Below are 573,409 nucleotides of genomic sequence, written 5' to 3'. Positions count from 1 at the left end.
CACCTAAATAAGCGTGGACATATATTGTATCTGTCTGTGAGCTGCTCACCATGGTCTGCCCCCGTAGTCAGTGGAGGCTACAGTACACATCCTTGGGGCTGTAATTTCTTTTTGAAGGCTCTGAAGGCAAGCATTGGAGATGAGATTATGAAACTGGAAGAGGTTTGTTTCCAAGCACTGGGAGACCTCACTGAGTTGAAGAAATGCAGGGTATTCACTGCTGCAAAGGGGAGGGGGTTGACTCAGTGTCTATAGCCATACTGGCTAAAAGGCTGCACCACAAAATGGCATTTGCTCAGAAAAAGATGAAAATCATTGCCTGCTTCTGAGGTGACCACTGCAGGTGACAGGAAGAAAATTTGTCCAACACTTACTTACAGCTGGTGATTGGTGTGGGGCATTAACGGTTTTTCCACTTCTTCCAAAATATTAGGCACTTTGAATAAATAGCTTCAGTCGGGGTGAAATGCCAGGTTGAATGAGCCACTGATCTGACCTGCCGTTGTTTCCTCTGTGTCCAGAAACGTTGGGCTGCAAGATAAAAAAAAGGATAAAAAATTGTGGGATAAAAATCAAAATGTTTCAGCTTGCTGCAACAGCCTCAGGCTAAATAATGTTTCCAAAAGTGTGGCTTTCAATATCAAGCCTACTCCTGAGGAACTGGCAAATGCTCAACGAGCACAACACGCAGACAACTGGCAGCTTGAGTCATTTTCGCATGTGATTGTTGAATGTGACAGATTGAGAATAGCAAGGAGTATGAGTTCATGCTATGAGAGTGAAGTAACCCAGCATCCGCTCGCTGCCTCAAGCCTACAGATAGATGTGGAGTGCTGCAGAAGAGAAATGCCATCGAGGTTTTGAAAAAAAATGGGTTTAGCACACGTTATTTTCTTCCTTTGCTCATTTTTATTTCACCGTAGATTGTTTCTTTCTTCTCTTTATGGCAGATGGAAAGTATGAGAAGAGCCCTTGAAACATATTTGTGAAGCCTGGATTGCCATTAACTTATTCCCCTTTTTGCTTTTTCTCTGAATACCTTTTTCCTTTCTACTTTACACTGATGCTGGATTGGCCTTTTTATTCCTCGGTAGTTACTGCTCCAGCACATTGGCTGAACAGAAGCAGTTTCAGATAAAACTGGGGTAAACATGCTTATAGAAATGATCACTTCCAAACCAACCTAGTGGAGGTTTGCTTTCAGAGCAAACTGCAACAGGCTTGGGAAGGCCAGGGAAGTTACTGATGAAATCTCTGCTGCAATCAAACCTTTTGTTGCAGTTGATCAAAATAATATGTCTGATTAATTTATTAATTAATTTTAGCCATACTTTATTTTCATACATGTGCTTGGAAAAGGTAACATCCTTCCCAATTTCTTGTTTGTAAATGTTCAACATGTGATCTCTGCCAGCACAGCTGAGCGCATTGGCTGTTGGAGACAAATCTGTAACATGTTCTGCACTGACTTGGTGTTTGAAGCTTGCTGCTCAGCTATGTAACATTGTATGTGAGGAATTGGTTAATTTAACCTTTGTACAAGTGTGCTTGATTAATTAGTTGTAGAGGTTTTTTGAGGCTGTTGGACAAGAGGCGCCCTGGACCAGTGACACCAGTGACACATTGCAAAAGCAGCAGATGTAAAGACTGAGATGTGTAACTTTTATGCCCAGGACCCTTGCAAACACAAAAGCCTCTGCACAGGCTGAGAAGGATATGTGTCCAGAAGTTTTTTCTATTCTTTTTCTCCTGTAAGATCTTATGTGTAACTATGGGTTCAGGACACATGTGGTTCTGGTTACAACAATTGGAACAAAATCTTTTTTTTCTCCTTTAATTCCCTATTTGTCAAGACTTTGGGAGGATAACAATTCCTGGGAGTCCTTTGGCTGCAGTGAATGGTAACTACCTAGACCTAATCCACTCGTCTCCATTTTATTTTACAAATACTTATGGGTAATACCTTAACACAAGAAGAGCCCAGACCTTTGCTGCCTAATATGCCAGGCTCGCTCTGCTCACCACAGCAACAGAAAAAGATTAAATGCATTCTTTGTATTCATGAGCTCTGGGCTGTTACTCTTGCCAGCTTTAGGTGATTTATTCCTTCAGATCTGCGTTGCTAGCTCGGAGTCGATGACCTGGTAGGGAGGTGTGGAAGTGAAGTGACCTGTATGGCAATTTATTTATTTAAACCCATATTTATTCAGTGAATCTTCCGCCGTCGTTTGCCGTAATGGCTGTCTGTACGAGCAGCAGCCTGCCAATGATGTGCCGGTGGGGGATGACGGGAGGGCGCCTGGGCCGTGGGTGTGTGGAGCTGCCCGTGCTCTTTTGTCCGTCTTGGTACCTCCACATGCATCCATGGGTCTGACATTCCCATGGAACTGCCCCAACCTTCCCTTTAACCTCATCTCCTAATTCTGTCCTCGATGCTGCTTTTTATTGAACATAGTCACATATTCAACAAGATCTCAACCGGTTCTCTTCGGCGTGGCTGCTGCCTGCCCTCCGAGGCCGCCCCGGCACAGGCCGCAGCAGCTCCCGGTGTGAGGGGCAGGAGCGGGACACCAGGCCGCGGCTGCCCCAGCTGCCCGGTGCCAGGCTGCGCTGAGGAGGCCGCTCTTGCAAATAACGGACGGCAGGGGGTAGCACATGTTCATTTCATTACTTTCTAATTTTTTTAAAGAATTAGGCTTTGCAAAGCTTCATCTTATTTTATAAAAAGGGGCAGGGGGCGGGAAGATCGCTTCCAGAGGGGATGAGCACCTGGCTTGCTTCCAAGTTTTTCTGTTTTTCCACAAAAGCTAAAGCCCCTCCCTTCTACTCTGCCATTTCTAGAGACACTTTTCCTCTGTGAGCTCCTTCGCCATACTACCAAAAGAGCTTGTCTTGACTCTGTAATACCGTGCAGGATGATTTTGCTGCGGAAGCATGCAGGTAGTGCTGAGCAAGCAGAGCACCAGGACTGGGAAAAGCAGCGAGCTCAGGCTGTGTGTACCTGCACGGGAACGCCAAATTAAACTGGTTGCATCAGCTAGCAGTGCTGCTGAAAGCAAACAGTCTCTTCCAGCCCAAAATGCTCCCAAGAGGTGTGCCAATAGCCAGGGCAGCACTTCAAACAGACAGGGTCTGGCCACTTGGTTGAGGCTGCCCTCCAGCTGGCAGATAAAACGTAGAGAGCCCTCCTCCCTACGAGCTGTACTTCAACAGGAGCAATGTAAATTATTTTGGACAAATATTCCTGTAAGTTTTCTGATAAGATGGTGTTTTGTATTGGCCTAGTGAGAGCATCTGCATGGGACCGGACAAAGATGCAGACACAGTTTTGAAGCATTCGGCCCAGTTAATTTGTATGTCAATAATACATTCATCCCGTGATTTATTTAGTACAGACACTTTGTTTACTGCTCACTTTGGAAATATTTCAGCTCCAATAAAGGTGCAAACTTGAGTTTTTTGTTTAATAACTGGACTTTCATAATTAACTTACGTGTTACAACAGTCTGCTGTGGCCTTAAAAGCAGAGCTTCAATGAAATGTTCTTAAATGAAATCACGGTGCTCTAACCTCAGGTTTCTCATCTGACTGGGTTTATAATTGCTTTCAGACTGCCCTTAAAAGCACCCACATCTGGACAACAACATATGCAGTTTGGCCGCTGGGATAACAACTGAGTTCTTTCCTCACCAGACCTAGGCCAGAGCACAGCTGATGGGTACCAAGAGGCTTAACCCACATACATGGCATGTATTTTCAGGTGTGGCTGGTCATGTAAAAAATATTATACATCTAATCTATGATATTTGTATATATCTATTTATAGTTGTGAGAGCAGAAATGTCAGCATTTTATGCTATAGGAAATGGATGCTGTCACAAGAATATGTGATCTAACTTGGCTCTGCTTATTTTGAACTGTTTAGGTTTTTTTCGGGATTGAACTATAAGCCTACTGTAATTAAATTGTGTTTGAGGTTTTATGTCTTGATTCTGACAAGCCAGAACTTTTCTTCTGCAGCAGCAGGCTGGGATCCCGTTCCCAACTTAAATGCAGAAAGAGTAAACCAACTTACACATAGAAAAAGTAACAATTCTCCACGGAACTGGCCAGACTTCCAAATCTTCCAGAGGTTTGTTCTGTGCAGTTTAAACTAGTTCTTGATACACTGAAGTCACTGTGTCATCTGTTTTTCAGTGCAGACCTGTCTCAGGTAGGTGCTTATTACAATATGTGGCAATATTATCTTTTCTTTCATTAAACTTTTACCAGTAAAACCTCATTAATTCTCATCTGGGTAATCTAGAAGATGAATTATCACTACAGGTCTCCTGTTTTCCAGTTTAGTAGTTGAGCCAAACCCCAACTTTTCCAAAAGAGTGGATAATAATTTTGTGTCCCAGTCAGCTGGTAAATCACATGGTAGATGTTAATAGCAGGAATGGTTCCTCAATGAGGCTGCATGTTTCTAAGTTATTTTTTGTAAATTTTACAGAAAAAAAATGGCTAGCTAGTAAACCATCCTATGAAAGACACATTTTAAGTGGAGGAGAAGGGTGGTTGCTTTTGATGACTTATTTGTTCTTAAGTAAGTGAATGTAGAAGTAGCAACTGATATGAAGTTATCAGTCAAATTTAGCCAGATTCTGACGTGTAATTGCAACATGCTGCTTTGGAAGGGTGGTGCTTCCAGAAATATCAGTGCTTGTAAGTAAAATTCCCTTCAGGACAGGATGATAGGAAAGCTCTGGGAACAAGTCCTAACGTAAACTGAGTGTCCTGCCAGTAACCTTCACTGCAGTGACATGGGAGGAACCACCCGTTGTAGGAGTGCATATGGCTCATGCTATTAGAGATATCCCCAACAGGCTGATCAGCTCTTTCTTATTTAATTTCAGTACAACAGGGAACATGCTATTAATTGTAGAAGGGACATGGATGTGCAGGATGGTGCCCAGCTCTGTAAACAGGACCTAAAACCTGAATCTCCCCTCCATCTTCTCATCCTTGTGGCTGATGGCATTGGGGGCTCGACCAGGGTCTACTAAACAAATTCCTTCCCTTGTAAGGTATCTTTTATGGCTCGCAGGAGAAGAACCCAAGTCGTGAATAAACACTAGCATGAAGGTGGGGCTGGGACAATCTTTCTGGTTTTGCTTAGTGGTGTAAATGATTTTAACTTTGTTTCTAAGCTGTGTCTTTTAAAAAAAAAATAGAATTGCTCAGAGACAAGCACAGAGCCTCATTCAGGAGCAGAGGCACTTCAGTCTGAAAGTCCAGCTGAGCTCATATGTGTTTTTCTCTGATTTGGGAAGCTCTGCCATTCGGCCCCCCTTGGTGGTGGTTCTCATGGTGCAATACTTAACCATGTCCCTTGGCTGCCATTTGACATTGTTTTCTAGCGAAAGTGAGAAAGTGTGCATGCCTAGCAACTAAAGGGATGCTTCACTTAATTTTGGCAAAGAACGAGGTGCTCATATCATTACTGATGGGTGAGCAGGTTAAAGGCTGTCTCCTTCGCTAACTTAGCAAAGCTGTACACCAGCTCCGGCAGCTCCGGCTTTTTGCTGGGAATGTCACGGGTTCAGTCCTCTGGCTGTCAGCCAAGGCAGCCGATATCTCACATACAGTGTCCTGCTATTAGATATAGATGGGGGCTAAGGAGAACATTAGTAATCAGAGCAACTCCACCCTATATGGTGGAGATACAGTACCCTGCTGGGAGATTCCTTTGGAAAATTCCAGTAAACCTGATAAGAATCCATCAACTGACCTTTGGTGCTGAGAAACGTTTAACTTAAGGAAATGGTAAATCTGATGTGTTCCCAAGTGGATCTGAACGAGGGCAAGCTGAAAAGGTATTTAGACCTTTTACTATAGATTTGTGGGGTTAGTATGGTCCAGCCAGAACAAAATGGTTTTCCTTTCTATGAGAGGATTCTGTTGCCAGTTACCCTACAGAGGCCAAATCCTGTAAGTCTTGTTTTGCTAAAAAAAAGCTGCTCAGCCAGAGCTTTGCCCAAAAAGATTCAGTCCAAGCCCGTGTTTTTCTCATATTAAATAGCTTTCATTTAAGTGTTTGTGGTGCTTAAGTGATGCTTGTGGAGGTCAGAATGGGTCAGAGGATTTTATTCTGTGCATTTTTCTAGCATGCATCCCTGGAGGCTTGTACAACCCTAAGGAACACACTGGCCCTGCTGCAAACTCTATCTCACCAGCACAGAACTGAATGAAGAAAATCATAATACAGTGCAGCAGGTGAAGTAACCTTCTGGCTCAACACCATGAAAGAGTTGGAAGTGAAGGAGGAGCAGCCCAGGCTGCAGACCGAAGGGAGAGAGGAGGCAATTAGCATGCAGGAATGCAGAGGGGAGATCTGCTCCAGACCCCAGCAGTAATAAAGCCAAGCTGCAAAAATACCCTTTTTGATGGGAGATTTCAGGAATTCTGTCAGTTATCACTAAAAACCGGTCTGCAGCCTCAATCCTGCTTTCTCCAAGTGAGAGGATGCATAAGTTCAGATCGAAGGCTCTGGTTCATACTTACTTTGTAGCTGCTCATCATGGCCCTACAAAGCATTTCAGTGCTTATGCAATGAATGTGAATAATTTAATTGATCTCATTGAAACTGCTGGTGTATTTAAAATTAGGTGTTGGAGTGCTTTGTGTAGGTTATAAAGGCCTCTAGGAAAGAAAAAAGCAATATAATTGAAACATTCAAGTGCTTCTAAAAAAGAAACTCCTCCTTCGTGCTGGACTGGCTGAATTCAAATGAGACTTATCAGACCACCTCTTCAGGTCAGATTAAAAAAGCAGATAATGCAGGGTAAAAGATCATATTTTTAAAAGAAATTACTTCTTTAAGCATCAGTTCCAGTAACTTTGTTAATGACGCAGTATTACTTGATGCATCATAGGGTGTGTTGGGTGTATTACACTATATTATATGGTGTAAAACTGTTCTCATTTGGCAGGAGAAATGTTTGACAGTATTTTGAAGGGCCTCTGGCTTGTCCATAAAAGACCTTTGTTTTTCAACTGCTGTACTGCTATGCACAGGAAAAGTGACATTTCATATATATTCCATATAACGAAGTTGTTAAAAAAAAAAAAAGCCATGTCTGGTTTTAGCTTTAACTGATTACCAGTATAGGCAGTTGTAAAAGACTCACTTTTGTTTGTTTGGTTTTTTCTGAAAGACTAATGATTAAAAGGATTGCTTTGTATTTTTAACTGCACTAAAAGATAAAAAAGGTAGTATAAGATATGACCTAATCCTCAGATTTTTCATAAAAGTTCTGCCTGCTCCATAATGTCTGATCTATGCTGTTGCTCACAGAGGTGACTGAATTGATGCAGATGTTTTCCTTCCTACATCAGTAGTAACAGCTGAACACACAAATCCCAGCCTTTCCCAGTCAGAACTGATCGGTTGCCTCATATGTTGCTTAGTAGTATATAGAAAGTTGACTTGAAAATGTTACAGGGAACTAAGCAATTGTCATTTTTGCCTGCTTTGTAACCCAAACCACAGAATTCATCAGGAGGTTTCTGCATCAGCCCAGATGCTCTAGTCCGGCTACCAGCTGTGGGGTAAAGATATCTGTGCTTCAGTAGGCATGACTGCACCCAGGAAATAGCAGGGTTGGGTGCTCCCAGGAGTGGTAGTGGTCTAGTTTGAGCAAAGATCCGCACTGAATGCCAGCTCAAAGTCATCACTGGTTTTGCCTTTGCTCATTTAAACCTGTTTTTTCCTTCTAATTGATAGCTGCCCTTAGAGCATCATTTCAATTGATTGAAACAGTGATAGCTCTGTTACAGGTGGTCATTGTGCACTTAACAATATTAGAAAGGGCACTATAATGTGCTGTCTGTCTTTGGCACCACTCCTTGAGATAGCTACAGTAACTCCAAGGGACTACTCACTTCCAAGCATCTACGAGAAAGTATCCTGGGCACTCATCTCTGGAAGACAGCGGAGAAGCGGAATCAGAGAACAAGCAATTTAAAAAGAAATGGGATAAAACTATTTGCACTGTTTGCCTTTTAGAAATCAGGTTGCCTGTGACTTTTGCGAAGCGGCACAGGATAGATGCCTGGTGTGATATTCCATGCAATGTCCTGAAGATATTGGAGTCTCATTTCCAATAACCGGCAGCAGCAGGAAGAAGGCTGGTGTGCCCTGCGGTTTGGCTCTGCTCGCAGTGAGGCACTGCAGAGCTTCCCCACAGAGGACATTACGCTTCTTAAAAAGTTCAACTCGACTGTGCCAACCACGAAGCGGAGCATTACACAGAGCACTTGATTTTCTACAGTTGTTCACTTGTAAGAAATGGAAAGGAAAAGCAACTCTGTTATCACAGCTGCCTTTGTAGGGAAACTGGATGGCTTTTATGACTGTATTACAAGCATTTTATTACTTAATAGTATTTCCTAAATTCTTCTTTTGTTTCCATCTCATTTGAAAGTAAGATGATTTGGGGGTAAATACCTGCTTTTCAACTGACAGTCTTTCCTTGGGCTCTTAATAAATCTTTGGAGGTGTTTTGATTCATGCACATGCCTACCCAGCTGCCAGGGCTTTTGTAAACCAGCACCTCCCTCTCCTGTCGCTGTCCTCTTGTGCCTCCTCCTGCCCTGCACCATGCCTGCTCCAAAAGTGATACAGCCCTTTCCTGTCGACGTGGCAGCTCCTTCCCCTGCCTCTCTCATGACTTTAGTATCTTGATCCCCTGACGTGACTTCACTCAGAAGACCAGGACTCCCTACCCTCAGATACTATTTTGATTTTTATTTTTGCTGCAATGTCACTTAACTGACTAGCTAGTGGTTGTCTAGCAAAAAGCCAAAGAAGGAGAATTAGTATTAAATTGGGAAAAAAATCCCCCACAAATGATGGAAGTTTTAAAAACATTATTATATTGTGTGCTATCCACCCTCCTGGCTCTCATCGTTTATAAATTTACAGCTCTCCAGAAGAACACACTCCTTAGCACAGCAGGATCCTGATTTGATCCTGATTGTGACTGCTGGGCCTGAATACGCTGTTTATAAGCAAACCCGACACGTGCATGCAGCGGCAAGTGTAAGGGAGCCTAAGAGGAGTAACCGTATTATCTGGCAGCCGTCACCTCCCTGCCCCACATCGTGCGAGACCCTGACTTACCCATGAAGGGAGGGCAGGGACGCGCAGGCACCATACCTGCTCGTGTACAAAACTTTGAGAGCTGAGAAGGCCAAATTTTGCTGGGTTAAAGCCGGGACTAAGCCAAGCAAAGCTCTGCAGGACCCAGCGGTGCCACTAGAGGCTGCCAGGCAGCCCCTGTCACCTGCAAACCCATTTCTGTACCAGGCAAAGCCTCACCCAGGTCCCTGCGGACACGAGTGGGTGAAGGGCCCTCGGTGGCCCTGGAGATGTCCCAGGGCAGCCAGCTCCTGCACCACCAGCAGCCCGGGTGGAGCAGTGCGGGGCTCGGCAAGGCTGAGCTGCCCCTTCACACTGCCCCTGAGGGCCTGTCTTCTTTCTGCTGCTTCTTGGGAATCTTGGAAAGCAAAGCCAAGGCATGAAAATCATCCACACGTTTGTCTTAAAGGAAAATTACTTGATGCTCTCCTGCAGTCTCTGCCAGAATGTTACAAGAAAAAAGGCTCAGCTATGTTATAAATAGCTTGAAACCTTGCGTGCGAAGGTAGTTCGGGGGTAATTAGGGTATTTCTCTACTTTATGAATCCTGTTGGGATTGACCTTAATGCTCCCTCATGCACAGATCCCTCATTTGACTGCAGTCATCTTTTTATGGCAGGTTTCTTGGCACAGCTGCAGACAGGGGCTAAAATCCACGTGCTCCTTTTTACCTGTGGTGGTAACCTGCAGTTAAGGCACAGACGGATGGGTTTCAACCCTTTTTAGCTTAGTGATTCCCTGAAAATTTTCCTAGTGGAAATACAAATTATACAAATTTTGCATATGTAGATTGCAAAAGAGAATAGAGACATTTACAACTATGTCTTCCAGACCACTTAATAGTCTATAGAACATTAAAAATTTGTGAGCCACTGATTGAACTCCACTAGAAAATATTACTTCGCGTGTTGGAAGTCCTCTAAAAACTTTCCTGCTCTCTCTCACAGAAGAATAGACAAGTTATCTCATAGACTTATGCAATTCTTCCTCTGCATTGCCACTGAGGGCCCGAAGGACTCAGCTGGCAATGCCCCCGGCCAAGTCTGCCAGAGGAGAGCTAATGGCGTGCAGACCCCACTGTGTATCACTGCGGTTCCCCCAGCGGAAATTGCAGCGAGATAAGTCAGCTTCGTTTCATATCAGCTGGAATTCCTGCAATGCGTGGTTTTATTCTGATAATATTAACCAGTCATTTTAGATTTTAATGGTTGCTTTCCCACTGGTGTGAAGGTGTAGGAGAGTGGCGTTCCCTCTCACTCATCAACACGTACAAGAAGGCAGCACAGCACAAGAAGGTCAATGCTTGCTAAGATCCTGCAGAAGAATAACCTGAAAGAGATTTGAAGTTATTTATTAAAATACTTTTAGAATAAATAGTCATACATGCTTGTAGTCTTCTTCCATTAAACAAGTCACTTGTCTATAGGATGATCCCTTTTGTGTCCCATAGTACTACAGAAGTCAGCAGTGCCAGCACTTATGGAAGATGTGCTAAATGGTGGATGCACAGAAAGCTAAACATCGCTTCCTCCAGAGCCCTCAGCGACAGCCTCCATTCTCTATCAGGCTGGCTGGATTTAAACAAGTGATAAAGTGCGGGATTTTTCTCTAGCCTCTGACCAACCTTCCATTTTTTATGTTTGTATTATTTGTATCTGCAGGTGGCATCTGATCCATAGGAGAAGTTAATTGAAAGCCTACTTCAATCATAAAACGTGGGAAATAGCTGGACGGTGAAATATCAGGCTGGGATTATGAGACTAAAGCTATGTTTTATAAAGGAAAACCTTGTGCCTGGCAATAGTCCTTGTAATGTTGCAAGAGCCGGAGGCGTTGAATTAATCCCAATACGTCTGAGTTCTAAATATCCAAATAGATCAGGGCACCCAGCAGCGATACATCCCCCACTGAAGCTCGCAAAGCCACTTCAAAGCAGTATGTCGGTGTTCCCTGAGATGTTGTTGTGTGTGCAGCCACCTCAGTTAACATAATCTTATACCTCAGTGACATACTAAGTGATGCTTGGGGTTTTTTTTTTATAAATAAAGATGGGACATCCACTTATTTAGATATGCAAGTAGGAGGACATAACTCATGCTGAGGTAATGGCGATTGGGGTACAAAAGGAAAGCAGAACAATGAGGTATCTGCAGAGGAGCTTGCAATCTCTAGCCAATTTTCCATGTATTTTGAAGAAGCTACATTCCCAAAAGGACAAAGGCAGTAGTTTGTGATCTGAGGGTTTATCATCACTTGCTGATGGTGTCAGTTTTCCCTCTTTCACCTCTCGTGCTCCTATGAGTAGAAGTCTAGCGGAGAAGGCAGAGCACACCTGTCAGCAGGGCTTCCAGGCTTGTTGGTGTTGGATGCACACACAGGTGTCAGAGGAACTAATATTCCTGCCGGCAGGGCAGAGGGAAAATGCAGAGAGGGGTTGCTGGTAGGTAGATGGAAAAGGAAAGGGAAACCACAGGACGGCACCGCATGAGCAGGTCTGCGCTGGGGTTGCTCATTGACTGCACTCTGGGGCTAAAACCCCAGGGCCTCTGGTATTTAACATGACATTATTGCTAAAATAATCAGTCGGTGACAGACTTGAAAGATTTAATGTAGGATAGAGCCTAGAGACTGGCTCGTATAACAGCATGTATTTTGTTCCATTAGCAGCTTTCTGCTTGGAGAGCAATCATAATGGTCTTCTTCCTTAAAACACATTAACTGACTCCCAGACAGCCTGTCCAAGAAGAGTCACGGTCTGTTAGGTCACTCTGAGGTATTCACCATGAGCAGTCAATATCTGAAATTTCAGGCAAAGAAATGCTTTCTGCCAGGGTGAGCTTCTGCAGCCAGGGTCCCCATGCAAATCCTTTCATTACTCAGAGAAAGGCTGTGGCAGCACCAGAGGTCTGAAGGCAAGCTGCCCTGCTGATGTTCTCAGTGCAGGACACGGCCAAATTGAGCTTAAGGTTATCATAGGCATTTATTTTAAATTGACAGAATAGGGTGTGGTATTTTTGGCCATGGGTGGAATGTGGATTTTGGGGTGTTTTCCTGATTTATGATTGGAAATACTTAAAAAGCAATTTCTGTTTTGCAGAAGAATAGCTATGTCATCTTCCTGTGAGTAACACAGGGTGTTCACATCTCCATGGCAATTGGATGTGATAAAATAAACAGATGTTCTGAGGTTCTTCTACGAGAAAAGTCCCGTAAAGACTTGAGGGTTAGTGCTCCTAATGCACATATATCCCTTTGCCTTCACATTTCTCAAAAATAACAAGGTCCACCATGGGGCACGCTACAGCACATGGGAGAAGCAAATACAGATCTGAAGAGAATTATGGCTGGAAAAATTTTCATTAACTTTGTTTTAAAAATATTGGAGAAGATTTTAGGAATAAGGCACTTGACTCAACATGCCTACCCTTTATTTCCATCTGCCCTAATCCTGTCTTCAGCTTTCGTTTCGTATCCTAATTCCTTTCCTCTTTCAGAAATGAACAGAGGTATCTCTTAAATTCCTCTGTCTCAATCCCTTACTGTCCGCAGGCTGCAGTACAGCAGCCCCTCGAGGAAGAATACTTATGCTAAATGCCCCTTCTGCCCAACGCAAGCATGTTACATGGCTTTTTCCCAGGGCGTTTTCATGGACACGCATGCACACACATATACGTACCCGCAGGCCCCCCAATTTCAGGAAGCCATAAGACACCACAGCAGTCAAATGAATTTGAGCCTTTATTTGAACAAATGTCAGAATTTGTTGACCTTGTCAGAGCAGCTGCAGAGCCCTTCTGCCCGAGCCATCTCCCGTGGGGCTCAGAGCGGCTCAGGGGACTTTTGGGTCTGGGAAGGTGCTGCGGAGATTTAGGTTGCCTAGAGGCGATGAAGAGGAGGGCAGGGTTGCTGTCTAAGCCTATTTATTCTTGTTGATATTTCACTGGTGCCTAAAAGCTCGATATGAGAGTGTACCTGCTTAGTGCTCCGTACTGCGTACGGCCTCGCAGACACACTGCTTTCCCAAAAGGCTTCATGCTCTTAAACAGATGAAGCAAAGAGTGGAAGGGGAGCGCGGGGCAGGGGGAGTGCTTCCCCACCCCGCCTGCCAGGTCTCTGGCTGCGCTAGAGCAGCGCCAAAGCTTCCCAACTCCCAGCCCAGCATCTCATCCACAGCTTTTCTTATCTTTTTTTTTTTTTTCATTCTTAAATGCATTTGATGGACTGCAGTTGCTGGAACACCCCAGACCTTGTGAGAGGCTCTCTGATGTGCAGTTGAGGATTAAGTGTAAATAGAATATTTTCTGGAGAGCTAGCCCAGCTCCAGCGATAAGCCTGGGGGGAAGAACGGTTCAGACTCTGTTCTGCACATCCCAGCCAAAGTGACTGCTGACACATGGGGTGTCCACTAGTTGTGGGAGTTGTCAGATTTGCTCTCACTTCATATAAATTGTAGAGGAGAGAATTTTATCCTCGAAGAACAACAGAAAGAGGTATTGCAAGTACATTCACCACACTTTCCATCTTTTCAGTACCCTTTAATTTCAGATGCACTGTTCCAAGTTGGTTTTGCTGAAATAATTATAAGGTGTTGGAGTTTATCATCTTCCTGGATTACAGCCATACCTGGAAAAAAGCAATGAATAAAAGCCCCATTAGCAGTTAGCCCTGGGCTGGTTCCCACTGAGCCGAGCGCTCTGATCCAGAGCTCAGCTGTTTGCAGTTGGCAGTCCATTTATTTAAAAGCTGTTAAAATACCCAAATATTTTTTCCCTAGGAATTAGATGAAATTGAATGTAATTAATTTCTGCATTTCTAGCAAGCAGTTAAATTATTTTTGTTCCACATTAGCTAATAAAGCTCTCAAGATGGAAAGCTGCTTTCCTGCCACAGTGAAGCAATAATAATATTTTGCTCTTAAAACATCAGCGTTCATCTGAGGGTCACAAAACATTTTGCAAAGGTGGACAAATGTAAGGTTGGTATGTATACATGCAGAGAGAGAGATAGGTATACATATGGGCCATCTGTCACCGGCATTTCTGTCACAATCTGTTGTTTCTCACTGCAGTCACAGCTGGTTCCAGCTGGGGTGAAAGCTGACCCTCACCAAGGAAATGTGTTAACTTCCAGACCTCTGAATTCTTTTGAGGTGGTTTAAAAAGTTTGAAAACAACCATTCAGTCTCTTTTCCCCTCTACCTCTATAAAAGAAATTTTGGGGAATTTTTTGATTATGCTTTTTGCTAAAAAAACCCAAGCGAGCAAACAGCCCCCCTCGGCTCCACTTGGCTGGAAGATTCCTTAGGGTGACTTGGGGGGAGCTGATTTTCTTGAACAGTTTCAATTTCATTTCTAAGCTGAAAGAAAATAAATTTTGAAACCTCCCTTTTTTTATTAAACCTAATGCTGTTTTCTAGCCAACCCTAAGTCTAAAAAAACCAAACAAAAACTAACATGATCCAATCTTGGGTGCCAAGGAAAATCCTTTCTGACCAGTGTGCTCTGGGCAGGCGCAGCAGCACGGGGAAAGGTCAGGGCAGGATTTCTGGAGAGACTTTTTCCTCTCCAGGAAAACTGGATGGGAGGCCCACCAGCCCCGGATCTCTTCCCTTTATCTAACCAATAATTCAGGCTCTCAGTCCCCAGCCAAGTGCCTGTCCCTTTGGCGAGCCCTTCGGCCCCTGTCCTCTGTGTCAGGGGACTGGTTCTTTCTTGGTTGTCTGAGCAGTTAACAGCCAAGCCTCTTCACACGGGCTTGGGAGATTTATCTTCTCCTGCATTTACCCTCGCACTCCTTGCTGCTCCCTCCTCTCCCCCCGCACTGGCCGAGCCTGGCTTGGACTTTTTTTTCAAACTTCTGAGATGCTCCTTCTGCTCCAGTGCATGAGAAATGTGACCACACACATTGAGAAACAGCCTGCCTTGACTCCTTCCCATGGCGGCAGATTTGCCGGGGAAAGAGGCACTGAATAGACTCTTTCAGTCTGAAGCCAGAACGCATTGGTGAACGTGCCCAAAGCCAGGCTGGCTTCAGGGGTCTCTCCCCGCTTGCTGCCCCAGCAATCCTGACGGTGAGTTTTACCCATCTTTATACTTCTTACCCACAAAGCCTGCTGCTTACCTCCCCTTTAGAAATGCTGCATAAGCTCTTGTAGTATTTAATCATCAGGGCACACCTGTCTCATTTGCTGTATGACGTTTCAAAGGGAAAGTCGCATGATTCTGCCTGAGGTGAAATGACAAAGTGTAGCACTCTAATAGAAAATTGTTTCCAGTTGCTTTCCAGCAAGTGAAATGAATCCAACCCAAACCAGCCCGTATTACCTGTATTCACCCACCCGTGAGCAGATGAAGTGGCATAACAGAGCATTCAACACCGAGCACTTTCTAGAGTGAGAAGATAAGGGGATATATCGTATTTAATTACAAAAGTGGCAGGGTCAGTTCAGAGATTTAGACTTATGAGCAGCTGTGAGCGTGGAAATAAAACAGACCTCTTTCAAAATATACTTTAAGATCCTTTGCCAAACATCTATTCTTATTCACCTTTCAACGAACACTAGCCTTTTTAATTAAAAAGGAAGCAAATTCCATTATTATGAGCTTCTGTCAGTAGGAGAAGAAACATCTGTCCTGTGTTAACTAAACTTTCAGAAGGATTTTATTTCCCAAAAATGCCTCCTTTTTATAGGCTTTAGCTTTATTAATACTATAAATGCAACAAATTATACCAATTCAAATATCTACCACCTTTTATTCAAAATGAGCAGTACACCTGGCTTTTAATAACCATGGATGTAAGCCACAGAAGAGAAATCTTTATGAAATGCAGTGAAATTTTTATGAAATGCAGTGCAGTCACTGGAAGTCTTGCCATTAACTTTGCTGGAGTCAGCTTTTCCCTTCTGTTCGCTTTCAACTCTCATTTCTTTCTCCAAACATGGGGACAATATCTGTCCCCTGCTGCCACCTGGACCTAAACCAGGCTGGCTGGGCCATCCCTTCCTTTCCATCCACAGGTTTATCAGCTTCCCCAAACCTGCACCACCACCATCCACTTGCCTCCCTGTTGCTTTGTTGGAGGCAAGTGCAACCCAAAGCAGTCTCCAAGCCACCTGCCTGGGATGCAGCCAGATTAAATGCAGGCAGATCTCAGGTCTGAGGCTACATCTGCACCCTGCAGAGATCAGCATCGCCATTTCGGTGTCTAAGCAACATAAATTAGGCTGCCTGGAGCTTGGCAGTAACACAGCCACTGATTTACTGAGGTGGGCAGGAGGACCTCAAGCTGTACCAGAGCATCAGCTGGTGCAGGATGCGTTCCCCCATCCCTTGGCAGAATCGTGGCCCCCACCTCTCCCTCCCTTGGTCCCTCCCTCCCATCCTTCTCCCCTGAAGCCAAGTGGTTCCAGTACAAGAGCTGACTCACCCTGAGCTGCCTGGACTATCTATAGTGGATGCTGCATGGTATAAGCTTGACAGATATTAACTGTCATTCTTGGACTTACTCACAGCTTCCAGCAATGCTGGTTTTATCAAACTGCAGTAGCTAAAAAGAGCTCTTTTCCCTCTTCAGGAACACAGCAGTCACCACCTTCCAGGGCATGTCCTAAAATGGAGAAAAAGACATGCATCATCACTAAAAAACAGAAGTTATAAATATTGAGCGGGTTAGAAAACAAGTGGTTCACCAGTAAAGATGCTCATCATCTAGAGTCTAGGAGAGGCTTCAGACTTTCTGGATAGCAGCACATGTTGCTAATATGCACAAAATGCCTGGCTTGGGTATTTTGGGCATTTTATTTAGCTTGGTTTGTTTTCCAGTTTCCCCTTCAGGCCTTGGAACTGGCCTGTTTTTCACACCTGAGGCTCACAAAAGGTCTGTAGATCAGTGCTAGACACGAGGGAAGGGGGCAGGAGATGGCTGGCAGGGAAAGCGATGCCTCCAGAGTCAAAAGTCAAAAGTCAAATTATTTATGTACCCAAGATGTCACTGGCTGGAGCAGTGATTGGAACAACAGACCAGAGCACTGAGAGCTGTTTCATGTTGAGGGAACGGGACTCCTCCAACAAGTGTTGCACTCATGGGTTGAATTTCTAAAGTAAATGGAGCCACTGCTCTGCCTCTTGCCCCAGGGCCCTGACCCAGAGCCCGCTGCAACTAACAGGAGTCTTTCCATCAACTTAAACACACTTGGGATGGAATCTGAGGTACAGAAACACTAGGTCTTGTGCACGAAAAAATAATTAGAAAAAATTCTGTTGGCTGCAGTTGTTAGCATCTTGCATGTTTGTGGATTTGTCTGGCCAAATACATGGTTAGAAGAAAGAATTAGGACTACACACATATCCCCCTAGAGAATTAACTTCCCTTATTCCCATCTGACCAAACCACCAACCCCAACAAACATCCTGACACCAGACTCTTTTCTAAGATGTTTGCTAATCTGCAATGGAAATGAGACTAAAAGGGCCAGATTCCATTGCTAAATTGGTGAGGGTGGACTGTGCATAAATCAGGGGCAAAAATCTGTTTGAAGAACTCTAGATAAATCCATCTTGCCCACAAAAATCTTTTAGCTGGAGATACACTCAGCCCATTGGGGCTTAGGAGGCAAGGATCCTCACTCCAGTTTGGCCATGGGCCCACTGGGTGATCTGGGCAAGACACCTTTGTTCTGTGTGGCTCATTGGAGGCACTTGAATTACTCTGCAATTAGATGTTCCTGGCAGTTCAGATGCTTCACAGCTATTGGGTTTTTAGAGAAATCTTGCGTAACAGGGACTCTTGAGGCACAGTCAAGTCAGAAGTAAATCCTGATGTTGGAGTGTTTCCAAGCCTTTCCTACAAACCTGATACTTCCGCTGACAGATCTTTCGCTCGTGCCCAGTTTTACGCCCACTTAACCTGCTTTTATACATCTATTGGGAGAAATGGTTTCTTGCTGAAAAAAAAAAAAAAAGGTTCATATATGATGAAGTAATGATGGTGCTGGTGAAGCAGCCCTTAGTCAGAGACCTGCGTTGCGGGAGTTCATTACTCATAGTGAGTACAGCCTTACTTTTGTTGGTACACTTCCTTGCTTAGGATCAAGCTGAACATATACGCAGCCAGTGTATCTTCACTGCGATTAACAGAGGTTCACCTGTTTGTGCCAGACATGGGTTTGCCCCAGTATTTATCTATCTGGTAAAGATCCAGTTGCCTTCTTTTTACTTGGCCTTTCGCAAATGACAGTCAGGACAAATATTAATGTGAAATGTGTATACTAAACCTTTGATTGCCTTGAGCCAATGAGAAGCTGTGACTAATTTTAATCCTTTAAATGTTCAAATGAAAATCCAGAAATCTGAATTAATATATTTTGCTGGCATCACTAAAGGATTGTGAAACAGGAAATTAAGAGCACAATAACTTAAACAAAAGCTTATGAAGAAATAATGGCAGTGGAATGGGTAATGAGTCAGAGTGAAGGTTGGGCTGTTCAGAGAAGCCTGTAAGAGCTGGATACCAGTTCGGTGGGATTTGGGGACCTATTGCCCCTTAAGTTTCTGGAAAATCCCAGCCTAAAGCAGTTACTAACATTTTATTGCAAGTTCTTCATAGTAAAAATTCTTAATAAAATTAGCTTTCTTCTGACCTTGTGTTGAGTCCCAGCTAGAGTCTTTGCCTGTGGGTACTCCTGGAGTCTATTGTCTGCAGCAGAGGCTCTGACTTGTGTTGCACAGGAGGAGTGGAGACAGTCTCCCTCATCATGCCAGAGAGATGCTATGGTTTAATCGCTTCTTGTTACTGATACTGGGCAGCAGCCTTACAAAATGCAAGATGTGAAATCTATCCGGGGTTTTTGATGCTGTAAATTTTGGTTATGCATTATCAATTGATCTCGAGTGTCATTCATCATATTAAAAAGTGACATAAGTATTATTTATACATGACAGTTACCCTACTAAATTACTTAAAAGATTTAATAGGTGATAGATGTTTCCATGAGGAACAGGTGTCATGAGTCAGTACAGTCATACGAGCAATAAATAACAAGTCATAAAAGACTCACTCTGTAACAACAGATTAATCATCATTAGCCCTCTCTGGAATATTTATAATTGGAATCAGATCATTAATTTTCTGCCTACAACCAGCAACAGGTTAACCAGCCACTTTTATCACTGAGCTACACCTCTGGAGGCCTGATCCTGAGCCTGTTTGCAGTCCCATGGGGCTAGAAATTACGTTGCTCCAAACTCTGTGAACTGGCGCTCCTGGCGCAATGTGCTGGGCTCCTTCATGGCTACCACAGGCAGGGGACATCATCCGGCTAATGCACTCCTAAAAATACCCAAAATATTTACTAGCCTGTGCACTAGTCAGGTCCAGGGGGAATGAGTTTGGGAGTTCGTAATGTCTCTCTTTCTCATGCTGCCAGACTCCACCGTCTGTAGTAGTCTGGGACTGTGTCTGAGCCTGCGGAGCTGAGGAATTGTGTGTGTGTGTGTGTGTGTGTGTGTGTGTGTGTGTGTGTGTGTGTGTGTGTGTGAGCCGCTGCCGGAAATTCGGCATCTGGAATCGATTGTGCCACAGTCATCCTGAGCTGAGCTGGAAGCCAAAAGAGCTTCAGACTGCATGGGTGCATTTTTTTCCTCCATGCTTGTGGGATTTTTAAAGCGCAGAGCAAACTCAAAAAAAATCCAAATCCCAACATCTCTAATCATCACAAGTTGATTTCACATTCTTTGGTTTTAAGGGTCAAATTGTGACCCTTGTTCAGGAGCTGAGGAAATCTCCCTCCTCCTGCCCTTTCAAACAGCAGCACCCACCATTCCCAGGCAAGCTGCACCCACAAAAAGCTGGCCTGGGAGAGTGCAGGCCCTACCTCCACACTGACAGGGAAGGATGTGCAGCTGCATTTCACCTCTTCGCACCACTCACGTAGTGGTGAAAGGACCACAAAGGAGGCTGAAAACAGCCCCTCCAGAATCCCACGCCTGTTTCCGTGATAGGCATCATCCCTGTGCTGTCTGCCCCCCTTGGGTGAATACACAGCAGGAAGAACGATCGCGAGCAGAGGGAGGAAGAAGGTAGAAAGGGTGGGTGGTGGGCTGCCATTGTGCAGACCCTCATGAAGCTGCCATGGGACTGCTCTAGGTTACCCTGGGGACCATGCCAGCCCTCCACTGCCTCCAGAGTGCCAGCAGCACATGAGGACTTTTACCCCTTTGGCATTGCTGAGCTCAGTTTTGCTCTATTTTAGAGAGAAGTTTCTCTCTGAGGTTTTTAGAGGCTGCAACATGATGCCTCTGTGCTGCAGGAGGCAGGAGCCAGAGGGTAGATTCAGCGGCTGTGCACAGAGGCCAGTGCACACAACAGGGCACTGGAAGAGGAGCTGGAGCATCACGCCACTATGGCTCAGTCTGTGACACCTGTAGGGGTAAAGAACAGCTGCCATCATTGTGGCAAATGCTGCAAGGGCTTACAGCGGCAGAAATTTGGGAATAAATAATTCACCCTGTGGCACAGCCCCCTCCTGGGTAATACCACAATATATGGTGCAGTCAGTTGTGTTTTTTTGCCTGTTAGAGGCTATTCCAGAACCGCGCTCATCAGATGGTGAGAAAAGCCCTGGATTCCCAGCCTGAACTGGTCTGTGGTCAGTTAACCTCCTCTGTTCCCGTGCCAAAATTGCTCTTAAATAGCTCTTCTGTCTCACAGGCATTATCTTTCCAAGTATTTACAGAAAGCAATCAGTGTCCATTCTCACTCTTAGACTGAAGATGTCCTTTCTCAAAATCTGTCTTTGAGGAACTCCCCATGTGACACGGGCAGTCTGTAGTTCTTTCTGCTGCTGCTGATTTGGTATTTCCCTTTTCAATGCAAAATTGGTGTTTTCTCTGTAGCTGGGGAAATTACTTAATCAACAGTTCCTTATTAATACCCATTTCCTCCAATTTATTTCATTTTCCTGGTGATACCTAACCAAAGGCTTTACTGAAGTCTTGGTAGCTGAGATCTACCATATTCCTGTTGTTTAAAAAATCACATCTCAAGGAAAGATGCTGTTAGTGTAACTGGTGTTACCTTTGATAACTTGCAATATGGATTTATCCTGGTTTTCTACATCTGAATATGGAATGAGACTTCAGGCACACTCAGGTGCTATAATGGTTACTCCATGTATGAAATGCAGTGATTAAAGTTAAAGGAGAGATTTGAAGGAGATAGCTATGGTCATCTTCCAGAAGATAGAAAAAACATCAGGAAATTAGGTTTGGAGCAAAATGAAAATGCTTCAGGTTGTTAAACTTAAGAAAATCCTCCATTCTGTTGGATTTAGGACAAGCAAAAAAAATAAATCTGTGTTTTTCCTTTTAAGTTTCCTTTTGATGCATGACACTTGGAAGACTTTGGGTCTTGGCAGGGTAAATGAAACTGTCGATCTAGTGAATGAGACCCTCCCTGAAAATCCATTATTTCTGCCTTTCTCATACTTTCTGGTCACCTTTCCTTCCCCTCTCTCATGAGATGCCAAGCTGGGGGGTTTGGTGCCTGCTGGTGGAGAGCAAGGAGGAATTCTGCAATGAAGACCATGAATGCTATTATTTCAAAACACTAGAATAAGCAGCAGGAGGCTCTGCCCATGTGTGATGAGCCTTTGGGGGTGGAAGGGACTTGATCTGCCCATCCCTGATCAGAGCTGCCTTGTGCCAAAGAGATGAGAGAGATTCAGATCCAAGCCCTCAGGAACCACCTGGGTTCAATGCGGGACTTCAAGAGCTCAGCACAGTTTTGCCAACCTGGATATCTAAGCTCATAGCAGGGTCAAACAGTGTAAGTTAGATGGGAAAGTTTTCTGTCACCCTTGCATGCTGCTTTTGATGCCAGTCACTTTGGACACCCTCTAAAGCAAGTCACCTGCAGCGCAGCATGCTGGCCCCACGGAGGGCGACTAGCACAGGAAACCCCAGCGGCTCTTTCTCTGTTGATACAAATTGAGGTTTGCTCAAGCGTCCTCTTGTACACTGCTCTTAGGTACAACCCCCTGTGACTAACGAGTAGCAGGGACTGCCCAGGTCTCAGAGATGAACATCACTCTTTTTCAGAGATGTAGGGGAAGGCAGTTCTGAAGTGAGGTCTGAATCTGGCTGGTTGTCCTGTGGCTTTGCCCTATGAGTATATCCAAACCCCTGTTTTACGGGTAGAACCATGCTGCAGTTTACTAGGATAGATTAGCTAAGACTGAACATTGTAACTGTCATAAGAAACCGAACAGCAGCCTGTTACATTTTTTTACTTTATTGCCTTAGAAAAGCACAAGTTGTAGGAGTAAAATGCCCCCGCCCAACTGATTTAGTGACTCAAATATTCCTGAGCTATCAACCCCCCCAATTCTGCCACAGAATTTGTGCCAAGCTCCAGCCAGCAAGTGATCAGTTAGGGATGTTTAAACTGAGAAAACAAATAAACCCTGGTGCATTCTGAGGGGTGCAGATTTTCACTGTGTATGAGTCTTGACAATATACATTATGTCTACATTCAGCAACAAATCTGTTATCTCCTGGCCTCAAAAACATGCCACAGATGCAAGTTACAGAAAAAAGCTGCTACAAAAAGGGGATGTGTAAGTACTTACCATCAAAAAAATCCACAAACCTAAACAAATGTGAACTACTATAATGTCTCACTGGTTACCACAAGAGAGAGAGCAAATCTGGTTTAGAAGGCAAATGATGCAAAGCACTGATCTCCAAATCAGGAACATCCCAGCAAGACCTCCCACAGCAACAAAAGAATTAAGAACAGGGAAAAAAGGACAGAGCAGGCAGCATTACTGGGGCTGCCTGATCAGATCTAGGATCCCAAAGTGTTATGATGGACACATTTACTAATTAAACCCCTTCCACTCTGACCCTGTCACTAGTGGCACTGCAGTGTAGTACTTCCAGCATCACTACTGTGAGCTTACTGCAGGCTGATTGCACCATACAAAGTAAGGTCTCCCAGATATGGTCTTCACTGCACTACCCCGCTTACTAAAATCCAGCTTTCTAATCCAGCATATAGTTATGGCTTAGGAGAAGGAGCTAGATCTGGAATTAAAAAGCCCATGGCTTTTAATCTGGCCACTGGGAACACTGCCTGCTGCAGATTCGAGCCTGCCATGTGAATATGTGACAAGAAATGAAGTGGACCCTTGAGCACACAGAAATTGGCCATCTCTCAATTACAGCATCAGTCTTTGAGAGGCTTGAGTGGACGTGGGCAGCTTTTGAAGCCCATGAAGTCACGTCAGTGGAAAACAAATGCCAGTGAATGAGCTCTTTGACACTGTACCTGGTAAATGATAGCTCTTGAAAGTGGGATAAGAACTGGACTATACAGAAATTCATTATGAAGCATTATACAACAGACGATGTATTCTGAGTCTTGGGTCTTAAAATCTCAAAAGGTAGCCAGCTATTTGTACTCTTGGCTTTTATATTTTCTTTAATTACTTCAACCCTTGCCTCTCAATAGACATTTCTGCTACAAGCTACTACAGGGACTGCCTAGCTTCATTCCTGGTGTGACAGCAGAGTCTCAGACTGTCTATGTTTGGATATTGGAGTCTCAGGGTTGGAACTATTCACTAGTTATGATTTTGGCCACTGCAGTGGCATACCGGGCTCTAAGATCTTGACTTCTTCCACTTTAGAAATCAGAGGGCGTCTGCTTCCCAGCCATCTAATGGTTATGTGCTGAGGAGCTTTCTGCCCAAGTCTTTGCTGGCACATGAAGTTTACAAATACGTGAAAAAGAAAATGCCATATAGCATTTTCTCCTGCCTAAGTATCTATCTACCACATTATTACTCTGTAATTGCTGAGCTCTTTGCAATACAAAAAGAAGAGCTTATGAAAATTCAGAGGAAAAGCTCCCCAATTCCCCAAAGAACCAAAAATGGGAACAACATATTCTGAAAGTTCATCCTCAGCAGCCAAACTCTGATCCAACACAGATGTAGTGCAATGTTGTAGATGGAGAAGATTATACTTTTATATATTGTTTCTCTTGCTTTATCATTCTCTACATTTTTATGGGCTAGCCACATCTTGCTTCATGTATGAATGTAAATACATATGTAAATGAATACTATTGTGCAAAGTCTTTTTCTGATATCAATAATGGGACGTTTTCATCCCAGGGTTAGATGTACAGCATACTAAACTGCATGCTTTTGACTTTTGAGTATTACACTATTTCCTGATAATGAAAGTATGCAACCCCAGTTTATTGCTTTCCATTTAACAAAGGAAATCAATGTTTATTTTGTATGTCTGAAAAGTACAAACTCGATTAAAGGAACGACCGATGAAATACTGAGTCAGGAGCTTGTACACAGACTTAATCACACATGTGGGAGAAACCTCCCCTGGAAGATTGATTATGCTGCCCATCGAGAATGATGCCAAAATCTATTAACGCAACAGGAACAAGAACTGGCCAAATCTCCAAGTGCTCAGCCAGCCTCTCCAGGCTAAGGGTTGGCAAGAAACTTCCAGCATCTGCTGCAGGATCCTGTCTTCTGCTGTGTATAGAGAATTGCTCCTTCCACAATAGCCCACATCTACGAAGACCCCCTGCTGCGAAGGGCAGCCAGCTGGATCTGGGTACCTGGCGGCGCATAGCTTGGATCCCTCAAAGAATTAATCTGTTCTTTTGGTATTCATTTTACTGTGCTTGAGCAATATACAAGAGCGGGCAAAGGTCGCAACTGAAAATGGCCAGTCTTGCCTTGTAACGCTGAAAGGTGGTGGCAATTCAGAGCATTGGTTATCTATTTCCCGTTCACAAATACGGCAAGTTTCAAAAATCCCTAATGTCGGTTATTTAAAATATCACTGACAAATTTTAACAGGCCTCACCGTAGCAGTTCTATGTCTGATTTTTAACACATGAAAAATAGAAGTCTTTTTACTGGGACAGACTGCATATTCAACATCATCCTTGGTAAAGCTGAACTCGATGACACAATTTTTTAGTTGTGTCATTTTCAGTGCGATTTAGACACAGCCACTTTCAGATGAAAAAGACATTAGGCAGGACAAAAAAACTGCACTGGGCATTATAACCCATGAGGGTGGCCTGTTCCGCTCTCCTGCTACTGATGACTTGCGCAATTCGATGGTCAAACCTATTGAAACTACACAACGTACTCTGTTTTTCAATTTCATAGACTGTGATGTAACTCCAAAACAAGCAATGATTAATGAAATATCAGTCGTCCCACCCAATGCAAGAAATGTCACACTGCTCCAAGCTTTGCTATTAGACTGAAAATGTGCCTCTAGAAGAGTTTCTGCAGTGCTGTTTCTGTCAGAGACGTGGCAGCTGGTCTTCTCTGCCCCAGAAAATTTGATGTAACATGGTAGGGATGCTCTAGGTACATCTGGAGAATGATTCAAGTGGTTACAATTTGGTATATGGTTCCTTGCTCAATATCCTAAGTCATTATGTCTGCTAGTTTTTGTGTTTTCTTTAAAAACCAACAGAATTGAGTTATGTCATGCAAAGCCACAGCTGAAAAGGAAGTATCAAAAGAGAAAATATATGAATTTGGGAATGTCTCGTTTTGTGGAAAGGTGACTCTGTCATGTCTCATGCATTGAAGACTACCTCATGACTGACTGCTGTGGGAGGGGTGTGTGAACCCTGGACCAGGAATTCCCCTGGAAACCTCAAAAGTTCAGATAGGCTTGTTCACCGCTCAGCTTCATCATCTCTCATCCTCATTAAAGTAAAAATATCATATAAAACAGGATACTTCTCAGTAAAGCTTCCTCTAAATTAACTCATACTGAAGGAGTGAGAGATGAAAAAGAAAAGGAGAAAGCTGAAGAAAGGCACAAGCAAATGCACAAGCAAAGTTGATTGTGAAACACGTCTGCTTCCAGGGTCACGCAAATCAACAGCGGATGTTCTAGATAACCTCTTGTGGCTGTAACTTGACATGTCAAAGAGCAGTTCTGCCCTACAGCCCTTCACTTTTTCTCCCCTTAAGAGGGTAACAGGAGATCTTTCTGTCATCCAGTGAAATTTCTCTGCTACCATGATGCTAACACTAGTAATTCGATATATATCAGCCTCTGAAACTGATATATATGAGGGGCTGTGGAGGTAGAAATCCCTCCAAGCTTTGATACTATTTGGGGGATTTACTAGGATACTTCCATGGGGCAAAAGACAGTGCTGAAATGCTCACAGCAACCCACAGCCCCTGGGGCCTGCAGCGAGCGATCTCCTTTGGATGGCCACTGTTGTGCCAAGCACGGGTGGAAATTGCGGTGAACAGGGCTGACATGCAAAAGAATGATCTTTCTGTTGGTGTCATGGCTTTTTTGCAGATAATAGAACTACAAGAATGGTTTGCTGAGGAGGCAGTTGGGCTCTAATCCCTCACGGCAGAGCAAATGTGACATGGATGAACCTGGCAAAAAATCTCTGTGGAAGCACAGTCATTCGGCAAGTTGCTGGGATTAATTTTTTTTGCCACCAAAAAGTGGCAATTATTTCTTCACCCATGGGATCTCTGTCTTCTCTCCCTCCAGGCAACAGAGTGAACGTTTACGTTCTGGTATTCCTCCAGAGTGCGTTATAATGGCATAACAGAAACAAGAGAGATATCTTGGATTTGATTAACCCTCATGTACTGAAGGCATGAAAAAATAAAGCCCAAGGAAAGCTGACACTGAAGACAAATTTCTTCAACGTCTTCATCTTTCTAGAAGCAGCTTATTGTTTTTGCTCAGAGGCGGTGAGCTGGCAAGCAGAGGCGTTCCTTGGTAGGATCACCACCGAAGTAACCAAATTGAATAAATATGCCTGAACTGAAGGCAATAACCTGGGGCACACCAAAGATCCACACTGAGTCTTGACGTCCATTGTCAGTGAATTCTTACTGTATCACACTGCTGCACTATACACAGAGGGTAAGGCTCCACTCACCCTCCATCATCACATCTTTAACACAACTACACATATATGAGTCTAAAAGCACTTTTGTCCCCCAATAGATTTAATCAATTCTTTCCTTAACAGAGGTTGATTTTCCTCGTTGTTCTCCTGCCTGCATAATGAAAAATACTGTAGCAAGGAAGAAAATGCGGCAGCAGCTCCTCCTTATAATGAAAACCACATTGTGGCAGAGCCCTGAGGACTGGCTGGGGGAGGTGGAGGCAAGGGGGCTCCCTGGCTCTGTTCACAAGTATGATTCAATAAGTCATTTCCAGGGTAAACATATAAATCTGTCTGTCTTGAACAGAATCCAAACAATCAGAAGTATCCCCCTTGCTTTATTCAAAACGTCTCTGCTGCTACTGAGGAAATAAAAGGAGTGGATAAAAACAAACACCCTTTGGTGGAAGTCAAAAAAGAAAACATTCAGTGTAAATGTTCAGATGGCCACTGAGTAACTTTGCTCAGAGGCTAAAGTTCTGGCTGCTGCTGCTGTTCCTGATAAGTATCCTACCTCACTAGTGGCGTCATGTGTGCACTGATGTTGTTGCTCAGAGTGTTAGGATTAGATGTTAGAATGGATGCCCCAGGGAAAAGAAAAAAGAGATGGGAAAGAAAAAAAAAAAAATCAACAATTCTTCCCCTGCAGCAAATATGGTTTAGCTAATGTGCAAGTCTGGATTTGTACAGAAAGCAGAACCTACTATTGCATCCTGTTTTCATCAGTGTGCCCTGCTGGGAAAGTTTAACACTGGCTCAGCCAAATGGTGAAGATCAAGAAGAAAATTCTTTTTATGAGCGTCAAAACTGCTGTGTAATCTGCAGTGTCAGATTAGAAAAACAATTCTGACAGATTTTGCATTGCAAATGAAGGCTATTGAGCTGTCATAATGCAAGCTCTCCCACCCCCAAAATCTAGCTCTGTGTATAATGCCATCGAAGAAGTCATTATCTGCTACAATTAGTGTCTGGTAGGATGGCTCACCCTGCACTAAACCTGGTGTCTGTATGAGAAGCTTTTCAGACCTAGTGCTATTGTCTGCTATCTTGTTTAAAAAGTTGATTATCATTGTTAAAGACATTTTTCTGCAAAGGCAGTGATGATCTTAGAGAGCCGGTGTTACAACTGAACACCAGATGTTACAGAGGTGTTTTCCACTGGATAGTGATTCAAACTGAGTATCTAAAAATGGTGATACTGGAAATCACCTCTCTAGCTATGTTCTAGGATCCATTTCTGCTGCAGAATCCTAAAACTTCCCATCATTCCCTACTGAGACGATACAAACAATTATAAGTCTTCTACTATTGGTCTTCATTGGGAACACCAAGAACAAACCACAATGTTCAGCTTTAGCTCTTTCCCAAATTGTGCTATTCCAGGCTTTTCCTTGCAGGCCCTTCCATTAAATACAAGCCTGAATCTATGCTGCTAGCCTAGCCCAGCTCCACTTATAGTTTGTCTGTTTAGACAGGTTTATAACCTGGTAAAAGGGGGACTCGGAAGATGAGCCAGGTTACCCAAAGTATGGTTGTAGACAGCACAAAGCCAATCAAGTCACAGCCGCTAGAAGTCAGGAAGATGCCACCAGACAGTTCATCCTCTCTGTGTAGTCAGCTGGATTCTGCCCTGAGGATCTATAGGCAATTCAGCAACACAACTACAAGTAATTTTCCAGCAAACGCACATAGGAGACTGCAAATTTCTGTGGTTCTTTTACAGGTCTTTAGTAGCTGCATACTTATCTTTCCATACTTATCTTTCCATACTTATCTTTAAATCTGCCAACTTTAATGTAAATTGGTTAGCTAGAAGATGGTTTGGACTTTCTGTAGGTCAATTTCCCTACCTCTTGCTTAGCTGACTCCACTCTTTAGCTTGTATTTATTGTAAAAGACTATGAGATGTAATTCCCAATGGTGCAAGACTTGACGCTGCAACTTCAATGGGTCATTTTCGTCTTGAATATAACATCTTCCTGCATTAGCTCAGTTGTACGTGTCACTAAGACGCACATGATCCCATCACTTGACTGTGTTTCTACGCACAAGGGGAAAGGCAGACAGCAGAGTGAGTAGTTAGGAAGGAATTACATTTTTTCTGTCAGTCCTTTCACTAGAGAGAACGTTTAGAGATGTTATTGGCATAGTCATATGAAGTGTTTTCCAGACTAGATTTCATCAAAAGACTTCAAAAAGAGTTAGGGACATAAATTTAATATTTAGATGACTTTGTGAGGAACAGATTAATTCAGCCTTGCTTTAGAGCTGAAGTAACTCCTAGGGAGAGTAGAATAAAGCCCAACACATTTTGTATAAACGGATCCTTATTATCTGAACTCATGTGGCTTATGCAGAGTGTGTCAGGGAAATAGTCACTGGCAGGGACCAGAAAGTTGAATATGTTCTAGATGGAGAAGGGATAACACAGAGCACCCACACAAGGGAGAGCTTTATCATCTGAACATCTTTTATATCAGGTCATTCATGGTTAGCTTTGGTGTTTCAGTGGGGTTTATTTCCCAGTTCCCCAAGGACATCCTTTCTTCCTTAACTGCTGTCTTATCATAGAATCATAGAATCATGGAATGCTTTGGGATGGAAGGGACCTTTAAAGGTCATCTAGTCCATCCCCCCTGCAATGGGCAGGGACATCTGCAACCAGATCAGGTTGCTCAGAGCCCCATCCAGCCTGGATGTTTCCAAGGATGTTTCCAAGGATGGGGCATCTACCACCTCTCTGGGCAACCCCTTCCAGTGTTTCACTACCCTCATTGTAAAAAATTTCTTCCTTATATCCAGTCTGAATCTACCCTCTTTTAGTTTAAAACCATTCCCCCTTGTTCTATCGCTACTGGCCCTGCTAAAAAGTCTGTCCCCATCTTTCTTATAAGCCCCCTTTAAGTACTGAAAGGCTGCAATAAGGTCTCCCCGCAGCCTTCTCTTCTCCAAGCTGAACAACCCCAGCTCTTTCAGCCTTTCCTCATAAGAGAGGTGTTCCAGCCCTCCGATCGTTTTTGTGGCCCTCATCTGGACCCTCTCCATGTCTTCCCATGCCTAAGTTGCAAGCATGGCTACCGAGGGCTGAAAGTGCTGCTGAACTGCTTTTAGAGGCTCAGGACTTAAATTCCCAAGTTGCCTAGGCACAAGGCATTATGATACCAAGCAAAGTGGTACCCAGGTATTTTTAATGATCTGGATTTAAGTAACTTGACTTACCTACATTTATATAAAAAAATCAGTGGTGGAGCATGAGATTGAAATAGGATCTGCTAAAGCCCATTTAACCCCTGATCCATCCTCCCCTGGTCTAACCGGTGCTTTAGAGCTAAAGGAAAATGCCACAAGCTTAGTTCTAGGGTTCACCTTGGAGACACCTCTAAGTGGAAAGCAGACTTGATAGGTATTTCATGTCCCTTAAGGGGTACATTCTGCTTTCATAGCACTTTCTGAAGGGCAGGACATCAGCTACTGCCTGTTCTGAACAGTTTGCAGACTGGGAGCTTCAGCATCTTGGCTAGTAGGATTGTGCTTCAAAGGGAAGTCGGGGGGGCTATATTGCAAAATTAGGCTCCTAGTCTACATCCATGAATACTTATTGTCTGTTATTGCAAATTGCTGTTATATTTCCTACAAGAGTGACGGCTGAAACACTGCATCCAGCTGCTAACAGCTGGGGTGCTGGGGAATATAATGCATGTGCTAAGTCATTTCCTTGGAAGCTTTTTAGATATCTAAATACAGTCTGAAGAAGGAAATAATTTTCACTGAAGATACCTTCCTTTTGTTAGCTTCCTCTCCCAACGGTGTTCTTCTGATGTCTCACTTTGTGGAAGGAAGCAGAAAGGCTTGTTGCAAACAGTTAGGATACTGCTTTACCACAAAAGATCTGGCAAAATGTTCTGTGGGTTTTGTTTCATTTTGAGCAGTACAGGATCAAAAGACCAGCTTCTTTCTTTTCCTGAATCAAAATAAGGAAAGCAGAGGAACCTAACTATTTCCATACACATGAGGCTAGAGCTGAATGAACACAACAAAATCTTATCAAACAGAAAAGATTAATTCACTCAGTTGCTATTAGCACAAGTAAGACCGTTAATCAGCTGAGTACTGGAATGGCTGAACATTGATTTCTGGAAAAGTTTATGATTCCTCAAGGAGTTACAAACAATATTTCATCAGAAAATTCACACAGGGAAAAAGCATATTCTAATTCACTGTTGCTGTATTCTAACACTTTGAAATTTATTCAAAAAGCATAGCAGAGAATCCCTTTGCCCCAAATATTGTACCGCAAATAGTGGAAACGAACATTTTCAGAAACTCAAAGGTTGAACTTTGCCTTATAGTATTATTACTCTAACAATTATGTCCATACAAAACACCATCAACTGGCAAGCAATATATCAACAGAAAAGGGAAAATATAACTAATCTTGCTGGATAGTTTTTGTATCTTACTGTCCTACCGGCACCATTAAAGCTTGGTTAGCTTAGGATGGCTAATTTGTTTTTGAAAGAATCTCCATCTGTGTAACATGTTTTGTTAAATCTAAGCCAAATTTGGTAGAATGGAATTGTATTTTTGCATGCCAGAAAAGGATGTATTTCCTGTTAATTTTGCAGACATGCCTTTTAATTTTCTGCCCAGCGACTTGAGCTCAGATCTGTTAAAAGACAGTCATTAATGAAACCCCCTCTAAGTTGTCACTAAAGTGAGAAACAAAAGCTATTTATTAGAGGTGATCCTTTAATAAAAGAGGAACAAGAGCTGGACGTAGCTGACTCAGGGCATACTTCTTAGTTCTTTCTTTTGCCAAGAGGTTACCAAAGAAGGGAAAGTTTTTATTGCATGTTGGTACTGTTTCACTAGCAATGCATATCACAGGACAGTAAAAACAGGTAAAGAGGAGAAGGGTGCTGGAATTGCTCTTTTATTTTTGTTGGCTGCAATAAAAGCATTCAATGTCCTCTTGGATATGTTTTCTCAAGTGCTGAGTAACACACGAATTGCAAGGTAAGAGGAGTTAGAGTCTTTAGAAGCTAAATTTGTAAAGCGCAGGTCCTACCTGTCTAGATCATCTGGGATACCTCTTGTATGGAAAAGCGAAATATTTAATCACCTTTTGTTTTCAAGTGTGAGCAGAGAGGTGAGAGATGGGCTGGTGGTTGGCACAGAGATGCTGCAAGGACTCCATGCTCAGCATCATGCACTGCCTTTGGCTTTCTCTGGGGCCTTTGGCAAGTCCCTTACCCCATGAGCAGGAACAAGAATATTTATTTATCACTTATCTCCTCTGCAGATGCTTTGCCCTGTTAAAGCCAAATACAAATGTTGAATTGTAGGTGCTGTGAATAATCCATCCTACATACATCTCTGCTCATTAAAAGCCACGTGCACAAATCTGAGATCACAGCCTATAAGAGACATCCCTTGCCCCAGCCTACAAAGTGTACATACTGCCTGCAGCATTATACTCCTGTGCTTTGAAACTTCTAGCCATAAAGACTTGCTTACTTAGGAATTTTCCTAGCAGCTGATTGCCTGGCTAAGGAAAATGCACAGATGTGAATGTAAACAGAGACAGAGGTACTGGATACAAATTGTCAGTGGGCAGGGACTCCCTGAGGCCAACAGTCAGGCTTTAGTAAAGTAAGTGATGACCTGGGCAGGAGCTGATAAGAAGCAATAAAATCCAAGAAACAGCCAGCCTGAACAAGAAAGGAAGAAATAGGCTCCAGCTTCATTCTCACCTATTTTAACTCAAGGGATGATCACAGGATAACCCTGGGGGCCAGGTCCTGCTAGCTGCAAGGCAAAACCAGGTGGTTGGTGCAGCAGCGTACAACATAAGCCACTGCTTGGCCTGAGCATTTCTGTGGGAGCTGCTCAATTTTGAGCCAGTTTACAGAAGAGTGGTTTTCAGAAGAGCTCCTTAAGACATCCGTATGGAAAATGGAACTAAGGTTCCCAAAGCAGCCATGTGTTTGGGTTTTTTTTCCTTGAAAAGCTTATAATCTCCATCTGTGAATTAACTCAGCTGCTCTCAGCTGGTGTAGATCAGGTAAATTACTCTGTTGTGTGGCTGAACTTCTCTTACTAGTTGGTAACGTTGACTATATTTAAGGGCTGTATCCTTTACCCCCCTCCCCCCAACTGTATCTGACTGGTTATGCCTGTGAAGGAGAAGTGATTTTTGTATGTGTAGATCTGTTAATTTAAAGGATAAGGAGGAAGCTTAAGTTGGTTCAGTATTAGCAGCCAAATGGGGGACCTACCAGGCTCAAGGCAATGGATAAGCCGTGGTTTACACCATTAACAGAGTAGGGAGAGGAAGACTAGGATTGGGTTTTGGATCTTGCTAGTCTGTAAAATAACTGAAATAGTATTTATTCCTGTTCATGGAAATTTATAGGAGCTCTGTCCCTAGGAGGAGATGTGCTCTATTCTGAGTTGTGTTTTTTCCCAGCCTATCTGGAAAAAATATATTCGGGTAGGCTGTAGCAATTGAAGCACAAGCTATTTATGCGTTGCTGGGTATTTCTTACTTGAGATATTTGACAGGCTGTATGTTAAATATGTGGTTTTAGTTTCTAAATGTCTGTCTCAAAGCCTCTCTTTCCCCTGTGCCTTATTAAAAGAAAGGCTGGAAGAAAGGAAGGGACGGAACTTGAAAGTTAAAAACATCCTAGGGGTTTGCCCAGAGAACGGAGGAGGATGTTGGAAGCCTTCCATAGTATCACCTCTCCTTGGCCTCTTATTAGTGCAATGAAGTATCTATCCTAATTCTATTGATCAATTAGTTTGTATTTCTTTAAAAATTGTAAATGCATCTAGGACTTTTTAAGGAAGAAGTTGGACTTAGGGATAGAGCTCTCAAAGATACCAGAATTAGACTTAGCACAAACTTTATTTGCCTCGGGACGAAGCTCTCTCATTGTGTATCTGACTGTCCGCAGTTGATGAGGATATCTTTACTGGGCTGAAGTTATGAAGCAATCACTTCAACTGTATGTGTCTGAAGAAAGTTTACCTAGAAACCACCTCTGAAAGGCAAAAGAAAAAAGCCCTGCCCCATTCAACAAGAGTGTCAGGCTGCCTAGTGTGATTTCTGGTGGGAAGCCGTGTATTGCTGACAGCAGACTGGTGGAGGCTGGAGGCAGGCTCAGGCTGGTGCCTTTGCTGTCGAGCCTCAGTGATGATGTCCTTGCCTTGAAACAACACCCAGTGTGCGACCAGAAGCCCTGTGCTGCTGGAGCTAATGTCTGCAGGTAAGGCACAAAAAGGTGGTCCTGATCCTCTTGAAGTCACTGAAGATCCTATACTATTTTTCAAAAGAGGAAAGGGTTTTAGCGCTAGTGCTTTAATCAGGTTCTTTGCATCAAACGGGTGTGATGGTGGGTGGTGGTTGCTGTTGTTGCAGAGGATGCTCCATAGTGTCAGCAGCACGTTCAGGTAGCAAACCAAGCTATTGCCCATACACTGCACACAGTCATTAGCAGACTCGTAGGCGGATGTCACTGAGAGCCTCAGAGCCAGACAAATGAATTTGTTCAGGTGTTTGCAATGTTAATGCAATGATTTGGTTTGACAAACAGCGTAAGCTCAACAGATCCTCTTCTTGTTTACGTACATACTGTCTCCTTGAGAGCCTGCTGGACTGCCCAGGTACAACAACTCTGAGCTATTTAATATCATTCATGTGCAACATCCCAACTCCTGCCTCCCAGGTCAGGTGGTAAAAGCCCTGGTAGTGAGCTTTGCTGTCCACTGGCTCTTTCTTATAAGATTATGCAAAAGCAATGAAGATGGGCCACCTGTGTAACCTGTCTGCCCAGTGTGATCAGGGTAATCTTGCTGGCTTTTGCAAAAAAGGTAAATGTAGCGATAAAGCCTCGCATTGAACCTAGTGGGTTTCTGTAATGTACTTCAATAAGCCTGCAAATTTGGGGGTGTAGAAACACAAGTAACTCTATAATATTTTGTTGCCCTTCATACAGCTCTGCTCAGTTGTTGACAACATGACTTGGGAGAAAGCAGATGGTTTTGCAGTCCAGAAGTCTGGAATTCATTAGTGGAAATTTTCAGACGCAGGGTTTTTTTTTTTTATTCCTTGGCTTAGCTACAAGAAGTCAAAGCAAACAGAGCTGAAAATTCATAGTGAGGGGTGTGAAAGAGTTTCTTTGCTCTCTTTCACCAAAGAAGTGACTGGACAGAAAAATCAAACACTTGCAATTTTCCTTTTCCTGGTTTGCTTTATCTCTGAGAGCAAACTTTTACTGAGAAGAGGAGCTCTTAAGAGCTTCTCTGGAATTCAGGTTTATTTGGAGAACACCAACATGATACTTGCTACTAAAGACTGCAGTTGTGCTAGCCTCGAAAAGGAAAGGGGAGGTAACAGGAGAAGTGATGTTAATTTATTCACTGAAGAGTTCAAACTATGTAGTTTTCCCTACAAGGATCTCTTTCTCCTACCAAAAAACACACAGGAACCCTGCCCAGAAATAAAACTGCACAGCGAATGTTAAACTGTGACACCCCAACTCAAGACAGGAGCAAAGCTCTGATAATGAGGTGCCTTGTCTTAGAAAGGTGGAGTTTTGTGCTTGCACTTTTTATTGGAGGAGTTTGTTTTCTAGGCACTTAGAGAGAGCAGACTGCAGCATTTCAATAATACAATTGCCTGGAAAAAGCTGGAAGTGGAATTATTGCGGGGGCAGTGAAAAATTCTTTGCGTGAGTAAAAGTACAGAAGTGCTGCAGCCCTCCTGAGCTGGGCACCAGCCCTGCTGTCGGCCTCCCGCCCTGGCACACAGCTCTCAGCCAGGTCTGCTTTGAGCTCTTCCTTCTCAGAGTCTCATATCTGTTTCTTCCACTTTGTAGGTTTTTCATCCATTCCCACCCTCTAGATTTGTTGCTCCCGGCCTCCCCTATTTGGGTGGGCAATGGCATTGTCCCAGCTCCTGGCAACTCATTTCTAGAGCGTTTTCCTTGAGGTCCTGTGCCCCAAGCCTGCCTCAGGAGCCACCCTTCCCTGCCATGTTACTTCCCAAGTACTTTCTATCTTGTTACACTCCTCTGATGCTAAGCTGCGGGAGAGGCTGGGTCCTGGTCCATGGCCAACAGCTTTCTGACAAGCACAAGCGACACAGTAACAAATAATGCGGCTTTGGAGAGCTGCCTTTCCAATAAGTGAGGGGAGGTGGAGAGAGAAAATGCGCATGTGAAACCTCTACTGCTAAATTTTTTCAGCACATGCTGTGGATCTGCTACAAAGCATATTTCAACATGAGCTTCTGGAAGCTGTATTGCTTGTGAATGCTGAGGTGGTTTATGCACACCTACAGTCTGGGAAATCCTTTAAGCCTTACGTCAATACAGGCTAACAAAACTACTTTGCCTGGGACTTTAAAAGTGTTAGGTAAACTTCTTCAGGACTGGGAGACTCGGTTGTCTAAAAAAAAACAACAAAAAAATCCCTGTTTCTGCTTCGCATTCTTAGTCCTCTTAGATTTCCAAGCTGAGTGAGGTGTTATCCTCCTATGCAGGGATGGGGGGAGCAGATTCAATGTGTACAGCCGCCTTGAAGCAGAAGTCATGTCATGAGAAAGCTTTGCCCATATCTGGACAGGACAAGGACTCTTGCCAGTTGGAGCTAAGGACTAGCTAACCCCTTGGCAGCCCTCATCTCTAATCTATGACGTAGAGAAGGTGCTGCAGCTTGTTACTTCACTTAACATCTGTGTTCGTCCCTCCAAGGCAGCCAGTAAACAACGTGACTCAGAGAAAACAAAATTGCCATTTTTTTCCTGTAAACTGGAATGTGTAATTATGGCAGACAATAATCCTCAATTTCTTGGAAAAGGCAAAGACTCTTAGCTGGGATTTCCTTGGCATGACCCAGTTCAAAAAGCAAATGACACCTCACAGAAATCACTGCAAAGCTAAAGTAGCAAACTTCTGGGCCTTAGTGCCAAGGGTGCTGGTGCTTTCTCAGTGAACTGACAGTCTTCCCCGAGAGTGCTGCCTTCGGTTCCCAGCACAGAAAATCCTGTTCCGACTCCAGTGGCAGATGTGAGACCGGCTGTGAAGCTGTTTCTTCTGCCTTCTTTTAGTGCTGCTTGTTGTAAATGAACTCAGAAGATACGTGATATAAAATAGAATGGCTCCTTATTTAAAAATTTCTCATGAATTTACGATGTTTTTAGCATATGCAAGTTAAAACTGCATTTGTTTAGGTTGCTTAGAAGTAATTTCAATTTTTCATGCCAGGTGGATTTATAAATGTGCATACTTCTGTTAAATGTTGGCCATTTCATGCCAATTCAACACCTATCTGTGCTTGAGTTAATTTGATGTAATCAAACTGTATTATGACAAAATATCTGAGGCCAAGCTCTGAACCTGAATTGACTGTATTGCATTTAGATGCTCTCTTGGGCTACGGCAATGCCACGTGTGTAGCTATACAAGCACCAGTTTAAACATTGCTATGGCTAGAAGACTTTAGCACTACTTCTGTCAAAAACACGGGCAGGACTTTCATAGCTTGTAAAGCCAGGAGAGACTTGTGATCATCCCGTCCGCCTGCTGCAGGATGCGGTGCTAACTGCCTTGACGTAGAGCTGATGTCCTGCAGCACCATCATTTATGGGGGGTGGAGGAGAGCCTGGTGCACACAGCTGTACAAATAAGGGATTTAGCTTTTGTGGTTTCAAGTTTGCCAGCCAATTTTGGTCAACGGAATTGAGAACTGCCTACATTTGCTGTCAAAATGTACAGCTTAAATAAAAAGTTTTGGATCTGATTTGAAATTAAGTATTATGATTGGAGGAGAATATTTTTTAAGAGTAAAACCACTTCATTTTAAGATGTAACTAAAATACAGAAAACAGAAACATCTACTCCTCTTTGGTTTTCTGGCAACTCTCTCCTCGCCCCACCCCCCCAAATTATTCCCTAAATTTTGTCCACGTTATAGTGACTTAATATTTTTTTTTCCTCTTTAAATTGCAGAAGCAGTACAAAGCATTTAAGAAATGTGTGTTCAGTTTCAGCACACAAGTCAAAGTAGTACAGTTAAAAGTGGAAATACTCCTTTTACAATCAAAGAAGGTGCCCAGGAAAAAAATCTTTAGGGGGAAAAAATGTCGTCTTGTCTCCCCCTTGCCTAGACACAATGGAGTAAGTTGAGGACAATGTTTTGCTTCAAAACTGAATTTCCTGGTTTCAGTCAACTTACAGCTTACCTCATCTGGTGTGTTCACACCAAAATAATCATAGCCCAACACCACCACCACAGGCAACTTCGGTTGCCAAAGGCAACTTTACAGTGCAACAGCACAAACATCCCCATGGGGGTGTCATCCTTCCATGCATCTCATGCGATACCCTAATCATGAGGTTCTAAATCCAGTTAGTAGTTGGAGCTATTAGGAGTAGCTAGAGTCCATCTCAGTGAACCCAAAAAGAAATTTTAAATTTTACTGCAACACAAAAATCCTATGCTGCATAGGAGGGGGAACTATATCTAAAAAAAAAAAAAAAAAAAAAATTAATGGAAATTAAGGAATTTTCACTGGCAGTAACAGTGCAATTCATAGCTTGATCATAGCAGTTGCCTACCTGTGTAGTTTGCAGAAGTTGCCAGGGGACAGACTGACGGCTGGACATGAGCCTGACTGAGGGGCGGTAGCGGCAGAGGTGGGCTGGTGTGGGCCGTGCGCTCCAGGTGGTGCAGTGGGGGAGCTGCCATATCGCTGCACAACTTTTCCTCCATTCCATCCTAACTTAAGGTTAACATCCTACACACTTGCCACAGGTTGTACAGCACTCTATTTCCGTTAATTTATCAACATGTAACTTACACTCAGCAGTCTATCACCCTGTCCTATAGCAACACTATGTATGTAGTGAACAAACTGATGCCCTGCATTATTTCTTCTTAGGTGCTTCCTAATCCCTCGTACAGAGGAACTGCCCAAGAACTGAGCTGGTTTTGAGTATGGATGTTTACCTTGAAATCCCTTGTGTGCAATGTCTTTATTTCTGCCAATGCAAATGTGCCCAAACCTGATTTCGAAAACTGGTAGATTATGGTAGATCTAATAACCCTAAAACTCTAGAAACAGAGATATAGAGGGGTCGTTAATTGGCAGTGTAAGAAAATTAATGCTTCTATTTAAGCATAGTTTATGCCACTTTTCTTTGAATAAGCTGCCAAAAGAACAAGATCATAAGCTCTTACAAAAACAACTTAAAGATACTGTAGCTGTGATTTGTGTCAAGCATTCAAAAAGGAAAAATACAGAAACTGTAAGCAAGAGCAGATATCAGTTCAATGGCCATGACTCCAAGACTGAAAATAACCCACTGTGAGATGAGTTTCCTTCAGTCGTTAATCAGTTGCTAGACAATAGCATCGCATATCTAACTGTTAAGGTAGCTACTAAATCTGGGGAATCTCTGGTCACCTGGGCATTCAGTGGTGTTCGGGCATGAGGTACTTTACTTTCAGCCTCCTTTTAGATAAACAGTAACACAGCAGCTGCAATGTTAAATACACCAGTCCTAGAATTACTGCCGTATCTTGAATCTGCCCCCCCCCCCATTTATTTTAACCACAGATCAGAGAAAAGGGGGAAGAAGGGTAGTGTTTAAGTTTCCAGTATGTAATCTTTTGATGCCTGTCTTGATTGTAGAAGGAAGTGATAGGGACAGCAGATTTGAATGTGTGAGGTAAAGCCACATGCATCTAGTTATACAGGCTGCTTTTGGAAATTTGGATTTGTTTTCTTTTAGTCTAGAACCACTGATAACTGGAGCTGTACGGAAGCAACTCGTACTCCCAGCACCTTGCTCCCCTCCAGCTCCTTCCAGTTGCTGCTGTAGCAGCTTCTTGCTGGGCAGCAGTGGCAGAAGCAATGTTGGGGGGTGACACAGTGGAGAAAACTGGACTGTTGTTTAGCATCCCTTCCCTTGCTTTGTGGAGAGTGCAGGTATGTGTTCTGGAAAACAGCAGGTTTTGATTTGCAAAATCAGAAGCTTTTTGCCAGAGAACCGTCTGAAGGGCAAACCAGAGGGCAGCCAGTGGCAAAACTATTTTCTAACTTCAAAGGTGTTCCTTTCAAAGGCCAGTTTAAATCCTTTAAGTATTAAAGCTGTGAAAACAAATCAAGAGAAGAATGGAATGAAATTGTTCTTACCAAAATAGCAAGCCAGGTTCATATGCTTAGAAATAAAATCAACCAGAGCAGTGTAGAAGTCGCCCTTCACCCTGCTCCGTGGTGTTGCATGAGCCAGTGCAGCTTGGGAAGTGCCGAATTATTGCGCTTGGAGGGTGGCTGCTGCCCGGAGGGCTCTACAGGAACTGGGGAAGGAGTGTAAGGCTTTCCTTTAGTGGAGAAGTAAAAGGTGATGCTGTGGCCGGTCCTGGGGTGTGATTTAGCTGTATGAGCCACACAGAGTAGCTGTGGTACCTTTTGATTTTACAGTCAGCTCCTTGTTCAAACACTTGCAGTGAAGCCATAATTTGGTGTATACTGGAAAGAATTAAGGATTTCTTTTAATGCTTTCTTTATCTTTGGAATTTAAGCTTTTTGACTTCTTACATGGACATGCTTTCCCCAGCTACTGTAAGTAGCTAGCTTTGCTTCCTCCAACTCCGCGTAATCTGTGAGAATCCCGTATTTATGAAAAATACTGAGTGGATGGCCCTGATCCACAGAAACGGGGCACGGGAGGGCAGGTATACAGCTATCAGTGTGGCTCCATCAGCATTTCTCACTCTTGACCTGAAGGACCACACAACAGGCTGAGAAAATTAATCCAGCACCAAAAGCTGGCTCGCTTGAAAAATCTACAGACTTTTCCAAACAATTCTTTTTCTCCCTGACACTTCCCATTAACTTATTTGCAGCTCCTGTTATGAGGAATTGACATCAAAAACTCAGGAAACCACTTAATGCTCTTTAAAACATAATGGTTTAGATGAATTATTACTAAATGTGCCTTTGTGTTTTTAAAGTATTTCAAATCTAGTTAATTAGTCAGGTTGGTTTTACATTACACATGCTCATCATGACAATTCTGCTGAAAAGCCGTGATGGTTACTTAATTCTCAATCATAGGTATGACATTGATTCACATTTACGCATAACTCCTCCTAACACATAATTTTTAGCAGTTCGCAGACAGCTGTCTGACAGCAATAAAGGATGATTAACTCTCCCCTGTTCTCAACCAAAAAGCTGTTAATTACTATTATGTACTCTTAAATTGAAAATACAAACTACTTAGTCCTAGACAGATCCTAGGTGAACAGCTAGTTGACACCTCTGCTGATAGAACCATCAATATAACAAACATGTTTTCCTCTCCTTTGAACTTCTCACCAGAGAAAAGGTGTTGCTGTCTTCACTTCAAAGGCAGTTGCTTATTATCGTCAAAACTCACGGTGGAGCTGAGATGGATGCAGAGGGTGGCCGGCCTTTCCTACGTAACTGTGTCCTGTCCTGAAGCACAGAGGCACTATCCACGCACAGCGCAACCTCCTTCAAACGCCAGCAAGGTCAGCTCCTTACATGTTTTTTCTATTGGTGAAATTCAGCTTCACTGGAGTGACTCCTGGTTAATAGCAGTCACCGTTACCAGAAGAAATCAGAGAGAAATCCAGATCAAGCTGGCAGCCAAAATATTCTTGAGAGCCTTGGTAGGGAGTAACTCTGTCCCATTTTGTTAAAATTAAAGTGATGGGGATTAGAGTGCTCAGCTTTTCTCAATGTTTTAAATATTTTTATTGGGAGTAATACATAAAAATTGCAGAAGTGCAGGGGTCTAGTTGAAGAGGAGGAGGATGTAATGTATGATGGCTGCTCTTGGTCTCTCACCTTTCACATTTTGAAGCAAGAAAAACTCTTCAAGAGAATCCTTCCTAGTGTTCCTTTTCTCCAGTTTGTTATTTCTTTCTTTTTTACATATATAAAAAAATAAAATAATGAATTGTCACTGTTCATATAAGAACTTGTGCTCTGTATTCTAGTATGAACCTAGCAACAGGCTATTAGTTCTCAGAGGATGTAGTAGCCACTCAACCAGCAGTCCAAAGAGGGTAATTTAAAAGCAGTTTTATAACCCAGCTCTAATCATGGAAGTGTTGGAGTCGGAAGGGGCTTCCATTTGGTCACCCATCATCCTTCGCACCCTACACAGATCGCTCACTTTAACAATGCCTCACAGGACAGGGTCTACTCCAGCAGCGTCACCAGCGAAAGGGCCAGAACCCAGCTTTGCAGCCTGTTCTGTTGCCTAACTGCTCCTCCTAATTTTCTCCTAATATTTATCACATTTCTTCCTTTTTGCAGTTCACATCCACTACTACTTTTTCTGCCCATTTACTAATAACAGTGTTTTGGTCCTTTTATTCCCTGGGACAACTGAACTTACTGAAACTCCTCAGTAGGAAATTCAGTCCCCTTTGGTGTCTAGAATGGAAAAGAACACGGTATTTCGATATGTATCTGAATCTCTTGAGTATGCAAATGCAGTTTGAAATATCTGTCCTTAAAATGCTGCTGGCTGCTTTTCAGGGCAGATCATAAGCGCTGTAAGAACTAGTACCTGCGTTAGGCTCAGAGAGAGCTAAGCATAAATTCCTCTTCTTTCCACCCACATCCTGAATGATTTTCAGTGCTCCTTGCCTTTGCCTAGTGGTGCCCCAGGCAACTTCCTTGTTACCTGACGCTAGAACAGTGGCACAGTATGCTCCATACTGTACCCTACTATTTCCTACTCCTATTTTTGATTACTTGTGTGAAAACAGAAAAAAAGAAGTAGCTGGGCAAAATTTCCTGATCCCTAGAGGATTGCTCAGATATGTGTTCAGACTGTCACGGGAAGTTGCATCAGTTGATCTCCTTGTTGCTTCTCAGGTGCCTGTCTCTTCCAGCATGAAAACGGCAACCTTCAATTTACAGAGTCTTTGGCAAAAGTGCTATCTGTTTGTTTTTTTTTTTTAATGGTCTCCTGAGAAGACCACTTTTCCAGAGGACAGCAGAATTGCTATATTATTCTTGTGGAGTAATGGTAGGTGATACATTTCGGCTTTTAGACTTTAACAAGTTTTAAGGTGAGATGGGATCAGTTTGATCATCTCATCTGAGTGCTGCAAAATCTCGCCCTTCGAGCCAAACAAACCCGCCAGTAAATACAATTAGTGTATTCTCTAACATACTTCCAAAAAGTCATGAAAAAGCCAAATGTCATGAGACAGATGAGTCTGGGAAGTGTTGACTGATAAGTTATCAAAGTGACATGTTAACTGCTAATTAATGCAGTTCATACTTGCAGCTGAGTCTCATTTTTGTTTAGTTTTCTCCCTGGGAATATCACATGGAAACATGAAACGTCTTGCGTGAGTGAAATTTTGGGCTCTGACTCGTGATCTTAGGTGATTAGTATTGCAGTGATGTTAAAAAAAAAAAAAGCTTCTTTCTTACTGTCTGCACCACTGATTATTTAAAATGCATGTTGCACAGGGAGAAAAAAAAAAAGTATCTTTATTGTATATAATTTAATATAAATAGCAATGCTGCTTAACAAGCATAGCTGAGATAAGTAACCTCCCCCTTTGCTTGGGCTGGACTGGGCGAAACAAGACCAGATTGCTTCTGAGGAGGAGCACAGTAACCTAAACAGACAAGACAAACTGGAATGGAGCGTCAAAATGTCTGATGTCACACGGCAGGTCGGTGACAGAGCTGGGACTACAACGGTGACAAATCACGGGCCTGTTTGGTCTTATTCTGGGGGATGGGGGGAAGGAAAACAAAACTGCTTTACAGAGCATGGTGTGCATAGCTGTTTCACACAGGCAGTAAAAAAATATGCTTAATTTATTCCTTCTTATAAACTAATTTAAAGCAGAATTTCTAACACTGTTTTCTTTCATTTTATGACTTGAAAATATTTTAAATCTAGGTTTTTGTCCTAAAATTGAGACAGTTTCCCTTTCTTAAAGTGGCACAAAAATTTACAAAAAATCAAAAAGTTTTTTTGTGGTTGAAATGTTGATCTTCCAATCTTTATTCTTCATGCAACCTCTCCATCAAAAGTGACAAAGTTTGAAGGAACCACTACTTCACAAAAAAAATGAACTGCAAAAAGAAATGCAAGAGAAAAGGAGCCCTTAAGTTCTAGCTTAAACAAGATGCTGCACGCTTCAGTTTCAGTAACTCTATGTATGAGAGAACTAGGATCATCTCTGTGAAATATTTTGGTACTTTTTAATAAGGAAGAACAAACTATAAGCAGGCTGAATCACCATGAAACTTTATGTATTTTTTTAAAAAACGTTTGTTCCAATAGCAGCTTGAGCTACTTCTGTGAATGCAGCCAAGCACGCTGCAAGGCACTCGCTTTAAATCACTGTTTCCTTTGCTTGGAGGAGGCCCCCTGAGATAAGAGATCACAAGTTTCTTTAGAAGATAAAGCTCGGTCCTGCTGCACGGGTCACGTCTGCAGGACTGAACTTGCGCGGGCTGAGGTGCGCCCTGCAGACGATGCCGGCTGGGCCAGGGCCTGTGGCCTTCCTCACCCCCATGGCGTCTGCCCCCAGAAGAGAGCCCAGCCCGGGAAAGGAGAGGCTGGAGGAGCTCCTGGAGCCGATCTGCAGTTCCTTTCTTGCCAAGTAAATGGAGAAGACCACACAGACTGACCATTCAGTCTGCTACGGCAGGGAAAGGCTCTCCCTCAGGCGGAGCCCAATGGCCCTCGCCTTTGGCCCTTGCTCAGCTGAGCACGAACGCAGGTGACCTCGCTCCTGCCCGTGCAGATGAAGCTGGCTGCTGAGTGTCTGCTTCTAAACGCTTGTGGCCGAAAAGGCTGGAAAACGGGGGACACCTTCCCCGCCGAGCTCGGAGAGGGGCTGCCCTGCCCCTCCGCCTCGGGCCCGGCCATGTCGCCCTGACAGGACGGACCGCTTCGCCTCCCGCCCGGTCTCCTCCGTGGGCGGAGCCCAGGAGACCCCGCCACTCGCCACAGCCCTCAGCGGCCCCTGGCAGAGCCGAGCCGAGCCGGGCCGGGCAAGCGTGCGCGGCCGCAGGGCTGGGCCGGGGGCAGGGCGCGAACCGCCGCGGCCCCCCGCCCCCGGGCCGCCTCCGCGCCGGGGCTCAGCCCCCGCCGCGCACCCGCTCGGGGCCCCGGGCGGAGCGGCCCCAGCGCCCGCTCCCCGGCCAATGAGCAGGGAGGCAGGGGCCGACCCGGCCGCACTATAAGAGCCGGCGGCGGCCGTGCCCGAGCGAGGCTGTGTGGCGGGAGTCGCGTTTCCTGGCAGCGGGAAGGGCCGTGCGGCGCGACCATGTGCGGTGAGTGACGGGGCTGCCGCCGCCGCCCCTCGCCGGCCGTCAGGGGCCGGGGACAGCTCGGGCCCGCCGCAGCCCTTCGCCCTCTGGGCGGGACGGAGCTGGGGGCCGGGGGTCGCTGGTAGGAGCGACGTGCCCGCGGACGAAGCGGGCTGTGCCGGGGTCCGGCCGCCTCTTCTGCTGGGGTGCGGGACAAGCGCTGCTTTGTCCCTGAACTGCGGGGCGTGGGGCAGTGACAGCGGGTCCTGGGGCTGCGGCAGCCCGCCGTCCGTTCGGGGCTGGCTCCGCTGCATCCATTTTGTGGGGTGGGGAGGGGGAGTGACGGGCTCCCGCGGGGATGGCAGGTAAAGGTATAGCTCCTCCGTCCTCACCCTACTTCCGTGGAAAGGAGATGGCCTCTCCGTTCCCCACAGCCTCGCCTCTCTGTCTCCTCCGTGTCCGGCGGCTTGTCTCTAGGTCTTGTGATGCGAACACGTCCCGTTTCCACCGCCTGGCAGCTCTGGGGGTATCTTGGCTGCGTTGTTAACCTCTGCCCCTGGTCCAGATGCCTCTGTGCATCACTGCTTTGGCTGATGCACAGGCTGCTTCGTGCGCTTGGCTCTGTCTGTCCTAGCCCCGGACTGGGGATTAGCTGTGACTCACTTCCCAGCTGCGGCGAGAGGAAGAGTGTGTGGTTTTCAAACAAAGGCTGTGAAGGAGCTTAATTCTTAGCTGATGCGAGTTTATTCACCTTCCTTTATCTAATAAAGATGAGTGGTGAAGATAATACCTACATCATCTGTACAATTGCTTAGATATGCTTTGGACCAGATTAAAATCAAAGTGCGGGTTCAGAAGCTGCTAATGCAATGCGCTTTAGTGAAACTTCACCTATTCCTTCACTGAAACCTCCTCTCAAGTCTGGAAGGATACTTTTGTTGAAAGCAGAAAAATTTACGCTTGTACTTCTTAGCCATCGTGAACAAAACCTCTTTTTGTGAGATGCAGACTGAAAGAGAGTGGTTACAGCTCCCAAAAATGTATTTTCTGAGCTAGATATCTTTTCCCTGCCTCTACATCCTCTTTAAATGTAACCTCAGAAAGACTAAGGAGTCTAGCGAGTGTCTTTCACTTGAATGGAAACACGAGGTGATATTGTTTGAGCTCTTAGGTGACTCTCAGGTCCTTATCATGAAACAAACTTGGTGTCTTCTAAACAAAACCCTTTCAGGTGAGAGACTTGGCTCAGTGCCTAAGCAAAACAAAGGTATTGGTGGCAAGCACTAAGCCATGAGACATATAATGGTAATATCAAAAACTTAGCCTATCTGGGCTGTATATTGATTGGGAAATTAGGGTGTTAACAGTGTTAAATGAGTTTGGTAAAACATCTAGCTTGGGGTAGGGTAACTGACTCAGTATGAAATGGCAAAGAGAGCAGCAGTTCATGAAGTGCAGTGAGAGCGGTACTGGTTTTCTTCCCATCAACATTTGGAGACCTTTTACGTGACATTTGTTATCATGAAAGATGTCCCATATGTTCTTGCTATGCTGATCTGCTGTAGGAAGTGCAGGAGTTCTTGAGGTTGCAGCTGACAATTTCTAAATTACTTTTTTTGTTTGTTTGTTTTTACTTTTGCTTATCTTTCCAGGTTTGAGTGTTAAAAATATATCCTGTTGTGTTTTCTTTGACTTCAGGTAGCACATTAAGATTTAAACCCATTGTTTTCTTCATAAACATCCTCTTTAGGAAACAAAGTTGAGATGTTATCACACTCATATGTAAGAAGACAGTATAGCAAAAGTATGCAGGGTTTAAACAACAGGTAAGGTGCTCTTAAACTGATGATCTACCTATTTTAAATCAAAATTAGTTTCATCAGGATATGAAGTTAAGACTGGGACTTTCTCAGAGCTAAGGTTCTGGCATCAACAATGTGCTTGCCCCAGTAGAGGCATCCTTTTAGTTTTAAAAAAAATCATTAATTTTGTTCAGACTTCAAGTGTAGGCTGCCCCCTTCTTGATTTTGGTGAAGTCTTGCAATTGCAAGAGTTCTTGTGGGTTTTTCCCACAAAAAAATACTCAAAGAACTTTTCCTCTTCTTGACGCTCTGCTTGCAGTCCTGAAAGGGAAAGGGGAAACTCTAAAGTCTTGATATGCATGTAAAGGGAGAGCCTTGCTTTCAGTGTCTGCACCTGATTAAAGCTGTTTTAGTAACGTTTTAACAACCTTCTTTTTCTGTTTTGAGTATGTGATTCTAAAGGTAAGCCATACATGACTGACCTAGTTCATGCTTCTATGCAAACTCTGTAATTATGGAAAGTTAAAACTAGATCTAGCATTCAGGTCAGGAGAGCAATGCCCTAGTAAAATACTCTTAAATGCTTTCATTGGATTCTATGTTTATATGTATGACTTAGGAAAGTATTTCATTGCTTATGTTGTGCTGACAAACATTACCTTACTTGATACATATCGCTTCAGTATTGCATTGGCTTAGAGAGTACTTGAGTCTTCACTGGGGAGGAGAGATGCAAGCTCTGGAAATTGCATCTAATAGCTTGGGGAGGCCATTATAAAGTAACTTGTGAGCATCACAAACCTCTTATCATGAATATGATTCAGCTAAGATTTGGTCATATTGGTTTGCTTCCAGAAGGAATTAAGCTACACGAAGTCTTTATCAAAAGTTGTTTCTACATGAGTTGAGCAATGTGCTTTAAATCTAGCCAAAGTGATGACTGAGTAGGGAAGAAAATATGCAAGTGGGTAAATCATGAAACAGAAAAGTACTAGAGAAGCGGTGCTGAGAGTAAGATTTATTTCCTTTAACCAAAAGAGTTTATAATATATTCCTTGAGAAGTCAGGCTGCATCTATTGGTTTCATTATAAATGGCCTCTGGTGACTTCTGCGTCTTCTAATTCACATGTGTGGAAGCACAGCTACAGTTCCCTGGAAACAAGGATCTTTTTAACAATTGCAGCACAGTGGTAGCATTGTAAGGACGGTCCCGAAGGAAGGTTTTTCCTGGAGCTTGGTGTAGCCAAAGATGCCACATGGAACATATAAGGCTGATGCATCTTAAAGACATTGTGAAATCTGGCCTAGAAAGTAGAACTGAATCTGAAATGAGGTGTGTAGCAATGTTTTGGAATGATGTTGAGAAATTTGTATTGAAGAAATTGAAGAATGCTGCTCTTGAGGTTCGTGGTTAGTGCCAGAGAATGGTAAATATCTGTCTGGAAAAATGATCAACAAGCTCTCAGTCTAAGGTGCCTGTATATAACTGGAGGCATTGTTTTTCAAAGCATCCATAAAAAACAGTATTTAGCTGTTCAAATTCCCAAATACCTCTTTAAAAGCAACTGTTGTCTTAATATCTCTGTTAATGTTGGACATTCTAGAAATAATTAGGCTGGGCTCCTCAGAAATCCCACTTCTGTAGCAAAAAAGCATTTTCCACCCTTTAATCCTTCTAAGATAAATTCAGAGACCAATGTAATAGTCTCTTAGTCTCACTGTCGAATCAACAGTATTAATGGCTTAAAACCAGTGGAGTAACCGAATTCACAACAATATTTATGAGGGAGATTTATTGGTGTATCATTATAACAGCTTCACTACAGCCATTTACAGTTCAAAAGCCTTAATTGAAGGGGAAGAGGGTGTTAAATTTCAAACAAAGGCTTTCTCTATTTAAAACACTTGCTTGTCTGAACTGCTTATCTGTTGAGCTCTGAAAGTGTGGTTTTTGCTAGTTGTAGTCTCCAGTCCTGACTTGTTGCTTGGAGAAACTGTTGAAACAGTGAAGTTAGACGTTTCTGTTTTATTGGGGTACAGATTTGCAAGAGTTAATAAAAGAGCCTAATCTATCCTTATAAATGCAGAAGTCCCAGGAAGAGCAGTAGGCAGAGAAAAGGAATGGTTGTGTTTTCCTTTGGAGGTGACCTTACACCTTTTCTAAAGATAGAACATCCCCCAAACTCATTTTGATGAAAAAATGCTTGTGTACTTTTACCTTCCAAAAAAAAAAATTTGTGTGGAGGGGGAGAACCAACCCAAAAAATTAAAAAAGCCACTTCTTGGTTGATGACTGATCTATTCAAGAGAAGAGGGATCAGACTTGCAGACTCTTCCAGGCCCTGTTTGCTGAGTAGGCAAGGAGTGAGTTCACGTCTTTCTTAGGAAGCCTCTGTCAGAATTGACCTGAGTAACACGGGGCAAGCAAATGGATCTTATGTCTCTGTCAAGCTGGGTTTGGCAGGCAGCATTGTGTTGAGGCACCACAAAGGGTGAATGCTTGTTTTTTGGGTGACCCTGTTTTTATATCTTCTGTTTCTTTCCTTTGTTGTCCTATCCTTTTGACTTTTGCCCTTTCTTTATGTTTTCTGCTCTATTCTGTTCCTGCTGAAGTGACTGTTGTGTGCAGGATTAAGCTGGAGCCTTTCAGAAATAGATGTTGTGCCTAGTACCTACCCGTGGGTATTTAAGGCCATGACTTTGATTACAAAAGTCTCCTTGTGTTAGTACTGATGAATATATTCCTTCTTTGAATGTCTAGTTTTAGATCTGGATATGAAATAGATCACAATGTTACCATTTTCAGCTGCGGTTTTCATGAAAAGTAGAAATTTTTTTAAGCTCTCTCAACTGTTTAACTCTTAGTGGGTAACAGGAAGAACTGTGCTAAATGCGAGGTGGGGTACCCCTACGACCTCCCTGTTATGCTAGTTTTAAAGGGTTTTATATTGACTCTGAAGGGATACGAACTCTAAAAAAATCTTTGGTTTTCTTTCTTCCCTTCCCCTTTTCTCTTTAAACAGGAATTTTTGCTTATCTAAACTACAGAGTGCCTCGGACTCGGAAGGAAATATTTGAAACCCTGATAAAAGGATTACAGAGACTGGAATACAGAGGGTATGACTCTGCAGGTATGTAAAGTAACTCCACAAATTAATTTTGGCAACCAGTAGCAACCTATGTGACTTTTTGGGTCTTTTCAATGTCCGTGTATTGGGTTTCTCTTTTTTTTTCTTTCTTTTTTTTTTTTTTTTTTTTTGTCATGGAGATTGAAAGATAAGGACGAATTACCTCGATTACAGGATTTTCTTCTTCAACTTTTCTCCAGAATTTAAATTGGGTGTTTAGCTCTGTAATCAGATGGTGGTTGAGGTTTAGTAGACGTAAGCAAAGCAATCAGTATGTGAGGAAGACGACCTTCGTACAGGGTCATGTAGTTGGTGCCTCAGCCTTTTTTGTGCATGTGAGTCCCAGTGAAAGGATGAAGAAGATTAAACTTGTCTTTAAATTTAAGTTGGCTAATTTCATTGGGCAAAATATATCAGTCTGTCCTCAAGGAAAATTTGAGATGGCTCATGTCTATTTTCATCTGTGCAGTGGATATAGACTTCATCTAGTTTGATTTGAACATATACAGGTCTGGTGACAGACTTCAAGTATATCCCATTGCAGGATAATTTTAAAATAATTGTTTTGCTAGTGTGTGCTTGTCTGTATTTTCTCAGCCTTTTTTTCATCCAGTGGTTTAACAGTTAAATAATATAAATAAAACAAATAATGGTTTAAATAACACTTGTGACTGTGTCTTGTACTGTAGGAGTGGCAATTGATGGAAATAATAATGAAGATAAAGAAAGGTTCATCAAACTAGTTAAGAAAAGAGGAAAAGTAAAGGCCCTGGAAGAAGAGTTGTACAGTAGGTGTCTTAAAAATTACCCCTTTACTTTGGCCTCCCAGTCAGATAATGTCTGCATCTCAGCAGAAAGTCAGACCATGAAATTAGTTATGATTTGGTACCAGAAATAACTGCATTGTGTAATCCAATGGCAGTTAAATTGTTTGTGCCCCTCAGATCTGCACTTGAAAAGCAATTTGATCTTTAGGTCTAGTGTTGTGAAATTATCAGTTTACTCTCCCCTCTTTTAGTTGCTTCTTTGTTCAAGACCTGGGCTCCCTTGGTGCTTTACTGGGATGATTTCTGTGCTTGGTAGCTGAAACGTCGGAATGTGGACTCCGACAGAATTTACGAGCATTTAAGCATCTGTCTGTCACCACAATCTGCTTTATGCAGTGCTTCCATCTGTGAAGAACTGAAGTTGTGTTTTAATGTTTACATTATATTTTGTAGTAATGTGGTCTGTTAGCCTAGCTGTTAGTATTGGCTGAAAATGCTCAAGTCTCGGCAAACAAAGTTTTAATCACAGTACCTGAAGTGTAATGTCAAGAAAGCAAATGGTTTAAAAGAAAGCCAGAAGGTAACTTTTAGATTTTTTGCCTGTAGGAATTCTCTTAGTGTTTTACTAGTTGTGTGTGTGTGAGAGAGAGACTCAACTTTAAATATTCAGTAAACTGAATTTCTTGTGTGTAGAACAAGATGACCTGGATTCAAAAGCAGATTTTGAAACACATTTTGGAATTGCTCATACCCGCTGGGCGACCCATGGAGTACCAAGTGCAATAAACAGTCACCCTCAGAGATCAGATAAAAGGAATGGTATGTAGTCTCTGCGGCACTCTGGCACTGTATGAATCTGAAATGGTTGAACCCATAGAGTACATATGTACTCTCTTCTTACTTAGCGTTATGGTATCTATTTTGTATACTAGGGCTAAGCTGTTGCTATTCTATCGAGGTTAGACACTTTTACAATAAAATAGCCTCTTCTGAGGCTAAAGAAATGCTGCAAAAGATTAATGACATCTGTTTTCTGAAAATTGGTGCAAGTTAGTCAAAGGACAACATTCTTGTTTTAAAAGGTAAGACTCAGAAAATGTAAGTGCATCAATATTGTCTGGACTGGAAAAGGGAGATTTCATACAATTTTTCACTTGAGATGGCTTGGTGCTGTTCTATGGGGTGTAGTTTAAAACTGTCTTGATTTGGAGCAACCGTCATATGCCTTCAGCATTTGTAAGCTTCTGCTTTCTGTTGGCCATGTTATGATAAACTGTATGTCTGAAAGCTGTAGCAGGTAGTTTCTAGTGTACTTCTAAGCCTTTTTTTCCCCTCTAATTTTGTGGTCTGAGTTAAATATCTTAATTTTCCATTACTGATGTATATATATTTTTTCCTTTTAGAATTTGTTGTTATCCATAATGGAATCATCACAAATTATAAGGACCTGAGAAAATTTCTGGTGAGTCAGTGGCAACTTGATTCTAAAACTAGAAAGTAAATGCCCCATCAACTACTGTCACATCTTTCATGACTTAGTTGGAATCTGAATTCAAGTTTCTTGATATTGTCTATAAAATAGTAACGTGAAGGAGTCTGTCTAATAAAGGTATGTGGGAGCTGGTGAAGTGCAATATGTTCTTGTAATCCTAAATGCAAAGTACTTTGAGTAGAGTAGCAATTTGCGCTCAAATTGTGTGAGCAGGTGTGTGGAGTGGCTCTCTCCTGTCTCTTGTTGCTTGACAGATGCTAAGCAAGTCTTACTACATGTCTTATTACAGTATTTCTGAAAGAGTAAGCTATAACAGGATAAGTCTTTATATTTTGTCTGTAGTGATATATATCCACTAGTCCAGTGCAGTGCTCCAAGCAGTCTGTCCTACTGTGCAGCTTCTGGTGGGAGACAGTGGAAAGGCCCTTCAGTGTTTACTTGCCTGAGGATTAAAACACTTTTTACTTTTCTATATGATATTTCAGGAGAGCAAAGGCTATGAATTTGAATCTGAAACAGATACAGAAACGATCCCCAAATTGATCAAATACATGTATGACAACAGAGAGAGCGAAGACACCAGTTTTTCAGCTTTGGTGGAAAGAGTTATTCAACAGTTGGTAAGTGGGCAGTTCCTTTTTTCCTGTACTACTGTATAAGCTATTTGTGGGGTTCCTTAGTATTCCGCATTCATGCATTTAGATCCTCTGCAGGAGTCTGTAGAAGGTGCTGCAAATAACCCTTTTTGGCCTCTAAACAATGCTTAATAGACCAAGAAATTAGATTAAAATTTTGGAAGCTTCCATGGCTTTTCAATGGTAAATTTTTAAATTGTGTTAGCAATGGGTTTTTTGTTTGTGCTTTTTTTTTTAAAGCAAGAGGTTATCAGTTTTTTAATGAAGCAGCTTGGCTGTAGGAGCCTCTGGAGATTGAAATATCTCATAAAGGGCAGTGTGTTCTTAAAGGCTATTCTGATCATGTTAAAACACTGTGGCGATTCAAATTTGTCTGGTAGTATGCCTTGGCTCCCATATTTGGAAGTAGATCTAACAAGCTGTACTGATTGATGGTGTAGCTGGTTCCCAAACGTTGAAGTGGGAATCTACTGTTTAGTATGTGAATGCTTAAAAACTTCGATAGATGCATTGCAAACTTGGAGAAAGCTTGCTTTGTTTCCTCCCCAAGTCTCTGGGCAGATGTTTTCCCTCCCCTTCCTGCAGATTCTTACACTTTTTTCACCTCCCCTTTCTCCTCTCTAAAGCAGCTCAGGAGGATTCCCCTAGAGCAGGGCTGGAATACACACGAAGTAAAGGCCTGTATGGGACAAGAGGGAATAGTGGTGCAGCCACCTAGTTGAGGGGAAGGGTGACTTCACCTGACTGCAGAAGAAGAGCAGAGTAGTCTCAGACTGGAGTCCCTGTGAGAGGACTGAATGTTTCCATCTCTCCTCTGTTTGGGGGTGGGGGTGGGGTGGGGGTGTGTGTGTGTTTGCTCCTGTTTTTGGAATACTCCTCAAGTTGCAAGCTGTGTTAATACTATAGTGGTTGATTGTGTGTTCCTGTTTTTGTTCTTCTGTTGTGGATTTTGTTTTTTTCTTTTTAGTGAAGGTATTTTTTGGAGATACTTCAGTGAGAATTTGCTGCTTAAACTAGAATTAGTAACTCTAAAAAATTTTAGCTGAAAATGCATGATAAAATGCAGCTACATGCACATTCTTATTCAGAGTATTACTAAAAGTAAATGTCTAGCAGTCTTCATGTTGATTATGAGTAACATCTCAGAGATTTTCTTAACCCTTGCATTGGAAGGTATTGTTTTTATTTATAAAGAGAGGCTAAGTGCTCACTTCCTGATCTTTCAGCTGTTGCACTGTTACTTGCATGTTAGCTTGTTCTGCTCCGTGACCAATTCCTTTAAAGGTCCACTCTGCCCTCCAGGAAGAGATTCCTGATAGTAGTAAAGAGCTTTCCTTTACAGCCTCCGCAGGAAGAGAGGCCCCAGTTCAATGAGATGCAACTAATTGAGATAAGTCTTTGAGGATTTTTTTTTTTCTTTTCTGTTTGCATGGTTTCCAGGAAGGTGCTTTTGCATTGGTTTTCAAGAGCATCCATTACCCAGGTGAAGCTGTTGCTACCAGGTTAGTAAAAGTCCATTTTACACATAATTCATGCTTTTTTAGCTTAAAAAAAATGCTAACGTTTCTTTAAAAAAAAACACCACCAAACAAACCAACCCCTAGAATACTGATGTTTAAAGTGCTTAATTAACCAAAACTCAGAAGTTATATAGCTGCACTAGTGGAATCCTTATGAAGGGCAGGAAAGCTCTGCTGAGCATCTTCAACTGACTGTTGAATATAACTTAATTTGAACTGTTCTGACTGCAGGTCACAGAATTACCAGAGGCTTGTGTTGATTCTCTATAGTCTTTAACTTGATTTTGTTTAATAAATTAGATGTGACTACTCACTTTTTGAGGATGCAAAGACTGTAGTGAAAAGTAATCAGATGGTGTTTTCTTGCTTCATGCAAATATGCTTTTGGTAGGAGACCGGCCAAATGACACTCAGAAGAATGTACCACTGACAAACTCATTCCCATAGTCTGTCCTTTTATCTGTTACAGCGTGTCGATTAAAGAAGCTCAGCTTATCTTCCGTTTCTAAAGTTGTATTAAAAGTTTGATAACATTTCTCCTATATCAAAAAGGGGAGGGAAAGGGTATGGTTCAGTTTTACTTCACATTGAATAAAGACCGAGAGAAGTATGTTCAGGTTGTCTAAAAAACCATCATTCTAATAGGTTATACAAATAGTGTTCTATAGCTCTCATAGCATTTATGAGTTTTTTTCTATATAAGTTCTACTTTTGTTTATGACTTGGAAAACAACTTTCAGGAAATGTCAAGATATTAAAGTAGCAAGTGAAGTAGCAGTGGGAATAAAGACTGTTTCATCCTACAACCAAAAAGCCCATTGGTCCTGTGGTCTAAAGTAGGACTATATTAAAATTGTGAAAAAGCCAGCTGTACCATCACTCTAACTGGAGAACATCTTCTGAAATGAACTATTCTATAAGTGGTTCAGGTTTGGGTTTTTAGGAGTAAGGTGATTAAGAGAAGCTAAACTTGTAATCTGAGGTGTTGGGGGAGTGAATTACTCTTTTATTCCTGTGAGATTTTTTTTTTTTTTAATAAGCTCTTCAATATGGCTTATAAAATTAAATATAATAATTTTAACAATGATCTTAATATTCTGCAGTTTCAGCGGTGCAGTTGACATTTCTGAGTTTAAAAGGGTAAAGGGTGGAACCGTATTTCAATAGTAAAGAGCACTGGAGTTTATTGCTGGCTCACTTCAGAGGCAGAGAAAGCTTTGTTTAAAAACAGTATTCAAATTGGTGCCTGTGGTAAGCTATTTTGTGAAGGAAAACAACTAGTTCATATACATTTTCCTCTACCTGAGTGTAGTTCATGGGGAAACAATCACCAACGCATATGGTGCTTATTCATATAATATTTGGCGAACCTTACAGAAACAAACCAAGTTTATGTAACTCCTGCCATGTAATAGCTTCAGGATCAGGGTTGAGGCGGATCTTTCTATTTAGGAAGGTAGGATATTGTCTTTCAACTTCACAGATGTCCTTTGACTTCTTTTTATGCACCTTTCTGTTTATAAACTTGCATGTTTTCCCTTTGTAGGAGAGGGAGTCCTTTGCTCATTGGGGTTAGGAGCAAGTACAAGCTCTCCACTGAACAGATTCCTGTTTTATATAGAACGTGTAAGTTGATAAATCCAATTACATTATTTTTAAGAGCTAAAATTATTGTTACTTTACGATTAGAAATTAGGTTAATTGGTCTTTGTACTATAAAACTACCAGCTGATGTCCCCAATAGCTTCTTAGCTGAAGATATTCTATTTTTATACTACTGAATGCATAGTTCATGTAAAAGTCCCATCCCCCCAAAATACTTACATAACTGTGATACCTTGAACCTGTGTAGTCTGTAATCTCTAACTTGAATACATCTATTTTTGCATTTAAAGTGTCTCATTTCTTTAATAGGCAACATTGAAAATGTGAAGAACATATGCAATTCACGAATGAAAAGGCTGGACAGCTCTACCTGCCTTCATGCAGTTGGGGATAAGGCAGTAGAATTTTTCTTTGCTTCAGATGCAAGGTAGTGAAAGTACTTAAATGCTTCTCAAAATACTTCTTTTGTCTACAAATGAGGTAGCTCTAGAAATCTTACGTTATCTTGCTGCTGTACAATTGTCTTCTGATAGGACAGCTTCTAATCCAGGTAACTTCGTAAAGGCCACAGGCTAAGGTACTTGAAAAATGTGGAGGCTTGACATCAGCATTTGAACTGTAAATATCTGCCAATTACTAACCTCTATGTAAAATAAATCCAGTGTAGGCAGGTAAGTTGGGTACAAATAGACATTATCAGCCCAGTATTTGGGCAGACTGTAGGTGAGTCTGGGTTTTGGCATTTTAATCTAGCTATCAGAGGAGGAAATAGTGGTGTCATTTCAAACTTAGCAGGAACCTGGACATCAGGTACATATTTGCCTCTCTTGGAAACAAGATCCTGACCTTAGGAGTCCATCAGAGACCCTGGGAGGCAAGATCAGATCAGCAGGAACTTGCCGATGCAAGATGCCATGGGTCCCAAACCTTCTGCTCCAGGCTTCTGTGAGAGTGCAGGAGGAGCAGCAGATGGAGCCATTTCCTTTAAGATGGCTCTATCTGTAGCTATGTCCAACAGGAAAATAGAAGGGGGGCTGGAAGTGCTGTGTGGCATATTTAATTGCTTTGAGGAGCGCTGCTACCAACTCTTACTGACACGTCAGGTTTGTCTTGCTTCTGTTTTTTTCTGTAGTGCTATCATTGAGCACACCAACAGAGTAATTTTCTTAGAAGATGATGACATTGCAGCAGTAACTGATGGGAAGCTTTCAATTCACCGTCTCGAGCGTTCAGCTAGTGATGATCCTTCCCGGGCCATCCAAACCTTGCAGATGGAATTGCAGCAAATCATGAAGGGTGGGTTGAAACGTCTGTGAATGAGTATCATCAAAGACAGATAGTTACTGACTGTTTGTGTAGCAGAAAACTGCTAATTTGTTGTGAAAATGACCTGATATTTAGGCTGTTTGTACTGGGAGCTGACAATTCCAAGCTTTAAGACCAAGGGAAGATGAGGTGGTATGGGACCCCACCCATTTTTAGCCTTGGAAAAGTCCTAGATACTTCTATTCACCTCAATATTTGGTGAAAATATAACTAATATTAACACGTTGTTGTAGTTGTTGGCAAACTTTGACTGTAAACTAAGAACTGAAGTGGAATAGAGAAGTTTCTTTTTAAAGGAATTCAGTTACCATGTCACTGTTGGGAAATGAAACCAACCTAATACAGAGAACTACCAATCCCTTCTTTCTTCTCACTTATTCCTAAGCTTTTGTTTAAGCAAACAGTCAACTTAATTTAGGTTGCTACCACAGGTCATCTTAAAAGTTCTCTTTGTAACCGTAATAGACTTCAAATAACAAACCATGTACCTAAGCATTACTGTGTAATGTTTTTCTAAACAGGTAACTTCAGTGCATTCATGCAAAAGGAAATTTTTGAACAACCGGAATCAGTTGTCAATACGATGAGAGGCAGGGTGAATTTTGAGAGCAGCACAGGTAACTCAGAACAGGTGTTCAAGCTGCACTGTGTGCAAATTTTGAACGTATCAATGGTGTATTTTATTTCCTAGTTGATACATGCTTTTTTGTTTGTTTGCTTACAGTTCTGCTGGGGGGGCTGAAGGATCATCTGAAAGAAATCAGAAGATGCCGAAGACTGATCATTATTGGCTGTGGGACCAGTTACCACGCCGCAGTAGCCGTATGTTCAGACTTAGCTGAAATGCATATGTAACTCCTAGTTGCTAGGTTTTTAGACAACAGCTCTTCATGTGCTTTTTCTTCTGTATCTCAAACTTTGCCTTTCATTGAGGGGTCTCGCCCTTTCATTTAGTTTTCCTTTGTGCCACATTCTTTATTAATGCACCAGTGCTGTTACTTACCATGCTAGAAATTAACTTTTTTCACCTTGGTTTTTAAAGCTCTGGTGAGCTGTGATTATCAATTTTTGTAATAAGAATCTGTTTAGATTATCTCTGACTCTTAAGATGTCAAGACTTTTATGGGTGGCAGTATTAACAAATATTGTGTGCTGCTTGAATACAGACTCGACAAGTATTGGAAGAATTAACTGAATTACCAGTGATGGTGGAACTTGCTAGTGACTTCCTGGATAGAAACACGCCTGTATTCAGAGATGATGTGTGCTTTTTTATAAGTCAGTCAGGTGAGCTGCATTTACTGTTTGTCTTCAGTTGAGTGAAAACTGTAGAAAAGTTTAAAAAAAGCCAATGACTTACTACTTTCTGCATGTTGCACAGGAGGATGATGGCTAATGGGCCAGATTTGTCTTGAATGAAAGTTTCTTTCAGACTTGATTCAAATATACGGACAATGAGTGAATGCTGAAAGATTGTTTTCAGTTGCATTTTGCATTGTGTGCGTGTGGATGCAGTTATTTAGAACACACTTGTGTAGAATTTTATGCTTTTCAGGAATCATTACTATCCCCTGTCAACCTGAAGTCAAGATGTAAATGTTTTCCAGGTGAAACTGCAGATACACTTATGGCCTTGAGGTATTGTAAGGAACGTCGTGCTCTAACAGTTGGCATAACAAACACAGTTGGAAGCTCAATATCCAGGGAGACTGACTGTGGTGTACATATCAATGCAGGACCTGAGATAGGTGTGGCAAGCACAAAGGTAATTGCTGTTCAGTGTTTGACTTTCATACTTGTCCTGGTTTCAGCTGGGATAGAGTTAATTTTCTTCTTAGTAGCTGGTATAGTGTTGTGTTTTGGATTTAGTATGAGAATAATGTTGATAACACACTGATGTTTTAGTTGTTGCTAAGTAGTGCTTACACCAGTCAAGGACTTTTCAGCTTCCCATGCTCTGCCTGGCGCACAAGAAGCTGGGAGGGGGCACAGCCAGGGGGGCTGACCCAGACTGGCCACAGGGCTATTCCACACCGTATGACGTCATGCTCAGTATATAACTGGGGCGAGTTGGCCGGGGGGGAAGGGATTGCTGCTCGGGAACAGGCTGGGCATCAGTCAGGGGGTGGTGAGCAATTGTGTCGTGTATCACTTGCTTGGTACATTATTATTGTATTATATTATTACTACTACTACTATCATTCTATTTCATTTTACTTCAATTATTAAACTGTTCTTATCTCAACCCAGGAGCTGTCTGACTTTCACCCTTCCAATTCTCTCCCCCACCCCACTGGGGGGGGAGTGAGTGAGCGGCTGTGTGGTTCATAGTTGCTGGCTGGGGTTAAACCACAACAATACTTCACACCTGTGGAATCCAATTAAAATTTTAATTGTAGCACTTCAGACTGAGATCATACAAACTCTCTGCAGACTTAGCTCTAAATGTTTTGTTTTGTCTGCAGGCTTACACCAGCCAATTCGTGTCTCTTGTAATGTTTGGCCTAATGATGTCTGAAGACAGAATTTCCTTGCAGAAAAGGAGACAGGAAATCATTAGTGGACTGAAATCATTGCCAGGTATATTGACGTTTTGGGTTTGAGGAGGGCTAGAGGATGTTGTTTAATGGGCAATATAAAATACTACTTGGGATGTTTCTTTCTTATTTAAGTTTCGGTCTCCCCCTCCTCCTGAAAGGTAGACAATATAAGAAAAATGGACTATTAGTTTCTGCACTAATTGCCAATTTTACAAGTGCCCTTCCAAGGAACTTGGCAGGAAGATCAGAATTTTCATGGGTTAGGTTTTCTAATTACAATAAGGTGGTTTTGTATGAGAAATATTATTACAACTTGAGAAATATATCACAACTTCCTTTGAAATACAAATGGGATATATGAGCACTGCTTAAACCAATGGGTGCTTTATATTTGTTACTGTAAATAAGGCTGGAGAAAATATCGTTAAACTGCAGTAAAGATGAAAAGTTAATAGTTGAATTAAATTAAGTGTATTTGTTCCAATAGATCATTAGAACATCCTACTACAAGCAAACTATTTTTTCCAATTAAAAAGTTTTTTATATGTGATTTTTGTGTTCCCCAATAGAGATGATTAAAGAAGTCTTGTCCTTGGATGAGAAGATACATGATTTGGCTCTTGAACTGTACAGACAAAGATCACTGCTGGTTATGGGTCGTGGATATAATTATGCCACTTGTCTGGAAGGAGCTCTGGTAGGAACCTCTCAATATTGCTGGATGTTATTTAAAATGAGCTTTTGTGGCTTCTGCAACAATATTTCTAATATTTCATTACAACTTAATTCTGCTGCAATAAAACTGCTATCTCTAACTGAGAGCATTTAGTCCTGTTGGATTGAACACACACATAAGGTGAACCTGGGTAAGATACCAGTTTCTTGTTTCTTTCACATAATAAATGCAGTGTTTAATGAGTCTATTTAAAAACCAACCAACCAATTTAAAATGCTGACCCATTTGAAAATAACATCAGAAAAACACAGTGTGCTGATGTTCAGATGAGATGCTCATGCAGGAAATGCATAAATTGTTATGAACATTTTGGTGGAATGGATGCATACCCATCTCTCAGAAGTTTGAAATGTTAAAGGTAGACTGCGTTAGTCAAGGTTGTGCTGGGTGTTTGGTGCTTAAAGTTCCTGTTGATTTACTCCTTTTCTTTATCTGCAAATGCATGTGCATGGGCAAGCTCTGCTTCTACCAGCAGCCTGCTGGAAATCCCAGCAGACAAGCTTGTCTGTTTTCACTATTAACTGATCGTTGAAAATACCAACTTGATACCGTATGTCTGTATTTAAGTGGCAGATGTACAGCCTTGGTGTTTTGCTTCTTGTGACTTTTATTTCTCATCTGATTTTCTAGTAACTTGATGGCATTTGCTTTTTTTTAGAAAATAAAAGAAATCACCTATATGCATTCTGAAGGTATCCTGGCTGGTGAGCTGAAACATGGGCCATTAGCCTTAATAGATAAACAAATGCCTGTTATCATGGTGATAATGAAGGATCCTTGTTTCACCAAGTGCCAGAATGCCTTGCAACAGGTCACTGCTCGACAGGTAAGCTGTTTAACTAATACAGTGTCATAGGGAAAGAGATTGTGCACGTTGTATTGCTGCTGACTGCCTCAGAAAAAGGATGAATTGGTGATTTTTTTTTTTTTTCCCCCCACTAATTATTAAGTTAGAAATAAGATGCTATATCTGCATTGTAGGCTGTCATTACAGGTTAACACCAGTAGTGAAAACTGATTGCATGTGGGTGGGTTGTTTGGGGTTTTTGTTTGTTTTGAAGCAAATGGAATAATGTTAAAACTCTACAGGGTGAAAACAGTCAAGTCTCACAAAACAGTGAATGACAAAAGTCATTATGCAAGACTGGCATTGTCTTTGTTAGCTACCTGAGTGTCTTCAAACATACTACAGGCATGCTGTGAACCAATATTTCAAAGCAGTTCTAAGCCAGCTCTTCACTTAACACTGCAAAATTTTATTTTTAGGGTCGTCCAATCATTCTGTGTTCTAAAGAAGACACAGAAAGCTCAAAATTTGCCTACAAAACCATTGAGCTGCCTCATACAGTTGACTGCCTTCAAGGAGTCTTGAGTGTTATTCCTCTCCAGTTGCTTTCATTCCACCTGGCTGTTCTCAGAGGATACGATGTAAGCGCTTTCTATATTTAGCACTCCAGTTAGTGCAGTTTTGAACTTCCTCCTACCAGTGTAAAGTGAGAGACGCGGTTATATGACATATCAAACAAAGAACTATTATCATAGTTAATGGAGCTTATAGTGACTGTGGTAGTAGAGATGGCATTTCAGTGCCAATTCTTCAGCTTTATATTTTTAATGGGTATCCTTCTAAAAAAATTATAAGGATTGTTTGCTTAGTTTGATTAGTTAAGAGTGCAGGTAGGACTTTTTCAGAGAACTAAGTCTTAAAATGTGATATTGCTCTTTAACCTAAAATAGTTCAGTGCTTTGTACAGCTTAGTTTGTTGTCGCTGGCTAGGTGTGTCAGTTTGACAATGATGACTGCTTTGGAAAGGTACCCTGCGCAAAACAAATGTATTTGTTAGGAGGGTTTTGGAGGCAAGGGTGAATTCAACAGTGAGTCATTATCTGCAGATCTATAGTCTCTTGCGTGTGTTAATGTGTCTAGAATAAAGCAGAACTCATTAGGAAGTCTAAAAAAAGCACACTAAATGAACTGTCAAATGCAGAATGTCAGTATTATTCTGTCATATACTGAAAGTCTGTCTCTTCATTCTAGGTGGACTTTCCAAGAAATTTGGCCAAGTCTGTTACTGTAGAATAACAGCCAAGAACAGCTGATGTTTTTGTCACCAGACCTCTGAGTTATACTTGTAGAAATGTGTAATTCTGAATTGATAACGTACACGTTTTTCTAAAGAGAATGACAGTGCTAATTGGAAAGTGTCAGAAGGATTTATCTTGCAGCTTTAAAAGCTTTTGATGTGCCTTGTACCCAAGTGCTTTTGCTCACAGCAAATATTCCTCAAAGTCCTGAAATTGCCAAAGAAGATAAAAATTGTTTACACATGGTATACTGAATGAACTTTTCTACTGTGCAATATATATATACAGCTCTCTTCAGAGTAACTGTGAACGTTTTTTTTAGCCTACACTACTTAACCAATTTTAAAGATATAGTATTTATAACTACAATTGTATAGCTTTTTTTAAGTTATTTTTTTAGTATGTTGCTTATCTGTAGCATTGGTAATGCTCAGAATGTAAATACTGAGCATGTTAAGACTTGTGTACAGTTGTTAGGGGTTTTTTCCTACTTCAGCCTCAAACTGGAAATTTGTTGTCCCTCTTCCTCCCCAGCTTCCCCTCCCCCCTTTGCATCTGTGTTTCGTATTTAACCAGTCATTTGCAAAGCTCTTCTGTGGCTGTGAATTCTCAGCTGTGTTTTAAATTTTTGCTTCTTTCAACTAATTATTTGAAAAGCCAGATTTTGTTTTGTATGCCACCCCAGCTTACTTGCATAACGTGCAGTGCAACAAAATAAGGGAACTGGATGTCTTTCAAGTGATATTTCTGTTTGAAGAGTGTACAATGAAATTACAATGCAATTAAAAGATTATATAATTCTTCTTGGGTTTTTGGGTTTTTTGTTTGTTTGTTTTTGTTGTTGTGTGGTGGTTGGTTTTTGGTTTTTTTTGTTTTTTTGTTTTTTTTTTTTTAACTTGATGACTCCTCATCTCAGGTCTGAACACAGGTACAACACTGCAGTACTCTTATACAAGTAGGAGAGACAGTGTTCTCCCCTGGTCTTGCCTAAATCCTGATACCGGAGTTCTTTCCCCTGTTTCTTGGGTTAGTTCTTCCTGTGTTTGCACAGATCTCCCAGATACCAAGAATATGTAACTTGATATCCAACGTGTTTTGGTAAGTGATGCAAAGGCCCCTTTTACTGTCTGTCTAGAATTAGTATCCTCTTCATATTAAAAAGTGGAGCTATTAAAGGAAGCTGACATCATCTAATCTACATGATACATTAAATTGATTTATTAAAAAAATTACAGGTGTGTTTTTCTAAAATTGTTTATGACAATAGAAATCACAGAAAAGGCTGTTGCTAGTCCTAGGAGAGGTGGAAAAATATATTGAGTATATTTTTAGTCAGCACCTGTCTTAAAAAACAAGCAGGCTTAATGTCAAGGCAGATGGTATGGTAATGTATAGAAGGTTTATGATTTTTGAGTGGGGTCAAAAATAGCTAGGCTACCCAGGGAGGGAATAAATCCCTTCCCTTCTGAACCAACCCCCCGGAAAAGCTGTGTGAAGCCCATGCCCCAGTGCTGACCTAAGGGGTCAGGGCTTGCGGCTGCCTGACCCTGCACTGTGGGACTGGGCACTCTGTTGTCATCCCAAAACACAGATCTGAGGTGGTCGTGGCATGTTGTGGTGCTGTGACAGGCTGCCAGTGTGTGATGTAATTTTGCTCTGGTGCTTTGGGGGCTTTCTATACATGCGAGGTGTTTACAGAGCACTTGTCCCTGCTTGCTGGAGCAGGGCGGCTGTGACGAAGCGACAGCACTACCCGGCACTGGGGATTAGTGCCACAGCAACTCATGACGAGGCACTGCTGTGAGGTGACATCATGAATATGGTGACAGGTTGACGTGCGATGATGACATCACGCCAGGGGGCGGGGGCTGCGCCCGGATTGGCCTGAACTTCCTTGTCTCCACTGCAGTCCTTCGCCACCCTCCCTTATATAGCGGCTAGCAGGTCCCGCCTCCGGAGCTCGATTGGTTGGACTTCCCCGGCAGAGGGCTACGATTGGGCTGAGCGGCTGTCTGTCAGCGGGCACGGGCCCGGCGCGGCCTGTGTGTAGCCCCGGGAGGCCATTGTGGCTGGGGCAGCTCTGCGCGCCGGAGGACGAGGAGGCGGCCGCGGCCCGCGAGCGCCGCGCCCCGTCCCGCCCCGCCGAAGCCCGACCGAGGGAGGAGACGGTGAGGGAGGCCGCCGTGAGGGGGACCCTGCGGGCGGCGGGGCCGGGGCTGGAGCAGGCCGAGCTCCCGGCCGCGGGGCCGGCCCTGTGGTGACCGGAGTCCCCGGCTTCTCCCGCGGGCCCCGCCCGCCGAGGCGCGGGCAGAGCTGGGGTTCCCCGCGTGCCGCTGCCCCGGGCCCGGCCGAGCGGGAGGGAGGTGGGGGGGGGCGACGCGGCAAGGCCGGGGCCCCTTTCCTCCTCCGCTCCGCTCCTGCGGGGCTGCCCTGGCCGAGCCCCCCGCCCTTCCCCGTGCCGCAGTGCCGCCACCGGCCCCGGCCCGCTCCGCTCCCGGCGGGAGCAGCCTCTCCTCTGCCTTCTCCCCTTTGCTTCGTGTCCGGCCCGGGGCGGGATCGCCCCCTGCCCCACGCCCGCCGGCGAGCGGCCCGGGGCCGGAGTGCCGCCCCGCCGGTGCCGCGCTGTGCGGCGGGCCCGCGCTCGGCGTCCCCTGGAAGCCCCTCCGTCCTGAGAGGGACGAAGGGAGGGCGGCCGAGCCGAGGGGCGGCCCCGTGCGCGCGCCCTGCTCGGTGCAATAGGAGCGAACCTGAGCTTTCTCTTAAGCCGGAGCAACTCCTCAGCAGAAGTTTTAGAAGAGATGTTAGAAGTCCTCTTGCTCAGTTATATGGCTGCTACGTAGTTTTACAACAGCGTAATTGGTTACAGCAGATGCACATTTAAACTTTTTCCCCTCTCCACCAACTTGCCCTAGCAGGGGTGCTGAGATACATCCAATGTTTCTCTGCAGTGTATGTTTAACAGCTGAATGATACTATAACAGGTAGTTGGTAAAATCTTTGGTCAGTAGTAGTTTGGGTTGCTTAAAGAGAAAGGTCGACTTTTCAAAGAGCTAAACAGATAGAGAGTACCTCTGAACTCTGCTGTAACCGACTGACGTTACTCACCTACTGCTTTGCTACACTTACCTTTTGTGACACCCTTCAGGGGTTGTGAGTAGAGGGGCATAAGGTAACTCACTGTGATTTTGTAGCTGGACTCATACCTGTTGATATATATTACTGTAAACATTAAAAAAACCTCAACACTGTTGGATAATAGTCCTTAGAAGGGCACACCTGAATTGGAAGTGCATTTGCAAGGATGAATAAGAGAATGGGGGAAGATTTTTTTGCGCAGAATTTCCATATCTTTTCTAAATACATATATATATATATATGTTCGTTGTCTATTCATTCTGTCAGTAGTAGAATTTCAGCTTTAGCTTAAAAATCAAGCTAAGTTTTTTGATGTTCTTATGCTTTGTTGTCAGTAATAACATTTCTGCAACCAAAACAACCTTGGGAATGTGTTCCCAACTGATACAACCTGTTTGTTTCAGAAGCTTTGGACTTGAAGATATCTAGAGGACAGATCTGGTTAATAATAAGTTGCCATTTTAATGAATGTCTTTTAGGGAAGTGACTGTTTAATACAGGATGTATGCTATAGTGCACTTGCTTTCAACTTCTAAAAATTTCTTAGTGGAATTCCATGTAACAACTCATAAGCCTACTGATGGTAGGTTTGGTGTGTCGGTTATTTTTCTAGTTATCTTTCATGAACTACAGGTTGAGAACCATGCCTGTAAGTCTCCTGCATGTGATAAGCTCAGTCAGCTTTGTGATTCTTAAATTTCCTCAATTGTACAAGCAAGTTATGTTAAAAAAAAAAAACCAAAACAGACTAAACACACCACTCAATTTATGTGCATCTTGTGCATGCTCTAAAATAGAAAAACATATTGAAACACTGTGATTCAGTAGCATGCTATTACCAATAGGTAGAAGTATGTTTGCTGCCCATCCTGTGACTTTTACATTTGCTGCTGGTCCTGTTTGGTGCAGCTGCAGCTAGGAAGCCATAAATGAAAACTTATATTTCAGAAATGGCAATAATGCCTACTTCCAAAAAGTTCCTGTATAGGAGAAGCATGGAGTAGGTTAGCTGGAGTGATGAATCAAGTTATTTCAGGTAGGAGAGTAACAGCGCGGGATTGAGAAACTTATTTGCCAGATATACTTTTCCCTTGAGCAATGGGAAATCTGTTTTTATTTGAGAGATCTTGCCCCCAAAATAGATTGCCTGTCTGAAGTCGTGTGAACAGCTACAATCCCTAGGTACCTAATTTTACATGTGTATGTCTGAAACAATGTATGTCCTGATGCATCCAAGCAGCTTGCAGCCCAAGTGAAAATTAGGGCTCAGCTTATGGAGAGGCTGGGTACTTAGCACAGTGAACTGCAAGGGATGTCAGAATACATAGAACTTGTGTGTTGTGATGCCTGATTCCCTCTTTGGGCCTTGTCTAAAGAGTTTATCCTCATCTCTAAATGATTTTTAAAAGATGGCTTTGTGCAGACAAGGTTCCTTAAAAGGAGGGTTTCTCTGCTTCAGGATAACTTCCTTTTCCCCTACTTCTTTATCTCTGTTATAGAAGTGTTTCATTAACCCATGAAGAGGTGCAGCGTAGTAGTTCTTGTGTAACTAACAGGTCTTTAACTTGATACCGAACTTGTGCAAAATCTATACTTTTTTGGTTTTGTTCTGTAAGTCCTTTTCAGAGATAGGATCTTGACCTTCCAGCCGTACCTTTTTTCCAGTGTATGAAGATTCACAGAAAATACTGCTGCTGTTAATCAAAAAATTTGGTACCTCAGAGTCCGTAGCTTTGGAGTAATAAAAAGGGTCGGAAAGAAGAGTTGAGCTTTTCCTGGGATGTCGTAGGAAAGGCTGAGAGCGCCTTTTAAGCCAGTGTTTTGGTCTCGCGTTAGTGTGAGCTGATTGTGGAACTGCATCTGACCGCCCCTGAAAATATTGTATGGGAGATGCAATTCTCTTCCTCACCCCTACTGCTGCTGTGGCAGAGGCAGAAAGTTGGTAGCTCACATTTTCCCTTTGCTGATCCTTTCTCCTCTGCATTTTTTCTTCAGCTTCTAAGAGGAAATATCAAATATACTTACTGTCTAAACTGCTGCCAGAGATGACCAAGTTGAATATCTGCTTCTTAAAATGCTGCTTAGGTTTTGAGAAACTTGAAGGTAAAAGGAACTCTAGACATTTCTTGAGAATCCCTTAAGACTAACCATTACCAGTTCAGTTTAAACCCAGTCTTTATTAGGATTTGTAGGTCTTCCGCCTCTTTTACTTGCAGATTTCTTGGAGTTCATCTGCTAGCTTAAGCCACGGAAAAGATGCTGCTCCCTCCTATGTGCACCTAGGAAGAGAGAGGTCCAAATTCTAATTTTTGAAGCAATGAAAATTATTTGTGTGGCTGAATGCCCTTGTAGGATGGGCTTCTGGGTTGCTCTTGAGGCTTTTTTGTTTTGCATTGGCTCACTAATATTCTGTAGGCCAGCGAAGAGAGAGAGAGACACCAGCTGCTCTTTCTTCAGCTAAAACAGACGTGGTACCGGCCGGCGGTTAGGGCAGCTGCTCCGGGGAAAGGTGATCTGCTTAATTTCCTGTTTCAAGGAACACTTGATTGTGCAATTTAGTCTGGGCTATAATGACACTACCTGTCATAGTGAATGGGAAATTAAAAATGGGGGAATTTGATAGAGACCTCTTCAATAATTAGTGAGGTAATGTTCTTGTAAGGTTTGGAAGAGGGAGGGAGGCCCAGGAAAACTGGAGGTCTGTATTCTCCTTACTGTAGCACTTTAGCTCTAAAGAGCTTCAGTCCATTACCTTGCTCTTCAATGTAATTACCTACCTCTAATTCATTCTTGACAGATAGATATAACTTATTCTCTATTATAGCATGAAAGTCTCTTTCAAACTATAGCACAAAACTCGTAGTTCTTGTAGGACTATAAGTACATTACCTGATAGCGTAGGATGTTATGGTGTGTTTAAAATGGGGGGGGAGAGTGGGTTGCGATAGGTATGGATCAGGGAAGGGTTGCCTGGCAGAGGTGAGGAGGCAGAGCCCTGCTTGAAATTTCCTACTGAACTAGATTGAAAGGGACTGTTGGAGAAACTGCAGCAGCCATGGGGATTTGGGGGACAGTTGTTTTTTTTCAAACCTGTTTTGCAGTTGTAATCAAGTCTTGTGTTAAACCCCTGTTTCTTTCGATGTCTGTGGACTCTGTGGGTTTCTGCTGTTATCTGCATTATCAGTGTTTGAAAGACATTATTTATGATTTTTTTTCTGTAATACAGAAATTAATACAGTCCTAGCATGTAGTAGTAATTCTAAGTTAGGGAGTATCCTTCAAGGAGTAGAGAGTTGTTGGATTTGGGTGGTTTTGTTTGGTTTTACAGTTGTTTACTTAGCTGCTTTTTGTTTTAGGGATTGGAATAGAAACATGCATTTATTGTGAAGGCTATAATTATTTGCTGTCTGTCTGCAAGTATTTTTTGTTACAGTGGTAATACACAAAGTTGAAAGAATGCTTATTTAATGATATGATACTGAAAAATTCCTATGTATTAAAATATATATCATATATTTTCCAACTTGTCTGCCTGGAATTAGTGACAGATTGAACATTTGTTTTCTTTCTTTTTCTTTAAGATCTTGAAAACTTTACCAGGTCCTTGAGAGAGAAAACTACATGACACTACACCATGAGTGACAGTAAATGCGATGGTCAATTTTACAGTGTTCAAGTTGCAGATTCAACATTCACTGTACTAAAACGTTACCAGCAATTGAAGCCCATAGGATCAGGGGCACAGGGCATTGTTTGGTGAGTAATAAATACTTCATTTAAATATAAAAAGCTATAAAGATAAAACAAAATTTGAATGTATTCCTGATAGAGGTGTCAGAATGTCAAACACTGATGATAATTTTTATCTCTTGCTACAGGGTTATGGACTAAATAAATTCTAAAACACCTGCTTTCTGTAGTTCATGTACAAAACTCTTTTTGTTTTATTTTTAGGGGAAAATTAATATTTGGATAACTGCATAAATTAAAATGGTCAACAGATTTCCTTCTCATTAACCACTTTATTTCTGTTTCTAGTTCTCACATTCCCCATGTAGTTATAATTTTGCAGTATTAGGTATGACAATGCGATGGTGAGAGATTCTGGGTTTTACTCGTTTCTTCATCATGGCCCCCTTTTTTCCCCCCCTTTTATTCCCGATCACTCCTGTCCATTTCTAGGAGCCATCAATGCAGTGCCTTGCCATTAACTGGCAGGATGAGGCAAATCAGTGTCATTGTCACTCCATGGATTAACCAGAAAGGGATGCTGTGTGAGGGGTTGGGCTGGCCGGCTCTTCCTTGGTGTGCTACCTCAGCTATGTGTCCAGCCTCCACTGGTCCAGGACCTGAGAGTCGTTAGTCTGATCCTGAACCTTAGTCTCTTGTATGGCACCACACCTCTGGGCCAGCTAAAGGTAAACACTTTCAAATGTTTTTTAGAGTGCAGCAATCCATTCTACACAATTTAGTGCCAGCCCCTATTTTGTCGGGCAAAACTTACTTGGTAACAGCAGAAATTTTTATTGATGTGATTTTATGGTTCCATACACAGGGGAGCAAACAGATATGCTTAGGAACTCTCTAATATTAGACTTAATCACAACACATGGTGGGCTGTTCGTGCTTTAAATCCAGTCTGCGGTTTCTATTCATTTATAAATTCTGCAGAATAAGTGTGATGACTCATGTATTGTGAGCAACTCCTTATATAGCACCTGCTCATGCCTTTTTGGCTTTTTCATAACCATAGTAAGTTATATATGTAGGAAAAGAGTGCATTTTTGTGAGAACATGCCATTATTTTTAAATTATTTAGATACCCCTATTGCCCTGCTAATAGGTGAAAATGGGAAACACCATATTTCATTCTTCTTTAGTGGGTTGAGTGATGAGGGGATAGGTATACTAGATCTTGGTTATTAGTGTTTGGGTAAGATTTAGTATAGTGTTAACATTTTCCAGGTATAAATATTCTTGAAGTTATACTTGTTCTAGATGGCATGCAGGAATTTAGGGTGGTTGTAAGTGTTCTTCCTTTCATTAGAAGTGCATTTCTAAACTGTATGACTTAAACTAGGTGTCTGCTTCAAAATGAAGTTAGAGTAGTGTTAAGGTCAACGTTTTGGGAAGAAGAAGGAATGATCTGATTTATTGTTTTGAGAATACTTGATTTATGGAACAACAGAGCGAAACATTGCATAAATTGTCATCTTCATGTGAAACATCTGAAAACTATGTCCAAGTTCAAGAAGGTGCAAAATCTTAATTTCTCCTACAATTCCTTACAATACACAAGGGAAAGATACAAAATACTAAGTTATAAACTGTAGAAAACTCGGTGTAAGATGAGAGCTATTCTGTCATGCTTGGCTGGAAAAATTGTCAAGTCAGTAGTGTGACACACAGATGTGATGCTTTTTTTTATCATCCAGTGTTTAACATAAAAATTAGGAGAAGTATTTCTGGAGCTTTGTGTGTAGATTTTATTTTTTGGTGAGGAAGTTTTAATACCACATGTGTCACTTCAGCTAGGAGAGGTCTGAATTTTGCTATTTTTTTTTTTCCCAAAATATTAATGGGAAACTCCATTGGTATTGCTTCTGCTTAGTTTTTTCTTTGAGACTAACATTTAGGAAAAGAAGTAGTTCTAAAAATAAATACTTAGGGAAAGCGATAAATGAAAGCTCAAGGAAGATAAAAAAGGAACTCTTTCTCCTTTCTTGTCCTTCATTTCCTAAATTTTCTAGTGAATCTGATTTTTCTGTCCCAGCAAATTTCTTTTGTCTTGCAATGAAGCAAAACCATGATCTTATAAATAGCACAGCTTTGACTGTGTTGATAACTTTACTTACAATTGCAGTTGAAGAAACAGTCAGGATAAGTTTGTTACTATTTACAAACTCCTGTTTAGACAGCAGGGAGAGAGTTAGTGAAGTGGAGCTGGCAGAGCAAGAGTCCGTAGTAGCATATTGCAGTTCAAAGCAAAGGTCATTTGCCTACAGAAATGAAGTGTGATTTCCTACTATAATTTAGGTCATAATGTTTCGTTAATAATTTCATCATGTATGTGGCATTACTACTCTTAATATTAAATGTTTGCTCAAGATGCAAAACTATCACAAGTGCAGTGAAGACCCTACTACAATTCACTGTTACACCTACTGCAGTCACTGTTGTACAGTGGGATAGACATTGAGATTCTTCCATGATATCAAGTGCTGAAATAATTTATAGACATTCTGTTAGTAGCCAAAGTGATAACTGGGTAGACTCTGGCAAATCCACTTTTTAAAAATCTGTGCCTGAAACAGTTGCCATGATGAAAAAGTATCTTTTGAATTCAAATGAGCAGGGATGGGGAAAGAAATTTAACACCAGTTACATCCATGATTTTTTTTTTGTTCATTTATGTAAAATTATGTGATATTTGGAAGTGTGATCTTAGTGGTAAGAGAGGTTATATTCTGTCTTTTTTTTTCTTGGTAAATTAAATAAATGCATGCTCACACAATTTTTTACCATTTTTTTTTCTTCTACTGGTCTGTTTTTAATTTTTCCCCTTGGACTATGTAGGTAGCAGACAGCTTCCTTTTTTTTTTTTTTTGGAGATGGAATGTCAGTCACTCCCATGTAGATGAGCAAACTAAGAGGTTCAGGTGGAGTTCGTCATATGTGCTCAGACTGAGCCTTGACATACACCTGATTCGTCAGATGCCAAAGGGACACTTCCCCTAAAATTGCTTCTTTGTCCATTGCTGACCTGTGGTTGACTTGAACAGCTAATTCATGCAGATCCTGTTGGTTATTGATTTTATACTAACTCCCAGGTGTAGTTAAAGTCATTAACATATGCAAAACTCTTTAATTTACATATAATGTCTTCTAGGTGAACTGAATACTGAAACATCAGTGCTTTCATATTTGGGAGGAAAATAATTTCTCCAGTTGTCTGGCCAGTTGCCTTACTCCCATTTTGTGTTTTGTTTTGCACAGACATAAAGACTTTAAATCTGAGAGTGATCATATCATTGAATAATGGCTTATGTATTTCACAGAACTAAGTTGAAATAAATGCTAGCAAGCCTTTAGTGCAAACGGCACATTGATTCAAATTTGGGACGTGCCTCCAAGAAAACACAACATCTCATGGGTGAGCTCTGCTTTGTGGTGGTATTGCTTTTTCCAGTAGGGAAAGCATTGACTTGATGCTGGTAAAGTTCATATAATTTGAGTATTGTTATCACAGAGGAGCTGTACTTTTTTAAGAGTACTACGATATGATGGTCCTTTTAAGCCTGGTATCCTACATATCTTGATGAGATAGGGAAGGAGCTCACAAAGCGCTTAATTGTGCTTGGAAAATGTATGTGAATGAGAATTCTTTCTTACCCTATGAAAGTAACATTAAATGGAAATAGAGTAATGTGGGGAAATCCTTATTTAAAACTGGAGCTATTAAAAGATTGGAACTCTTGAGCAGTTTGTGGTATGAATTCACATATATTTTGCCAAATTGTCTGTGAGTTAATAATGAAGAATATTTCCACTTTAGTCTTGTTCTGGATATACAGATAATTTAGCTTTAGATTCTTACAGCTATTAAAGGAAGCTTACAGCTGTACCTCAAACTGCAGAGGGAAGGAACAAGCACAGCTGAAAAACAAGATAAAATTAACGGTCATGTTCACTTCTAAACTTGTCTTGCTCCCTGCAATCTTGAGTTTTCCATATTACTCAATTCTGTTTTTTTTTTTTTTTTTTCTCCAAAACCAGATGATGAATGTCATTTTCTGCTAGACACTAGAATTGTTTATAATTGTAAACTGTCCACGTACAGGAGAGTATTGATGCCTGCAGAACAGATCACGGAGACATGGTTGTGACTCTCCTTTAGGAAAGAGAAATTTCTATTGCAAATATTAAATGATTGTCAGTCAGAAACAGTGTCCCAAAAAAATACTCCAAATATACAGATTAGGCAACTGAAATGCTTCTTGATTTCAAATAAGCTTAAAATATTTTTAGGTCTTGCAGTTTTGAATATGAGTCTTGAGTCAGCAGATTCAGTCTTAAGGGCAGGAAGACTTCTGATGAGTGTCAGTGGCTTCTGTTTAACCTATTTGTATTTATTACAGGATGTGTAGATTTTAAAGGATGTTTGTTTTCTAAATGAAAATTAGTTGAAGTTAGTATAAACAGTTTAGTGGATATGCTTTGTTTCAGATCTTGATTTTTTTCTTCACTCGCATCTCCCTTTTGCCCCCTCCTTTCCCTTAAACAGACTTCAACTTAAGTTGTTTGTCTTTGAAAACTTCTAGTGCTGCATTTGATACAGTCCTTGGAATAAATGTTGCTGTAAAGAAGCTGAGTCGTCCTTTTCAGAATCAAACCCACGCAAAAAGAGCTTACAGAGAGCTTGTTCTTTTAAAATGTGTCAATCACAAAAATGTAAGTTTGGCTTTATATTTCTCTCCCTCATTACTATAAGTTGCCTAAAAAAAATCAGGATTTGCTCTCTTACTTGCTGTTAGTAACCAAAGTAATGGAAAGAATTGTGAGAGAAAGACTGGAAAGATTCGCTATAGGTAATGTAGTTCTCCACAACATATGATTAAGTTATTGGGTGAGCTGTTTGGAGGATGAAATGCCAAGAGGAGGAGATTTTTGCTGTGGTGTTGGTATAGGTTTAGCATCAGTATTGACTTTATAGACCTCACCTTGCTGTACTGCATTTGCCCTTTTAAGTCGTACTGGAGCAAAGCCTGTTTGGCATTGGCTTTGTTTGTGGGTTTGGCTCTTGTAACTGCACTGTAGTTAAATCTTCTGAGCTTAGGCAAGATTTTTATTAAATACAGTGTTTAACTGGTGGGGTTTGCAGGGGTGCAGCACTATCTAACAATTTATTGGTAAACAGAAGTGAAATACTATGGACAATACATATATACTTTAAAATCTTTCAACCTTCTAAAATAACAAGCCTTAATGTCAATACCTCAATGTTCAAGTACAAGAATATAAGGTTTATGTGACTGTTATGTTCTGATACTAACATGAACTAGAAACATTGCTGATCATTGAAGTTGTGCACTCAGGTCTCAAACTTCTGGAGTCAATTAGCCTTGTAGGATTGAGATTTAAGTAAGCTTTTGGTGAGGTCCAGAAGTAGCAGAATAAAAGCAAGGTGGTTATTAAGGACGGCAGTACAGTAATTTTAGCAGTTCTTCCAGAAATAGTACATCATAATCTAAATTTAATGGGATGGCGTGGGGCACTTCTGTGTACGTGTTGTTGGACAACCTTCGATAAAATTCCTTGCACAACATGTGATTTAAAATGAGAGATTATTATTTAGAGGGGAAAAAAACAGGATATATTTCAGGCACTGGGGAGGGAGATAGTGTCATATAACTTAAAAAAGAAAAAAGTGGGTTTGTCATGTCTTAGTTCCTTTGGCATACATGCTGCAGTTCTGAACTATTTCTGAATTGGCAGTTTTTCAGCACATGTGAATCAAGTGAAGCCAAGTAACATTCAAGTTGTATATAGTAGCAGTGTGCATTTGATTTGGAATAGTAACTTCTGCAATAGTGGATTTTTATGTGAATTAAAGTGGAAGTTTCTTCTAATGTTTATTTTTATTTTATAGATAATTAGTTTATTAAATGTATTTACACCACAGAAGTCACTAGAAGAATTTCAGGATGTGTAAGTACTAGAGTTTTGTTTTAATTTTCTTGACAAATACTGGCCTAAGCCCTGGAGCTGTATTTCCAGTATCCTACAGACTTCACACTTTGAAAACAGAGGGTAGCTAAAGGCTGAATTTAGCCTTTAATTGGTCTTTATTTCTAGATTTCTTTAAGAAAGACCAAGAAAGGTCTTTCACTACATGCATAAGATGGCAGCAGGAACTAAAAAAAATGGTTATTTACCTTTTATTCATGTCTGCCATACTTTGCTGATTGCATATGCATCTGGTTTGTGTGCATTGTCTTTTAGCTAAACGGGTCATCTCAGGATAATAACTTGGTTGGGATAACCTGGCATCATTTTTTTTGCCATAGCAGTCACATCAGCACAACAGTATTTTTGGCGTCAATTAAGAACTGAATGTATTTTGTTTTTATGCAAGCTATGTCAATGGGTCTAGAAAGGATTCATGGTGATTTAATTGGGGGGGTATTCATAGGTTCCAGTGAATATGCTGTTGTGGTTTGTGAACGGGGTTCTTTGGTAAACAGGGGAGTGTGTGTGTCTGAAGGGGGTAAGCAGATGATATTTTAACTTGAAAATGAATCATTCCTTCTTAGTTCTTACTGTGCTTTTCTTAATTTTCTTTATTTTTTAATATTAAAATACAATGAAAAGCATCATTTTCGATATATTGTAATATCTTCAATTTCTGCATCAACTTCAGTCAGTCTTAGTTTTTCGTGCTGCATATATTCAGAATTATTCTTCTGTATTACTGTTTATAACACTAGTGGAATTCTAATCTCTTGTGATGGACTATTGAACACTTAATTTTTAATAGACTATTTGAATAGATAATAATTTAATTTTTACACTGGTCATGCATGATTTTTTTTTAATCATAAGCTTTTTGACACTTACGTTAGCAAAGTAGTTGGCTTTTATTAAACATCTCTCATGCTAAGCTTAAACCTGATATGAAAAGTAAGACTTGAGTTTTCTTAATGCTTTCTTTCTTGTGGTTTAGATATTTGGTTATGGAGCTGATGGATGCAAATTTGTGCCAGGTTATTCATATGGAATTGGATCATGAAAGAATGTCTTATCTTCTTTACCAAATGCTATGTGGAATCAAACATCTCCACTCAGCTGGTATCATCCACAGAGTAGGTAGTATTAGATCATTAACAATACTTTTTATGAACACAAATGTTCTTACAAAACAGGGGGGAAGGCAGGGGGTTGTTACTTCTTAAGTTTATATTTCTTTCGTTCATAAGAATATTGTTAAACCTTAAGATTGTTTCTAGTTCAAAGATAAAGACTGCATTGTAAATAGATCTTAAATCAGTTTAGCTCTGTGGATTTAACTAATGCTGAACTGATTAAAAGATAAAACATGAGTACCTGTGGACCTTTCAAATTACTAAAGAATGAGTCTTTAACATGTAATATTTACCTCTTAAATATCTCTATCCTTGGAAATATTCAAAAGCTGTCTGGACATGGTCATGGGCAACTGGCTGTAGGCGGCCTTGCTTGAGCAGGGGGGTTGAACCAGATGACCTCCAGAGGTCCTGTCCAACCTCAAACATTCTGTGATTCTGAAAAGTAAAGTTTGAAAGAAAACTTTATCCAATTCTAGTTTAATGCACTTATTTTCTTTATGTTCAATCCATAAACATAATTGAAAAGCTGTATAAATTACAACAAATCTACTTCCTTACTTTGCTGAAAAAAATCTACCATGAAACTACTGTGCTATTAGCCAGGAAGTTACGTATAGTTAAGCTAAGTCTGTACCCAGATAGTCTTAGTACTGGGCTTTCCTAGAATTATGGAGTGAGGTGCATAAGAGGCTGAAGCAGGGGAGGGCTGGAACTCCCACTGAACTCCACCTGACGTGTTCACTGTGATTTGGAGCTAAAGGGGAGACACAATATTTGTGGAGAAATTTAAGCTTAGAGGAGGGAACAGGAGCAATCGGACAGAACTGATACCGGCTGAACCATGAAACGGGCAGCGAGAAGAACCGCACTGTGAATAGCTGAATGGAGGTGTGAAGTTTGTTTGAATGGAGAGGCTAAAGTGGTGAGCATTAGGTTGGGTTAGTTTGGGCCCAAAACAAAATGACCTTTCTGGAGTGAAAACTCTTGATTAGATGAGAGATTTGGTTTTGAAAAGAAACGAAGCTAGGAAGGGAACAGAGCTGGGACAGTTCAGAAGGAATGGAATAGGAATTACATCTAGAAATTACTCAGAGAGTCTGTGACTAAATAGAGCTTGAAATAATGTACACAACTCCCACCTCTGTTATGAGTTGATGAATAGTGAAATCTGTTATCCTTCACGTGGCCCAGCATTATAATAAGATGAGATAACAACAAATTTCACTAACAACTACTGCAAATAATTGTTCTGTTGTTCAAGAGAAAAGTCTGAGTAGAGGATTAGAAACTCCAACCTAGCTGATAGTAAATGCAGTAGCATTCTGCAGAAGATTTCTTGCCTTCTGAAAACATGCAAACCCACGTGAACTATTTGCATGTCCCCATCTCCTTTAAGAAAAGGAAGTTCTGTACCTGAGAACATGGTTCATGTGGTTGAAACTAAGTCAAACACTTGAGCAGAATTAAATGTACTAGTACATCTGTAATTCGGCTACTTCTGATTCTTTATGAATAAAACCCAATTATTCTAGTTTTCCCTAACTGTGTATTCCTTTGGGTGCAATAATGACTGTTCCTACGAGGCATATCTCCTAAAGTGTTTTATTTTTCTTCTCACTCAGTGGGTAACTTTGTGTTTCCACTACATCCTAATTCTAACTGTGAAATTTGCTAGTCACTCTAATGCATGTGCCTTGTCTGTCATTAGCACACACACTTGGTAATGCTTTGTGTGTTGGGATACTCCTTTTTCCTACAGATACCTGACTAATTTATGATGTTGTCTTTAGGATCTGTGCCCTAATAATGACAGTATTTGGAACAGTCTCCTTTACCATGCAACTATTCATAACCAAAATAGGTCCACTTAATGTGTTAAAGGAAGCAGATATGTGTACACATTGTGCATATGTACAGACCCTTATGTAACTGACTATATTGTCAGTGCACAGCTGGGTAAATTAAGACTCTGCAGATGACTTTGAGTCTGGTTTTCCCAGAATTTTTTGAGTACTTAGCTGTGCAGCATTTAACTTGTCTCTAGTCTGTGTATAAATAAGCAGATGTGTCAGAGCAGGAATATGCAGTTGTTAATGTGAAGTGAACTGGTAGCATATATTGACGGGGGGGTGTGTGTGTGCGTGTATTATGCTGTATGTTCATCCTTCCTTAACTGAACTTATTTCTTGTTAGGATTTGAAACCCAGCAACATAGTAGTAAAATCAGATTGTACGCTCAAAATCCTTGATTTTGGACTGGCAAGAACAGCATGTACTAACTTTATGATGACTCCATATGTAGTAACACGGTATTACAGAGCACCAGAGGTTATCCTTGGAATGGGATATAAAGAGAATGGTAAGTTGCTAGAATGACGCTTTAAATCTTTTGTCTAAAGCATATCTGTCTCAGAACATAACAGCTTTAAAAGGTTGGGGGGAGGTGTGGTTTCCTCCTGCCATGTCTGTTGTTAAAGTATGTTAATCATGGTATTGGGAATAATAAAAATTACACTGTAATAATTTTGGAGAATATAATAGTTTTCTGCTCTGTGTGCCTACCTCCATTTAACATATACTGCTCCCTCTTGCCTGTTACTGTTATTTTTTCATGTGTTGTCATGTTGTCTTGTTGCCATTTTTTTTATCCTACAAAAAACCCTGTTGAGACACTTATGCTGGATGATGATAAAAAAATTAACAACCATCAATCTATGAATAATAAACCCTTCTATCAATCGAATTTTATTCTGAAGCATCTTCTTTCAACAGTCTGTCCCCTTTTGCATCTCTGATTACTTTATTAAAATCTGTTTCAGATCCCTATGATAAATCATGTCTTATACTCTCCTAAATCTGCATAGCGCTCAAAGAGGCTGGGTGTTATATGATTAAAAACAACACAGCTATAATATATTGAATGCTCAGTCAAAAAATTGCTGCCTAGGAAATTGTTCTTGACTTACATTATTGGGGGTTTTACCTGCTGATTTTTACTAGCTGTGGAATAATATGCTGTCTCCTCTGGACTTCTATGCTAGTACATCTTTTTGCTTTATCACAGGGGCTTGGGGATACCATGCCTTTTGTATACATGTAACTGGCTGTGTAATACAAGGGACTCACAGGACTTTGCTGGGCCACTGATCATGCAAAAAACTTTCATTAATGCACAAGGCAGCTTGTTATAGAGCAAGTGCTGATGTGGATCAGAACTTTAGTAGAGGATGTTCTGGATGGGACAAAAAATAAATTATCTGCAGGACTGTAGGAATACAGTGTGAGCTTAAAAATAAATAACTGTGGTATTTAAAAAAACCTCTTTAATCTTTTGTCCTTGTTGCACCTAACATATGATAGTGGATATCTGGTCTGTTGGGTGCATTATGGCAGAAATGGTCCTCCATAAAGTCCTGTTCCCAGGAAGAGATTGTATCCTTCTTCATGGTCGTTTCAGCAATGTAAACACTGATTATATTTTACAAAATGCTAAGAACAAAATTTAGCAACAGTCAGTTGGTGTTGATATGATTGAAAATTCATGTTAGCAGTTTGGTTTTCCACATCGTTGTGTTTTGTTGTAGATGCTAGATGTTTTTGTTTGTTTTCCTCACCTTTGTTCATAATACTTCATAATTTGATCATTTCATTTTTACTTTCAGTTGATATCTGGTCAGTTGGGTGCATCATGGGAGAATTGGTGAAAGGTTGTGTGATATTCCAAGGCACTGATCGTATCCTTCCCTAGTCATCTTTGAATCCCATTCCACTTCCAGCAGAAACAATTATTTTTATCTGTATAAGTATAAAAGCATAAGCAATATTTTCAATAATATATATTTTAATAGATCTACTGTACTATTTGAAATTAGTGTCATTAACCAAATTGTTGAGCTTTCCATTTTGTTTTCTTAGTAGACTATATTTAATGTAATTTGTACTGGTTGAATCCATAGAATTTATATTAAGAGCTTCAGCTTTTGTAGCTTAAAAAAGGATACTGTTAGGTTTAAAAAATAAATATCAGTAAGTGTATTTTCTTACTCTTGTTCTTTGTAGATAAGTGTTACAAACAGAAGCCTCCAAAGTTACTTTTTACTATGCATGGATTTTGCTTACTATTTGTTTGAACAATAGACTTTTTTTTTTTTTTTATTATACAATTTTTTGAGTTTCAATCAGATTTTTTTCTTGCTTATTAGCACTTGCTGGACAGCAGTGTCCTAACTGCAAGCACACTGCATGAGAAGTGTTTTTTATTACTTTTATTTATTATAAAAAGATAACCTTTTCTTTTTGGAGTTTTTTTCATTCTATGAAAAATTTATTTTGGGCTCACTTTTTCTATAAGATTGTTATTCCTCCATTCCTCCCTCCAATACTTTTGACCCAGATGTGTCTTCAAGAAATTCTGCTTTCTTGTACAATAGTAATTGTGGGAAATTTTACTGTATTAAAAGCAAACAAAACCCTCATATATATGTTTTCATGCCTTAGAGACTGGAAATCTCAATAATACATCACTGGATCACTAACAAGTTTTTACACTGTATTAAGTGAACAGTAGTGATCATAGAATCATAGAGTCATTAAGGTTGGAAAGGACCTCAGTAAAGTAAATGTTCTTTGAAGATTTTGATGTATTTCAAAATACTTCCCTAGAAACAAAATTTAAAGCATTCGACTCATTTTCAAGTTCCAATTATAAAAATTGGAGCTAAACCAATTTCATCCTTTATAAATAATATCTTAAGAAGTAGTAGTGTTGTAGGACTAGACATGCAACATTGATTAGTAAATAAATAGAATCCAGACGATGTAGTTAAACCACAATTGCCAGTTACAGCTGTAGGTCATAAGAAGCTATAGCTACTTGTGGTCAAAGATTTTGAAGAAAGTATAACATTTTTGCTTGTCGCCAAGGAAAAGTTGAGTCCACCACTAAAAATATCAAGTATATGTTCACAGAATCTTTTCATAGATGCCTACATATCTTATAGAGGAGGACTTTCAATTTTAATGCTAAATTTCATGACACTAATCTTCAGCAGTTGATCATGCATTATTTAGTAGTACAAATGATTAGTTGTTAAATAAATCCTTTTGTTTTCCACCTTTCTTCCTTTATATACTTATTGTTTTACCTTTTGAAGCCTTCAGACCAACCTAACACAATTCTTCATGTATGTTATGTGTCTTTCACCTGCATGTTAGCATGGGCTATTTTGATTTATTCATGAATAAATGAAGGAAATTTTGTCCATACTTGTTGAATATGCAAGTTATCACTTGTGGTTCTCTGGAGGTCACTGAAGCTCCACCAGTCTATGTTTCAAGGAGTCACCTGCCCCAGTATCTTATCAAAGTGCACAGCTATGCTTACAGGGTTTTTTTTCCTCTTGCAAGACTTGCAGTTCTCTTTAATGTGAAATACTGATAACTCTTTGTGGTGTTGACACTTTTCCTGACTGATAACTGCTTCAGTCAGATGGTTGTTGTCTTTTACCTTCAGCTGCAGGATTGTTTTGAGAGTGTGGTTTGTGGGGGATGCTGGTGTTTATGGCTATGAAGCTTTCAATTTTTTTGTGGGTTTTTTTTTTTTTTTGGACTTAAATTTTAAAATGTCTTAGTATTTGGCAATTTAGAGCAGGGAACCAAGTTCAGCATGTTGCCTAACGATGTGCCCTTGACTATCTTCAGGAAAACCTACTCTTAGACTCAGTAGTTTGTATTTTCCCATATGGTCGACGGGGATTGCCAGGATACTTGCAGCAGTGCTCTGGGTGGAATGAGATGCTCCGCGTTGCCAGGGTGATGGATGCACTGAGCCTGCTCCTGACTGGTGCTATGGAGGACAAAGAGGGCTCTTACAGTTACTGGTCTGAGTTACTGGCAGTTGCTGTTGCACTGGAAATGACAAATGTAGAAAAAACAGGCAACGTAGATACCCAAGATGAAATAATGGAAAGCCTAGCAGCACCAGAGTGTTTTTAATGCTCTTTCTGCCCAGGTGGCAAAGGAAACTAATTGTCTGACTGATACAAAAAGCATGAGGGGGTATTCATGCTTTGCTTGGAAAAATCATGCTTCATTGTGATTACAGTAAGGACTCTGTTTTCAACTTTTCTTCCAGAGTCCCAAAAAGTAGGCAGATATGCTTGGCACGGGCTAAACTTCTGGTTACTTTTGACCTTGAGGTCACTAGAACAGGAAGGGTAGTTTTGCCTGCAGGTTGCAAGGTTATTCACATGGCATGCTCTGTGTGCTTTACATTGAAATCAAGGTTTTCTCCCACTTGGGTTTCTGATAACAGGCTTAGCTTATTTCAAGTCCAACCCTATACTGGGGATTTCCCCCACCCCACCCCACCACCCCCCAGTATCTGTAAAGCACTTTGAAGCAATCCTACTGAGACATTGGTTTTTTCCATTTTTTACCACTAAAGTGGGATAGGTCATTAAGTTTTTCTGCCCTGCACCTGGTGCTCTGAGACCGCAATAGACTGGACTGTAACTTAATTAGCTGACTAGCCAGACTGCTGTTACTCAAAGACAAAGCATCTTCTTGAATGTAGATTGGTGGACATCTCTCAGAAATGAGTTTTCCAGCTAGGAACAAAATTTCCTGATGTGCGTTAAAATTTTTGTTGTGCTTTGTTTTAGCATGAGAGTTAACAATATTGACTTCTTAATTTTGATTTTAATATAGTTTTTCCATTGGAATGTATTCAATAAGCAAATATAATTTTCAGTCTTTGTATCAGAAGTCTAAAGTCTTAGCATGAAGCAATGACTACGCATATATTTCTAGTTGTATTCTTGGCACATTAACTGAAATAAAAGCACCTCGGTGTTTTTTAAATAAATCTTAATTCATAGTGCAGCAAATTTGTTGTTTTGTTACAAAATCTGTCTATAAGAATAGATAGGTTGAAGTGCTAGATTATGAATTTAGCTATGAATGTTTGCAAGGTCCATGGTTAGACTCTGCTGGAATTGCACATTCTTTTTATCAGAGAAACTGTGAAGTGTAAATCCGAGCAAACTTAAATATCAGGAATGCTAATGCAGTGTCTTCTCAGTGTGATAAATGAGCTCTGTTATCCCGACTAGGGTGGTTCAGAGCAGACTCTGGTATCTCTGTAACAAGTGTCACCATGTCTAGGGGAAATGCCTTCACTTTAAAGAGGGAGAAGGGACAGTCCAGAAGAAACATGAGGCACTATTTCAACTTGTGGCTTGTAAATGCAATTCGTATAAAATATCTAAATTCTGAATTTAAGAACAGAGTAGTCTTTGAGTATTACCACAGTTGATACAGTTATACAAAAGAACCTGCTAAAAACCTACAGGAATCTGGATTCACTGTTCAGAACTCCTTTGAACCTTTTCTGAAGTTGAAAATTAAAAAATAAAAAATAAAAAATAAAAAATAAAAAAACAAAACAGAAAACAACAACAAAGCCCCCAACCATCCAACCAAACCCCCCAAAAACCCCACAACCCAAAGCCTAATTTCCTTAGGAGATAGGCACAAAATTCTTTACTTTGAATGGGATGTATTTGTGCTTTAGGTTTTTTCATGTATTTTTCCCTACCTTCAAGAATCTTCAGTGTTGACGGTGTTAACGTTGTACTTCAGAAGATTCAACAGCAGCCTTTCTCTTCTGTCCTTACAGTTATTTTGCTGTAGATACAATTGCCAAATAAAGCTTCTTTTGGACTCCAAAAAAGTACTATTTTCAATACTAGCCAATAGATAATAATTAGTAAAAGATATTTAAGCATAATGCATTGTGCAGCACTTCTAGCCTGTCCTTAAGATTACAAAATGTGAATCATATTTTTATGTCAATCTAGCTTTTTGCATGGCAGCTCAGGGTACTGTTGATGCTAGAATGAAGTTCATATTTGTGTCCTTTGTTCAAGTTTTCATTAACTTTTCAGATTTTTGTAAGTGATATTTTTGATAGTGCAGAGTTCAAATTCTTCAGCTGATTTTCCTAAAGGTATGGTGCAGATATTGATCAATGGAATAAAGTTATTGAACAATTAGGAACACCGTCAGCAGACTTCATGAAGAAACTACAGCCTACAGTGAGAAACTATGTAGAAAATAGGCCAAAATATCCTGGTATTAAATTTGAAGAACTCTTCCCAGACTGGATATTTCCATCAGAATCTGATCGTGACAAGTTAAAAAGTAAGGCGAGTTTTCTTCTCTCTCTTTTTTAAGATGTTAATTTAAAATGTCTGCAATACACTTAATTAAAAAACCTAGTATAAAATGTTTATTGCAATAGATGCCAACATTAGAAGCTGCATACCTTGTTTCTTTCGTTTAAGACATGTCCTGAAATCTTAATAGTAGTCATTAAATACAGAACTATTTCCCTGTTCCCAGTATTCTGTTTAATTCTCTTAATTCTAATCCATTGAATAATGTCTGTCTCCTAAACATTCTCTGAAAGTAATACTTGTTATGGACGTTATTTGTAATTCTTTTTCTAGTTGGTGTATGTATATAAATCATTTTGACTATACTTTGTCTTTAGATAATTACTGATAATATGAAAAAAACCCACCTTATTATATTCTCTAGATGGTCAAATAATTTTTTTTAAATACAATGACTTGTTGTAGCCTATTTTATTATTACAATGGTCATTCAGACAAAAAAGAAATGTCAGTGAAGTGGCACTGTAACAATGTGTAGCCAGTTACTGTGCAGTAACGCCTTTAAAAGAAAAACTAATTTGATATCAGATCACTACTGTACCAAGATGTTTTTTAAAAGCCTATTTAAAATGTTTAGTGTGTTTTATGTTCAGTACTTAGTGCCAAATAAACTGTGACCTGTGTAACAGTAGAACTGCTTGAAATGGAGGTTGGTTGGTGTCAGCTGCAGGGTTTATTTTGGATAATAGCAAAAGAACATTTACAATAGAGGGGTGTGACCTCATTCTTAAAAAAAAATATGTAGCTGTATAGTAAAGCTTGGATTTGTAGGCCTGTTTTCACAGTGATATCTGTTAGTGTATGTCCTGTGTTCCCAGTATTCATCTTCTGTGCCAGACGTTAAACTCTACAGCTCTTTTACGTGTATGTTCTTTTCATTTTTACTTTCTAGCCAGCCAAGCTAGAGATTTATTATCAAAAATGCTTGTAGTAGATCCCGACAAGAGAATTTCTGTAGATGAAGCCTTACGTCATCCTTATATTACTGTCTGGTATGATCCAGCTGAAGCAGAAGCTGTAAGTTTGCATTTAAAATAAATTTTAAGATATCAGTTTAATAACTTTAAAGAACACCTTTATTTTTAGTCAAGAGCATACTTTGAACTCATTCTTTGGCTAGCAAAAGTCACACATAAAGCCTTTAGTTCAGCAATACGGGCAGAATCACCTGAAGTGATTCTGGAGTGGAATCACCTGAAGCTGCTGGAGTGGAGTCAATATAATTTTGAAAGTGGTTGTTGATAGTTCCCTTTGCTTTACAGAAAGAGTTGCCTTTGTGGTGGTAATCTAGAGCTTTTATAAAGGGGGACTTCTCTAAGGCCCCATAAAGCCTTACAATAAGTGTAATTTTTGTTGATGCTTTTAAACAGCATTTCATTGGGAGGTAGGACTTAAAAGCAAATTCTGGAGTTTTAAAATTAGTGTGATTGAGGTATAGGGAATAGACTGCCAAAGATGAAGGTTAAAAAATGCTAAAAATGTTGTCATTTTTAGGGTTTTTTTACTTATGTTTGGTTGTGTTAACCTGATGTAGTAGATAAACTATAGACTTTCTTTTCTTTGTAGCCTCCACCTCAAATCTATGATGCACAATTGGAAGAAAGAGAACATGCAATTGAAGAATGGAAAGGTAAAAAGCGAGCATAACATGACATTTATTGTAATAACTTGTATTACTAATGCGTGACTCAGTACATGTGTGCTGGATTGTGTGACTGACTGGAACCTGCTATTCCAATTACGTAGTACTGCTTGTGGCAATATGAAAAGAAATCAATAATGGAAAAATGTTCTGTTCGGAGTGAAAATATATATATATGTATATGTGCATATATGGACATATGTATACGTGTAACGCTCTGAAGTCTGTTCAACAAAATGCCGCAGTTTTCATTTTTTCCTTCCATTCCTCCAAGTATTTTGTTATTCTTAAGTGTTTGTAATCTCAATGGGTTTTTTCTTCAGAAAATTCTCTGAAAGAGAAACACGTGCCTCTTCTCAGTGTGTGTTATTTAAGCTATATCTCTTGACAATCTCTTTTCTCTCATCATTGCTTATTTATTGACCGAATAGGTTAAACTGTTGACTTAAACAAAAGAATAAACAGCATTGTGGTATTGAAATCAATTACACCGTATGGTTCTAGTCAAAAACATAAGTGGTGAGGCAGTTCCGATTTTATACGTCTACCATCAGAGGACCAAGGGTGATAGACATCTTTGCTTAGTACTTTGGAAGTCACTTGTTTTTGTAAAATAGCTTTATACATTTCAGGTATTCTGGTTTATATGTATTTTCTTTAGGGCATATCTGCACAGGTACACTTCAAATTATTTTGGATTAATGCAAGGTGGAAAATCAAAATGGATCAGTTAAATCTAATTGAATCCATTTGTAAATGTTGTTACTCAGAATTAAAGAGGTCTTAATCTATTTAAATATTGTTACTCTTAGTCACAGTAAGACTATGGGTACATACACAAGCTACTGTGAGTTAACTGAAAGTGTAACTTAAAGTGTACCTGATGCTCTGCAGCAGTAATAATCCTTTGCTCTGGAAGGGGCTGAGGTAAGCCATCTTGCGTGAACCATACTACAGACATAACAAACAGAATAACGGATGCTCCTTTAAAGTCACAGCTCTGATTTTTTTGTTGTTGTGGTTCAGGTGCCTGTATCGTAAATCGTCCTTGATGAGTAAATGAGGGCTTTCATGCAATATTTTAATTATTTGTTTAACCCACCTCCGAATTTCCAGACTTTCCTCAATGTATCCATGGAGATTGTTCTTTAAGAATAAAGACATTTGTGTATGCTTTTGTTATCAAAGTAAAATTTCTATGGGAGTTATCCATATGTTATTTTTAAATCCGAATCTGATCTTTTTTTTTTTTACAAGTAATATTAGTGCATTGTAGGTATACATAAAGTTTTGGGTGTGATGATTGTTATTTTTAAATGGACAGCTATTCTACTTATAAAATATGTTGATTTTGGTACAGGCTTGGTGTCTTCCTGTGATGCAGGAAGAAAATCTGTAGAATTCTTCAATCATTGTCATAGGCCTTTAAAAAAAAGGGGCAGGGGGGAATAGATACCTATACATTTGTACTTCCAGATTGACCCTTAACCATTTCATTGTACCTTTACACATATGTAAATTGTATACAAATCCTCCGTCATCTTACAATGTTTTTTCTGTCTCTTCTCTCATTCCTCCCACCATTCTCTTGTAAGAATTAATATACAAAGAAGTAATGGATTGGGAAGAAAGGAGCAAGAATGGTGTGGTAAAAGATCAGCCCTCAGGTTAGTCATTGTTTCAGTAGTTCTCCTGTAACTATGATACATAGTGCTGATTTGTTGCACTAGCGAATGAAGAAATCCTGCTTAATAATCCAGGTAGGCAAAAGTTTTGTTGTTCAGGACTCTTCATTCTGATCAGCCTTTGGAGATCCATGTACAGTGGTTTTTCATTGTTATGAAATAAGTTGTAGGAAAACTTCAGAAGTCTTGTGTGTCCAACCCTCAGAGCTGCCTTCTCCCCAAAGGGCTCAGTCATCAAATGAAGTAATCAATACCATGTTACATGAGCTGTTGCGTAGATATCTTTTATGCTGAATGCTTATTCTGTGGCTCTGCATGAATGAGTCCCTTTCATGCAGGATTAAACATCGTTAGGGCTCCTTGTTTTCCAATAGTTAATAGCACAAAGTATTTATGCCCATGACTGAATCCTTGATGTTTGCTGCTGTTCTCTTGGTTCAGTAATTGGAATATTGTACTGTCTTTTATTAACTACATCTATTGGATTTCCTGATACTCAGGCCACTATTCACATTATACGTTGTGGGGTTTTTTTTCCTTCCTCCCCAGAGAGGGAGAAAAATACAAATCTCTTCTCTTAATGAAAAATAAAAATCTGTTCACCTTGGGTTCACCTCTTCACTCAGAGTGCTACGGAACTTAGTACTTGCTTTTCTACTGTTTATTAATTTCTTTATTTTCTAAGGATTTCTGTGGGGAAAGTGATGCTCAGAGCCTAGAAGTATTGTTATTTGTACCTGCAGTATTGTCTTGCCTCAGATTTTATTATGTTTGGTTTACTTAGCACAGATGCAGCAGTGAATAGCAACACCAGTCCTTCCCAGTCATCATCTATCAATGACATTTCATCCATGTCAACAGAGCAAACATTGGCCTCAGATACAGACAGCAGCCTCGATGCCTTGACAGGACCCCTTGAAGGATGTCGATGATCAGCCAGGATTGCAGACTTGACTTTGGAAAAGAACTCTTGCTTCCATTGGGCCTGAATTGCTTGTAAGTTAATGGAACCAAGTAGAAAAACTCCATGTTCTGCATGTTCTGCTGAAGTAATGCCTGTTTTCTTTACTCAGTTGTTATGAAATTGCCTGCTTAATGTTGTAGAATGAAAGCAAATCAATGTCTAAAGAACAAAAAAATTTAAATTTAGACACTATTAAAAGCTTTTCTTTGTTTCAGCCTATTTCAGGTGAGCAGTTATAATAGACTTTTAGCCAATAACTCCTCTTAAGTGGGTTCATGAATCTTCAGTCCCAAGTAGCAGGCTTCTGTGACACAATGTTTGTTTACATTTTAGTACAGTATTGCTTATTAGTAGGTTTTTTGAATGTATAGTCTCTGTGAAGTTTCTTTTAACTTGTGACTCTGGCAGTTTGCTTTATTTAACGACTGGAGTGTTGTATGTAAGTGTGAACTCACACATTGAACGCTCTCAGTACTATGTTTAAAGGGCAGTTATTCTTCCACATAGCACTTTTTTTTATTGAGCCCTTTCTATCCTCACTTTCCAACGATTCTGTCTATCTTCTTGTAGAAGAGATGAACGTGAAGTTTAAAGAATATAGCCGTTACTTTGTATTTCACCTATGGGTCTAACTTTTTCAGTTTTTTAAATGTGGATGGAAGATACAGTGGCTTAATTAAATCTTAAGGAAGGATGAGTGACTTATTTGTGAAGCAGCACCTGTTTAGAAGAGGAGAGAGTGCTAAAATGTTCTGCATCTTTTAGCTTGTGATACTGGTCCTTTAACAAAAACAAACAGAAAAGGAAATTGTATCTGTGATGCTCTTCATTCGCTGCGAACTCTGATAAAAGGACAGATGAATTGGAGACACTTGCAGCCTCAAAAAGAGCTGCGTAAATGTTTTCCATTTTTTTAATGGGTCCATTCTATCTAGCGAGTAATTAAAGAAATAAAAATACAGTAGTTTTGAGTCGCTTATAAAGTAAGTATTTAGTTATCAAAGCTTAGCTCTATTCCTGCATTAGGAAAACATCTCTATTTGTACTGGGGGAGGAAAATGTATTTAATCCATATTTCTGAATTACAGTGTCAGAGGAGAGGAGGAGATTATTTGCTGTTTCAATACAGGTTTGTCAATACAGTTTTCAGAATCAGATAATACAAACGTTGCGTGTTACATTGCACAATGTGTTGAATTAGAAAATGCGTTTGCAGTAGAGTAGGGCTTAAATTGCTTTATACTACACACTTGTGAATTTGTGCACGTTCACTTTGGAGTGCACACGTATGAAATTTTGCTAAAGGATCTTGTGTGTGCATGCGTGTGAGATTAAACTATATAACTAAAGAGTAATACAGATGTACAAGATGAGGTAAAACACCACTTTCTTAAAGGCACTATATTTAGCTGTTGATCCAGATACTCTTGACTTGAATATATAAATAGAACTTATAAAATATACTGGCCCAGCCAGTCACTGCATTACTGACATATTTCTCTTGTGAAAGTAAGTTGTCCATTGGTTTTGACCTTACTATTTGAAAAGCAGCAATTTCTCTTTATGCAAACATTGCTTTTACATTAAAATTGTACCCCTTTTTAACAGCTTAATTTGCTGTAGCAAAAATATTAAGGTTTTACTGTCCCAGAAGGTTAAAAAAAAAAAATTAAAAATTAACAAAGTACTTTATGATGTTAACTTCAGAATTGTCACCTGGAATCTTGGATTTTTAAAATTCTGTTTAATTGAATTGCGGGATATTAGGGCTTGTTTTTTTTCTTGTTGTTTGGTTTTAAACCTACAGATACTTTAGTGTATGTTTGGATACTGATGGTGTATGTGAAATATTTTTAGTGCTTTTTGTCACTGGAAAAAACATTTAAAAATACCTATTGACCATATAGCAGAACAGTATAGGTTGCTGTTCTGCATTTTTTTTATCTTTGTTATTTGTGTAAGTTAAGATTACTGAAGACACCTACTCCAAATGAACATTAGTGATTCACTATGGAAGTAATCTACTGGATTTCATTTTTCAAGATTTTTATCTTTTTTCAACTGAAGTTGCACTGTGCTATGCTCATTTTAACAGTTACTGCTTTAGAGACTTAACAGAACAAAGATTTTTTTTTTTTTTCCCCCATGTGTTTCGGATGTTTGTAGAGTTGAATTTTTCCTATTGGACTTGAGCTGCTCAGAACAAAGGGGGGTTGGACCAGATGACCTCCAGGTCTCTTCCAACCTAAATTATTCTGTGATTCAAATTGTCTTTTAATGTTATTTAACACAACTGCCCTATTTCCGTGATTTGAACTGGTATCTGACCTTCTCCTAGTACATACTGTTAGTTTGAATATGTGCTTGTGGAACAAAAAAACTCCTGAGATTAACTGAGCTTATTTTTAAATCTTGTTGTAGGAAAAGCTGTCTCATACCTTATTTTTTTAATGTCTTCTTGCTATGGCATACATTGAAGCTTCACAATTTTACAGAAATGTTGCTGCCTTCGGAGCATGCATGAAATGTCTGTGAATATTGTAGATTTTGATTCCAGTATAATTTAAAACCAAATTGCTAATAACCTGAATGAACATCGATCTCAAGAAGGCACATATGCAGATTATGTTCAGAAAAACGCATGCAGAATAGATACACGCTAAAGTTCCCATGCTATTTCAGTGTGCGCATATAGACTATAAATGCACTGCATGCAGATTATACATATAGTTTTATTCCTGACCGCAGATTAAGTTCAGTGCCACGTTTGTGAAATGGTCATCAATGCTGTGAGAACCTCATCATTGATGGAAAACAAAATGCACATGTAACTTGACAGGGGTTTAAAAGTTTAGAGAGTTTGGTGTGCAATATAATCACGTTTATTCCTAATACTAAAATCATGTATGTAAAGTGATGCAATTGACCATTTTTTTGCACTTTGGCATTTATAGATATTTATATGTATTTAAAGATTAAGAATATGTGAGTGTGTGTATACATATATATATTTTAAGAAACCTGCTCAGTTTAGTAAACATGAATGTTTTCTTTGAGAGACTTTGTATAGTGTTAACACTACTGCAGTATACATAAACAATTTATGAAATATGACTAAAACTAAGTGGTGATCAACATAGATACAATCCGTAATCTTAACTGCTCACCTGAAAAAAGAGAAGAATCTATGGCTATCAATCAGATTATTTACCAGAAACATTATGTTAAATATATGAACACTGAGTAGCTGAATGGCATTGCAGAAATGGAGTACGTTTTGAACAGTTCATTTCATCTGTGCTCATATCATTTTTCCTCAAAAAAAAAAAAAACAACTTGGAAGGAGAAGCTTGGCCTCTTGAAATCTGGACAAGCAGCTTGTAAGTGTGCTTTGAGGAAATACTGTGGTATGACAAGTCTAGTTTTTTATTGAAAAAGATGAGAAATGAATGTCAAAATTAAGGCTTTGTCTGCATGGATCATACAAAATAAACTAGTCTACTGACTGGAAACTAGTGTTTGCAAACAGCCTTTGAAGTTTTGTAATGTTTCCGGTAAGGGTTTGCATTTCTTTGTCAAAATAATGAAAATGAAACTCAACATTAACTAGAAATTAACTAGTTGGTTGGTACGTTTCAAAAACTCTTAGGAACCAGAGGGCTCTTGGGGTTTTCTTTGTCTTTTTTAAGTCCTAACAGAGCATAAGTGTTGATTCAAAGTTAATTTAAAAAAAAAAAGTGATTCCATATGTTTAATTTTTCTTTCCTAAAGGAAGGTCCTTAAATGCTAAATTGGTTTCCTTTTAAGATCTGATTGTATTTGGCTTAAAATTATAATTCTATGAATGAAGTAGGATTTAGACATTCAAAATTTAGCTGACGTACAGAGTCTCCAAGAACTGAGTGAATGACCCTTTTTTTTTTGGCAGAAGTACAGTCCTCTAGTTTGATGCGCGCTGGAAGTTCAGATGTTAAAGTGCAGACAGATCTTTACTGAACACAATGCCGTTTTGGAGTATGGGTTCAGTCTTGCAGCAATACAGTTTGTGTGGAGTGTTTCATTCGAATTGTGACACCTGAAATGGAAGTACTTTAAGCGTGGTGGGGGGTAAATGCTGAACAGCCTTTGTCTGTATATTCTACGTATGTCATGGCTTCTATCAGGGCTTGATGCTAAACTTAGTGATGCCATATACTGGGAACCAAATTCTTTGCTGGGATGTGTATTGTGTAATTCCTGCTCAAAACTGGTTTTGATCCAGGGACACCTGCACCCAGATGCAGAATTTGGACTTGAGTTCCTATAGATGAATCTAGTAACTTCTTTGCTTTTCCAGAGTGTCTTTGATTATTTTTTTTAACATGTTGAAATATGACAGAAAAAATGTATTCTGGCTCATTATTTTACATATATTTTAGATTGTCTATTACATGAGTGATAGTGATGTTCTAAAAGCTTATTACACAACTTATCAAATCAGTTTTATTTTTTGCCTGCTCTGCATGCTAAAAATGTCTGGAGCTAAACTAATGTTTTAGGTAAACCATCTTTTCTCATATTAGTGTTGGAGGAAAGTGGAGAGATAACCATCATTTCTGTTTGTGTTCTGTAAGATGACTATTTTTGTAGCTAAAATTTTAGTTGTCAGATTTCAATCCCACAGTGTTGCTTCGTGGATATAAATTTACCTGGGTCCGCTATTTCAAACAGTATATGTATAACAAGTCCAGTATAAAATTAAACTAATAAAATGCACTCTTTTGCAATTTGTTATTGAAAATATGGCAAATTATTTTGGTCCAAGAATTCAAAACAAGATAGAGAAGATACATTTAACTCTCTAAGTTTTTATTCCTTGATGCTGCTGCTTATTTTTTGAAAAGGTGCTTGCGGTTTTGCACAAACCAAATCAACTTTATTAATTGCTGGGTTTGAAGCACTTTAGGATTCTTCTAAATACAACCAGTATATGGTGTAAAAAGGAATGACATAAAAAAAATGTTTAATGTGTTTAAATTTTGGTTGCAATCTTTGCTATTCTGATTGATTTGATCAGCATGTTCCTTTAAATATAAACCTGTTTTCAGAGATTTTAAATTAGAAGTTTTTTTATGGGATGAAATTTAACACATAGTAAGAGATCATTTGAGAAACATCTTGTACTCAAATGCTTGTAAGATGACTTGAATAGCAATGTGACTACCTAGCCATCTATTAGATAAAGATACAACGAAGATACAACAGTGTTTGTTCCTAAAGCAAGATCAGCTAGCTGTGAGCACTAGGATTCTTTTTCTTAAACAAAAAACTTTTATTAACTTTTGGCTACGCATCATGAGGTAGTTGCATATGTTACGGTAAGGCCAGAACATACGCTCGTTGGTCCTCCACTGTCATAGATGCTCGATGAATACCACAGAAGACCCTGCCCCTGCTCTAAAATGCTAGTCCGAAACCCTGATGCTTTCTAGGGTGTACTTAAGCAAGTACATGTGTATTTGTTTCCCAGGCTGGGTCTGTAGTTCAGCACCCTATGGTTTCTTAGGATAACAAAAGCAGTAGAGAAAGTAATCGGGTAAGAACAACATTTTATGTTCACTACCTGAAACAGTAGTCGCATTTGTTACTGATAACAAAGCTAATTTAATACCCGTGAGCATATGCTATTGTATTGTCTTCTAATGGGGAAAAACTTTTTTGAAAAACCAAGTGTGTCACTAGCTTTTCTATGAATTCAGATGCTTAAATTGGTGCTAATTTTTTAAAAGAAAATGTAACAGATGGTTAGCAGTGTATTTGTCTGGTTTTGATACCTATTTTTTCTTAAATGGTGGCAAGCCAAACTTTATAAAATGACTAATGTGCATTTTCAGCTTCTTCAGATTCCCAGATTTTCCTGAAGTAAAATGTTTGAACTTCGTGGTAGTTACTCCTTCTTTGGAGCTATTGCTTTCCGATGTGTTATACACTAGTAAAATGAACACAATTAGAAAAGATAGCAATACATAACTATCCCTTTCTTTAAATTACATGACATGTTGGGTTCCCCAGGTGGTTTTAGCAGTTTAGTGTAATCAAGATACCTAATTAAGAGCAAATCACAGATAACCTGTATGCAGTTAACTCAGTACAGTGAAGCCTTACCTGGTCATTAAGATAGTTTGTAAAGATTATACAAATTTTCATCTATTTTAAAGAGGGAATAACAAATAGAAATAATAAACTGTTTTTGTACAAATTCAAATGTTAATTCCAGAGAATATATTCTATAGCATGCTCCAGAACACATGCTATTAAAGAGTATAATAGGCTCCTTGAGTGATTTGTTATGAAATCCAGTTTTATCTAATGACTCAAAATAAACCCCCTCCAAAAATCAGTTCTTTGAGAATTTATTTTGAAATGACTTCAAGTTTTAACTCCCTTCAGAATGCTTTGTGCGTCTTGTTTTGGCCCTCTTTCCCACCTTCTGTTTACCAAATGTCACAAAAAGTAGCATCAAGCCCTATCACTTGTTATAGTGTTCTGATTTTATGGCCTTAATATTAGTTATAGTATGGTATATAATTTCAGAAGAAAGATGTGCTTTGAAGTCTAATTATATAGATACATGTGGCCTCTTCTGCCTATGAAATTAGGCTTTGATTGTCATATCTCATTCTTGATGCTTGTGCAATAGGAACATGTTCCTTTCAATGCAGTGGCTATTTTGTCTGATGCTGGAATTTTTTTCAGGATGACTAGAAAGTTGGGTTGGGTTGTGTTTTGTTTTTAATGGACAGCAGTTATGCTTCCTTGGTTTTGGATTGATTTTCTTTAAGAAAACTAGAATTTCATAAGGAAAACTGTCAATAACTAGTTCTGAAGTGCTAGTTAAAGCCTCATTCTGAAGCTTTCTGTTTTTTTTTCTCTAAAAACCTTATCATAAAACAGTACTAAAGCCACTGTAAAATTGCAAATAAATATGTATACTTAAATGTTTTGAGCAGTCTGTCTTATTTACTGTAGCAATGTTTTCTTTTTCTTGATTCTTCCTGTGTTGAAGTGGAATGTTTTATGTAACCAAAACGATGAATGCTCTTAGTTATCTTAAAACATAAAGTTTCAGTTGGCACTTGAGCTTCCAGTTAACCAAAAGTAAGTATTGGTATGAAAAATGAATGAAGAACAGCTTTAAGAGATTGGTTGGAGCTGCTTTCTCCTGATCAACTGGAACATTTGGGCACATTAACAGCACTTGGTTTTACTGCCAAGTGTATTTTGAAATTTGTTCTGTTGGGTTTTTTTTTAATTGCAGAAGCTGCTTTTTATAAATTGCAGAAGCTTGCCTGGTAATACTGACAGATCTGTATTCCCATCCATGTACTTAAACAGCATCATAATCAGATTGTCAGAATTCCATGCAAGCTTCAGATAAGCTCCTGGCTATATACATGTACGTGTATATATATGTACATAAATAAAGGGACTTTGGAAGAATTTTCTCCTCACCTTGTGCTAAAACAATGTTGTGTTTCATTTGGTTCTCACTGAACAAGACAGAGGTACAGCTATCTTGAAAAAATAGTTCTGTTGTACTTATTTTGAGGAAGAAGTAAGTATTCTTGCAAAGACAGTGATGAGGTTTCCAGGTGCTTTGCAGAGCTGTCTGCTCTAACTCCAGGGAGGGTGAAGTAAAACTTAACTGCTACTTTGATCTAATTGCTTTTCATGGAGGTTTTCTAATATTAAAGGAAGGTTTAACATAGCTGCCTTTCTAGATACATGGGTAGGGCTCTCAGCCAGACCTTGGTGTTGCAAAAGCTTTATCTATGACAGTCTGAAATAATTTTTACAGCAACATTGCTATTTCTTGCGTGGAGGACTTGAACTTTTCTCTCTTCTCTACAGGGCATTGCAACAGAGTATCTGGGTAAAGCAGGGATGGCCAGTAGATCCCAAAGCTCCCCTGTGTTTGGTAATAGGGTATTTTTCAGGTTGCTTCTTCAGCTACAGAGGAAGACCTAATTCATTAAATAGAGAACAAAAAAAAAAAAGTAGGACCGTGACATGCGTGCAGGGAAGTGCTTTACATAGCGTTACCCAAGTACATTCCTTGCCTTATGCCATGCCTTTTCTTTATATTTCCTGCAAGTTCTTGAAGTTCTAGAAAAGTAAGGAGGGAGGGAACTGAGTAAACAAGATCCAAATAATTTTTGAGGAAAGTGGGACTTCAGAAGTGTGGGGTGGTTTTTTTTCATAATAATGAGGTCTCAGAAGATGGGGGGGGGGGGGGGGGAAGTGGAAAAAAGAAACAAGAAGAGTGTAAGCGCATGGAATTCAAATTAAAAAAACTGCTCAGTTCATGGTTACCTGGTGTGAAGGTAAGGCGGCAGAGGAAGAAGTTAGGGTTCAAGGATGCACTTGTGGAGACTAGGCAATGCATGGAAGGGGTTGGCCACTTCATGAATAAAGGGCCTGCAGCATTGCCCTGGGCATGGAATAGGGCAGGGCTGCTTCACTACATGAACCTTGTGGGATAAGACTCTTGGTTTTTTGATTCATTCGTATTGATCTTAAAGCAAGCTGCTCGCTCCTCTCTGTGGAAGAAGAAAAACATCTGTGCAGTTTCTGCTTACGCATCATATGCTGTTTTAGTGAGACACTGAGTTATCAAGTAGATGGTCACTCTTACCTTTAATCTTGCTGAAGAGCAAATAATGAAACACATGTTTTTCTCATATAAAGTGTAATTTTAAATTCACTACAGGTTTAAGTATACAGTTGCCATTGTCCATGTTAAAGTTCTGCATAGGGTTGAAAGAACAGCGGTTATTTTCTTGATACTTAACTGTATATGTGGTGTTAATGCTGGTATCAAAGTAGTTAACACATTGCTTGTGTGGAGAGAGGTAGCTCTGAAGAGATGTGAATGAGGGAGTCTACCAGTGATGGTCTTAAGACTAATGTGTTCTTATGGGAGCCCTGTAGGGAGGCTAATTATAATCCAGAGGAGCAAATGGCTTTATAAGAGACTTCCCCCTCCTCCTCTGTGAATGAATATCCCTTCAGTGAGAGGATGGGAACTGCCCAGCAGCACTGGATCCCAGGCACAGGGCCACGTGAGAGTGCTGGTGGGAATCATAGGGAGCTGCAAGTGTGTTGGCTCGTCATTTCTCTGTATTTGTCTCTGAAACAGCTGACTTTGGGATGCAGATACGCGCTCAGCACTCTTTTACAGTCCCTGTAATACCTATGGGAACTCTGGGGTGGCTGATAAAATGCACTCCAGGAAGCACGACATCTCTTGATTAAAACCACTCAGCCACTTAGGCATTTAGTGCATCAGTACAAGACTCAAGGCTAGCCAAAAAATTACCAGAGTGCTTCCCCAGCATGCTGCGTAGGCTGGTGTCCTGGTTTTGGCTGAGAGAGTTGATTTTCTTCCCAGTAGCTGGTATAGTGCTGTGGTTTGGATTTAGGATGAGAATAATGTTGAGAACGCACTGTTGTTTTAGTTGTTGCTGAGCAGTGCTTACACTAAGTCAAGGACTTTTCAGCTTCTCATACTGCCCTGCCAGCGAGGAGGCTGGGGGTGCACAAGAAGCTGGGAGGCGACACAGCCAGGACAGCTGACCCCAGCTGGCCGAAGGGATGTTCATGCCATATGACGTCATGCTGAACAAAAAACGGGGGAGTTGGCTTGGGGGGGGAGGGGCAGCCGCTGCTTGGTAACTGTCTAGGATCAGTCAGCGGGTGGTGAGCAATTGCATTGTGCATCACTTGTTTTGTATATTCTTTTATCACCATTATTGTTTTCCTTTCCTTTTCTGTCCTATTAAATTGTCTTTCTCTCAACCCACAGTTTTACCTTTTTTCCGATTCTGTCCCCCATCCCAGTGCAGGGGAGCGAGCGAGCGGCTGGGTGGTGGTTAGCTGCCTGCCGGGTTAAACTACGACAGTGGGCTTGGGAGTTAGTAGCGCAGTGTCTGAAAGATTTTTCCAGTGGTAAGAGAAGGCGTCCCTGGCATTGGCAGGGTGGTGCAGAGCTCCTGGGGCTCAGGGGCTCACCATATCATTGACAGCCTAGTTTTTGCTGTTGGGTTTCTTATTTCAGCTCTGAAATGGGCGCATGTGCTGAAATCAGAATGTGGCCTTTCTCCTGCAGTTTAGCTCAATTTCAAACTGAACACTCTCATGTTTATTTCCATCTGTTAATTTCCCCGAAGGTTTCAAAAAAGTCTTCCATTTCTTTTTGGAGCATTTCATTTCTTCTCTCTGCATCTTCCTTTGCTCTCTCTGCATTTTGCATTTTCGTCTCCACAAGACGGTACCGCTTATGCTGCTGTCCCAGTTTTGAATGCAGATCCTTAATCTCCGACTGCAGCTCCCTGTTCCGCTGCTCCAGGCTGCTGGGGAGGCTGGCATTGTAAATTACAGCATTTTTTTCCCCCTTCCTCAATAAAACCGTATGCTTTTTTTTTAAAGCTAACCTTTTTTAACATACAAGTAGTAACTATAAATACAAGTATCGGCATCCCCAATACTTTTCCAATTTATGGTGTTATATATTAAAATAAAAGCTGCAATTTTTAGTTATCCTAATTTACAATAAATATAAATAACCATATGGCCAAAGGAGTCAGTTTTGGGGTTGGGGGTTTTTTGTGGTGGAATACTACACTAGTCTAACAAATGGCAATGCAACGTATTTTAGGAAACACTGAGGATTCTGCTTATATAGCAGTTCCCTTGAACTGCAAGGGAAAACATACGCAGAATACAGCAAAATGATTAAAAAAAAAAAAAAAAGGCCAAAACCCTAGGAATGGCTCCTTTTACTAAGAAGAAATTGATGAATACTTCTTCAAGAAATTAAAGATTAAATGGATTTTTTTTCTTTACATCATGTTCAAGGCAAAGTGTAATTCAACATTACCCACTTGCCATCTGTTGCAGTGATGCATGTTGAGGTAGTTTATGATTTAATCAAATAGTCCATTTGCACAACATACCTGTAACTTCCAACTGATGAACAATATTGTATTTAAAATGTTCATTCCTTTTAACTACACAATTGAAAAGCAGCACTATTTGGAAAGTAGACCCTGGAAATGTTTCTGCTTTTTTTTTTTTTTCCTTGATAACAAGCTATGGCTTGTTATCCATTCAATTTTTAATCTTAGAAATTGGGAAAATACTTATGAACACTTTCCTCTGAGTTGTTAAAATTCATGACTTGCAATTGGTGAAGAATAATGACTTACTGCTAACGCTGCCGAGAAGCCTACACATTTCTCCCTAGAGAAAAGCTTAATACTGGATTAAGGCAAAAGAGGAAAATACACACCAGACCAGAGGCTTTTCAAGAGCTCTGCGCAGCCCTGCAAAAAGCATTACAGATGCTCTGGAGCTTCTCAAGCACCTCGCATGAAAATGAATTCAAATAACTGAATAATTGCTAACCTAATCCTGTGATGCTGGATCCTGGGTGACATTCCCAGAGGTGTGTGGAGGCATTGACTGCAGCAGCACCCATAGACCCTACTCACAGATAAGCACCCCGCAATAGCTGCCTACAGTAGGAAGAGGTGCCTTCCCTGAAGCCTCATAGTTTTTAAAATCCTTTACCTTGCCATTTGAGATTCGTACTCAGCCTTCTGTCTGGACATCAGCATCTTCAGATTTGCCAGGTGGTTCTGTGGGGAGGTTGGGCTTGCTGGCAAGTCACTGGAGGAAGCAAAGCTGTCGCTGTTTTCCACTGGGACGTGTCCCATGTTTTCCTGATCCCGCAAGACATGACTTACAGCTGTGTCGGCTTCTTGGGAGTCTTCTGGGTGGGCAAGTCTTGTCAAATATCTTGAAGGAGGATTTTCCTCAAACATGGTTTAGCAGCGGGAGCCTGCTGAGTGTGCCTGGCCAGCACCACCCGCGCCCCCCGGGCGTTGTCAATGGCTCAATGCCTTTCCTGTTTTAGAGAGGACCTTGTTTTCGGGTCTGTCTTGCTCTGCCTTGTCACAGGCTGAGAGAGTTTTCTTCCTCCCCACAGCTGTTTGAAGCTTTTTCCAATACTTGGAAACAGTCCATTTTGCTGGAGCCTGGATCTTGTTTCAGCTTTGCTTTTTGTACGTAGCGGGTTGAAGTCTTGAGCTGCTATGCCCATCTGCTGCCCACTCGCCTTTATCATCACAGCTGGTTTATTCTCATCTCCAGGAACTACTACTGTGTTCCTACCCTCGGTCTGTTCAGTGGTGTTTGTCTGACATCTGTAGGTGGCCCATTTGATAGCTGTCCACCCTGGGCCAGTTTCATTCCCGGACTGGGGAGGTGGATTCTGCAGCAGCAGCCCGGTCCTGGGGCTGCACAGGGGGAGCAGGCTGCCTGCTTTGCAGGCTGCAAGGACAGGGCTGCTTATGTTCCCCTTTGCACGCGTTAGAAAAGAGATGCATTATATCTGTTTGGGCTGCACTCTATCTGGTTGGTCAGGCGTCAGAAAAATGCACGAAGGTAAAATGGCTCGCTGTGCCGCCGCCTCATCTCTGGTGCAGCCGCTGTGTCTGCTTCAGAGAGAGCAAATCGCAGTCTTGGAGGCGAGGGAGGCTGGTTCCTCCGGTCATGATGGTTCAAGGACAAGAAGCCGGAGGTTAAGGAAAAATAGGCCACTCGTCAGTTATATTTTAGTTCCTGTTGGAAAAACTATTTGATATGAGTAAATATGGAGTGTTTATTTTAGCTGCCTGTTCTCACAAGAGAATCAAGCACAGTACAGAAATAACTTGATTATAAAAAAGGAAGAGCAAAATATGCATGCAGTTTAAATGCATATCTCAAAAATAATAGAGATGGTTTAAAATAATCTGGAAAGTTGTTTCCTTTACCCGCCCCCACCTGCTCAGTCTCGTGGTATAAGAAGTGAAAATGAGCTGGTTTAAGTGCCCTTTGACTTCTGTAACTGTGTTACTTGTCTCCTGTGTGGAAACCACTCCTGGCTCTCACTGTGCACCTGACGAGGCCGTGATGTAGTCCTTGGCGAAGTCGGGGCTGGGAGGTTATTGAGACACTTTGCCACTTTAACCTTCGCTCCCTTTAGTAGGAAGAGTCCTTAGAAATGAGCAGACAGGTAGGTGAATGTTTTAGGAATCTAAAGAAGGCCTGGGGTGAGGATTATATTAAAAAAAAGTAAATGAGGCCTTAGCCTTCTGAGGGTGAGAGGCTGTACTGGAGGAAGGTGGGGAGAAATCCGCTAATTTGATTTTGCAGAAGTAAAATAATAAACCGATTTAAACACCACCATCAACACCCCTCTCTCCCTTCCCAACACTGCAGTTGCTGCTAACCTAAACTTTTCCTCCAGAAAAAGATACTCCCGGACTATTAATGCCAGTGCTTTACATGAGTTCTGTGTCTATTAATAATCTAACAGATGGCTGTAGTTTCTGATGAATCAGATTCGGTTTCATTGATTAATCTGTTTTCTCCCCACCCCTAAGGAGGGAGGCAGCAGCTGTGCCGACCAGCAGCTGCTATTGCACAACTGGGAGCGTCTCCGGCCCCGAGTCCCACAGGCACCTCCGCTTGCCTGTCCAGAAGCCGTCCCGGCATTGCTGCCCATCGGGAGGCTGGTAGGGAGCAAGTCTGTCACCTCTGCTAAGTCAGGGTGGCGAAGTGGGACAGCTGAGGCGTCCCCATTTGAGAGCGGACGGACTGGGAGGAGTCCAACCTTCATGGTCCCCCTTGCAGTTGCAGTGCTATAACAACTTGATGTGGGCAAAATTAAGGGGGTCAGTGGGATATAGGAAATTTGGAGAGGTGTGCTTAAGGCATATCACCTCTGGGCATGGTCGCCAAGCCAGCATATTACTGGAACTGGTTCAAGTGTCTCATGTGGGAGACCCTTTGGAGGCAGCAGGTTTTCAGCACGTGTGGCAGGGACCAGGGAATGAGCAGCCCTTAGTCCCGTGCCTCTAACACCAGAGCTGTGTGCTGACACTGAGACAGAGACTAGTTCCTTCTCTTGACACTTGATCACTCAAGGGAAGTGTAAAACCACCACTCAGTTGTGGAGCCAACTGTGCGCTAAGGTGACTGGGAAAATCACGTGAAGGTGTAGTGTAGTGCTCCTCTGCTTTGCCTTCCTTACGCAGCTTAGTACTGACTTGGGCACTTGTGTTATCTCATACTCCTCTGGGAGAGCTCTCTCTATTTTCGGATTTTGCTAATTACTCACCTTGACGTTATCTTGGAGCTGATGTGCAAAGAAAAGGTAACGATAGATGAAAGGAGTCCCCTTCCCAGCTGCTCCTCACACATGCTCACTTGCAGTGCTGGTGTGGCTTCATAGCAATGTGACGCACATCAGCATGGATGCTGTAACCAACGGGGCTGAGAAGGATGCGGCTCCTCCGCTTTCTCCTGGAGGTCAGCGCCAGCAGTGGGGCTTTAGAGCGGGAACCACTGACAGCTCCTCCGTGCCAAGTCATTAATGCATGAGCTGGGCTAGCAGTGTCAGAGGGGAAAGAGGAAGATGAGCGAATAAAATATTGCATTGAAGGCTGCTGCACAGGGGCCAGCTTCAAGGGTGGGATGAAGGTGAGGGAGCAATGCAGAGGGTCCTGCCACAGAAAATGGTTTCTTCAAGCAGGAGACTCTTCTGTGTGGCCTGCAGTTGGGTCACAGACCCAGGGTGCAGATGGGTTTGTGCATCTCAGATAGCTTTCTGTGGTGTGTGCCAGTGCTGACAACAACTGATTTCTCAGAAATCACATGCCTGTGATTCCTAGACAGTCCCATAACACCTCTTTTGTAGGGTGGCTGCCAAGCTCCAGGTTAGGAACTTGGAGTGCATCAGAGCAACATCAACAGGGTATGGCAGCTGGAATCTCTGGGCTTCCTCTCCTGATTATACCCTTGGTCAGGCACAGCACCATGCACTGTTGATTTTTTCCCCCCACGCCCCTCTGGATTTACATTTATTCATATGCCATGTTCTCCTTTCACCTTCCCCATGGCTTCCAAGGGAAGATTGCTTGTATTAGTTTCCTGACAATTTAAAGGTCAGCGATGAAGAGAGCTGTGTATTTTTTTGGCCCGAGGCAGAAGAGCAGCTCTGTTCCAGACTCTCAGCTTGCAGGGAGCTGGGATGTTTTGAAAAATTGTTTCTTATTTTGGACTGACTTGGGATGGAGCTTGTGATTCTCTGCGATGACCTCTCCCTGGAGTGCAGAGATGCTGCCACGTGTGGTTAAAATTTAACATGCTTGAAATAGTTCCCCCAGGCGAGCTGTGGGATTCAGCCTCCCTCAGTCCTGGTCCTGTGCCAGCTGCCTGTTCCCCTGCATCGCCTCTGAGCTCTAGAAAAGAGACCAGAGTTCCCTTGCTTCGCCTTTTGTAGGGTATCATTTGCACTGCAGACAGATGAGATGCGACTGTTGCAAAAAGGATATCAAATTGCCCGGGGATGTGCATGGTTGAAGTTACTGCCTAGATAAAAGCTCATAATTTCCTTTACACAAAAGCTGATGATAACTGGACTCTGTTTTTGTAAGCCAGGTTTATCAGCACTTTCTCCTCTTCAACCTGGTGGCAGAGACAAGCTCAGTTGCCAGCAAGGGAGAAACCAGTCACCTGCACACACCTTGCGGGGCATCTCCTTATGCCAGCCTCAACTGTGTCAGTGTGTTAAAATAGCTCTGTGGAGTGTGTGCAGGCAGCCAAGTGCTTCTCAAAATGCAGTAGGAGGTGTGCACCAGAAGGGCTGGGCAAGGTGACACCTAAAAACCGGCACTGTGCTCCTGAGTCAGCCCGCTCTTGATGGGCCCCTTGTGCAGCTGGGCTGGAGAGCGCGTCCTGAGCTGGGGCAACACCGCCGGGAGGCTGCTGCCCTCTTCAGCAGGATGCTCTGTGTCTGATGCCAGGATGGATGGGGCTGAAGTTTAATAATTTCAGATATTCTTTGGGAAAATATTGTCATTTTCTTTAGTAACAATGACACACTTGCCCTGAAGTGTCTCTGTTAAACTTGATATATTTTACAGTTACTTTGGAGCTAGGTTAGATCCATAGGTTTGCATGAGTTGTTTGCTTGCACACATTTATTCAGACTGAACTTCCACACCTTCTTCGTGTTGTAATGAAACAGTTCTCATGGACTGACTTTTTACAGAATGGTTTGTCTTGAGCTATGTTTGGAAACTAGAACCCAATAAAAATGCATGAATTGATTTTTTTGTATTAAATGAAACTCAACTTGTTTTGCATCTAAAATCTACTTTAATACTCTCTTGGTTTGCCATTAATAAATTGAAAGTTCTGTTCTTGCTGTTTTTTTCAGCCTGGACTTCCATGATGTTAGCATGGTGAATCCCATAGTCTCATCTCCTGTTTTCCTTTTGCAGCTGAATTAAAAATAAAATCAGTTTCCTGTGCTTTTTTTTTCAAATCCCGTTAGGTCTTTTTAACCCTGAATGATCTATTTACTGTGCTAAATATAGTGAATAAATGGAAACAAAGAAACTGTTCTCACTGCACCTGCAGAAAGAGGCCCAGGACAAATCACTCTTGGCTGGGACAGGCCCTGGTTCCAGGTGCTACCGACTTCAGGAGTCTGAGTGCTTTTAAACTTTTGGCAGCAGTCCTGTTTGTTTGATACCAATCTTTTCACAAAGAGAAATAGAAACAAAATAATAAAAAGCAAACATTCATAACTTGATTTTGAAAGCTAATTAATTTTTTTGTTTGCCTTTTTATGATGCTTGTTCTTATACAAAGGTGTTGCCGCATCCCAGTACAGGAGGAGGAGGCACATAGGGCTACATGCCATAACAACCTGAGCTTTTCCAGCTTTGGGGCTTTTCAGGAATATTGTATATTGCCCTGTCTGCATAACCTAATGTTTTTGTGCATAAATACAGAGGTCTGCAGCTAGATAGCATCACAGAAAACGAGGGCGCTCGCTTTTGGGCAGCTGGAAGCTGCTTGCAAAATAGAGCTGGAGTCTCCTTCCCATGACCCCAGCAAAGAGCTGGGAGCATTTTTTAGGTTTTTTTGCTCATTGCCGGGCTGCAGCTGCCTGCAATTGCCCTCCTCCCACCAGAGCCAGGTTATGCCCCTGCAAACAGCCGCTGCCTGGCCCTAAGGCTCCGGGGCTGGGGCTGGGGCTGGGGCTGGGGCTGGGGCTGGCTGGGGGCTTTGGAGCCCTCCCCGACGGGAGACGCTGTCAAATGTAAGGGGCTGTTGTTGCCAGAGTGCAGGAATGAGTGGGAAGGGGAAAATGACCTTTTTTCTTTTCTCTCCAGAAGAAAAGACTGCTTTCAGCTGCTTGCTTACCCACTAGATGTCATGGTTGGGTCTGGATTGGTGCTGCTGTGGCCGGCGCTGCCTGAGCCCAAACGCCTGGTGAGGAAAAATCGCACAATTTTGTCAGGCTCGGGGGCAGTTTGTGACCAACATCTTATAAAAGCAAGCCAGAAATTAATTTTCATCACTTAAACAAGGGCAAAAAGGCTGGCGAGGGGGAATATTTAAAAAACAGAGGCTCCTGGCAGAAGTGGGCACTGTATACTTTGCTATACCCAAGGAAACGTGCATTTAGGATGACTTTATTTTAGGTGGGAGGCTGTGCAGCCTGAGCGGCCACCCCATTCCCCCGCGGTGTGATACAGGCCCCGTGCTGCGGGGAAAAGCTCCCGGGGAAAGAGCTTGTGAGCCCGGAGCTGCTCCCTGCTCCTCTTTCGATACCATGCCGGTTTTGCATTAAAACCTGCTTTGTGCATCGTGCTGGGTGAAAGGGGGTAGAGGGGCTGGCGATGGTAAGGGCTGGGGCGAAGGCAGAGCAAGCATGGGGAGGGGAGAACTGGGGCCACAGCACGGGCAGCGTCTGCTCCACTCTTCAACAAAAGCATCCTCACTATCTGTTTGCAAATAACTTTAATCTAGGCTGATTTTCTCCCTTCCCAGCTGTATTTTGTGTCTTAAACATAGTTACCTGTTTGCTTTAAGTGTAGGGTTTCCATCGGGCGTGAAATGGTGTTTCATTTGAAACACGTGTTCAAATTAACTCTCTCATCCTTCGGTATTTTCTGTACAATAACTCCTGCTGGGTTATAATGGGGAAAAACTGCTTGGAAGGAACACTCCCAAACTGCCTTTGTTTTTAATTAGAGGCAGTTTTGGTGCAATTCCCTACTTCAGTTTTATTTTAGCTCTGCAGATCTGCAAGGAAGGATTTCAAGTATTCAGTTTCTTCAGCGGTAAAGGCGAGCCGGCTTTCTTGTGCTTTCAAAATGACACTCGACTGCTCACAGGGAACGGCCTGTTTAGTTCAGCATTTGTATTTCTGGTTAACATTAATGGGAGCTGCTGATTTTCAGGCTGTCATTCAGTTTTAAGGATTTTTTTTCCTTTCAGGGTCTTCCCAAAGCGTGTTTCCATGTGGGACTTTTGTCTTTGCATAAGGGCAAGGCTTTGACTTTAAAATAGCAAAAAAAAATTGGAGAGCTCCTGCAATCCCTCTGGAAACGATCATTTTAACAAATGCCTGCTGCTCTGCTTAAAGCGAGCTGTCGTGTTTAGCTGCATTTTGGATGGTGTCTATAAACACAGCAGCTGTCTGCATGCAAACGGGACTTTCCAGTAGTGCATAATATGAAAAGAATCTTATTACTCGTTTAAAAAAAAAAAGCAAGAAAGGCTCAAAGAGATTGGATGATGCCAGCTTCCTATCAGCTCCAACCATAGTCTAGACATCTCGGAGAGTCATCAGATTAATGTGATGTACGTTTGGCATTTACAGCTCTATGTTTCTTAAAGAGAGCTGGGAGAAGTGAACTTTGCTCCATGGACGACCCTGGTACAACCCTGAAGGGCTCCTTCTTTCCTCTGTCCTACTTCTTACTTATTTCTTTCCCTTCTCTCGTATCTGGGTTTGGGTGTCATGGGTCACCTCTTCAATGAATCACAACTTACAGCATGCCACAATGACCTTCGTTTAATGTCATTAACCTTGCTGACACCTTTGCTCAGAAACCCCACAGCTTTTTGCAGACTCTCCCGGGGCAGGGATATGGTCACTTCATTTGGCTGAGCATCCAGCCCTGTTGCAGGGCGGCCAGCGCCTGTGGCTGTGAGATGGGCTGAGGCTGTTGGAGCTTGGATGGGCTGTACCGGGGGGTCGGACGGCTTCACCGTTCTCTTCCCTGGGCCTTTCCTCAGGGTGGTGGAGATGGGACAGAGCCGAGGTCTGACCCCACTCCGAACATTTCCCCCAGCCACAAAATGCTCTCCCGTCTGCTCTGTTAGCCGCTGCACCAGGGCACCCCGAGAAGGGGCAGCTCGTTCTGCTGGGGACCGTTTCTGAGTCGAGTGTAGCCATCACCTCTTGAGCCAGGCTGCTCTTCAGGGCAAGAATGAACCGTCTCCCAGCTGCAGGAGTCAATTTGTAAAACACTACAAAATTTTCCAAAAAGCCCCGATCCCTTGTTATCTAGCGGGTTACATTACTTGCTTGAGTGCAAAGCCGGGGATCGAAGTGGTTTCATGCCACCCCTTGTGGCTGGCCAAGCCACGGGCGATGCCACAGGGGAGACTTGGCTCTGCCTGCCTGCACCGAGGAGGCTCCCAGAAAAGAAATACCAAAACACCAGAGGAAAGACTGCTCTCATGACACCTTCTGGCCCATCCAGAATGAGAAAATGTCAGGAATTGCCCAAGAAAAATCTGTCGTCTTTGACTTTCCAGCTGAACTGTCCAGAGCTGTCTGGGATGGAGGAGCACCAGTGCTCGCGGGTGCCCAGCCTCCCCACCAGTGCCGAGACTGGTAATTTCCTACAGGGCTCCTTTTTTTGTAGCCACATTCAAACAAAATTTATTTGGTGCTTCTGGCTTTTTTCTTCTTCTGGTTTGTGTTGACATGATTGCGTTGGGGAGCGTGTTGGGCTGGTACACGGCTTCGTTGTTTGCACGTTACAGGGGGAAAAAGCAGCAAGAAAATGGCAAGGCTTGTGGAAAAGTAGCACTTCTTTGCTAGCATTCTTGGAGAATACAGCACAAAATTCACCGGCCCCAAGCAAAGATACTGAAGAAAGAGGGAAGAAAGGAGATACATAACTTAACAAGTTATTTTATCTAGGCAAAGCAAGCTGATAGCAGTAAACTCAGTGGAAGGAATAAATCCATGTTCTTATTCAAACTGATTAGAAAAATGCATATTAAAAATGAAGCAAGTGACACCTTTAGGGGGTTTAAAATTATGGCCATAAAAAGCCCCAACAGCTTACTGATTTGAAGGTACCTGATTGAAAGGTGTTCCTGTCTAATAGCTGCCCTGTGAAAAGGATTTTGCTTTTCCCTGCACCCACTGCGGGGGACTGTGTGCTTCATCGCGGCGAGTTTAAATTGCCCTTGCAGGGATGCCTAGCATGGGGCTGTGGGGGACGCTCTCCTCTGCTCCCTGCATCCCCCCATCGATGGGGGCTCCTCATGGCCGGAGGGGAGCATGAGGGACAGACCCCCGGGGTGCCTGGTTCAGCCCACACTCGGGCAGAATTTTGGGGAGAATAAGGTGAAATGGCGCGTGAGCCCTGTCCCACTTGGATGCTCCAGGGGAGGAGGGGGCTGAGGCAAGGCCAGCACCGCAGGGTTGCCCTGGCCAAGCACCCGGGAATTGAGAGGGAAAGCGGCCACATTTGGCCCTCTGATTAAATCACTTTTGCCTAAATGTCACTTGAAGAGAGCGGTCGTAATGTTGAGTCATTACCAGCCATTTGCATGTACAATAACAACAGGGAAAAAGATAAAAAATCAATACAGGAATCAATAGAGAGCTCCCTGCTCTAGGTCTCTTGCCCAGAGTTTATCATTAGTAGACGCTCAGGAGGCGGAGTACTGTTAATTAGAGGAAACATTCGCAATCCAGGGGGAATGACTGGCAGCTGGAAAATCCTCGGATTTTTTTTAACTGTGTTTTTGGAGGTGCGTTTGTTTTCCCTTTCTCTTCTGGACTCCTCTGTGTCCTGAGTGAAGCGTCTCCTTCCCACCTGTATTTTGAAGGAAGAGAGGGGTTCCTCACCCAGGATTTTGGGAAAGGCTGTATTTCCAAAACATGTGAGCAAAAGCCAGGGACAGCCCTGCTTGAGTTTAACCCCTCTCTTAAATCTTCGGGCAGTAAACCTCTGATCCCTCCTCTCTCGTACCCGTCCCCCCCAGCAGTGCTCACAGCCTGAAACAGCACATAAATTAGAAACATATTTTGTTGTTTTTACAAACAGCAGCTGCCGGGTTTCCAGGAGAGGGGGCTCTCGGCAGGCAGAGCATCCTCTGGATGCTGCTGGAAGCCTCAGCCCTGGCCTGAGCAGGACCAGGATGGGGCAGGTGGGCTGAACACCACCCTTCACTGTTATCCAAATGGAGTGATTTGCATGGAACCTCCACGAAAAAGCCTTGCTGCCCTCAGCTGCCCCCCAGGGCCATGGCATCCCACCATCCCCAGCTCATGGCACCCTCGAAGGGGACTGTTTGTGCTGTGGCCTTTGGCTGCTCGTTCCCGACCACTGGGAAATGGTCCTGTGCCAAAATTCAGTTTCGGAGCTCCCAGCCCGCCCACTCGCAAACATCAGTTATATATCGGGGGAAAAAAAAAATACACAAATAACTGCAAAAAATAACACTTTTGCTTATTTTTGTGACAGTTCCGTGAGCCAAAAGGAAGACAAAATGCAGTGAAATGGTTTTAGGCATAGCTGCGTGCCGGGGCTGGGCAGGGGCTGTGCTGTGGGGCTCCCTGCTGCATCATGCCCACGGGAGGGCTATGCACGGCACCACGTCGGAGAGCATGCAGTGCAGCTCAGGCATGGGGTCAGGGCCTGAAGCAACATCTGTTTTAGCATTTTGGGGGAGTTATAATAAATTTCAAAAGTGGGAGAGTGTGCACGATCCTGCCTGGACTAGCTGGTCTGTGAACCTGGCTCTTGGCAGTGCGTTTGCTTTATTGTCTGTGGTTGTGTATTTACTTTAATTAATAAACATACGCTGAAACCACATTTGACATACTGTTTCTCCTCTGCATCATGGTTTAGCTGATCCCAGGCAGCCACTATTAGGTGGCTTTGTATTTTGGGGTTTTTTTTCTTACTCGCTATTACTACTGTGAAATCATTTACAGGCCCCAGGGAGGATGAGGAAAGAAAATCTCTTTAAAAACAGCAATTATTCTTAGTAAAATAGTCTAAATAATTCATTGCTTATTGGCTGCAGTGTGCTATTAAATGCCTTTTAGCTACTACTCGTATAAACTCTTAAAGCCCTGGTTCAAAGCCAAGCTCAGGTTAACGATACAGTGATTTCTGTGGGAAGCTCAGTGCCACTGTAAAGCAGCTCCTGCAAACAGCCCCTCGGAGCCTGGCACGGTCCTGGGGGACGAGGGGGCTGTGGGGTGCCCACGCTGGGACCTGGTGATGCTCCCAGCACCCATCCAGCAGCCCTCCTGCAGGCACCGCACCGCGGCTCGCAAGCAGGGTGTGCGTAGGAGCGTGCAGGAGGGCTGAGGCTCTCCCCTGTGCCTTGGGGCAGGTAGATGGTGTTCAGGCCCATCACGGGACTTAGCCCTGAGGCTTCAGGCGGTAGCTTTACCCCTGCTTGTATTGGCACCACTTTTCTATTTGTGGGGTTAGATCTTAAATGCGTCACGGTTCGTTGGGCTGAGGGGTTTTAAATGTGTACTGTTGCTTCTCCAGGTGATGGAGAGGCGTGCGTGGGCATGTGCCAGCGTCGCTGTACTTGGTTTTAACCATTTGCTCAGGATTTCTGCACTTAGAAAATCTTCTTGTCCTTGCCCACACTCTGGACAAGCTGGGCCAAAAATATATCATATTGGTGTAACGCTCTCCCAACAGCAACCCTTGGGATTTAAGAATGTTGACAACTGCCTTTAACACATGGAAGAAAGGGCAATAAATGAGAATAGAGCAGTGGCTCTATTAACTTGCTTCTCCAGCAGCCTATTTTCTATGCATGCACGCTGGAGATAAATGAGAGCGCTCAGCAGGCTGGGCTCGGCGCACTGCCAACCATTCCCCATCTTTGTAGCATGCAGGTGTTTTAAATTTGTTTAATCCCAATTGTTTCCTTTTGCCTCCTGTGTTTCAGCCCCTAAATCTGATCCAGATAAGTCTTTGCTTGCGTGCACCAGCTCCTTTGACCACTGGGACTGCTGGCAAAAGGCTGGGTGAGAGGGCTGAACTGGGCACAGCGTTAGACCTGAGGCATCTGCCTCTGGTTCATCTCTTTCAGCATCACTTTCTGGTGTAGCTATAATGAAAAGGCTGAAAGATCCTGAAGCACAAAAATTTAAATTTAATTGTTTTCTATAAAGCTTTATTTAGTCGCTTCTGCCTGTTAGCAGGTATTAGCATCTCTTTGCAGAGAAGATCCTAAACATCTGGGTGAAAAGTAAGGGCTATGACATGGCTCACCAACCATGTGTACACCAGATTTCAAGGCCGTTTTCATCAGCGATTGAAGCAGAGCTCGTGCAGTCTGTAGGACAGTGCGTGTTTCCAGGGGAAATGGCTGGCAGAACCCATTAAAGGTTTTTCAGTTTCATTCACATTTAAAAGATGAACATGGCAGAGAGTTTTGGCAGTCACCAGGCTGTTTATTTCGTTATTATTTCAAGTGTAAAATAGATCAAATCATTACTTAAACCAGAGAACTGTTTGCAGAGGTGATTCAGTTTAGTTTCCAAGCAAGAGTATTTTGTTACTAGACCTGAAAAATACCCATCTCAGCTGCTGGCCCTGGTCCAGAAGCAGCTCACCCCATGGCGCTGGGTCTCTTCCTTCAGGCTCAGTTAAAGACAGGGGATTTGCAGGATCAGGCTCAGCGTGCTGTTCAGAAACCAGCGGACATGACATAAGGTCTTTTTCCCCCGAAGGTCTCCAAGTATTTCGCAAAGGGTGACCTTCGCTATATCTCTTGGAGGTACGTAAATAGTAATATACTCATTTTACAGATGACTAAACAGCATAGAGTGTTTAAATGACTTGGCCAAGGTCAGAGCAGACAGCAGTGGGGCTGGGAGGAGAGTCCCATCCTGCTAAATCCCATCACCACTTCTAATAGTGCCGAGCAGCCCCTGCCTTCAGCAGAGCTTGGTGGCATGGTGTTGAATTTAAATGGATCTCAATTTCATATACAGCAAACGCCAGGATATAAACTGGGTTTTTGGAGCAAATCTGTTATCTGGGCATTTTTTAAGGACTGTTTCATTTAAAACTGCACTCAGTAGAAATCGGGCTCTTAGAAATCAGAAAATAAGCTGCCTCCTGAATGACAGCTACGAGGGAACAGGCGAGTTAGGGGATTAATTTGTTTGATTAAATCTTTAAAGAGTTTACTCTGAGAGTGCAGACAGCCCTGCAGATGATAGCACGGGTGCAGTGGTGGGCAGAGGAGTTATTTAGGTAGAGCCCATGCGCTGTCTTTAATTTTTCTCAGTCCATAATTACTAATAAATGAAATAAAAGCAAAACCACAATTGAAGCTGCAGAATTAATTACCATGCTATTTTTTCTCCTCTAGGATAATAAAATAGTGCAAATGACTGATGGCAACCGAAGTGTCTGCTGCAGCAACCAGCACACTGACATCGGAGCTCCAGGCACAAATCTGGCAGTGTAAATCACCGCGCTGGGAGTGATCAGCTCTGCAGCTTGTGCTCCAAAGAAAAAGTACGTGTTATCTGGAAGGAACTCCAGCATTTGGGCAACATAAATTGTGCCTGGATCAGGCTCTTATCAGGCTATTTAATGATGCACGGTTCATATTTCTATAACACTGTTGAAATAAGGACCCAAGGCAGCCACCTATCAAACGTGTTGGCCAGAAGTTAAAGTCTGACCCTAAGCTGAAAGCACCAGTGTTGACTGTGGCCATGGTATTTACAAGTACTTTCTAAAGCTGCTGTGGATATTTCAGGATTTCTGTGGTAATACGTTATTGCTGGGGGGAAGGGGCATGGCAGAGCCAAAGCCTGGTTCCACGTTGCCAGTTTAAGAGGAAGCCACTTATGCAAATCTGAACCCACGTTCAGCGGGCACCAAATGTCTTGCTGTGTACAAACCATTGAACATTGCCAGGTTTTATGCTGAAAACATCCCAGCCATTGACCCAGACACTGCTGGGCCTGTAAAATTTTCCCTGCTCTGTGTGGCTGCTGGAGGAGATTCTCTAAAATAGCCATTTTTTTCAATCTTTGGGCAAATCTGCACCAGAGTTGATGATCTGTAGCCAGCCTGACCTGAGCATGACTGGGTTGGCTAAGGGTGAAGGTGGCACATCTCTCAAATTGGGGCATTGACTGCACTCGTGGCCACAACATTATGGCCCAATTCATCATGCTGGGCAATTTCTTCAATTTCTGTGGCTCACCAGTGGAGCAAAGCATCTCTCAGTGCCTTGAGCTTGGTCTTCTCCATCATCAGTGGAGGTCAGCCCATTTGCTCGCTGGTGGCAGGAATATGTGGGTCTGTCCTGCCCCAGCCCCAGGAGATGACAAATTGCCACCAACCACCCCTGCGGGGATGCCAGGAACCTCGTCCCCCCCAAACGGGCTCCTTTAGTGTCAGGACTTCAAAACATGACAGCAACAGCAAAGCCCAAATGGGAAGGAACCAAATTAGCTCCAGACAAACAGGCCACATTTGGCAACCCAGGATTTAGATTCATAGCCCCTGGCCACCCCCCTGGCTCCAGGGGATGAGGTGGGTGTGGGGATGCATGAAACTTTCCTGGTGCAGTAGGATTTGTGCCTTGCATATGGCTTGGGGCTGGAGGGGAGACGGTGAAGAGCCTCTGGTCAGTGCTGCAGCCCAGGAGGGCTTTTGGTAAAATCATTTGTACCTTCCCAAACATTAAAGCAATTGCTGAAAGCACCTGTTCAAGATAGAAACAGGTTGGAGATACTGAAGTTTTTGATCACATTAATGAGCTCTGTTTTCAGTAGAGCTAAGAGATACTGAAACATCTCCGTTTCTCTCCGCGTTTCTGCTGAGCCTCCAGTGAAGCCCCTCTCGTAGGCAGCTGCTCACGCAGCTTCTAAGTGGCTTCCCTGTTGCTGGCCATTTGTTGCTGCCATCTGATGATATGAGTACATTTATTTAAATCAATAGTAATTAATGATGTTTTTCTTAATTTTTTCTATGATATGCAATGCAGCGGGAGCACGGCAACACAGGTTTTTACTTTATTTAATGACTCTGAATACAACAGTTCCCTGCCAGCCCGCGGGCTGCAATGCACTGGCTGTCACAGGGGAGCAGCTGAAGGAGTTGTTTATTAACTGAGTTTCCTCCCCAGAAATATGAGGCTGGCTTTTCGTAAAGCAAATATTAATGATGGGATAAGGTGCTGCTTATCAGGGATAACTCTCCTGGACCAACCTTTCCTGAGACATGCTGCGGAAAGCCACGCTGCTGGGGCCAGATCCTCCCTGCACCCCTGGCCCAGGCAGTGCCCTCAGCTGCATTAATCACTTCAGGGCCAATAATCCCCCAAAGCCTTCATCCAATTTGCTATTAGCTGCCTAGAAGGAGGGACGAGCTCGTTACTGAGTTTGTCCCTCCACGTAATGGCCCTGGGGTGGGTGGGTCTAAATGAGGGGCAGCCCCTGAAATCAGGGGTACCCAGTGTGGGTGAGGTTGGAGGCTGAGTCTATGCTGTGTGATTATACAAAAGATTTTTGTCTTGATTACAAGTTTTGAAGGGCATCTGTGGCTTGTGAAGCTGCAGAGTTGTACCTTTAAGCTGACAAAAGGAGATACCAGGTGAGGAGTGTTTCTTAAAAAACAAGTTCTTTAATGCAAGGAACTGCAGGAGAGCTCGGTGCGTTTAAATGCCTCACCAAGCACTTGGAAATCTGGTGCCAGGCTTGTAAATGGCTGGTATGTGGGGTGAGCATCTGCCTTGTGTGAATGATGATGCAGGTTGCAGGGTGGGAGGCGGGGGTAGAACATCTCCTCAGTTCAGTAGCCATGTGGGGAAGCCTTCAGAGCAGGGCTGTGTGGACCTGCCTGTGTGTGACCTCGGGATATGTCCCTTAGCACAGCTGTAAGGAGCAGTGTCCTTGGCTGCTCCTTGTCCCTGCTCCAGTGTCCCCATGCAGCAACAGCCATCCCTGATGGGTGCCTCATCCTCCTGTGCCTGCAAGGAGAGCTGTTGGATAGGTTAACTGCGGATGGTTTGATGGGACTGGCCCTAGGGATGGGGAAAGTGCTGGCTGCTGGTGCCACCGTGAGCATCTCCTGCAAGCTGGGAACCCTCCCTAAAACTGAATGTCTTTCAAACACCACGGAGCTGAGGGGTTGGTTTTTTTGAAAGCATTTGGCATGGGAAAAGGTGAAAATGGCCAAATGACACTGTGGCTGTCAGAGGCTTTCAAAAGCCTTGGAAGGACTTTGCAGGTGGTGGCTCAGAGCCTCCCCCTCTGGCCTGAGGCTCATCAGTCCCTGCAGCTTTGTTCCCTTGTGTCTGGTTTATGTGATGGGAGCCCCAGCCCCACAGAGGTGGTGCAGGCCAACCTGCTGGGCTGGACTCACTTGGCTTGAGGATGCTGGCTTGGCGGAGGTGGTGGTTCCCAGTGATGCAGAAGCATCACTGTGCTGTGGGCAGGGTGGTGAATAAATGTGAACACTCTTGCTTTTTATTTGCAATTAATGCTGGTTTTGCTCCTTGAACTCTTGTTTTTCTCAATGCACGCAGAACTGTTCTGAATCATTAACCTGACAGCCAGTGAATAGTAGCCTTTATTTTGTTGTCTTCAAAACAATAAAAGTCCTTTTGTGGAAAATTAAGGGAAGACCAGGTTATAAAAATCCTAAAGGCATACTGTGGCGGGGCACTGAAAAGCCCAGGTCCCTCTCGATCACATCACCCTGATGTTATCCACAGAGGTACCAGGGAAAAATGAGACCTCAAATCATTGAAGCTATAGTTCAAGGGCAACTGAATAATACACATCCATAATGCATTGAGCAAGTGATGGTGTGAACCACAGAGGAACAGGGCTGTGAGTGAAAGGGGAACATGGCTATGGCAGCGGTGGGTGCCCCGACAGAAGGGCAGAGGAGCCCTTTGTGCGGGGCAGCATCTTCTCCTCCTCCAGCAAATGCATCCAGTGGCAGGGAGGGCTCTGCTTGCCTGCACTGCTGCCAAAAACATTCAAGTGCAGGTGTGGCTGGGTGAGCTGCACTGAAATGATCTTTGCCTTTGTCAGGCTGAGTTTGCACCTAAACTTTGATCTATAAAGGTGCTGTGTGTTTGTGATAAACTAAAACTGTTACAACATGTACCCTGCTGGCATCCTGCCATTACGGCTGCTGGTTTTATCCCTGTGCAGCTCCCTGGGGCCAGATCTACTCCTGGCTTTGTTGTATCTGGGCTAACTGAAGACAACAGAGCTTTGCTGGCTTCTGCCAAGGAAAGGGTCTGACCTACTGGTTTCAGGTTGCTCTGGGGTAGGATGTAGCTGGGTTGGTGCTTATGAGCAAGTATGCAAAGAAAGTGGGAGCAATTACCTGGGGGTATCACATGGCTTGGTTGACAAATGATGCGTTCACTGTAAAATGGCAGATTTTCTACACCAGCACTGTCCCATAGCTTTTCCTATATCTGATGATGCACAAGTCTTCTAGTTTGGTCAGTGGTGGAGAACAGCAGCTGGACACCCAATGTGTATAAATTTATACAGCTTTGCAAATTGAAAACAAGTGTGTTTCCCACCATCTTTGTCAAAATGCTGGTGCTGGGGAAAATCCAGAAGAGCTCTTCTGAAGCTGGGACAGAGGCTCCAAATTCATGTGGTGGTACTGAGAACAGGATGATCCTGCTGAATTTTTGTGGCAAGTCTTTGCAGAGCAAAGAGTTCCTGTAAAGCAAATGGCCCTAAGCTGTAATTTAATTGCATTTCTGTTTTTCTTTTTTATTATTATTATTCCAGAAGCAGTTTGGATTCCTGTGATATTCTGCTGTTATATGCATATGTAGGAAACAGTCTGGCAAGGGCCAGCTTATGGTCTAGAAAGAAACATCCTGAGGGGCAGAATGCCTCAGGGATGAGGTTTAAACTCTTTGTCCCTGCACAAGTCCTCCCAGCTGAAGGAAGGGTTGAGGCAGCGGAGCAGCAGGTAACATCCCTGCTCCCACTGAGAGCATCACAGCCATCCCCCAGTTTTGGCTTTAGGCTGTAGGGACAATGTGTGGGATTTCTGGCTGGCACGACCCAAAAGTGCGCCAAGATGCAGCACAGGAGTGGAAAACAGCCCTTTCCATACCCACGGCCTTCTAAACCCCCTGGACACCACAGAGCGGCCTGCTCTCCCTGGTGGCTGTGCTACCAGCACCACCCTGAGATGCCCCCAGGAGGGGTCTGGGGAAGGGCTGGGAGCAATGCCCCTCCTGCCCAGGCTGGCGAGGGGGCCTGAAGCCAGTCAGCTGCCCTGGATGGCTGCAGGCCGCTCCATGTGTTTAGGATACCATCTCTGCTGTCATCCTGCCCACTGCAACAGCCCCCTGCCTTGCAAGGAAACCCATCCTAATGACCGAGAAATTCCTCATCTAATTAACTCTTGCATCTCACTCATAATAGACCTTAAACAGCCTAAGTGTTATTGATCCCTGGCAAAGAACAGTTACAGAAGCATCCCCATTAATGAAAACAAACTTCAGAAATTCAGATACTCTTCTTCCTGAGGACAGAGTGCGGGGTGGTTGCAAGCTGAAGCTGAGGAAAAATGAGGCATGTTCAGCTCTGCAGGGGTTCAGTGTGTGCAGGGGCCTCCAGAGATTTCTGCACTTCTGGTTTTCTGTTTGGATGGATAGAGGAGGGTGTTCGCATTGCCAGGGATGAAACAGGGAAAGTGAGGCACAAGGCATCAGCATTGCTACCCTAAATGGCCATGGGCCCATCTGGTGTGTTTAAGGTGTTGCAGATGATGAAAAGGGCTTTTCTGAGGCTCATATCTGTGCAGCATAAGGGGAGGTGATGGAAAAGATGACACGCATTTTCATTTCATGCTGTCGAAGCCTTAAGCAACAGAAGTGGATGTAATGCTGGGCTGGTTTCAGGGCTTCAAGCTATGCTGGCAGCCTGTGGGCCAGGGTTAGGGCAGCCTGCACTGCTGGGGCTCTCCCAGTCCTGGTGCCTGGCTGGGCAATCTGGGGCTCGGGCTTCCCAACACTCCTGCTACCCCTGCCTGCTCCAGGCTCTCTGGTTTACCTCTTCTGCCTACCTTCTGCTGTTCAGCTTGGAACTTTCTGAAAGAGAAGTCCAAGTGTCCATGAAATTTGAAAGCAGCAGCTTGCAATAAAAAACTTTCTCCTGTTATAAAAATCTACGGGAAAGCTCTTGATTCATATGTAGCACCTTTACATTGTATTTTAAAGGAATTTAGAAAAGATGGTTGGCATCACTGCCTCTATTTTGCAGCTAGAAAAACTGAGGCACAGAGAGGAAAGATTTCTCCAAGCCTGCTTGGCAGCAGAAGCAGGGAGAGCCATTGCATCCCCTAAAAGTCAGAGCAGAGCATACCTAGTACAGCACCTCCTTGTTTTTATTAAAATATAAATGTCTCCAATCTGAGGACCTCATTCCACAGGCTGCCTTTTTTTTGGGGGGGAAGCCATTTAAAAAAAAAATACCAAAACTATAAGATTTTAGTTGTGTTAAAAAGACAGAACCACTTGAGGAGCAAAAGGAACTTAGAATATTTTGTCCTTGTTTGCTGTTTTAAGTGTAAGTCCCCTCTGCTTTTCTTGTTATTGCAGCATAAGTATTTAGGAAAGAATTAATCTTGCTTGTCAGTAATAACATGCAAATTAAACACCTGCTCTAGGAATCTGTAGTGCTTTGTTCCATTAGATGGTATTGACATGTCAGATATTTGGACTTTAATTCAGAAAAATGGTGCCATTTTCATTTATCTCTCCTAATGAAGAATGAAGGTGTGCACTGATACAGGGCTGCCCACAGCAATGCAGCTGAAAGTGAAAAACAATACTTAATGTAGCCACTAAATTACATGTGACATCTCATTTAAAGATAAACAGCCTGAAGGCATATGTCCAAGTGGCATTGATGAAGTTTTTAAATATTCCTTTGAATTCTCATTTAACCAGCAATTTGGTAGTGAAGGTGCTGTGCTGGCTGGGAGAGGTGAAATGTTGCTTCTCTGAATGTGAACCCAAAGCAGAAGTAGGAGAAAGCTACGAGTCCTGAGGGATACAGGGTACGGATTGACCCAGATATTCCCCTCCAGTCCCATGGGAAAACAGGAGCTGCACCCAGTAGATGGTGGCCATGAGATGGGTGGATGGGGCTCTTGTGCTGCGAGATATCAAAGTTCACTTGTCCCTGTTTGCAGAGCTGGGCTCTTAAGAGTGACGCTGGTCCCAAATGGTGGGCATGGCGTGGGCATGTGCTTCAGTCTCGCAGGGCTGTATGCACACTGTGAATGGTGTCCCATGGTCCTGTGAGCTGCAGTTGGACACTGCTGAGCCCCCACTGTGTCATACCTGACCCCACCTGCCTGACCCCAGCTTCCCACTGTTTTCTACTTTCTGGAGAAGCTCACATCCACATGGAGAAATGCTCGTCATGATCCTCTCTTGCTCTCTTTTCCAGCTAAGTAGTCCCAGTTCATTCAGTCTTTTCCCACTGATTTTTCCAGGCTGTTTTTGTTTTCCTCTGGACCTGTTGTGGTTGGCTTTGCTGTGTGATGCCCAGCTAGACACAGTAATTAAGCTGAAGCGCTTCCAGCGCAAAACAGAGAAGGAAGATCCCTTTTTTTAGGGTTATGTTCCTGTTTGTGCAATAGAAAGCACTGATTTTCAGTACAGCTTCATCCTGTGATTTTGCTTGTGTGGACAATCTGGGCCATCAAGAAGCAACAAATTCCTCGTTTGTGTGTGCAGCTGGGGCTTTTTGGTACCTTGCACAGCCTGTTCCTAGAGGCAGGCCCTGGGGCAAAGCATCTTGTGACAGAAATAAAGACTTCCAGAGGGAAGGCACAAAGTGCCATATTCTCCTATCAATACTTGCCCATCTCTTGAAGTCACTGCTTGAACTGGATGTCTCTAGGGTGTTTTTCCATTGCTGTTCTTGGATGATAGCCTTTGATTTACTTTCAACTAATTTCTTTTGAAGAGTGGTCCAGAGATGAGCTCTGTGATTTATTTTTGTCCAGCTCTCCTAAATTTGGACCAGAGATTTTTTTTGTTTGCTTGCTTGTTTTTCCCCTAGAATGTAGCTGGCAGCAGCAGGAACAAGCTCAAGCAGAGGGTGCTTTTGTGGCCTGAGACTGAACACACAAATGGCCAGGATGCAGAGTTTCAAAAATGTTTAGCAGCATGAAAAAGCCATGCCACAGAGGCAAACGGAAGGCATTATTAGACCATTCCCCTCCAAATCTTTGATTAGTCACATTTAATGGGATTTCTTCTCATGTTCTTGAGCTGCACAGCTATGCTAGCGTTTGACCAATCTTCTTTGTGGCCACCTATTACTAGCTCCAGCCAACCCCCAAACATTCACTGAATGTTTCTTTGCCTCTCCTTGATAAATGTCAGGCTCAATCTATAATGTGGCCCTCAGAATTTCCTGGTATGGGGTCACTTGGCATTCAGCGCTTGGGAAGATCACATCCTTCTACTTGTTCAGTCTTGATTTTGATCAAGAGAAGAGTTGATGTCATTTCAGCATTCCTAAAGCTCCCCCTCCCTTTTGGCTTTTTTAGAGTATAAAGTAATTTGACACAACAGGCTGTGCTTTTTTGATTCTTATTTTTGCATCTTGCAATGTGACAATATGCATAATAAACAAAGGCTGGGATTGCTTGTGGAGAATCTACACTTATTTTGAATAGATCCCTTTCCTGTTCCTCCAAAGATGTCTAAAATTTGCCTTATTAAAAATAATAAAAATCAATGCATTGCCGCTCACATAAAATATTAAAAGCAGTTTGAGTTTTATTATTTAATAAATAGTTTGCACTCCCAAGGCTCTTTCCAGCAGAGAATATGAGTATTTCACAATCCTTTCCGGTGTCTGGCCATGCAACTTGCCTCTAGCAAAGAGAGTTCTTAATTCACACAGTACCTCTAGACGATGTGCAATTGTCAACCCAAACCCCAGCGCTTTCTAATCGTGGTTGGCACAAGCTTCCCCCTGCTGCCTCTCAAGCCGCAGGGAAGTCAGACATTTTCATACCTGCTAAATCTCTCTATATTTTTGTGATGGAGACAGCAGCCTGTTAAAAGCTGGACCTACTCCACCAGCTAAGCAGGAATTGGGTATTTCTAAGACCAGCCTCAGCTATCTACACCACTGAAGTATCAGGGTATGTTATGGCCTTTAATTTACTTACCTCTCCCCAGACCATGAGAAATAGGGCTTTTCCATATTGCCTCTTGTCTAGCTGGGAATCAAGGCCCGGAGAGGGGAGGGGGCTGCCCGCAGAGAGCCCAAGGCAGAGCCAGGGAGGTTTGCTAGCGTTGGGGCCTGATCCCTGCTCTGGTTCCTTGTTCACATTTCCCTCAGCTGTGCAGCCCTGTGACAAATGGTGTTTAGTAAATTATGTCAAGCTGAGGATTTCTTGATATGATTCTTTTGGTTTGAAGGAGGGGCTGGGGGCGGGGGGAGGGCGGAAGCCTCTTGATTAAAATGAAGAACTAGCAAGAAAGATATCCCGGATCTCTTCTTCAGCAGCAAATACTTGTGAAAGCAATAGAGCTGCACAGGGGAGTCAGCTGGGCCAAGTTTTCTCCCCCCCCATGTTTCTGCAACTGCATATAAGGTGTTGCTGTGGTTCACAGATGGTGACTTGCAATACTTGGGTGGCCTCACCTCCTTTCCCCCAGCACAGTGCAGGTTATTTGGAAATGTTGAGGAGTAGCTGCCCACAGAGCGTGCAAGGGCAGCTCCTGCCAGCCCCAGCCTGCAGATGGACCTCTGTGTGGCCCCACCGCTCATATCCACACCCCTCAAGAAAACTTAGATTTCATAATAAGGTGCTTAAAAGTCACTATTGCACAGTCACAATTTATGGGGCCCTTTGTGTATATTTTCTGATTTGCATAACTCCCCTGGATGGCAAGTCGGAGCTCTCTTGGCCCACAAATTGTGGCATCCTTTAGTTGGGTCTTTATGGGCGATAGCTGCTGGGAAAGGTGGGGGTAAGTTGTGATCTCATCTCATCGTGCTCGGGGAATGGGGTGTTTGAGAGACTCTGCTATAATGAAATGTGAACGAAAATGGCAGCAGAGAATAGATTCTTAATTTAAATAATGAGCGCCCCTTGTTGCCTGACAGATGGTCATTTTCTGAGAAATGCAAAGTCTCTTTGGAGGGGTCAGATTGCTTGTATTTACATGGAATAATGAGGGAGAGGCACTGGTCCCAAAACATGCTGTGTTTTTCACATTTTTCTAGGGGTATTCCCAGCTGCCTCTGAAAAGAGCAGATCTGATCCTTTGCAAACCTTGTGTGAATCTGACCATGCGTTATTGCACGAAGAAATCAAACAGTAATGGGAGTGTCTCTGATATTCAGGCAGCTATTATAATGCCCTTTAAGCATCTTTAGTTGCTAGAAAGAAAGCTTGATACTGATTCCAGAAAACATCTTGGGCCTGAATGCGCCTTCACTTGTGCAGGGCTGGCTGCAATCCAATATCCAGATATCTGCACGCCAGTGGCGTCTCCAGGATTTAACATGTGGGAAGGCAGATGGATGGCAAAGAATTTGCTAAGGGGTAGGGCACCTTCCGAAGCACTTCCCCACTTGCTGCATCTACTCTTAATGTAAGAACTAAAGATCAGGCACCCAGTACTCTATTTTAACCATTATTTATTCCACCAGTGCTGATGATGGACAGCAGGAGTTATTTTTGGGGTATACCAAGAACTCCTTGCTGTTTCATGATATTTTGCTGGGATGGTGGCAGCTATGTTGGGTATCATGTCTGCTCTGACACAAGGTGCCTCAGTTGTCCACTTACATCTCTGAAGCATGCTGGTGCTTGCTGTCTTCATCATACAAAGTATAAAGCAAAGTGGCCTGTCCCAAGCCAATGGCCAGGAGACAAAGATCTGGTTGCTTATGGCTCATGCTCCCACGATGCTGAAGATCTGTGCTGCTTCTTGGCCAAGATCTCTTAGGTACAGCTATGCAGTGTTTTGTCTATGTGAAAGCATTCAAAAAAAGTACAGCTTGAATGAACTGTTGATGGAGTTGTTCAACCATCCTTGGACCCCCATGGAGGAACTCTTAGTGACAATAGGTGGCCTTAGCATGGTTTCTCTTACTGTACATAAATCACCATTTAGGCTAATGTTTTAGCAGAAGTAAGGCCCTTACAGTCCCATTAAGCTTCTCCTGAGATGGGGAGGAAAACAAACCCTACTCTTGAACCAAAGAACTCTCTTAATGACCCAGACTGTACTCGTGTGCTGTTTTTCTGCCTTTTCCTGTATGTAGGTACTCACATTTCTGCCCCATTTCTCCCAATGACAAGGAAGCATGAAGACTTTCTGTTGGAGAACATGCAGTGATGACCAAGTCCCAGACGAGGGAGAATTCAGCTTGCAGGTACCAAAACAACCTTCTTCTGAGCTCCTTTCAGGGTGTAGGGATAGGTTTTGCTATCACATTTTTAAAAAGGCTAAAAAAGCCTCCCAGCCTCACAATTCTGAAAGCCTAGAAAGGGGCAAACAAGTCTGAAAACACCAAAGGCAGCAACTTTCTTTCTTTGTTGCTTGGCAGCTGAGAGATGCTCCCATAAAATTCAGCAGTTTCATACATCCTCGCCATGTGGTCTTTAATCTCTGGGTAGCAATGTGTTTGGAAGAAGCCAAGACAATCAACACCCATTTTTCACAGTGAATCAACTACTAGTGTCAAATTCTGGTCTGCATCTTGTGCCAGAACAAGGCTTGTTGTCACCTAAATGGGGAGAGTGCCATGTCAGACTGCAAAATCATTTGTTTCCTGGACATGGCTCTACATTATATATTCCCTGTCAAGTCTGGGAGATTAAACCCAAATTTTTTTGGTTACTGTGACAGGGTTTTTCTCCCCTTTTGGTTAATTCCTCTCCAAAGGTGGTTGCCTGCTGTTTTCCATATAGCCTGTGCTCAGACTGACAGAGAAACAGGAGATTTGGATGACATAGTGACCCTGTCAAGGTTTTTGTTCATCCACTTCTCTTGGCCAATGCTACTTGCTGAGCACTCTGGGAGGGAGTTCCCAGGGACCTCAAATTACTGGACAGTTTACGAAATGTTGACCTGATCTTCTACGTGGTTTCCTGGCAGCATATGGACACATTAACTTTGCTCTGGTATGCATAAACTGTTACAGCTTAACCAATTTTTGAAAGAAAATATTTTATTTTAGCTGGTTGAGCTGCAGTGAACCAAACCAGTTGATGTTTACCAGTGACATCCACATGGACTGGATGTATTTACAGGGCTGGGAAGAGGAGAGAGACTGGAGTGGCAAAGCAGTTGACAGCATGTAGCATTGACAGGCAGCAAAACCTATAACCAAAAACAAAGCAAAAGTTTTTTTTTAAAGGTTAGCATTCTAAATTTAGCTCCAAAGCTGCAAAAAGGAGTGTGGGATGTTTTTTAGTAGGTGACCCAACTGTTCTGCGATGTCAAAGGCAGTGCAAAATGTGTGCAGAACCAAAAAGCTTCATGCTCTTCTGCACCCCATCATCCATGCAGGCGGTATTTGGGCTCAGGGACAACACGTGTATGTACGTCTGGTGGTGGCATTCAGGAATGACAGAGGAGCTGCTGACAACCAGGAATGATCCGCGGGTGTGCGATGGGATGGTCCCAAAGAACTTACCCAGCTTTGTTGCACTGTGCATGATTGCAGATAATGAAATGCCATGTACTTTCATTACCCTTCCAAATATAAAGGAAACCTTCATTTATCTATGCCTGGAGAATCAGAGAGAAAATCAGCATCAAAGAGAACCTCCTACTGAAAGCATTTGATGTTATAAAGGATAAAGAGTATCTGGCAGGGGCCTTAAAGGGGAAAAATCTGACAGGCGTTCAACTGCTACTAGCAGTCCAGCCTTGTAGCCTGCAGTTTAAATGCTCTAAAAGTACAATGATAATGCACTGGGGTATTCAGAGCATAAATTGATGTTTTGTCTTCAGCTTTTTTTTGGTTGCACTAAGAATCTGCCCTGCAGCTCCCAGATTAATTAAATGCTGACAGTCTACTAGAATAGGAGCGGAGGATTTCTCCTGCCCTTTATATGTGTTGCACAGACTGGAGTACATAGTGCCCCTAGGAAATGAGATTGTTCCATTAGGCAAAATCAATAAGGCAGAAATCTCTGTGAAATTCTTCTATTAAATTACAAATAGACTAAAACCCTATACCTGGTGACAGTGATCGTTGCTTTTGTGTCCTGGACAGACGCTTGTGGGAGCACTTTGGTCAAATAGACATGTGCACTTCTTCTGCAAACTTTGGCTTCACTTCACTACTGTTTCCTACAGTGGCTGATTTTTCATTCCTTGGGCTATAAGAACAAAACTTTATTTTGCCTCTGCCTATTCCATGATATCAGCTGCTTTCTGGAGTATTTAGAGTAACTCTGGTAAACCCATTCACACAAGCATTTGCCACAGAAGGTCATTTTCCTGCCAATAAACTTGGGCTCTCTCCCCAAGCAGGATGTCTGAAGTTTCTGACTTTCCTTGGCTGCAGCATAAGCTTTTTCTCATCACGCAAGTTTTATCTCTGATCCAAGCTTGGAGTCTTCTGTCACGGTGGGGCAGGGATGGGTGAACAGCTCAAACGTCTCTGCAGCAAGGGATACCAGTGCCCAAGCACTGCCTGAGATGAAACATCAAATGTGTCATGCATTTACTGTCCCCGAGCAGCCCAAAGTCACACATGGCCTGCGATCAACCTTTTTGTCTTTAATCTTTTAATATCAGAATATTCACTTTTGCATGCAGATCTTGGGCTGCTTCTCAGCTGGGGCAAAAATCAATAGGTTCAACTTATGTCACAGAGAATCATGTCTGTAAAGGCAAAAGTTTGGGCACCGACAGCTTTTGATGGGCTCTCGGGGACCTGCTGCGCCTTTCACCTTCTCTTCATGTCCTGTGTCTAGCAGATGTATCATGCTGATGAGCTGTAAAAGCAGCAGATGCCACAAAGGTTTATTTTCTTATGAGGTGCAACATGGGAAAAATTTGCAAAGAAATCATGATCCTTATTAATGTCATTTTCACAGAAGATTACAGTCTCCTGCTGTCTTTGTATCACGCTGAAAGACCAAATCCTGCAAAAGTTTCTTTGATATAAAAAACTCAAAATTCATATAAGTAATCTGGTGGATGGGGTGGGGAACAGCAGAGTTAAGGTGCAGCAAGCAGGGCACATATTTGGCATTAGAAATGTGGCCAGGGGCTTGATTGGTTTGAGGAGGCGGACAAGACAGTCTCCATCTCAAGAAACTCTTAAGAACAGCCTGGATTATGTTTGTTAGACATACTTTTCCTGCCTGACAGCATGAGGAAAGGGTTGGGTCACTTCTCCTGGTCCTTCCCAGGGTTTTTTGTCACCAGTGCTGAAGGTCCTGTGTCATGTCAGGGTGCTCTGTACCAAACTACTTGTTTCTTAGAGGTTTCCAGAACTAAAATCCTCCTTATAGCTCCTGGAAAAATGGCTTTTGGGGAACATATTTTGTTATAAGGGTCAGAGATTAACACCCTTCCCAGCATCTATAGCAACCTGCCATAAGAATCTCTGCTTGGAAATCTTCTAATCTTCCTTGGATGTTTTTTGAACATTTTCCAGGAATGTTCTGCTCTTTCCCATTCACAACTACTAAATATACACTCTGTTTGGACTGCAGACCCCAGTCTATTTTTACATTTATTTCCAGCATATTTTCATTATTCTACCCTTGCTAGAACAATTTGGTCTCTTCTTAAACCCAAGACCTTGCTGCCCCCTTTCCTGCCGTTGCCCAATTTTGGCATCGCTTACAAAGATTTTATTATTCTGGGGTACTTCTGTGTGGACAAGGACTATGTTATCTTCTGGCTGGCTGGAGACAGGCTTAAAACTGGAAAAAAGTGGTCAGGAAAGAAAGGAAATCGGTTGCCCCTATACAAAGGAGTAATAAAGCACGTCTGCTGTCTCTATCCTGTTTGTAAACGGTTAACTGAGTTTTGGGGCAGAAAATACTGTAGTAGAGCAGTGAATTCCTGCTTGTGGAGCATTTCTTATTCCTCTGGGTTGAAATGGCCAATGGTTTCCACGTGTAAGGCAGAAAACAAGTGACTGCTTGCTTCCTCATCCTCCTGTGCGCTAATATTTAGCGGGGCTTTATTTATTTGATTAGATGCAAGGAATATGCACTCATTGTTTACATTGCATGAAAGGGAATGGCAAGAAATAGATTTTTATAATTGCTACTCTTGTCTTTGGTTGCTACTCTGGCCTCTGGAGCGTTTCTTTCTGGATCTAATGAAGATTTAAAGGAGGAAAAAAAGTGTTGAGGAAATATTCTCAGGCGTGCGGGCAGTGAAGGACCTATTCCATTTGTGAGCTGTGACTTGATTAAGCTTATACATCTCCACTTGACCTTCATATGGAAATTTGCCCTTTAAATAATGTTTCGAAGTCTCTAGGGTCAAATCCCAGCTTCTGTGATGCAAAACATTACTAATGAAATTACCGTATCCTCAGCTGACAACATCTTGCTGGGCAGCAAGGCTGCGCTCGGAGCAGTGATGGATTGTCCCAGCCCTGCTCAGGACCTACCTCCAGCCTTTGGGAAGGGGATTTAAATCCAGAAACAAGCAGGCTTTAAGTGTGGTTTGAAGCACTGCAAAGCCCAGTTCCCACGGGGACAGCCACAGTCCTGCCCCGTCACTCCCGCTAAACAGCACCCACCACAGCAGCTGGCCTGGCTCTACTTATTTATTTTTCCTCTAGCCATGGGCTGTGCCCTTTGATAGCGACAGAGATAAGCTCAGCTCTCCGAATAACACTGCTGCTTTAGAAATGGGGGAAAAGAAACCCGAGCCCTGAGTCTACTATAGAAACAAAATCCTTAATCCACTGGGGTTGGATGGTGCTGCAGAAGGCAGGTGAAAGGGTTAAAGATGAAGCTGGTGCTTCTTCCTTCATGGCATTACCTGTATGATTGCTTTTCATATCTTGTTTATTGTGGTTAGCAGAGCAGCTATAATATAGAGTGCTAGATGCAATAAATCTTGTCATTGTGAACAGCATACTTTTCATCAGAGCTCAAGGAACTGCAAGGTAAGCATTCAAAGGCAATCTATAGATTTAATTATATAGAAAGTCTAACCTGTGTAGATCTTAAAGGAAATCATAACCGTGAAGATTACATTATGTGCAGTTTTATTTGTATTACATATATTATCGTATTTTAGTTGTTATGAGGACACAGACAATGGCACTGCCAGCACAGTGTCTTCTGTGATTTTGTATTGGCACTGAACAGCCAAAGATGCTGGTAATTTAAGGGCTGAGTTTTTTTCCCTTTCTGACAGCTATGTCTATAAATTTACACTCCTGCATTTTAAAATCTTGTCTGATGCTAATTGTAGCCCAAGAAATCCCATTGGGTAAAGGAAACCATCTCCAATTTTATTTATTTACTGAAAGACAGGCCTGCAACCACAAAGCAAAACTCTGTGCGTCAAAGTGACAGGTCCAAATTGCTCTAATCTCCTCACCGCCACACTTGCCAGCTTGGTCCCCGGCACTGGGCTGGCTGTGACGTGTCCCCCGCTGGAGGGACACACCAGATGTCCCCTGCCCTGGGCAGGAGTGGGGAGGTCACTTACCCTGTCAGTGAAAACCACCCACGCAAGTCCTGGGCATTTGGGATTATAAGAGTTTTAACAACTTTCATTTTTTCCTGACTTGTAAAATCCCCAGCTTGGAGTGTGCTGATGTGCAGGCTTTGGCAGATCTGCTGGCCCATGGTATGGGGTCCTGGCAGGGACGGGATAGGTGGCTTTAGGGCTTTTTTGCTTTCTTTTTCTTTTTTCTTCTTTTTTTTTTTTCTTCCCTTAAACTTCATGCCAGCTATTTACAACAGCTATTTGCTCTCCCAAAGCCCCATGTGTTGGCTTGTGGCCCTCGTCCCTTAGTGGACTGTGAGCACCAATGTGAGGTAGGGCTTTCTCCCCCAACACAAAGCCCATGGAGACTGCAGGCATGTGAGGGGCAATGTAGGAGGCTTTCACTGAGGCTGGCATCCTTGGGAGATGCAAATTCAGTGAAGCTGAGGCTCTAAGCAGACTTCTGGGGGTTGAGTTGCTTTCCTTTGGGCAGCAAGGTCTGGTTCACTGATGGTTTCCCAAGCTGAGGTCTGAGCAGGGTTGCTGGCCCCAGGCTCAGTTCCCCAGAAGGGACAGGAATAGGACCGTTAGAAATGGAGACATGGGTTTGTCATTGTCAATTAGCAATGAGACGAAGCTGGGTTAAGACACTCAGCTCTCTATCTGCGGCTGCTGGGCAAACACCATGACATGGTCCGTGGTTGGGAGAACCTGTTTTGGTCTTCCCAGCTCAGGAGAAGGGCTGGGGTGCTCCTTGGTGGTAGGTGAATTTTCCAGATGTGTCACTGAAGTCTTTCACTTGAACGCGAGTGATTGATGTTGTTGGGCACACTCCTACGCACCATGAGTCAGGAGGAGGTTGCCCAACATGCCCTCAGGGGAGCGTGTTGTTCAAACAGGTTCATCCAGGAAGGAGCACCAAAAAGTCCCAGCAGGGAAGGGGCAGAGCAGGAGATGGATCTGCTCCAAATTCTCCACACCTTTCTCATCAGCAGCACCGAGAAGGGCCGAGAGGTATTTGCACCCATCTCACTGACTCACCGGTCACCCGAGTCTTCTGTTGTGAAAATGGGGTTCACAGCCCTGCAGACAAAACAATGCACAAGTGCTGTCAGCTCATTTAATTATGTTGGGCTGTAAACTGTGATTCAGGAGCTACTTCACAAGGGCACGCACCGTCAGTGGCACGAGGAGCCTTGGGGACGGTGCCAGGCAGGAGTGGAGGGGTCACCATGCCACCAAAACTCATGGGTTTTGGTTCTGGTCCTGGCTTTCCCCCACAGCACTGGCCAAAGTCCCCTGGCTCTGGAAACTGCTGTGTTTGTCCGGTGCTTCTGTTTGCCACCCTTCATCGGAGACAGGGATTTTCTACTTCATGCTGAGGCTAGAAAGCCAGAAGCAATTGGTAACTGTAAGGTGCTCTGCTTAAATGGTAAGAGCACTGTAAATACTAGATCAAAACTAAAAAGTGCATTTTCTTCCATCTCACTAGCATAAAGTAAACCACAGCTGACTGGAGAACATAGTCTAAAATCACTAACAGCTAAGCTTCCACAGCAAAACAAAATACGTGTGTTTAATTAGCATAAAAGCATTTGTTTCCATCCATAAGCCACAGATGCTGAGATTTCACTCCTGCCTCAGTGGCAGCAGCCTTGCTTTCCTTTGAGACCCCCTCACCAAATCCCCTGAGGACTGGAGACAGCAGTAGCTTGGATCTTGCACAATTAAGATGCTGTACAGGGTGAATCAAAAATAAAAGAAATTTCTGACAACTGTGCCAGTGATAAAACTTTGAATAATTATTTCAAGTTCTGTGTGCTGAAGTGATAGGATGATCGCACATGGCTCAGTCCCCAAGCGGCAGGAGCAAGCAGGGAGGTTGCTGCCTGGACCACAGTGTGAGCAAGGAACAGCTTGGTGGGAATTTCTGCAGCCCAGCTGTCTACTTCCCTCACTGTGCTTTAAGTTTAGGGATTTTTTTTTTTTTAAATGTATTAATATACATTTGAGTAGCAGCACAGTCCCAGAAAGGAGCTCTTTTTTGTTCATATACATGGTAGGAGCCAAGAGGTATTATTTGTTTGTATGGACTGGGGAAATCCTGACGCATGTTGTTTTTAATGAGGTTCTTAAAAGCTGGGTTTTGTGCTGACGGCAAACCTGTGATACAAGCTGGTGCCAGCAGCTGTGCACACAACGACTTGTGTGCTTTTTTAATTCAACGCAGGCATGTAAGCATGAAGAAAAGCCCTTTTTCCCAAAACTCTCCCAGGACCACTCCGTGTCCACCTCGTAAACCTCCGCGACTCCCTTTGTAGCTCTCCTGCTCTGGTGAGAAAAGCAAAGCATCTGCGGTGACCTTCTACCTGTCCTAGTCTTGGGCTGAGAAGGAAAATCTCTCCTTTGCAGCTCTGATACAGATCTCAGTAGTTTCTCCTGCACAGGATTGACAGCACAGATAAGTTGGGCATTGAGCTATACCCTGATGTTTGCACAAACCTATACTCTTCACAAGCCTCCAGAAAAAATCTCAGTCTTGATTTATCCAGACCACATGCAGGGTGATGCTGAGCTCCCTTAATCCCACTGTTATTTCTTTCCACAGGCTTCTCTGGGTGCTGAGATTATCCATCCTGGTTCAGGATTAGGCCCCTGGGGACTGGCACCATCCCCGCTCCCTCTCTGAGCAGGTGTTGGGTTGGTGAGAAATGGGCACAATCATGGCACGTGTCTAGATTTCAGCACGCAGAGATGGTTTGTAAATGGAGCATTTTGTTAATGCAGACAGAAATGGATAGATATTAATTGCTCTCCGGCAGTTTGTCATTTCTCATGTAGGTTATTGATGAAATAACAGTATCTTGAGGGAAAACAGCAGAAGAGAAAGAGAGGTCAGGAACAATCTGAAGTCAGAGGAAAACATATCAGCTGGAGGCAGAGATAAGCTTCATTTTAAGCTGAATTTTCTCCAGTAGATTTGCCAATATCCAAATGTTTCAGGAATTCTGTTTGGCCTCACCAAGCTGCTCATATAAAAATTTCTTCTGAAAGTCAAAACACATTATTTTAACACCTCCAAAATGAGCCATTTTGATTTTTCTTCAAATCTCTCATTTTTACATTCCTTTCATTTTGACACCCACAAATTTGGGGGGAAAAACCAAACCCAAACCTCATTCAGCCCCAAGTGGAGAGCAGAGCAAAATACTTTTAGCCTAAACAGAGAGGAGCGTTGTGTTTGATTCCTGAAAGTTTTGCAGCTTCTCTTGTCTGTCTTTTTCTTTCAGCACACTTGCTTTCTTTTGGGGGACTGCAAGTGAACTATAATAATAATAATAATAATAATAATAATAATAATAATAATAATAATAATAATAATAATAATGCAAATATTTTCCCTGCTGGGGCAAACTCCTCCATTGCAGAGGCAATAGCGAGTTCATTGATGTTGGACCCAATGGACCCTTGAGCATGGACAGAGATTAGATGAAAAATGATGGTACTTTGGTCTGTGCTGAATCCAACCAAACGTCATTATGATCATCTGGGGCCAGCTTCTGGGGAGGGCAGTCTTAATTACCCAGGTAGATGTTCATTTATTAACTCCTGTAATTTAGCAGAGAGAATAACAACTAAAGAGGCAACGCTCCTTTTATAGCTGTGGCACTCTGCATGCTATTTGCAGTTCAGCGAGGAGCGATGACCAGGTACACGTATTCAATGAAATGTATTAAATTTCCCATAAACAGCAGAAGAAACCAAATAATTCATGTTGGATTCTTTTGCTCTTTACAGATAGAGAGTTACAGCTTCTTTAAAGATGCAGATATACAATAGCCTTTGGTCTGGGGAAAGTCTAGGGGAGAATAGAGTGCACTTGAATTGCTTTTGCTGTGAATTTATAGAAAGCTTTGACCTTAAAGGGAATAGTATAGCTTTGCTCTGTCTGTTTGCACTTTGCACTGCTCCGTGATGTTGCCTAGCTCTCAGCACGCTATTTCATTTATACATGCATTTCTAATAATCCTCCCTCTGTGCTTCAGTCTCTTCTCCATTTTTCTCTTTTTTTTCCCCCCAGTCCTCGCATTCCTGGCAGTTGCAGTAGGTCGGGCTGTCCAAGAGCTGATAGACAAAACAACCCCATGTTCTTGCCATCTTTAAACACAGGAAAGACAGAGATTTTTCTTGGAGAAAAGGCTTTGCCGCTCTGCTCTAAGTAGCATTTGGGCTTCACAACCCAAAAATGAGATTCTACCCTTCCCCCCGAGAGCAAGGCTGGGAAAAGCTTTCTCTAAATAGACACAAGAGCAGTCATTGAAACACATCGCTCTTTTTTTCCTTTCACTGCTTCCCTTCCCCTCACCTCTGATGTAAACAGTAATTTGGCTGACACCTGGTGCCAGCCCCGACATCACATGTGTGATTAACACTCCTCGCACCCACTAGATCTGTTAGCCCTGTTTTCTGCCTGCAGCTCCAGGAGTGACAGCAGCATCGCTGTGCCCCGGGTATGCCTGCGCGCCTGGGCAGGGGGGAGCTCGGACTCTCCAAAACCCAGACTATGAGGGATGAATGAGTTGCATGGGGCTGGTTTCACAGGGTCCCTTGGAGATACTGGCTTCCCTGAAGCTACCACAGCTAGCATGTGCTCGCTAGCATCTGTTGTATGCTCTCGTTGAAACATTCAGCCTAAAGCTTGCTGTATCCTATTTACAAAGCAAATTTGGTGCTGCCAGATTTGGACTGAGCAAGTCCACAGGCATGGGATGGTTCCCTGACCTCCCATCACAGACCTCAAGTGAGGCAGGCACAGGCAATCAGGCAGAAGCGGGTGAGATTTGATGCACCATTGTTGCTTAACGAAGTGTAATTAAGTGATGTCCATCACAGCACGGCTGCTGCTCCCTGGCTGGAGCCTCGTCAGCCAGACGAAGCCGCGGCTGCTAGAGGGAGGGCAGCCTGTGGGCGAAGGGCTGCTCGGGCATGGGCGAGACATTTTCCCACTACGTCCCCACCTCCCTCCTGCCATGGTGTGGGGGCAAGAGGTTTTCCACATAGTCTGTTCCTATAGGAAGAAGAAACAACTGATTTCAGTGTCTGGACTCAAGATTAATGCACCTAAGCAGAGATGCTCTTAATAGCCAGTGTTTGGTGCACTGTGCTTCACCCTGTGGCTGCCCAGCTCAGGTGTTAACGTCACCTGTGGGTGATGTTTGTCCCCCTTGCTGTTGTCCTTCCCTGCTGGGGGCAACCGCCTGCCTGTGTTGTGCTCCCATCTCCTGCCTGCAAACAGGCTTCATGCCGCTGTGGGCACCCGTGAGAGCTGCTAGCGTGCACAGAGGCCTTTGGATAAGCAATGCTAAGTACAAAAAAATTACTTATTATGGTCAGGATTTCGTACAGGTGCTAAGACATGGGAGTTTTGTAGGTGGTAAGGAAATGTTGGAAAACCTCTGGGGAAAAAATGGGGTTTATTATGTTCTAGTGTGGGGAAACTATTTTTCAGGCTGTTCTTGGGAAGAGTCGCTTGGTGCATGATGCATGGGGCCATGAAAGCAAGCCAGACTTAGCTGGGCTTCTGGCTTGGGGTGGTGGCAGGGGGCTTCTCAAGGAGGGACAGGGAAACACTGAAGTGCCCACACAAGTGATGTCTCCTCTCCCTGGGCTGTCCCAAGCCAACCCCTGGGTCAGTTTTCATGCTCCAAAGCAGCTGGTATTAAGGATCTGCCCTAAAGTTTCTGCAAACCTTTCAGGAAAGCAATTTGGACTGATTGCTCCCAACACTTGGAGTGGGACCACGAGTCCCATGGATGTCGCTGTTGTGGGCGAGAGGCACGGCACAGCCCCCGAGCAGCTTCGTCTGCCACTGGCATGTTTGTGACTTCAAAGGCAGGAACTGAGAGGTTTCTCAGAGCCTCGGCTTTGTTATTCATCTTCTCCGATGCTCATAAATTATCAACAAACAACCTCAGCTATCAAGTCGGTGAGGAGGACTGGGTAATTATGTTTGTGGTTCAAAATGAGGGTTGTCAATTTTAATTAGGGAAAGCTGAGGGCACAGGGAATTTTTAATGTTACTACCTGAACTCTCGAGTGCTGCACAGAAAATAATTGTAGATGAAAAATTAATCAGGGCTTGGTAGGGAGTGCAAGGGGTACTCCTTTTCCTTCTGTTTTTATTATTTTGCTCTCTTTGAAGCAAATTTGGGTCTAGCTATACAAACAACAGGTTTGTTTTTAATAATAATACGAAAAAGGTATAGGCATGTAACAATGGGTCTGGGTGATTTCAGGGAGAATCAGATTTTTAAAGCCCAGGAATCATTAATATTTAAAGAGATTTCTTAGGTATGAATTTCAGAAGCAAGTCCACTACCTGACTGGTGCTTCTCTCTGGGGCTCTGGTGTTGGCAAAGCAATCCTGAGCTGTTGCCTGTGCTGACAGCCATGCCCATGCCTGCAGGTTTTCCCTTGCCCTGGTGCTCTGCCCTGGTGCAGGCAGGGCAGGCAGGATCTGGGCTTTGGGTCCTTCTTAGGCAGGGCTCAGCAGCATGCACAGTGCCTGCTGGGACAGCACGAAGCAACATTGCCCTGGGGATGGAGCAGAAAAGGCAAAGTGAATTGAATTGCAACACTACCCTGGTTTGTAATGGGAGTGAGGTGCTTTGTGCTCCTATAGCTACATCCCACAATGGGAGGGTGACACCAGAGCTTGTCCCCAGGGACAATGGAGGGGGCTGGGGGTTCTGGGCTGTCGCTGCATGGCAAAGGCCTTCTCTCCTGTACAGACCTAAACACTGGGGAGCATTGGTCCCATCATACCTGTTCCTCCTAAAATCAAGGGAGTTTCATCCTTTAATGTCACTGGCAGCCAGAGGGGCTGTCTGTGTGACTGCAGCATCTGAAGAGCAGGCAAATGTCAGCCCATCATGGGGAGTGCGGGTTAAGTTTTAATCAGCAGGCCAGTATTCTCTCCTAATTTATTTTCCTTCATTTAGACAGGATTTGCTGGATTGCATGTGATCTTGTGGATATTTATGATGAGAATTTTTTTTTTTTTTGCTGCTTCTGTGATTAACCAATTTGGTACGTCCCAAGGACATGCACAGGGAAGGTTAAACTGAAAAGGCCCCATCCTTCCCTGGCATTATCCTTTGAGCATTAGCAGAATTGTCAGGCGTGATTTTGGCCTCTGCACATTCGCTAGCCAGGGTTTTTCTTCAGTCAGACAACACTGCCTCACTTCAAGTCTGCTTTGTACCAGCAGAGAAGGATTCAAAATGTTCTCAAGACATCAGAAAGACATTTTAATGGGCTTAGGTCAGGCCCAAAGTGAATCAACTGCAGCAAATGAGCTCTCATTCACTAATGTAGTTTTATAATAGTCAAGCTGCAGACAAGTAGTTGGCAATGGTAGTTGTTAAGTCATAAAGAAAATGAAAAAAATGCAATTATTTTTTAATACTACATACTTCCATTATGGTAAGAATATGCTAAATCTCTGATTGGAAATACTCTGGGTTGCTTGGTCGATGCTGTTAGGGATGATGAGATCGTTTATAGCAGATTACGTGTTACTGGCTGTAAGCCCTGCTTACAGTCTGGTGATGCAAAACCAAAACCAGCCTCGATCAGCTGGCAAATGAAAGTCTCTTGGTTGCCTCTTAGTTCCATGGCATGTTAAGTAGTCCTCAGTCAACCAGTAAATGAAAGGGCTGACTGATCTCAGTTATACTAGAAAAAAGTGAGCATAATTTTACTGGTATTGGCAGATTTGGGATCTGACCCCTTTTGCAGAGGGCCATGGATTCAGGTGAACCCAAAAAAACCCCTAAACCTCTATGCCACGGGGTGAACAGGTGTCAGGTCTTCCCCTTCGTGCAGGTGCAAAGTGGAGGCAAGTGCTGAGGGCTAAATGCGCCTCTTCCCTGCCTCCGCCTCCAGCCCTGCATTCGCCCATGAAAATCCCTGCTTTAATCCCAGTAAAGGCAAAGGGTTTGTCCCTGTCACACCCCCTGCAAAATCTCATTGTGAGAGTTTCCAGGTGCCTGCCAGCTTGGATGGGTGAAGTCAGAAATCAAGAGAGGAAACAGGAGGAGGTTGTGTTCCCAAGCTCCCTGGCACCTGGGTGCTGCTGGGGCACTTGCAGTTGCAGAGGTCCCTGGGATGCTCACTCTGTGATCCTAAAAAGCTGGAAAGTACCTGTGGTCTGGGAGCATAACTTGGAATTTTTCACCAGGCAGGGTGACCCAAACCTCACTGATGTATCAGGCCCTGGAGACAGCTGCCTCACTGCATTTTATTAATTTTGGCTTCTCTTGCTGCAGTTACTGACTTGCAACCAGGCTTGAGGAATGGGGATATTCATGTCAAGGAAAGCTGCAGCCAGGCTGAATAGCTGCTGTGCAGCTTGTTCCCATACCGCTATATCGAGTGCCAGCTCTTTAACTGTTTGACACTCCAGCATTTGCAGGAAAAACATGCACGTGTGAAGTACGCTTCTGGGAGCCTCCATGTTTGCAGTTGTTTCTGCAAATTGCAGCTGATTGCACTTCAAGTTTTGCTGTGATTTGGGGACGGGAGATCAAAGTCTGGCAACGAAACCATTTGGCCCCAAGGTTTTGAGACAGAAGAATCTTGGAGACATGATTAACACGTGGTTACTTGTCTCCTATTTGTTATCCTAGCTCAATACAACCAAGCCAGTTCTTTGTATCGGAAGATCTGGCCTATTTATGGGTTTATTCTGTTGTGAACAGACAAGCTGTGGGATGCTGTCCTGTAAATTGTTTGGTGCTTCCAATTATTACTCTCCAGGAACCTTCTTTGTTCAGCCCACTTCCCAGGCGAGTGCCTGGCATCATCTGGAGGGCAAAAACTACTGTTGTTCATCTGCACTGCAGCTGAGAGCTTGTAAACTGGCTGCAAATGGGACAGAGGGTGGTAATTAAAATGTGCTCTCATGATATAGAAAGAGGTTGCAGACAAGTATTTATCAGCTCCTAGGTCTTCAACAGGCTTGTAAAACACCAGAACATATTTAAAACAACAGCTTAATTAAATGGTGCTACAATTTTAACCTTGCCTAGGAAAATTGTTGGCTTATTTCCTCTAAATCATGTGTTCAGAAAGGGAAGGAGAAGAACACGCATAGACAAAAATTTGGGTTGCTGTCCAAAAATACCCAAGAATGCAGTCAGGGAATAAAGCATTTGACTGGGCTTTAGGAGAACAACCTTTGTTCTGCTGCTGGCTGTTTCCCCAAGCACCCCCTGCTCTCTGCATCCCCTTCACTTTGTCTGTGAAGAGAGAAAAGGAAATGAAGGCTGGTTTGCAAAGTGCAGAGCTGCAGGAGGCAGCTGATGTTGCCCTCCTGTCCCACGGATCCTTGCTTGCCTGGGCAGCAGTGCCTGCTCCTAGAGGCTATGGGATGAGTTTGTCTAAAACAAGCGTTATAGGGGTATAAATGGCAAATGAACGAGGCTGCGCCTGCAGTAAGACAGAGAGCAGGGGGACACAGTAGGTCCCAGTCACCAGCCTGGGCTGGTGCCATCCCGTCCCCTCCCTGCAGCTGTGCCAGGCACAACCCAAACCACGTTAAATCACAGGGCAATCCCCTGCTTTCCTCAGGCCTCGAGACCAAGGTGACAGAGGGGATAAGGAGGCTTCATCAGCTGGATTTCAAAACTGCTAATGAGCCACAAATTGAGCCTGGCTTATTTCTGTATGCCCAGAAATGCTTGTGTTTCTCTGAGGGCTGTTCAATGGGCTGCTCCACAGAGCATCACCTACGAGCAGGGAGCTCTATTAAACCAAGCAAAGGGTCTGACCTCAGCTCCTGCAGTCCGATGCCGTTTATTTTTGGAGTTTATCACACAAGTGTGGCAGGGGTCTTCCTGCTCTGGAGCAGCCTGTACATTCAAGGAGACTGTGCCGGTCACAAGTGATGTCTGGCTGAGAGCACCCCGTCAGGGACCAGCTAACCACGCTCCAGTGCAGTCCTTTGAGGGCTTTTGGTCCTTGTTATGAAGCTGTTCCCAAAGATAAGTGTAAAGAACCGCAAGTGCCTTCCTCCCTGTCTGTTTGCATTTGTGGGATCTGACCTACTTCTTGTTATTTGTAACACACAAGCCTCCCTTGTTTTCTGGCTTGCAGCGAGGTACTGCAGGAGTGCTCGCTGCCTGGAAGCCTTCATTGGCTCCAAGAGAGTCCTGGCATCTTGCACTGCAATGAGCTTCACCTTAGAAAAGCTGCTCCCTGGGCAAGGAAGGCAGTTTTTGGGGTGGCTGATGTCAGCTCCATGTGTGGTGACCAGGATATGTCCCCAGCCTCGATGCTCCGACCTCCTCCTCTTTGCACCGCAGCTCAGAGCCATTCCTCCTGCAGTTGGGGCTGCCAGGGCATGGGGGCTGCTGCCTTGCTGCTCCCAAAGCCCAAATGTGCAAACCCTCAGCAAGAAATTCTGCAAAATTGTGCTTTGTGTGGCCACAGCCTCCACCTGTCTCTGAAAGGACGAGGATGGTTAAACCACCATAGGGCAGGGGACCTCTCTCAGGCCCTGAGCAGCATCACTTGACGTGGCAGTATTGCAGTTAAAGAAAACAAGGGGTGAAATGGAAGTGCAGAAGCTGCTCTGCCACTGCTCCTCCTGTGGGCTGTACCCCAGGCTGACCATGCCTTGGCACAGGGCAAGAGCACGCCGCTCAGTTTGCAGCACCAACGTCTCATGGCTGCGCATGTGCATGTCCCAGGCTCAAAGGGTTCTAGTAAATGGGGTTACATCGGGCTGGTGACCAGTCACTAGTGGGTTTCCACAGGGATCCATCTTGGGGCCAGTGCTCTTCAATATCTTCATAAATAACTTGGATGCAGGACTTGAAGGTTTGTTATCAAAGTTTGCCAATGACATAAAATTGGGAGGAGCCGTTGACACTCTCGAGGACAGAGAGGCCCTGCAGAGAGATCTGGACAAATTAGAGAGCTGGGCAATCACCAACCATATGAAGTTTAACAAGGGCAAGTGCCGGATTTTGCACCTGGGACATGGCAACCCTGGATGTACATACAGGCTGAGGAATGAGAGGCTGGAGAGCAGCCCCGCAGAGAGGGATCTGGATGCTCTGATCAACGGCAAGTTGATCAAGGAGGGCCAACTGTGTCCTGGGGTGCATCAAGCACTGTATGCTAGCTGGTCGAGGGAGGTGATTGTCCCACTCCGCACTGGTGCAGCCTCATCTGGAGTACTGTGTGCAGTTTTGGGCGCCACAGTACAAAAAGGATACAAAGCTACTAGAGAGTGTCCAGAGGAGAGCCACAAAGATGGTGAAGGGTTTAGAGCGGAAGCCATATGAGGAGCAGCTGAAGTCCCTTGGTCTGTTCAGCCTGGAGAAGAGGAAGCTGAGGGGAGACCTCATCGCAGTCTACAGCTTCCTCACAAGGGAAGGAGGAGGGGCAGGTGCTGATCTCTTCTCCCTGGCGACCAATGATAGGACCCAAGGGAATGGCAGGAAGATATGCCAGGGGCCGTTTAGGTTGGAGATATGCCAGGGGCAGTTTAGGTTGGACATTAGGAAAAGGTTCTTCACCCAAAGGGTAGTGGAGCATTGCAACAAGCTCCCCCGGGAGGCAGTCATGGTGCCAATACTGAAAAAATTTAAGCAGCATTTGGACAACGCCCTCAGACATACGGTGTGATTTTTGGGATTGTCCTATGCAGGGACAGGAGTTGGACTCGATGATCCTTGTGGGTCCCTTCCAACTCAGGACATTCTATGATTCTATGTGCTAATGGCCACAGCAGTCTCCATGGGGAGATTAGCCTTTTTTTTTTGAGGGCATACAGGAATGAAGCCATTTCTACACTACAAATTGCAAGAGGCACAGCTGGGCTGCTAGGAGGAGCCCCAGTACAAATGGCAGAGACCTTTCGCCTTCCCTGCTACCCATCTCCTGGCAATCCCAGGCTGCCATCCCCCCGGGGTGGAAACAGCCATTATCAGCCAGGGAGAAGGCACACAGGAGGCACTGAGGATTTTGGAAGGACTGAGCTTGAACAGCGAGGAAACATTAATTTCTCCTCGTAAATATTTCCCCTCGTAAATATTTCTTCAAAAGACACTGCAGCTATCTGGGATGTTCCTACACAACAGCAAATCATAAATGATGGCTTTCTTCAAGCAGTGTGGACTGGAAGCTCAGTTAAATACATCAAATTAACTGTCAAAATAATCTTCCAGGACTTGATGAGCCCAAAGATTAAACGGCATGTTATTTCTTCCCTGTGCTTTTTTATCTTAGCAAAAGGGATTTACAGTAGATTCCAAAATCCATATTTTAAATGAATTGCAAATAGTTTCTTGTAGACTTGGCCCATGTGAAAAGGATTATTACCCAAAACAACCCCTCTGTCAGGGGGAATGTAGGTTAAAGAGAAATAAGAATGTAAATAAATGTGAAGGCTTTACAGTGAATTCTGCAGGGGGGATGTTTATTTTCTCTTTTGATTCTCCAAGCCTGACTTCCTATGCAATTAAAGGGTCTAGCTCTTCATTGCAAAACATATGATCATTTCTTTTTTGTGTCATCAGTAAATATTTGGGCTGAAACTGTTTAAACATAAGCTTTCAATAATCTCTGTTTTGCTTTTTCCTGCTCTCTGGCTGAGTCTTAGTTTGAATTTCCATAGGCTAAAAATACATCATTTTGTTTGAAGAGCTTAGATGATCTTGTTCATTTTGCTGTTTATCTATTACCGGGAAAGTCTAATCCTTCTTTGATTGATGTTCAGCATCACGTAGTTAAACAGCAATACAGGATATGCAGCAGGGAGTTGTTATTCTTAACCACGTTCTTCAGGTACCTGAGCCCACTGCTGACATAGCGCATCCGCCATATATTAAATTGTACTGCCCTAACAAAACCTACTGCCACAAGTCAGGAGCACAAATGTTAACAGACAGATTCAAAAAGGTGATAAAAGACAGAAATGGCAGAGGATATTAGGAGGCATAGGGCAAAGAAAGAGATTGGTGGCAGTCAGTCCTGATTTTCAGGATAACAGCATGACTCTGAGGCACCATTCTCCACGTTGTTCACGTTTGAACACTGACAGGCAAGGACTGTGCATGCCCAACGCCTGGCTTCAGCCTTAGCTGTGATATTTATCCATCTATTTATCTGGGGCTCTGCATTTCACCTTCCCTTCTAGGATGTTTTATGGGGAACAGCTGGTGATTTCTTTAATTTATTTAAAGGCCTGTAGGGTAAAGCAGCAGGGAGAGGAAAAGAAAGCCAAAGCTTCCGAAGGATTTTCCCATTTACTGGGCTTCTGGATGTTCATGTCAAAGTTAAAAAGTAACATTAATTACAGGCATCTAGAAAGAGTCATAATCATCTGTCATTCATGGTGACAGAATGACATCTCCTGTTTGGATGGTTCAGAATTACCATTTGCAATCTCAAGAGCTCAAGCTGCAATGATAACTATTTCTGACAACCTCCGGAGATGAGTTTGACATTTTGGATGTGTGTGTGTGCAGGGGAGGTCAAATGCAGTGCAGGTATGCATTAGGGTCTTTCATAGACAAAGAGCAAACAGGTATTTTCATTCTGAGCAAATTTTAGTTTGAATAAAGGGGGAAATAAGCACAAAAGAAGAAAGCACTGAAGGTGGGGTACCCTGTGTGTCCTCCATACAGTTTGTATTGCAGATTCACCACTACGTCCAGAGTCCCATTAAGCTAGATGCTGTACATCCTTAATGACATTGAACTCCTCCAAATAGCCAGCAGATGAAGTGTGGTAAGTCATTAAACTGTGCATCTTATTCTTGCTTAATCCCCCTTTTTACCTGGGAGCAGATGTGAAAATGAAGCCTGACATTTTACATGGAGCTGGGCCACGGGCTGCCCACTGGCTCAGTAACCCAGCCAGAAGGGACCTCCTTGGAGCCTGAACTTCATCCTTTGCTCCTGGAAATCTCCTTGTGGATTTTCTTCCTTCCAGGATGAGTCCCAGTGAGAAATGCTTGTTTGGAAAATAGACAAAAACTAGTATCCGTTGAGAGTTGGGTCTGTTTATTCCCTATGTCTATGATGTTATGTTGCGACTGTCATCAAAATCTTGCTCGAGAGTGCTTAAACTGAGTAAATTGGACTGGAGGGCAGCAGGGACAGGAATACCGGACCCAAATAATGGGTTCAGCATGCTGAGACTCACCAGTTCAGGACTGGTAAACACCCATGTGCAAACTAACAGATGGCCAGTATTGTATCTCTGTGCAAAGCAGGGCATCATAATGTCAGATCTTTTTGGCTGGGTGCTTTTTTTTTCTCCCTTGTCAGACATCAGTCTCTTGGAGAGCTGGCATCTCTTATATCCTCCTTGGCTCTGGCTTCTCTGTGTGTCTGTAAGAAGTAGACCTGCTGGCTCTTGCTTAGCTCGGAGCTATTTGGGAACTGGGAGACCCTGCTTGCATTGCTGCCTGCCCCACAAAACATTTCTGCGTGCCCTCATCACCTTTGTGCTGCTGTAGCTAATCCCTGCATTATGCTGCCTGCAGTTTGCAAGTCTGGAGTTGGTCACGTAGCTTGAGTGTATGGGGAATGCAGCATCTTCATCACTCTCGATTAATAATGTGTCATGAGAGGTGAGAGCCATTTGCCTGTGAAATTCAATAATGACGTGTTATATTAATAATAACAGAAATGAAGAATAAAGAAGAAACCTCCCCAGAAAATCCCCATCCAACCCCAAATCCACGCTAAATAACGTAAGGAGTATCTCCTGTGACCATCTCACTACAGGTTAGATCAATAGCAACATCTGAATGAAGCCAGGAGAGTGGCTCTGGGCCCAGAGCTCTGCAGCACTGGCAATATTCACAGCCCTTATCGTGGTTTATTACACAAATGTTTTCCCTGCACGTTGCAAGGTTCCCTGGTTGGCTAATATACAGCCATTGTCAAAATAAATATTTTGTTAATTTTTTCTTGCTAGAGGAGAGATCAAGTAGTAACTCTTCACTGCCACTGGGAAAGAATATGCAAAGATGGTTCTTCAAAAGGTCAGGCTTACATTAGACACTGTCAACACAGATAGAAAAGGAAATCTGCGTTCATTCTGCCCTTTGGGTGGATGCTAGACATCGCAAAGCTTGGTGTGCAAAAGTATTTTTTTGTACTTATGGAACAATGTATGCAATCTGGACTCTTTGAAGAAGTCAGTAAGAATCTCTGCTGGGTCTTGACATGGGATTTCTAAATAACATGATGAATTTCTTTGTTTGCTGTGTTTATTTTTCTCCCTCAACTGAACCAGTCTCATAGTGTTTATTGTGTAGTTCATTATTTATACCACAGCATTCAGCTGCCCTCATCGGATCAGCTCCCTCTGTGCAAACATGCAGTGGGAAAGTCCCTTCTCTAAAGAGCTTTAGCCATCGGTGCTAATTAGAAGACAAAGGTGCCTGCTGCTCTCCCGTACTTTGTTCTCACTCACAATAACAGGCAGTTTGTTTTTCAGGATGTCCCGGGAGACGATGGGATTGTACCTCCCACGGGTCTTTTGCCAAGAGCCAGTGCCTCAAGGGTGTGAGTTCAGAGCTGTCGGTGCAGGATTTGCCCATTCTGTGAACAGATTAAGATTTGCACCATACTCCCTTCCTGTAAGATATTGAAGTCTTAGCATGTCACTGTTTTTTTTAACACAAAATAAATATCTCAGCCATGGGAAATTGTCATCCAGGTGCCTTTATTTTAGGCAACCAGAGTGACCTTGCTGTTCTTGACAGGAATGCTGTAGGAGGCGAGGCCACAGTAGCATCCTCCAAACACACTGCCTTCACTTCGAGGACTCAAAAGGACTTTAGCTACAACTTCAACTTCCATCTTTCTTTATCTTACAGCTTTCCAGTTTCTGTTTGGGAAGATATGATGAAACGGTTTCCCACATTCCTTATTGTTACATAAGGGGAGCACAATATACAATGAAGGTTAGAATGATTTATAACGTAGAATGCTCCAAAGGATATACAACACGGGGAATGAGAGAACCACTGGAACACAATCTTCTGGCAGTGCAAGAAAGCCCAATAATGATCTTGGAAACATATTGATTCAGGGATTAGCAGGAACGGCATCCATTCTGGATGCTTTGTTCTGGTTTGGGTGGCATGACTGGAGACCTTGAGGAAGGTCGGTAGATCCCGTTGACTCTCAGTCATTCCAGCTGGAAGATGGGTAAGAAGCAAAGACCTCATGGAGGACCAGATGCTGTATCCACTCTTATTGTTCCAGGGTAAATAAAAGAAGAAAATGCTTTTCATTTGTTTGAGCAGCTGTTGTTCTCCAGTGAATCTTCCACTTCATCATTTTCAAATGCAAATTGGCTAAGTAACTGTACATATTTCAAATGATAATTAAAGACAAAGTGTAATTTAAATGCATAATTCTATTGCCATTGAAATGGTATGATCCACATTTTGTAGTGCAGTCAAAAGGGTTACAAGTGTAGTGACACAGAAGAAGCCAGTTGTGCTAGCCAGGCACATTTCTCTTGCCTGCATTACACATGGCTTTTTGAGAAAGGCCAGAAAAGCAACATCATGAAATAAGATCTGGAGGACCTGAAATGGTTTTCATTTTAAAGTACAGCTGCTGTCATTCGCTTCCCCATCTCTGTCTCAGCTATTTCTGAAATGGGGGCCAGTCAGACGCACATGGATAGATGTAGCTGGAAATGCAGACTTGGCACCATATATAGGTTGCAAAGAAAATTGTATACCTTATAGAAAGATAAAGCCATGTCAAGCTAGAAGCAGAAAGCTGATACTTTGCACTGTAGCTCTCCTCTGAGCCCTGCACAGCCTCATGTGGTGGGATGGGAGAAGCTGAGATTGCACGTGATGTCGAATCCTGCAGGAAGCCCTGGACACGACGCTTCTGTGTCACAGCATTTCTGCACACATACCACATTGCTCAGCACCTGCTTTGGTGGTCTGGCTCCTACATCTTGTGCACGAAGAGCTGCGCGTCCACTGCAGCAGTTTACTGCCCAAAGCACTGCGGTCAGTGATCCTGTGTTCTGAGTGCCATGCTAATCTGGTGACGTACAAATGGTGACACCTCTGCAACTGGAAGAAGACAGTAACTGATTTTAGGCGGTTTTCATGATACACGAGTCTGACTGCAAACTGTACAACTCCTTAATTAATCATTTGCTGGCTTCATTCCGAACTCATGGCTTCTCCATTTAGACTATTCCAGTCACATACACTCTCAAAACACCTTTGGCTTTTACAGACGCAATCCAACAGATGCATAAATAACAAGAAGCTCTGGCTGAAATGCATTCAGGAAAAGTTTGGTAGAAACTTATTTATTTTACTTTATTATTTAGCAAGGCAATATATATAATTACCTAACACAACAGTAGATTAGCTGATGCACTCACTTTCTATTAGCTTTTGGTTGCTGTCACTGAAAGGCTCAAGTATATTTTTGGAGAGGGAGTTATGTAAGAAAGAGGTTTTTCAAAAAAGACAGGATATTTTCAGGGTTTCCTGACATAAAAGTATACCGAAATAGTCCTGCATCATCAAGCCTTTAAAGTATTGGTCCCTTATCTAAGCTTCATCTTAAAAAGCTTATGTCCTAGGTTGATTTTAAGGAAGACATCACTGAAAACTCTGTCATAAAGATTACAGCTGACACCACCTGTCCTCAGGCACAGTCAGACTTTCCACCACATGGGTGAGGTGTTCCCAGGGGCTGGTTGTGCCCCCAGGAACGGAGCATCAGCTTACATCTCCTTGCCCTCAGCTCTGGAAGCAGAGTCCTTTGCACTAACTCATCTCTAACATGAAACTGGAGCAGCATACACAGTGAGAGTGAAGCCCCAAATTAAATAATATCAATCATAGAATCATAGAATACCAGGTTGGAAGGGACCTCGAGGATCATCTGGTCCAACCTTTCTAGGCAAGAATTTTCACAGCCTAGACGAGATGGCCCAGCACCACGTCCAGCTGAGTCTTAAATGTGTTCAGCGTAGTGGAGTCACCCACTTCCCTGGGGAGATTATTCCAATGATTGACTGTTGTCATTGTGAAAAATTTTCCTCTCGTGTCCAATCGGAAACTCCCTGGGCGTAACTTGCATCCATTACCCCTAGTCCTCACCCTGTGACTCCTTGTAAAAAAGGAGTCTCCATCTTCTTTGTAGCTCCCCTTTAAGTATTGGTACATGGTGACGAGATCACCTCTAAACCTCCTTTTCTCAAGGATGAGCAAACCCAGTTCTCTCAGCCTATCCTCGTATGGCAGGCTTCCCAGACCCTTGATCATCTTGGTGGCCCTTCTCTGGTCCCCCTCCAGCCTGTCCAAATCTTTTTTGTATAATGGGGACCAGAACTGTACACAGTGTTGCAGGTGCGGCCTGACAAGCGCCCAGTAGAGTGGGATAATAACTTCTTTATCTCTGCTGGTGATGCCCTTTTTGATGCAACCCAGCATCCTATTGGCCTTTTTGGCCGCAGTAGCACACTATTCACTCATGTTGAGCCTCCTGCCCACCAGGACCCTCAGATCCCTTTCCACGGAGCTGCTCTCCAGCCAGGTGGATCCCAGTCTGAGCTGCACTCCTGGATTATGTTTTCCCAGGTGCAAGACCCTACACTTGTACCAAAGCAAAATATCTTCTTGCACACACAGTTCTTCGCTTGGGAAGGTAACGCAGGGTACCCAGCTCCCTGCTAGCTGAGCTGTCGTTAAAGGGCACTGGTGTATCAGGCAGTTTCTGGGCTGCTTCCTCCTGCCACAGGCTGCAGCATCATGTTCAGGTTTGTCTGACAGAAAAACTCATCACAAGAATATGGGTAATCCTAGAAACCGGGAAGACTAAAATGAACCTTAAGTAGTTTGTCTGACCATGCATAAACACTGTCTCTGCTTTGACAACACAATGTGGAGAGACTCCTCGGAGTCATAGGAAACCAGAGAGGGTAGAAGAAAGAGCAGTCAAATATATTCCCCTGGCTGTAAATAGCCACTGTTGCAGTAAACCCTTTTGTTAGAAACAGTGCATTTGCATTACTGAAAAATAGAGTTACAATGGTAAGGGTGAAAACTGGAAGAACAGTGCTGGACTCCCTGGCTTTGGATCCTCAGGATGTCTAGGAAATGAAAGCAAACCTTCAGTAATTCCAACTATGGCGGATTTTTGTCAGTTTTAGAGTTTTTCTGTTGTATTCTGAATTTACCTGTTAGACAAAAGAAACAGCTCGAAAGAACTACTTAGGCCCCAATCCTGAAAATGAGAATCAGTTAGAGGTCTCACAGTATCTGAATTAAATAAACGTGTGAGTCTTTGCAAGAAATGAAGTATGGTAATATTCTCTGAAAATCTCATGCCCCTGTTTTGTAGAAACAATCAAAAACTGAGCAAGGGTAACTCTGAAAATATTATGGTGAGTCCAGATAGTAAAGAAATAGAAATGGAAATCTGTCTATCACATACCAGGAGAATATCAAAGTTGAATGTGTCGTACGCTTGAGCTGTTTTATTTGTTCAGTCATTTATTCAGCAGTCATCCTGGTAGATTTTCTACCACTTCAACTTTGCGAAGTTTTAGAAAATGACACAGTTTCTTTACAAAGCTTTGTGTGGTTATATGGAAATTAAAGTCTTTATTACTTAAAGAGGCCACAACATGCAACAAATTTGTTGGTATGTTTAAAAACTGGAATGATATTCTAGTTAATTTTAGAACATTTAGCAGAAATTAAGAAATCATTTAGTTCATCAAGAGATGTGTCTAGAAAGTCAGTAACCTGAAACTAAGGGTTTGGCAAGTAAAGGCAGATATACAATACTTGGAGAGAAAATAAATGGAGAAGAAACCAAAAGCTTAGTGAAACAAATCCATACTGGTGCAATTTCTTCTAATGTATTTAAGAAGGCAATTAAATGGGCAAGACTGGCCACTGTGTAAAAAAGAGAGTGTTCAGATATAGATAGGTCACTTTTAAGATAGGAAAGGTTAAGTGACTTTGAGCACTAACAATGTCCCCAGGGTTCCATGGGATAAAAAGAAGAGAGAAGTGTAACCAAAGAACATAGAATAACGAGTGTACTAGAAAGAGCTACCATCAATTAATTTCCGAGGTTAATGGTAATGCAGAGCAACACGACCTATGTCTGGGGGGACCTGTGGAAGAGAAGAGTGCCTGGCAGGGAAGGGCAGGGGGGAAGAAATTCTCCTCTTCTGTTGCCACCAAATGCTTGTCCAGCTCTCCATGTCCTACCTAGCTCCCAAAGGCACAAAATGCCAAGCCGTGCCTGATTGTCAAACTGCCTGAGTAACCAAGCAACTCCAAATATATATATACACACATATATATTATCTGTCTTCCTCTCACTCCCATATATAAATATATTTATATATAATTATAATTATATATAAATATAACAGTGTTCTGATATACCCAGCTCAGATTCTGGAACTGGCTTCCCATTTCTGTGACTCTCTCCCCAAATACAAGCTGGATTTTTTTGTCAGTGACCAAAAAAAAAAAATTTACTACCTTTTGTGAATGACTTTCTGTGTATCTTAGTTCTGGTCCTTAACCGATAACATCCTGAGCATCCCACAAGCCCTTCTCCATACCACAGCAAACCCAAGTTGTATTGAAGTGGTTGTCTCCTGCTCTGCAGCACAGCATACGCACTCGCGATGATCATTCCTGAGATATAGTTTAGCTGCACTTTGAGGAATTAGTTAAAACCTCCACCTCTACCTAGAGCTGAGGAGTTTGTGGGGGGTGGGGCAACTGCATGAAAAGTAGGCAGCGTGTGACAAATATAGAAGCTGTCAGGGGAAGCTTATTTTAAGCATGTTCCCCCAAACCCACCAGTCTATTATTCTAGCCATGAATTTGTCCTTCAGTGTTTGTTTTTCTTGCTTTAGAGTCTGAAAGACCCATTTCTAACATTGTGAAGCCTCAGCTGTCATATCTGCTTTCCTCCTATCGCAAGCTACGCACTGAAGCACCGTGCCCTTTCATATCAAATACATCATTAAAATAGATCCTTTTTTCCATCAGAAATAACCTCTGAGGGCAGTTACTCAAGCATTTTCTCTAGCAGCCAAGCCAATCTAAGACATTCCCACCTTCCTGACCTGTTCCTGCCCACATGTACAGTTTCCATCCCCTCACACGTACCTGTGTGTGGGGCTGCCCCATGAATTTGATCCATGTGAATTAAAAGCAGTGCTCCAAAACCACATGCCTCAGCAGAGCAGAGGGGAGCATCGACCCCCAGCATGGAGACAGGGAATGCATCCTTGTAACCTTGCCTTCAGACACCGCTAACAGCCATGGCTGCTGCTTACAGGCACTGCCCAAACCAAAGACTGCAAGCAGAGAAAAACCTGACCTGAAACCTTTATACATTTCTCAAGCAAGCCAGCTAGAGATCAGACCCATTTATTTATCTTTAACAGCACTCTCCTTAGTCATTTCCCCAAACAAAATTAACATCCTTAAATCCCCAAATCAATTCAGCTTCCACATTTTGCTATGATTAAGTAACATGCTGTTATTTATTTAATCCTCTTTGGAAACAGCAGAGCTGCTGTGAACAGAAGAGCCATGTTTATTTTCAGGCATTTCAAATTCATTACACTCCTGTACTCATAGACACGTATAGAGATTTATACCCTTGGTACAGAGAAACCCATTTAGTGAAATAAAACACAAGCATCTAAAATACAAATCAGAGTGAGCCTTAAAAGCTGAATTGCAATCTTGTGTCCTCCTCGCAAGCACAAATCTCTCAAAAGACTACGGTTCCCGGCATGCACCGGATCTAAAGGCATTTCTGGCACCAGGGTAACAGCTTGCATGAAGAAACAATTAACCGGCCTTGGCAAAACAGGAGCCAGTGGGAAGAACCATGACCACAGCTGTGCCGTATTCTTGAAAATTTGGTGCAGCTGCCAGCTTGCAAGTTTACCCTGCACCTCAAGCTAGTGAAAATTTGCAAGCTGTTTGACCTGATGGTTGTTGGGAGGAAAAAGGATGCTAAAAATGACTTGGGGAGAGCTTGGTGAATACTGTGATATCACAGGAAGAGCATTATATGCATAAAAGCACCTCTGTGAACAAATGCTAGTGGAGTGTGTTTGCTTTGGAGAAAATCCTTTAAGTTAAATTTGCAAAGGAGCAGAACAAAAGGTAAAATGTATCACAACAGGTATTCACATCCACAGCGCTGTAAGGAGCTGTTCCACCTAATGAATGAACCTGTGTTCAGCATTTTAGGGATTATGCCAAAAAGCTGCAGTTCTGTGACACATGTGCAGACCCCCCCGTAGGAGTTTTTTGCTGCTGCCTTCAGACAGCGTTGCTGGCAAGCTCACGGCCAGCATTGCCAACCAGCTACCACCACAGGGCACACCGGCTGTCCCAGGAGGGAAGCAGGCATCTCACCCATCATTTCCAAACTGCCTGCTGTAGTTGGTTGCTACTTAGGTGCGTATGAAACTTCAGCTTTTTGCTGAAGGTTTTGTGAAGAGACACAGCCTTGCTGGTGCTTATCACCTCATCAGAGAACAAGAGCCTGGGTTAATTATATTTGCATTACCAGTTGCATCTGCAAAGTTCAGCTAGAACTGGCTGGAGAGCATCATCATCAAACTCATCGTCTTTCCTGAGCTTCTATGTCTGCAAGCCCAGCATGGATAGGACAGGCTTTTACTGGAGGTGAGATCAGGCAGGCAGCCCGAGGCAAGACGCGGATTAAAATCGCCTCACCATGGTGAGGGGGGAGAAATCACACCTTACCTTGGAGCCAAAGAGGGCAGGGGAACATGCTGGATTTTGATGTCTCCATGCTCTTTTGAATCAGCCAGCAGACTGGTGGACCCCCAATGTCCCCACAGACTGCAGCAGTGCTTGAAGTCTTCCAGCACCTCCACCTTCTCAAGCCAGGCTCTGTCCAAACCCCCGTGTGCACCTCTGTGGGGAAGCCGGGCTGTCTCCAGGGTGCCTGCACAGGAGACCTCCACACTGCCCTGACTATAGGGATGTCAAGTCCCTTTAAACCATTCCTGATCTTTTCCATGGGGTGAAGAGGCTGGATGAGAGGTAAGTTAATAATAAATCGTCCTTATTCTCACATCTGATTTTGCAAAATCTTAAAAATAGAAGAACCCATTTGTGTTTTTTCTAGCCCTGTTCAGAGTTAAGGACTCAGGTGTATATTTGTACAAGACGTACATATACGTCTATAAAAATCTTCACCTCCTCTTCTTCTCCCCCACACACATACGAACACATTGTAGCACTTGAAATTCTTCAGTTGCTCGGTAAAAAAATGCTCCAGAGAATGATCAAAGGTTAATGAAAAGTTCAGCCAAGGAGCAGACCCCAGCAGAGACAGCAGTGCTGTAAGGCTTTCAAACAGCTGACAAAAAACCATCAACAAGTATTTGTGGTCAGGGATAAAGAGAAACATCTTTTTGAACATATCCAAGCATGAAACCTCCATGGTAGTTACCTTATAATATTATCCCTACATGTCAAACCATGTCATTTTTATGAAGAAGACTGATTTATATATGACAGCGGCAACTTTTTACAGCCCTCGGGGGCTGTGACTTCAATAGCTAAGATCCAAGTCATAGAACTGTAGTCTGCAACCCCGTAATAAATGGCAGGGGAGGAAGACGAGTGTTGCATTCTCGTTCCTGTTACCAGACTTTAATAAGTATTGCCTGAGAGTGCAGTCAATTTGCTTTCAGAGCTCAATAAAAATTGTCTTCATGGAGCAGTGCTTTTTTTAATTTTTTTTTTCCTGGGTTTCTCATCTTTTAAAATAGAACTCTCCTGAAAGTAAGTTTTTTGCTTTGATGCCTGGGAAACTCTTAAGGATATTTATTTATGTTTTGCAAATGTTCACGTTATAAAATGAATGTTTTTGTGTTGTTTGTGTTACTGGAGTACCGAGGGCTCCACTCACGTGAAAGCATCGTCAACAGTCCTTCAAGAAAGGGGACCAGGGTTGCTGTAATGGTTTATCTGGACCAGAGCCTACTCCTGCCTGAGGTCTGAGAGGCCTCAGGGAAGATGGCAACAGCAGCAGCCAGCAAAGTGGGGCCAGCCGACAGGTCGGAGTGCCTCGATGGTCCCAACAGTGGTCAGAGGGTGGAGGCTCATCACAGGGGGATGATGTTGCAGAACTGGTGCTGAAGGAAGAGATTGATTCACATTCTCTGGGGTTAATTATATGGTGGATGTTGATGAACTGGGCAGAGACTTTAAAATCTATAAGGTATTTGTAATGGGAATTTATCATCATACCTATTCTGTTATTGATCAAAATGGTAGTCACAAGACATCCGGACCCTACTGATTAATTTAGATATGTTAATGGTGTATGTATTCTAAATAGAGTTTGATGCACTAGTGGATTTTTTGTCTGGCCGTTATTTTTATTTTCCTGTCGCCATGGTACTGTATATGTAAACACTCCTTATTTAAAAATACCAAATATGAAAGCAGATTTAAAGCATTTTAGAACGTAAGTGCTGGGATCAGAATAACATGTGTGGTGTTTTGACATGAGCTGAAAATATATCCAAAGGCTCCTTTCCAGCATGCTGACAGAATATATAAATTAGCCTGGTAAAGGTCTGGCTCTCACCAGAGCTCCCAGCTCAGCGCAGAGCTCTGATCCAGCAGAGCAGCCGAAGCCATTGACTCTGATAGGTGGTGAATCATCATTTTTCCAGCAAAGATTGTACCTGTGGTCATCGCGATGAGGACTGCAGGGAAGCCAGCAGCTCACTGCCTCTAAATTCAGTGATAAATTAGCATTGCTCTGTGCCTGGCTGCTACAGTGATGGCTGAGGAATCCCCACCGTGGCCTTAGCTATTCTGTCAGTGGGAAGAGAGGGAGCAGAGTCACCCCTCAGGGCAACAGCAGGGGAAGACTGCACTTTCTAGGAAGAAACACTGAGCACCAGTCTCATATGCGCCTGTACCAGCCCTCTTAAGGAGTCCTTCGGTGTTCTGGGTCCAGTGGGTAAGGGAGACAACCTGGTGCAAGCTAAAGCATTTTTGGTGCTTGGTTAGCCCTTTCCCAAACACAGCAGCCTGCCAGACTCAGGGCTCAGCCTGTCACCTTTTCATATACTTAGCTTTCAATGCTCAGCCGCCTGGTTAAAACACAACCTGCTGTTTCATACACAGCTGTCCCAGCTGGATTTGTACCACGTTTCTGCACCACGTTTCTGCACCAAGCTTCACCTCCCCACTTGTGCTTTTAATTTTAGAGCTCTGATGGTTAGTGCAAATGGGCTAGTGGAGGCATGAAATGTCCTTGAGTAGCTCTGAAAACAAAAAAGCAAATTTATTTAGGGATGTTTCTTCTTATGGCTGATGGATAAAGTTCACCCTCAGGCTTGAAAAGATGCAGACTTTAAATCGCCTTGTAAAGAAAATTATTTTCTCTTGGGATACAACAATAGCATGAAAAAAACCTCAAAAAACCATAACTTTTATTGAGTTAGACGTTTATTTAAGTGCCTAAATCCTAATTTTTACCAGCATTGAGAACCCTGGCCCTGATAACACCGAAGGCACAGAAGCACCACAAGGAGGAAGTTAACATTAAGAGTGTAATTTCTTTTAAAGCATTACAGATTCTGTGATTTACACTTCTAATTCCTACAGATGCTCCAGAAAAGCCCACTTTAAATGTTGTCAAGCATGCTAGGACTGCTGGTGGGAAGTGCAAAATCAAAGCATTAATATTATTGCTTAGCTATTGTGTCTAAAATACAAAGGGGCCATGTGGTCTTTAAATGTCATTTGAAAAAAGAAATCTTCCCCTAGAGAGATCAGCTTTCTTCTTCCAAGAATTCTCTGCTCCCAGGCAGATCCGCAGTATTGAAGGGAGACTCGTTCACGTTTGCGTCTTGTCTGTTCTTACAGAGACTGAAGGAAAATCTCCCAAAGGAATGTCTGCGGCTGCTATAGTGCTTGTGTTTTATTTCTGCACCTCGTCTGTGCTGTCCTGCAGCTCAGGCTGGCGCACTGCTGTTAATAAAGTACCAAAGATCAAGCTGGTATTGGAAACCAGGTCAGCTACTGTGTCTCAGTTTTAGCTGTTCTAATTACTCTATAGCACAGCAGACACACACAGAGACTCCAGAAGGCTCACCTTTGCAGTAAGACTCATTCTCCATGTTGCTGGATCTAAAGAGGGGTTACATTTTGCTTCTTAGAGCTATTAATATGGTAAATTATTCCAGGTACAAACAGCCCCTCACCTGGATCACTCCATCTTCCCCCCACAGCAGCTGGTGGTGGAGCGGGAACATCCTTTTAGCTGATGAAGGGCCTTGAACCACTGCCAGCTGTGCACTGCCCCCCCCATCCTGCAACACACCCCCTCCCAGATGTTTTATAGCTGTGCTCTAGGGAGCTATCAGTTAAGGGGGTGTAGTTACTCTAATGTGTGTTTGAGTGGGATTTCCCCCCTTATGACTGCACCATGCATTTTTTGAAGCTCTCTTGCCATGTGAGTCGTTCTTCAGTCACAGGTAAGCAGCAGTCCTTGGGCTAATTCGGTGCTGGATGTTTTCACTTGCAGTGTTTCACTTCTGTGGATTTTGAAGTGGATGGGATGAAGTGGGTTGTTTTCTCACAGTTTGCTCCCAGGCTCCTGTGAGTGCCATGGGACAGTCTGCCAGGGAAGCAGGTCTGTGTCCCAGGAAAGGTAAAGGTGGGCTGATGTTCTCCTGTTCTTTATGGATTGCTAAAAATATGAGACCTGTATGCTTATTTTTTGTTATGATTGCATATCATCCTGTGTAAAACTAACCACAGTTATTGTTTGTGGGTTGTTTGGGCATACAAAGAAGTTTAGTGATATACAGTCAAGTTAATTCATGTATTACTGGAAATTTTTTGTTATGCTTCTACTGGCTTTTTGCTCACAATTATTATATTTGAACTTTGATACACTGTTTATGAAATACTGATAGCTCTGGAAGTGGGTGAACTTATAAAAGTACGTAGCAGCTCTTGGTGGACAGGTACCTAGTGATTTTTAGAAGAGTGCAACACCTATTGTACTGAGACCTAGGAAAATAAAAAATGTTGAACAGAGGATGAAGGATGTTTGATCCTGACGTATGGAAAGCACTTAACCTTTTGTGTCTGCTGTGTCCTCTTGTCACTATAAGCTGTCTCTCACTGCAGTGGGCCACACAACACGTTTATGAAGGACCTATTTTACACCTGAAATTAGAAGCAGGTTTCTTGTGGCTTCTTTTCTAATAGCCTGGACTTCTAAGCTATTCAGGTCTTCCTTTTATTTGTGATAGTTCTCTCTTGGTGGAGTCCGTAGTAGTTTGTGGTGATTTATACTGGTATAAGAACAGATAACTTATAGGACCAGGACTTTAGGGAGGAAAAAAGACTGGGGAGAAGTAAGCCTTTCCCCAGATTTGTTGTGACTGCTTATAAGTTTCTGGGGTGGGGGCAGCATGGAATTGGCAATGAAGTGTTGCTTGGTCTATAGTAGCTAGTGTCTTCAGGTGACCTGAATATTCACTGTAAATCCTTTCCTATCTGAGGACCTCTGGTTGATAGTAGAGCATCTGCAAGCCCCAGAACAAAGGACTCCATCTCTCACTGCATAGAAATTACTTTCTTCCCAGTGTGTCTTATCTGCATACTCCAGGCGTATGGCAGCCAGACTGCCTTGGGCTCCATGCCTTACAGAGCTGTAAACTGGGAGTTCTTGCAAGGATGGAGGCCTGTCACTTAATTAATTTTAATGAAATGGGATCAGAAAGAAAAAATGGAGATCATTGCCTAGACCCTTAAAGTTTCTTATTGAAATGGACCTGATATGAGAAGTTCAGTCAATTCCCCTACTTAGGACAGCAGAAATCTATTTCTGAAGAACAAAGCAATGTGAGATAAGCACCAAAAGTATTGGCTGGAAAAACACGAGTAATTAATCAGAATCAGTTACTCTGTGAAAATTCTGGACCTGTTAGACATGAGAATGTTAAAATTCCAGCTGACCAGCAAGGACTGTGGAAGGATCCAAAAAAGTTACCTCTTGAAACACTTGCTTTAAATCAGCCTGAGCCCTTTGGACAGTAAATATCTGGTGTTTTCTTTGCTCTCATAATCACGCTGCTTTACCTTGGTGAAACTGAGAAGACAATGCAACCTTTGTTTCTGATCGTTACTTTTCATAAATGACCACCTATCTCCAGCAAGCCCAATTATGTTCTTCTATATTACATTTCCAGTCATTTCACAATTGTCTTTTGTACTGTGTAAATCAACAATATAAGCCTGTAATAAGTGCCAATCCTGGTAAAGTAAGTCCTGTTTCAGTATATTATGGTTGGTTTGCAGTGCTTCTTGCTATTACTATACCTTTTTGTCATGGAAAATGAGGTGTATGCTGTATTATCAACTATTGAGCTATTACACAGGTTTAGCAGTATGGTTTCCACTGATAGTAAATGTTGTAGTTGAGGATCCAAAATGGCTTCCATTATAAAAATCTGATTCAATGTTCTCATCACTAACCTTGGGGTGAAAATTGTCTCCAAACAGAATGAAAGCAATAAGAAAATAAAGAATTTGGTCTACCATGGTCCTTTTATTGTGGAATCTGCCTGAAGTCCTCTGTCAAGTTACTGAAACCTTAACTTTTCATAAACATGGGCAACTGAAACAAGATACTCTGCAAGCAGCAGAACTAATATAGAATGGCTTCTCAGTAGTGAGCAGAAGTTATTGAGCTGCTTTCAGAGCCAGCATGGTCTTGCGAAGTCAACAGTGCAGTCAGGTTCCAGCAATGTTGTACCTCTGCTAATGAGCCCACGCAGACCCAGGCTGGCTCTGCATCTGGGCCATGGTTGTTCTGCAAGTCACATAATGCAGGCCAGGATAATAGCATTGATAGTGTTGTATGGCATGCATGTACAGTAGCACATACTGTGTTGAGAACATAGAAGAGACATGCAATTGAGAAGTATACACATGCAAAATGTATAGGAAAACAAACTCTTGCACAGATGAACTTTCTTGGGTGCTGGGCTGCTTGGGTTTCCAGGAAGATCGGAGCTTACAATGAATGGAACTTTCAATTCACATGCAGTGGTTCATTCACAAGAAAAAAAGAAACCAGCTTTGTTGCCCAGGGCTGCCCAGTCCCACTGGAACGGTTGCCCTGCTGAGCTGATTTTGGGTAGTGGAAGAAGTGGTTGGGACGCTTCAGCACTGCTTAGTTTACATGCCAGCTTTCACTCTGTTTCTAGGGCCGCTGCCTTGGTAGCAGGAGCTTGCTTTCACTGCAGCAATCGAGAGATCAGTTTTGTCCTCCCCACAGTAAAGAGCAGGACAAAGGTACTTGGAGAAACCAGGAGGAGACAATCAGTTAGCAGGGGGTAGAGGGCAATGAGAGAATGAGTCTGTGGTCTGCTGCAATGGCAGTGACCAGGGACTGAGTCTATTTCTGGCTTCTCACTGACCTACTCTGACTCAGGAAAACTCACTCAGTCTGTTTCAAATCCCCATTTTTAAGGGGAAGGGAAATACTCCTTTACCTCCACCAGTGTTGTGAATGTAATAGCCCTTATCTAAGTGATTTCCTGAATACTATGATGCTTCTTATCCTCTTTGCCTTCAGCTCTAGCTGCACAGGGTATTGGCAGGCTTAAAGGAGGGAGGGGGGTCATCTTCTCTCCCTTCTTCCCGCTTAGTGCCCTTACTAATGAGAGGAAAACATTTTCATGAAGGCAAGGAATATCTTTGCTGCTCTGAATGTGCCTGATCCAGAAGAGGCTCGGTTAGCTGACTCAGCTTCAGCAGCACTGAAATGAAATTAGCAGGTGTTAAGCCTGTTTTGAAATGCAGCATCACTGTTACCCGATTAACAAAGGCCTAACTCTTTTAAGCTGCCTCTTTGGCCTCATATAATTAAAATTTTGCCAATGCATCATGTCGTTCCCTTGGTTTTTGTTATGCCAAAATGAAATTCTCTTTATTGAATTAGCCTCAGTAGCAGGAGGATGCTTGTTATCGAAGGCATTCAGATAGCTATTGTCCCATTACTGCAAAGAGCACACTGTGTTCAGTTCCTTATGGAGCTCCACAGGTACCAGCAAGGGCTGGCTCAAACCCAGGGAAGTGCAGATCTGTGCCTTACCCATGGCAGTAACTGACCACTGGTAGAAGTTAGTTTATCTATCTGGATAGATAGCTGTTGGAGACTTCAGATTCAAAGCCTGCAGGACTTTCCTTGGCCATTCTTACTGAAACTCTGTTTGGAAATCATGTGCTTTGCTTGCCTCTTGTGCCTTCTGGCTGGCAAAATGCTATGGAGGTACAGAGAGACCCATATTCTCTGCTGATGAGTATTGTGGCAAATGGCACACAGCATTGTTTTTTGTTTTTTTTTTTTACCTCTTAGGTAGGGTGACAAACCCTTCTCCTGCTTTCCTCATTTAGTCTATGTGATGTAGACTTCTGTCCATTTCTTTGCTGCAGATGCTGTTGGTAAAGCAGCTTCTAAGGAAACAACTGTGTGTAATGTATTGGGACACCAGTCCCTGCCTCAGAAGACATGAATACTATCACTCCCCTTGTAACCTTCCCCTTTCTGAGCTCCTATTTTCCTACCTCAACTTGTTTATTTAGCCTATACGTTCTTAGGGCAGGGCATGGCTCCATTCTTCCATGCTGCATTCAGCACAGCAGAGTGCTGATCCTTTGGAAATGCAGCAATAAACCTCTTGGAGAGTTTCCTGACTCAACAATTATGTGTGCTGAGTCCCATCTTCAGACATCCAGGAACCTAGCAGAGTCAAGTACCTCAGAGGTAACTAGCAAGACAAGATGAAAACCAGGTCTGCTTTTTGGCAACTAGTGTTTTGGTACTCTGTTTGTCATTCAGCAATTACCACCGGAAACTAGGTAACCACATTTTCAATATCTAATGTACTGACATCTTCTGATAATCTGCCCGCTGGTTTTGATGACTAAGTGAGGGCTGATTCTCTGAAGGTGCTGTTCCTACTTGACTTCTGAGATATTGACTCCAACATCTGATGTCAGCAGAGATGATGTTCATCCATCTGCAGAAGGCCTGTATATCACCAAGAACTAGGTCTTATACGGTGACTGAACCTTACCCTGTCCCTTATCGCCATCTAACCATGCTACTTACCCCCACATGACTCTGAAAGCTGCTATGGATCTGCCCGATGGTAGAGTTGTTGAAGGGCCATATTCCCCCTCTCCTTCCAAATATAGCTGGCCAGTGCAGTGTTTACACCCACAAACACATGAGGCAGTAGCAGCTCTTAGCCATGTTACATCCAGTACTAGGGCATGCTCTGCTAGACTAAAGCTGGTCTAATCCCATCAAAACCCCCAAGCTGTGCAAGTTCATACTGCCTAGCTCTTCGCTCTGAGTACATCTCTGAACATGAGAGAAAAAAATCCTATCAAGTCAGAATACCCGTTACTGCTAGAAACTGTAACTATGAAAAAGCTAAAATTGCTTGTTGTTACTAGAAGTATTTGAATTGTGAAGATTTCTTTTTAGTGAAGAGTTTCTTTGAGTTGCCATGATTTCTCTGGTTCATAGTATTTTCATGCTGATATAACAGTTTGTTGTACAACTGGCTTTTGCACATGTCCTGTATTTTGATAGAAATTGTCTAGCACTACGGCTATCATAAATGGTCATCACAGTAAACAAAGCCCAGTCACTGTATGTTGGGTGAAAGGAGCAGATTTGCAGTAAAACAGCTGACAGAGGAAGAGACAGTGTGAGACTGCAGCCCTGAAACATGTCACTGACTTCAGGCAATGCAGATCAGCAGGGGACAGGACTGCAGCAGATGGTCTGAGTTTGATTAATCAAATGTCCTGAATTAAAGCCTGATTGTTTAAAAGAAAAAAAAGTAGGTTAAAAAATAAAAGCAAACTGACAATGTAAATGAGTGCACTGTCTATCCCTATTATTAGCTTCAAGTAACTGAAGGCTGAAGGAATCGTTGTTTTCCTGCCAGAGCTCAGCATATTGAACATTACTGTGTTTAAATACGTTTTAAACATTGTGGGGATCAAGCAAATGCTTGATCTCTGAAAATCAAGCAAATTCTGCATCCTCTGGAAAGGCTAAGCATGATGGGCTGGGGACCTGACGAATGACAGGCAAAGTTGTGCTAAAATACCCAGGGCCCCATGAGTCTTTGGAACTGCTCTGGGCCATAAAACAGGCCCATAAGTTGCCTGTTCAACCCCAGACATACACCACCCTGTGCTGAATTCAATGTAGTCGAGGATTCAAGCCTTCCAATGTGACTTTATTTCCAGAGAAGGAAATCAGACCTCAGTTCTCCATGGCTGAGACTGCATGATTCTTTTTTGCTTTTTAATCACGTGCATATTTAATTATAATTAATCATCATAACATAAGAAATGGGGAGAAACGACAGAAGTGGTGAAAATCATATTCAGCTCTGATTCTCTGTCTCTAAAATAGCAAAAACCACCCAACGTTTTGGGAGTGCAGAATTGAATTAAAACTATAGATTGATCATAAGTCTTCTTGGCTATAAGCCAAGAGTGGAGCTATTAATTTGACACAAATTAATCTATGCAAATTTGCACACTGATTTAATGAAGAGACAGACATGTAATCATTTCACTACTTCTCAGGTTTTCAATTAGATTGAATTCAGTAGCTGGCCACCATCATAGTCACTGAGTTTTGCTAAAAGGTTATTTGATGAATATTTATGAATTTGGGACTCTGCTACAGCTGGGCTTAATAGCAAGTATCACACTTTCTGAATACATGCAAATGATTCTTCAGATACCCTAATACAGTGATTGATTTACCTTTTTTTTGTCTTGACTGCTCTATCTTTAATCCCAGCTATTACTCTGGTGTTCTGGTCTGAGATAAATGATGTGCTCAGGGGTAAATGGCTGGTTTATATTATTACAAACACTGTCTTGTTTCGTGGCTATTTCTGTGTGAGACATGACGTTCTAAACAGCTGGAAATGTGACAAACCTCACTCAGAGTGCAAACAGGTAAAATTGAGACAACCCATAATATTGCCCTGGGCAAAAAAGGTGCTACTTCTATAGATGTCTGAGATTAGAGGAATGGATTCCCTTCCTATTGATTTCTATAATGCTATTCACCTGGCAGTCACACTTAAGGATGTGTTCAGCTGGAAGTCTGGTGCTTCCACTGTATCGACGCCAGTGAAGCTAGTACATGCATAAACACTGCCCCAGTTTGAACTGGTGCTTCTGAACCTTACCCAGCTTTTGCTGAAATGAATGGAGCTAAACCAAATTGCTATAAATAGGAATAGGAGCAAGTATAACACGTTCTATTCCTGCCTTTCATTGTTTCAGGTTCTCATTTGTTGTAAGGATCCAGAAAAAAGACTGAACCCCTGAATGCACAATACATTCACATATTGCAGGACTGTTCTGGAGACAACCAGAATCAGAAGCAGCCCTGCAAAATTCTGGCTGCCCTCAGGTGGCCTTTACACCCCAATCTGTAAACAGAATGTCAGAAACTTACTGCAGAAAACAATTCATTCGGTGCCAAATTAAACAGGGACATCAGCAAAACGTGATCACATTATTACGAGCGCTTTGAATCTCCCTTTTCCTATGTTCATCTGTGTAGGCTCTTATAAAGCCTCCATTAACGCAGTGTCAACACCTCTTCCTGTAACCATTAAGCAAACTGCCTAGTGGCTGGCATGAGAGATTCACTGTGTCTCTCTGCATCTCTTATCTGTGCTACAAACAGGATTTGCTTTGGACGCTCCTGAAGTCAGCCTGAAGAAATACACAGCTGGTACTTTGGTTAGGAGATAGGGAGGTTTGTGATGCTCTTTAGCTCCTGGAGATAACAATTCTGATGTCTGAGGTCAGCACCTCACTGTTTATTACAAACTTCAAACTTTGCCTTGGAGCTCAGCCTTTTACCAGTGCAATGCAGATGTGAAAGCACAGGTAAAAGTGAAAGGAAAATGTCTGTAATTTGTGAGCTTTGTAAAACGAGATCTTGAACTGCACAAGGCAACATGGAAATAAGCCCTATATTTTACCCATTCAGAAACAGAACTGGAAAGAGTTGGCTAGCTAGAGTAAAAACATACATATCTTAGTAAACTGTGATGGAGATGACAACTGTAACTTCAGAACTAAGCCAAAACTGGTGTCACTGGCACCTTCTGCCAGACCCCTTGGTATGCTAGTTAAACCAGTCTTGTTGGCCTTTGGTTGACACCCACATATATTACAATTACTCACACATAACCACAGAACTGGCTCACTCTACCTGAGCAAGAGTATTTTCTGTCTGAAGGGCCAGAAGAGCAGGATATATCTAGAAAGACAAGAAGTGGTGATAAAGAAGCGTTGACTGAAGTAGGCTGCATGTCCTTTTAGGTTTCGCTCTCCACTGGAGCCAAGGTGTTAAGCTTATTCATTCCTACTGTAACATATACCATTTTAGATCTTCCCACTGACCTCTGTCTGCTATCCAGACTATGAACTAAATCTTGTTTGTGATGGAGGAATTTAGCTGGGAAAATGCGAGAGCAGCAGACTTCAGAAGGTTAGGAGGTTGACAGGACAAGGAAGGTGTGTTCCCATGCTGCTTGAGAGAAAGTCCTATTCTTTTTACATGGCAAGGAGACTGGTCACTATTCAATTAATGGCCCCTGAAATAAAGAGTACTTATAAAGTCTCTGCAATCCCTTTACTCAACAAGGTCTAAAGGGTGCTGTTTCCATTGCAGCCTGTTTCTTGCACTAAATAAACACCTGCAGGTTATGTCAGGCAGGACTCAGCTGCTCTGCAAGGAAATGCTGCAGGATTTCAACATAGAGGCCTGGATTGCCTGGGGAAAAACGCTAATTCATTATAGGCTTTGGGAAAGTTTGTAGCAAATGTCATTGGCAGGGTTTGTCTATATGCTTATGTAAATCAGAGTATGTGTGGAGGAGGCTTATCAAACTAGCAAAGTAATAATATTACCAGCAAGTCACCTAAGGCTGAACCATTTCAGGGAGGCTGGGCTGAGTGAGGACTGCAACATTTGACTCACTCTAAGGGGTTTCTGACTTCCACACCAATTTATTTGCATGATGTCTGTGTGACTGAGCATCTAATAATCTCCTGCTTATTCATATTTTTCCCTGTTCTGGAGCATATCCTCCCTGAATTTTTTTTTTCTTTAACCTAACAAAAGGCGCTTTCATCACTACCTAGGGATGTAACCACACAACTTGTCTGAGAGGCGTCAGTGCTATTATATGACAGCGCGTGATGTTTCCACACTTAACTGGAAAGCTTGTAGAATGCCTCATTGCCTTCCTGAAAATCACCTTTCTTCTGAGCAGCAGTGACAAATGACCATCGCAGGGCCCATGGAGCAGAGGGGAAACTGCAAAACTCAGTAGAAATTAATTTCCTGAAGTAACAGACTAAAACTCGTGCTTGCATGGCTTAATACATTTCAGCCACTGGCAGCATTTCTGCCTCCCTTACTGGCTGCAAGCAGCTGAAGTGTTTCTGCTGTGCCAATCTCGTAGCTGGTGCTCTTTGCTTTTGTGGCTCACTGAAAGGGCATGGCACACCCATCTTAGCACAGAGTGCAATATTCCCTGCAAGCCCTTCCTCCAGGAGTGAGCAACCACCACCATAATCCCATATCCCCTTTAAAAAGCAGGGTTGTACAAGAAACAGTCCCCTAAGGGACTAGGATATAGTTTTGCCCCCAGTCCTGCTACTGGCCTGTGCTGGAGTTTCTGGTATGTCTCCGCCCTGCCAGTGGGCCTCCTTCTCTTGCACACACAGGCTGGGCCACCATGCTTTGAAAGGGGCCCTGAATTGGCAGGGGGCTTCCTCAGAGCTAAGGAGACTGATGTGGGTGTACCTGCGAGGGAGGAACAGCCTCCAGGAGGGAGGAGATTTCTGTGTGTCCTCACAGATAAGGCACCACTGGCCTTACCTGAGGTAACTCCCCTGTTGCCATTTCTAGTCAGGCTCGCTATCTACTGCCAGAGCTGCCCTCAGAAGGAAGGCACCAGCTGCCCTCCTGAGAAAAGGAAAAAGGGAGTAAGAAGCAGGAAAAAGGTGCTTTTCCTGCACAGGGAGGGCCTTTCCCCCCAGGCACAGTGCTGAGGCACTGACTCTAGGGGACCATAAAATGGCTGTCCTCACCTGCCTCCCTCAAAATGGCTTCCCCCCTGCCTGGGGGCCAGGAGGAGATGTGCCCTTTGCCATGACAGGACTGCTTTGGCAGGGTTAGGTGCCATGTCCTGCTCTCACTCCCCACTGTGCTTTCAGCACTCTCTTGCTGTCAGGCTCTGAACGCTGGGCAGGGCTCGCTGGGCCCTGCCCATCTTCTTCGCTGCTCCCTGCATGGGGATGTGCCCTGGGCCTGGGCCTGGTGCGGGGAGCTGTGGGCAGGGCCAGCAGTGGCAGGGTGGTAGGAGTAGCTGTGGAGAAGCTCTTCCCCATGATGCAAACATAACGAGGAAAACCTTCTATTAAAAAAAAACAAAAAGAATCGCTTTGTTTCCTGTGGATGTTTAGTCCATGCATGTACTCCTGTGCCCAGGCCCTGGCACCTCAGCAAGGGCAAGGGGGTGAGCCCAGCTCCACAGCAGCCCCTTGCAGGGTGCTGGGAGAAAAGTGGCTTTTGAATGGCCCCTGGAAGACACCTGGACCTCAAGGTGCTGGGAAATCACCTGTGGCCACTCTGTTGTGTGAGAAGAGCATCAGACGTGGCAGGTGGGCTCCAGGTCGCTGTGTCGAGGTGTTCCTGCTGCGGTGTCTGACCCTCAGCTGCTCCTAGCACTGCCTGTATTTTGGGGGTGCATCTCTCATGCCCTGGCCGCACGATAAAGCTGTGCCTGTTTTGTTGTGCTTCCTTTGCACCTGCGTAACCCTCTCCAAACTGCCCCTGAGTGGCGAGATGGCTCGATTTGTTGCCTCTTAATATTAGGTCTTTCAGCAATACTGCAAATAAACCTCAGAAGGAAATCAATATTTCTCACCCTTAGCACATTGATATACGCCACCTTTCTGATGATGGCTCCTGTAACAAACGCAAAAGGGCTTTTAAAGACTTGTCTGAATGCAAATGTCTTCCATGTGCAAATAAGCAGTCTGGGGTGGTGGGGAATATATGGTCCTGAACAAACTTGCAAGGGGCAGCACAGGTTCATGCAGGGCTGGCTTTTGTGCTACTGCGTGCGCATGCATGTGTTTGAGATTCAGTCCATCATCTGGGAACAAGCAGCAGAACAGTGGGATGCTGCCTCAGCATGTGGCTTAAAATGGAACTAGGATGGTGACATGGTGACAATACGTGATGACAATAAAAAATATATATAAAAATAAAGCTAGCGACAAGGCTTCAGCCTTGAAGCATTCCACTTCAAGAGTGGAGTGGAGCAGAGCTGAACACAAAGAATTACTACATGCCATGCCATGCTTTTGAGTTGCCTGTGTATTGATGCCAGGCAGCTGAGTGCCTTGAGCCTCTGTCAGCTGATTACAATGCCAAAATATTGGCCCTTTAGCTAAAAGGGCTGCAGCAAAACTCCCTGCTCCAGGGTTGGTCCCAGGCAAGGGGAAAAGCTGCACAAGTTGCTGGAATCAGATCTGGGGCCAGAGAGACAGGCCCTGTCTTAGTGTTAGAGCAATATGGTTGATACTTGCCTGTACCCCAAAGCACTTCAGTGACCAGAAAACCGTCCAGGATTGTGACTCTGCCTGTTCTTTGAATTGGCTAAATAGAAAGTATAATTTGTATTGTTAAGAGTTGCATGAAATCTAGTAACTGCTTAGTCATAGCAAACCTTTGTGTTAATGGCTGCCTCTTCCTCTCAGAAAAATACAGTGGCTAGCTGATCTCCCCTTTCATGTGTCAAAGCATCCACCAAAAGCACAAAGTCACCAGTCAGAGGAGTTGTAGGGGCTTCACAAGATGCCATTCTGTGGCCCTGGTAGAACGGCATCAGATCATCTGCATAAGCAGCCAGAGAAAGCACAGAGAGAAAGCACTGGCAGCAGAGTCTTGAGAAAATGCTGAATGCAGCTTTTTGCTGGCTAAAATGGGACTTGGAGCTCTTCCCTGCTGCTTCATTCCTGGTGTGTGAAGGGAAACAAGGCTTTGTACATAATTTGAAAGCAAACGGGATTGTGTCAAAGATATCAGGCTCCACCATTAATTATTTCTCCAGACTGGAATGACCCATGGGAGTCAGATTTTTAGCCAGCTCCTCCGGGCAGGCAGATAATATCATGAAATGTTCTTATCTGATGGAAGTGGGTATCACTCCCTGGACTTTACACTGATACACACCAGCAAAGAAGCTGACAAAAGTACAAAAAAACAACTTCCATTGGAGTTGAAGCTGAGCAGTACATGGATTTAAATAGCTGCTTTAAGTTAGCTACTTGATATATTAAGTACATCATTCTTCTCCTCCATTATTTCCACTGTAAAACAATTGCTAATGAATGACTATGAATGAGAGTTTGAAAAAAATGCTTTTGAATCTTATGCGGTTTGACTCAAACTGATTCCTTGTCTAAAAGGGTAGATCTGATAGTTCACAGATCTGCAGGAATTGCTGATACATACTATGTAGTTGCTTTAAAGGTGTCAGCATTTCAGAGCTTTTGGGTTATACATCTGCATTGCTGTATTCTGTCTATGAGTTTCCATTAGGGCAGTTTCCAGTATTTTCCAAGCTGCTTCTCCAGTAGAACTGCAGGTCCTTGGGGAAGAAGGTGCAGAGGAGAATTTTCTTATGTGTTTATACAGCATCTACCACTGTAGGACTCCAGTCTTAACTGAAGTCTTTGGGTACTGCCACAGTATAAATAATAAATCTTCCAAATGTTCCTGTATAAAAGCCATTCACTGGATTGTGCGGAGTGTCTGAGTCCTACTGTGCTAATTCACTGGGGCAAGGGATCTGCTGTTGATTATTTGGTAGGATAGGTGTTTGGCTCATAGTAGGAGCTGGGCATTCAGCGGCATTAAGTTGTAATTATTCTCTTGAAGTCCTTAGACTGGACCAGAGATGCAAAACCTGGACACAGGCCTGTACTTCCCCCAGCTCTAAGGCTGTATTGGGTTGTGTGACCTTGTTGGGTCCTCAGATGTCATTTGAAATGTAACCTGCTGGGGTCTGAGCATCCTTTTTGGTTCAGCAGGAGAAGAGGGTTGGGGCAGCTCAGGACCTCATTCACAAGCAGACTCATCAATGCATTTTAATGCTTTTGATTCGGTATGCAGGGTGTTTGTTCCCTGAAGAAAAAAGAAAGATATCTGTCCGAGAGACAGGATTTGTAATTACTGTTTGTAATTTGGATAAAATTGGCACCTTTGACTTGAATGACCCTCTATACAAAGATTCTTTCATGCACTGAACAGCATGATTTCCCATCAATTGCCAGAAAAAGCACCGCTCAATCAAGGCACCTCTACCTGCATGGGAGAACAGTGCTGTAGCAATGGTACTTCCCTTGGTCAGTAAGCTGGGTATATTGTGTACATTTGATATTCCAGTCATAGTTTCATTTTCATACTTAAAAACCCATGGATTTTCCCAGCAAGAAGTCCTGCCCTACCATAGATCTGCTGTGCAGCTGCCTCTGTCCTCCAGCTCGGCTCTCAGTCCCAGCAAGTGCCTCAGAAAATGTAATACTTAAAATAGAATGGTTGTATGTGCATCAATCCATACCAATTATATTTATAAGCTGCCACTGCTCTGGGCATGTACGAGGACAGGCATGGCACCGAAAAACAAAAGGAAACGGCACAGAGGCTTTTATGCTTGCAAACACCTCAACTGTAACTTAGATATTGGGAAATGCACTTCACAGGGCAGCGCGTGATCTCTCTTCACTGGCACCCAGTTGCATGATTTGTCTCTTCTGTATTCATGAAGAGCTCTCATTATGGCCACTTCTCACATTTATTTTATTTCTAATTACACTGATTTATGATTGGGTTTTAATTAACTTCTCTTGTCTGGAGCCTACCTGTATACTTAATAGATATTTACAATCTAGGCCTAACACGTTCACACTGGTGGAAGTTGTGCATGGAAATACCCTTGTAGTCACAAGCTTTAATTAATAAAGGATTAGACCCTCTGATAGAGCAGTTAGTGAGGAAGATCTCAGCTTTTGTGTTACAGAGGAGGTGAATGACTCGTTCAAGGTCTCTTCCGAGCCCTGGTCTCCCAATACCAAACCAGTGCTGTGGTCCTCAGAATCCCATTCCCATGGGCTGGGTACACCGTGCTTGTGGATGCATCCTGTTGTCCAGGCAGGTTGGCTTTGTGGCTGCCGTTTTCCATCTTCGTGACACTCAGCAGCTCTAGTGAGACCTCACATCTGACTTGACTTTGGAGGATGCTGGGATCCCACAGCAGACAGAGGAGAATGGAAAACTACGACAGTGTTGGACTGTTGATTCCCTGTGAGGCTGCCATGCATTTCAGTCAGAGAGAGCTGACTTGCGCTGCAGTCCTGGCTGCAGAGATATATAACAGTGCTATGAGTTAATTTTAATGTGACATCAGACTTTTAGTTTAGTATGACAGTCCCTGAATTTTCTAATAAATTTGGGTCAATGTTGGTCTTTTGTGGTATAATTAAGGTTGATCCATTCTGCAGGGCAAGCAGGAAAAAAATTCATTACTGTGTGGGGAGGTCAAAGAGGGCCAAGGTGGAGAAATATCTGTGTCCTGAGCACTGCTGTTTAGTGCTGCATCCTAATTGATCAGTGAACTATGTAAATGCTGAACAGGTCAGGCTCTGCATTTTATAAAGTGTCAGAACTGATGAGGCTTTCTTTGAAAAGTTACCTTGCTGTGCTGCATGCTGCTGAGAGAATAGGAAAATGGGATTTTTTTAAGCATTGTTCGTTTTTAATTCATGGCAAATTCTTTTTAAGATCTTTATGCAGCACTCAGTCTGCTGAGCATAGTGACTGCCTCTGTAAACAAAATACTTGCAACACAAATAAGAAAAACAGTCTCCAACCCTTTTTACCTCCTTCACCCCCCATAGTGCTAGATGCTGTACAAACCAATTGGAGCAGAGAAGTGACCGTTTCTTATGACTGCAGACAACATAGCTGCTTTGTAATAGGATTTATTAGCTTCGGCTTAGGGTCAGACAACTTCAGCTTGTTGTTCTGGAGCTAAAATCAGAGGCCATAGAGACCACGGTTTCACACTCCCTTGGGTGTGGACTTCCTCTCCTTGTTTTTTAAGGTGAGAAACCTGATCCAAAGCACAGTCTCCATCTTCTTCCTTCCACCTGGGCTCCAGGATTCTGGGTAGAGTGTTGCCATGAACACTACTGCCCTGCACAGGAATAGAAAATAGGGGCATCTCATAGCTGAGTTGGGTCCCTTGTATGGCACTTGCAAGCTACCATCCCAACAACACCAGGAGGAGGAGATCTGCTATAAATACAGGGCTTTGTAGAGCTTTGACTTGCAGGATTGCGCTCAAGTCCCATAGCCTGAGCACTCTGCTAGAACAAATTGCTCTGAGAGATCTCAGTGTTTTTCCGTTTTACTATGATTGAAGGAATGCCAAGGTTTTTTCATTCACTCGTAGCAAAAAACTTATTTGACCTCAGGACTTTACAAAGCACAATGAGTTAGAATCATCCAAGAACAAGACCTTCCTATGAAGCAAACTACATATTCATTTGTACAAGTGATGCGGGGACAGAATTCCTACTTGTGGCATTAATCATTTTTGTGATAGGCCCTTCACCACTACTTCCCATCAATGCTAAAGTCGGGAAACATTGTTTTTTACAATGAGAGAGGCAAGAAGTGGATCTCCAATTATGAATACTATTAAGGAGCAGAAGCAAAGCACCCAGGGTTGTTTTGATTATCAAACAATGGAAATCATCACCCAGGCTCAGACAGCATGTGTCTGTTACTGATATTAAAATTGTTAATGTAAACATGTCATGGTTTTGTGATAAGACTGTGCAAATAAAAAGAAAAAAAAAATTCAGAGGATGCTTAAAATTCTGGTTCCTCCAGGCAGAATTCTTCTGGTGGGCCCTGGTCTGCCTCTCAGACACTGGTTGAAAGAGCAGAGCGGCAGACTGCCATCCCAGGCTGGGAGAGGTATGATCCGAAGGCAGGAGGTTGAGGCTCTCATAGGAGAAACAGCTTGGCTTGTACTGCTTCATGAAATGAAAACTAAGGACGGAATGTGATTGCTGGCTATAAATACAAGAGGAATAGATAGCAGGAAGGAGAAGAGCTCTGTAACTGGCTCGTGCATCTGTAAGCTTGCCCAGTGCTTTCCCATTGTATATATTGATTTAATGAAAGATATTACCTCTCCCTGCAGACTTTGCTTTTCTTCTAGTCTTAGACAGTAACAGCTATGGTACTTCTATGCTTGGCACTAGAGTGGAACACTTACAGACTAGTTGAGAATAAATTTAGTTTGAGTGTGAGGATGTTTCCAAGTATGAGAGTTGCAGGGATCTGGAAAAGGCTCACAGTAAATATAATGTAAGCAAGGCATCTGAAATAGCCATAAATTGGCATTTGATTAGTATCTGAAGGATTGCATGACATGGGAGTACATGACAGCAGAATTTTTGTGATGGCTTAAGAGATCCTCTACAGTCCTAAGGGAACGTGAGCTGAAATAAAGACACTGAGTGAAGTGGGAAAAATCTGCATGAGGAACATCAGCAGATTTATTATCCAATGGTTTCTATTTGATTATTGATAGTAATCCAGGTACTGCTTACTGTATCTTGTACTATTTTACAGTGTTTTCCTCTGTGTATTGAATGTCTGATTTACTAAGAAACTATATGCCTTGGTGTTGTGTAAGAACAATGAATGTATTTGTCAGCTTTCATGTAAAGCAGCTGTAAGATCTCACTGAGGAGGGCTTCTGCAAAGAGTTAAGCTGGGGGATGAAGGGCAATGTAATAGAATTATACATAAGATTGTCACAACCATCTAACGTACTACATAGGCTGTGCCATAAGGTTGGTTGTTCTGTTACCTCTCTTTGCATACTTAGAATTTACAAAAGGATTTCAGAAATTCAGTGTCCATACCTATGGTAAGATTTTGGCTCCCACTTAGGCACCGTCTGAAGGAGCCAGAGTCTTGAATGGAGCGCTGTGCTCAGCACTTTCTCCTTAGGTCTGCCATGGAGAAAAGCCGTTCGTCAGAGTCGGCCGAGAGGAACAGAGCGCAGATGAGTGCTGTGGCCTTCCTAGCTCCCCAATGCCTGCAGTGGGAGAGTGACTGGCTGCAGGTGTTTTGGGTAGTTACAGTACAGAGGGCGTGCACTGTTTTGAATTTTGGAGCAGTTTCTTCAATAGGACTGGATGTGGGATGGCATGATGCAGGACAACTTTGCATGGAAAAAATTTATCATCTGAGTTGCCAAAATTTTGTCCAGGATAAACAACCAGAGAACATCAGACTATTTCTGTAAGCCAACCTTTGCCAGTGCCATCACTGGAAGCACCAGGAAAACCCCTCATCCTTCCTCTGCACTGCATTGCGTCCTTGCTCTGTATTGGTAAGAGGGAGATTTCTTGTCTTAAGAAAGGAAATACTCCAGAGCCTCAATATATATGGTTCATTGTGATACAAAATACTTCATGCACATATTATAAAATTGCGGGTCTGAATTCTTCCTTGAAATCTCATCCGAAGGGGCAGGCCATGATGGAGGGGCTGATAAAATAGAAGCTAACCAAGAATGGAAGACCTTACTACCTGAGCCTCCCTAGAGGAATATGTATGCTCAGAAGAACAAGCAAACCCAGCTGGACTTCCCACGTACTGCATGGGCCTAAACTCTGAACTTGGGCTGCTCTTTTTGATAGCTTGAATGGGCTTTGGATCAACCTGTGTGAATGGGAATGTATTCCCAGTAATTCTACAGCAATAATCTTGTGAGCTACTGCTTACCACTAGTAGTTAGGGAGCCACTGCACACGGGATGAACACAGGATAATGTTTTATGCTGTCCTCAGTTATCATTCTTTTCTTGTTGTAAATGCATCTGAAGGGTGCGATTTCCATTTAGAGTACATTGTAGAACCAGGTCAAACATGAGGAATTAATTTTTTTTACCTGCCTGGTAACATGACAGACCATGTAGTTCGATCCTTGGTGAAATTATCTGACTAGACACGGTGCTCTTCAAAAGCAGAGGATTAGGAACTATTTAGACAAAGAAGCAGACAGGTGTATTAAAACACAGTGATAAGAATAGTTGCTTACTCTAGCCTTACATAGAAAATGAAATTAATGGGGAAAGTGTTACTTATTTGACTGTGAATGTGGGAATTATTACTAATTGCAAAAGTAATTCCTTGATAATGATGCTGTAATGATTCTTTCTATTACAAGTGGTAATGCTGTCATTACTACATTACTCAAACTCAAATCTGTGGGGAAGCTCTGTAGGGTGAGCAGTGATTGAAAGTTCCACATTAAAATAATTACCCTCAATCTTAAATTTAGAATGTGTGTGATATATATCTAATGTTCGCTAGATTTCTTAAGGCTCCTCTTCCACAAAGAAATTTCTCTTATCTGCACGGGGCTCTGGTTATTTTGTTCTTTTTACACTAGTTAATTGTTCAGGACATGTTTAAGGATGATATTCAGAAATAAAAGAGTTTTAGCATTGTTAGAATGGCAACAACCAACACACGAGCAGCTTATTTCTTATCTATAACGTTGTGTAGGGAAAAATGTATAATTCCTTATGCAGAGCTCTTCTGTTCCTGCTGCCTCTTTGAGATAGAATCTCAGCATCTTGGCTGAAACATACAGTGGCAATGTGAGAAATATGACATAGGTAGGTGCAACACGTGCTAATCCAGGTCTCATTTTGATTCTGAAACCCCGGTGAGAGGGCAAGAGATGTGAAGAACTGAGAGCGCCCTTCTGTTTACAGCGTGGAAGGGAGAGCTATGGAGTCGGGCTTCTACACAGGCTTTCTCTCTGCTTTTGCGCCTGTCTCGCTAACCCAATGGCACTTCCAGAATTTCCTAAAGAGGGTAGGGCAAGCCCTTCCCCTGGGAAATACTGCTAATTCAATTCTCCCAGAGGTGAGGAGCCTGCTTGAATGCGGTATTTTAACTACTATCTTCTATACTACTTAAGAATCAGTTCTTTGACAGCGAGAATGAGGCACATGGTTGTCACGTATGGATATGGCTCGGTGTAGCAGAGACCAGGGAACATCACTGAAATGCAGTGAGAAAATAAGGTGCTTTCCTCTCCTTACTCTCTTTTCTCTGTGGTGTTCCTGGTAGCAACTGGGAACTGCGCCACTGCTATGCCCTGCCCTTGGCTTGTCTTTCAGTGGAAGACTGTGCTGACATAAGTGCTAAATGCTCATGGTCAAGGATTGCTATTAACCTGTAGGAACAATTCTGAAGGAGGGTTTTATTCTGGCTTTTCTGTACCAAGTGAAGGGGAAGGAAGCCCCCCAGATCATTTCAGTTAAGCTAACTGGATGTAAATTAGGTTGCCATAGAAAAACAAAACTCACTTCAACTCGGAGATGAAGGAGCAGTGGGAGCCAGACTGTCTCCTGCTTTGGAAGCACTTGCAGAGCTTCTGAACTCTGTTTCTTCATGAAGTCCTGAACAGGGGCTGCTGGCTGGGATCACTGAGGGGGGCTTGGGTCCCACGTGAGGGTGATGGCTGGCCCAGCTGGGGGCCCTAAGGACTTCTCTCACTGCTCGTCACCTCAGTGACAATCTTATCTCCTTACTGAGCTTGTCCCAGATAGCTGAAGTTGGGAGCTTGTCAGGATTCTCCTCTGGCAGAGAATTCTAGTCTTTGTTCTTCACGGATATTCTCCTTTGTAGAAGAGTAAAGAATCTGTTTTCTTTTTAAGTATAATTTTGAACATATTAATGATATTGGCAGTTACTCAAAGAAAAACATATAATCAATGCTTGTTAGTCTGTGTGGTGATAAATTTTAAAAATACAGTCTGTGCTCGTCTGGAATTTATTGCTTCAGGCAAGGTGATAGCTTCAGCAGTGCCATTTCCAAAGACTGCGCTGTGCATTTATTTTCTCATTAGCATCTAGTTTCTATTGTATGTTTTGAACAAAGATAACCTTGGAGTAGGAACACATTCCTTTCTGTCAGGAAGAACTTGTGATGCTGTTTCAAAGGTGCATGCATGATTGAGCAGCAATACATCACAAGAAGCTCTGCAAAGAAGATAATTCTCCGTGGGCTGTAGTAGAAGAAAAGAAAAATCCATTTTTTTAGATTACCATACTTTGTGTGTGGGGGAGTGTTAATTTATGTGTGTTGTGACAAGCTCTCTCAGATGGCAAGTAGACTGTTTGTCAACTCCTAACTATCATTCTCCAAAATAGCAAAGATTCAACGATTTGCATTTTAGTAGGTTTTGATAAAAACTTATATTCCTTTTTAAATGAGGGAGGCTGTTGTTGGTGCAAATTCTTTAAAAAACAAAAATCCAGACTGAATTTAATAGTTCAAGAGAGGAATTTGAAACAGGGACTCTTAACTTTCCACTGTGGCACCCATTGTGTAGTGTAAAAACCCTTGGTATATCGTTAGCATTTAAAACATGCTTAGGATGCCGACAGTCCACACACAGGTGGAAGTAGCTGCATTTCTGAGGATGGAAGAGAAGACATGCTGGGGAAGCGAGGGAGGGCAGTCTTGTGGCAAAGCACTGAGCTGGGCCCTGGAGGAAGAGGAGGTCCGTGGCAGAGGGAGAAAGCTGTGTGACCAAGGGTGGGTCACCCGATTTGTGCTATCTTGCTGCTTTGTTGCTTGTCTGTCTTGTTCATTTGGATTGCAACTACTTTAGTTTGGGGATGTCATTGTAAGTGATGCTGTATCAGAGCAATGTTTATGCTCAGCTCTGTCTACTTGGGGCCTGGCACAATCGGGCTCTAATGTAACATTCTTTCTGCAAAATACATAATAAATGATGACTTGTTCATCAATAAATATCAGTGGGAGACCTGGAAATGGCCTCTCAGGTGCTCCTGTTCTGAAAGCATCTGCATTCCAGCAGCATCTCAGAATATTAGATGCAGTCCATGAAGGTAACTAGGAGCAGTCCTTCCTGTAGCTTGGGCCAGAGCTGGGATAACAACCACTGCCCAGCAGCTTCAGTCCCAGGAAAGACCCATTCACATCCCCAGAAACCACAGAGCATAGTTAGAACAGGTAAGAGAAAAAACACTGGTGGCAGAGCCAGGTATCAACCAGGATGCTAATCCCAGTACTCTCACTTTACAAAACACAAGCCGAGATCTTTAACAACTCCGCTTAACCTCAGACCTTTCTGCCTCAGAAGAACTGTGCCCCCACACCTGAGGTGAGCACTGACTCAGAGGAGCAGCTTCTGCTAAGAACCCACTACTAGCTGTAAAACCTCCATGTTTGGAAAGTTCATCAGTGTAGGGCCAGCTGCCCCTAATGCTGCCAGGATTTTGGCTTAATGTGCCATCGCTGCAGCTGACAACGCCATCCACACTAGCGTTCTGTGTGCACCCCCAATGGCCTTCTATAGATTAGCTGATTATATATATAAAAAATTATATAGATTATTACCTGATTATTATATATATATGATTATATAGATTAGCAGGAAAACAGAAGCACAGATGATGAACTGTGGAAGGAAAATAGTATTTCTTCAGTTTGCTGTTCTTGATGGATTTTAATCACAGCTGAGATGGCTCTATCCATGCTGAGGATGCTGTGTGCTGAGCGTTCGCCTGAGTACAAACAAGCTGCTCAGGCTCATCCTGCTGCAAAGCAAGAGCAGTGCCTGGGGAATTCCAGAGATATTAAAGGGCTGCACCAGCCAAAGCAGCTGGATCGTGGCTTTCAGCTCTCAGTGTGAGTGAGCTGTGGTGCTGGCCCTTGCTCTTGTGTTTTTGTGATGATGGAGATAGAACAGGGAACTGACGCCCTTGAGTTTCTCGCTTTCAGGATTTTTCTGTGACAGCAAGTTTGAATCCTCAGCTTTCCTAGGGCACAAGAGTCACAAAAACTTGCTTCAGCTGAAAATGGGGCTGTTCAGTCCTGTACCAGGTTGATCCTAAAGGGTAAACCTCTATCAGAGGAGTTACTGGTTTGAGGATAAACTTCTGGTGTGAGGCACTGTATAATCACAACACAAAAAGCTGGCTCTTGGCTTGAAGAGCATTAGCTCTGTAGTCAGCTACAGCTGTTCTGGCTCGAAAGATCCTATTAAACGCAATGTCTGTTTCTATTCATAAAACGATGTTTTTTGAACAATACAAACTTTAATGTGTTTGAAAGTGCCTTAAGTTGGTAATAATGATGAAATGCAAAGAATCATCCAAAATTTTTCTGTTTACTTCTATAATATAAACAGCTTTATTCAGTAGTTCCGGCATGGGGTATTCAAGATTTTCGACTGACAACAGAAATCCACATATGGCTCAGAAAAGTGTTGGCATGATCTCATGTGAAGTTTGTTAAAACTGTATGATAGACATCTTGTTATTTAAAAAATCCTTTTCCTTTCCAACAAATTTATTCTGTGGTTTAAAAGCTGAGTTTTAAAAGCTAATTGGACAAGGCCAAGGATATAATTAGATTTCTGTTTATGCAGAATAGTCTTCTAGGACTATTCTGTAGAAGAACTCTGAGTCTGAAATTGAAGTTTGTCAGAATATCACAATTGGAGGGGGGAAAAAAGAAAAAAAATTGCCATCCGCTCTAAGTGACATTTCCAGTTGTACCAGCAGGTTCTCAGTATCTAAGGCAGAGATGATCTGGTGCCATTATTCACCGTCCACCTTGTCAAGCCTTCTTCCTCCCTCCTCTCCTGGTGTTGATCCTGACTGCCAAAATCATCAGACCTGCTGGTGGTGTTTGTAGGATTAAGAAGGTTAAAACAACATTTGGTCACTCACTGAAGGCTCATGATTCATAGATGTTAACAAGTGCATTCTGTAGTCATACTCTGTCTGACCATCAAATCAATCACATCTTTAAGAGGAGCAGAAAATAGTTCATTTAGGAAATAAGAATCTTCACAAGCAGCCTAGACATTTCTTTCATTTTTTTAAGGAATTTAAATTTTCTCCTTCCCTTACATAGAAAAGTTTCAAAGGAGCATCTTCCGGTCTTTCTGCACTTGCTTCCTTGTGAAGTCAAAGATGAACAAAACCTTGCTGAAGGCATCCTCCAAAAGTAAAACCAGTCAAATCAGGCCAAGTTGGGTTTTTTTGCTTTCTGTTAGATGCATAACAACATTATGGCTTCTACATAGTGGCTTATTTTTGCCATTCAAACATGTGAAGCATGCACAAACATGACTCCTCTGCACAATCTTACTGTGCTTATTTAAGCCTTGTTTTAAAAGTCCAACAAGGATGTTTTGTTTTGGTTTTTTTTTTCCTTAAAGAACAATAAATGTGAAATGGAGAGCAGAAAACTGACTTCATTTACTCAGTGACTTCATTTCTTTCTGAAATCTTTGTGCTATTGGCCTGTAAGTGGAAAACATGTATGAACATTACACACTGAAGTAACCCAGACTTCAAATATGGGTAAACAGACAGAAAAGCTTCCTCAAAGCTTAATAAAGATTATTCAAATTCTATCTTACAACTTTGGTAGCAGGAATTGTTTCTTGTCTTTGCTAATTCCTGAGTAGGACAAAGATATATGAAATTAAGGAAAGAGAAAAGATGGGCTACACAGGACAAGTTGAAACCTCCAAAGTTCAGATGTGATCCGTAATGTTGATGATGGTTAGGCTCAGCCTGTGTGTTTTCTGTGGCCATTTCCAAAAAGAAACCACCTCCAAAATCTAAGTGGCTTACCAGATCCCTGTCATTAGCGTGAAGCTTAATGTGATGCAAATATACTAAATTTATAACAAATACATTGCTCACATCCAGTTTGCTCCTGATACTGCAAACATTAGTGGAACTGAAAACAACCTGGTGTCTTGAGGTCTACAAAGTCTGGTCGGTAATGAGTTGCACCCGTCTAAATGTGGTCCCACCACCTTGGCATCAAGGAGCTGCTATCTTAAAAGCTGTTCCTCTTTGTGCATGAAATGGGGTTTTTCATCTGTAGTTCAACCAACTACTCCCGATCCCCCACACCAACCACAGCTGTATCAGTTCTCAGGTCATTTATCTTACCTCCAAGTTTATTAACTGTCTGCAGGTTTCTGGATCTTGCGCTTTTCTGCCTTTGCCTGGATCACTTCATGGCTGAGATATACGTCTAGAAAAGCACAAACGTTATTTCGTTCAGTTTACTCTGGACTTGTAACTGCGTTTCCTACCTATGCTATAACTTGTTAGGCCTCCCCTTAAACTTTTACCTGCCTTGCTGTTATCACACATCAACGATACGTGCCAGGTCCTGACTAATGCAAGGCATGCTTCGGCGTATTTCTCTGTAAAGTGCCAGGGGCCAAGTTCTCCCCTCGGCCTCCGTGAGTGGCTCCGCTTTGATCTGGCAGAAGCTGTGTGCACAGGCACCTGGAGGAGCAGATCAGCTTACCTGTGGTTTGCCTCTTCTCCCTCCCAATTATTACAGGAAGCAGCAGCTTTGACAGCGTCAATAAGACATTTGAAAGCGGCTGTTGTCTAAAAGGTTCCTCCTAATTCCGTAAGACAAATCTTGCATATTAAAGAAGTTGTCCCTCATTAGGCACACGCTATCATTTAGCATGTGGAGGTATCAACTAAGGGCAGGTATTCTCCATTACTAATTTCTATACATTTGGGTAATTAGACCTCATCTCTATCCTGAGGAACTTATAGTTGGAGCTTGTACGCAAGACTCCTAGGGAACTTCTGGAACAGGTATTTTCCACTTGTCAAATCTGAGTGGTTTTGTGGAAATGACCTGACTTCCCAGACTTCTGACAGAGCTTATGCATGTCTGGATGGACACTATTTCCTATTTTCATAGAAGCCCCAGTCTTTCCAAAATCCCATACAAATTGAATAAATAGTGTAGGGTTTCAATTCCATGAAAAGGCTGCGGGTCTTGGCCAAAAATGATCCTGGATTTTTTTTTTTTTTTTCCTGAAACCGAAGTCTGGTTTGCTATTAAGCTCTCTTTATTGTCTAATAGAAAGGATAGAGGAAGTACGCTTTTGAGAGCAAAGGGACTAAATGACTTCCCCAGGGTCCCACATGTACTCCAGAGCAGAAGCTGAATTGAACTTACAGCTCCTGAATATTAGTAGGGCCTCAACCACAGAATGATCTTTGTCTTGTTATGTTAACATAACCTCAGTTATATGCTGGCTGACTTAAACCTCTGAAAATAAAAGCAAAGCTCTAGCTCAAAAATGAAATAAAATGCTGGAATCACTTCAGTACTAGTGAATTATTAATATTAACCATTTAAAGAAAAATGCCACTGTTTTAGAGGAATAGCTTTTTTAAAAGTGCTTTTGAAGGACAAATGTTTATATTCATGTGGATTTTTTTTTCCTTAGCCATTCAATAACCAGACTGCAGGGAATCACCTCTGAGAAAGCTGCTTTGACTCTTGCTCTGAATCCTTTACCTGTAATTTGCTAATGAATTTCAGCTTAAGTGCAGTTAAAATGTAAGAGTTTGACTAGGGAATGGATTCAAAATAATAATTTTCTTTCTTCCTGTTCCTTCTCTAGGCACTTGTTAAGAAATGTTTGAATGCACTGAAGTGTTAAGAGACTGAGAACTTGTTAAAATAGCAGAGGGTCTGCTGTTTGAGGGGAGGCAAAGAAGAAAGTAAGGAAGGAATCTGAAGAAACTTCCTTTCCACGGAAGATTAAAAGCATTTCAATTTGAGGAAAAATAAATGTCCTTTCAGATCTTCCTGTTGCACACTTTAAAATCAAATGAGCTAGAAAATGTGTTTGGCTGCTTCTATGAGCATCGGTCTTTTATGTCTGCATTGGGACACTGGACCTGGTGTGCATGTGCCCAGGCTAATTGCACTGGTAATGGTCTCACTGCAGCAACTGGATCCAAAATTTGATGGATATTTAGGAATAATGGATGCATTCACAGGGACTGGGATTGGCTAAAACCAGGATAAAGTCTTTAAATATCTAGTTTGCAGTTGGTGATTCATCCAATTTTGATAAGGACATTTTGCATGAAAAAGGCTTCTCTTTCCTCAATAATTCATCAACTTCTATATTTATTGCTCAGTAGCCATTGCTCAGCTCTGGTTAGGCATCTTCAGGAATGGCTTCTCATAGTGGTTCTGTTTTTTAATACCACACATCCCCTGCAGTCTTCTCAAATCCTGTAAGCTATGGAATCAAATCAACTTTAAGAAGGGCAAAGTCAGCCAGCAGCCAGCTCTAAAGCAAGAGCAGTATCTTTGTCATGGTGCTTGCTGGCTTGGGCTGAGGGTGAGTTCATGCCACATCTATCTCCAGGAGCACACAGCCAGGCTCCGCACAGCCCCGGGATGAAGCAGTGGACAGGAATGAAGTCTGCAGTTGGCATATCACAGTAACTGTATAGGTGAGGACAGACATCAGCTGCAAGTTTTCACTGCTGGTCATCTCAAATGAGAAGCAGTTTGTGTTTGTCTACCAAGACTAATGCAAGGGCAAGTGACGGGGATAGGTCTGTCTATGTGTTTGCCACATAGGAAAGGACTGGGGCAGGTTCTCCATGAGTCCAGCCCACTGGTGCCAAATAGGAAAGGACTGCTTGGCCTCTCCTCTGTTCCCTTCTGCTCTGTCTACCTGTGTTATGCTGGATCTCATGCTTCTTGGGCCCTCCATGGAGCTGAATCCATTTGCTAATCCAGCAGAAAATTAACCTCCCAAAAACAAAAAGATTTTTTTTGCTGAATTGCCACAGAGTTGGCTCAGCACAGAGGCTGCTGAATGTCAGAGCTGAAGCAAGGCAGAGAGCAGGACTTCGGACCTCGGCGCTGGCGTCTCAGCTGTGCTGTGTAGCTCTACTCGTAGCAGTTGTTGCCTGCCCCAGGAAGCAGAGTTAACAAGGAAGATTCGGTTACTGTGAAGTGTCTTAGTTTTTGTGAGGTTATTACAGGTTAATAGGACAATCTGTAGAGCAGATATCCTGCGCTGGGAGCAGATCTGACCTGACTGTCTGGAAGGGTGGTAATACACCTCTTATTTTTGCAAAACTGGGCTAATGTATGTGCAATGTTAGTTTGTTTCATTATTTACAGGCATGGAGATTGAAAGCATTCAATTAGATTACATGTGATTAAAGACAATTTTGCTGTTAATCAGTGTGCATTAGGAGCCTAGGTTTGAGAGTTTAACACTGAAGGGGACTTAAAAATATTTGTGAAGTACAGACTTAGCCATTCATTCAACTGTAAGCCTTTGGAATCCCAAGAAGCCCATGTTTTATTTCACAACAGCATGCAGATGGGGAAAGTCTGTTTACAGACGTGTCACGTTCTGTGGAAGGGACTTAGCGGGGATGTTTGCCTTGGACTTTTAGTATTATTCAGATATAGTTCTGGTTCAGGTTGGATTTCAAGCAAGAAATTTGCCCCAATTCTACTCTTGTTTGAAATTCCAGGTTTACTTGTACAAGTGCTAGTACAGATTGAGCTAATGCCACTGAAGTCCTGCATGGGATGTGGGGATGCAGCAGGCACAGGGACTGAGCTGGCTCCTGTCCCATCCCAGCCAGTGTGAACATACCACGTATGGACGCACTGAACTATGCTGGGGTGGCCCATTGCTATGACCCTGTCACACCCAGCTAGTCAAAGGAGACATTTGCTAATGACTTTGAATCCAGGCCCTCAAATGTAGATACCCTGAACTCTTAACTGAACTCTGCAAAACCCTGATTACTTGGCTGACATGCACCTTGATAGGCAGATTTCCAGAAATCCAGGGAATTAAACAATAGCCTGGTATGGATTAGTGTTGCTGGCTTTGAAAATCATAGTTGTATATTTTAAGGACTGAATTAAGCCATTTAAATCATCCAGCCTGACTTTTATAACATTATAGAGTTTTCCTGCCTTACATTCTAATTCAGATAAAATATATCTTTTAGATATAAGGACCAGTCTGTCACATCCCCCAAACAGGCTGTTCACCTACAAATTGTCCTTAGTCTTAAAGGTGCATGTAATGGCACCAATGCCTCTAAATCACATTGGCAAGTTTGAACAATCTCTTCCATAAAATTGGCTTTGATGTTCAGCCTAATGTGCTAAATTGAGCCTGGATGCTGAGAAGCAGGATTGCCCAAGAGGGCATATAGGTGCCTTGGCTTGAAACTTGGCTTCTTGTGACTATAACATGTGTTCGTCACCTTTAAAAAAAAAAAAAAAAATCCATATTGCCAGCTTGTTTACACATCATCTCAGCTAGTCTCCATATGGTTGCTATAGTGTTGCTAACACAAGCATGTGGATTAGGAGTAGTAATTTTCTGCTACTACTTTTCCAGTTGAGCAATAAAATAATCCATGTTGGTGTGTGAGCAAGTAGTTTTTAGCACACAACTGAAAATGGCTTTATCAAAATTCTCAATTAAAACAAACCCAACCCTAGCCTTAAATTTGAAAGCCTATTCATTGGCAAAACTCAATAGCTTGTCAGTTTGTTAAATATTCCCAGGACTAAACTCGCATCCTCAGAAAGGACAATGCAAAATGCAGAGTTTTAACAAAGCCATAAGAGCGGCGGAAGTCCTCCTTTCTCTTGCTAATATATTTCCAGCACTGTTTAGCATCCTTATGACTCTGGGGAACATAGTCTGCAAAGTACATGATTAAGCATTATCATCATGATTTCAGAAGCCATTCTCTTACACCAAGTAATAATTCATTTTCCATCATTGTGCCCACCGATATTGCTGTCTGAGCTATAAGCTAGACACTGGCATTTGCACAACAGCAGAAGAGAAGCCATAAACTAGCAATAACCATTGTGAACACTTTTTTCCACTCGTGACTTTTATACTTAGTAAAGCCAAACAGGCCCATGGACTGGAATTACAGTCCTGCCATAGGCTTGGCAGTCTGGGCAAAATCAGGCTGTTCTGTTACTCTAAGGCATTTTGGTTTATGGTTATAGTTTTCTGTGGGTTTGTAAGGCAGTCTTATGTTTTCCTGGAGGCACCATTTTAATTTTGAGGGCAAATCATGACCAGTGTTGGATTAGTCTGTTTAATGAGATTGCTCCAGGTAGAATTTGCTCTCTGTTAATTAAAACATTCACTTAGACTCAAACTTGAAGTACTGCTTGGAAGCAGGAGAGCAGCAGCCCCTGGGCATGGATGTGAGAGGGAGGCTGAGGTTGGCAGGAAGGTGGAGCTTTGGGGCAGAAAGAGGTGCGTGAACCTTTACTCTTCTAATCCCTGCTTTTCCAGCCTCCCTGTAGAGCCTCCTCATGTGCAATGAAATGATGGCTGTGATGTCAACCGATAGAATATTACAAGGGGCTCTTGCTGCTTGTAATCCCCAGACACAAAACTGGAGACCTAGGCCCCATTTCCCAAACAGGGAGGATTGTTTTCATTACTATGTTAATTCAATCTCTCCTATAATAGTGATACTTTAATTGCTCCTCTGTTTTCCTCAGACATAATCCAATTCCCTTTGGCCTCCTAGTTTATCCACACATTAATTGGGTTATTGCCTTGTAAAACAGAAGGGCAAATATATCACTTAAATTTTATCACAGACAATTAATAAGCATAACTGAGATTTTTTTTAAGTGCCCTAATGCAATTAGGTGCCAGGCTCCCAGGAATTTCAGTGGGATCTGGGTGCCTTCCTATGTCACACCTACTTGGAAATCCCCATCCCAGACACCTAAAGAAAACTATATTTCTTTACTGTACATTGAGCTCTTCAGAGTTTCTCCTTTTCAACTGAATTCCCAATTCTACAGTCTTTATTTAGTCTTGTAATCTTGCTTTTGATTTAATCTAGTAAAATTCCTTTTGATTTCCTTGATAAAGGATTGCAGGGTCAAAGCCTTTGAAGTACAGCTGGAGGCTTCAAAGTGTAAAAAAAAAAAAAAGACAGACACAGGCCTTGGGGGACTGGTAGTGGGACACCCAGCTTCCCACATGCAGGATTGCAGTCCCTGTCAGAAGTAACTCCATGCTTCCTCAGGCTTGTGGCTGCGGGACTGGTGTCCATACCCTGAAATCTGACAGGGATGCTGAGTAACAGCCTGTTCAGCAAACTCAAAAAGCTCTTAAGCTTTCTCATCTCCCCACACCAGCTTGTTGTGGAAAGGAGCTGGCATGGCCGGGTCTGTGCTGGTTATCTGACAAGCAGACACCTCTGAGCCCCTCCTGTTTCATGGGCACTTTTGTCCTGTGAATTTTTATTACCTGTGCTGAGGAACAATGGACCAGGACAGCAGCAATGAAAATTGTTGGAAAAAAAAACAAGCGGACTGTCAAGAATGGCCCTAATGCATTTTCATTTGAGCAGTGCAGGGAAACACCAGGACTAAGCACTCCGGGGTGATCTTGGACTCTTTGTGGCTATTTCAAGCGCCACTCATAGCGGCGTGGTCAGAAATACCCTTCATTATTAATCAGAACTGTGCACCCTGCGACTCCTTCAGCCAGTTTTTCTTGGAGACAAAGCGTTGCAACAGAAGGGGAGATGGCTGCTACATCCTCCCAAAAGTTTCTAGTGACACCAGTATTGGGTAACAATGAACAAATAGCCACCATTGCTACAAAGTCTTCATAAAGGAAATACGTGCTGAACTAAGCCCTCTTTATTGCTACTTATTTGGGGTGTGAATCAACCAGCATAAAAGCCAATAGTGCATGATCAAAGGGTGAATACTAATGATAAGAATATTATATTGAGTCATGGGATATCTCTTCCATACCAGCAAAGGTATTATAATCATGCCCTACCCACATCACATCTGTGTAGTGGCAACAATCAATTTTTTTCAAGCTAGCAAGGGAGAAATAAGAATTGCCAAAGCAACACACACTTTGTATTCTCTCTTCCTATAAAACATGGAGTGAATAAAACTGACAGGGATCATTTTGCTTTGAGTGGTTTTCAGATAAAAACACTTTCCACCCAACCTTACATAGCATAGGTATTATAATGGCCAGGGAAAAGCAAATGTTTTGTAGACCGTTGCAGGAGTTGCTAAAACTGAAAGTAAGTTACAAGTGGTGTGAGAGACCTGGGGACAGGTACTTCTCCAGTGCAGCTCAAGCAGGGACTGAAGACCCAGGGCTGAGCTTAGCTGGAACCCCTGGGCCAGTGGGCACGGCCCTGGTGAATGCAAGGCAAGATGAGTGTAAATGCAGTGCTAGGTTATTGTGATAGTTCCTCTTTACCTGTTACATATTGTACATGGTAAACCTTCACGTGTTAGGGAAGTAAGAAGTCTCCTATACTAAAGGCTAAGGGATGTGCTGGGAAGGTGTACTGCCCTGCATCTGTCTCATGGAGAGTCTCAACATCTCCTCTCAAAGAGGCTGATGCTGGCTGCCACAGGATGTTGGTTTGGTTAAACCATGAAAATCCAAACCAAAGAAAGAGAATTCATTTTGGTCCAAAATTATTTTCTTCATTGGAATCTTTCTCATTTCAAGTAATTCATGGATTTAGAATCGGTAACTTTCACTGAGATGCGAATTTGGGCTTTTCAGGAAGAGCCATGTTCCAGACTTCAATGGACAGAGAGATAATGAGTGTACTGGTCCACTTGGGTGCTTCATGGAGCTAGGAAAAGTGTTTGCTTTTGCTTCTGACTCTTCCGTGAGGAAAATCAGCTCTATTGCTGGCTGGGCTTCCATGCGTCTGTTGAGCAAATATTACTTGCATCTGGGAAGCTTCTCATATGAGAATGTAGAGATATGTTACTCCAGGTGAGCCGATCAGGGTCTCTGGAGGGTGTGGATTCTTCATCACTTACAGACAGATCTACAATACCTCAAAGGTATAGTTGTCCAAACAAGCTGAGAGCTTGATGTGGAGTGTCTCTGACCTGTTACACTGTAAGTTGGCTATGACCACCATATCATCTTAAAATCTACAGACGTATTTTTTTGTGCTGCGTCTGCCGTTCTTCCATTTCCAGGAAACACCTTTAATTTAAATAGAAAAAGTCTGGGTAATTAAACAAAGCAAAATGCTGTAGTGAGGAGTGTGCCATCCAGCTGTGATTGCGCAAAATACTAATGTTTCCTTTCTCCCCTCTGAAGAAATTAAAGGAGTTACAGTCTTGTTTCAACTCAGCTAGGGTTCCTGAAGCTCGATTTACATATTTACCACCATTACTGCTACTGGCTGTGGGCATTCAGCTGTACGCATATAGAGGGGGAAGCGTTCAGCTGCCTGGGTTGTATTCATGGATGACATCTTGGGACCACCTGAACTAGTCTGGCCTCAGCACAATACCCAGCTGAGTGGAGTTGTGCCAGTGTGTCTGGGAGCACAGGCTGAGCCTTTCAAAGGCATTGCTATTTCTGCTGGAGTCTTTGCAGTGTTTTTGCCGCTACTCAGCTGCATGCTGAACCAGCCAGCTTGTAGGACTGAGTGGTGAGTTTTCCCTTGGGGAAACTTTCCTGCCATTTCATTTGGAAAATAATAAAAGTGAAACATGGAGATTTTTCTCTGTAGCGGTGGATTTGGAAAAGAGGGAAATGACTGCAGTAGTGCTCTGTTAAATGCTCACTGCCACGGGGGAAGGGATGCTGCCGCTGCTAAATTTGGGGTGGATTAAAACTCCCTTGCAGCATAGGGCAGAGCATTTTCATTTGGAGCTTGGAGTCCATCCAAAGCAGAAATACAGATCAAGCTGTGATTCTGACAACTGCTCAATTCTGTTCTCCCGTCCCTTCTCGCTGTACAAAAAACAATGCAAGTTTTAGTCTCAAGCCTTTGGTCTTGCTTTTCTTTTTGGCTGAGCACTCCTTTCAAGTAAATGCTGTCAGACAGGCTTGTTCTATTTCTTGAAAACTTAAAAGTCCAGGGATTCATTTTATGAGATTTTTTTTTTTTTTATTGCAGGCTTCAGAGTCTACATGAAGGGCCAGGACATACTTGTTGTGGTTTTTAGTCACAAAAATATCTTAAATAAGGTCTTCTATAGCCTCACAATCTTTATTTGTTGTTGGGCTTTTTTAATACCTTTCAGAATTTATTAGCTGTGTATACGGAAAACACCCCAAAATATGATAATCTGCAATGTCTTTACTCAGGCTGTTGAGTTGATTGCACTTTACAAGACTTTGTGATATCTTAAGTTTGAAAGCATTGAAACTACAGGTATAATAGGGCCATTGCTAGGTTATTGGCATTAAATACAATAGTAGTCACAAGGTTTTAAAATTGTTGCATGCATTAGAAATGGGATAAAATGTATCATTGATCATGCTGCAATTTGTTCACTGTTCTTTAAGGCAGCACTGTGCCCAGATGAACTGGGAAAACCCTGATCTTTTTGCTGATAAGAAGCTGAGTTCCCATCAGTTTTACACCAACAGAATCAGGCCCACAGAAACAGCCCGAAATAGGGAAATCAAAATATCATTTAGGTTGGTAGCTGATCTGGCTCTCGTGTAAGTGGGAGGTGGGCTCCAAATTCAAAGAAGCAGAGGGAAGGATAGCACTGATTTCCTCAGACTGTTTCCCAAATGACCAAGGAGTCATGGAGGATTGGGCATTTTCCCCTAGTGATTTGCCTGGTCTGCTCTTTGAGATATGTTAGCTTGGCCTCCTTCCCTGTAGAAGAGCTATCTGGATTGAATGGTCTAAAACCTTTAAGATCAGCAAGAAATTAGCAAGCACAGATGGGAAATTGAGTCCTGTCACTAACTTTGAACAGGCAGTGTAAGATCTCAGGGATAAATGAGAAGGCTTAAGGCAAATGTGCTGCTTAAAGGGCTTTATTACTTACATTCTGTAGCACTGATTTTGATGAATAGCTCTCTAATGCTAGAAGCACCATATCCAGATCAGAGCTCCACACACTGGAGCTATACAGGGCCCCCAGAGCTCAGTCTACGGGGCACAACCATAAGATAATTCATGTGGTTGTAAAAAATGGGATGGCAGAAATGGGAAAGAGGGCAAAGGTGTTAAAAACGCAGGTATCTATTAGATCTGTTTCAGTTCGGATCAACCATAGTGCATGCTGTGTGTTCAGAGGTGTTATTCTCGGTTGTTACCCTGGTGCATCTGAATGGAGTTGAGTCCGGGATGCTGAAAAATGTGATGTGATGTGATGCAGATTGAGCCACTCCCTTGTGTGCCATGACACAATTTCCGTAGCCCAGAAGGACCATTTGAGGCTGAGAGGTTATTTGACTCCTAGGGATGTACAGACTGTAACTTTGCCATCTACACTTGCTCTGTCACTCTGAAAAATCGGCTGTTTGGCTGGCATGAGACATGAATTTCCCATTTGTACCAGCTGGTGCAATGCAAGTTTCAGGACTGTTTTAACTGGAGAGATCTGTGAAGGTGGCAATAGCAGTTGGAGCTTTATCATTTTTTTCAGACTTCTAGGTGAATGAATTGTAGGCTCTGTTTATGACCTTGAACTGAAGATGATCACCCTCTTTACAGCCTCAGCACAAGTCTTACTGGGACCTTGTGAGAAAAGTGTTATCCTCTTTCAGAGCAGAGCGAGCTGAGGGTTGTGATCCTGAGGTGTCACGCAAGTCAAATCCAGCTCTGCTTTCCTTGGCCACAGCCAGCCCAACTCCTGTGAGATTAATGAGCCAAATTCTGAGCTCATGTATGTTTGTGGAGTTGTCCCATATTCATCCTGAATAAATCAGTCTTACCTGTTCAGGAAAGCCAGCTAGGTTTTGGTCCCAATTAAATCCATGGGAATTTTGCCATTGACTGCAAGTGGGTTTGGGTTTCATTTGTGGTTGAGAGCTTTCAGTTTAATATAACTATTTCCTACTGGAGAAGGCAGTACTGTCCCAAACCTGAAATAAATACTTGGCATCCTCTAAACTAGGCAGCTCTCATCTAAAGGTGCATTGCATTTCCCATAAAGACTGCTGTAATATTTGGTTGGCCAGGATGCTTCCCTTTCATGCTGAATCAACAGCTCTAATTAAGCATGATGACAAAATATGAGGACTTCTATGTAATTATGGCAATGGCACCACCTGCCTCTAATTAAGCTGCCAAAACATTTGGTCTAAAATGGTTCAATGAATAAGAAAAAAAAAAAAAAAAATCCAATATTTTGGCAACGCAACAAGAGGCTGGCTTTCTTCACGTAATTAGCTTTAACAAAGTGTTGTTAATCTGATTTATGATTAATAGACTATTTAATCCTATAGCAGTCTGACAAGACTCTGAGCTGCCTCTGGTTTAAGTTTCCACCAAAAAAGCTAGGATTTCTAACAGTTTTAAGGGACATACTTATATGAGAAACATTAGATTTTCTTATTATTGTCATTGTTCTTCACGAGAGCTCTAAAGATTACATTCTATGAATTCACTGAACTTTTAAGCCTTTCTTTGAATTGGAAGCCAGAGGAAAAGCTAGGTTTTTTTTTCCTCTTCCTAATTCCTCATACAGAGAAGTCACTGGTATGACTAATTGGGGGGAGGAGGGGTGCCCAGAAGCCTTACAAGCTCTGCACATTTTAGAGCTGCTGGTCAGCTGGCAGAAAGTATCAGCTTTGTGGGCTGCTGTGATGCCCTGGGGTGTTCGGTGGCTAATGGTCTCCCCCTAGAAGTGCTTCTTGGGTTGGATTTAGTGACAATGAGGAGGGGAATATAATGTGTAACAACAGCAAAGCAGCCCAACCGCTTTTTCAGGACTTGTGTGGCCATTTGGGTTTCAGAGCTGTTAATGTAACCTGGCATGTTAAATCAGACATGATCAACACTGTAAAAGAGCCAAGCGTACCAACAGTACAGATGGGTGGCAGATAATGAAAGCAGCCATGGCTGAGCAGTGTAAAACTGCTGATCAAATCACGTTAATATACGGGACTTACATTTCTGAAAATCAGCATTTGAATACCAGGATGAAAACAGGTAACTCCGTATTTACTGTAGGTGCCAAACATTTATAAACAAGTTTTCAGCAGCTTTCTTGTGTCCTGCCCTGGCTGCCTTAAATTTTCTTTCGGCATGATTTTTCCACTGCCTTGTGCCCCCTGTAACGATTGGTGACTCCATAAAGTGGGTATACATGGTTTCCACCAGCCGTGGTATTCTATGTCTGCTCTCTTGCCCTGTTGAGGCTCTTTCCCATAGCAGTGTCTGGGCTGGATTATTTACTCCCACTCCAGCTGCAAAGTCTTGACTAGCTTTAAAATTCAGAGGAGTTTCAAAAAAGTCCAAGAACTTGGCAGCTCTGGGCTATTTGTAAAGACAACTGTTAATTCGAAGGATTTGTTTCAATTTTCTCAGCCTGAAGTAATGATAACAGCAGTGTTCTTGTATCTGGTATACTGCTGGGACAGCGGTGAGATTTTTAGCATTTGAGAAGAGGCTTCCTGGTGCAGTTCCCTGCTCTGAGAGCACAGATCTGATGGCATGAATGACACTCCCGTTGTAGGTTAGACAGCCTTTATATCTGTCTGCTCACACGCCCTTCAGAGTTGGGTGCAGAAGTCCACTTGTTATCTCCAGGCTTCCTTTGTGCAAGCAGTAGATTGGTTACATAGTGAACCTTAACAGATTTGCTAAATAAAAATGTAGTTGACGGGTTGTACCATGACCCACCAGGAAAGAGGCAGCAGTGTAAGCCCTCCTCCAGATTCCACCTGCTAACAATGCTTGAGATGTGGAGCATCTTCAATAAATGCTTTCTGTACAGCTGCATGATAAGAAGAAAAGATTAGGGTCAGAGGTCTCATTTCATGCTGATAGAGCGCGTGGATCAAAATGCCGATGTGGTGAGTATCCCACACGATCTGCTGAAGCAGTGGGAATACCCGGTTACTCACCACGCACTGGACTCCAGCTGACAATAAAAGCCAGGATCTCTTAATTCTCAAATCTCATCAAAACACCGCCCTGCTACTCCAAAACAACAGCAACAAACCTGAGGTGACCTCACCTCTCTTACACATCGGACTGGCAAATGAAATGCTTATGACTTTTTTTTTACCTCCACTCTCTATCTTATTTATCAAATATGTTTTCAGATGCAGATTTGGGAATACCCTGTGTTTACTTTTAAGTGTGCTTGGTAAGATTTGTTTTCTTAAGAGCTGATCCAAGAACTGAACAAATCAGCTCCCGAGCCAGTCTATAGAAGGAGATGGCTAGGGTCAGCTTAATGTTTTCCATGATTAAAGTACACTCTGCTAAGTAAATACAGGGAGGAATTATATATTATTTGACTAGCTGCTAATTACGGTGAGCTTTTCCTGACTGCATTTCCTTTACAAAAGATGAAAGTCAGATCCCTCAAAATTTTCTCATTTAGTTCCTTTGGAGAAAATGGTCTGGTAAATAAAACAAGTATTACTGCTCTAGTTTGTATCATGCTGCTTTTGCATGCTAATCCAAAGTTCCCCTGAGACAATTTGACAAAGAAGGCCATTAATGCAAATTTAAGTGTGACCTAGAAAGGATTTATTTTTCATGTACCACGTTGATTCTCTGCTATTGTTATTTGTTTTCTTTGTTTTAAACTGCCTAGTGTTTTGGGGTTGCCTCGCCTTCTTTTTCTTTCCTCCTTTTTTTTTTTTTTTGACAATCCCATGACCATAGCAGCATAATTCACCCCAACAGAAATACGTTGCTTTCAAATAAAAAGCTTGAGTAAGATATGAAAATGTTCCATGTAAAGAATGGAGTTTTTCCAACAAATGCCAGGTATAGTTTGGAAAAACTGTCTTCATAGGCAATTAAGAAAAGTTAACTTTTAATTTCTTTTATTTCACTGGAGAGCTTGTGTGCAAATTTGCATTATAGATACCTGAGCCTTCTCAACAGATGTGGTCTCAAAGCCCTCCATTGTCCAGCTGTGCCAACTGGCCAGCAGAATTAAGTAAATACTAACAAACCCAAAACTATTGCAGATAGTAGGATTAAACATTCTTTTTTCAATTGCTCAAATTTGTTTCTGTAATTTCTAGGCATATCATAATTTTGGGGGACTCTGATGTTCACCAAAAAGAAACAAGCAAGGAACAAAACCAAGCACTTGAGAATCTCAACACTTCTGGGGTTGGTTATACCTTGTAAAGAATAAAAAGGTTCCAGTTACCTGCCTCCCTTTAGCCCTTTGCAGGTCACTTTAGAGCTCTTACTATTTTTGCAATTTAATATATGTGGAAACAAAGCATGTCACCTTTCCCAAAGGTATCTCAGCTCTGTGCCATCTTCCTTCACTAAGCCCTCCAAAAATATGCCATTGCTCATAGTCAGGAGAAATCAATATAGCTGGTTTCCAGTTAAGATGTGGCCTGTTAGTATGTGTTGGTAAAATCCCCTCTGTCTGAGCCCATGCATTTTTTCCTCTTTGGACTGCTAATGGCAGAAGAAAAACGGTTACTTTCCTTTTAGCTGCTGAGTGTGCTGGGATATTGCCGATGGTGGCACTGAGAATGCACGGAAGGGCGCACACACAATTCACTTCTGGGTTAGTTAATATTTTTCCCTTTCAGGTCGATACATCTGCTTTATATTCGGCTGAAGAGAATGCAAAATACTTCCTCGTGTGGTGCAATAGGGACGGTGAGCAGTCCTGAGGCAGAGGGAAGTTAAATGACTTGAGGTTACAGAGTCATTGAAGCAAAGGCAGATGGAGGTGAGAGTCCCGCTGGAGCCAGGGCTGTGCTGCCAATGCTCCCGCTCCTGCCCTGCCCGGGGAGCCACGCCGGGAGCGGTGCCGCCAGGCAGCGAGCTCTTGCTGACACCGTGCCAGCTTCTGCCGCCGGAAAACGCATCCAGTGTCCAGCCTGCTTGACCCCCTGTCTGCGTAACTTGTTTTGCCATTTGTCACTGCCAAATGTTTCTTTATTCTGCCTCAGTCACTTGGTTTGCCACTCATTTGACTCCCTGCATAATTAACTTTGCCAGCCAATTGACTCGCTGTGTAATTATCTTTGCCAGTCGCTCTGGTCTCTGCATATTAATCACGGTGTCTAACAGGCCTCAGGGCAGGTTGCAGCTTGGTGGGGCCGGCAGCAGGTGCTGGCCAGCCCTTGCACCCACTGGGCACTGCCCGGCACGGGGGGAGAGCCCATGGGCCGCCGGCGCAGGCAAGACTGCGCTGGGCTGGGACTGCAGCACGGCCAGGACAGCTGCAGAGACACGCCGCCACTTGCTGCTTCTTTTCTCTGACCTGAATTTAACTCCGTTTCCCAGCAGTGCCCCCCTCCAGCCCTGCCCCTCCTCATTTAATTGCTCTCATTTCATATTGCGTCCGTCTGCCTTTGTCGGCTTCTCTGACACGCTTCCTCGTGTGCTTTACTACACTCTGGTTGTGCAGAACGGCCCTTTGCTCCCCAAACGATCTGCAAGGCGTCCACAAATTCTTTGTTCAGCTTCAACCAGGGGGCTGTTTTTGCAGGATGCCTTGGAAAAATTATCTGACTTAGAGTGACAAGTGTGAAGAGCAGTTGCAGACAGTTTATACATCCTCCTCATGGAAAATAAACCTGTTAGTGTGTGCCATATGCTACAAAGAAGTGGCTCTCGGCCACGCAGCTGAAACACTAGATCCTTTCCTTGACTCTTTGTCTGCTTGTCTATTTGTCTTCAAAGCAGGAGCCCCTTACAGCTGACACTTCTCCTTCTGTCCTGTTTGCCAAATAGCTGTGGACTTTGTAAATAATGTAGACAAAAGTTTTGGATGTTGTTGGGAGTAAATAACATAACGTGTAGATTTATCATCTATCGCAGAATAACGTAATTTGGAAACTGATCTTGCCTGCCTGCCTACCATTCGGGGAGGTTTGGTTTTCTCCTTTGGTGCACTTTGCCTTTAAAATCTCTCTAGCCTGTGCTTTGCTCTGCCCCTTCTGCCCAACTTCAGCCTAGTCCCTTTATTGGTTAATCAAATTTTGTACAACCCCATTCCCCGTTGGATACACTTCAGGTCTCAAAACACAATCCGGCACCAAAACCAAACAGACTTCCAATCTAATTTTCCCTGATGGTGTTTTCTAGTTTGTCTGGGCAGATAAAATCTATTACTAGGATTTTGGCCTCTCTGTATCCTTTTATATTGACTGGTTATTTCATAGTCCAGTTAGTCTCCTTGCTTAGAGGACCTATAACAAATTCTTGTAAAGAGCTTTTTAAAATCCTCTCCCATTGCTCGACGTTTTCATTTGTATGTAACCAACAACGTCTCGCAGAGCTTATTTTTCTGAAGTATCAAGATAAATCCTGAAATGCATTTCTGAGATACAAAGGCACGAGTCTATACTGTGCAGTCAAGTGTGATGTTGTTATCTCACCTCATTTTGGCTGAGGTAGCTCCACAAACAGGAGCTTTCCAGCTTCTCCAGTTAGCATGGCACTAATGGGAGGTGCTTTTGCCCCACCGTCCAGCCCTGCACAGCCGGGGCTGTGCCCAGCGCAGACTTGCTTGGAGCTCGCTCGTGGACCTCGACATGGTGCACCATTGGGTATGATTGACAGGAATATTTTGCTTATGTCAAGGGGAGGCAAGTATTCCCCCTCCTGCCAACTTGTCTTTCGGTCTCCAGCTTTTACATTCCCTGACATGTTCCTTGGAGAGCCTGAATTATTGTTGGTAGTGGTTTTGTTTTGCAAGAGTACGAGTTCTTTGGCTGACTAATGCACAGACAAATCATCTGTCCTGGCTTGGTCTTCCCATAACTTCCACATAACAAAAGGAAAAGGAGTGATCACATCTCAGCTGTCCTGCACTCTCACGCCTGCATGTCAGTCTGGGTCAAGATAAGGATACTCTGCTGGGAAGAGATCTAAGGGTCACAATCTGGAGTTTTTCTTCTGAAGTTTAACATTTTTTTTTATTCTTCAGAAAAAATGAGTTCATGTGTAAAGTATGACTGCTGTTTGGTGTTTTTTTTTTTTTCTCCCCCTGAAGCGTCTCTACTCTGCCTCTCCCGACAGCTTTGAGCTGCAATAAACCCACTCAGAAACGCACCAAGAGCCAGTTCTGACTGGTGCGGACAGTGTGGCTGCTGGAATTCAGTTTCAGCACAGGAAGTGACGTGACTGGAGCAAATTCTTCAGCTTGACATTTAAGAGCAAATGTAACATCATTGGTGGTTTGGCTGGGGCTGTTGTTTTGGACTAGGCTTGGGTCAGTGGGAAACACGGCAACAGAGGGGATGTACTAAGGCAGCCTCGTGTTGCCTGCTCAGCCGGGGAGAACTTGGGGGACAAGGGCACAGCTTTGCATTTTCCTCAGGTCAGGCCCTCCCTTTGCGGAAGTACAAACTTGAGGCTCCATGCACAGGGAACTCCAGCAGAAAGGAGGAAAGAAACACAATCCTTGCAACGAGCTCTAGCTAACGATTAACCTTGCTGATTAATTGAATGCTGGGAATGAAAAATGTTAAAACAAATATACTAAAGAAAGGGGCTGTATTTTTCCTCTGTCTGCTGATGGAGGGCTGGGTTGCCACCTGTCTGGGCCAGCATGTTTGGATATTAAATAAACCCAGTCTCCTGTGATACAGTACAGAGAAGTTAATTCAGCTCTATTAGAAAAGTCTACAGCATAAAGAAAGCCAATAATAGCTTTGAGAGTGTGTCCTTCAAGTTATATTTCACACCCACCTAGTACATGGAGATAACAACGTTTACTATCATTTTGTAAGTATAACTCTCTGGATGATTAAATCAGTAGAGAAATGCAGCTGCCTGTTGTATTTCTGGTTTTTATTTATTCATCTTTCTGTAAAAGAGCCTAGGGTTTGTGATCCCTTCCTATGGGAAAAGCAGGAGTAGGTTTCCCTCTGGGGAAAGGCTGGCATGTGGGTCTGGCTGCTGCGCTGCTGCTGCAGAGATGTGGGGGCGTGGACTACTGCTGCCAGGGGATTTCAGCTTCAGTGATGGAGCAGGTTTGGTTCAGGACTCCTAGTTTAGCCTCTTCACTGTTGTCTGAACCTCTGGAACATCATTCTAGGAAAAAATGTTACCTGGAGTTGTCTCAGAGTGGGGATGTGAAACAGTGAAGAGGTGGTTACGGGCAGCCCAGGTCTGCTGTGCTGGGCTCCCTGCTGTGCAGCCCGAAGCAGCTGCAGGCCCCAGCAGGAGGGCCTGCCTCAGGGCGCAGTGCAGGCACCCGGATGAGAGACTGGGGAAATGCAGGGACGGCTCTTGCGGACAGGCTGGTTTGGTAACGAGAGGTGCTCTAGGGAGGTGTCTCAGGAGCTAACTTTACATTCGGGACCAAATGTTACCGCTAATCCATGTGGCGTTACAGATGGTGCTGGTGGGATGCCAGTTGAGAACAGAGCTTGCCGGGAAGGGACCCTTTGGCTGCAGGACACGCTGCCACAAGAGGTCAAAATGTTACCAAATCTCAATACCCGCCAAACTTGGCGTGAGATATCTCTCTTTACCAGAGCTGACCCGCAGTGATGACTGACTGCCAGAAACCAGGGAGAAAAAAGAGACAACAGGGGAGGAAGGGGGACAGGGATGCTGTTAGAAATTGTTGGCCTTTTAAGACCTCCTTTAAAGTCTTTCTATTATTGCAAAGATGAGCTTGCTATAAACTCCTGAATGGGTATACATGGCCTGAGATGCAAGAGAATGGGCCTAAGAGTTTTCTATTATCTGGGAGATTTCTGTCTTAATAAAAGCTTTCAGAGCCAGCATGAGAGTTGAGCTTTAAAATTATGCCCCTGTAGGAACAGAGTGTGTTCTGACAGAAAAGGCAAATAAATTGTTTTGCGATACAGTATTGGACACACACAGTATTACTCTGCTGCTTCTCAAGTCACACAGAATCCATCACAGACAGCGAGCCTAAATGTCTTCTGTGGCAAAAATAAAAAACACTTTCTGTTCTCACTAAGAAAATACTTTGTTCCTACAAGGTAATACCTGGTCAAGGTGGCTGCTCTGTTCATCTTGCAGAGCTCGGCAGAGAGTTTTCTTCTTCTCTGTGCTGCTGAGCCCGTTCTACTCTTGTGCACACATTTTTCTTTTAATTTTTCTTTTGACAGTATCTATTATCTCAACCTGTAAGTGTGAAATTAATGTTTACATAATTTGAACCAGTTAAAACTAATTAAACTGCCACCTTCCAGGTTGGGCTGAAATGGAGAATGGTCCATGCCCCAATACACGCCCCCCCTCCACCTGCCTGTCACACAGCAGGATTAAATGGCAACACATCGTAATGTCAGGTTTGCCAAAGCTTCGCTACCCTGGTGCTCCTACATCCTGCAATTTCAGTCGTCGGATCAGAACTCTCTCCACATTCAAACCTGCGGTTCATGAAATAGATTTTGTACTTTCAGTTTTGCCACTATTTTATTTACTACTTTCTTTACTCACCACTTCTGGGTGGCGTCTCCTTCAGGGATGCTAGCCACAGCTTCCATTATTGGCTGCACCGTTTATCATAATTCCACATTATTTTCTTTTCTGTCAATGGCAATCACATAAGAGCAATAGATTATTTACCTCCTTTCAGTTTAAATATGATCTATATATTTCAGCCCAGCTTAATAGCTCTTACATTAGCAGTGCGTTTCTGTTTGAAGATTTTAATTGGATGTATGTTCCAATAATTCCTACAACAATATTTATTTTTCTGCTCAAAAAAGGGATTCAATAAAAAGCCTGCCTTCATGTTTTACAGGTTTTTAAAGAGAAAGAATCCAATGAACAATTTTTGGTGTTACACTTCTTTTTTTTAAATCTGCAATTAAGGGAATGTAATTACTTTTCACCTTGTCTTCTATTTGCTTTTTGCACTCCACTTCTCCTGTGCTTGGGATATGAATCATGTTTTATTTCATGACTGGAAAGCAGGCATGGGTGACTGCTGATTCTGTGTCTGGTCTATATTTTTAGTAGAGACACTCAGCTGCTACAAATCAACAAAGGAGTCAATGAAGGCAAGTTGGTTCAGATGGGTAAAGGATGTAACCTTTGATCTTCTGCAAAAGAAAGCCCTTGACCCTACTGCTTTGAAAAATCTAATTTAAAACAAAAAGTACATGACTGTCAATCAAACACATACTATCCTTCTCTTAGTGAGGGTTTGCTCTTGCAGGCTTTTTTCCTCCTCCTAGGAATGCAATTGACAGAATTCAGATAAAAACCTGATACCTACGAAAGACCCTTCAGCAAAATGTTTGTCTGGCAGTGTTAGAACTTGCCCCTGGATAATGAGTTAGATCCACCTTTATCATTCTCTTGCAACTCTCATGCAAGAGAACAGCTGATTCCAGCATTCACTGAAACGTACTGACAATTATCGGCCTGTATCTGCTCCTGCTAAAAATTGGTTTTACACTGGTGGAGCAGAGCGGGCTTGGGCCCATCTCTTGCAGGTTACCTGCCTACGTACAGTACTTCCTTTCAAACCTCATGCTGTATCACTGACGCAACTTTGTAGGCTCAGCTGAGCTTTCCCTTGAACCTGCTCTCTAATTAACCACTGCTTTAAGTTCTTATCAGCAGATTAACTTACTGCAGAAATGTTCTGCATTTCCATAGCTTCCAAGCCACATAGGAACATGGCTTCTGTCATCTTGCCACAACCTTGATGTTACTCAACATGTCAGCTGAAGTCTTAGAAGTTTTCCAGACCTTTTCATCTTTACTCCTCACTTAATATTGTTCCCTTCAAATAGATGTCATTGCACAAACAATTTGCCCTATGGGGATCTAAAGCAAGCTGGGTTGAGTAAAGACCCATTTCACAGATGGAGGAAAACATAAGAAAGATAAGGACTCTAAACATAAGCCTCCATTTAGGAGGACAATAAAGCCTGTGCTTAAATCCATTCCTGTTGTAATTACTGGTGTTACGAGACCTATAGAAACTACAGTCTTATTTGTACTTGCTGTTGTACGACTGTATAAGGAGGAGGAAGTTGTGTCCTGAAAGACTGCTAGCAATGTAAGAATAAAGTCAACAGGGAGATCCAAGCAACAGACAGGAGAACAGAAAACTTGACAAAACCTTTATCTACAGAGGGATTCACTGGCCAAAACAAATTACCTGTTGAACAGCGCTGTGATTTCTGTGGGTATTGTGGCATATCCTCAGCCCAAAGCACACATTTAAGTCTAATTGAAGAAATTAAAGTTTAGCATGTGCTTCCATGCTTTGCTGAATCAGGGCCGTAATGCTGCCACCAGCCATTTTAAGGTTGGATGGAGATGAGGTAAAGAATGTGTCTGGTATCAGTGAAATTCCTTAGTGGCTCCCAAATTGGGTACGTTGTGTCCAGCCAGAAGAACTGAAGCCCCTTTTTGTACTGTGAGTTTCGACTCTGATTAAACCATCTCAATATACATTCCCGAGGCCACTGATGTAATAGATTCCTTCCAGAGAAAACACTGCGTAAAGCAACGCTGCCAGGAAATGGGAGCCCTCACACTCGGTGCCTGTATTTATTGTAAATATCCTGACTGAAGTCTTTTGTGTGGTAGCTTGAGAAGCAGCTTGTTGTTGTCACCCTCCTCAACTGCACCATTGTCCAAGTCTGGGAAGAAATTGGGATCTCATCTGTGGTGAAAAAAATCCACCTTAGAAAAGGAGATGAAATACAGTAAGGGCAAAAATAGCCTGAAAATGGGTTTGTAGTGAGAAAGCAAGTTTCCTGGAGGTCTTGTCAAAATAATCGTCATCAACAAAGGACTCTTAAATGCCATGGGATTTTAGCTTTTTTTTTCCTGTAATAGTAAATTCAATACATCAGTGCTCATTTTCCAAAAGTGATGCTCTCCCTGACCCTATGGTCACAACATCACCCTCAGCCCCTCGCTTCAAACAAATTTAGCAGCTTTGCAGCTTTCTGTGGAAGAAGCCAGCTCACCTCCCTCTTGGGCATTTCCCAGAAGCAGCAAAATTCAAGAGCAGTTTTGCAGCTAAGCAGGATAAAACTCTTGAGTGTTTGTGCTAGGCACTCTACCATGGCCGTACCACAGGCTCGAGAGCTCTTCTGCTGGAATCAACAAGCCCCTTGTCTCAGTACTCCAAATGTGCAAAGCTCCTTTATGAATTAAGCAGCTAAAATACACACAAAAGCAGCAGCCAGTTTGTTGGCATACTCATAGTATTAAATATCATTATACTGTTAAGGATCAAAGATCCTGAGCTTGGACCAGAGTTTGCCCCCGCTGAAACCGGTTAGTGACTGCAGGCTGAGGCATCTGGACAGGCCAGCACCAAGCAGGGGTGCACATCTGCTGTCTGTGCCTGGCTGTGAGTATACAGCCGTAGCTCTGTGGAAGAGAGTATCCACAGCTACTCTCAAGCTACTACTGAAACTTGTGGGTCTTCCTCTACACCTGTCCGCTTGCCAGATTGTCGTTAAGATGTCAGAGCTAAAGACAGAGATTGTTATGTAAAATGAGGGGCCAGGATGGGGCTTAGCCCCACTACGAGAGGCTCCAGCCAGTGTCCCTGGGGATAACTGGAGATGCTGCTCCCGGGCTGATAGCTCCTGTGGTGGCTGTGGACCAGCTGCACCTGCCCTATGACCGCTGACAGGCCTCACCTGGTAAAAATTATCACAATGCTAACAAAAAGAGCACAGCTATTTACCAAAACTGAGAGTGGAATATCTTAGTGAAATCCCATGGCTCACTGGGTGTGCCTTTCAATTTTTGATAAATCCTTCAGTGAAAACATAGGCAATGTGTCACCACAGGTACCTTTCTAATTAAACTGAGAACATACCACATCTATTCCTCAATGTCCAGTGCTCTTTCTCCTGGGTACAATTCGTGGTGCTGGGTTTGATCTATGAGCTTCTTGTGTGGCTTGGTTAACGGCTGCCTTGGAGCATGCTCCTTTCTCCTCCAGCCATTACAGCAGCAGAGACGGATGGGATGCTGTGTCAATGACTTCCTTAAGCCAAACTGCTGACAGAGATTTGGGCAGCTCTGTCTTACTGGAATTAACTCCCCTGTTGAGCCAATGAAATGTGTATGTTGAAGTTAGCACAGAGTATAACGCTAAGCAGCATGAGTGAGAAACCAGAGGCTGAGTATTTATCTTAACTAAGGAAACCAAGCTGGTGACTGTCAGAGGACACCTTTCCTTTCACCAAAAAAGTATGCAGTGAGTCAGCTGCTGCTGAAGGAAATATATATATATATATTTATATACACACACACACACCCCTTTGCCACCTTTTTTTCTTTCTATCCCAAGAATCACATCTACATGTCAAATGATGATGAGTGACAACCCTACCCTTCCTTTTACAGCCTGCTGGCACCATAGGAAGTGTGGCTTGGTTGCCTAGAGGGACAGAAGTGATGAAGATGCAGAATGTCTGAAGACCAGAGGCCTCTTCTCTCTGGATTCCTTCAAATGGTGTTTTATAGATTCTACCATTGTCTTCCCTTGCCCGTGAGAGATGGGTTATGATGTGGCAGAGAATGACGCTGTCACACAGCTGGATGAAGCCAAGGGGCTGCACCTTTGTGTGCAAATACCAAAAAGTCCTTTTTCAGGAAGGCAGAAATAAGGAGGGACTGGGAGGCCAACTCAAAAATATTCCTGGGTTTTTGTGGTTTTGTGATGTTTCTTCATTCTCCCAGGTGTCTCATTAAAAATGAATTAAAATGAGACAATTAGCTGCTACTGAGAATTTACAATGCTACTGCATCAAAGTACTTTGGAGTACTTACTAAATAACAGCTGAGTAATTGGTCCCTATCTCTACTGTCTGTCACAGAGACAATGGACATGGCGAGGGTCCTGGAAAGATATGGTCTTTATTGAAGAATGGAAATGAATGTTTAAACAGGCTAATTATAAACAACATATATAAATTAATATGATTAGTAGTAGCTTGACTGGCTTTTTTTTTTTTTCTTTTCTGCTTCCTTCCATATAGTTTTCTTCTGGTTGGCTATAGAATGGGTTCCCTGATAATCAAATAAGAAAAGGCAGAAATAATATTCCTTTCACAAAACCACTGTCAAAAAGCCCTTGTGCTTCTTAAAAATGGCAAATGCGCATACATGTCATCTGGAAACCGCTGCCTGACAGCGGTTGCAGGACAGTTGCATCTTCTTCCATATGTCCCCTCTAACCTTGCTTCTTCACCTGTTACTTCTCGAGCAGAATTCAGGTCTTGACTACTGTCAGGACCAAAATAATGAAGTCCAACATTTCCCATGTCAAACCTACCGTGCATGCACAGCCAGTCCTTGTGCGTGGGGCGCCCACATCCTGGATGGGGGCCCCCTCGGGCACGTGCATGTTTGATCCCCGCAGGCAAAGCCACCGGCCCGGACCGCAGGAAGTCTGCCAGCCCCCTGCTTGGGACAGCGATTTACTGCTTTTCCATGTATGCAGCACGGAATGGCTGCTTCTGCCTCCCCAGCTCTCTGCTTCTGGGTGGCAGGATTTCACCCCAGGAAAAGGAGGAAAGAAACAAGAAAAGCAGTACGGCAGGAGAGTGGCAGGAGAGAATTTCTGATTAACTCTTTTTCACAGACTACATTTTTATTTGAGACTATACCAATTCCGGTCTTCGTAACAATGCATTTTTCCTCTGACAAGTGCTTACTTCATTTCATATAGTTGTCTAAATAGTTATCACACTGCTAATGTTTCCAGCCAGAAATTACTCGCCAATGTGCCAGATCCAGACCTTCCAGTAATTTGTGTATGTAAATTCAGATTATTATTATGTTCACATGTAATACTACAAGTAACAAAATGAAAGAGCAGATACAAATTATCTGCATAAAAATCTGCATAAAATATTCACATATGGAAACCTAATTTTTCTTGTTTGTGTAAATGTCTGAACATGTAAGATCTATCAATCAATCTCACTTGTACCCATACAGCTCAGAAGCATGTCATATTTATTGTGTGAGTCCTAACATCATCTTCCAGTAGTTCATAAAATATCATCACTGCTAGGAGCTGATCAGAATTCAGAACTGTATGAGCATTTGGTTGCTACTGGGGATCTCAAATGTCTTTTTTTTTTTCCTGCTATGAATTTTTCTCATTTAACAGTCAACTAAACTATAGTGACCTGGGAATTAGCAGCTGAGGACTGTTCAGCACTGCAGGATGCTTAATGCAATTAGCAAAGTTAATAAAATGTTGGACAGGTGCCTTATATCAGGGGAAAAAAGGTGTTGTTCATATTTGCTCAGGATCAAACAGTTACGTTACCTTGTTTCTTTTAAGAAAGCCTTTATTCTTAAAATGGAATGAAATAAAGAACAAAATCAATGATTGAGCTGTTATTGGTTGAATTCTACAGTAAGCTTCCCTGTTTTCTACTTCCAGGAGAACAGCCTCAGGAAGCAACATGTACCTACTTGCAGAGGGGCACAGAAAAAAAAGGTATGCTGAAACGGGCAAAGCCTGAAGATTACCCTGGAATATCTAAGGAACAAGTTGAAGCCAGCTTTGAACCATCTACCTTTAATAATGGGTGGAGGAGGGGAAATATAACAGAGGTCAGAGAGGAGTAAGTATACTGTTCCTCCTCTTTTTGACAAAGCTGATCTGTGGAAATCACACTTATCAGCTTAACACCTGGAAAGGTGGTAGAAAAACTGAGTCAATGAGAGATGGCTGAAAACTGCTGATCCGTAGAACTGGGGTGAAGAGAAGACTCCTGCTGAAAGGTCCATGAAGCATAAGAAAAACAAGGATGTTGCCAATAAGGTAAGTGTGCGAGTCTACTTGTATCTTCGCTCAAGAGCTCACAAACTGGGGGACCTCCCCCATTTAGGGTGAATGTTTTCCTGCATCTGTCCTTGAGGGAAAACTAAACTAGGTAATTCTCTGAAGTGATTTCTATGTTGGTTTTAGAGGAAGACGAGAAAGTCTGAGTGAGAGCCTGTAATTATGATGGGTCTTTAAAACAAAAAAGCTAACTTTTAGAGAAAAGACCTTAAGAGAGAAATTGTGGAGTCAGTCTGTCAGGCTGCCTGTTCTCTGCTTCAAGCCATGTTGTTCCAGGTTGTGCTGATTTTTGTGTTTCCCTCACGTCTTCTATATTTATATCCTTCTAAGAAAAGATTCTACCATGGCTGCAGTGAAACTGGAGGAAAGGATAGGCTTAGCTTCTTTATCCCTGTCCTGCCTCCTAAGCCATCCGCTGCAGCAGCATCTGACATTACACCTTCCCCATGCCTTTGCTCTCTGGGGATCCCAACTGAATCAAGAACAGAAAGCAGACGTATGAAAAATAGTGGCTGGCAGACACAGCATCACTTAGATCTCTGTGATTATGTAGGCTTCCCTGCCCTCTGAGCAGCCATGGGGGTATGAGAGGCTGAGCAAAACCCCAAAGGGGCCCAACTGAAGGCAAACCAAGGATGCCCCATGCCATGCACAGCTTGTGAAATCCCATCTGCTTGTGTCCCTCAGAAATCTGCAGAGCACAGTTGCAAAACCAAGGAGCATTTTACTGTTCCTGCTGAGGAAAAGGCAGAGATCCTTGTGCAGAGGGCTGGTGTCTGTAGGCAATTCAGCATGTCTCCAGCCGTCTTTAAGCTGGGCCTGCAGAGCCACCCTCTTGGAGCTGAGCTTGCCAGATGGGAGGGCCAGTTTGTTCCAAAGAGAAAACCTGCATGGGGACAGGCTTGGAGCGTGGGCTTGAGGCCAGATTTAATGCCTATGTAGCCCCAGTCTCTGCGTAGAGCTACCCCGGCATAGGTGCAAAATAACCCTCAGTCCACAGGTGTAATGTCAGTACTGCTGCTAAATATCAAATGGGAGGGTGACTTATCATTATGGGCTTCAGCTCAGAAGCTGGTCTTGAAAGGAGTGCAGTCACTTGCCTTCACTTAAAAAGAAGTTGATAGAGGCTGGTGGCTGAGATCCTGGATTGCAGGAGGCGCAGGCAGGACACACTGTCTTTTGGGGGTGGGGGAGCTCACTTCCAACCTGCATTTTGTGTTAACACACAGGAATACCCAGCCCCTCAGATCCTGCCCAGGTGGACGTATGAAAAGAGGTACAGATGTGCGGGCTGCCTGCAGCTCCCCTCCACAACCCCGGACTAGGAGAATTCCCTAATCCTGCTTATTTACGTGCCTCATAGTGCCCGAGTGTCAGCAGGTATGGCACAGCCGCGTTTCAGCTTTGAGTCATCAGGTGAAAGAAGTCTGGTCTGGGGCCTGTAGTGACTAGAAATCATTACCTTGTGTTGGCTGCTTGTCCTTCGCAAGATAGATTTGTGGGCTTGATCCATTTTCCCCACATACATGCATAAAACACCCACACATCTGGCTTGTATTAGCGTGTCCTCACTGGCAATTTCTCTAAAGACAAATCAGTGTTTTACCCAGCTGCAGCTCACCTGGCCTGTGGAGAGCACAGGTACAGCGAAGGAGTGGCGGAGGGGGTGCTAGTCCCGCGGGCCCAGCCAGGACGTTCTCTGTTGCCATCCTGAAGTGGTGCTGTGCTCCTGTTCGATAAGATGGCCCTTCCCCAACATTTGCGATAACCTTTCATCTGTATAACCAGGATGTTTTGTCCTCCCTTCCCACAGGTGGCCTGGTCATTTTGCTTTCTAAGGACGTGTACTTTAAGGAATAAGTAAATAAACGTTACCCCTTATTTTCGCCTGCTGCGAGCCAAAAGCTCCCATTGAAACCACAGGTCTCCCAACGCGGGGTTCATGGGAGCGGGGTCCTGGGCATGCGGGGCCTCCCCCGCAGCCGTGGGTCGGCAGGGCAGGGTCTGGCAGCGGTTCGGGCAGGAGGCCCCGGCTCTCCGCTGCCGCAGACGAGCCGGCACGGCAGCCGCGCGGAGGGATTTCGATCAGCACCACTGCCAAAGCCAATTATCAGGAAGAGGACGACCTAATTATATTAGGGAACATCTGTACTTCATTAAAAGCCCTCGCGGGGCGGATTCTCGCCCGGCTACGTTATGCACAGCCGCTTCCAGCCGCTCCTCGCCCCCCCTTCACCGCGCACGGCCGCCGGCGCCGCCGCCCCGGGCGCAGCCGGCCCCGCTCCGCCAGCTGCGCCGCCCCGGGCCGCGCCCGCCTCCGGGCCCCGCCGCCCCCCCGGCGGCTGCACCTGCCCCCGCGGCCGGGCCGCGCCTCCTGCCGCAGCCGGTCTCATCCCGGGTGCGGCGGGCAGGCGGCGCTCTGCGGCCGGGCTGCGCTGGGGCTCCGGGGCGGCGCGGCGCGGCGCGGTCTCCTCTTCCTCCTCCTCCTCCTCCTCCGCGGCGGCGGCGGCGGCGGGCAGATGCGGCGGATCCTGGGGCGGCTCTCGCCCGCAGCGGGCTCCGGTCCCCCCGCCGCCCCCATGGACGGCAGCGGGGGCAGCAGGCGCGCGTAGCTCGGTGAGTCCCGCCGCGGCCGGTCCCGTCCCCCTTCCCCGGCACCCTGCCCGCACCGCGCTGCCGCAGCCGGGGATGCTGCCTCCCTCTCCGGCGCTCCTCCGTCTCCCTCTTCCGCGTAAAAATCACGCCCACCCCCACCCGCGGCGCCCCACGCGTGTTGGCGGTGGGGGCCGGCTGGCGGCGGCGCCGGGGCTGGGCTGCAGGGACCGGCTCCCGCCCGGCGCTGCCACCTGCTCCCTGCGGCGCGGCTCCGGCTCCCTCCGGGGGCTGCGGGAGCGTCGCCTCTGCGGGCTGGTCGCTCCTGCCGGGATGGGGTTTGGGAGAGCGCTCCCTGGCCGTGTCGCGGCGAGCGTCCTGCCTGCCTCTCTGTTAGGAGTCCTGGGCTGGGGGGGTGGCAGCTGGACTCCCCAACATCTGTTTCAGGGTACGACTTCACCAATATCAATCTTAGAGTTATTTTCTTTCAGCTAAATTTAATTTAAACTGACTCAGCGGTTGCAAGAAGCTCAGGGAAAAATGTCAGTTTGAGGATTGTTTCCTTTACCTTGGGTTTAAAGACCTCTCTCTGTATATTCAGTAATGATTTCTTATTGTAAAATAATTTTGTTTTGCTTTATTTACTCCTGGAATTTAACAGTCCTCCAAGACAGGCAGGCTTGTTAGAGGCTGAAATAATCGGCTCCAAGGCAGAGGCAGTGCCCTTGATCGTAACAGGTGCAACGTGCATATTCTTATGAACAATGAAATGGGTTCAGCATTCAGGTTTATTTGTATGCTCTGCATTTCTGTGACTCTGAAGAAATTGTCATGCTATGTTATGTCAAAGATGCGCTTACAGCATGAACGTGTCCATAGTACCTTATTACCAGGACATGGGAGCAGCTGCACAGCCCCTGTCTGTCGGTGATGGCTTTAATAGCCAGGGTAGTCCTGGTGACACCGTATAGCTTGGGGTGTTCGGGTGGCTTGTGTGAGGACCCACGCTGTGCACTGATCCCTCAGTGATGCTCCGGCACAGCATGAAACACTGGGAGATGACGGGGGAAAAGAGAAGTGCAGAGGAGGAACCATTTGTGCTCGGACTGTATTCTCTGGACTTGATGCTCCTTTAACACAGTTCCCTGCCCCTGTGTTTTCCAAGTAGGGTGGTGGTGGCACATTTTGTGTTGTTACTGAAATCTAAAATACTGACACTTATATTCCACAGAAGAAATTTCCTCGGCAGGTATTTCATAGATAAAAAGATTGTCATTGTTTTAGTAGCTTTACGGGCTCCTTATTTAAGGCAAAAATCCAGAGTGACACCACATTGGTAATTGATTTAATGGGAGTTAGAGCTGTAGATCAGAAGGAAATTAGACTGGAATTTCATTATTGCTCTCAAGCCAATATAGCCCAAAAGGTGTATTCCAGCAGTCCTCACCCAGGTTCAGCTTCTGCTGGGGGATAACCTGCGCTCTGTGGTGCAGCCAACGGCACCTCCTGCCCAGAGGCGTCTCTGCCCTCCTCGGCACTGAAAGATGCACTTTGCTGGCACTCTGCTTTCCAGGACTCTTTAAATCTCACTTATTTTGTTAGGGATGGGAGGAGGAGTGGACTGCGCGTGTAGGATGGGGAAGGATGCCTGGGTAAAGCGGTGAGGACGGGGAGCACATTCATTTGTTACCCTCTGGTTCTTTGATTACAACAAAGAAATGGTAGAGCAAAGGAGGAGTCAAGGCTCTAGCCAAGGGAAAGTGCCTGGCAATGAAGTCTGTTAGAGCTGTTCTCCGGGGTGATGTTAGCAGGGGCACTGAATACAGCAAAGGCACAAGAGATGTCTAAAAGGTCTCAGGTTATTGTCAGAGATGCTCTGAGACAGCACAGGCTTGGAGTTACGCCTTGTAGCTTACCCCGTCATGAGAGACTGCTTCTTCCTCCAGGAAAATGGTGAGAAAGTCACCGTGGTGTCTTCTGGGGCATTCATTCATCTCCAGAGGGTTTCCCCAGTGGTGGGGTCTGCCAGCTCATGCTAATGAGCTGCAATAGCAGTGAACTTTGTGATGTTCTGTAGTACCTACAAACCTTGGGACAGCAAAGTGTCTTGCAAAGGAGGTGGAGAAACAAAACCAGCATTTCCACTGCTGCGTTAACTTCCCTTGGAGTTCTTACAGCCTCACCCGCGATGTAATTCCATCCCTTGTGGTTCTTGATTTACAGCAGGTGAAGATAGGAATATGCTTCTGCCTCCTCTGAGGCACGGTGTTTTGTATAGCTCTAATTCAGCCAACCAAGGAAGATAATTACCTTGTTAACCCTTTGTAAGGTGTGACTGATACAGCTCCCTCTGGTATAAGTTAAAAGTGGTGTGTACTGTTAAAATGCAGCACGCGTCTCAAAAAGCTGTTAGTTGAGGAGAAAACATTTCTATTATACCATCAAGTCAACTTCTTCTATTGATGTTCAGTTGAAAGGATTTAAAGTGTTGTTTAATCAAATTTGGGGACAATAATCTTAAAGGATTCTTTAAAAATCCTTAGAAATAATTAGCAGCCTTATTTAGTGTCTTGGATGATTGACGCTGGTGAGAGAGTGATTTGTCCTTTTCACATCACTGGCGAAGCGTGATGTTGCTGTGAGTAAGCTGGATAATGTTTATGGATCTGCTAAAGCAATGAAGCTCTGGATAGTGGTCCTTTAATTGCCCGAGGCTTTTCTTGCTATGCATGCTTGTTTAACAGAGTTTTGAAAATAATCTCTGGAAGCCAGTTATTTGTTTATGCTGCAGATGCTGATCTGGTCAGGGATATGTCCACGCTGCAGTCATGGATGTAGCTTGAAGCGCTCCGCTCTGCAGGAGCGTGCCTGTGACCATGTGGAGCTTGGTGCACCCCAGTGCTGCAGGGAGCTGCTCCTGCCATGCTGAGCTGGCCTGTGCAAAAGGGGCGCTGCATCCTCGCTCCAGTGACTTGCACCTGCAGGAAACGAGTCAAGGTGGAGTTGATGCAAGAGCAGAGACTTCTGGACACTCTGGCCAGTGAGTGTAGAAGACTGGTAGCCCCAAGCCATTAGCTAGTCCAGGAGTTTAGCAGGATGTAAATTGAGTTTGATGTTTCAGATAGCTGAGAGAGAGCAGCGTTTGCTTAAAATGAACAAGGCTTTAAGGGAGATCCAATGCCTTTTGCTCAGTATTGTTGCTCTGTGGTACAGAGCCCTAGATGCTTTCTAGGTGCTGCTGATGGCATATGGTGTCTGTAAGGACCGGGTGGCAGTGCCTGTCCTCTGAGAAAGACCTGTTCTCTCACAGTAGACAGTTTAAATGAAGGAATTAATGGTAGAAAATGAATTCGTAATCCTAAGTTTAAATCTGTGTGGTGAGTTCCTTAGTAAACTTCATTTTTTCTTCTTCTCATTTCCTTGCTCAAGGACTGCTCTGCCTGTGGAACAGTAGGTTCAAATGTTCTGGGATGCTTCTTTCTAATAGCATCGCATTCATTATGTTAAAAATGTTTTGTCTAAGCAAACTCACCCCGGACACTTCTCCCACCTGCAGGTTTCTTCAGGCATGCAGAAGCTTAGCAGGTGTGTAGCCAAGGCCTTTCTTTTGCTGGTCGAGAAATAACTAAATGTCCTAAATATAACTTCCAGGAATTTGTGTTTGTTTTGGAGCTCGGGAACACTTTTCTCTTTTACCCTCTTTATAGATTCAGAGGATTTAAGCATATGATTAACATTAAATATGTGAATATTCTCCCTGGACTCATTTTTTGGATCAAAGGCAGAGTGCTCAGTATGTTGAGAGGATGGAGCCCACAACCACTAAATGCAGGGAGCTGATCTGCTGCTACGCTTGTCTAAAAAGAGTATATGGTATGCGTACTTTGGATTTATGTCTGTCTGTGCCCCAAATCCCTCTGCTCGCTGCTGTCTTGATGTTCCTTATCTACAAAGTGCTTACAAGCATTAACAAACCTTTGTGATGCTGCTGTGCCATGTTGTTATCCCCATTTTCCAGAAGGAGATGCTGAGAGAGTTTGGTGATCTGCTGAGACCGCTGTGGGTTATGGATAAAGCTGGGCATTGAACTTGCAGCCTTTCATTCCCAGCCCTGTAAGGCAGGGGCAGCAGCACAGCTCTCTGGGGGTACTTGCTTAAATATTGCCATCTTTCACACCAGCAGAATGCTCCCCAGATTTCCATCCCAACACAAAGGCTTCTCATATCATCTTCTGGATCAGACTCCAATCCAAAATAAGGTCTGTCTGCAGGAGTGAGCAGTGGCCTGTCAAGGGAAAGAATCTTGGAGAAAATTTTGTATCCGTCCTGTCTCTCAGTCTTGCTGGAAGTTGCAAGGAGAGCTGCTGTCTCAAGACTTGTGTAACCCGAATGGTCACAGCTTAGAGAAAGAAGGATTTTTCCATTTTCTTTCCTGTGAGTGCAGTGATTCTTGATTTCTTGCTGATTTAAAAATACTCAGAACGTCTCTGCCAAGCAGAGAGCCTCAGTTGATGCATATAAATATAGACACACTAGGTGTGTATGCCTATGAGCTGGCAAATGAATCAGTTTGCAAATCTCATGTTTGTGTACTGTCACTTTTGGCTCTGAGTTGATTTTTTTTTTTTTCCTGCCTGGTTTTGTTTTGCTTCATTTCCTTAAGTTCAAAGAATTTCTCAAAAGAGAGTGAGCAAACTTCAAATGCAGAGGAACGTGCTTTGCACTGATCTTGCACGGCAGCGCAGAGGCGAGAGGCTGGTGCCTGCCCCGCTTGCTGCCCTGCCCTTCGTCAGTAAGGCCCCCCTGGAGCACTGTGGGATGCCGTGGTCCCGGGAAGCTGCAGTGGCCAGGCATGCTCATGCCAGGTCAAATAACCGTGACAAAGGCAAGCTTCCATGTGTTTTGAAATTTTCCTTTAGGAAATGTGATTTATCAAAATCCAATGTTTTGTGATACTTCAAGGCAAGTGACAAATTTGCGACACCTTGAGTTTCCCACAGATTAGCCATCTGGTGTACCTGTGCATACAAACATGCGTAAGGGACAGACAAGCCCTAATTGGGAATTTACTACCTTTACGTGCTTTGTGCATGAACCACAACCATCCTGAGCTTTTGCATGTATATAATGGCATCTTTCCCTCTTTCCTTTTATCCTCCATAGGGAACCTGTGTTCTTCTGAACTAACGTTCCCTTCCGTAAATGACCCAATCAGCCTTCATCGCTGCTCGTTAGATCAGAAACTTCATTACTTAATAGCAGTGCTGTTTTTCCTTTTTGTCCCTGCTGCAGCTAAGCTCATGGCATTTACAGACTTGTTAGTCATTAATATTCTTTGTATTCTTCATCTTTGGCTTCAGAAAAGGCGGCCTTTCATCTTTAGCCTTGCTTTGTTTTTTAGAAGAAGCCAAGTTTGACTGGAGGAAAAAAGAAACCAAAAAAAACCAAAACATTTCTCTCCTGCTTTCTTATAAGCTTCCAAGCAGTCTGCCCTGCTGACTTTGTACTTTCACAGTAGACAAACATTGACTTTGTTTTCATAGAATATAGCTCGTTTATTTTTTTCTTGGTTTACCTTTTTGGTTATGCCTCAGCAGCTTGACAGGACAGGATTAATTAGCAGCAACTGTCTATTTTGATGAAATACTCATTCTTTCCACAATTTTTCCATCAGGTTTATTGTACCTAAAGTCAAGTTGGTGTAAAGAGAACATAAGCACGTTATCTAAACTTAGAATAACTATGAAGGGTTTCCCTGGTTTGGAGCCTAGAAGATTACCGCGATTGGTCTGTCCATTCTTGCTCTTTTCTTTAAAAGAAGTCAAAATGCGAATACCCAGGTGTGTATTTTAACTCTGCCTACCTGGGGTGAAATGTACATGGGCAAATACAATAATAAACCATGGTTCTCAGTTGGGGAAGGCTTTCTTTTCACCACTAAATGCTCACTACTTGTAAGTGGTCAAATCCTTTGCTAATCTGCAGTGCTAACTGAAAGGAAGAGATGGAGGCACAGCATTTGATCTCTCTGATTGTATGGAATCTCATTTCTGAAGAGCGGGACCAAAAGCAAAAGAACTTTTGGCCTGGGCTATGTGTTTTGTTCTTGAGGTTTGTTAAACGCTTTTTTGAATGTGCCAGTAGTTCATACCCATTCTGCTCAGGTTTCCTCAGTCCTAGCTCTGATGCAGTGCATATTACAGTGCGATCGTTAAGTGTGATTACCACATTTTTGACCTATTTAAAAGCCTCCGGCTGTGAAATTCCAAAGATTCTAATTTAAGCTATAAAACAGATTATTAATGTGCCGTCACTTACACATTTCATGGCTCATTTCCTGATTACAGCAATTTTGAACGTGTATGTATAGTCTGTTCCAGTGCATGTGTATAAACATCATATACCACGTACAGCCTGGTCATCTGGGCTTGGGGCTCATGTTCCACGTATCTTCCATAAATTAAAGCAGATAGGAGAGAAAGCCCCAAGTGCAAGAAGCTGCAGCAACATTCCACGTTGGTGCTGGCAGAAGGCCTGATGCTTTCTGCAGGGCTGGAGCTCAGGAGAGGGTGTAGGAATGAGGATCATGCAGGGGTACAGAAGTCGGGCAAGAGACCAGACTTCAGGAACATCTTCACAGAGTCCTTCTCTCTGCCCTGTGGGCTGGAGAAGGTGCCCTCTGAAAGCATCGGGGCTTGGTGGCTGTCCCTGGATTGCTGCCAGGGGACTTTAGTGGTACTGAAGCTGGAACACAGGCAAGATGCGATGTGTACTCAGTGGGTCTGCAGAGAACAAAGCTGGCTGTTGAGATCGTCCAGTCTTTTCCATCACTTCATTCAAATCTGTCGCCTTGTTCATGGAACTGAAACTCTGCAGAGCTTCCTTATCTGCCTGCCCAGAAAGGAGTTTGGGGTTACAGTTATGTGCGTCACTTATGATTCGGCCATTAGGATGACACAGTATGAAATAATTCACCGAGGCTACAGGTGCAGCTGCAAACGGTGAATCCAATAGGGAAATTCAGTTTGAAAGATCAAGAGCATGTGAAAGTGTGGTATGAATTATCCTGTGACCAGTCACTCTGTGAGGCCTGAATCAGCCAGGCACTTCTGTGCACGCTTATATTGAGTCTGCTCCTGGTGAGGATGTAAAGAAGAGCCTACGTCTCACTAAGCTTCATAGGATTAGTTATGTTCTTAAAACTGCACCTAGAGATTTCTTCCTGAGCTGGGAGCATTCTTAAAACTAAGTGTGTGGCTGGCTGAATTGGGTGCCATGTTCCAGAGGGGCTGACCCTGCAGTCCCAGTGTCTGTGGTTCTGGCTTTCATGTCTTTCAGAAAGCAGCATCCCTTGGGTTTGGGTATGAAGCCTTAAAATCTTTGTGTGACTCTCCACTTAGAGACTGGGTGTGCTTTTTACTTGAGTAGCGGCATGTTCGCATTCCCTTCCTGCAATCTAACAGCTGGAGCTGCTGCAAATCCAGTGGTTTTAATAGTGGGAGATGTTTGGGGGTCTCTAACACGACCCCCTCTGTCACCTGGTCACAGACACGGTGGGGTCCTCTGTGTTTTTCTAAAAGGTTGAGGTAAGGCGCAATACCTATTGGCAGAAAAAGGGGGGGGGGGGGGGAGGAAAAGTGAAAGACACATGATGTAGTTAATTTGGTTTATTGACTTATCCTTTTGGGTCACGGCACATGATCGGAGTCCTGACCTGACAGAATCAAGTAGTTCTGTGCTGAAGTTGTTTTTGTTTTTGTTTGGAGTTGTTTTGTGGTGTGGGTTTTTTTTGTTTTGTTTTGTTTTTTAGTCGGTTTGTCATTTTAATAATGGTTACTGCGTCAATCACATCCAACACAACCAAGTCAGGAACCAAGCAAGGTTTGGAAGATCAGGGCTTGAACTCTCTTTAAAATACATTTTCATGACAAATTGACATGTATATTAAACCTGTAGTTGTGCAGATATTTTAAATAGTTGAATAATTTGGGGCATTTGAGCAGTTCTTCAGAAGTCAGTAGGGACAGTATCTGAGCCTGGGCATTTGCAGATTAAGGCTCCAGGCTGTTAGCTGTTTAGCTATTTTCTTACTGCCATGTTGAGTACTTGGCTCTTTGGTCCTACATGAGCTGTCAGATATGGATGTCTGCCTTCGTGTGAGATTAGCAGTGATCTTACACAAGTTCGGGATGCAGGATGAAAGCAAGGTCTAGAGTACAGCAAGGTGAGATGGGACCCTTCTCTTCCAGGACCTGGGGGTGAACTTCGACATAGCTGAACCTCTTGTGCCTCATGCACACAACATGCGAGAGATGAGAACCAGGCAATAGGCCACGGTATTTGTCCCTGCTAAGGAGCAGTGTCCCTTGGCATTTTGTGTCCTGCTCCAAGGAGAGGAGATGGAGGGAGAGGTGCAGTTAGTGCTCCTTATCTCTGAGCACTGTTGAAGGACAAGGTTAGCAGCCTCTCTCGTGGCTGCTGCTCTGCCAAGACCTGGAGGAGAGATTTGTGTTCCTCTCAGCCTCCGTGGAGGCTTCCAGCGCAAGCCTTGTATACTCGTTCTGCGCATCAGGGACAGGATTTGTGCTTTTGTTCCTGTGTTAAACAGCATTTCAGATGTTCAGTGTGTATTGCTTTAAAACACCAGCAATACAAACTTTATAAAGGCAGAGTCGCTGCTGTTATTCAGTTGCTGGAGATGATTGGGATCCTTTGGATCCGTCTGTCTCCCAAGTGAGAAGTTGTTTGTGAGGCTGGCTAAGCCGTGGTAGAAGATATCATTCCATAGTGTACACAGCTGGGAGAGCATCAGCTTGTCTTTTGCAGTTGTCTCATTTCCTAATGTGGTGTAGTAAATTATAAATGTACATAAACGCCTATGGAGCGTTCATTCATAAGCTGCCAGGCTGCAGCGTGCGTTTTAAAATTGCTGTTTTGGGGTTTGTTTTTGTTTTCTAGGATAACTTCATTATCTGATACCAGGCATTTCTTAAAAATAAATAGATCACATGAGAACCATGTGTCCTTTAGTGATTCTGCTAATAAAAATTTGGTCTTTTCTTCATTCCATGACAGACCACCTGTGCAACAACCTTTTTGGTTTTTATGGCATAGTTATTAGCTGTTATTAGGTCATTTCAGGAAGGTCATTATTTGCGAACTGGTGTGCTGTGGGGCTTGGAAGCATGTGCCACAGCATTGTGTGGGCCAACAGAAGTATTTGAGAGTATAGATTGTTAGGAAAATGTGCAACAGGTTTGTATAAATAGGGATGGCTACAACTTAGTCCCTCTCGTGGCATTACTTATATGCCTCTCTCTTCTGGGGTACAGCAGTGCTAACAGCTATCTGGTTTGTGTATTAAAGCAAGTATCTTCTGAAGTGGAACCCTAAATGACAGCAGAATTATGATTAAAGGGCAGTCAGTACTGATGGCAAGCCCAACATAAAATACAAGTCTGGCTGTGGTTAGGAGAACGTGCCTGGCTAATAAGCAGCTTAACTTGGTGTATTACTGTGAAATAGAAAGAAGCATGAAATATGTGATGTGAATAGGAGGCTGGATTCCCCTGTTGCTTTGTATTTATGTTCCTGGAACTGCCCTGGCTTTGCCAGGGTTACTTCTGAATTACACCCAAGTAAATGAGAGGTGGATTTCCACTTCTCAACACCTTTTTTTTTTTTTTTTCTCAATTTTTTTTTTGAAACAGCAATATTATAATTTCTCTGTTATAGCCCTAGATTTGAAGTTTTTATATCAGATAAAATGCAGCCAGTAAGACTAATTGGTCCAAATGTGTTATTTTTCCTGATCAGATGCTAACTGCTACAACTTCATTCAGCTCCATTAAAGAAAATAGGTGTTGTTCCTTCCTCGTTAATGGGAGTTGGATTGGACTACTGAAGGCCAATTTCAGCAGAGATATTAGCAAATACTAAGGCTTGATCCACAGTGTTTTGCAGTCAATAAATCGGCAATTGCTATCTACACAATAGCAGGTCTAGTAGGGGTTTGAGTGTGTTTGAGATTGAGAGCGCTTGTCTTGAGGATCGCTTCTTTAAGTTTTCTGAAATCAGTTAAATTGAGATAAATCCAGTGACTTGTTCATGTCTGTTGGAGTTGCTCAAAATTTATGTTCTTCGCTGAGAATAGACTGTGGCCTGCTGTGCTTGGATAGGGGAATTCAGGAGCTTTTCCCCTTGGACTATAAATATCCTGCCAAATATTTGTATTCTAAAGGACGTGTTCAACCAACCACTGAAACGGTATTTCCAAACTGCTTTAAATCACTTCCTAATCATTTCTGTTACGGATAGCCAGGTTTTACTTTTTGTAGGCTTTTACATGCATGAAGTTTCCTTTTAAGATTGTTGTGTCTCTCTCACCTCCCCTCCCTGCAGGATTCTTCTCCTTTACAAGCCACGTCCAAATATCTCAGTGGTATGTTGTGGAAAGAAAAGCCTATTGTATCAGGCTGTGTGTATGAGTGTTCCAGCAAGTAGCACAAGAAATCTGAGGTTCTGTCTTGCACACCTTCTATCTTGATGTTTTGACAAGCCCCATTTAAAAACTCTTAGAGCAAGTGATTTTTATGAGCACATGTGGAGAGGAATGTGTAAAGTGCTTGGGATGGTAGGGACTAGGAAGACGCATGACAACTGCTTTGTGTAAGATGATCTGTGTTCTGAGGAACAAATGGTGCATTGAGATGACAAATGGAGCAGCGGAGGTGCAGCTGGGCTGCAAGGGCTGTTTGATAGCGGAGGTACTGCTGAGTGGCTCGATGAAAGGATTTTGTATGCTGGTCAATATAAACAATTTCCTGTTAGGTTTGAACTTTCTTATAAATTAATTATATCATTTTCATTGATTTAATTAAATCAGGTTCCAGGGTCTTGATTTGCAGAGTTTTCTGGTAGCAGTTTTATAACTGGAAGATTTTTAGGCAAATAAATGGCCTTTATTTTCTCACTTGCTGGATGGGGTGTCTGGTGATAATTAGTGCATTTATCAAGGCGTCCTTCCATGTTAGAAACAGGCCGTTATCCCCTTCTGATAGACGGAAACAGAGGGACAGTGAGATTATGGGAGTTGTCTAGAGGCCGCTGTGTGATGTAGCAGAGCACAAGAGTTAAGTGCTGGCACCCTAAAAGCCAGACTGGTCCCTTGAGTCGTGCATCCCTCTTCCTTTGGGCTATACTGTGCCTTTGCCCTTCCTCGGGGGGGGCAAACAAATACCGCACAAATCTGGCACTGCTCCCTGCACCAGTCTCCCAAAGGCAGGCAAGGAAGGGAGAGTGCTTACCTGTCCCATCAGCGCCCTGGGGCGCTTTGTGATCTGGGGAGCAGATGCTATTCAGTTGCAAAGGGAAAAAGAGATCTGCTGCCCATCTTTCGTCATGGAAACTCTCCCTCAGTGCAGCCCTTCCTCTGGAGCTTGAAGACAAATCTTAGTCCTCTGTTGCAAAGGCTTGGGAAAGCCAATGAGCATGTGTGTGTGAATGGTCTTCCAGCATCTGAATAAAGAACACAGTAAGGAACCCAGTGTTCGTTCCCATCGAGGTGCAGTTTGCACGCTACCTGGGGACCCGGCACTGATGTCATTTGGAAAAGTGCATCAGGACTGATGGCAGGAGCCAGTCAGGAGTGTCCCAGAAGGATGGAGAAGGGAAGCAAAACAAAAATTGTAGCGAAGGTAGTGAAAACCGACGGTTTCAAATTAGCAGGTCTTGATCTTAAACCGCCTCCCAGGAGAAAGCTGTTTGGGAGAGCATCGCTTGGGTCTTTCACGTGGCTCTGGCTGAAGTCTCCACGGTGACTGTGGGCTGAGAAGGGGAATGGGTTTGCCCAGTTTCTTTCCCAGTTAGTTCCTGGTTTCCACAGCGCCAGAGCCATGAATGCAGACCCTGCACCTGCCTGGCCGATTCAACGGGAAGACAACCCCTGCCTGAGCCCAGGGCCGAAGTGCTGGTGAGCTGGGCTGGGCTGAAGCAGTTGTCCTGCACATGTGATGGCCTCTTGCCTTTCTACACCTGCAAAGCAAATGCTGTGGGTCCAAGGCACAGCTCGGCTTGCAGTTCCCTGTATTGGTTTGTGACAGCAGGGAGTGAGGCCAAGGTCCTCCTTTATCAATAGGCCAGCTTTCAAAAACAAAACCCAAAACCCATCAGCTTTTACCTTGGCTTATCTTACCTCTCCCAGCTGTGAGCAAGCACTACTTGATTCACAAGAGACTGTGTAGGTCCTTCTGCATTCTGTGTGTGCTTAAAATACTGAAAAGTTTTGTTCCTAGTAGAGTAGAAGAGGGCTGAGTTTGTTACTAGCAATGGAAGAGATCTTTTTGCAAAGATAGGAGCTAATATGAAATATCAGTAGAAATGCAAGCAGTCTTTAGTCTGGAATATTATAAAGCAAAGGCAGAATACCAGAAAACTTAAGAAAAGAAAAAAAAAAAAGGTAATTTGATGAAGAGTCACCTTGGCATGGCCTTCAAAGTGTGTTATTGCTGTTAGCAAGCAAAGCACAAGTGCAAAGACTTGAGGTTTTGGTACCTTACCAGCTTGGGCTGGGAACGCTGAAGTGATCCCTGCTGTTGGCACTGCAGGGAGCCAGTGCTGGTTTCTTGGCTTTCCACCTGGTGAGACAACATGTGCTAACGCTGCATCACTGATTAGTTTTGGTTTCTCTCACCTGAGTTTGAATGTGTGTTGGCTTTCCTCAGTAGATCAAGAAGGAATTAATACCGCATTCTACTTAATTGATCGTCAACAGCTAAAATCATGACAAAACTGCTCCACCCCAATTAGCAAAACAACAATTAAGAAGAGTTAGGCTCAGATATCTAAAATATTACTGCTTCCTGGGCTTGGGAATGCTGTAGTAGACCAGCGCATGCAGCTAGCTAACTTTGCTTAGTGTTAGCCCTGCACTGATGAGCAGAATCACTTGTTTTCTCATTTAGAAGTATTTGACCTTAAGATATGAAAATGTATCAAGGAGGTGACTTCTAAAGCATGGGAACTTGTGTTTCAAGACTCGCTTAGTCAGTATCTGGATCCTATTTATATGTATCTTCTTGTTATTTCTGCTAATTACTGTGTCAAGTAACTAGTTTAGCAAGACCAGCTTATAAGATGAATGACAGTAAAATCTTAGGAAGAAGAGAATGGTTTTTTTCCTACAACAGGACCAGAGGAATTTGGCCCCATGAGTTAGACTGGCAAACCCTCCCCCATTGGTTTTTTTGTGGGTTGTTTTTTTTTTTTTTTCTAAAAACAAAGATGCTGTCAGTGTAAGTCACCATTTCCCCAAAAGGGTCGTTTACCTTTCATAAAAAATAATAAAGACCTGTATAAATATTCTCCATATGCTGCTACCGCATTGTATTAGCGAAATATGTCAGTGTTTGTGGCGTGTGCAGCCCTGCGTTTTATGACACCACTCGAAAAATGCAAGACATTCATATGAGTTATTTGGAAGATGGTGACAGACTATTTGACATAGTTGTGTCTTAAACAGAGCACTTTCAAGCGTACAGTGGAGAGAGAAAAGCATGCATGACCGCGTGTTGCCAGGGCTGGGGTAGCAAACTTTAGCCCATGTGCAACAAGAAAGGTGGCTATGGGGCTTTCCAGTTTGCTGGATTTGTGTTTTCATTGTGACCTGTGGGGCCAAGTGCTTACAGGGACCAAGCAGATGGCTATGAAGGTCTTTTCTGCATGGCTTCCAGAGATTTGAAAGAGGGTTTTTTCTACAGCTTATGTAGTATTGGGTCTCTAACATACCTAGGTATTTCCCATCCATGGCTTTACTGAGCTTCTCGGATCATCTGCATGTTGCCAAGACTTACTGTGGAGCTCAGCAGTAGAAATGTAGACACAGGAGAATCTAAGAAAGGTCATCTTTGACCTCTTAAGCAACTTAGACTTTCACCTGACAGTGTTGGCTACAGCAGAGTGAAGCCTCGTACATCTGGTGCTCCCACACCTGAATGCAGCCGTTTGCATTGGTGACCAGAGCTGGGTTTTTCCAAGCCAGAAGAGCAGGGGTGATCAGGGGCAAGCTGGGTTTGGATTTGGGTTGTGAGAGTGTGCCATAGGCGGCTGAGGAAAAGGCTACGCCAGGCGCCATTTCCTCTGAAGCAGTTGTGCCATGCCCTCCCCATCCAATACAACAACGGGGACGAGTGATAGTAAACAGCACGGAAGAAGCAGCTTCTGCCTGCATCTTTTTATGATTATATCTAGTCCCTGAGCCCTCACTGTATTATCTCCTTAAATCTGTGTGCCTGACAGTTTTGCTTTAGCACAATTGAATCTATTACTGTCTGGGGTTGCAAAAGCATGCACTTGCAAGCCTGCTGCAGGCTCCCTGGGAGGATTTGGAGTAAACCTCCCAACGTGCAACTGCCCGCTTCAATTCTCCCTTTTCACATGGCTCTTTTTCGAAGAGTGAACTATTGCCAGGAGAAGTTGCTGTATGCAAATTAAAGATTAAACCTTTTGTCTTTCCAACGTTTTCTATTTGCATTGCTCAAAAAGCCGTTGTGGTTTCCCAGCTTTGGACTCTGGCTGTGAAAATGCTCCAGCTGAGGGCTGGGAGTGTTGATGCATTGCGTGGTGTCTCCAGGTCCAGCATTCACAAAACAGTGGGTGATGGGATTGACAAAACCTGTTGGCAGATGATTTGTACTGCAGGCAGCAGCACAAAGTGGGGGCTCTCTTTGTTAATGAATATTGAACTCCTGTCTAACAGCAAGTTGTATCCTGCTCTGCAAATGAGCATCTTTGTGAGAGGCTGAGCTGCAGACAGAGGGACTGTTTGCGAATTCATTAATTTGTGGCTGGGTGACGAGTGTGCTCCAAACAGGGCTCTGCTGGTCACCCAACTGTTGGTGCCATGCGATATAATTATTTCTTTCAGTTGTTCAGTTCTAATTATTTTCCTGTTGAAAGCTAAGAGTCTTTACTCAGTGCTGGATGCTTTTATCTAGCTGTCCACACTGCATTTTGTACGTGACAATATTCTCCTTTGGAAAGAATTGATATAATAAATTTGTGCACGCAGCAGTCCCTAAATTCAGGTCTATTTGTGGCAGGAGTTCCAAAGGGCACATATGTCTCAGAAACGTTGTGACTGTTGCGTGAAATGGTAATTTTAATGCATGGAAGATCAGCTTCTGATTTATTTTTATTAGTGCAGATGAAAATTACTACACTGGTTCAAGTAAGGCGTAAAATAAATATCTCTAATCTCATTCTATGAGGAATATTAACTTCAAATCTTGCATTTCCTTTCTTTCCCAAACCACCGTAAAATGCTTAGTATGCGACTTGAGTGTCTGTTCTATCATGTTGATGTAGGAAGGTTTCTCTTTTTGATGCTCATAATAGGAAAAGTGTATTTTAATTTCTGTAGTGTTTTATGCAACATAGAAGTTCCAGTTCCTTTGATCAGGAAAAAGTCTCAATTTTTAACCAGCGCACAGAAATGTGCATTTATCCCAATGGACAAAAGCATGTTAGGAAATGCCTTCCCAAACAGGATACCGCAGGTGATTTAAATTTAAAAACCACCAAGTGAGAAATCAAAGATTTGCTACACAGGCAGCCAGGGCTTGTGGAAGGGACTATTTCTACTCTTGTTTTCCTTTTACCACCTACAGGTGAGGACCAATATGGTCCCGAAGACTTTATAGATATGGAAGTAGCCTCTTGGAAGGCTGACTGTAAACTGAGGTTCTGGGGAACACCCAGGTGTTTGAGTCACCACTTGTTCCCCCAGCTATTTTGGCACAAGCTGCAGGAGGATAAGCCCTTTGTAGACTTCAGCCATATCCTGTCTGTGACAGGTTAATCTGCTGCCCACGTCCACGCCTCGGGGTGGTTGACAGCATGAAACCAGGCCTGGAAATGGAAAGTAGTGCTCCTCCCTGCTACGGTTTCAGGGGTGGCATGTTATAGGACATCAAGGGCATGACGTGTCCTAGCTGCTCTAGCATACCGATCTGCTGTCCTGCTGCTGTACAGTCCTAGTCATTCTATTAACATGCAAAATCTGCATTAACTGATAGCACTGGCCATGCCAAACAGATCACTGAAGAAAAAGTGATGATTCTCGTAGCATGGCATTCCTGCTCTGAACTACCAAAACAGATGCGAGTAAGGGGAGTTGTGAATAACTAATACTGGGTGTTTTCATCCCTAGATAAGTCAGGAAAAACATGGTTATAGGCAAGCCGGAACTTCATACCTGCATACGAGAAGATGAATGCATGGTTCTGTGGCATGGTCCTGTCTCTGACCGCTGTTTTAAGAGCATTAGGCAATGGTGGGGGTTAATTGGTAGCCTAAATAGCATTGTGGGAAAATAGTAAAAGGCCTTGAAGAGAATGTTAAAGGATTCAAGTATCGCTTAAAGCATTAACAGAAGATGCACATGTAGGTATGTGCGTGCATGTGTGTAATTGGCAATGCAAAGCCTTTGAATTGGAAATCATCAGTACAGAAATACAGTTAAGATTTAGAATGGATTTAGTTCAAACAGCCATAGGGAAAAGTCAGGGTATTAAAGCAGTAAAAAGATGTACTGCAAGGCATTCACTTCTGTAGCAATATATTGATTATACTGAAGGTGGAGTGTGTGCATAGTTGGGTCTTCTGGTAGGAGAGGAAAATTTATTTTGGGGAATGGGAAAAATCACTGAAAGTGCTGTAAGAAATTAATATTAATGCTTCTTTCTGAAGGTCTAGAGAGGGCTCTTGTGAGTTTTGCTCTGTGTTCCAGTAAGTTGGGGACTGTCCTCTGCATGGGAACAGCTATGCACAATCTGAAGGTGAAGGAATGAGTGTGGTCTAAGGCTCCACAGGTAGAAGAGAAGGAAAGTCATGATATGAAAATATTTATAATGGCAAGGAATTTTACACTGCTAAAGTGACACTTCTGCTGTGAATAATTTACCATAATGAAAGTCAAGAGTTTGGCATCCTGGTGAGTTGACTTTGGCTGTTTGCAGTAAGAGAGCTCAGAGAGATGTTCCTGAGGAGGTAACGTTGATGCTTCTTATTCCAGAGAATAACTTGAATAGTCTTTCTGTGTCAGTAGTACATAGTCTGCTAAGGATTATCATCTGCTGGCCTGGGGAACGGACACCCAGAGTGTGTGGTCAAGATGGTGTCTATCCTGAATGACTTACCTGCCTAGGAGCCCACTAGTGGCAATTCACTAGTGTGAATTGCTGGTGAGCATCCCTTCATCTGGGCTGAGAGCCCTGCTGGCATAAAGCTTTTTGTACGCAAGGTTTTGGGAGGAATTTGGAGGAGGTGGCTTTGGAAGTGTTACAGGTTGAGCTGGGGAGAGTCCTTATAAACCACACTGGTCTTGTGACTGGTCTCTCTTCTGTCAACTTTGTTAGTGGCACCTCTGCCACCTCTCAGCGGGTTTAGGGTGTCTGGGGGGCTGTGATGGAAAGTTGCCGTGTCTGTGTCCTCCCGTGTGAAGTGGGAGCACGTATCCCATTTGTGGTCTCCGCCACTATCTTGTGCTCAAGCCCTGCACTCACGCACTTGATGATAATGCCCAAGTCTGCCATGGACTTCTGCATAGTGCTAAGGATGCTCACCCTCTCCTGTCCACACCCCACAATGCGGCATGGCACCCAAATGCTTAGCTAACTCCAGACAAACCACCTCACACTGTAGTTCACTGTTTAAATAAAAGTATACTGTGGTTCCCGGGTACTGAGACAGGCTGAGAGACATGATGTCTGCATGGTATAGTGCGGGGTACAGAGCCGGTTCGTGACTTTATGCTACAGAGCGTACACCTGCCCTGAGGGTCTTATATTCGCAAGAGGCAGCTCATCCCTCTGTCTCCTGAGCTTTTGTATAAACCCATAGGCCCAGCTACCGTGTTCTCTTTGGCTGCTAAGTGCTTAATCTTTGACTGTACTAATTCTTTTGGGAGATACTAGTATATTTAAGGGTTGCTTGGTCTATACTTGCAAATACACTGCTTGTATTCCTGGATGAAGATATTCTTGGAATACTTATTTTAGTGCGAACCCTCCAGTGGGCAATCTTTCATTCCAGAATAATGGGCCTTTGTCCAATTTAACGTAACGTACTTTGGAAGTGGAAGTCTGTAGTTTGTTGCACAGGAAATACGCTCATTTACGAAATCTCATTAATTAACTGACACCTATTTAAGGGAAGTTTCTTCTCTCTTGTGGTGTTTAAAACATCATCTGTCATGAAAAATAGTTCTCTAGTTTTTTAGAATTGATCTTTGATTTTACAAATGATTCCTTCTGCATACTAAAATTAATTTTTCTGCTACTTCTTGTTATGAAAAAGGGACCTCAGCTTTGAGAATTACAGTTTAAGCTGCTGAGAATTGTGTGGCAGCTCTGCGCTTGCTGCCAGGAAGCTGTTACTGTGCTCAGGACAGTGTGTCTCTGCTGTTTGATGTAATATTCTACGTGACGAAAAAATAAAGTAGCTTTTTTTTCTTCCGCGTGTAGCCCCCACCACTGCTGGGTGGTGCAAGATTAATCTTCTGGCTGCCAATCTACAGAGCTTTTGCCCAAACCAGAGACACCTAGCAATGCCTACACTGCACCAACTGTATCAGACAAAGCTCATCACCTTTGCTTGGTGGGCTTTATTGATACAACCATGCAAATATTTCTCCTCGGCCGCCTCATCGTTCCTCTTTGCCTTGCTTCACTTTGTCATTTCCAGGTCACTTCCCTTGCCTTTGTCAGCATGTTTAGCATTGCTTCGTGTAGGCGCTGCCCTCGGGAGCACCGTCATGCATACTAAATGCGTGTCTGGGACCATGGCATGAAGTGGCCTATCCACTCAGGAGCAAGATGCAGCGATAGGGAAGAACAGACGAGCTGCAGACCTTCTGCAGGTCAGTTCTCTGCAGCTGCACAAGCACCTTCTGCTGTCCTCCTGGAGTCAGGGTGCTTGGGTGGCCCTCGTACAGGTGGGTGCACCATTTCTGCCATCCCTGGCTGCGCTGACTTGTCTTCAGTGGTGCCTGAGCTGGACTATTTTAGTAACGCAATTATTCACATTGAGCGTAATCAATGAGCCACACAGCAATCTTACCAGTGGCTCCAATCAGTGGAATTACTCAGAAGGATCAAAATGAACTTCTTTTTCTGAAAATGATGCTGTCATTCACACAGAAATGAGCTCAAGGAAACTCCATTCTTTATGCAGGGCATGCGGTGACTCCAAGTACCTGTTCACGTAAGTCCTTGTCTTGCCATAATGTAGGAGTAAGGGTCTGCGTATGTTTGGGAAGATGACGGTACCAAAGGTGTGTGCCTGCAGAAGAGCCAGGGTAATAACCTTATCAGAGAGAATAAGAATAAAAGGCTGCAGGAAATACTGCAGCTTGTTTTCTCTCTGCTGGCAGTACCAGTGCAATGAGTAAAAGAGTGTTTCGGCTGGGTTTAGCTGAGTGTCTCTCTAGGACAATGTGGACACAGCTCAGACTGTGAGAGCCACCTGAGGAAGGCAGTAGAAGTTTCAGCAGTTGTCCAATGGTGAGCTGCTGTGGCTAGTACCTGCAGGCATGAGCCTGCTGCCCCCATGCAAATGGGCCACGTACCTTCAGCACCTAACCATGAACGCACATGGGGTCGGTGAGTCCTCTTGCCTCTCTCACATGTACTCTTCCTTCCAAATTACAAAAATACATGGAGGGCTTCAGGGAGGGAGGAGGGATTTGGTATGAAAAATGGCACTCCTGTGTGCTTGGCAGGACTTCGGCCAAGCTTACAGCTGTACGGAGGGGAGGCCAAATGTGCACCCTCCGTTTAAGTGTGCTTCTTGGCACAGCTGTGGGAAAGTATCACGGAGATTGCCAGCTGCGTGCTGTGATTCTTATGTGTGCATCTCTGCGTGCGCTGGTGATGTATTATTCCGCAAACCTGCCTCTGTCTGCTGGCTAGCCCCAAAAAACCACAACTTTGTCTCCTCCCCCACGTGTGCTGGATGCCACTTGCTCACCAAGAGCGTGGCTTGAAGGTTTTACCCTACCTATGAACTGATGCCAAAAGGGACAGTCTTTTTCCTCATCTGCAGTTGTGCATCTCCTCCCTCTCCCTTGCCTCGGGTTTGCAGGTGGTGTGGTGTGGCTGATGGGAGCGGACTCCCTGGGCTCATCCTGTGGGCAATGTTCAGTTTTGATAAGGGGCAGAGCAGTCCTTGGAGGGTTTTTTACCTCTTGGTGTGTTCATTTTCTGCTAGATCAGCAGATTGAACAGACTCACCCTGCTTGTCTGCCAGTTGCTGCTTCTGTTGCAAGGGAAGCAACGGACAGTGGTGGGAGAGCAGGATCTCTCCTTCACGCTACGCATGGTCGCACCAGATTATGTTTAACATCCAACTGCTGTCTTACCTACTTACTGCATACCTTGGATGTGCCTGCAAATGCAAACGGCTGAGTTTTATATGATTATTGCGGGGTTCTGAGTTTCAAAATGCAGCCACAAATAGCTTTTTGGCTTTAAAAAGCTAAAATGTGTGCATGAAGTCGTTAATTTATTGTCAGACTCTTATGCTGATCGGGGTAAGCAAGAATCAGATGATGGAATCCAAATACTTCCACGCTTTCAGAGACCTCAGTTCCCAAGTCGGAGATTAGGTCCATGGTGATCCTTCCCAAAATGCCTCATCCCAAAGGGCATAACACTCCCCTGCCCATCTTTGGGCACTCAGCTCAAGTTCTTGAGTTTAATTCCTGTCCCCGGGCATCCTGTGCTGTCTTGTAGAGGTGAGGAGAGAGGCAAAGCTGAAGGTATTTTGAATTGCCAAAGCCCTCTGTAATTTGTGTGTTTGAAATGTAGCTGGGGAGGAGGGTTGGTTCTACTCCACATTACTGTTATTTTAATGTATTGTTTTGGGGGTTTGGAGGGGGTTTTTTGCTTTATTTTTAATCTTCACAATAGCTGCTTATGTGGTACAGAAAACCTAGTCCAGGACTCTTGCTGCTCAGAAAAACTGAAGGAATATTTTAAAAATGTTCAGTTGGGTCCAGTTTTTCAACTTAGTTGAGATCCCCGATTTGGAAGCCCAAAATATGGATGAGAAAGCCAAGGTGCACAAGTAACCAATGTCTCCGAGACACCAGTCTGTCTTTGATTTATAAGAATAAGCATGGTAGCACTATGGTATTTGTTGGCAAAATAGTAACTTCCTTATGGCACCCACTCTGCAGGTTTCAGGCAGCAGTTCAGCAAAACATAGAACCATGTGAGCAACCCCATCCCTGCTGGATGAGACTTTTATATGTTTACTTAATTTTGAGCACGAGTAACCTTATTGGCTGTTGCATGTTGAAACAGACGTTTAAATGATTTACTGACCTGGGGCCTACATGCAGATGTGAATATTAAAAATGAAAATTTAGGCATCCAATCCAGGTTGTAAAGCTGAAATACTTCTTTTTCAAGGCAGTCTTGGGGATTTAAACAAACATTTTTCCATTAAGATTAATGGAAGATACATGCCTTAATTCCTGTAGACTGCTTTGAAAAACATAAATCAAGTGTTACAGTATGAAGCCCTAAATGCTTGATGCCTTTGCATTGCCGGCTGCGTTCTCAGCTCTGCGGGCCTTGTGACATCTCCTCGTCATTGCTTTGCATCAAGACTGTAGCTGTCCTTATCGTGCTGTGTTGCCAGACCCTGCAATTTTATCTTTAGCTTCATGGTACTTGGTTTTATCTTAAAATCACAATTCCTAGTCTGATTCACAACAGTACAGTCTCAGTTTCTATTCTTATTTCTACTTAGTGTGTGTTGTGGGGGGAGATGGACATTTACAGCCTTTAAATTCATGAAAGAAGCCCTTGAAACACTTGACAGCCTTAACCATAAGCACTGGGAATCCCAGAGGGAATATGAAGTTGATAGACTTGTGCGTGTGTTTTTAAATCTCAAGGTTTTAACATCAGTCCCCTGACCAGTGGGAAGCCTGTTTCATTGCTGCGGAGCATTCGATGCCGGCGACCCAGCACATGCAGCCTTACAACCTCCGGCCTGTGCATCAACCAGACATGCGTGTCGGGAGACTGGATCGGTCCTGCTGTGTTTTAGCATGTACCACAGTTGAACGACTCTCCTCCCTGCCTTCTGGAAAGTACTTACAGTTGTTCCCAGCTCCTCACTTTTCTTGATGCTCTACCCTCTCTTTAGTGGTGCTCCAGGGATCTTGGAGAAGTATAGCAAGCATAATTTCCATGTGCTATCTGTAGGACTGCTCTGTTTTTTGGAGGTAAAACCATGTTTTCCTTCAACTCTGCCTTTTGTGCATAAGCATTGGTGCTTGAGGCAGAGCTTTTCATTAAAGATTTATGTAAAGCAGGGGCTGGTCTCTGAGGCAGGAGGATAAAGCTGTGCTCCAGAATGCTAATGCGGAGCTGGAGCAGTTTTGAGTTGTGCATAATGCAGCACCAGTTGGCACAACCCAAGGTTTCATCCAGGAGAGGGAAACTTGCACCATCTTTATCTTTGCTGCCCTGTAACTTTGAGGTTCATTCGTATTTCCATTTACAGTGAGGAAACAGAAATAGCCTGCAGGCAGGCCTTGCCAGGGGCCCTGAGTGTGCACGGGCTGGGGCTTGGCTCTCAGAGCTGGGGCGCCGGTCAGCAGCCCAGCGTGGAGCCTGCCAGTGCGCTGATCTGAAGCTGTTGGGAGAAAACTGCAACCATGTGATTTTGGTCTCTCTCTGCCCTATCCTTCCTCTTCCAGCTGGCATGGGCAGGACGTGGAGGTGAAGCTCAGCTTACGTCTCCTTCCTGAGATCTCTCTGACACATTTCAGCCACTGCAGAAGTTATGGAGAACGTGCCTTTTCTCTGTCCCTGGTTCTCCACTGCTGTCCTGGTAGGATGGCTGGGAATCCAGAGAGTCTGTCAAACATGGAGACGCTTGTGAAAGTTCGCAAGTGCATCCAAGAGCATTGGTGTGGGTAGCATTCCCTGGTCGTTGCTGCAGCTGCGGTGCTGCTGGAAATCTGAGTTCTGGAAAAGCACTTGGGTTAGCACAGAGCTGTGAGCAGGGACTGTCCCGGCCCCATCCACAGCAGCTTGTGCAGAGCCCAAGCAAGCTCTGCCTGACAGTGCTAAATAGAAATCTAACAGCATATGGAGCTTCCCCTGGGCTTCACAGCTGCACGCAGGAACTCACATGTACTTTTTCAAAACAGCGTTGTTTACTGTTCGTGGCAGGTGCAGCTCCTGTTCCCCGCTTTGCGGGCAAAGCTCTTTCCTGTGAGGATGCACCTAAAGCTCCCTGGGACCTGCTATCCTTCAGACATGTGCATTTATGTATTGCTGAGCTGTTTATTTGAATGTAAAGGCACGACAGGAAATGGGTTTTGTATTCATGGAAATGTAATTATGTATGTTGTGTAAACTAACCAGTAAAAGTAATTCTGGAACTCAAAACAGGACAAGATTTGAATACTTATTAACCAAAACAATGGTAGTTGCAGTGTACCTTGGAATAAACACTTCTCTGTCCTATAGGAGAGGCTCTAAGTGTTGTCCCATCCTCTCCCTATAGACCTGGCAGTGACCATTCTGCAGACCCAGTGTAGGAGGCTTTGACAAATGTGGTCTTGAATTCTCTCTGCTTTATGGAGATCCTGCAAGTTACAGGATAAAAGACTGGAACAAGCTTGCCTATGCAGGCGGTACACTTCCAGCTAATCTCCTGAAGATAGGATCTGTGTGTTCCTTTGAAGTCATTCATGGAGAGCCATGATAATGTGGAAATCTCTTGGACTGTCTCCCTCAGCCCAGCAGCTCCAGCTGGGATCAGAGGCCAAACTGCTGCATTGAATGTATGAGAGGGAAATGCTGTTGTGGGGCTCTGGGCATGCAGAGGGTGGTGGGTGGCAAATGGCCTTGTCAAGGGATGAACAGGGTAGGGTTTGATTTTTGCAAGCTGAAATATCAGCCAGAGCAGTGTAACAGCATGAGTGTGAAATGGCTTTCTGAGTAGGAGAACCCAAAGATAGGTGTGCGTCGGAAATGCTTCTTGTGGTGTGAGCTCCCAGCTTGCGTCAGCTGTACAAAGCAATTGCACTGCTTGTCACTAAGGCATTGGATCCCAGGACTGAATTGGTTTCCCTAATTCCACCATGTACCTGAACTAATAGAGCAGACCGTGACTGTCTCATCTGCAGTTGGTTTAAGGTAAAGCTCTCCACAAATTGGAAAGTCCAAGTCCCAGCACTCTTAACGTCAGTCATCTGCATGGAGGATGCCAGCCACGTGTGTATTTTAACAAGCACACACCTGGAGAAGCACCTTCAGCTGATTTTTTGTTCTGTGTTTGCCAGAGGCAGGTATTGCCAAGCTCATGGCTTTTATGAGAGAAAGTTCTGAAAAACTTTGAATTATTCTGATGCAATTCAACTTGGTTGCTATGTGAGTAGAGATATAGAAAAAGATTGGCCAGTGTTGTTATCCTAAGCAAGGAATAGTTCTCTAGTTCTCCTAAACTGTGGACTATGAATTGAAAAAATCCAAATCTATTTCTGCATTTTTGTGGTCTCCATTTTTGGCAGTGCAAGTGATGTAGGACAGCTAAACTTCACTCGGCTTATCTGCCGCGTCTTCAGCAATGAGTGCAGGCAACCATCAGCTTCCAGTCACTTCCAGCAGCTCTGCAAACAAGCACTGGAAATGACTTTGCTGATGCTACAGATAATGTAAGGTCTAGAAATACTGGGTTGGCAGTGATAAGTTGTTGTTTCCCAGCAGCATTGGAGGACAGGGTATACTTGAAATAAATCTATCAGGTAGGGTTTCAAATTGGCCAGGGCTGTAAGCAACAGTTTATTGAGCTTATTTATGATGTTGCACCTAGGAAATGAAATGGAGAAATGTCAAGTGCTTTCAACACCAGCCAGCACAATTTAATGCCCCCTCCCCCTTGCTTGGAAGCTCTGTCTTGGCATCATGCCGGAGGCATATTATTGTAATAAAACACATTCACATTCTAGGTGGTAAATGGAATTTACCCGATAATTAAAACTACAAATAAAATAAATTCATTCATCATCTTCATTCCCAGCATAGCGTACATTCTTAGCACTATATATGGTATAAAAATGCGCACCTTGGGCTTTTTAGCTGTTCATGGTGTAATGACCGAATCCATCTGTGAGAGTCTTGAGAATCTAAGCTGAAGCGAAACCACAGACAAAAGCTAGATTTGAGCAGTTCCCTTAAATGATGTTTCCACAGTCTCTTCTCCTATATTTGGACTTCGGCCTGGTCTGAAGCCCATCGTCTAGGTTCCTGGTTGTTACCATTATACAAAGACAGAACAGCCTCAAGTTCCTCAGCTGAGTAACCATCTGTCTGCCCTCCCACACAGACACCTGAAGATGAGTTAATGTTGAAAAGAAAACAAATCATTTAAATAATTTTAAAGCCTCAAATGCATCGTTCTACAATCTTGGAAGTTTCCAGTGTGTTTTTGCATGTGTTAATAGGATAGATACATTTTTCGGAGCAAAGTTTGCTTGTTACATTAAAATTATGGCATTCGGTTTGGTAGAGTTGCTTCATAATTGTGCAAAGGGTGTTCTTGATGCCTTGGTGCACTGAACCTGGCATGTTGAACGTGGGTCACTTGGACGAGCACAAATGAATATTAGTTGGATTCTGTCCTGAGGGCCAGCAGCCCTTCTGCAAACCTGGGGACCGGGAAGAGCAACAGAGATCTGCAGTCTGTTTTTGCAAATCTTTGTGCAGTCTTACTGCGTAAAGCCTTAGTAAGCAGTCACATAATCTGGTACATGTAGCACAATTGAGCACAGCAGTTTCTTTTCAGAGGAGTGCTTCCTAATATTAGGATAAACTTACACAAAATAGAAAAATGAAAGACAACTTTGAAATAAATCCTGAAATGCAGCTAGAGGGATCTTGGATTAAAAACCTCTTGCGTGCTGCTTTATGAACAAACAACTTCATCCATGATAGATTGTGCGCCCCGAGTGTACATAACAAGGCAATTAAGAGAAAGCACAGTCAATGGGGTAATATTGTATTATCTTTTTGTTTCACATAAGTCCTGTATCTCCTTTCCACTGCCAGTTTGCTGTAAATTGCACCTTGTCATTAATAGGATTATTGATAACTCTGCCAAACACAGCTTCTGCAGAATTTACTGTTTGCTAAAATGCCTCCTTCATCATTAAAAAGTGTTACTAATATGCTTTAAACATAAATCTTGTACAGTGTTAATGCTCTAGGTTACAGCCAGCAGCAAGTAGAGATCTGCAGATCGCTGAAGCTGGAAGGCAGGGACACGTGCCTGCTTTGGGCTGCAGTGTCTCAAGCTGTTTGAATTTTTTTCAAGTATGTAAACTATTAGAAGTGAATTTGCCTTTCCCCCCGGGGCAGATTCAGGGGTGAATTCCACCCTGGACAAATCAGCTTGTGCCATGATTGAATGTTCACCAGACAACTCATTTTTCTTGCTTTAGCCCTCTCGCCCTGCTTGTTTGGAGGCAGCAGCTGTGGTGCAGGTGGCCCCAGGTTGCGCTGCTGGTGTTGGCTCTCTGGGGCCTTGCAGCTTGGGAGGTGGCACTGTGGATGGTTTGCCCTGGCCATAGGGACATGGTGGTACACAGGTTCAAAGTCTGATGGCTTCTGGGAAGTCAGCTGAAGGACATGGGTTCGCATCCAGCAACAAAAAGCTGTTCACTGCCTGCCAGCCAGGCTGTCAGCAATGTGGCTAGCACGTCACACGCTGTCCCTCAGCCCAGACCCAGGATAGATGGCTGCAGGGCACAGGCTTGTTTTGGGCTGAAAGACAGCATTGTGGCTGGAACTTTCTCCAAACCACTTTTCTTTGCTAAGTAGCATCACGTTTCTGAAGTTTGGGTTCAGTTTCAGCCAGCTGCTTCCTGGCCCTTTGTCATCCTCCCCTGTGCTGTGCAGCATCTTGGTACCTGCAGCATGGCTGTATTGAGCAAAGGGCAGGAGGTGCTGTGTCTTTTCTGCCCTTTGACAGCTTCTCAAATCCTCCCTGCATGTCCCTTCATGTTGTGGTTCAGGAGGCGCTGAGTGGGATTTCAGAGTGGGATTGATAGTGGAGGTGCCATTGCCTATCACTCCAATTGATTTGGAAGAGCTATGTCGCAGGGTTGTCCTGGACTACTTTGCGCCTGCCAGGCGGTGCTTTATTGTTGACAGGTCTGAAAGCTGCAGAGGGGTTTGGAGGAATGAAAATAGATGATTCTCCCACCTCTGGTGAAACCCAGAGATCATCCATCACTGCTTTTTCAGTTCCACTTCCAGCTTGAATCCAGATTGTTGTCTAGAGCATCAGACACGTTTAGGCGATCGCGGCTGTCCCCTGTGTGCCCAGTGTCTGTCTAGTGTTCTCTAGTGCTCGTCCAGCTCAGACTTAAATGATACAAAGGGATTTAATCATATCTAGGAGACATGATTTATTGTTATTTGATGGAGCTGTGTGGTATCCATCTGGAACAGTAAGAAGGCACGAGCAGACTTGCCTTGGTGCCTTCCTGACGTTTCAGCGGAGTAACCAAATTCAGGCTGAGCAAGGATGGTGCAGAGCAATTCCCTGGGATTTTCATTAGCAATGCGGTGATGTTCAGATGTCTTTGAAGTCAGGGGCCTGCACGGACTTAGAGCAGTGACCGCTACGCATTCTTGCGGCCCCTTCTCTAGCTCATGTAAAGCAGCGATTTGAGACAGCCTGCCCAGTCATTTAGATGATGATCGTTCTCTCAAAGCAGCAGTTTGTCAGACTGTAATTTTAAAATTGCATTGTGTTTTGCTAGGACTTGGCAGAAGTTCTCCTAGGCCTAGACTTTTAAAATAGTAGGCCAAAAAAGCTCATTCCTGTTGCAATTAAAAACAAAAACAAAAGGAAGAACGAAGAGTGATTTGAAATGAACTGTTTGTTTGGGAGTTTCAGGGTTTTTGTTTGTTTGTTTGTTTGTTTTTAAGAGAATTCTGTCTGAAACTCTTGCTTTTGAAGATGTATTCCCACGCTGAGTCACATCCAAGGTTCATACAGGAAGAGCCTGGCTGGCGCTTTAGAGGTCGATGCTTGTTGACTGCTGTAGGGAGGTTGCCGGTGCACAGCAGTGGTGCCTCGCAGAGGAGGGCTACAGGCATGCCTTAAGATAAATTGATTCAAAAGGGAGGCACTGCCTCTTTGCTGCTTTAATTTTCCTCCCCCCGGGCTTGCTGTGCTGGTGTGATTACAACTCATGCTGGGCTGGGGTTGCCATCTTTTGCTGGGTGACAAGGACAAATATTTTTTGCCTTCAGAGAAACTGAAGGTTTCTCTGTTGTGTGTCACAGCTGTCTGGGGAGCATGTAACTTCATGTCACCTGAGACAAACACAGCATTAGAAATAAGTCTGCTATGGGTTAAGAGCCTCTATCTTGAGGTTATGTGGCTGTTATGCTGCTGAATGTCGTTTTAACTGAGAGTCTCACTCCATCCTTATTTCTTCAGGTGGTGAGTACGCGGTTTTGTTACTGCATGCACATGGAATTATGCACATGGAGTGCATAATTCAGAGCGAGTAAAGATGCCCATCTGAAATCATAATGTGCAACTACATTAAGCCCCATTAGTTAAGAGTTGGACCGGTTACAGATGATGGTAAAATGCACGCTCTATTACTGCATCTGTCTCTTCTCTCTGTGTGTTTAATTTTCTGAACAAAGGGTGGGGAATTAAGAGACACCTCTGATACATTTGCTGCCGTTTTGAGCCAGCCTAGATCTGGGAGAGCAACTGTATTTTAATCAGTTCTGTGAGTCATCACAAAAAACACCAGCTCAGGTTTGATTGCCGAGTTCGTATTATTGCTGATGTGTGAGACATGAAGTAGAAAGAACACAACGTGGTATTTAGCTGCAAGACTGAGCTCAAGATGCTGACAATTTGAAAAAGCTCGGTTTTGACTTCGCGTGCCAAACAAATTTACTGTAGGAAGAACACGTTTGCCACACAATGATGTCATTTTCATAGAGTCACTTTACAGATAGTGCCCACAGCTCAGCAGAAAGCTTGGTCTGAATACAAAGACCTCTTCAGGATTCTTCTAAGTCTCCTGGTTGGCAGAAAGCCGGTACTGATGTGATAGTGAAATGCACGCACATAGCAAAACTACTCATCCGGTGAAATTCCTGCCTGAACTCACTTGCAGATCAAAAGTGTCACTGAGCTGCCTGGAGAAGGTGAAAATTATCAAAGATTTGCAGATGTGAGAGAGGGAGAGAGAAAACAAATCATAGGATTCTAGAGAGGATGGAGACATGGTGCTGGAACAAAACCTTTCCTTGTGGGAGGGTCATTTGGAAATTGGAAGCTCCTGGAGACTTTTGTAAAAAATGGGCATTGAATAATGGTGGACCGAGCTCTGGAATAACCTCTTGAATCTGGCTTCTTATGGTGTGCGGTGTGGCAGCGGAGCAGAATGAAGAGATGACGTAACATGAAAAGGGATGTTTTAAAAGTGGAGGATTTGGGAATTTCAGAATTAAGTTCCCACTGAGAAAGGACTTGGCTGGTTAAATGGACTACAGTCCTGGAAAATGTTGGTGATTTGTACCATATATAAGATGGAATTTTTTTTTTCTCCCCAAGTAATATCTGGTAGCCATCTAAATACTCACTATGTTAATAAAAATTATGAATAAGAAAGCAATTACGTATTTATGGAACATGGGCACGCACTTAAAAATGCTCTGGACAATAAAGAGGAATATTGATCATTAGTATGGTAAAAGAGACATAATGGGCTAAATAACTTAATTTCCCACACACTTCTGGATTTGCCCAACATGAAAGATTTCACTGAAATGATCACAAAACAGACTGAGATAATCTTGGCCAATATCTTCTTTTTGACAAAACAGATTCTAATAATAAAATCCTGCGTTTGATTGCTTAGCCCAATGAAAAGCTTTTGGTAATCCTTCCTTTTCATACTGTTTAATAGGCTGTAGCAATATTGCCAGCCAGTCCCGAGCAGGAGGGGAAGGAGAGTTTTGTGCTGGCCTTGGCAGGAAGGTCGGGGCACAGACCTGGCTGAAGCTGGTGACGCTTGCAGGGATCAGCTGAGCGGATTATTAAACATGCAGAATAGAAGTGAATCGGAGTATTGGTGTGAAGCGTGGGATCTTCACATATATATGTCTATTTAGAAGATAATACTCGAACAAAATACTTATTACAGCACAGGAGGAAATGAGGTATAGGCAAACTCCTCCTATTTCCCAAAAGGGCTCCCATGCCAGTACTGGCAGGGACCCGTGGCCCTGCTGAGATACAGGGAGGTCTCCAGGTGAGGTGACGTGGCTGGAGGCACCCACTGCTTTGGGTGTTTGCAGAGTAGGTCAGTTGCTGTTACAGCTGTGCTTTTGGACACTGCAGCTTCTCTGGAGTTTAATCTGTTAAAGCTCTCTGAAGAACTTAAATACCCAGAGCTCTGTCTAAAGCTGAATTCCGTCTTGTCCTGTTCTTGTAGCATAATGTGGTGGTTTGTTTTTTTTTTTTTATTATTATTCGCTGACCTTTAAAAAGCACCCAATTCTACCATGTTGTTTTAAAGCTTGAGTATTTCATTTTTGTGGATATTTTAAGCAGGGATTCTTGAAATCCCTAAAAAAACAGCTTGTTTCTCTGAGTCCCAGGCATGTCTGCTGAAAACTGTGAATGTCATAAGAAGCGACTTCACTGTACAGGCTGCCCAAAACAGACATATTGATGTTATTTAGCCTTCACTTGCCAAGTTGAGCGTTAGGATTGTGTTTTCACATGCGAAGAAGCTATCGGCTTTACAGATAGCCATATTTCCATAAGCTGCATTTGGCTGTCACACCTTCTCCTGTAGTCTCTTGATATGCAAACGAGTCTCAGTTATATGTGCTCCTGGCCTATAAACTGATATCCCTGAAGAGTTCCTGATTATCCTTCCATTAACTTTTACTCTCCCCCATCTCCCTCAGGGAGGTAACAAGTAGTCTTTCCTTCATCATGGGTTTCCAGCTGGTTACCTTCCCGGTTCCCTCCTAAATGGATTCTCTCGGTACTTGCGTGTGTCACTAAGGAAATACTGACTGTGAAATTTCAGCGCCATCTAAAAGTACAGCAGGGACTGCTGAAATGGGGATGTGAAAATTTGAAATGCAAGGAAAGTATCCTGGATCTTAAAGTGCCATCCCAAAGAACAGAATAACCATATACCACGTCTAAAGTGTAGTGTCGTAGTGCACCAGGAGACGGGGCATCGCTGTTTGGATATGGCATTTCAACTCCTCTGCTGTACTGCTGAAAACTTTGGTGAAGGCTTGTGTCTGCCATTCTTATGTTTTCTGGTCTAATTAGTATTTTTACAAGCCAAAGCTCTACCCCATGTCTGGGTTGCATTGAATGCTGCACACTTCATTATGTTCCTCATTTCCACAGTTTTTCCTTTATGGAGTTCAGATTGTTTCTTAATCAGATTCTCATACCCCGTGTCCATTGTAGCTGCAGCTGGGGACATCCCAGCAAAGCATTTAGCAATGAAATGTTCATCTGTCCTGTGTCCATCCTTCTCCAAACTCCTGTGACAGTAAATGTTTGTGTGAGTGCAACGTGAGTCCTGTTCCCAAAGACTGGGTCTGTGCAGGGTGTTTGCACTGGGAACCCATCCATGCAAGTTTTGGACACACTGCTGATGTCTTGACCCCTAACCTCTATTATTACTTAAATTCTAAGTAAGTACTAAAATAGTCTTTGAGGCCTCTCTCTCCTAGCACATACTCCTACTTGTTTTATATCCATTTGACAACGTGCTCTATGTTTCTTCTAGTTATTGACTTAAATTGAGCATAAACCAGTGTTTGCTCCTTCCCGTCAATATTATTTGTTTGAAAAAGGCTGCTGGCTCAGCTCCTTTAGAATTATTCAAACTGAAATGATTATTTAGCTGAATAAAGGTTTCAAGACAAGTTGCACATTTCTGGTTTTGGTATTAGCAGTCCTAGAAAATTTGTGAATTCCAGAGACTGATTTTTTAAATGTGTTATCTAACCTCGTTGCTGTAAATATTTACATCAGCAATTGGTTGTATCTGGGGAGCAGAGGTGACTCCCCTTATCCCCATGAAGCAGAAGCATACTTTTTGAATAGTCCCACTGATTTCAAGGGCTTGAGTTTGTGGCCACCGAACAGAAATAAGATCATTAGAGTTTGGCCCCATCTATGTGGCGGTGCCAGCCCTAATTTGAGCATGTGATTCATCCAGTTTCTCATGTGGAGTGGAAAACCAAGGGTTTTCTTCAATTGCATGTATAAATCTATGGGCTTGAGAGATTACAGATGACATTAGACTCTTCCTTTTGCAAATCCTACATATTTGCATATCTGTACATGCATAATTTTACCAGAAAGTCCCCTACAGTATTTAAAGTCCTGTTGTGTATGTCTCTGTGCAGATCTGGAGTCTTTGAAGATTAAGTAAGGGTGAGACATTTAGCCACAGGGTAACAACTCTGGTGTGCATTCAAATTTTGTATCAGGTCGTTTGTTATATTATTGAAATAGTACAATTTTGTAACAATAGTAGTTGCTGCTTTAAAAACCTCACTGTTGCTCAAGCAATATGCAAAATGAATGAATGAATAGAGCTTTTTATGCCCTATCCATAGACAAAACTTGGGATTTTCATCGTGTCCCTGTATAGCATGTTTGGCTTCAAACACTGCGGAGGGGTGTGTGTTTGTCCCCGTCTGGGCTGCCTGTATGCGAAGCAAGCTGCTGCCCTGCAGCCTTGGAAGGTGGGGGGGAGAAAAACTCTGTGTTGTGGCTTCTCAGAGCACCAGAATAATGAGTTAAAGTTCTGTGCTTTCTGGCGGGTCACATCTTTCTGATCTATAGGATTTGCACCCTTGACATCGTCTTTTGAGGAGCACTTCCCAAAAGCATGGAATGAATGTAGAGTATGTGGGAAATATCTCAGTAGTGTGCTCACACAGCTCGAGTCAGCACAGTCTCCCACTGTTAACTGAACGTGTCCTTTATGGAAATTGGCTTTGTAACCCACATTTCAACTGCTGAAGAGTTATGAGATCAGTAAGTGCAGTTCAGAATTTAGCTCATTTTGTGTATATCTTGGACAATATTCACCCCTGGTTTTTATACCACAAAAATCAGTGGAATGATGCCAAGAAAAAAAATCCATCCGCTGATATTTAAAGTTGGATCCTCAAACACACGTGCATTTCACTGAGCTCCCTACCATAGCTCTAGGAAGGCTTCTGCTTGCTGGTTCTTGAAGTTCATAATTTTATACGGGCACTGAGAATAACTAACAATAGCAGATTTTGGATGGATATTAAATCTTGTGTTTCAGGGTATGAACTAGTCTCTAACTAGCAGAAAGAGGCTGCTGCAGTGAGCAAACCATTGCATTTCTGCCGTCCGCAGCACTGTTGCCCCTTTCTGTGATGGCTCCGATGGTGGCCAGTGTGAGAGGCAGGTGGGTGAGCTGGATGGACCGCGGGCAGCTCGGCACAGGTGATTCCCATGTTTCTCTGAGAGCAGATTGCTGATCCCGAAGCCAGAGCATCACATAGCTGGTGCTTGGATAGAAAGCAAAGAACTAATGTCTGCAGTCCCTTTTAATGACAGACTTTTAGCAGTGATCACAAAGTGTCTCGCAGAGTTAATTTTGGCTAATGAGCAATTAGTCAGCTCGGCAGTGACTCCCCCCTGCCCTTTGCCCACTGGGGAAGAGGTGGTTGGGGCTGAGCATGGCACTTCCCTGGGGTGCGAGAGCCCCGGCAGGACCTGCATGGGCCCAGCACCCTTACCTGCGGTGCCTTGGAGAAGAGGCGGCAGCAGAACTTGAGCCGCAGCTGAAATTCCCTCTTTCTGAAGTTGAGGGATTTATTTTCCAGCTCTAGACTTGCTGTGTTACCCTAAATGTCAGCAGAGTCTCTTCTTTTTTCTTTTTTTTTTTTAAATACTTAATGCAGCCAGAGAAAATCTGTCAGCAGAAGACTCCTTGCCTGCCCAAGTGAAGGTTGAACTTGCGTGGGCTGAGCATATTCCAGTGTGAATGTGTTTAAATTTGGGGACAGCTACAGATGACGTTGCTGCTTTCTCGCCTCGTGAGAGAAGCGTGGGGCTGGCGAGTGCCCGAGCGCCGGTGCGTGCCCAGCTGCCTTGGGTCATGCCGCGGCAGTGGGTGGTGGGACTGGGAGCGGGCACAGATGGTGCTCCAGAAGGGGAAATCCAGAAGCTCGTGAGCTCGTTTCTTTTAGGGAGACACATCCATATGTCATCCATACAGCACGAGCCTGCTCGTCAGTCTGGAGCCCTCCGCTGCTGCTAGGATGAAATAACCTAAATCTGTAGCTAAGACCGGATCCTGATGCTGGCTGCACTGGTGTACCCCCTGTGCTCTGTCCCCCTTTCCTGGTAGGGAATAAAGTCCTGTCTTTGAGTGTCATCATCAGTGCCTCTCCAGCCCTGGGGCTGGGGGGATATTTGGGGGAGTTAGCTAGGGAGCCTGCATGGCGGGATCCATCATTGACAGGCTCAGCTCTGACCTCTCGCTTCTTACGCATCCTCTGTCCTGTGCACAGCTCTCAAAGGCAAGGCGAGGACAAGGGATGTGAGCACCATAAATCGGGTACTCGGTTGTCTGTCCCCTCAGCAGGGCACTGCACCCCGAAGCACAGAGGTGCTTGCCACAAAGGATTCCTCGCGGTGGGACATAAATCTCGGAGATGCCTTCAGACCATGGCAATTAAGAGCAAAAATCTAAGAGACGTTTGTGCTAGTCTGGTAACTGAGCATTGCTCAAATACAGTGTAATTAACAGTGGTGATAAATTGATATTGATGACAGAGCTTATGTTGCTCTTCAGAAGGCATTGATGTTTTCTGAGATAAAGAGTAGACCCTCTTCCACTTAATATTTTAGAGAATTGGGAAAGAAAAGAGTCAAATGAAATGTCCCACCTGAACTGGAGCAGTGATAACCAAGTTACTTGAATTGCTGTATTTACCTATTGGGGAGGGGGCATGCATTTATATAAAAATGTGTGTGCCTCTATATAACTGCATATATATATGTAACACCCAAAATATATCATTATGCATTCATATTCACGTGTGGAGTCTGTCTGAGGATATATGTGTATATATAAAAATATGATTTACAGGTTTTTAAACCTCCCTGACAGACTCCAGGAGACCGATTTCTAAATGTATGCTAAGATTTTTGACTAAGAGACAGGTAGCAGTAGGTGCTAATAAATGAAAGAACTGTGAGTGAAATGTTGTGACATGCACCTCTGAACAACCTGTGGAGTGCTGGCAGAATCATCAAACCGAGCTGAGAGTAATCAGCAGGGACTGATAAAGCTGGTCTTGTAATTATTTGTTTGATATACAGCTTTCCTTCTTCCTTCTGCATAAATAGCTGAATTGCTTTGCTTAGTGTGGGAGGGTTTTTATTCCTGTCAGGGCTTGTTCTCACCAAGATGTCATGAGAGGAGGACTGAAGTCTGCATTTTTGTTTTATTTACGGGCTTTCCATGGTAATTTTGACAGCATGCGGTGGAGACAGCATTCATTTAGATGGGGAGAGGTGTCCTTGCTCATGCAAGGCTGTCAGCGTTGCAGGGGCCAGACTCTGCCACGCTGCTTTTAAGCCACTCTGATTCCTCCAGGTTTGGCCTGGAAGAAGCTGTTCCTGAGAGGAGGCGGCTGCTGAGGTCTGAAGGCAGTTGCGATGCCATGCCTGTGTATTTAGATATTAAATAAAATTCCCACACTGGATTTCTTGTTTATAAGTGTGAGTTTGATGATTCTGCGGCCCAGACTGCCCTACAAAACCGCAGAGCCCTTCAGATTGACAACTGTCAGTTATCCTTAAACAACTTCCTCTCCTTAGCGCTTCTACTGCCTGAGCAAGAAAATCCAAGCGTTGACTGATTTCCAGGCAGTCACTGTGGTGGCCCGTCAGCGACGACTGAACTGAGCCAAAAGGCTCCTGTTGATGTCGGTGGTTTCTGGGAACGCTGCCTGCATGGTTTTGTTCCGGGATTTCCCTCTCCGTCCATGCCTGGTTGAGCTCTGACTTCACTTGGGGCAAATTTTGCAATTCTGTGTTTAACAAAAGGTACAATAATTCATTCCCACTCTAAGTACTCTGATTTTCCTGATTCCATTTATGTTCTATAAAGGAAATCCTTCTTTTCATTAAGGAAAGAAAAAAGATATTTTTTTCTTAAAAAAAAAAAATCCTATATACCAGAATAGTTTTTATATTGTCTAAGGGTTTTACCAGGAACTCAGGAGGAAGGGGGAGGTGTAAGGGGAGAGAAGCACATTAGAGCAGAAAATAGATTTCTTAGCCTAAAGTGACAGAAATCCAGACTGCTGTCTTTAGCATACATTTGAGTACTGTCAAGGGCATCTGGAATATATTGGGAGGTGTTCTCCCTCTAATATTACTAAAAATCTGATAATGATGAGGCACAGATATGCCACTGGCCCCATACTTCACATGCACACGCAATATTGGGAAAGTGTCTGAGACATCAGAGGTTGTGTTCAGTCTCATGCCTGGGTCAATGCCAACTCACTCTTACTCAGGAGAAATACTTCAGACTTCAACCAGATTAATGAAAAGAGAAATTGTTCTGAGACTAAGAAAAAGAGGTTTACACCCATTGCAGTTTTATGGGGAGCTGTTCCTGAGTGATTATGGTGTGTCCTTTCAATGCTTTCTGATTCCAGGCAATGATGGCATTTTACAATAAATAATGTGTTCGCCGCTCTGCTTGTTATTGAAGGGCTTTTATTATTGCTGATGTTACATGAAAAAGAAAGTTATTAAAAAAATGTGGCACTAACAAATTGAAGCCCCCAGGGAACTGTTGCCTGAATGGGATTTTGATTGGAGTTCAATTTAATTGGCCATAAATCTTCTCATTTCTGATTTACATTCTACTTCAGACCAGACTACCAAATTCATGATAATCAGGTTTTCATTTTTCTCTATCGAACAAAATACTCTGACATGAGCATAAACAGAAATATTCTTTCAGCAAGGTGACCTTGTTCTTGCTTGCTTCGTGCTGGTAATTGATTTAATGCCTCCTCACCTATAAATTGAGCCTCTTTCTGAGGCACGTCCGTCAGATTTCGAGGTAATTGGTTAGCATAGTTGGTTTTTCACCGTAGGATTTTGGCTGTAAGATATTCCTCATAAACCTCTAGTACAAGACTAGCTGTGATCATTTGCACTGACACAATGGGAGAAATGCAGCTGGTAGACGTACACGTGCCTCTCCTGTTGGCTGGCTTTGAATGCAGCTATGCGCGTTATCTCGGAGAATAAAAGCTCTTGTTCTAGCCCGGAGTAAATATGTGAGATGTAGAGCCCAGTAATTTCTGTGGGGTTTGAGTTGAATCTTCTTCCTGTCACGTTGCAATGTCTTCAGAGGAATGAAGTTACGCTGCAGGCGCCACTCGCACCGGGCCCTTCTGGTTTGGAGGTTTGCTGCAAAGAAGAAGCCAGGATTGGTTTTGTGCCTGCCATGAACGTGAGCCTTTGCTCTGTGACTCGCCTAAGTGCTACCAGGGAGAGGACGGAGATGTGATGGCTTCTCTGCATGTTCTGGGGCAATGTAAATGCTGGTTTGGAGGTGCTGGGCCCAATTTCTGGTCTGAATCTCTGGAATTACTCTTTTGGATTTGAATGCTTTTTCATGGGGAGGTTGGAAGCCCATCAAGAATTGCTTAGTGTGTGTTTGTAGCTGCTTTTTACAGCAGATGTCACTTTGGTTTCACTTTTTCCTTGAAAAACTGGATGAAGAGGGTTTGTGCTTTAGGTGCTTCCCCAGTGCCCCATGGGAGCTGCAGCTCGGTTGCTCTTGTAGCCTGTTCTCCCCAGTCAGAGCTTCCCAGTGCATCCCCTTCCCCACCTTGTGCTGAGGGCTGGGGCTTCGCCAAGCCCTGCCCCTCCTCCTCAGGAATGGGGATGGGCGGCAGCACTCACCTGAACTTCAGGCTCCAGCAACTCCCAGGGCATTTTGGAGTAGTTTGGGAGAAACCAGGTGGTTAGTGGAATTTCTTCACCCCCAAAAGAAATGTTAGAGAAGGAAAAAAACCCCAAGTTTTCCAGGCACCCTGAGGCTCCTGGCCCACATCCCTCCCCTGCTCTGGAGTGCCATGCGCCACAACACACTGTAGAGCTGCGCTCTCTCTCTCCGCTGCTCTGCTCTCCTTTCCCTTACTTTACCCAAAGTTGCTTTTTGCAGTTGTTGGTTTAGATTCGTCAGGAGTTTTCCTTCCCCTCTGGATTTGCAACACCCAAAGGAGGCTCCACACAAGAGAACTGTGGGGTTCAATTCCTTAGGGAAGTGATTTGGGAGGGGAGATGAGTAAGAGGTGAGAACCAGGTGGGATCAAAGGAAATAGAATTGTTGTCTAATTCTGATTAGGTACCCAAAACCCTTAAATTCACTTGCTGCTCTTCAATCTCATTCATGGGAATCTCAGTAAAGTGCCTCAGCTGCTGCAAGGAATGGGTAGGAAGGGGGAGGGAGCCACCCCACATCAAGATGTCGTCATTGTTATTGAGTTTGGAGAATATTGCAGTTAAGTGTTTTTCCCCACCTTTCCCATCCTATGGTTCTTTTCCCTTGTGATTCTTTTGTGCTTCTAAGTTGTGTAGCTTCATTATATTGCTCATTTACCCATTTCCACCAGTATTGGGACTGACAGGTTGAGTTTTCTGCAATCTCACAACTTCATGCACTGTAAATTGAATGTTTTATGGCCTGGTGAAAAGGTGAAAAGAAAGTTACATTTGCTACCAGTTTCCTAATTACATCAGCATCAAATACATTGAGTTTGTTAATGACAGGTACTCTTGCTGAAAAAATGTTTTGAACCATGACCTTGACAACTGGAAGCAATTACTTTGCAGTGGTTTTCCTTTTGTTTTCTGAAACACTGGAATTCTTTCTCTTCTCTTTCCTCTGCTTCCCGCCCTACAAAAGAAATAGAGAAAAATCTGAATTTTAACTCATTATGATTATCTTCCGAATTTTTTTTTTGTCTGCAAAGATGAATAGCTAGAAAATTACTGAAAGTAATGTGAAGAAAAATGAGCGTCTGTTACTGAAGTTTTTGCTGAGCCCACCAGTATTTAGGGCCTGTACGACAGCGGTGGGCAGGTACCGAGGCAGATGAGACCCAACTGTGTCTCATGCTGTCCTGGCTGAGAGCACAGAGCAGGGTTTGTTCCCCAGGGGACAGGGCAGAAAGTGAGTGCTTCATGGGGAACAGCTGAAGGACTTGCACCATGTCCTGACCCACAGGGAGCACATGGCAGAGGTGAGAAGCATCACTGATAAAAGCATCTTCATGCCAAATAATGCGTCTACGAACATGTAAACCCTTCTGGCTCTAGTTTGTGTGTTCAGGCTGTCTGTGAAGTTGTCAATGGGGAGGGTTCGAAACTTGCCTGCACTGTACAACCTGTTCCACAGCGCAGTTGTTTTGGCTCCTTCAGTCGTTACCTACTTGAAGTCTCAGTTTAGGAGTCAAAGTCTTTTCCAAGCTACCTAGATGGTAACTCTGGTTATAGCTTGGACCCCAAAGCCCGATGAGTAGGACGGGGAGTTGGTTCTTCTCCCACCTGTGGCATTAAGTAGATCACCTTTGGCTCCAGTTTCCTATCCTACTGTTTGTCCATCACAGTAGTGACTTTTGTTTGGGGCAGGATTCACCTGCATGTGAATTAGAACAAACAGGGCCTTGGGTTTGGTGGTATTGCAAAGAAGAGATCTGCATGTCTGCTCTGAGCTGCAGGCCTGTGCAGTCCATTAGATTGTTTGGGCCAACATCCATCTAGAGAAGATGCTGGTTGCTTGTGATTTTCTCTTTTCCTGCTGTTCCATCCCTTGATCCCAATGTTTTTGGAGCAGAGCAAATCCTTCAAAAAAGCTCTTCCAATGTCACATAGAGAGATTATTAGGATAATAGGTTTGGTTACTAAAGCTGGCCAAGAATTCTCCAAGATGTTTTTCCAAAACGTCTTAGTGTGAACCATCTTCACTTCCTTGAACTGTCTGGTTTTGGTGAAAGTTGGATCAATAAAGACTTTTGCAGGATTGAGATGGGATGGGATGGGAGATGTGTCCTGCCTCTGTTCCCAGGTGGGAGTAAGAACCAGTCCAACTCACTCTAGATTAGGTATATTTGTTAAAGTCTGTGCCTTGCCAAATTATGTTTGACCTTGAGTCTCCTGTACCCTTGATTTATCCCTTGCTCATGCTCACTGAGCACTGACTTGCACGTCCTGAGTTCTTGCAAGGAGGAGCCCACCATCGTGGTCAGGATAGCAAGTGAAACTGGAGCCTCCCTCGTGGCACAGATGGACACCCCAACCTCCACACCATCCTTTACCATCCTCTGTCTCCTGTAATTCTGGTGGGAGACTGTCAAAAGCTTGTGCCTTTCATCCCTAAAGTGGGAAGGGTTTTATTTATTTTGTTAATCTGAAAGTTAAGGGGGTGGGAAGATAAGTCTACAGCTCCATTCGTCACATGGTACAAGCTCTTATTTCCCCTTGAGAGGCAGAGCAGATGGAAGGCAGAGATGAAATGAAGATCAAAAGTAAACAGTGTGATTAAGTTTTTGATAAAAGGATAAAACACTTATCACATCAAAGCTGCTGAAAAACACATTAAATGTTTCCTGAACATTTCGTGTCCACATAAGCATTAACTCTACTTGCCACGGGGATGTTTGTAACAGCAGGTGGTGGAGTTGGGGAATGCTGGTGGGGTATTTACCCTCATGGCTCTGCTGCAGGTCACCTGGCTGGCACTAGGAAGGCAGAGCTGGCAGCCTGTTAGCCATCCTCTAGCACATCGAACCTCTCTTGCTGGAGATCGGTGGGTCCATCTTATGTGTGCGGTTAGGTGGTGCTTTCTTTAAGCCATGCCCAGCTCAGTTTTCCAGGTTTGGGCACTGTTTTTCTAGAGGTTTTAAGGCACTTGCAGTTGTAGATAGGTGCAGAGTTTGTGGGTGGCTTTTTTCCCAAGTATTGGTGATTGTTTGGTCTCATGCTTTGGCTCAGTAAATCAAGTCCTTAAATATTTTTGTGTAAGCAGCATAATTTGCAGTGAGCAGTGTCTGTGGATTGCCTATTTTCATCACTGTGTTGGAATACTTAGCAGTCCTGGCCAGTGAAGAAAGATATAAAAAAGCAGTATATTGCCATTACTTTTTAATTTCTTTTCCAATCTTATGAAAGTATGAAATATATTAAAAGAATGTAAAGAAAAGGCACTTTGTAATAGTTAATAAAAGCTAAGAATGATGAATCGGAAGAACAGCAAAAAGGAGTAGAGGTAGAAATAAATACAGGAGAAGATTCCGTGTTCCAGTTATTGCCGTAACACCCCAGAAGTGCATTTCCTCTGTGGTGGCACTGGGCTCACTGCCAGCAAACCCAACTTTATCCTCCAGACAAACCACAGTTAAACAAGCTGTTGCTTGAGCTGATGCATTTCCCAATCAGAGAATCCGTGGCTGAAGACACAGCCCCAAGATCTGAGAGAATATTGAGGAGCCCACTATGATCCGGTGTGGCACCGTTGTCCTCCTCATTCCTAGGGGTAGAGGGTCACCAGGACACCTTACTGCAAAGTGCCCCAACACTTGTTGAGGGGGACCTTTCTTGTGCCTTCTTGCTCAGCACCATCTGCACAGAGCTGGGATTATTGATTGCACTGTGCCACTGCTGGTGGTCTTCACCATTTATTTTGGTAAAATAAGTGCAAAATGCTACGGTGCTGGCTCAGTAGCATTTTATGTTGGCTTTGTGCAGATGTCAGTGCTGAGTTCAGCCTGCTTTTTTCTATTTTATAACCTTGTGTTTCTGTAGGCAAGGAAGGAGCCACATGCCCTGCCTTTTTCCACATGGAAGGTCCTGTGTAATGGAAACCTGTTCCAGAAACAGCTTCCCATTGCATTTTCTTTCCTTTTTTTTTTTTTTTTTTTTTTTTTTTTAAACCAGTGCAGAGACATTTTCACATTTCCAGCTCTCAGTCCTTTAGAGCACAGGGATAGTTTTAGTGCCATGTGTGTGCAGCCACCTGTATCATCAGTCATTTTGCATGGCAGGGTGTGGAAGCCTGCCCTTCGCTAAGATTCCTCCGCCAGCAGTGCTCCCTCCAGAGCACTATTTATCAAAGCGGTCCTTCAAGGCACACATTATATTTTACCCTTGTCACTGCCTGTGTGCTGTTAGCAAAGCGTCTCTGCTCCTTCTGAACCCACAAGCATTAAGTCTCGTTTTGGGACCAGTGTGTAGCAGTATATCCTTCCAAAGTCAGGGCACCAGCCCTCCCGTATGTTAACTGCTGGAAATTTCCATGTCTTAGTAAGTATGCATAAGAGCAGCAGAACTTGTGAAACTTGGAGGTTTGGCTTTTTCTGGCATGTTCAGAATTCCCTGTACTTAGCAAGGGTGATGGATGCTGTTCCTTCAGCTAGTGTGTTTGTAAGGTCTCTCACCTCCATACAAGTCCTCTTGAGTCCAGTGACAGGGCACCTCACATCGCTACTCTCTGCCCAGAAGGTCGGTAGTTTGGGTCTTTCTCCTCTACCCGCTGCTCAGCTTTACAGCACGTGGAAGAGCTCAGACACTTTTGAGATCTCTGTATCATCCTGCAAATTTTGGTTGAAATTGGCATCTGAGTTCCTTCTGAAGTGAGAGGAACAGCAAAACATTGTGTGTTGAATTGGACTAAAGTTCAGGGAAGTACTTACGTGCTGAATTTTCACATGCTTAAATCTCATTGACTTCAGATTAAGTCCAAGTGGTCTTCAAGTGAAGTTTTTTGCCATTTTTACCATGTGTGGGCTGTTGTTTCCAGGAAAAGTGGAAAAAGTTTTTACACCCAATATGGATTTCTTTACAAATACCTAATGATCTGGACTAGAATTTTACTTGCTGTGGTTTATATTAAAAAGCGCAGAAGTGGGGCAGTACTGCAACAGTTTCAGACAGGCATGTATTAGAATCATGGAAAAGTTAATCAGAAGGGGCCTCTCTTGGTGTTAGTCCAAACTTCTGCTTGAAGCAGGGCTAACTTCAAAGTTTGTTCAGATTGCTCAGGGCCTTGTCTAGTTGACTTCTGAAAATCTCCCAGGATGGAGATTGAACATCCTTTCCAGATTCCTCTTCCAGGGCAAAATTGGAAAAAACCTGAGGATTTTCTCTTATGTTGAGCTGGAATTTCCCTTCTGCAGCCTGGGGGTCGTTGCTTCTCATCCTGTCACTGTGCTCTTCGGAGAAGGGTCTGGCTCTGTCTACACCGCCTACCTTTTCCATCATCCAAACCACCGTCAGTACAATAAGACAAATCTCCTTGAGGCTGTTTGCTTGTTTGTTTTCCTCTCTCAATGCTTCCCTTGTTGTTTCTGTATTTTGCGAGTGATTGACAGCATATCCTCGTTTTCTGCCTACTGCAGGCAATCACATATTTGGGCTCTTTAAAAGCAAGATCTTGTTTCTATTTAGTGCTTTTGAAAAGAGTACTTTGGAAACTGGATGAACAGAAAAAGAAATGAGGTATTGTGAGAAGAGAAGTCCCTGTCCTAAATTCCTGTCTGCCAAATACTAATGTTAGTTATTATCAAACTTAGTAGTGCAAGAGGTTTTCAGTCTCTGTACAGTTGGCCTTCATCCTGCTGTGAACATGACAGTATCAGTCAACAGTGAGCAAAAAGGTGTGAAGTTAAAACCTTCAGGTCTTCTTCAGTGGCAAGTAAGGTGGCAACCAGGCACCAGCTCAGATATGACACCGGTCTTGCCTGAAAATTTAAGATAAGACCAGGAACTTCATAATAAAAAGTCAAATTTAATTTCTTAACAGTACCTAAGACGGATGTCTCAGTGACAGTTGTACAGCTGTTTTTATTCAGTTTAAAAAAAAAAAAAAACAAACTTTTTCTTAAGAAGCAGTACTATATGTATTTTGGCAAGATTTCTCATGTAATGAGATGCAAAAGTTCAGGCAATATCCTGTTTAGATACGTTTCTATTTGATAATAAAAATGGCGTTGACAGTGAGGGATTGCACTGAATAAATTATTACTTTCAGTTCTGTTTAATGCTGAAGCCAGGATGTGTCCTGTAAGTTCACAGCTGTTTTAACTTTTTCTTTTCCTCATCTAGACAGCTATATGTCCATGAGATTTATTTCTTGATCTATATGGACACGCAGTCCTTCTTGGGATTATTGCCATAGAAACAAGACGTAACATAGAGCGTGTTAGAAGTAACAAATGGGATTTGGCAGTCTTTCCCATTTACTACACAGAGTCTGAGCTGTGAACAAAAAGCAGCAATTACTTGCTCTCAGAGCCTTATTAACAGACATATCTGCACATTCATTAAAACTGGATACTTTAACTTCCATTCTGGCTGGGCTGACATTCAGATATTCTGGTCTTTAAACTAAAATCCATGACATCTATTTTATTTTTCAGTCAAGGCAGGAATTTGTTGGTTTTGACATTTTGGTTCTTTTTTGTTTGATTGCAAATCCTGAAGGCAGCCCTCACTCCCAGCCTGTGCGAGCCTCCCAGAAGGAGATAAGATGCAGTAACCGAACCGCTGGCTCCCAGGGAACAGTCGCTCCTTTGAAGGATGAAGTCACCCAAGTTTTGCTTGTAAAGCCTGATCTCCCACAGTGCTGGGACCCAGCTCCCAGCCTCTCCCAGGCCTTCACACCCTGCCTGGCGTACAGGCACACTGCCCTTCTCGTCCTCGGCAGCCCAGGGTTGCTCGGAGTTGGCAAGTTGCAGCAGCCTGAGCTTGGGGGAGTAGATGGGTAGTGCCAGGCAGAGAGGTGCTTTTGCACTCAAGGATATTTTCACAAGTAAATACAATGTACTGCAAACGTAACTAAAGCTGAGCTGACTGTCTGGGTCACAGCACATTTACCGATATATGCGAGGGAGAAACGCAACTCAAGTTTTTAAGCCAAATCCATGGGGCAGCTTTTGAAGTTGTGTCAGATGGTGAAGGGGCAGAATACTAGACGGAACAGGGTAAAGAACAGAGCAGAGAAATGTATTGGAAAATAAGGCCTATCTGCTGACTGCCTGTGACTGAGCAGCAGGAGGCAGGACGAGTCGGCAGGCTGAGGAGTAGCGGCAGTGTCAGCCTGTGGCCCTGTGCCTTCCTACGTGGGAGGTCGGTGCCGGTGCAGCAGGCCGCGGGGTGCAGATCTTGCTCTTCCAGCAGAGGTTATGCTCAGGAGGGAGAGCCGGAGTCCTGGGAGATGTTTTGTAGCTGCTCAGGGGAATAAAGGTTGGCCCGAGGACTCTTCCCTTCCTTCATCTCTTTCCCATCCTCCCTCACGCCAAGTAAAACCAAATTGCGAAGCAAATTTTCAGGTCACAGAGGGGTCCCTTGCTCTGGGTGATATATTTGCTGACCTGGGAGTGAGCATGCACTGTCCTTTTTCCAGTCCACATCCTATAACACTGCCTCTTGTTGAAAGCGGAGCGGCTTCTGGGGGGATTTCAGAGGCAGCTGGAGATGCTTTAAAGCTCTCAGGGCAAAATCTGTTATCCCCCTGCACCAATTCAGGAACAAACCAACTTTGCTCAAAAGAAGAAACATTAAAAGCTGATTGTAAGCCACAAAATTGAGATGGAGCCTAGAATGCAACCCAGAGAACCCAAAGAACTGATAATACAGGGAGCCTGAACCTGGGCTACATGCCGAGTTTGCCTGGCCTCCTTTTCAAAGGTGCTGAGGACCCTGCATCTCTAGTGAGGTCGATGGGTGCTCAGGATCTTTTTGAAATATTTATTTAGTGCCTAAGTATAGATCTAGGACTGACTAACTTCAGGCTCCAAAAATAGTGCAGGTGTCTGCCTTCTCCCTCTCCCTCATTTCTCTTTTTGTTGCTCTTTAATCTCTTTGTCAGCTCCCACGTTCTCTCTTCCCTCCAACTCCCTTCATTTTTCCATCCTCCTCCAGTTGACTTCTGCTGCTACCCTTTGCTCACTCTGACACCTCTCCTGTCCCATGGGAGCCACAGAGCATTTCTCAAGGTCCATCCTGAGCAAGCCTTGGGTGGCACCCCTTTTCTCTCCCTCTCTCACCCTAAATTCTCCATGCCTCATTCTCAGGGGGACAGAGGTTCAAATGAGCAGCTCTGTTCTGCTCAGGCATCTGCTGAATTCAAGTCCCAAGTATCTTGCCTCTCCTACATGGGACTGACCAAGGCTGGTAGCAAAAAGGGGATCATCAGAGACACTCTTGATTGGGGTGGGAACCCAAAGCAGCTGATGTCCCTTTCTGGCCCAAAAGCATAAATCCAAATGTTCCATTTTCCTGTGTAGTTCCCATCGCAGGCTTGATCTGCCAATGACAACGATAAAAGAGGTTATAATGAAGCAATCATGTTAATTTTGTGAACAGGAAGCTCTCATTAATGGCTTGTGTTTTTCAAATCAACCAGAAGACAGATGTGGCTGTGAATCTGATGGATTTGTCCCTGATGTGAGTTTCTGTCTTTTGTAGGAAGGCATGCCCCAAACGCTGAGTTCTACCAGTATGTTTACCCCATGTGGCTTCAGCCCTCATCTACATACTTCAAAAGAAGATGAACAAGGAGGACTGATCTTCCAGGATGGAAACCTTACCTCAGCATCTCTGGATGCTCTAATCCAGCATCTCATACCTACCACTGATTACTACCCTGAAGTAAGCAGTTCACAGTATAATAAAACGGTTTAATTTTGATGAATTGGGGCCGCACTTTATGCAAAAGTGCAGATGTGTTAAATTTTGAATTAAGAGGGCTAATTTAAAAGCTGCATACAATTAAAGCTAGGTAAATTGATGCATTGCTTTAAATGCTATTTCACTGCTCTATAATTGTTCCCATGAAAAAGCAGATCCCAAACTTGATACTGCCTTTAAATAAGAGAACAAGGCGAGGGAGGGAAAGCTGTGGTGGTGATGAATTAGTGATATATCAGTCAGAGCACTTCAAAAATAACAGTGCATCCCAGAGAGGTTTAGATGAAGACAAGCAAAAAACTTCAAGTCTGAACTGGCATTAAATTAGCTGAATTTCAGCAGCTGCTGAAGTCATCCAGGTTTGTCTGCATGTACAAGGCGTTCCCTCAGTGACAACAGAGATGCTCCTTCTGATGGGTTCATAATTTACCTAGGGTTATATTCACACCAACTTTGCAGTCACTGGACAGCACATCCAGATCCTAATCCTTGCTCCATCAGTGAATATTCAGTGTTTCTTCACCAACAGTGTGAGGATCTAAACTGGAAGCAGTTTTACTCTCCTGCAAACCATTGACTTCACTGCATTTTGCCCATTCTCAGTGGAATTCAGGATGGAGTTTGACTGGAAGACTTTTAAATGCTAATATATCTCTATGGAAAGGTTTTATTTCAAAACACAGAGTAGCATTGACTTCTGGGCAGTTTAGAAGACTACAAAAGTTATCAATGCAGAGCAGACAGCATGTTTTAAATTATCTTCAGCTCAGTTTCTGACCAGCTAAAAATAAGTGATAAAGAAGCATATCAATTAAAAAAAAGAACAGAAAGGCAATAAAAATAGGTAATGAATAGATTAGGCTGTGAGATTTTCATTAAGCAATGTGTGATGTGTAATATTATACCTGCTGCTCTGGAGTGTGGCTAGGTCTGGGGGAAGGAAGATAATCCAGGCGCCGGGAGGGGTCAGGATGAAAACAACTGAGGATTCATGCATATATTTTAAATTCACTGCTGGAATACTTTAAATAATCCAAGGATTTATCCAACAGGCCTGCTTCCCACAGCTTCACAGTTGTAGGACTGCATCTGATATGGCTTGGCTGATAGAAATGAATTTTGGGGAGTTAGTAGAATAAATGAAATATTCCTTAGAACAGGCTGGGTGAGACCTGCAGGGCTATAGCAAGATGTGACTAATCTGGGGGTGTCTGCAGCTCACAACCCAGTACGATGCAGAGATGCCCGAGTGTCTACACGTTTAGCTTTCACTGGCCTCCGCGCATCCCTGGTTGTGCTGTCTCCTATACCTGGGCTCGCTCCTGTAGAGTGACCTACACACTGTCTTTGCTGGGCGTTTGCACAGGGTTTGGGCAACCACAGGCTGGAATTGGATGCTGTGGAGGAAGGAGATGCCACTGCCTCCTGCACCCACTGTAACCTGTTCTATTCTCAGGGTCAGGAATCCTTATGTCTTTTAGACATAAAGGTCTGTCCCAGTGGAAATGCAAAAAACGTGGAGTTTGGGGCTTTTATGGCTAATATTACCAACTGTGCAGCTGCTGACAGCAGGTCTGCTTCTCTTTCTCCCGCAGAAAGCCTATATCTTTACATTCCTGCTGAGTTCCAGACTCTTCATCGAACCCCATGAGCTTTTGTCCCGAGTTTGTCACAAGTGCATTGAGCAGCAGCGGCTGGATGACCCCGTGCTGGACAAGGTTAGTTTATCTTTACAGCAGAAAAATGTGAGGTATTTTTAATGGGCAGAGAATTCTGGGGCTCTGGTGTGTGTCCTTTGCCTCCCTTTGGATTGAACAAAACTTTCTCATAAAGGATGACGGTTGCTGCTGAGATCCTGACATTGAAGCATCCTAGTATCCATGTCCAAGAGCAGTGCTTCAGGCACTAGTCACTTCAAATCTTCTTCTAATTTTCCCTTTCCCCCTGTCTCAGTCTTCCCAGGTGACTTTCCTTCTTAACTTCTTTAAGGCTCTGATGAAGCCTGTGGGATGCAAGGAGGTAGGACATAAACCTCACACACTGTCAGTTGCACACACCACTCTTTCCCGTTTTCACTTAATGCGTCTGCCCTTTTGCTTTCTTGCTTCTGGTATAGTAATATTTCCTCTTGGCCTTACCTGTCACTTTGAACACCACGTAACAGCATGCAGCTACCCACTAACCTCCCATTGCTGGCACCAACAGTTCGTCCGCACAGCCGTGCTGCGGAGCAGCGCTGTCTGGCCCACCAGAAACGAGTTGAAGCAGTAGTGAGGCTGTGACAAGCTAACAGAATGAGAAAATCCAAGCTGTTAACTGCATCGGCGCTCCTCCTGTTTTGCCCTAGGGACTGTGCAGACTGATACAGTGTGTAACAACACATGTGCATCCTCTGGCAGTCCCAGAGATACTACGTTGGAGATGGATCCCACTGGATCCTATTCAGTGCTGGATTCCACCCAAGCTCTCCTCAGTGCATTGATGAAGACCTATCCAGTACATTAACTGGAGCAGGAGATCCATCTTCAGTGCAGTGGAGGGAAGAACATCGTGCATGAGTTGCAACTTTCTGAAAACTCCCAAATTCTGAAATGATTCTCAAGATCAGCCTTTCCAGCTTTGAAACAGTATTTTTGGCATCAAATACTGAATCACCAACATCTGAACGTGTGTGCTTGTTTTTGCCCAGGCAACCGGTTGTATGAGTAACAGGAGCTCTGCCCTCACTATGGAGAGCAATCAGCCAGACTACGTAGAAATCTGATACTTGGGTTGCCCATACACTCTGTGTTAATAGAAATATCTGTATGAGGTACAGCATCCAAAACAATTTTTCTGAGGTGTGATGGGTTCTGTTCTCCAATGCTATGGCAGATGCAAATTCAGGAGGATTAAAATGTGAGCATTGCAAAGTTTTGCTGCTCATTAAACTTTGCAAGAAATGAGAAACATTATCTTATTACGAAGATCTCCCCATCTGCCTGAGGTTAGTCTGCATTTTGGACTAGCCTGTAGTAATGCAGAGTTGGCGGGACACAGCTGATTTTGTGTTCCTGAGAGCAGGGCTGACTTTGAAATTTTGCACACAAGTGACCTCCCATCCCCGGGGTTGTGTCCTGTGACTTGCACAGTCCTCTCCTTCAATTCGTAATAGCAGTTTACACAGCTGGAGCAAACGTCTCCCCAGACCTTTGTAGTTTCCAAGAAAGCTTTCCCTTTAGCAGCCACCTGCTGGTCTTTGAGCGTGAGCTTAATGCTAGCTGACAGCAGCTATTTTTAGAGATGTGGTTCATTGAAATCTGTTGTTGGTGGAAAGCTGAAATACGCATTTTAACCACCTTGGTTGAAAAGCAGAGAGCTGTGGAGCTCAAGAGTATAATCTTTACTGATTACAGGGTACACTTTAGCTACAGTACGTAGGATGCAGGAGAAGGCTGTTTGTTTTGGTCTGTGTTTTCTGTAAATAAAAATGCAGTTTGTTGTTTAACGCAATTTCCTTTTCTCGTGTTCTTTGATGATGGAGGATGGAAGCTTTGGAAGCAGTCACACTGGCTGTCTTTTGAGATAATACTAATGCACCAGTTGTGTTGTTCCCCACCTTTCCCTCCTTGCCCCACATCTTCCTGACTATTGCCACTGCTGCATCCTTAGATAAATCAACACCAAAAGTAAAGTTGGCATCAGCTGTGTGTTATGTGAGTGTGTGTCCTTGTCCTATCATGACCTTGAGATCACCTGGGAAGAGAGCAACATTATCAGTAGCCCAGGTAAAGTTACAGAAGTGCTGGTGTTTTGTCCATCTTTTCTTCCTCGTGTTACATCTGCCAGTGGTCACTAAGCAGTTTTTTCATAGGGCCAGAAAGCAAAAGACTTACTTCTTTGTTGGTCAAGAAATACATTGCAATCCATTTTTCAGGAAAGGGTGAAAACGTAGGAGGGTGGTAAGTACAAAAGGGAAGAACATGTGGTTCAAATGACCAAAAAGGCCAGATGTTTTTAAAAAAGGTATAAAGGTTGCACCAACAAAATGTCCATCCAGCCATAAACTGGCCAATTGCATGTGCAGAATATTTAAATCTGCATGTAAAACAGACAGTTGTTCATGCATCTAAGTACTGGTATATTTTGCATGCCAAAATATATCATTTGTGCACCACACTATTTGTTTGCATGTGTGCAGATTTTGCAGGTGCAACCATCAGTTCCTTTGAGAATCTGGCCTCACTTTCAGTGAGATATGTATTTGCTGGGAGACTTTACTGAGTAAACACGTTTCAATCTCTGTCCATCATTCTGGTTTCCATTTCAGGCACGGATCAGAAAATTTGGACCCAAAATCTTGCAGTTGCTGACAGAGTGGACGGAGACATTCCCGTATGACTTTCAGGAAGAGCGGATGATTGGCCATCTGAAAGACATGATTCACAGGATAGCCCCGTGTGATGAGGTGAGGCTGTCTGACCTGGGATGTTGTGTGGGGGTGTTATGTTCATTTTCCCACTTGGTTCCTCCTTTTCTTCCTTTTGCCACATTCTGTTCCATGCCTCTTCCTGGGAACTCTTACAGTTTTGTTCTCCTCTAACAGTTAAAACCTGTAGTAGCTTCCCTGACAGCCACATCTCTCAGTTTAGGTACCCCTGTGTCAGTGGCACGGGGACACATTGGAGTGATCAGTGGAATTTATCTACTGCACATGGAATTGTAAGAGAATAAAATTCCCGTTTTACAGATGGAAGATCTCAGGCATAGCATAGACTGAATGTGGTGGTCACAATTCAAATAGCAACAGAGCTGTGATCTCCCAAGTTATAGTCTAGCGGAGGAGTGAATGTCCTGGTTTCAGCTGGGATAGAGTTAATTTTTCTTCCCAGTAGCTGGTATAGTGCTGTGTTTTGGATTTAGCATGAGAATAATGTTGATAACACACTGATGTTTTAGTTGTTGCTAAGTAGTGCTTACACCAGTCAAGGAGTTTTTAGCTTCCCGTGCTCTGCTCGGTGCACAAGAGGCTGGAGGGGGCACAGCCAGGACAGCTGGCCCAGACTGGCCAAAGGGCTATGCCATACTGTATGACGTTGGGGGGGAGTTGGAGGGGGGACAGCAATCCCTGCTCGGGGACTGGCTGGGCATTGGTCGGCGGGTGGTGAGCAATTGTATTGTCTATCACTTGCTTTGTATATTATTATTGTATTATTATATTATTATTATTACTATTACTACTATTCTATTTCATTTTACTTCAATTATTAAACTGTTCTTATCTCAATCCATGAGTTTTCTGACTTTCACCCTTCCAATTCTCTCCCCCATCCCATCAGGGTGGGGGGAGTGAGCAAGCTGCTATGTGGTGCTTAGTTGTTGGCTGGGGTTAAACCACAACAGTGAAGGATCGTGACCAGAGACCAACCATCCTGGCCAAGCAGTGGCTCAGGGAGTGCCCTAGGATGTTTGGTTAGTGAAAGAGGAGTGGAGCAAGAAGCAAGTTGTCAAGTGATTGCATTGGAGAGCTAAAAAAGATCATCAGTTGCCAGAAGGTACCTGATGAAGGCTTCCTTTCTCTAAGAAAATGAGTGGTTGTGAAAGAGTAACCACCAAAGGGTGTTTATGGTCCTTTTTTGTCTCACCTTCTCCATTTGCTTATGTCCTTGATCACCTGTGCCAAAATCTATTTTTCCATTTCTTACTTTACATGTCTTCAGTCTGGTAGTTTTTTTTAAAACAACCTTTGCATTTTGTCATCTTTTTCATCAGTGAATCTAACAAAGGTTTGGCTTACACCTTCCCGACCTGTGTAGAAGAGTTCACAGGCCCTGTGCTTGATCTGGTTGATATTGTAAAGCAGGGACCCAGACAGGAGGTGAGCGGGCACAGAGCAGCAGACTCTGATCCCAGTTTGGCTGACGCCACTGGAATCTCCATCAAAGTTCACAGGATCTATGGGCCAAGAGAGAGCTCCTGTTGAATCCAGCCTGTTTGGCTGATATGGTGAGACAGCAAGGGACAGTCCTTACGTTTAAAGAAAATACAAATGTTGATGGACATGTAGATTCTCTGGGAGCATGAAAGTGGCAGAAGACAGCAGTGTGTGGCCTGCTGGGCAAAACTCAGTCTAGATGGCCGTATGGTCTTGGTGTTCAAATGCATGAGCCGTGTGTGTGGCAGAGTAGGACACAGTGAACAGAGTCTCTGGGAGACCTGCTTGCAAATTCAGGTGGGTGAATCCCATAAATTAATTCAGAAACATTAAAAATACCACCAAATCCATGAAAATAATAAGGATAAGAGCAAATCGTACATAGAAGAGTCTCTAATTACTTCTCGGTTAACCATGGGACGTGGAAGAATTCAGTTCCGTTGGCTACATCAAGGCCTGGCTTCAGGCCACAGATGGGTGCAATTCAGTAGAACAAAAAGTGCATACCCATGAGTCCAAGAAAGAGAGGGGTGTAGAGAAGAGAGAAGGAATTAGCAGGGTTGCAGCACAACGGAAATGAAATTGGACCCTCCTGCCCACATGAAACACAAGAGAAATGGAAGCAGCTGCTCTTGGGCTGGGCTGGCATCACGGCTGGCACTTTTGAGTGGCTGTAGGCTGGCATGGCTTGGCTGGCTGGGCTGGCCAGCCCATGGGAGAGAAGGGGTGGGAAGGGGAAGCTGTGTGACACCTCGATGAAGGTGAGGGGAGCACAAAGGACTTTCAGAAAGAGCCAAGGTGGCCTCAATTCCATTGACCAATGCAGTAAAACTGCTCCCTCAAGGGGAAGAGGCAATGAACTTGCCCCATCAACCACCAAGAAAGGTGCCTTGCAACCCTTCAGCATCTGAAGTGAGAGAAACCCATACACATCCACCAAAATCATGTCCACTGGAAAGAAGGAATGAGCCAAAAGAACAGAGAACAGGGGCTTTATGGGTGCTCTTTAAAAGCACTGGCTGCCCTGGTGAAGAGCTATAAATGCTAAAAATCAAGTTTTTGCATACAAAACAATGGTTTATTTGCCTAACCTGAGCAAGTGCTGTACACCTTCACTCTGGAGCGGGCATAGCTGTGTACCAATGCTTATGAGTGCCCTTTGGGGCAAATCGTTGTTTTTCAAATATTACTGGGCACTATAACTGCAAATGATTATGCCTGAGCAAAATCAATAATTAATTTAAGAAACAGTTTATATCCTGCAAATGCAAATTTCCTTTTTTGAGGGACAGCACGAAAGAGTGGTGGTGCCCATTAGTTGTTTGGAAGAAAGTTGTTCCCATTGTGGATCATAGAAATTAAAGATAGAAAGATTTGTGAGGTCATCTCGTCCATGTAGGTTAATGCAGGATTTTCCCCTGCAGTGATGCTCCTGTCCTTTGTAGAGTCCACTTTCTAAAGGCTCTGTGATGTGCTTATAAAAGTGTCCATGCTGAGAAGCGTTTCTTAGTAAGTGCTGTGATTTGCATTTAGAGTTAGAAATTTTAATTAAAATTTCAGCTCCTAAGCCACCTGCTGAGGCCTGCTGTCTTCAGAGGAACTCTCCCAGTTAAGAACGAAACATTTTACTTAAATATTAAGCAGTAGTATGCTCCTTTTGACTGCTAATGTGGCAGTGAAGTGAAATCGGTTGATAGAGTCCAGCATGCAGCCCCTGTACAATGGGGGGTCACTTTGTGGCAAGGTAATTACCAGCATGTTGAAGGCAATGAACAATGTTGTTTTCACTTGCTGAACATAGTTTAAAGAAGGCAGGAAATGCTTTTAAAAGGGCAAAAGCAGGATTTTTTTTTTTTTTTAATTTCTCCCCTAACACACACAGAAAAGCTTTCGGGGCAAGGGCCTACCCAACTGTTTTTCAGTGAGTCTCTTCAAGAGCTCTAATTTCTGAATAATCTTTTTTGTGTCCATTAAGTGTCTCTCTCATTTCATTCTTTAGTAGGTGGTTGGCTTACCTGAGTCTTTGTTTATTGATGTCCATATCTGTATTATTATGCCGTATTCCCTACAAAACTAGGTGAAACTAGATCTCTTGATAAGGATTTATGGAAAGACTGGCTAATATGCATGTCTTTCAAGCAATTTTATGCTGCTTTTTGGCTTTTCATCCAAACAGTGAAGAATTTGATACTGCACAGACATGGCTGGTCCAAGATCTCTCATCCAAACTCCTTTTTGAAAGAGAACTGGGGTTTCAGCTAAAAGTTTTATCTTCTGTAGAAGACTTGGATCTCAGTGCCGTGCCTGCCCTCTTGCCCTGAAATTGATTCCCTTGTTTACAAAATTTGTTCACAAAATACCAACTGTGTCGCTATTTGAGTTTCCACTAAAAAATAACATTCTGTTCCTAGAGCTTGATAAGCTATGCTGGGATTTGCAAACACACCTGGATGTAAACCAGAGAAATATTTAGATGGTGTTCAGTAGTTTGGGTCCAGGACAGTCTTTGTAAATCAAAAGTGTGACCATCTGTTTGCATGAGGATTTACATGAAGAAGGCCAGTAGTCTCTCTTCCTTGGAGCTAGTATACATCAGGAACAGATAAAAACTGAATGTTTTTTATTTTCTAAAAATTATTTTAATTAATTATTTTTACATCTTCCTCACTCAATTGTCACTCTTCCTGTGTGATGTGCTTCCAAATAGAACATGTTGTCATTCTCCAAGTCCCTCCTGCCTTCTCGATACTTGCTTCATTTTGGACTTGTCAGCTCTAGTTTGCAAAAAAGCCTAACTACATGGGCTTATCTGACCCATGTTCCAGCCCAGCTCAAGAGAGCATCTTCCTTGAGTGAAATGAGAGGTTCCTCAGCAATGTGAAACCTTCGGCTAGAAAAGCTGTATGAAGCTTAAAGTGTTGCAGCAGAAGTTGAAGCACTTGGGATGTTCTGAAGGTTTCCAGCCTCAGACTGTAATGGAAACAGCGTAGACATGAGCATGTTACTCTTCACTGTGAAGCAGTAGGAGATGCTACTTCCAGTGTGCAGATGGGATCCTGTGTAGGTGAGAAGAGCACTGACTCTGGCTTCTGGTACCTTGAGCACCTAAACCACGAGTGCTGTCAATGCCTAACACTGAAGACTATCCACAGTCTACAAAAGTCTGAAGAAGACAAAGGCTGTGTCTAAACCATGGCATTCAGAAGTACTTCCCAAGACTTCACTTGGGTTGCATCCAGCTTGGGATGCAACACAGGTGTGTGTTGGTCTTCGTGGGAAGGCACACTCCAGCCAAGTCCCTGTTGTGATGATGAGGGTGCCAGGGTGCACATCTGCTGCGCAGTACAGATGTAACAGAAGAGGGCTCCGTGCTAGCTCTGGTTTCACACTGACAGATTACAAACTGATGTTACTGGCAACTTGATGTTACTAAATTCTGTTTGGATGGAGAATGAGTAGTTATTCCACTTGTGAGCAGCCAGAGGATCTCTTCACTGTGTGTCTTTGTGCTGGAAGAGGAGCTGGTAGTAGGCCAGCCTGCAAACTGTTTTCCAAAGTGACCACGCTCTTTGAAACTGAGCAAGTACTCATTGCACCCTGGCCTGATGCTCCTTTCTCTGGCTGGGAAAGCCCATGAGGCTGTGTTCCTCAGCAGGGTACACCCTGTGCTCCACGTGAGGCTTCTGCCCAAGGACATTTCCAATTAATCCTTGTCTTCAGAACCCATCCACCAGTTCTCTCAGTTATCTCAGTTTTATGATGTCTGCATCTGGCAGTCACGAGGAGTTGAAGGCATTTCTTTCTGCCAATCCTCCATGGCCAGCAGCTCCACTCATTGTCTGTAAAGAGCTGCTTCAGCTCTGAGAACAACCTGAGCAACTTAGTAATGATCATCCTGCTGAGCACATGGCTGTGCTTGGAATACGATATGAGCTTCCTTCAGTAGCAATTAACATTTTGGATATTAAATACTCAAAGCTACACAATGCTCAGACCACTCCAACTGGGTAGCAAGTAGCAGCATGTTTCTTGGTGGAGCTGCTCTCAGCTCAAAAGGATGGAGAGAATAGCGTTAGAAACATTTCTTATTCCTAATAAGTAAGAGTTGACTAGGTACCACTAACAGGTAGAGTTCTCGGCCAACATGTAGCTGACACAAAGGTTAGGTACCGAGTGCTGCTGTGCACCAGAAAGCTGCAGTAACTCATGTTGTAGCATTACCTCTCCTCTGATCCTGATGTTGGCAGGAATATGTATCGGTGCCAGCCCAACCCACCAGTCCTGCCTGCCTCTTCTCTTGACTGCAGTCTGTTTCTGTGGTCCAGCGCACAGAACTGTAATTAAGCCAAATGGTTATTCTGAAATAAGGCTTGTTGAAAATAAAATGGTATCCTGTTGCTGGCTTAGGAGTATTTTGCAGAAGGGAAAATTCAGCATAAAAACACTCCTTTGTCAAGTTCTGTGGGTGGTTTATCTTTCTTTCTCTCCCTGTCTCTCCAGGCCTACTGGAAAAAGATGAATCAGCTTTTGCAAACCTTGAATCAGAAGCTTGCAACCCTCAGCCACGGGCAAGAAGGGATTGTTAAGATCAGTGCTGCTGTCTCTGATAAGCTGGTTGCCTTTAAAAGTAAACCTCCATCAATTCAGAGAGAAATCCTGAGTGTCTGCAGTGACCCTTACACTCTGGCTCAGCAGCTGACACATGTGGAGCTGGTAAGTGGGAAAGGTTCCCAACTTCTGCAGTCAGAGATATTATTTTAAGCCATCAGCCGCTAAGTATTCCAGACACAACTTAAAAACGTCTGCAGTGCTGCAGCACATCCCATGCTGTATCAGCACTGCAGCAGGAGGCAGGGTTTGACAGGTTAAGAGATGCTTGGGAAGCGAGGTATATATCAGAGTGCTCCTGTGCATCTTAGGGCGGGTCACTTTACTTTTTTAGCTTGCTTTTTTGTGAAATGTGAGTCGTAGTCCCAGGAAGGTCAAGGGGTTCTCGCTTCTCTAAGGTACTCTGAGCCCTGCAACCTGAAGGTGCTATTGAAATGGCTGATCATCAGCCCTTCCCTTAATTTGGAAGAAATTTTAACAGCTCAAGTCTGTTCCTTCAGATACACAAAGCATCTGAGTTGCCTGACGTGTTTTTCATTCTTCCCTTTGGGACTTTGTGCATGGACATAAAAGGGTGTGCGAATACCACTCCCACACAAAGTCCTGTTGTTCCCCTCCTTGGACTGCAGTCCACTCTCAAACAGGCTTTTGACGGTAATCGCTCCAATTGCAGTACCAAGATGTTGGACAGACTGTTGTGTTGCACACCCTTCTCCCAGGTTCAGGTCCTCCGTGTAGACCTCCTGAATGTTCACAGGAGAACATAAAGCATTGCTGCCATCTGCAGATCTCTTGATGCTCTAATGATTCCCTGCTGCCTGTCCTCCTGTAGACACTGTTCATCCTTGAGAGGAAGGCTGGAAAACTAAATCATGAAATGGACTGTGGATTGGAGTGAATATCATGGAATTAGCCTTGGGAATTCTGAAGGTAGTTGATATTCTATTTGTCAAGAAGTGGAATAGTTCAGAAACCCCAAATTTAGGATCATCATCTCACTTTGGTTAGTTTTCAGAACATGCAACTTTGGCTCTCTTTGCTTTATATAACTTAAGCCAGAGAGCAGAAGTCCTTTTGCCTGGAGTTTTTTTCTTGCTTTTCTTTTCCTCCACAGTACAACTGCCTTCTGAGGGGAGATTCCCTGTAACTGAGGCACCGCTGCACTTCTAAAACTGGTGCAGCTCGAGGTTTTCATTCCACTTTACTGTAATCAGTGCTCTCTACCTTCTCTTTCACTTACTGAATCTGGTACACCAATTACTCTGCACTGAAACTGTCTGATCCTTATTTGTTAGTAAGAATTATTTACTACTTATTTAATAACAGTTAGTTGTTAGTAAGAGTCCTGTAAGTGACAAGGTGAGAAGCCAAGAGAAATAGCATAGGAGTAGCCATAAAATTTTCACTTAAGCAAAATTGCCATTTATTTTGTTGTTGCTTGAGTGTCCTAAGTTTGGGCTGCAGGCATTCCAAAATATCTCCCCTGAAATACCTTTGTGGCCTACAACCTGCTGAATTTTTTTTTTCTAATAAACTTGTTTAAGGCAATTGAAAAGCCTAGTAAGAAGGCCACTGTGTGGTGGAACTGCCAGGTTTGTTCAGGAGCTGATGGAGATGGCCTGTCTTTTACTAAGAGAGATCTGGATGCTTTATTTACGCTTGGTTTTGGTAATGCCTGGGACACTCTACAGTGTAAGCAGTGCCTTTAGTGTAAGCACGTGCATCTTTAATGCCTTCCTTCCCCAGTGGCGCAGAGCCACCACCCCGGGCCGTCTCCTGAGCTTCAGTGGGTAGGGAGGCAGGGTCAGAGCAGTGTGTGTGCAGATGAGCAACAGATTGCTATGGTTACCAGATAACAGCACTACTGCCATTCTAACAGCTGGGAAACAAGGCTATTGAGTCATGCTGGACCACAGCAGGTCTGGGGCAGCGCCAAGCACAGAACTGAGGTCTGCTGGCTCCCAGGTGGAGCCCTGTGCAGCCAGCACCTTTGTCTCTGCACAGTGGAGAGGGCTCTTACTGTGGCTTGTCAGTAATGAGACACATTTATTCTCATTTTCTTCTTTCTGCTGAAATAACTCTAATTGTTCTTATGAATTTTAATGTCTGGTGCTAGTTGGCTGTCTACCAGTTCAGTAACACCATTCAGAGCTGACAGTTAATGGGGATGTCTTACCAAGAGAAACAGAAGAGATTCTGGGGTGCTTTCTTATTTCTTCCTCTCTCTCTCTTCCCCCCCCCCCCATAGGAAAGGCTAAGTCACATTGGACCTGAGGAGTTTGTGCAGGCATTTGTACATAAAGACCCTCTGGATGGCACCAAGGTATGATTTGTCTGCATGCAAAGCGTCTCCTGCGATCACTGTTTGTTCTAGATGAACTGATGGGATGAGATCCATGAGAGCAGGGCCTGGGGCACATGTTGACCAGGGCCAGGCCAACTGACGACCTGTGTTCTCGTGGCAAGGATGGGACCTGTTGGTAGAGTTCACACTGGCAGGTCATTGCTGTTCCTTCCTGGTGAGAGTATGTCCCAGCCTGAGACTGGCCAGCACCCTGATGTTCTGCTTCTGGCTTGTTCCTCCTAACCTGCTTTGACCAGGGCAGGTGGCTTGTGGCTGTACACAACCAGGGAATGTCTGTTCCCAGCGCTGAAGGCGTAAAGACTCTGGACGTGATGTAATGCCCATAGTGTGTGCCCAGACACCACAGCAATGAGTCAGTGCGTCATGAATCAACGTACTCCTCTCTTTACACAATAGCTTTTAACCCAAAGCACTGCAGGGAATGGAGTGCCTGATCAGGGCTTCATCCAAAGTCTGTGGAAGCCAGTTGAAGTCTTTCCACTGATTCCAGTGGGGTTTGAAGGAGCATTTCAGTGAGTGCCTCAATAAGGAAAGAGACTTCCTGGCTGGAGAGGGAGAGTCGGAGATTTCACATGCTGCTAGAAAAGAAAGAGGGTGGAAAATTCTTCCCCAGAACTGCATATGGGCTCCCACTGAGATCATGCATCAGTGGCAGGATTTCATCACTGGATGCTGAACATAACAGGAAGACCTCTGTTTATAGTGCTGCCCAAAGAGCACCAGAATAGCTTGTAATGGTGAAAAGATGGATGGATGGATGGATGGATGGATGGATGGATAAAAAATGCAACGTTGGGCTCCTTCCTTCTCTTATTGGAGTCATGGAGACTCTACAGCTGGTTTCAGGGAGAGGAGAGTGGGCAGAGATGGTGTTTCTGAGCATTGATCACATCCTTTAGGAAGGAACCCCAAGGCAGCAAAGATGTATCAGAAACATGAAATATCAAACTAGCCACAATGAGATTTCAGCAACCTGCTGCAAACATGCGGGACAGGACTGAAAATGAACAGTCGTCATTATCTGTATCAAAGTAAAATGAAAGAGATCAAATGAGGGCGCTAAATTTGAGTGAATTTTGGAAAAGCGGGAGGGAGGCAGCAGTGAGTGAAATCAAATTGCATAAAGCCATAGAGGGGAAGGGGTGCTAAGAGGAAGAAGGAAATGTTCAGTTATAAACTAATGTACGCACAATGGTTGTAGCTGTGTCTGGAATTCTAAATGCAAGGCCAGCACAGGATACCACCAAGATGTGAAGAGAAATTGAGGTTACCAAGTAAACATAAGGAAACATCAGCTAAGGTGGACAGGAAGGATTAGAATGAGAGGCGGCAAGCCTGAAAATAATGGTGGGATAGGAAATCCAAACAAATCATCTTGACAGACTATGACAAGCTATTTGGCGGTTATGCATGTTCTTCAAATGCAAATCTGAACACTGAGGTGCTGCCCGGTAGCAGTTCTGTGACTTCAATGCAGTGCATGATAACAGAGGCAATACCAGGTGTGAAGCAGGGATGCGCCACTGCGTTGCCTTTTTAAGTTCAAGGCAATGTATTCCCCCCAGAAGGATCTACTTAGTAAAGCAAAAACTGCCCTAACATTTTCACACAAGACATGGCACTAACAAATTATTGGGATTCAAGTCAGCAAGGCTGATGAAAGCAGACGTAGCCTGCAACTTTTCTCCACCCTTTCCCTGGGCTGACCAGAGGTCCCAGCAATGATTTAGAAGAGCCTCTGCACCAGGGTAGGGTATAGCCGAGGAATCATATGGGACCTGGCAGAGCATTGTACATAGCAGCACAGACCTTAGGTGGAGTGACTTATTGTTCCCCAACCCATGGAGACCACCCCTGTTAACCACGGGGAATTGGCTCTGGTCTGAATTCCCTCCAGCTGGAGATCATATTAAACATCTTTCTTGCATGAGGGCTTCAAAAGGCTTCACTTGTGAATGTTTATCAAGCACTTTGAGTTGCAGATGGAAGATGCTAGGGAGGTGCTAAATATTGTTGCCATTTATAAAGCTTAACCTTTAAAAAGCAGTCTGTTTCAACTTTAACTGTTGCACATTTTTCACAAGTTTTGTGGTATTAGCTGTGGTTCTTATGCCCTGGCGCAGGACAGCAGGGTTGAGATGGAAATACCGTATTCAGAACAAAGCCTAGGTTTCGTGTACTCTTTTGCAATAACAAGGAACAATACCACAGAGCGCAACAAAAGCAACTGCTATGGATATACTGGGGCTGCTTTGGGTATCCTTTGTTTTGTTTGGTATTTATGTGCTGCTTGCTGACATTTACCTTTGAGATGCTTTTAAAATACATTTTTATTGTATATGTAGTCTACTCATACGGCAGCTAGGAATTTCAGGCTTGTTAAGATTTGCTCCGTAGCATGGTACTGTGGTTTCTGTTTCTAAACATGCCTGTATACAGAATCACAGGTGAATGTTTTCTTACCTTAAATTACCTTGGGAATCTTGTTAAGCCCCATGTCTTAACGGGTTTTAGTCACTTGTTTAACTTGCATAATATGGGTAACCTCATTGACATTAATGGATCTATGTTTATGCGTTGTGATTTTCTTCTTAGTGGCGTGTATTTATGACAGCTCTGGGAAATGATCAGTTTAATAGAACAAAAAATCAGTATTCTCTGATACCCTCTAGTGGATGTTAATGAATGTTCAGATAAATCATGTGAACTCTAGAGAGTAGTGTGTCCTGGATGGACAGTCTAAGAGTGTAGGGCTGGGAAAAGGACTTGAATTCTTATAATCCCAGGCAACATCTTCAGGCTATGTGAACGGCCCTGTCGCTCTGCCGAAGTCAAATTATCTGTTGATGTCAACGGAATTGGAAGAGTTTGGCCAAGTATCTGCTTCCACAGCCTGTATCAGTTATGGGAATTTATATTAAGCTTCATATAAAAAAAGATTCTTGTAATGGCTCTTATCAATGATCTATCTCTGGCATGTAAGCAACCTGTTCAAGAGCAGCCATCAAGACAGAGCTGGTCACTAGAGAGCCTATTATCCTGAAAACTCAATAAGGGAAATATTTTTTTCCATAAAGTAGCAAGTAGAACTGTGTTTTCTTTTGCTTATCTCTTGTTCACATCACTAAATTACGGTCTCTCCTCTCCAGAAAAGGGCTGTGGGTGATTGTATTTACTAAAGTGAAGGAAGTCCCGGAATCACAGGCACAAACTGAGCGTGCTGCGGAAGACTGCTTGTCTTACTTTTTCTGCGTAGTGCTGTTGCTGTCTGAATCCTGCAATGCCCGGCTGTTAATATCCCAGTGAGCAAGTGTCAGTGCAGACTGTGTTGGTGAACACTTGCTCAGGCAAAATGGGGCTGTTCTCTGTACGCTAGTGTGACCGGGGCAGCGTGACACATGCAGCTAGACCCTGCGCATCTACCAGCCACCCGCCTGCCCACTGACTTTGAATGGGCCCTTGATGCAGTCTTCCATGTGCATGAGAGAGATGTGGCCAAGTAATTACCTTTGTGTAGTATTTACCTTGGCGATCAGGCAGCTAACTGAAACACAGTTATATGTCTTTCTGCGCTTTTTTCTCCCCAGACTTGTTTCAGTGAACAGAAGAAGACGAGTAACCTTGAGGCCTATGTGAAATGGTTCAATAGACTGTGCTATCTCGTAGCAACAGAAATTTGCATGGTAAGTGAAACGTATGTGGCATGTTTTACCATATGTCTGAAGTACCAGTGTGAGATTGTACATTAATAAGCAAACCTGGGGATTTATTTCTTATGACCTAGCAAAGCATCTGACGGTAAGTTTTAGTAATATTGCACTCGCAGAAACGACCTGATAAATGACAAACACATCACAAAACAGAGCTGGCGACACACGGGGGATGCACTGTTCTGTTGATGTAGTAGGAGCACGGTGTGGAATAATGAACCCTGCAGGGAAAAAGAGAGGAAAAAATGTCTTGAATTATCCTGTGAGATTTCTGCTGGAAAAGATTCTAGTGGAGCGGTATTTGTTATCTGTCACCTTAAAGCTCTGTTGTGCCTGTGAATTCCCATTGCATGGCTCTTTGTCCTGCTGCCCATTCCTGTAGCTGTGACTACAGTGGTTTTTTAACTTGGTAGTGGTTTTATTTTGTTTAACTTGGCCCCATCAAAATGAAATTAATGTTTCCTCCTTTGAAAAGGGTGTGGAAGGGAGGAATAGTAATGGTATAAACAGCCTAGATAGCCCATGACTCAAAAGCATTACCATTTGAAGATCATCTTTGGAAAAGGTGGGGTGATTCCAGTCCAATTAAAATGTGTATTTAAAATGCAAGCTACCATTTGGCCTGGCCATATTGCTGAAAGGGCCAGAAGAGGGGAAAGGGATTAATGCAGTGAAACAAAGTCTTTCTGGGACAAAGATGCTGCTGTTATGTGGGTGTGAAATCCTGCCCTTAGGAAAGTCAGTGCTGGTGTGCCCACTGACTTGCGGGAGGCCAGCAGGGAGCTGAGGCACTGCTTCAGGGCTCTTTGGGCTGCCTCCTCCAGCTCTAAGGCATGAACTGAGGCAAGCCTGGGAATTGCTGTGAATTTCTTCTGTGTCACTGGAATGAAAGCTCTGATTTTAGAGGCTGCCAGTCACCAGCATCCACTGGATTGCTGGAACAGAATTAGGGCCAGTGACTGACAGCAGATGACCCAAGCTGTGCATGGACCCCGGCTATGTATGTAACAAATACCTAAGATGCCCTCCAATTCTGCATATGCTTATTACAGATATTAATTTATTTTAATTTGCAGCCTGCAAAAAAGAAACAACGAGCACAAGTCATCGAATTCTTCATTGATGTTGCCCGAGAGTGCTTTAACATAGGGAATTTTAATTCACTGATGGCAATCATTTGTAAGTACAGCTTCTAATCAGGTCTCTCCGTCAGCTGTCACGGATGAAAAGGGGAAACCTGACTCTCATCCATGTCTTTCTTTTCTTCTTTCTCACTCATAGCTGGAATGAACATGAGTCCAGTTTCCAGGCTAAAGAAGACTTGGTCAAAAGTGAAAACAGCCAAATTTTTCATTCTTGAGGTAAAAAAAAAAAAAAAAAAAAAAAAAAGTGCTGATACACTGCTTGAATTATATTCTGGATTTTTTTTGGTTGTGAATTTTCACATTTTTATCCAGGTATGAGATATTTGTAGACATGTTTCACAGACTGAGTGTAAAGCTCCCAAGCTATATCTAGGATGTCGAGTGAACAAGGTCCAAGATTGTTTTTTGTATTGAGGATACCGGGATTTGGCATATATAAAATGTCCTTATTCTTCACATAAAAGCTCAATAAGCTGTTACTAGAAAAATCAAAGGTACAACCAACCATGACCTGTACATCTCTCATTCTGCCTGTGCTTCATGGGTTTTTATGTGTATGTGGATTTTTGAAGATGTAGGGTGGGCTCTGTTCAGGGGTTGCTACAACTGAGGGTAAAGTTGCCTTCAGAGGACCCAGGTCGCTTTCTAACCAACGTGTCTTCTTTTGTGTACCTAGCACCAGATGGACCCTACTGGTAACTTCTATAACTACAGAACAGCATTGCGGGGGGCTGCTCACAGATCACTCACTGCACACAGCAACAGGGAGAAGGTAGGTGTGACCACATCTCATTTATCTCCAAATGGATGCTGTGCGTTGTTGCTGAGAGACAGTGGCTCAAAGACTTGATGCAAATGCTCTCCTCCCGTCCATGGGTCACCAATGCAAGGCTCATGCACTGCTAAATGCAACTGGAAATGTAAATCTGTGGCTGAAAGGAGTCTGAAATGGATCACAGGGCTTTTGTGGACTTGCTCTCAGACATGGGGAGCTAGAGAGGGCAGGACAGACAGCACGGAGGACTTTGTTGCAAGCATCTCTGTATCCCTGGAAAATTCACATTGTTTAGATTGATAAACCTGATGGAACAGGTATTCCAGACTAAAATGACTTTTATTTTGGTATGGAGCATCAGCCTGGCAGGTCCAGGTGGAACTGCGCTTTTCCTACAACTGTGCCAGCCAGGCTTCTGTGCAGACAAGCCCCTGTTGTGGAGTGTGTGGATGAGAGAGAGAGCAAAGGGCACAGCATTCAGGGATGAGGTGGTTCTCCATTTACGTTAGGGAAAGATGACTTAACACAAGTCCTGCAAGGAAGTCTGGTCTGAATCCATTGCAGCAAATCTGGGGTGAAATTCTGTCCTCGTGAATTTTCATTTCATTCGGTTGTTGCTGCCATCTCGGTGAAGAATTGAAGTGTTTTATCACTGGTCGTGGCAGATACATAGCTTTCTGAGATGTCACTGATGCTGCAAAAATCAGATTGATGAAAGGTTAGTGCTGGGTCCTCCTGTTTTGTGCCCCAGTGTGTTTCTTGTTAATTTTCTTATTTCTCCATTCAATTCTTTTTTTTTTTTTTTTTTTATGAAAGAGGGTTTGTTTTTAACATTGCAATTGCTCATAGTCATAAATGGGTAATCTCTGCGCAGAGCATAGCTAAGGTAAAGTAGATACTGCATGAACAAGCATAACATGAAACTTAGTATGCATTAACTAGAGGAGCCAGGCCAGATGCTAGTCTCACATCATTGTAAATTTGATGTAAATCTGCTGAAGCTAATGGAATCTCACAGCATTTGCAGTGAAATGACATCAGCATCTGGTCGCAGGCTGACTCAGTTGCAATGGGAACACGCTGAGTTGTTCTGAAAAGCACTCCTCTGTCCAAAGAAGAGATGATGGCTTTGGATGTTTGCGACTGGCAGAGAAATTCTTCTAACTCACTCTCACACACTGCAGCGAGGACCTGTCAGTCTGAAATGCTTCTGCAGTTCGGTTCTGCGACCATCATATATATTCAAACCAGTTGCTTTACTGCTTGACTTAATTTCCTGTGGAAGTTAGCAATCTCTGTCATATCTCTACCCCTAGCTGGTTAAGACTGAGGGCAGAGAGGTTATTAGATTGAAAGGAATCTATTTTACATAAGAAAAAGCCTATATTCTGTTTCCCTTGTGTAGATAACAGTAGTTCAAGAAAATGTTCGAGCATATGATTTGGTAGCTACTCACACTGGGTATTCTACATGATCCACTGTCAGATACAGTGGATCATGTAATTCTTGCTGTAAGAATTGAGGAATTTTGTTTCTTTTTATAAGCAAGATTATCAGTTAGTTATTTTAATGCGTTTGAATAAAATTGAAAGAACATGATCACTTTTTTGATAGAAGATGTTATGTTGTTTCTTGGCAAACTTGTGGCAGAGCTCACTGAAGCAAATTTTTATCTTCAAATTGAATTGTGCTTACAGGCGTTTGGGATCCCAATCCCCTCCACCCTTCTTTTCGACAAGCGGCCGCCCCAGAAGCACAGCTGGAGGCTTCAGGCCTCAGTCCATCTGCTTGAGAGGGAGGGTGCTCTGGAGGGAGCGCTCTTGTCGCAGACCAACAGACTAAGCAGTGGGTTATGTCTTGCAGGAAGAAAAACTGCCTGTAGGCTCAGCGGAGCTAATATTTAACTGGCAGCCTCACCAGAAACATTACTTTATTCTCTCCTCAAGGCTGGTGTCTTGGCTGCTGAGTTTTGAACAGAAGCACAGCTCGGGGGCTACACGATATCCTCAGGAGGAGACAGAGCGACCTGGGGCACCCTCCCTCCTCCTGCTCTGTGCACACATCTCACCCAAATCCCCTGTGACACCGGCCTTCTGGCACAAAGAGCACTGCCTCAGTTCATCACCTGCTCCATCCTCATCCTCAGGGTGCTCGTGCGAGACTGCAGCACAGGTTGTAGGAGAAGGATCTCAATATACACAGGGAGGATCCCCTGACCTCAGTCCTCACTGTTCTACTCCAGTCAAGTCCACTGTTCTAATCTAATTCTTCTCTCAGTGTGCAAACGGCATAGTTAAACTAAACTACTCCTTACTTATTCAGGAGCAGGCTTGTAAAAATGCATGGCAAGGCAGCTCTCAAAGTTGAGAGGTGCAATAGAGCAGCAGAAATAAAGCTGCCAAAGTGCAGGGTGAGAGAACTGGTAACGAAGGAGGGCTGATGTTTCATGCAGAATTCAGAGGGGTATACTTGTTAGGAACGACGTCTGGCTTTATCTATGCAGTCAGCTGCCCTATGCCACCTCCAAAATTAAGTCAATCCACTGGGAAACCCTGCGTTGTGCTAATGACATTTCTCTGGCTTTGAAATGTTGGGAGTGTGTACAGTGCGGTACTGGGTGTTTTGCCTTCTGAAACTATGGAGGAAGAACGTGTCTGATCTCATTAGCTTTCTTCTTTCTGCGGGAGGCAATTGTCCTTCAGCATGTGGGAGGGTTGGATGGCACGGGGGGGCGGAATCAAAAGGGAGTGAAATACGAGTTTCTGGCACTAACCCAGATTTTATGCTAGCAAAGGGCCTGGATTGAAGCCAACATTAGAGTGTAGCTATATCCACTTCTGGTGCTTTTCCTACAGAAATTTGGAAAACAAAACATGCAGGGCAAGATATTTTTACTGGGGAAATAAATGGTGACCCAAAGACAGAAATCCCCTGGAAATGTGTAGTGAATGGGTGTCCTAGGGTATGTCTTTGATGCCTTTTGGATGCAGATGAGAACAAGCTCTATCCACGCTCTGAGCTGCCTGGTGGCCTTATAGCTGTATTAGCATGGCATTGAGCCCACATTCATATACCTTCCCTCTCAGCAAGGCGCTTCGTTGATGTTTAGTACCGCTAATGATGGTGACCTAGCTCCCAGGCAGTGTGGAGCAGGGCAGAACAAGCTTGCATCTGCCTGCAAAAAATGTGTGGACAGAACCTGGCAGTAATTTCTAGCTGGGGATCCGTGTCTGGCTCGAGCTTTCTGTATCCTTCCACCTTATAAGACCACACTGGTTACAGAGTTTTATCATCATTTTTGGTAGAAAACAAACCACATAGACTGCATTGTATTCTTTACCTCAGGTTGATTGATCTAGTTTGGATGATATAAAAATGAATCCTGAAACTCACTTAGGTCAGTTTGACTAGAAGTGGCTCCAGCTCACCCTGATAGGAGGGCTCAGGGTTCGGGGGGCGGTTAGGCTGTGCTTTGTTTCCATTCCTGTATTCCATCGGTGGGATGTATCAGGATAATGCCAGTGGCTCTCGGAGTGTCAGTCCAGGGGTTTTTATGGCTATTGCACTGACATTGCAGAGTTTATCTATGGCTGTCCCATAAAAAAGCCAGCAGAGATGCAGATCTTCAGCAGTTTACTGCATGTGGTATTTTAGCTGAATCAGAAATTGCCTTCCATTTTCAAAACAAGAGTTGGTAGTGGCTTGCAGACTCCTTGCCTCATTAAGTGTTTTTGCATCTGTGACTTGCTCGCACTCCTTATTGCATCGTGAAGGCTGTAGACTGGAAAATAACAGCTGCCAATCCTGTTCTAGGTCCGTTTCCTATCCCGTTACAGCTGAGGTACAGCATGAGATGGAATAGCAGAACGACATTAAATACTTAACTAAAGGATTGCTCCCTTGGCTGGTCTTGCATGCCATGAAGGCACTTTAACTTTGGTCCACACTTAACAAGCTACAGTTCAGTTAAGTTACAAATAGAACAGTGGAAACATTTGAACACTACTATGCAATGTGCTTTCCTTTAAGAGGTAGCTGCTGACCTTATAGCTCAAACATTCTAAGTGGCCTTTTTCTGTCACAGTGCCAGTGCTGGAGAGGTGGGTAGACTCAGGTTTGAATACTGAATCCCAGAGCCCTGGGGGTCAGCTTTGTCATGGACTGGTCCTGTGTGTTATCTTTCTTATCCCTTTGAGTTGTGCCACAAGAGGACCCAGAGGGAGTCTGCTGCACTCTGGGTCTCTGCTGAAGTGCTGGGGATGTGCTTCAGGAGTGCTGTTGCTGTTTTCTGCCATAGAACATCTGGCATCAAATTTATCCCTGCTGTAACTCCATTAATGTCAAGCCTTACCTAGAAGTAGACCTTTTCTATAGCAAATTATGGCCTGACTGTGATGGGTTAGAGAGAAGGCTTGGATCACTGCTCTATGCCACTTTGCCCTGGATGATGCCCAGGGCTCATTTTGAGCACTACAGTGATCTCTCTGGCTACTGTTGGCAGTTGCCTGTCAACTAACTTAATATTTTCAATCCTACTGTCTGCAGGTTAATTTGGAGAAGCAGGTTGTACTAATCAGGCACCAGGAAGGAAATTACATGCCTCAAGAGGTAGCCATGCATGGAGCTGTTGAAAATGAAACAGCTCCTAATTAACTGTTTGTAGACAAGTCCTTGGTCATCAAATTTTATTCTGTCTTTCCTTGTTCAGGGACAATACTGGTTCTTTGGTTCCCAGCTGTCTTTAAATTCCTCGATTTGTGTATTCAACATCTTTGCTTATAAAGACCCAACAGAGAAAGGAAGAGTTCTCCAATTTTATTTTGCTCTTTGCGCTCTGATCTTGTCATCAAACAGTGATGCTGTTGATAATAAACTGGGTTATTAGCATTTTCTTAGTCATGTTATTCTGCTCAGCAAACACTGTGTTCAGTTCATTTCAGCACACTGAAATATATATACCATGAAATATAACATACCATTCCTGATGGCTGAAGGTGTCTCTATGCCCTCCTGCCCTTACGCTTGCCTGTCACTTGTACTGATTTTTAAGTGCACAGCACACTGAAAAGTTAATATTTCTTTTTTCTCCTCTCCTGATTGAGTTCTTCTTTCACGCAGAGAAAATACTGAACTGGAAAGATAATAGTTATTTCTCTTCACAGATTGTGATCCCCTTCTTCAGCCTGTTGATCAAAGACATTTATTTTTTGAACGAAGGATGTGCTAATCGCCTTCCAAATGGACATGTCAACTTTGAAGTAAGATCTGAAAAATGTTTGTATCTGTCCCATTCTGATAGCGCTATCTGAGACCATTTGCCTGCAATTTCAGTGCAGACCCACAAAGACTGAATATGCCGAAAGGGACAATCTCAAGTGACTGTGTGAAGGTTAAGCCAATCCCAGAATGTTTTTTTTAAAAAGAATTAATATGTATATTTTATATAAACGTTACAAGCAGATCATCCTAACTTGCTTGATGTCGGTTGGCTGCTAGAAATATAGTGTCAGTAGTATAAATGTTTATAGTTGTGGCTTGGAGTGGAAGATGACTTTTTCAGAAAACATGGAAAACTATTTCTCCTATACACACACACACACAATCACACACAGAGAAACGAGTCAGTATAAAATGCTTTATACTTCATCTGCCTTTTTAACCCTTTCTCATTTTTAATAAATAGGTTTGGCAAAGTAAGACATAAATTACTTGTGATCATTAGAGAAAAATTAGAATACAAGCAGAATTACATATAGAGTATACAGTCACTGTGTCATGCCACTGATGTAAGGATTCAAATGGATGTAAGGATTCGATTCTCCGACCTGCAGGTTTTACACAGAGCAGTTTCTATTAAATGCAGTAGGATTTCTATTCCCTCACAGCCCTGGCACTGGGCCGTATTAGTCACGTATCCTGAGTAATCCCAGTTCTGTGCCGGAGTGGATGGTTTCACACCAGTACAGCTTGTTGCTAGTGGCAGTGTGCAGGCGCTCAGGCGTTCAGCATTGTGCTGTGCATTGCGGTGACCATGTTCTTGTACGGTGGAGGGGCGGAGGGGGGGTGCTTCTGGAAGAACTGCCCAGTGTCAATGAGAAAATAGTTCTTGAGCTCTCAGATTCTTTGTAAATCATTTCTTCAGCATCGCTTTGGTTGCATTCAATTTCTTCTTCAGTTATTGGCATTGTGAGATGGTGAGTAATGCATAAAATACTCAGCCTGGCATTGCCTTAAATTATATCAGAGCTATTATGAGACTTAGAGAGTGATGAGGCATTGGAGTCACTCCACTTTATGTAATTTATATCTAATTCTGCTTCCTCCTGTTCCATCAAAGTTTATGTCCTCTATTCTTAAGTACACATGTAACCCGTAACTTTGTTCATAGATACATTTTCATTTAAGTACAAACTGCATTGGCTTGTAAGAAGGAACATAGCACACCCTTTCCTCTCTCTTTCCCCTGTAAAGGAACTGTGAAAATGTACCCATCTAAAACATACAAGGCTCTTTTCTCCTAATATCCTTGTGGTTGGCACGAGGGATCCTGGATCCCAGTCTTCTGCTTGGATGTGGTTGGTTTAGCGAGATAATCTTACTGTATCTGAGTGGAATGGTTTTATGTTTACAGAAATTTCTGGAACTGGCTAAGCAAGTAGGAGAATTTATAACATGGAAGCAAGTGGAATGTCCCTTTGAACAAGACCCTAACATCATCCACTACTTGCATACTGCTCCCATTTTTACTGAAGATGGTAAGACTCTGTACAATCTCTAATCAATGAAAATATGTCTCTTCATCGCTACTAATTAACACCCTGATCCATGCTTTGGTGACCTCTCTCACTGACCAGTCCTGGTTCTTTCCTAGCTTTCCTGGCATGCAGCTTGTTTATCTCCAGTCTATCACCGTGTTTTTGCAAATATAACCTTCTAGCTCACGGAACTGCTGCCTGATTGCTTTCCTTTTGTCCATAGCTTCTCTATAAGGCACTGTTTAGGAAGTTGCCATTGTGGCCTTGTTTTTGTAACCAAGAAAAGAGGCCACACAACCGTGTTGTGGACTGCCATGAATGTCAGCTGTCCCTTAGGCATTCATTCTGTGATTGATGGAGCCAGAACTAATCTCTTCCACAAACCAACACTGTCATCTCTTCAGTCAACGCAGCCCAGGGCGATGGTAGTCCAGCTGACCTCCTCCACTACAGCAAAGAAATACGTTATCTACAGAAAATAATTTTTAAGAAAAATCTTTTCTAGTAATTAATTTAAGCTGTAGCTATGAAAGCCCTGTTCTGAAATTATTTCTGTGGTTGTCTTTTTACACTTATGTGTCCTCTTCAGTTTGGTATCCAGCACGTCAGACTGTGTCATTCCGTATTGGTTCATGTCAGTTGCCTCTTGGTACCTTGTCACGCGCCGAATTGTCTGTAGCTATATTCCCATAAGCTACACTGGCATTGGGTTTATTTTTTCTTGATTCTATAGGCAGTTTTCTGTACTAATCCAAGTTAAGCAGACCAGACAGTTTTTATTTCACAGACTACTTCAGAACACAAAATACTGCTTCAAAAATCCTGCCTAAATCCTAAGAAGAATGACTGCCAAAATGGAATAATTAATGTGATTAAAGTAATACGTATCAAAAGGAGATAGGATGGAGGCATTTGTTCTGGTTTTAGGCTCTAAAGGGAAGAAAGTGAAAGTCAGGGGTACCTCAGAAGTGGTGTTTAGAAGTACAGTTTTCAGGCTGCGGGACCAAAAAAGGGTGACCTCAACCCACTAATTGTTTGCAGATTGTCCCTCCCATGCCCTGCCCTATATCCATTCTGCTCCCATGAGATGCCCTTTGCAGAAGCCACAGCAGACCTCCCCTGTTACCCAGGGGAAATGCAGAGCAGAACGACCTGCCCTGAGTAAATGGTGGGAGAATACATTAGAGATGCAGCAGTGGTATGTGGAATGCAGCTGTACTATGCTTGTTGCAGTGTGGAGGAATAGTGGGCCAAAATTTGAATATTAAAATGCAATTGAATTGTAGTACAGACTTGAATACTAAGATGGTTCGAGCATTAAAGAATAAAGCATCGCTAAACAGTCAAATGAGGAAACGTGTGTGAACGCAAATCGCAGCCTACTTTAAAAAAAATCTGTGAAGACAGTGAGCTATTAAAGCATCGCCAGCTTTTGCAGAGGAGACTCTACAGCCTAGACACATTTTGGTATCATAAAATGCATCCTACAATGCAAAGTTTTGCAGGAAAAAAAAAAAAGACTTGTCTATTTTCTTCTGCTCTGTTCCTTCTCTGGTTTCTGTAACTCATTCTTATCTTGAGGCTGTTTTGTATTTATTTAAGATACCATGTCCCCATAAGCTTTAAAAAGATTCAGGAAGATAAAGTTGTGTTAAGTGATGGGAATATCCTTAATTTTAAAAAGTTTATTTGTTTAGCTGTCAGCTCTCGCTGTCTCTCTTTTTTAGTGTTCATATAACACTTTGGTAGCAGTGCTGTGATGGAGTAAACAGGCCCAGGTCTCTATGTGCAAAACCAGAGACCATTTAACTGTTTAATATTGTTATAAGAAGGTCATGCTACCATATTTTAACTCTGGGCTCCTTTACTGTTCCACCAAAATTAACCTAACAGCTTTCCAAAGGCAAACACGTGAGCTAAACATCAGTGTCCTACTGATTACCAGCTACCTGACGGACTGAGAAGTTTTAAAGTTTCTCTTGCTGTGTGGTACAATATAGGACATGTAAGAATGCAGAGAGAGAGGGGGTTACTGTTGCTGTTGGAATAACACACATTTACCTTTTCCAGGTTTGTATCTGGCTTCCTATGAAAGTGAAAGTCCAGAAAACCAGACAGAAAAAGACAGGTGGAAATCCTTAAGGTAACCACTCGTTTTATCAGCTCATGTCTAAAGTACCTCCAAAATGCTGCACTGATAGTCAAAGCCTGTAAAGTGCTGGCATTTAAAATGTGACCTCTGGGGGTCTTTTCCATTTCAGACTAATCTACAGAGCTGAGGCTGCACTGATAAAAGCTAACTGTAATCTCAAATTTAAAGAATATCCTCCGCTTGTGCATTTACAGTGCTGTACCCATGCAAAAGAGGCCTGGTGTAGATGAAAAATGTCCTAGGTTAGCTGGATCTTCCTACAGTTTACATCTCTATAAGACGGTTTGGTGTAAGTGAGAATCTAAAGAGCGCGATTTAAAAAAAAGCAACCCGCTTTTATATTTCCTTTTTTTTTTTTTTTATTGTTCTTATGTTTTAAATTTACAGATCCACTATTTTAGGAAAGACTTGAAGATTAAGAGATTATTGCAGTAGGTCAAGGAAAAGAAATCCGCAAACATTTTGCACTACTGATTCCAAAGATGCCTGTTTGGGATTTAGACAATTTCTTTTGTTTGAGTTTTTTGTTGGGTTTTTTGACTGCCTAACATGATGGATGAACTGGATTCATCCACTGAAATCAAAGGAACTGTGTGCACAATGACGCTTTTCTAACTACGAGACATAGAGAGGAAGGACAAACAGACTATTTGTGGCTGTGCCCAAACTGCGTCAGGATCGCTGTAACTTTTGCCTCTGAAGGAAAACATAAGAAAATCAGGAGCATGGAGAACCATGGTACTGCAAAAGAGAATGGAAAAGTATAAAAAAAAGGAAAGCAAAAAATACGCATGACTATTTCAGAAGCAGGTGCTTCAGACAGCAGCTCTTTAAACCCTCTGAGGATTGTAAAATTAAATCAAACACAGACACAGCAGCAATCTGGTTAATTGCTGAATGAAGAAAGAAGAACTTAATCTTACATTAGCAGTCCTCCAGCCTTGTTGAACAAAGCACTGACTGCTACAGGTATAAGCTTCCAGCGGATGAAAACTGACATCGCTTGCTCATAGGTATACGTGTATGTCACATATAGACCGCATCAGCATGGGACAGTCGTACAAACGCCAGGAATTTTTACACAGAACAATCTGAAGTATGACTATTGTTTAGCTATTCTTCCCACCACTGCTGTTGCTTTTCTTACTGTGAATCTTGGCAGATCTGAGGAGGGCACAGCGTGTAGACACACCACACCCCCCCACACCCCCATCTATAGTTGAACTGAAGAAGCAAATGGCTCTGAACTCAGCTTACCTCTATTTAATGTATTAATGTATTCCCTAATTTTGTTGATGCTGAGATGCATCTTTTAGAGGGTTTTATCACACTTAAAGAAAAAAGATACTGCATTAACATTTGAAAAAAATCAGGTTCCAATTAACACAGTACTGTTTATTTTGCAACATGATAGTAGGAGGATAGGAAGGGGGAGGTAATTGCTCTGAATTTGGGAACTACATGGTATGCTTCAAAAAGACAAAGGGTTTCAGACTTGAATGAATGCACTAAAGAATTTGTCATTCGTGAGCAGATAACCATTTTTCTGTTTTTTATTTTTAGGATCTAAACCATGTTCACCATTTCCTTACAAATAACATGAGGTAGGGACTATGTCTTGTGTTTAAAGTTGTACAATAATCAAGGTGCTACTGTAAAACATATATTAAATGATAATGAACTCTATGGATATTAGATTTAAAACTAAGCCCTAACAGTAGACTAATTGTTTGTATGTGGAAGGAATGTTCCTACCTGCCCCAGAAAAGACCTCAAAAAGCTTAAATGAAACCTAAATGCCACATGATATTGGACTTTGCATTTTATTACTGACTTGGTGCTGGCCTTTTCAGATGTTCCAGTCTGTCTACAACAGAAGGATTGTAACCCTTTCTTTGAGATCAGTAATAGTTGTATTTCGACACAGAGTGATTCCAAGTGGCTGTAGTGTTTTGAAAAATTAGGCTAATCACAAAACCTGGCTGTGTTGGCCTACGTATTTAGCCAGAAGACTGGAACTGTTCCTGCCCTCTGCCAGGCCTCAGAAGTTATCCGTGCCTGAGTGAGTTGTTGAAACGTGAGGCAGTGGTGAGCTAGTGTTTCAGGGGAGCTCTGGCAATTGAGCTGATTGGGAGTACAGCAGCCTGAGACGTGCTCTATGTGACACACTAAAGGTTTGTAGCGTCTGCAGTACAGTTCTTATGTGGGGTTTTGATCTGTGAAAACCTGTGCGGTCTGGATCATGGCCACCTGGCATCCACTGCTCTTGCAATTGCTGAGATGAGCGGGACAGCTTCTTCTAGATTAGCAAACGTAGGGGCTTGAGGCAGAAATTCAATTTTCCTTTTCGTATAGGTGTATCAGCGCATGAATTCAAGCGGGGGAAACATAAAAACGTCATGTGTTCACTCAAGCTTTGTATGGAAGAGCTAAGTGTAAGGATGGTACAACATCATTCCAGCCAGGGAATGATCACTATTCTGGGTGATAATGTTAATATGCTGTTTGTTAATTTTTGTACATGAGCTGAGAGCTATACAGAGAAACATACACACAAAGCCATTCCTTCAAGCAGAACTATTTCCAAAATGATGCCATTTAAAGCCTGTTAAATTCCAACTAAATTCAGAGCAATAACCATAAACATATCTACAACAATGCTAATGCTTAAGTGTGTTTGCTAAATGGTCAATTTTTCTTAATGTCTGCATCTTTTTAACAGGTGCAATGTGACTTCATAGTGGAAATGCTTTTTTATTTATCTTAAACCCAATATAGGTGGATGGGCCCTTTCTTAAAACCTGCTTTTTAAAATGCAAACCCTCACTTCTTTTCTAATGAGCCAATAAAGGCCGGTACAGCTGATGTTATGACACCCCGAAGATGAATCAAAATGTGATTTCTCATGATAATACTTTATATTCTTGGGCACCTTCCATGAATTCAGGCAATTTTATAAGTATAAGTTAAATTAGATCTCATAAAGTTTATCACTGTTGCAAACTAGACCACTTTCATAGTCCAAAACTTTCAAGCCTCAGTGCTTAAAATGGAAGCATAAAGGCCAGATTTAGGTAGGTATTAAGGGCTTAGTGGGACTTTCAGAAGCATCAAATTATCTTTAAGCCTTTATGTAGTCACACATTTAAAAGGTCTTTTTTCACAGGTGCTAAACATCCTTATCTCTTGGTGAACACTGAGGCAATTATTGCTTTATAGAGGTGCGTGGCGTATTGATCCATAGTATTTTATCTCCAGAGATGCTGGCTGCTCTTTGCAAAACAACTTGGAGATGACAGTACACAGCAACTTAAAATGAGAAGACAGCACTTTTAAAAAACAGACTTTAGGAATCGTGTCTTCACATAATTTTGTGGCTAAAATCCTGTTGGTTTAAATAGAAGCAATGTAAAGCCTTAAGTTACAGCTGTCAGTTGCATTTGTAATTCATATTTGGCCTAACCAGGGTGCACAGCTTCAGACGGGAGAGTGGTTAGAGCCTGGCTTCACCAACAGGTTTTACAAAGCGCGACTACAACTGAAAACAAAGGATGACACTTTGGGGAATAGATTTCTTCCAAAAATGTATTACCATTACATGAAAATGAGAAAAAGCACCTCCAATAATTAATGTTTTCTTGCTCTAAACCTGTAAAAATCTCCTACCATGCTGAAAGGAAAGCAATATCACTTAACACCAAGCACTAAGCCACTGTAAGGCATGTAGTCGCGAGACTAACATCTAGACAAGTTACTAGTAGTAATGTCCTGTCTTTCTATTTCCACTTTTTTCAGTGGATTCACCTCCCTGATAGCTGCTTGAACTAATGCTACACAGAGAACAAAGCGAAGCTAGAGCTATAGGTCTGTAGCATTAGTATCAAAACCCTAAGCTAGTAAGATGTGAATATATGATACAGAGTCTTTCAGAAGCATTAACTTAGCTTCTGTGTATACAGCAATATTTTAAAAGACCAGACACATGAAATCACTTCTGCACCTCCTCTAGTGTAATCAGAGTGGTAACAAAAGTTCTATTTTTTCATTTCTTGAGCATGCCATTCTGCAACGCGGGGCTAGATAAAAAGCCCAGCAAAAAACAATGAGGGAATTGTGTGCCTTCAGCTTGTGTTGAAGTCAGTTAATGAACTTGCTCAATGCCTTTCAAAAGACACTTAATCATACAGTCTTGCCCTCAGTTTCACATCAGCATCAATCACATTACCCAATTAAAGGTGGATGGATGTAGGTCTGCTGGGCGTGACTGAATTTTGAGGGGGAAAAAAAACCTCTTGAAATGGGCCTAGCACAGAAGAAGCCTGTACACCAGCGTACGCTGAGCTTAGCATATGGTTGTTCCCGCTGTTGGGCAGATAACGCAATCCTGTCATACAGCTGGCTGGAAGCTCCCCATGTGGATAGAGGACATGTAGATCTGGAAGCAAACTGTGATCCCAGCCACTGCTGAGATGGCACTTTAACAAAGTGCGGACACAGCTGCTAAAGCACTTCAAATAAGAAACAATTTAAGCCTAGAGATATTTTTCTCAGCTTGAAAATATTTTATGATGTGGTCAGTGGTGATAAGATAATCACTCACTTAAAATCAAGCCATTCCCTTACTGATACCTTGGTTACTTCATCATGTTTTGTTGCAATAGTTTACGCACCTTTTATTAAAGCACATGAGCACTGGTTTGCACGTGACTGTAAATCCAGTTTAGAACAGAGCTCAGATTACTGAATATGTAATTGGAGTCATCAAAAAGACGACATTAGTGGAAAAGATATTGTTATGCCTATCAGTGTAAAAATGTTATACAGTTAACAGTATCTGGCCTAACAATGACTGTGTTCCACAGAATGAGACTGATCCCAAGCACAGTGACGTGCCAGAGGAAAAACTCCAATTGATTTTGATGGGCTTTGGAACAGTCCTGCGATTATTAACTATAGTACAATTTTAAGTTACTCATAGGGATTAAATTGCATTGACAACTGGTATAGTCCCTGGCCTTTCTTTTGAGCCAGGTGCAACTCTCAGATGGGCAGGTTGCACTTAATAGGGTGAAAATCCAGCCTTAGCAAAAGTTTTCTTTGACATTGTTGAAGTTTCAGCAGCAAATTCAAGGACAAAATCTGATCCAATGAATTAATTCACATCTGAGAGCAAAATCTGACTTTCTGTCTTTAAAAACCTTTTTTTTTTTTTTTTTTTTTTTTGAGTGGTGGAAATTAACCTTACTGTCTCAGGTGTCTCGTTCATTGGAAATGAAAACCCCTTTCGTTGTGAACTGATTAATTTCAATTGTTGTAATTGTAGAACGGGATTAGGGAGTGACAAGGAAACAGAGAAAAGCCCCTTTGTCACTGCTCAGAGGCTCAACTGCGGGCCAAAGACTTTCTTTTCTTTTGTCCTTTTTAACATTATCTGTTGAGTGAAATTACCTCAGTAGTTGGAGCAGGGTATTACTGAACTGTGGCTGGGGAGCAGCACGCGCTTACCTGGTGTCTGTATGGCAGCACATACATTAACAGGAGGATGCAGAGGTGATTAGATGATCCTGTGCAATGCTGACATGCAAAATCATACCTGAGCCTGCACTCTTAGGTTTCTGATGCTGGGACACTTCCCTTTTGAAAGGTAGAAGGTTCTTGGAAGTTCACCTGGGGCAAAGCCTACTCCTTATCCCTCCAACAGAATGATTACAAGACAATTCTTTGAACTAAAAGAGGTTCCTGTAGAGGACTTGAAACAGTGAAGAATTTGTTACTTAGTTGACAGAGATTGTAAGATCTAAGCAATATGGAAAAATAGGTACTTAAAAAAATAATGAGAAATACCTTGATGGTTGTTAACTTTCATATTTCACAGCATGGCAGCAGAGCAGAACAAGATATCCGTGCGTATCTTCCTGTTAATATCAATGGCAGCTGGGCAGGCTAAGGCAGGAGAGAATACAGTGAAATACTGATGCAGAAAGCTGCACCAGTACTTTTGTTTTAATGCTGGGTGTGTTGGAAAGAAAGCACACTGCCTTACAGTGTGTCCCTTTCCCTGCAACCACTGTTAGCTGCTCTGTGGAGCAGCTGAGCTCTGCGCTGAGCAGAGGAGGCAGCAAACAAGTTACCTTTTTTGATGGAACAGATCTGAAGGCTGATCTGTTTTGTATTAATTTCTTTTACAATTCTTTTTGCATATTTACAGATATGCAAAAAATACTAAATACATTAAGCTAGTGCTCATACAAGGCATCGCATCCTGCATTTTTACATTGTGCAAGATGTAGATAAGAAGCTAATAGCTTGTATGGGACATATTTCATGCACTCTGCACAGGTGCAATACACTGAAACTCAGGCTGTAACCTCAGCTACAGGAAAAAGCTAAGTATGAGTAACTCCTGTCTAGATCCCCTGCCTTGCACTGTGGCCAGACGCAAACTGTCATGCTGTAAATTCAGAGTGGCTTAGACTGCTCACTCTTCCCTTGATGCTTTTCCCTTCACGGAAATGGTATTTTGCTCCATAAACAGCTCTTGCAAAATGCCATAGGAATATTTTTCTAGTTCTCTGCCATGCAAGGGCTCTATAATCATACTCCAGAGCTGTCATAATAGAATAGGAGTCCTTCTCCCTTCATCCCTGTGGCCCTAGAACTGCCAACCCAGGCTAATACTGCCAGTACAGCAATGTTCTGAGGCTGCCTTGAATGCAGAAGACTTTGAGTTCAGAGCTCATGAGTCCTGTAAGTTAAATATCTGTACAGGAAACTTCCTTCTAAAATGTGCACAGCCCATTTAATGGACTTCTGACCAGAAAATTCCATAGTCCAGCTACCTTTCAGAGAAATGTGACTTCCTCAGTGAACTGTTACTGGTTAGTACTACATCACTGCTTTCATTATTTAATTATGCTTCTAAAATTCCAGTCTTTTTGAAACAACTAAACATGTGATGGTTTCTTGATGTTTGGCCCAAGGGAAAACAGAGTTAAGATGATGCGGGCTGTAGTCTGGACAGTGACATGTTATGTATTTCCGTAACAGCCCAAGCTGGGTTATCGCTTACACTCTGTCCTCGCCTTGAACTACAAGGAATTGTTCCAATAGAATCCTCTTGATTATTAAAACTTAGTGAAAGATGCGCACACAGAGCTATTGAATTCAAGTGTTTCGAGATACGATTCTTAGAAATGTACGAGTACTTCCCTTAGGAGTCTGTCTGTAAAAAGACCATTGCTAGTGCGCAATGCAGATGGAAACTAAATTATCCTCTGGGTTTCAAAACTCTTAGCAAGTGTTCATCAGCTTATAAAGGTGAGAAATCAGATTTTAAGATTTTTTTCACTTTTAGTGACAGTACCAGCTGTCTTAAACCTAAACTCCAAGAACGTAGTATTCTAAAACGTTTATTCACAGGCCTGAAAACACAGAGTAAAAATGGGTAAGCAGAACTGTCCTTATTTTCAAATTGAGAAATTCAAAGGTTGAATGACATGTCCAGGGTCACCTGGGAAGCATGTCCTTTCAAAAAATTACCCCATAAAGACATCTGAATTTTAGTTTTACATTTCTTCTGGTGTAACTCCTTTTTACAACTGTGCTTAGAAAAATCGAAACTAAATATTTTATTTTTTAAAAAGAATCAAGCTAGAAAATAAATATGGATTAAAAGACTGGTATATACTCGTCATGTGAGCGATAGTAATGAGGTGCTGCGCTTTTCCTGTATCTTTTTCTTTAAATTAAGCAAATTCGTGTTATGATTAGCATTTTCAGGTCAAATTGAAATCCCTCCACCATCCATAATACTCAAACCATGTAGCTTTGTTAGAAGTCCTCAGAACAAATATCGACACTTTATTAATTGCACAGGCAGGAAACAGTAAGGTTACTTGAAAGTGGCTGTTACGATTTTGTGACTGTACATAGATCTTGCAAAATGTTAATGGTAATATGCATACTGTACCCCACATAAACACTGCAAGAATAGCATGGTCATTGTTACGCTTTATAGCTGTTGTGGAAAATATCTTAACCTGCATTCATGATTATAGTGTCCATCCTATTCCCATGCCTTTTTATACAGTTGTGGTAAGATTGTTATGAAAGCCTTTTGTCAGTCATGTTCAAGCTAACTTACCTATGTATAGAATTTATATATTAAACCCCCCTAATTTATACTGTGTTTTAACAGTTTGCCTGAACTGTCTATGGTTTCTAAATTTTTGTAATGTGAGTGTCAATAATAATAATAATAAAAAAAAGGCTCAGCTGTGTTGATTTTGTTTTTCAGTTCTATTTGTAGTAGAGATTTCAACAGCTACAAATCTACAGAACAGGCTGTAAAGAAACTTGGGTTGCTTTGAAATTCCAAAAATACAAAGATATTCCTGACTGTACATAGCAATTCATGAATATGCATGTAGGCATAAAAGTACCTGTGGTTTCTGTTCTTCTTCTTGTTTCCACTTACTGCTCCTCTCTTCATCCTCACACATTCAGAACATTGCACTGCATGTACACTGCAAGGAAAAGAGAAAAATTATCTTAGTTCCCATAATAAAGTATTTTAGTCTGTTCCTATAAAACTTCATGGTACAACTCATGTTTAAATGTCTTCTTTTATTATTTATACTGCAGGAAACTGAGAACTTCAACTGAGATGAGGGACCCATTTCAGTAATCGTGTACAGTAACAGACATCCTTGCTTCAAGTAGCTTAAAATTCTTTTAAATAAAGAAAAAAGAGGCTCAGAGGTGAAACTCATGTGTAGGCATTAAGTGGTGGCGTTTTCTTGATGTAAACATTAAGCACCTGCACCACATTGCTTCTGCGTGTTACTGCTATTCATCACAGCCTGGTTCTGCCTGCTGCTACCAAGTGAGGACTTCTGCTCTGTGTAAGTAGCGTCACTGACTCCAAAGCTTGCAGAAGTGTGATGTGCAGCCCCCTTTCTCAACACAGTGTTCTTACTCATGATGTCGGAGCTCTTGCCACAAGGGACTGTTAAGTCATCTGGCTGAATTTCCTGTAAATTGTAGCTTATTCAGGCCTCCCAGTGTCAAGCCCCCAAATCTTTATTAGGCTAAAACGTTTCAATCCTCAGAAGGCTCAATCCTCATTTGTGCCACAGAGAGTGAGAAAAGTTGAAGTTTCAACCGTCCCTGTGAGCCTTGCAATAAAAGGGCATGGATCACGTCAGCTCAGCCCAAGGTGATCTCACCTCGACAATCACGGTGCTATTACCAAAGTAAAAATCAGTCTAAACAATGGAGAGGAAACACATTGTCTGAGTGGAAATCTCTCAGCCATTTAAGGCACGGTGTTTCTATTGCCCTTAATATCTTAATACAATGTATGAACATGCTGAGGGCAGCGTAGGCCATTCCTGCCTGCCACCTGTCAGCTCAGAGAGAACCATTGTATTATTTGGCTACAACTTTCCACCAATGCACATGTGAACGAACACAAGTGCCCACGCCCACACAAAGTTTCTGGGTCACTGCTTTCCTAAGAAAAATTCTAATAACTCATTAACAAGGAAAATGTGTCCCTGAGCCATAACCGTATCTTGTTCTTTTTGAGCTGGCTGAATATTTGCATTTTCTATTCTACTGCATAATCTGCAAAAAATCTATTATAAAATTATCCTTTTCAAAAATGAACTCTCATGGAGTGGAAATACTACTGTCAGTGGGTTCTTGCTTTGCCTTTCTGCTGATCCACCCATCCAAGCTCCTATTATCTCTTTGAATTTACATATGCAACAACAATCTAGGACACTGGCTCCCTTGATCAGCAGTTATAGTGGTTTGTGAAATGAATAATATATTTTCCCTGATATATCTTAGAAATGCTACTGGTGGTTTTTCCATCCCCATTCAGTTCCGTCCCTTATGAACAGACAGTATTGTCATTACCCTGTCCCTGAGCTCCCAAGCAAAGCTACAGCTGGTACCACCCAATTGAGGGGATCTACGAAATTCTCTCCATCAGTATAAAAACCAAGACATGGAACTGCAGAAATCCATAAACAACTAAAGGCAAAGCACAACTACTAATCAACTGCGCTCTGACGCTAACCAGAGGGAGGAAAAACAAAACCAAGGCATCTTTAATTAAGAGAAAGCAAGCACAGCACTGCAAGTACTGAAAGCCAGGAATTTTTGGCTAAGCCGTTGAGTCTTTCTGAGGCTTTGGGCAAGGCAGACAACCCCTGCTTTAAATTTTGTATCCGAACAATAAGAAAACTAAATGAGATTTACAACTCCTGAATAGCTGCTCTGAGGATGGATCACCTACTGTTGTAAGGCATTTGAAAGAGGGACCATACAAAATTGCATTTTGAAGCAAATGTTTTGAATGTAGCTTTTCATACATGCACAAATGCGTCCCACCAGGATAATTACACTGAATTGTAACGTATTCTGCTGTACAAAGCAATCTAAAACATAGTTGCATTGTGTGTTACTCTCTCCTCAAGTTGTGCATACATTTGATGTTGTAAAGTCTAATTAAACAAGAAAATACCTCATATAAACAAAAGTAAACACCATAAGGGTTGACAGCAGAAGTAGCTGTAACTACACTCAAATGAGTTTCGTTCCCAGTTTTGTAAAGACTAAATTGCTCTAATTTGATTCATCACCATTAGATTATTCTTATATTAAAAATGGCCATTTCTAGAGGGGCTGTTGCTTTGTTTGCACTACATAACCCTGTCGTGGCCAGTGAATTTCTCCTGATTTTATCCTTCTCTGAGACACTACTTAAATTCCTCTGACATTCCTCTACTGCTGGGTCTCCACTGCCACCTCCTGAACAGGAAGGAAAATTAACTGCTTTCAGTATTGCTTTTCCTTCGAATGTCTATAGAAGTATTTTTGAAAGCACTTTGTTCAGCATGAAGAGCAATAGCTGAAACTGCTTTGCAGTCTGTCTATAGAGGCTACTTGCTATAACAATCTGTTGTAAGGCTTTTGCTTCAGAGTGAAATTGCTTTAGTTTACTTTATATATGTTTGATGTGAAGGTGGTACAACCTTTATACACCACTTTTCTTCTTCAAAAAGGTTCAAAATGAAAAGCTGATTATTCTTAACTTCTGATAGATCTGTTCCTCTTCTGACTGCCAGCTGACAACCTCTGACTGAAAATGATACATTTTTCATTGCATTTTCATAATGAACAATAATTATTCCCACCCCTTCTTTTCCAGGCTGCAGATCCTTCTTCCTGACAGGAGAGAACTGAAATACCCTAAAACCAAAATTTTGCTGCTTTAAGGTAGTCAGTTCTGATAGTCTCTTCAGCATTAGCTCATTTTTTCCCATTAAATGGGGCTTCCCCAAATTGTCCCTGAGCTGCTATACGCTGTTGCAGGGCCTGCCATCTATTTATATGGGAAGACAAAAATAGCAAAGGTAAGACCTAGTAAAACCCTAGAAGAGGCAGTGAGGCAAGGAAGGCAGATAACGTGATCCTGTCACATCTCATTTTCTCTGCCCTGCCAGGGATACCAGCCACTGGTTTGCCATCAGCCTTTCAGCAAGAAATGTCCCATAAAATCCAGGTACTCTTCCTAGACTTTTCTCTTAGAATAAGAAATCAGTGAGAAACTGTAATTATTTGGTACAGTTGGCTAGTGTCAGGTCAACAGACATTTTCTGCATGTTCACAACGCTTCTGCATGCATGTTCACGTGTGCATGCTTGCTCTCCGTACATGTAATTTTATCCCTCTATCTTTTTTCTGCTGCTTGTGGTCTGAGAGAATTCCTCAGGCAGGGGCTGTATCAGTGGATGTTGAGAAAACTCTTAGCACTTTGCAGATGTTATTGCTAGTTTTATAAATAATAACTAATCATTTACATGCTAAATGAGAAATAGTAAACCACTGGCACCAAAGCCATATTTGGCATTGACAGATTTGGTACACGACAAGGACTATGAGGTAAAAAGGTTTTTTAAAAACCACATGGCAACAAACAGCTGTCAATGCTCTGTATCTTAGTTTCTCTTCTTATAAAAAAACAAGAAGAGAAACAGGATTTTCACTCTAGTGCAAACCACATTTAAATGCTTATCTTAAGCTCACTGGCAAACAAATTTTAATGAAAATTTTAAACCCACAAAACCAAATTTATGTCTTCATTTTAGTACTATTTGCTAATACTTTGGGGGACTGACATTAAAAAGACACCAGCACTCATTCAATAAAAAGTACACTACACCTTAGATATGCTGGTTTTTGCTTCAGTTGCAAAATCTTGCCGTATTAGAGGTAAAACTTCCTAAAATTATCCTGGGAAAGAGTCACTGAGTTCAGGAATTTTTCAATTTATCCACTAACCTTCAGAGATTTGTAATTTTTCCATGATAAAGCATTGTGAGTTAATAAATTTGAAGCTTGCATTTCAGTTCCACTTTCCCCTTGTTTTGAGTTTGCTTTCCTTTTTAAAAAAATCTCTTTGGCCTTATTAAATTCTCTGTCTGAATGACTGCTAGAGGAGTTGGTAGTAATATTTTTCCACTGTACAGTACTGCATTAATTCAGACCTGTGACACCAGCGTTTTGCTTTTCTCTGAGCAAGCATTTGTCTCTGCCAGAAGCACATGACTAAGCTTGCTTCACCGCATCACATTTCTACGGGCACGAATCGGGAATTGCAGCAGCAGTGCAAGGCCCGGGCGGCCAGGCCCGGCAGCCTGCCTTCCCCACAGCCCGACCCTGCAGGCAGCACCACTGCCGGGGCCTCCCAGGGCTAGGCCACGCCGGTTTGCTTGCGCTCAGCAATGCACACACACTCTTCTCAGTGGCCGGAGCAATGACTCACGGAGGAGGGGGCAGCCGCAAGTTGCTGACTTGGGCGGATAATCAATGTTATCAGGTGTTTACTGTACAGCATCACGCAGGAACGACTCCCCCAGGACTTACCTGCAAGCCACTCTCAAACGTCAAGTGTGAGCACGAAGCCAGGCCTAACACTGCAATCAACTTGAACACTGAACTGATTAAACGCAACGTTTGGTGAGTTCATTAGGAGGAATTAATTGGCCGTGCCATTTCTGGACCGCTCCACCCATTTGACGAGGCGACGCTCAGGGCCGATGCGGAGAGGAGAGCGGTCCTTTAGTTTGGTGGTAGCCTTTGAACCCGGGCTCGCTGCTTGAACCCCTGCATGAATTCGGGTCCCTAGCCCACACGGCCTCAAGCTCCTCAGAAGTTTCCCCCCGAGGGGCGCGGGGAAAGGCCGGGCCGAGCCGTGCGGGCTGGGCCGGGCTGACACGGCTCCGCTCCCCTCAGAGTGGCCGCCACGGCGGCGGCGGCCGCAGCGCCTGGGGGGCGGGGCCTCTCCTCCGGGGGCGGGGCCTCCACCGCCCCCTCGGCGAGTCAGGGCGTGGCTCTTCCCCTCCCCCCACCTCCGCTAAGGGGCGGCTGTTGGCCCGCGCCCTCCCGTTTTGCCGTGCGTCTGACGTCACGCCGCACAGAAGCCGCGAGAGGGGGAGAGAGGGCGCAGAGGAGGAAGCAGTTTCTGCGCGCTCGGCCGCGGCCGCCATTTTGTTTGCGTGCGCAGGGCGGAGACGGGGCTCGCTGGCCTTTTTTTTCGGCTGTAAGTGGTGGAGGCGGCCTTCCTCCTCGGGCTCTTCTTTCCTTTTTCCTCTCTCCCTTAAGTTTCCAGGGGGCCGAAGCAGCGGGGAAGCGGAGGGGACGCAGAGGGTTGGTGAGGGGGGCTGCTCGCGTCGCCTCCGCGGCCCGCGGAGTAGGATGAAGGTAGAGCCCTGCGTGAGGGGTTGATTGAGGAGGTGTTAGGGTGGGAGGAGGGATCCTGGGTTCAGAGTGTCCCCCTCGCCCCGGTCAGGGTTTCCTGTGGCGGAGAGGGCCTCTGCGGCGGGGCGTGTGGGGTCTGGGGCGGCAGAGCTGGGGCCTCGTGTGGGGTGGGTACTCTCGGGTGGGGGCCGCGCAGCTCGGCTGTTCTACCCGGCCTGCACGGAGGTGTCTGGCGCCTGCCCAGATGGTAATGGAGACGAGCCCTCCCCCCCACCCCTGGCTCCAGAGGCTTCCCGAGGGAAGACCGGCGTGGACGTGGACTTCGTGGCCGTGGGTTGGGGTAGTGGGCGTCTTCTGTAGGGTCTGCTCCTGCGTGTCCGTACCCCAGACGCTCAGATCGGCCTGGCCCGGCAGACTTTGGTCATCTCAAAGGAATAAGCCTTTGACCTCCTCCGGTCCGTACAGCCTGCCAAGTTTTCGAGGAGAGACATTCAGAAATTGCTGTGTAGGCAGCTTAGGGCAGCACCTTTGCGGCCTTCCCGAGGTGCTTTATGTATGGACCTTTTACAAAAGGTCCCTGGCTCCTGTTCGAGAAACCTATGGCAGAATGTGGGATTGAAAGCAGCCTGTGATATGGATTAGGACCACATACTATAGGAACGCATATGTTCGTGTCAGCTGTCAGTATTACATAAGTGAAGTGCTTCAGTGCATAAATTTAGAGGGAGTGCATAATGGTCAAAAAATCTTAAGGTGGCTCCTACGGTAAAATGGATTGTGGCCATTATGGGCCTTGCACAGACCGATTCTAACAATTTCCTCCTCATTTGCATTTACTTGGCTGCTTTAGGGACAGAATTTGCAACTTCCGTCTTAATTCCAGTAATTCTTTGTGCACTTGAGTGCAGTTAAGCAGCAGTTAGTCTTCAACTAAACCTTTTCTCCAATTTTCTTTGTCAAATGTTTGTCCTTCCACCGCCAAGCTCCCCTCTGCAGGACACTTTAATGGTGATTTTGTTTAGATATTTGTCCACTATAAAGCCTTAGTGCAGCCTGCCTTCTGCCAAATGGGGAAGAAAAAAAAAAAAGGCAATCATAAGTAATATCCCTGATTCAGCTATAACTCGGGGGGGGGAGGGGGGAATTCTTCACCTCAAAAGCAGAATAACCGAAACCTGAGTGTGTTTCATAGCTTGAGTTATTTAGGGTGAAAATAGAGGAAAATGGCTTTGGAGCTGGGCAAGAAGAGAAGAAATTCACTCATGTAAATGAAACACTGATTAGTTTTAATTTTGTCTTCATCCTTCAGGTGTTTTCGTTTGTCATTTGATACATTAGTATTTTTATTTCTTATTAATGCATCATAAGTGAATAATATTTTTGCGAGACCTAGATCATGACTGACTCAAAGGGTGTACCAGTCACTTACTTTTGCACAGTTTGTCGTTCTGGTTGCATTGTATTTGTATTTCAAAAACAGATTTCTGTAAAAAACATTGGTGCAGGTGTCTGTCGTGGTTTTTTTAACTACTTGCCTGTCACAAATATTATGAAAGTATCAGAAACCCTCTTTTTCAGAACAGGCCTGCCATTTATATGTTCTAAAAGTTTCCTTCTTAACACCTCCACTTGGTATGGAGGCAACCAATGTTGTGCATAAATTTACACAATTGTGGGGTTTTTTTTAGTGCTATCTTTGTTTCTAAACTACTTTTCTTGCTGTCATCGCTTACTATGGACACTTTTTCTTGTTCTGTGGTAGTTCATTTTTCAGAATATACTGAAATAGATGTGTAAGCTTATTCCTATTTTCAAAAACTGCCAAAGAAGAGTAAACAAATAATGGTTGGTTTTGTTACACTCTTAATTCTACAACTGTGCTTTACTTTCTTTTTTTTCCAGTTGTGCATGTACCTGTTTGAACACAGAATTCCTGCGTATAATATTCAGCAACGGAAGCTGGTGGGTTTTGTCTTTGGTGAATCAGCTGAATTGTAAAGCACCCGCATACTTGCATGCTAATAGGGTTCAAAAATTGTGGCTTGGCTCATAGTACTACAGAGTTATGTGTTAATCTATCAGAGTTCACTGTGATTGTTGCTGAAACTTTACAAAGTGTCTGTTTAACAGTGATCTGTAAATAGATTTGTGGGAGAAGTTTTTAAACTTATTGTACATACTTGACTTTCGTGTAGTAACTTATGTACAATATAGTATGAAGAGCTAAATCCAGGTTTTGTCGGGAGAGGAAGTTTGAAGACTAAGGTCTCTCTCCAACCAAAGACTCTTAACGGAAGTGATTCTATTTAGTCACTTGAGAGTTTATTTAAAACAGGCTTTAATGACATGTTTGAACCTCTTGAGTGAAGATGAGTTGGCCTATTTAATCTTGATTTGTGTTTCGTAACAGTGTCACAGTGTTAGGATGAGACAGCTATGTCTACTCGCCAAACCAAAATAATATGTGGGGGAAGCTGAGGAAAAAGAAGTATTTGAGGAAATGGTTCTTTCTAGTTCTGTCATATTTGATCAAACTACAGTAGTTGACTTGCATCTACAAATACCAGTGTAATGCTTTTGTCTTTTATGTGGTTTTGTTGATTTGGTTTTTTTTTCAGTGGCAGATGCGGCACTCAAAGCAATCTCATTGTCCTGAATGGGATGACAGAAAGAGCTGGGATCAAAGAAAGCACAGTAGCAGCCGTAAACGCAGGAAAAGGTCCCACAGCAGTGGACAAGAAAGCAAGCACTATAAACAAAATCACATTTCAGAAAGGTATAAGACTCTGAATTGAGTAGCGCTAATGTTTCTTATCATGTCTAAAATAAATACGTTTTCAGGATAAGAGTTTTTGAGTGCCCAAAGTTGGCAATTCCTTAAGGTTTGGCTCACTTAAGCTTAAGAGGTAGTTGGTTTCGTTAACACAGTACCTGAACCATTAAATAGAAATTCTTTAATAAAAACAAGTAGATGCTACTAGTTTGTTTCACTGTTGTCAGTTAAGTACTGGTATTGAATATATTCAGTATTAAATTTGAAGTGAAAAGTATGCCTTTTCATTTACTTAATGTGAACAAAAGGAAGAGAAGGTTTGTTTAATCATTTAATACAATGGTAAGTATGAGTTTCTCTTCCTAATTTGGAGGTGGTTTGCTTTTTCTTCCATGCTACTTTCACTGGAAGGATGTGTTTTTCTGGTTTTTTCCTTGAAAAGAAGATCCCATGGAATTCTTTTAAGAGCTCATACTCATGCCTATAAAATGCTGGAAGGGGTAGCTGTGCAGCAACGTGGGGGCTCTTTGCCTCAGCAGCTTTCTTAAAGGTCTGGTTTTTTTTATGTGCAGAAGATCCTTGATCCAGATATTCTCTGAGGTTTTTAATGTTTAATGCAGAGCAGTAAGAACAATGCTACTCTTTCCAGTCTCCAGGTTTTCTTTTTGCTTTTAACACTTTGAGCTTTGGAAGCATAGAAGGGGGATTATTGCTGTATCAAGAGTGATTTATCCTGTGACTTTGGAGATTGTAATTGAGTTGCTCAGTATATTTTAGGAAGTGTTTTGAGTCTGAGTTTCTTATTTACTGTGCAAAGTGTGGACAGATTATATATTGTTCATGTGGATGGCTGCTATGTATTCAAGACTGACAATGTTGTTAGATTCCTAATAAAGTAACATCAAAAGCTCCACTATTTTTTGGGGAGGGAGTCAATTAGAAAACATTCTTGGTGTAAAGACAGATACTATGTAACTCTGTAACTCAGCTCAAGTCACTTATCTTGTTGGAACCTCAAGTTTTTGAAGTGGAGAACATTCACTTAAAATATATTTTCAGTCATTATTTGGACGATAGAGCCATAAATGAAAGAGACCATCATGACCGGAGATATGTTGAGGAATACAGAAATGACTTCTGTGAAGTATATGACCACAGGCATTATCACAGAGACTATGAAAAGAGTCACCATCATCACTATAGCAAATCCTCTGGTCGGAGCAGGAAAAGTAGTCATAAAAGGAAGCATAAGAGACATCATTGCTCCAGTCACCAATCACATTCGGTATGAGTAATTTTTAACTTTATTATTAATGAATTTAGTGGTAATAGACTTCTTAAGTGAGTGCTAGAACTTCAATTCCTGGTCACAGTACTTTTAAGAAATATTATATTATTTAAAAAGGATTTGTAGTTGAGTCCATTTATGAGCATATGAACATGTTCCTAGTTGAGGCTTTTGGATCAGTGTTGGGTGGGGGGTGGGATTATTGTCAGTGCTAGTTATACACTGGGACCATAGGTGGCCCATAGTTAAGATCACTGGGATTAATCTGAAAAATGTTATCTCGAAATTGAAGACGAGTAACTATCCTATTTCAGAGCACAGTTATCACCTTTTAGTTTTACAGCATAGTGAACTGTGTTTTTTCAGGTAGACTGTGAGATGCCATCCATCCTATTACTAAAAGTAATTGAAGCGGCATGCCTTTTTAATGTAAGCTTAATTGGAACTATGAAACATGCATGTCTGGCAAATTGATAAGAACAAGCTCTACAGTTCTACACCTTATTCCAGAAAACTTTGATAAGCCACATGCCTGGCTAATGGCAGCTAATGTCTTACTGAGGATGGGAAAGGTTTGCTGCTTGCCTTCTTTGAAGGCATGCTCTCTGAATTTCTCATTATTGGCATGATGCCCACTGATACATCTTCAGCTCCAGGTGTTTTATGTCATATTCCTGCAATAGAAACAGCAAGTTGTATTAGATTATACAATGCAAGGAAAGGACTTCAGAGTAATTTTTCTTCTCTTGCTAAACATGAGGGAAGTAAAATTACTTGGTAATTTTCTATGTTTAGATTAAATAAAGTGTATGTTTTAAAAATAGAAACATTTCACCTGACTGTAAGCTTAGATATGTAAATAAATACTGGTTTTTGTTATTTGCTAGCAAAGTATTAGAAATAGTAATGTTGCATTCTTAATCTGTCTTCAGTTAAGCCACTGTTTGAGAGACAAAATTGTGTTGTTTTTTCTGTTGCTTTATCACTTTAAGTATTTATCTGAAAATCTGTTCCTTGCCATGTTTTTCTTCTGTAACATAAACTGTGCCCTGTGAATTTCTGGGGACTGAATTTGAAATTGCTCCTGCCAACTGTTCGTGGCCTGGTGTGTAACTGAATGCCTGAATATCTCCCCGCTGAATGAATTGCGTATTCTGCCCTGAATTCACTCTGATATATTGATTGGCTGGACGATCTTGGTGCCGTTTCCAGAAGAGTCACCGAAGGAAAAGATCCAGGAGTGTAGAGGATGATGAGGAGGGTCACCTGATCTGTGAAAGTGGAGACGTTCTAAGAGCAAGATGTATAGAACATTTTTCAACACTTTTTAAAAACTTTTCAGCAAAAAATCTGTTTAGAATAGTATGTCAGAGGAGGGGGGCTAAAGAAATCTTCATTGCTCTTTTTGTTCTGTTTTTTTTGTGCTTTTTTGTTTTTTTGCATATCTTCTTTTCTGTAGAATTTAAATACTGTGTTCAAAAAGTTCCAATTAGTAAATGAACTTGAATCTTGAGATTAGAACAAGAGATAGTTTTTTTTGGCTAACTGTTTTCATGACACCTGTCCAATAAAATAATGCATTCAGATGCTGAGATTTAAAGTAATTATGCTTTTGTAATGGCACATTTTTAAATCTACATTAATAATATTCATTCTTGTTTAAGTAGTTTTATAATTCTAACTTGTGTTTGTTCTTTTTAGATGAAATTGTTGCAACTTTAGGAGAAGGAGCTTTTGGAAAAGTAGTGGAGTGCATAGATCATGATATGTAAGTGTTGGTTATCTTTATAAGCAGATCTCATGACAGAAGACACTCCTTAGCTCAGAAATTAAAGCACAGGGACATTTTCTGTAAAAGGAAGTCGTAGTTCAAATATAATGTTGCAGTATATTTAAGAAAGAAATTATACTGGTTTTGAGAGGTACCTTGTAGGCTTATTTCTAGTTTAAAGTTTTTAAGGATTTTCAGGTGATACCACATCTGTCCCCAGTTGTTTTTAAGGTTCTTCAGTCATCTCATCCAATAATATAAATGTTTTTTCTTTCTTCTGTTGCTCTCTGAAAGGCCCTTGGATGGTATTGACTTTATACAAGGTGGCATATAGAGAAATACTTTGTTTCTCCTTTTGAGAATCTGTCTTTAGCAGTAAACTTCCTTAACCACATTTGTCTTGGGAAATATCTGCCTAGAGAGGGTTTCTTTCAAAATAAACCTTTTTATAACTCTACTTTTTTTTCTCTATACAAGCTGTATAACCACATGGTGCAAACTACTAATTACTAAATAGATGTCATCTGCTTGTTTTAAAGAGGGAGAACTATGTTTTGCTTCATTACATTTTTCTGTTAATTCTACAAGTGCTTTTGCCGTAACTGGAGAATGTGAGGGTATGTAAAGAGTACAGAATTGATTTGGGAGACTGACTTTTAGCAGATGATGCAGCGAGATGCTGAGAACGTAGTTTCAGTTCTTAGTGAAAGCAATTGCTTGGAGTTGGTTGAGCTGTAAATTTCTTTCTTCAGTCTCCATAATCAGAATTATCCTTTGAAGTTTTTCTGAATGCACAGTGCTCCAGTATCCAGTCCTTTTTTGATGGAATGGTTACTTCCATGTGATGGCATGTTTGGTGGAGCAGAAGAAAATTATTTTATTTCCACTAGTTCTGTATGTGCTAGGAGTTTTAAACAGTTAGTAAAGCTTAGATTATTTTAACCGTATCTTTTGTATCTGCAGTTCTGTGACATGATTCTAGTATTTTTTCCTCTGCCTTTGGTTTTGTTTGTTCTGTCATTTCACAAGTTAAGTCTGTTCAGGAGCTTGAGATCATGTTGCAAGGGCAGATGGTATTCTTAAGTCACTAGAATCTAAATAGCTCTACAGAGATAATTAAAAGTTGCCTGAGTGAATGGGATAGAATGAGCTATGTGTATCTGTGTTCCATTTAAGTAATAGCCTTACAGTTTGAATGTTACGCTGAGTGCAGGTCAGTTTTCACTAGTACAAAATACTCAGAATCTAAACTTCAGAAGTTATTCAATTCCCCTGATTCCATAGGGGCCCTGGAAGAGAGCCAGAACAAGGCTTAAGTCAAATTCCCCTAATCCAACTCATAATTCTCTATGACCTTTAATCTTCCTGTGTTTCTTTTATTAAAATCGAGCTGCTTTGGAGTTGTAGGTGTTTAATAATAATTGATGCAGTTTGTGATGCTTTACTTTCTTTCAAAGGAGAGGAATGCATGTGGCAGTTAAAATTGTGAAAAATGTTGGTAGATACCGGGAAGCAGCCCGTTCAGAAATACAGGTGTTGGAACACTTAAACACCATGGATCCAAGCAGCACTTTGTAAGTATAAAATCAGAATAGTCAGCATACTAAGGATTTGCAGAATATAATTATTCAGTAAATTGAGTTTTCATTTGTTTATGGTTTTTTCTTTTTTTAAGCCGCTGTGTCCAGATGCTGGAATGGTTTGATCATCATGGCCATGTTTGCATTGTTTTTGAGCTACTGGGACTTAGTACTTACGACTTTATTAAGGAAAACAGCTTTCTACCATTTCATATTAATGACATAAGAAACATGGCTTATCAAATTTGCCAGTCTATAAACTGTAAGTAAATCTCAGTACTCTTATCAAATATGTTCTTTTTTTTTCTTCTTTAGGAAATCAATGTATTAATTATGGAATACTGTTCTTTTTTTCCTTGTAGTTTTACACCATAATAAACTAACTCATACAGATTTAAAGCCTGAAAATATCTTGTTTGTGGAGTCTGATTACATAGTGAAGTACAATGCCAAAATGGTAAGTTTGTTCTTTGTTTCTCCCAACTTGAATGGGGCTACTTCTGTCTTCATCTGAACTTTTCTTAAAAAAAAAAAAAAAGTGTGTATAGCAAGGTCAAGTGATAGAGTTATGTTTCCTGGAAATTTTTTTTGTGCTCTATGTGATCACTAGTTAAGTTCTTTGCTGTTTAATGAAGTTCTGGCATTCATAGGGAGCATTGTGTTAATGGCTTTGAACTTAGCCAGGTTTTTTTTCTTTCATATTTCTAAACCCATTTGAATTCCTTTCTTTAAAGCATCCCTGCGGTTTGAGAGGAATGTCAGATCTTGCTTTCTATCTGATTACCCCGGAGTCTGAAGTGCTTGTCAGTTTTGCAGTCCTTGGCTTAATAGCTAAGATGAATTTTCTGTTTGCCATCAATGTGTGATGTTGATCATTGGGTGGTGTTATAATTGACACAGGCCCTGAATAGGACTACTCTTGACCAGTGTCGTCTTTTTAAATCTAAGAAAACACTAAGACACAGTGTTGGGGTAAGAACTTGTCTGCACAAATCACTTCTAGCACTGGCAGAAATACAAGTTCCTTTTTATGTTGCTGCTCTTTTTTCAAAGTATAAAAACTTCTTAGAGACAGAAAAGCAGTATGGGCTTCACTGCCTCTAGTTTACTTATCTATAAGGCTTGATTTTATTTTTTTACTTTAGAGCTAAAATTATATAAATGAGCGTGTGCACCAACAGACAGAAAAAACAAAGACAAGAGATAACAACTAACTGAAGTTAAGTTGAAGGTTAACAAAAGAGGAAAGGAGCTCTGTTACTGTGGGAAAGGTCTTTGCTCAGCTGTTTTGAGTATTCAGATTAAATCACTTTGTTACCAGCTCCTCTTTCTTGGAGCTTGAGCTGAATAGGAATTGATGTATTTGGAAGGAGTGTTTTGTTAGATAGGTTTAATTTTTAGTGTTTTATGTTAATTTGTATTTTGAAGATTAATAAAGATAACGTGATGAACGCCCTTTTGCCTAGGCATGCTTTTAAAAAATACTAACATAGCATTTTTATTTTCTTGCAGAAGCGAGATGAACGCACTTTAAAAAACACAGACATCAAAGTTGTTGATTTTGGAAGTGCAACTTTTGATGATGAGCATCATAGCACACTAGTGTCTACAAGACATTACAGAGCTCCTGAGGTTATTTTAGGTCAGTAAAGATTTTTAAACCTTCTGACAGTTAATTACAGTTCATTCAGATGTCTTCACTTCATAAACTAGAGTAGTTGCTCATGGTTCTAATAATTCAGTCATCTCTCACAGATGGTGATGTTAGAACTCTTGACAGTAAACACTAAAAGAAATACTCCAAAAGTAGAAGTTCCTTTCCCACTTTCTCCCGTTGAGGTTTAGGGAGAGGTGTGGAGGGGGGAAAATGGGGGTCAGTAAACGCGTGGAAACTGGGCATATGCTTTGTGGATTACAGGTTTTGAGAATATATTAAAAAGTAAAATGTAAACTTTGCCTACTTTGCAGCACTGGGATGGTCACAGCCTTGTGATGTTTGGAGTATTGGTTGTATTCTAATTGAGTATTACCTAGGATTTACAGTGTTCCAGGTATGTACATAAAGTTAAATTGAACGTTTTTGTTACAGGTCAAAAGATTTTGATCTTTTAATGACAGGTACTTAGCCATTACTGCAAAAGGCATAACCTTACAGGCTTTTTAAGTATTATAGAGATGAGATTGTAAAGACGGCATGCATATATGAAAATGCAATGTCTTGGATGCCTCCTTCAGGCTATTTTAAGATCATCTCTTCTGGCTTTTTGGATGATGAAGCCTGTCTAGAGTCTGAAGATGCTGCTGGCATTAGGAGTAAAGAAAACATACTCGTACAAAACTTGATTTATGAACCCTGTTGTTCAGGGGCCATCCTAACTGTGGAAAGTGCTATATAACAAGCTGCATTGCATAATCTATTTTTAATAATTTAAGGTGATCATGTATAAAGATACTGTGACAGTACTCCAGCAGACATCTTATTTGTAGATGAGTGCTGTTACCAAGTTGCTGAGAGTAGAAAAAAGCGGTAAGTGCATTTATTGCTTTTTCCACAGACGCACGATAGTAAAGAACACTTGGCAATGATGGAAAGAATACTAGGGCCTCTGCCAGCTCACATGATCAAGAAATCCAGGTACGTTCATTATAGAAGGAGTAAGTTGCCTAATATTTTCCTATTATAAGAGAAATTTTAATGTTTCCATTGTTAGCTGTGAGTTCCTGAAGATTAACAAAGAGACTTCCAGGCTTCTTGTTACCTACTAGTCTATTTATTGCAAGAAATTGTGTCAGATTTAGGTGAATTAAATAGTTGACAATAGTGTTCTTCTCTGGTTTTAGTCTGAGTAGTCAGCCACCAAAATGCCAGCCTCTTGAACAGTAACTTGAGTATGAATGTTCTTGAGTCTTTAAAGCTAAGTTTGGTGTGGTCACCAGAGCAGTATTAGACACCCATTTTGCTATAAACTGTGAGAATAAAGAACCTGCTGTCATCAGAATATTTATAGTGAGAGGAAAAAGAGGGTCCTGTCTGGCTAATACGGCTGCCAGCCTCTTCCCCTGTCCCTTCACATCCCTCAGACACGTGCGTCAGTGATCTTTCTCTCTTCCTCAGAGATGACTACATGCAGCAGGAGTTTCCCACTTCCCTTGCAAGGAGAAGCAGCCAGCACAGGCTTCTCCCCTAACCCCCATATGTCCAAAATCCAGAGCACGTGAGATTTGATGGTCCGTTCTCTTTCTGAAATAAATTGTCCTGTTGCCAGCTAAGCTAGATAATCCTGTAACTCATGTTATAGTACAATTCCAATAATTCTGGGTTGGGTGATGTATTTTATTACAGTTGGGTAATGTAGTTTATTACAGTTGTCCAGCTGATTCATAATGCATTTTGAAAAATGAGAAAAAACATAGCTGCAATTGGAATAGATTCAGGTAGTATTTAAAAAATAAAATGCTGCTTACGTAGCAGTGTTAATGTGATGCTGAGGTGTGGATTTGTCAGAACTTAATTTGCACTGTTAGTCTCATGTATTTGCAGTACGCTTTTTAAAGACGTTTGGGAATATCTGATTTTGTTAAATAGGCGCTAACCACTTAAACTCTGCAGATTTTATAAGAAATGTTTATAAATTGACAAGCTGCCTTTTATTTGTTACTAGCAGATGAGGCCAAGTTGTTCTCTTGGAACACCTTAAAGCATTCATCTCTTTAAATGTCAGTAATGGAAAATATGTTTTCAGTGGCTTCTTTGTTGATTGGAATACTGAAGGACATGTTTCCTAAATATTGTGGCAATGGTAATATAAAAGCAACAGGTCTCTGTGAATAAATATTAGCTAAAAGAGATGTTAGCTCTCAAATGCAGAGGGATACACAGGAACACTTTTATGGTGTTTGAAAACTTCTTAGAAAAGCATCTGCCCACGTTAGGCCCTGATATGATCTTAAAATTATTTTCCTCATCATGCAGAAAGCATTATTTTCACCATGACCAATTGGACTGGGATGAACACAGTTCTGCAGGACGCTATGTTAGGAGACGCTGTAAGCCTTTAAAGGTAGGAGACAACAGTTTTATTATTTTTGTTAGATTTGCAGTTGTGAAGGATCTCTCTAAACTTTTTTTTTCCCACCCCCCCAGGAATTCATGCATTGCCAAGACACAGATCATCAGAGTCTGTTCGACCTTGTTCGCAGGATGCTGGAATATGATCCAGCCAAAAGAATTACTCTTGATGAAGCCTTGCAGCATCCTTTTTTTGAACCATTAAATAAATAAATAAATTCAAAGATCTTCTATGCTTCTCCAAGGAGATTTCCTAGACTGTGTCAGTCAACAGAGGTTGCATGAAACTTTTGTAAACCTTAAATTATTTTGTACAGTTAAGTCTGTAAATATTTACATATGTTTTGTATAACTGTTAACGTTTACCTTGTTGAACAGTTGTAGTCTTATGGGTATCAAAGTGAAAAATAAAAGTAATTTTCATTTTTGAAAATTGTTTTTTCTTTGAAACCGTACCCCTCTCCTTTTGCAGGTGGGGCTAGTTAAGCATCTGACTTCAGGTGTGGAGTCTGCGGGCTAGCTGAACAAGTTTCAAAAATACTAAATGTTTTTAACTAGCTTCCTTTTATTGCTCATAAAGAAAAGATTTGAAGGCCTAAGGCCACCTAGTCGTGCTGTATAATACTTTGTGATAGCGTTCTGGAACAGTGCATGTTCTAAGGAGGTATCTCTCTTGTGGGTCACCTTTTTCTCAGGTTTTCTGTTAGACAGTGTCCATCACTCTCTGCCTGGCTGATTAGTCTCTGGAAACTTGTCTGATGCTTTCAATGTTAAGTAGTTATAGGTAATTTTTTTGCTAAGGTCTGAAAAGTAACATTTCATATTTTCAATATTGTTTTGATTCATTGAAGATCAGCTGTTCATGATAAAATTTGTAGAAGGATTTTACTGCCCCTGGAGAAAAATGCAAATACTGTACGCCACAGAATTGTGGTGTAGTTAAGCCCTTCTCTTGCCATAGCAACAAGATCATTCTGAAGTTGTCAAATACATACTTCTGTGGAGCTTGATCTCTAATTACTGGTAAATTAAGTAACCTTGGCAACTGAGAAGCATTGTTATCAAACTATAATACAGGGAGGAGGAGGATGGGTTCTCAGTTGCGACTCCTGAACTCGGGTGCTGAGTTGAGAATAAAATGGTACTGCTTTCCAAGCCCCATTCATGTGCTTTGGTAGTTTTTGCTCTTCCGTGTTTAAGTTGGTATTTTCTTGGTCTTTTTCGATGCTCTTTTAATCCGTTTGACGCAGTATGGACTGCTGAGCAGGAGGAAGGGTGGCTTCCACGGTAGGGTTCGTTCAGGCTGTCTGTCAGGGTAGATGCACGTTTTCGCCATTTGTTTTGGTCCTGACTTTCCCATGCAAGCCTTTCTTAAGGAAGGCAACAGTAAATTGTTTCAGCTCCACAGGAGCCTGACTGCAGGTTTTGTGCTTGCTGAGTACGTCCTAATGCAGGGTAAGATTTTAAACTGGTGCCGCCTTCTACTGATGTGGAGGAGGCTTAATTTGCAAGAGGCTTCAGACATGCGTATCTCTGACGTGGTAGAGCATAGCTGGGATGAGGCTTTGAAAGCTTATCCTGTGTAACCACTGCCGCCTCCTGTGCTTGATGATGTCTCACAGCAGACACCCCCATCCTGGGATGTTGATGTTGACATCATTGTTTCTTCTCTGCAGTTGGTGGCACCCAGGTGAGCGGGGTAGGAGTGAGGAGGGCAGGAGTGCCTGCCTTCCCTTGCTTCTTCCCACGGTACTTTCCATCCCACACTTTCGGCAGCAAAGCGAGGACTTGGCTGAGCCTATCAGCTAAGCAATGCAAATCAAAGGCAGATGGGGGGAAAGAAGTTTATATGCTGCTATAACTATAAAACTGTAACTATAAAATGGTTCTATCAAAATTAGAAAGGGAAAGATTGTGCGCTGCTGCCTCAGGAGTACCAGCCTTTGTTAATGTAGTTACTACACCACGTTGCACTTGCTAAAGGAGATGCATGCTAGAAAAAAATGTGTTATAAAAACCTGTTCAAATTCGCTTTCCTTCTCCCAGTAAACTTAAAAAAATGCACTATCGTGATAAATACGGCATGTGCAGGGAGGTGCCCGGTAGTCTCGCAGGCCCTGCAGCAGGCGCAGAAGCGGTGTTTGCAGGGGCAGGCGCCTGCGGTCGCCCCGCTGCCGGCGCAGCACGGAGCTGTTAGCAGTTGAGCACCAGGCGCCAGGGCTCTGTCTTGGCGGGTCTGATCTCGCCCGCTCTCCAGGCTGCCCGCAGGGCTTTCCCTCAACTGGGGGAGAGATTTTTATGCACACCACCCCCCACCCCCGACCCGTTGTCTTGTTAATACACGGATATAATCGGGGTAGTTTGTAACCCTTACATCTGTGGATCAAGCTAATGCTAACTGCCTGTAGCTGTTAGTAAATAAAAGATCCATTGGCATCTTTCTCTGCATTTCAGATTTTCAGCTATCGTACCTTAAAAATATAGTCCATACATCTGTGAATGGTTCGGCCAGGCAGGCCCACAGTCTGTGTTTCCATACTGGCTCAGTGACACATTTTACTAAACATGGATGACAGGACAAAATAAAGCTGTCTTTTAAGTGACCAGGGCAGGCTTTGTCTCTGAAGCGCGAGCAGCATGTGAGATCCAGAACTTCAGAAGTTGAGCAGGGCAGGGGAAGAGTTAGGCTGGTGGGTTAACCTTCAGAGGAGAGGGGTTAGGAGTTTTGGGGCAGAGGGCTTAGCAGCTGCAGTTGTGATCAGTCCTTCCTCTTGTTACAGTTTTGGGGTCTCTCTGTTGTAAGGAGGGCTCAGGTGCTGTGGACGCGTTTCAGGACGAGATGCTTTGCGCCCTGGAAGCTCCCCCAGAGTGATGGTACTGGGCACGTGCAACCAGTAGAGCTCATAAGTAAAGCCTTAGCGGGCTCGTAGAAAGGAGAGGGGGAGGAGAAGGTGAGGAAGAGATTGCTCACAAAAAAATGGCATTTTCTTCTTTGTATCTTCAGGCAGGTGAAGAAGAGCAGGAAACAGTTGTAACAAGCGATAGAGATTTGCCTGGCTGATTTGGAAATAGCGGCCACAAAAAAGCGGTGTGTACGTACAACATGGCAGTCTAGCTGTGTGCACGCACGTGTTTTACTAACACAGCTACCACGTCCTGACACCGCTCCTGGTAGGATTTTCTAACTCTGTCCTAGGTTTCGCCCATCTATCCTAGGAGCAAGGCTTAGAATCATAGAATCGTTTAGGTTGGAAAAGACCTTTAAGATCATCAAGTCCAACCGTTAACCCAGCACTGCCAAGTCCACCACTAAACCATGTCCCCAAGCACCACATCTCCCCGGCTTTTAAATACCTCCAGGGATGGGGACCCCACCACTGCCCTGGGCAGCCTGTGCCAGGGCCTGACTGCCCTTTTGGTGAAGAAATTTTTCCTAATATCCAACCTAAACCTGCCCTGGCGCAGCTTGAGGCTGTTGCCTTGCTCCTAGAAGGGCAGGGTCTGTGGCCAGGAGGCAGAGTACGTTTGGATTTGTATAGTACATGCTCACAGTCTAGACAGGTGTTAAGTTATCTGATGTTTTATAGGTGAGTTAAGAGTTGACACGATGCAACCTGTAACAGAGGAAAAAGGCAAGGATGTTTGGCACAGTCTGGGGCTACTTAGCGCTTCTATACGAGCATAGTTTCTGTCATTCAAAGGCTCCCTAGAGCCGACGGGGCACTTCACCCTGGTAAGGTCAGGACGGTACGGTGCCCGGTGGAAGGCCGCTGGGCTTTGCAGATCCGGTCTCTTCCCTAGCACAGCCCGCGGTCCGCGCAGCGGTTCTCTCTTGGGGGCCGCGCTCCTGAGGAGCGGCGAGGCCGTTTCCCCGCCCGCTGCCCCCGCAGCCCGGGCGCCGGCGGGTGCTCGCTGTCCGGCGGGGGGAGCCCGCCCCGGCCCCGCTGGGGGGCGCCCGCTCCGCGCCCGCGGCCGCCTCCGCTGCGCGCTGCCCTGCGCGGCTGCTGCGCGCCTCGGCGGCTGGAGCGGGGCCGCCCCCGCCGCTCCCCGCACCGGCTCTCGCTGTGCCCCGCCAGCCCGGCCCCGCGGGGCCACCCGCCGGGACCCTGGGGGGGGCGCGGGCGGGCGGGGAGAGGGGGGAGCGGTCCCGGCGGGGGGCCGGGCAGCGGGGGTGGGATCTGCTCCGCGTAATCCCCCATGGGGGGGTGACGGGCCGCGCTCGGAGCATCCCCCCTTCCCCAGCGCGGGGGAGGCGGCGGGGGAGCCGCCACCCCCCGCTTCCTCCGTTTAAGACCCGGGCTGGCGGGGCGAGCGGAGGAGAGCGGCCGCTCCGCAGCTGCCGGCCCCACTCCCGCGGCGGGGCGCGCAGCGCGCAGGGCGGGCGCTGGATGCGGGGGGGGGCGGGCGGCAGCCGAGCGGGTCCCCGCGCAGCGGCGCGGAGCGCGGCGCGATGAGCGCGGGCAGCGGCGCCGGCGCCGCGGCGGGCACCGCCACCTCCGCTCTCTGCCTGCTCCTCTCGCTCACCGCCGTGGCCGTCTGCCTGCTGCTGGGCGCCAAGACGGCGGAGCTGCAGGGCCGGTTGGCCGCCCTGGAGGAGCGGGGCGCCGCCGGCCCCGGGCCGCTGCTGGACGCGCTGCAGCCCCGCCTGGAGCAGCTCTTCCGCGAGGTGAGTGGCGGCGCGGCCGCGCAGCGCCGGGGGCGGGCGCGCAGGACCGGGCGCAGCGGGCGGCGGGGCGAGAAGCCTGGGGAGGGCGCTTCGGCCCCGCTCGGGCGCGGGGAGCCCGGGGCTCGCTCCCCGTGTCGCCGGCTGCCCGTCCCCTTCGGAGAGAATTCCTCCCGTTTACCAAACTTTTCCCCGTTTCGTTGCCGCTTCCATTGATCAGACCGCAGGGCGAGGCGTGGCAAAGCCTGGCCCTTCTGATTTAGGAGAGAAAACGCCCCAGGTGGAAAGGCAAGCAGTGTAACCTTTGAGAACATCCAGCTTTTTCCCTCGGTCTGTTCACTGGCAAAGGTAACCCGAGCGCTTACATACTATTTATCTTTGGACGTAATGGACTATAATTTCCTTGTTAGAAATTTATGAACATGATGCCTGTTATCTGGACTGTCCATCACAGGGTATCATGTGGTCCCACAGTGCTGAACTGATTTATGGCAGGTAGAGACTAGCAACTAGTTACTTCACTTTCAGTCCTAAGGTTTTCTGAAATTATTCAATAAAGATTTCAGTACTGAAAGATTTCTCCTAAATGGAGAACAATTATCCACACTGATGCCCTTCTCCGTAACTAAACAAAATCTCTGGGAGAAGTTATGCTTGATCCCAGGGTTATTTTTTCCCCCGGACTCTGATGTTTAGGTTTAGGGCTTTTTACAGGCAAGGGGGGACGGGGAGGGCTCCCATCGCTCATGGGAAATGCCTGAAGATCCCACAGTTGGTTTGCTGGATTTGCGTGAGCAGTAGTTCATGAACTGCAGCAAGATTGAACACAGCATACGAGGCTGCCGCAGGACGCTCCCGAGTGATCGATTCTGACATCTGGGGAAGGTTTTACACTGGGATTTTATTAATGGCCTGACTGGGGTGCAAAACCCGGTGCAGCATTAAAATTGTTACAGCCACGAAGCCTCAGCCGTGCAAAAATGTATTTGTATGCCGTGCCGCCCAGCTGCGAGCGGCTCTGGGGAGCGGAGCTGGTTCAAGGGCGTGCGGGGCGGGATGCGAGGGGGACAGAGGCTGCGCTGGGGGGGCAACTCCGCCCGCTGCCCCTAACTGTTGGAGTTACGGTGAGGGTATTGCTGGCACTGCCACAGCGCATCCATTCTCCTGGAAACTTGGTTGCATTGATGTGCCTTGATAAAAGGGAAATGTTAAAAAATATTTTTGTGAAAACCCTGAATACCAGAACAGAGGGGTGCCTGCGAGGCGTAATCACAAAGTCTAGTTAACGTCTTTTCTCCAGGCAGGAATTAGCCTGCCAGTTGTGGCAGTGGTTCTATTCCAATTACTCCAATAAATGTGTTTAGCAATGGGAATGGTTTCTGTGGCACTGCCTAAGATCATGTGCAACCTCTTGCTGAGATTTAGTTAAGTGAGGAAAGCTTGTTTTGTACTGGGAACGCTCAGATGGAGATTGTACAGGGAAAATAAAGCAAAACCACATAATTGGGTTTCTAATGCAAGAGTGAGCTTGTTGAAACATTTAGTACGACCAAACTTTTGTCAATACGGAAAGCAAATTTTGAAGCGAATAACAGATTCAAGGAATGCATATTAATGATCGTGCTATCTATTAATAGGTTTTTTTAAATGAACGTATTTGTTTATGGTAAAGTTTCAGAAAGTGTCTGTTTCTTGACCAAACTCCTCTCCCTTCCATAAGAACGCTCGCTTGTCGGGCAACTTCTGTCCTTTCTGTGCTTGAGAGTTTCTGGAGAGCAAGAGAATATTTCCATCATCATGAACATCAACTGATGCCTGGGGTCAGTTTTTTTGTTAAATTCTGTGTTGGTCCTCCTTTGAAGTTTACCACAATATTTCAGAAATGAAACCAAAGCTCCATACGCTCTCTGTGCATGACCCGGCATACTTTGTTCTCTGTCGCTACCCAAAAAGCATTACTCCATATACCAATCTAGGGGTTTGCTGGCGTAATTTATGGCAGAGCTGCATATAAAGAGCAGCAAATACAATTCCAACATGCTGGCTCTGTTCCTTTTAGTGTTGTTTAAATGTTTGGCAAGTAAAAGAGGATAGGAAATAATAAAGGAAGGGTGAGTGTGTGGTTAAGGCAATGAAAGCCGATTTGGACAACTAGGATTTAGTGACAGGCATCCATCTAACTTTGGAGAAATTGCTGATTTTTAATGTGGCGGGACCTTGCCCTTCCCTTGGCTGTTCTGTTAGCAGGACTTGCTGCGGGGTCCGGCTGTGATGCCCTCCGCAACGTTTCCGACAGCGCGGTCTGCGCACGGCAGCATCTCCACTTGCTCTACGTCAAAACCCCCAGTTCGAAGCCCGTAGTTTTCATACTGAAGGAAAAATGTTAACGGGAGGATTATAAAAGCATCCAGTTGTTGTAAACAAAGCTGGACCCTTTTGTTCACAAAGGATTTATTGTCCGTGGTAGGCAGAGAGTGTCCAGATTAATCAGTTTCATGACAAGAACAATTCAATGGGAGAACAGAGGACTCACTCCAGGATTCGGGAGTGGAGCAGATCTCCTCTGCTGTTCCCAGTGATGCCTGCTGAACTGAAAGGATGGAAGAGCTCATTTTGTTTCCTTGAGCATCTTCATCATCCAAATTACTTTAAAATAAACATAAAAATTGAGTGACTCTAGTATTTAGACTGCAAGTGGCTGTCAGAAAAGTCTCTTTAGGTACTTTCTTGCCACTTTTTCTCAAGGAAAGCCTATGTGCTGCCGAAGGCTGCTGGCTTGTTCTGCTATTTACACTTCCCTTAGGACAACTTCTCTGTCAGGTGCTATGAAACCGTGTTGATACTTTCAGGACCTCTTAGCGTCACATCCGAGCAGCTAGAAAGGAATGCATAGGATTTCAACACTACTTAATCCCCAGAATAAAAGGAAAAGAACCTAATTCGCAGGTAGCCTAATTCCTGAATAGTCCACAGTTTTCAAATATTTGACCATAGATTGGGTCATCAGCTGTGTAAAATTCAAGTCTGAACACCCTGAATTCAATAAGTACTTTGAATTTTCTCTCTTTGAAATGTGGAGACTCCAGTTACCAGATTATCGGTTTCTCTTCAGTAAATACTTCAGGTGAGACAGGGCACTCCTGGAGGACTGAGAGCAATGATTGCAGGTGAAGATCAGTTGTTCCCACCCTTGCTGGGCTGCCCCAGCCATGAAGCGCTATGCCTGAGCTAATATAACTTACCTGTCATCAGGGCTTATTAACTTGGGCTTGGCAGTGTCCTAAATGCAGGCACGAACATTTTGGTTGGCTTAGAGAGCAGGCAGAGTGTGCTCACATCTGCCTGCAATATGCCACGTAGACATTGCTTTAGTTTTGTGAATTTTCACATGTTCTAGTAGTCCCACTGATGAGTTTTTCACCTTGGAGATGGAAACACTGAGCTTTTGGTGGACCTGGGGGTGGGTGAGCACCCTGGTCTTGCTGGCAGTGCCCACCCCACTGTCCTTCATCTCCTCCTCCCTCTCCTAAAGAACCTGTAATACTCCACATAGCGTGAATTTTAAGTACAAAATCAGCCAAATCTGGTCACATCTGTTGTGCAAATATCACCCTGCCACGTAACCTCCAGGGTGTTTGGAAGCAGCTTCATGGTCGGTTGCAGCGGGGCTTTCCCTGGGGCATTTGCCTCGCTGTCAGGGCCGGCCGTGGCGCAGCAGAGGGGCTCCCCCCCCCCCCCCCAGCACCGTTCCTGCCACCGAACACACTGAGACGATGCTGACACCTGAACATGGGACTTGTAATAGCTGCTCGGGATTAATCCAGCCCACGGTACTTGGCACGAGTGACTTTTGGGATGTGCAGAAGGAGCCTTTGCCTGCCCCGTGAGAGGGTTGTAGACTGGCCACTTGCTAAGAAACATTTAATATTTTGTGTGCTACTATGCCACGAGATATTATCCAAAGAGGCTGAACACAACAGGGTAAAACGATTACCTCTCACTGGAAGGGAGCGTGCTGGATGGTTTGGCGTTGGCATGCATGCACAGTCCGCTTTTAGATATAATATGTTCTCTAAACGGCTATTTCTATTCCTCCTCCAAACAGAAACTGGGTGAAGGACTAGCAAAGCTGCGGACGGTGAGAGAGGCTCCGTCAGACTGCATGTGCCCCCCAGGTAGGTGCAAACGTACAGGCATGGCGAACACCAGCCTGCCCGGGAGCCGCCTGCTCGCTGGACCGACACCGCTGAGCTCCTCCTCTCCTATTTTATATATTCCTCCGTATCAAGGAAAATGTGTTTTTTTCCAAGCCGAAGCACTGTTTTGTGCTTGAGACTGTTAACTTCTTCCATTGCCTTGCTTTGGCCTGTTTACAGATAAAGGAGTTTGAGGTTTGGACAAAAGCAACGTTTGGCTATAAGAATAAAAGAGCAAATAGCTTTACTCGGTTGTGAGCCCTGGGTGTTGGGCCAAAACAATTTAGACGTAGTAACAAAATCACTGGGGCTTAATGGAAGTGTGATAATTAAAAGCTGCAGCCTCTCTGCCTTTTAGGAGGGTAGCGACTTCTGCAGCGCTGCCTTGCTGTATGAAAGCTGTCGCTGATTGTTTAAATTTCCTCCCAGAGTTTAATGAACTTCTTAAACTGTCAAAACTTCCTGTTCTGCTGTGGAAGTGCATGCTCCTTGGAAACAATAAACAGCTTAGATTAGTTTGTAAAGGAATCTCATTTATAGAAATGCTCCATGAAGTGCTCTGCTGTCATACTGAACAGCATGCATGGCTTTGGGCTGAGGCACTTCAAGCTTTTTCTTCCTCTCTCCCCTCTCTCCCCTCTCTCCCCTCTCTCCCCTCTCTCCCCTCTCTCCCCTCTCTCCCCCTCTCCCCTCTCTCCCCTCTCTCCCCTCTCTCCCCTCTCTCCCCTCTCTCCCCTCTCTCCCCTCTCTCCCCTCTCTCCCCTCTCTCCCCTCTCTCCCCTTCTTTTCTTTTCTTCTTCTCTTTTCTCTTTTCACAGAAGTAGCGAAAGATGGGTGAAAGATGTGCAGTGCTTTGATGGGGGAGAATGCATAGGTGTGTTACAAAGCCTTGCAAGCAGCAGATAATTAAATTCTGGTTTTAAAGAAAAAAAGCAAACCTTGAATGCTACATGTAGACGCATAATAGGCAAATGGGCAGTCTCAGATTTTCCTGACATCCTGGAGATGAGTCCTACCAGAACACTCAGATTAGTCCATACTCACAGGACAAAAAAGATGGGCTTTTTCTTCATAAGATAATGTGTAATAATCTCAGAAATATTTCAGTAACGATGCTCTTAAATGTGGTGCTGCAGTTGTACTCGCTGGTTTTCTAGTGGAAGGCTCCTATGGGTGTCCTGTCTGCCTCACTGCCTTACAACCAAACCCACCAGCTGAGACACAAATTGTGCTTATTTGCAGCTCTTCGCACACCGGCAGTCAAATTAGTTTCCTCCCTTCTGATGCACATACCCAACCAAGTCTGTCAGCCTCCCGGGGCTCTGCAGGCTGCATCTTGCTCCTGTCTGTGCAACGGGCACTACTGGCGCGCTTAAGTGGTCAAGAAGCTTTTCCTTTGCTCTGCAGAAAGCAATTGGGATTGCAGAGGCTCCTTTGTGGCCAGGAAAGTCCCAATTCTGTTCTGGGTCACTGGGTTTGCCAGTTGCTGTGTTTGAGAGATGGGAGGAGGAGAGGAGGGGGAAGGTTTTCCCACGTGCTGCTGAAATACTTGTTACGGTCATTAGTAACAAATGTCAAAGTAATTTGCCAGCGGAAGGAAGGAGAAGTTCTTTCCTGGTGGGTAGGAAATGTCGTGGCATCAGTGGCTGCACCTGGCTACCACCTTTTGGGAGCTGAGCACTGTGCTAAGGTGAGGATGCTCTGCTGAGCTGTCATGAAGCCTTTCAGCTATTTTTGAGCAAATCAAAGGAAACATGACATGTATTTCTTTTTTTTCCTCCTTCTCCTGAAGAAGGCTGAATTGCCTTCTGGTCTGTAGTTCAAGAGCTTGGTCTGGAAACATCCCAAGAGCTTGTGGCCCTTGCTGACATTGGCTGCAGAGCTGTGCCAGGTTGCAAACTAACAGCTAAGCCTCAATTTGCCTCCGGGCACCAAAAAAGCAGCCCCTGGGGAAGAGAAAATCCCCTTCATGGAGGCAACAAGGAGATGGGGAGATCCTGCCAGCCCTGCCCACAGGCAGGAGGAGGTGCGCAGCATGGCCAGCGTCGGCAGCCCTGGCTGCGGCCCTGCTCCTGCTTCCCAGTGGCAGCTGGAAGCTGGTGGGTATCATCCTAAATGCCTGGGCTGCAGGGCTTTCCTCCTCCAGTAAACCCCACTAAGCTTAAGAAGACTTCTTTCTTATCATGGGATTTAAAGCCAGCCCATTGAAGAGCTGTGATGGTGGTGGTGCTGTCTGCATCGTCGTGCTGGTGTGGTCCCTCCCTCGGCGTCCCTTTGGGAAGAGGGGGACTCGCTCCCCACAGACCCATGAGCAGCGGTAGGAGCAAACTGTGTGCTCAGAGCTCGCCCTGCGAGCTGGGCTTGTTTTAAACAAGACCTGTTTTCCCTTGAAGCGAGTCAGTTTGTGGTTCTGTTGGGGTTTGGAGGGTGGGGTGGTGGGTTTTGATCACTTTGATAAAAACAACTTGCTATGCATTAGAAGCAGGGGCAAGATGGCTATGATCCATTTAAAAGTTAAATAAGGCTCAAGTTATTTTGACTACAGTGAAGCCCTAAATTAGTGCTTGTAAAAAAAACCCCAACCAAACAAAACAACCCCCCCTTACCTCCTCAAAAAAATCCCAACCCCTCCAGCCCCCCCTCCCCCAAACCCCCCCATTCTGTGCTTTGTGTTGTGCGGTAAGTCTCCTGTTGGGCTGCAGGGCTCCCCTGGGGCCTGGCAGCACAGCAGCCTGACTTCTGGATGGGACCCTCGGGGCTTTTGGGGGCAGGCAGGGCTGCGGGGCCGGTGGCCAGCAGAGGGGGCCCGGCCGTTTCGCCAGGGCCACGAATGCATCCCAATCGTCAAGAAAAATGATCATGATAGTTTTCTTAAAAGCTTAAATATTACTACCCTGGCTCTGACGCTGGGGATGCTGCAAAAAGGTGCCTCTGCAGTTGCTCTCAGCATTTGTGTGCTGCTCTGAGTTGAGTTGTTTTGCTTTATTTATTCAACCAAAGCGATGAGGGGGGCATGATGGCAACAACTTTGTGTCGCTTTGGCTCCTTTGTGGTTTGGGCGTTTCAGTGGCTGAGGGAGAGGAGAGCATCCTTGGGGGTGCGGGGCAGCTGGGCCAGGTGCGGGTCAGGCTCCAAAACGCCTCACTGGGTGGGCTGGTGACCCCACTCTGGTGCGGAGCGCAGCCCTTCGGCCACCCCAGCTATTTGGAATGGGGCTGCAGGGGTTTCATGCCGCTGGCACCGGACAGGCCCAGGACAGGCTGTCCCCATATGTTGGCTCACTGCGAAACAGCAGCTCAATATTTTTATTATTGTCATTCCTGGAGCCAGGCCTGTAATATTTTGCAGAGAGGCCCCTCGTCGCCTTATGTTCAGCCTCTTTCTCTGGTGGGATCCTCACACAGCCTTTGCTGCAAGACAAAATCCAGCAGGTGCAGGGCCACTTGTTTTTATGGTATTTAGGACAGCCTCCAGCTGATAAGCACTTAGAGGTGGGTTGAAAGCAAGACTAAAACTTCATGCTTGCAGTTTGCAGTTGCGTGGCCTCTGACTGCCTTTTTTTTTTTTTTTTTTTTAAGGAGTCTTTTTTATTTTTCCTCCTTGTATTTTTAAGCACCGTCCTTTGAAACCTGAGGTGCCAAAGCCTCTTGTTAAGTACAGTAGTTGCCGTGCCAAAAGTCTTCAGGGTCTGTAAGAAGGTCCCTCAAGAGCTCAAGGTGCTGGATGCACCGTGCTAGACCCTGAGAGCAAGCATCTCCTCTTAAATCCAGTAAAAAAAAGACTTAAAACAAGCCCCAGTCTGTGGAAAACACCCTGCCCAGCAGCTAGTCCTTGCTGTATTGCAGACGGAGGGTGTGAAAATCTCCGGCTCTTGGCTGCTCTTGCACTGCGTTATTTCAGCGTATGCATTGTGTTTCCATGTGCCTTTTTATTTAACACTACCTCCGCAGGCTTTGTGCTCCAGAGCCTTAACTCCAAATTTCCTGGCTGCTGGATGATGCATATCCCTGTCTTCATCTTGAATTCATGCTGAGACGGTGTCATATGCTTTTGAATGTATGTATATATTACAAAACAGTGTTAAATGTTCAGTGTAGTAATCCAATGTTCCAGTTAATATGTGACAAGTATTTCCCAATAATGGCTTGGCAGCGGGAAGAGCGGAGTGGTACTCCAGCCTGCAGGATGGCGGATTGCTCCATTTCTCCGCAATTCAAACCATGTGTACTTGGGGAAGCCGATCATTTAAAATCCTCCCTACCTCTGCAGACCAGCAACTCCAGAGGCTCTCTTGCTGTGCTTATTATTATTTATATATTTTCTATTATTATTATTTTTATTTTTTTAATTTTTACCCTAACTTTATACACAAGGATCAGCTTTCTCTAGCTTGCTGTGGAAGTTTGGTGCAGTACATTTTGTGGTTCCCAGCAACTTGCAATGTCTGCCTCATTTTTACTGGTGTAAATGTTGTCTTCAAGTGTCACTCGCTATCTGCCTTCTCCCCGCCTTGTCTCCCCAGGTAATTAGCACAACAGAATTTCCCTAATTGCTGGAGATCAAGGAGCAGAGGGCTCTACTTGCTTTGTAGTCCTGACAAACGGCAGATGTTTTCCAGCAGGCCAAATGGGATGCACTGAGCTCTCTTAACGCCAGCTCTTTGTTTTGCACTCTCGCGTGATAGCAGCTCTCTATTATTGCTCTCTTTTTACATCTTCAGTATCTGGGTCGGTAGTTCTGCATTTCTGAGTCATGAGTCCTTCAGGATTGTTAAATAGATATGGAAAAATATCGAAGGAAAGCAAGTATTTCTTTTTTAAATTAGTGGTGATCTCTGCTTTTCTGAGTTGCTTTGCATCTACTGAGCTTAAGTGTCTGAAGTATTCCTTACTGTCACATCAAGAAAAGCTTTTCTACCTACTGAAACCATTAAAACTCAGTATTTTTCTGTAATTTTTATGATTTAGAGTGAGACAAAGAGCTTTACAACATCTTCAAGTTTTAAAATGTTTCCTAAATCCTCCTTGCTGCGGTTTCTGTGAGAACCCTGTCCCTTCCCATACCCTGCCAGTCACTTTGCTTAGCAGGGTTTACGTTCTCGGTGTGACTTTGCCTGCAGGAGGCTAGGACATTAGAATTACAGTATTAATATAAACAGGATTTTTTTTGCACTAAACTCACAAATACAATCACAATTCTCTCCTGCACAGAAAAACCTGTGCCAGGATTTTAAAAAATGAGCCAGAAGCGAAGCCTTAAAGCGTATAAATAACAAAGAACAACTGGCTGGGAAGGACTTTTGAGAAATGGTGCCATTTAAATGCAGGCACTTACTTTCTGTTTAACGTGTTTTCAAATCTTGCCCCTTCAAAAATACAATCTGATCGCAGATCTTAGCAGCTTTTGGAAAAAGGCTCTTTGAGCATAGAAATTACTGCTGGCTACCTTCCACCAGCTCCTTCCTGGCGACCGTTCCCCAGTCCCTTTTGGATATTTGCGGAAGGCCCCAAGGACATCTGGAGCCGTGTCTGTGCGCCACATGTGCGGGAGCTGCCAGCTGCCTTCTCCTGGGAGCTACCTGGGATGGGCACGGATACCCTCCATCTTCTTACAGAAGGTCCTGGACAGCAGCCGCTGCAGAGTGTTGGGCCCCCATCTCATCCTTGGGAAGCTTAAAGCTTTGCTCAGAGCGTTGTTTCTTGGCTTCAGGACTTTCCACTGATGGAAACCTATGGGTTGGCAGTTATTTTCTTGAGTGGTTACAATAGATGGAAATAAATGGAGGAGAAGGAGTCTTGCTTGGTTTGGCATCTCCTCCCAGCTGTACGACTCGTGCATGTGTTGTGCACTGCAGGGTGCCAGCCACCAAGGGGAGGGAGCCCAAAATCCCTCTTGAAAAGAGAGGAATGATTTTCTCATGGGCCTGGGGGTTGCTGTGTGTCCAGAGAGGGCTGCTGGCACGGCCGCAGCAGCCAGCTATGTCATGGCAGTGTCGGGGGACTTCTGCTCATGCTGGCTTGTGTTTCTCTATTGCAAAGACACTTTTGGCACTGCTCTGCACCCGTCTTGAGGAGCTCGTGGTGGTGGAGGGAGCAGCAGGTGACAGCCAGGTGTGCAGCAAAGGGGAGGTTTGAGTCTGGGAATTTGGGGACTGCTCTCAAACCGAGCTCCCCAGCACTCTGGTGTCCAAGGGAAGGCACATTCTCTGCTCAACGCCCATCCCAACAATACCCTACCGGATCGGCTGCTGTGTGAGCCAGCAGTGACATTTAATGTCCTACCGAGGTGACATTAAATGCTGGATGTGGCCAGGACTCTCTGGGGCAGGAAATAGCATGGTACCGGTGTTATTCCCAGAGCTGGCAGCGCCTCTGACACGGAGTCAGAGGCGTGAGCTAAAAGGCAGTCTGGCCTCAAAAACCACTGGCGCAGAAAAATGGGCCGGAGCCATCTCCCAGTGAGACCACGACAGTATTTATCCTGGTGGCGTTTGGTGCAGCTCTGGCGTTTGAACAGGGAGGCCCAGAGCAGTACACCAGGAACCAGCCCTTTCCCAGCAGCATTCATCTTTAAACCACTTCAGCAAAAATTAATTAAAACTGGTGACATCAATGGGAGAAGGCTTTGAAAATTTATTTTTTCTAAGTCTGCCAAAGTTATTTTGAGTGTAATGAAAACTACAAAAATAAACCTGATGACCATATCCTCTGTGAGAGGCTCTGTGTAACTTTATCTTTGTCTCGACATATGAAGTAATTTATCTAGGCACAGATATTTTTTGCTGCCAGCCCCTTCAGTGCTGCCTTTCCAGAGAGGAGGCTCTGAAGCAGGTTGGTTCAGTGCTCATGGACTGACTCACCTGGGAGTTTCCCATCAGCTTCCAGTTGGTTTCCTCCTCTTTCTTGTTCAAATGATGGAGTAACATCACCCGTGTGAGCAGCGACTTGGCTTTGTAGAACTGATTATTGAAAATAGACTGTGCTTGGCGTGGTACCTACTGTATCTCCATGCCGTCTCATTGAGCCGGTAGTGCTGTCATCTCTTGTCCATCCTGGGTGTAACAGGATGGGAATGTGTTTCAAACCCAGCGTGCTTTAGGTTGATCTTATCATTCATGCAGTGTTGATAGAAGCAGGTTTAGCACAGAAATGATTTTTGGGAAGTCAGCTACCGCTGATTTATTCCTGAAGCAAGAGCTGCCCTATTTCTCTGCCACCAAGAAGCTCCAGGCTGATGTTTCATGGCTTGCGTTGCACAAATACGTGCTGCGCGTAAGCACGATCACCTGCGCATGCAGCTGGGAGCGTGTAGATAACCACAGTCAAAATCAAACCAGAGCAGAGGGGCTGTATGACTGTTACACTTCTGCTCTCGCCGCACTGGGTGGGTGTTGCTTGATTGCTCAACAGATACTGTTAAATAACCATACCTCTGCCTCTTTTCAGGGAGCACCAGCCCGGGCAAAGGCTCGACAAACAGCCCCATCTGCCCCACCAACCTCTGCCCTTGGCTTCCCACTTGAGAAGTCCCGGACTTTCCGTAAACCTGGTGTTATCTCCTGTTCTGCCATTCAAAGACTAGAAACATTGCTCTCACCCTGGTGCTGCTTGTTTGCTCCTGTTTTGTTGCTCTGACACGGTCATTTGTTTTACTTTGTAGGGTTGCAGCGGCAGTAAGTGTAGTGCACTTTAAAGAACCCAAATATATCTCCATCACTCATGTCACTCCAACAAAGACTGGAATTAATCCCCAAGGGGCAAATCTGTCAGTAGCTTTTGGGTTATTTTACAGATTTCTGGGCAAGCTAGTCCCTTTCTGCTCTTGTTAAATAGAGTTTCCTTAGACGAAAGTATTCCTCTGAACTCCAGCACCTGAATAGCATGCCTTCACATTGCCAAATTTGCTCATCCTTTGACCATCATCTTTTCACAGGAGGTAGGAAGGTGAATTGGAGCATGAGACCCATAGTTGGCTGTAGCTAAGAGTCCTAATAGGATTTTGACCAAGTAATTATGTTGCAACAATTGCTCACTGAGAAGTGCGGCTTGCCTGGCTTATGAGGACCAGGGTGTGAATCCAAATAGCAGCCACAAGCGTGGATCGCTGCACTTCTCTCTTGCCCCTCCACTAGCAACCCAAAACACAAGCCAAGCAGCAGTCATGCCAGCTGCGATCATACTTAAGGCTCCAGGTGTTATTTCAGACATATAAAAGCAGAGAGAGATGAGGAAACTTGTGTCTATTTTCTCAAAATATGTGTCACATCTCACTGGGAAGATGCAAAGAGGTTGAAGGGGGAAACGTGTAAATATGGTGAATAACTTCTAGGAACTGTTTGGAGTCAGTGAAAGCAAAGAACGAGAGTAGGTCACACCTCCAAAAAGTCTGGGAAAAAATGTGTTTAGATCATTAAACATTTGTGTAACAGAACTCCTTGGGAAGTTGGCCTGAGTGAGCTGTTCAGTTAAGCCAGCGGTGGGGAGGAAGGAGGCAGGATTTTCTTTTGCCGAAGGGTTTCTTAGCTGAAGCATCAATAACCCGAGTGAGTGGGAATTTTACAGCATGAAAATCCTACTTTTGCCAGTCTTTAGTAGCTGCTGAGCTTGGTGGATCCCAGTCTTAATCCTGAGTGTGGACCAGGGTTTACCTTTATTGCAGCCAGTGGCTATCTAGATCAGATATGCAGAGCACCTGGACCTTGCTCCATGGGAAGGTGGTGTCACACCAGCAGGTTTGTCCCCCGATGTGTCAAGGGGGTGGCAGTTCTGCAGCTGTGTGACTGAGTACTCCCAGCACCTTCATTTTTTCATGAAGCTGGCCTGGCTGTAGGACATCACTGAAAAGCTATTTTAAAAGCAGCCAGCGTGGAGGATTTGGCTATGGGTTTGTCCATCCAGGGTTGTGAGGAGTCTGGAGACAGCATTGCTGCAGCCATGTCCCTGGGGTCCCTTGGCCTTGGGGTGCTGGGTGGGGTGGCAGAGATGTGGTGGCTGTACCTGGCTGGGGTTGGTGCTGGATGTGCAGGAACCGACCATTGAACCGACCTCGCCATGCACATGCACATGCACAAGGTACACCAGCCCCTGAGTGACAGGTCCTCGTGGTGACATGCTGCAAGGAGAAGTAGCATGAGGAGACAGATTCAGTTCCCGATCTTTTTTTAATTGCACCTGTCTGGCCATGATAAACTAGACAGTGAAAACGCTGGATTTTTTTCTGCTTTTCTAAATCGGACCCAAGAGGCAACAATTGTCATCGTTTCCCAGCTATGACCCCACGGTGATCCCACCACTTGTATGCAGCATCCAGCCCTGGGGGAAGGCGATCGTTTCTGCAGGCTGTGGCTTTCCACCCTGAGCACGAGTATGGTGGGCGCAAGCGTTTGCATTAACGCAGCCTCACAGGTTGCAATCACGTGGTTTGGTGACCTAATGAAACCTCCACCTGTTCTTCATTTGTCACCATCAGTCTTTGTTTTATCATGTGGCAGAAGATACGCTGGTGCCAAGATACTCCTGGACACTCGGATTTGGCAGCCTGTGCGAATACAATGTGCTTCTTGGGTTTCATCCCTGCGGCAGATGGATCGAGCTCACAGCCTTTTGTATGAGCGAGGTAAAGAGCTGCTGGAAATGCAGGGGATGGCAGGTCCTGAATGTCCCCCTGCCCACCCAGTATGTGCTCGTTTGTGTTTTTTAATGTGACCTAGTGGAGCAAGGAGAAAAAAACTGCACATGCAGGATGAATCGAGTGCAGCGAGGGGGCTCATGGAGGGAGCTCCAGAGGGCCTGTCACTGGGTTAAATGCTAATTTGGTGCCAGAAGTCCGCCTTTTTCTACAAACTGGAGTTGGGGAGGTATTTGTGAAAGACCTCACATTCATCTTGTAGGTCATACTGAATCTTGGTTGGGGTAGGGATCTGGGGCTGCGTTGGTTGCATTTGAAATTCATGTTTCTGGCACACTTTGAAATTTGGTCTATTTATATAATTATTTACTCAAGACATTAAGAGAACTTGGCTTCTGCTGAATGGTGGCTGCCCTTTATGGCTTGTTTTTCAAAATTATTGCAATCTCATGACAAGACTTGAAGGCCAAGAAAAGCCAATCTTTACCTGGGGATGGCTGTGTAACACAAATTACTTTTTAACCCCCTTGAGTGACCCCATGGCAAGAGCCACTGACCCCTACGGCATGGGACTTCGTTCATCAGAAGGTCCCCTTTGGTGCAAGTTGACTGGGACCATTTATGTCAAAACAACTCCAGTGGTGGACTTGGCTCCAGCCCACATGTGATGTTTCCTACGCCCTTGCAAGAAATCCCACATTTCTCTCTTTGCTTCTGGCTCTTCACAGCATGACCGTGGTCGTTGGCTGTACAAGCAGCACATGGAGGCCAGCGGCCCCTGGGTGGACCTCTTAACTCAAGCTCTGTGCACCACTTTTAAAAATTTTACCCCTCACGCCCCAGGCTCTTGGGTGGCTTCCAAGCAAGTATGACATGGAGAGGGAAGTATTTACAAAGAAAAATTAAATAGGTTTGATGGAGTTGCCATCTGTCTGTATGCTTGTGGTCAGAGTTCTAAAAAAAAACTACTAGTAGAGATGAGGTCTATCAGTACAGTACATCTGGAAATGCTTTTTTCTGGCTCAAGTTTGTCTGGGTTCTCTCCCCATTTTGTGCTGTCTCTGAGCAGTCCCCATTCGTGCTACTCCAGAGCGTGGCACGCTTGATGCAGGAGGCTCGAGCAGGTTTGTGCTGCTTCACTGCTAAGAGATTGAAGAGCTTGGATGAGATGTTGAACAGATTTTTCTTTTTGTTTTTTTTTTTTTTTTTTTCCCCAGCAGATCTGTCTGGAAGACAAGAACAGTTGGTGTTGATATGATCTGATTCATATTTTGGGAAGCTTTGGCAGTAACTACTACCAAATAATGATGCTTCTGGGTCCCTATTGTGCAAACATTTAAATATGTTCAACCGTGTTGCGCAGAGACCCTGTCAAGAGACTAATGTGCCAGGGGCACTTGAGGGCACGGGTGATTGCAAAAATGGGTCCTGATAGGGAACTGTAAGGAATGTATGTCCCATTTCTGAAGGGAAAGCCTGGCTTTTTGGCTACTGGCAGCTGCTGTTAGCTTGTCTGAAAACAGCTGGTTATTTATTGGAGGGGGATTAGATGGGAAACATGCTGTTGGTAGTGTGCTGTTGGAGTGGGCGATGATGCTCGTCTGTGCCACGGAGGCAGGGACTTATCGTGTTCATTTGCTTCTTTACATTTTTGTCCTAAACCACAGCTTTTCCAGCTCAGTCCTGGAGGGCTTGAATCAGGCGTCATCCTCGTTATTGGGGTGGCTGCTGTGTGTGGGTCTGCCCCTGCCCTCGTCCTGGGTGCATGTCGATCCCATGCTGGAGCGCGGTGGGAAGGCAGAGATGCCCTGACCCTGGCCAGAAGTTGCACATGCTTTTTTTTTCTGCTGCATTTTCTTTTATTTATTTATTTATTTATTTTTGATCGACCCATGTTGTAGATCAGGACTGTATAAAAGTCTTATTTTAATTCCAAAGATATGGTTAAATTCCCCAAGAAGAGGTGTTCAACTCTGACTTGGGAGTTTATGCAGATCACTTTGACTTTAAGGATAAAAGCACTGTATTTTAGCTCCTTGAGGGTTGCTTTAATGTGAATTAAGCCAGACTTAAAGGAACACCATTTCATTTTCAGAGTGAAAAGATTCACAGTCTTTAAACTATTTCTTCACACAGACATAAGGTCAGAGTGCATCAGTGCCTCACAGCATCCCCAGGCGCTCGGTCGTGCCCCGGTGCCGGGGGCAGATGGCTGTGCTGGAGATGATCAGACACATGAGGTCTGGAGTACCTGGAGAAGCAGCAGCACAGCCACCCCCCTGGTTTGGTTCCCCTTGGTTATAGCGACACAAAGGCACATTCAGGCCTTTGATAAAAGCCAGGCTTCTCTGCTTTTACGCACACACAAACCAAAAAAAAAAAAAAAAAAAGCAGAGAAGGGGAGGCTGTGTTTTGTTAAAGTAGGGACTTGGGATTTAGCACAAAAAAACCCCCCAAACCTCACTTTTTTGAATTAGCAAGGGGATCTGAAGTTGGAAGCACCTCTTCTCCATCCCTCCCACCTCATCAGGTCAGCGGACATTTCCAACCTCCGCTGCCTCCTCTTCAGCCCCATTGTGGTGTTTATAAGGAAGAAGGCTTTTTATACATGTATGTATATCCCATCCCATATATAATCCCATGTATATGTGTATATACTCTTTAGTGCGTGTTAAGTGGCAAAGCAAAATGCAATGAAAACAGAGGAGCAGGGAGTGACAAACACGTTCCTTCTCCTCAGTGAATAAACGCCCATCCTCTTTTACTGGGTTTTATTCTGGGCTTTGCTTTTTTTACTGGGTTTTATTCTGGCTTTTGCAAGTTTTAGCTCCTCTTTGCTCCAGATTGGCCCTGACTGACGGCTCTGTGCCAAGAGCTCATCCCTGGGGGATTTCAGTGCAGGGAATTGGTGAAATTGGGTGGCTCCATCCTGATTTGGTTTAAGCTGTAATTATGTCTTGTTTGAACCCAACAGTTTGTTGAACTGTTTTGCTTTAAAATTGATTTGATACCTAATTTTGGAAGTTTTTCCCACCATCGTTGGGGATTCCCTATGGCTGTACCACTGCCACAAGTCTATATGCCATTACTACCCTGAATTTCAGCCACTTTCCACAGCGAGCTCAGTGCTGCTGGCAGGAATCCTGTGCAGAGCCACCATAACGAAGTGGCGATGTCAAACCTGGCACCGATACCCCAAGGAGTTTGGCCTTTGCCACCAAATGTTGACAACATTGGGTTTTTCCTGGGTGTAAAACGGTGCGCACTCAAGGGAGAGAAAGCGCAACATTGAAGCTGTGTCATTTAAGATCCAAAATCCCATTTTGTTGCATCTTCACGTGTAGGTGTGTTTTATTCTTTAGCTTCTGTCCTGATGGCTGACATGCTGTCAGCCCCAGCGGGGAGCCCTGGACCTCTAAAGGCCTCACAGCATCCTTCTTGGGGCAAAATAATAAAAAATACTCAGTAGACTTTAAAACTTATTTATATTGAAGCTCTTAATGCAATTAAAAAAAATCCAAATGCATGTTTAAAAAGTGACAAAATAAGCAACGCTTCTTCTCTTAATTGTATAGTTCACAATCATTTTTCGTGGTGAAAGGAAGAGCAATGCCAGCCACCAGCCTGGGAAGCGGTGCAGCTGTGCTGTGACCCTGGAAGGACTGGGGCAAGGACCTTCCCATCTCACCTGCAGCTTGAGAGGCATTGTCTGCAGGCTGAAAAATCATAACACTGGGCCTGTATTGCCAGATTCTTCTCTCACTGCTTTCTTATGTCCCCCTTGCCCCAAAGAATGACCCCAAAACTAGCTGCTGCTTCTCTTCCTGAGGAGCTTGGGAGGGACATCAGGAGCATCTCTCCCTCCTCTAAGTATCTCAGGGAAGGGAACAGAAAAGGCAATAGGGCTGCTCCCCTCTTCTTGCAAAGGGGAGCATTGCTTGGTGCAGGTTCTATCCCCCTCCCCACACAGCCCGTTAAAAAGCAGTGCTGTCACCTGCTTTTGCTGGTAACGCTGCACAGCTGCTGCACCCAAGGAGCCACCCTCATCCCAGGTGTGTCTGTGGGGCTCCACCTGCCCTTCCAGCAAAGCGTGGGCTTGGGGGGCTCCTGTGAGGTCTTGTGTTGATTCATGGAGCCCTTGTGGGGTTTGTCAGCAGCGTGGATGGGGCTCCAGGCTGGTGGGATGTGGCTCTGTGCTCTCCATGGCTGCGGTGAGTCTTGTGGCGTTTGCTGTCTCTCAGTTCTCAGGAAGGTGCAGCAAAGGGACAATTTGCAAGTGCATGGTCATGCTGATGTTAGCTGGGATTGCCTTTCAGACTGGGAATGAATGTTATGTACAGATCTCTAAAATATCTGAATCCCTTGGCTTTTTAAAATACAGGGGAGGGATTAAGATGTACTGGAGTGAAACTGTAAGCAGGCAGGAAAGAAGGGGTGTTTGTGTATTTATACATACACATGTGTGTGGAGGAGCTCATATTAAGGTCCGGTCCACGAGTAGCTGTTGAAGCAACCTGGGTGCTGTCTTGAGAAGGCCTTTATGTTTTTGATGTTGGAAGCGTGTGGCTGTAGCAAGGCTCTCTGTGCCTCTTTGTTGCAGGAGGTGGTGTGCTGTCCCGGGGGGCTTTTAGTCTGATGGGGGCACGAGTGTGTTATTTTGAAGTCTGTTTTAACTCATCCCCTCTGGAGCTGGATGTCCCATTCCTGCAGGTTGTGCTGTAATTGGTGAATGTGAGAAATGCCTAACAAATGCGCACCTTAAGGAGAAAGCTTTAGTAGAAGGGTGAAGTGGCCCAACTTCAAGATGTTAAACCACAGGATGCTTCTGAGGGGTCTTCATCTTCCTGGCTGTTTTTTTTTAGTGCTTTACTTGTGTAAAGTATTTCTTTTGCTCTGGAATAGCTGCAGAGCCCATATGTATTCCCCCACCCTCCTGAGCAAGTGGTTTTGCTGGAGACTACTGCTGGTAACCCAGCTGGCTTGAATGTAAAAAAAGAGGAGTTTGAATACTTGAGAAACCTCCCTGAGATGGCTGCTCCCTGCTGATGGGTGAATGCTGAGGTGAACCTTCCATCCCAGATTTCCGTTTCATTCAGTGGGGGCCAGGGCTTGGTGGGGAGCAGGGACCAAGCCTGGCCATTGGCCCTGGTGAAACAGCAACGCGGGGCTTGTGCAAGAACAGCAGACGAAGCAGTGAGTTGTTATCCCAGAAAGGTGACTCTTAGAGATTAAGAGTTTTCCAGGCAGTGGGGGAAAACACTAACAGGCTTCTCTGTGCCAGGCTTTCCACAACTTGGTTATGTGACTGTACTATTGTTTTTGGGAATTTTTATTGGGCTTTGGTCTTCGTTGGGGTTTTTTTGTGGAGTGTCTATATTGGGGCAGGGTGGAGTCAGACAAACCTTTATGGATGAAGGAAACATTGTCTGGGGTGGATGTTACAGAATGCAAAGGAGGGGGGGAAACCCCCAAAAAACTCCAAATGAAGCCCCAGTCTGGAAAGGCATCTTGCCCTGTGATGGGCAGCAACTGCTAATTGCTCTTCTGCTGCTTATCCATGCTGATGAAGCACAAGCTGGTGGCTGTTGGTGGGGCTGATGGATGCAGAAGTCGCTGCCGATGGGTGCCAGCTTTTGCGTGGTTGGTGCCAAACTCTCTGCTCTTAAACTTCAGTGCTTGGTAGAAGTTAGTAATAGCCTGGCTTAATGTAAAATGGGGCCCTGGGTGTAAGCCATTAATCTCTTCTGCTTGGGGTTGTACCCTTGCCAAGGAGTAACAAACAGCCTAATGAATGGGGCCAGCTGAAATATGGCTCTCAGCTGGGAGACTGATGAGGGACCCCTCTGATCAAGGCCACTTACTGAAGCTGTTTCCACTCAGATTAGGACACACTGACAGGGCCTCTGGATGATACAGCCGTTAGCACCTGAGATGTTGAATAATAACACCTGTTAGAGGCAATTTGTACTTATCTGATAGCTTGAAGTCAAAAGGTGGAAGAAGGAAGACGAAGGGACGGAGGCTTAGCCTGGGACTGGAGGGTTTGATTTCCCTCTCCCAGCTGCCAGCATTTTGATGGGGAGCCAGGAATGCTGTGGGCTGTGAAATGTTTTTGTTTCGCTTCATCGGGTTTGTGCAGCCAAGTCCTAATCGCGGCTGTCATTTCCAGGGAGGGAAAATGGGAGGTCTGTGTTTTGAACACCTCTGTGGGACTGTTACAGGGAAAGGGTCCTTCCTGGTAGTTTTAAGAGAGCTAAACATTGCTGAATTTTGTTTTTGTTTTTTTTCCCTCCCTCTTAAAAAGTCAGGGAGGATTACTTTTTTTTTTTAGCACCACAAACTGAGTCACTGGTTGGAGCCATAAGTGGTACAAAATGTGGCTGAACTGAAGCTTTCCAGTGCCAAGCGTTGCATGTAGCTCTGATCACCTGGAGAGCTGCAGCCAAAATCTGCTTCTTCCAGCTCATCTAGGTAAAAATACATCGGAGATGAACGTGTCCCCCTGCCTGAATCTTTTTTTTTAGGGATCAGCCTCAATGTATGAACGTCGTTCATGTGGTATCATTTAAGTCTCTAATTTCTGTTCACATGTGACTCTTCAACTCTCATCTATAAACAATCGATCCTAAATTGTGAACAGCAAACTAAAGTTGTTTGTCTGCAGATACTTTTGGTTGGAGGAGCCCTCTTTGGTTTGCTTGTCTTCCTTACCAGTTTATGTATCTTGACATGTCATGTCCGTCGTGGTCTTCCCACCCTCCCAAAATGGATTTGCATATGAATAATTAAAAACAAAAGGAGACAAATCTCCATCATAAATGTCTTTCACATTGGGTAAGACGTGACTTCAGGGGGGAAAGACGGCTGATGTAGCCTGTAATTCAAACATTGCAGACAAACTACCTGGGCATGAAAGGGAACCAGCTCTACAGCTCCAGCCTCTCTCCCATCTCATCTGTTGCTAAATGCTCTGCTGTACCTGCTGCCCTTTCTTGAATCTCCTCTCAAAAGAGCAGGAAGGAACCATAGTGATTAAACTAGAGAGGAATATGTATTTTTGCAGCAAGTTGCTTAAGGACGTTGATTTAGTCAGCAAGCCCATCCTCCTCCTCCAACAGCCCTCAGTGCAGCCTATGCTTGCTGAGCCCTTGCCTTACCTTACGCTGTTGAGTTAATCCCAGGTCTCTCTGCTGTATACAAGTCAGTTGTAATTTTAAGGTAGCTCCTAATGGGAATGTAACTTTAAATCCTTGGGTTGCAGTCAGTCCCGGTTCTGGCTTTTGTTGGTCAGTATTGGTTCTGCTTATTGTTAACAGATTTATTTTTTCTTTATAAGGATTGGAAGGTTTTTATTAGGACGTAGAGCTCTTTATTAGGCTTGCGTATGCATTGATTTGTCCTGTTGTTGCCATGTCTCTTGTTGAACAGATCACCCAGAAGATCATATTTCCTGCAGGCAGTTTAACTGTATATTCTGTAATGTTGTGGTACCACTCCTTAAACAGATTGACCTTTTGGTTCCAGTTCTGCTCTCTTCTGCCAAAATAATTTCCTCCTTCCTCTGGTTCACGTTATCGAATCGTGAAGCCATTAGTTCTAGTTCTCGATAAGGGTGCTGCTATCCAAATCTGGGCTTCGCTCGGGCTTAATGAAACGCGTGATTATTTGCACAGCCCGAGGCAAAGTACTGGGGAAAATGAGATACAGGATTGAATAGTCCCATCAATGAGAAATGAGTATATCTCAGCCATGTGGACAGCACTGGGCTATGACACCTCCCGCTTTGCAGGAGGAAATAAATTGATTGCATTTTGGTAGAAACTGAGTGTGTGTAATATATTTTTGTTTTCCCCCGGAATTATTGGGTAAAAATTCTATTTGAAAATGTTGGAGTGTTATTTCAAAGATTGACATAAGGAAACTTTTATTAAGCTTGAATTCATCACTCCCCTAGCCCTGCTACATACAAACAGACAACCCAAATGAGCAAATGGTCCTGTAGGAACCTGGCTTGCTCTTGCTTTCTAGGTTCTTCTGGACCCGCAGGTCACCGAGTCTGCTGGGATCTAAGATGTCCCTGTGATATATTTAAAAAAAAACCAACCCAAATTTAGTTAAAAAAAAAACCCCACCCCCAGCACCCCCTTCCCCCACATCCTACAATTTTGAGTATTCACTTCCTTTGGCTTTGAGTGCATTATTCTGATGCTATTAGGCTACTGTAAGCATCCTACTGCAAGTCTGCAGACTCCAGTGCAAATCTGAAAAAGGTGAATGGGAACCTGCTGTACTGAACAGCTTTACCTTGCTTCTTTTGCATAGCAATAACTCAGATCTAAAATTGTTACTGAGAGTTCAAGAAACACAGTCTTAGTGATTGAAGTGTGGCTGAATAACACTGATGCATTTTGCCATCGGATGTCAGACCCTCGCAAACCAGACTTTTTGCAGATATTCACCTACTGAATCCTAATTGCTAACCCAGCAGTGCAAACGGCGCGTGCTTGCAGCAGATTCAGTGCTGGTGCACGTTGTGCTGAGGGATGCTTGAAGCATTGCTCCTGGTGGGGCAGGAGGAAGAAATCGGGGGTGGAGAGGGGGCAAAGCAGCAAAAAGAGTTTAAAAACTGGCTAGATCCTTGTAATAGTTGTAATAGTATATGAAATATTGGCTCACACTGAATGAGGAGATAGTCTTGGCATAATTCAGTGAAGAATGACTCTTAAAAATGTGTGGCTTTTCTTTAGATTTCCTCTTAATACACTAAATAATCTCTGGCTTTGACATTTTAATTGTACAGCCCAGATGTGAAAACTTTCCGCCAGATCCTGGCAGAAATCCCAGCAAACTGTTTCAAACAGAGAAGTTTAAAGGGGGGGGGGGGGGGGAAGTGTTTCTTGCACTTGTAAACCCTATTGTTTCAGAATTTATCAGCTAATATTGAACTCTCCAGGCTTTATAAAAAGCAGGACAAAAGTGTGGCAAGTGAAGGCACTTTTTCTTGAACATAGAGTATTTGGTGCTGAAGAAATAGGAAGCTTTTGACATTTGGTTTGTTTTTGTAAGGCTGGAGAGAGGCAGAGATCCAGTCATTGGTGCTCAAAACTGGCTTACATGTTACAGTTTTAGCACTGCTGCTTTGAATTTTATTCAGTGGTACTTTCTTGCAGGGGACAGAGACTTTTTCCATCTGTTTAACAAGTGATACTGGACTTGATTCCTTTTATATCCACGCTGCTGCCAGGAAAGATAGGAAATATGCATAAAATCAATTATGTAGGGATTGGGGATTCTTTTGAGTCTGTCTGCTCTAATGGACAAGCTGCTTGAGAGGAGCCAGCCCAGCCCTGGAGCTATCCTCCCTGTGTCTGGAGCATGTTTGAGAAGGTGGAGGGAGCTTGTGTGGCTGTTTCTTCCCTAAAAGCAGTGTCCTGGCTCCGGGTGTGCATGATGGGGCTCTCCCTTGGTAGAGGCCTTTGCTTTGGGAGATGAAAATGGAGTTTTAATGCAATTCATGGATTGGTTTTACCAGTTTCTGTGCTGGATGCTTTTGGCATTGAAGACTTCATGGGAGAGTGGCTCCTGACCCTGGTGGGATGGAGGGGCAGAAGAGGAGCCCTCTGTTCACATCGTGCTTGGCAGCCAAGCGTTTGCTTATTCGTAACAGCTTTGAGGTCAGTGGGCAATAACTTGGTGTGCAGAGCAGGCAAGGGCTGTGGTAATGGAAGGAGGCAGCTTTGTCAGCTCAGCGTCCGTAACTAGCATCTCCCATCCTCCCCCTGCCCACGCAGGGTCAGGGACAGCCATGCCACTTTGCACCTCTTGCACCCAGGCAGGGCGCCTGGGTGCCAGGATGGAAAGCATTCCCTGGTTTGGAGCCCGCCTCAGTTCCAAAAGCGCCCATTAGTATCGGCTCAGTTACAACTGAAGCGTGGTGATAGCCTTCGCCATCTCTTGGTGGGATGCTTATATCAGGCAAAGCAAAGCAAGGCTTTTGCGCTCTGCTAGATTGCCTGTAGTGCAACGCCTTTTGAGCGTGGTGTCAAATTGGTTCAACAGCTCCTGGGGGAATTGTAGGCATCCACAGACAGAGCCTTTGTTGTCCAAGTATCTTCCCCTGTCCCAGTGGAGGCTGGAAAACCAATAAGAAAAGATGGAGAACATGGAGCCCTTGTAATTTGGCTGGTAAATTCAGAAAATTCAAACAGGATTCAAACCCTACCCAGACATCTTCCCCTTATCACAGAGTTTGAACCGATGAATGAATTAAATCCAAAGAAGACGGATGGGTGAGTACAGAGGGACCACAGAGGGGCTGTAAATGAAATTCCCACATGGGAACATGAATGCTGGAATAAATTGGGAGAGAGGATTGGTGCATGGCATGGCCATCGCTGTAGGCAAGATGGTCTGGAGCTTGTGAGGGCTCAAGTACTGAAGCAAAGAAACACCACTGGGAGTTTAGTGCTGCTGTAGCAGGGGAGAGAGAACGGGGATAAAATTGAGTTTGCCTACCTCCACGGCTAGCCCGCTCACGATGGTTCTCCACTGTCATTCTGGCATACGGGAGTTCATCATATCCCCTTTGAGGGCACTTGGACCAGCATCACTATTTAGGGAGACAGAAGTACTAGCAATGCTATTTTAGCTTGTCTGTCTCTGCTCTATACCATGCAGTTTTCCTTTGGTGCCAGTTAAATATTTTTCAAAAATTTGGTTGTTTTTTTGCGGATTGCTGGGCTCTTCCACTGAGCTCCAACATCTGAAATTGTGGCAAGGCATCTCTGGTGCTTTGCTGATGTCTGAGATTTCCATTAGCTTGAAATTGCTGTTGGTGCACTAATTGTATTTCCCCCTACCCTTTTTTTTTTTCTTTTTTTGCCTGCAGGAAAGCGTATGGTTTTTTTACAAACACTGTTTGTTATTTAGCTCTGGCTTCACAGAATGCCTGTGAAGATTGGTCTCCATGAGAATCAATTGCAGATAATTTTCATTGCAAACAGAATGCTGTAGTACATACATGTGCAGCTGGGTTGGCTTCTCCTCGGAGCATATGTAATGGTTTCTAGATGGAAAGGAAAGTCTGAGATGAAATAGATCATGACATGACATTTTCAAAGTTTATGAAACAATAAAACACAATAATCATGGTTAAAATTTGATAAATATGTGGTGGTGTTTTTCTAGCACAGAATGCAGTTCTGCAATAAACCCTAATTAATACAGTCTGTGGTAAACAGATTAATTCCTTTTAAAATCAGAAACTTTCCATGCCCTGAACTGAGACAAACATGCATTTTAGTAGCCAGTGTCTAACACAGGGAGTAAAAACCTTTCTGCTCTCTTTTTTTTTTTTTTAATTGTTATTATATTTTAGTGTATGCATTGAGCAAGGACAAAAAAAAAAAAAAGCTCAAAAATTGCCCTGGGTGGTGTTGGGCTCTGGCTGTGCATACACAAACCCCTTTCTCTTTTGCTGTGAAACACGTATAGCTTAATGTCTGCCTATGTGGGATTGCGTGGGTTTATTTTTTCGTGGAAGGGGTGATTTCTTTGCCAGCTCTGATGCGTTTTTCCCAGTGTGGACAATTTCACACCCTCCCCTTTCCCCCACGCTGAAGCGTGTGGCTGCGGGAAGGGACGCAAACATCCTCAGGAAGCAATGCCTCAAGTGGGGTGAGGTGCTGGAAGTAGTTTGAACTGAATTTACTGTTGACTTCAGCTGGAAAGTTGCACACTTTTCTTTCCTCTGTGCAGAAATGTAGTTAGAATTAATTAACTTGGCTAGTCATCCTCTGGTAAATCAGGATTTCAGAATCTAAGATGCGGGGGACATCAGTGTGTGGTGGTGATGGTATCAGGGGACCCATGTTTTGGGAGAAGGAGGACATTTGCCTCCCCAGGTCTGAATTTCCAAGGCCACTTGTGCATCAACACGATGTTTCCTGGGTGACTACATCTAAAACTGCTGTTGTATCAAGCCTTTAATTTCTTGAAAGCTGGAAGACTGCCTAGGTTTTCTGTGTTGATGAAATGAACTTCGTCCTTGCTAGATATACTAAATAGGATCTGCTTTGAAAATGCACCTTTTCACCTCTGTCCAGCTGTGGTTTTCCTAATATGTGTTTCTGAAACAGACCTGACTGCCAAGGAAAACATCAACTCTTCCACTTGCTGGGAAGAGAGGATTAAATTCTGCTTCCTGATGGGATGGTGGTTGGATTTCACACAGGTAGTTTAGACGTAATAGAATTCCGTTCTGGGGTTTGCAAAAAAGAACGATTTTTATATTGGCACTGACTTGTGGCTTGGAGAGTGTGTATTTTGGCTTTAGTCATGCAGATTTTGTTTCACTGGAGCAGGGATGCCCAACCTCCTACACCACCAGCATAAGAAGTCCCTCATGTGGCACCTCTGGCCTCTGTAGAAGATGCTCTGCTGTAAAATGCATCAGCAGTGTTATTTGCAAAAAGAAAAAAAAATAAATCAGAGGTGAATGAAAACTTGACAGAATTAGGTGGAGAATGTATTTGTCAAAACTTGTGCTAGTGCAGTTTGCATTGTGGTTATTGAAAGAAACAATAGCGACTGTGTTGCATCTTCCATGTAGTGGCAGTACCAGGGGTGTGGCTCTTGGAAAAAGCCAGGCAAAATAGTACAGTTGAGCATGATGGGGGTCTTTTCCCCAGTGCAGCAAGCGGAGTTCAATGGAGTTTGGTGGAGTTTAATAATGTCCTGGCTACCTAGGAGCTGTGGGCACAGCAGCAGCGATTGATTACCTGCAGCCAGAAGCCCTAGCAGCCTGACAGGCAGCTGACGCTTGCTATGGAAAGCCAAAGGCAAGAATCCCCACTGGGAGCAGGGATTGGAAATTACAATTTAAGCAAACATTCCTGGGAAGTTCAGTTTACTGGTGCATGCATGAGCCTGTGGCCAGAGCTGCCTTTGGACTATCTTGACTCCATAGACATAATTAAGAAATTGTCCCAAGAGCATGGGATTTGCTGCAGAGTTAGCTGTGGGTTTAAAGAGGAGAGTATGCAACTTTATGTGCAGAAATGTCTTTTTGTTTGTTAATATGGGATGTATGACTCAAAACCTGATAAGGTGCCACTGAATGTTTCCTAAGTGAATATATCAGTGCCCTGTTTGTTTACTGAACTAATTGAGTTTATCATGTCCACTATGTTTATGGCTGTCCCTGGAATCCTTCAGGCAGACATATTAATGTGTTTTCACATACCTAAAATTTTAAAAACCAGTTGTTTATTGTGCACTTAACCATAAAGAATTGTGCCAGACTGAGTTTTCACACTGATGCTTATAGACACCATAAGCATTTCTGCTGTAAATACCTTCTCTGTTACAGCACAACTTAGGCTGCACTGATTTCACTGTCTTTAAAACCCAGTGGTTTCTTCTCACAACCCCTTACATAGGATTGCCTTTGAGTGGTGTCTGTATAATGCACACGTGTGTGTGTGTGCATATATATATGTGTATAGCCATATTAAAAAATAAAGAATACATGCTTTTCCTTCTAGAGAGAGTGATGCTTGAGGCAGGATGTTTTCAATAATGGGAGAGGATCGACTGCTGGGTAGGTGCATAAAAAGTGTATTTGAACAGTGGTATAAAATCAGCAAGAAGGTCTTGCTTCTTTACTGCTCTTTTTTTTTCAAAGCATGCACAGTAACAGAGAAGAGATGTGATAAGCTGTAAATGTGACAAGCAGGCATCCAGGTCTACTATGTGTTGTTACGCAATAGTCCTGAATGTTTCAGACTGGACTGCGTTTTATGAACTTACGTGTATTGGTATTTGTAACTGGGAGGATAAGATCCAATGTTCTTAAATATCTGCATAGTAAAGTCTCTGGCCGTGAGTGGGCTGTCGCCACGCTGGGCTTTGGGAGAGCACAGCAAGGTCTACAACCAGGAGGAGTTTGCTCAGTTAGGATCTCTGTGCATGGAATAATCTCCTGAACCACCAAGGCTGAAGGAAAAAGCAGCTGTCTGGCTTGTTATGTGGACTGTTGCAGAAATGCACTGAGACATGTAAATCTCAAATTAAGATGGTTTATAAGCAGTTATCCCCAGGAAAAAACAGGTAGCGAGAAATCCAGCGAGTAAATTATTTTCTCTTGTTAGAATGGTTTCCAGTTTTCTTTTTCCTCTGAGCACCAAAAGGCCTTCAACTAATTCTGACCTGAGTTAAATGAATGCATTAATTAGTGTGTGTCTGTTGCTTAGCCATGAGGAAAATCACTTGGAAAAAGGTTTGGGGTTGTTTGGAAAACTCTAAATGGCCTGAATAGTTTCAGCCTGAAAGCATCCCTGTTTACATTAACACAGGTCTTATTTCCCTAGCCCCCTGTTTTTTTTCTTTAGTAAGTGCAGTACTAGAGAGGGAATTTGGTAACTTGGAAGTGAAATGAGTGACAATGCAGGTCCTTTACCCATTGGGATAAAACATAGCTCTGAATTTCTTGATAGAAGGGGTGTTGATGTTGGGGCTGCATGAGAAACACACCATCAGATCAGACCTGCATCTGTCTGTCACAGTACATTCATGGGACCAGTGGCAATGCACGGTGCTGCTTAGGACCCGAGAGTCACATTGACATAACACAGCAGAACTGCTAAGAAGTTAACACGTTGCTTCTAAAATCACGTTAGGAGGTTTCACACGTTCAGCTGCAAAGCAGGTGGATTTGTTTTAGATGCGTGAAAGTGCCTTTGATCACTGGGAAGGTTTCACTGTGGCAAATGTTCCTTCCTTCCCCTAATGGTCAGTCATTGTAAATTTGCAAAGCAAGTGAATTATCTAGCCTGAAACAAAATCCCTCATCCTACTCTGAGCAGCAGCTCCTGCAGGATCTCCCTCTGAACACCTGTGTCTGCTGTACTTTTTAATGTCGAGGCAATTGGGGTAGCTTAGATACACACTCGGCTTTCTGCTGTAAATGCCTACCTGGCCCCTTGGGAAGGAGGTGCTGGGGCTGCTTTCGGTACGGTGAGCTGGGACCTCGCAGCCCTTGCAGCCCTGGGTTGGTGCTACATGGGCACGGGTTGTTCTGGGAATGAATGCAAGAAGTCTGATGTTTACGAGGTCTGTAAGTGTCCTGCAAATGAGTATGCCTGGCCTCTGTGAATGTGGCTGCAGTCCTAAAGGAAATCTTGGGAGAAAGACAAATCGTTGCATTGTCCTATGAAGAGTGAGTTGAAAAAGGAGGCGAGGGAAGGCTCACCATTGCACTCTTGTATACCTTGAACTTTCCCACCTGAACTGAAATTTTGCAAGTGCTAAGCAATGGTTCTACTTCAGGAACATTGTCATGATTGTATTGAGGGGACTGGTATAATTCTCCAACCAGAGTCCTTTTTCTCCTTATATTTCTGTAATCAAGAGATGAATAACAAGGTTATTTTATGCATGAGAAGGGACTGCTTTTGAGTAATTTTTAGTAAAGAGAAGATTGTTTAAGTAACTGTTTATAGTGATTAGTTATGAGTTTTCAGATTGAATCAATAGCAGATGTTACTTTTGAATAACCTTTATGAAATGTGTATGTGTTTTCATGCTAGGCTGACTCTTCAGGGTACCCTTGAGGTAAATCGGATGTCTTTAAAAACCCTAACCTGTGGTGTGCCAGAATGCCATGTGCTTATGAAATAAATGACAGACAGCTCTGCTGGCCAGAGCAGCTTGGGATCTATGTAAGTGATTTTGTACTCTTGCAGCCAGCAAACATCACGATGTGGTTTTCATACAGGTTTTTATGCTAATTGACTTATACATGGAAAAACTAACATGACACAAAATCAACTTCATTTTCATAGAGCAATTGCAGGAAAAAAACTGACCAGAGGTTATCTCTGTGGTTCATTTTGGGAACTGTTAATTTAGAAAATGGGAAGACTTTATTTCTTCATGCAGTTGGCTTTCTGCTCATTAACAGGTTTATAGCTTTTTTTGGCAGCGCAATTAGCAGGCATCCATGTGAATGGAAAGATCAGGTCTTTATTTAGATTAAAACCTAAAAATCTGTCTCTCGTCAAAAGTATTTGACTCTGATTTATGTGGTTATTCTTCAGGGGTGTTTTTGATGCCACTGACAAGTGATGCTGATTTGGCTGCTCCGGAATCTGATATCATCATCACCTACAGCAGAAATACAGAATTGTGATGCTTGAGTTGGGTTAACCTGCCTTGTGAAAACATGTTTGAACGTGGATAATCAGCAAATAGGCATCTCAAAATTCTCCCACTACTCCCACTTGGTGCATGAATACCTTGTGTTTTGGGGACTGGGGTAAGACAAAGCACTTTGGGAGTCTTCATTTTACTTGCAAGCAGCAGATACCACACTAAGGTCCTCATTCATGAGCTAGATATCTCAATATGTTGCACTCAAACAGCAGGTAACTGGCAGGTTGCAGTGACTTTTAGCTGTCCCCCATGGAGTTCTGTCTCAAGCCAGAGAAGAAATAGACGTTTCAAATTTCATCGTGATTTTTCTGAATCAATTGCTAGACTTTGTTTTGACTTGCTTGCAAAATTTACTTGCAATTTCAGGTAATTCTTAATATGTTCTTTTGAATAATGCAAATCTTTGAGTTAAATCTTTGTTTGCAGCTTAACTCTTTCTCTCCTATCTCTATAATGTTGTTGAACAAAAAACATTCAGAATCCTTAGCAGGGGGAGATGTTTCCTGATCAGTATTTTTCTCCTGTTAAGAAAACACGCAGATCAACTGTAAAACATGGGTGAAATCACAGGTCCATTTCCTCTGGAATGACCCACTTTTATGGTGAACGCTGCACACATTTACAGTATGAGACCAACTGGATCCCATTTGCAGAGCATCCATGCCTGTGCATGATTCACTTTCAGAGAAACTTTCCAGGTGTGGGGTTTTTTTCTTGGCTGTTGGATATGTTAACATGGGAGCGCTCAGTAGCACCTGGCCATGGCCTTTGTGAAGTTAGAAAGCACAGGTGATATCCCAACATCACACATGAGGGACTTAAATCTCACCTGGGGTGGAGGGAAGGACGAAAGGGAAAATCCAAATAAGCCCTATGAGATACTTCTCTGCAAACTTTTTGGTCTCGGCTTGATGGACTGGGCTGCTGCGTATGAACGTAGAAATGCAGATGCACTCAAAGTGCACCAGGATATTTCCGAACCTGAAGAAAAAGACAATAGTAATTTTAGTTGTTACTAAAGGTGTGATCAGTAATTAAAGTTAATCATCTTCAAGCTCTGGAATTTGTATGCAGAGTGTGGGTGTGTGTTTTGGGAGAGGCAAGGTATGCGTTGTTATTTTTTCTTTCTTTTGTAGCAGCCTTGCAGATGTGGTGGTATATGTAGCACCCATAAACCTCAATTGAGGACGATTGATAGAGGCACCCTGGAAACAAAGTGACTTGAGGGCTTGTAACTCGTGGGACTGTTACTGAGGCATGTTAAAAAAAAAAAAAAAAAAGTGTGAGTAATCAAGTGTTTCTGACTTTTTTTTGGTATTTGGTTGTGTGATATAGCAATATAGAATGTACTTGACAAATTTGTTTTCAATGTAAACTGCAGGAGAGGATAATGAAATCTGTCAGATGCATGTGTGGATGCTTCACTTCTGGTTGTCCTGAGCGTGTGCATTTTAGTTCACAGTGTAATTATGTCTAAGAGCATTATGCTTAAGTGTACTTGTTCTTTGGCAATCTGGCCCATCCTCTTGGGCTGGGCAAATAGTACAGGGAGGAAGTCCATCTGGGTCTCATTTGGAAGGTAGGTGCTGCAGCACTTGGCTGCTTCGCCCCATCGCAGGCTGCATGGCATCTCCTGCTGCCCTGTGCCGCCTTCTGGCTGGCTTGCTTCTGCTTTGTCTCTCACTATGCACATCAAGTTTGTAATATCAAAATTCATTTCTAAAAGCTCGATTTTAGCCCAACATCTAGAAAAAAAATAATGGTGCCACAAGTGGGACTAAATGGAAAATGGATTTTTAAAGCACAGTGAATTCTGGTGTTATTTCAGTCTTGCTCCCTCTCTGTCCTAGCTTTGAGAAGTTGAGCTGTGAACTCCAGTTGTGAATGCAAGATTTAGAAGTCAGTGGGAGATGCACAAGATACTTGCTTTTGGCTCTGTTGCTTACAAATTTTTACATTCTATTCTGTATATGGCTTGGAAAAAGTTATTTCTTGTATCACACTTTTCTTTGAGTAAGCATAGCAATGTGACTTTCACGTCTACTTGGGGTGACTTACTGAACCCCTGCCTCATGATGTAAGACCTGCTTCATGTGATTTAAAGTGGACACAGGTGTTTTCCAGTAATTTGAATTTCTTAAAGAAGAATTTCTTAAGAATGGATGAAATGAGTTAAGTGAGCATCTTTTTTCAGACCCAAGGTGAAAATTGCTTCGTTATGAAATGGCCACTGTAAGCTATGACACAGCCTTCTGCCTCAATGGCAGTGTTGGTTAATGCATCGGCTGTTTTTTAACTTGAGAGATTCCTGGGGAACTAAACTGAAACTTCACAAATCAGCATGCTTTCTGGTGCTGTGCACTTGATGACATAAAATCAGCACCTAAACCTGTTCCTCCATAGCTGCAGACGTAGCCAGCTTGCTCTGCAACCTGTTCCATTATTAAGATTCACGCTGCTATGACATGGTTCATATCTTCAACTAAGTCTCGTGCCTGTGAAGTCCTTGTTCGTGACTGTCTAATGCAGGGAAAGAGGCCATGTTTTGTCTGTCTCTCCATCTTCCAAGTCAACTTCTAAAATGATGATTGGAAGAGGTTCTAAGGTTGTCGTCGCCCTTGTGTCAGTGCAGGGCACCCTCATTTCTTGCAGGAACGAGGCAGGTGATGCAATCACACAGGGATTGCTCTCTGCCAGTTGTTGCTTGCTTTGCTGATGGGATTATCTAACCACTTTTTTTTTCCTTACTATTAAAGTGGACTTCCTGATGTCAGTTGGTGACCTACGTCCCGCAAATCTGTGGTTTAATTGCATATAAACAGTAGAAGTAATTTAATGAAGGTCCAAGGTGTCGGTGTCTCTTTTATGCTTGCCTATGGTTCAGTTTGAGTCTCGGGAGTTCTTGGCTTAAGAGGATGCTGTCACGTGTTGTCCATGTGCAGCGTGGGAGAAAGCCGTCTGGAGGGGGTGGCTGCCCCTGGCGCTGAGCCCCTTCCTCCCTCCTTCCCCTTGGAGATGCTGCCAGGATAAAACTGTTGCATCTAGTTTTGCCTATTACTTGGCACTTTCTGTGCTTTTTAAAATATAGCGTTTCCCTTCTGAGTTTTACTGCCTAAACGTATAACATTACCCTAGCTTTTGCTTAACAAGTCTTAAAGGCTGTAAACATTTCATAAATATTAAAACTCAGGGCTGTATTGAAGCTGCAGCGTGAGGATAGCACCTTCCTTTTTAGCAGATGTGTATTTCAAATCCTCTTGGTAGGGTTTTATTTGTCCTAATGCTGTGGTGTCAGTTTGGCCAAAAAGGAAGAAGCTGGATTTTTTTGTTCTTTCTGGGCTCATGTACCATTAGCAGGGTTTTCCCTTCCTGTGGGAAGGACCTAGCTTGGCTTCCAGACCTTGAGGTGATCTTGGAGGACTGGGTTTGGATCGCTTTTTGGTTTTTTTTCTTGATATCTGTAACTGTGAAACTGAGTCAGGACCCTCGGGTAAGCCTCTACATAGCTGCTCTTCATGCACTTTACTAAAACTGAAGGACAACAGAGAAACTCTTAAAGCCTTGGTGATGTGAACAACTCATTTGGTCCAGCTCTGAACAAGAGATACAGGCACAGAGATCATAATTTTCTGGTTTGGTAAGGTCAACATATAGAGTAGGGTCTCCAAAGCAAGCAATACAAGGCAATCCTGAATGGCATTACAGCTGTATGAACTGATGCATTGTAGCAACAGCTGTACCATCCAGAGCATCCCAGAAGTGCTGTTAAATGTCCTTTTATTGGTTTGGTTAAAACTCTTGTAGCTGTAATAGAGTGGCAAAAACGCTTCAAAAGCAAACAATCGCTTTATGGCAATAAAATCTCTAAGCAGGCCTGTCTCTTTCCAAGGACATAGGCTGCATGCTTGCTAAAGGGCAGGTGCCTTTGAGGCACATTAAATAAGGCTGTTCAGAAAAGACTGCAAAATAATTTGTTACCCCAGGAAAAATCTTCATCTAAACTTTTTGGGCTGCTATTGTTTCTTCCAAAGAGATCCTTGAATTGCAGAAACATCTGTGGGAAGGGGTTGCTGGAGGGCTGTTGTCCAGCCTCCTGTGCAGGAGGGTTTGATCAACATCCTTGTTGATTTGGGGGGCCCAAACCTGGGTCCAGACCCCATCTGCAGCTGTGCCAGCCCTGGCACATAGTGCTGCTCTCAATCTGCTGCCCATGTGGTGGTATTGAGTAATGCAAACCAATAAATCTGCAGTGGATATGGTGTCCTCCTCTAGCCAGCCCCACCCCATGCCACCCTGGGTCATGATATTTGTGTGTAAGGCTAAGCCGTGCTGTCGAAGGATGTGACATTTAACAGTCAGCGTTGTAAAATCCATCATCTGTGTTTGGACATCCTCAAATGCCAGTGGGAGAATACAAGGTCACCCGTTAGGCTCACACTTGTGCTTGCACATGTCTGGCTGTGCAGCCAGAGGGGATTTGTTCTTTCCTTTGCGTATCACAAACTGTTGCAGCTCTGTGGACCCCCCCAGAGCTAGTAGTTTTTGTATTGTGATATATATAGCAGTTTAATTCTCTTGTGAAAAGCATTGTTTTAAGCGTGTTTAGGCTGAAGGAGCATTTAGAACTGTTTCATGTGGTCTGGTTATGAATATCATGTGTTGAAAACATAGACTACTTTTTTTTTAAACACCCAATGCGTGGTGTGGAAGGTGGAAAGCTTTTTCTTCTTTAGTCCCACCTCAGCATATAGGGGGAAAAACATAGTCTGATGCTTGTCATGACTCTGGAAGTTCACTTTAGGTAGCTATTTGGAAGTTTCCTTCTCACTGGCTTATTTTTAAAAGAGCCTTCAGGGAAAAACTGGATGCTGCTTCATGAAACTGCATGCATGAACCATCAAAACAAAACAAATGGTAAATGGAGCACCAGTCATTCTACTAAATTTGGGCTTTGAAGTGGATACTTGCTGTATACAAGTCTCTGCTTCTGTCAAACCAAATGCTCTGTGTATCTGCCTGTTTTCCACATAACGGCCATCTTGGTATGCTGATCCACTTGCACAGAGAAAGTAGCACCTTGTGTCACTTGTGTAGGGCGTTGTGTAATGGTAACCGCTTTCTACATATTATGGAATTTATTATCCAAAAGTATGCATTTTGCAAAAGATTAGGATGAGAGGGATGTGTCTCAAGGTATTCAGCTTGTGAAAATGTGGTAGCTGATGGAGATGGGCTGGAGCACATTGGCAGAGGTGGGACAGGACATTGACCCCGGAGGCAGCTGTGGTTGTGGCTTTAATGCAACATTGCTGTGATTTACAGAAGAGTAAATCCAGCATGACTCTTTCAAGACCTGTGAATTTGTGTGGGTATAATTGCTAACAGAGTTGGATCTGCTCTGCTGAATCTAATACCTGCCTGAAGAATAGGAAAATAGTCCTGTGAAGCTTTAGTACTGCTAAGATGGTTCCATGTTTTGGTATGAACTTAATGCATTTTATCCCTTAGAAAAAAAAAATAAAAAATCTGATTTGTCTATAAGGAGGAGAGATTTCTGCAAAAGCCAATGTATCGGTCGATTCCATGGAAAAGTTGGTAGGTAATTCAAAGCGCTGGCAATGCTTGTGGTTGCTGGAGCTGTTTTAATTGTATAAAAACATTCTGATGAACGCAATCTCTGATCTTCAGATAGTTTTGAAAGAGAGCGGGCTTCTGGGGGAAGTGAGCTCTCCCGTGCTGCCTGAGCAGACCAAAGGATGAGAGAAATGGTGATTCTCTGGAAAAAGACTCTTATGATTCACTCAAATTCTGTAAACTGATGTGTTCAGGGTTTATTCTCACTAAAATCCAGAGTGGTAACACCTGGTTTTAGTTTTTAAAGGAGCTTGTTGTCTACACTACTCTATCAGTAGAGCGTGACATTTTCCATTACTTTAGGCAAGAGTTTTAAGATGTTTGTTTAACAGATGTACTACTGTGGATTTTGTCCAGTTTCTAAAAATACAAATATTCCATTTCCTAGTAGGAGAGGATGTGTTTCCGGGCACAAACTGATTACACTCTACGTTTTGCCTTATAGTTCAATAGTGTGTATGTATAATTTTTCCAAGGAAAACCCAGAGCTTAAAAGTAGTAGGGAAAGAGTCACAAGTACAAATTGCTGCTGCTCAGTTGAACATTCCCACCCTGCACACATGGATGGATTTATGCCCACTTTTGTAATTATGATCTGGTCCCTAAAATCTGGCTTAACCTATGTATTATACTTAATTGTACCTTTTTTTTTTGCCTATAAACATCTGAAATAAGTCACCATTAGACTTTGCACATGATTTGAGAGAATTCTCCAAACACTGAGACTCGATGCTGACAGCAGGAATCAATTATGAAACCTAATATGAGATTAAAAGGTTCCTGAGTATATTTGTAATTGAATTGTACAAAATGCCTGATTTGTGCACTGGACAGTGCACAAGAGACCGCAAGCCCAAATGAAGCAAATTATAATTTAATTATATAAATGCTTCCAGAGAGTTCAAATCGCATCTTTAAGGCTGCTTAATGCGGAGAAAATGCTTTCGCTTTTTTCTTTTAAGATATAAAAATAAGCCCTTATCTGAAGGGTGTCCCCTGTACCACCTCTGGCAGCAAAACGTAGTGGAGTATATAACCACGCCAGCTACAGTGATGTTGTTAGTCTCTAAAAGAGAAAGAAAATAGATGGTTTGTAGAGAAATGAGAGAAAATTATGATCATTTGTAGTGGCGAAAAACAGTCCACTGTGGAGCTATCTTGCAAGCTCAGCTCAAATTATACGATATTCATGAGGCATTTATGAATTCGGTCCCCCCACAGAGGTTGTCACCAGTTAAGTCCAGACTGACTTAAACTTAATTCAGTCCAACTTGTGCTTAGCTTGGGATTTCTGTTTGTTTCCTCTCTTATAATCTTTCATATTTTTTAACTTGTAAAATAAATAAAAATAAATCAATGCATGCTTGGGAGTTTATCATTACTGTTGTAATGTTTAATTAACCCTCTGAGCTGCTTTGTTTAGTTGCATGAGAAATTTAGTCCTCACTAGAAATGCATGTCTAAGCCTTACAATAGCAAAAAAAAAAAATTGCTAATTTTGAACATAAATAAGAACCCCAAATGTCAGAAGACTTGTGAAAAGTGAAGGTTTCAAGTCACTTCTGACACACCCACCCCCCCGTCCCGGCTGGAAGGTGATACTGGAGGCAAATATTACCACCCCCAGCAAGCAAGTGAGGGTACAGCTGTATTCAAGGAGTTGCAAAGAAGTGGTGGATAATGTGTGAAATAAATTAGGCTGGTGACTTGCAGGAGTCCTGGAAGCTTAGTTGGGACTGGGATGTTTGGAAATTGCATGAGAAATAGGAGTTTGGTTGTTTCCTTGATATAGGTCTGACGCTAATCCTCATTGTTTTCTAGCAGGTTCCTTTTGAGAGTAAAAAAACCCCTATTTTTTTATTTATTTTTTTTTTTTCCCCTGGTGGGACAGATGAGTGTAATGTGGCATTAGATTCCTGCAGAGCCAGCAGCAGAAATAACTCTGGCAACAATGTTGGGTTGTGCTTTCTTGGCCAGACTTCTCAGCTGTTTGGGCATCACTGTTAAGTCCCTAAAAAACCCAATAAAATAAAAAAAATCAGACACCTTGAAGAACTTAGGGGTTGGGAGGGATACGGCTGTTGGGCCTGCTGGCAGGCTGTAGCCACTCAGTAAATACCACAGGAAATTGCTTAATGAGAGCAGATATAAGAATATCTCTGCCTCTCAAAAAACTTTTGGCTTGGCTGCTCCCAGATAATGTGAATTAAGCTGAGTGCTTTGTGGGGCCCAGAGGGCAAAACTGGCATGGCTTTGCTGCCTGCATTAGGAAATAATTGCTGCATAGATAAAGAAGGGCAAGGTTGCCTATTAATTTTAACTGTAAGCAGTGAATGGACTTCAACATATTCTATGGAAAAGCCACTGTTCCCCCATCAGTGGTAATATAAAAACGAATTTGTGCAATGGTTTGTCACATCTCATCCTGCCCAGAGGAGCTCTGCCTTGGGATGCTCCTGTTGCCCTCCTGGTCTGGGGGACACCTTGTCCAGGATGACAAGGACTGGCCCAGTGAAGAACACTGATGTGAGAAGCTCTATTTCTATACATCAAATTGCTGCGTAAACAAATTGGGTTCAGAAATAAGTCATACGTTTAGATATTTAGCACAAATCTTCAGTGTTATCCAACAGAGTAGTGATGAACACAAGTGCTCACATTAACTCTTGTGCAAGTCTTGCACGGGTATGATTTATCCAACAGGTTTAAATGGCTCTGTCACCTATAAGTATTTTAATTAAAAAACCTCTTCTGTGTAATTATGTTGAATTTCTAGATGTGATGGCATAAATAGTATTTCACAGATGTGTTCAGAATAGCATGCCAGGCTTGCTTGTCCCAGAGTCAGGAGAGCTGCACAAGAGAGGAGTTGAACTTGGTGCATTTAAGGCAAATATCCTTATGTCTGATAGTTTTGGTGTTTGTGGTAGGCATTTCTCAATGTTGAACATCTTGCTTATTTTAGTTTCTTTGAAAATTCTGAAGTCTGAAAGACCGTGTGATGAATTGCCAAAGTTCACATTTTAAATTACATTCCTTCTGGGCTATATAAGAAATAAATGAGCATCATGCTGCTTGTGTATTTCTTGTTCACTTTATTATGTTCTGGTTTCAAAAGAAGTGAATTTTTTTGAACTTGTGAAGTGAAATAAAATGTGTTCTTTTGCCAAAATAATGCACGTTCAGATTTAGTGGAGAGTGAATGCGTATGGACGAGGTTTGTGTATTGTGCATCTCTGGGTTTCTAGTACAACCATTTGGGCAGGGTAATGGAGGTGTTAAAACCCAGTGACTCATCATTCCCTGACTTGAGTTCAAGATACCATCCATGGAAGCTCTTTTAAAGAGTGAATTAAGACGAACCCATATGCTCCTATAATTATCTTTTCTCTTAAATCCTTTCTGGCTTGATTCTGTTCCTTCTGCATGAGCAGTTTCTTCTTTAGCCTGTGCCTCCAGCTCCATGCCCATCTTCTCCCTGGGAACAGCTGCATGAATTACAGTGGCTTTCATGAAGCTTTTTGGCTCTCCTCTGACTTGTTGTGGTTCATCCACCTTTCTCTTGTTCCCCAAGATGAAATACAGCAGGGCAGATGACCCCAGGTCTCTGACTGTGGGGATTTGCTCTCCTTTCTCCCTTTCCCATGGGTCACGTTGGCAGGAAGCAGAGTTTCAGCTTGGTGGCCGTGATGTCGGCATGGAGCTCTGCTTCTAGCCTCTGGCATGGAATGAGAGAAGGGAGAAGTTTTAGGAGACTGACTTTGTCTGTAAGCCTTGGCCAAGTTGACAGTGGTTCATGCACAGTGTGGTTGCTCAGACCTCAGGTTGTCCTGATCATGATTTTTCTTGGTTCAAATTCTTCCCCTGGCCCAGATGAAGAGTATTGTTCCTCTGACCCGAGTCCATGGCTACTGGCTTTCCTACACCTACTGTAAGTGTATTCCTTGTCTCAGAAACCCTTGCTCTGAAATGAGTCTGTTGTCTCTCTTCTCCAGACGCATATGTGCCATATGACTGAGCTCCTGTAGGTCTATTGGCTTTGTCGGCAGCGTGGCCATTAGTAGCAACTGGATTTTCTGCTGCTACATTTGAGACCAACTGAGTGGTTAATGGTTATGTGACTTGATGGCATCTTGCCTTCCTTCCCTGCAACTTTGCAGACGCGATGTATTAAGCGTGGTTTTTAATGTGCTTGCAAGTCACTTGTGCCAAAGCTGGATGGTTGGGAAGTTGTTTATCACAATAACAGTCCCAAGTGAGATGGGGAAGCATCACTGCACCAGAAGTCACGAGAATTTGTTTCAGTGCAGGGAAGGGGACAAATCTTACTGGTAATAGAGGGCAAAGTGAAGACCCTGCCCCATGGCATGGCCAGCAGTGAGAGCCTGCGAGCCATGAGTCCCTAGCCTTGTGTTTCTTCCTAACCTACGTTTGTAGGTGAGTGGTGGAAGACCGCTGGGATTTGAGTTTATTATTGCATCCCACACAATACTGAAAGGACCAGTGTGCTTAAAGTGACCTAAAGATATGTTTGCTAGACATGCTATTTTTTGTAGTCAGGCTGAAGGAGTTGCTTTGTTGTTCTTGAATGTATTTTAGCACCAAATCCTCCCGGTTTGTTTTATCTACCAGCAGCACAGCTGCAGACCACAGGAGCTGCTCTGTGCAATGGAGTCTCTAAAATGCCGGCGGCGGTTTGCTGCAAAACTTCCCTTTAGGAGCGTGTTAAGATCCGTCACGAGCTGAGAGCTCAACCCTGCACCCCACATAAACGTTTCATGGTACAGCAGGGAAAACTATAAGCTCCTTCTGGTCTCAAAACTTGCTTCCAAACTGCTGCTCTTTTACCCTTGGCCCAGTCTTCCTCACAAATACCCCAATAATAAAAACAAGATCTTTTATTTCTTAGAGCTCAGTTTCTTTCTGCTTTCTTGAAATCCTTGTCATCTTATTGTGGTATGCTCTAAGCACGCAACAGACTGAATAAATCCACTAAGAATTGAGAAGTTTTGTTGTTTCTTATCCTTTTAAAAACTTTTCTCCCCTGTCTACACTTATTCCTACTTCAGTTAAACTATTTATGAGGATAAGTACAAATTCATAGCGTTTGTTTGCTCAGCTTGAATCTGTTCTTTTTATGAACAATATTATATATTTCTTCAGCTCTGCTGAACTGAACATCTTCTTTAACCATCAATAAAGCTCCCAGCAGTACACCATGAATACCTCTCTTTAACTTCTTGCTAAGGAAACTTCATTTGTTGTTTACTTTTTTAGCCTAAAATTAACAGTTTTGCTAGCTCCCTTTCTTGAATGTTTAATTAAAAAAAAACAAAAAAACCAAGGCAAACCAAAAGAAATAATAAAACTGTGAATGAGTTCATTTAGGAAATGGCCCTAAAATACCTTTTGGCAAACTTTTCCCGGAATGGGCTGCTTGCCATACTCGTCTTTGGAGATGCAGGAAGTTTAATCCTCTAGAGCTGATCAGATTTGCAAAGCTTTGAGCTTTTAGTGGCTTGGTTTTGTGGTAAATAACTGGGTTGAAACAACCTATGTGTCACCTTGGCCCCTTTTTGGGGTAAAAGAGAGAAAACTTATTCAATGCAGAGCAAGTGCTGCTGTTCTTGGCTGCCCCAGCTCTATGTTGTAGGGTTGTTTGGTGGGTTTTTCTTTTGTTGTTGGAGTTTGTTTTGGTTTTTATACCTATTTCTTGAAACTTAACATGTAAGGATGCCTGGTTTAGTATAGCATAGCAGGTAGTGTAGGTTAAGCTGGGTGACCGTGGGTGCAATGGAGAGGTGGAGACACAGGGCATAGATGCACAACTGCGTCAGGGTCAGCTCTTATGCAAGGGAGTTGAGGCCTGGGAAGGTGGGGTGATGATGGTGGGTGGGTTTGGTTATTTTTTTGCCAAGAAACCTTCACTGTGGAGGCTGAGCTGGGTATTTTGGGGAGATGAGGGCTTGGATAAGGAATCAGGGTTGAGCCCAGTGCAGCATGGGGGGGCTTGCTCCAGATATGCTTCTGCATGCAGCAGTGGTGGCTTTCATCTAATTAAAAATAAAATTAAAAATCGTGAGTGCTTTAACATATATATTTTTTTATTTATATGTGTGTGTATACATATCCATAGAAATACAGCAGATCACCTATTCCCAGTGCTGGCTCTCCAAAATCTTTCCCACTGCATCTTCTGTCATTTCAGGGCAGGAAAGATGGCAAGTACACTATTGTGCCTTTTCTTTAGAGCAAGTGAGGAAGGCAGAAGGTGGTAGAAAAATCATCACTTCTGGTGATGTGAACTTCTTGGTGGAAAAGCCTCCTTTTCTTTCTTTCTTTTTTTTTTTTATTTCCAGCAAAAAGTAAGCTGTAAAAGATGCTGTTGAATACTGACTTCAGCTGTCATTTTTCCAAAAATTAATTAATTCTTTTCTTTAAAAAAAAAAGGTAGTTTTGTGTAAGTGAGCAATAGTTCTTCCCAGAGCCCTGTCTGTAGCAGGGTAAGAGGATATGTAGGAAAATGAAGTAAGCCAGACCCTGACCTGCTTCTTTTTATCTGGTTGCCGTCAACTCAACTGATCTTGATTGTCGACTTCTGCGTTCCTGCAGTTTACTTGTTTATCTGAGCACAGGCCAAATCAAACAGCCGCAGAATGTGCCTTTAATCTCCAGCGATAAAGAATACCTTGGAGAGGAAATTACATTGTAACGTTGGGAGAAGAGGAATAACTGGAGAGAAATGCATGTGAAAGCATTGCTCTGCTTTCCTTACAAACTTTTTTCCCATCACATTTTTCTCACAGTTCTCCTGAAAGGGGCTGGCTGCAGGGGGAAGGGGAGCTGTGGGGAATGGCAGGTTCCTGCTTGCCATTTTGAAAGGAAATTGCAAAATATTAATTAGGAAGATAAAATTGGGGGTGGGGTTTAAGAGTTATCTTGAAACATTAGTTTCTTTCCTAAATGCTGTGTTGACTTTGCTGTGATAGTGCCTTTCTTTTTTTAATGACAATTTTTAACTTTGTCCTTACTTGATGCAGTATGCATTAATTATCTTTAAAAAAAAAAAATTCTTTTCTCTTCCTCCATAATTCAAAATATGGGTTGGTAGTGAATTACTTTGAGATTTTCTGGCCTATTTGAGACTCTGGACTGAGCCCTCGGATTGTCAGGGCTTTGAGGAAGGGATCGTATTTCATTATGTGTGGACTATCTAGCCCAGAGGTTTCCCCTCTGCCAGTTGGAAATGCTGATGCCCATATGTTCAGAAATATTCTGCTTTTTAAGTAAAAATAATTGTGAATAAATTTTCCCATGCGTTTTACTTTTTTTCCCCTCCTTCAACCAATGGGTTGTCTAAAATATGGTTTGTGTTTTCTTATTTTCTAGCGCTCCTAACTCCGACTTAACGTTGCTTAAAGTTTTACAAGGAAAACTGCCTTTGGGCTCAGATGACGGATGGAAAACTTCAGTCCTTTGCAGAATTTGTTTAATAAAGCTATTTGCAACTGAAAAAGGGGATTAAATTGGAAATGCCATCCAGTCCTAATGCTCTTTGCCATAACCTATGCCCGCACACATACAATAGCTCGTATCTTTACCATAACCTCTTGCTTTACCGAGTGGCTTATCTCGGCGTGAAATTCCTGCTTAAATATTTTCAGTGAACAAGTTTAAATAAACTGATGGATAATTGCTTTCCCTAGCTCCTTATAGCATTTGGCACTTCTAGGCTTTGCAGAGTTTTTATGAGGCGTTTTAGTCTCATGCTTTAAATTGGTAACCTGAGAAGAAAGCTGGTATATGCTTTATTTAAGTGGAATCAGAGCATTTTAATTAAGCCCATTCTTTGGCTGTGATGGGGACTGGCAGAGACGCAGAATGGAGTAGAGGACAGATGCTGCGTTGAGCGATGTGGATCTGCCTCTGAAGAGGCATCTCTGAGACGTTGCTGAGCCCATGGCTGCTGAGTTGGTCTCAGGGTTTGCGCTTCTGGAGAGGACTGAGAAACAGGAGGCATCTTGCTTGGCATCAAGGGCCACTGACATCCTCTAGGAAAGGGTTTCTCTGGGTTGGGTAATGCTAGTTATGTAATTCTCTCTTTTGCCAATCTCTCCTCCCACTGTACATCAGCTTGGTGCCGGTGTTGGCAGTGTGTGCCCCAATTCTGACTTGTTGCTGGTTTTAGTTTCTGTATTTTTTTTCAGTGTTTTTGGTTTCAATCTTGTACAAGCCTATTGATGTGTTAACCTGGTCTCTCAGGTTCATAAACAGCCTGGAAATCTGAGGAAAGTAGCTGTTCCCTAAAGAAAATCCTCATATTATGTTACCAAGTGTGCTGTGAACCAAAGCTGGTCTTGGAAACATACCATAAAACATAGCTCTGGTGACTCTAATCCCTGGTTTAGGATGGGGCGGAAACTGGTTTCCTGTGCTGTACTGGGCAGTGCTTTCACTGGGGAGCTTATTTGATGGCTAGGAATGTAACTTGGTATTTTGAACCTGTCCAGCTGATTTTGCTTGTGATATTTTGCTCTCCCTGGGAGTTCGGGGCATGGAGCCGGAGCTGCGTATCACAGCCCCAAAGTCCTGTAGGGGTCTGAGGAAAATGTTATCCTCCCCTTGTTGCTTTTGAATAATAAATTCCCGTAGTGACTTATGCATTTCATCTCCTCTGACTCCCCAAAAAGAATGAGTTACATGTTTAGTGGCCAAGAAAGGGAACGAAAAGCACAGGTTCCCTAATCTGTTGCTATTGGTGTATTTTTGTTGAGTTTTTGGAGGGTTGGAAAAGAATATGCAATTGTCCTCTTTAATCTAGATCTTGTGACACATTGCAGATTAAATACCATGACTGAAAGCTTAATGTTGCCTGAACATGACAGTTTCAGCCATAAGAAATCAATCATCTTGCAATATAGCCCTGCAGCACATAAAATGCCCCAGCAATTACATTCACATGCATCGCTTGGACTCGTATACTTTAAAATGTTGCTATTTCTGTGCTCTGTTGGAAATGGAGACATCAGAAAGGAGGAACTGGTTGGATCAAATAATTTGCTGTTAACACAGAAAAAGTATTAATACTTGATTAAGTACAAAGTCCCTCGCGTCTGGCTTCAGGATGGGCGTTTGGCTCTTGAGTAGATTATAATATTGATAGCACAGCGTGAACATGGAAGAAGCAGATGCTGAGCAGGTAACTTATTAAAGGTAATTCACCTTTTATCTCTGAACTGGCACCATCAGTGAAGTTTCCACGATGTCTTCTGAGGCGGATGGAGGATTGCAGTTAAAACCTGGGGCTGGGCTCATATTTTACATAGTGAGAAAGAGAGGAATTGTGTCCGTAACTGAAAAATACCAAATACAGAAAAGCTTTCTGTGTTCTGGTTCATGAATTACGGTACTAACTTAATCCGGTATCAATGTCTGTTTGGATTCACGTCTCTTGCCCTATTGGTTTAAAAGGCAATTTAAAAGTATATGGGTTCAGATGGTGTTATTCCTGCATTGCTGCTGTGTTTCATAAAGAAATTTCTCCTGTTGAGGAACTTAAATTTTAATAGCTTAAGGAAGCAAAAAGTTCTGAACTGGAAAATTGTGTGTTTGTCAAAATCTGAAATGATGGTTTACAATTTGATAAGCACAAGTGCTGCTCAGCTGAAATCACTGTGTCCCTTGACAGCTTTTTTTTTTTTTTCTGCCAATGTCACTTTGACCCAACCTTTTCTTCTATTTTGGGGATTAGTCATTGCTTCCTTCTGCTTTTGATCAACCTAATTTATAAAAAATAAATAAATAAAAAAAAGAAAAAAAAATAAAAGAAAAGCCGAGGCTTGTACTAACCAATTTGTTGATCACAAATCTGGTGTATGGTTTGACGTAGATACTAGCTGTTGTTCCTAGTTGTCTCTGCAGTAGTGCTTTTAATGTTAAAATATGCCAGCGTTTTTCTATTTGATTGCAAGCACTTTCCAAACTAACCAAAAATGCCATTGCCCCCCAACTCCTCTGCCTGGTGGGAATTGGTACTGAATCAGACTTTCATAGCAGGCAGAAATCCTGTGATTTGGCAGAACTTAAAAGGGGGTTGAACGTCCAGCTCATCGCTGGTGGTGGAGACTTGCACTGTAATCAGGACCATGAAACAGATTTCTTACTCACTTAGCTGGATATTTGCCATGTAAATATTTTGGTCTAATAAGTGCTGAATTCTGAGATGGTGGCAACGACATTGGTGCTATTGGTTACAGAGGCTCTGAGTTGCTTGGGAGCCACAAGCAGTGGGCTCTGCCTGCATTTATATCCCTTTACTCAGGGTTGGAGTCGTAAAATCACTTTGGGTGACCAGAAGAGCTCAAGTTCTCAAGAGGGTCCCTGAGGGTGCTCTACCTGGCCAGCTCGGTCAGCTTAAATACCTTGCACTTCGTGTTAGTCATTACCAAGACAACCTAGTTACTGCACTCATGATAGCTAAAGTCTGCTGAAGAAAACAGCAGATGCCAAACCTGTCCTGAGCTGCTGGGCTCGCTCACTCTCACCAAAGTCACTCTGCCAGAAAAAAATAAAACCATGTGGATAAAACCCTATAGGTCTGTGTTTAGAGACCACGATGTCAGAGTCCAGCTAGTGCTTTGACAGTACTGATCAGGGCTTTTTAATAACAAATTACTTCCACAGAGTTAATTGGTGCTGTGCTTGCACAGGCTTCATTGAGTGGAGAATTTCTTGCCCCATGCTCACAGGGGAGCGATGCAGGCTCTGGGTGATTCATGAGTTACAGGCTTGTTCAGTCGCGTACCAGTAACGTGTTGTGCAGGTGTATGTTTTGCAGGGCAGAGGCAGTATCTCTGCATTACTCTAGCAGATATTCTTATGAAAGACAGATGTACATTTGAGCACAAGAGTGCTTCAGTCCCACAGAGACTTCACCTCGCAAACATACTCATAGTCACCCAACAGCCATGCTGCTGCTTGTATGACCAGCTCTTAACTTGACTGGCTGAATATCCCAAGTCCTGAGTGATTCTTTTTTTTTTTTTTTTTCCCCTTGCAACCTTAATGTTTTCGGTGTTGAACAGTCAGTGTAGTGTTGAACAATCACTGCTGTGGGTGGCCGTAAAGTGCCGTTTCTCTTCTGTCAGAGCAGTGCAATAACATATCCTGTAAAGCGCAAAGCGAAAGGTGTGAGGCGTATTGGAAATGCAGCTCTGCCAGCTGTAATGCTGAAGGAAAGAGCCAGAGTGGGTTTTTTTGGATTCAGGTTAGCAACTAGCTGGCAAGCCAGTGGAGCCGCTGCCTTTTTGGTGCTGGAAGTTCCCCTGGCACATCACTGAACTGCTGAAAAACATATTGGGGATGAGCGGATTTCCCAGGTGATGTGGGGGCGCAGCAAGGGCATCCTTGAAGAGAAGGAAGATATTGGGGAGAGGTGATTATGCAGTATCTTTTTTGTTTCTTTTTTAAAGGTGATAAAGCAAAATTAAAAAAAAAAAAAAAGCATGGCTTTCAAAGATGTTACTCTGTCTCTGTGCAGTATGATGTTTTGAGCAAAGATAAAACTCTATGCTGCAGTAGTAGATGTAGTTTCAAGGAAAGGAATTCCTCTACCGCATACAACAAAAGTGAGTATTAGTGCATGTTGACCGGGAGGGCGGCTGAACTCTGCAAAGTGGCGTGAGATGGAGAGAGGAGAACAAATGGCTATGGGGGAAGAACAAATTGCAGTTGTTTACAGCTTGCATCTGAGTCGGCCACAAGCTGAAAGGTCAGCTTTCTTCGGAGGAAGATGATGCTTGTTGCTGGCATCCCATTTCAGGCCTGAGGACAAGTCAGATGGCTGAAGAGGCGTTTAGACTTTTTTACTATTATTATTTTTAACTGAGTGTAGGTGGGTAACAGGAGGCAGTTGGTGACCCTGGTATCGCTGCCCTCATATGGCACTCAGCTTCCCCAGAGACTGGCTGCACAGTTCAGGACTGCTGCAAGCAGACTTTGTGATTTAGAGTAAACCATCCAAGAAATTAAAGGATAAATCTGATGGCACACAGTGTTCCCAAAAGGAATAACTTAAGACATTTCTGAAAAGAGTAGCTCTCACTCAAAACCTTGGACTATAAGAGATCTCTCAGAGCAGGAGGGTTCATAAACATCAGGAAAATGTCTGTATTTCCGGACCTTGGAAACACATTCCTGATAAAAACTTGGTTTTGTGCTGCCTGATCTCTGTGTGGAAGCTCCTCTTGTATTTGATAGATTCCTAACGATAGCATCATGCACAGTGGCTTTGCTGCTGTTTAAAATATGATAATTGGAACCATTGAAGATAGTGAATTTGGAAATGAGATACTGCACTCTATCAGCAGGATGGGACAAGCATGGGGCTACCAGTCTTGCAGGGGAAGCTGTCCCAGTGTCTCACTTCCACTTTCTACAGAAGAAATGAGAAGTATTCTTTAAGTAACTGAAGAACGTCTAAGTATTTTAATAAAAAGAGTAAATATCACTGCGTGTAATGGAGTTTGCATTTTAAACTCTCTCTGGTCTTATGTGAGCACCTACCACCCATGCTGGGGACATGGTTTCATGTTTACGCAGGCTGATGTGACGGCTGGGTGCAGCTTGGAAAGGAGGGCATGGACTCACCTTTTTCCTTATGCTTGACTGTGGTGAGCAGCTGGGTCAGCCCAAGACGTTGTCAGCCCCTTCTGCAGGTGCTCTTGGGCTTTGGTGCAGCTTGGTGTCCTGAGCAGCAGGGAGACATGGGGGAGAAGTTTTACTGTTCCCATGCCATGGGAGAGCAAAATGTGCTTGGGAAAAGTTTCCCTTATGCACTCGGAGTGGTTGGAAAAATACCTCCAAGTAACAGGGTCCTAAAATTATCCATTCTTGCCCTTGAATATCTTTCCTAAAAGGAGAAAAGATGAGCAGATGCTAATCAGCCGAACAAGGAGGATTAAGGTGTGGGTGTGGGTGTTTACTATTTATTGTCTTTTCCTTGGCAGCTGTTGGTTCTTCAGGCTTTTTTATAGCCATGCGTGAGACTTGGTTTGCTAGTGCTTTTAATTATGAGATACTTCTAAGCTGAGTTGCCTCATTTAGTTTACAGGGGGATTTCAGAAGTCCGTCCAGTCATTTGTCAGCTTTATTTATGTAAACTGAAAATGTCCCTGCTCTGAAATACCACATGAAACACTCAGGCTTTCCTGGAAGTTTACAGCTCTCATTGATAAATTTTGCAGGCCTTTTCACCATGGGACTTTGAGGTAGGAAGAGCATCTACTGTTAGTCTTTACTTAATGCTTGTTCAGGCTGGGGACTTTACCAGATGCCTCGGCAAACACTGGCTCCCAGCTTTGGGCAGGCGCAGCCCTGGCAGCAGAGGCTCAGGCAGGGCTGAGCTGCCTGCTTCTAGGCATGCACCAGTGGTGGTGGTTGTATTATGGGGTATCCTCATCTTGGCTGCAGTTCAAAAATGCTGTATTTTAAAGCATGCCTGGAGGCTTCTCCTAGACCTCTGCGTCTTCCAGGTCTTTATGGGGAGGAAAGACAAGGTGGATGTGGTGGGTTGACCTTGGCTGGACATCAGGTGCCACCAAGCCACTAAATCACTCCCCTCCTCAGCAGGATGGGGGGGAGAAAATGAGGTGGGAAAAAACCCTCATGGGTCAAGATAAAGGCAGTTTAATAAAAGCAAAAGTGTGTGTAGAAGCAAAAGGAAAACAAAGATTTTATTCTCTACTTCCCATCAGCAGGTGATGTCCAGCCGCTTCCCGGGAAGCAGGGCTTCAGTACACATAGCAGTTGCTCCAGAAGACAAATGTCATAAACAACAAATGCCCCCCTTCCTCCTCCTCTCTCTTAGCTCTTATTGCTGAGTGGACATCATATGGTATGGAATATCCCTTTGATCAGCGGGGGTCAGTTGTCCTGGTTATGTCCCCTCCCAAGATCTTGCCCACACCCAGCCTACTGGGAGGGCAACGTTGGAGAGACAGCCTTGATGCTGTGTGAGCACCTCAGCAGTAGCCAAAACACTGGTGTGTTATCAACACCTTTCTAGCCACCAATGCAAAGCACAGCACTATGAGGGCTGCTATGGGGAAAATTAACTCCATCTCAGCCAGACCCAATACAGTGGAGCATCCTGCTCAGATGTTGGTGTGAAAGAAGCCTTCCAAGGAGACAAAGTCTGAGGCATGTGCCAGATTTGAGTTTTGTCTGTTTATTTTTCTGCAGATGTGTTTACACATGCGAATGCATGTGTACAGATGTACGGGGTCGTGCATGAAGGCGCCTCAGCTGTGAATGCAAGAGAGGGCCTCCAGTCTGGATTCACACTGCAACAAATTGAACAATGAGCTGTCGCCAAAAGTTGCAGTGTCCCTCTGTCCCTGGCGGCACGCTTGGTGTTGGGGTGATCTTTGCATTGATCTCTGCCCAGGTCCTGTGGCAGGGAGAGAGGGCTACATTTGGAGAAATCCTGTTCTTGGATCCATTTAGTAACAACATGAGACCTCTCCATAACATGCATTTGCCCAGGCAATGTGAACCAGATTTACTCACGTTGCTACCAAAAGAGCTTCTTCCACCCTGCGCTGGCTCTTGTCCCTCTACCATCTCCTCCCCTTTGTTGGCATAAACTTTTAGGGATTCAACCCAACCTTGTTCTCTCTGTTTGTCCCCAGTAATCTCTATTCTGGTTCACCCTGCAGTTATGCTAGCAATGGGCCGGCACAGGGCTGGATGGAGCTGGAGTTGGGAGCGAGTGGCAGAGCCTCTTCTAGGGGCAGTGCTGGATTAAACCCCTCCAGTGATGGCAGCGGTAGGTTAAACAATGTGTTGAAACATCCATGGGGGAAAAAACTGAACTATTGCAACTCCAAGCTCTTGTGTCTGGCGCTCAGTGCTATTCTTGATGAACTGTACGCAGTTTTATGTTCACATTTCGTTACTGCAGAAATTGTAAATATTTATAACCTACGACTTGGGAAAACATGCTTGCCAGCACAATGTGCAACTTAAAACTGGATTAATCTAATTGGGATGGGTTTAATCCAAAGCGCTGTTACTGGGGGGTTTTCTCCTTGAGTTTGTGTACATTAGCCTAAAATTCTGGGAAACCGGCCTCTGTGCAGGACGAGGGTGACAGGATGCTAGAAAATTACTGGCAAGTCACATCTGCTTGTGACCTGGTCCCCTGCCTGTCGAATTGGTGGAAGATCTCCCAATTACTTGTAAAGCTTATCTCCTTAAGTTGCTTTTCCTCTGCTCTTCAAATTTTTGGGTCTCTGCCAAACCCAGCTAGGGCAAGCATGGGACACATCCCGCTTCCCCATTCTCTGTTACCACTGAAGGATGTCATGTGGGTTGAGGCTACAGGAGCTGCTACACGGAGTCAAAGACCTCAGCCCTTTCTGGGGGACCCCTGTGCTGGGCACCCACTTGCCCTCCTCTCTGTACTGCTAGGAAAGTGCCTTCCCTTGTCCTTATTGATTTGCCTGCAAAACAAGAGGGTTGTTTCCTTTTTTCATGCTGGGGCAGTCAGGGTATAACAAGGGCTTTTGGAGGGGGGGGAGTAGCAGGGATGAGGTGGGTGGTTCCCCCCCAGTTCTGCCAAATCTAAGCACTTGGCTCCTGGGCTGTGCTATGGCTTGGTGGACCTCAAGCCTTCCCACCGGTGCTTGCGTGGGGGGTGGGGTGGCGGCTGTACTACGGTCTATGGAGAACAGCAGTGTTGCAGGACGTTAGTCTCCCCACGCGTGTATTGGTGTTTCCCCATCCAGCCCTTCATCTGCAACAGTTTTTCCAATGTGAAATGTGGAGAAGTGACCGTGCTGGCGGGCAGATGGGACTTCGGGATGGATGTGATCCGAGCCAAATGCAAACTGGGTTGTATCCTGTGGTACTGCTGCACTATCACCCTGTGTTTCTGGCTGGAGGGGGGCTGATGCTTCCTTGCAGCTCTCTTCTGGGTCATCAGAGCCTTGGAGCTTTTCTGTTTTTTTGTTGTTTTGTTTTTTATTTTGTTTCTTCCACTGTTGTATAAGGATCAATCTTTCTTATTCATATTCTGATGAAAACAAAGCGGAGAATTCCCATATGCTAAATACATTTTCAGCCACCTCTGGCTTATCTAAAGAAGCCTATGCTTGGGCAAAGTTTTGCAGAGGCAAGCAACTGCTTTGTTTTATGAAATCTGCATTTAAAGAGTACATGTACCATTTGGTCACCAGCTGACCTAGCTTGAAAACCAAAGGCCCTCTTTGACTTCATAAGCTTTCAACTCATGTATGGCACTTACAGAGACTGACTTAGCAAAGAGAAGTTTTCCAGTAATAATAATTTCATTATAAGGATAAAAATAAGTATATGAGTCACATAGTAGGATTAAACATATGGGGATAATGTCAGTTTTTCGACTACTTGGATTATTTGGAAGCTGATGGATGGTTTTTCATAACACGTTCATATTCCCTTGTAGGTTAAAGTAGTAGAAAGCTATTGCCCTGTTGATTAAAAATACCAGGCATCTACTGTATTGAACTTGAAATGAATTCATTTTGATTTAATTGCCCTTCCTTTAAAATGTCAGTAAGCAACTTATGCAAAACATATATTCAGAAAAGACGGGTCCTTACCAGAGATCCACAGTCAGAGTTGAGGAATGAAAAGAAAACATGCAGGTTGTATCTGCAAGGGATGAATCACCTGGGTTCATATTTTGGTTTGCCATTCCTTGCTTATATCAAATCAAACTTGCAATTGTCACAACATTTTGCAAAACAAATTATGATAATGCTGTCCCAGGGATAATGGGGAATCCTCTTTTCCCAGTTCCAGGCTGGAAGAGGCTGTCCCCTTTGAGTGAGCTGCGGTTACTCACAACATGATAATTACGAAGAAGAGAGGCAACATCTGCCTGCTGCATACAGTAGTTGTGTCCGGGGAGGTATGAGCACTCGGGGCTCTGGTTTCTGTTTACTGAACACTGATACCTGTTGTTCATGTGAACGAATTCTTACCTTCCAGTTGATATTTTGTAATGCCTATTTCTTATGTATTTTTGTCAACTGGGAGACATCAAAGCTGCTCTACCCAGGAAAAACAAGAAAGATAGTGAATAGCAATTGTTTCAAATTAGATCTTAATGGGGTGCAGATGTTGAGCTGTGCTTGCTAGAATTTCTTTGAAACTGCAGATGGTCTGGTAGTTCAGGGGTAAGAGAGGGTCTGGGAGGTTTTTTGGTTTCGTTTTCCCTTCTGTGCCATTTGCATGACATGTTAGATTAGGGCTGAATGTAAATGAAGAGGTAATACCCTGCTTGGGTCTCTGGTCTTGCAAAAGCAGTGCATGTGTAATTGTGTTATTGGAGCAGATTTTGTTAAGCAGCTTGGACTCATGTATAATACATTCCCATGCTTTCCTTTTGCATTTAATATTGCTTTGGGTTGGAGGTGAATGGAGGAGAGCAGAGGGGCTGTGAAGTATGCAGAGATATCCCAACTGGCTAGAAATGCTTTGGACTTTTTCTGCTCAAAAATGTATGATTGTATTTTAACCAAGCTGGCGCAAATTGTCATATTTAAAATGCATATGGCTTTCTCTGCTCTGTTAAACTTGCTAAAATGTAAAATCTGCCTTCTCCCACTAGTTCATACATTTTACTGCTCTCTGGGGTGAATCTCAATAAATAACTGGGAACAAGATCAAAGGCCCATCTTTTAAAAGACTGTTCATAAATGCTTATGTTCTCTAGAAGAGATGACTGTGCACACTGGAGGACGGGGTTTGGTCTGAATGCAATGTGCGTGGTACATGTAAGGCCTGCTTTAAAATACATAATGTTTTGGTGGTTTTTTTTCCGATCCCAAAGGTGCTGAACTCAACAGAGATTTCAGGCCCTTAGCACATTTGCAAGCCACACTATCCATGCTTATCGGGAAGCCCTGAGGAGTGCTTTTAAGCTACTTTAACACCTTCATCAATAGAAGGATGCAGTCGCTGGTGCCTGTATCCTACCCTGCTGGGTGCTCCCAGCAGATTTGGCTCCTCTGGTCATGCTGCTGAGCCCCAAAGCTCCCATCACCTGCTGTGAAAGAAGGATTTCCCCCAGAAAGAGGGGAACGGCAGCAGTGTTTGTGCCGCAACACCTCGTGCAGCCCCTTATCTCCACAGTGAATTTCTTTGGTGCTGTTTGCACGCTTGGTATTAGCCCTCCTGGTAATGAATATGAAACAAAGCCCTTACAGTCCCTTTGCTGTGGCCTTCTGCCTTTCTTCCTCCTCCATGTAGTGTTAAGCCTTTTAAATCTAGATAGATAAATACACTATCTAAGGCTGCAAAAGCACTAACGTAATTAAACATTCAGTAATAAGATTACACTTTGTTAGCTCAAAATCAGAGTTATGCTGAAATAACAGGGCAAGTGAGGTTCAGGATCTCAAAGCCTTTTTCCTATTCAGTAGAGGTTGAAAAAGGCATGACGCAGTTCATCTGCTGCCCAGTGCCTCCCTGCAATGTGAGGAGGAATGTGTGATGGGCACGTTTCTGATGATGGGTCAAGGTTGTTGGACCTGGGCTGGCCGTGGGTGCAACTGCATGGACAAAATGGTTGGGGAAAACAAATAGGGTTTTGTACCGGTGAGGAGGTGAAGACACCAAAAGTGTCCCATGTCCCCTCCAGGAAACAGAGTTTATCAGAATATAGATGGTATTTGTGAGTTTTATATGACAGGGTAAAATCTTTATAATATAAGACCTACAAAAAATGGTAAATTATGGGGGGGTGTAATTTGGACATGCACATAATGAAGAGCACTGGCTCTTTTAATTAAGACCGAGCACTTCAAGATATTTTAATGAAACATTAACTTGAAGTGAAGCTTTTATTTTGTGATGACATCCAGTTTACAACACTGTTATGACAGCAGTTTGCATCAAAGTGTCAATCTGCAGTTAAATGTTTCATTTCAAATGAGTATTTGGATGAGCAGATTTAGCCCACAAATTGGAAGAAGAACTTTAACCAGTTAAGGAGAGTGGTTCTGCAACTTCATGCAGGCTTTGCAGAGTTTGGTTGGCTCTGAGAGGAACTTTATGATCCAGTTGCACCATTTGTGTTGGTGCAATGGTGACTTTAGGGAAATACTAGTCCAAGCAGTAATGTGTATACTTGATTTTTAATCTGTCTTTATCTGGCATTAGTCATTTTTCACTAAATAAAGCTAGTGTGAGCTGCAGTCTTGCACAGCTCCTCTTTTGAGGAAGGGTAATAGGGAATAATATCTGATCTCTGAAAACATGGTGTCATCTTCAAATAAAGGTCAACGTGTCCTTGGGATGTTGGGTAGGGGTGTGCATTGCCCCGAGTTCTGCAGAGGAAGAGGTGAGTGTAAGGATTCCCGCACCCCTCAGTGGGTGCTCAGGGCTGGAGCTACTGGTCACTTTGAAGCCACCCAAGGCACTTGGGCGCACAATGCAGATGTGTGATGGCTGCTAAGTAAAGGTTTGTCTGGATTTTGGAAGAAAAGAGCTCTAGATGCACTGTAGTTTGCAGTGGCCATCTGTTGATCAGCAAGTCAGTAGTTATTAAACATTTCATATTTATCCTCTCTTTTTTCCTTTGAGATAAGACTTGTGAGATTTTATGTAGGTTTATGTGATTTCATAGGAGCAACAGGGTTCTAATCTCAACTCTGGATAACAGATGCCTGACACCCCCAGATTACAGAATAGATTTTTTTTTTTTTTTAAGGCTAGAAAGGATTATTAGGGTTGTTAAGTCTGTGTTTGATACCCCTCACTGCAGGATTTCTTCCAGAAACCAGATTAGATACCTCTCTCTAAAATGAGAGGTATAATCTCCTCTGTAAGACTCTAAGCAGTGGCAAGTCATCCATCACGGACTGTGTTAGTCAAACAGTGATGGACCAGCAGCGGAGATTTCAGATTTGGGTTTGGAGCAGCACCCAGGCTTCACATTCTTGCTCAGAGCTTATCTGGCAAGCTCAGACCACTGGAGCCTGGTGGATTGAGTGTGAGAGCTAATGCGAACAGGCTTCTTCCTTGCATGGCTGCACAGAAGCTGCTTTGCCATTTTTCATGTGTATTTGGGCACTGATGAGAGCAACATACCTGGGCTTTTGGGAAAGATTGAACACAGGTGCTGGGGTTTTACACCAGCTGTCGAAGCTCTTGATCCATCTCTTTCCCATGTGTGTGTCCTGTATGGACCCAAATAACTGGAAATGTTTGGCCAGGAACAAAACATGCCTGAAAGCATCTCTTTATCCATTCCTTTTGGTTTAATCTATGCCAGAGGCCTGTGGGTTTAAATTTTCTCACTTTCTTCATTAATATATTTGGTCCTCTATCTTAAACAACATTTTCTTGATGGGATGTGTTGGAGAAGTGGATCGTACTGAACCGAGGGAGCGTACAAGTGTCCCAGCTCATATTAGCAGCTGCTTTTGAATTTCATGAGTGGAAGGTGAGACGCTGCAGTGACATAACCTGTCACTGCTGGTGAATGCTGTGGTGCCTACGGGAGAGGAGCATGGCAAGGGAGGAAGGTTTAAAACAAGAAGAGAAAGCACAAAATCAACAAACTTGACTTCATGTTCTTCAGTGAAAGTTCGATCTACCCTTGGATAAAGTAGAGCAGTTGAAAGGGGAAAGGCTGTATTACTTGTTTATTGACAGATAAACTGTATCTGTGTTATCTGCTATGTTTTAAATATAAGATGTTTAATAGGGATTTGAAAAATACCTGATCATAAATTATAAACTTCAGCCTGAAGTAGGACGTAAGTGGCTGTTAACTGGGGGGGAGGAGGGAGCTTTAAATGGTCTTGAACTGTAATTGAAAGTCGGGAATATTGACAGACAGGTTATATAGTCAGTGCTGTGGTCAAAGTTGCAATGTCTACTGACAAGGCTGGGTAAGCTTAAAAAAATCAGGTGGTGGTAAAATACAACCATTATGTAGACATTAACTGTTAATGAGGTGTTTTCTGACTGGTGAAAAGCTGCAGAAAGACGTTTAGTGACACAGGAATCTTTCTTCTCTGCTCTTTGCACAAAGAACTTTTCTTTATAGGAGTTTCTGTCATTAGGAGCTGACTTTGAGTTGAGGTTTTCTTTTGTGTAAGGTTCTCTGAACCTTTTGTAAGTGACTACTAATGTTGGGGTTTTTTTTTTTGCTTTGCTTTTGTTTAAAATAAATCTTCACTGCAGTGATCTTTAGAGGTTTTTCTTGGTCTCTGCTGGCTGACAGCAGCCCTGTGTTGCAGTCCCTTGTTTAGGTTTCTGCTTACTTTGTTTCAGGGTTTCAGGCATTAGCATGTTGGCATAAAAAGTGGTCAAATTTTTCAAAAATACTAAAATCTTGACTATCTAGTATTGTGGCAAGAGAAAGAGATTGAAGACATGAGTGGCTTCTTCAGGTCCTTGCCATCATGGGAAAGAGAGCGCTCCTCCAGAGAGGATGACCCAAGACGCAAGTCACCATTTGGGATTCAGAGAGATCAGCTCTTGGATGGGAGTGCTGGTGGTGTGAGCCCGGGCAGTTTGTTATGAAACAGCATCGTGCTCGTCCTGTCTCGTCGCCGGTGGGGCTGTGTCTGAGCGAGGTGCCTCCCGGCACAGATTGCGTTGCCGGGCTGGGCACTGCCTCATTATTGTGTTTGCTTTTAACTGCAATGCAATTTGGAAGGATTGTGTTTGCTGCCCACAGACATTCCTGGAGCAGGCATGCCAACTGGACCCACGATGGTGTTTTCTCTCCATAACTGCTCAGCTCTATGTTTTGGACTTTGGAAGAAACAAGTTGTGTTTGATTCGCTACTGATGATCTGACCTCGTGTATAGCCTAGGCTTGAAGTGACCTGAAGAGGTAGGCTGTGTTGTTCTCAAAACACAGCAAGTAATGATTCTGCACAGAAATTGTGCTTACAGTAGTGTTTATTAATAAGAATCGTTGTACAGCAGTTGGGCGGCGTGTATTTCTCTGGAGGCATCAGTGATGCAGACAGGCGGGCAAGCAGCAGCAAACTCGGTAAAACTGAGGCAAGCTGCACGCAAGGTAAAGATCTCACTCAGGGTTACCAGCTCTGGTGGATTTGCAAACTCTTCCTTGTTGACCCTTGTCCTAAAGGGCTAATCACAAAATCAATTACAGAGTAAAAACAAGCAGTTAATTTGGGAAGGATTAGACAAGATGAAGTCCCACAGAGTGTCAGAACTGAAGTGCCTCTTTTCCTGCCATTGGCATCAGCAAGGCAATGTTTCTTCACTGGTAGCTGGTTATTAAGCTGACTGCAACCTACATAGTAGCTGGTTAGCAGCCTGGGGCTTCCATGACACCCCAGAACTGTTTCTGGCAATTCAAATAATTAACACTTTATTACAAAACAAACAAACAAAACCCTAAACTGTAATGCCAGGAGTTGTAAGGATTATTTTATTTTAAGACTTAAATGCTAGAAACTTAAGCAGATTGGAGCTTTACCCTTGTTTTGTCCATTGAACATAACTCATTTGATTTTCTTCCTAAACTCTGCAGTTCCAAGCTGTGGTGAGGGGAATTCACAAGCTTTAAATGAAAGAGATGTTATGTCTTGTCTAGGATAAAATGGTGGCAAAGAAGCTTATGGGGCTTAATGCATGTGTGTCTGTGGAGTGTGTTGGGAGGCAGCAGTCATGTAAAGGTCTGTCTCTGTAGCTGGAAGAGACTCGGTGTCCTCAAGGGTGGCACTGTACATGCGTGTAGCACCATGCAGTTGTCCCCCAGGGCTCTTTGCCGTCCTTCTCCATCATGGTCCCTTTCCATGTCATGGCTTTCCTTCCTCCCCATCGTGCTGGAGGAAGCCACCCCTCTGCTCCCCAGCCCTCTCCTCAGTGAACGTCACAGCCCTGCGGTCACCGGCACTTCCTCCCTTGGGCTCTGCCCTCCTTTGAAGGCTTGCCAGGCGTCAGACAAGCCAGCCCTCTGCATGGGGGATGTGGGGCAGGTCACGGGTGCCACGGGGCAGAGAAACAGCATAAGCGGTTCTTGTCCTGGTTTTAATCTCTATGCCAGGGATGGCAAAATTGTTTTTCCTTCTGCCTTCAAGTCAAGATTCCTGTCTCTTCCTAAACTAGGGTGAGTTTGGAGGTTGTATGGCATTTCCTGTCCTCGCCTGTGTTTTGGGTTAAAAGATGGAAAATTCTGTGTTAGAATTTTGATGTGGCCTACATAAAAAATTGATTGATCTGTGCAGCGTACATGAATGCTCTGCTGCCAAGGAAGCTCTTTATAGCCCTTTCGTGGTGACTGTATGACTCAATCTGGAGGACGCTGATAGTTTATGGCATATATATGAAGTCGGATGTTCAGGCTACAGTGCCCAAAGGGAATCATTAAGCTTGATCTTGTTGCCCAGGCCATTTCGATCCATTGTTCGGCGGCAGTGCTGGATGAAGTGATGCACCGATGGTATCCTGCGTTTCATGGTGCTGCAGTGCTAAGGAAATGTGCTCTGTATTTCCTGAAGAAAAGGCTTAAAGGAAAAGAAAAAAAAAAAATTCCAATTTTCCAGCTGAATAAAAGGCAGGGAAATGATGAAATGGGTGATATGTTCCTAGTGCCTCCTATTTAACTGGAGAAGCTTGATCAGGACCTCCCTTTCTGTTCTTCTGACACTTTCCCACCTTCCCCTAGTATTTCCTTGTGCTCCCAAACTGTACTTCTTTCTCCCAGCACCCAGAGAGTGACAGTTGTGGCTGTTCACGTCCCCTGCATCACCAGCTCTGTTCAGTCCACTGTCCTGAATCCCACAGCCCGAGGAGCTGCAAAGCTGCTTCCGTCATGGTGGCGTCTAGCCAAGTGTCCATGATGGGATGGCCCCTCCAAAACCAGCCTCTCACCCAGCTCCTGGGGGTTTGGTGAAGGACCACTTACTCCAGTTTTGGAGATGACCAGGAGCTTTCTCTTCCAAAGTGCACAAATGGTATTGCAGCGACCCTTGAACTCTGCCTCCCAGGACCCTGCTCTGAGCAGCTGTTTCTTCGTGCTGTTTCATTGGGTTCTTGTACTTTTTTTCCAGAAGAAAAAGGCACAAAGGAATAGCCCCGGAGAACTTAGCTTTGTCATGATGACTGTTTTATATTATTGCTTCAAACTCTAAGAAGAAAATACTGTGCTGTGTATCGACGCTTCTCACTACACTTGTTCCAGTATTATTATAAATTCCATCTTATGGGGGTTTGTAGGCTTTTAGTGCTAATAGAGTTATAATGTTTATCTGATTTTTTTCAGATTCATTAGAAATTACCAGCTCCCTGGAAGATTTTTTTCCTCCAAGTAGATAGAGCTGCAAGAGAAATTTGAACCATGTACACACTGAAAACTATAGTTGAGGTGTGTGTCCCTTTGCTGCCAGCTCTCCTGGGCATCCACCAGCACAGGCGTAGGCTGGGGGTTCATTTCTCCTGTGCTTCCTCTTACTGGTCCTGCTGTTTCAGCTTCCTTTTGACTGGGACATGCTGCACAAGGGTTGCAGGACAAAATTAGTATTTGTTATGTATGAAATAAGTATTTGTATGCTTTTAATTTGTTTTGAGCTTGTCCAGGAAGGACTTTGATTTTAAAATGGCATTGATAATCGCAAAAATATTTAAAAAAAAAAACAAAACACCAAAACAACCTTAAAATCATGGCCTTTCATCATAGTTCAAATGTATCTTTGAAACGTTTTGAAGTTGTTCAGTCCCCTGTTGCATTCAGGTCCTCTTTTTCCCAGCTTTGTTTGGCTGTAGGGATGGGAATCTTCTCTGGTGGAAAGTGGGATTTTTATGCAATGCCCGGCTTCCAGGAACTGCTGTTTGGGGAGAAAATGTCCATTCTAGCATAAGATTTGGAAAAACAATAGAGATTGCTAATGTTGATAAAACTAAACCACTGTTAGTGTTTGACTGGGACCGCACAGCTTCTTGCTAGTGGTAACGCCTTTGAGATGGTCCCCGGGTGCTCTTAACGCTGAGCCAACAAGGCATCGGTGGTGGCGTGGCATCAGAATGCACAAGCACATGGGATGACACTCCCCGTGCTTTGTGCTCATGAAAAAAAGTAAAAAAACTTCATAGTGTACTTCTACAGTGTTTAAAGACCTGGGGCTGAGCTAGCTGAGATGCCTTGTAGCACTGCAAATACCAGAGATACTAGGGATGTGTGTTTTCGTTTCTGATCCATAGCATGCTTTTGCCTTTTCGTCTGCAGGAGCCCTGCCCTGTAAAACTGGCTCTTGTGTTTATGGGATTTTCACTTGCAGTGGTAAGTTAGCTGGAATAGAACGTATTTGAGTGGCCTCCTAATGAATAAGAGGGGAAAATTTTGCACAGCCATCCCATACCTTTTTTTTATGGGGAGAGGGAGAGTTTTTTCTTCCTTAAAGCTGCTTCCCAGGGAGCCTGAGTACACACTGAGGGTTCCCAGGGAGCACAGAGAGGGAGGCACAGCTTTGGGAATCTTATTTTATTTTTTTTCCCCCTCCTGCCACTTTCTCAGGCCGGCTATCTCTGAAGTCAGGGCAGGAAATTAAGGGGCTGAGAGGTCAGGGGTGCCTGGGGAGCGCTAAGGACCAGCCTGCCGAAAGCCTGTGGTGACTCTCCAGGCTTGTGCACAAAAACAGAAGACTTTGCATATACTAAGAAGGGTTTCTAGTTTTTGGTTTTGTTCCTAGTCAAACCAAAAAATAAACCTGTGGCTCATCCAAAAGGGGAATATAACTTTGTGTTGAACTGTGTGCTGTAGTTGGAGTGCAGTGTTGTTTGTATTTTGGGTCAGAGCAGCATGGATGCTGCAGGAAATACAATGCGTTCTTCGTTAAAAGTCCATAGGGATTACCTTTGTAGCTGTGTCTTTGTTGCTGTCTTAATTAGTTTGCCCATCAGCTGTCATCAAAAACTGCAAGATATGCTGTCCAGAACTCGAGTCTCAAACTAGAAGTGTCCTCTTGTAGCTTTCTGGTGCCGTTCAGTGTATGAGAGGATATTTTAAAACACTTCCCCAGAACTTTCCATATAAATTTTCTGGAGTTGACCAACACAGCTCACAGTATCACTAGAGAGGCCTTCTAAGCAGCTTCTCAAAGGATTCCCAGTTCATTGGGGCATGACTGAGGGAAAGGGAAGAGGCTTTCCTTAGTCTGAGCCTTAGTTTAAGCTAAGCCTTATTTAGACACTGTGCTGTCCCTGTGTGTGATCTCCTGTTCAAGTTAAAACCAGTTAAATGAGGTTGTGGGCAAGGGAAACAGGAAAGATGCGCAGTGCCTGAGGCCAGGACTGGGTGCATGGTTGGGAACTGGGAATTGAAGAACAGGAATGGCTATTTTTAGCAGCGCCCTGCTCCTGGCCAGCCCCATCCAACAGATCTGTGCATCTGCATCCTCCTCTGCTGCACGTAATATTTGCAGCCATGTCCTCCAGGTTTTTGTCCTCTCCATGCATGCCCAACCCATTTTGGGTTGGCAAAAGAGCCTTCCTAGGTTAAGGACCCGCGCCTTTTTAGATGACTGGCTGTTATTTGACTATTTGGTATCCATGCGTGTTCAGTTTAAGGATGGACTGAGAAAAGTGATGAGCTTCTGGCATAGCCAGAGATGACCTTGCCGATGTGCTGCAGCTGTTTCACTCCCAGGAGGCAGCTGGGGCTGCTCAGCCTTCCTTACCTTGCAGGGATGCAAGTTTAAAAAAAAAAATGCTGAGAGGAATGGTGTTCAGGGCTTTTGCCTTTTTTAGTATAAATAATTGCAAATAGTAATTGTTTATTTATTTTGCACCCCTGCTCCCAAGTCATGGTGTGTGGTGGGTGCCACTTGCCCTGTGGGTGCTGACAGATTGAAGCCTGGAGTGTTTTACCTTACAGGATGCTTTCCCCCGAGTGATAACAAAGCCTTGTTACCATATACTTGGTGATCTTGTGAGAACTCCAGTGAACTACCAGAAAAAAAACATTTGGAAAGTAAGATTTCTTTCCTTTTTTGCATTGTCTCCTCATGAGTTTAAATAATTGGGCTTTTTAATTAGAATTTTGTTTAGTACTCCTTTATGAATAATAGATTGGATATCTTCTGTGCAGGTCGCTCTCCTGGCTTGAATTACTTAATTCCATATATTTTTTTGTCTGAAACCTCTCAGGCTTCTTTATTTTACAAGAAGTTTGTTCCTTTCTTTTTCCTTCTGTTATCATTTTTGTATTGTGTGCCCTTAAAAAAGAAGCTGCGTATGCATAGTGTGCTTTTTTTGAGCATTGCTAATAAACACACATTTGTAAACCAGTAATTTAAGAATTAGTAAGAACAGTTTTCGTGATTCTGTCAAATTGGATATTACTTTATCTTAGAGGAAGACTTAGCAAGGCATAAGTGGACCAACTCCCACTGGTTTTTTGGAAAAATAAGATGCCTTTCTCTTAATGGGATGCAACTTTTTGACCTCCTAATTTTATGATACAACTATAATTGTATGAGATTTTTATTAATCATGAAGTTTGAAAGGGGTGGTTAAAAATTGCTGATATTTCTGCAATATTCCTGAAGATAAATTCTCCTGTGGCCTTGTACTGAATGCTTTTTAAAGTGGGTTGTGTGTGTAAACTGCCTTAAAAGGAGTAGGAAAGGTGTTCTTTTCCATCTGTATGGTGATATCTATAGCACATCCAAAAAAAGAAAAAGCAGATAGGCTGCTTATGATGGCTTTGTTTCTTCCTCTATTTTCTCAGCTCACTTCACACTTTTTTGCCCCTGTTAGTTGGTGTTTGGGCTTGGACCCTCTCTGAGGTTTTCTTGGCTCTTCCTTTCCTCCTGCTGCAGTCAGAAATACCCCGTTGTAGGAGCTGCTGCATAATGGTTGCTCCTATCATGCTCTGAGACACTTGTGCCTTTGGGGCAGGAGAAGGTGGAGATGCTGTAACCATCCCTGCCAAAAGCCTGGTGTCTCCCTGGGGTCGCTGTCCTTGTACGGCTGTGGCTGTTGGTGCCAGGGGCCTGGCGTGGGACTTCTTGTTGTGCTGGTGGCTCTCTGTCCTTGACTGCTGGAAGAGCACACTCATGCCTTAAGTAGCAGGGCAGACTTAACATGGGTTTATAGTGGTTTTTCCTTTAATCACGTGGCTTGCTGCACATTCGGAGCTTGATTGGTACCCCGTGCAGCCCACAAGTGTGTATCAGACATCAGCAACTTGTGCCAGTTACCATCATGAGCTGCATTTTCTGGGAGGTGAGAGGTGCCCTGGTCTCTTGCTGCCTATTTTTGATGTTAGGAAGTCACTTTCTTTGTCAGACTGAGTTGCTTCCAGTTCTTGCTCGTTCACTCGCCAAAGTTGTGAATGTGGAGTCTGCTAATGCTGGCATTGCTTTTTTTTGGTCCTATAGGTCTCTTGATCCAGCCAGAACATAGATTCACACATTAGGTTATAATTAATTGTTAATGTTTGCAAAAGTTTATTTCTTTTTGTATTTATGAAGAAATATATGCTCGGTTTTCAGACATAAAGTTCTAAAATCATCTCATAGAGCAAACATGCATTCTGCATTACCTCAGTTAGTGTTGCAACTTTGTAGAAAAACAAATGATCTTCATCAAAAAATAACACAAAGCTGGTGCCAGCTCTTCTATTGCTCAATTCTCACATTTTTCAAACAAGCACCTTCATGCTTGGGAGGAGCTGCACATAGGCATCTGCAAAGCCATCTCATCATTCCCATCCTCATTCCCACTCATAAATCTCTCTGTAGCTATCAAGATTTTAAAAAATAAAAGAAAAAAGGGCTTTACTGCTAGGACATTGAGAATGATACTATGTTGACTGTTAGGGGGGTTTTGTGCTCCCTTCTTGGTTTGGTTTGGCTGTTACCTTATGAATTGAAGGCTTTTTGAGTAAGGGATTACCTTTGCACTGTGTTTATGCAGTACTTGCCATGGTTCTTGTGCATGACTGGGGTGGGATAACACAGTAATGCCAAGAAATACATAGTGCTGCTAATAAGAGTAAAATTTGCCTGGCAGGACTATAAGCTGCTTAGTTTCCAAAGAGGGAATGAATTTCCCTTATGGATGGCACTTGTGTGCTCACTTCCCAAAGCTGTTGAATTGCTTTTCTTCTCTGAAACCATTGGTTTGTACTGAAAAAAACGAAACACTGAAGGAAGGAGATTAGTACGTTGCTTCTCCCTCTTTTTTGCTAGGTTTTGAGGATGGCTAACATGGAGGCAGATGTTTAGCTGGAGAGAAAGCTGTTGGCACGACTGTGCGATGGCTGTCATCGCTCAGCGGTGCCAGGGCACATCTGCAGATGTCCCTATTGCTGAAGCTGCTCTCTCCTGAGGACACTCATAGCTGAGGAGCGAGCGGTCATTCCTGAAGGGTCGGAGAGGAAATGGTTTGTCTTCTCCAAGTCCAGTGATACTTCCTTGTCATTAATTGATCTCCCAGTGCTGAACATCAGAATGACTTTTTAAGAATGAAACAAGCAGTCAGGACTCTACTTTAGAAGATACTTTAAGTGTTTGTAATATAATTTGTGCGGTTCGTGGTCTCAGTAGTAGTATGCCAGAACAGCTAAGAGTCAATGGAGGGGTCAGTTACACATGCATGGAGAGGAGGAGTTGGGAGAATAAACATAGGAGAAAAATATTGAATGTTGCAATAAAAATAAGCAAAGTCCTTGTCAAGGGCTCTTGGACTCTGGGCTGGGTTTGACAGGCAGCACAAGGTTTGCAGCTGTCATTCTCCAGCCTCTTGATGTGACAGCTTCATAACCTGGGAGGTCTTTAAATACAAGCAGCAGATCAAAAGCAAGAGGAGGAATTCCAGTTTCAAGGTTGATGCTCGCCCATCGGGCTATGTTACTTGTTTTAATCTTTTTTTTTTTTTCCTTTGGAAGCATGCAAGGGAATTGTGTGCTGCTAGCACCACAACTTTTTTTGTGGTTTGCAGATGTAAATGCAATGGTTGGTGCTAACAACACTAACTAAAAGGCTCTCTCTTTGATTTATGGCTGGTACGCATGGCAATGAAATAGTATCCCCAGCGTGAGCACACTGGTATGAGCGCCATGCGGGATGCGTCTGCCCAAGAAACAGGTGGTCACGTATTAGTCGGGGGCTCCAAATCTCTTGGATTGTATGTTTCGTATGGGGTGAAACTTAACATTCAGCTGTTGGCTGCCTTTGATGGCCATGCTTGTTTGCACAGGAAAAGTGGCTGGCGCTGCAAAGGCAGGATAAGTCTGCTCCTGCAGCTGTATTGGCAGGTTTCCCTTCTGTAGTCCAAACAAATTTTATCTTGGTGCGAGTTGTCAGTAGTAACTATTTTCCCCTGCAGACAAGACAGAGGGATGGATGACTCCGCTATGATAGTTATCCTTACCTTTATGTACAGTCCCCTTTTCTAAAAGGGTTAATGAATTTTGTTACCTATATGCAGCAGAAATCTTATTTGACTAGTACCGTCAAACACCAAAACATTTCTATTCTGCAGTGAACTTCAAAGGGGTGGAAGCAGAAGAACAAGGCTAGAAAGAAGATAAAAACAACCACGCTGACTATCCAGGATGCTGTAAAGCCTTTATTGCTTTTGCTTGGGAAGACCTTCATAATTCTACCAGACCTGAACTCAAAGCAATAAAATCTTTAAAGGAATCTGTACCATCATATGGTCTCTCTATACTTGAATTTCATAAGCAGTGTAAACATGGAATTTTACCAGGCTCTAGTCCCGGAGGGAGGCTCTTACATACACAAATAAGAGTAAGGATATTAGTGCTTCTCCTCATTTTTCTTTTTCCCTTGCATGTTGTTTACCATTTAGATTTCATGGACTCATATATTTTCCTGATTATTATCCAAAGGGAAGCCACAGTAATTAGTGAGGTTTTGGTATATACTAACATCCTAGCATGTTGCCATAAAAGAGAAAACAATGATGGTATGACTTGGGGACTTTGGGTCAAATAGTGTTGTAAACCTCTGTCTGACAGTCCCTCCCTTGGAGCTGTGCTTTTCATGGCAGTGTCGAAGTAGCACACTGGGGTATCGTTGCAGGGGAACTCTCGGGCTTGTGTCTCCGTGATGAGTATCACGAGGACATCAGGGTACTGTTAGTTATCTGAAGGCTACAGAGTCTGTGGAAATTGTTTTTTAAAAGGAAAAAAAGTAGAAACACTTTGAGATGTGTGTTTATTTTCTTAGGACTCTTTCCAATTGAGAACATGATTCAACTATATGGTTCGAAGTCTTCTACAAATGTTCATGTGTTAGGTTTTGTAGCAGGAATATTGTTGCTCTGAAGTGCACTTTCATGTCTGTATTGGGAGATGAAGTCTGTGGACTTGTGTAGAAAGTGAGCTGCTTTCAGTTTCTTGTGATGATAAACTGTGAAAAGTGGAGGTTTGAGATCCCTGTTTAGTGTAAACCACCGTAATCCTGCAGTGTAAAGTGGAGAAATTGTGTGGTATGGGTGAAAGATGAGTGCGCTTTTCTTGGAAATAAGAAGGGAAAAGAGACTTAAACTTCTTGAAGAATGTATTGGTTGGGTGTAATCCAGTTGTGGACTTTGAACAAAGTGAGATGTGTGATGAGCTTGGTTTCTTGTATTGTAAAATCACTGCTCACTATCTAATTGTTTGTTGTGTTCTTCAGTTGGTATTTTCTCAGTTTTTTAACATATATAAATGCACATTTTTTTGACAGATGCAGAAGTGGTCTGGCCAGAACCAGATACAAATTGTTATGATGTTTGTGCATCCGGGAGGTAACTTTTGTTTGTAGAGACAACTTTTAACAGCACGCTTAAATGATAACTTTTTACTTGTGCTTTTTTTTTTTTTAAAGTATCCCTTGGAAATGCATGGTTCTGATCAATCTTTGTCCCTCCTTTGTTGCTTCCTAGCCAGCTTCCCTCAAATTTCTTAAGATATAGCTGTCATAGTAGCTTGAAAGGTGTGGTGGGATGTTTGACTAGGCAGTTTCTATAAAAGCAGGATAAGCTTGTGGGACACATCTGTTAGGAGCTCTTCAGAGAGCTTTCTTTGAGGTCAAAGCTGAACATGTGTTGTGAAGAACTTGGGTGTGGTTGGGTTAGGATTTTGCTCCACTACATGGGGTTTTGGGGGTTGTTTTCTAATGGCAAGATACATGTGTGGTGCATTCGTGTTGTAATTTCCCAACAGCTGCTTGAGTGCCAGGCGATAAAATGACAGACGAAATGTGGTGCAGATAAATAGTCATGCATGTGGGAGAGGAGTGAGTAATTATTGGGAAAGATGAGAGAAATTTAGGCCTCACCTACGTCTTGAAACAGTATGTGTGTCTTTTCCCTTCTCCAAAAGGAGACAGAAGACCTCCAAAGTGTGCAGAGGAGGGTGAAAAGGATGATGAAATTTATGGGACAGCAAGGAATGGTTAAATAGACAGTTCTTGCATGTTTTCAAGTACCTGCCCAAGAGCAAGGAGAGGCCCCTGAGTATTTTAGTTGGCATGGTTTGGGTTTTTATCCAGGAAAGAGTGCGAATGAGGTCCCCCATGAGCACAGATCCTGGAGTTGTTTTCCTGCCCCCAGGGAACTCTGAGGACTTGGGAAGGTGCACAGCGCAAGAGATGATCCTCTGCCTGGGAAAACGGTCCTCCTGATCCCCACCATTGGGCACTGGTTAATAACAAGGAAAAGAGTCATCCCACACATGTTCATGTTTCAACTTCTTACTAAAGTTGTGTTTGTCAGCAAAACTGACAACAGCAGAACCATGTAATTCTTTCTTCCCCCAGTGCAGCTGTACTCCCTCGTGCAGTGCAGTTGGAAGTCTCATTTCCAGTGACTTTTTTTTTTTTTTTCCAGTCTAAATCCTGCTCATACTCATGGCATGCAGTCTTAATCCACTATAGAGAAAACTGGATTCATGGGTTTGGCAGACCAGTTCTTATGATGGCATGTGAGCACCAAAACCCAGGCAAATCCTTGCACAACTGTGGAAGAGCTTAAAGCAAGCACCTTGTTTCTGCTAGACAGCCTACGCAGGTAGGCAGCACTGAAATAGTAGCTGTCCTTTAGTAAAACCCTTTTGTCAATAAACTTTTGAGATTGTTGGTTTGGGTATTCACTGGGCCTTCTCTTTTTGTTAAAAATAATCTAATAGTGGTTTTCTGATTAGAATTAAGCTTACATTATTTCTGAAACATTTCCATAGGTTGAGTTCTGTTGAAGCTATTTTTTGGACAGTTGTGCAACCCAAACCAAGCAAATGTTAAGGTTCTGTTGATTTCACTAGAGCTCCGGATAGGAGCTTTTCTGGTAGGTTGATTTCTGCCCCCCTGTTCCTTCCCCTCCTGTAAAGTAAAATGGTACCATCTCTCAAAATCAGGAAATCTCACCTGCAGCTGCCTGGTCTTAAAGCATCACATAGCTGGACAAATAGTTGTGTCTTATGTTGACACAGGAACTAGTCTTGCTTGTCTGTTTGAAAGGGAGTCTTGTCACATCAAGATAAAGGAAGAACCTCCAAATGTTAGAGTATAAGATAGCTGGAGGCATTTAAGAGGCTTTGGACCCCTAAAAACTTGTATGAATATTGAAAGAAAAGAACCTGTTTGGAAGTTTGTGGTTCTACTAGCGGTGTTCATTGACAAGAAAATTACTTTGATCCTTTTATGTGCTACATTACACTTGCTAGTTAATGTTATCCAATTAAACAGGCCAGAGATGGGCAGACACTAAGCTGAATTCATCTGTCTAAATGTGTGCACTGTTGAATGCCAAAATGTACCCGTTGTCTGGGTCCGAGTCCACCAGATAGACCCAGTTAAAAGTCCATGATGAGAAGGCAGCTCTTCTGGGGACAGCGGACCTCTCTGAAGGCTGGCATTAAGGGGAAATGAGTTATGACCAATCCTTTCCTTTGACTGTAAAGGGGTCTGCGTGACCAGCTCTCATGGAAAGCTCTACCTCAAAGGCAAGTCAAGGCAGGTGAGAGAAATCCCACTCTCAAATCCTCATCAAACATGCTGGAATAATTTTGCTTTGGTTTGAGGCTCTCTTATAATGTAGTGCCAAGAATAGTGAACTATCTTCAATTTACTCAAGAATTTAGTTGTAACTTCTTTCAGATAACGAAACATGTGAACACGTTTCATAATTTCCTTTACAATTGTGTGCATCCATCTATGCAAATATACAGGCTGTTTGAATTATTTAATGTTGGAGTGCTTTGAAAATGTAATGTGCTGTGTAAATGCAGAGTATCAGCGATATAGCCCTACGATTAATAAGGCCTTTTATTAAATAAATGCCGGTCCTTGCCAAAATTCCAGAGAGACTTGTGGTAGAGCATGTGTACTTAACAGGTCAGAATGTGAAAGTAATAACACACATTCTCAAATAGAAAACACATGTATTTGTTTTTAAACTTGGATATATTATTTTAAATTCTTAATACCCTCACCCTTCTTTGATTAAAGGGCCATAGACTAAGTGGGGTTTTGTAAGAGATTTTCTAACAGATGTTCACTGCTGAGAACATTTTGAACTGAAGACAGAACAAATTAAAATCTGTAGTGGAAAATATAATATTGATCTTTAAACTTGGAAGACTGCTAAATAACGAGCATAGCTTTCCTTCTCTTAGCAGTTGGTGATTTGTGCTGACTGGGAGATTGCAGCAGTCCATGTACAGCAGTAGCAAAGGGAAGAAATTAAATTATAAAAATGGGAAACTGGTTTCAGTGTTATTTAATATTCTGATCATACAGCGAAATTAGGCTGGTTGTGTTAATGCCAGTGAACGTCACTTAAGTGAGCAGGTATATAAAGTTATACAAAGGGTTAGATCTCTGACCTATCTCAACTGCACAGTCTTAAGTGGAAATGTTGCTCAGCTTGATGGAGGTCTTGTTATCAAGATCACCTTTATTAGTATTAGGCTCAGTTCTTGTTTCTGTTCAATTTATCAGCTCTTACTTCAGATTAGAAGCAATAGAAGCTTTATCTCAGCAAAAAGTTATCTGAAAGCTTCAAGATTTAGTCGTGAATAATACTGTTGTATTACAAGGACTACTGGAAAAAAAGAAGTAATCAATGAAATAAATTGCATGGACACTTGCAAGCTTGGGCTTTTGAAAAGAGATTACCTTTGCTATTGAATAGCATGTGTTGCAGTAAATTACTTGGTAGTGGTTTGGGAGTAGGGAGATCGGGGTGGGGGCCTTCAGATCTGGGGCTTCAGTGTCCTAAAGTATTTGTTAAGATTCCAGGCATGATGCGAAGGTGCCAAACAGACTCCCTCCCTAGCTGCTTGCATCAAAGTGGGTGTCTTGAAAATGACAGAGGAATCTGAGATCAAAATCTGTTGTAGCACAGCTATAGATAACATCAGTAAACAAACAGAATAACCACATTTAAAAAAAAAAAAAAAGAGAGAGAAAAGGAGAGGAGAGAAAAAAAAAACTAAAACACACAACCAAAAAGAAACCCCCTGAAACTAGAGAACATGTGAGCGTCAATGCTCTGTGCCCCCTTCTTTCCCTTTTTTTCCTAAAAAAAAAAAAAAAAAGGGGAGTGGGGGAAGACCTCTCAGAGTGAGAACTTGCTGTATTTTACTGGTACGGGGCTGTGGGATTACAGCTTCAACCCACACCTTGTTCCTTATCAGGGGGACATGGTAACCAAATGGGATGGGGCTGGCATGGCTGGCTGCTGTGTGTGCCCAGCTGTGTGCTCCCCAGAGGGGCACTGCTGCGAGCACCGTTATTAAAATACAGGCTGGAGCAGCATATTGATTTGGAAATCCACTGCAAATAAGTGTTTAGGGGGCAAATGGACACCACCATTGATGTGATATGTCCTATCTGTTTTGATGGATGCAAGATAATAATTTTTCTCCATCTTGAACTCTTGTTTTTTGCATTGCTGTGTGAGAGCATGCACAGAGCGGCTGGCAGCGTGCGTTGATTTTTAACTGTGATAGAGCACAAGGACATTGGTATGGATTTGTGGCGGCTTCTCGCACAAGCAAGTTCATTTTACATATTAAACTGCTGAGTAGCTGCTAAAAATTGTTAGCACAGAATATGGTAATTCTCAGTGTTACAATGTTAATTAGTTTCTACCTCTGTTTAAGCTGCTTTTATTCTTCCTTTTGTTTATCTATGAATTGAAATAGTGAACCAAGTAGGTTAGAACAGTTTGATGTCTACTGTCAACCTCCTATAATTTTCCAGTTGTCTTTTAGACTTAAATTTTACTTTATAGCATACTGTAAATATAAAACTGGTTTCTGATCCTGCAAAACTTTGGCATATCTTCTTTAAAAAAATTTTGCTCTGCTTATTATCTTGATGCTGTGATGTGGCTACATCTAATATCTCTTTGTCCTGTTCTTTTCCCTTTTTTTTTTTTTTTTTTTTTGCTCTTAAATATTAATAGACAATATGTTTAGGGGAAACTTTTTTTCTGCATTGAATTTAATTTTGTATTAGCAGTGCTGGAGCTCTGTGGTGTGCATGTCAGGAACCAGTGCCCCTTCCCATTTTGATATAGGGAGACTCTGGCTTTGGTCTCTATACAAGAATTTGTTAAAAGTAGGAGGACCATCTTTCATTTATTAAGGAAAACATGTTTCACTGCAAACCAGGTCTAGAAATAGGAGAACGTAGTTTGGGGAGAAGGAAAATTATCAGGGTTGGGATAGCAAGGGCTTTCAGCTTGGGAGGCAGTGGCCCTGCTGCTCACCGGCTGCTGAAAAATGGTGACATCTATCAATCCATCAAAGGGCGGAGCGGTAAGGTAAACAACGGCCGTAAACAGGGACATCTGGCTCCCATAAATTAATTGGCCATTTACACAGTGAGGGCTGTTTGCATGTAAAAGAAGGCTTTCCTGCTAACACTGTCATATGCTTTTGATTCTCCTGGTTCATCCGTGAATTAGGTCGGCTTGTTTTAGTCAGCTGGATTTAATTTATTTTGCTTTGTCACTCTTGAAATGAAGAGGAACTGGGCGGTCATGAATCATCTGACACTGACACTTTGTCTTTTGATCCTCTGGGGTCTTGCTTATATTTTCTCTTATAATAAGAAACCGAAGAAAAGGGGATGATGAGCCTGTCTGCACGAACATGAGTTCAGACTCCTCTTCCCCTGAGAAATAATTTTTCCCCCACCGCCACCAGTGCTGTTGAGTGTAATTGATGGTGCCATGGGCTGAAGAGGTTTCCTCCTTGCTAAAAAAGTTCTGAAAAGTCCCAGCATGTGAGAGCAGTCCAGGTTCCCTGAACTGATGGTGGCAATGCCTCATGAGTTACTAACTGGGCATGACGAGCTCTGAGGCCTAGGCTTTCCTCCGGAGCAATCAAGAAATTGTAGCTGACCGGACTTTTGAACCATGTGAGGGTGGATGGAGGGGTGCAGTGATGCTGCCATTGGGATGGACAGGGCTTTGGACTGCATCCAATGGAAAGACTGAAGCAAACTCAATCCAGTGTAAGGAATAGATTTATGTTCCTGGGCCCGAGGCCAGGACACGCTGAATGCATCCCAGAAGTGTTGTACTACTTAGTTCACATGCCTTTTGCAGGGTTAAGAGAAGTTTGCCCTTCAGGGTTGCTCTCCTTGATTCATCCATTAAGTAGTAGTGGGGGGGAGGCTACTAACATGTTGTTTTAACTTGAATGAACTAACCCCTGCTGCAATATGTGGCACTGAGGATTGTCATCCACATTTTTGAGTCTCTTAAATAGTTGAGGCTTCCTCTCTTCACCCTGAGGTGAACAACACATAGTCTTGCTTTTCCAGGAGCGTAGTTGAACTGACATGAGGGGGGGTCGTTGGTGATTCCTCCCCCCCACTGCCCGGTATCTGTCAGTGGGGCTGTGGGGTGGGCGGCTGGCAGGGCACAGCTTGTGCCCTGCAATGCTCCTTTGCTTCCCCATTGCACCCATTCCTGAGCACCAACCGACCTGCTGGGGAACAGGAGCAGAACTTTGCTGGAAAACAATGCGTTGAGCATTCCTGCAGATTTTTCTAAATCCTATGAAAGCTGCCCAAATATCTTTCCATTGATAGGAGTTGCTGAAGATAAGCCCAGTGGGCACTAGTTAGCAGTTGTTGGGGTTCTGTTGGGCTATCTTGTCCTACTGGCAATGAAACGTAACACAAATACTGTTAATGTGATGGACAAATTGGTGACGGTTTTGTGAATGGTACCAAAATATTTCTGAAGTTCTCAAGGAGAAGATTATTGATTTTAATCATTCCACGCATAATTGCTGAAGTGTGTTATCTAGGAGGGGAGGGAAAAAAAAAAAAGGTATTTTAAGGGGGGGGAGGGAAGCAATTTTAAACTGTTTGTTTTCATGTTTATATTCCTGTTCATGTTTTAATGGTAATTATCCTTGGGTCCCAACAGTATCCCCTTAAAGCATCTCCCACCCCACCGCTGTGCTGCACTGTTAGATGTCTTCCACCTCCCGTTTCCCTCACCCTGCTCCTCTGTGGCTCCAGCCACCCTGTAGCAGATCAGCCTGGCAGGGGCTGGGACCTCCTGGGGGGGGTGGGTCCTGCAGCAACAGGCTTTCTGTCAGCACAGGGAGCTCAAAACACCTTCACAAATTGCAGCCATGTAAGGGCAAAAATTTTTCTCTCATGCATAAGGTACTAGGGTAGTTATGGCTTGGCAGGTTAAAATTATGTCCCTATAAGCCAGGTGCCTCTGTCAAACTTACCTATGTATTCAGGTTTGAGTTTCTTCTTTAACTTGCTGCTCAGCAGATGTATTTGAGGGCGTAGAAGAATCAGTCCTCCTATGTGAAGGGAATAACAAAGTGCATACTGGAGGGGAAGAAGCACTGCTAGCTTATGAGACGAGATGCTCGCTCTAGAACTGATGGGTTTGAGAACATGTGTTTTGCTGCTGCTTTTTTCTTTGGAGACTACGCAAAGATTTTTTTTTTTTTTTAATCCCCCCCCCCCCCCCCATTTGGCAATCTCTGCCCCAAGGTATCAGGATTTTACTCTGCCAAACAGCCCCTCAACTGCATCATAGTTTGGCTGGGTGGATGGACCCTCCGCAAATCTGTGAGTCTTGTCTGGTAGATGTGGGTTTCAGGATCAGGACCATCTGGAGTGCAATGAAAAGAAATTTGCCATTGCATCCAACCAGGGAATCCAGCTTTTCTTGAAAAAGCAGTATGGGGGTTTTTTTTGAGTCAGTCTGTAAGCCACTTGAGAGAATATGAAGTAAATATGTACAGTTGGATCAGGCAGGCTTTGTAGTAAAGAGGGAATTTATTAGAAAGTATTCAGAGAATAATAAACATCACTGAGAATTCCTGGGTTCCTGCCCATGGACTTACGAGTTCATGTTTAGCTGGATAAATCTCTCTGCCTTAGTTTCCCCGTCAGGATGGAGTGTCGTCTCCAGCCCTCTTTCCCTGCACTTACCTTGACACTGGAAAATGCTATAACCAAAAAGATATGTTAATTGTTCCTGTAAGCCTTCCATCATACGTTACTCCGTGGGCTTGTCTGACTCATGTTGAAAGTTTTGTTGAATGCTAAGTGGCTGTTACTGTCAGGGTGGAGATCTAGTGAGTTTCCTGTAGGGCCCGGGGTCTCGGCGAGTTGTTCCCCACGCAGTAACTTTTTGACTTCTGTTTGGATGTGTTTCCCTGAGATGTAAGTCCCTGTGGTTGCCTCTGAGCACCTCCAGTCCTGAGAACAGAGGAGGCATATTTTCAACATGAGCATGTAAAAATGAATGAGTCTGAAAGCAGGTCCACCGTTTGAATGCCATCAAAGAGAGGTTAATCATAGAATCATAGAATCATTTAGGTTGGAAAAGACCTTTAACATCATTGAGTCCAACCGTTAACCCAGCACTGCCAAGTCCACCACTAAACCATGTCCCTAAGCACCACATCTACATGTCTTTTTAAATACCTCCAGGGATGGGGACCCCACCACTTCCCTGGGCAGCCTGTGCCAGTGCCTGACCACCCTTTCAGTGAAGAAGTTTTTCCTAACATCCAATCTAAACCTCCCCTGGCGCAGCTTGAGGCCATTTCCTCTTGCCCTCTTGTGTCTGTTCTGCTTGTTGTTTGGCAGAAGAGACCGATCTCCACCTTGCTACAGCCTCCTTTCAGGTAGTTGTAGAGAGCAATAAGGGCTCGCCTCAGCCTCCTCTTCTCCAGACTAAACAACCCCAGCTCCCTCAGCCGCTCCTCATATGACTTGTGCTCCAGACCCTTCACCAACTTCGTTGCCCTTCTCTGGACACGCTCCAGCACCTCGATGTCCTTCTTGTAGTGAGGGGCCCAAAACTGAACACAGGACTCGAGGTGCGGCCTCACCAGTGCTGAGTACAGGGGGACGATCACTTCCCTGGTCCTGCTGGCCACTCTGTTTCTGATACAAGCCAGGATGCTATTGGCCTTCTTGGCCACCTGAGCACACTGCTGGCTCATGTTCAGCTGACTGTCAACCAGCACCCCTAGGTCCTTTTCTGCCAGGCAGCTCTCCAGCCACTCCTCCCCCAGCCTGTAGCGTTGCATGGGGTTGTTGTGACCCAAGTGCAGGACCCAGCACTGAGCCTTGTTGAACAAAAAAAAAAAAAAAAACAACCAACTGTTCTGCAACTTTGTGAGTTACCATTGTTTTAAATGCTGGTACTGGCACCTTGCTTGTAAAAACCACTTATTTTTATTATGACTGAGGTGTGCCTTGGGGAGGGGAAATGCAGCACTGACCTTGGCTGCCTCTCAAAAGCATCTCATCTCCACTGAGGGTTCCTTGCAGGAATGAAAACGCACCAACCCTTTTGCACCAAATACAAGCCTGTTTGAGATATATTTTCTAAGAAGAAATGTTCTTTATTCATGCTGCCCAACGTGAGATCAAACATAACTGAAGAGGAGGTTGTAGCTTCCTGTGCAGTGACAGCTTGAGGTATGGAGACCTGCTAATCTTAGGAAAGCAAGAGCTGTCTCAGAGCACTTCACTAGGTGGGACGTGCAGGGAGACAAAAAAATGCATGGTGAGAACATAGGGTTTGGGATTTTTTTTTTTTATGTGAAGGCGAAGTTATATGGAGATAGAAGCTCCTGTCCCCACTTCCCACTTGAGCAGAGAAGTTTAGCAGTATCTGAGCCCACCAGACTTCATACTGTGCCTATGATTTCCCTAGCCAGTGGTGGTGCGATGGCTTTTACTAGAGGGAGGAAAATAAGAGAAGCCAGTGGCAAGTTCTCTGCTCCTTTCATCTAGTTCAGGTAAAGTCCTCCATGGTGCAAAGTCTCCCAGGGCCCAACCCAGAAACACATGATGGGACTCCAGGCACCTTTCAGCAGGGCCTGTCTGCATCTCCCCTTCCTCCCTCTCCAGCCTCAGGAAGAAACTGCCTTAAAAACTTCTGTTTCCAAGGTTATTTGTTTTGCCGAAACTTTTTGTTGCCTGGCCACTATGATGGTAAATGGAGCAGCGTGTGATTTGGGGAGTGGTGTTGAAAGAGGCCTTCCTCTGGTTTCCTTCTCAAGGGGGTCTAGGTTGAACCCGCTTATCTCCTTTCCTGTGGATTATCGGGAACTTGTTTGTGTGCTCCCAAGCCCTGTCTCTTGGGCTTCATCTGCTTTCCTTAAAATGTAGCAGGCTTTTGGAAGCTGCAAGGCATCAATGGCAAAGCGTAGGAGCTGTATTTGAGTTTTGATGGTAAAGATACAAATGGCAGGGTGGTGGGGTTTTTTTGTTTGTTTTTTTTTTTATTTGGGTTACTTCTGAAGCTTGGGGCAGTGAAGTGTTTTCATTTGTGCTTCCAAAAGTTACCTCCAGAAGGAACAATGTAGGTCTTTGTGTGGCTATATGTTAATTCCCTTAGTGTGTTTCTACTCATATTTCATCAATAAAAGAAACATATTCTAATAAATGTTTTTCTAGTGACATTCAATAATGCATTCTCTTATGAACAAGTTTAAATATATCCATAAATTTTAAGCAGACTCTTTTTTAGTCAGGGTTGGCTTGAATATGTGAATCTCTGTCCAGTGCTGTAAAATGTAACAAGCGTTTTGGATAAGTAGTCTGGATCTATTTTTTACTTCAGTGTGGATGTTTTTTCTAGTACCCCTAATTTAAATAATCAAATTGATACTGTTTGCATTTCCTAAGCAGAGAAATAGTTTTGATGGATGGCATGCTTTGATAGGAAGAGATTAAAGTAGCAAATGCTTACTTTAATGATGTAGTGAGATACAGCTTGCAGTTATTCCTTATAATTTAGGATTTGATAAAAGTCTTTCTGGGTTTATACTGCATTCTTGTAGTTTCATTTCCCATTATCTTGTTTGTGGTATAGGGACTATAACTTATTAAATGAGGAGCTGGAGTTTAATTTATTATGGGTAACTCTCTTAAAATCTACTTTCATGAACAGATGGGCTGTAGCACTTTTAAGTGACTGGTGGGCAGAATGATCTATTTATTTTTGTTACTGCTTGATAGAGAAGAATTTTTCCCCAGGGATGTAGTACTGCACAACTGACCTATTGCGTTAAATAAATTCTCTGCTTTCCTTTGGAGTAAGCAAACCAGTCTATTCCCAGAGCAATTACGGATGTGTGCCCCTTCCCCTTGCTGATTCATACCACATTGGTACAAAGTCTGTAAATAAACAGAGCTGAATTTTTACCTAACTGTTTTACATGGGAATGATGCACGTTCCGCCAGCTGAGGGTGATAGGATCCATTTGAACTATTGCAACTGTGCCTGAGAATAGCCTTGACGCATTGGCCTTGTGAGAGAGGCTTGGAGATGAGCGTGGCAGGCACCAGGAGCTGGAGAGGTAGTTGCAGCCTTGAGTGGTTATAAAGAAATAAAGCAGTAACCATGGCACGATGGCTTTGAGCTTCAAGAAAGAGACAAGTACGATACAGCGCTATCATCAATGGTAGCTGAGGACAGAAATACAGTGCAGCCCCATCTCGATGCTGGTGCTGGCAGGCCAGAGTGCAGTGCTGAGCTGCCTATTGTACCATGGCGACATGGGAACAGGCAAATATAGGGCAGTATATGCTCTGTAGCTGAGATGATTAAAGCAGCTCTAATGCTAATTCTCAGCCCTGTTCCAGATTTCCTTTCTAGATGTTACGAACTGCTGTTTGTGGGAGAGCCCAGTTTATCTTGATATCATCTGAGCGCTTGACATGAGCACAGATGTTGTCAACAGAAACTCCCAAAGAATTGGCACCAGATCTGCTGCTTTGCCTCTCTTTATTGCGCCTCTATTCCCCTAATGAGCAGACGTGCTCAGGGGCTGAGAGGAGCAGTCTGGCCTTCTGTCTTCAGCACACCTGATGCATCTGCTGGCTTATTTCTTTATGGATGGTTTTCCCCAAACATGACTTTGTTCTCATCGCAGGAGTCTTTGCTTTAATTCCCTTTGACTTCCCACCTTCTGATAAGCATTTAAAGCAAAGAATTATGCAATAAAAACATGAACAACCTAAGTCCTTTTCCCAACATGTTTTAATGAACAACAGAAAATGAGAAGGAAGTAATGCTACTGCCAAACCCTAATGTATGACATAAGCTGCAGGAAACATCACAAACTCATACATGTAGTCTGAGTCTTAGCACTCAGGCTTAGGGGGTTTTTTTAGGGAAATTCTACCTCTGCAGCAGCTTTCTTAACAAATGATGTCAGACAGTGGTCTAAAATAGTCAAGAAATTCTCCTAATTTTGCGTCAGATGGTCACAAACTTTTTCTTAAAGTGAGAACCTGTTAAACTTGGATTCAAAGTTGGGTATAGTTACCTTTAATGCACACATTCAACTTATTAAACCTTGCCTCCGGTCATGAGGAATATATCGGAGAAACTCTGGAAAGTAAATTATTTGTTCCTTGGTTTTGATTACAAAACCCTGCCCTGTTTTCTTTTTGTATAGCTTCAGGTCTTGCTTACAGTGTGTAGTAGTTATACTTCATAACAACTTTATAATATACAAAATTGACTTGGCTTAAGTACTTTGCTTATGAAAGGAATACTTTAGCCGGCAAGTGCTGGTGTTCCTGAGACTCGGGGATATTAGTTATTCCAAAGCATGCAATGATTTCTATCATTCAGAGCTTTAAACTTACATACAGAAAAAAAATCTTTCCTAAATTTATTCCCATGTCTGTTCTGTGAAAGGGGAGTGCTGCTTCTCCTTACCAAAAGGGATTCTCTGAAAATATTTTTGTATGCAGATGCCTCTGATAGTTGGTTTTTGAATGCAAGTGTCAGGGCAATCTTCCACAAAGCATTAGGATTATGAAGTTGAAGATCACAAAAAAGCAGTGTTGCATTTTATCTGAGGGACCGCTGCTGTGATGAAGCCTTCAATGAAATCCAACAGCAGATTCTCCACCAGCCTTAGTGTTGTAGGGTGTCTTATTAGCTGCTATTAATGTGGAGGTTTTGTTGTTGAAAAGCAGGTTTTGATTCTGAAATAGATACGCTACTATCCCGTCCTGTGTAGGCCAGCAGAAATCCCATCAGACTCACACTAAACTGCATCTAAGGCTTCTTGACTTTCCCCCGTGTCCAGTCCAGTTGTAGTGTCTGGTTTCATGAGCAGAAATGCAGAATATCGTGTGGGCTTTAAATGATGAACAGCTGTCAGTCCAGGCTGTGTGCTTTTACTGTTTTGATCTATCTTCTGTATCAAAGCCTGGTATTGCATTTGAGTTCTTCAGTTTTCTTTCTGTGAGAACACGAGACCCACATCTTTGGAGTGTTAGAAGGACATGGAGTCATTTGTTGTGATTATTTTCAGAATTAATTATTTACTGTTTTTATAGTAAAACATGACAGCTTGAAAGAAACTTGTGCCCTGTCTAGGGATAACTGGGTCTTCCTCAGTTACACGTACAGCCTCAAGCTTTTGTGAGATTACTGAAAGCGGCTAATAGGATATCTGAGGAGTAAATTAACTCCATCCCTTATGCCTGTATCCTTTCATTATTAGCAGCAGCATTTAATTAAGAACCACAGAGCCTGTGATACTAACCCAAACTATAGGAAGGTACGCCTTGTCCTGAATAAATATTTAAACAAATGAAAAACACTTCTAAGAGGTGTGGGTACAGAAAGAAATGACTTGCTGAAGGCTACAGACCCATAACCTTGAGCAAGTTGCTACTGAAGGGCAGCAGCAAGTAAACCCAGGCCTCCTGGGGCATGGTCTTTCTGCCCTTCTGAACTTTCTTCTTTATCTCAAGTCACCATGGCACTCCTGCTAGGAGTCACTGTAGAGGATTTCCATTTACTGCCCCCTTCTGATGGTTTCTTGGCACGTGCTGCCAATGTAGTCTTGTCTCTGCCTCCATCATTGCTGCCCACCTCTGCTGAGGGTGCCTTGCACAGCATCTCTGGTTGCAGTTGGTTTTTGGGGAGCTGGGGCTGTTGCCAACGCTAGCGTCTCTGTCAGCTGAAGGAGCGATTGCTCTTTGTTTTGGACCCCTCTTGATAGCTTTCTTCCTTCTCTTTGGAGTTCTGATTTTACTGAGTTTCTCTTCATGTATGTAGTTTTAAGCTGATGACTGTGCCCTGTTGAGATATTCTTAAACTGTACAGGAATTGATTAATCTGAGCACTGGAGTGGTGCCATTGACAAAATACGTGCGCATGTTTCTGTGTTTTGATCGGTATAGAAAGACTAATAGCTGTTAATTGCTGGGTTTTTTTTCTGATAAATATTTTATTTTAAGAGATGTCAAATACCTCTTGGAGCCAAGGAGAGGTTTGTTCTGAGTCAACTAAAAAATAAGATCCTAAATACCAGTAGGAGATTTTTCTAATCAGATTTGTTGATCATATGTGAATGTAGCATGCTAAAACAGAGCTCTTTGAAACACATGCCATTTCTTGGATTACGGTAATTATAGAGCAGATAAAAACTTAAGCTAGTGGAAAAATAAATTTGTACTTGACAATTTACATACTGAAGTCCAGAAACAATAAGATGTACTTGATGTGCAAATAAACAGATTCTCTTCTCTGATGAATTCGAGTGGCATAGCTCCAAGCACAATAGGTTTCCAAGGAGGACATTTTCAGGAAAAAAAAGCATGGGTTTACTACTTGTTTTCCTTTTCATCCATAGAGAATGTACAATTTGGGGAATTACAAGGGTCTTGCTAGAAACTGTGCCAGTAAATGGACCTTGGTGGTGTTGTCTTTGGCAGCCAACCAGGGAGAGTAATTCTGAATTAGTTTTGAAGGTCCTGTTTCTAAGAAGTCTTAGCAGACCAAGGTCAGGGTTGAAATGACCTAGTAAGGCAGGATACAAAGGCCATTTTGTATCTTGAACTATGCCTGTTTTAGCATGCTAATCTCATTGTGTGTGTGCCGAGCTCTGCTAACTGTGCCCGGGCACCTGCGTGAGCAAGATAGCGCTTGCGTGGGCTGGCAGAAAAGGACACAGCAGAAGTCCTTGACACAACTGCCTTTAAGGAAGGAAGTGATAGTGCACGTGGTATTGTTAGAAGATTGTTGGGGGACACTAAATGTTGATTTTTGTGACTTGAATGTCTTTGAGTAAAATATTCTGATTTAAAGAAGAAATGGTCGGGTTGAATTAATCAACGGGAAAGGTTGGTTGGTGTAAATACAGTGTTCATTTCTTCTTGGCCAAGTAACTCGTGGGCACAAAGCCACACTGGGAATGCACTGCTCCTGACTGTCCAGCAAGAGGAGGGGAGCTGGGCCAGCAGCCTCGGCTGCTCAGCAGCAGAGTATCCTGAAGGACGGGGATGGATGCCTGGAGGTTTAGCACCTCCTTTTTATCCCTCAGGTTGCTCAATATCTACTTCTGCAAATGCTAATGGGGAGTGAGGAATAGGATGCTGTGGAAGGGGAGGAGCCCTGTAGCGGGCTTTTGGGGCTCACCAGGAAAAGCTTCTGGTGGGAGATCACCCAAGCTTTGAGCTCTCCATCGCTGGGGGTCGGTGGAGGCGACTTTCTTCTTCTGGCTTCCATGAAAGGAAAGGAAGGAATAATAGTCTGTAGCTTTGAATTCCTCGGTGAAGAATTGAGTTATCATCTTTGTCAGCCAAAAGTCTGTTGAAAAGGTTTTCAATTCACTACCACCCCTGACCCCAAGTAGATCTGCATTATACAGTGTATTGCAAAGCTGATGGGATATCACTGCAAAGTGTTTCTCTTGCATATACGTATGTGAGGTTTTTTTATATATATATATATATATATATAATGCATGCAATTTATCTGTGTATGTGCATGCAGATGAATTGTATCCATATATATATATTAAAAAAAAAAAAACATGGATCTTGTAATGAACACCTTTCCAGAAAACAAAAGCATTAATTTCCTGCCTTTTTGTCACTTATTTAGTGCAAAACATCTGAGAAAGGTGGAGTGCAGGTGTATGTAGAGGAGTGCTGGCCACAGCCCCAGCACCACATGCTCTGTCATGCAAGGAAACCCCGCTGTCCTCATGAACCTCATGGCAGCTGGTGACGCTCTGTGCACATACTGGGTCTGTGGATCCGCTTGCGTGATTGCAGACATGTTTCATGTTTGGGACGACTGTAAATCTTGTAATATGACAAACGCTTAAAAAAAAACCTCTTCCACGGAATACTGTGCTGCTTAAACGCTGAAGTCATTTTGATTTACTACATAATGAAGTTATACATAGCTTTGAAATATTATGTGCGTAGTTTACTAAGAGGTCCTTCCAAACTTTTTTTAATCTTACCACAAAGTATCATGACTGCGGAATGGCTTGTATTGGGTCTGTGGTTTTGCAAATAGACTCCGAGACTGAAGTTTAAAAGACAACAACAACGAAAACCTCAGAACTTCGAAACATATCCCTAGCTCTATTTTAGGATCCAGAGCTACAAAGGAGCTGGAAGAAGCGGGAGCCAAGGTCTGCTCTTGGTTACCCTACTGAAGTAGGCAGTTATTTCAAGCTGTTGTCCGACCAATGCTTCTTGCAGCAGCAATGCCAGCATAAGTAGCATCTGCTACTTGGTTATGAAAAATAATGTGGAAATAGCTCTTCTGAGTCTGGGCCAGGTCCCGATCAGGTACCATTGGCACTGCCACCCAGGGAAATGCTTCTTGTGTTGCACCTTGGGTAATTGCAGCAGCCCTCTTGCCACATGGAGTAACCAAGGCTGTATGTGGCCAGCTGCTTGTTTTCTAGACAAAAAACATCTGAAATCCTCAAACCTGCTGCTGTGAAAAAAGGGTAAGGGGATGCGTTTGAAAGGTAGAGAGCACTATAGGTGATAGGGCTTGTTGGGGTGGACTCTTTATCTAGTCCTGCTCATGGATGTGAGTGCTCACTGCTGGGGTGGTGCTCAGCTGTGCCGATGTGACTGAGGTTCTTGTACTTGATTTACCCAAGAGAGATCAGCTGAGGAGTAGCATCTGGTAATCAGCTTGCTTTTACCTAGATTTTTCAGCTGGGTTGACAAAGGCTCAGGGAAGCCCGCAGCAATCTGCCCTGGGCCATGTGGTGAATCGATGGCTTATTTTAGTTATAAAATGATCACAAGCCCTTCTAGGTTGTGGTCCTGGTAGTCATTGCTAGAGCTGTGTTAACTTTATTAAAATACACAGATGTCCTTCACCTTAATAAGCCAATAATTCCCATATTGTTTGGAAATGCAGAGAGATTAATCCAGCTGCATCACAATGTTGCTGGAGTATTGCATTTATAATTACTAAATTTGATCTCCTTAAAGCACAATGTGTTCATGTTTCCCGTGGTATGTGAAATATTGCCTTGACTGTGAAACCCAAAGAGCCAAGGGATGAACTGTTCTTTGCCTGCTGTACCTAAAGCAAGTTTATCTCAGAAATACCAGCTGAATGCAGAGCTGACTCTTGCATGGGCGATTTGAGAGCTGCTTACTTTTTTTTTTTTTAATTGCTAAAAGCTTATTGTTAGCACCAGGGTATCCTGTGTTAAGAGGCACTCTTTTTGTGGTTTTCCTTTTGGAAATGCTCCCACGTTGCCTGAAAGTGCAGACATGATGCTGTCTAGTTGAGCCTTTCCAACTCACGGAGCAGGAGGCTGTGCCATGGTGCTGCCGGCTTTCTTGCTGTGGCTCTGGAAAATGACCCAAAGACCCAAAACAAATACCTTTGCTTTCATGTGACATGGCAAGCAGAGGTGTCTGGTCTCGGTCAGAGCTTATGGGGGGAAAAGGAGTTTTGCCAAGGAAAGCTGCATATCTACTCCCCCCCACTGGACTGGGGCTCTTGGCTCGCCAAAGGGTGCTGTCAGGGATGGGAAGCACATCTCAAAAGCAAAGCCCAGAAATGGAGTGAGTGGGGGGGGGCAGCGGGGGGGGAATACAAGCATAAGTGTGTTATGCTTTTCTGTAGCACTTGGTAGTTTGGAGTCTTGCAGGTGCAGCTACGTGCCCATCTCTGGTGCAGGCTGTGGGTGCTGCTGCATGGCAAAGCTGGAGCTGAGCAATGCTGTGAATCTCCCCCAACCTTACATAATTCAGATCAGCTACACATGGGTGTTTAGCTTGCTCTGCAGTTGGTTTATTGAATTCACATGCTGCTTTCATTATACCTTTCAGCCTTATTCTTGCTTTTTTTTTGTCTTAGGAGAGGGAATAGAAAGAGGAACAAATCCAAAACTCAAATTACTAATTTGAGAGTCCAAGTTTGTTTTTAATTTGGTTGCAGTTAGGATGGGTTTGGGTTGGGGGGAGGTTTGCTGAGGGGAGGGGACTGCAAAGATGAGTTGTGGGGCTGAGGCGTTGATGTCTCTTCTCCCTCGATGTCTGCGTAGTCCTTTTGCAGTCACACCTACACTAGTGTGACATTGAGGTCTTGATGTTTTATTAGGGTTTTCCTCCCCTGGCTCTTCTCACTTGTGGCATTTATGTGCTGGAGACGAGTTATGGCCAAGCCACCCTCATCAGCATTCACAAGCACCTTGATGCTCAGTGCTGGTGTGGCTTATCTTCTCCTTGTGGGGCTTCAGCTGCCCCATCATTGCTTCATGCTGGAGTGACTGGTGGGACAGGCTCCAAGTGTCATAGGTCAGATGTGGTCCAGGTGTCATCCCCTATTGCCTTCCTGATGCTGGTATGTTTTGAGTATTTCTGACACTTAGTCAATGCATGTCCATGCCATCATTGTGTCCTGTTAGCGCTCAGAAATCATTACGTGTTCTCTAGTGTCACAGGGCTGGCATGAAATGGTGCTGGTCTCAGGTGAGACAGTGATGGTTTGGTGTGTGCCAAGGTTGTTGGTGTGTGATCCAAGCCTGAGCTGCAGCCTTGATTTTGATGGGGTGCCCACTCCCAGGCACCCTTCCCTGCCACCCTTCCCTGCTACCGTGTCACCAACCCTCATCCTGACTCAGAACCAGTGCATTTTATACATCTGCACTAATTTGCCAACAAAAGTCTGAGGGAGGGGGGCTGCATTAGCTGGGTTCCTTAGTCTCATCAGCTTTTGGGATGCTCAGCATTGTACCTTTTTTTTTTTTTCTTTTTTTTCCCCTTGTCCCAAAGTGTTTCTCTGCAATTATAAAACTGTCTTTTCCCCGGTGTCTGGCTTCTCCTACCACTTGCAATACCACTGGGAGAGTTGGCCGTACTGGTCGACAGCTCCTTCCTGGCAGTGGGCTCGGGGCCAGGTGCTCATTAACATGTACTTAGATCCCTGTTGAATAGTAAAAAAGTATAGTTGTTTCCAACACGTGCTGGCCCCCTACCAGTCACCTGGAGGTAAAACGTATGGTGCGTATTGCTGTTCCTCGCTTTTCCTGCTGCTTCTCTCGCAGTCTCCATGTAGGGGAAGGCTCCATCCAGCATCCCTGTGCGGTGCAGGGGAGGCAGCAGGGAAATGTGCCCGTGCTGCCCACGTTTCTTGCCAGGGGATACCTCAACTTGAGAGATTTCAGGGTTGTGGTCCTGCTGTGGCATTAGCAAACCTGCTGGTGGGGCATGCTAAAGCTGAAACAAGATAAGTCTCCTTGATCCCCCTAATCCTGCCTCACTTCTGGCTTCTCCTGTGTAGGATTGTGCCCTCCCACAAAGCCCTTTTGGTGATTTTAAAAGTAGCAAGAAACTACTTTTCTACCTCTTTGTGTGGGAGCTTATGCTGTGAGCTCATACATCTTCCCGATGGGATGTTTCTCCTGGCTGCCAACCTAAACTTTATCTTTTCCCTTTTCCTAGGGGTCAGGCAGCAGCATGCACTAGATCATGGCTGTTTTCTCTGTGTTTATGCTACCTCTGCTTGGTCAATTCACTACAAGGCCCTTTTCAGGTTTCCTTTAGCCACCTCATCATCTTTTTTTGTTTGGCTTTTGTTTGTTTTTTTCCCCCTGCATGAAGGTAATATTTTGGTTGCAGAAGAACTGAAGTGTGACCTGTTGCCACCGTGGTTTCTGGTGGGAGCACAGCAAAAATGAGAAAACTTTCCTCCTTGTTTGCAGCCTCATTACACTGCAACCTTTCATCTAATCTATAGATCTTTTTATTCACGTTTTCCTTGCGAAATTACCGCTTCTCTGGTTTCTTCCTCCCTTTGAAGGAGTTGCTAGGAATGATGGCACTGGCCTTACCCAGCAATAACCATAGTGTAGGGCTACAATGCATTAACTTGCATACTGTTGGTGATAAAAACATGTCCTGGTGCACTTTTATGGTGTATCAGTTCAAGCATCAGCTATGTTCATATTTTCTTTTAAATGTTGATAAATCCCCTTGTATAAAAACTAATTTGAGATTTATAAGGAGAGATTTGAAACAGGAAAAACATCTGAGTAGAAACTGATTAATGATGTGTTATTGAATTTGACGTCAGTCAAACGGTTGTAAAACATGTTACAGTAAAAGTATGCTGAGAACAAAATTGCTCACTACCTTTTGGCTCTGGTGATCTAGTTCTTCGATGTTCACATAACTTTGTAACATTGGTTTTGTACATATTTAAAAAAAAAAAAAATCTATAAAAATGTGCGCTGTAGAGTGTCTTACAAGATTCCTAGCGATCACTTTTAATCCCTTCAGTAACGTTCCTAACAGAAGTTTCAGGAGAACAGGCTGTTGCATTTGCTGTAAGTTGTTTCTGATGGTGTTTTGCTGAGGCGTAGAACATATGTCTAAGTGCTGCATGAGTGCCTTTTGGGTGGAAACAGGCTCCACTGTGAGTTTACAAAAATTGATCGTGCCTGGGCAGAGAGAGGAGGGAGAAAATGCACTACATATCCTCCTTCCTCCCACCCCCTTTTCCTCTTTGGCATCAAATAAAACGATGTCTCATATGGTAGAGTACGCTGATGAGCTTACTGTCTCCATACCACCCAGGATGGGTCTGGTTCTTATTGTGCTTACTTGTACACGCAGTGTGGAAAAACAGACTCCTCTGCCAAAAAACAAAGGTTTCAAAGCACAGTTAATTGACAATTATACACCTATTACCTTAGGGGAGAAGCCTGCAGGATGGATGTAATTTTCTTCAAGTGGGATTCATGCAGCTTGGGATGGAAAAGGAGATGGTGAACTTTTTCCCTTCTTCAATGAACTGTCCACCTCTGATCTTGGTTTTTGTGGGCTCTCCACATCTCTCCTGCTCTCACTATTTCATGCACAAGCGTAACCTGTGGGTTTAGCTTTTGCTGCTCATGTCCTACTGCTAGTCAGTAATAAATATAAGGGCAAACGCTGACAGAGCTGAGTTACCCAACAGAGAAAGGAAGGGTGCTGTGGTAAGGGGATGAGGAGTAGAGGAGCCGAGAGCGCTTGGGTTTGGTTTCCACCTCAAGTGCAGCATGAATGAAGCTTGATGAATTGTTGTCACTTCGTCTCCTATCTATAGAGTGCAGAAATTATTTCACAGCCTCAGGATAATTACTGAAATGCGTGGTGGTGGTTCATGGCTCTGGTCTGACTCCAATACGTGGCCTGCCCGAAAGCAGGGGAAGGACCATTGAATGAAGTGTCTTTATATAGAGAGAAATTGCTTCATTCTCAGCCCTTCTGGTTCTAGATAAGTGATAAAGCCAAGGTAGAGAAGTCGGGCATTTTACCTCTAGCAAGTTGGAAATTGTGTTATTTGTTAGTATTTCCTCCAGGCTCAGAAGCCCAACAATAACAGCTCTAGGTTGGCTCGGGTTCAGGCTGAAAGCGATGGCCAAGTTACAACAGCATGTCACCTTCCCAAAGGCGAGGAGGATGGATGTGTGTGGGAAACATCTCAGCTGTGGGCTCGCTTGGCATAATTCACCTGAAATCACCTGAAGTAAATTCTGTATTTAAAAAAAAAAAAAAAGTAAATTTCTTTCCTGTCCACTTCTGGATGACAGTTTATGACTCAAGAGATTCAGAACAGGTCTGTGATGGACTGGACAGCTTGTTTAGAGCTTTTGTCTACCTTTGAATCCAAAACATTGAAACACTAGAGTCAAAGCTTGCTGTAAATGATTGGGATGAGAGAACCAGCAGAATTTGTTCGAGCTTTTTTTTTTTTTCCTCTGAAGAAACTTTGAATTTTGCCTAGAACAGTTGATGTAGGAATATAATCATGTCCATGCTAAATATTACAACAGTGTAATAAACTTTCAGTGAATTTGGGCTCCAGAAACTCTACTCCAGGGAATGTTAAAATTGTCTTGGAGGTGCAAGTAAGCCATGCTTGTCTATGGTATTCACTGTTGGACTTGGTGTGAGAACATGAATCACATTGGATATTTGTGGGTTTTGTAGGGATCTTTTACAATGCGCTTTAGCAAGGAGTTTATTACTGGTTCTAGATTTGCGTTTGGCACCATCCTGGCACCAAAGTGTTGGGAGAGTCTCACCATGAGACTTCCAACATTCGGATAAAATATTAAGCTCATGTCAAGTGGTTTTTCCAGGTAAATTAAAGAGTGTTATGGCATACTTACAAAAGACAGGAGAGCCCCTCTCCATCCTGTTTTTGCATTGGGAGGCCCCCATGCAACATGCCCTGAGCTCCAAGGCTCAACACAAGCCCTCGCAAAGCATGTAATAATAGCTGCTCTGTCTGCCCACGCTGTCATGGAGAGCCAGCGCTGGCACCGCTCGTGTGCTATGGGAAGCACAACTATGCAGAACAAAATGGTTTAACAGCCCACAAAAATCTTGTAGACATCAATATACTTAATCAGCCAATGTTTTCATGAGGATTAGGTTAGGTCGTTTGATAAAACACACTGGGTGCATACAAGAACCATTGTGTGTTATCGTCTGGTACGCCGGGGCAGATTCACGTTAGCACTGATGTGCTAACATGCAATGAAAGGCAGCCGCAATGACTCTTCAGATGTCTGAGGAGGCTGATGACAAGCGTGCTCACTCAGACCCCTTCAATAAAGTCACTCGTGGGTTGCGGTATTCCCTCTGTGGGCAGTGCAGTCGGATGGGGCCACGGCTGGCAGATGGACCGGCCGCAGCCGATGGGAAGCTCTACAAGGGTTCCAGCATGGAGCTAAGAAGAAATTAGAGACATGGGCAGAAACAGTTAGATAAACAGAGATTACACTTAAGATATTTTTCTTTCATTTTGATTTATGACAGCTGCGCAGCCAAATCTAAATAAGTTAATCTTGCCTAATACAAACACGGAGTCATTTATCCCGCAAGAGAAGGCGGTGCTGGGGGAGGGATGGGACATGACAGCATGGGGACTCCAGGCTGGGAATTTTCCTTGGTTTTCATGAACTTGCTGTTTTCATTGGGGTGTTTGCTCCACTGTTGGGGATGTTGCTGTAAAAAGTTGGCTGTTGGAAGCGTGGGAGCCATGTCCTAGATAGATAGTGCTGTCTTGGAAAGGAGGAGGGAGGAAAAGGGTTGATTGTAAGCTGCATGCTCCTGCCGCAGCTTGTTGTGTTGGATGTGCCCCAGGGGGGTTAGTGGATATTCATATTGGCCTGGACACCTTTCATGTGGGTCTTAACAACAATTCCTGACCAGATACAGGGATTTGCAGGCATGTCCCAAAAGGAAAAAACAAAATTTATTTTTCCCCTCTTGCAGTTTAAACTGAAAAAGGGTTGGTTTGGGTTTTGGTCAGAACAAAATCAGAGCTTCAGCAATATCTTTCTCTCTTTAATGTGAAATACTGAGCTCCTTCCTCTCAGGCTGGGCAGAGTAAATCCAGACTGACATCTACAAGCAAGTCTCCCAGGGTTGTCTGTTCTCAGCCAGGTGTTTTCGGTGTAGCGGAAATTAGGAGCTGGAGTGTTGGGAAGCAGCTGTAGGAATTAGCTCTCCGAAGCAGTAAATCCATAGCCCCGCAGCTCGTGAGTATTGGGTGGGGGGTGTGGAATTTTCACTCTGCTTTAAGCCTCTGTAGTTTTGCTAGTGAGGGAAATAAAGCTTAGCAGCTCCCCTCAGCTGTGGTTTGAACTCTAACAAGAAAAAATAGCTTGTTTTTAAAACTGACTTTAAATACTGCTCTTAATATACCCTTTCCAAGAACTAAAATTTGCCTTTTTTGAAAATGACACCGGAGTATTGCATCTGCTAGACAAACACATTAATAAATTCCATATTTAATTCTCCACCATAAAACCCTAGGCTGTTGGGTTTTCTTCTTTCCCATGTTTCAAATATCTGTGTGCTTCACCATGCATGATGTGTCTGGTCCCACTTAAAAGCTTTAATGGTGTCTCTGGGAGAAATGTGGAATGATTTTTGCTTTATAATGAGGTTTAAACTCATACACCCAAATTATTTAGTGTTAAATACTGAAGAGGAAGATAATACTTCTTAACAAAGAGCAGCCAAAACTCATGTTGGAGGGAAAAGGGAAGGTGTTACTGGTTAAAAAAAGAAATGATTCATCTTTGATCTTCGCAAACAGTTCCTGATGGTGTAAATCATCAGTGCTACTAAAATACACACACGCATTCCCTAACCCAAGTTATTTAAAAGTGCGATGGCTGCTATGTGCAGGCAGCTGAGCAGCACAGCATGTGAAATGAGACCTGAGTTTTGAAAAGCATCTATAGACTTGAACAATCAGAAGGGTGAAACTGGACCTCCAGCAGTGGTACAATGAGGCCACGGGGGTCTGGGCAACGTGGCTTGTGCAACTTCTTGACTCTGTGTTAAACACCAAAGAGCAGCTGCTAAAAGGAAAATACCCAAGGGACACTTGTATTGATTTTTAAAGTATTAATTACTGTGAGAAAGGGAGCGATTTCCCATCTGCACGGCCAAAGTTTATCGCAATGTGGAAGTACTGTGCTGACAGCAAATAAAATTATCTCTTCAGCTTACTTTCTAGCTGACTCTTCTGATCACTTCAGTGCTCTTTTTAAAGCTAGTGGAGATGTTACAAACTCCAAATTATTGTTCTTTTATAGGATTCTTCACTCTAATGTGCCATTTCCTTGGGCTTGGAAAGTTTTTCCTCTTTAAACTCAGTAGTAGGAGGCAATAGGAGTTTCTGAGAAGAAAGGACTGCATTGGATCCCCTGATAATAACGGTTTACTGCCAGTAACTTGCTACTTCTGAACTCTCTTGACCTGGGACAGAAGTTCAGTTATGGTCTGGCTGGGAAGCCAGTCAGGTCATTCCCACATGTGTGTGTGTTCTGACAGGCTTTTTGGGCGTGATCTCTCTCATGGACATGACCAACAGGGAATTTCCTATGTTTCCTTTTAACAGCAATTAGTCAACCTCCCATTCCTTTGGAAATGGATTTTGGGAGGTGCGTGGCAGTGCGGTGGGCTGGGGGCAATGGCAAGCTCCTGTGGCTGGGGCACAGAGCTGGGAATTTGAAGAGCTGGGTTTGGGTCTTCCTGTGTGATCATGCACATCAGCGTGGATTATAATACTTCTCTGTGAATGCATTGCTGTCCGAGGGTGAAAATCACATAAATGCTTCATTGTGAGGCTTCCAGTTCCACAAACCCATGTGAAAATCCTAGCTCGTGTTACAAATGGTAATTAGTGCTTAAATTCACCCTCGCCCGTAGTTACAATTACCTGCTAATGTTGCAAGTGAGTCTTCACTGCTTTTGAGCAATATGTGCCTTAAAGCCTAAACCAGAATACACCAAAGTAGATGTAATTCACAATCTGTTTTTAAACCTAACCTCTAGGGCAAGACAACCTCTGCTGGAAATGAGTCGTGAAGTAATCATGACAGTTTGGCAAAAGAGGGGAGAGTGTGTTAAATCTCTCATTACACAACCTACCATTCTTCTTATTGAATCATCTACTTCTTCAGTCACTTCTTGGAAGGAAGGCTTTTATTTTTCTTCTGCTAGGTGCTTAGCAGAGGTTCAAATACTACTAATATTACTGAAAAAATTCTTCCTGTGTGTCTCCTGGTACTTCACAAGCAGCACCAGTTCACTCATGAGACTACTCTTGTTAGGGTTGTTACCTTGGATAACAATGAATGTTTTGGGTTACTTGGGTAGTAACTGGATGTTAGTGTAGTTACACGCCCAAATTCCTCATTTGCTTTTATGCAGAAACAATTGAAACTGTTAAACTTTGCTGGTCCCAAAGCAAAGAAACAAGCATTAGTAACTAGGTTAAGTAAAATGCCTTGTAAAGGCAGTTTGTCTTTATGGTGTCACTTGACCCTTACAAATGTATTTTCTTTTCGGACCAAAAGACTCTTCAAAACTGACAGTTGAAAACTGGAAGGAAAACACAATTCTACAGTAATGTATTCTCATCAGGGCATTTAAATATTTAGTGTCTGACCTACACAGCCTAATTTCATTAAAGACAACTGGGTATGAACCGTAATCAACATGTAACACTGGAAGGGTGGTAAAAGGCCAATGGATTAGTGCTTTCCTTCCCCTTTTGAAGCCTTAGAAATTTGAATATTGCTGTAAAGGCACGGAAAATACTCTTGTAAGACAGGGTTGGGAGTCAGAAAGTCTTTCTAGGGATAAAAGGTCAAAAGCTGGTGTTCAGAAGCAGGACATCAGAGTAAGTGTCATACAGACATTTTTAAGAAGCCTCTACAACTTCAAAGCCCAGACAACTGGATGTTTGTGCCAGAGGGTCACTTCCTCTATGAATTGCTAAGATGCATTAAGAAACCCTTTGGAAAAATCCATGGCTTAGAAATTCATGGTACAGTGCCAAAAATTTAATACTCATAGGGTTATCTTTGTTCTTTGGTGGTTTTTTTCCTCCTTATTTTGGGAAGAGAAATACTGCTTTTCAGGATCTTATTTTCACTTCAGTTTTTTTGCAACCCCTGGTAGTACCTTGCAAGTCTTTATTCTTTCATGCAGAGATAATGTTAGGTTTGTTTATTTTATTAGCACATCCTATTGAAATATTTTATTCCTTGTTTGTAATAATCTTTTGCATTTGTTTCTTAGGTCATTGGTTACCCTGGTGTCTGTGCATAGGCATGTGTGGTTGGGAACAACAGACTGGGAGGAGAGAAGGAAGGGCACAGAGTGGGTAGCTGCTTCTCTATCAGCTTCTGCGATGGTCCTGGAGGGCAGCTGGGAAGAGGTCTGGGGAGGGTCTCCCCTTGGATGTACCAATATCACAGACCCCTGGCTTGCATCAAAGACCAGAAATCGGTATTTCACCAACTTTGCCTTGTGCTTTCTGGGCTGGGGACAGTCCAGCCACTGTTGCTACAGAAGATATTCTCTGTTTTATTATCATTCAAACAGCAGCAATTTGAATTCCCAGCCTAGCAGCGAAGAAAACAGAACCAATTCTTACTGAGAAAACCGTGGGTGTTAGGAGCAATAAAACCAGGCCTGTTGTTTAAGGACTTGACTTGGCACAACTGTTATTTATGACTCTACGGACAACAGGATCGCTTGTTGAGGATGCTTATTTTAGACTAACATTTTTGTGGGGATAAATTGTCTTTGTCCTTTCTGCCCCCACTTAAATGGTTGCCTGATACTGTGATTTCAATAGCTGGGATGCCATGGCATGGCTTGCGAGCATGAGCAGCTACGCAAGTGCATGAGCTTATTTTGTAGTGGTTTGGGCAGCTGTATGGAAAGTACCCACACTTTCCTTTCCCATGGTACCTGTACTTAAACTGTCACTGGGGGGAAAGAATGGGATGGAGGAATCAGGCTAAACTTGAAAGTTTCCTGGGTTTTCTAGCTGCTGGGCTAGTTTTATGAGCAGTACATAAATCTGATGGAATTCCTTTTAGAAATGTTACTTTGGACTGCACTTGTGCAGCTTTCCAAGAACTGTCATGTTGAGCAGACTCTCCTCTGAGAGTCATTCAGATTCAGGCTAGACCATGCTTCCAGGAGGACGGTTTTCTTTCAAGACCTGTGCAAGCAGGTTTGAAATTAGTTTAAAAAAATAAAAAAAATCCTACCTTTCCTGGAAAGGGGAGGAATATAAACTGCTTTGCCAGTAGCCTCATTACTTGGTGTTTTGTGCTTCCCTTGCAGCCCAACTTGGACCAGCAAATACTTTCTTTATGGGGTAAACGGATCCTGATGTGATTTTGGTTAAGTGTCTTGCAGCTCTCTAGGGGCAGCCACTGAAACACATCAAAGAAGAGCAATGAGTTCATGTGAGAGGGAAAATTGACTTTCTTCTCCTTCCCCTATTGCAGTGGATTGATGGGACCTGCTCCATGGGGTCCATCAGTGGTGGTCCAGAGAAGCAGGGTCACTTCTCTGGCCTTTTCCTTCAAAGGGCAGTGGGATTGCTCTAACCTTGATTACCTAAACGTTTGCTTTCTGTCCTCTGTGTGAGTCTATCCAGAGGCTGTTGCAGTCTTGCTCAGGTCTGTGTAAGATCAGAAAATCAGTTCCCTGTGTGGCCTGAGGTTGGTTGGTTGCCATGCAGTCTGTGAGAGGATCTGCTGCACGTTGTTTTCTTTAAACCAAAACTTAGTTGTATTATGTGGTTTTTTGAACTTCTTTCCAAATTTAAGAATGACTCTAGAGCATGTAGTGCTTCAGTAGCTGTATGAGAGAGAAATCAAGTTTTTGGCAAATAAGGCAAAAACTTTTGTGTGTGGTGTGGGTTCTGTTCTATCCTAAGTGGGCCATTTTAAGTCATGTTGATGTGATAGAAACAATTTTAAGATTGATGGTAAAACTTGCTCCTGCAGTGAGTATCAGAAGCAGCTAGCATTTTACATACAGTGTAAACAAAAGGATGATCATCAGCCATAATTAGACTTTTATTGGTTTGTAAGCTGACTCATGCCCCCTGGAATTTTTGCACAGCGAGCTAAAGACATGCCAAGGTTTAGAAAAGCGTGATAAAGCATGATTGCTCTTTGGCTTGTAAAAATATCAAGTTTGGATGTACAGCTGTTGTGTGTTCCCTAATAATAAAAATAAGAGAAAAATGTTGTAGCCTTTACTCATCCCTTCTTCCAGCAAACTTTCCATGGAATTGAGTAAGAGCTTCAGGGTGTAGTTTGTGGACACTGGCTGTTAATGTCAGATTGGAAAGCCATCAGCAAAAATAGCCAAACTCTGATGTTTCTTCAATTTTGGGGGATGCCAAAGATAGCAGGCTTCTGAGTGGGCAGAAAATCTTGGTCCAGGCTTTGAAGTGCTGAAAAATATCAACCATCACAGCAAATCTTGGCCTTTTGGAAGATCTGAAACCATGTGGTACACTGGTTGAGGAGCAAGGCATTCTGTAGGGCATTCCTGAAGATCTTGAAACAGCTGTAGAGAAGTTCTCTGAAACTCAACAGGTGACTAACTCCTGAGCATGTCATGCAAGTCCATGTCATGTACCTATAAGGCTTTTACAGCTTCTCACAACTGTGTATTGACACAGAGCATACTGGAGTAGATAATTCTTCTTTTGATCTGCAAATCTGTTGACATTAATTTCTACTTTCAAAACTGTTCATAAAAAATATTTTCTTGTAATGCAGCTTTGCCACTGAAGTGGTCCCTAAGGCAATTGACTATCATCATAGCTCTTCTGGCTCATTTGAGATCAGAAGTTCAGCCTGGCACCTGAAGGTCTCTGGGTTAAATGTGCTCAGTAGGATTCAGGGGCAGTAATGGTGTCCCTTCTCCCTGTGCGGCCTGTGGTCTTCTGCCATTGCTCTCCCTCTGTCACCACAGCTGTGCCTGGATAAGGCACATGCTTGACCCTGGACTTTGCTGGTCCAGGCGACTGCTGTGTGGGGCTGGTGGGTTTGGACACTTTTCCATTGCCAGTGTCTGTACCTCAGATCTTGCTCAGCTTCTCGTGTCTCTATCAATAAATTAAATTGCACATGTAAGAGACAGGAAAGTTCTCTTCCTGGTTGACAAAATAATTGCATAATTTCTCTGAATAAAACCAGAAAATGTATAAACATGGAACTACTGTCCCTCAAAATTTCTGTTCCCTCTGTTTGGTTTTTTTTTTGTTTTTTTTTGTTTTTTTTAAGCATATGGAGGAGATTTCCTGCATGGTTATGGGATACTGACATGGTTTAAATGAAGGTACACATGTCCTTGAAGGACTGAGCACATGGATATGTGTAAATATGGAAATAAGCGGACTGGTTTCTCAGTGCTGATCTCCCTATTACAAGGTGCAGAGGCTGCAAAGTACAGAGTCACTTCTACAGCTCTGGCAAAATGCATGAACTGACCTATGATGATGAACCGGGGTCTGTTCAGACTGAAATCATATAGATGCATTGGGATAGATGCTGCTCACTTAACAGAAAGGGGTTGTTTTACCGCTGTGTTAAAGCATGATGATAATACAGTAGCATAAAGCATATAGCTCATTTAACCCTGTTGGTAGTGCTGTTTCTCACCTGATGAGAGGGTGTGGGCAGGAAATGGTCCTGTCTCACTTGGAAAAACCAGGCGAGAGAATTGCCTAGCATTTGTACACTTCTAAAATATGTCATTCTGGAAACCCCTAATCAGAAACAGGAGCTTTGAGCTGTACAGGGTCTGAATTCTCAGTTGCTTACGTGTCCTTCCTCGCCCCCTCGCCTAGTCACTGCTGGACGACGCTGAAGGTTGGTAGCTAGATGACTGAGAGGGACTTGTGGCTGTTTGCAAGTTTGCTTTTGACTTCAGGAGTGGCTGCTGTGCTACCTCTATGGAGGTTGGGGTTTTTTGGGTTGTTTTTTTGGTTTGTTTTTGGTGGGGTTTTTTTGGTTTTTTTGTTTTGTTGGGTTTTTTTGTGTTTTTTTTTAAGCATCTGTTGTACATTTGTCTATGGCAAGAATTACAATCCCCAAAGGAATTGTTGGCTGATGTATAGATGATGCCAGATGAGGAAAAGCACCGTTTGGCACATTCCAAATTAAGCAGCTCTCCGTGTACAACACTGTCATTTGGAGATGATTTACACAGCCTCTTTTGCCATCAGTATGTCATCTGCCTTCTCTGTGCTGTTGAGCTTTAAGGCTTGGATGCAGCCTGACTACTTAAACACACTGTCATGATTGGAAACACACTGAGGAAAACAAATGCATGCGCTTGCCTTTTGTTGCAAACTGTTTTATTTCAATGGAAAGCAGAAGTAGTGGAGTCATTTTTCCCCCCTTCTGATGTTGATGTCAGGATTTCAAGCCTGACTGCCTGAATGACGAGAGCCGTGGTATTTCCATAGGACAGAGCCGATGTCAGGTTTCAATGTGTTCCCATTAATGTGGAGGGAGAAAACTTCAGTCTCCTTCCCATCTTGGCCAGATTCTTCATTTTACATAATGTAAAAATAACCATGGGGAAGTTGTGATGATTAGCGTTTCTCTCCAGATAAGGTCCAGATCCTGTGCTGGTGTAACTCAGCATAGTTCTTTTGACTTCTACAAGATGGCTGAGTCTGATCTCCTCGCTGGTTTTTGCCCACATGGATTGTTGCAGAGGGGGGGTTGTCTCCATCCCCCATTGCGGGTGGCTGTGGTGATGGTTGGGCCAGCAGCTCCTCTTCCCTCTGGCCCTCAGCCAAGCTGCTCACAGAGTTGTTACCCAGTTTCAGTGAAAAGGGGCTTTACCAGTTTTAGTAAAATCCCTAATGTTAACATTGTTGAAACAACACGAGAAGATCCAAAAGATCTTATCCCCTGTCTTCCCCCCCAGCTTAACCTGGGCCAAAAGAAAGTCTATATATTGATATAACCATCCCAATTGCAGGATTTGACTTGTACAGCTGAAATCTATCTGTGGACAGTTCTTTACTTTCAGCTGTGTATTTAGTGTGTTAAAACTTGTACGTGTCCAGAAGACAACTATTTCATTCTGTCCATATCTCTAATGGTCTTTCTGAGACCATGAAGTTACTTAATGAGTAATCCTTGCCCACAAATGCTGTCTTTCCCTGTCAGAAGCTTCTGACTTGAGATAGATCCAGTTCTGCAAATTTTTCAATAAAGCCCCAGTTTTCCTAGCATATGTCTGCCCTTGCTGGCTTAATAAAGTATTTGCTGGAGTAAAGCCTGTGGGTCTGAGAGTGTTATGGTGGTGACTTCTGCCCTGTGTATGACAAGAAAACACAGGCAAATGTAAGTCAAGCTTAAAACCAGAGTTTTCTTCCTCTCTTAAGTAGCGAACTGATTTTAAGCTGAATTTAGGACAACTGGGTTTGGTCTGTGGAAGATAAATTTGGTATTTTCAAATGAATAAAGCAAAAATGATTTTTCCATTCTGCTCTGGGTACTGTATCAATGTTTATGGAGCAATGTGAAAGTTTTAAACTGTGAAAGAAATTATCGCCTGCTCTAATCAAAATTTTCGGGGAAAGGCTTATTAAAGTACTGATACATTATCTTAAACTTTTGAGTACCGTTCCTTCCATTTACAAGAACTTGAACTTTCTATAGATGCTTCGATAAACTTTTCAACAGGGTTCAAAAAAACTAACAAACGATCCCATTACACCAGATGTTAAAAATCTATTCATCTTACACTAATGAGTTAGTGGACATGCCTAAAATAAAAATATCTGTTCCTTTTACATCGTTTAAATCGCTACTGTCAGGTACTTCAGCTCCAAATGATAACGCGTGTTTAAAAAAACAAATGCATTAATGTTTCATGTTATTTTAAAATGTCTGTGACTTTTTTCAAATGATTTATATCGTGTTTGTGATCCAAGCCTGAAAGTGTGCTAAGAGGCCTGGGGAGAAGAAAACTTGCTTTAAAAGCAGAATATTTCCCATACTATTACCCCAAACCAGTGAAGCAATGAAATACAACAAAGAAATTGGGAGAGATTGTTGTTTTTATCTTTAGCAAGTTTATTTAAAATCTAATATTTTATAAAATGCAAATCAATTTAGTGATAAGACCTATAATATGGAATGCCTGAGTAATCCTTCTGTATTACACTTCATTTGTTTCCCTTTGTGGTTTGTTTTTGAGACATGCAACTCTAATATCTTAGAAAAAATAGTCATGTATTATTGTAAACACCTCTTTCAGATGGTGGTTAGTCTTCTGGTTTGATATGCATCTCTGACATTAACTTATAGTGCAGAAAGAGCACCGACCTCTAAGAAGGGTTCTTCATGGCACATGCACTAAATGGAAAGGGCTGTTGGTACAAAAAGCCCTGTTTGGCTTAATCTGTGGGAGAGAGAACAAGAACCTCTTAATAAGAGAGATCTCTATAGTGGGAAAATACACATTAGGTAGTGTCTCTCCCATACAGCTTCTGCTTTACCTGCCTCGTGCTGTGAAGACATGCTGTCAGCATTCTCCTCCTGCTGCAGCAGCTATGTGTTGATGTATTCTGGTTGCCTTCAGTGGTCTGATGCAAGTAGGTTTGGAGAGCACTCGAACAGCTGACGTCAACTAACATTTAAATAAGATATCCAGCAAAAGCCATCACTGATCAGCCAGCCAGTTCCTGTGCTGAAACAGTAACACATGTGAAGTATAATCACCAAGAGGAGTCGGGGGTTTTATCGCTGCTGATGCAGCTCAGCTCTGGTGACTGTGGCCTATCAAGTTTGTCCCAACAGATTCCCTACAGGGAACTTTTTGATTTGAGTCCCTTTGTATCATTCAGAGATGCTCCAGGAAGGTGGAAACAGCGCAGGGATGACCCATCTCCTGAAAGCACTTCCCAGCAAGTAATCACATTTGTTTAATCCTATTTTTAAATTGGTGAAGCTCTGTCTTAAAACCACTTTTTTTGTCTATACTAATCTGTCCAAAAACTATTCCAGATCTTCTGTTGGTCACACAACTCCTAATTTTTAACATCAGTTTATTCACAGTCAATTTATTACTGTTATGCCAACACTGTCCTATAGTTTAAACAGCTTTTTGAAAACAAAACAGGGCGTATCTCCCTTTTGTTGTGTTTGTAGGTGGCAATCTGTCCCATCTGTCTTTGTTTTTCTAGGCTATGCATGGCAGGCTCCTCTGGTCCCTTGGCCAAGGCCGGACCTCTGGTGTCCTGCTCCTCTCTGGCTCCCACTGGTTAAAGAATAAAAGTAGGACTAAATGTTTCAGCTAAAAGCCACCTTCAGAAGGCAACACGAACCCAGGCTTCTCTCTGGAGCTTAATTGTTTTAGTTTTATTATATTTCCTGATGGCAATTTAAAAAACGTGTGCGAGAACACTGTTGTGGATCCAAAGGGCTCTCCTTTGAAACAAAGCGGGTGTGCGTTCGCTGTGTCCAGGCGCTGGTGACAATGCCATTAGTGGTGTTGTATTTCCATGTCCCTAAGGCAGTGATTGTGCTGACGTTAATTTGTAGGGAACAAAAGTAAAATCAGATGTGAGGTTTTTACTTTAGCTCTTTGCATTTTCAGCGTTATCTTGCATTTGAATAACTCGGTAATTTTGAATTTTTTTTAGTACCTTCACACTTAGCAAATCCTACTGATATTTTTAAAAGGAATATTTTTTTTTTAAAGTTGGTTGGTTTCTTGGAGAGGATGTGCAAAAATAATTTGAAGCAACCTGTAAACAGGTTTCTTTCTTTCCAGAAAGCATCTACAAACATTAGATTGACGATAGTGTCTTGTCCTTCTGAAGACGCACCTGGGTTTGAAATGGGACTAGCAAAGGAAAGTCACGTACGGCCCATGTGGTGGTTTTACCGAGATGATTTCTGTCACAGCAGTGGAAATGCTGCTTATGTATTAAGGCTATTTTTTGAACTGTGTGGCTGAAAAACAGCCGATCTTAAAAGCACTGTCCTGAAAAACCAGCTGTGTAAATATTTCAGTATGTTTTTCCCTCCTGATTTGTTATTCTTCCCCCAGCCCCCTTTGCAACAGCAGATTATTCACTTTTCCTTCGGAAAAGGATCTTTGCAGTTTGAAGTTTCCTGGTATCAGACTCCAGGGGGGACCTTCGCTCTCCTTTGCAGCAGCGTGTTGAGCCCTCGCCATCCCGTCGGTCAGAATTAAAACTAAATGATCCCTGGTATTTCCCTGCCAGGTGACCAGGTGTCAGGCACAGTGCCAAGGATGTAGTGGGCAAGTCCAGCACCTGGCTGCCCAAATCTCTGGCTGTATCATTCCCATTTTTGGTAATGAACACTGGAATTTTACTGTAGATCTTGCAGATGGAGTTGTCTGAACCTGGGATTTTGTTTTAGTCTCTAATCTATTTTGTTATTAGCTGTATTGTTACCTATTTTTCAATCTGCTGGAATAATTTGCAGGAAATCAGTGTGACTTTCTCTACACCAAGATAAGCAGAAAGATTTGCTTTCCTGTTTTCACAAGGGCTTTAGTTCTGCAGGTTGAAAAATCTAGTGTTTTGGGTTTTTTTTTTATAAGCTTGTAAAAAACTCTAGTTAGTAAATATTTATTCCATTTCACTTACCATCTTAATGGGCACAGAGAGAAGTGTCCATCTAAGTGTACTCCAGAACTGGAGCTGCTCTTCCAGAACAGACCAAATTATCCAGGCAAACTTCGTTTACTGCTGCAACCGTAGCCTGTGACTGATGCTCCTGAGGAATAGCTCTGGTGACAAGTCTGGTCCCTAGCAGGTGATTTACTTATGACTTTCAAAAGGATGAAGGGTTTCATTTGTGGTGGTTGTTTTGGTTTTTTTTTAACACAGACCAGTCTGGACTGGCTGACCTTCTTATATTCACGTGTAATCTTCAGAGGAGGAAGAAGTGCTGCCCCGCAAGGCACTGAGCTTTCCTGACTCCCACTTTGCTATGGGACTTGTGCAGATCAGCGCAGGACCCAGCGGTGCACGGATCAAGGCTTCAGGCACTTGGTGAGGCTCAGCAGGACGGAGCACCTGTGGTTTCTACCACGCTGTGCCTCCACCCTGCTTGCAGCCAGAGCAGTTCTTGCTTGCATCTGCTTGCAAAATACTGGGAGAGCTGGGGGGGTGTGATGGGGCTGTAACTGGTGGGGCTGTTTGGGTGTGAATTGGCAATCGGTCGTCAGCTGGCAAGCAGCCCTCCTCCCTTGCTAGTGCTGGGACCTCTGTTCTCATTGTTGTTACAAACTCTAGCTCAGACTTTTCCTTAATTGACACCTGATACATGCCAATGAGGGGTTGGTGGTTTTTTTTGTGGCTTGTAGTTTTCTATTGTGATCTTGTATTGTAGTTTCTGTCCAGGGATGCCATCAGAGCTGTGTTAATGATGAACCCTGCGGACTGTGTGGTTTGCTCTCAACTTCTATTAAACCAGGAACTGCAAAGCCTGCAAGAGCTGAACACTGGTAGCCTTATAACAGAATGGTTTCATATAACTATATCCTAAATGGCTAAATCCATACCCAAACAGCCTCTTCATATGCAGTACCCTAAAGTAAGTATAGTCTCTCCAATATATAGGTTAGTTTTCTGAAATTAAACACAAATTTGTGTAGAAGATGGACAAAACCATTATATTCGTATCTCCCTGCAAGCACCACCCACTCAATTTAGATGTCAGATCTTAAAAACAGAATCTTTGGTGGGAGACACTGATGCCAGGCTGGGCAAATGCCGGCTGTGGGCATCCGGCTCAGGGTATTTGTGAGCAAACTGGGCAGCTGCTGCTCAGAAACCGCCTGGGCGCAAGGGGGGAAAGCGTGAGTCTCACGTGAGTCGTAGGTGTTCTTGTTCAACGCGTGCTTTTTTAAACCTCAATATGTGTATGAACTTGAGACGGGATCTGTGGAGTCAGGAAGGCCTGGAAACATTATAGCTGATAATGTGCTCCCTGTAGTACTGCTCTCTATCTTAATGCACTTTGCAGGCTGCGAATGAGCAGTATGAAAGTCATTGGTTTGCTACTGAAATGCAACTTGGGACTTTTTATGTCTGTGTTGACTTAGAATAGAAAATAAATGTGTAAAAAGTGTCCAGCTGAGGTTGCAGGGGACTCTTTAAATGGGCTGAAGGAAATTTCTCTGGCCAGAATTTAGTGCAGCTATTCCTGGCCACGCCTGTGGGTTTTCCCATCTGCTGCTCACAGGAGAAGAGTCATCCCATGCATTGCTTGTGCATTCATTACTCAAGATAGCCACTAAAAAACCTTTTTAAAAAGAAAAAATAATCAAGTTGTTATGGGGGGGAAATGGGACCCAGCCCCGTGGCATGGTGTCAGCTTCCTGAAGGCTGGAGGTGAGCAGAGCTGGACTGGAGCACACTGTATCCAGCGGGATCGCTCAGAGGTGTGCTAGCGAAGGGTTTGGACTCCCCATATTTTAAATCCTGCTTTTTTTTTCTTCCCTTCCACTAGCTTTTCATATCCTTCATGAGCACAGGAGGGAAATGAGCCCCCAGGTTTGTGTCCAAAGAAAGGATTTGTGTGCTGTACACACTGCTCCAGAGGAGACCGGGGATGTGTTTATGCTGCTTATTGCAAAGGAGCTGAGTAACCCGGCCTGTGCCGAGCTCCTCACGCCTGTGAGTCTGCAGGATCGGAGTTACCATGCGTATGTCTATCTGTGTGGCACAAATTGCTGTGGGTGGTACGTCTGCCAGCCAGACAAAAAGGTATTACTTGGGATGAGGCTGATACTCTTTCATCAGTAGTGGTCTGGGACACTACTTTTGCATCACTACACTGGCATCCTTTTTTAAATTTATTTTAGTGATCATTAGGTGTCTTAGGAGCTTTCCATCAATAAGTGGAGCCTAAGGAGATGGTAGCCAAAAATATTCACATGTTGTTCAGGTTCTGCCTACAAGTAAGAAATGGACATGTTAACACTGGACAAAAACCAAAAACCCCTCTGGTTTAGAGAGATGTCAAGCCTGCATTTAAATTGGCACTCTGTGCTGTGTCCCCCATTGAGGGACAGTATTCCTTTTTTTTTTTTTTTCTTTTTTTTTTTTTTTTTTAAAAAAAAGGACTAATTTAATAGAGTAGAATTTTAATTAAGTGGAAACTTTTTCAGAAAGGCATTGACTTGTATAATCGCAAATGAAAAATAGGCTGTAACCACCATCATTCCCTAAGCATAATTTGCAAAAAATACTTACATCGACTAAGTAAATGTGATCTGAATCGGAAAATTATTCTGAAAGACTGTTTTAACTTAGCTTCGACCAAATTAATGTCAGTCTGGTTAGTGGCTTGATAATAAACATGCTTCTGCTTTCTGAAGCCACTACTGTATAATCTGATTACAGTTGATGTGGCTGGCAGTGAGCCAGCCCCGGCTCTCGTAGCGGCCTCCTTCCCTACTGGAATGTTCTAATAAAAACCACAAAATTTGCTTTGAAAGCAATCAGCTGAGGCTGGCGCGTTAGCCACGCGGCACGGCGGCAGCGCGGGATCCCAGCCCAACCGGTGGCTCTGCTGGTGCAGGGGGCTCCTCGCCTTCACACCCTGAAGGTGGCTTCTTGCCTTTACTGCCTTTTTCTAGCTGTAAGGGGAGAAGCAGCTGGGGTGGCAGCGACACGGGGCACCTCTCTGGATGCGCGTCCCTGAAGGCTAGCTCATGCCAAGTGTGCTCAAGCTGGAGGCGGAGACTTTCAGAGGTGATGTCTCTCTTGGGGCTGGTGTTATCTAGAAACAGTGAACGCAGAGGTTCTTTGCAAGTTTTAATCAGATATCAATTAAAGTGCTGCTACCATCGCTTACATTCACACCAGGGTGGCTGATTGGGAAGTGAATGTCTGACACTTCTTAGTGAGAAACCTTGTCTCCAAACCCAGCTGTTAATGGAATGTTTTTTTCCTATATCAAGTTGTATTGCTTGATATAAATTATTTGCAGTTTTGCTGATGACCTCTTCAACAACACACTTTTCTACTCGTGTGGTAAAGGCTGTTGTATTGCCATCTGAGGGGGGAGTTAATGCAGTGGAGAAACCTGCAGTGATGAAGAGCTGCAGCTTTCTGCAGTGTTACTGGAATGGGAATTTTTCTTGTGCTAAGTGCTCATTGAAATTTTTTTCTTTTTTTTTTAAATTAAAAAAAAAAAAACAACTTGGAAAACTTTGGGTTTTACTCTTTTTTTCTGCTTTTATGGGGGAGGTTCTGCAGAGTGGGTTGGATACCACGAGAGTGGTTTCCTGGGCAAGTCAAATGCGAAGCGTCATCTCTTCCAGATAAGAATTATTTTATTTCTTGGCAGCTGGATTGCTGTTAGTGCCTAAACATCTTCAAAGACTATAAAAATGAAGACTTGTTACTGTTACTTCAATGATTTTGTCCAAGATTTTGCTCCCCGGATGCTATATATATACACAGGGTCTGTTTCTTATATTTTCAAAATTGCTGGCATGAAGGCTAATGTAGGAAATCAGAAACAACATCTTCTAAAGTGGAGAAAACTAGAAATACCTTCATCTGAAGGTAGCCAGTGATGAGTAAAGGAGTTTACAAGAAAAAAAAAATATTAGCGAAGTCTTTCCATATTGCTAGTAAAACCAGCAAGCTATTTTGGTTCTTTCATGACCGTGAGCTTATCCTCCACTGACGACTTCTGCAACCCTCTTGGAAAGGTTCATGAGGTGCAGGATTGGCCAAGCTTATGGGCAGTGAAATACTCCTGGGGCATGTCACGAGAGCAAGATCAAGACTTCAGAAAGGGCAGCTTGTGTGTTTTGTTAAATAGGATTTTAGATAATGTGGCCACAGATGCTTGTTGTTGGTCTTTGAAGCTGGTTATCAAAGTCTTAACTGCAAAGCAAGCAGGTCTTTGGAAGATAGCGGTGATGGTCAAGGCTGGCTCTGCAGAAGCACTTGTTGGATTAGAGGTGGGATGTATTTGGCCATTTACCTTGAAGTCTGCTTAGATGCCAGAGATGAATAAATGCTTGTTCCTGCTACAAGGAGTCAATGCCTGCGGTGGGCATTGCAGCGGGACACGTATGCTGGGGTGAGCAGCACTGGATAGTTTTGTGCCAAGTGAGTTGGTGACATGGGGAAGGTGCGTGGTGGAACAACGTGGCTATCAAAACATGGTGCAACACTGGGGGGCTGTGCCTGTCTGCACCCACAACCTCAGCTCCAAGAGCAGGAGGGGGTGAGTTGCTTGGGGTGGAAATGGGTGGCCCTCAGGTTTCTAAAGCTTTTGGATCAAAGTGGAGACACCTTTGGGTGCTAAAAGAGCCTGTTGCTCTGCATCATTCATTTGTCCTGCGTGTTGTAAAAGTGGCACCTCCTTCAACCCATATACTTGTTCATGTGTGCATGTAGGGGGTGAACTCTATCTCTCTATTGTAAATTATAATGTCAGCTAATAGAAAACAGAGCCGTGCTCTGTTTGCTTACAGTCATTACACTAAAATAGATTAAATTTTTATATTCCAGCTGAAAAGAATTAGACATAGATGATTGACATGCAAAATAGGAGAAGATTGGGATGAAAAAGAAAATTATGCTGACTTTTTAAAGAACTAGCTCTAAAATTACATTTAATTTTGTTTAATGGATTGCTAATAAAAGCACCTGGAACAATAATTTCACATCAACTGCAGATCATTAGTGGGTTTTTAATAATGGAGACAGAACAGGAATCTGAAAGATTTTCAGGAAAGAAAAACCAAATTGTAAATGGGATATAAAATATGGTACCTCATTTCCTAGCAAGGTTTATCTCTAAATTTTCCAAATGTTTTAAGTGTTCTCTAAAGTGCTGCAGATACTGAAATCTGGGGAGTGTGCTGGTATTCTGATAAGTTGAAACAAAATAAGGAGTCTTTCTGCAGCTTCAGAGAGGCATTTTGAGTTTTATTTGTATAATATAGAATACAATCTTTACCAAAGAGGTCTGGATTGTGGAGACATTAACTATTTATTTGCCAAGGTGAGGAAATCTGCCACAAAATTAGTGGAAAGTATCTGTTTTGCCATTCCCTTCTCTGCTTCCCATGGGACATGAGAAGTAAAAACAACTTGTGTCCCACTCTTTTCAATCTGCAAAGCAATTAGTTCAGGTTTCCAATACCTGACTGATGAACGGAGGAGACACACAGACCCTTGAAAAAGACACTTTTGTGTAGTTTGCATTTATTTTGCAAGAAGACATCTAATGTTTCAGTAAATTCTTTCAGTAGAAATGTTTGCTTAGCTAAGAGGAAAATGGGACATTAGAAAAGTTTTCCCACTTCATTGTCTTGCTTTTTTTACATGTTTCTGCAAAGGTTTTACAGATTTTAACTGAAACCTTTATTGGGCCCGTAAATCACTGAGTTTCATTGGCTTTCTTCTTTTTTTGTTTTTGTTTTTATAAATACATATCACTGCCAAAGCAGACAAACATCTTCAAGGTTAATAAAGGCAGAGGAGATGCAGGTTCTTCCAGAGCCATGAATGTTTTTAGTTTATTTGTTGCTATTGAATTTGAACTTACTTTTCAATAAAACTGGAAAGGAAATGCTGCTATTTTCCCACAAAATTGTGCCAGGAAATGAATTTGCTGTGATTTGGTTTCATCTTGGAAGTGGTGGCTGGAGATCTTATTGAAAACTCTCAATTATTATGACCATGGTCATCCCTCACGTGGCTCCAGACTGGGAATCTGAGTCTCGGGGGGTCTCTAGGAGCTTGGAGGTAGGACTCCAAGTCCAGAAGTGTGCTGTGGTCCTGCTCATTATCTGTGCCTCCAGATCTCACATCAGCCTGCGCTTTCCTGCTCTGCCTAAAGGAGATCCTGGGGTTTGTTTATTGCTCATTGGGTTTTATGGCATGGATGACTACAGGAAAAGGCAGGAACTGGCATATCTACTTAGTATATAACTTTTTTTTTTTTCCTAGGTACAATGTTTAAAGCTATAGGTACACAGGTGTGTGGGCACCACTTCTGCATGCCCAGTGTCTGTGCAACAGATCTGCACTACCCAAAACCGTGAGAATTTTAGCATGCGGTGAGCCTCTGCTCATCATTTAGGCAGCATTGTGCCTCCATAGTAATTACTGGGTGCCTAATGGATTGAAAACCCTATTTAAAACAATTACATGGGAGTCTTAGTCCTGTGGGCTAAACTGTTCTAGCTATAAACTCTGACTGGAATCAAGTATATAACGTCTGGCAAGAAAATATGTGTGTGTGGGGGGGGGTGTTTGTATATATGAGGGGTTTTTTTTTGTTTTTTTGTTTTGTTGTGTTGTTGTTTTTTTGTTGGTTTTTTTTTTAAATAAAAGCACAGTCTGTTTTTTCTGATTTTCTTTCATTTCCTTCCCAGCATGCCAGGTCTCTGCAGCACTCCTGCCTGCACCTCAGCTGTGCTGGATCAATACAGGAGATGGTGGAGGAGATAGCAGATCTCTTTCTATGAAACCAGCACTGAAGGACACACTTGTAGTGCAGCTGGAGACACAGGCTCCTGTTGCTTTTCTAAAATATGTGAGGCAACTGGAAAGCCAGAGGATTTCCAGATCAAAGGTGGTGTGTGTGTGTCCTTGTTCAGGAGGTACCAGCAATTCCCCAGCCTGATCCCACACCTTCTCTTCCAACTCTGTTAGGGCATCTCCATGCACTTGCAAAAAGCAGAATTCTTGAATCCAGGCTGGAAGTGATGAAAACGGCTTCATCAGCCCCTGGTCCTGGCCCGTAGCCTCTCTTTTCTGTAGTCTGCTCGGTTTCTCCTTGCTCCCTGATATAATGAAGTTACAGGCAGAGTTTCTCTGCTAATTGTCTATGTATATGGGGAGGGATTTCTTTGCATAGGTACAGTGCAAAAATGAAGTGCTTGGCCCTGGCTACCCTCCTTCTCCTCCCTGGGATGATTCAGCTCTTATTTTGCAAATACTTGGCTGTAATGATTTGAGAAATCACAGCAATTGAGTTAGTTATCTGCCCCACTTTCACTGGCCTCTGACACCAGAGGAGACCTTCCTGCTGCAGTTAATCCCTAGGGTGAGACCACCCTTTCTCCCCTTTTTTTTTTTTTTTTTTTTTTTTAAAAATCTTTGCATTGGTAGGTGAATGCGGTGGCATCTGCAGCTCCTCGCTTCCTGGGCAGGCTCCCCAGGGGAAAGCACAGTGGATGGCAGGACCTGCCACAGTAACTGTGTCAGAAATCATGGCCAGGCGAAGCTGCTGGAAAAGCTCTTCCCCATAAGAGGAGTCCCTAGGCACGGGCAGTTTCCTGCATAAATAATCCACTCTCACTTGGTGCTAATGAGAATTTGGTTTTGCATGTCTTTACAATAGAGAAGAAAGGGCTGCTCCCCCCTCTTTGCACGGGTCACGTCTGAAACGAGGAGCTGTAAGGCTTTGGGAGCAAAGCTGGTGTCTTCATTCTGGGTCCCTCCAGCACCAGGTGTCCCAATGCTCAGAGATACAGCTGTTGCTCTTAGGATGCACCTACCAAAAAAAAAAAAAAGCCATCCCTGTGCACCTGGAGCTGAGAGATTTTGCAATTTTGTGCCTCTTTCTCATGTTGCAGGTGGCTGTGGACATCCCTGTTGGCTGATGCCTGTTGCTATACATTAGTTGCACATCAGTGCAAAGGGAGTGTTCAGCTGTGCTGGTGGTATCAACCGGAGGTTTTCTACCAGTATGATTTTCTTTTTTTTTTAAGCCAGCTGTTGCTGGAGGGCTTTGTGTGTGTGTCTGCATGTTTTGGAATTGCAGAGGATTTGGGGTTCTGTTTTTTAGTGGACTCGTAAAATTCTACCAGGGTCTTTAACACAGTGTGTACTTCTAGCGCTGCTGCTCCGCAGCTGTATGGTTATTGAGATGTTTTATTATTTCAATAACATTTTGAAAGGGATGTTTCCCTCCCAGCTTGAGGGAAGAAAATTGAATCCCCTTTCTGTTATCTTATGGCTATGGGACTAAAACTGATGTGCTCAGATCTCTTCTGAAAAGGCTCCATTGCCTGTGCCCATGCCTAGTGGTACAGGAGAGGACTGGACATGTCTCTCTCAGCAGGTATCCTTTGCAAAGACCGGCTTTATGAGTGTATTTTGCTCAATGTGAAAGGTTACTTGTGATCATAAAGGCTTTCTTCCAAGAAATCCCAAGAGATTTCTGCTGCCTGATTCTGTGCTCATACGTGCTCTAGCAAGAAGCAGTAGGTAATGTATTTATACTACAAAAAATCTGTTTAAGAATAGTTTTTCCCAGAGATTCCCTAGCTTATGAAATTATAAATTAGAGATTAATTCATACCAGCTGATGAAAAAAGCACTGAGCTTCTCTATTCCATAGTGATGATATATTAAACACTAGCCAGGCAGGCTGGCAGCAGTCTTGTGGCTTTTTTTCTTTTTTTTTAAATTGGTTGGAAACAGAAATGGTGAGGTACTAACAGGCTGACTCCTGTTCTTACCTCTGCTGTCAGAGTGGTTCTAAAGAATTCCAAACAATATGATAAATACCATGATAGGTGCTTTATATATATATAAATATATAAAACATATGAGAGAGAGAGAGAGAAGATATACAATATATGCACAAAATCCTCTCATTTTCATTGACAGCCCCTGGTGCTGCCAGCCTTGGCGTGCCCGTCCTGCACGATGTGTGCCTGGCACCACGTCCCAGGCAGGGCTTTCCAGCCTCCCTGCTCCCAGCCTGGGCAGCCTTGGAGCACTTGGATGATGTCACTCGGGATTTTCTGAGTCATCATGACGTTGGTTGGGCTCTGCCCGTGTCGTGCTAGGAGGGTTTTACTTTGAAGTCGCTCCTGGCATATGTTCTGTTGAGCAACCATGTAGCGGAACCTTGTTTTGTTCCTGTCCTTCTGTGTTGGATTAGTTCATTCCTGGCATGGTGCGTCAGTATGGTGGTTGACAGCTGACATTAAGACCAAGTTTTCCTGTGTGCAGTGTTCCCTGTTCAGATGAGAATGGGCGCTGATGTGAAAGCAGGATTAGTTTTCAGTGTTTTATCCATTGTTGGTTTTTTTTTGTTTGTTTTGGGTTTTTTTGTCCTCCTGAAAGGAGGAATTCCTACATATATAAGAAGAGCTTCCACTCTGGAGATTAGGTTGAGAAGTTATTTAGATCCCATGCTAAAGTTAGATGTTCTGCTTAAATGTGTTTCCAAAGGCAACATATCCTACTGGTTTAATACTTAGTGGTAAGGAGTAATGAGGCTGAGCCAGTGGCCAGAGCAAAACAGCTTCAGAGAGTCACAGAGCCTGGACCTGTGCTCTTCAGGTCTGTCCTCAGGGCTGGCAATGCCGCCTTAGTGGTTCTTGAAGGATACCAAAAGAAACCAGAAGTTAAATGCGTTTATTGAATTTTGTACTCTTTGTGGTTAGAAATGAATTAATTAGCTCAAAACATTAATAAAGAGGTGACTCCACCACGCTGGCCTCCAGCGAGGCGAGCAGGGTGGGCTGGGCTGGTGAGTTTTGCTGGGAGGGATAGCTGTGCTATATCCTGGCTAGGATGGGAAGGCAAGGACGGGGTGTGCTTCAGAAGAATGGAGGGATCGAGAGCTTTTGATTTTTAAGTTTAAGTATAAGTTAACTTAAGTATAAAACCTCAGAAACAGCAGAAGGGCACTGTTTACAAAATCCTGCTGAGTGGAAAGCCTCCAGTGAGGGTGCTGGAGGTGGCGTGAGCCTCTGAGCCACCCCGGTGCCCAGTGGGGAGCCAGTCGGTGCTTCGGCTCCTGCCCAGCTCGGCTGTTGGGGGGGGAAGTGCTCCCTTTCATAAGGCTTGGTTGTATGGTGAGCACATGTACACATTAATATCTCTTACTGTTGCTAATATGAGCATTTTTATTGCTATTTAGTATTAAGCAGTTGTCATTTGCACTACTCTCATACCTCCAAGCTTCAGCCAAGAGCTGGATCCCGTTTTGTACTCAGCTCAACAGAAGGAGCTGCCTGTGCAGCCAAGGAGGCCACAGCCATGCTGCAGGTCGTGGCTGCCATCTACTCAGCATTGCCTGTGGCTGGCTTTGTACTCAGCCTTTCCCAAACTACAGAAAGATAAACTCATAGTGCAGGCAGGGCTGCAGAACAGCATCAAAATGTGTAGTTGTACAATTATGGAGAGCGGCTCGTGGGCTAAACTGTCTGAGATGGCTCCGGAAAATTTTCCTTGTCACTTAGTAGCAGAGTACAGCTTCATTTTTCTGATGTAGATTCCAAGATGGACAATTAAAGAAAGGAGTGAGTTTAAAAGCATGTGTTACTCCCAAATAAAAAAAACAAAGCAGCGGGGGGAATCCAACCCTTATCAGGTCAATAGTTGGGAAAGCACAGAGGGAAGGTGAGGCTGAAGACCCGCTTAAGCTGACTTTTAGATCTTCCTTTGCTTCTTCACTTGCTTGATTTCTTCCCTTACCCCACCAACCCCAGCAACGCATGCGAAAATAAGATGCCCAAGGTGTGGACCTGATGACAGAATGCAGGGCCTTTTGTTTGGTGCTAAGCACGGGGTCCTGTAAGGAAGCCAAAGGATTAATGAAATAAGTTCCTATAGAGACAGTGAAAAATGACTGGATTGCCAAGAAACTGTCGTCCTAATGAACTTGGATAGTCTGTTTGTTGGAGACACCAGAAAATGGAAATGGGCTTGCATAGCTTTATTATATTCAAAAATAGACTTTAACTAGACCATTCTGTATTCTTTCCTGTTTGAGTAAAAACAGGGGCTTATAGAAGTTGAAAGCAGCAAATAAGCTGATGTGGAGACACATATGGCTTGAAGCTAGTGTTTAAAAAGCAAAGAAACCATAATCAGTTGAAGGTAAAAAGAAAAATGTTCCTAGTAAAGAGTCCTGTTCTCAAGGCATCGCTTCACGTTGGTATGAAGACAAGTTTCGATTAACTCCAGATAAATTCTTTTTTTTAATGTGCACCTTATGCAGAATGCATGTTTGTCACCGTCCATCTTTGTTACTTGGGAGGAAAAAATGTGGAATCATGTTGCTGCTCAAGTGTTTGGGGCCTTAATATTAGAAATCAATTCAATGTGGTCATCTTATGAAAAAGTTCTAAACAGCCCATGTGCTGCTCTGATTTTTAGTTGAAAAGGATAAATTTCCTTCATAATCAGTACTGTAAGATGGGATACAGAAAGTTCAGTTTTCTCTCTGGAGACTGCTTTTTCTAGGGGTGTTCAATGGACTTGAGAAATGTTTTGGTAAAGTACATTAGATTTGCCAGGAAGACCCATGGTGTTGGGAGAAGGGATCTGTCCCATCTGATGTGATGCATGGCCAAGCACAAGGACCTGGCTGGGTCTCTGCTCTAAGACGTGGAACTGTGGTCGTTCGTGCTTTGTATCTCTCTGGGACACCTGGAATATTGTTAGTATTTGTTGGGATCTTTCACATCCACGTAGTGAAGTCACTAGAGCAGGACGTCTGTATAAAAATGTTCTCTGCCTCGGATACTTTCTATTTTGAAAGAAAAGAGGGAAAACAATTTTTTACAAAATTCAGAACACTTTCAACTTTTCGATTGGAAAATGTAAATGGTTGTCTTAAAAAGTAAATAGCCAAGAATTCAAGACAAAATATTCACTGGAAAACATCCCCACTTTCTATCTGGTATCTGGACTTTATACTGTATCTGGACAAGGTGATGGTCATCTGGTATCAGTTTCCCATGGCAGAATTGCAATCTAAAACAATATTGACCTTTTTTGTATCTAGAATTTAATTGGTAGGGACTATGTAAGAATGATTCTTAAAGGTAGCCAGCAATAGAGTGTGTCCGCAGGTGAACATAGCAGTGCAAGTGCTCCGACTGGTACCTGGACAGTGTTGCCACCAGAAAACTTGACCCTATTCCTGGCTATAACTTCTGTTATTGGGTAAACATCTTAAATTCTGAGGAGTTGTGCTCCCTGTCTGTAAAATATGAATAATGATTTTGTATAAATGTTTTTTGATCTCTTCCCATGAAAAGTTCTATGGAAATTCCAAGATTTCAATATTAAATGCTGGATTTAACCTTTGCTGAAAAATGAGACTGTTAAGTTTTTTTTCTTTTAATAAATACTTCTTTTTTTTTTTTTAAGTAAAATATCAGTTTGGCACAGTTAATGCTTTTTACTGTAGTCAAATACAAGTGGCTAACAATAAATTAAGTGCTATAGTAGCAGTGATTAAACAACAATTTAACATTTGCATCTACAGTATGTTCAGAGGCAGATTAAAAACACCACAATGCAATGAATAATGTAGTAATACGAGCTTTGTGAATTATCTGAGGGAGCTCTGAGGCAAGAATTGTGGCTGTGACTGTATAGCACTGGAAGAGGTAGTTATCACAACACGTGAAAGGAGTTGAAACGGTGGTACTTTTCAAGTCAAACAGGTAATTGACTGGTTATTGCTGGTTTAACAGGCATAAAGTATAAGTCAAGAAGGATACCACAATTCAGGCTTTGACACCGAATTGTGTCTCATTTGAACTGATGTGCAACGGCTTCTTGATTCCTTGCCATCAGTCTTCTCCTTACAAACTGCAAGCTGAAGTTAATGGCTTTCATCATAACGGCAATGAAAATACCATTTACCTATTTAAAATGCTCAGCAGGGAAATGCTCAAGAATGATGCTTTGTGCTCCAGGCTGTTCATCCAGTTCGATGAAATCTCAATTTTTCCTTATGGCTGTGTGTACGCAGACATGCCGCGAAGCTTTGAGCTCTCTATCCATTTTTGACCATGATTAATTTTTGTCCACACCAGACAGCTTGTTGTGTATTAAGCCCTCCCAGCCAACAGATAATTTTTCTAGCATTTAAACCAATTTATGGTCTAGCTGATGTGCTCATTATTTCACTAAACCTGGCCAGTCAGCACCGTCTCTGCCACAGAGCAGGAAATTAATCTTTGCAGATATTTGACTCCATCAGCTTTCCTACCTGCTGCATGCAATTGTGGAGGAATTTGGCAAACTTTCTGTAAGAGCTATGTCCTCAAATTGTGTTCACAATTGCTCCCAGTAATCCTTCCATTCCTTTCATGGGCCATGTCCCCCAGGGCATCATTTCTCCCACCCAGCTGGGTGGAACCACAACACCCAAAGCTCAGGGGAGAGAGTTTGGCTGTGTCATTTGTACAACCCAGGAGGGAGTCTCTGAGGTTGCTGAGACTCACCTCATGAGCAGACAGTGAATACGTGACTGGGGTGATCTGAAGTTTCATCTTAAAGCTTGTACCGTTGGCTTTAATAGCTTGGAGCTATTGAAGATATGAAAGACTTGGTAGCAGCTTACCTCCTTGTTTATGTCCCTGGTTTAAGATAAGGGCATGGATGCAATTAGGCTGAAACTTCTCTCGAGAGAAATCACAAAGGAAGCATTAGCTGAAATGTGTACTTTCACCTGCATGTTCATACAGGTGCTTTACAAAAGACAGTTCCAAAGCTCCTGTGTTGATTGTGCTGTGCTGTTGCAGTTGTTGCTCTTAAGAGATAGAAAAGCAAATAGGAACTGGAAAGGAAATTCAGGTCACGTTTCCCTTAATAAAGAGTGTAGTGAGACTGGCGCAAAACCAGGTCTGTGCCCAAGCCCTGGTTAGGTAGAACCCCCCATTTGGACAATGAAGGTGAAATCAAGCCTTGCATGCAGCTCAGCGGGGTTGGGAGGTGCTGCTCTGCCAAAGCCTCACTGGGACTCTCATTTCTATGTTTCCAATATCTACCTGTGTCCTTGCACTGGAAGGAGTTTACCTTGAGTCTCTGATACACAATTAGAGCTAGCATTAGTTTTATGTCCACCCTTTGCTCAAAATGAAAGCTTGTAAATTCAAGTTCTTTGGCTTATAATTTGACTAGGAAAAGGCAGTTCAAATTGGTTTTTTGAGTTTGTTTTTTTTTTTTTTGGTTGGTAGGGGTTTTTTGTTGTTGTTGTCTCTTTATTATTATTTTCAAGGGTTGTGGAGACAGAATTATCATGTGGAGAGATTCACAGTGGATAATGATGCATCAAAAAGATGCAAGGAGATAAATTACAAGGAATCTGAAATTAATTCGGAGATTCCAAGGAGATCCCACTAAGTGACCAATGTTTTGCTGAAATGCCAGCATCTTTTTTCTTTCCAATTTTGTTTTCTCTCTGAGCCATATCTATTGCCTTTGAAGTAGCTACAACTGAGGCCAAAATTTGTGAATGCTGGGAAATCAGCAGTTCTGAGCAAGGAAAAACCTTTGTAGTCAGTTCACAGACAGAGAAACAGAGTAGGCAAAGATGAGGGTTTTTTTATTAATATTTTATTTCCAAGCCTCCAGCATTTGGCCCTCAGCTTCAGCCTGGTTGCATTAAAATGCATGGTGCAATCTTAAAGGTCAGCAGCCACTGAGCAAAGAGCTTCCTGGTCAAGGAGACCTGATGGAGGGAGTGTTTCCCTCCGCACTCCTGTATTGCCAAATGGTTTAGGTTAAGGATAACGAGTCATGGGCTGAAACTTGACTGGCTTTGAGATACAACATATTGCCTCTTCTGGGTGGCTGCATTGGTTAATTAGGACTGTGGTTAATGTCAGAAAATCTAGCCTTGGTTAAAACATATGCAGCACTTCCATTGACTGACGTGGAGTTCAAAAATTAGGAATTGTGAGCATTAAGGCTAAGCAATAAAATGTGTGCTCTTTGTGATTGCCATTTGTGTGTTGTGGCTTGTTCGTGTTTGAGTTCTCAACCTCATGTCCACAACTACTAAACTGGAAATGCCTTTGGATATGACAGATACAATTCCTGTTACCATCTGATTTCTAGTCCGTGGCGTTGTAAGAACCAGCGAGTATTATGAGACATGTTGAAAAATAAAGATAAAACTGGTATTAAATCTCATACTTAAGATGCTCACTCCACTGAGCAACAGAAGTTGGTATCTTGTACCATGGGTCCTGCCATGACAATGCTGCTGTTGCAAGCAGAAGCTGAAACTAATGCCACTTCTTTCAGGCGTTTAAAGATGTTTACGTTTTTCTCATGATACTGTGTTCCTTTCAATTAATTTCAAAAGAGAAGACTACAAAAATTCAAATACAAAACAGTCTGGATGTCATCTGGAATTTATTTGACCTCTTACATTGGCTCTAAAAGAAATCATAAACAAATAAACAAATAAAACTTCTTTTCTAAGATTAAAAAAGACACTTCATTTAATAACTAGATTAAAAAACAATTTGAAACTTAGTGGGGGAGGTTGCGTGTGGCACAAGAGAGGAAGGAGCACATTTCATTTTAATGGTGAGTGGGGATGCTGCCAGTTCATTTGGTATGAACCCCTCGTCAGGGGCGTGAAGAAATTCCTGGTATGCTGAGCACCCCACGGCTGCAATGACCTGTGCTTCCTCAAGTTGGGATCTTTATTTGGCGGGTTTGGATGTTTGAGGAAAAAAATAGTTATTTTCTTTTGGAGGGAGTGAAATTTTAAGGCCAGTATTTGGAAAGGGCATCTTTCTTCACTAGGCAGCCCCAGTACTCCCCAGTCACTTTAAATCTATATGACGGTTGCCAGTCTTTTTGTGGAAAATGAATAGACTAGCTTTCTCCACCTTTAAAAAACTAACTTTTATTTAGGCTCAAATGCACAATTTGGGGCAGAGATTCGTCCCTGCTTTTCTTAGTAGGACATGGTCCCAGCTCTCTCCCCATCTCCCCCAACACCACTCCTCCCTCCCATGAGGCGCCACTGTAGATCTCTTGGATAAAATGTGTTGCTAGGCATAAAACAAGCAGACAAGTGTTTAGGATGCTGTGGAAATCTAAATCTTATTGTAGTTTTGCAGATATTGTTTGTATGTGACTTTTTCTTGGAAACAATTCTTGTTAGGAGGCACAGAGGATTTCTGTGCATCCCTCGGTGAAAAGTCGGACTCTTTTCCTTCAGCATCTTTGTCCAAGGAGTTTGAAGGAGGAGGGACAGAGGAGTGTTGCCAATGTTCGGTCAAAATGAGGACCCATTCAGCCTTGAGCTACCAAAGAGTTTTTTCTGGGCATGAACTGGGACTCTCAGTGTGTCCAAAGTCCAACTAGGCTGAAAAAAACTTCCCTCCCTTCTAGAAAAATGTAGAGCAAACTTTGAGTGACCCGTATGGAAGTGGTGGACCAGTTCTAAAAATAAATCTTTGGTTTTATGCAGGAAAACTGTTTTGGATGGTCTGCACTTCCAGTCTAGTTTGGTGGGGTTAATCTGCAAATCTCGATTGAATGGTGAGAATAGGGGCTCCCCGGGGGGGTGGTTGTAGGGCAAAGCAGATTTCTCTCTGGAGGTGGGGATATACATGCACTCTCATTCAAATACTTACATATTTCTATTAAGATAATTCAGCCAACAAAACATATAGCCAAGATAGAAATTGAGGAATGTAGACTCTTTCTTGGCAGCTCGAATCTGGCTTGGAAGTGTTTCAGGGGAGGATTAAATCTCGCTACTCTCAGTGGGTCAGGGTTGGGATAATTGGCAGAGGCAGAAGTTGGGGATGGCTGAACCCAGGGTTCGCGCAGCACTGCAGAGAGTCTGGGGCTGCTGTAAATGAGGATACAAATGAAAATATGTCAAGCATCTTTCATCCTAGGCATTGCCAAATGGGCTGTGGTATTTTTTGGGTGCTTTGAGCCTATGGAGCGGGGAGATGGCAAAGCTGCTATCTGTGCTTGGCATGGGTTTCTGCCTGGGGTTAGGTGGGAAGGCAAAAGTGCTCCGGCCTTGTTTGATCCTGTTTTGTTTGCCTTGAGGGGGACTCAAATACCTGAAGTCCCACAATGGAAAACTGACTTTTGTGCCCTGATGTTCTTTGCTTTGTGACATTATTCACTTTGTCATTAGTTTGCCTGGTTTTCTGCAATATGTGTATTGTATGCAAATTAATATGGTTAAAACAATATCAGAGAGGCTTACATTTGAGAAAAGTTAATGTTTCTCTTGGCATTTCCAATATCCTTTGTTCTGTATGTGCCGAATTAATTTCTTCTGCCGGCTCTTGCTCTGTGCACATGGTGATAGTGTCCAAGTGACTTGCTGAAAGGGCTCTTCTTTTTCACTGAACAAGGTGGCAATTCCTCTGTTTTGCAAAGTGCATATCTGAGATGTAATCACTTCTGCACAGCTTCCAGAACAAGACAGCAGACCAAAACCAAAACGTAAAATTAAACAGTTTGTGGTATGAAGCTACCACAAACAAAACAAAGCTGGCCTCATGTTTGAGTTTCTCCAGTTTGCTGGATGGACTGTTCCAGGAGGCTCAGTGCTGGGATACAGCATGGATCCAGAGTGGTGGCTTGGTGCTTGTGTCCTTCTTGCCGTACGTGCCAATAACATGGTTAAACTTAAATGTGGGGTGCAATCACGCAGGGTCCAAATGCAAAGTGCAATTTTTGGATGCATAGCTACAAATTTGGATTTCATCCACTGTTAACAAGAACTAAAACCAGAGACGGTGCTGGTCTGTGGTACACTCAGCATGGGTGTTAATTGCCCCCTTTAACTGCTGGGCAGGAGCCGCCGGCGAGGGACACTTCAAAAATAAAGTGTCCCTCAGCCATTTCTCAGTGGTTCCACTTAAACATCCATTAAAACAGATTCAGGTTTGTTTGTTGGGTGTAAACGAACCCCTCAGGTTTTGTGCAGATTGTGGTGTTTTGTGCAGTGGTGGTATGTGCTGCGGGTATTTGTGGCCCTACAAAAGGTGCAATTTCCCCAGTGCCGTTGGTGCAGCTGCATGGAAATGGCAAAGCAGTGCTGGTTTTGCAGTTGCTGGAAACTGAGAATTTTGTGGAGTTAAAAATGCTTATCATTTCCATAGTTTGCTCCAGGGGAGCAAACGTCCTACAGTGTCCCCATGAGCTGCTTCTCTCTTTCCTGGGCTCCATCGCCCTTCCTCTAACCAGTGGAAGAGTGGGCAAGTGCTTTAGACTTCGCGGTTTTCAGTGGCTTAAATGAAGGCAGTGACACATGTCCCAGGCCACGTCTGCAGTCGAGCCCATTGGGTAGGACCAGGGAGGTGGTGATGCAGGAGCAGGGCTTGAGGAGAAGGGATTGCTTGACAAACGTGCACGAAGGTTTTGGGCTGAACCCATCCATTATTCTTGTGTTTATTTCTTATTCCATCAACTTGTGTTTCTGGCAACTGTTTGTTTGCTTTGCGCAGTTATAGTTATATTAGTGTAAATATTTTCTAGTGATTGTCAAGTGTCCAGTTTACTTTAGTTTCTTGCAATTTCCTGCTGGAGTTTAAAAAAAAATTTTTTTTAAAAGGCAGAAAATCACCCTTCCCGTAAGCATCAAACTGTGCTTTTTCAGGCAAAACTCATACCTCTGAAATTTCAAAGGTGCTTTTTTGTGATTTGAGAACTGAAAAAAGAGGTGGCACCTACAAGATTGAAGTGAATTCTCCGCTATGGTCATAAAATGGTACAATAAAACTTGAGTGAGTCACTGCTGCTGGAGTTAAGTGACCATGGGAAATTTATGGTCATACCCTAGTTCTTGTTTATCCTCTTCTTTATCCCATCCGTTTCCTATTAAAACTAATTTTTGTTGTCATGTATGTATATCGAATAGCAATGTCTTTGGAATGGGAGTTTTGTATGTGTGCGTCTTGCAAAATATATAAAAGTCTCCTGGTTGCTATAACAGTAATAGCACAATAAATGCTCAGAGTTGAACCATGCTGAATATATGTAAGCTGGGACTTCATTCTTCTTTTTTTTCCATTGTACCAGCACTCTTTTTCCTGAATGCTTTCTCCAGTTTCCCATTCAGATCCTGAGCATGTAGGTACAGGCATCATGAGGGTTGACTCATGATGGGCTGGCCCTGGGATGCCCTACTCTTGCAAAATTAATTTTTCTTGCAGCAGTACGAGCGAGGGCTGGATCTTATTTATTTTACCAAAGTCACTTTTTCAATATGAGAACAATTAATAAATGATTATAGAAAAGAAATTTGGCATTTGTTCCCCAACCCCTATAAATAAGGTAATTGCCTGCTCCAGAGGGAATGGAGTTGGCAGAAGTTTCACAGGGAACTGTTCAATTCCAGTATTTGTTTGACATGTTTTAAACGGTTTACCGAGCAAAATCAGACACAAAAGGAAAGGGGCTTGTCAATCAGGGCTGTTAATGTCCCCCTGTCAATCAGAGCAATAGCAGCTTTCCTAGGTGGCTGAGGAGTTGCTGGAGGGAGGTGGGGAGCAGCTGTGATAATTTGGGTTTTTTTAGACTTTTGCATTTTATACAAGTGACACATAGTTTCTTGGAGGATCTGATTTATTGTTATATGGATTCACGCAGAGTGCTTGCGAGATTTACTCTGCTTTATGGTATTACAGCAAATGTAAACATGTATAATTCTATTGTGCTAGAAGAAAATGAAGGTGGAAAATGGTCTTTGTCAGCAGCAGGAGGGGTTTAGAAAGAGCTGTGAAAAGGAGAGAAGAGAGAGAGTTGTGACCGACAGTAAGATTTTTTTCATCTCCAAAAGGAAGACCATGGGTCACTTTTGAGGAAAATAGAGGTGAAGCGATGCCAAGGGTTAGGGGAGGCTCGTGCTAAATGGCATGGTGCCTGGCACCAGACTGGATGTGGTGAAGATGCTGTGGTGGGTTTTCCTGCCTGGGACCTGGGGTGCAAGGGGGCCTGTTGGGGCTGACCCCCGCAGCAACCAGCTCCTTTGCTCAGATGGAACTTATTTTAGCTCCAAATGCAACAGATAAGAAACAGAAACATCAGCAAGAGAGAGGTTTGACAGCCAAGTTGTGCAGAAAACAGATGTCATTCTTCATATTTTTCTTTCACCTGGGTAACGCGGGTTATTGCACCTCTCTGCCCTCTGCATAAGGGAACATCTCCCTCCCAACCAAAAGTCTGGTTTAGGACAAATTTTAGCTGTGGTTGCAGCAGGCTTCCTGGTTACAGGTCTGTGCAACCAGTTGTAAGTGTGCGGCACTGATGTACAAACGTGACCGAAGGCTCCCATGAGATTCCTCTGCAGGAGAAGGCACTTCCCAGGGGCACGGGGCTCCCCAGCTGTATCCCCCTGGGGACAAGATTTTCTGCTCCCCAGTTCAGTAAATGTCATTGCTCTGTATCGGATCAATTTAGGGTCATTTTTTTCAATGGCAGAGAACTGTGCAGCGTGAAATACTTGCTCTCTGCTGTATGGCAGCATTGCTCCAAGACACAGGCAGTGCTGTGTTTTGCAGGGGATGCACAGCTGTGTGCGGAGCTGGCTGAAGTGTAGCGCTACGATAATGTGGAGATGATGTGGTTGCAAAACAAAATATAGTTTGGGGATTTACTCTGGCTTTGTGGTCTTTCTAATTATCTGGAAAATCCAAAACCAGAAGTGATCTTCACTGAATTCTGAGCCTGTAGAAAAATTTAAAGGGGAGGAAAAAATACTGGTTTTTCTTACTTTGCATGAGTTCTTAGTTTAGTGCTACAGACCCGTGTTTAGTTTCTATAGTACCCTGTTGGATCTATAGGTATTTCTGCTCTTTAGCAAGATTTTTTACATGTTTTCTAAAGTCTACAATGAGTGGAAACGTTGGGTTTTGGGTTTGCTTTCAGACTGGGCTTCATTGCTCAATACTCCCTAAATCCCTCAAAGCCCCATCCTGTAATATAAACTGGCTGTACATTATTCAGCTGTGGATGCAGTAAATGCTGGAAGGCTGATTATGAATATTGATTAATAATCAAGTGACACCAATCCAATTCTTGGAGGAGTGAGTCAGATATGCTAGAAGATTTTAATCTGTGGTGAGAAAAATACCGGCTGAAGCAGTGGGTTGAAAAGGTTATGATACTGTAGACCACTACCAGTGTGGAGGACTTTTTCAGGATACAGAGGGACTTCCCTGAAGACATTGTGAGTACAGCTAATGAAACCCAGACCAGCTCACGGCTGTTTGTTGTGGCTTTGTGGATCATGGTTTGGAGGATTGTGGCCCAGAGAGGGAAACAGGAATATAGATTCCCCCTGCCCCTGCTTTCAGTGTAATTTCCATCCATTACACTTTTATACGTGGTTAACTACCCTTCCAAAGGCTTTATTTATCTCTATTTCAGAATTAGGCAGCAATATATCTATATTCATGCAGGACTCTCAAGGTTTCTACTTAAGTACTCTTAGATCCTCAGGTGAAATTGTATCCAGTATATCAATAGTTTAAAAGTGTATCCTGGAATCCAGAAAGCACAATTGAAAGCAGGATTTGGCTTATTGTGTTGCATCTTAAATCCAGGCCTGATTTTAGTTAAAAACTTGGCAAGATGCAGCAATAGGCATCATATATTAATCAATGAAAGATGAAGGCCAACCCCGCTGCCCTGCTTTGGGGAGAGACCTGCCTTTTTTTACTGTCTTTCAAGAACAAGGCAGACTTGGAGAGTTAGCAAAAGTCTTCGTGCAGTACCTGGAGTATATGATGGGAAAAATAGCAGTCTGTGGACAAAATGGCTCATAAAATGATAAAACGGTTCAATCGAGCCTCAAATTGACATATTCGGGAAGTGAAATCTTTCATGTTGATTCTGTTTTTCAAATCCTCTGTCCCTTACTGTGACAAACGGATGCACCGTCTCTCCCATGCCCACACATCTGTAGCTTCAGTCCATGCAATCCCACCACTGCGCTTGCCCCTAAAACCAAAGCAGAAGAAAATGGGATGATTTGTGCGTTTCCCTTTCTTATTTCTCTGACCTTGTATCCTGCTTCCACCATATTTTGCCCTGTTTTTCTCAAACGTGGACACTTTAAAATACAAGTGGAAACTGATGGTAGTATCCAAACTTAGTAACATATTGGATAGCTTTGCTCAGAATAATTGCCTCTTTCTTTTCATCTTATCTCAATGTTTAAAGAACAACAATACCTCATCTCCGCTAAACCTTTGAACCTTTCCTGGATATCGTTTGGTGAGTTAAACTGGCAATCCAGCATTTGTTTAGCTGATCTCTAAAATGCACAGATGATAGGAATTCAAGTATCTGGAGGTAAAAAGTTGCACCTTCAAGATTGTCAGAAATAATTTAGATTTCCTGTTTGATCTTTGAGATGCTTTTCACTACTAAAAAAAAAAACCAAAACACTGTGCATCTTCCACGCTGCTGTCTTTCTATCCTATCTATCCTGGTTTTTTTACTTTAAAATGGGAAAGAATATGTCATGTCAAAAGATTTATAGACCTGTTTGCTTTATAGACAACCAAAACTTTGGAGCTGAAAATGGTCTGAGGACCTCTGAAAGGTGCCTTTGGCTGTTTGGTAACAAATTAAGCATCTGGAAGAATCAGCTGAGCAAAGTCAGTCACTTCATTATGGCTTTTTGAGCTGTTTGCAAGACTGGTGATCCTGACGCAGCCAGTATAAAACAAACTTTATCAAATAAGATGCATCAAGTTAGCAAATAAACATGGTTAAACAGATTACAGTGGTAATTTTGGTAATTCATAAGTTTAATGTGCACTTGCAGAGCTCTGCAGTAGACCTCGCATCTTGGAAAACTGTCGGCTGAGTCGCGTGCTTGGAAGCAGCTTGGCCCAGGAGAAGACTTTGGTCTAAAATGAAGTTGTTACCGAAACATTCCCCAGATGTGTGAGCAATATATCATCCCCTCTTTGCATTTGAATGAAAACAACCGTTGCTGCTGAATTCTGGGCCAGAGTGGGCCCAGAACATGGTAGAAAAGGGCTATAACAGAGTTTGCCTTTGCAACTTTTGTGAGTGTGGCTCATGCCGTTTCATTAATTGAGCCTGTTCCCCACCTCGTGCCAACCACCCCCGAGGCATGGCACGTGCCAAAGAAATGTCAGCATGCTTTCTCATGTCTCAACTATGGTTTTATACGTGCCGATGTACCTTTTATTTTCCCCACTGGTCTTCCTACAGCTGGTTTATACTCAGTCTCATTGCTAACCGTATACTTATCATCCACGTTCCCACCTTGGAGCGAACTCTCTTTCACCCCGACTCTGATCTCTGTAGCCTGGTCACCTAGGGCTGGCCATGACCAAAGGGAGATTCTGTCTCTCTGTGGCCAGGTATCTTAGAATTGAGTTGTCTTGCCTTCTGATGGTAGTTGTAATTAATCTCTGGGGTGGCCTTTTATATTTCGTGGGGTTGCCCAGAGGCTTGTGCAATTGTTGCCTGCGTCCAGCGTGAAAGTGCTGGTGCTCTTTGATTTTATTTTCATTTTTAAAATTTTTTTTATCAATGCCTTTGCATTAGTTGTTGTGCTCCTTCTTGCTAATTGGATTCAGACTTGACAGAGATTAGCATTATGGCTGGAAGCCTAATTCTTCAAATGGAGACACAAACGCTGCTTTTAAGTTAGTCATTAATTGCTTTTATTTATCAGAGCTCTTAAGCGTGGCTGTTTAGACCTCAGCTAGCAATTTTAGCTGCGACAGCCTGAGCATATTTCTGCTGGAAGCTGTGTGGTGCAGGTCAGATACACGGCAGTAAAAAGGATTATATTGTTTTGATCATTCACACTTGCTACAGGAAACACTATATTCTTTCTATGGAGTGGATATGACTGTAGCACGTGCTGGTTCTGTCTATATAATGGAAACTATGTTTTCCATAAAAGTTCATATATTCCTTTGTTGGAAGGATCTCGGGTGGGTGGGAAAACAAACTGTTTACACACAACAAATCTGGTGTTTGCCCAGGGTTGTCAAGGAAAGAAGATGATTGTACCTTTAATTATATGCTCAGTTAAAATGAGGAGAAACTTGGGGATTTAATCTTCCACATGATGAAAATTCAACGTTTAAATATTGCATTTCAACACACAACAAACCCAAAGTCTTTAAAAAAAGAAATACCTTTTTTTTTTTTCCTCTGCATCTCTTCTGTAAAAATTTTTCATCACTGATTTCATTGCGTTATCAGGACTAAAATGAGAAACACTGCTTACGAGCAAATATAGCATTTGAATACGGGCCAGAAATTCCTTTTACAGTATAAGCTTTTGTGTGAAATAAAAGCCAAACAGCTGCTCACAACTTAAGTCTGAGTAAGTGATCTAATACTATTGCTCTGGTCTCAAATTTGAGGATAAATTGTTTCTTTGCCAAAGACCTTGTGCCAACCTACCTGGTCCCAATTTGTGAGAACAAAGTACATTGTTTCTGCTGCTCTGGGAGTGAAATCATTTTATTTGACTTTTTTTCCATTATACTTTCAGCCCTGATGTGGGAAGCTTCCACGAGGTTGAGACTCTACTTCTCACCTCCAGTCCTCCAGGATGTATCTCAAGTAGGAAAATACCCCCTTGCAAGGCTAGTCCAGCATGATGTATGGGTATATTTTATTATACCTGAAGACTCTTTTTGGCTGTTAATGTAATTGGCTTTTGATTTATTTTGCTCTTTTTTCCTCAGATCTTCTATTCTTGTTCTTTTTCTCCTACTTTTGCTGTGCTCTTCATCAGCTGCTCTCCAGGCTTTCCCCGGACACCCTCCCACCATCCAAAACCTCTTCCTAAGGGCTGACTGCGAGACCACCTCAGCCTGAACTGGAGACACCCCCCCTCCAGAGCCGAGCCTTGGTGTGGAGCATTAGCAGTGATTAAGCCTTTTGGCATCAAAGCTTCCCTAGTCCTCAGGGAAGAGCTTAATTTGGGACAAGGCAGATATCCCCAAATGACTTAAGTAAAGGTTTCTAAGGATTTTGGATGTTCTTAAATACAAGAGATAACCAGAAAGTAGTATACATGGGACTGTTGATTTTCAGTTGTCCGATTCCTCCTCCGTACAACCACACTTGTACATTATTGGGAGGATGGAGAGAATGTTTAAAATAACTAAAAAACATGGTGGCCCAGTGGTGTTTAAACTTAGACCAATGATTTTCACACGTTAAGAGAAAACCGTCAAATTACCAAGAAGGGAATTTCCCTAGCTATGAAAAAGGCAGAATATTTCCTACAACCTCATTAGGCACAGACTGTATCTCTCAAATACACTGTTGTGCACTTGCCCTTTCACAAAAAGTTTTCATTTCCAAAGAATTTGAATTGTGCTGTAAGTGTACAGTTAGAGCTTAAGATCCTGTAAGGCTTATTGCCAATGTATTAGCGGAAGGGAGGAGAAAAACCTATTGGCCAAGAAATGTCATGTCCTTTCCCATGGTGATGACTGCCTTAGCTGGTACCCAGAGAAATCTTGGAGTGACCCCAGCCTTATTCATCACAGGGCAAACCAGAGGATTTTACATGCTTGTTCTAAAAATCGATTATTTTTATAGAAACTAAAAAAGAGGATGTTTGAAGCACGTATGTATTGTATGTAGAATTTTACGTTGTTATTGAGCTTTTTTCTATCTAAAACAATAACCACAGTTTTTAAGAGTTCAGGTGCATTGATGTGATAAGCACAATATAAAAATTTGTGTGCAAATAAAATGGGAAAAATCCCTGAAGTCACCTGGTCTGTCTCCTGAATATGTTAAGTCACCCACTCAATTCCCATCGTGCTGTTACCTGTGTTTCTTCTGGCTGCTTTTCTGTCCCACCAATGGCCAGTTAGAAGATGTTTTCCTGGCAGTGGACAGCATCATTTTGCATCTGTTGCCGTTGTCCTCAGACAAATCCCAATCTCTGCAAGGTCACAATGGTGTTAATAATAGCCCTTTCCTGTGTGCTGAGTGGCATTTTGACAGCACTGCGCAGAGTACCTCTCCCAGCGTCGTTCCACTGACACATTTACGGGGAGAGCAGAGTTCCTGATGGCGGAATCGTGTCTCCTTGAAATTACATTGTCAAAAAGATCATTTATCTTGTGTGTGTTATGACTGGCACAAACAGTAAATTGAGTAACACACAGTCAGTAATCACGTAATGTACTAGTCTGTGCTGCAAGGTAGTTCATCTTGCAAAATCCTCTCCTGAAGCCATCAGCCGTGGTTGCCTCGCTTCCGCGATAACTGCACATGTTCAAGCTTCTAGATCCCACATGGTGCTGGGTGAGATGCAGTGTCCTGACGCCGTATGCCCCATCCCTGCTCAAGGAGCTCCTTAAATGGCTAGGCCAAGAGAAGGGTCACTCCGTATGCAAGATAGGACTTTCTTTTCTCTTTTTTTTCTTGCGTCGGCAAGTCGGTGGACTTCTTGTTGGGTAATTAAGGGCAGTATGAATTCACACATCAGTTTCATTTGGGGTGTTTGGGAGAAGGATCGCCTGTGTGCATCTTCCATCACTTAACTCTGTTGAAGGCAATGTGGTAGTTTCACTGGATATTTTATATTGGGTAAAATTATTTTGAAAGAGTCATTCTTGTTAATATTCATAGTTTATAGACGTTTATTTGTGTGACACTGCTATCATTGCGATAAAATGATAGGATTATTTTTTTGTTTTGTATAGCCTTTACTTAAATTTCAGGCTCATTGCCTGATTGGCTTACTGGAGACTGCAGGCTTTTTAGAAGCTAAACCAACATAATACCATTAGGTCTTCAAAATCAGTCCTTGTTGTTTGTTTATGCTGAACTTGGCCAGGAGCACACAAACACCAAATGACTGCAGTAGTCTGTTCGGAGCAAAACTTAAATCCCCGATGTTGCACTCTCCGGTTTCCCTTGATCTGCAGCATCTGCTGGGACGTGCATGTGCTGGCGGTAGCTTGCTGGTACCATTGCGTAGAAGGAAATATCCCTAGCTGTGGCACTTTCTCCCCATATGTATGGGGAGGGACTTTGCTGTGTGGGTTTTGTTTCACTAAGATATGCTTTAGCTCTGTCTTTTGAAGCGTATGGCATCGTGAAGCCCTGGCCTAGGGTTAATGCAGATAACAGAAATAGAAACAGCTCTAGAAGCTGGCTTCATATTTGTTTGACAGGCTATTCCTGACCTTCTCTCTTTGTAAAGGTGATGTTGCTTGTGGGGCAACATGTAGAAAACAACGTAGTTTTTAAAGAGCTGGAGGAAATGCCTTCTGCATGCAGAAAACTTCGAGGGGGTGAGGATTAAACAGAAGGAAGATCTTTCTTTTGAAGACCACAGGAGAGAGAATTTAACAGCTTTTTTTAAAGATGCTGAAATGATGACATGTAATAGTGCAGTGTTGGATGAGTTTTGAAACAGGAAAACTTTGATTTTTATGTTAAACTTGATTTGTAACGTGGAAGCGAAATCTGTTGGTGATATTAGCGTGATCACTATGGGCTTGGCCCCGTCCCTCGGGTGCTTTATGGTTTGTGCGTGGCAGCTTGCACTCTCCTTTTTAGGAAGCTGAGAAACAACGAGGGTGGAAAATCCTGCCAAAATGGGCATTAACTGTAGACTATGTCTACAAATGTGTTCGTGTAAGAATAACATTTAAATACAAAGTATGTGATTGTTTGCTTAAAGTCTCTAAAGTATACACTTCTCTATAGTTACTGGGATCTTTTCTGGATATATGAGAAACCACATTATTCAGCTGCTCTCAAAGTCTTGACTCGCTGGTTTCTCTTCTTGCAATTTTTTGCATATTGAATAATGTTGAAAATGGCAAAGAATATTATATTTTTTTGCTGTGGGATTCTGGCTCTGGAATGGCTAATTCTGATTGTAGATAATAGGCATTAGCTTTGAGTACTTCCGTGCTCCAAAAATGTAGTTCATCAAAATCCAAGTACTTTGTGTCAGATCTGAATGTTTCAGAAGAGATTTTGCAGTCTAACATGTCAAACTTGTTTAAATGTAAGATTGTAACTGAAAACCAAAGGAAGCAATAAGTGCTTCATTACCTTGCTTACCTTATAGAAGTCTCTTGCAGTTCTTGGGGGCAAGAAAAATTATCTAATTTCTGTAAGAAATACACAACTATCTCACACTGTAGAGGCACTCCCAATATGTGCATGTGCTCCTTGTGTTTGTTAACAGGCTGGTGTTTCATGGGGGGCAATTTAGTGACTCAAATAGAGCAATGCTCATCTCCATCTGCTGAAGAACTCCATGCAACTTGATTGCTGGTGACTTCTTGCTTCTTCCCAGAGATGGCTTTTTGTTAGCAATTATTTGAGCAGGAAAAAGCCTAATTTACAAATGCTTTCTGAGAAGGCAGACTTTGAGGGTATCTGTTTGCCTGTCTGTTCCAGGCAGCGGTGCTTTAAGTTACCTAGTGCTGAAGATGCTACAAGGGTGATGAATTTCAGTCGAATGCTACCGGAGGACTGCAGTGTGAGTTTGGCATCACTTCTGTTCCCCACCTCTATCACTACACGGTTCTCTAGCTTGTATCCGTAGCAGAAAAAGGAGTCTCTGTTCATTTTCCAGATTCACGTTAATAAAACTGTGCCTGATTTGCCTAACTAGGAAGTCTCTGAAAAGAAGAGACTGTGACTTGCTTATGTTTTTTTAACCTTTCTAGGTGTTTTCAGTGTGTAGGAGCATATGGGTATGATGCACAGAGATGGTCGCTGTTCTCATAAAGAAACGTGAAACCGAATACACGTGCGTGTTTGTGCATGGACACTTACTTTCAGAAAGATTTTCAAAGTTACCCTCTCTGTCCAGGACTCGTACTGAAGCAGCTGTCTCGGTGCAGGTGTGGAAAACTGAAATCTGCCATGAAAACCTTTCTACCTTGCATATAGCAGCCCCCCACAGCTGCCAAAATATGCATCCTCTTGTTTTAAAAATAGAGGCGGGTACGCTGCATCTATTGGCTCCTGCCCGGCACTGCGCTGCAGCTGTGCCAGCACATTATCTGGAAATAGCCTGAGGAAGGCCAGCCATAACAAGAGGGAAAAAATCCCATGTTTGATGTAAGTGCAATTGTGGCTTTATTCCAGTCACTTCTTAATTTATATGTCAAATTCAGTTTATCTTTGTGCCCTGGTGACTAAACAAAAGATCTGTATGCACTTGACTGTTTGAAGAAACTGTCTCTGGGTGTGGGGAGAAAAAAAAAAATTATTAAGGGTGTGGGGGGGAAATTCAGAGTACTGAGGGAGCGGCACCATCTCGGTTGTTTTATAATGGAGCGTAATCAGTGCTTTGGTTTCAGCATGTGCGTATGTATCATTTCACTCTTTGAATGAGCTTGAATATATTTTTTTCTTTTGCAACAAGCATCCAGCCAGGGGAAGAGGGGCCTCGGTTGGCTACAATTAAGAAAAACACTTAAACACCCTAAATTTGTTTCTGGTCTTCAAACGTTGTGTCATCTCAAGCTAATATACTTTGTGTGCAGGTTTCATCAGTGCTGGTGAACATTAGATTTGGGACTTGGATTTGCTCTGCTGCATCTTGTTGGGACTGTTTAAGAACGTGCCCCCTGGGCTGTGCGCCCCATCCCGTCCTCTCACTGGGTATCCCTCATTCTAGCTCAGCTGTAGCTGAAGGAGAATGTGTGGCTGTAAACCTTTAGTGCTGAGGTCCTGAGGTGCTTTAGCCAAAACATACCTTAAATGTTGCCCCTTTATTATTCCAATACTAATAGCAATATTCCAGTTTGGTTCCTGGAGCAGGACTTTTCTTCCCCAAGGTTGAGAGCAGCTCCCCAGCACGTTGCAGTGAAGATGCTAGTGTGCATCCTTGCTCTGAAAGGCTGTGTGGAGGTATAAGAAGGAAAACAATTTGTTGTTTGTTCTGTATCTTGAAAGCAACTGGATCATGTATTGAACTGCAAGGAGCTTTCTTCAGCTAGCAACCAAAGATTGCTTTCTGGGTGGCTTTTCTACTAACATAAAACATAGTCCAGCATTTCAGAGAGCTTTTGGGGTGCTTGGGCCAAATTTGAAATGAATCTAGATATTCTTTTTTTGTTTTATTTGGAAAACTTCTGTAGACTGTAGGTGCTGCATGTTTCCAATCTACATCTGGTATTTGCTTTGAATCTTTGGGTCCATTGGAATCCAAAGCCAAAAAGGTTCATGCAAAGTGTTGTGACCCAAAACTGTTTAATCTTAGATCTGTGGTCTCAGAGCCCACAGCCTGACTGAAATACCTGATGAGTATCAGCTGAGCAAGCATCGCAGAATCTGACTTCTGCCCATGAACCATAAACCTTTTCCCCAGGGAACAAGAAAGTAAATTGGCCTTTGTGCAGGAGCAGCCAGCTAGACCAGAGCTGCGGTTTCCTCGTGCTCAATACCAGACCCCGCGGTACACTGCTGCGAAGTTCTCCTTCCTTCTAAGTGAAGCCATATGAGAAAAAAAAAATAAAAAAAAAATCCACTTTTCTGCGAGTGGCTGAACCAACCAATTTGTTCAAGCTATTCTTCTGGTTGACTCATTTTTAACTGACAAAACACGGATATTTTGAACGCAGCTTGAAAAATGCTGAAAGGGAAGAAGGGGAAACAGAATCAAAACTAGTTCAAACTCTCAAAAAAAAAAAAAATTAAGTGCAAGCACGTGAGTGGGTGGGTCCTCCAAAATGGTATAAAACTTAATCCCATGTTAGAGCACAATGAGTTAGATATGAGTTCATCTAGAAAATAAGGCCCTAAAGGTAAGCTTGACAGTTGTGATGAAGAGGTCCCGTCATCAGCTCACTTGTGTTATGCTTGCAAGGGAAAAAAATCCTCTGATTTAAAGATATCCAGTAAGATAGGTCTTGTTTTCACTTGGCCAAGGTTTTTACTTGAATGTTGTTCCCAACTACATCTTTGTATAAACATATTAAAAAAAAAAAAAAAAGTCCCCGAGAGCCCCAGCAGCACATGGCTTGAAGAAAGAGATGGGCATGGATTTATGGTTAATATGTCTGTGTATACATTCGCAGTGGAAAAGGGTGATGTGTAGGAGAAGTGTAAGTGAAAACATAGCACAAGCCTGGTGCCACAAGTTCTTGGGTAAAAATTGCTTCACTGGCTTAACATTTTAAAAGCATCAGCTATCTTTTCACTTCAGTGAGGTTTTGCTGGGCTGTGACTCCTTTTGTTGCTGGCATTTTAATCTCACCTTATTCTTGATGAACATTGATTTACTTTATTATGCCCAACAGTAAGGCAGGCAGCAATTTGCCCATCAAGCTGAAGGGACAGGAGGCAGCGATGTAGCCTCCCAATCCTGGGAATGTGGATCAAGGACCGAATTTGATTTAATTATGAAGGGTAAAAAAAACGTTAAGCACACGTAGTGCCATAGACCTGTTTTCCTGGTATTGATGGATTATGGACTTCATTGAGCAGCCCAGTTTGCAGTTACCCAATTTGCAATGGGTAAATTAGTTCAAAGAGGGGTAACTTACTGCACTGTGAACAAGTACGTGGTTTTGACTCTTAACAATATTTTGTGTGAACTATAAAGTGATGTTGATTTTTAATATTTCATTTATTCGCCCACAGTAGGTGACATAAGGGGCTGCTACCCAGTAGAACAGCTAAGTCAATTGAGTCTATTTACTGTGAACTTTTTACCTTGTTTCTGAGTAGCTAGATGCACCCGTCAGTTCTTCCTCATAATGCTTCCAAATAGCAATATATTTCATTCTCTTCCTTTGTCTTTGCATTACTAAATCTATTATCTCACTGGAAAGCTTACGGTGTTGTCAGAAATTGCATATTATGCCTTGGATTAAGGCTGTTGAGCTTGAACATGACAAGTTGTTTAAAAATAGACTGGTTTATGCTTTGTATTCATTCTCTCCAAAACTGTCTTTCATAACAATGTAAATAAAGAACTCCCAGAACTGATACAGCGGAGCTGGCACAGTTAGAAGAAAAGGCCCAGCTATTACCCAGTTGACATTAATGCAACATAAATCTTAATTATATTGAATAAGCATCAAACTGCAAGTTCTTAGGAGATGGAGTCATTAGGTAACAGTTTACAGTGAACATTTATCTTCAAACAAATTCCCAGGCCTCCTTAATTTCCTTTGTAGACTCTTAAAGGGATTGGAAACGAGAGGTGTAATATGGATTCACTTTATGCCCAGCTCTTTCAGCAGTATCCAAAGTTGACCCCCCAGCATAGGCTAGAAATTGCTAAAATAATAATTTCCAATCACGCAGACCATGGACTTAATCATATCCGCGCAGGATGAGGTTGCAGATGGCGTTAACGACTCCTGGGTTACTTCTCTGTGCTGTCCTCTCGCTGCAGGGAGCCGGGAGGTCTCTGTCCTTCCGGACATCTGCATCACAGGATTGTGACTTGCAAGTCTTGCCCAAAGTGGATACTGGGTGGGATGTTCTTCCTTCTAATCCTCACTAAAATTTTCTCTGCTTACAGATGTTTCCATGTTCAGCTGTTGAATAGCAGCAGGATTGTAGATGTTGTTTCCAAAATACTACTTTTTTTTTTTTACCAAATTGCTTTCAAATAAAAACAGCAAGTAAAAGAGATGACAATGGACTTTTTTTTTTCTCTCTCTCTCTCAACTTTCGTTTATCTCACAGTTGCCACAAGCATGCCATACTTGTTATTCTGTGTGCTGCACCTATCTTACACATTTCCTTGAAGAGACTGTATGGAAAGAATTACAGGATCACAGAATCATAGAATGGTTTGGGTGGGAAGGGACCTTTAAGGGCCATCCAGTCCAACCCCCCTGCAATGAGCAGGGACATCTTCAACTAGATCAGGTTGCTCAGAGCCCCGTCCAACATGACCTTGAATGTTTCCAGGGATGGGGCATCTACAACCTCTCTGGGCAGCCTGTTCCAGTGAAGGCAATAGTCAATTTTTCCCTTTTGGCATGAAGTATTAAGAAATCCCTTAAATTTAAAAAAATGCAAAAATCAGTATTAAATTTCTTTTTAAACAGAATCTTCTCACAGGTTTCTCACATCCTCAGTTGAAAGGCTCCAACCTGAGCTTTATGTGGGAGCTCCATGCATTCGCCCTTCAATATCAGCCCTCCTCTAAATTGCCTAAAAGCATCGCTACCAACTCATTAGTCACTTGTTTAAAAACTTGGCCTCCCTCTCCTACAGCTTCATTGGGACATTTCCTCCTCCCTAAAAAACCCTGGGCTTTCGCATCACTGCTAGCAGAAGTAGTTAAAGTAAAATTGTTACCAAGTCACCCTAGATTAAATGCATCCAGGAGGAGTCTATCAGAAGACACCAAAGGATTAAGCAAGGCTGGTGTTTAAAGCAGCCCCCTGCACCCTGGGGGAGCGGTGGGTGCCCGGGGAGGCTGCAGCCTGCTGAGGCTCAGGCTCTGCCCAGGGGTCAGGCCACCACAGTCAGCCGAGGGAGTGGTACAGGTAGATAAGCTTTAATCGCTCGGTCGTATCTGGTCTCTGATGTTGGAAAATGTGCTTCATCAGTTGTGGTTCCCCTCCAGAGCAGCTTGATTTCAGGCTGGAGGGAGTAAACGTTCCTCCTGAGTGTAATGTGGTATAATCATCTACCTGATTTCAAGAATTAAGGAGGCTGAAAATATTCCCCCCCCCCGTGTTTTTTTTTCCTTCCTCATAGAAAATTGCAAGCAAGTTGCTTAAGGAGCTCTGACAGTCTTCTTACCGAGCCCTTGCAAGGTGGCCTCCATAGTTGCCATCCCCATAGTGAGAGGAGCGTGTGGGGCTTGGAGCTCCTGCCGTAGCCCACCTGCGAGGGCTGGGGTGTCTGCCGGAGATGTGTAGATGGACTCGGGAGAGGGAGCGCTGTACAGTTTATCCTAGCTTTAAAGAGAAAAACTCCAGTCCGTGGCTGGAGATGCAATTACACATTCGGGCACAGAGATGTTTATGCAGAAGGAAATATTGATAGGAGAGCAGAAATATTTAATGATCTTTGTTTATCGTCCTTTTCCCTTAAAGCTAAAAAAAAGCAGCAGAAAGGAGAGGGAGCAGCGTAGTTTCACAGGTTAAAAGTGAGGTCTTGCTTTTCATTGTTAACATTGCCGTCACCCAGCAAATGCTCCTCTGGAGCCAGCTGACCTGCTGCAGAAGGCTACGAAAAGTGGCTTTTTGTCCCCATCTGGCAACGCGCGTGTTGCAGGAGCATGGGTGCTGCCAGCTCCTGGGCAGGGAAGCCTTGCTGCAGCAGAGGGGCTGCAACACAACAGCTAACAGCACGAAGGACACGCCATTACAGCTTTGCTGGGGAGCTAGATGCTTCTTGGGGAGCTGGATGTTCAATGTGTGCTGGAGCAGTGTTCTGCATCCATGTTTATTAAGTGACTTTTTTCTTGATTAAGGCATTTTGTCATTTATGGTATTTTATTGATCACTTAGTCATTGCTACCTAGAAGGGTAAGACTTACAAGCAAGTGTTTTATATCTGAAACCTGGGCCTGAAACTGTAGCTGTACGATCAGATCTCGGCTGTTTTAGCAGTCCGCGCAGGAATTTCTTCTTACTCAGATAATGGTTAGTAGCAAAAGGTTTCTGTTCCTTGTTTTAATACTTTAAATATTGTGATTTGCAAGACTGTAACAGCCACAAGCAGTGTGCATAGAACTGCCAGCCCCTCTGCAAAGTCTTTTCCAGAATTTTGGAGCATTTAAGACCTGGTTTCCTCTACTACACGGGCAACACCAATAACTTCAAAACAAGCTTGCCTTGGAGCCTGGCCTTGGCTTTTTCACCAAAATGATATATTTTGTGAAAAAAGGGGTATTTAAGATGTGCAGCCTACTCTTTTCTTGGTAGTTGGGAAAGCGGGGAAGGCACGAGGTGGTCTGGATCCAAAGGGAAGGACATGTTGGCATGTCCCCTCCTGAATCCGCTGCCCACGGGGCATCGTTAACCTTCTGCTCTCTGCTTTCCACAGGCCCCCCGGGGAGGCGAGGGAAGCCCGGCCGTCGCGGAGAACCCGGTAAGCATCACCTTTCCCCAGTGACATCGCTGGGCACCTTGCGGGTGTCATTGGGCTGGATGGGACCCTTTCGATAATGATGCTGGGCACCTTCATCTAATGGGCTGCGGAATGGGGGCTTCCCACGTGCCTGCATGGTGGACATGAAGGTTTTTATAAAAACTAAAAAATAAACCAAAACCCTACAAAACAAACTAAAAAACCATCAAAACACCCACTGATGTTGCATATTTTATCAGTCCTTCCATTTTTTCCTTGTAGCATTCAGACCCATTATTGTCCCATCCAACAGTGAAGTGGGACTGTGTATTCGCACAAAAATATAGAAACCCCACAGCCGTGCTAGATGGGAGGTGGGCACTGGCTTGTTCCCTGTATGTGGATGTGTCTGCACGTTGCCTTCTGGTCCCATGCATATGATGGATGGTGTCTGCATTTCAGGGTTGAGGATAACCAGACCTCAGCCACCAGCCCTGAGCGCATCCCCTGAGTGCTCAGTGTGCCCTTGGACCAGGTGAAACCACAGACTGGCTTCGCTGGGAATTTTTATTTGAGCTAACTGTTTACTTTAATTATATGCCTCTGTCATTTTGGTATCTAGTGTGGGTTGGGTTTTTTTTTTCCCTGTCTTGTGAAATGGGAAAGCACTGACCCTGTTTCAGCTGGGGAGAAGTGCTGTTTACAGTCTGCTGTTAGGTCTGAAGTGCTGTTGGAGAGGGGAGAGACGCAGTTGGCATTTCTTTTTCTAAGGAAAACAGTCAGACAGGTATGTACCTAGAAAGCCACACAGTTTGCAGCTGCCTCTGCATGTCGGAAAGTAGCAGGTGGAATTTTCCACACCTCGGCTTTTAGGTTCTTGAATGCTTGGTGAATTAATGGGGACCAGTTAGATTTTTATGTTGCAAGGAGGCTGTTCTCTGCTGCCCATTGCTATAGCAAATACACGGCTGGGTTTTCAAAAAGGGCAGCACAACTTTCTGATCGTCAATATTTTAAACAATTTTTTTAACTCTGGGAAAAGGAAATCAGGGGTTTGTGCTGTGGGCCATGGACCGATCTCTGGGAAAAGCAGGCAGGCAGGCATTTCCCTTCTCTCTTCTATCGATAGTATTTCACGGTGCATCACGTGTTTTCTGAGATATTTTTGCTCCTGAAGCATCAGGGATTACTCATGGGCAAGGAGTGGATACTGCACTAATGGGGGTGATGATGGATCCCAGCCAGCTTCATTAAACCTAAACCCCATTTTCCTAGCGGTTGGGCTGTGGGAACAGCCACTAGGTAGCTTTGATTCCTCTTTGGGCTGTTGTTTTTTAAATGTCACTGTGCTCCTTAAAGCCCTTAGTGGAGTACAGCATTCAACAAAGGGCAGCTGGTGAGGTCAGCCAATGAATTTGTTTTTTATATGCAGGCATTTATGTAAACATTGTCCAAGGTGTCTCTCTAGCCTATATGAAAATTTGGGACGTAGCGCTGAGCTTGAGCATGCCCTTGCCCTTCACTCCCCTTCTCCCTGTTTCACGCAAGAGCTTCTGAAAAGTGACGGTTGCCCTCGTGCCACGGCACGTCTGCACGTGTCACTTGAGCAACCCTCTGATGAAGTGGGAAGCTGCCAGGGAATCGATGCAGGACCAGCAGGAAAGCAAGCATTGTAGAATTAAAAAAGAAAAAAAATCAATCATTAGTAACAGCTTACGATCTTCTTTGAACTTTTCTGCGACCGTGGAGGAAAATCGAGGAGAGTGAGATACCACTGGGGAAGGGAGATCCGTAGGGCATGCGATGGCAGTGGATGCTTGAATGGATATCTTCCGCTGAAGCAGAAGGACAGCAGAAGCAGACACCCATGTGCACACAAACACGCACACACACCCCGTCAATGGAGCACACCACTGAAATCCATTTAATGCAACGCAGCCCCCGCGATTGCTCTGCTCTATTGCAGATACAAAAGCAGAGAGCAGATGTCCCTCTGCATGTTGGTTTTGGCTGAGCTGCTAGATGTTTGTTTTCATAGATAGCTTCAATATATATTTCTATATTTGTTTGAGAACCTGACCACACATAAACTAGATCCTTGTTCCTTCGCTACAGCTGATAAATGCGAATAAAGCTTTGTTTGCATATCATGATAGTGTCCCATCCCCAGGGACCCTGCATGGTTATAGCTTTACAGCCTCCAGACAAATGCTGTTGTAGAGCCAGAATGCTCAGTGCTGGTCTCAGCCCTGCCAAGGCGAACGTTTTTTCTGGCAATTGTTGAAATGGTCACGTTGAAAAACTTTTTCGAGTTTATATTGAACCTTTCAATATGTATCCTTTAGAAAGAAGCCGAGAAACTTTTAAAAGATCATTCTGTCCCTTTTCAATCGCACCCTCTTGTTGATTTAAACCAAGACTGAATTTTACTTTTTTTTTTCTTTCACCGTGATGGATTCATATAATTAAAAGCAAATTAATTCAACAGCTCTGTTTCTCTAAGCTAAGAATTCATCATCCTGAAAGCACGCTGAGACAACCGCTCTCTACCATAGAAAGACACCATACCATAAAAGATTCAGTTTAAACCATTTCTAGGAAAAAAAATTAACTGTTTAGACTGTTTGAAAGTGGAGCAAGCCTGGATGCACGTGCTTCAAAAAGCACTTGCCAAAATGTGGGGTTGAACCACCATTGCTGCCTCCTGGTTCCCCCCGGGGAGCTGCTGAGGGCAGGCGGTGGGTCCCGCCAGAGCCTTGCCTCTGGGCTTGGCTTAGTGTATTTTGTTGTAGAGAAGCATAAATGCAGCAAGTTTACCCCTGCCGGGGAGCTTGCGGGCAGAGGGGGCTGCACTAAACCCCAGCCTTTCCTTGTGCTTTACATCTCCAGCAAGGGTGTGAGCTTCCCGTGGCGGCACGGTCGTCCCCGCTGTCATCTCTTCCCTGACTGCAAACATGAGGACCAGGTACCTGGGGGAGCATTTCTGCTGCTGTCAGCTCAGCTAAACAAACCAGGGAGTAATTGAGTCAAACGGCTCCATCTGACCCATTTTCTTTACTGTCATGTGGCCCTGCGGGAATCGCCTCCGTGGCTGCGGCCAAGGAACAGCACACATGTCCTAGAGCTGGTCCCAGGGATGGAGTCGCTGCAGCGACAGTCACCTGAGCGCTACCAGTGTGGAAGAGGTTACTTTTAAAAACCAATTTATTCTGCTGTTGCTACCTTGAGGCCAGGAAATTCCCACCAGCCGCCTCCTTGGGAGGTGTCCTTCCCAATGCAGCCCTCTGTCTGTCCCCCAGCGTTCCCATGGCTGCACCCACCTCCACTCCCGCATCTCCCAAGCTCCATCCCATCCTGCCAGAACCAATGCACAAATGACATCATCCTTATTTCCTGCACGCAAGCTTCAGCAGTTTCTTGTGCAGCTGGAAAGCAAGCACAGCCTTGAAGACCAACGTGCACCCACCCATGCAAACAGTTGGTGTATAAAAAGAAAAACACATTTTTAATACAACCTTATGTGGGATTTGCAGCCATCCCCGAGCATGAGGTGGAAGGAAGGTTTTGCTGCACTAGCCATAGTGGTTGGTCCTGACAGCCAGCCTGTACGTCTCAGATTCCCTTTCCATGCCAAAGGCAAAATGATGTTTAATGTCATGCTAGCTTATTTTTTTAACGTGATATGTCCCAGAGGGGACACAGTTCAACTGTTGTAGTGAGCGTTTGTGAAATAACACGGATTTTAGCAGGGGACCTGAGAGGTTTTGCTTCCCCTCTTGCTGCCAGCTGGTGCTGCGTGAACGGGATGGGGTACGGCCACACAGCCCTCCCGGGGCTTTACGTTTATTTTTGTAAAGATCGATCCATACCGGGGTGTTCCTGAAGGATGGAGGAATTGGATCCAGGATTTGGGAATCTAGTTGGTTTAAATATTGGTTCAAAGTCTCTGTACAACTAGATGTTAGGAGGCAATGCTTGTGTCTCTCGTAATGGCATGCTGCTTTCTTCTCCTGGCTTGAAGATTGATCCAAAAACTGATCTGAACCTTGAAACCCCTCAAGAAAAAACAAGAGAAAATACACCTGAAGTGTTAAGTCTGGGAAGTCTCTGAGTACGTCTCTGCTCTCATTGCATGAAGCAAGAGCTGGTTCTGATCATAAACCCCCAAAGCCGATTGCTGCGGCGTTGGGTACTGCCTGTTTGCATCAACTGTGCGCAGCTTCAGCAGAAGGGAATAAATGTTGCCCATTTTAGGCACAAAATCGCCCTTGCAGATAGGCCTGGAAGGGTATTTTTTGATGAAATGTTATTTCACTGAAAAATGTTGATTTGGCAAAATTGCTGTTTCTGGGAGTAAAATTTTGTTTACAAAATTTTTCCATTTCAAAAACACTTGTAGGGAAAACGTTTTGAAATTGTTGAAATAGGATAAAACAGTCTTCTGCCCCACCCCCCATTACTTTTTGTTTCCAAATTTACATTACTCTACAACTGTTTCTTTAATTTGAACTTCTAACAAAGTTTTGATTCAAAGTTGTTTTGTTTTGTTTTTCCTTACAGCTATTCTGTTTACAGAAATACCCTGATTTGGAACAGGGAAGAATCTAAAGCTCTTTTTAAGGAACAAAAGCAAAGCAACATCTATGTAGGGAAATGTTATTTCTCTCCCAGCCCTACATGTACTTAAACCCCATATTTTACACATTAAGACCCTTTCAAACCCCTTGGCCATGTGGTTGTGTGGACAAGCGTAAATATACAGTTGTTGTTATTCGGTAAGCATGTGTGTGCGTGTGGGTAAATCATGCAGAACTTTACATTTATTTGGGGATTTTCATTTCTCCCTGTATTTGTCATGATGAGTTGCATACATACAGCCTCGTACTTGAGGACTTCTTTGGCTTCTACTGAACTTCAGGAAAAATCTAATCTGTCCTACATTTGCTCTCAATAACAAGCCTCTCTGCTAGAACAGCATATTCCCCATGTGCACCAACACTGAGACACAGATAGGAATTATTGAGGTCAACAGGCAGTGACAAATACTCTTTTTCAGGTTGATGCAGAGCTGATCTCTGTGACTTCTTATGACTGTAGCAGTTGTCCTCCTTCCTTGTCGCCCATGACTTAGTTACTCACCTTATAGCATCTTGGATTAATAATTCTGTGTGTATGTATATACATATTGTGTGTGAGTGCATAAATATGCATACATATGTTTTTATATAGATATTTATGTGTCTATATATATTTATGATTTTTAAATTATCATTTTTACATCTTCAGGTGGCCACAGATGCGTGTGTGCTACCTTGGGGACGGGTCCTTTGCCTGTTAAGGGCAGCAGCAAAGTCCGCTCTGGCTCTTCCTGGGCTGTTGGAAAGGTCTGGCTGGTTTTGTTTTCCCTGCCTGGCAGTGCTCTCTCCTGTCACCACAGGAAAGCTTGAATGAGAAATTATTTATAGATTAAACAGAAATGGTAGCTTATCCCAAAATTCCCAGGCTGCAGAAATACTTGGAAATAAATGATGGTGACCTGTCATTTCCCATATATTTGTGTACTGCTGGGGATGATACCATCATGACCTGCTAGGTCTTCGGATATACAAAATAACATTAATGTTAGTTGATCAGGAAATCTGGGTTATTTATTTTTAATGAGTTTCTATTTTCACCTCCCTCTAGCACAACTGTTCATGTTCTTAAGGAATCTCTTGGCATTTCTAAATATCTCTGTGCCCTTGCAGGCTCAGGTAATAGGTGTTCACTCCCAGCAGTATAGCAGTAACACATGCTGTAGACCATGGAAAACTCTGGCAGGTTTCCCTTCTCTATAGCAAATTAATCATAGACCAAAATCTGTGCATTTGCAGGTTGTTTTGTCTTCCTCCTCTTCCTTCTGAAATAAGCCTCCAAGTTAATTTGTTACAGAGTTTTAAATACACAAAGGCTGTTTCCAACTTTTATTCATTATAATAATAATTTCCAACTGGTTTCATTCTTCCTTTTGAGCTCTCAAACTGATTCTCACTACTCAAAATTATTAGCAGTAAGTTCTGGCAAATTTCTCTGAAATGAGCGTGTCTCTTGTGCAATGTGCCCGCGTGAAGGAGATGGCCGGGTGGGGGCCAGCCCCTTGGCACATGACTAACTTCTGGATTTATTGTGGGCTTCCACAGGAAACAAGTGTCTTGTGGCTAGGCTTTTAAAAAACACATTCAGTAAGCCAGAAAGTTACGTTGCTCTTAGGAGGAGAAAAGATCAGTTCACCAGATTTAACTTTATGCCTTAATGAAGATTTACCTAGACCCATTTGGCCAACAGCACAGCTAAAAATTAGTGTAAGCCCACTGATGCGGATGGAGAGCATCCCACGTTGCATGTATGGAAGCCCCCATCCAACCTTGGTTCCTGTATTTGAGGAAAGCATTTGCAAAGAGCACTTGCCTGCACGTGTTGGGAGAAAACAGTAGCTGAGAAAAGGAAAAAGGCAACGAATTCCAAGGAGATTATAATTGGTGCATGATTGAAATCCCATATTAAAATAATTTCCTGACCGCTTCTTATTTGAGACTTAGTTTTGACTTTTCTACAAAAGGGCTTTTGTGGGTAGCTTGGCAATAAATTAGTTAATAAATCAGGTTTACGATTCTCAGTTAATAAATTGGCTTAGAGCCATCGACTTCTGTATTCATAAGAAATTAAACCAAGGAAAGTGAACTACGAGCCTGTGTGAATTTTAACGCTAAAGAAAATGGGCTTCTGGGCATGGATGGAGATTTGGAGGTTGTCTCCTCCCCTCCATGCCGGCTGGGCGCCTGGCTGCTGTTGTGTGCGGAGCTGATGGCGTTAAGCTGACGAACACAGGTTAATGGGCTAATTCTTGGCAGCAGGCGCTGCCTATCGTTACTTGCTTTCAGTCCTTGTTCTTAGGCTTTTGTTGGGTTTTGTTACTCAACTTTTCAATGTTTTCAGTTTTAAACGCATTTTAAAAACGTTGAAAATGCATTAGCTTGAAATGTGCTTCTTGTTTTATATTATTGAATAACATAAGATTAACAAAGCTGATTTTTTTTTCCTCCATTTTAATTTTTCCCACATTTTTTCTTTTTTAATTGTGATTAGTTTCTGGTTTTGATCAGGCAGGAAATGGAGCATGAAGGAGCCCCAAACAGAGCTATAGGCTGCCTTGCGAACAGGAGTGAAACGTGGATTGCATTAGATCAGGGGCTCAGTGTTCACCTCCGCATAGCACCAGCCCGGGCGAGCAATGGGAAAGCTGCAGAAATTGGTGTCACAGGTGGTGCAGACCCCTACACCCCAGGGGAATATAGGAGGATTTTTTTTTTTTTCTGCTGCCATTACTTATAGCTTCAGATGGTGGCACTGGTACCCAAGGCCTTTTGTAGATGTGATGGGTTTTTCCCCTGGATCTAAGGCACTGTGCATTAGCTGGCTGCCTTTGAGCGCAGCAAAGCCCTTGAGCAGGAGCCGTGCGGAGGTGACGCAGGACTGTGGGGCTGTGTGATGTGTTTTGAGGTCAGGGAGGGATGGGGACCAAATGACAGTGACATTTGGGATCTGTGGCAGCTGTAGCAACATCCTTGCCAGGTGCCCCTGGCACTGCACTTCTCCTTTGGCTTTTGCGAGTACATCTCCAGCTCCTCTTGCACAACATGAAGAAAAATAAGCTCTGTGGTGAAAATTCACTTTTTGCTCATAAAATTCCAGCTGTGTCTGCCTGCTTTTTGCTGGTGATGCTCTGCAGCTGCATGTGATGCCCCAGGCCCTGAACATGGGCGATGCTGTGTGACGTGCCCGGGGTCTCGGAGCAGGGAGAGGGAAGAGTCATGCTGGGGAAAAGGTGGGACAGGGTGGGTTTACAGCCCTGTCAGTGCTGCCGTGCCAGCAGCACAGGTGAGATGGTCCCATAATGGGAGGATGCAGATGGCATTAAGTGTATCTGGAAAGTCATCACATTGGAATTGAACTGAAAAGTACTGAATCATTCTGATTTTGGTTTCTGCTATGTGCTGTTTTATCAGATTATACCTTTTCTTTGTAATTAAGTGACTTCTTTCTTTGTTTTTCTTTTGTTTTCCAGGACCTGCAGTAAGTATCCCGGATTTTACTGTTGGATCAACAAAGTTAAGGCTTCCCCTTCCCCCCTCCCCTGCCTTTCGGTGTTATTGCAAAAGCACAGTATTTTTTTGGTAGAGGTGTGTCTGGAAGTAAAATTGGTACCAGATGCTGCTGTATTTTATTTTTTCACAACTGTAGACAAATAGAGAGGGGGGAAAAAAAGTTTTTAAATGTTTAACTTGCTGCCCTGAGGGACTTCCAGTAATTTTAAACCTAGAAAATATTCAGTAAAAAAGAGTTTTCCCTTTAAAGAGTTCTTTAGTCTACTTCTGTTTCGCAGAAGGAGTGCTGTACTAATATTTTAACATTTTAATGGGTTTATTGGTTCTAAAGCTCTGTCTTGCTTTTCTTATCTGTTGTGTTTCCATCATTTAATACGGGTTTGGTAGCCTCACAAGGGGGGCTAGAGGGAAAGCCGTAGCTTGCTTCCTTCCTTCTTTGAAGTCTTGGGGAGAATAACAAGCATTCCTACCAATGCAACCAGAAAATTTATGGCGAATTTGTTGTTTGAAGGGGTAATAGTTGAAAATGTGTCAACTCCTTCTTCCAAATGTTCAGACATGCCTTTGGCTGTGCCACCACCACGTCCAAATCTGATGTTCTCCTGCTGGTTTTGGAGTGAGAAAACAGCGTTTCATTTGTGCTCTCCAGGCTGTTGAGGGATAGTTTAAAAAGAAATTATGGGCATTAGGTGCTTCTGGCTTTCAACCTTTCTTCCTCCAGAGGATGATGAGGAGGAGAGGCACAGGCCGTTTGCAGCCACGTGTTTCCTGCTCCATCCTTGCACTAACAGAGACATTTCTTCACGTCATTCTCTTCCTATAGAGCATCACTGGGTTGAAAAGAGATTGTTTCAGGAAAAATAAATTTGCGAACTGTTTCTGGGCTAATTAATTTCCAGTTCTGTAAATCTGTTTAAAAGCCAAAAGGTGACAAGGAAATGCACGTGGAGCATGGGGGCTGTCGCAGCGCCACAGCTTTGGTTCTCCTGGGATCGGCAGCGCTACCTGTGGGTTTAGTTAATGGCTTTCAGCCCTTTGAATTTTTGCTTCTGTTTCAAGTTCATTTTTTAATGTAAAGACTTAAGAGGGGTTTGAGCAAAATTATTATTTGGCCAGGTTTTGAAGGAGCAAATCATGAAAATTTAAGACTTAACAGCTTCAGCTTAACTATCCTTACAGGAGATCCGAATGAATTTGCTCTAAAAGTTGTGCCCAGCATTAGCAATAAATCCAATATTTTGGCTCAAGAAATGCAAACAAATGAATTTTTCTTATTAGTTTGTGTTTAGAAATGTAGTCTGTCAATAAATTCATTTTCCTGTAAATATTCTGTAATTAAAAACTGCAACGCAGCCTCTCCAACCCAGACAATAAAAGTGACTCTGCGAGTTTTTGAAATATTAGTGACTTGGGCATTGCCTGCGGGAGCACCGTTGGGAGGTGAATCCCCATGTGCCTGGCCCAGAGCTTGACGCGGCTCCCCAGCAGCACGGCTGCTTCACCAAATCCTGCATCACGGTCACGTCATCAGGCAAGATCCCGAGGTTGTGGAGAGCATCTGCCAAGGCTGAGTGCAGGCGTGTGTGGCTGGGAAGCCCTTTGGGTGCTAGAGCCGGTCATCCCAGGGCTTCTGCCTGATGATTATTTTTTTTTCCCTCTCTGCAATTCATGCAATTTGGCCTAATAATTTAAAAAAAAAAAAAAAAATCTTGCTCAGTGGCAGGTTACAAATGAAGAGGATACTGCCTATTTAAAACTCCATATATACATCTTTTAAGGGACATTTTCCTCTTGATTAAACTACTTTGGCTTATTTTAAATGTATTTATTTAACCATTTCTGCTCTGCTCCTGCTCAGAGGCTGTTATCAGCCCACACGCAGCTAGCTGGGTTACGCTTCCTCACGTGTGTTGTCTGTTCACTTTTATTGTACGTGATTTGACATAGGCAACATATGGTGCACTATTAATTTTTCTTTGTCTCTAGTTGGTTTCATTTCCTGGTTCCCACGGCACTATTGAATTGCAAACGGAGCACAGGGGAGATTTAACACAAACAAGACCTTTTTTTTTTTTGCTCTCCCCTTGCCCTTCTTTAAAAGACAACTCCTGGTTTAATTTATTAAAAAAAAAAAAAATCCTGCATTTTTAGCATAAACAGCATTTGCCAGAGAGTTCTTTAAACATAATATATAATAAGTCCTAGAACCCACAGAACCACAATATTATTTTATTTCAACAGTACTGTATTTAACTCTATTAGTTTCTGCTGTTTCTTGATTTTGGCCATAAGGAATCGATTACATCTTACATGTATAGCGTCTCACTCTGCTAAAACTGCATCCCCAATTCTGTTGTTCCCTAGTAGCAGTTGTTCTGGTATTTTGCTTTTTGGCTGTCATAAGCTAGTTGTGTATATGAAATTATTAGAATTTGTGGTACAGGATTTGTGGCTGTTGGGTGACTGATCATCCTGTCTGTGAGTAAGGGGTATTCTGCTCAGATGTGCTATAAAACCTCCATTTCAGAGGGTATTAAAATCACATGCTGGGTAGGAAATTTCTACAATTGAAGGATAGACTTGCCACAGACTATAATTAAACATTTACAGTCCCAGATATTAACAAACACTTTATGTATTAGCATGCTGGCTGGGGAACTCACCAGCGAGCGAGGGCTGGGAGTTACAAGTGTTTCCTATTTATCTGTGTGTGCTCCAGTGCCATACGTCTCCATAAAAATCTCACTGTACACTTTATCCCAAGACTGTAATTTGTTGAATAGGTGGTTGTTGAAGTCAGTGTTGTTTCTGGATGAATCAATAGCGCTGCAGGAGGCATTAAAAGCTGCAGGGGCACTTAGCAAGAAGGGAGGACCCCTGCACATGGCATGAAGGGGGCTGCCAGAGCTATTTCATGCCGTAAGAAATGTATGAATCTGACTGTGTATCCGCAGCATGCTGACATAACCTATGTTTATGGTAGCAGATGACATTGCTGTACCAGATACATGCTTTACTGCCTACTTGTGTACCAGCTAATACTTAACAGCTCCTTCCCAGGGAATCTGCCTTATGTCTGGCTTGCAGCAGGCTCCTCTGCTGTAGCTCACAGCATGTTTAACGGCAGCTCGAGCCATAAACGCCTTTGGGAACCCCCTGAGGAGAGCAGAAAAGGTGAAATATCCTGAATGGGTTGTGTTTTATTCCACTGATCTGGCAGGTGTTATTAGGGACTAAGAAAGGTCTTTTCCTGTAGCATCAACTTTTCTTTCCACTTCATTACAAACCAAAGTGGAGTTTGGAGGTGAGCTGGGAGAGCTGCATCCTGCAAGAAAATTAATGGATCTGAGAGGGGGAAACCTTCATTGAATTAAGTGCTGGAATAGGAGTTTGAAGCTCAGCGATTGCTCCTGGGCGGATGGGCTGTCCCGGCTGCTGGCTCAGCAGCGCCGCAGCCTCCCCAGCCTCTCCCTGGCACCCAGGTGTTCCTGTACCTCTTGGTACCCGCAGCCCGCGGCGGGCTTACGGCCGGGATCTAGTGTGTATCCTGCACATCCATGGCTTCAGGGGCAGCGGGGACTGAGCACAGGCAGCAGGGATGGGTGTGAGTTGGCAAAAGCCTCGGTAAGTAGCTAAAGGGAAGCATGAGATCAGAATCTGGGGAAAATACACCGTAGGTGTGACCTTTCTGGTAGGAAAATTGCTCCAGGAGGTTTCTCTGGAGAGACTTTAGTCCTGGGACTGGCTGGGGAGCCCATGGCCCCCGTCTCCTGCCTGCTGCTATGTGTTGTCACACTGCTACGGGTGCATTGACTGACTTTTATCTCACTTGTTCCCCCACCACAGGGGCAGTCAGGACGCGATGGTTACCCGGTAACTCTGCTATTCCTTTTATGTTTATTCTCTTCTAATCTGCACTCCATAGTCCTCTCCATCTTTTCCATGACACTTGATTTTCTTTGCCTGTCTTGGTCTCTTTTTTTTTTTTTCCTTCTTTCCCCCCTCTTTGTCAGTGATAGCTTTTGAGGGATTTAGCCTGAAAACTTGGGAGCCTGTGTAATATTTTTTATTAATGTTTGTAGGGGTGAAATACTTGAGCCCTTTCATGGTATTATTCATACTCTTACCTAAGAGTTTACTGGACTGCAAAGTTAGTGAAGACTTTGTCTCATTCACAGCTGTAGGTGGCCAAATTTGGGGACATTGGTGAAAGAGCCGCAGGTGTTGAGATAGGTTCTCATTCACCCATCTCCAAAAATTTTTCCCTGGGAGCAGAGGTGTCCTGCCAAGCCTGTTGGCAAGGAGAGATTTTGTGGCGGCTCGGAAGGGTAATTCAGGATGCGCTGCCCTTCCCGTGCCCACAGGCACCACTGAAATGTCTCTGTGTTATAGGGAGGTGTCTTCGGGGGGAAAAATAAAGCTGGTAACTTGGGGCTGTTAAAGGCTCTGAGCCGCTTTCTGCAGGAGGAGGGAGACCTCGTTCTGGCCAGATCCCAAACTGCAGCCTGCCGGCTGGCTCCCTTAGTCCATGTTAATGCACTTAGATGGCTGCGGTACTCCGGCTCCGAGGGGCTCAGTGGCTCGTCAGGGAGTGACTCCCATGCAGGCACTAGGTGTAATGGGTTGGTAAAAATGACTGTGTAGATCCTCCATGTTCACAGTACGTTTCCAGCTCTGCTTCTGCTTTTTGAATGGGTGCAGTGAGTTCTGCGCTGCCTGATGCTCCAGAAGGGGCTTCTTGGGTATTTGTCCTGCTGTTCCATTTATAAGGTAAAGTAGTTAGCCTTCTCCTTCCTGTGGTTGATGCCTCCCCCCCCCCCCCCCCCGAAGGAGCGTGTTAGGAAAACTCACTCCTTGTCTGTGCTGCCTCATGCCCTGGCCCAGTTCCCCCTAACTCCCATAAACCATGGAAACATCTATTGAGTTTTCTGTGTGTGATGGGCTGGGAGCTCAAGGAAGGAGGAGGATTGGAAGGGAAATACAGAGCTGGTTTTGGTTTCCATTTCCCCTGGACTCCTGTGAGCATCCCTGGGGACGACTGCAGTGTTTCCCCAGCGGCACCAGCCCCAAAAGGGGAGAGGTGTGAGATGGGGTTAATTTTGCAGAACCCTGTGCTGCCATTGCATCCCTGACACGAAAGTACTTGGGGCTCCACTAATTGATTTGAATAAATAAAGCCTAGTATGAGGGGACGGTGGGGGCAGCGTGGAAGGCCGCAGGGCTGGGGCAGCATGGCGTGGGGGTTCGTCTCCCTCCAGTGGTACCTGCCCGCGGTGGGAGCTGCCCCGGCAGAGGGGCTGGAGCAAGGTGGTCGTACAAATGTTGGAAACAAAGAGTTTAAGTTATTAGAAATTAAGATGGGAGACTATGCTCTAATTGGGCTGTTTAATGGCAGTTTTAGGGTGGCTTTCTGCTCTTGTGGGATGTGGCTAACCACTTCTGGATTAGCAGTGCCTGTGGCAGGTTTGCCCCCTTCTCCGTGTCAGCCATATTCTGCCAAAGCTCGTGTGTGTGGTTTAATTGCAGAGCTTTGAAAACCAGAAACACTGGGGGGAAATAGTGACTTTCCCGTAGGACAGAGCATCACCCCCAGCCTGTCCCGGTGGGCAGCCCCGGCGCTGTGCCCATCCTAGCTCCTGGTGAGGGATTTTGGTGCTGCTCTGGCTCTCCTGGTTGGTGTCAGGGACTGGCAGTGACCTCCAGCTCTGCCGCCACATCTGCACTGGAAAATGGCATTAATGTCACCGAAAGGTTTTTTCTCCTCTCTCCTTCCCCTCAGGACCTGAGGTCCAGGCGAGCTGTGTGGCTGGTCTTATTCCCAACTTTGCAAAACTAGCTGAGCTAAACCCAGCAAACACCGAATTACTGCATCCACATGGCTGTGGCTATGCTAATTAGCTTTATCTAATATGGGGGTGGTGATAATTGCATTTCTAAAGCAATATGTATACCTGAAGAAGGAGGAAACGAAACTTAAAGCCAGCCTGAGTGTCTTATTCAGCAGAAGCACATGGGCAGGCTTTATTACATCCAGTTGCATAGTCAAATCAATTTAATTATTTAGTTCCCTTCAGGATGACAGCCGCCTGAATATGAGCCAGCAGTGTGCTCAGGTGGCCAAGAAGGCCAATGGCATCCTGGCTTGTATCAGGAATAGTGTGGCCAGCAGGACCAGGGAGGTGATAGTGCCCCTGTATTCGGCACTGGTGAGGCCGCACCTCGAGTACTGTGTTCAGTTTTGCGCCCCTCACTACAAGAAGGACATCGAGGTGCTGGAGCGTGTCCAGAGAAGGGCAACGAAGCTGGTGAAGGGTCTGGAGCACAAGTCTTATGAGGAGCGGCTGAGGGAGCTGGGGTTGTTTAGCCTGGAGAAGAGGAGGCTGAGGGGAGCCCTTATCACTCTCTACAACTACCTGAAAGGAGGCTGTAGCGAGGTGGGGGTTGGTCTCTTCTCCCTAGTAACGAGTGATAGGACGAGAGGAAATGGCCTCAAGCTGCGCCAGGGGAAGTTTAGGTTGGATATTAGAAAAAACTTCTTCACCAAAAGGGCAGTCGGGCATTAGAACAGGCTGCCCAGGGAAGTGGTTGAGTCTCCATCCCTGGAGGTCTTTAAAAGAAGGGTAGACGTGGTGCTCAAGGACATGGTTTAGTGGTGGACTTGGCAGTGATAGGTTAACAGTTGGACTCGATGATCTTAAGGGTCTTTTCCAACCTTAATGATTCTATGATTCTATGATTAAATAAAGTCTAAGCTGTTTCAAGAGGTGGATATGGTGCAAATGCAGAAGTAGCAAGTGGATGTTAAATGGTGTTTGGTGTCAGAGATAGGTGTGGTAACACGTGAATCTCTTGGCTAGTGGTGCTTTGAGTTTATTTGTGAGCTACTAGCGTATAACTGAGTTGTCAGCAATGGAAACTTAAAAGGGATGAAGTGAGCCAGAGCTCTGGAGACGGGGCCCGAAGAGAAAACAGCTTTTATAAGATGCTTTCAATATTTTGATAGTTAACATCCTAAGCGGAGGGGTTTGTGCCCTACAATAAAACTTTACAGCAGAAGCAGTTTCTTCTTTATGAAGTTCTCTAGGTTCATTATTATTTTTTAAACCCCAGAGAGGATTTAGTTTCTATTTTTAGGCCTACGGCATGTCCTACTAACATTACCATAACAGCTATGAAGAATGTTGGATTTTGTTGCTTTTCTGGTCTTGTTTGACATGGTTTTGACACCCTGTTGAACATGGATCACAGCATATACCCTAGCCTGAACTTCATGTAGGTTCCTATGGGCTAAGGGCAGCATGGGTCTGTCTTCTCTCCTCTTTCCCCAGTGACTTTTGAACTTGGCCCATTTCAGGCAAATTTGACAGAAGCACAAAGACTGCAGATAATTAGTTTAACGTAAACTTTTGATATCAGGGGCAGGTTAAGGGGAAAACAGCCTTTTTGATATCCCTGGTGAGGTACAAGCTCACGCCGCCATACGTATACCTTTGCCGTACAGCTGCTTCAGAGGCTGCCTGAAGATTGTCCTTTCTGAGATTTTCTGTTTCTTTTTTAATTGCAGTGCTGGAGAGGCTTTTAAAATGTTTTTGACCCCCAGACCAATAATCTAATCCATTTCAGGGGTTTTCTAACAGATTAAGAAAGCTGATATTGGAAGGGTGAAAATTGCGCTGCCAGATTTGTAACTGTATTTAACAAATAATGGAATTGCAACATAAAAACTCTTCCCTGCAGGTAATCCAGTTACACACGGTGGAAATTGCATTCAACCCAGATGGGGCAGAGGTGGCTCTCTTGGGCTTGCCTGGACCCCGATGACTGGTGAACAAGGCAGAAGCCTACAACTTGCCACACTTCTCACTTCAGCTGCTGAGAGAACCAGCTCCTGGGGGGCAGAAGGGTCTCCGGGAGCCAATTTAAGAGCTGTTATATTGAATATCATTTGGGTTCTGCAGGGGATTGAATGCAGGTCATGCATGTGTGTGCTCTCTGGAGAGCTGAGGGCAGAGAAAGGCAGATCTATTTAGCGTCCAAAATACCTGCAATTTTTTCATTTTTTTTCTCATCTTGGCTGTGTAATTTGCACATAGTAATAGCGGCAGTGATCATCATAAGCTCCTGGGTTTCGGGGTGCAAATCTGCTTAGTCTGAGAGCCTGCCTTGCACCTCCTGAACTTGCAAGAATGCAAATGAAGGCACCAGGGAGCAGGGAGGCTCTTACTCTTTTTGACCCCAAAATGCTAATCTTGGAAGTCCTTTTTAGAGAAAAATACCTAAAACAACTTCTGGAGGGAAGCAGAGCACTTTACCCCAAAGGTGGAGAAGAACCAGCAGGTTGCTTTTCTGACATCTGCGTGGTCCTTCTTGCAGGACACCATGGTGTTCCTCTGGCTCTTTGTGCTGGTCGTGGTGGGCTGAAGTAACACGTAGGTAGTAAATGGTGTCCTGGGGTGAACAGGCAGCGTCGGTGACTGAAAACTACAGGATAAATGATTCCTTTATACAGAAATCCCGGAATAATTGGTAATTACAGATTGATTACAGGGCTCGATTGATTCATTAGAGATGCAGTGGTCTCTAAGGAAAAAAGTGATGAACTGCTCATTTTGCAGCATTATTAGGAGAGAAAAATGACAGTTTTCTAGCCAAGGCCCTGAGCAACCTGATCTACCTTTGGTCAGCCCTGCCTGGTGGTATCGCTGTGTCTGCAACCCCTTGCTCGCGGACCTGCCCAGTGGCTCTGCGTATGGTGGTGGTGCCCTGGTTGTCCTCGCTCTGGGCTTTGCATGGCTCCAAGTGTGTGCTGAGGTCTCCCTGCTGCTGTGGAGGGCGTTGCTGCAGGAGGGCCACCAGCCGCTGCTGGTTTAACTGCATTGTTTTGCTCTGGTGCTTCCTATCACCAGCTTTTCTGAAGAGATGACAGCAGCCTTTAGATCAGATTGACAAGGAAAATTTGGATGACACCTTTAGCCTTTGCCGAAGACCACCTGGCCCATCCCCAAACCAAAGCACGGCCCTGAAGTTTGAGCTCGAGTTTGCACGAGGGCGTGCTGGAGCAGAGGAAAAACAGATGTGCCTCTGCCGCGACGATGGAAATGTGTTTCTTGTTGGGCAGAACCAGGCGCTGGGACCAGGATCCCCTGGGACTTGTCCTGAGCCATACTTTCTGAGGCAAGAAGCATCTGCGCTGCGCAGTGGTTCCCCTCGACTTGATGTGCTGTCAGTGCGTCAGCATGTCGGGGGGCATTTGCCCTCGTAAAGCTGGGAGGGGAGCAGAGGGATTGGCTGTGCAGAGGGCTGGTGCAGCGGGGCTTTCTGCCGCTTACGTTAGCAGAGCGGGCAGCTGCATCTGGGCAGGAGGCAAAAAGAGAAAATAAGGAGCAGATGGAAGAGCCGAACTGCGAGTAGGCTTTGCAGCTGACCTTTCAGTGCAGGCGGATCTTCCCGTTATGTTTAATGGAGTCAAATAATGTAAGGAGCGGAGATGTAATTGCTGGGTGATGCTTTTAGCAGCCTTGCCCTTGTCCCTTCCTCTGCCCCACATGGGGATGGTTTCATACTTTCCTTCAACCTACTCAGCTGTCCTCCTACATGATATTTCTCCTCTTTTCCAATGAGATGCTGCATTTGTGGCTCACCAGAACCTGTTCCCTTCCCTCCTCCCATCTACTGGAGAGGCCTTTTAAAGCCAAAGTCTCTGTTTCTTGAGAGTTTCATCTGCTGCTGCTACTCGTCCCTCCCTAAAATTGGTCTCTGCTATGCTGCTACGTGACATCCCGAATGGAGGGTTGTCACTTCAAGTAGGAAGAAACCAAAAGAATGAAGTTGATTAATGAGGGGAATTACTTCATGTGCATGTCTTCATTAATAAAAAGCAGAGCAGGGAAGAAGCTTTGCAGAAAAAAAGTATGATAAGAAACAGAGTTGTCTCCTGTTTTATACATTTTTCTGAGAATATTAGCATCTATTTTTAGTTGAGCAGAGTGTTATTCATTTCATTCCTCTGGCGTATAATGTTTGCCTTCTGAATTTTGTAAATCACTCATGTGTTGCCTGAAAGAGCCCAGACATCGTCCTGCCTGTCTGTCTTAACGGTGGGAACTCTTTGGGAAGGCGGGGAGAAAAGGGCTTCAAGTTTTGCCTGCTTAGAAGTAATGCAGCTTGTTTCTCAAAATAATTCAATATTGAGTAGTAGCATCCTTTACTAATGACAGGTAACTACACCAATATAATCGATTAATGGACTTATGGTAAAGAAAAGACACAACACAGGCATTTCTCAACGCTGGCACACCTTTTGGGGAATAATTGCTCAGTCAAAATTGAAATACTCTTGTACAGGCCATTCTCCTGTATTTAAAGTCCACCTCATGCTAAGGAGCTGTTGGAGATGAGCAGATCAGCATCTTCAGAAACTTTATTTTGGGAGCCCTGCACAGTGAGCTAATATCTTCCTTTGACTACAGTGCTGTAAATCCAGTTACCCGCTGAAGTCGGCTGTAATGCCTGTAGCCGGAAATCAGCTTTGTAAGGATGATAAACTCTGGTTTTAATTAATTTTCAAGACATAAAGTGAAGCCAAATGTTTTTTCTGAGCTGATGCCTGGGAGAGGGGTTGGAGGAGCACATGCAGAAGGGAAGTTGGTTCCTTGACTTGCACGACCTGGGTGCGGTGGAGCAGCGTGACAGGGGCTTTGGTGGCAGCTCTAGACCTTGGCCGTAACCAGCCGACTTTGGGGTTTTCTCCCCTCAGCAATTAAGAATTTCAATTAGTGTAGATAACTTAGCAAGGGAAAGTCTGTGCAAGCTGTTTGTGTGTGACCCATAAATGTATTATGAATGCAGACAGGCTGATGTGTTGGAAGTGAGGAACACGTGCCCAAGCCTGTTCCTGGTAGCAGTTTCTCCATCCTGTTGTTGTCACTCAGAGTTTACCAGAAAGCTCCAAGATGTGCACTTAGCCAGGCGTTTTGGAAATGGCAACACCAGAAAACCAGATGTGACATTAATAATAAACTGTTTTTACAGGAGAACTGTAGAAGTAACTTGGAATTGGACTGCCTGATGACTTGATGAGTTTTCTCCATCTATGCAATTATCTCCAAGTCCTACTTGGGCATGCTCAGGGTGTAGCCTGGGAGTCACAGAAGGAGCTGTGCATGGCTTGAGATTGCTCTGTACCCAAACCAGAGCAACAGGCAGTGGTTTAACTCTTCAGTAGGGCTGCCAGAAGTCCTGTGTGAGATATGGAAGACCGTGCTACGTGGTCAGATCTCATGGGCTGTAGGGAAGAGCATGTGGATCTCAGACTTTTACTGTTTTGGGTTTTTTTCGCAGTAGGCGGATGCTTTCCAGACCCTGAGTGGTAGCTCATGCACAGACACGGAGTGCCTGTACATTGCATGGGTATTTTGGTTGTGCATGCACAGAATTAAAAAATTTCATATTTAACATCTGGCATCACTAGACTTAGATACTTCCAAATACTATGTTATGTGATTGGTATCCATCCCCAAAATGAAGGCTTCTGTTGGTAAGCTGGCTATTTAGTTTTCTTAGCTAGGTTCATCAAGTTCATAACTGTAATCTAGGGTTCGGTCCTGTGTTTGTTCTCTTGAGTATCTTTACTCATAAATATTCAGACTTCAAGGAGCATCTCCTGTGAATGAAGCCATCTGCACACATACTTCTCCCAGTAAGAGCCCAAAAGACAGAAGTAACAAATATTCATTTGTTACAAGGCAAACTTTGTAGTTCTAGTCGTTTTAATTTTATTTTAATATCAGTTTTGTGGCCAATTCACGTAATTATTTGCCTAGAGGGGAAGACCCCTTTAAGCAGGGAAAGCGGATCCAGCGTATTTTCCTGCTATGTCCGTTTACTGGCTCTCTGACGTAGAGACAACAATGATTTTGTAAAGACCAGCTCTTCATGGCAGCAGTTTATTTTTCTTTTGATTTAGAGGTAATTCTTCCGCAGGGAAAATAAAAAGTTGTCTTATATCCCACCCAGTAGAGGAATTGCAGATGCATTTGTTTATCTTCTGCGCTTCCAGTGTTTCTGGCCAGGGAGAGGAGAGGGCCTGGTAAAGGTGCTGATGAAAATGGCAAGGAGAACTTTTCTGCACAGGCAGATTTCTGATACAGGACATGGATGGTTTTTCGGGTGATGACTTGGACGCACTTGGCCACCTTATCCCAAGCTGGCTTATGCAGGGGAAGGCTTGGTGATGAGGGTGGCTGCGAGGATAGATGGTGGAAAAGGTCCTTCACCACCCAATGCCTGGTTGACGCAAGGCTTTGGTTTCTGGCTTCTCCTGCTGCTTTTCCTCTGGTTCCCCGCTTCAGGTGCGAGTACAGCTGGTGCATCTGCATCTCAATTTGCAGTGCATTTGGGCACAGCCGCATGGTACCAAGGCTTGGCTTGTAGGCAGAGAACTGAGAAAAACCAAGAAGTCTGCTCATTAACCACAAAAGAGAGGTAATCCAAACAGCAGCTGTCAACCGGGGGTGGCACTGGTGGGGGAAGAATACAAAGGCAGTAAGATGCTGAAGTGTTCTCTTGAAATGTTGATATTCCTCCAGAACAATTGCTTACCAACTTCAAAACTGCATCCCCACCGCAGAGGCCGTCTCCTTTCTCATAGTTGGACATTAAACAAAAAATATCCAAAACCCAATTGGTCACCAAATGCTTGAAACAAGGAGTTGCACAGAACACGTGGAACTCATTTAAGCCTCAGAAATTTGGGGGAAGTTGGGGGACTCTTTCTTCCATAAAAGCACTTTGTTGTTTTGGAAGAAAACTGGTGCAATGTGATGCACAGATGAGTGAGTGCTTGCTTCTGAAACGATGCTGAGCAGCAGCTGAGCTGATCTGACATGCTGGGGCACTCCTTACAGAGCGCTGCTGGCCCAGGAATTGAGGCAGTTGGTTGCGGTGACTCCTTCCCTTCCATTTGCATCAGGAGGAGCGAACAAACCAGCTCTGTTGTGGCATTTCTTTGCATTTTATCTGAGTAACCTTGCTCTCAAACCCAAGCTGTGTCCCATGCAGCTCCAGCCCAGCATTTGCTTTTCGCCCCTTTGGACCAGTCAGTGCTAGATTTGCTTCCAGGAGTTTTTCTTGAGCATCTTTGAGAAGACATCCAGTAAAATAAGGAGGGAGCTCTGTAAACAGATGGAAGGAGGCGCATCTTGTGTTTAAGGAAAAGGAGAAAAGGTGCTTTAGCTCCACAACAAAGCCCTGATGAACGTGGTTGGCATGTCTGGGAAGAAAGCTGGGAACCGAAGCCCTCCGGTGAGCCCACGCTGGCGATGAAAAGGAGGGGCTGAACAGCGGGCAAGGCCAGGTGCTGCCCCAAAAACATTCTCAGGTTTGAGGGCTTTTTCTTTTTTGTTGTTGTTTTGTTTTTGTTTCCCAAGGATTTCAGAAACCCTTGCAATTATTTGTGCCCTGTGCTGGGCTCTTGTCGCAGAGGGTGGCTGTGCGCAGCCACCGGATGCCCTGCGTGGACCAGCCCAGCCTCCGAGGTGGCTGCTCCCTTGCAGAGCCCCGCAGTCTGGTTTGCATTATGGGTGAAGCTTTTAGCAAATTACTGCTCCTTTCTGCTCCGTTTCCATCAAAGAATGGGCAGAGGCTGCCCAACAGTCTGAGGACAGATCTTTTCTTTGGAATAGAGCACAGATTTGTGGTGTTTTGGTTGGTTTGTTAACACACGCTTGGCCCTTATCAGGCTGGTGCTCTGCATCGTTTGCCTGACACCTCTGTTGGGGGATTTATTGCTGTCAGCTCAGGCTGTGGGACATGGTTCCACCCCAAGAAAGGTTTCAGAGGAGCTTTTGGGGGTTTGGTGAGGCTGAGCCCCACCAGATGCTGTGGGCAATGCCTGGGGTGTGCTCAGGTGTCCTTTTTGGAAAGACATCTGGGAGAGGGGTGAGGGCTGCCACAGTTGAGGGGGCTCTACGGGCAAGGGGGAAATCAGCTCACCCCACTGCCTGGAGCAGCCCCATTGGGATCCCCCCCAAGACTGGGGTTGTACGTTACATGCAGGGCTGCGGTTTGCAGGGAGATGGATTTTGGGGAACACCTAATTGCCCTCCCCTGTAAAATGAAATAGGGTTTTCTACCCAAACAAGAAGAGCCTGGCTCCGAGGCCATGCAGGACAGTGGCAGCAAATGCAAGAGAGGAAGGAGAGAACCAAACCAGAAGATGGTTTCCCATTAAGTCTTCAAAAACTCAGTGGCAATGAATTATGCCCCAAAACTTTGTATACCCAGCTGTCTCCAGACATGGGGTAATACACACGTATAAGCAGAAGCGGCCATGCCTGGGTTTCAGAGTCCTCTTGCATCTCGCGCTATACCACGTGTAGGGTTTGGTCTATCGAGGGAAGTTGAATGAAAACGCTGCAGGACATCTTTTGTTACACAAGTGGCTCCTGCTGTGCTTTAAATCCAGAGCTGTCCCAAATGGGAGCTGCCACTGGTAATAGTAATTTCTCTTACCTGCTGCTCTTATGATAAATGCGCTAGTGAAGCCTGACATTTAAAGTAGTTTTTGATCCAGGAATACAACTTAATGGCTAAATAAATACCCATGTCTGGCTTATCTTTTACTTCTATGACATCTTGCCACCTTCTTGGAGAAGACGATAAATCAGCTGATACTTGCGTGCAGAAAGCTGTGGTCTCGGTGCCTCGCTGTCGGCTTCAGTTAGGATGCAGGTGCCATCAAGGCTGATTTGGGGAGTGACAGCAGCCCTGGGGAGGTTGGAGCAGCCCCCGGGCTACCTGCCACCACGGCCTGGGGTGACCTGCCCTGCCGGAGGTGCTTGTGTTGGCAAAAAGGTATTAGCTGAATCACAAATGTTGGAGGTATTTAAAGCTTAACTCATGCAAAACTGAGACCTCAGTGAATGTCATGTGTAAATGGTTTCCTTGTTAAATCTGGCAACAGGGTATTTATCAGGACTTGCTTTGGAGCTCTGCGCTTTTTAGTAGTTTTGAAAATAAGGAAGAAAAAAAAAATGAAAAAAGGCATTTTATTGATTTACCCAGAAAATATGTTTAAAAGATCTGTATCCCTTGTAGGGCAGCCAAGCTAGTTAAGCTTCCCTCATTTCAAATATTCTTTGCTTCCATTTTTTAAACAAATATATTGATGTGTGGAACAACAAGTGTAAATTATTTTCCAAATTAAAACAATTAGTCTTACAAACATTAAAAAACTCATGTCTCATCAACATCACTATTTTGTGCTTATAAGGGAACTGCAGAAGCTATTTGCTTTTAAAAAATGAAGAAAAAAAACATCACTTAGTAATGAAAAAGTAGGTTTTGGGTTTGCATGCAGTTATGGACCAAAAGGGAATTTGTGTTGGACAATACTGAAATAGCTTTTTTCAAACAAAGAAACAGAGAAAATTATTAGCAAAGGATTGTTAATAATCATGTTCATGCTGAAAAAAATTTCTTTACTTTTAAGTGCAGGGCTGTTCCCCTGTGCAGCAATCCCATCCCATTCCAGTGAGACAATCCACGCTATAGATATCATTAAACATGAAGCTATTGTGATTTTAGTGATCTTAATGCTTAAATATGACAGCTCACAGTACGAACGTTTCCAACGCTGTGTTGTGCCACAGGCCGACACAATTTCGAGGTCTCACACCAGGGACCCCAGAGGTCGGGGCAGATGCAGAAGGAACCTCCAACTTGTCTAGGCTCACAGCCATTGCAGTTGGTGTGTGCGCAGGATAATTCCTTGTATGACCGATTTAATACGTAGAGTCCATCTGTTCACGGATATTTAAATGCTGTTATTTGGAAGGGCAAATGATTACTGTAGCACAGGTGGTATTGGACGGAGTAGAAACTTGCTTTTTTATAAGGGCTTCTGGTCCTCCTGCACTGAGGACTTTAGGGAAGAAGGAGGGGGTAGCAGTAATTGGGGACAAGGATGAGGTGACATTCCAGAGCATTTCTTGTACGCAATTAATTCGCAGTTAGCGCTAGTGGTTCTCAGTTGCTATTTAGAGGACTCACATTTCATTTCTCCGTCTCTCGTCTACCCTTTTCCTTCAGCTGGGAAGCTCGGAGGAGCCACAGCAACCTGGCCACCTCTTTCTGCTTTCCTTGTGATGGGCCTGGCAGGGTGTGCTTGGCCACAGCTTTTGCCAGAGCTTTCTTCTCATACAAAAACGTGCTGAGGAACCGTATCGCCAGCAGACACTGTCCTGCTTACAAAGATTTACAGCATAGCCTATAGGAAGGGATGGTCCCTGCTCCCTCACTGCCCTGCAAACCAAGCCGCCTATTGACCCAGGGCCCTTCGCAGGAATACTAAAATACTGTCACGCTCTTTTGTTCTGACACTTTCCTCCTTTTCAAATGTAAGTTTTTACCATTTTTCAAAACCACAGAGACAGAGATTGAAGGCAGCCCTTTGAATTTGTTAAAATTTGACTGCAGGGTTCCTTCCGACCCCTGTGCTAATTTTTAGCAGAGCAGGAAACATTAAAAATAACCATGAGAGAAGATTTCCCAACTCAGAAGGATTGTCCTCTTAATAGTCTCTGGCTTTGTTTTCACTAGATATTTTCCCCCCTTAAAATTCCTGTAACGCTGCTAGAACAAGTACCTCCCTGCCAGCAGCGATCATGGCACCAGAGGAGGAAGGCAGAGGGCCAGTTAGCCAGACTGGCACCTAGGCTTGCTCTGAGCAGGGGTAAGGGATGTATGGGGGAAATGCTTATTATTTCTTGGAAGAGCTTTTGCATGTGAATCAGAGCTTGCAAGCTCCATGTCCTCCCACTTTGGTGAACCTAAAAGTGTTTCCAAGCCTTCAGCTGCTCTCAGAATCGGGTAAGTCTCACTTTTGCAATGAGAGGTGACATTTTAGTGCTACATCTCAAGACTTCTGAGCTTCTACTGTGAAACAAAACAAAAATAAAAAATTTTTTTAATGTATCTGAATGTAGCCCCTTCCTCTGAAGTCAAAATGTTGCGTCGCCAAAGGCATGCAGCAAGAGTGCATGACGTAGTAACAAGCTCTGCTCAAGCCCCAACATCTCATCTGACTTGTGTCTGCATTCTCAGCATCATTATATAAATATATATCATTAATAATATATCATTAATGTATACCATAAAATATATGTCATTATATAAATAATATCCTCCCCCAGGCGATGGCTGTGGGGATGCACCATGGTTTGGGTCATTACACCCGCAGGAACACCATGTGCTTACGTTACTGTTTGTGACAGGTAAAACCAAGGCGAGTAATTGCAATTACCACTTACCCCTTCTCCATGTCGCCAGCTCCTCCCGCCCTGGCAACCTGAGGGCTCCAGCCAGATGTGCTGGATATATTTTCTTTATCAAACTGACAGCAACGTTTCCTCTTTTCTCTTCAAATGTGGAGGACGCCCCGCAGAGCCGTGTTGGGCCGGTGCCAAACGCAGGCGGTCCTTACTGGTGTGTGGTCAGAAAATGACATCTGAGTTGATTACAGCTAGAAGTGGGCTCTGACATCCACCAAACGATGTTGGCTGGGACCACATCAGTGTCATCTTTCTCAAAGCACCCAAGATTGATGGGTTTTGTCCCACTTGGCTGGTGCAGTGATGGTTTTGGTCAGAACCATGTTTCAGGGCAATTTGATTGCATTTTCTCTCTGCCTTGTCTTAAAGCATCAGGCTTGTCCTGGGCAGAAAGTTCATCCCATCATGATGTAGTGAGCATTTAATTATGTACAGTGTGATCACTGCGTGTGTGATTCGGAGCAAAAGACTTGTAATCGAGAGTGGGCAAAGGCATGAGTGAAATTTATCCCTGGGCAAAAAGCACAGCATGAAGCCACTGCGGTGCCTTCTCTTACTTGGGCCTTGTAATGGGGTGTCCAAAAATCTCACCTTTTTCTTAGACTTTGCGTTGGTCATTTAAGTGGAATTGACTTTTGTCCCCCCCAAAATGAAAACTTCTATAGAGGTGGATTTTGACTGGGGGAATAGGGAATTACTTACTGTTTTCCTGTTCCTTAGTTATGAAATAAAATAAAATAAAGATGCCTTCATCTTTAATTAAAATTACATGGAGCAGAATTCAAATAACAGATAATAAAGATCACAACACATGCTCCTGAAAGTTGCAGGCAATCAAGAAAGCAAGCCCAGATTTCAGATGCTCTTTCCTACTTTACACATGCAATCCTTTGGCTGCTCTCGGAAACCTTGCTTTTGCTTATGCAGATGTTTGGCTGGGCAGGTAGAGCAGAGTCAATTAAATCTCAAGCCCAGACTAACAAAACATTTCAAAGTCTGAGTTAGTCTTGTCCATTCAGCGGCGCAGCTGGCCAAGAGCCCCTTTAAAAGCCTGATGGATATTGTTTCTCTCAAGCATTAAATGCTTTCCCTCAAACAAACATCCTTTGAATAGGCCATTGTTTTTTCTTCTGGATGTCCCTTTGTGGGCTGATACAAGAATAGCTAAAAGCTGATGAATTGCTATTGTGAATTTAAAAAAAAAAAAAAAAAACAACAAAAAAAAAACCAGCAACCAGCTCTGGGACTTCTGCTCCTTTGAGATGTTGAATGTGCTGCAAGTTCTCTGCTCAGGTCCCACATCTTGTCCTCTGGAGGTCAGAGCGCTGCATCGGGAGCTTCAGGTGAACCATCTCAAACAATCATAGTTTCAGGAAAGACCACTCCATGGACCTGATGCCTTTCCCAGGTGTTACAATGTAAGGAATCAGGGTGAGATAACATATGGAGAGGGTGTTAGGGGAAGTAGTAGTAGTTTGGTTGTGACCTGCAATCCCTTGCATTAACGGATGCAACTGCATTAATTTCTATTTTTCATTACTGCTACGTAGAGTTGTGTACTGGTCGTTCTTTATGAGAAACAATACACATCACGTGAACAGTATAACCTGAGTTTGGTCACTTCAGAAATCTTGTATGTCAAGAAATCCCCATTTATTTTCAGGTGAACATCTCTTGTACAGGTCCCCTGGTCTTTATAACACAGGTACCGATGCCCTGCCCAGGATTCAGCCACCTGGATTTACCTCTTTTTCCTAACAGAGCTGCATGTCCCCCACGGTTTCATATTCTAAGCCCAGTCACCACAGCCACTGCAGACTGATTTATTCCTTATTGATGGCCAGAGCTGTGAGCTGGAAGGATGCTATTTTTAATGCAGCCGTTGGGCTTCTCTTACATACCTTTCTCTTTTTTGCTGAATTTCACTATCACAGATTCAAGGTGAACTAAAAAAGAGTTCACCCTAATCAGTTCCCTAAGAAATACAGAAAACTTGGATAGTTTATTGTTTTGTTATATAATAGTCCAAACTGCATTTGCTTCGGTGGGTCCTCCAGGTTTACAGGGCTGTAATGCGGGACGATGTTTCAGCCCAGCACGTCTGCAGAAGGAGCCAGGAAGATGCGCCTGTGCTGGGCAGATGTACGAGGGAGTGGGTGCTGATCCCAAGGTACCGTTTTGCAAGTGTAGCCCTTGAATTTGCAGTAGCAGTGAGGAGAGCAAGGCCGGGTTGAGTTTGAGACCACAGGAGCTGCCAGCTGTGCTGCAGCGCTGGGTCAGGCTTTGCTGCGGGGACAGGGCAGGGACATAGTGCCCTCTTTTTGGCACAGCCTGCAGCTCCCTCCGGAGTGGATCCTCACCCAGTGAAGCACGTGAGCACATATGAGATATCTAGGGGTGGAAGCAGGTGTCTGAAGGCTTTGCAGACTCGCAACCATAATGCCATGTCTCTTCAGGAACGGTTTGCAGGGCTGAGCCTTCTTTGGGTTTAAATGAGGAAAGGTTTTAAGTTCTCAGGCGGCAGGTCATGGATGGGTGGAAATGCAGTTCTTCTGGGATTTACTGTAACTGTTCAGTTTTTTAACTGCTTCTGTTCATCCCCAAGTGCCTGTGTGCCAGCTCCAGCTGACAGCAGGGGCAGCTTTGGCTTTGTCTGTGGGCTTTTGATCATCAGTGGTTCCTCTCCTCCCCACATGCATCCTTTCTCAAAAGCAAGGTTTCCTATGGCCAAATATGTCCAGTGCCTTTATGTTAATTAAGAGCTGCATACCAGAAACGATGGGGAAATAACCATTTATCATGGCGATTTACCATACACTCCTGCAGGAACCCTAGAAAGGGGAGACCTGGGGAAGAACTGGGGTGACCAAGTGCTTGGTCCTGCAAATACAAGCGCATTTCTAGCTTTGTATCACTGCAGATGAGCAAAGCACGTAGGTGTCAGCCCACGGGGCCGATGCACCCTTCCTTCCTCACCAGCAAGACACTTTTTCCCATCAATGAGATTTACCATTATGGACTGAGGGTGATGGCTGATCCCCACATCTTGGGTAAAATGGTAGAATTTCAGCAAGTCCTTTTGATAAAACAAATGGTTCAGGTCTGAGGTAGATGTGAATCACTCCTGGACCTGCTCGGTTTAACCAAATCAGTCATGTTTTATTGCTGCTCTTTTAGAGTCTTTAAAAACCTCAGGGAGTCCCAAGCGCTGTGCCAGAGCAGTGTCACCCTGTCCCTGTCACTAATACTGTCGCTTCCTCTCGCGCTCCTTTGTACTCTGCAAATTGTTTGATGCCTCTTACTGTACTTCTGTGAAACCTTCCTGCTGGATTGCATGGATGAAGGATTAGGTATATAAATAACATAGCTAAAGAGTGTACTATACATAAGTAGGGCCTCTTTCAGAGCATGACTGATAATTGCTATGTTTGTAAATTGACTTTTTTTTAATTATTTCTTTTTAATAATACTGTCTTCCTTCCCTTTTCAGGGGCCTCTTGGTTTGGATGGCAAACCAGTAAGTAGCACCGAGTGCCAAATGTAACATGTCTTTATTCATGCTGCTCTCCAATAGATAGGCAGAATCTCAAATATTACTCATCTATTACTACATACATAACTGTTTAGGAGACAAAATTATATTTAGAAAAAATATTCTGTGGTCTGTAACACATGCAAGTTTAAACTCTGAGCCAGAGCTGGCCGGCATAGCTAGAGGTGAGCTTTTCTTTACCTGTCAGCTCATCTCGGCTGCTTCTTCCCCTTCTGTGCCAGCTCAGCTAGTGGAGACTTTGCAGATGGGCTACAGACCAAATTTGGGACATAAACTCCAGTAGCACCTTGGAAGAAGCAAAGTCAGTAATCTTGGTTGCGTGCTTCTGGCACTACAAAGTGGTATTGTAGAAATAATTGTTCCCAAACTGGGTTCATTTGCCTCCAAAGGAGCCCAGGTGGGAAGTGCTTGAGAGTGCCCGGTGTCCACGCAATGCTTTGTGGAACAGCCTAGACTTCATTTTATGAGCTATTTGCTTGACTTCATTTTTGCTTGGAAGCCCTTTGGATACTCAGGTGCTCCACTCTTTTCTTACTTGTTTTACAGAAACACAGACTTTTTCATTTTTATGCTAGCCGAACACTAGCCAGCTCTGATTCCTTCAGCTGGGTGGTTGCTACAGGAGGTCGCAGCTCTGTATTTTGTGTCCAAATCTTACTCTATTCCACCACGTTCACTAGAGGGCACCATCTGAAACCTTTTCAAGCTCTGGTCCTAAACCAACTGTGATTTTCAAAGCGGGCAGAAGTCATTCAGTCTTTGCAATCAAAAAGTTACTCCAGATACTTACTTCTAGCCAGTTGGGGAGAATTTTGTTATAGCTGTATATTGCTGTGGTTGGTTTTTATCCTACCCCTGAAGATGATAAATGTGAACGAAAAGAAATCTAGAAATAACGTGTTAGAAAAGAAAAAATCCCAAGAAACTGGAAGGCCAGCTCACACCGCTGTGTTCAGAGCTTGGCTTTGAATTAGCAAAACCCCATGATGGAAGAGCAGCGCAAATCCCAGCAGCACACTCCTGTGCCCACTGCCCTTGGCACGCACGTGGATGCAAACGGCTGCGAGTTGTGCATGTGCGCTGGGCGGGAGCGAGACCTCTGGGTGAGAAGCAGGGAAAATCTCAACGAAAAAGCAAACTTATCAAATGGCCAAACTCAAACCAGACTGTTCATGATCTCTTCGATGAGAGCAAGGGGCCAGCAGCCTTGCTTAGAGCCAAATTAACAGCAGGAGGGATGCTGCACAGCAATGCAGATGCTGCCGTTGCCAGCCTCTCTGCAAACACCATGAATTGGGCTGAGCCCCAAGATTCAGTATTTTTCTGTGCTGGAAGGAGGATGCAGCACAGGCACATCAAAGTGTGGCTCTGCAGCTTCTCTCTGGGGCTGCAGCGTGTCTCTGCCTGCCTGTCTTATAGAAAGCTGCTTAGAGGGAAGATGACTTATGTCTTCAGCAAATAGGCCAAAGAAAGCAGCCCATCCTCCTTGTTTATTTCAAACAGATGTATAATTGTTGTAATGATATGCTAAGCATGTGTTTTTCTAGAAGTGATTTAATACTTCAAGAAATCTCTTGCATCTATTTAGAGTCACGTGCTTGCAAGCGGCTGTCACGCTGCCTGCCCTGCCCTGGTCCTTCTCCAGTCCTCTGTCCTGGCAAGAGCAGGCGGGACCTCGTTGGTGCTTTTCGGTAGCGTGCTGTTCATGTGAAGCAGTGTATAATTTAAAATAATAGCATGTATAACTTAAAACAATAGCAAACATGGCTCAGGTTTGTGAATTGATGAATGCAATCTCCTTGGTTTTGATGTTGTGTGCATTGGTGATTCTGCTGTTTCTCAACTCGGATCCTTCTTATCTGTTTCCAGGGACCTCCAGGACCAAAAGGGGAAAAGGTAAAGACTGCATTAACATATGGCTTTTGGGGAAGCAGCTGTATGTTCTCCTCGTGCTGTAATTCTTTCAGTTCAGGTTACCCCAATGCACCAGCATGACGCTACCACTGGGTTTTGTTGGGACGTGGAGCCGCGACAGCAGGTTCTCGGGTTGCTTTTAGATGAGCCCCGGGCAGGGGAGGGCAGAAAGAATTTGTAAAGACATAGGAGGAATAAGTATGGCCTTAAAGCTCATCCATGCTGCAGGGTTCCTGGTAACCCCTTAAGGGTTAGGAGAGTGGCATACAACTCTGTTCTTGCTTTCCCCCAAGACCAAGGCTGTGGGCTCCATCGCTCTGTGTTTGCATGACATCCTCCCATGAAATTAGAGCAGCCAAAGAAGGTCATTACTGTACTGAAAGTGATGTTAATCCTCACATGTGTAGGACATAAGCAGTTGCTAGGGGAGCCTTAGAGTTGGAAACAATCTGCTATTTCTGATTTATTATCTGTTTCATCGCCTGCCAGGGCAGAATCATTCCCTATTGTGTTGTCTCAAGCCCTTCTCCTCCCTGGTTTTGAATATGTTAAGCAATAGGACTCTTGCCACTTCCCTTGTGTGCCGTTCCCGCGTCCAGCTGACCCTATGCTCGGTCCTTCGTCGTTGAAATTTGAACTCTAATAGCTGACCCTTGCTGTTTTGCCTGACGCACAGGGTGAAGCAGGGGACATCGGCCCAAGGGTAAGTAGTGACACGGCACATTGATTTATTCTAAAATCTGGTTGGGCTTGGTCACCACACAAAACAAGGCTTCGTGCAGCTTTGTCACTGCAAACTGAGGCATGATAACAGTTCTGGAAATGTTTAATTTTGCTATTGGAGCTCTTTGTGGTGGTGGTTTTCCTAACTTTGACCAGGTACCTCATGAAGGTTTCACTTTTACTGGACTTTCCTATCCCTGATTTGCTCTTCCAGTGTCAGAGACAGACTCCGTGTTTCTCTTGAAGCTGTGCTCCTTGTTTGTTGGCATTAGAGCACCCGTACGTGCTAAGACCTGGTGTCCCAAGGAAGGCCGGGCATGGTGCTGTGCAGGACGGAAAGTTCCTCCTCTCTTGCTGAGCTACCTGCCTGGGAGCATAGGCTGCCTTTGATTGAAAATAAAGGGTTTGAAGTAACTGTATGATGAAGGAAAACTGTTTTGGCAATGGCAGCAGTAACACAAAGTCTCCCATGTTGGGGTTGAGACAGGAGGGCTCACTACGAGGTCTGCAGTATTTCTGAGGTGGGCTCCATCACAGTAACAGAGGTGCAGTTGGCCGTGGGTTACAGGCACCTGCTGGAATGGAAGCCTTGTGGCAGGGATGTGCTGGGATGCTGGTGTACGGGCCCCGTGCAGAGGCCAGATTTGAAGCTGGCACCCAAGAGCTGGCTGGGAGGTTTAGATGCAATTGCTGAAAATGTAGCCAGGACCTCAGTGGTTAACGTTGGGCAGAGATGCCTCAGAGTTATTTTTCTTTTTTCCCCTAGAGGCTGTTAAGTCACTTTTTGGTGGTGTGTTCTGAAGCAGCTCCCAACTGCCTTGGGTGCCTTTGGAAATGTCACCTTCAGGCTCTGAAATTTCTCTGATAGATTTATGCCCTATGTGGCTGAGGAGGGGCTCGGCGTAAGGTCTCAACCTTGTCTAAGTGCCCACCCACATACTCAGAAAAGGCTTTAAGAGGTGATTCAGCAGCACATGGGTGTGAGTTTTCAGTCCTTGGCTAGGGCTGTGGATGACTTCGGCGTTGGCGACGCGGGTGATGCCAGAGGATATGCTCAGTCTCCAAAGCCCCTCTGGTCTGTGCTGCCAGACAACACGGGAACCCGCCTCCTGCCGCGGCTCCTAAATGTGCTGCGGGAGATGCTCTGGGGTCAGGCTCTGTCTGGACTCACAGGGGCGGGTGCCAGCTCCCAAGGTAACGCTTGTCCTATGTTTTAATCTACAATAAAAATATGTGCTTTTTTTTCTCCTGACATGCATTTGTCAAGATTTTGCTTTACTTTTCCATTTATTTATGTCTTTTTGCACAAGAGTAAGAGAAGGCTCACAAACAATTTGTGAGGAAAGGGAGAGAAACAAGCCTGGCAGAGCTATGCCACAAGTAGGTCTAGCAACTGGTGCCTGGCTTTGAAAATAGCTTCCTTTAATGTCCCCAGACACTCAGGGTTGTGGATTGGATATGAAACTTCTTAATACCATCTGGTCCAATTTTTTTTTTTTTTCTTAATTTTGTCTATCTTCTTCCTCAAGTTTCAGTGGTGGCTTTGTTTAGCTGATTTTGAAAAGATGTATCACAGCAAGTCATCGCATCAATGGGAGGATAAATAACTAGGAATATGTCCAATGCCGCATCCCTCGTAAATGTGCATGTCTCTGGGCAGTGGAGTGGGGATAGAGTGTGTCAGTGAACACAAAAATATTATCATTAGGAATGATAGATTAAAAGAGAATAATGCTTGGGGCAGCTTTGGAGGGACTGTCTGCAGTGGAAGTGAGATGAAGGCAATGAAGGATTAGCTACTGAATATGTTCATGTCTGCGCTGCTTCTCTTTCTCTCAAATAACCACCTGCTGCCAGTGTGGACAAAAAAAAGAGATTATTGCACGTGTGAGTGTGCCTAATGCAGATGCTGGAGGGCGGTTTTGGAGAGCTGAGGAAGGAGTTCACATTGGGTTGTCTTAGGCACTGAAGCTAACGCTTGCAAACGGCATCAGGGAGGCTGTTGCACAGCCTCACCTAACCAGGATGGAGAATAAACATACTCAAATATACCGACAAAATGCATGGAAGTGTATTTACAGGGAGAACAGATTCCCTCTGCTCTGGGGAGGAAAAAGAGAGTCAAAGCAGGATGCTGCCAAGGCTGGGACTGCTGTGCCCTGATGTTTGTGCTTGTATTTCTCTCTTAAAATCAAACATATTGCTACACCTCTGAAAAGGACTGGTTTTATAAGCCAGACTCGCTCCCTGAGCCAGCACTGGGGTGACCACTCTGGATTTCTTACATTAGCTTGGGCTATCTTGTTCTTACTGATGGTTCAGGTGTTTAGATAGATGATGGGATTGATGGATTTTTGCACATCTGGGCTAGGGGATGCACAGTGCCTGTGGCAGCAGCGCTGGGTTTGCTCTCAAGAGGGAGAAAAGGGGCTTCAACTTGTGAGAGAAATGCTCTTGTCTCCAGTGGCCCTTGCAGCATGCTCCTGCTCGATGGCCAGCGCCAACGGAGATGGCACCAGTAACGTCTGCACCCGTATGCTCAGCTGCTGTGGGACTAAACGCTGGCCGGCCACGTGGCTGAACCGGCTCTGTAGCTACAGGCTGGAGTTTAGGCTGCAAATAGAAAAGTACCTTCTTTTCTCTCTTACTTTTGGCAAGAAGATAAGTGCTTGCCAAGCTCATGGTGTAGATGAAAGCTCAGCCCAGAAAGCGTCCTGCAGAACTCAAAGCCAACAGCGAGATGTATGGATTTTTACTTTTACCTTACTTTAACTTCTACTTTAACTTCTACTTTAACTTCTACTTTTACTTTATTCCCTATTTTGGAACATTATGTTGAAATGGCTAAATCAAGTAGTCTAAAGCTGGAAATTGCCAGTGTTCAAGGTTTCTGTGCCCTAAAACTCCATTGCTACACAGGGTCAGACCCAAAGGCCAGTTAGCCCAGTGTCCCGTGACCAGATGCATCAGGAGAGTGTAAACATGGAGCAGGAACATGGAACTCCAACACACTTAACTTCTCTCCTGGAGCCTGGTTATCCATGGCCAGCATGTTTCATGGGCCAGAGATGGTGTCTCTGTATTTAATAGCCCTCAGGGCTATTTCATGGGCTTATCTGTAATAGGGATTGTTTAAAATTAAATGTGCGATTGCTGGATTTGGTGGGATATGGTGTGTTTGGCCTCGGAGCAAATGCAGATTGTCATTTCCAACCTTAACGATTCTATGATTCTATGATTTCACATGGAAACAGATAGTGCTGGGCTTGGGAGGTGTTTACTTGGATGATGTTCAGCAATCTGAGGGATAAGAAAAAAGTTTCAGTTCCTGTCTTGCTCCTTGGGCTTTTCTGAAAATCCCACTTAATGCTCTTGTGTAGCTTCATGCACATAAGAAGCCATAAAATGAGGTTCTTTGGGTCTACTGCAAGACCCTTTGCTTGCAGCAGAGCCTTTCTGGTGGTTCTGCAGTGCCTGGAGGGACTGGCCAAGCGCAAGGGCCCTGTGTCCCCATTAATTTCAATGTGGCATCATCTTTTTTCGAAAATCTCGGGATTTCAGCATTGTTCCTCCCCCAAAGAGCTGTATTTATGTGAGGGCTGAGCTAAAGCCTCTCTCTACAGCTTGAAAAAAAAATCTTGGGTGGGGTTTATTTTCCAGCATTGATTATTTTTTTCTGTATGACTTTGCTTTTCCCCTCCTTTTCTGAGACGACTGCATTAAAACACCCGTGCTCAAGGTACCTGCGCGCGCTTGCTGCTGAGCCTGTCCTGGGAAGCTGGGCAGGCAGCAGGCTTGCCTATGCGATATTTACCCCAAATTTGAGTTTTGGGGTTATCTGTTATTTGTGTGAAAGGTTTAAAAGCTCCCTGGGCAATTTGGACAAGAGGTTTGTTCCTTAGAAACCTTCCAAAATCCCCATGGAGGATGTGCTGTGTGTTCCCATGGGGTTTCTTGTTGCTTTGCTCCGTCCCTTTGGTCCTCCTACAGATGTGGGCAGGGATGGACAGGGAAAAGGAGACACAAGCAGTGTCCTGAGAAAGGCAATGTCTTGCTTACTGCTTCTCCCTAGACAGATAAGTGGAAAGGCTAAAAGACAATGGCAATGACTACTGACATGGTCTGAATACATTGTTTTTGCATCATATAAATCTGAGAGATTTATCGGCATTTTGCAGGCTGGGGAATACATCGGTATTCATTTTAGCCTCTGAAAAAAAATATAATATTTGGTCTCGGGAGAAATGCTGGGATATATCCCCTGTGGGGTTTACTGGAATAATACTTGTTATTCTGCAGAAAGCCCTGCAGTAGGGGAATCCTCTGTACCCCAGCTGCTTTGAATGTCCTATTGTGCAGTAAACTAATGAAAAGATACTTGTTTCCCTATGTCTGTTTACTGCTTACCAAGCTCCAGTGTGTCCAGAATGTTAAAACAACCACTGTTGGCTACCTAGGTTATTTCCTCCTCATGCATCAATTAACTGTCGAAGAAAAATTGATATATATTGTTACAGCCTTTAAAACTTATTCTTCTGCTGTGCTTTCATCTTAAATTCTTGCTCTTTCCTCCTCTGCCTCCCACTTTACCTGGCTAGATGGTTTTTCCCCGGCTCAATCACGGATTTCTGGCTAACGATCAGCTTGTCTTTAGCCGACGAGTGCTCAAGGTAGATGTATCGGATCTGCTGCCACTGGTTTGCTGTGACTCTTTGAGCTGCTTTTGTTTCTTCTTTCTGGCTGAAAACGCACTATTGCTATTTTAAATTGTCACTACTGTGGCTATGTTCAGAGGTGCTTGTTGGAGCACGCTTGAGTGAAACCCCATTGGAATTTAGGGGGAGTTTTGTCAGAGTAGAGAGGCATAAAAGTGATGGGTTTTAGCATTTGGTCCTTTGTGAGAACTGGGAATCAAGCAGCAAAGTCCTATAAATGTTCATATGAACAGTGCTGGTATTGTAAAATAAAATGCATTAAAAGTAAAGTTGTCTAAATTCTCATACTCTAAACGTGACGTTTTAATTAGGCAAAATTCAGTGGGAGACTCTTGACGTAATTAGATGCAGTGTTCAGCATTTGCAATAGGATTTTTTTTTTAAAACTATGCAAATGATTTAGGAGCACAGATCTTGTTGAAAGGCCGTGGGATTTGTGCTGCTAAGTCACTTAAGGACTTCTGAAAATCCCACACTTGTCCCTGATTTGAGGGTGGACCCTATATTAAATACAGCCCTCATACTGCCTCGGTGGTAACCCTTCCAGATATTGCTAAAAGATTTACGAGGCGGCCTTTCTGTGAAGCTTTCCATTGTGCAGCCACATGGATGTGCCCAGCCACAGCCCTGGGGCTGGGCTGCGGCGGCCAGTGGTGGGTCGGGAGCCGATAACTGGGTGGCGAAGCCCCACGGGGTGCTCCCCTCCGGAGCGGGCACCTACCAAACCTTCACAATCACACGGAGATACAGCTGCTGCTTTTTTCTTTGCATCCAAGCAATGCAGGGTGTGAGCTACGCTGGATGTTAATATATGACCTTGGCTGTATTTAAAGGATACTACTAAGCGCTACTTTTTTTTTTTTTGTGGTTTTTTTAGTGTGGTCCACTAAGCTATGGAAGTGTGTGCATGCTCCATGCCAGCATGTTGTTGGGTCTGGGTTATTTCTGGGTGCTGTTGAATTGGTGTTTTCCATGCAGACAGTCACTGGCCAAGGGCTCAATGAGATAAAACCTCGTTGGAAGGCATTTGAGCAAAATCCTGGTTAAGGAACCAGACCCAAAGGGCGTGAAGTGGCCATGAGCTCCCAGCCTTCCCAATTGGCAGCTGTAATTAAATTCCTCCAGGACAGCAGAGGCCAGGGTGCTGATGGCCCCGGGATGCAGTGCATGTGTCACGGGAACCCCATGGGCACCACTCGCCATTGCCGCTTCATCTCACCATGTCTGTGTGAACTTCTTCCAGGGTGATCAAGGTCGAGATGGAGCCACTGGCCCCCCTGGTCCGCCAGGACCCCCAGGTGCCCGGGGGCCTCCTGGCGACACGGGAAAAGATGGCCCAAGAGGACCTCCAGGCCCCCCTGTAAGGACGGGAGATGCACAGCGAGCACATGCCAGGCAGTCCCCAGCCCAGCAAGGGAGAGGAGGGTGAAGGGTGTCCCCTTCCCCAGTGCTGCCACACCAGACTTTGGGTGCCCAGCCTGGGCCAGTGGTTGGGCTCTGATGGCTGCTCGTACAGCAAAGCTTTGGGGCATGGGGCCAAGGGAGCAGGAGGGGACCTTCCATCTTCAGTTTTGGAGCAAAGAGCTGGACCTGAAGCATGTATTTGCGGGTGTGTGTTATAACTCAGAGAGCCCAGAGGAGATCTCTTCCCTGATCTGTAGCCTTCAGATGACCTGTTGCAAACCTCCAGATCACTGGCAATTCCTTTAATAAAAAAATAGGCCGCGACGTAATGCTACTGAATGTCCTAATTATTACTAAGTGTTTTGGAGAATGAGGGATAATAGTTTCAATGTTGGCCTTTTTATTTTTGCAGGGTTTCAAAGGCGAGCCAGGAGAGGATGGCCTCATGGTTAGTATTGCCCAGGAGCATCCGTGTGTGCGTGCCCCTGACTTTACATCATCACCCTTCAGCTCGCTGCAGCAAGTGGCTTTGTGTTGTTGCTTATGGAGGCCAAAAAAACCTCATGGGAAATTATAGATGCCCTAAAATGGATGTTTGTCCAGGGGTACCTGTGGCCTGGGGAGAAAAGAGCCCAATCTTTTTCCCCTTGGCTCCTCTGGAGGGATGTGCTGCTCCTGTATCCCCACTTCTGCCTCTCTGAAGCCTCCTGGCATTGTAACTCCAATTCACTAAGGTCTAGGATGGATAGAAAGGTGCTTATTATACACAAAATACACAAGCCATAAAAGAATATTTATTATTTACTGGGAGCACAGAGAACTTACGGCTGTATTTGTAAGAGAAGATGAGAAGTTGGCATCTGTGTCGTTTTTTTTATGGGAATTAAAGTACTCTTGGAAATGTTTTCATCCTGTTACACTCTATTGTCAAACAAGTATACCAACTACTCTTACATTCAACAGGGTGCCAGGGGACCTCCAGGACCAAAGGTGGGTAATAAGGAATTTCTTATCTGTCTAATTTTAACACTAATTCTTGAAATATTGCTGCATAAGCGGGGTGGAGATGAACATACATATTTCGCACTGGACTTGGACTCATCTGTATTGATCAAATACAGAATTTCTAAGGTATCAAATTAGCCATTGACTTGGAGCTGCAAATGTCTGTCTGAATGTGTCACCTGCACAAAAAGCACAACCATTGCCCATGTTAAAGCCTTGAAATGGGGGTGGAGGGAGCCACGGGGGGCTGGAAGCGGGTGTGTTGTGGGAATCTGCTTTCTTGTGAAAGGGGATAAAGAAGATCAATATAAACTGAGTGTTTTAATTTTACAATTAATTTTCAGTATCCATACAATTGATCTTCTTTTCTGTTATGTCCTTAAACTTCTTTCTTCTCTGTGTGTGTTGCTGTTGAAGGGTGAGCCTGGCATCCAAGGGAAAAAGGTAAAATGGTGATTTTTTTTTTTTTTTTTTCCTTTGCTTTGCTTGGTGCTCAACTACGGAAACCATTGCTAGAGACGGATGGAGAAGCTGTGGCTGTCTGTACCAAGCCCTTCCTTGTGTTCCCTGGCATTTCTCGCACATGCGACCCCAAAGCACGGGCACAGTTGTGCCTGCAGCCTGGTTTTCATTACAACAAGCAAGCCAGATGCTGCAATCACATCTGCCCAATAGACAAAGAATAAAATAGCAAATGCCAAACAAAGCAGTAGGTCTTGAGCCCTTTCGCTCCGATAGTTCAAGCTGAACTGAGAAGTGCCTGGAAGCTGTTATCTGCCCACGGGCCCCCATGGTGGGTTTGAGGTTCCTGGGATGGGCATCGCCGCACAGCACCTCGGTCTCGCGGAGACTGCCCACTCTCCTTAAGGACAGGCATGCTGCTTGGGCCAGCATTGAAGACTGCGGGAGATTCACGTGTCCAAGCTCTCCACGTTTTCTTCTCATGGTGCCATCAAGTAGTGGATAAATCACTGCCTTTAGCTGAAGCCAAAGCCCTGACAGGGCCCAGCCTTTCCCTTTTACTGCTTTACCCCAAAACTGACATGGCTATGGGTGTTTTTCAGGCCAGAATTTGGCTTAAAAATTTCATAACTGGCCAGTAAAGTTAACCTCTTCAGCACGTGTGAAGTGGTTTTACTCCAGAACAAGGAAGCATGACAAGTGAAATAAGAAAATCTCCTCCCGGCAGATGGGTGTGCTGGTGACTTGTGGTGAAGTCCATGAGGATGGGTGGCAGCTTGCAGGAGGTCTTTGGTACCTAAAAAGCCTAAATGGATTAAATATCTGATTTCTATTAAAGGTGGGAGAGCATCTTCCCCAGGGCACACTGTAAGCAAATTCTGGGAGATGCCCATCCACTGCCCCGGGAGCAGAGGAGGCAGAGGCAGAGCTGGGTGGGAGCAGAGGACCATGCTGGAGCCTCCTGGGCTCCGTGCTGCAGCTTTCCCCCAGCTTCCTGCAAACCTGAGTGGGTCTCAGGTCTGCACAACACTCAATGGGGTCAAATGATGTGTTGGATCCTGATGATAAGTGTGTACAAGCTCTTTGTATTTCACTTTTTGTGTTTTACTTCATCAGGGTGATGACGGGATCCCTGGGGAACCAGGACTTATGGGCCCTAAGGTATGTTCTGCTCTGTGTCCATCTAATGCATGTGCTTGGCAGTATCTTTTGCTATCTGGTTTCTTGGCACAGTATCACAGTTGGGGCATGCTGAGAAGCACATTTCTCCTCTGACATGGGGGGGGGGGGGGGGAAGAGAAAGAGAAGCATAACCCACCCCTCTGCCACGGTAGCATTGCTCAGAAGATGTTTGCAAACACAACTTGTTGACTATGGCAGAGAATTACCATTTAGAGGCTCCTCTTGCAGAAGTAAATTGGGGGTTGTTGCTGGGGGTGGCCTGGAGCTGGGGTTCGCGATGTGGGTTTGCACTGCCCAGATCAGGGTGCGGCGGGCTCTCTGTGGGAGCCTGCGCCAGATGCTGTGGTTTTGAGGCTGATTTTATGGCTAAAACAGCCAAACTGTTAAGCCTGAAAGCTTCATTTTTATCTCAAAAGCTCCCCTCATGCACCTAGGCAACATGACGTATTTCAGGCTAAATACAGAGCTTTGCTCAGTCACGTATGTAAAAGTAAAGATAAAGCAAGAAAATTATAACCTGAAGAAATCTGTTCTCCATCCTACCCATATAGCATTTGTCGAAATTGTCTTGTTTTCAGGGAGAAAAAGGAAGCACGGGTCCCAAGGGAGAGAATGGCACAGATGGCTTGCCAGGACCCAAGGTAAATAAAAGTCCATTAGCTGGGAAGTTGGGCACAGCGCTACTGAGGCAGAGGTTTCAGCTGAGCGGGTGTTTTAGGCCTTTGCCTTCTAAAAGGCTCATAAAATGCCTAAACTGAAACAAAACAGGGGGACGTTAAGGAGTATTTTACCTTTTCTTGGTGATTTAATGAAAGCTGGATTCAAGCAGAGATCAGTATAAGAGTTTTTAAAATCGTCTCCCTGCATGTTTTTCATTGAATTTTTTTTCCCTAAGAGAGCTAAACCTCTGATCACATTTTGATCTGCTGTATTGATGACTGTGGTATCACTTCAAAGCCCCGAGCACTTACGTGCCGTCCTGTTCTGCTGACCTTCATAACTGCCAAGAAATGCAATAAGACAGTCTTGATATGTTAAGTTGTGCTGATGGGACCCGGACAGCATCCGCGGGCTGTTATTTCCCCCCTCAGCTGCTTCTTATTTAGTAGGATCTGTATGCAGTCGTGTTTTCTGTATCAAACAGCCGTGGCCCCTTGTCGGGCAGGAGACTGTATAGGATGAAGAAACATGGGCTCAAGTGACCCTTAGCCATTTTTTTCTAAAACCATAGCAGTAGTGCTGGCTTGTTCCCCCTGGGATCTGCTGAATTGAGTTTTCTTATGGAAAGTCTTTGCATTTATACCACTTTTTACTTTTTGGAGGGCTTTAATTTGGCCAGCAAATGGATTTCCATGGGTATGGCAAAAGGTACATTTTTTGAATCCTGAACTGAATTTCAGGTCACTGCTGTGGGAGTGCTACTGCTTTCCGAAACTTCCCAACTTTCAAAAAAAAAAAAAAGGGGGAGGTGGGGAACAAAAAAAAAAAAAATTTTGGCACAGCCCTTTTCTTTAAACTCTCCCTCAAAAATGGTTTAAACGTGTCGGCTGAAACTTTCCACACACTAAATTCAGCCTAAAGCAAGAGAGAGTCATGTGAAACTGCACAAAGAGCCGGAGCTTGGCACGCTCGGAGCAGGCAGCGGAGCCGGGGAGCGGCACAGCACATCGCCATCATGGAGAGCTCAGCCCCAAGCGGGCCACTCTGCTCCCTCTGCAATGAGACATTTTCTTACTATAAACTTGCTCACACCAATGTTATTTTTTGCAAAATATATTTGCTCTGAAGTCAAATCTATTTTTTTTCTAGGAGAAGCAGTTACTTCTTGGTGCCATACTTTTTTTTTTTATCTAAAACATATCTTGTAGTTACAGTATTTTTAAGATAAATACTCTATATTTTCCTTGGTGTCTTTGAACCAAAAATGTGTTTTTGATTTTCAGGGTGAACCTGGTGAGAAGGGAGGAATTGGCTCCATCGGACCCCGGGTATGGATGTTCAGGGTTTTGCTTTTTTGGTTTGGAGTCGCGTATTTGCCTCGACCTGAGCTGTGCCTCACCACCTCTTTCTGCTTAGTGCGTGGTTGAACCGCTCCAGGATCAGTTCAGTGCTAGAAAACAGAGATGGTGCATATTTAAACAAATCATTTTGTAGGTACCAGATGCTGCCATGGGAGATAGCTCTGGGAAATGCAGTCAAGTCCCATTTTCTCATCAGTGTGACTGTCCCGTGACCCTTTTTTAGCAGGAGGGAAGCTGCAAATAGGGTAATCAAGTGAGGATTCTGATGCACTTCTCAGTTACACAAATCTATGCCCTTTTGAGGTTTGGTTGGATGATGGTTACAGCTGTCAGACTAGGAATTGATTAAATCAGTGGTGTTTGTAAGGTGATAATCCCCAAACACCTGGGTGTCAGGTCTTTGCTTTCATACCACCTGCTTCTCAGATGCTGCAAAAACTAAATAGGATTCGTCCCCGATTGCAGGGTCCCCCCGGCCTGAAAGGGGAGCAGGGCGACACCGTAGTGATCGACTACGACGGCCGAATCCTGGATGCGCTCAAGGTAAGCCCAGCACCGAGGCCATGCCGATTCCTGTGGGTTAATGGGAGAGGACTGAAAAACTGCTGAGCTCTGCCGCAGGGACATTGTGGCACCCTGTCTGTCCCTGTCCTGCTTCTGCTTTCCGAGATCTCGGTCTCAGCACAGAGTTGGCCGGGAGGGAAGAGCTTATTGCATCTGGGGGCTGAAGATATTTAGGATGTACCAGCAAAAACAGTGGCAGAACTCAGGCTGTGAACTCAGGCTGGGTACCAGGCTTGTAGGATCCAGCTGTGGGATGCGAGTTAATATTCTGCAGGTAAAAGCAACCTGACGCAGCCTGTGACATATAAACACCTGATGCAACGAGTGTGAGCAGCCAAATTACACCTTAAATGCTGCCGGCTGCAGTGTGTTATTCCCACGGCATGGTGCGGAGCTGTGGTTTTCACTGCGCACCCTCTGGAGCGGTTTTCTCTGCAAGCAGCGGTCGGGATGCGGGAGAAAAGGAAATGGTGCCTGAGCCCCTAACCGGCCCGACTGAGCAGTGTCCTGCCCGTTTTCCTTAAGAGGAAAGCTGAACAGAATAAATACTTAGTTACAGACTTATTTGAGAACTATCCTAATTGTTTTATGACAGGCTGCAGGGATACACAAAGTGATGGTAATTACTGTTTGCCAGATGTCTGCATGGCATGCAGATTTGTGAGTGGAGTTTGTGGAGTGCAGTGGTCAGAGAGACTCCATCAAATGTCTGGAGACTTCATCTGCTGGGCCCAGACCCTCTCCCGTGTTCTGCATGTGGAGATTGCCGAGGGGCACGTCATTGAACCTCGCTAACTTTGCTCTTTTCCTGCTTATGAGCCGTTTTCAGTGTTTGTGCAGTGACCTGTCTCACGAACAGAGCTTTGGAAAGGGGTGGCTTTGCACAGCTTCCAGAGTGATTAAATGTAACAGCATTTGAGTATGCAGTCATGGAAAAAGGTGCTTGGGGATGTGATACGGTTTTGTTTTTCGGCTGAGCAAGACCATGAGTTTTGCTGTTTGAGATAATTTGCAAGTTCCAAAACATTTGTTCATCTCAAGGCAGTTCACAGTCTCTGCACCCAGCAGTGCCCAGGAAAAATAGCTTCCTTAAGCATGCAAGGTTTTCCTGCTATTAGTGCTCACACAAATTCCTTTGTTTCCCCTCTTTAATTGCACCTCCCCGGCCAGTTGTTGCTGTTTTCTGCAGGATGCTTCTCCCCAGCCCGGCTGCCTGGAGAGGGGAGAATGCAAAATGAGACCACCAGATGTGGGGCCACACCTCTGGCTAAAGGCATTTCACCTCTTAGCACATGTCCTGCTGCACCTGTACACCCGGCTAGCTCCAGTTGTGTTTCCTTTTGCATGAACACCCCATATGCTGGAGGGGCCCTTGGGACACTTTATGTTAGCTGAGCTCATCGTGGTGGTTGGGCAACCCCGGTCACATGAGTGTCTGTTGTAGATCGTGGTTGCTCCCAGCTCATCCCCAGCAGCACAAGGACAGTGTGCCATATTCATGTAAGTCATGCTCATGCCCAGTTTGTTTGCTGTGTTTCAGGGTTCACCAGGTCCCCCAGGGCCACCGGGCCCCCAAGGAGCTCCAGGTCCCAAGGTGAGCCCAACCTCTGCCATGCAGATGGTGTTTCCTAGCGAGCGACGTGGTTGTTGGTGGCTCTCCAGGTAGCAAGTCTCCCAAGCCAATGCTGGCTGCAGAGCTTGAGACTACGCATGGTAAAGGAAGTGCTATTTAACACTTCCTCAGGCTGAGAGGAGGTTTTTGCACAAAAGCCAAAGTTTTGCAGGCCTTTCTTTGGTCTCCAGCTACTTCCAGAGGATGCTGTCCCAGAAACAAATCCACTCCCAATCCTACACCTGGCGGGTGACATCCTGGCCCTTCCAAGCTTTCCTCCTTGCACGCAGCGGGAGGCAGAAGTAAATGGGAGAAGCAGTTGTGAGGAGGGGCCGGCGGTCCCAAAAGCTGTGCCAAGCCGCCCTCCAACCCACCCTCCCCATGCGCTTCTTACTGCCCCAGCACTGTGTCAAAGTGGGACCGCACTGTCCTCCCGCTTCGCAAGCAATAGCCAGTAACCTACAGTCAGCTGTAGTTTCTTTAAAAGAAGAATTTAACTTGCAGAAAAGCATCTCTTGGAAGAACGGGATGGGGCAGGATTTCGGTATCACCCAAATTCGGATGAGCCGGTAATGCTGGCACCTCATTGAAACCTCCTTGCTGCTGCTCCTGAGCCTGGCAATGCCAAGCCCATAACCACAACGGTTGATAGCCATGAGTAATTAATTTCCTTGCAAAATGCTTTCCTAAGATGATTTCTTGATTTCACTTACCGTGGGCTCCCCTTTCTTTGTGTTGCTTCAGGGAGAGCTCGGCTTGCCGGGTCCACCTGGACTGGATGGTGAAAAGGTGCGTGGGGCATGGCTGGATCAAGCGAGACCTTGCAGGAGCCAATTTAAAAAGAAGTTTACTGTGTGTCCCTGAGAGCTGCTGCTGTGAAAAGCAAATCTCAGCCTGCCAGGAGCAAGCTCTGCCTCATAATGTTTAGCTGCATCTCCTTGAATTAATTGCCCATTGCTTACAGCCCTGCGCTTAGCCATGAGCATGTAGATGCTGCTTGTGGCCACGTCTGCCGAGCTAAAGGGGCTCCTTTCACAAGTGGTTCATCAGACACTGCCTCAAATTCTGTTGTAAACCTTCCCAACCCTAAATGGCTGCAATCCCTGCTATGGCCCAGCCAAATTCTGCTGCGCCTGCAAAATTGGCATATGTAAGTTTTAACGTTAAAACATCTTTTCATGAGCTCATGCTACGATATGGAGAGAAACAACAGCAAGGCAGAAATAGCTGTTGCAGGCATTTTTAACAGTTTTCTCCTAAGCAAGTTGTTTTCTGTAATTTCCAGGGTCCCAAAGGAGCAAAGGGTGACCAGGGCAGCGCAGGGATCGCGGGACAGAAAGGAGAGACGGGAGAAATGGGCTTATCGGGTCCACCGGTACGTCCCTGTACATCTGCTGCTTGGTTCTTTAATGCACTGGTTTCTGCAAATGCTCAGTATGTGGCCAGGTTTGCTGATCTAGGTAATGGCCTGTCCACACTGCGTTGCTGCGGAGCTGGAGGATGCGGGAGCTTTTAATTTTCTTTGCTAATGATGATGATAATGGCTTATTCAGAAGGTGATCTAAGCTGGTACCAAGGAGGAGAAAATCTCCTGTTCTCAAACAGTCCCGTGGGGATGAACAAGAGCTTCGCTTGAGCCAAGGCTGGAGTTTAGAAGAAGAGAAATGTATTTTTCTCTCTTGTTTTTGCTCTCCTGGAAGATGCACATCTGTGTTACACTTTTATCTTTTAGGGAGCAGAGGGGCCAAAAGGAGACAAAGGAGAAAAAGGAGACACGGGGTCGCCGTGTTTGCAGAATAACCATGTAAGATCCCGGCATCATAAAGCCTCTTCCGCGACGCAGGGTCAGGCGAAAGCGGGGTGCGTGGGCCGGAGCCGTCGGTTCCGTATCCATCAGCGTAGTGGAGGGGAACGAAACCCAACTGTCTTGTACACAACCTTTTCAGACCTGTCTTCTACAACCCCTAAATGGGGTTTATTTGTTAGGGAAGAACATTTTGCACACTTGGCAATACAAAGTTACTTTAGATTTTGCATTAATGGTTGACATATTGGATGCTGCTGTTTTGTTCTAAAAACATACTGGGCTCCTTGCAGTTTTATAGGATTTCTACAGCGTTTTCATCTTATTTGCTCTTTTTGCTTAAAAGAAAAAGTGGTGGGTTTTGATAGTTTTTCATGAATGATATGAGAGCTCTAATTTTGTTCTGGTTTGTGTTTGGTTTTTTGTTGGGTTTTTTTTTGTTTGTTTTGTTTTAATCAAACAGGCTGGTTTCCTCCGGTCCGTGCGGAAAATTGCATCATTTTCCAATACATCCGTTTTGTGACTGGCAAATACACTGAGTACCACAACTCACGCCTCTCATTTCTATCTTGATTCTTGTGCTTATTAAGATTCATTTATTTATAAATCCTACAAGCAGCCCTTTGATTAGCAGATATTTTGATTAAAGCCATTAAATCAGAGGGCATTAAATCATGATTCTGGGCCATGTGAGGTTCCATTCCTGAACTGTCTTCTCTCTGTGCCCAGCCCCGTTGACGTGCCATTTAATTCCCTTCTGCAGATCATACCCGAGCCCGGACCCCCTGGATTACCTGGCCCTATGGTAGGACTCTGGAAAGCGGCTTGTGCAATCAAGCATTGCTGCAGATTTGTTATTGCATGTGATTAGTTAAGGACGAGGGCGGTTTGCTCTGTTTAATCATTGTGGGCTGCTGTGAATCTGGGGAAAAAAATCAGGGAAGCATTGTGAGATGGAATCACCTGGTTTAGGAGGTGTGGCATCTGTGGCATCAGCATCTGTGGCACATTTTGCAAATAACCAAGTTGTTCCTTGAATGGGGAAAAGATCAAACCTTGTGGGATGGGAAAACCTGTTCCCCCCATGATGGTGTCTGTATTCCCACAAATTTGCCCAAGTCGATTAAGTTTTTTGCCATCAGCTGCAGTGGGAGAGGATGCAGGCGGTGATGAACATTTTTGATGCAGATATCTAAGGTGTTTCGTACCTATGATGCTCCAAAAGGCTGAGGAGCTGTCAAGGGCATCAGGAAGGTCAGGATGCCTCTGCTGTGTCCAAGATGCACCTTGAGAGACTGCGCTCCAAAACCAGGCAGCTTTCCCAGCAGTGTTTATAACCTGGGAGGTGTCTCCAGCCCTGCCCAGGCTTGGAGGGCCGTGGTGGCAGGGTGCCGCCCTCCAGAGCTTTTGCTATCACTTGCTTCAGCAAAGCTCTTGCAGGGCTCTTGCTCCCCAAAGCTCGTGTTGCAGAGCTTTATTGTTGCATGTTACACAAAGCGGTCCTTTTCAGTTCGCTTTCCCCCTGATTTGACGTTGGAGAACCAAATAAACTGCCACCTGTCTTGAAAAGAAATATTTGGCCATTGTCAGCCCATAATTTGAGCAAGAAATGGTTTGGGAAGCAAACTTTGGGGGTTGTTTTTAAATTCTGTTTTTTCAAATGCACCATTGTCTTTCCCACAGGGTCCTCCTGGAATCCAGGGGCCTAAAGTAAGTCAATAAATTAAATGTCACCCACTGTTTCCAGGCTGCCAGTGCATTATTTACAGGCTCACAAAGGCCTGTCAGCTCTGGGGACTGATATTTTTGTCACTGTTTGTGACAACACATCCCTTGGTTGTGCTGTTCAGCAGTTGGCGTTTTGGAAAACAAGCCATTTTTCCTTCCAAACATATTTACTATCTTAAATCCTCCTCCAGCACGGAATCCTGAGGGTTGGCAGCATATGCGAGTCAGAGTTTCCAAACCCACAGGCTTAAACCTGTATTTTCAACTATTTTCTTATCTGAGGAAAATGTTAACGGCAGCGCGGGTACGAGCATCCCAGAGACGTGGGAGGAGGCGGTGGATGTGCGGGCTGGCTGTCCCAGGCAGAGCTGTCAGGTCTTCTTGGTTGATGCCATTTCATTTATGCAGGGCTTGGACGGTGCAAAGGGAGAAAAAGGCGACAGCGGTGAGAAGGGGGACCACGGCGACACTGGACCCGCTGTGAGTCGTTTTCCCGTATCTTATTTCTGGCCATCGACAGAAACCTGCCTTACAGCAACTATCCCGATGCCTTGTTTCTTTTTTCCTTAAGGGTCTCCCCGGTGCTCCAGGGCTCATCGGTTTACCCGGTACCAAAGGAGAGAAGGTAATCATTGGTGTGGGAAAGGAGCCGGGGATGCTGTGGAGTAATCCTAAAATAGGGGCTGATAAAACCCCTGCCGGAGTGGGTCCAGACAGAACTGCAGAGCCGGGCTTACTGGCACTATCCCGATGCGTGGTGAGGAGCTCCCAGGGGCTGCTGGGCAAGCCCGTGCTGTCACGACCGTCGTATTTCACCAAACTGGATATAAGTTTGCTTGCAACACCAAACTCAATACGGCATGTCTTAATTTTTATTTTTACAACTGCAGGGAAAGCCAGGGGAGCCAGGATTGGATGTGAGTATGGAGAACGTTAATTGTGATATGTAGAAACATGAACATGTATGTAAAGGCCATCAAACTGTTTGAGATTTTTGGAAAAATGTAGCTAACACTGTACAGACTACTGTCCCTTAAACATGCTGCCCATGGAATTATGTCTGTAGGAAAGGGCTTAGTTCAGACCAGTTGCCGGACCACTTCCACTGCACAGCAGTGACTGTGCCACACCGTGTATCGCTGCTCAGCTAACAGTGGCGTGGGGGTTTCCCTTTCCAATTGAGAATATTTGTATTGGATTCAGTGAAACAAAAATCCCCAATAGATGTAATTTTACTGGGGTAGGTAAAGCACTAGCTTTCCCAAGAAATCGCTGAGATACCAAGTGAACAAGAAAATGTCATATTCTTCACCATGGGAGGATATGTTGATGGCTGGAGTTGTTGAACTGAGATGCCAGGACATTCACATACTGAACTTACAAACCTCTTTTTTTCCACCTAAAAATTGTCGTGATAGGGTTTCCCGGGTCTCAGAGGAGAGAAAGGAGAGAGAAGTGAAAGAGGGGAAAAGGTGAGTGGGTTATGGCTGTAGAGATACTCGTGGGGCAAGCGGGGCAGGGGCAGGACTGGCCACTCTTTTTGGCAGGCAGTGATGCTTGCCCTGCGTGCTGGTTCCCTCTCCAGCCTCTGGGGTTGTTGCTATAAGGCCTTTTCTGTGGCACAAGTATTTGCATGGTCCCAGTATAGGGCAGGACATGCAGTTAATTCCTGCCCACTTGGAAGTGCTTTCTGCAAGCTTGTCCCCCCACCAGCACAACCACTGTGGGAAAATGGAGCAGCCTGACAGCTCCAGGTTGCAAAGAACTGCTAGTTTTGGTTTATAGACCTTGAAAATGGATCCAAGTCAAATGTTTTGTTACAGGGATCCTTAAATAAAGGGGTGCCCAGCTGGAGGCAGGAGCCCAGCTGAGTTGCTCCCACTTACTGTCAGATACCAACCTGGTTTCTAGCAGAAACCGGTCATTTAGTCATTCTGTTATAAAATTACCTATTCAAGTATCTCCCCCCAGCTTTAACTGAAGATTTTCACAGTGATTTCATTACTCAGTTGAGGTTGCACTAGTGCAAATGTCCCTACCCTGGGTGAGGTGTGGGACTGCAAGCGCTGTGCGAGTTAAAGGCGAGGTGCCACCCCTCCTGTTGCTGATGTCTTCCTGTTGCATCAACAGGGTGAGCGAGGAATACCAGGGAGGAAAGGAGCCAAAGGGCAGAAGGGGGAACCAGGCCCTCCCGGACTGGATCAGCCGTGTCCTGTGGTAAGTCTTTTATTTCACTCATCTAAGCATGCGTTGCTGGGACTGAAAGGGAACGCAGCTTTGCAGCCAGGGAAAGGGAGGGAGGATTTGGTAGTTCTTTATTTTGCAGTAAATCAGAGCAGATGGTTATTGTTTTCTCACTTTTCTTAATGGTTTGTTTTATCTGCACTGCTGGCAGTTCACTGCTCGCTGTAAGGGCTCCTCTCTGGCCAGATGGGAGCAAGCCACAGCAGTAAAAATAAAAAATCTTTGTGTAAAGACCTTCTTATTGTAGTCAGGAACAATGGGCTTCAGTAACGTTCTTTGAGAGATAGCGTGCCCGGGTGAAGCTGCTGGCCTGGCTTTTGAGTACGTTTGAAATCGTTGAGTAAGTTGATGCAGTGGATGGGAGGCGATTTGAAAACAAGGTCAGCTCCATGCCTTCATCTCCGCAAACCAAGCGAGGGATGAGCCCGGCTCTAGCTGTCCCGTGGGGGGAGGTGCGTTGGAGTTGATAGCATCTTAGTACTGCCAAAGATAGGTGATGTATGAGCTGGAGCTCCCCAGGCTGCCAACAAGTGCCTCTGGGAGAAGAGACCTCCCCGTGTTTCTCCGCCTGAGATAGCAGCTTGCGGCTCAGATCTGTTCCTTCTCAGACATGTCCCAGGCCGCTGCCGCGCAGTGTACACAGAGAGGCTTTCCAGGAAACCTCCTGGGTGTTTGAGCCTGAGGAATCTCCTAAGTCCACTTCCAGAACCTCTCATTCCTTTGATAGGGCCCAGAAAAAGAAAATCTGTAATGGTTTATAAAAAGTTATCTGGCCTGGTAAAATATTCATTGCTATTTTTCATATAATGACTAAAACCGGAGAGATCCTTTCCCTAAAATGCTTTGAGGCTGCAGGATGAAAAGAGGGATTCGTATGAGCTACTGAACTAAAACTACTTAAATGTAGCTGTTAGCCCCTAGTTCAGCTGCACCTAACTTGTAGTGCCAGGTACCTGCTCCAGCATGCTCCAAAAAACCCATTTCTTTCCTAAATGTGTGACTTTTTCTCACCCCGCCAGCACACCTATGGCAATCAAAGCTGTTGCACAGCTCCACTATACCAGCAAAAAGCTCCTTCAGTCACTATGTTTTATTTTGCTTGGAGATTGAATGTGAACTACAATTAAATTTTTCTTTCTCATGATCACCTTTCCTCCCTCAACACGCTGGATGATTTAACCCTCATCTTTTTCACTGTGCTGTTGCAAACATGAAGCTCTGGTTTGTGTAGAGAAGATCTTTCCCAGATGACAGACTCTCTGTGCCTGTGAATCCCCTACCATAAAACCACTCTGCTCACTTGCTGTATCATCAGAAACGGAGGTGTAAAGTTCTGGACCCATCCTCCTCCGCTGAAATACGGGTGTCTGTCTGAGTAACTCCCATGTCCTTTATCATTCTCAATAAGCAGTTATTTTTTCAAACAGGGAGATTGTAGCATTGCAGGCAGCAAAAGGGATGCAGGTTTACCAGGCCTGGATGGGGTGAGCGTGCCCTGCCCTTTGGTACAGTATCTGCTGTCTTGCATGGCTTGTGTGTGTTTCTGCTGTGGCCAAGCTCTGTCCCAAGGAGTGAATCCCTCAGGGGAGAGGAAGGACGCAAGGCAGCAGAGCTGCAACAGTATGTTTCACTTTGGCACTCAAGGGAAGGACGCCAGTGCGTTCAGTGGGAGGTCACGTAGGGGATGCTTGCCCCTTTATGATAACAGATGCTAAAAATGAATCCTGGTTTCTCTCAGCATGGATGGCCCAGTTTGGTTCCCCTCATGCCTGTGCTGCTGCAGCCCTTTGAGTTTGGGTTTTGAAATGCTTTCCCCAAACGAGCAGCCGGTTCTGCAGAGCGGTGGCCGGGGGTCACCGGCACTCTGGGCACGGGCAGGGCGCTCGCTCTGTCGGCACGCAGCTCTGCCCTGCGCAGCCCAGGTTGAAGCCCAACAGCTACACAGGAAGGTTCGTGCTCTGCTCCCCGACCAGGGCACTGCACGACTGGCTAAAAAAGCTCATTGTTTTATTTCCATTTTTTTAACCATAGAAAATGCTGCATGCTAGATGATTTGCAGTTGTCTTCAGAGAAACAAAAGGGCAGTAAGCTGTCTCTCTTTCAAAAAGTTAAATTACTTTCATATGTGTCAAGGAAACCAATTACTAGCAGCAGGCTCGCTTCAACTCTTTGTATTTACTCCTTAGAGATATTATATTTACCAACTATTCCCCATCTTAACTATATAGAAAACATGAGACCTATGTATATTGAAGGCATTGTAAACTGCAGTCGGTGATTTCTCCAATACGTAACTACTATGTGACTAGTTAGTGAAGCACTTGCACGTCTTCCTGCTTATGTACGTGAGGGTTAGTTGCATGTTGGCTGGGAGTGCTGTCTTCGTTCTCCACCCCACCGTGCGGTGGGGGCTTGCTGGGTTCTCGGCGATGGCTTTCAGTCCAGGAGCATGAGCATGAGCCTGACACACAGGTTGCAGAGCTCTTTTTAAGTTGACGAGTCATTTTGGAATCACTCGAGTGAAACGTGGTAGAAAGGCGTGGAGTTTTATGATGGCCAAAATAAGCATTTTGAGGGCACGGGAAGAAGAGAAAGTCCAGGGCAGAAATCAACCCTGCGACCGCTGGTGTTAGGATGCGCTTTAACAGCAGGTCAGGATCTTTCTAGGTCAAACAACTGCTCTGTGCCTTGTCCCCTTTACCCTTCACCCCCAGCCAACTCTGGCAAATGTACAAGTTGCACATTTCTTTTTTTTTTTATGAATGCTTATGGAGCAAAATAGTTACTGGCGTCAGCAGAAAAACGTGTATGTTTTCTAACTAGTGTTACAGGAAAGCATGTGAAAATAACTTGACCTGTTACACTATGAGTAGCTGGAGAGGGCAACCTTACTTCACTGCATCTGTTTTATTGGGCATAGGCTATTTTACATATAAAATCAATACAGAATACAAAAAATGTGATGACTGACATTTACAGTAAAAAATGTAAAAATGCATTTTGACCTATATTTGCACTAGCAGTTATCTCCGCTGTGTGTGCATCCTCGTGGCTTCCCGCCCCTAGTTAATTTGGAGGTAGCTCTGAGGGAAGGGTCAGTGCATGTGTGCTCTCTGCAGCTCTACATGCAGACATCCATGCAATCAGAGATCCAAGAGCCTTAAAAAAATCCAACATCGGAAAAGGCAGCTGAAGTCAGCTATTTCTTCTAAAGTATCTTGAAAGAGTTGGTCATACATAGTCCATTCCTCTTCTAAAGGGCTCCTTCCTTTTCAGTGATTTCCTCCTGGTAAGTAGGCTCTTCTGGCTTTCTGATTTCTGTATGTTTCTTGTATCTCCATCAGAAAAAGACAAATATTTTCACTCCCATTGTATAGTCCACAAATCATCCTATTTCAATCAGTTCAGCAACTCAGAATTTCTTAAAGAAACTAAGTACTGCAGGATCGAATTTAACACGATTAGGATATCATCCGGGGAAAAAAAAAATTACATCACCACCCCCAAACTGAAAAGTGTGTATTAACAAAAAACACATTTCCACATCATGCTTTCCATATATATGTCTGATTGCAAAAAACGCTACCTTATAAAGTAGATTATAAAGTTAATTAACTGTGGTTCCAAATTTTTATATTTGTTCATATTTTCTTTTTTGTTTAAAGGAAAAAGCATAGATTTATTTTATTTTTTACCCTGGGGAGTATTCAGTTTTGTTGTACGTGACACACGGATTACATTGTCTGCATATTTATTGTTGTGCATATACAGTAAATGGGTTTTGCATGGTAATTAACAGTGCTGCTAAACCTTTTATCGCTGTGAAGATTGAGCTTCAGGTTTTTGGGTCTGACACTTTAAAGTCACAGCAACAGAAATTAAATCTGTAAATTCAATTTTGCAGGGACCAGATGGACTGCCAGTAGCAGGATGTTGGCATAAGGTACAGTAATAATAATAACTGTATATCCTTCTGTAGGTCCCGAGTAATTTTGTTTGCTGCATGGTGATTGTTTGCACTGCTGCGCTTCCTTTAAGCAACAGGTTATAGGCCTGGCAGCCATAACGCCATGCCTTGGGAGAGCAGGATTCCATCTAGCTTCGTGTCTTGTTCCCCACAGCTGTAGACTGGTGCTAGGAACACCGCTCCAAAAACTTGCTAAGCGTGAAAAATCATTCTTGTTAATGTTGTTGGTAGCAATGCCTTTTTTTTTCAGGCTTGGTCAGGCTAGGCTTCTGTTATGGCCCAGGCAGTTTAGGAACCACTCGTGTGACGTAGGCCATACCCTCTAGCGGATTTTACAATGGGTTACCTCTTTGTTGCAGAGTTACAAAACGTTTATTTCCGAACAAAGACTTTTCTGCCATTGTAATTATAATCCACAACCACTACGCTGCTTTGGTGCTCAAATCAGTAAATGAGGGAGCACATGGGTCAGGTAATTCATACTGTCTCACACCCCCAGAACACCCGGGGTTGTAAATGCTAAATGAGGAGAGACGCGTCCCCCCGTAGGATGAGCATTTGGTCCAGACTTGTAGGGGGATGCTGTAACCTCCTTCAACAAGGGTACGACACTGAAGCTGAGTGGAATTACTAAGGCAGTTTCAAACGTGTGGTATGTGGACACAGTCTGAGTTAATAGCAAGCATGTTACTAACTGGTTGCAAACCCTCGGTTAGAATGTGAGCATGCCCTTAGCATATAAAAGTTTTTAATTCTGTGGTAAGTCGTTTGGATGTACTGTTAAAATTAAAAGACATCTGAATGCCAATCCTTATAATATTAACAATAAGATTAGTAAGTATAATGAATGGAGCATTTCTCTTTGATTAAAATGTTTGTCTGTGTGTTCTTTTTCAGTGATCTCTAAGCATGAAGCACAATATGTAAATAATGTGATATATTTTGATCTTTTTAATTTTTGTATAAAAAAAGGAAAAAAAACTTTCGACAGTAATAATATATTGACCTTTTTTTATACTGGATTCTGTCATTTATGGACTTGGAAAATATTGTAAAGCTCCCAAACCCATAAGATACGCATGATAACATCTGGATTTGATAAAGGTACCAATGACAGTAGCTGGGAATGAACAGTATTCGCTGCTAATGTTGCTGTGTGAACTAACAGTCCTGAGAACAGTGTGTTGCCTAGTGTGCCGTATCGCATGAAGAAGGGAGAAATCCCTATCCTAATTTGGCTCTCAATTCTGTATTTGCATTGCACATGCACATTAAAAGGGTGAAAAAAACTGGCTGAAAACAAAGAAAAGAAGGATGCAGCCCTAGGAATGAAAGAAGCTGCTGCACACCATCAGGTCAAACGAGAAGGACTTGCAACTTGCAGAGGAAACAAAGCCAAGCTCCATTCATTGCTACCTGCTGTTGGTATGATGGGCACAGCAATTCTTTGGCTAAAAAGAACAACCTTGACTACCTGTGGTTATTTCCACTACTATCGACAAAAGCTTTTTTTTCTCAAGAGGAAGCAGCTCTGGGTCTGTGGCTGAAGATGTGCAAGCGCTTTGTTACTGTGGAACCAGAATTCCCCAAGAAACCTCCACTGCAGATTTTCAAAACAGAAAAACCTGGGAATACTCTCAGTGTAGAGAGTTGCACAACAGGGAGGACTCTGCTGAGGTCTTTTCTTAAACAACACAGCACAGAATGTTGCTGTTGGGGTTCCCAAAACTTGGGAGTTTGGAGTATTTAATTGTCTTGGTTTGTAGGGTTCATTTGCATTTTATTTTTCTTGGTTTACGTGGATTTAATTGTAAACTCTGTGACTCTGCACACTCATCTCGTCCTCTTTCTCCTCTCCCCTTTTTCGGTCTCTTTCTTTAAATTATCTCATCTCAGGCACATCCCGTGCAGAGCAGGGTAACGAATAAAAGGAGGATTATGATTTTGATATCTGCATATGGTATTAAGTGAGATCAATTAAAAATCTGCAACTACTCCACCGTTCACATTTTTAAAGATCTTGAAAAAAATAGAGATTGTGCAGTAACAAGCCATAAAAAATTATTTCGGGGGGAAGAAAACGGCTTACAGCCAAGTCTGTTCAGCTTACAATGAAGATCAAGAGGCAATCAGATTCCTTTATAGGGAGGAGATGCTTTATATTAACAAGTTCTTAAACTGAACAGAGAAAGATGTACAAATATCCATCCAATGGGTGGAAGCTGAAGCTACACAAAATCAAATAAAGTAAGCCACGGATTTTTAATGGTGAGACTGGTTAATCCTAACCAGACCAGTGACGTAATCCCCATCACTTTAACACCTTTTAGATTTAACAGATCATTTCTGGAGGAAATACTTTAGCCCAACACAAGTTGCTAGGCTCTGTGTAGAAGTCTTAGGTGAAATTAAGAGCCTGACCACAATATCAAACCAGATGATGTAAGGGCTCTTTGTGGCCTTGATCTTAGAGAATAGAGAAGGGAGTCATTTTTGGTGTATTGAGTAGATCTGACCCCTCTGTTAGATCCTTGTTCCACTGCATTTGTTGTGGCAGCTACTGCCAGAGAGGACTTGAGAGAGGGATGCGACCACCCGGGGCAATCTGCCCTGTACAAGCTGACCTAGCGCTACAGTAGGTCTTGCTCCGATATTCTGAAGCATAGTAGGAACATGCTCAGTGCTCCACACAGGCAGGGTGACGCGTGACTGATGTCTGAGAGTTCTTATCTGTGACTGGGTCCTAGTTGTCCTTGAGCTTATCCTTTTAGTCAGCTGGGAGCATTTGTGATCTGCTGGTAAATGCTGAAATGGCCATCTAGCTTGGTAGATGTGGACACAAAAGACACATGGTTTGTTACTGTCTTTGTTAGCTGCTTAGGATCTATACCTACACATTGCTTGCTTTGCAGCTAGACTTTGCATCTTTACCAGTTGCTGACCATTTTCTTGGTCACCGTATAGATTAAATCCATATAAATTCAGATCAACTAACAAATCAAGAAACAAGAATTATGTAACTCAAAACAGCAATGAAAATGCATTTTATTTACTTCCATTTCATGTTGTTAGCTATCACTTTTGGTGTAGGGGTTTTTAAAGGCATCGGGAGCAGTTGAACGAGCTCCCACTGGCTTTTAGTGCTTTTGAAAACCCCCTTTACTGTCCCAAATTAAAGCTAAAAATCTTCTTCTGTGGAAGGCTGAAGGCAAATCTCTCATTGACGTCACCGGGAAGAAGATCTGTAATTGTTCCCTTAATGTACAGTTGCTCTTCCCATCTCCCCCAGTCATCTCCAAACTAAAAGCAATTCACTACTCCAAACCACACTGTGGGCTTCTACACTCAAAATCCTGCATGTATCCTGTTCATGGAACCTCTGCGGATATCAATGAGAGTTCAGTCCCCAGAATGACTGCAGAAAGCACAAGAATCTGGAAGTGTCCACAAACAATCTACAATGCAGATAGAAAAGTCTTGTTTTACATACGCTGGCAAAAACTAAACAGCTTTCTATCTAGCTCCTACTTGAAGAAGTTTGATATCACTGAAGCTACAAGACAAGCTAACCTCCAAAGCTTATGAAATTATATTAAAATTTATATTTTCTCTGAGGAAATACCCCGAAGTCCTATTATCTTCAGGTAAACAAGTCAGTATTCCGTCTTCAACTTGTGGAATATCCAGTGCTTGTAGGCATCAACTGTGACCACTGCCAGGCCTGCAAAACATTGATACAGAATACCAGAATAGTGCTTTACCTATTGCTCTAATCGCTCTGCATGGCAGCCTTCCCCCTCCCAACAGAGCCTCTGTTGCCACAGAACCCAAGACATTTGCTCGTAACGGAGCAAGAGAGCTCATTTGGAGTTGACTAAACCTCTTAACCAGGGTTGTTCTTCCCCGTCCCCGAGGCACAGCCTGACTGCTCACGGCATTTCCATGCCAGTCAAGGAGGAAGGCCAGAATCATCTTCCTAGCACAGGAGTGCAGCTGGTATCCACACCCATCAGCGCTACCACCTCAGCTGCCAAACCTTTTAGTGATCATCTTTGAAAATTCCCAGGCAAATGCCCTCTCTGCACAGGTTTATTCTGCATCCTGAATATGGTGAGTCCAGCATATAGAAAGGAGATCCATCTACGCACCTGCAGCAAGTCTGGTACGTTCAGGACATCTGATTTACTGCACACAAACAGATCAGCAGCCTGTGTGCAGTAGCTTCTCTGGACTTCTGCCGCTCTCATTTCCATTAGAAATGCTGGCAGGTATGGATCCTGCTGTATACGGCACCTATTGCCACTTCGGCTATGAGGAACTAACCAGTAGATCTCCAAGGATCTGCTGGTGGTACATCTACTCTACCAGCCCCTTCTGTCACCAACGCAGCTGAGACCTGTGGAAAACAGAGCTCCCAGGAACAGAGCGAGGTACAGATTCCTGGGCACGGCTGCTGCGGGGGGTTGCAGTTGTGATCTGCACCTGAAGTCCTTCCCAGTCCTCCACTGAGATCAGTGTGTTTGGCCTTTATATTCTGAACTCAGTGTTCTTTATTGATCCTATCATGCAGATCGACAGACTGTAACAGAGGAACTGTTGATTTATCAATTGCACAGCGTCTAAGAGAAAATCTGTTTAGGCTTCCATGTGCTTTCCACACACATATATTTAGAAGAGTAGGTTATTAAATACTAAATTGTTTCAGAGCAGTCATGATCTTATCGGGAAGAGTTAAAAAAAAAGATGTGCTTTGCTCAGCAAATTCATGCCAGATCAGTTGATTATTTTCTCTTTCCATATGAAAATGTTTATGTGGGTCTTTTTGAATACTTGGGAGTTTGCAAATAGCTTATGAAGATAAATTTACTTTTAGGTAGTACTGGCAGTCTCGGTCAAAGCTCAGTAATTATCTCAGCCTCTCACAAAGCCTAGCGCATTTTTTCCCCCTAGGAAGCCGCTTTCTTTTTTTCTGGTTTGAAAGAATGTAAGATTGTTTTACAGGAATTCAGAAATGCAGCTAAATGTTACCACTAGATGTCAGTAGCAATAAAGATGATTGACGGGCAGGCTGCTAATGCTTATGAAATGTAGGTCAATCTGAGACTGAGCAACTGATTTCTCTTGATCACTAAAACATTTAGTATGTTAGCTTCATGGATTCATCAACAGACGCTCTGGATAACACACTTAGGTTACTGATCTTGGGGAAATCTGAAGCCCAGTCAAATTTATGTTTTGTTTTCTAGTTTACAAAACAAAATCCCTTAGTCTCATTTAACTGACCATGAAAGCATGGTGATTTCCATTGTCAAGATAACCATGTCTGCCTGCTGCCCAGGAGCAGAGGACAAGCAGCCTTCTTTAAGCCTTGTTCTATTTAAAATGGTAGCTAACAACCATCTTTCCAGTTATTACCAACATCCTCTCTCTAGCATGCTGTAGCCTAATCGATTTTGGAAGCAAAGTTCCCAAAGTGAGTCCTAAGGGCACAAGACCTCATTTGAAACCCCCAAGAAATTTTTCAGCCACAGAGCTGCTGTGGCAAGGTAGTCCTGCCCGCAGAAATGCATTACGTGACTAATGCTAGCGCTGCTGCTCGCCGTGGTTGTGGTGGTCCTGGCCCCCATGCTCCAGGAGCAGGGATGCTGCAGCCGACTGTAAGCATGGGGAGCGCGCTCCCTAAAGCTTCTGGGGGGAATGGATTGGGGGGGGGGGGGGAAGGGAACATGGCCAAATAACCCCCACATCTGTAACTCCAGTTCGGTGCTGATAAGCGTGCTGGCAGCTCAAGAGGCCCCTTGCCAGATCGTGAACCCGATGATTTGGCCTGTACTGATGGGGGCAGGTGAAATTAATTAGAGTTTTGCAGCTGAACTGTGGGCTTGGCCAGTGAATTCAGTAATACTTCTCTGGGTTGTGAAACAGGTGGCAGAGAAAACCCAGTCTGACTCCAAACTGAAACTGTTCCCAAGCCGTAATGCACTGGGATTTTAGTTGTTTAAAAAAAAAAAAAGAAAAATCAAGATATTGCCACATGCTTTCTTTTATTCTGATAGAGAGAGTCGCCTTTCTTGTATACACTGCTTCTAACACTTGCTGTATATATAATGGTGATGAATCTATTTCTGTATGGATTCTTCTCCTGTGTATTTAAAAATAAGAATGTTTCTTCTAATGATAAGAGACTTCCTGATGCGTTTTCTTTTTAGGAAACCAACAGATGAAATATTTAGGTGAGCTTTTGTCTTCTGTAATTACATAAATTCAGCATTTGAAATCTTTAAGCAAACCAGCAAAACACATGTGAGGTTTCAGCAGTTCAAGACATCCTGTGCAACAATGAACAGTAATCCCTGGAGAATGACACAGGTCACTACCTGCGGTGTTGAGACTGTTACAGTAACCATAGTAGTTGTAGTAACTACCCAGGAAGCCTGTTTGGGGTGACCAAGGTTTTCCTGCCAGAAAGCCCATGTTCTAGTTTGGCTGCTTTCTTCTCCTCCTCGGTGCCCCATTTCAACTGCTGTGACTGAGCACAACTGCGTTGGCTGGAATAGTGCTGAACTCGATGACACCAGCAAAGATTTCAGTCTGCAGTGTTTACTATTTCGCCAGCCCACAGCTCAGAATGAATCTCTTGAATTTTTATACGCAGCACATGGTTTTGCAATCAGCCAAACATAGCGGACTCTTGGGCCAGAATGAAAGAACTCACCAATTTTTAATGCATAGCTTACTTAAAATATTAAGGTGCTAGAAATTTCCAGCTTTATCGTAATGGTAAATAACCATCCTTGGTCAATATAACGGTGCCTTATTAGCCTGTAAATTTAGTATGTATTATAAAGCAGCATTAGAGCTTAGGTTTCCTGGTCACTGAATACTGATTTAATGCTGCCCTCTAGAGGAGATCTTATTTCAATAGAGAGAAACAAATTTTATGCTAGGACAAATTTTGTGGTGTGACACTGTCCCTTAATTGACAGCACACATAGGGATGGGCACACCTTTTGCCTAACTATATAGTTTGAATAGATATTTATAAAATAGGAGCACACAGATAGAAACTTTAATCTGTTTTCCAAATCTGATATTTCTTTCTTGGGAAATACCATCATATTCTCACTTTTTTTGTTTTTCTTTTAGTCCCATGGTTGCCCAGACAATTTAAACTGCTATACAAACAAAATCTATCTGTAGTAGGTTACTTGTCAAGTTTCCATTTTTAAATTTTAGAGCAAGGAAGCTTTGAATTATTTTCTGTAAAGACAACAGACTTCTATTGAAGATATGTAAAAATATTAGTAACAACAAATGGTAAAAATGTAAATGTTCCCAAACCAGTTATCCTGGCCAAATGCTGTAGCTATCTGGCTGCATTCAGATCCGTGTGTGTGGCTCCAACTCGCACTAGCATAGCGAGGAGCGTCCTCAGGAGGTGTCCAAGGGTGAAGCACAACCCCGGTACTGCTTTACTGCATTTGAAGCTCCTAAATTTTACCTGTTAATATCTGCTGACATGCTCAGTAGCGCAGCCAGCCTTCCAGTTGTTTAACCAGGAAGATTTTCAAATGAGAGGTGAAGAATTTGGATAGACTTCAAGAGGCCCAAGACACTTTAGCTTGCCAAGGCAGTCACTGTGGCATACACTGACCTTGGCAACCTTACAGGACAGCATGTATGTAAGAATATTTCTTGGACGCTTTTGCAACAGTGATTTTTTTTTTTTTTTTAAAACATAAAAGGGAAGAATACATCTGGTCACTCTAGTTAGTCCAGTCTCACTGTCATTTACTGGAGTCACCTGCCTTTTAATTGTGTCTCTGGCACTGCAGCGAACCTGACCATAAGTAGTACAGTTTGAAATACTTCACAGCTCCACTTTGGGGAATCTATTGCAGACTGAAGCAAACCAGTGAGTAAAAAATCAATTTCCTAAACTTTGCTTTCCTTGATTATCATTTACATTTGTAAGCTAAAAATTACTTCTAGTATTTTCACATCCCCAGGTGAACTACTGCAACTTTCCCATATGCTTGTGTACCATGAGATGGCACAACAAAAGGGATGTCTAACTATTGTGTAATCTGCAGCTAAACTAAGTGCCGAAAACCTGTCACTTAGAAATGAATGGAAGAAGGACTTAATAGATTGTATGACTCTCTAACACTGTAGAGAGCCTGGGGAAAAACCACAGGAAAGCTGGGAAACATGAGTTTTCAATGCATAAGAAGTGGCATTATTGACAACAGAGTGGGATAAGAAATACGTTATTAACATTAGTGGATTTTCAGTGTCTTAGGACAACAATCAGGCCCTGTTTGCTAAGTTCTGGCAGAAGTTGCCTCATAGTTGCGCAGTTTTGTGGAACAGTCAGCTCACTTGTGTGTCTGCGTGTGGTTTCTTATAGAACGTAGGCATTAATGAACAGGAACTTAAAATGGAGACATCTCAAGTATCTGTAAATGACACCAATACCACTTGCTGCTTTTTTATATGCTTGTTAAACACTGCGTTGTATGCGTAATTCTGAAAAATGCATTTTACACTATGTTATTAAGTATAGGTGGGTGCATATCAAACTTGCATTTCTGCAATTACATTAAAAGAATAGGACCTGGTTTGGCAAAGCAAAAGCACCCATTTACACACTGAATTTCCAAATTAAGCAGAAGAGGTAGTAAATTGCCATCAGCTAGAATGAGAGTTGGGGTCCTGTTGTGTTTGCTGCTTAGTTTCATAGATGGAGTGCTGTTTTCTAGACAACTTCATAATGTAGCAACTTTTTGCGCTACTATTTGGAGTTCTTCTTTCTCCTATCTTGAAAAACAATCAAAAATACTCAATCTGATGAATGCTCAGCAAAAAATACCACAGTCAAAACTGAAAGCTGCCTGCTCTGTTGCATTAAATTGCTTTGGATGTAGAAATGTTTTAAAACTGGCATGTACGCTAGCATTTCTAAAGCAACATAATTTGAGAAACTATACCTGCTGGTATTTAAAATCCAAATGAAAATCTCGCTTATTTGTATACAGTTTAGAAAAATACATGCAATGTGTGCTTTATCTGTCCGTATTTGTTTTGAAGTTACGCTGATAGGGCTTAATCCTCTACCATGTTACGCAAGTGTCCGTTATTTATGTGAGTGGTTGCATCACTCCAGTAAGGCTGTTCAGAGGAGAAAGGGCTCTTCTTGTGTGTGCGCGGTTTGGACACCTTGCGAAAATTAGTTTTGTTTTGAATGTATTTACATGGTACTTTATATAAAGCTGACTAAATCTCTGTAAAATGTTATCACCTTTAAAAAGAAATTATATATAGAGATATTAAAAATACAGAAAATGTACTTAACATCTCTATTTGCAAACTCTTTGTGATTTTTAATCATGTATGTGCCAGGAAAAGTATTCTATTTACTCATTTCTTTGGGGAACAACTACTTTAAAAATGAAGGCATTAATAACAGTATTTCTTATCCATTGTTTTAACATGTTAAAATGGTATTAATTAGTACTGCATCATGTATTTCTAGTTTAAAGTTGTAATGGACAGTACGTTAGCTTGAGACCTCCAAAAATATTTTTGCTTGTGCTTTCTGTAATAAAAGCAAAGACTAGATTTTTAAAAATGGTCTCTCTGTACAGATTGCTTTTACAATTGTGTGAATATGTATAATGAACTCGGCATTTGTAACCAAGAATAAACTTTCCAAATTGTAAATGTTCGGGTTGTTATTATAAATAGCTACTAAATATCTTAACCAGACAAGAGTTCAAATAAAGATTAACAGCCATTATTAACTTTTTCTCCACTGACTTTTGTTACTTAAAACTTGACTTTTATGAACAACTGAGTTTGACTTCCTAAGTTCAATCTAACTTTAAGTGCTTATCAGTTTGGTTTTGGAGTGTCCATATTACACAAAATTTAAATTGCTCCTGTATTTATCAAATAACTGCAACTAGAGATAATTACTGGTGGCTGTATCTAGTCAGCAACAAAATCTGCCAAGTGTGTGGTTTTAAAAGGGTCTGTTCTATTTTCTAGAGTCCTCTTAACAGATGTTTGTCAGTTTAAAACAAAGGAATGCGAACATGTACTTGGAAGGAAAAAAAATCTGGCATCTTTTAGAATGAAGCTTGATATGTTTATGAACTCAATTATGGGATACAACACCCACAGTGGAGGAGGACTCAACCCATCCCAAGAACATCCCTCCTGGTTCTTCATCTTCGTATTTTTTCTTTAAGTAATTCCAATCAAACAGGAATGGAGGAAGGACCATTCTAATCTGATGATAGCATTTCCTCTTTTAATCCTAACTATTGCCTGTCCTAGGATTGGCTCTTAAGTAGTCAGTCAAGTCTACCTACCTGTCACTGATCAAACACAAGAGTACAACAATATAAATGGTTTGGGTTTACTTTTGCTTAAATAGTGAAGTACGTGTTGAACAATTAATACAGCTGTAACACTTCTTAGGCTACCACCTCCAATTACTTTCAACTGTAAAAAAAACCTCCTCAATGTGGAAGTATTTCAAAAGACAGTATTATGATATAGCTGTAGTAATGACCACGAAGAGCCCTCAAAAACATGTTATTACCTCTGAGGTGCCTGGCAGCTGAGTGGGATCTGAGGCTATATGCCCCCGTCAGCTGTGTAACACCATGAGGTAGAGTTTCCACACGAGCTGCCAGCAGCCTTGCAGGACCCCGGTGGATAGCCTCTCCCCCCTTTGTGCTACAGGACCTTGGAGATGAAGTCAACACTCCTGATGCTGTAAGTGAAGAGTCCAGCCTCACAGCTGGAGGAGCCTGAAAGCACTGGTGAGTCACTGTCCTACTCCTTGTGAAATCAGCTTGCCAAAAGCTGTGTTTTGGATGTTATTTGGGAGCGGCTGGGAGGTCAGGGGCCGGGCTCTGTGAGGGGGGTGCACAGTTACGGTGCTGCTAGAGCAGACACAGGGGCAATGCCCGTGCCCTTGTGCAGCTTCTGCTAAATGTCACGGTGAGCCGCTGCTCCCCGCAGCGCTGACCTGAGCGGTAACCGGTACCGCCCTCCCACCCCTCGCCACCAGACCGCTCCCGCGGGCAGCGCGGCGCCAGGGCTCGGCTCGGCGCGGCCCGCAGGGGGCGCCGCGGTGGCGGGGCGGGCCCGGCCCCTCCCCGGCCCGGGCCGCCCTCCGAGGGAGGCGGCTCCTCCCCTCCCCGGCCCGGGCCCGCCCGTACACCTCCGCGGCGGCGGGAGCGGCCATGAGGCCGGCGCAGCGCTCCCGGCAGGAGACCCTGGCCCTGCGGCGGCAGCTCATCGGGTAAGCGCTGCGAGCGGGGAGGCGCCGCCGCCCCTCGGGCCCGGAGACCGCTACCGCCGGGCTGCCCGCCCCGCCGCCGGGCCTGACGTGGCGACAGGGACGTGGCTACAGGGCCGCGTCTCGCCGGTCCCAGCGCAGCCCCGGCCCCTCACGTCGGCAGCGGCGGGTGCCGGCGGCCCCGAGCCCGGCCCTCCGACACCGCGGCTGCAGCAACCGAGGTCCTGCCTCGCCAGAATCTTAGGTTAAGTCGGTGCTGTTAGCGTGCAATTGCAGTCTGATTTCACCGGTGTGATTAATTAGCATTTCTTAAGGAGGGAGGGTACAAAACTACAGCATAAAACCTGTATGGTATCTAGCGTGCCTGTTCGAACTATAAACTGCTTAGCAAGCGTTTCCTGACAGCTTAGCTGCGAGCAGGGCTGGCCCAGCCGCAGAGCTGGCGGGCACGCCAGGCGGGGCGAGGTTCTGCTGAGCAGGCACTACAGCCTGTCTGTCAGAAACTTCTCACCACACCACAAACGCGACAGGATTAGCAACGTGTGTCTGCCCAGTGTGACAGCATAACGTATGAGACTCGGTTCCAAAGTTCCGATTACTGGTGTTGCTTCGACTGACCTAAAAAATTATTAATTCTTTCAACTGCTACCAGGAATGGCAGTGGCACTGTTACATCTAACTGTGGGAACACTTTCAGATTGTACCTTTTATATATGTATATATACTCAAAAACAAGGCTACTTTAATCTTTATGTTTTTATGAATCCAGAAGTTGGGCTGAAAGTAAATGCTGGCATTAAAATTGTGCCAGTTACACATACCTGAAGACTACTGCTCTGTGTATTTAATCTTTTTGTAACTGATTTGCCCCGCCACTGGGAACAAAGACCCGGCCTCCCCAAGTGGTTTGTTAGCATCTGTTGAACAGTCAGGATACGCTTAAAAAAAAAAAAAAAAACACCACCACAACCCTGACTGTTTTACCATTCTACTGCTAGCTCATACAGAAAGTACAGGATTCCTGTAGGGGAGGGACACTGAAGCAGTTTCTCATTTTATCATTGTCTTTTGTTGTTCATTTGACAATGATTTTGTATTTATGGTCAAATTATTTTATTTTTGTATAAGCAATCTTTTACTAAAAGTGAAGCATGGAAGTTTGGCATTGCCCTTCAGTGTCAAATCTCTGCAACTCCCACCTAGGCAGACACGCATTTCAATTTTACTTGTTTGGCAATTTGTTTTAAAAGTGAAACAGAACAAAACAAAACAAATGCACTGAAGTGGCCTCAGCCATATAAAATCCCTTGAAGTTGCAGCTAAGGTTAGGGAAACCCTGTACGGACCTAACAACCACCTGCACCATGCTGTCTGGAAAATCAGGATCTTAGCAAGAATATAAAAATGATGGTAAGGTAAGAGGAAGGCACCAAAGGGGGTTTCAAGAACATGAAGGGCAGGCAGCATAGGCAGTAAGGCGCTGTAGTTAAGACTGGATGAACCTCTAGAGGTAAGTCCTAGCTGTGTGCTGTGGTTAGATTCCTAGTGAAGGCTTTTCACCTCTGGAGCACATTTTTTTCCTGCAAGTCTAACAAGTTTTGACTTGATTTGGAGCACAAAGTCTGTGCTCTTCCTCGTCCCAGGCTTTGTTTTCGGGGCCAGAAGTAGGATGAAAGCTTGTGCTGGCAAATGGGGGAAATGTCTTTCTCTTGATTAACTGATTGAACTGAAAATAGCACCAGCAAAATAAACTATGCGACTTTAAGATTTATTCTGCTTTCTCATGCTTGCCATAGCTCTTCTTGCAAGCTGTTTTTCTCTAACGATCCGGTGAAAATTGTAAAGGCACAAGGCCAGTACATGTATGATGAGAATGGAAGACGGTACCTTGACTGCATAAACAACGTTGCTCACGGTAAGTACAAAGTCATGTTATTTGATACCATGAGTTTTTAAGCAGAACAAGGAACAATCAGTACTTTCTGCCACCCTTGCATTGTGTTGGAGGAGGGGCTATTTAATTGGAGAAGTGGAAGAAATCTCTCTTGAGCCTATAGTTTGGGAAATTACAGTTCATGGCTGAATTTCTGTGTGCATGAATGTGCTTTCCAGACTTAAACATACTTATCTAAAATTTACAGATTTTTTTTTCCATGAAAGCTCAAGTAAAGCACCTAACTCTAAGACTATCAAATGGCTTGACAGTTTGTTGTATTTGTAAAAGTTACTTGCTAAGGGTACTGTCACTGCTCACTGTGGTGCCTTATTTGTGTGTTATGAAGTAGCTGTTTCTCTCTTACAGTATTTGGAATTTCTCTGAACGGTCAGTGCTGTCACTAGCACCCTAGCAGGGCTATTCATTCTTCGACAGTAAAGCTTACCTACCCAATCCCCTAACTAAATTATTCAAAATGTCTAAATCCAAATAGCAAATTAGATGCGATTTGTTCTAGCATATCAATTTCCAGTCTTCAACTACAAACCATAAAATACAGTAATAGGCAATTTCAAACTTTCTGAGCAAAAAAAGGAAGTTTGAAGTGAAAGCTTTCAAGGCATACCGATATTGTCTTCTGCTGACAATATCGTTAACGCCCCACTGATGAAATACAATCATCAATGATGACAGCTCTGTACTAATAGAGAAATCTAAGCGTTCGGTCAGTAAGCATTTGTTAAAGAACACCATACGTAACATGGAAGAACTCTCAAACTGCTCTCCGCGCTCTCTTGCAGTTGGACATTGTCACCCAGATATAGTAAAAGCAGCCCACGAACAAAATCAATTGTTAAATACAAATTCTCGTTATCTTCATGACAACTTGGTCGATTATGCAGAGAGACTTTCAAAAACGCTACCTGAGAAGTTATGCATCTTTTATTTCTTGAATTCAGGGTAAGTGAGGTATATTAGAATTGATACTTTGTTTTCACTAGTTATATAGAGACAAGTAAAATACTTCATTATCAACAGCCAACTGCATGATCTGGTGTGGGTAACTAGATACTGACAAAAAACTTGGTTTGGGGGTTTTGTTTTTGAAGCAGCTGTGGTCCTTTTTAGAACTTCAGTGACTCTGAAGTTCACATTTAGCAAGCTCTCAATCAGGAAAATAAACTAGTGCTTTATTTAAGAAGGGTTTTATTCTGCTTATGAGGCCTTGGACTACAAAACATTAGTGTAAATATTTACTGGATTCGTTTCTGGTCTGACTTGTCTTCTGAACTGGGAATTACTTCTATTACCAAAATTAAATGTAACAATGCATATTTCTGCTTGGGGCAGGGGTTGTGTTCCCAAACAAACTACAGCTTAAAAAAAAAAAAAAAAAAAAAGAGAGAAAAAAAAAAAAAAGACTGTTGCCAAAGCAGTTTCTGTACTCCAGCTTTTTAAGATGGATTCTGTTCTGGTCAACAGTCCTACCTAATGAGTGCTGATTACTAAAGGAACTGCGAGTAACACGCATCAAGTTCCGTCTCTTCTCTGCAGATGCAAACAGCATTGCAGAGGAGGTCAGAATTTCAGAACTCAGACACCCACAATGAAACACTTATCGAATTCTTCAATTGTAGATCTGAAGCTAATGATCTTGCCCTAAGATTGGCACGACAGTACACAAAACATGAAGATGTTATAGTTTTAGACCAGTAAGTATATTGGTTATTTTATCTACTGTGGGGTACAAGGCTCAGTTTTGGTTTGTGGTCAGAGCATTTCTGAAAACCTGTTGTAGGAGAAAGACTGTAACCAGAAAGTTGAGGGAAGTAATTTTTTCCCTCTGTTCACTATCTGTGAGACCAGCCTAGAGAACTGTGTCCAGGTTGGGGGGCTCTCCAGTACCCAGCAGACACTAACATACTGGAAGGAGGCCAGCAGTGGCCTGCCATGATGGGTAGGGAGCCACAGGAGGTTAGGAAAATTGGATTTGTTCAGATGTAAGAGACAGCTAGAGGGAGATATTACTGTAACTACAATTGTCTACTGGGAAGGAGCCAGGCCTGAAGATGTATGGCGACAGGAAAAGAGACAATAGACATAAGTTGAAACCTGAGGAATTCTGATGAGCCATCGGGAAAAATTCTTTTACCATGAAGGCAGTCAAATATTAGAATGAGATACCCAGAGAGACTGGAAACTCCATCGTTGGAGGATATTTAGAAGTAGGCCAGACATGTCCCTTCCAGTTGTTCTGCAGTCTTGTAATACTGCTCATGACTTACACTACTGTGATTCTAGTCGCTGGCCCTGGCAAACCAGTGACAAGGAAGACTGTCCCTCTGCATCCTCTATATTCAGATGTACAAAAAAATCCAAATACTACTAAGCCAACAGACAGAAATCTCAGAGCTTTTCTCAGCTTAAGTGTGACTGTATTCCCACCAGGTGACAGAGCCTAGCTACTTTTTAGCTATCAATAATGCTAATCCTAAAGAATTCTTGATACTGAGGAAATTACTGTTTAGTTCTGCTAATTGTTTTTAAGTGCTTACCATGGACATCTGACATCCTTGATTGACATAAGCCCATATAAATTCAGAGATCTAGAAGGACAAAAGGAATGGGTCCACGTGGTATGTACTTCAGCCTGTAACTATCAACTACTTGTCAATTTAATGAACTCTTATTTAATATATACTGAATATAGGATACTGTTCCTTTGCATAGGCTCCTGTTCCAGACACATACAGAGGACTCTATAGAGAAGACCATGAAGATTTAGTAACAGCCTATGCTAATGAAGTGAAAAATATTATTGAGCAAGCACAGAAGAGAGGCAGAAAGGTAAAAAGTTATTTCCTTACCCATTTGTCTTGCCTTAGAAATGAGCATGGCTGACTGTCAATGCCATTCAGGGTAACTGAGCTAAGTGGTATGGACTTGTCAAAAAGCAAAGATCACATAATCATGAAAGAACCATCTATTGACAAAGAGCTTGCTAATTGTTAACAGAATTTCCACAACTTTCTGTATTGGGTTCAAAACATTACATGCTACCTATGTTTCAGATTGCTGCATTTTTTGTTGAATCACTGCCAAGTGTGGGGGGTCAAATCATTCCACCAGCAGGCTATTTTCAGAAGGTTGCAGAGTAAGTGGTCATTCGTTATCTTAACTTTTTAAATTTAACATGCTTGCTAAATATAGATGATAGAGAATTTCTCTACATGCTGTAGCATATAGCTTGATGGGCAGGAATCACCTATGCCTTCATGTTAGAACGTAAACTTTGTATGGCAAAGACCTACTTTTAAACACATGGCATAGAACATAGGCCTGGACAAGTTTGTTTCCTAGAAGTTTGCAAGTAATGCTTTCTGCATATTCTTAAACAGTAAATATTAGGTTCTGTTTTCTCTTAAGAGCCGATAAAATCTGTTACATTACAGGCACGTGCACAAGGCAGGAGGTGTATTTATTGCTGACGAAATTCAAGTTGGCTTTGGCAGGGTTGGCAAGAACTTCTGGGCATTCCAGCTTCAAGGAGAAGATTTCATACCTGATATTGTCACTATGGGGAAACCAATAGGAAATGGGCACCCTGTTGCCTGTGTGGCAACAACAAAAGAAATTGCAGAAGCATTTGCAGCCACAGGAATAGAGTATTTTAACACAGTAAGTAAAAAGTTGACAACTCTCCTTCTCTACAGGAGTCTTAAGTATTAAAATTAGATAATCATGCAGCATTTTTGTTAATCTTTATCACTCACAGTTACTGTTATTTGTATCTTTCTAGTATAACTTTCTATTTACTGGCTCCATCTAATATAAATGGCAGTATGCTCATATGACTGAGGCTACCCTTTCAGTGACAAGATTGCATCTTTCTTCCCTTTCCTTGGCTACGTGTGTTCTTTTCCTGAACTCAGTTTGGAGGAAACCCTGTTTCGTGTGCAATTGGATTAGCTGTGTTAGATGTGATTGAGAAGGAACACCTTCAGGCTCATGCCACAGAAGTAGGAAACTTCTTGATGAAGCTACTCAAGGAGCAGAAAATCAAGCATCCCATTATTGGTGATGTCAGGTATCAGTGCCTTATTTAAGTTTTTAGCTGCTTTTTGTTTGGTTTCAGTCAAACAACTCAGTCCAACTGATACAGTTTTAAGGAATTCATTAAATCTGTGTTTTCAGCAAAAATCAACAGCCTGCTGTACATCAGATTAAAACAAACTTGAGCTTATCAGAAGTCTGATATACTTTGCCACTCTAGGTCAGTACTGCTTTATTGATTTATTAGTTGCTAAAGAAATGCACTTCCCTGTTTGAACTCTTACTTCAAGTACACAAAGAACAGAATTAATGATCTGAATGGAAAATATGTTTAACATCATGTCCTGTGCTGCCATTCTGAGCAGATAAAAGTCTGTACTGTATTACTACATTTCTTCAGAACAGCAATACCTTTTCTATCACTAGCCAAACATCAGGTAATTCTCATGCGGTAAAGGTTTGGTCTCACAAAAACCTTTCTCAATTTTTTAGTTCATTTGCAGGTCCCTCCTCTGACACAGATTGACTATTTTTATTTCTTTTATAGGGGTTGTGGCTTATTCATTGGAGTGGACTTAATCAAGGATCAAGCAGAAAGGACCCCAGCCACAGCAGAAGCCGAGTATCTAGTAACAAGGTACAAGGAACAATCATGTAGTTCCTCATGTGCGAGGCAAGCACGCAATTACAAAAGTAACCTTGCCACTCAATAGTTGTTAGAATATAGCCAACTGGCAGAAAAAGAAACCAGTCAGTGCAGAAAGGTTTGTCTGGACAGCCTGTGGGCTGACACTTTTAAGTTTTTCTGAACTACATGCAAAGGTAAACATAATTCTTTGTTATTGCTCTTTCCAGACTTAAGGAAGAATATATTCTACTGAGTACAGATGGGCCAGGAAGAAACGTGCTTAAATTCAAGCCTCCAATGTGCTTCAATATGGAGGATGCAAAATTTGTTGTGGACACAATTGACAGACTACTAACAGGTAGTACAACTCCGAACTGCCTTATAGAGGGTTGCTGTTGGATTGCCTTGAAGTCAATGCTGAGCCTGCTTTTCCTAAGTGCTAAAATAGAGCCAAGATGGTAGATGATGAGCACATAGGAAAATGAGTCTTGGTCAATGCAAGTTTATCCTTCACTTCTAAATTATTCTGTTTTAAAGTTCTCTAACAAAACTATTTACTCCACAGATGTATATGCCTTTTAAAATAGCTTTGCTTTGGCAGAGGTTGAAGTGTTTACCCATCTGAACAAGGGGAAGCTGTCCAAATTTCATTCTTGACAGCCATAATCTGTGTGCATTTGCCACTTAGCTTTTTATACAACTTCTGCACACTCAGCATTAACCAAGTTAGTCCAAAAACTTGTCTCAAAGTCATAAGTTTGCTAAATTATTACTTATTCTCTCTCCAGATATGGAAGAAGAATGTCTGAAGCAATAGAAAACATCCACTTGTTCTACCTGAGCAGGTATTTATCTATATTCGCCCTTTACTATTTAAAAGCCAAGGTTCCTAAACGTAACTTCACAAGCATTGTCACTGGCAGTAGAGGACCAAGTTTCCTCAGACATGCTTTTACTTGAAATTAGTTTGCAGGAATTTCTGGCAATCCAGAAGCATGGACCAGACTTGTGTACATCCAGCATTCACAGCTACCTTCTATCAGAGTCTGACACTTCTCGTAATGCTATCTGTATTCATTTGTTTGCAAGCTAGGTCCAACCCATCCCAGAAATACCTACCACTAGGCATGGTGTGTTTGTGTACCACAAACATGCTGTGTTTGTCTGGGATGCTTTAAGAGTGACTGCGTTTAACCCTTGGCATGCATGTAAAGACAAAAACACAGCTTTTATGCTAGCTGCTCAGTGCCTGAAGTCTCCAGACAGAAGCTGTTCCAGCTGCATAACTACTTCTCAGCAAGTAGTCTCCCCTTCACTGCCCTCAAGGGCAGGAACACAATTTGGGAACCTCCACTTATGCTAACAGCTTTATGAAGAGCTATCAACAGTAATTTTACTACTGTAGCTCCTTTTTTACTGAACATCTGACTTTGAAATAGTATTGCCTTCTGTTCTCTTGAGCATTTTTTACTATTTCATAGGATTGTTTCAGGTTCATAGCTGTTATCTCATGCTTAAGCATCAATTTACCCCTATACTCAGAAGTTTGTGGGCATCAGTAAGGCTGACTACTGTTAAGACTTCCAAGCCTTGTAAATTTTAGTTTCTGTTGAGGTCCCTCTATAGCTTGCTTACAGACAACATCCAGCTGCAACTCATTTTGCCACACACTCATGAGCACAGCACACCCTTACACCTTGATATCAACACCCTTTGGTACACTTAGTCCTTCTTCAACCTGCTCTGACTAAAAGACAACCAAGTGTTTTTTAACTAAGTGCCCAGTAAAACTCTAGGTACCTGGACAGGAATGCACCTAATGTAATCATTGTCATCAATGTAATCATTGGTAGCCTCAACCACCATACTAGACTCACAGTGCTATGGCCCTTGCTTTTAGTTCAGTGCAATATTAGTATAGCAGGCATGAGAAAAATGTGTTAATATTTTATTTAGCAAGTTAATGGAAAGACATACAGCTGCTTGTACTACTTATTCTTAAGAACAGAAAGATTACTCAACAGTGCCAGTTTAACTTAGAGGCCTAATGACTTAATGTGCTTGTCTGCAATCTAAACTAAGCAAGAGAAATGCCTTTATTTTCTACAGGAAACCAAGAATGCAAAAAGCCTCTTACTAAGTACAGTACTAGTATGATACTTACATATAATGTAAGCAAAAATGAGGCAATGAAGTAATTCCTTTTAATGATTCTTTTACAAAAAACATAACATTATTTTCTTTCCATAGGTTTCAAACAATGTTCAAGATTACTACTACGAAACATTATTCTACTATAATAATGCACATTTAATCTTCATCCTAGCATGCCTTAGACCAGATAAAATACCTTTGATTTTGTTATTTTCAGTTATTTTGTTATTAGTAAAAGCTTTAGGAGAAATAAATTTCACAAGAGCTCGTTTTAACCCTGCCAGACGTGTGGATTGACTTTTATTTAAAACAGCATATCTAAAACTGATTATAAAGGAATATATTTCTAGTAGCTACTATAAACTACATTTTCTAAATTCACTCTTTCAGGGTATGACTTTGAAAATTAAGATGAGCCAGTTTTTTTTTTTATATCTGCTGCTACCTATGCAAACGCCATTCTAGCTGCCAGTACACACAGTCCTTCTGAGGATCCTCCGACCAGTTTCATAACAAGGTCCCTAGTAGCACTATATCCAACAAATGGTCTCAGTGACCAGATTAAGTCAAAAACTTCAGTCCCAAATTCATAACATCAAATGCATGAGCAACAGACAACTGAGGGCCATGGCTCCCAAACCAGTTCTTACAAAACATTTTGTCCTCAAGAAATATCCCAGTAGGATTAGTAAATTAAGAGTACATTACAGCCATAAGCAACAACCTTGTATACAAGCCCTCACTTTCACCAGGCAATTACATGTTCTTTGTATCACAAACTTTTCATGCAAAGAAGAAAGGGAAAGCCAGCTCTGCATTTAAGTACCAGTGTCCTCAATTTTTGCTTAAGGCCACAACGTGTCAAGGAAGCATTACCCAAGAACCTACTTCCAAAAAGCACCACCAAACAGCCAGCTGACAAACTACTGCTAATACACTAGCCAGAAATACTGCAGCAGTATGGTCCTGATACTATGCAAATTCCCTGTTGGAGGGCAAACAGTTTGCTAGAAAAATATTCCGCTACCCCTTACATTGTAAGAAAACAAGTGAAAGGATGCATTCAATTTCAATTTTAAGTCTTGAGACAGTAATACTTTTAAATACTGTACTCATGTTTCAGTAGTCTGCAATTTTTTAATTTGCAAGTTGGACATTAGTTACATACTACAGCTGTAAAGCTGTCATGTCAACTATCAGATTTAAAACCTGCTGCATCTTTTTTATACTCAAGATTTCCACTTAACCCCAGAAAAGTCTTAGAAACTTCTAACTTTACAGCAAGTTTCTCTTCTCAGGGACAGCCAGCAGGGAGCAGCATATTATAGTCCCTGCAGGAATAGCTGCATCCCTCATTAAAAAAAAGTGGAAAGGTCACTAGTAACATGTTTATGTCTTGTCTTAGTTACCTGGTTTGATTCCACTTGGGTTACCATTTGTTCAAATAGAATTTATTACAAGAAAAAAGTTGTCATATTTTAGCTTTAAAAGGAAAGTTAAAATCAAATTGATTACTGCAACAAAGATTAGAAGTTTTACTTTGTGCAGCAGCATATGCTACTTATTTATAAACCTGAGATTGGGACTATTCTGCAGCAAGACAGGCAAATCACATGGTAGTTATTGTCTTAAGATAGTGGTAAACTAGTCAAAAAAGGAGAGCATATTTCTAGCTGGTCACTCATCTCTAGATAAAGAGCTGCCTCTTTAGAGGCAGCTTTGTTGCTTTTCCTCCCACAACTTTAATGGAAGTTCTTTAGTCATCTTTGATACACAAAAAGGCTGTAAGAATTCAGACTATGCATTGGTAATTTAATGTCCAACCTGTCTCTCGAGGCACATGTACATACTATTAAGAACTTGTAGAAAAGTCTGACTCAAGACAGTGAAACATGAAGGAAGAGCAGCTAGCTTCTTGCCCACCTCTTAGCTTCCTCCTGCAATGCTGTCTAGACTCCCAAGCCCTACCTGAAACCTATGCCTCTGGTTCCTCCTAGCAGAGCCCTACAACGCAGACACTAACACAGTTATGCTGAGCCTCTGTACTTGTCTAGAACAAGAGCCACCAGCATGCCAGCACAGCCTCCACAACAGCTGGGGCTTTCCACCCAAGTTCTCTTCCATAACCTCCAGGCAGAAGTGACTGCAGTTTTTAGCTGCCACTTAACTGCAAATGAGCACAACTACCAATACAGCCTTCTAGTTTTAAGATTAAAAACATTTTATCACAACTCTTCATCTATCAAGGTACTGCCACAAACTAATTTCTGGGAACAGTATACTGGCATTTTACTAATACATAAGCTGAAGAATGGCACAAGACACTAGAGTACGCCTTTTTTATTTCAAAAGCTAGGATAGCTTCAATATCCATGTCATGGTGAATCAGAACACATGTAAAATACCTTACAATACATTAGATTCCAAAAAGGTACCAAAAAGTACAGTAAAATTAACACTTCCATTACAGGAAATGTATGACACAAAAACAATACAAAATAAAAAGGTGGAAAGTGACACTGGTTCCCTAAGATGCATCTCATTCTGTACAACTGGAGTAATGCAGAGTCCATAGTTAACTCCAAGAGGCAGTCCCTAGATGCAGAGCTGCAGCTTTAAGCAGACCCTCAAAATCAGTTTCAGTTTAACCTATTAATAAAATCATTAATTAATATCTTCAGCAAGGCTGAAATTTACACACCACACTCTCTAGACAACTAGTTATCTGTAAGTATTAAACATGTAAAACATTTCCAGGGAGCTCTTCCAAGTAAGATGCACATTTAACAGGCCATAGAAATTTATTGTAAAGTTAAATTTGGTACAGAACTGAAATATCCGTCTACAGCATTGTATACAAAACCTATGCAGTCATTTTCCAAAAGAGACCATGCCACTGCATACCTGAATAAGTTTGATCAATATGGCTTGTAGTTATTCTGATGACCACCACGTCTTGGTGTCTTCCCATAATTTGCACTGCCTTGACCTATGAACAAGAAAACAAATGCATTAAACTGCTAATTAGTTACGCTTGCTTATACCCAATACAGTTCTCTTTACTTACTGTAATCATAGCCTGGTCCATATCCATAATACCCATATCCTGAATAATCATAGCCTCCATAGCCACCATAACCTTGCTGATAGCCGTATCCTTGATTCCCATAACCCTGGTTCCAGTAATTGCCATAACCTTGATTCCAATTTTGACTTTGAGCTATAGAAGGGAAAACCATCCACAAAATCCCATTTTAGTACACACAACTTATTTAGAATGTGTCCATACTAAAGTAGTGCGTGTAGTACTTACCACCGCCTCTTCCACCTCTGCCTCTTCCTCCATAGCTACCTCTTCCTCCACCACTACTGAACTGTTGCTGCTGGTATACTTCTTTTGGCTGTGCTACCTTAATCTCGCACTGAAAATAAAAAACAAGGAAGAGTGTGTATACTGTCGTATAGCAGCAGCACCCAACCTAACCACCTAGGAAAGCCAGAGGTTACTCTAGAGGCAAAGGAGGTGCCTGTGCTCAGTCATGTGACCAGGACTAATGCATATCCAGAAGCATCTGATTTATCGTGCCACCTGGGCAAAGATAACTCATTGTTGGCCATTCAAAGCAGGCCACTGCTTTCAGAGAATTTTTTTATACCACCTATTCCCTACCACCAACTACCCCATGGAAGAGAAAGGTAAGTCATTATTGGCCCCACAAAGCAGGCCACTGCTTTCAGAGTACTTTAATACTGCCTATTCTCCACTATCAACGGCCCCATGGAAGAGGTGCTGAGGCCACCTCAGCCTAGCCATCACTCCTGTAGGAGCCATGAGGCTGCCCTCTATCCTGGCACAACCTCCAAGACAAGGCTGTTGCTAATGGACCACTTCACCCGAGCTGCATGGAACGAACAAGGCTCCGAGAAATGCACCACAACAAGTTTTCCTGGCAGCCTTCGTACACTCTATACACTGAGCACCTGTGTTGGACTGTACAGGACACCTACCAACACCTGAAATCATCACTTATCAAATACTAAGAACAGCTAAAACCAACCAGAATCAACATTTCTAAGACAGGTTCGCAAGCTGCAGTTCAAGCTGTCAGCCAGCTTCCTAGTTCCTGAATCTGTGCACAGTCTGAGATGAAAGCTACTGCTGCTGTGAAAGAAGGAACTCCCTGTGATAGCAGCACCTGAGCAAGCCTGACTTGGAAGTCTTCACCACAGGAGCTTTAAGGTAACCCGCTCTTTTTATTATCACTATGACACAAAACCAAGCCATAGTTACAAGGTTTGCCAAAAGTTTATTCTGTGCTGTCAAGACCAGTCCTAAACTTAAGTGCAATCTAAGTCACTGCGCCAGACAGTATGACCAGATCTAACAGGGCTTTAAAGTTAGCTTATGGTCAGCGCTGGCCATGGAGCAAGGGAAGAGGGACACCTCCAGCCAGCACACATCATTTGCCTCCAGTCCTCCTTAGCTTAACATGAGCCTCTATTAGCTATTCCCACAGATGAGCACTGTCAGCTGTTCAGAGCATCTCACACCACTTTTACAGGAGTTCACATAACCAGCTGACCAGGTACAAGTTGCCATAAGCATACATTTACTCTCTGTATCCTTGTATTGTGTTTATGTGACAAGGTTTTGGTAGTTGGGAGGGCTGCAGCAGGGGGGCTTCTGAGAGAAGACACCAGAAGCTGTCCCCATGTCTGACAGAGCCAGTTTCAGCCAGCTGCTCACAAAGTTAGTGTCCGTAAGCCTTGAATTTATGCAAGTGCTCTATGCTGAAAATAGGTATGTATCTGTTGAAATGGCTTATATTGCTAGACCGATACATAAATAAGCCAGTTTTTCCACGTGTATTTAATGAATGCAATTAGATGCTTCACATACAAAAGCCCCTAGAACACTGCAAGTATTAAAGCCACAAGTATTGGCAAAGAACCTTGCTAGCCTCTGCGACTGAACTTATGGCAAAAAAAAAAAAAACGACCACCCTGTGGTAAACTGCAAGCTGCCCCTATTGTAATTTGGGTAGCTTGAAATCAGAGGTCTACAAAATCCTTTTCTGATTATAGGTGTAGTGGTATTATACTTAATTTGGACAAAAATTTACAAGTGAAAGTTTCTACCTTGCTTCCACTGACGTTATGGAATTTCTTCTCCAAAACCTTCTTCACTGGATCCTCTTCCTTGAAAGTGATGAACACAAACCCCCTCCTTTTGTTGGTCTTCGGATCCATTGGAAGTTCAATGGCTTCAATCTGAAGACATGAAATACTATTTTCAGACTCATATTTTAGCAGAACTGTTAAGTGCATGGCATTTGCAACAGTAAAAGAGAAAGTCAGTCTCCTACCTATGCATATTATGCAAGACCAAAGTTGCAATATTCTTTCTATACTAACACTGGCTTTCAGACCAGATGTTTCAATTTTACAACTCTAACTCAAACTATTTCATCTGATGTTAAAATTGTGTTCAAGACAAGGGTATCTAACTAGCAATGGAAGCACCTAGTGCAGTATGTGCCTGCCTTGCTCTCAAGAGCAAGCCTCTGGATCCCTTATGGAAGGCTTGATACATCTGAAGTTAATTTGATTTGCAACTTGCAAATTATTAACAAACTAAACAGCAACTGGAGACTACACTTTTCAGTGTTTACTAAGATAACATTACACACCTCTCCAAACTCTCCGAAGTACTCCCTGATTTTCTCTTCTGTGGCTTCTGGGTTTAGTCCACCAACAAATATTTTCTTCACTGGATCCTTTTTCATTGCCATGGCCTTCTTGGGGTCAATTAGTCGTCCATCTAGCCTGTGTTCTTTCTGTTCCAGAACCTGAAAGATAGTTTGATAGGATTAACTCAAACTGAAAAGTTTCCTTCCCCTAGAAGTTCAGAATCTGAAATATGAAGCTTATATTCACCTTTTCAACACTCCCAGGTTCTTTGAAGAGAATAAATCCAAAGCCTCTAGATCTTCCTGTGTTAGGGTCCATCTTTATCGTACAGTCGGTTACCTCACCAAATTTGGTGAAGTAATCTTTCAAGTCTTTTTTGCTTGTATCCCAACTGAGGCCGCCAACAAACATCTTCCTGAAATTTCCAAAAGAAAAGAGCTATTTAGATTCAGGAAATACTACAGAAAAGCACATGCAGCAAGATGCTCACAGTGGTACACACCTCAGCAGCATTGTCAGAAACAGGATCAACTGTTGAAAGTTAAACACTTTTGCATCTTGTCAAAAGCTAGTCATACTATAGGAGTGTGCAAGGGTGGGGTTCCCCCCCTCTTTTTGAGGGAACAACACAATGCACCCTGAAGCTTATTACAGGCTATAAGAAACAGTAAAAATTGCCTAAAATATTCCTCGCCAATAACTTATGTTCTTTCAACAGTATTCTGTTATTTGCAACAAAGCAGTATTGATTATCAAGTACTGCCAACTCAGTTTTTGGAAAGAAGCTAGGATCATTCCTGCTGCTTTGAAAGCATTCAGGATAGAATAAGGCATCAAAAGCAGAATACTTGAACTCCTTTAGGATTTGGACAAATGGTTGTAAAAATCTTAGTCCTAAGGAACGATCTGCAAAATTTAAACCAGGTATCCATGACCTCCAAGAACAGTCACATACAACAGATGGGACTTTGGACCTGCCTTAACTACTATGTTGTGCACTTCTTCCTGCTTAGTTACTGAATCCAGTTCTATCTTCATCAGTACTACAGGAGTATCTCCGCTATTAGTCTTTACTTTCATGAAAGGCCAATATAGTACTTCCCTGCCCACCTTCCCACACAATATCCTCTGAAGAATCTCAAAGAACTAAATACTAGTGAAGTGCAACACAGAAGCAAAGCTAACAAACAAAACTGAGATCAGCCAATAAAGCACTTTTCAAATGCCTCACTTCAAATGAAAACATTAATAACATGGCTGTATTTTCTATTTTCAGAGTTTCCAAGGTAACAAACTAAGCTTTTAAAAGCATTCAAGCCTTTTTATCTAACTATAGACTAAAGCAGTTTAAGTTGTCATTACTCTGTTTAGAGGCAACCTAGATTTGGCACTAGAAACTAGCAGCACTTTAGAAACTAGACTTGTGTTTAAATAAAATTGGCTTTTGGTGTTTATGTGTAACTTTTTGATTTGCTAAAACTAGCATCCATTTATGTTCAAAAGGCAACATGAGGAAAAAACCTGTATGTGCCATGGTTTTTTTTTTTTTTTTTGCCTTTTTTTTCCTTAAACGGGATGAAACCATATCCTTTGTAGGCTAAACCCTTACTTTTTCAGAAGATCAAGCTGTGCACTCTTAACTGACAAGTGCAGCATGATACACAGGGTCCAAGTCTGTGTGCTTGCAGCCATTATAATAGAGCCTTACAGCAAAGGCCTTACAAAGTTTACTAATCCTTTCAATAACAGGTGAAAGAAAGGTAACTTGATGGATTCCTTCTCATCACAACAGCTTACTGACCAAGCATGGCTGCTATAATCTGTACAGACTGACAGTGGTTTTCCATAGCATACCCCGTCATCATTGACTATGCTTATAGAATTATCAAGAGAAATTCAATGGTTGGGGGATGACAGGAATTTGTCTGGAGGCAGCTTTAGCTGCTTTCTGCCATTGGGTTAGGGCTGTGGTACACACAAATATTGTCACATGCTAAATTCACCTCTTACCACAGCAGCAGATATTACACTTTGTAATTTACAGTCCTTTGTTTTGTAATTGGAATGATGAATGCCTACATGTATTTAAATAACACAATATAGAGCCTTTGAAATTAAGAGCGAATTCCTGGTATTTGGTTTTGCCTTCAGAGGCCACACAAACTGGACAACACATAGTCTCTTCTTTTCCTCCTGAGTGTATTAGTGCAGCTAAATCAAAGTATGTTTCAGCTCTTAACAAAATACTCTAATGTCAGCACCCTGAACTACTCTGCCTTGGACAGCTCTTGTTTTACCACAGTGCTAAATGTTCCACATAGGTCAATCCCTCTAAATAACTGCTTCTCTTCGAAGTTTCATTTCACACGAATTTGGGGTTGAAACTTGTCACCTCCTATGCGAGAAAGGGAAAGAGTATCACCCACTTACTTCTCAGGGCAGAATACTAAAAAAGTAAAAACAAAATTCACACACAGCTAAAAGGCCTGGTTCTCAATCCTTCCAGTGTCTGCAAAAAGTACATCCGGCCCTAGCTTATAGGAAACTTGTGCAAGCCTTACTCCTTCCCTTACAGCCAAAGTCTATTACGCTACTGTGGCTTCAGCTCTCTGTTGAACCTGAGGGAACCGACCCTCTGGTTCAGGGTCCAGGGATAACAAAGGGAATTCCGATTAAAGACACGGGGCAGCTTCGGTCGCAAAGGCCCACTTGAGAAACAGGCAGGTAATTTTAAAGTCAAGCACGTATATTCCTACACAGACCAACTACGATAGGAAAGAAGTGACTCTTTTGTACCCAAGGATGCCACTACCAAAATGCAGCGAAACTACACTGACTCCTCCAGAAATCACTCGCAAGAGAGAAGCTGTTTTCTGACAATGCTGCAAAGAAGTACACCAAAATTGCTCTTACTGGTTTAAACACACCGCACATCGTCTCGATCAGGCCGTTCTTCCTTTACTCCCTCCAAAAATACTTAGGTTATCCCGACTAGCTTCCAACGCCAGGATTATTTTTTTATATGCGTTACACAAAACACGCTCGCATTTACACCGACGCCGCTGGCGATCGGTCACGCAGTCCCCAGAAAGTTTGAACCAGCCCACCCCGCGACAGAAAACAACTCCTTCCATCCGCTCCTTTCGTTAAAAAGGGAAAGGATGAGGAAAACGCGGGGCGCGAAGCGAGCCGCGGCATATCCCCTTCCATTTTACAGTCTGAGAAGGCAACAAACCCGCTCCCGCCCCTCCCCCAGCCACCACATGGCGCCAACAAAAGGCAGCTCCAGAACAAAGGAAGCGCTGCTGCCGCTGCCGCCGCTGCAGGGCCGCGCCGCCCGCCCGCCCGATCCCTCCGCAGCCGGGCCGCCCGCCGCCCTCCCCCGCCGGGCGGAGCGGGGCCCAGAGCGGCGGGGCGCGCCAGCCGCCCGCCTCGCTTCCGCTCCCGCCGAAGGGCCGCGCCGGGCCTAGCGGCCGCGCTCCACCGCCGCACATGGCGCCCGGGGGGGGGGGGGGGGGCGGGGAGGCCTGCTCCCGCCTCAGCTCGCCGAGGGAGGCGCGGCGCTTACCCCGCGTCCTCCTCGTTCTTGCTGGCGTTGATCTGGTCGCCTTCGGCTCCGTTCTGGCTGGCGGCCGCCCCCGCTGTTCCCGCCGCCGGTCCGGCTCCTCCCGCCGCCGTTCCCGCCGTCGCCGCCACCACCGCTGCTGCTGCGCCCGCCGCCGCCGGAGCCCCGCCGCTTTCGGCCTGCTGCTCTCCGGCGCTCTCGGCCGCTTCGTGCCCGTTCTGGGTGGCGCCGGCAGCGGCCGCCAACTGCTGCTCCGCTTCGGACATGCTGCCCCGTCCGCAGAGGCGAGAGGGACGACAGGCGCCTGCAAGAGACGAGGGCGGCCCGCGGGTCAACGAGGCGGCTCCCCTCGCCGGGCCGGTCTGATCCGGTCCGGTCCCGCCCCTCCCCCTTCGCCGCCGCCCCGCTCATACTCACTTTAAAACCCGCTCCCAATAAAATCCGGGCCGGCCGGAATCGGATTAAAATCCCCCGCGCGCTGGAGCTGACAGCCCTCCCCGCGGCGCTCAGCTGCTCCGCACCGGCCCCGCCGCCACCTCCTCCTCCCCCCGAGACACGTACTCTCCGGCCCGGAGCCCTAACGCGTGGCCGCCTTTATAGCGCCGGAGCCTCAGCCACACAGCAATAAGGCGCTTCCTCGTTGGCTGCCGCTGCCTGTCATTCACGCTGGTTAGCGGTTCCTGTTGGCTCCGCCGCGGAGGGCGGGCGGGGTGAGGCGAATGGCGGCTCGCGGGACCGGGCTGGGAGGGAAGGCGCGGCGCGGAGGCCTCTCGCTGGGACGCTGAGGGCGGCTCTCCGCGCCGCCTGCGAGGGGGAGGCGGGCGGCCCTGGGGCCGCCATCGCCAGGGCAGCCCGGGAGGTGCGGGGCGCCCGGGGAGCACCGCCCTCCCTCCCTCAGGGCCCGCGGGCCCGGAGCGTTGTCCCCGTGTGGCGGGCGAGGAAGGGCCCGCTCCGGCGGCCGCCCCATCGCCCCGGCGAGCGTTACCGTCCTCGCCAGGCGCTCCGCGAAAGTCATAAGCATGACAGGGAGGAAGCCCAGCCCTGAGGGCGCGGGGCCCGGGCGAGGCAGTCAGAGTCAGCCCCCTCCCAGCGCGCTTCCCTTGTTAGTCACGGCGGGACCCGAACGGCGGCGCCTGGAGGAGCCTTTCCCGCCGCCCGCCCCGCCAGAGCCCCGCCGCGGCAGCGCAGGCCCGCGGCTCGGCACGGCGCGGTTCGGGGAACCCGCCCGTGCCTGAGTGCGGTGTTGGCCCGCGGCGGGCGCTGGCTGAAGTGCGGCCGCGGTGCGTACGCTGAGTCAGTTACTCCCGTACGAGAGGTTTACTTAATGTTTCCAGCTCTGCTGGTTTTGCAACCGAGAGGGCCAGAATTTGTTGTTTTTAATGGGAACTTGGATTTGGATATTACATAACTTGGGGAGCTGGAGCCCTGAGCACGTGCCTAGGCCTTAATTCCTTTTGCCCAAGGGTATATCAACCTTGTTGACAAAGCTGTGCATGAAAAGTGCAGAAGACAACTGCTCCTCGTAATCATACTTCAAATTCTTGTACAGTATACCATTGCTAATATCCCATTTGCCCACGTCAAAGGGACAGAGTTTGGCTTTTGGATAGACAGCCAAGGCTTACCGCCACATCTTAAAAAAAAAAAAAAAAAAAGTTAAGCCCTTTGCTTGTGAGCAAAAAGTAGCAATTACTACCCAACTTTCTGTAGTAATGAATGCACACAGTATTACTTGCTTGCTCCACCCTCTGTCAAATCTCTCCTCTGGCTCAACTTGCATGTTTTCATCTGCTATTACAATTCAGAAAGAGTGCACATATGAAGAAAAATAAATAGTGGTGATACATTTTGTTGTTAAGCAATCTGCTCTGGGATGCAGGCTGTCCTTCAGTGAACTGCTTTTAGAGCACTTTCTATCCTCTACAGGATTCATTTTCTGAAGTAGGAACGTGGTAAAACAGGGGACATTAGGTTTGGTTTTGTAAGCTTTGTAGCAGTACAACAAGCAGAGTGTTAAAGATGAGCACGAAATAAAATCAACATAGTATGTTCAGAGTAAGGGCCTGATCTGCCTTTTTTTTTTTTTTTAAAAACAAAACACTCCATTGCTTCAGGCTATAAGCGAGACCTCTTAAGGGGAAGAGGGGAAAAAAAGGAAATTGTGTTTAGTATTGGGAATCGTATGAAAAATAGCCCCTCACTACAGCCAAGAATTTCAAGCCACTCTTTTCCTTGGTGCTTGTGGTACTTGCTACGAGCATCGCTTTCACTGGTCCAAGCTGAGCTTTCTGCTTTGATACCCATGCACATGTGCAGCAAGACTGCCTCATATTTGTTACTGGAATTGCAACTGATTTTTTTATAATTTCTGGATTTTAAATTCTCAGCCACAGTGTCTATTTGCTTTTGTAAATCTTCCCCCACCACCACCACATTTTTGCTGGTCACAAATGGAAAACTATCAAAGCAATCTAAAAATAAGTGCCCAACATGAGTAATTTCAAGAATACACAAGCATAGTGTAATATGTGTGATTTGTCAGCCAGGTGCTCTATCCATGCAGAATATTAATTTGTGAGTATTCTGCCACACTTTCAGCCCAAGCTACAATAGCTCAGAACTTTAGAGATGTTTATCTCAAACTAGTAGGCTAACAGGGTAGGGTACACTATGGGCAAGCTCTACAACCAGCTCTTGAGGCTGAAGTTTGTGAAACAATGTTATATGAGGTCAGGTCTAGTAAAGACAGTACAAAGAGTACCTAACCAGTAGACTTGAAAATTGTAATGTCCGCAGGACAGGTTGTATATGTTACCTGATAAAGATACTCATCTTTACGAGAATATATTTTTTAAATTGTTTTTCTTGTATTGAACTTTAAATTAAATGGTAGAAGCAAAGGAATTTTTCGTAAGATGTTCTTTATCCTAATTTATACCATCTCAGAGGAACTTACCACCCATCCAGCAAGAGAACTTATTTTGATTTTTTTAGGCAGCTTTGGCTTGGATTGTAAACCTGTCAGGTCTGTACTGAAAAGGTCTGGTTTGTGATTAAAAACAACTAAGCCACTGTCTGTCAGCTGACTGCATTCATTTATACAGTGCTGTTAGCCTGCTTCAATTGGAAAATATCACGCATTTGCTCAAGTCACTACAGGGGACTAAGGCCAAACTGATATTTGCAGGTTGATCTGACTGGGATGGCTGTGTGAATGCTACCACCCTTGTGCCCTGTCCACCTTCTCTTTGCAGGTTTTTATGTACGCAGCTCTGGCAGCTGACTGCAGAAATACATCTGTGCCGAAGTTACCAGTTTAGAGACCAGCACCTGAGAGAAAACTGAAATTGGCAGCAGTTTATATGAGTCTGTCATGTAAGTTTAGGCTCAGCTGATGGATGTAACCTGAGCGCTTTTGATGATATATTTATTACTTAATTTTCTTGCAAGATTCACTGCCCCAAAAAGCTCCTTTGTGTTTCATCAAGCCTTGCTAAGGACTTGAATGATTGTAATTTCATTTGGACTTCTCCATACGTTTCCCTTTTCTTTCTTTTCCCTCTTCCCCCCCACAGTTCTCTTTCTTGCTTTGCTGAACCTGCCTCATCTTTCCTTTCATAGCCCTTGCACTGGTACTTTGGCACGTGTTATCCTTTTCCTGCTTAACAGTGCTGTCTTTAAAGCTGTACTCTTTTCCAACTGCCCGTTTCTCCTGGTCAGGTCCATCTCAATCTCTCATCTTGGCAACTCCAAATAGCAGTTCCCAATTGCCAAGGCTCTCTGTGATTCCCAGTTGCCCCATTTTAACAGCTGATGCATTATATGTCCCATATCCAACAGCAGGATAGCAATGCCATTGTAGAGCAGCCTGGTTTGGAAACTGTGACTGGCATGACTAACAAAGTCACTCTTCACATATCTAGAAATCGAAGACCAAGAAACTTGAGAATATGGATTGTTATGATTATCATTTGTCTTACCAGGTCCCATCATGCCACAGGTAATTTTAAAGAATTCCTCTGGGTTGTGACTTGGGTTTTGGTCTTGCATTTCACTCCCCACTCAAAGCCTGTGGTTAATGAAAGAAAAATACACACGCACCTTCTCGGGTGGTAATCCTCCTTACATGACACATTTACTGCTGAGAAAAAACTGTCATTCTGTTTGCCATTTTTTTAATCCTGTAATTACTATGATTATTCATGGTGTTGACTGAAATGCAATTGAATTTTACTTGTGTAGGGACTTTCTGATCTTGGGCCTAATTTTGCTGTTCTATCAAACTTTCTGTTTGCTCCAAGCCCTGCCCTTGCTGTCTGCTCATACCACTTTTGTGCCATACCTGTCTTCGTTGCCTCCTTCCCTTTCTTCTTCAACCTCTCTATTTCCTCGTTATTTCCATTGTGTTGATTTTTCTAGTTCCCCTCTTCTGAAAAAAAAGAGAATCAACATATCATTCACTGCCTTGAAACTGTTGATGTAATTTATGCCTTTCCCATACCCTATGTCTGTCTTGTCTACATTGATTGTAAGCATCTCAGGTCACAGACTGCCTGCTATATACAAAATAGCATGCTATAGGAAGCTTCTATCTGAGTTAGTCTGAGCACAGTGTAAATAAATAAATTTAATAATAACTCTATGCAAGTAATCCCATTGATTTTAATGGTATGGCTGAAAGTAAGTGCTCAAAATAAGAATGGCAAAAAGGATGCCTTATGCTACATGGAATTAAGATGAAGAGAAGATGCATTTAAGGAAACATTGACAATATAACTTTAAAAAAGCGCCTTATTTAACTGATTGCCTCTTGTAATTTGCCAAATAAAAGATTTTTATTGGCTTATTCATACATTCATTTATTCATTGTGGATAGTATCACACTGAATACTTATCTCTGAGCTTAGTGGCCTCAGGGATAATCCAAGCCTGTATTATGTTAAACATTATGTAGAACAATGAAAGAGCGAACGCGTGCAAGTGTTTCTGCTCCAAAAGGTTAGCTAAAAGCCCAATATCTATATGCAGTTATCTATACACAATGTCTATAGACAGATGAGGAGGAGCTTTATAGAAAATAAGTTGTCAACGCCAACCTCTACGGGTGTTCAACAGGACTCATCATGGGGTAAGGCCGGAAGGTCGTTATTTGAAAGTGCAGTAGTGGAATTCAGTTGTACCGCAAGAAATAGGAGATATCAGTGTCAAACAAAAGGTAGGTACGACCAGATCAGTGTGTGAACGGGCTTGCAATTGAAGGCTAACAGTTTTGCGTGTGATAGAGAAGACTCTCTTTGGAAAGATATGGAGACCTAACAGTTAAACTGAAGAACTAAGAAAATGGTGTTGCAGAGCTCTCTGAATGGAAGTAAATGCTTTATATGTTGAGGGCAGAGAAACGGATGTCAACAATAACTGAGATGAGGAGAGCTTGAGCAAGATTCCCAGCCATGTCAATAAATAACAAAGATCACGTCTTAGTTGACATTTCCACTGCACTTCAGACCAATCCGAGCCCAGACCCTGCATTCCTGGCTGGAAGGTTCCACCCACTCCTCTGCACAGTTGGCTGTAAAATAACTCAGTAGAAAAGTGGTTAGTTTTCAGGCAGATGGTTTGTCTGGCACATGCTCGTTACCGAGACTTCAAATTGCAATGGAGACACCTGAAGTTTGAGAGGAGGCAGTAATGAGAGGCAATGACATCTATATTTTCCCATTAGGATGTTGAGCTATGAGCTAGAAGGGAAGGGAGGAGAGTCAAGAACAGCGCTCGCCACTGCTCTTGCGGAAAAGGGAAAGAAACATGAGGGAAGGTGAAGCCAAGCTGAAACAGTGATTGGAGAAGCGATAGGTGAGAATAGTTGCAAAAGCTAAGATAGGACACCAGCTAGCTATGCTAAACGTGACTGAAGGTCAAAGAAGAGATTGGTTTAAGATGGGCTGGGGAGGTTTCAGCTGATGAAAGGAAGCAAAACCAAGTATGAAGGGGATTCAGGGTAGAACTGGACAAGAGATGCGATTGGAAGACTTGTAAAAGTGAGATGACAGAGGCGCTTCTACCAAAGGCGCTTTTTTTTTTTTTATGTAAAAGAGACAAGCATATCTGTGTGGGTGCTGGGGGGGTCAGAGCAGACTGAATGACTAAAGCTATGAACAAATGAAAGAGTGGGTGTGAGGACGATCAGGAAATGAAATACAGTGAGGCTAACAGGGCAAGTGATGGAGTTACAGAAGATGTGTAGATAAGTTTTTTGTTATTGCCACTTACAGACTTGTAGAAAGGGGAAGCATCAAGAGAATATTTTGTTAATTTTATCCTTAAAGAAAATGGTGAGAGTAGAGGAGAGCAGCAAGGAGGGCTTGACAAGGGTTAGTCAGCAGCAATTAAAAGCTAGCTAGGATTACAGGCATGCAGAGAAGCTGCAGAAATAGAATTGTTTAGCTGTAAGAAGGCAGAAATGGAGGAGAGAGCCGGCTTGCAGGAGCGGAAGTTAGCTTGATCACAGGATTTCCGTCGGAGACACTTTGCAGTGCAAAAGCAAGCATGGATGAAGCAAGTGCTGAAGGTAAGCTGGTACTGTGGGTAGGTATGACAGTTCATCATGAGTGACAGAAGCAAAAAAAAGTCAGAGGTGGACGACAGTTGTATGTGTGGTAAATGTATAGCTAGTAAATTACTACTAAAGCAAATACATTTTTCTGTGCTTAACATCAAAATGCAAATAAAGCTAAAAGATGTGCAAGCTTAATTTTTAATCAATGCAACTGGTCGGTATTATTCCTTTAGCTTTTCTTCACTCTGTTATTTATTTTCACCATTCTGTTTTTCTTCTTTTTTTAACAGTCTACAAGACATTAGTTTCTCCACCTTCCTGCAGTATTGGAGTACAAAGCTCTGAAATAATATTTTTCCTTAAAAAGTTATTTATCTGTTGTTACTAGAATGCAAATGCACCTGCAGCCACAATCTTTCAGTGTTATATTCCATGCCAGCTAAAAATAAGTGAGACAACTAAGGCTTGTTAAACCGCTTACAGATAAGATACAGCAGCAAAGCTATGCCCAGAGAAGTATTCAGAACTGTAATGGTTCATTACATTGTAATCATAATTTTACTTTTTTTTGTTTCTTTTCTTAAAATCACATCCCTGGCCTACAGAAGTTAGGGAAGATGCTTCAGACCAGCCTTTTAGTTGTCAGAAATATTTTTTCAAGTACTGTAAAGATAATATACGTAAAAGAATAATATTAACACAGAGTTTAAGGTCAGCTTTATGGAACCCAAGGCTTTAGAAGAAACCTTTGAGATTCTACTACTCCGAAAAGATATGTCTTTGTTAGGGAACACATAATGTTATTTTCTCTTAACATGTGGGGCCACTTTAAATTTGTAAGTCTGCATGATTAAACCATCGTGGGAAGCGTAGCAGGAGGAAACCCGGGGTAATTGGCTGCAGCTCCAGATGCAGCTGCCCGCTCATTGGAGCACGGAGGGTTCTCCGAGGTACTAAAATTAGACAATCTCCGCCCTCCAGAAATGCTTCTGGAAACAGCGAGGAGGAGAAATTCTGACACAGACTGAGGGCCCGTGATGGGGGGTGCAGTGCACAGCACCCAGCTCCTGGCGAAACTGCAGCCTATAAGGATGCACGGAAAGATACTTTTTTTTTTTTTTAACTTGGTTAGCTGAAAAAAAATGCACACAATAAAGAAATTGCAAGAGATTAATGTTAGCAGTGTTTTACATGGATATTAATTCAACATTTCTTATGTAATAATAATTCTGATGTATTCATCCAGGCTGAGGAAGCCTTTGAACTGCTACATCTAAGCTAGGGCTGTCAGACTTACGCTCATTAACTTTGAATTAACTCTGAACTAAACTAAAAAACTGGTGAACTCTTTCTATCAGCCTTTTTTTTTTTTTTAAATAAAACATGTTTATCCATTATCTCTGTGTAGTTGCAGTGTTTACAATGTCTTCAAATTAAATATTGGATAAGGTATCTGTGTTAAAGAAACAAATGCCATGTGCCAGTATCAGTGAAGAAAGCCTGTATCTGAATTACTCAGTCTTGTGCACTTGGAACCTTTATTTTTTAAGGTATATCGATAAAAACTTCAGTCTTTGATTTTTAAACATATTTCAAACCGGCTGCAAGGAAACAATTGCATAGTTCTGTTTCTCATTTCTATTTTTACATTATTTACATTACTCATGAAAAAGATTCAGGCAAAATGGATTTTTCTTACACTAAAAACAGCTTTTGCAGTAAATTTGCTATTTCCTTTGCTAACCAGGGTACACAGTGTCAGCATCTATGACTCTTAAAGCGTTGGGTTTTTTGTCTTTTCTCCTTTGCATCTCCTTGTAGTCTGATTTCATTAAAAAATTGGAGCCTATATACCTGTGTTTCCTCTCTGTCCCTTTGTCAGTGTCACCTCAGGGACTCAAATGCAATGGCCAGTTTCAGCTGAATTCGCCAGCAGGCCAGAGGTCTTAACAGCACCTTGGCTCCCACAGTTTTTGAGAAATTGGTCGTAAGAGGGGATGAGGCCCAAACGAGAGGAGGCACGGCTGCAGAGCCGGCTCAGTAGTTATCAGCACTGTTTGCCGGCCCACACCCCCAACAGCGATAGCGGCGGGCCAGCTGGCAGGCACTCAGCCCGCAGAGCCGGCCGCAGCACGCACAGCCCTGCCCTGCCCTGCCTGGGGGAAGAGGGCAGACGGGGTGGCGATACCGGGGGCCTGAGGCCACAGCACCCAACACTTCAGTTTCCATGTCGTGGGCTGGGCTACGGCATGGAAGATCACGTTGGATGGATGATGGCTGTACTGCTATCGCTCGGAGCGGGAGCGGCCCCAGAGAACTGGGGAAACAGGGAGTGTGCACAGAGCAAGGGCATTGGCACGAGGGTGGTAAAATCTGGTGAAAATCCCCAGGGAACGCAGCTTCCCCAGCTCTGTTTATGGCTCACCTCATTACGGTTTAACTCAGAAAACAGTTGACGGTTTGTTACTCGTTCCATGTTTGTTTTTGTGATAAAAGTGAAGGAGCGCTGGATAGACGCTGCAATTCAATCAAAACTGCTGAAAAGCAGTAGCAGAGCACGGTGGGCTCCGGTTCGCAGGTCTGGTGTGCCGGAGGGCTGCGTGCTGCGAGCTCCCGATCCCGCTGATGCGGATCAGGCGTGTAAACAGGAAACCCTGTGCGCGCTCCCACAATAAATACTGGCATTTAAACAACCCGAAGAAGGGCTCATGTGCTTATTCTTTTTTCCAGATACCTCAGTTCATGAACGTCTGCTGTGAGATCATGCCTCCCTCAGCAGTCCTGAGTGTGAGGTAAAACCGACATAAAGCTTTTTTTATCAGGGAGAAATGAGGTTTTTGGTAGCTCCCCTGCAGATCACGCTGCTCCCTTCCTCATTCTCCTATCACAGAGGTGCCCGTAAACAAGTAGATGTGGCCCCCGGTTATTTGCCCGCAGACCGCGGCTCTCCCGGCCTGCGAGGCGCGTTCCGCGGGCGGCGGCCTCCCGCTGGCAGAGCCGCCGCTCCCGGCGCTCCCCAGCCGCCATCTTTGACCCCCTGCCGGCTCCGGTCGCAGCCGAGGGGCGCGGAGGCCATCTTGTGGCCGCTCCGCCCGCCGCCCGCCCGGGGAGCCGGCCCCGCTGTCGCCTGGCAACGGCGGCGGAGCGGGAAGGTGCGTGGCATGGCGCCGCCGGCGGGAAGGGCCCAGCGGCGGCGGGCCGGGCCGGGCGGGGGGACTGGTGGCAGCCGCTGTGGGGGCAGAGCAGGCGGAGCTGGTGGCGTGGCGGCGGGTCCCTCAGGGCAGGCGGGGCTGAGCCCTTCTCCGGGCCGGGCGGCGGGGAGGGGTCTGTGGAGAGGAGGGAGCCGCTTCCTCGGGTCTCCGTCGCGTCCTGGGCCCCTCGGGCGGCCGGTGTCGGGGTGTCCCAGCTCCAGGCCGGCTGCTCCGAGCGCTCCGGCTGTGTGCGCTTCCAGCCCGGTTCGGAGGCGAAGGCAGCCCTGGCCGTCCTGTGCTCAGCGCCCCGGCTTTCCGCCCCTGCGGGCGCTGGCAGCGGCCTCGATGGAGGCCGGAGCCTGTTCAGCCAAATCTGAAAGCGAACGAGGAGTCTCAAAGGTATAGGTGCAGAAAAGATCATCCCAAGCGAGAAGGCAGGTATTACTGAGCAATTATATATGATTTTTGCAGCAGTGAGCTGGCCGGTTGGCTGTGTACCTGTGTCTCGTCCAGTGCAGATGGAGAGAGACCGAGGGCTGCGAGCGTGGAGGCAGAGGGAGGAGGGGGAAAAGAAGGTCACAAGTGGCCACTAGTCTGTAGGAAACCCGTCTGCTCTGGTGCCTCTATTCACAGAACAATTTTGTATTCTAATAGCTTCTTAATGGCCTGGTCTGCTCAGTTAGAAAACTGACACTTTGTCCTGAGCCCATAAATATAAGCATTAAGTAACAATTGAGAAGTACCCTGAGGCTTACAGATGGACTAGCTCCAAGTAGTAAATCCCACACCACAGTCTTCATGCGTGAGAATATGGATTTTGGGTTTGGTGGAACACACGGTTGGATGGAGCATGTGGGAGTACAGTGAGCTCGTGAGCCTGGCTCGCTCTGACACGTAGCAAAGTGTATGATAACGCTTCTCTTTCTCTCATACATTGTCTGAGTTAATTAGTGAAATATTAGAAATAGAATAGTTCACATTTTGCGATTGGCTAACAACATGTAATTTTTGGCTTATTTTCCACAAAATGCTACTGCACTGAAAAAGGGAGTGTGAACTACAGAGTGCTAACTAGTCCAGATAATATCTCAGGTGGATGTTGTGAAATGGGGGTGACCCTCTCTCTTCCTCGAGTACACGGTAAATCTCACCGCAGGTGACCGTGCGGTTGACAAACTCCAAATATCATGAACTGGTGTCATTGCAGTACAAAGGAGCACGTGAATTCTAATTTAGAAGCCAAGATGCAGATGTTAATGCTCGAACCTCAGATTTTTGTGGAAAGAACTCTGGCCCTCATCAAACCAGATGTCATTGATAAAGAAGAAGAAATAGAGGATCTCATTCTCCGATCAGGATTCCTGATCATTCAGGTAATAGGCTGTGTTCCAGAGAAAATCACTGCAGTCTGTAAGTCAGAACAATATTTATCTTAACTTTCAGCAGTCAAGCCAGTAACTAAAAGCTAGTGTGCCCAAAAATCGATCGTATTTTTCATGTCATCAACCACCGCTGCCAGATTCTGTAGGGATACATTTTCTTGGCACATGGGATGGAACAGAACAGACCAACAATTTTGCTGACCACAGGAAAACACAGACTTTGTTAATAGACTGGGATTTAGCAGACGTGTAGCAGATATGTGGACTCTCCGAAGTAACTCTTTGGAGAGCGTATTGTTCTGGCATCACAAGGTTCCATACAGCCTGCATTTGCCCAGTGGATACTTGGAGAATTAATTGAATTAGATAGCTGGCCAGTTGTGGTCTGACGTATTTTTTGTTTCTACTGTTTTTAACGTAAATGGGCTTCATGGGTATTTAAATGTATTACAAATGTTTCATTTAAATAGGCCTTACTGAGCTTGTCCTTTTACATTTTGGACCTGACCCGGAGGCGGTGGGGATGTTGCCTTGAGCACCCGCGTCAGGCCCAGCGCTGCAGGGACAGGCTCTAGAGTGTGACTTCCAGCAGCGATTGCGTTAAGAGAAGATTTGCCGCTAGCTAATCAGAAATGTATCTTAGTCCTCTTCCGTGGGGCTCTTCACACACTCGCTCTGTAAGAGCATTTGAAAAAAATTTATGACAGTAGGTCAGAATCTGGGAAATAAAACGGGAGCGCTGGATCGCCTGAAGCCGGCGGTACGGCGGGAGCTTCGGCGAGGAGCCCGCGGTGCCGCTCCCTGCCCGTCAGGGCGTTTTTCCTCGCCTCTGGCTGTCGGCTACAACCGGACCGCGCTGGGGGGACCCCCGTCCCCCCCCCACCCCCCCGGTTACCGGCGGTTGCGCCTCGCGGCGCCCCGGGCGGGGCGGGGGCGGCCGCTGGGGGGCGCTGTGCCCTCGCGCCTGCCGCCGGCGGCGGGGCGCGGCCCGGGCCTCCCCACAGGGCCGCCCGCGCCCGCTGCTGCTGTTGCTGCTGTTGCTGCTGTTGCTGCCGCTGCTGCCGCTGCTGCCGCTGCTGCCGCTGCTGCCGCTGTTGCCGCTGTTGCCGCTGCTGCCGCTGCTGCCGCTGTTGCCGCTGCCGGCTCCGCGGCAGCGCCCTTGGCCGTGGTAGCTGGCTCTGTGGCACGGTGTGAGCGACGACTCCGCTTCTAGATATAATTTTAAGATTTTTTTCCCCCTGGAAATGTAATAATTTTTCTTATTCTTGTAAATGCTCCTTTTTCACATTCGTTCTTTTTTAATTTCCTCCCTTTCTGGTCGTTTTATTTATACGAAATGTGTCAGAAGATGAGAGAAATTAATCTTTAATTTCTTTTTTTAATAACAAGATGTTTATAGTGTCTTCTGATGTCTCCAGTGACTTTTGGCACCAAAGTTATTAGGCATCTGAATTTGTGGTGTCTTGTGTTGCACAAGTTCAGGGTCAAAGAAAGCACTTTAAAAAAATTTTCTTTATGTCTCTTTTTGTGACTGCCCTATGCCTTCTGATAACCTCCCAAACTTGTCCTAATCCTGGGCAGGACTAGGTTGCAGGCTAGGCAGCTGTTGTGAGAATCGTAAATCATGAGTACTGCATGAAAAATAGAACAATTTCATAATTAACGGTGTGGGCTGAAGAGAAAATTGTTTAAAAGTGGAACATTATGCTAGAGCAGCTGAGTAATTAAATCCTGCCCTTGTAACGCTCTTCACTTTTTCTGTACTGTGCCCTGACTGTACTTGAAGTCATCCACCAGTTTTAAAATGCTGTAGTTTGTAGGCTAAAAGTCACATCTTACTCAAATGGCCTGCCTGTCTGCTTAATTAACTTACAAAACTCTTGCTCTGTGTTACTTTGTGTCTCAAAGAGGATCAGATCCGGGAGAATCAGATTAGGCTGGGATATTACGCTGTGTCTGGTTCTCCTGCACTTGAAGATATGTCTGCACCAGAGGACTGTATCCTACCTAAGGCAGTGAGCTATCTTAATTTGGCAAGCTTTTTTTCATTCTTTTTTTCTTTTACACTTTATAGAAACGGAAGCTCCAGTTAAGCCCAGAGCAATGTAGCAACTTTTATGCAGACCAATACGGAAAATTGTTTTTTCCTAATTTAACAGCCTATATGAGTTCTGGACCTTTAGTTGCTATGGCGCTTGCCAGACATCGTGCAGTCTCATACTGGAAGGAATTGCTTGGACCATCAAACAGTATAAGAGCTAGGAGAACTCACCCTCACAGGTAACTCGCTGATTGGCCTTGGTGAAGTTAGTAGCATTTTGTCTTTCTCTTAACTGAGACCAGAATTTTTCTCTCTCTTTTTTTTTTTTTTTAATTTCTTTTTTCTTTTACAATAGAGATACAGGTTTGGAGTGGCCTGTTATCTCTTCAATTTTGTCTAATGTAGCTTTTCTCCATTGTTTTTTTAGTATGTAAAGTTCACCCATTTTATGGAGAATGCTGAGTGCATCAACATAAATTTTAGGTAGCTATGTATTTTTTTTTTTTAAACAAAATCAAGCCAATGCCTTGTTAATTAGTCCATATATATTGCTTTTGTATGCCCCCAGACTGTAGAGACTTGAAGGGATTTGCAGTTGCCTACAAAGCAGTTTTTTTCTCTTGTTTTTAGCTTAAGAGCGATCTATGGGACTGATGATCTGAGGAATGCACTTCACGGCAGTCTCAGCATTTCCTCAGCAGAAAGAGAAATTCGATTCATGTTTCCAGAAGGTAAAATGGTGCAAATAATACATTGCCAATCTTTGGGAGGATAGCGTCCTTCCCTGCTATTACTTGTCTCTGTCCAGACTCTGGATACAGTTGGGTTTAAAAAACGTTGGGTTTGTTTGCTTTATGAGAACATGAGTCTTTATGTATAATCTGATATTTTCTGCTATGAAAGGTATACCAAAAGGTATCTGAAGAGCCATTATAGTTACAGGGATTGCTTCTACTTTTTGAACTCTGTGGTCTGGGGCTTGGAGCAGACAAAGCTGGAAAATGAGAGGAAACGGGAAGCTATTGCACTCCAGCATGTCTTTCTGCCACCAGCAGCCCCAGGGACTCCTGTTGGCTTGAGAAGACTGACTCTCTTCTTGGGCTCAGGTTGAGTAATTCCTGTTCAACAGCAGCTGGATGCGCACATGATAGTGCAATTCCAAAGTGCCAGAGATATGGGCCATAGAACCTGGAAAGGCTGGAAGAGGATCTTGTTTGTAACGTAACAGTTGAAAGGTGGCTTTGCTCTTTGGCAGAAAGATGCAAGGGAAACTCTGCTAGAAAAACTTGTCTGTCAGCTGTATCAGTTTAATAAAAGATGTTGCACTTCCCTACAAACCTTACCCATTGTAAGGGTTTCCCTACAAACCTTACCCATGTCTCTTCTCCTCACCCTAATGGCAAAGCTGGACTTAAGGTGAGATTTTTAGGGTCTTCAGAAACCAGCTTCACACTGCAAGAAGGAAGTACTAAGCATGGGATATATTGTTTCTCTCATGTCCAATGAATCTTCAAGGATATAGCTTTTCCCCAGGTGGTCTGATTTCCTCCCCTTTCATAATTGTCTATAATGAGTAAGATGACCTCAGGGACATTGTAAAGGGGTTCAAGTAGTTTCTTTGCAGTTTGTTGTGGGAGAAGCTATAAAAACCATTATGTATTATTAACTTATTAAGGAAAACAGCTCATATATAAACAACCTTTGAAATAATGCCTTTTTTAATCATACTATAAACTGCTTTCCAACACTTGTGGTTACTCTTTACAGTGATCTTGGAGCCAATTCCAGCTGGACAAAATGCTAGGGATTACCTGAACCTTTATGTAAAGCCTACATTACTAGCTGGGCTCACTGCACTGTGTAAAGAGAAGCCAGCAGATCCAATGGTATGTACAATATATCAGTATTGTGTTGTATGCTTTGTGATACATTTACTTTGTATTAGTAAAGTCCCTGTATATAGGAAAGCTACTCTTCTGTTAGAGCTGTGCTGTTTTAGCTACCTGCTAATGAGCTAAGCAAATAACATTTGCCTTTCAAAGAGCTGATTGGTTTGTTAACAGATGAAATGAGGGCCAGGACTAAATGAAATCAGTCTTGATGAAATGACAGCGTTTTTCTGTGACATCTATAAAACTCTTTCTAACACATAGCTGTTACAGATAGCTGGAAAGGTAAATGGGTACTATCATATAATGTCAATATAAGTTTTTACTTTATTTACTGGTTCTGAGGTGATTTTGAGATGAAATAGCTCTCATACAATAGATACTAAGTGAGAGTAGATGCTAATTACACTCTAGTAGTTACACAGTTGAGTAAACTACTGTGGAGTTCTTAGCAAGGCTGTCTATATTTTGTCATTGTTATGTTTCTTTAAATTAGTATTATCAACCCTTCTTTAGGATAAGCTGTTATTTTGACTACACAGCATTGATTAGCATTTAATTTCGTTGCTCCACAGTTCACCAGGAAAATGAATTATGATTCTTTTGAGTGATACCTATCTTGAGTAGTCAAACTGACCTACAGAAAATTCTTCTGTGTTCTTGTGACCCCTTTCTAGTTATTAAGCTGATGCATCTTGCCCTCCTCTCACATATTATTCCTTTTAGCCATGGATGGCATTCAAATTACAATTCTTTGTGGAAAGACTAGAGTTAATTTCCTGTTTGTTTTTTTGTTGGTGGTGGTGTTTTTTTTTTCTCAGTTCCTAAACAAAATTAGCTTGCTTTCATCTAGAAAAATATGGTAAATATTTTTTGTATTCTTAAAGTTCAAGTTGTTCACACTAGTACTTCTTTAAGAATGCAGATAATTAATCACTGTGACAACTTACTGGCAGTTGTGATGGATTCTACATCATTATCAGGTTTTTAATCAACATTGAATTTTTCTAAAAGATACATTTCAGAAAAAAAGCCTGAAAAATCATTCAGGGGTGTTTCTATGAACTATGTGGTATACATGAGGTCAGATTAAAGGTACTTTGATTGTGCCAGCTTTATAACCTGTTTACTTTATCTGTATGTCTGGCACTGTTACCATAGAAATCTAGAAAACAGAGATGAAGTTGTCTTTCATCCATCCCTTTGCCCAAAGGCCAGGCCAATTGTTTCTAACCATTCCTAAGAAATGTTTGTCTGGGCTGCTCTTTAGCACTCCAAATGACGGAGAATATACAGTCTCCCTAGACAATCTGTTTCAGTGCTTAATTATACTTAGTTAAAAAGCTTTCACTAAAAGTTAGCCTAAATCTCCTGTGCTCCAATTTTAGGCCTATTACTTTTTTTTTTCTTTTACTATCCCCAGAGGACATTGGAGACAATGTAATATCTCCTTTTTTTTGCAACAACCTATTGTATATTTGAAGAGCATTACCATCTTTTTTTCCTTCAGTCATCTCTTTGCTATATTAAAAATTGATTTTTTTTTTTTCCCTCTTACCTTATAAGTCACATTTCTCTAACTCCTTTTTTTGGTTTTGCTTCCAATTAATCTCTGCATTCTGAGCACAATTTTCTAGCCAGTTATGTGGTCACTAATAGTAACTTCATCGAGAGCATGCTTTCCTTCCTTGCTTGTAAGAAAGCTATAAAGCTATATGAAGCAGTGTCAGTAGCTTTACTAAAATGAAAACATGATATTTGCCCCTTCTTCCCTGTCCATAATGTCTGTGACCTTGTAACAGAAGGAGAATAATGTTGATTTGATACTGCTTTTCTTCAGAAATATATGTTGGCTATTGCTCTTTAGTTTGTTACCTACTGGCTGACTTAGAAGGAGATTGATGGAATGGTTTGTTTTTTTTCCTAGTATCCTTCCAGGAACTGAAGAACTGAAGTTGGGGTGATTTGTCTCTTCCTTCCCCCCCCCCCCCCTTTTTGAAGGTGGCATCAGAAACTATCTGTCCACTCAGAAATACTTGCTAGCAGCACGGAGGTTGTCTCAGCCAGTTCCTTAAGTAATTTATCCCTAGGGATATCCCTAAGGATAAATTTAATCAGGTTCAAATGATTGAAAAAATTCTTTTTCCCAAGTAGTCTTTCTAAGGGCTTTTGGGCTTTTGTGTTTTGGGATTTTTTTGTTGGTTGGTTGGTTGTTTTTTGTTTTTTTTTTTCCATTTCTGTCTTGAGTTCTTACTGTTCTTCTGCTATTGCTGACTAACCTGTGAGGATTGTCATAGTGGTCTGCTTGTTGTCTCTTTCTTTGCAAGCCAGTCTTTTTGTACCTGGTAATAAAAGGAGGTCTGGTCTACTATTTTATCAATTCTTTCACTTCACAGTATGGTATGAAGTTTGTTGTACTTAGCATTCCAGAAACTAATCGTTAACAGCCTTGCGAAGTAAATAAGGATGTGTTAAAAACTTCTCTTTACAAGTGGGGAAGCCGAGGCAAAGGGTTAATTTGCCTAAGGCCAGGCTGAGACATTGGCAGATGAAGTTAGGACTCAAGGCATTTCTACCTCCCACATCTTATTTAAGTACAATTTGCTGGAAATCTTACAAGATGAATTTCAAAAAGTAACCATGTTTTTGGTTTTAAGTTTTAGGTACTATAAAGTGGTTTCAGTGCAGAAGACTTGTGCTTTTAATGAATGATTACTAGTTAAAGTATCTGTAAGTGTTGTCAGGAGTAATATTTCATTAAGCAATTCCATGCATATTGTACAGCCTCATTCCAAAACAGAGATGACCGGATTATTTGAAGTATGGCTCAAATGTTCTTATACAGACACAAAGATAGAGATTGCCAGGAAAAGCTGTCTTCTAAAGGTCAGCGAGAATTGTTCAGAAGCAATATAAGCTGTGAAGATTTAAAAGAACATTTTGAAAAAACAAGTTATTTGTATGTCCATTTTTTTCTGAAAGGTCTTTATTTTGCAGCACGGTAGGAGAGTGTCTGTATCAGTGGTTTCAAGTAGTGTTTTTAATATTCTCCCATACACTTAATAGAAAACAACAGAAAACTAAAAATGTTTGGGTTTTTTGTTCCACAGTCTTGGCTTGCTGACTGGTTGATTGAACACAATCCTAATAAACCTAGGCTACAACATCAGATCACTGAGGAAGAGCATCAGGGGTGAGCGCTCAGTGGAAACCATCTCAAGCATTCCAAGTTACAGATATAATTTTCAGTGTATTTCTTGGCTATGTAATCAATATTATCTGAAGTAAATATTATTGTCATAACTACCTGTGTCTTCATGGAATAAATAACCTTCCACTTAACCGGGATGTAATAATTCTAGTAGCTTTTCTATTGACAAAGTGAATGTAGAATTACATGATAAACTTATGATGTCAGGTGATTGGAAAAAGACAACATTCTCAACAGGTGTGACCTAACTGCTATTTTCCCCATTTATCTTGGTTTGGCTGTCTGGGCAGAACAGTTATTTACACCAGCGCAGATTCCCAAATGACATACAGCTGACCTGTGCTTTGTGAAACTGAGAGTTGTGTTTCAGCATTTTTTTAGCAGACACAAATTCTATTATGGAGGGGGTACTTGGACATAACTTAAAAAATTACTGGAGGCATATTAGCAACTTCAGAATTTTAACTGCTGATTACATCACCAAGCTAAGGTCACTTTTGAAGATGATTCATTTGAGCCTGATGTATTTTGTCAGAATGTAATTTGAAGGACTTATTTGAATGTACATTGAATATACCTTTCCCATCTCAGTGGCAAAAGGCACAGTGATTATAAATCGGTCTTTGATTTCCATTAGAAGTCACAAGAAGGTGTATTTTAGTCAAGGACTAATGCTGTCTTCCAACATTTGTTTGAAAGAAAGGTGCTTAATTGGAACAGCTCACCTTAAGGGTACTTTCTGTATTCTCCTGCTTTTAAAAGATATGCTGACTTCTGTTGTTTTCCTTATATTGTTGTTTACCTTTGAACTTCTGTTTGTGTTCTATTTGAGAATTTCAAGAGAATGGGTTAGGGGCCATGCTATTCAACAGGCAATGGGTTAATCCTGCACTGTTACCTTTTCTAAAGTAACTGGACTGGTTTTGGGAGGGGCATGGAGCTTTTGAATTTTCGTAAGAGCTGTACTTGCACTGTTAACTTCAAGCTTTGTATCTTATGGTTTGACTGGCTAGGATGGAGAAAACAATGTTGTTTTCACAACTCTCAAATATTAGTATGCTTGACTAATACTAAACAAACAAGCAACTTCATAATTTTTCATGAAACAACTTGCTCTCCCGACTTGAGTAATTACCAGAAACATAAGTCATTTGTCTGTAACATTAAACTTTGTTTAAGCTAATTGTTTATCTTCTCAGTGGAATAAACTACTAGTGCCAGCCCAGAGAATAAACATTTAGAAAACTGGTCATCCCTACAGTACTGAGACCTAAAAGTCTTGGGACTTTTAGGAGATGGAAAAAAAAAAAAAAAAAAAGCAAGCCCATACCCTCAAATATGAAGAAAAAAATATGAGGTCGTTAGAAATGCAGTAAACAGATCTGTGTACAACTAATTTATTTTGCCTGTAATTATTGTCCCCGTATGTGTCTGATTGCTGCTATTACGGGACAGTTGCGCTTTGTGGTTTCCTGTCAGCCAAAGCAAAATATTTCTTTTTTGAAGATGCCAGAAACTAAAATCCAGTGAATTCACAAGACATTCTCCTGTATTTTGTTAGTTACTATGGCATTTGCTTACTTATGTTGATGTGATACCGCCTGACAATAAATATCTCCTTTATGTTACTGCTGGCTTTTCCAGTTTTGCTTTTGTGACAGACCTGTGTTATATTGTACCTATAGAAGATCATAACTTCCATAGAGAGTATGTGGGTCCTTACCAGGAGAAAGGGCAAAAGCAGCTGATGTTGCAAATGTTACCTTTATGACCCATGGGATATAAAGTTTTGGTCATTGAAGTGTCTGTCTGTCATGGATTTATTCTCTAATATTACAGCTGACACCTTCAATTGCTGACTGGTGTTCACTTCTATTTTTCTAAGTGAAAGGTAGAAAGAGAGAAGGTACCTTCATCCCTTGGATGCCATCCTGACTCACTGTATCTGTACACATAGGACAAGTATTAATCCAGCAAATCTCACAGCTGAGTTCTTGAGGAACCTGCGTGGGATGGGGGCAGGAGGTCAGTCCTGGGAACATAAAATGGACAACATGCCTGGTCCCCTGGGGGAGCTGTGACACCACAGGAGAGGCTGCTGGAGGATGTGCTGCTTACATTTCTTTTGGTCTTTAGGTTTTTATTTGGCCCAGAGAGGTATAGGCTTGGCCGGTGTTAAAAATCCGTATCACAGAAAACGTAGCTTTGGAAAAAAACAGATGAACTGAAAGGTGTCTTACTATTTGGCATCAGCAAGGTAAGCTGCTCTCTGTGGGAATGAGTGACCCGTCTTCTCCCTCTGTTGAGTCAAAATAATTACATTCCCTATTGAGTTTTATTGGGTATTTTTAACTTTGAGGGAGTTCATTTTAGTTTTACTGCCTGAGTGCTGGAATAGAGCTATGTCCATAAAACCAGCAGTTCAGTCTGTTTCCCATAATTCTGTTTTTTCAACAGACTTTCTTCTGGAACTTTGCTTATCATATGCTTGCTATCACCTGCACTGGGAGTTACTGTTGGAACTATACAGATTGAGCTAGTCTGAAGTATATGATTGTTCAGCCTTCCTGTCTCGTAAGGGATTTATTATCTTTAAGAGCAGTTAACCTGCCAGGAACCTTGAACATACTTTAAAGATAGCAGAAACCTCAATGAAAGCCAGTTCCCCGTTGCCTACATAAGTCAGAGCATCCCAGCATGCCGAGCTTCAGAAATGAGTCGCTGTTCAGAGCTTAGGACTTCATTCAGCAACTTTAAGCAAAAAAAAAAAACAACAACCTGTTACATGGAGATTTGCAAACCCTCGTCTTTCTCGCGTAGGAAAAGAAGAGAGAATTTGTCTGTCTTCCTTCATTCCAGTTATTAATCTTGGCCATCCTTTAAACAACAGTTGTCTAAGCCAAATTGGTACATGGGTGATAAACTGATGGACGTTTGTCTCATGGCACTATGTGAAGGGAAGGAGTGACTTAAACTCTTACTTTTTTCAGTGCCATATTAGAATGACAGATTCTATTTAAGGACACAGGGGTCATAGTTAATTTTAATTTGCTAAGTTGGAGCAGTCAGATCAAGATAATTCATGTTATTCTGGATAGTAAATGTTGGTCATTTTTGATGCTTCCCAACAACAGTGCATCCTCTGAAGACACTGGTGAAAATACTGTGGTTTTTCCATTTCCTTTTTAAAAAAATCTAAAGAGTAATTATTTTTATTTTGTTGGAAAGAGAGACTTTTTGCACATCATAAAAAGGTAACTTGCAATTGTTTTTGCAGTACTATATCCTTTTAGATGCCAGTCAGTAGATTTGTTCTTGGACTAGAAATAGGACTTCAGTGTTCTCTACTGATTACCTGCTGCTTTGCTTTACTCAAGCAGACTTAGCTCAAACCGGCACGGCAATGTCGCAAGGACCATCACAGGAAATAGGTACTTTCTTTTTCTGCTGTTAGTGAAACAGAAAAACCAGCTATGCTCCATCAGGAGCAGCTGCCCATACCTAGAAATCTGGATGAGCTGCTCTGGGTGTGGAGTGTGTCAGCAGCATGACTGATGTGTTGAGCCTCCTTGGGAGGATGCCTGTCAAATTATTGTTATGCTGCCTCCTGCCAAGTGATCGTGGAGATGCTGCCATAAGCTCAGGGGAGAGCCTATTGTTGGTCTTCTGAGCCAGAAACGAGGCATTGTTGTAAGACTAAGCAGTTGGTGGGAGACGAAGGCAGCTTGCAGACAAGTGGGTGAATGATACTCTAATAATGATAACGCTGAAGGATTAAGAATTCTCTTCAGTTTACTGCTTGTGAGTGTTTTACAGCTGAGGGAGGTGATGTGCTCATACAAAGTACTTCATGTAGTGGGGTGCTGGGTATGCTTACGTTTGTCTTGTATGGCATCGTATTTTGTCCCCAGAGAACACCTGACTGACTCACTCTTGCTTAGCTGCGGTAAAATTCTGAAGCATGATTATTTAAAAAAAAAAAAAGACACTGGTACCGTATATGCAACTTTTTTAGCATCATATTTACTTTATTTAAAAGTCTTCTCACCTGGGATCTCTGAGCCAGCCTGGATGGATATTCTGTGTTACTAGAGAGAATTGCAAAAGGCAGTTGGGTGTAGTCTGTCAGCCCCAGACTGCCTGGGCGAGCAATCACATATGAACTCACCCTAAATTCCAGGGAATTTTTATGTGCAAGAACCTAATTTGGCTCTAAATACTCTTGGCTTTAGTAAACTACTCTGCAAACCACCCGTGCTTCTTTATAATCTATTTATAGTCAGCGCCTAAGCTCTCATTTCCTTGCAAGGGAACAGTTGGTTTTTTGTTATGTTTCCAGAATCTGCACTGATTGTCAGGGTAGGAAATTCTGCACTTCCAAAAGCAACATCTTACTGCTATGCTGGCTATCAGCTCTTATCTCTTCTAGGTGTTATAAAGTTTTTTTCTTACTGGGTGGCATTCCTGTTGCAGGGTGAATGACGACAGTGTTTTGTACGTATTTAGTTTTGTGTCAGGCCTCATCTCTCTATGTGAGAAAATTCCCAGGAGTATTTAACGTACGCGTGCGGATAAATCTCCTGCATGCCCCATAAAGTACTTTACTATGGGCCAATATAAAGCAGTCATTACAGGGTGATGTTTAAACTTCTGAGATTAACACAGTCTCTCTATTGCACTTACTTATTTTTATAATGTGTAATTTAGCAATTGAACCGTGGAAAGTTATGGCATAGCAAGGTCTTCTTAAAAACAGTGGTTCCAACTGTGCTTTTAGTTTGCTTCATCGTAAATCTGGAGCAATTCCATTCTCTTAGTTAAAAGAAAGAAGGAAAATCGGATCGTTTCTGGGAGCTGCTCAGCTGGTACATTATACATACGTTGGAAATGTATTGTCAGATGTTGGTGTGGCACATTGTCCGCTCCTATTGAAAGCTAAGAATTTGTGCCAGATTTCTCTGAAGCCAGACTTGGACAATACTGTTTTCTGCATGCAGAACACTTTGTCATTTGCCATTTTGCTAAGGGAGTTGTGCAATGGTGTTTTTGCCTGGACGAGGAAAGTTTGATCAAACCTCTGTTTGAAAACCAGATGCTTTTTTCTGTGGCCACAACACACCTAGAGAGCCGTGAGATCATTCCCTGCTACTTACCGCTTCCAACTAAACTATCCCATGAGGCTATTTCAGAATACTTTTCTTCACAGGTCTTCCATGTAAATATACTGAATTGACCAGCAAAGTTTTGACCGTGACTGTCTTTGTTTTGCAAAGTTCTCTTGTAAACAGGCACCATGCTGGCTTCCCTGAATAGCGCCATCGGTGCAATTGAATGGGAGCAACAAAGGCATAGGAAATGAAATGTCCGTTCAATTTCCTATTCATGTAAATGATAGTTTATCATACTGATTATTAGCTTCACGTAGTTAGGATCTGTGATGGTGGTTCTTAAGCTTTTTATTGCCTTTTTTTTAATGAACTGCAATAAAGCATTGCCTTGCCCGAGCGCTGACTCAGTGTCGAGGCATTCTCCGAACAGTGTTATAATTGCTATTAATTCATCATTACATATGGCAAACAGTGTCACCACACTACAAAGCAGCCATGATGTATCTTTACCAGTTGCTCATCCTCTCTCCAAAATGTTGCTTCTTAAGACTACATGGGATTCCTGGAATGAACAATTTTAAGTAATCTCTAAACATAGTTTTAATAACAATACCTAGTTTCTTTATAACATCTCTCTGCAGTAGATGAGGTGATGCTGTACAAGGGAACTAGCAGTACACAAATGGTACAAGTGTGAAGGTCAGGGACAGAGAAGTGAAATGACTTTCCTCAGGTCATCCTTCGGAGCAGCAGCAGGATCAAGAGTAAAACCCATCTCTCTTTAGTTCCAGCTTTGTGTCGTATCAGCTGAGTAGTATATCAGTGTATCTCTTCAATAAAAAACACCTGCTTGTAGTAGATTTGGCACCATGAACTGGATCTGTAGGCCAGAATTGGGCTCTAATGTCCTCTGAATTAACGTGGAGGAATTCTCTTCACTGTCTGTTTTGGAACAGAATACAAGTCAAGGCTACCAAACTCTGAATTCAGGCTTATCCACCAGTCTTTCACATGCCTAACATCTCAATTTTCCCATCTGAACATGGACAAATATTCACGTGATCATCCAATACCTCATGGCCTGCTAGGCTGAAGAGTCCGTTTCCTACAGCGTTAGTGCTCATGCACCTAGTGCCCGCACTAGGCTTTGGAGTGGAAATACGGGGAATTGCACAAGCAGATGGTTACTGCATATGCACTGCTGGGATCTACATGTTTAAGTACCTACTTGTAGGTAGGAATGGGGAGTTTAACACCTGTGTTCTCAGGGTTTGCCAGTCGTTTGGTGCTTGGATCATTTGGCATATCATGTTTTGAAATGTTTCTTGGGAGACAGTGACTGTTACCTGAATACGTGTAGAGAATTTCTCTGTGCGTGATACAATGTTTTAATGGCGAAGGCTGCTATCACTGTAGTAATGCCTGTTACAAGGCTCTTAATGACTTCTGGACTTCCTAAATCAGCGATCAGAAATTAGTGGCCAGTTTTCTTTCAGTCCAGCCAAGGCTTATTTTTAAAAATAACATGTATTGCAGAATTACCTTAAAGAATCAGTTGGTCTAACATCTTATAAGAATGTCTTATAGTAAAGGAAAAGATGGTATTTTAGCACGTCTCTTGCTAAGGCACTGCAGTGATAATTACATGTAAATTCAGTTTAGTGGGAATAAACTGAAGCCAAAACTACATTTCAACTGAAAATAGTCATAAGAAAACTTTTATGTGACACAGCTGTGGGAGAGGGAGGCTGGGGAGCTGTAACGGAGAGTAAGAAGTCATGCTTCATCTGTGGAAGTGAAAATGAGCAGAGCAGGCATAGTTCTGATGTCGTGTCTGTCTGTGTTGAACTAGCAGGTGTCTGTCTGTATTGAACTAGCAGGTTTGGAGTAATTCAGCTCCAGCAATACAGATGAGTCTGTGACCAGGAGGATCCGTGTTAATCTGCTCGAGCGGCATCTCTGACTGCTTTGTTTTCTGTTCTGTGTTGCTGTCTACAGCCACTAAAGGCAAAGATCCAAGAGGAAACCACACTGTGTTCGCTTACACCATCTTTTGGAGCTGTGAAACAAAGAGAACAGGTAGAGAAAAGGCCAGATGAGGACAGGCGTGTTCCTCTTCTCTGCAAACTCGGCTTCAGCTGCCTGTGTCTTCCTCTGTTCCTGCAGCACTGAAATAAAATGTTTCCCTGTGCCTCCACCTTGCAAATAGTGATATACTTACTGAACTCTGCTCAGCTCAGTGACGATCGCGGGTGTATATAGGCAGGACTGACCTGGACAGAGACAAGGCTGACAGACAGTTAAATTTTCTAGCTTTTTTTTTTCCCCTCTGCTGTTTTCTGGGTACAAACAGCTGATGTGATCTTCATCAGCTGACATGAGGGAAAAAGTGTAAGGTGAAGTACAGTTTTAAAATGAAATGAACAGCTTGATGTGTGCTTTTATAGATCTACGACAGACGATGATGCTTGGCTATGTCCTTAGGTACTATATCTGGCATAATTCTCCTGAGGTGAATGCTATTATGTCAGTTTGGGTATGACCTGAGAATGTAATGTCCTGACAGTATGAACTGGCAGCTTTTCCTTTTCGCTCCCTTGTACTGACAAGAAATTGGATCTTTATTTATCTATCCAGTTCCAATGAAAATCAATAGTTTCATTGTTGAGAAAGTTTAAACACAAAAGAATTTTGGAAGTCACCTCTCGTATGTGCCAACCCACCTGTGCATGTGAAATAGCAGTACCTAGGTGGTGGTGGGTGGGTTTTCCAGAAATAAAATGTCTTTTATGCGTACACATGTGTAACATTAAATTGTTTCTGCTCACAGAGGTTGTGGGATTTGCACACTGGTCTGGAGATGACAGATTGCTGATGGGAATTTGTTTAATCTTTAGAGAAAAAATTGTCTTCCAAAAGTTTCTTCTTACCTTGGTATATGGTGCAAGGGGAACATGTTGAGGCATGCCCTTTTCTGTTTGCTTTGAACGAAAATGGGAATTCTTTAGTTAAATACAAAAAAATGGAAGTTTCTTTTTTTTTTCCCCTCTCTCAAGTATATTTTGGTAACTGAAGCATATTCACACTTGGAGAGATGGGCCTGTTTTGCAAGGGAAAACCAAAACATTCCAGTGCAGCTAATATTGCAGCTCCTCTGGTGTCTTAAGTTCAGGCCACAGCAGGGGGTGCAGACACCTAAGGGGAATGCAGTAACTTTCTGGATCTTTTCTTTGGAAGAAATAATAAGATGAGTCACAATTAACCCATTCAGCTAAATTAGTAAGGCTCTTGGAGACGAGAGAAGAGGTGGGGAATCTTCTAAGCAAGGTTGCAGTGGAGAGAGGCTGCCTTGGGGTAGTCTAAGTCTCCACGTAGACAGGGCAGTCCTGTCCTTGCCATCAGCGCTGTTGTACCTGACTTCCCTTTGTGGAAATCAAGATTTTTTTGGCATCGCTCTCTAGTTTCAAAAAGCTATTGCTTTCTTGAATGTCTGAAAGTACAGAGACAATTTCCTGAGAAGGTATGTAGACCTTCACTTTGGAGGACATGTGGTGCCCCCCACATGAAGGGGGCTGTGCCCCTGTGAAGAGCTGATGGCATGTTTTATTCTAGGCTTGACTTCTCCTGACTTCTGTAACAGCTATATGACTTGCTGGCCACACTGTAGGTTTACTTGACTGCCCACTGCAGTGGATATGGCATTTTTCCTTGGCTGAAACACTTTGAAAACTGATTCCAAGCCTGGGCTGTCTTTTGTTGTTGTTGTTAGGTTTGTTTGGTTTTTTTTCTGCTAAAGTAGTTAAACTTGGTTTATGAATTAAATTGAGCCATCATTTACCCATAGGCTCTGCTTCTGGCTTAGGCCTCTTAGTTTTAATCGTTTGCCCTGCAGAAAAGAAGTCTCTTTTTTCTTACATCCCTTCAGGCCCAATCAATACATTCATCTTCGCCATTGCAGGGAGCATAAATTTGCTCCCTTTCTTACTACCATCTCTTGTACATCCTTCCCTGTGATGTCCAAGCCTGAGGTAATGATCTTGCTTTGATTGCCTTGCTCTGGCACACCAACGGGCTTGGTCCAGGCGTCCTGTGTCGTGGAGTGCACTACTCCCTAGGAAAAAAGGGCTCTCCAGCACAAGTATCAGCACAAAATATTTTGTTTCTCTTACATGATTGATGTAGAAGGAATGGTTTTAAGTATACTGGCTATGTGTAAGATCCTGAACAAGTACTTTAAAAAAAAATTGATGGAAATAAACATAGCAGCAAAGTAATATGAAAATGTATACCACTGCCAAAATGGATTGCATCTGTTTTTCTCTACCATCCTGTGTGACAGAGCCTGGGAAGCAGATTGTCTGCTCCTCCGGACCATCAGGCAGGGAGTCAAACGTGTTGCTTGGGATGCTTTGAAATAATAGGAGATTGAGGCCAGATCTGAGGATGTCAGGTTCTTCTGGCATCCTAAAAAGGACAAAAATATAGTTGTGAGGAGGCTGTCCAACCTGTCCACAGCCCGGAGGTGTTTCCAGGTGACCTCTCAGTGTTCCCAAAGCCTTATTGCTGGTGGGGCAGAGGAGCAAGAAGCCAACGTCGGGTGACTCCAGGCCTTTGGCCCACTGTGATCTCTTCTTGCATAACAGTAAGTGCGTGCTAAAACTTCTAAGTGAGAATACAGGCTGCTGCGGTTCTTTGCCAAGTAACTGCATTACTCACCTTTTTCCCCAGCTGTCTGCATATTTGCAGTGGTATCATTTGCATGTCATGCACTGCAGGCCTGTGGTGAACTTAGTCAGAAATTGCTTTCTGCTGGAAACAGCTACCTCTTTTGCAAAAAAGTTAAAAAAAAAATATTAACGAGTGTCAAGAAATGCTGGATGGTTAGAAAAAAATACTTTAAAAAACTTGAAATGTAGAAGCTGCACATCATCAGCTACCTTATCTATGCAATCTGGAGTTTTTCTTAAATATAAATACTACTGAAGGCATTTCAGCGGAAGAACACTTTGTAATTTGTCACAGTGTGACTTGCAATCGAAAACAGGCCGTAGCAGCAGCAGTCAGGAGCATAAAGTGCTGTCTTATCGGCTGGGCTGTCGTTAGGAGGTGAGGACTATTTCTAACGCAGATGAAATCTCCAGAGTGTTCCTTCCTCAAGGACTGGTGGGTGTGTTAACAGTCGGACCTCTGAGGAACAGGCTGAAAGCCTCTGTGTCCATGGCAGTAGGGACACAGTTGGGATAAGAAGGAAGACTAGCACATCCAAACCTTTTTTAAAGAATTTTTGTTGTTGTTTACCATTAGTCCTTTTCTAGTTTGTTTTATTTAACTGTCTTGAGAATCTGTGTCTTTCAGCAAGCAGACAAGTGTCTGTGTCTTCCCTGGTATCTCAGAAAATAAGGATATGTCTTTGGTCCATCACAGAAACAGCTACGCACTGGTGAGATGGGCGAGCTGGAGATTTCATGTCTCGTTGCTCGCTGCCTGTCTCTAGTGGCCGAGTGCTTGTGGAGAAGTCCCTTGATCATTTGATAGCCACCAAATGATGACTGATGGACCTTCACTTGACAGAGCAGAGGACAATGCTGGGCTAAACCTGGGGAGTGGACCTGCCACTGCTCTTCCCCCTTCGCTTCCCAGACATCTGCAACCCTGGTGACAAACTGCTGCCGAATGTAGATCCTGCGGGCACGGCTCTTCAGCAAGTCTCCTTGTACCCTGTAAGCACCAATCTGCTTATCTTAGCAGTGCTTCACTGCTTTCTGGTTTTGTTTTTCCAGCTTTTGGATCTTAATTTTTTTTCCCCATTGCCATGCAGCTGTGAAAAAGAAGTATCTCAGAGGTGAAGAGGTCAGTGTGAAAAGCTGCCTGTTGTTCAAAGCACAGGCCAGGGTGGCATTTGTTCCAGGGAGTAGCACCTGAAGGACAAGTCTCTTATTCCATGACTCCTTAGTTGATACATTTTCCCAAAAGCCAGTAATCTCCAAGGAAGAAATGGCCTGTCTGGGAAAATAAAGCAAGACATGTAAATTGCTTTAATGGGATGCTCTAATGCATTTATATCTCCTTAAAATGAAGGTAAACCACAAGCACAAGATGACAGATGAGTTTACTTTCACACGTGGATTTAATAGCCTACCAAGATGTAACTGCATTTTTAGTGCTAGAAAAAGTCTCCAGAAAAATAGTTCCCTGGGGTGAAGTCAGTGTCCTCCTACAGTCAAGTTTCAAGGGAATGAGTTAAAGAGTTTTTGTCAGTGGTTAGCTTGGTTACGAGGCGGGTAAATCATGGTGATGTGGAAATTAATTACATCTTCACAGAACAGAGAAAGTATAAAAGTGCCCCAAAGACCATCTGGGGTTTAAAACTCCGCTCGGCTTCCTGCTGGAAGCTGCCAATTGCCACTCTTGGTTCTCTTCATAGCACTATTTGTTACTCTTCCCAAATATTTATTTGATCACAGCTGTAATTAAATTTGTGCTGAAAACGTACAAAGCACCCTGTACTTAGTTTCACCTGAAATCTGAGATCGTCTTCACTGAAGCAGAACGGTGGCAAATCCTTGGCCAGAGCAGCCCCCTTTGGCAAGTGAGATAATCTAAAATGACCTAAATAAGACTCTCCCACAGACACGGCACTTGCTAGGTTAAAGCACAGGAAATTGTGAATTTTGGGCTACATCCTGTTTGACCATTTACTCTATCTCCTTATCGATGTACCTGGTCTGGCCCTGGGAGATTGGATGGTGTCTGGATACAAGAGGTACAATTTAGTGCTCCCAACTGCTTGAAAGGGACTGGACGGTGATTTGTGATGTCTCTGGCGATGGGTGAGATAAAGCTCTGCAGTGGGGATGTTCTCTGCCCTGCCACTAATCCTGGCCAGACCTGGCCCAGGCTCCCCATGCACACCTTGAAGACGGAGCTGGAGCTGAGCAAAGGCTGTGACCACTCCCAAATTGTGGGCTGTCTTAAATCCAGATTCAAGTCTTGCAGCCTGTAGTAGATGGGGAAAAAAATTAATGTGCTGCTGTCAAAAGCATATAGATGTTTCATAGGGAATTTAAATAGTAGGCTGTTTGGTAAAACAGAAGCTGAGACTGCTGCCTGAGATGATAGCCCTGGCACCCCGCAGGGGGAAAGCCCATGAGACAAGAAACAGAGGGTAAAGTAGTCCAAGCTGGGAAGTACAACCGTGTTTGCCCTGGGATTAGGCTTATTAACTTAAGCACATCAAAGTATAAACGTAGCTGTTTTACTCCTGGGCCCGAGCTGGCTCAAGCAAAGCCATCCCGAGCGTCTCTTCCCAGCGCTCCTGTCCAGGCTCGGCTGCCGCCGGTGCTCCCGTGCCAGCAGAGATGTCCCCCGGAGCCACGTTTGCAGCCTGCCACCGACTGGTATTACCTGCTCTCCAGACACCTGCGGTGCTGCTGCAGTCCTGGGAATGCTCGGCACCTTGGGAGGTATTCAGGACTGAGTTAATTTAATTATTCTCTTGCTTATTGCCTTCAAAATCCACTTAGTGATAGGGAGGAGGTGCCTTGTCCCTATCATAATTGATGGCAGCTAGCCAGCAGAAGTGTCTGCCTGGCAGGAGCAGGGCTGGAGATCTGGGTCAGAGTAGGTTTAGCTTCAAGGCACTGGGCAAATGGGAGAGAAACAGAAATTACTGTGTTTAAAGCTGTCAGCTATATTCTTGATGGATGATCCCCTAGAAGAGTCAGGCCAGGAGCTATAGTGTTGTGAGTTAGAAAAGTCTGTGGAACTGGGAAGAAACATGAGAACCGTTGTCCTCATCCTTGTCTGTGTCTGACCAAACTGTCAGGCTTGATCTAAATCAACGACAAGAGTCCCACTGACTTCACAACCCAACATTTCAGACTACGTAACTCATCACAGTGCAGTTTTGAGCGCTGGCAGCCAGGCTGTATGGTGGGACATGGAGTGCAGCTGCTGTCCCAAGCAGAAGAGCTCGCAACCAGCAAACTCGGTCCGTGCATGGCCCGAGTTTGAGCCCAAGTGAGGTAACGCTTGTGCCTCTCCCCACTGTTTTACAGTCTTTCCACTGACCTCGTCATTATCATCTTTTATGGCATCCCATGAGCTATTGAAAGCATCAGAGGAGGAAATTAAGGGCCGTATACTGTCCAGGCTTCTGTGGTCGTATGTCCCCTGACGAGCTATTCTCTCCTGGACGTTCCCACAAGTGGCTTCGATTAACGTTGCATAGGACACTGAAGAAAGACTAGAGAAAGAAGGAAAAGAAAAGCTGAAATACTACTCTCTATTTCCCATCATGTCCTTCTCCTTGTAAACCTCTACCTTCCCCTTCTACAACAGATTTAGACTTACTCTTTTTCATTTTCTGGCCCTGTCCCACATGATTGCTACGCTTCTTTGCCTCCTAACTGCATTTGGTGACCATTTTCTAGCTGTAGTCATCAGCCTCTGCTCCTTACTGCACTTGGAGTTACCACCAACTCCCTCTCCTTTCCTCTCTGCATTTCAGAGCCTCTGGAAGGGATGGCTTTGGGTCTGAGACATGATATAGCCTTTAGACAGGATCTTTCCTAAACCCCAGAAGTGTTTGGACTGAGCCCACTTCGGCTGGGAGTGCTCTCGTGCGAAGTTGTCCCAGCAGTCACCTCTGTGCCCAAATATTTTAGTTAGGGAACACATCACCTTTCTCGTTCAGAAATTATGGGCCACTCTGTGTGTTTGGAGGAAGGGAGAGTGGGATGGGAGAGGAATAGAGGAGGAAGGAATTAGTTTTGAAAGTACATTGCAAGTTACATTTATTTGATTGTCTCTAATCCATCAGTCTTCTGTTATATTGCTCATCTCCTTGGGGCTTGTTTGAAAAGGGGGAATTTACTGCACTGTAAGCCGGGGCAGTGATTTGCAAAGTGGGGGGCATGGGATGTATCCTAGGAGAGAGCAGGGAACCAGAAAAAGAGGCGGGGGGGGGGGGGGGGGGAAGCAAAGCTTGTGAATCCCTCCGCAGAGGTGTACATCTGCCGTACGTTACCTGCTCCCCCCCAGCCACCCGTGGGGACAACCTACCTTAGCCACACGTGGCTCTTGCACGCCAGCACGTGTGGCTGATCAGAAGCAAGGACCAGCGGGACAGCAGTTAATTCACACCCTGGCTCCCTGTACACCTCTTTCCCCTTGGAGTAACCCTTGGATAAGAAACTTTCTCTGTAGACCTGTGCTTGCTGATCAGGCCTCCTGGATGGAAGCACAGCATGAACGCATGGTAAATACGGACTTGTCCTCTCCAGCCAGGGAGAGGAGATGCAACAACTGCCTGTAGACAGTTATTGTAGGTGTCCTCCCCAACTGAGAAATGTTTGGGAAACACTTGTAACTCTTTTTCTCAGGTGTTACCAAGAGGATTTGTTTTGTAAATAGTGAAGCTGTTAATTGCCTTGACTTTAATAAGACGGAGCTGAAAAGGTGTTAAGTTTCTGTTGCGCTGTGCTGGCGATGAGCCACCGGGAAACTTCGTAGGGGGAAGGTGGCAAAGTTGCTACGAAAGTACCTCTGCTCTCTGGAAAAGAAAAAAAATTAGGCACCAGTTTAATCAAAGACTTGGTGTAACGTGGCAATTTTGTAGGAGGGATTTAACTTGAATTGCCACACAGTTCAGTTCCAGAGGATTCCCCTTCTGTCAGGCAACGTGGGCTGGAGTGTCCCACAGCAGCACAGCCGTGAAGGTCTGAGCTGGAAGGGCTTTTAAGGGTTGTTGTCTCCCTCCGCTCCTCTCAAGGCACAGGCAGAGGGAAGCTCCTGCCTGCGCTGTGGGAAGCCCAGGTATTTAGCAGCTTTGAAAGTCAGGCTGGTGGGATTTAGGGATCTAACTTTAAGCACCTCACTTAGAAAAAATGTTGCTTAAGTCTAGAGCTGACGTTTCAAAATCGCTAACTAGTCACAAAAATCTTTCCTATACACTCCAGCAAGCCAGATACCCAAATTCCCCATCTTTCCCCGAAAATCGCTGTCAATAAATCCCGCAGAAGGCATTGCACAGATGCTTTTTCATCCTCCTCTATGGGACAGGCACTACTAGCAGGGGCTAACCAGGGCCTGATTAAGGCCCTTTAACTTTATCATGCTAAGGGTTGGTTCTGCAAGTTGAAAAGGACATGTGACTTGTTTTTTAAGACTTTAGGGAATTGCTGGCACTCACTGGTTTCACTGCACCAGATGCAGCGTGACCGGGAATCTACGCTGCATATGAAAAGGTCACTTACCCTGTTCAAGAGAGGAGATTCTAACGCTTGTCAGCTTGAGTGATGGAGACTCTGCATTGAGAGCCATAATATTCATGTCAGAGAATTGCCAAGCCCATGCGGAAGTGTTGAAGATGGATGGCCTGGGGATATACTCCTGACACTTTAATACGGGGGGAGGATACAGCACAAACATCTCATACAGAATTATAATCCATGAAAGGGCACTGGTGGCATAAATTAAAGGTAATCCACCAGGCAAGGAGTTTAACAGCTGAAGCGGAGCAGGCTGGGGTAAAGGAGGGCTGCTGGTGGGGCTGCTGCGGGGCGCAGGGGGAGAGCACAGCCCCAGCTGGGGTGGGAGTAAGGAGCAGTGCGGGGCCAGAATCTGCCCCCCTCCAAATCACTTTGCAGAGACCATCTATGCACGTGGCTCTGCAGTGGGGAGCCTTCCTGGCTCCCTTTCCCTCTCAAGCTTGTCACTATATCAAGCAGACACTGTCCTGCTCCTCTGTAGTCAACAGCAAAGCACTTTGTCAATTAAATAAACTTGATTCTCAGCTTGCTGACAGTCACTGTACAGCAACACGACCTGTCGAGGGCAGGGGGACTGGGGCAGGTACTGCTCACCACCATCACCCTCCAAGCACAAACGTCCTTGCTGGCCTGCGGGGAGAGGCTGACGAGGCACACGGACAGCAGTGATGGTGTGAGTTCTCCATCAGAGCCGTCTCTGCACTCTTTTCTGGGAGAGGGAGCAAAAGCAACAGTATGGATCCAATTTCTGTGCTGGGTGACATCCGCAGCCCGTACCAGCAGCTCTGAGGTCTGCGCTGCCACTGCCTCGATGAATGTGAACACTCGCCTGCCTCCGTGTGAACTGCACACCCCAGGGGTGTGTGAGCTGTCCCTATCAACAGCGTGCTGGTGCGGCATGCATCTGCACTTCACCTTTCCTCCACGCCGTGATGGAGGTAGCCCTAGCCAACGCCGTGAGTGGAGTCGTGCCTGTTTCCCTGCCTGAAGGGGGTACTTTCACCTACTGGAAAGAAGAAACAAGAAGAAAAGCTGGTGAGCTGGTGGCCACTGCAGCTGTGGAGCACTCACCACAGCTCCCAGTGAGGGTGCTGGGATGGGCGCCTGGATAGCGGCACAGCATGGTCAAGAGGCAACAAGTGAAATGGGGATGTTGATGATCCTGGGTTAGACGGGAAGGTCCAGGAAAGCTTGCAGGCTTAGCCTGGGCCGTTATCCTGGTACAAATATCCCAATGCTGATTTTCTGAAACCCTATCAATAGCTGAGCAGGCAGCTCTGACATAAACCTGCCCCGGTCTGCGGTAACACTATAGCTGGACTGTATTATTTCTTCATTTAGAAAATGTTTCTTTTCCTCATTAAAAATGGAATATAAACCAGTTCTTTCTGAAAATAAAGGCAGAGATACACTGCTGAGAAGGTGGTGGTAAACCTCCACAAAGCCAACGGTGATTTTGGGCCAATCCAACTGCTGTCCTGCAGGTTTCTTATCACATAGGTTACCCTTCCATGGCAATGGCTGTGCCCCGTGAGCAGCAGCTCTGGCAAAGCCTGTTTTAACATGAGGGTACTGCTCCAAGCAGCTCCACAACCTGCCCGAAGCCCCCCCTCAGGGGGCTCGGTGGGGTGTGCCAGCTCCAGGGCATCCCTGGTGTCCCTTCCCATGCCCCAGCGCTGCGAGGAGCCTTCGGCCCCAAAGGGGAGAAGCAGTACTGAAGGCTCTTTGTGGGTAGGCAGTAGGGTTTTGGTTTGAGATCATACAGCATCTGCAGCACCTGGCCCCAGTTAAGAATTTTACTTTTTCATTGTAATTAGGATCATTGCTATTACTGCAGGATGGCAGTCAGGTGCCTCCTCAAGGGTTTATAGGGTCAGTCCATCCTTTCCTCCAAGCATGCAGTGAGTTACAGGTGGCTGGGATCAGTGTCCCAAACTGGAGTTGACTTTGGGTAATCATCAGTAAATACATTCAGGTTTGAAGCCATCATCAGTCCTTTCAAATGCTCTTTGGTTGCGGTTAGAGAATGAGCCTTTGCGAACTGGTAGATGATGGGACTTTGCTCTGCTGTGTGTTGTTATTTATTTTGAAAGCTGCTGTTGGCTGTCTAGGTAAAATCACCACTGAAATGATGAAATTGGCCCAGTGGATTGTGCCCCGCAGGCAGCCTCGGGGTTTATTACCCTGTGCCACCCTGTGCACGTGGCATTTCGGGGTGTTTTGTTACTGAAAGTGAGTCCCAGTGGGCAGGGGTGTAGGGGCTCCCTGACAGCGCTGTGATGGATTAAGATGATCCTGAATTTCTATTGTTTTGTAGCGAATGTAGTGAGAATTGATGACTTGTTTCCAAGCAACAAGGGGGAGAATGAGAGAGCTTCAGCTTCTCCAGGACCGTAATATCTCTGGCAAGGTGCAGCTCTAAGCCATAGAGTTGTCCTCTGTATTTGTTCAAACTCAGTATTATCTCTGCAAGCTATAAACAGAGAATGGAAATTTGTACCATGGGATGGTACATAACTTTCTCTTGAGTTCGCTTCTATTTGCATTTGGTCTCTGGCTTTTGCATAAGATACGCTTGTTGCCTTAGATACTCTGGGTGCCAGAAATGTAAATGGATTAAAAAAAGCAATTAGACAAATTCAAGGAAGAACAGTTCATCTCCAGCATTTAACTGCAGGGCCGTGGATACGGGTGCTGGCTCAGCAAGCACCTGGCTGCAGGTCGGTGGGAATGGGAGCAATCAGTGGGAGAAGGATCGGTCTTGGCCACGGCATTTCTGCTCCTCTGTGCAGCCCCTCTTCCCAGGACAGGGCTTGCATGGGACAGATATCTGGTCTGATGCTATGGGCATCTGCACACCTGTCGCTTCTTGTTTTCTGCAGTAACATTAGTTTGAAAAGATGCTGCAGAGAGATGCATAAGATACGCAGCATGTCCTGAGTGCAGTTGCTCGTGGGGAGTCCTCATCTCCTGTGGTTTATTAACCCTGCTATTGGTATACAGCAAGATGGTTTTTGTGTGTGCTTGGGAGTTATCCTGGTGAGTGCACATCAGCAGCAACTGTCCTGTGCTCTGTGTAACCTCATGTTGTGGCGCCATGGGATTTTAGCAGCGCTCTGTGCCCGCGGCTCCCGGGGCTGCCCAGGCGTGGGGCTGGTGCTGCTGAGTGCTGGCGCGGGGCAGCCGCAGTCCAGGCAACAGCCGCAGATATTGCAGAAGCGGAGCCTGGGTTTCTGTGCAGATTAGCCAGCCAGTGCATGAGATGCAGGAAAGGGTTTTTGTTTGTCTGTTTTTATCATTGCCAGCTCAGCCTAAATTTTGGTGGCTTGTAAATGCTGTTGTAGCAACACTGTGCAAAAATCTTGGAGTTCCTTGCTTTGGTGGTGTGGCCTATTAGTTATGGAAATTTTAGAAATAGCTACTCCGAAGGTGGCAAACAAGCCCCCCAAATGGATGGCCTGCTGGCCAAAGCCTTTTCAGCTTTAACAAAAACCACTCTTTGCAAAAATAAATGCGTGGAAATCAGTTGCGCTTCCCTGCTTGTGTGTTTTGCACCTTGAGCTTCCTGATTTGGCTGGAGCGTGTGTCAAGGCTGTGTTTGCACTGGGAGCCATAGGGGTACCCGATACAATGGCATCAAAGCATTTGTAGTGTGGGCGCAATATGCTGGCAGAGCTGTTGGTTTGGTTTTTCTCACTTGTCTCTCCTTCTCATCCTCCTCCTCCCCTGGCTGGAAAGCAAAGCTGGTAGAGCATCTTTTGCCCCTGCATCATGGGTGCAGGCGGTGGCACAGCCCTGGCTCCCTCTGGAGCAGCACTGTGACTCCTAGAAGCAATCGGGGCTGAAGCAGAGCCCTGGAGAGGCAGGGAGAAGAGCAGGACCTGCCTGGTACGGCAGCAGCCAGCGCGTGTCCCCTCCTTCCCTCCCCGCCATGGCGTGGGGCTGTTTGCACCCAGAGCAGCAGGGAACCAGCAGACACATTCACAACTGTCCCCAAGTTTTCTCTCCTGCCCCCAGTTCAAAGGGCTCCTCTTGTGCCTCCAAGAATTTTGCAGTGAGTGCCGATGCTTTCCACATCAAAGCGGGGCAGCTTCGCATTGTCTGGGGGATGTCGGGCCTTGGCAAATTAAAGAGGCATTGGGAGCTTCAAAATCGGCTTTAGCCAGGCAGTGCCTGCATACTCAGCACTTGAAAAAGGTTAGATATTACGGTGATAGGTATTAAAGCAAACCCTCCGGGGACTGAAGGCTGGAGTCAACTTTTATTAGGGTCTAGGAGAACAACCTTCTCGCTGGCTTCAGTGGCTTTTGGATTTATGGGGAGAAATCTTGGAAGTGCTGGGTTTTACACAGAAAGGGATAATTTTGCATATAAAGTTGTACAGCTAGGAAGCCAGAAAGGAAAAAGCCAATCCTTTTCATTGTGTTTATTGCAAAATACAGTCCAAAATCTAAGTCTTTATGAATACCTTCAAAATATATAGAGAAAACAGATTGTGCTAAGCAATAATACAACTTATTAGTAAACAACATTAGGCATAAGAATTCTGAATTCTTATCTGCTAATTTAAGAAAAAAAAAGTATAGTAATTGTAAACAGCTTAATTTCATCCAGTACAAATACATCAAGCTACTGTCCATTAGGGGTAAGGGTTCTGGTACCAATATACAAAATATAAAAAGGGGAGGGGGGAAAAATAAAGGAGGGGAGGGAGGAAGATATGAAAACTGTAAACACTGGCTTGAAACTTATCAAAGCCCTTAGAAAGCTGCAGTCGTAGTAATACACACCACGGCACTGTAAAACCCCCTCTCACATCAGAAAGTGCATAAAGTTTTCCACTAGAAATAGGGCCGAGCAGCCGCTGTGTGCGAACTGCTGGGCTGGGGCTGCCCCAGCTGTGCTGCCCGCAGCCGCCGGGACAGAGCTGCCCAGCAGGACCCAGTTTGGCCACAGCACCTGCCCCACCTTGCTTGCCATGGGGCTGGAGCCCCACTGCTGGCCTTGGCTGACCTGCTGGACATGGCACAAGGGGTTGAGCCCACTGAAAAAGTTAAATTCTTCCCTCTGTCCAATACACAAATAAAGTGACTCCTGAAAAGAAAGA

At 43.5% G+C, this 573,409-nt stretch overlaps 10 protein-coding genes and 1 long non-coding RNA gene across 45 annotated transcripts; 8 read left to right on the top strand and 3 right to left on the bottom strand.

The window, feature by feature from the left end:
- The first annotated feature begins 45,366 nt into the window (after positions 1 to 45,366).
- GFPT2 (glutamine--fructose-6-phosphate transaminase 2) lies at positions 45,367 to 63,954 on the top strand. 2 transcript variants are annotated; one of them, XM_087753870.1, is made up of 19 exons: positions 45,368 to 45,533; positions 50,336 to 50,443; positions 51,130 to 51,228; positions 51,901 to 52,026; positions 52,611 to 52,669; positions 53,185 to 53,319; positions 54,775 to 54,836; positions 56,401 to 56,480; positions 56,769 to 56,886; positions 57,592 to 57,755; positions 58,307 to 58,402; positions 58,510 to 58,607; positions 58,952 to 59,072; positions 59,393 to 59,550; positions 60,251 to 60,365; positions 60,895 to 61,022; positions 61,720 to 61,887; positions 62,328 to 62,489; positions 63,100 to 63,954. In XM_087753870.1, exons 1-19 carry the CDS (start codon positions 45,527 to 45,529, stop codon positions 63,142 to 63,144), a joined length of 2,049 nt encoding a protein of 682 aa, XP_087609996.1. In that variant the 5' UTR covers positions 45,368 to 45,526; the 3' UTR covers positions 63,145 to 63,954. The 2 variants fall into 2 exon arrangements, with proteins under 2 accessions (XP_087609997.1, XP_087609996.1); XM_087753871.1 differs by lacking the exon at positions 51,130 to 51,228 and having other exon boundaries at positions 45,367 to 45,533.
- A 1,148-nt stretch (positions 63,955 to 65,102) lies between these two features.
- On the top strand, positions 65,103 to 125,285 carry MAPK9 (mitogen-activated protein kinase 9). Of its 13 annotated transcripts, XR_015703839.1 has the most exons (14): positions 65,105 to 65,314; positions 69,863 to 70,037; positions 74,603 to 74,732; positions 75,931 to 75,989; positions 77,005 to 77,143; positions 79,340 to 79,505; positions 80,809 to 80,880; positions 85,166 to 85,348; positions 86,276 to 86,400; positions 86,950 to 87,013; positions 88,621 to 88,692; positions 89,500 to 89,706; positions 114,227 to 114,375; positions 125,175 to 125,285. XR_015703839.1 is itself a non-coding variant. In XM_087753675.1 (13 exons), exons 6-13 carry the CDS (start codon positions 77,015 to 77,017, stop codon positions 89,640 to 89,642), a joined length of 954 nt encoding a protein of 317 aa, XP_087609801.1. In that variant the 5' UTR covers positions 69,899 to 70,037; positions 70,464 to 70,699; positions 73,340 to 73,434; positions 74,603 to 74,732; positions 75,931 to 75,989; positions 77,005 to 77,014; the 3' UTR covers positions 89,643 to 97,153. The 13 variants fall into 13 exon arrangements, 11 of the variants coding, with proteins under 11 accessions (XP_009469855.1, XP_087609798.1, XP_087609800.1 ...); XR_015703838.1 differs by lacking the exons at positions 114,227 to 114,375; positions 125,175 to 125,285 and adding an exon at positions 93,603 to 97,153; XM_087753675.1 differs by lacking the exons at positions 65,105 to 65,314; positions 114,227 to 114,375; positions 125,175 to 125,285 and adding exons at positions 70,464 to 70,699; positions 73,340 to 73,434 and having other exon boundaries at positions 69,899 to 70,037; positions 89,500 to 97,153.
- LOC148056180 (uncharacterized) lies at positions 98,368 to 102,636 on the bottom strand. The gene is made up of 2 exons (XM_087754036.1): positions 101,285 to 102,636; positions 98,368 to 100,062 (listed from the first exon to the last, which is right to left on the bottom strand). Exons 1-2 carry the CDS (start codon positions 101,536 to 101,538, stop codon positions 99,855 to 99,857), a joined length of 462 nt encoding a protein of 153 aa, XP_087610162.1. The 5' UTR covers positions 101,539 to 102,636; the 3' UTR covers positions 98,368 to 99,854.
- Positions 125,286 to 208,962: 83,677 nt separating the features above from the next.
- On the top strand, positions 208,963 to 283,948 carry RASGEF1C (RasGEF domain family member 1C). Of its 3 annotated transcripts, none has more exons than XR_015703850.1 (15): positions 208,963 to 209,142; positions 255,778 to 255,960; positions 257,595 to 257,717; positions 260,309 to 260,446; positions 266,414 to 266,626; positions 268,770 to 268,844; positions 272,474 to 272,569; positions 273,673 to 273,775; positions 273,878 to 273,957; positions 274,418 to 274,513; positions 279,679 to 279,774; positions 281,148 to 281,271; positions 283,342 to 283,414; positions 283,533 to 283,712; positions 283,811 to 283,903. XR_015703850.1 is itself a non-coding variant. In XM_087753723.1 (15 exons), the coding sequence occupies exons 2-15, from the start codon at positions 255,784 to 255,786 to the stop codon at positions 283,822 to 283,824; spliced, it is 1,503 nt and encodes a 500-aa protein (XP_087609849.1). In that variant the 5' UTR covers positions 209,010 to 209,142; positions 255,778 to 255,783; the 3' UTR covers positions 283,825 to 283,903. The 3 variants fall into 3 exon arrangements, 2 of the variants coding, with proteins under 2 accessions (XP_087609850.1, XP_087609849.1); XM_087753723.1 differs by having other exon boundaries at positions 209,010 to 209,142; positions 283,618 to 283,712; XM_087753724.1 differs by lacking the exon at positions 283,533 to 283,712 and having other exon boundaries at positions 283,811 to 283,948.
- LOC148056179 (uncharacterized) lies at positions 274,606 to 296,804 on the bottom strand. 3 transcript variants are annotated; one of them, XR_015703853.1, is made up of 5 exons: positions 296,363 to 296,803; positions 291,865 to 291,948; positions 289,268 to 289,366; positions 288,929 to 289,172; positions 274,606 to 275,210 (listed from the first exon to the last, which is right to left on the bottom strand). It is a non-coding gene; the product is annotated as an uncharacterized LOC148056179 (long non-coding RNA). The 3 variants fall into 3 exon arrangements; XR_015703854.1 differs by lacking the exon at positions 274,606 to 275,210 and adding an exon at positions 281,295 to 281,718 and having other exon boundaries at positions 296,363 to 296,804; XR_015703852.1 differs by lacking the exon at positions 274,606 to 275,210 and adding an exon at positions 283,766 to 284,164 and having other exon boundaries at positions 296,363 to 296,802.
- An 80-nt stretch (positions 296,805 to 296,884) lies between these two features.
- CLK4 (CDC like kinase 4) lies at positions 296,885 to 308,908 on the top strand. 8 transcript variants are annotated; one of them, XR_015703849.1, is made up of 17 exons: positions 297,048 to 297,199; positions 299,099 to 299,158; positions 299,815 to 299,972; positions 301,029 to 301,254; positions 301,624 to 301,686; positions 302,470 to 302,560; positions 302,959 to 303,025; positions 304,486 to 304,602; positions 304,704 to 304,870; positions 304,971 to 305,065; positions 305,509 to 305,580; positions 306,121 to 306,250; positions 306,577 to 306,659; positions 307,164 to 307,243; positions 307,724 to 307,836; positions 308,582 to 308,669; positions 308,753 to 308,802. XR_015703849.1 is itself a non-coding variant. In XM_087753718.1 (16 exons), the coding sequence occupies exons 2-16, from the start codon at positions 299,105 to 299,107 to the stop codon at positions 308,888 to 308,890; spliced, it is 1,623 nt and encodes a 540-aa protein (XP_087609844.1). In that variant the 5' UTR covers positions 296,885 to 297,038; positions 299,099 to 299,104; the 3' UTR covers positions 308,891 to 308,908. The 8 variants fall into 8 exon arrangements, 7 of the variants coding, with proteins under 7 accessions (XP_087609844.1, XP_087609843.1, XP_087609842.1 ...); XM_087753718.1 differs by lacking the exons at positions 297,048 to 297,199; positions 307,724 to 307,836 and adding an exon at positions 296,885 to 297,038 and having other exon boundaries at positions 299,821 to 299,972; positions 308,753 to 308,908; XM_087753717.1 differs by lacking the exons at positions 297,048 to 297,199; positions 307,724 to 307,836 and adding an exon at positions 296,885 to 297,038 and having other exon boundaries at positions 308,753 to 308,908.
- A 4,219-nt stretch (positions 308,909 to 313,127) lies between these two features.
- On the top strand, positions 313,128 to 451,038 carry LOC148056178 (collagen alpha-1(XXIII) chain-like). Its single transcript, XM_087754202.1, has 3 exons — positions 313,128 to 313,343; positions 317,446 to 317,515; positions 450,917 to 451,038. Exons 1-3 carry the CDS (start codon positions 313,128 to 313,130, stop codon positions 451,036 to 451,038), a joined length of 408 nt encoding a protein of 135 aa, XP_087610328.1.
- Positions 451,039 to 479,910: 28,872 nt separating this feature from the next.
- Positions 479,911 to 504,099, top strand: LOC104018447 (uncharacterized). Its single transcript, XM_087753727.1, has 24 exons — positions 479,911 to 479,931; positions 481,837 to 481,863; positions 482,558 to 482,584; positions 487,203 to 487,274; positions 488,563 to 488,679; positions 489,136 to 489,171; positions 489,687 to 489,713; positions 490,146 to 490,172; positions 491,307 to 491,351; positions 491,951 to 492,013; positions 493,316 to 493,360; positions 493,859 to 493,936; positions 494,553 to 494,576; positions 495,498 to 495,551; positions 496,314 to 496,358; positions 496,855 to 496,944; positions 497,302 to 497,373; positions 498,137 to 498,178; positions 499,057 to 499,083; positions 499,510 to 499,581; positions 499,673 to 499,726; positions 499,992 to 500,018; positions 500,520 to 500,573; positions 501,232 to 504,099. Exons 4-24 carry the CDS (start codon positions 487,203 to 487,205, stop codon positions 501,466 to 501,468), a joined length of 1,308 nt encoding a protein of 435 aa, XP_087609853.1. The 5' UTR covers positions 479,911 to 479,931; positions 481,837 to 481,863; positions 482,558 to 482,584; the 3' UTR covers positions 501,469 to 504,099.
- A 138-nt stretch (positions 504,100 to 504,237) lies between these two features.
- HNRNPAB (heterogeneous nuclear ribonucleoprotein A/B) lies at positions 504,238 to 535,225 on the bottom strand. Of its 8 annotated transcripts, none has more exons than XM_087753731.1 (9): positions 535,071 to 535,225; positions 534,657 to 534,957; positions 531,335 to 531,503; positions 531,088 to 531,246; positions 530,537 to 530,668; positions 528,711 to 528,819; positions 528,465 to 528,617; positions 528,302 to 528,386; positions 504,238 to 504,783 (listed from the first exon to the last, which is right to left on the bottom strand). In XM_087753731.1, exons 2-8 carry the CDS (start codon positions 534,917 to 534,919, stop codon positions 528,316 to 528,318), a joined length of 1,056 nt encoding a protein of 351 aa, XP_087609857.1. In that variant the 5' UTR covers positions 534,920 to 534,957; positions 535,071 to 535,225; the 3' UTR covers positions 504,238 to 504,783; positions 528,302 to 528,315. The 8 variants fall into 8 exon arrangements, with proteins under 8 accessions (XP_087609857.1, XP_087609856.1, XP_087609862.1 ...); XM_087753730.1 differs by having other exon boundaries at positions 504,238 to 504,680; XM_087753728.1 differs by lacking the exon at positions 504,238 to 504,783 and adding an exon at positions 508,325 to 509,033.
- PHYKPL (5-phosphohydroxy-L-lysine phospho-lyase) lies at positions 516,473 to 530,602 on the top strand. 3 transcript variants are annotated; one of them, XR_015703851.1, is made up of 14 exons: positions 516,473 to 516,629; positions 518,423 to 518,541; positions 519,363 to 519,522; positions 520,200 to 520,274; positions 521,111 to 521,198; positions 521,293 to 521,409; positions 521,634 to 521,716; positions 522,015 to 522,240; positions 522,495 to 522,649; positions 523,163 to 523,252; positions 523,471 to 523,601; positions 524,032 to 524,088; positions 529,475 to 529,637; positions 530,483 to 530,602. XR_015703851.1 is itself a non-coding variant. In XM_087753726.1 (13 exons), exons 1-12 carry the CDS (start codon positions 516,571 to 516,573, stop codon positions 524,058 to 524,060), a joined length of 1,332 nt encoding a protein of 443 aa, XP_087609852.1. In that variant the 5' UTR covers positions 516,473 to 516,570; the 3' UTR covers positions 524,061 to 524,088; positions 529,475 to 530,511. The 3 variants fall into 3 exon arrangements, 2 of the variants coding, with proteins under 2 accessions (XP_087609852.1, XP_087609851.1); XM_087753726.1 differs by having other exon boundaries at positions 529,475 to 530,511; XM_087753725.1 differs by lacking the exons at positions 529,475 to 529,637; positions 530,483 to 530,602 and adding an exon at positions 525,494 to 525,680.
- Positions 535,226 to 544,137: 8,912 nt separating the features above from the next.
- NME5 (NME/NM23 family member 5) lies at positions 544,138 to 554,519 on the top strand. Of its 2 annotated transcripts, none has more exons than XM_087753993.1 (6): positions 544,138 to 544,361; positions 545,608 to 545,773; positions 547,857 to 548,062; positions 548,454 to 548,554; positions 549,591 to 549,709; positions 552,823 to 554,519. In XM_087753993.1, exons 2-6 carry the CDS (start codon positions 545,645 to 545,647, stop codon positions 552,907 to 552,909), a joined length of 642 nt encoding a protein of 213 aa, XP_087610119.1. In that variant the 5' UTR covers positions 544,138 to 544,361; positions 545,608 to 545,644; the 3' UTR covers positions 552,910 to 554,519. The 2 variants fall into 2 exon arrangements, with proteins under 2 accessions (XP_087610119.1, XP_087610118.1); XM_087753992.1 differs by having other exon boundaries at positions 545,557 to 545,773.
- The last annotated feature ends 18,890 nt before the right edge of the window (positions 554,520 to 573,409 follow it).

Source organism: Nipponia nippon, unplaced genomic scaffold, assembly GCF_047370975.1.
Source record: "Nipponia nippon isolate SJK-2023a ecotype South Korea unplaced genomic scaffold, ASM4737097v1 scaffold_17, whole genome shotgun sequence".
NCBI lineage: Eukaryota > Metazoa > Chordata > Aves > Pelecaniformes > Threskiornithidae > Nipponia > Nipponia nippon.
Note: the sequence above shows the minus strand (reverse complement) of the source record. Positions and strands in the feature narration are given on the sequence as shown.

Bases quoted from the DNA above. Each gene is read 5' to 3' on its own strand.
- GFPT2 (XM_087753870.1), top strand. The intron at 52,027-52,610 runs GTATGTAGTCTC...TTTTCCTTTTAG, and splicing joins GAGATCAGATAAAAGGAATG to AATTTGTTGTTATCCATAAT. The intron at 61,023-61,719 runs GTAGGAACCTCT...GCTTTTTTTTAG, and splicing joins CTTGTCTGGAAGGAGCTCTG to AAAATAAAAGAAATCACCTA.
- MAPK9 (XM_009471580.2), top strand. From the start codon at position 69,916: ATGAGTGACAGTAAATGCGATGGTCAATTTTACAGTGTTCAAGTTGCA. The intron at 70,038-74,602 runs GTGAGTAATAAA...GAAAACTTCTAG, and splicing joins GGGGCACAGGGCATTGTTTG to TGCTGCATTTGATACAGTCC. The intron at 79,506-80,506 runs GTAAGTTGCTAG...AACATATGATAG, and splicing joins AATGGGATATAAAGAGAATG to TGGATATCTGGTCTGTTGGG.
- LOC148056180 (XM_087754036.1), bottom strand. From the start codon at position 101,538: ATGTTTGAGGAAAATCCTCCTTCAAGATATTTGACAAGACTTGCCCAC. The intron at 100,063-101,284 runs GTAAAGGATTTT...CCTCCCCAGCAG, and splicing joins TACGAATCTCAAATGGCAAG to CCTGGAGCAGCGGAACAGGG.
- RASGEF1C (XM_087753723.1), top strand. From the start codon at position 255,784: ATGCCCCAAACGCTGAGTTCTACCAGTATGTTTACCCCATGTGGCTTC. The intron at 266,627-268,769 runs GTAAGTGGGAAA...CCCCCCCCATAG, and splicing joins AGCTGACACATGTGGAGCTG to GAAAGGCTAAGTCACATTGG. The intron at 274,514-279,678 runs GTAGGTGTGACC...TTCTCTTCACAG, and splicing joins CACACAGCAACAGGGAGAAG to ATTGTGATCCCCTTCTTCAG.
- CLK4 (XM_087753715.1), top strand. The intron at 302,561-302,958 runs GTATAGAACATT...TGTTCTTTTTAG, and splicing joins AGACGTTCTAAGAGCAAGAT to ATGAAATTGTTGCAACTTTA. The intron at 308,670-308,752 runs GTAGGAGACAAC...CCACCCCCCCAG, and splicing joins GACGCTGTAAGCCTTTAAAG to GAATTCATGCATTGCCAAGA.
- LOC148056178 (XM_087754202.1), top strand. From the start codon at position 313,128: ATGAGCGCGGGCAGCGGCGCCGGCGCCGCGGCGGGCACCGCCACCTCC. The intron at 313,344-317,445 runs GTGAGTGGCGGC...TCCTCCAAACAG, and splicing joins TGGAGCAGCTCTTCCGCGAG to AAACTGGGTGAAGGACTAGC. The intron at 317,516-450,916 runs GTAGGTGCAAAC...TGCTTTCCACAG, and splicing joins AGACTGCATGTGCCCCCCAG to GCCCCCCGGGGAGGCGAGGG.
- LOC104018447 (XM_087753727.1), top strand. From the start codon at position 487,203: ATGGTTTTTCCCCGGCTCAATCACGGATTTCTGGCTAACGATCAGCTT. The intron at 491,352-491,950 runs GTATGTTCTGCT...TCTTGTTTTCAG, and splicing joins CAGGACTTATGGGCCCTAAG to GGAGAAAAAGGAAGCACGGG. The intron at 500,019-500,519 runs GTGAGTATGGAG...TTGTCGTGATAG, and splicing joins CAGGGGAGCCAGGATTGGAT to GGTTTCCCGGGTCTCAGAGG.
- PHYKPL (XM_087753726.1), top strand. From the start codon at position 516,571: ATGAGGCCGGCGCAGCGCTCCCGGCAGGAGACCCTGGCCCTGCGGCGG. The intron at 521,199-521,292 runs GTATGTACTTCA...TCCTTTGCATAG, and splicing joins AAAAGGAATGGGTCCACGTG to GCTCCTGTTCCAGACACATA. The intron at 521,410-521,633 runs GTAAAAAGTTAT...CCTATGTTTCAG, and splicing joins CACAGAAGAGAGGCAGAAAG to ATTGCTGCATTTTTTGTTGA.
- HNRNPAB (XM_087753731.1), bottom strand. From the start codon at position 534,919: ATGTCCGAAGCGGAGCAGCAGTTGGCGGCCGCTGCCGGCGCCACCCAG. The intron at 531,504-534,656 runs GTAAGCGCCGCG...TGGAAATTTCAG, and splicing joins AAGAACGAGGAGGACGCGGG to GAAGATGTTTGTTGGCGGCC. The intron at 528,618-528,710 runs GTAAGTACTACA...TCCCTTCTATAG, and splicing joins CAGAGGTGGAAGAGGCGGTG to CTCAAAGTCAAAATTGGAAT.
- NME5 (XM_087753992.1), top strand. From the start codon at position 545,588: ATGAACTGGTGTCATTGCAGTACAAAGGAGCACGTGAATTCTAATTTA. The intron at 545,774-547,856 runs GTAATAGGCTGT...TACACTTTATAG, and splicing joins CAGGATTCCTGATCATTCAG to AAACGGAAGCTCCAGTTAAG. The intron at 549,710-552,822 runs GTATGTACAATA...TTTGTTCCACAG, and splicing joins AGAAGCCAGCAGATCCAATG to TCTTGGCTTGCTGACTGGTT.